Source organism: Aulonocara stuartgranti (assembly GCF_965226115.1).
Source record: "Aulonocara stuartgranti genome assembly, chromosome: 10".
Lineage (NCBI taxonomy): Eukaryota > Metazoa > Chordata > Actinopteri > Cichliformes > Cichlidae > Aulonocara > Aulonocara stuartgranti.
In genome coordinates, this window is record NC_138946.1 from 33,127,217 (window position 1) to 33,703,932 (window position 576,716).

General features: G+C 43.2%; 4 protein-coding genes and 2 long non-coding RNA genes across 8 annotated transcripts; 5 read left to right on the forward strand and 1 right to left on the reverse strand.

Moving 5' to 3' along the window:
• Positions 1 to 17,229: 17,229 nt before the first annotated feature.
• cUnh21orf91 (chromosome Un C21orf91 homolog) lies at positions 17,230 to 36,860 on the forward strand. The gene is made up of 5 exons (XM_082549609.1): positions 17,230 to 17,355; positions 20,345 to 20,478; positions 32,713 to 33,210; positions 33,881 to 33,943; positions 34,738 to 36,860. Exons 2-5 carry the CDS (start codon positions 20,352 to 20,354, stop codon positions 34,905 to 34,907), a joined length of 858 nt encoding a protein of 285 aa, XP_082405735.1. The 5' UTR covers positions 17,230 to 17,355; positions 20,345 to 20,351; the 3' UTR covers positions 34,908 to 36,860.
• A 1,815-nt stretch (positions 36,861 to 38,675) lies between these two features.
• On the forward strand, positions 38,676 to 42,250 carry btg3 (B-cell translocation gene 3). Its single transcript, XM_082548778.1, has 5 exons — positions 38,676 to 38,784; positions 39,512 to 39,718; positions 39,814 to 39,951; positions 40,441 to 40,633; positions 41,164 to 42,250. The coding sequence occupies exons 2-5, from the start codon at positions 39,546 to 39,548 to the stop codon at positions 41,365 to 41,367; spliced, it is 708 nt and encodes a 235-aa protein (XP_082404904.1). The 5' UTR covers positions 38,676 to 38,784; positions 39,512 to 39,545; the 3' UTR covers positions 41,368 to 42,250.
• Positions 42,251 to 45,862: 3,612 nt separating this feature from the next.
• Positions 45,863 to 84,089, forward strand: cxadr (CXADR Ig-like cell adhesion molecule). The gene is made up of 7 exons (XM_082549605.1): positions 45,863 to 46,101; positions 71,774 to 71,946; positions 75,220 to 75,424; positions 78,458 to 78,613; positions 78,704 to 78,826; positions 80,251 to 80,389; positions 81,393 to 84,089. Exons 1-7 carry the CDS (start codon positions 46,050 to 46,052, stop codon positions 81,673 to 81,675), a joined length of 1,131 nt encoding a protein of 376 aa, XP_082405731.1. The 5' UTR covers positions 45,863 to 46,049; the 3' UTR covers positions 81,676 to 84,089.
• An 11,630-nt stretch (positions 84,090 to 95,719) lies between these two features.
• Positions 95,720 to 447,150, reverse strand: auts2a (activator of transcription and developmental regulator AUTS2 a). 2 transcript variants are annotated; one of them, XM_082549595.1, is made up of 19 exons: positions 446,939 to 447,150; positions 444,190 to 444,923; positions 361,405 to 361,608; positions 292,367 to 292,468; positions 217,203 to 217,232; positions 136,205 to 136,253; positions 113,327 to 113,891; positions 111,816 to 112,108; positions 110,476 to 110,708; positions 109,459 to 109,503; positions 108,276 to 108,371; positions 108,113 to 108,184; positions 107,659 to 107,688; positions 107,218 to 107,289; positions 105,464 to 105,605; positions 103,330 to 103,410; positions 103,161 to 103,244; positions 102,688 to 102,928; positions 95,720 to 98,289 (listed from the first exon to the last, which is right to left on the reverse strand). In XM_082549595.1, the coding sequence occupies exons 2-19, from the start codon at positions 444,475 to 444,477 to the stop codon at positions 97,038 to 97,040; spliced, it is 3,879 nt and encodes a 1,292-aa protein (XP_082405721.1). In that variant the 5' UTR covers positions 444,478 to 444,923; positions 446,939 to 447,150; the 3' UTR covers positions 95,720 to 97,037. The 2 variants fall into 2 exon arrangements, with proteins under 2 accessions (XP_082405721.1, XP_082405720.1); XM_082549594.1 differs by having other exon boundaries at positions 361,405 to 361,611.
• LOC309716045 lies at positions 181,375 to 207,716 on the forward strand. Of its 2 annotated transcripts, XR_014279354.1 has the most exons (6): positions 181,375 to 181,755; positions 182,163 to 182,262; positions 205,832 to 205,895; positions 206,263 to 206,415; positions 206,777 to 206,864; positions 207,452 to 207,716. It is a non-coding gene; the product is annotated as an uncharacterized lncRNA (long non-coding RNA). The 2 variants fall into 2 exon arrangements; XR_014279355.1 differs by lacking the exons at positions 181,375 to 181,755; positions 182,163 to 182,262 and adding an exon at positions 205,246 to 205,573 and having other exon boundaries at positions 205,860 to 205,895.
• Positions 447,151 to 467,062: 19,912 nt separating the features above from the next.
• Positions 467,063 to 497,729, forward strand: LOC309716335. Its single transcript, XR_014279409.1, has 3 exons — positions 467,063 to 467,104; positions 467,222 to 467,498; positions 497,669 to 497,729. It is a non-coding gene; the product is annotated as an uncharacterized lncRNA (long non-coding RNA).
• Positions 497,730 to 576,716: the final 78,987 nt, after the last annotated feature.

Genomic DNA, 576,716 nt, shown 5'->3' on the forward strand with positions numbered 1-576,716 from the left:
TACGGGGCAAGGCCGTGCATCATGATGTTTGTGGGAGCATGCCTCTTTGAACTGTCAAAAGTGAAGCAAAGAGATAGATGTAGTCTGTGCCCATCACTCATTCATGCTTATAGTCAAAATATTGGAGATAGGGATCTTTCTGGCATGCTGACATGTACAAGGCCCCAGCAAGGTCAAGGCTGTTTGCATATATCTCTGACCTTTGCGTCTCAGACTGCTGGGTCGTCTGTAAGAGAGCCTGTGCACTACTGAAAAGAGAAAAGGATCTCTTAAAGGATTTTGCCTGCTCTTGCCCGCAGTTTGAAGGAAGTCATCATGCCGGTAAAGCTAAAGCTGACCAACCAGTGCTAATCCCCAGAACTTTGATTAATGTGAGGGATTTGTATTGTTTGTCGTGGTTTAAGATGGACCTAAATTAGTTAACTTTACTGTCTTTGCACAGAGCACGTGTAAAAAGTCTCCTGTGACTCCTTTGAACAGGCACACCACACGCTAGTATTTATTAAACGTCTTATATACTGGTGATGTTAACTAATTCTAGGATTGCGGGAGCTGATTTGTACCTGCTTTGATTTGTATCCACCTTTTCCTTTTTTAAACAAAAGTTCTTCTGCAGCAGTTTTGAATCATGATCAAAACAAATGTTCGCTTCAGTGGCCACTGGAACATAAAACACTGCATGCATATAATCACCAGTTCAATCAGATCTTTTTTTTAACTATGAAAACGTTTGCTTTCTTTCTCCTTTTGCTTCCCTTGGAAATGATAAATCTCCCACCATCTTTGGTGTTGTGGAATTCTCCAGTAGCTTTCAGGACTGTTCCTGATTTACAAAATCACAAAAGTTATTTGTTTTTCTTCCTGTTGGTTTGTCATGTCTTCTGTTAAGCCTTGAGTCTGTTCTGGTACCTCACGCCCTGATGGATAAAGGATTAAGTCATTCTCTGCCATCACATTAGTCATGTAGCCCGGGGCAAAGGAAACCTCCCTAGGGCTCACACTCCATTATGCTAAGGTACAGCCAAACGGTTACAATAAAATGAAGGCATTAGTCGTCCTTTTTAGTGACAGGATGTTGCACAAGCTATTGTCCATAATATCTGCTAGGCCAAATTGTGTCCTTACGCCTGTATACAGCCTGCTTGCCAAAGTTCAGCCACAGCTGCAGAAAGCACACTTTAGCCATTTCCACAGGCAAAACTCAAAAATCAGGGATTCAAGTATACTGAGCAAAGAGGGAAAAGCTCGCTAGTTTCTCTGTGACATGGAGTTACAGCCCCGTAATATCGAGATGCTGAGTAGCAGGTGTAACGTAAATAAAACCAGAATGCAATGAAGTGCAAACCCCATAAAACTTTATTTTATTTACAACAGAACATAGAAGACATATCAAAAGTTTAAAGTGAGAAAATGTATGATTTTATTTTGAATTAAATAGAAGCAAAGTGTCTCAAAAAAGTTGGGACAGGTTTGTGTTAAACAGTGTGGAGCATCCCAAACAAAGGATTGCAGGAAGGCCAGTTCAGCACACAGTCTGCTGTAATAGATGCAGCGAGCTTTTTAGCACTGTCCTCCTAAAATATGTACAAAAAATAAAAAATAAAAAAACATCACCTGGATGGGAGTATATGTTACACCTGTATAGACCTTAAAGTGCTGATGGCGGCTTTCCGGATGTGAAAACCGTTGATTCAATAAGCACAAATGCACCACCATGCAGTCAGAGATGCAGGCATTTGAACAAGGCTTTTTTTTTTAGCACAAAAGACTTCAGTTTGAATGAGCTTTGAGTCAGAGTGGCATTTCTGCATCGTGTTCATATATGGCTTCTTCCTTACATGTCCTTGCAGGCTGGCTGTAGCCTGCATCTGTGAATGGCACTGCTTTGTTGAAATGTTCCTGAGCCCGTGCAGAGATTCCCACAGCAGTGCTACCCGAGGGCCGAACATCACGGGCATCCAGTATTGATTGTTGGCCTTTCCCTTGCACACAGACATTTCTCCAGACTCCCAGGACATTTTGATCATGTTATGTACTGCAGATGATCAGATATACATAATCTTTACAATTTTGCTTTAAGATACATTTTTCTGAAACGGTTCCACAATTTGTAAATGAAGTGGTGTTTTTTTCAGGCTTCTGCACATCTTTACTTTTGAGCAAACATCTGAGAGATTCAGTCATCCTACTGACCTGCTGCCAGTTCACTTAATTAGTTGCAAAATGTTCCTCCTGCTGTGGCTTTTTAGGACCACTTACCTTTACAGCCACCTTTCTGTTTCTGATAATTCAAAATTGATAAACCTGCAGATTGTCATCCGTTCTGTTTTTGTTTGGGTTTTACTCAGCGTCCTTCTTGGAACTGGGGTTGTAAAAATGATGCCATAATGGGTGACAGGGTTATGTGTTAGGCTTTTATTATAAATGTATTAAGATTAAGAACATTAAAGTGATTAAATGACTTTGACAGATTTCCATAAACATACCAGATGCCACTAACGCAGCCCAGAAAGTCTACAGAATCACAGCTGCCCGCACAGACTAGTACGTTTGATCAGCGAGTGCCTGAAAGACTGCAAGACTTCCTTCTTGTCAGGTGTGTGGCTGCTCCTTTGTTTGACGATGACAGGGACTTTTTGGATTGGCTGAGTCACAGCTCATTGCACTGTCTGATCAACAGATCAGCAACAAAGCCCTCATAAAGCACAGAACATTTACTGTGATGCAAGTGATGCAAGCCCTTTATCCACACACTGGCAAATAAAAAGTGGACAAAGACTGTAAACACTACAAAGGGAACAGCATTTTTTTAAGCAGAATTATTCTGCTAGGTCTATTAAACTGTTGGCTGTTAGCAGGCAAACATCTGTTATTTGCTGCACGACTGGCTGCTGAGAGCATGACGCTCACACTGTGTGCTAAAGACTGTTTTCTCCCCCGCACTACTTTTTTTCTTCCATCTGTCCCCTTATTCTAACCTCACAGAACTCGCCGAACAAGCTCAGCCATCACGTCTCTTGAGAAGTGAGGCAAGCTGCAACATGTGGATGTAGCCTCTGGTAAATGTGGGCTCGCTCAGCACTGATGAATAAGATTTATGGTTAACCAGGCGATGAATGTACCACTAAAATGTCACGAAACCACTCAAAGATGCAGAGGAGACCATTTTTATATGTTTATTATATTACTTAGCTGAGTTGTAGTGAAATTATCTGTCTGATAAAAGCATACTGTCAGGGAAAAGCAGTTTCCTGGAAAACATGAGACTGAGGGCGCTGAATGCAGCAAGGTTAAAGTCCACACTGGGGGGGGGGGGGGGCATATGTGAAACAGAAAACATGCCCATGTCGCCACAGAGTAACCCACGTACTGCCACTGTGTCAACACATCTCCCTCCTGTTTGCTAATGGAGCAGCTTGGGGACATGTCAGGATTTGCTCCTTGATGACATCAGTCTTACTTGACTCTGCCTTTGCAATGCACTGACGTGTTTCATTACAAATGGAGTCTGAACTGCAGAAGCACCGCTGATGATGTTAGGTCTGGTGTGACTCGTGACTCCTGACAGAGCATGTGAACGCTGCACTACAGCAAGGTGCTGTAGTGCAGCGTTCACATGCTCCCTCACACACAATTGCATATATAAAAACTGTGAGTGACTTAACTAGACAGTAAAGTGGCTTCACAGATGACTGTGCTGAGGGGTGCCAGGCGCACTCAAACTTCAGCTGGACTGAATGTATACAGCGTTAAGACAGAGCGTGCTTGGTGGCTGTATATGTCTGCGCAGTCTGAGGAACACGTAGGAGCCACATTTGGTGTGCAACATAATATAGTATATGTGCTACTGTGTTTATTCTGTCCTTTAACTTCCTTGTTATTATATTATGTTAGACAGGCAGAGTTATTTCATTTTATACCTGCTTTACTGGCATTAATGCAAAAAAAACAAGGAAGAGCAGTTTTGAGACGGTTGTAATACCGTCTCTTTGGCCAGGAGATGGTGCAAACTCTTTGTCAGAGGTGACTCTTGCAGGATTATTACAACGTTCCAGCAGTCTCCAGCACTATCTGTCAAACTTCACTCAACTGTTTTCTTTTTGTTTGTTTTATAGCAGTATTGTGTAAAAGTCTTCAGCCAACTCTTATTTCTTAATGTTTTGCTTGGAGTGAGACAGACTTTGTTTTTCTCCAGGTTTTCTAACATCTTTCTTTGGAAGTTGGCTGTTTTTTTTAATAACAACAACAACAATAATAATAATGTATACTTTATGTTAACTTAAGCAAGTTAACACAGACCTGTGAATCATTCTAGCAAAAAGATGCACCTGACTGCACCATCTACTGTTTGCTGACACGTCATCAGAAATGCAAGTTTCAGTCTTAAAGAATCAAACAGCGAGAAAAAGCTGAGTTATGCAAGATTACAGAACTGGACTGAAAATCAGTGGCAAGAGGTCTGTTGTGGAAATTTTGGTCAGTATGTCCGGAGGAAGTCAGGAGAGAGTTTCAAGTTTATATAGCACTTTTAAAAACAACAGTTATTGACCAAAGTACTGTACAATAACACAGTCAAGGCAGAAGACGAAGAAGAAGATCAGCAAGATATATAGGGGCTTGGCCATGTAACGTCTTAAAAACAAGTGTTAAAATGTTTAAATCAATTGGAAAGCTGACTGGCAGCCAATGTAATGATGCAAGTATGGGAGATATGTGATCCCACTTGCACGTCCCAGTTAGGAGTCCCGCTGCAGCGTTTTGGAATAGCTGCAGTCGGCCAATTAATGTAGCGGTAATACCAGAATAGAGGCTATTACAGAAGTCGAGACGAGATGAGGGCAAGGATCGCTTTCTCAAAATCTCTGAAGCAGAGAAAAGGCTTAACTTTAAGATGAAACAAGCTAGTCTTGATTACGTTATTTATCTGTTTGTCAAATTGCTGTCAAAGATCACTCCTAAATTTGTTGCAGATGATTTTTTATAGATCTCTAGATGGCCAAGGTCAAGATGGTCACAAGCACCGAAAACAATGACCTCAGTTTTCTGCTCATTTAGGTTGAGAAAATGTAGCGCCATCCATGCCTTAATGTCTTCCAGACAATCAAACAGACCCTTCAGAGGATTCACAGATTTTCGTCACAGGGGAACGTAAATCTGAGTCATCTGCGTAGCAATGGAACGAGATATCATATTTTTTTTAAATTGAGCCCATCGGAAGCATGTAGATTGAAAAACCGGCTGGGCCAAGGCTAGAGCCCACAAGAAAGCACGGTCTTTGGGTATAATGAGTCTCTGAGTTTAACAGAGAAGGTTCGATTAGATAGGTAGGATTTAAACCATTCCAAAACAATCCCTTTTATTCCAATATGTTGTTCCAGTCTAGAGATGAGAAGGCTGCGATCTACTGTATCAAAAGCAGCACTGAGATCTAATAATATTAGGATGGCAGGGTCTCCTGAGTCAGTAAAAGTTAAAAGCTCATTAAAACTCTGTAAAAGAGCAGTTTCAGTGCTGTGGTGAGTTTTAAAACCAGACTGGAACACTTCGCCAATGTTGTGTTGATCTAAAAAGGCCTGGAGCTGGATAAGGACGATTTTCTACAGAACTTTTGACAAAAAGGGCAATTTAGAAATTGGTCTGTAATTTGATAAAATTGTTGCGTCCAGATTCTGCATTTTAAGGATGGGTTCCACCACAGCATGTTTAAAATCAGAGGGGACGGACCCAGACTGCTATTAACAATAGAAAGCAAACATGTGTCAAAAACTTCTTTCAGTAAGCTAGGTGGAATAATATCCAAAATACATTTTGAGGGCTTCAGGTTCAGAATCAGAATCGTGTTTATTGGCCAAGTATATGTGCAGACACATACAAGGAATTTGGTTCCGGTATGGTGGCTCTCAAGCACAGCAATGTAACACACACACACACACACACACACACACACACACACACACACACACACACGTGTCTATATATACATTACACACACACACACACACACTGACACACACACACACACACACGTGTCTATATATACATTACACATGCATACACATACATACACAAGCTGTGTAAACCAACTATAAATAACCAATCTAAACTTGTATACATGAAGTACAGAAATCAATGAGGTGGAATGAATACTACAGCATGTACATAAGGTGCAGCTGCAGTCTGGCAGTGGGAGCAGTGTGACAGGTCAACTGTTAAGAAGGGAGATGGCGAGGGGAAAGAAACTGTTCCTGTGTCGGGTGGTCCTGGTCTGCAGGCTTCTGTACCGTCTGCCAGAGGGCAGCAGATCAAAAAGTCTATGTCCAGGGTGTGAGGGGTCTGTGATGATTTTCCCTGCCCGTTTCCTGGTTCTTGAGAGGTACAGATCCTGGATGGAGGGCAGGGGGGCGCTGATGATCCTTTCTGCTGCCCGTACAGTCCGCTGCAGTCTGCTCCTGTCCTGTTTAGTGGCTGCTCCATACCAGACTGTGATGGAGGAGCACAGGACAGACTCAATGACCAGTGTAGAACTGGATCAGCAGCTCCTGTGGGAGACTGTACTTCCACAGTTGTCTCAGGAAGTACATCCTCTGCTGGGTCTTTTTGAGGATGGAGTTGATGTTGGTCTCCCACTTCAGGTCCTGGGAGATGGTTGTACCCAGGAACTTGAAGATCTTCACAGTCGACACAGGGCTGTCTGATATGGTGAGGGGGAGCAGAGTTGAGGGATGTCTCCTGAAGTCCACTGTCATCTCTACAGTCTTAAGAGTGTTCAGCTCCAGATTGTGCTGACTGCACCAGAGTACCAGCCGCTCAACTTCCTGCCGGTATGCAGACTCATCACCATCCTGAATGAGGCCAATGACGGTGGGGTCATCTGCAAACTTTAGGAGTTTAACAGCTGAGTTCTTGGAGGTGCAGTCGTTAGTGTAGAGGGAGAACAGTAGGGGTGAGAGGACACATCCTTGAGGGACCGGGTTTCAGAGGTGATCTCCCCCAGCCTCACTTGTTGCTTTCTGTCTGTCAGGAAGCTGGTGATCCACAGACAGGTAGCTGGTGACACGCTGAGCTGGGAGAGTTTGGAGGAGAGAAGTTCAGGCACAATGGTGTTAAAAGCCGAACTAAAGTCCACAAACGGGACCCCTGGCATAAGTTCCCGGGCGGTTGAGGGTCCAGCTGGTGGCCTGTAATATCTTTCAGATGGGCTAACACCAGTCGTTCGAAGGATTTCATGACCACAGACGTCAAGGCGACAGGTCTGTAGTCATTCAGTCCTGTGATGGGGATCTGTTGAAGATGCGAGTAAAGATGGGAGCCAGCTGTTCAGCACAGGTTTTGAGGCAGGAGGGTGAGACACCGTCTGGTCCGGGGGCTTTCCTGGGCTTCTGTTTCTGGAATAGTCGGCTCACATCCTCAGTGTGTATTCTGAGTTTCAGTGAGGAGGAAAGGGGGGTGAGAGGTGTGGTGGAGGTCGTTGAGTCTTGATTGGGGAGGGCGGTGGTGGTCGTTGAGTCTGGATTGGGGAGGGTGGGGGTGGTCGTTGAGACTGGATTGGGGAGGGGGAGGGTAAAGGAGGGAGAGGTGGAAGGTGTGTTGGGGGTCAATGTCTGAAGCAATGTCCCTGGGGAGGGGAGGGTGGGGCGTGGGAGTCTGTCTGTCTCAAACCTGCAGTAGAAAGTGTTTAACTCGTTGGCCAGGTCTTTGTTTGCTTCAATAGTGGGTGGGGGCGTCTGTAGCTGGTGATTTCCTGCAGGCCCCTCCACACTGACGCAGGGTCGTTGGCTGAGAGCCGTTCTTCCAGCTTCTGGGAGTAGATGCTTTTAGCTGCTTTGATCTCCTGTGTGTTCCTGGCTTGCTTGTACAGGGCCCTGTCACCACTTCTGTAGGCGTCCTCCTTGGCCTTACGAAGATGTTGGAGTTTAGGAGTGAACCATGGGTCATTGTTGTTGTATGTGCAAAAGGTCTTTGTTGGTACACACACGTCTTCACAGAAACTGATGTATGATGTCACAGTGTCCGTCAGCTCATCCAGCATCTCAGATGCAGCATCAAAAACAGTCCAATCAGTGGCGTCAAAACAGTCCTGCAGTTCCTGCTTTGCTGTGTTAGTCCACTTCTTCACAGTTTTGACTACAGGCTTCGCACGTTTGAGTTTTTGCCTATAAACTGGAATATGATGGACCATGCAGTGATCAGAATGTCCCAAAGCTGCCCAGGGCACAGAGCGATAGGCATCTTTTAGAGTGGTGTAACAGTGATCCAGTATGATGTTGTCCCTGGTGGGGCAGTCTATATGCTGTCTGTATTTAGGGAGTTCGTGGTTTAGGTTTGCTCTGTTAAAATCCCCAAGAATAATTATAAAGGAGTCCGGGAATTTCCTCTCCAGGGTAGTAATCTGGTCAGCCAGCTCGCACAGTGCGTTGTTTGCGTTGGCCTGTGGAGGGATGTAAACTCCAACCAGCATGAAGGAAGAAAACTCCTGCGGTGAATAAAACGGTTTACAATTGATGAAAAAACTTTCAAGTTGCTGACTACTTCATTAAGTAATGCAGGGGACACTGGCTCGAAGTAGACGGCTGAGGTCCAAAATGGGAGGGATGATGTGAGACCTAATGTCTACAATTTTATTAATAAAGAATCTCATTAGATTCTCAGATGTTATGTTCGCTGCTATATGAAAATCACTGGGAGGATTAAGAACAAAATTTATAATACCAAATAAAATACGAGGTTTATGATAGTTGTTGAGAGGTACAACAGTGAGTGTCTACAACAATTTGTAAAATATGGTGGAGGCTCTGTGATAGTCTGGGGCTGCATTTCAGCCAGTGGTGATGGGGGTCTCTTCAAAACTGATAGAACTGTGAACACGTAAAGGTAGCATCCAGTACTAACCAACCACACAAAACTATCCTGATTGGCAATGAAGAAGTACTTTACTGTGTATAGCAGCCAAAGAGAAAAAACAACTTCAGTCAAGAAAATAAATACATCACATAACAAAATAGAAAATGACACTAAAGAATGAGTTCAACGTAAACAGATTTTTTAAATTAATGATCTGCATGGTTGGGTTTTTTTTTTATGGTAAAGGTCTTCCATTAGTTACCCTTCCTGATACAACCATCCAAATTTATCCAGGCTTGGTACTGACACTAGGAGCACACTGGCTTATCACTTCTACCTCTTCTTAAAGTCAATAAAGAGTTCTTTTACTGATGGCATGAAGTTGGCTTTAATGTTAGTTGTAAGATCTTGGGGTTGTTACAGCTTCACCTTGATCACAAACTACGCCACCGTCGAACTAAAACATAACATAAAATCCAATGAGATAGTAAGACGAGTGAATTAAAGACATAAAATGATCTATATAACATACAAACATACCTCGCTGGCTGACCCATGCTTTGAGGCAGAAATGAGCACTTTACAGATACTTTTAAGAAACAACTTTCTCTGAATTAAATTGGCTTCTCTTGCTTCAACTTGCCATGCTCACACATCAACATGGGCGTGCATCTCCCTCAGGTGCACCAGTGGAACCAAAATGCAGTACAATAGTTCCTACATGAGAATTTTCACAATAAATGACCTAATGGCATATAAAATATGCATAGTGCAAAACAAAATACATTAACTGAAAGTAAGGCAGTAAAACTCCCACCAAATCACAAAACTATTGTGATTTCTACATAAACATTATAATAGGAACATGTTTACAATTTAACATTCATTCTGCTTCTAGCAATAACACAGTTTTGTGTACTGGCCTATCAAGGTACACTGGTTTGACAGTCCTTTTCCTCTAGTTAAGTCCTTGATTTCTTTGCTGAATGTGTTTTCTTGTGCAAGTTTTATTATGAACAGTTCTGCCCTTTGTCTGTCTTCAACACTTGTGTTTTCACCTTTTGTTTGGGTGAGTCCTTTAAAATCCTTCACAAATTTCTGTAGACGAGCAATAGCTTTAACCGCTCTTCTCCAGTCTGAGAATTTGGTGAGACGGTCTAGTATTGTTCTCCTTTCTTCTACTTTGGTGTTGAACACATGTACTGTTTTTAGCTCTGGATCATTGGGCTTGACTTCCGTAAACTTGCCATTTTCAACAGGTAGCTCGCTTTGCCACAAAAACTCTGGACCTTTAAACCAGTTAGAGTTGAGTAGCTGTTGGACACTGAGTCCTCTTGATGCATGGTCTGCAGGATTACTTTCAGATGGTACATGATGCCACTGTCGTGGGTCTGTGAGTGACCGTATCCTTTGAATCCTATTTGCCACAAACACGTGAAATCTCTTTGCATCATTATTCACGTATCCCAACACTACCTTGGAATCTGTCCAGAAGTGTTCTTCAAGATCACTTATCTCCAGTTCATTTCTTAACATTGCACTTGTTCTTGCGGCAACTACTGCAGCCGTTAATTCAAGTCTAGGGACAGTAGTGACCTTGGTTGGGGCTACACGTGCCTTTCCCAGGACTAGGGCACAATGAACATCACCCTTTGATGTTACTGTTCTTAAATAACTACACTCTCCGTAGCCTGTCACACTAGCGTCTGAAAAATGGTGTAATTCACACTGTGCAATGTCTGTGTTTGCAGGTAAGACATGTCTTTGAACTTTCACCTTTGACAGGGTTTGAAGATCTAGGAGCCAGGATTCCCACTGTGTGCTGAGATCATTTGAGAGTGGCTCGTCCCATCCAACTTTCTCTTGACATAACTGTTGCAGGATTTGCTTTCCTCTTAGGATGAACGGTGCCACAAATCCCAGTGGGTCATACACTGATGCTATTGTGCGCAGAATTCCTCTTCTTGTCATTGGGTGCTCTTTTACAGTTATTCTGAACTGAAATTCATCAGCAGAAACGCACCACTGAACACCAAGAGCCCTTTCCATTAATGGCTCTCCAAGTGCCAAATCTAAATCCTTAATACTTTCTGCACACTCTTCTCTCGGCAATGACTTTATCACATTTTCACTGTTTGATATGAACTTGTGTAATCTTAGTTTACCTGTGCTACACAGTTCTCTTGCCTCTTGGACTAGTTTTATGGCTTCTGACTCTGACATAACACTAACAAGTCCATCATCTACATAAAAGTTCCTTTGAATGAACCTTACAGTGTTTGGAGTGAACTTTCCCTCACCTTGCGTGGCTAGATGTTTTAACCCAAAGTTGGCACAGCCAGGAGAAGAAGCAGCGCCAAAGAGATGAACCTTCATTCGAAAGACTGAGGGTGGAACGCTTAGGTCACCATGCTCCCACCACAGGAAGCGTAAGTAGTCCTGGTCTTGAGGTGTTACATGAAACTGGTGAAACATGCATTCCACGTCACACATTACAGCAACGGAGCCCTTCCTGAACCTACAGAGCACTCCCACCAAAGTGTTTGTGAGGTCAGGCCCTGTAAGCAGGTGCATGTTCAGCAAAGTGTCTTGATATTGTGCAGAGCAGTCAAAGACTACACGTATCTTGCCGGGCTTCCCCCACCATGGTATACCCCATGGTGGGGGATATACCAAGCAGGTGTATTACAGAGTTCTTTCTCTGGCACTTTCTCTGCGTCACCACATGCTATCATGTTCGCCATAAAATTTGCATAGTCTGTGTAGTACCTTTGGTCCCTTTTGAATCTGCGTTCGAGACTACTTAAACGTTGCATTGCATTTGGCATGTTATTGGGAAGATCTGGCCTGTCGCCCTTGAAAGGCAGTGGCATTTCATAGTGTCCATCTAGCTTTTGCTTTATTCCTTCTTGTAGCTTTGTAATAAAGAGGACATCTTCTTGCGAAATGCTTGTCTCTTCCACTGCTCTCTCTGTAAAGTCTGATTCAAGTGCTTTGATTACATCTGGAAATGTTACTTCCTTTACTTGTGTCTTGCAGATGTAATGAACCTTATTCTTTAGTTTTGTGGGTGACTCAGTCTCTGGTATAACTTGTTTTACAATGATGCAGTGACTTACTCGAATTACATCATTACCCGTATCACATGAATCACAGTAGCTGATGATGCTCCAACCCAAATCTGTTCTCTGAGCGTATGGCTGGTTTTCTTCACCACATACGACCTCTCTGGGCATTAAGGCTTGTGTGCAGTTGTACCCTAAAAGGAGTCCTATTTCACAGTCCAAAGGGGGTGCAATATGTTCAGTGAGATGCTCCAAATGTGACCATGCCCTTGCAGTGTCTGGAGTAGGAATATGACTACGATTAGCGGGTATAAAGTCCCGTGTGTAAACAACTGGTACAGTGAGTTTCTTCTTGGAAAACAGTCCTCTTATTTGCAGAGCTTCAAGTTTTGTGCATGGTACAGTAGTTTTCTTGGATGACATTGTAGATAGATTGAGCTTAACTTGAGTTTTGGTTGTGTCCAAGTTATTTGCTACTTCATTAAGAATAAATGAAGAATCACTCTGTGTGTCCAGCAGAGCGTAGATCAGTACTTCTTTACTTGGCTCATTTTGTGTGGATACGTAGACTGGGACTATTGCGGATGTCTGTGTGTTTTTACTTTCATGAGTCACTCTATTAGATGTGGTCTCATTGACTATGTCTTGTGACTGTGTTACCTGATGCTGGGTTTCCTTCAGTTCACTTACTTGTTGCTCTTTAGGTGGTTCTTTCTTTGCCTCGTCTTTGTCTTTCTTCATGCAGGCATGTAGGATGCCGTTTTGAGCATGTGTTGCATGTCATCTTGTTGCTGCAGTTCTTGGAGAGATGGCCACTATTTAAACAGCCAAAACATAATTTTTCACCTTGAATGAATTTGACTCTCTCAGCGACAGGTTTCTCAGTGAACTTACGACACTTGTGTAAGCCGTGTCCTGCTCTTTTACAAAACACACAAGAGACCATGCTTCTTTCAGTAGAGTTAGTTGTGAAGATTTTCACTGTATCTTGTCTCTTAGGAATGGGTGTAGGTTGAGGTTTTGTCTTTGGTTGGTCAAAGTCACTTTGTCTTATGGCTTGGTATGATGTAATGGGATTACATGCGATACTTGCCTCCATTGACAGGAATGTTACAAAGTAACTGAAATGTGGGAATCTTTTGTGCTCCAGCTGGTACTCTGTAGCCTTTCGGTTCCACCTGTTACTTAACCAATCTGGTAGTTTAGCAGCAAGTCTTTGATTCTCAATGCCATCATTGAGAATGTTCAGATTCTCATTATTAGTCATTGCAGATTGGCAGCTTTGTAAAAAGTCCACAAACTTTCTTAGCTCTGCACTATCCTTTCCTGTGACCTTTGGCCAGGTGTGTAACTTGTCTCTAAAGGCCTTAGCAATGACAAAAGGCTCTCCATAACGTTCATTGAGCATATTCCATGCTGCCTCATATGAGTCTTCAGAGCCAATCAGAAAATAGCCATCTAAGGCTTCCTTAACACAGCCACCAACATACTTCTGTAGAAAAAATATCTTTTCGGCAGTGGGAATGTTCTTTCTCTCTATTAGAGTCTGAAAGGACGCCTTCCAATGCTTAAACTTAAGTGGATCCCCACTAAATACCGAGGGCTCTGGAATAGGCAGTCTATTAGCTGACATAGCTTCTGCCAAAACCTTTACAAGCTCACCTGTGCTCTCATAAGTGACATTTAACTCTCTTCGTGGTTGTAAGGGTTGATTAGCAGTATTCTTGGACTCTGTTACCTGTAAGTTTGCAGGGTTTAGAGTGACTCTTTCTTGCTTTACTGAAACGTAGTCTTCCTCATAAACTTGTAGTTTTGCCTGTGCTGCCTTGAGTCCTTTCAGATTTTCCAATCTTTCAATTTCTCTTCTTAAGTCCTCAACTGACTTCCTCCTTGCAGCACTTTCCTCTTGTTGTCTCTTTATCACGGCCGCTTTCTCCCTTTCTCTTTGTAACTTGCGCTCAGTTTCCTCCTTTTCCTCTAGGAGACGTTGTGACATTGCAGCAGCTGCTTGCTCTGCGGATATGCGTTTGTCTTCTTCTTCAAGCATTTGCATTCTTTCTCTGTACTTCTCTTGTTCTGTCATTATCTGAAGCACAGCCTTTGTGGCTTCATACTCTGCTGCAGCTTCTTGTCTTTTGGAGGAGGAACCATTAGAAAGAACTGTATTGGCTTTAAATGGACTATGAACTGAGACACTAACAGAGCTAGAGGATGTAAATATAGAGCCTGCATCAGGCCATACAATCTCCTCTTGAGTTTCTCCTTTAATGTGACATTTGATCTTTTGCAAAACTACTGTAGTCACTGATGTGCATTTGTCTAGCTTGGAACGCATATCATGAGGTGGTCCATCCATTGCTCTGTATTCATCATAAATATCATTAAGCTCGGCTGCTTCTCTTTGTACAACGTTCATGTGACCTTCAAGAATGTCAGGTGGATCTCCTTTTATAACAGATTTTTTTGCCACCTTGATTAATGCTTTCCATCTGTCATAAATACTGTCAAAGCGACGTTGCAACCCTTGTAACCTTTGATTATGGAATTCTTTTCCTTTTTCTGTGAGCATGCGAGACCTTTCACTTCTACGTTGCTCTATTTGCACTGTTTGCTCTAAAGAGGTTTCATCCACTTGCCTTGCAGCTTGTTCTGCACTGGGAGCTTCAATTTCTGTCTCATTTGTGTCTGACATTTTGTTTTTCTTGTAATGCATTTATTTGTTGATGCAAAATCTCCCTTTAACTTGACTTGAGTAATGAATTGTGAACTTGGGTGCATTAATTCCCTTCTTGCTAACTTGTGATGCTGTTGTTGTCAGGCTTAACACAGTTCCTTATTGTTTCTCCTTCCTTGTGTCATCTTTCCAAACATAAACTTTAATGTCTGGCTTCTGGACATCTTTATGAAGCAACTGTGAACTTGTGTGTCCATTAACATTTGCAGCAGCTTGGTCCTTGGTGCACTGGCACGATGTTGCCACCAGGGGGCCGGGAATCATGAAGGTCCGAGTTCGACTATCACTTCTACCTCTTCTTAAAGTCAATAAAGAGTTCTTTTACTGATGGCATGAAGTTGGCTTTAATGTTAGTTGTAAGATCTTGGGGTTGTTACAGCTTCACCTTGATCACAAACTACGCCACCGTCGAACTAAAACATAACATAAAATCCAATGAGATAGTAAGACGAGTGAATTAAAGACATAAAATGATCTATATAACATACAAACATACCTCGCTGGCTGACCCATGCTTTGAGGCAGAAATGAGCACTTTACAGATACTTTTAAGAAACAACTTTCTCTGAATTAAATTGGCTTCTCTTGCTTCAACTTGCCATGCTCACACATCAACATGGGCGTGCATCTCCCTCAGGTGCACCAGTGGAACCAAAATGCAGTACAATAGTTCCTACATGAGAATTTTCACAATAAATGACCTAATGGCATATAAAATATGCATAGTGCAAAACAAAATACATTAACTGAAAGTAAGGCAGTAAAACTGGCTTGTGGCACCCATGGTTGAGAAAAGTCCCAAACATAAATCCACCGCCAGCAGCAGCCTGAACTGTTGATAGAGGGCAGGATGGATCCTTTCATGCTGTTTACACCAAATTCTAACCCTACCCTCTAAATGTCACATAAAAAATTAAGATTAATCAGAACAGGCGATGTTTTTCTTTTCTTCTATTGTCCAATTTTGGTGCAGTATATAGCCTCAATTTCCCATGCTTAGCTGCCAGGAGTGGCACACAGTGTGACCTTTCAAGATTTGATATGTTGTGCATTCAGAGATGCTCTTCTGCACACTTTAGTTGAAACGGGTGGTTTCTTTAGTTACTGTACTTTACTGACAAGGTATTTCTGCTCAGAGAACTGCTGCTTACTGGTTATTTTTCAGACCATTCCTGGTGAGCCACGAGATTGCTGCGCGGGAAAATCCCAGCAGTAGTTCCTTAAATACTCACACCCACCAGTCTAACACATAAATGCATAAACAACCATGCCACATTCAAAGTCTCATTAATCACCTTTCTTGCCCATTCTAAAGCCTGATTTGAACTTAGACAGCTAGTCTTGACCACACCAACATGCCCAAAAGCACTGCAATGAGACTGGTTGATTAGATATTTCTGTTAAAAGAGCAGCCTTATTTCATGTTATTATCAAAATGTCACGAAACAAAGTGAACAGGATGAGTGAAAACGTAATACCAGTGACATGTGAAGCCTACAGCAGCTTGCCATTATAGCAGTTTTTATAGTGATACAGTCACAGTTCCTTGAGAACATACAGAAGGGCTGAAAAGGGGATCACAGCCTTTCAATTAACAGTAACTGAAAAAACGAACCGAAAGCATCAGTGATGATACATAAATATATTCAGGGTCTAATCACACTGTCCTTTCATTTCTGCTTCAGAGAAAAGAAAAGTTATTTTTGTGGAGCAGGTAAATCAAAGCTCAAAACACTATTAAATGCTTTCATGTAGACCTGGAAGCAGAAACTCATGTTCTCATTGGATAAATGACATTACAAGGTCCTATGCTTTAACTTTGGCTAGGAGTTTATCTCCTACTGAAATGGGTTTGTTTTGGCATAATTATAGATGATCAGTGTTAGACTGACATGAACAGTTTCCATCAAAGGCATTGGGGTGTACAGTAAGGTTTATCGGCTGACATTACTGTGCCTATTAACTGTTTTTAAAACAAAGTACAAATACAGAGGCACAGACCCAGCGTTCTGCATGTCAAAGCCAAGACTGTTTTCTTTAGCGTTTCCATTTTCTGTCATATATTTTGGGGGAAGTGAGACCAGAGTTGCCCTCGCAGTGCTATAAATGGCTGTTCCACTAGGTCTTCACGCTGGAATTTCCCGCGTGTGACTTCACGTGAAGGAGAATAAAAACAGAAACTAGCAAACAACGCGAGAGTCGCCTAAAACAAAAGTATATAGACTCGGACAAACCGTTAAACGAAGACAAAATGCTTTTCTGTTCCCTTTTTATAGTTATCCCTGTGTTTATCTAGAAAAATCACGTCTTCTACCTAACGCTGAACTGTTTTGATGACGCAAGAAAGGCGTAGATATACTTTGATCATAGGGGTGCATGTATGATATTATTGCAATACGCCGTTTGTGTAATAAGACTATTGTACTTATGGGCGTTAGTTATGTTTTTAATATTATAGAGTATCAGTATTTTTTTGTCTGTGTTAATACTAGAGCCAGAACACTTAATCCTTGAACTCTAAGTTATTCATTTCACCCCTCGTATAAACTAGTGGTTCGTTCCGCGGAGGGGGGGTTTAGAGGTTCCTGTAGCTTCTCTGGATTTGCCGTGACGCGCAGCCTCGTCCTGTGTTTGGGTGCTTTACTCGGGTATAGGAGAACCGTGGAGTACACATAAACTAGGACTAGCTGTCCGGAGCGGATCTTGAAGAGCAAGGTGAGTTTCACAAAAGTGGAGTCCTAAAATAGTGGCGGTGTTGTCGTTAAAATGAGTCCATCGGTGTTTAACAACGCCAAATAACGGTCACGAATCAGCCAGACTGAAGTACTCGGAGGATGCCAGTGTGCTGCTAGCTTAACTTCTTGTTAGCAGGAATTTGTTAAACGGTACTTAAAAGGTCGCTCGGGTTACTTTGAGCTGCCAGCATTTGAGGTAGCATTCTGCAGGCCGTTTAAACTACCGACGGAAAGAAAAATGGGCATTGGTGAAGGTTAACTGTGCTTCCAACAGACTGGAAAGTTCAGGTAGAAAACCATTGGCTATTCTGTTGATTCACAGCTGAAGGTCTGCTAATGGTCTTAATCCTGTGTTAGCGTTAGAAATTTAACGTAGTGAACTGGGAGTGCTTGTAGATGTACGTATAATTTTTTGGTTATATGACATGTTAATTATAAAACTCAAAGTTTTAGATGTTTTTGTGTGTGTTGTCTACTGGGATTGGTGTTGTTAACGTTGCTTAGCTTGTTTTCTGTCCTTGATTAATATTTACGTCGTGTTACGACACACGGAGACAAATAGAACAAACAATAGGGTTTCTTTTAGGTTATTTACAAAACATTTTAAATGATTCCAGCTCTACTGGATGATCATATATGTTGTTGCATGTTCTCAGATCAGTTGTTGAGTGAATCCCGCTATCTCGTCCAGTTGTAAAAGGTATTTACTGTGTGGAGACAAACCCCATAATAACTAAAATATTCAGTGCAGAGATCCAAAGGCACAGTAATAATCATTCACTCTTTTTGTCTGATGTTGTGCCAAAAAGTAATTGCCAGTATTTAAACCGAGTATATCACCTACAACAACATAGGTTATTGAATAATGTCCTCGAACAACATTCCTGTCAGAAGGTAGAAGCTGCGATCAGTTTTTGGTGAAAGGACTTTTAACAGCTCTATAAATCAATTTTAAATGGCAAAAAAGGGGACTGGATTCATTGTCAAAGGAGCTTGCAAAGAAAAGCGTCTGGACTTCTTTAAGTTGCTTGAAAACGTTTCACCTCTAATCCGAGAAGCTTCTTCAGTTCTAAGGTCAAATGGTGGAGAGTCCCAGATATAAACCTAGTGGGAGTGACCCCCCACAGAGGGACAAAAGGACCCCCTGATGATCCTCTAATCGCCTGAGCCAAGGTGTGAAATTGGGTGTGGGACCCAATCACATCCTGGGCCATCTGACCTCAGGAATTCGCATGATAAGGTGGGACCAGGTTTCACAATGAACACACCCGAAACTCTGGCTGATTGGGACCCACACCCAGTTTCACACCTTGGCTCAGGCGATTAGAGGATCATTAGGGGGTCCTTTTGTCCCTCTGTGGGGGGAAACTCCCACTAGGTTTATATCTGGGACTCTCCACCATTTGACCTTAGAACTGAAGAAGCTTCTCGGATGAGAGGTGAAACGTCTTCAAGCAACTTAAAGAAGTCCAGACGCTTTTCTTTGCAAGCTCCTTTGACTACGATGACCTGGATGACTGAGAACCTTCACAGACAGACTGGATTCATTGTAATGTAGCGCACAGAGTAGGTACAACAATGCAGATCCAATACAGGTACGAAAGACCCCCCCCCCCCCCCCCCACATGAATACATCATTATTAGCTTTTTTCACAGACTTATTGTAATGTTCGTTGAGCTATGCTTGTTATATCTTCAGACAGAGAATCCACAAATTCTTTGAATTCTGAAGCTGAAATTAGTGGCTACAACTCAGACAATAGAAGAAATATGAAAAAGAGCCTTTGTTTTTGTCTTGAGTTTTGTTGGATTTCTTATGAAATCAAACCTGCCAGTGGGAGAAGTTTTCTTCCACTCTGTCACTGTATTCATGATGTCCTGATTACATGATCCAGAACGTAATCATTGTTGTTATTACTTCTGTCCAGCAGAGGTTTTAAATAGAGCTTATAGTGCAGTCAGAAATCCTCTCCTTTAAAAGGAGCTGAGAAAGCTCAGCATAAGATTGCGCAGTCTTGGCAAAGGCCTTGACTTTCCATGCTCTGGCTAAATGTTACTAGGTGTGGAGGCCTTAGTCTTGGGGCATTGCAGAGCTGAAAGCTGAAAGCTCTCTGCCTGGAGTTTTCCCGTTGAGACCTACAGACAAGAAGGGGTGAAACACGTCTGGTGGCCAGAGCTCTGTCAGCATTGTTTGTTGGGGCTCTTTTTTTTTTTTTCAATCAAACCAAGTGAACTAATCTAAGAGAGCCAGGTCCCTCCTCTGGTAGCAGCTGACAAACGAGCGTACCAACAAGACCAAACAAACTGTGACCAATGAGACTAAAGTTAATTTAGATAATGTTACAAAATAACTGTGCAAAAAATGCCCGGTGGTGTTTCAAGATGGTTACTAATTGGCAAGTTTGTTGTTTTGCTTCTGTTCTTTGTTTTTTTCCCAAGAGGAAGTTTTCAGTCACCTAATGGAGTACTTGTAATTTTGAGTAAAGTTACTGAACATCAGTCTAAACAACTGCAAAGAAAGGATTGGGTAGTTTACATTACTTGCTTGTGTTCATTGTTATATGTGTTTCTAGAGTGTCCTGACATATTTCCCACTGAGACAACAGTTGTTTTAAGACCGGGCCATTAATGTTTGTATTGTTGGTTCAGTGTGGAGGGGTTGGAGCATGTTCACACAGTGTTAAGAGAGTGACTGGCATTTTTAATCTAGCACTTGAGTGATCACATGACCATTTTATCATTTTGGGTCATCATTTTTCTATCATCAACTAAAGATGTATTAAAAAGGACACTGTCCCTTTTACTGTATCTGCACCAAAAATAGTTTAGACCCCCAAAAAAACCGTTCCTCCCGACCAAAAAGTACATTTTTAATAAGTTTATATGAAAGTGTGACCTAATTACTAAGAAATACACTTAGAGGTTGTGCATGCTAACCGTGTTATCTGTCACTGATTGTTTGAACACAGGCACACTATGGATGAAGAGGAACAGTTTGTTAACATTGATCTGAATGATGACAATATCTGCAGCGTCTGTAAGCTAGAGACAGAAACGGGGACCTTGTCTTTCTGCCACGTCTGCTTTGAACTCAGCATTGAAGGTAAGGCTGTGGGCTGCTTGCGTGTTCACCAACAAAGTGCTATGGGGGGAAAAGAAAAGAGCTGCCTGCTTTTTTCAAAAAAACATTTTTAAGTGTGACCTTTTCTTAATTGCCACACACTGTCTGTCTGATGGGATTCTGAATTTGCCTTTGTCTTAATGTCCAGCAATTTCAGAGCTTTTATCAACAGGCATGAATATATCAGTGCTGCTCTTAGTTTCTAAGACGTTTTGGATTATGTAGAATCATCCAGATTCTTCTGCGGTCATCACTTCCCATCATGGCAAATATGCCTGCACCAGTTGTTGCGATAAAGTCTGAGAGCCTTTCAGTTTTTCATCGGTTTGATGTCTTATAGGATTGCCTGTCACAGTCGCTTCTTTTATCCTCTCTAGAAACAATGTATAAGCTACATGTGCAGGGTAATGGGACTGCACGACCGAAGCCCTAAGTATGGCAGGCTGCCGTGATTCTCCCGTTTGATGTGCCACTCCAACTCAAGAGCATGTGTTTGAAGTTTTTTCATGTCTTAATTAATGAGTGGCCTATTTGAGGAAGAATAGGGAATCAAAAGGGATTGGACATGCCTCTCATTTGGCACTCGTCTCACAGATGCACAAAGGCTCTTGTTGAAGTGTGTGTATATTTTTTATCTACATATATTGTGATTGTGTATGATGTGTTAAACAGCTATAGAGGATTCTGGGAACTGCCCGAGTGCTTCTAGGATGGTATATCATTTTGAGATGGGCTGGATTGTTTTGCTCACTTAGGCTGTCTTTGCATATTCTATTTCAGGATGTTGAGTCCAAGTACTAAAAGTCTATCCCCAAATCTGAGGTGTCCTTTGGCACTGGATGTGTCAGAAAAAACCCCTCTCAGATTCAGTTTTTTGGGGTGCAAGTTTTGACATCAGCATGTGTAGCATTGAAATGGCTGTTATGTAACTGTCGGATATGCTGGGAGAAAAGGTAGAGTTTGCAGACAAGCACGTGTTTCTGGTGCAGCTAAGCATATCATTGGTCAGAGAAAAGCCTGCCAAGCTTCATGTGGCCACTTTCGGCATGGCTGATTGGAAACTAAAGCCTAGCCATGTGCTCGCTGACTGCTCATGTAGACTTAATAGCCATAGCTCCCATTCATCCTGCGCCACTGTTTGTTAAAAGAGAAGAAGCAAGGCTACAATTTACTCAACGGCAAATCTGTTAACTCTGATAAACATGAGTCTATATACACCTTCATAGTGGTGTTTATCTCTTTTATACACACACACACACACACACACACACACACACACACACACACACACACACCCAGAGCCCTTGTGTCCCAGGTCACATCAGGTCACATCATGCTATCACTATCATTCATTGGCTCATTCATGTTGGCTCTGAATATTCAATAAACAGCAGAGTCAGAATTATTTGTTTTTGTTTGTTTATTTATTTACTTTTTTGTGTTAGATAGAGGCCACTTTGTATGTATTACTTTCTACATGAACAGAATATTAACAGAATTATCAAGTAAATTTATTGGTGTGGTTCAAGAAAATGCCATCACCCCAAAGAGCTTTTTTTAAAAAAAAATTTTTATTTTATGAACAAAGATAAGTGTTTTCTACAGGCCACACAGCAGGCAGACTTGTAGCTGGCTGAAACTAAATGGTGACAAATGCTGGTTTCAGATGTAGATGGATAGAGATCAAGTCTTTCTGTGTCAAAAATGATATTTTTAGACCAGGTGATTGTGTGAAGATGAGCCACCACATGCACAGTCCAATTGCATCTAAGGAGAAGGGTTTATTTTTTACTTAAACGCACCACATTTGGAGAAGACTGATTTGGTACTGCACTTTTGCAAAGCTGAGTGACCATTAGGGTACACGTGACCCGAAGAATGCTGAAATTTTTCCACAATATTCTATTTTTTTTTTTAACATTTTGACCACAGCTGAACATTTTTGTAAAATCAATCAAGTTGCCCTTTTTTTCTGCAGATGTTTTTATTTAAAAAAAAAATGTTTCACTGCACAGTGTGGTGGTGACACTCACCACAACTTGACACTGCCACATTGTAGCTAAGCAGTAGCAAAAGAATCCACTATGAGTTACACTCAAGTATTCTTTTCAGTCCACATCCTCCCACAGATGTGATTACAGATACGCATGAAGTGGTGTTGTTCAGACATGTCCGGCAGCTGCTGACATGCAGAGTATTCATGACTGTTGTTGGATAGTGTGCACCAACAAGTCAGTAATGTTGAAACTTTGTCATTTCCAGGCGTCAGTATATTGTGTTCCCTATTTAAAGGCACTTTTGTGCGGCGTTGTTTATCACCAAAATCGCCAACGGTAGCAGCGGGTGCAGATATAAATGTAAATCCTGTTTGTGGCTAAGACTTTGTTCACAGTTTAAAGTCAAATGAATGGACAGGAAGTGCAGTCTTTGTATCTCCAAGTAGCTGTTTCCTGAGGAAATCACTTTGGCCTGCATCTGCTTGTTCTATGAGAAAGCATCAAACAAAATTTTGTACGTATTTATATACTGCTCAACCTGTACTTAGGTTAACACGTCTTATTTACAATGTTTCCTTTCCTTTTTCTTACTATACCATCTGAGCGGTATTCTAGCCCTGAGCGTCAACACGTTGCAGCAGAGAACAAGGGGGTGACTGCAGTCCCACACCCAGAGCCAGCCAATTACTACTTATGTTCTGTGGAAGAGCTGTTTCATGTTAAAAGAATGTGCATATTTCAGAGGAAGTTTTATAATTAGGACATCTTTATAACCGCTCAGACTAACCTGTCAATAACCAAACCCAGAAATGCCAGTGATACCAAAGATTATAAGATGACTAAGATAGCCAGAGGGAGGGCTGGGCCATATTATAGTGTTCACGATAATACCGGTACAATGTTAGGCAACGATAAGAAAATGAAATATCGCGATAAAATATGGGTAAAACGCACATGTGCAGTGCCTTTGTTTTCATACGCACATGGCCGATTGTTGAGTGAAACGGATGAACCAGAATTGGTTTGTAAAAATGGTGCAGCTTCAGTGATGTGGAACTGGTTTGGTGTTTGTCCGTCAGATACACAACAAAGCACTTTTCTTTTTTTTTAATTTTAAAATTTTTTTTTTTTTGTACAACATGCAAGCAGGCCATCGTTATTGCCGTATTTGTTGGACTAAGGTGCTCGTAAATCTGGGAGTAATCTGGGTCCTAAACTCCGTTCTCTTAGGGTCCCAAAGTCAAACGAGCATCACTGAGAGTTAAAAACTGTCTAAATTCTTTCATCTTTAATAAAACGATCAGCATTGCTGCTTTACCAGGTGAAACTATGAAGTTTAACATCCAGGCATCCATGAAAACAGAATTTATTACATTTAACGGAGTTAGAAGTTAGCAGGAAGCTAGCGGAAGTTAGCTCGCTAGTTTCGCTAGTTACCTAAACATGATATAGCATGTTCTGAGAGATTTCTGAAAACATTCAAACGTACAGCTCTGCTATCACTTCCAACATAAATGAAGACAGGAAACTAAACAGCAGTGACGTTTGTAGGGTTACTGAAGTTGGGCTAGCTGGTATATAATGATGTGCTACGTGATCGCTAGCGACACAGCTATGTTAGCATAACATAAACAGTGAAGCTGCAGGATGAACGCCAACCTTTTTCCCCTCGAAAAAAGTTAACGTGAGGGTTCCTGGTGGTTAGGGACAAATGCAATCGCATGGCAGGATGCTGTAAACGGACCAAACTTCAGTCAGGAGAACAACTGAGATAATCCATCCACAATGCGAGGTTAGTCATTAATATACTGCAATAACATGGGAATAGAGCAGCTGCCAGAGAACGCAGCATTAATGAATCAATGGTACAGAAGTGGAGGAAGCAAGAAGAATGAGTTGAGGAAAGTTTGATTTATCTGACTGTTTTGCTTAATGTGCCTTATAATCCTGTGCACCTTATGGTCCGAAAAATATATATTATCGTCAGTTATATGTTATCGCAAATTTTCAAATATATATTGTGATAAATATTTTTGGCCATATCGCCCTGCTCGAGCCAGAGGTCCCTTTCAGTTGTGGCATACTGGTATAAATGTTGGTTTGGTCGTCAGATGTCTATTCTAATTTTAATTACACAACTAATTATTATCACATGTGATCTCTAAAGGACCACATTAAAGGAGCAGAGTACCTTTGGCTGTTATGGTATCGCACACTTTCTATTAATATATTGTGCAAGCTGTGATCTGTAAATACCTGAGAGAACTGACAAAAGGTGGATAGGTGAATATTTTCTATCCAGCCCCCATCACAGACGGTTTCTTGTTATTGGACCCCTGTGGCTCCGTGTCAGACGATCAGTCTGCTGAACCGTCACGTTCAGCTGGAACCCAGAACCATTTCTTTATTTTTTCTTATATAATTCTGAGTGTATTCAAGTCGGGTGTTATTATTATACCAGACTTTATTAGGGCTTGGAATGAATAAAGATCAAATTCCTACACCGAAAGGCTGGAATATATTAGACGGTGCTGATTCTGACTGCAGCATGCTTCTATAAACGGCTCATTTATTGTGGGTGAACTCTTCACCCTGGGGTGTATTGAGAGGCCCAATTATGTTGCAGCCTGTGGTAGCTGTTTGATTGAACACAGCTGGGGTCCAGATATTTGCTGAACCCACGGCGTGGTCTACTAGTTTTGTACTAATACATGGGTTTGAATGAACAGGCTCTTTTTAAATCAGAATCAGAAAGGGTTTTATTGCCAAATGTTGAGCGGGTTTACAACATTAGGAAATTGCTGCGGTGCTTCAGTGCAAACATACTGTTATAAATACTGTTATAAATTAAGCTTAAATAGACATGAAAATAAAAATGAGAATAAGAATTAAAAGTGCTAAGTAGATAGATAGATATATACATATCTATCTGAGTGCAGGTGGTGATCAGTGCCAAACATGGAATGATGCAGTGAACACAGCGTAGGGTCATGTGTTAGTGGTGGGAACAGTCATACGTTTATTGTTCATGTGTCCAACAGCAGAGGGGAAGAAACTGTTCTTATGGCGAGAGGTTCTGGTGCGAATGGACCGGAGCCTCCTGCCTGAGGGGAGCAGGTCAAACAGACTGTGTCCAGGGTGAGAAGGGTCAGCTGAGATCCGAGCTGCACGCCGCAGTGTCCTGGAGGTGTACAAGTCCTGCAGAGATGGGAGTCTGCAGCCAATCACCTTCTCAGCAGAGCGCACAACACGCTGCAGTCTCTGTTTGTCCCTGATAGTGGCTCCAGCGTACCACACGGTGATGGAGGAGGTGAGGATGGACTCGATGATTGCGGTGTAGAATTGCATCATCGTCCGTGTTGGCAGGTTGAATTTCTTCAGCTGCCTCAGGAAGTACATCCTCTGCTGGGCTTTCTTAATGACGGAGGTGATGGTGGGCTCCCACTTCAGGTCCTGGGTGATGGTGGTACCCAGGAAGCGGAATGAGTCCACAGAGGTGATGGGGGTGTCAGTCAGGATGATGGGGGGGAGTGGAGCTGTGTGCTTCCTGAAGTCCACAATAATCTCCACTGTCTTCTGGGCATTCAGCACCAGGTTGTTGTGGCTGCACCAAGACACCAGACGTTCAACCTCCCTCCTGTAGGCAGACTCATCCCCGTCCGAGATGAGTCCGATAACGGTGGTGTCATCTTGATTAGCTTGACAGACTGGTGGGTGGAGGTGCAGCAGTTAGTATACAGGGAGAAGAGCAGAGGAGAAAGAACACAGCCCTGAGGGGAGCCGGTGCTGATGGTCCGGGAGTCCGAGACATTCTTTCCCAGCCTCACATGCTGTTTCCTGTCCATCAGGAAGTTAGTGATCCACCGGCAGATGGGATCAGGCACATTCATCTGGGAAAGCTTGCCTCGGAGATGGTCTGGAAGGATGGTGTTGAAGGCAGAGCTGAAGTCCACAAACAGGATCCTGGCGTAGGTTCCTGGGGAGTCCAGATGCTGCAGGATGAAGTGTAGGGCCATGTTGATGGCGTCATCTACAGACCTGTTGGCTCTGTATGCAAACTGCAGGGGGTCCAGGAGGGGGGCCGTGAGGGTCTTGAGGTAGGAGAGAACCAGGCGCTCAAAAGACTTCATGACCACAGATGTCAGAGCCACGGGTCTGTAGTCATTTAGTCCAGTGATCCTAGGTTTCTTGGGGACAGGGATTATGGTAGAGGACTTGAAGCAGGCAGGCACATGACATGCCTGCAGTGAGGAGTTGAAAATGCCAGAAAACACTGGGGCCAGCTCGTTTGCACAGTGTCTGAGGGTGGCAGGAGACACACCGTCTGGGCCGGGAGCTTTCCGAGCATTCAGAATCTTAAACTGCTTCCTCACACCTTCTTCATGAATATGAAGAGTTGTGGTGGGAGGAGGTGGTGTGAAATCCTCTTTTGTGTGGGGTGAGGAGGGGGGTGTTGTAGGTGAAGTGTTTGAAGGTGGTGATGGCTCTATGGAGGGGGGAGAGGTGGGGGAATGAGTGTCCAAAGTGTCTCTATTGTTGGGGCCGTTGGAGGTGTGAAGGCTGCCTGATGGCTCGTCAAAACGGCAGTAAAAGTCGTTAAGGGTGTTGGCCAAGAGCAAGTCGTCAGTGGAGTGGGGGGTTTTAGGCTTGTAGTTTGTGATATTCCTAAAACCTTTCCACACAGAGGCCGAGTCATTCTCTGAGATCTGCTGCTGCATCTTCTCAGAGTGCTGATGTTTAGCAACGTCCACTTCTTTAGTGAACCTGTACTTGGCCTCTCTGTAGCAGTCCCTGTCTCCGCTTCTGAACGCCTTTCTCTTTTCCAGCCACAGCTTTTTGAGTTTAGGAGTAAACCAGGGTTTGTCATTGTTATAACTCACCCTGGTGCGTGATGGCACGATGCTGTCCTCACAGAAGTGGATATAGGAGGTGACAGTGTCCGTAAACTCGTCCAAGCTGTTAGAAGCAGCCTTCATTGTGTCCCAGTCTGTAGACTCCAAACACGTGCGAAGCTCCTCCACAGCCTCGTTGCTCCAGTTTTTTGGTCCTCATGACAGGTTTGGAGAGCTTCAGCCTCTGTCTGTACGCAGGGATTAGGTGGCCTTAAGTCTCCTTTAGCCTGACATAAATTGCCTCATGGTGTTTAAACCAGCACATTTCTGTAGTATGAATAAGTAACTCTGATCTTTCTCCACCTTGTGTGGTGTGCATGTAAGGTATAATCCTCGTTTCAGCCACAGTTAACAGACAGTGCTTTAAAAATGATAGAAAATAGTGTACATGGGCCATTATTAGGGCTGCCACAAACGATTATTTTGATAGTCGACTAGTCACCGATTATTTTTGCGATTAGTCGACTAATCAGATCATCATCCATTGGACATAAAACGTACAGCTTATTGCACCAGCAGCATCTGCTCTTATATAACTATCATTAGCTTACAGCTTTAAGTGTTTATGGTATGTGCTAACTAAAAATAAAGAAAAGATGAGAGTTTATTAAATTTTAATGAAATTTGCAGATTGTTTCAGTGAAGTTTAATAAACTCCTTGCTATCTAAAATATAACGGGACACCGGAGTAAATTCTGGAGCATCTCACACTTCTGATAATCAGCTGTCTGCTTGACTTTATTCAGCTGTGTAAAAACTATAACTTTAATCTCAGCCAAACCGATTTACTCAGGAACAAATAAAATACAAAAAAAGCCAAACAATAACATTTTTAAGTTATCTAAGTGACTCATATATATTTAACCTGAGTAGCGAAAGATGGCGGTGGGTTTGAAAACGATTTGCCGGGAGTCCGGTGTTCTCACGGCTCTAGTGAGCGTTAAACCCCGGCTAGCTATCGAGCTAGTGGGTAACAGACGTCTCCGAAAATGTCGGAGCGCTTTTGAAAATATGTGGTGTCTTGATAAACTGAGCAGATATTTGAGGTTTCCACAGCTACATTCTCGCCTAAAAATATGTTAGCCATTATGCTTATGTTGTTAAACAAATTAATCAGCATTTGTCATGCATCAATATCCTTTTCCATGAACAGTTTGTTCTTTATTTTCTGGAATCCGAGTACTTGTTAAACGTGGAGTTTGTGTTTGAATGTATGATTGTTAGTTCACAACAGTGTCTGCATAAACATAGTTTAGGCATAAGAAATGTTGCTCTCCCTGCCACTCACTGTACTGTGTGCACAGTGTGACTGTAAGCCTCAGGGTAAAAGAGACACGCCTTGAACAGAAGCATTCCTGATCTATATTTAGTTGATTTATATTAATAATAATAATAATAATAATAATAATAACAGTAATGAACAAGGTCACATTGTGCTGTAGTCTGTTTTTCAACGTTGGCAACAAAACACACACAAAATAAATAAGTCTTTTAAACATGTTTGGATCATGTGCAACTTCCTTACTGTTTTGTTTTTCTGAGCAAATTCTAAGTTTGTTTGTTGTTGGTTTTTTTGGTTTTTTTTAATGGCCGCCATACTTGTGGAAATAGAGTTGTGCGCATGAGTGCTTGTAGGTTTCTGTAATCGTATCTGTGTCTTCCAGGCTGAAACAGTTGCTGTTGTTTCGGTTAGATGGGGTTTCCTGCACCTGTGATGGCAGCTAGTCTGTAGGAAGCACTGCAGGACATCTGTAGTGGTTAACATGTAGTCTGAGTTCACGAGTCATTGAGTTCGTTGTTGTTGCCGTGTGCAGCTGCTGACAACACGTTCTCCTAAGCAGTGGCATGCAGCTCTTATTGACACCTCACCATCAGTGACCTGTGTGCCGCTGTCTCCATGCCAACTCCCAACACGTTATTAAAGTGTGTCAAGGATTGAGTGGGCAGGCGGCTCAGAAGTTTGATGAAACAGACATTACTAATATATCACATACTATCCGTATAATGTTCTGCAAACATGTATCATTGAGTTTTCTTTCCCTGATGGAAACCACAAGAACAAATCTGTAAGTGCAGGTCAGAGTTCAGTTTGGCCAAAACGTTTGCCGCTAAAAGAAGCTGGCCTGTCAAACAGAGGAAGTAATATCTCTGTGGTTTTGTCTTGTTCCCCAACTTTTCTGAATGCTTGTTTTCCTTGTGACTAAAACCTTGTGATTTAGTTGTAAAGTGTTTGAGTTCTACTGAAACGTAATCCTTGTCTTAAAGGAAACTCTTTCCCACCTGCCTGAAGTCTGATTATTTGATTTTAATGAAACAAGCTACCTGAGTTCTGATTCGGGTGTGGGTCTGAATTGCCTGATTCTACTTTTGTATAATTATTTGTAGGCAGGGATTACTGATTACAGGCCTGGATTTGTTCATTAAACTTCAGCTTGCGTTTGTGCTTTTGTCTACGACAGTTTAACTTCACCCCTTCCCAGACGAGCAGACCAAAACAAGTCCATTGGTCATCAGTGTGACTAATGTCTCTGGATGTCACAGCCTAACAATGTTGAATCACCTCCAGTGAATAGTCTGTGTGTGCCTGTGGCTGTGTGTGCAGCCATGAAAGACAGTAGCGCTAAGCTGCTTAGCTGGTGTGAGGTCTTTTGCTGGTGGTGCACGGCCCTGGTTGTGTGCCAATGATTTTTCTGCTGGCAAGTGGTAGTGACTGTTTTTGTGGACATCCAAAGGCTAAGACTGATCAGATAAATCCATGGCTGTGTGACTGGCACAAAGTTCTGTGTCTGAAGAGTCATTGACTATTTGTTAGACAATTATTCACGCACTCGCACGACTCAAAACTCTGATAATATTTGGTTCCCTCATAAGACTAATCCATTGCAAACATCTGACTTTTTAGGCACTCGGTGTCAAAACCGAACTACGCTGAAGCTAAGAATAGATTTGTGCCACACAGTTGTGTAATGGTCTAAAACCTTCCTATGTGCTATTAAGGTCTATTAATGCAGTCTGTCCCAAATTAGGGATGAACTATTTGATGTGATTCCACAAGGTTACAAAACAGAAGCTTTCAAAAGATACCAAAAGCACTGCCTACAAACAAATTTGTGCAGAAAAATATTTTTGTCTTCCTTTTCATGTGAGCTGCTTCTATTTTATATAACTCTAGGCAGAAAACTGACTTTTACAATTCATACAACATGCAGCCTCAAACCACTAAAACCAAAATTCTCTTGGTAAATTTTCAGCCAACATGCTTTATGTCTGTCTTTGCACAACTTTGCTTACTGTCTCTGCTTTTATACATAAAGTTTCCTTTTCTCATGTTAGTTTTGCTAGTTGTTGTTGTTGTTGTTGTTGTTCTCAAAGCCAGTTTTTACAATGACAAATAACTCAACTCTCTGTGTTGACTTCATTAATATTTTCTCTCCATTTCAGTCATTAACATCAGTATGGGTTCTCTTCTTACTTAGACTAAGTGGAATTTGTTGAACCAGCATCTCCGTGTGTGTGTGTGTGTGTGTGTGTGTGTGTGTGTGTGTGTTGCCTTACGTTGTTTTGCATGTGTGTAACTTTAGAGCAGCCCTGCACTACAAACGCCAAACATGGGGCTTATGAGTGAGTGTGTCTGCTGTGGTCGTGTCGTGTAGTGAAAACAGTGACCTGGCTGCTGGTAAAGTGCAGAGAGGCGCTTGTGAGGTAAATGTCTCTGTGTGAGCTTCTAAATCGAGATGAACAACAGTGACTAATCTCCTCACCTCAGACTCCAGCACATATGCCTGTCTACTGAGAAATAGAGGCTGTAAGAAGAAGGTCACCTCTCCATCTCTCTAAAACAAACACACACACACACACACACACACACACACACACACACACACACACACACACACACACTGTGTTAACGCTTTCTCTTTCACCGTCAGCCTCCCATTGTTTATAAAGCCACACTCAGAGGTTATTACAGTTGTGTTCTACTTATTTGGAGTAATTTCCTGTTACACGCAAAACTGAGCACAGTGTGACCCTCTTTTAATTTTTGGATCCATGAAACATTACATTTTATGTGTAAAGGTAACCACAAGGAATGCAGAATTAATTATTTTACACCAGGGAATGCATCTTTTTAGTCTCTTTTTCAACAAGTGCTGTATTGTGCAGTTTTTCAAGCTAAAATGGGTTAAAGAAGCTAAAATGTAGTCACTGCTGGGTAGTGAAGTCATAAAAATATTGTTTGACAGAAGCAGGCACAGGTAAGTCTCATGAATTAATGTAAATGAAGTGCTGCTTCATATGGACAGAGAGACCAATTTCCTCTCATGAATCCTCCGGCTTTAAAAAAAATGCTTTATATTTGCATTGAGACTGAGTTAATCTATTATCCCTCCCATCTCGAGCTCTACTGGCTAATCCACTGAGCACTGAGCAGCTTTTACTGAGAGATTGTGGCAGGTCAGTCTGTCAGTTTTAGCTTGCTTTCATACTAGTTTACTTCTTACTTTTATTTGCTGTGGCAAGTTCAGTAGGTTATTAATCCAACAGAATATGGTATACATGCAACATGATTTAAGGCATAAGCTAAAATAGCAGTTACTCTGTCTTCTTGCATTAGCAGGAGGCAGAAAGAGCTTTCTGACAGTATTGTTTCTACTGCATGTGGTAGATTTGGTGTGTGTGTCTGTGTGTCTGTAAGCTTTTGAAGCAGTATGCGGTGGCTGCAATGAAGAAAAGCTGGCATGCTAACATTCTCAGAACTGAGGTTTTCACTGCAGCGTTTCCTGCTGCAGACAACGGACACTCTGCAGATGTTACTTATTAATGTTAATAATTTAGCGTCCAGCCTAGCAGCCCCAGATCAGTGGCGTTTTACTGGCCTTCAGGGGGAAAAAGTCTCTTTATCTTTATAATTATTTTATATCTATAATAGTCTAAATCTGCAAAATAATGTGACTGAAGCCTTGAAATAAACACGATTCAGTACACATGCATGGGGTGGTTGGCTCACAGCAATAGAAAGTGGGACGGCTGCTGCAACACATTATATCAGACTAGTTAACAGTTCATGTTTCTTTTTTTCTTTTTTCTGTAGCTCTACTGTAAGTTTATTTAAGGGCAGCTTTTTCCCACTAAAGGTTTTTATGGTGGTTACAAGAACAAGCACTGCTGTTTCACATGCTAGGAAAACAGGTTTGTCTCCACTTCACCTGAGCTCACTCAATAACGGCTCTTCTTACAATAGAAGCTTTAGCTGACTGTCGTTTTGCACTGTGTCACTGCGTTTGTCGTCGTCTTATTGACTCCCTGCTTTGTCCGTGTGAATGCAGGTGTCTCCTCTGCTACCTTGTTGCACTCCAAGTCCCTGCGAGGCCACAGAGACTGCTTTGAGAAATGTCATCTCATCGCCAACCAGAAGCTGTCACGATCCAAGGTCTCCCGGAGTGCCTACGAGGGCATGAAGCTGGCCCTCAGCCAGAAACTGAACCGCATCATTCAGTACGCCCAGAACAAAGACTCTGTCTCCTCCAGTGGCCCGAACAGACGGGGGGCTAAGCTTCTGTGTTACGGCCAGCAAAATGACCGCAAGCTGCTCCCCCAGTCAGACGCCCAGGTGCCCCGCTACACGCCCTGCTGGGACACGGGCAAATCAACAGGGCCGGCTGACTACACGATGGGTATGCTGGAGCGCCACACAGCCGAGGAGCTAGGACTGCTGCAGGAGTCGCATTCTGACGTTTGGTCCAACGACAGCAGGAGAGGTCTTCACAGCCGGAAGCCATCAGGAGGACAGCAGCGCGCGCACCAGGGTCACAGCAGAGAAGAGTGTAAGCACATTTCTTCTTTTCACAAACAAACTTTAGCAGACTTTGGTTTTATCAAATTGGAGTTGAAGCAGTGGAACGTTTATGCTTTTCTTCTTCTTCTTCTTCTTCTTTTAAAAAAGAAAAATACATCTGTCAGCAGACAAGGAAAGCTGCTCTCGCCTCTCACATTATTCAGTTTTATCTTCAAAAACCTCAGCGTGTACAACAGCAGAACGTTTTTACTGTCCTTCATCTTCCTCTTAGCTGTGATCTCTCCAGAGAGAGGTTAATTTTCCTCTAACCTCGAGATAGGCTGTGTCCTTGGCTGCTTCACGTCTCATCTCCAGTAAAGCTGTTTATAACTACAGATCCTGCAGGATGTGACTGAGCCTATTAGAGGCCAGCAGTTTTCAAATTCTCTGCTTATAAGTGAAAGATGACAGGCAGTTCACAGGTAGACTGTTTAAACTGTGGATATTTCCACAGGAGAACAGCATCACCCTCTGACACTTGAGATGGCACAGACCTTTGCAGTTATTTAAACAGAGCAAATGAAGTTTTAGTGCGTATTATTTACAATTTCTGACATCGACAAGTAGCACAAGTGTTGCAGCATGTTTAAAGTCTATTCTTATTCTAAATGACATCCACTGTGCTCACACACCATTAAAAGTGATCTCTTTTCTTTTAGTGACTGAAATGAGTGTGGATGAGCTCCATCAGCTAAATGCCCAGCTACTCCTGCAGATTCAGAGTAAGTGGTTTTTACTGATATCCTGATTGAACAGCTCCTTTCACAGAAGGCTCAGCAGTCATAGTCATCTATATTTTAAGCATTTTTAAAAACCTTTGCTTCAGTGTGAAATCCTCCTCTCTGATAAATCCCCACATGAGATTTTTGGTGCCCTCAGGAAAAAAGCTGCTCTAGTGAAAGGGTCTTTTTAATTCCCAGTCTGACTTTTAGCTCCCCGATTCAGAACATAATACTCAATAAATTAGTGCCTGAAATAGACTAAAAGGCTTCTGGTCAACACATCATCTCCTTGAATCCACTGCCGGCTCTGTTAGAGCCATTGTTTGCTGCTTATCTCAGCTTTCTTATCTCAAGAGGTCCAGCGCACCATGTGACCTCTGAGTGACCTATCACACAGCTGCTTAAATGAGCAGCTTAATCATTATTAAACTGTCATGTTATTTTTTTTCTTGATTCTTTTGGATGAGTAAAATTATCATTCTTCTTGCTGCCAAGAGGCAAATTACCTGAGCTAATGTGAGATATTGTCCTCCCAACGTCCTAGTGGGAGCGTGTCCTGCACATTTTTGTTCACCCTTTAAGAGCAGTCACTTCCACAAATGTACCCACAGCAGATGGGGATGTTAATTGCTCATGTTTAATAATTTGAAAGACTACATAAGCCCGCCCGCGACTTAATGATCTGCTGTGTGTGTGTGTGTGTGTGTGTGTGTGTGTGTGTGTGTGTGTGTGTGCGCGCCTTGTGAATAAAAATGCTGATCCCCTCTATCCACCCCTCCTCTCTCTCTTCACAGAGGTCTTTGAGGAGTTGACAGTTGCCGTGCAGGAGAAAGACTCGCTGGCATCTGAGCTGCACGTGCGTCACATTGCCATCGAACAGCTCTTTAAAAATTGCGCCAAGCTGCCCTGGCTGCACATTAGCAGGGCCGGGGTCAAGGCCAGCAGCAGCAGCACTGTGGAGTGAGGTGCTGGGAGGTGGCTTTTGATTGGCTGCTGGGAGGAAACAGACGAACACTTCAGACTGCAGAATGCAGAACGTGTAACCTGGAGGACACTAGAGCAACATTAAGGGCTGGACTGACATGGTGTTTGTTTTCATGGTTGGAGTGATGATGCGAGGTTTAAAGGTGATTTTCTGCTCTGAATTCCAGCCGAACCGAGTTCACATGAGATGTTAGCAGCAGGTAAAAAGCAGCACAGAGGTTCCTGGGACTGGATGAGGCTGTTTTTAATGGACAAGATCACGTTTTTAATTTCAAATATGTTATTATTTTCAAAGACTGAAAAACAGTTTTAAAATGTTCCAAACACATTTGTTATCATCGTACTTTTGTTTTAGTTTTCTGACACATTTCAGTTTTACAGTGGATTTTCCTTTCTTTTGTTTTGGATTCTGAGAGTTTGATTCTGTTTTTTGTTTGTTTGTTTTTTTGGATGATTTCAAATGAACAGTGACCGTCCCAATCATACTATAAGCCACTGCCAGCAGTTTGATTATTAATGTCATGGAAAGCCCCAACAAGTTAGCATCTACTGACAGTATTATGGGTTGAAATGTCTATTGTAAAGTTGACTACAGACTACGACCGTAACTGGCAAAGTTTCAAATAGTTATACGTGTCACTACAAGCAGTGGCAAGTACTTATATGTGTCTGCTTGCCACACTTATTCCAAATAAGACATTATGAAAAATGGCTACGGGTCATTTCTCATCTGGAAATGTGCACGATGACACCAAGAGCATCAGTTTGTAAAAGACAAATCAGAGTATCTGAAATCCTAAAAGTGAAAACTTTTGATTTAATTCAGCTTCTGGGTTTATTGGAACTATTCTTGCTGACAGGATTTGCTCACTGTATAATACAAAGCTGTGTTTTTTGTTTTTTAACCATTGTGTATGAGAGGCTATGCACTGAATGGAAGTGAACAGGCTGCCAAACCAAAGTTTCTATTTGTTCTGTTTTGTGTGTGAATTACAAACGTTTGATTTTTGAACAGCTTTTGAAACAATTCGTTCCTGTGTGTATTCAGCGTATGTGTTCTTATTTATCTTCACTGTTACGTTGGCTTGCCCTCTCATGTGTTAAAGAGCTAAGTTGATGTCATAGCAACACATATGGGATAGTCTGCTGTACCCTGTGTCTCTGCAGGTCCCTAAACAAGTCAACGAGAGATGTAGAGACAGTTTTTGATTTAGTATGTTCTTCAGGACCCTATGCAAAGAAGGAGACAAATAAATGAGAAGCCTTATAAATATGAAATATATATTGATTATAGGTGTTTCAGGGCTCACAGAGCTACTCAAAATATAATAAGCTGGGAAAGGACAAGGTTAGAGTGATGTTTAGAAAAACTCAGCATTGTAAGTGTTGTGCGTTCTCTTTGTAAGAGATTAAATGTTTTTAGCCCATTTTGGGGTTTAAAAGACTTTATCTCCATTTTAAATTGTAGTCTTGGTTTTAGTTGGATACCTGTGTTCAGTGCTTGAGAGAGTGAATATTTAGATTCCTGGTCCTAAAGCTCAGTCCTTAAGTCTTTGGTTTTTGGGGTTTTTGTTATGTGTGTTTTGCTTGTGAATGCTGTGTTTTTGCGTGCTACAGAAACATGCCTGGGCTCGTGCCCCTGCTCAGCAGGAAACTCTAGCTGCCTGATTTTGATCTCTTGTTCTTTTTTTTTTGGTGGTTTTATGATCTTCTACTGTTACCATACCTGAAATACTTCCACTCTCTTTATTTAGACTGGACTGTTGATTTGTTCTCTGATTTTGAAAATCTCTGCATTTGTGGTATTTTTGTGATTTTTCTCTTTTATTTATTGTGTGCATTTTATGGATCTTACACAGATTAAGTGGTTTGTGCTTAAGTGACCATTTGTATATTTTGTTTTTGCAAAATAAAATAAAAACTATTTTTATTACATGCTAGAACATGGTATTGTTTTCTTCATTGTAGCCACTGCAGCATGGACAAAGAAAAGTTACGGCTGGGTTAATGATGGCTAGAGACTAATATATACACATAAGCTCTTAATGGCATTGGGTGAGAGATGAAGATGGATTTCCTCCGTTACTTAAAATGTAAATGATTCAGTCAAATAAGGAATGCTAACTTCTTTTTTCATTTATTTCACTAGATCGTTTATTTTGAGCATATGCATACAGATTTATACAGGAAGGAAAATAGTGTCCCGTAGTACAACAGGTGCTCAAAAAGTCGTGGGAAGAAGTAACACTTGTGTAGTCCCTTCGCTCAGTCATATGGTTGTGCAGCTGCTTCCTGAGTATATTTAATACATGGTTTAACAATAACTTGTCACATTGGAAATATCTATATTGAAAATGCATCTTGTATACAGGAATATAGGATATAAATGCATTGAGAGAACTGGAAACCATTGTTCCCACTGAACAGTGACCACAAGACATTCTAGGTCAGGGGTGCCCAATCCCGGTCCTCGAGAGCTACCGTCCTGCAGCTTTTAGATGCATCCTTGTTCCCACACACCTGAATCAAATGAATGGCTTGTTATCAGGCCTTTGCCAAACATGATGGCATGCTGAAGAGATCAAACCATTTGATTCAGCTGTGTTGGAGTAGGGATGCATCTAAAAGCTGCAGGATAGTAGCTCTCAAGGACTGGGATTGGGCAGCCCTGTTCTAGGTGATATTGATCCAGACAGCAGCTTTTTCAATCATCAAGACTAATTTTATTTGTTACCAGGATAAGCAACTAAATGAAATTACAAATACAGATCAGATGTTAATAAGTCATACTAATAGCAGAAATCTTTATGCCATTTTTAAAACACAATGCATCACAAAACCCACAAGAATAACTTCTTACTGTGCAACATTTTATTTTATTTTACATAACCAATTCAGTTGTCTTATTTCAAATTTTAGTGAGCTGAGCAAAAATTATAAATACTCCTGTGTGAAGCAGTCAGGGCAAATGTGGCTGTCCTGTATATATGAACATGCTGGAGGACAGTTAATAACATGGGCGTGCACACGTCTGCATGCGATGTACAGTTTGAGAATATTGAAGTGAAATGTTCATTTATTTTATTTTGTGTTATTTTATAACATTCTGGGAATCTAATTTTCATAAACAGCCATGCCACCAAAAGCACCTTTGGATTTGAAGCTGATGAATGCATAGACAACGTGAGACAAAGTGCTGGTTCCAGTCTGGGGTTCTGTAGAGGTCTAGCGCACTCAAGTGGGCGAATGGGCGTATTACGTCAAGCAATGCCGCTAAAAAGGGTTATTTCCAGGAAATGGATGCGACAATCCCTGACTCAGCGTTGTGTTAAAAAGTAAATTTACAAACAAACAAACCCCAGAACTTTAAACTTTTAAAGTCTTTAAAAATAAAAACGATCAAATTGTTATTGTTACTCATTATCACACGTTGTATCATACATAGTTGGTGTATCATAAACTGCAGCTTTTACTAACTTTAATAGCTTCCCATGGCAACCCGCAGTTAAACTATAAATTAATCTTTTGCTTCTGAGCCACACGAAGAACTACTTTCTCTTTATTCAGTGTTAAGATGAAATTACATCAGAGGATGTAACCACAGTAATAATAAGCAACAAACACATACCTCACCATGAGTCATAACAATCACGTGAATGACTCATTATGTAAGACGGGCATACACTCGACCAATGAACGCGCTATATTGAGTTGGATGGAACCAATAAAAATTATCCGTGGGCGGGGATTGGGTTGTAAAGGGCGGAGTTAATAACAAAAACTGACGGGTTCTTCTGTTGCTTCCTCCTGTTAAGCATCCGTTTTAGTCGGGTAGTCGGTGTAGACCACAAGGAGAGGTTAGTGAAATGTTTTACATATTTAGTCTATATTCGAACCTATTAATATAAGCGTTTTTAGGATACAAATATATTTTTTGTAGGATACAAATATATTTTTTGAGTTTGTAGATTTCATCGCCAAATTTATAATGCTGTTGTTAGCAGCATGACCACGTTAGCAGTGTTGCTAATGCTAACAGGTCCACAACGTCTTGAAGGAATAATATCCTTACGCTTTTATTAACAGGCTGTAATTACCAGTGGGGATATAGTTATCATAACGATAACTTAAACCTCAGCTGAAGTTAACTTAAACGCTACTTGGGCCTTATCGTGTTCCGTTTCCGTAAATAGCGCATTTAGAGCAGTAGCTCGTGTTATGGAACGAGGCAAGTGCGTGGCTAAATGGAACCTGTGCGTCTCAGCCCGCCTTTCTCTGGTTCGAACCGTTAACCGAAGGCAGCAGGGCATAAACAAAAGGATGTCCACATTTTAAACTAAAGATGTTTCCTACAACAGCAGGTGTTGCCACGTGAACACAGGCGTATTGTTGATACCGAGGGAGTTTTGGCATTGGATATACAGAATAGTTAAAACGGTCAAACCACCTAAAATAGTGCAGTGATAGACTGTAAAGTGGAATTAGTTTTTTCCAATTTGGGCATCAGAAAACATTTTGTAGGTAGGATCTACACCTGTATATCTATTTTGTTTTACATGATCTGTCACATGCCTTTCATTACAGAAGCTGTCCATACGTGATGAAACACTTGTAAAATATGAGGAGAGAGATTGCAGCTGTGGTGTTCTTTCTGAAGAGGCTTGTGAAAAAGGGGGAGAAGTTGGAAGCGGAGATGGTCGAGCTGTTTGTTGAGAGGCTGGCTGTGGCACTGCAGGAGAAGTTTAAGGGGCACTGGTATCCTGAAAACCCCAGCAAGGGACAAGCATACAGGTGGGGCTGCTCTGGGATGCAAATGAGTAAAACTCGGATTGTTCTGGTGGCACGTTTAAGCTGAAGGCAGTTTATGTTGTGTGTGTGCTTTGAAGGTGCATCCGAGTGAACAGATTTCACAAGCAGGATCCAGAGCTCCTTCGGGCCTGTCGTGAGAGTGGTATCCAGTACAGTGACCTGGGACTTCCTCGTGAACTCACATTGTGGGCGGACCCTGGGGAGGTTTGTTGCAGGTGAGATTAAGAGTTTGTAAATCTTGTACGCTTAAATGTGCTTCGGTTGATTGCTTTCTCATTAATCTAAACCTGGTATCACTCAATAATTAAGGCAAACTGGTTTTTAACGTGAGATGACCCATTCACGTTAATCTTCCTCACATGCTTCATGCGCAGTGGTGAAAGAGGCTGTAAATACAGTTTCATTAACCCCAAGGCTTTCCTGTGATTTCAAACGAGACTACTGGCAACAAGAAAACACTATCTTTATGAAACAGCAGTTAAACATTTTGTTGAAACTTGGATATAAACTGGTGGCTTTGTTTAATTTAAAAAAAAATCTTTTACCTGCATTTATCGTTATTAGATGCTTATGAACAAAGACGGCGCTTCTTGTTTTGTAATATGCTTTCCCTAAACTCTTCTAAAGAAAACCGTTCTTAAACAAATTTCCTACTAAGTGTTTAATTAAAGGTAATAATTATTGATGTCTCTCCTAATTATTAGGTATGGTGAGCAAAATCCTTGCTTCTCGGTTGCCACTTTCTCAAGTGACGATGAGGATGGCAAAGATGTTTCAAAGAAGGTGACCAGTGCACTGGAGAGGGTGACATCAGACTACCACTCTGGTTCCTCTTCAGATGAGGAGAGTGCCCGCACTTCTCCCCTCACTATCCCCAGCAGATGCTCTGCTTCCCAGGTATTCTGTCATGAAATGAGGGCTGCCTACATTCACATATATTCTGTCTTTTATGAGAGGAAACATTTTGCTGCTGTCAATGAATATTTGAGTGCACACACAAAGCAAGACTCCTGATAACACAGGCTAATGATTCTGAACAGGAGACACTGCAGTAAGCACTCTGGCTAAATGGTTAGCCAAGGCCTGGATGAATTGTTTTAAAGAATATTTCATGCATGAAGTTGGTGAATGATGGTGTATGTTTGCATGCCAAATTTGCACCTATGCTTCTTGGGTTCAGCTTCAGCCCATAAATGATCAAAATTATACTTGATCAACTGAGTGAAGGAGCCAGGTGATAATGATAAATGATAACCATTTCAACAATGAAAACTTGGTCAACTAATAGTCCTCTTACACTAGTACCTACTTGACTTGGTCAAGCTTGATCTAGCTACAGTATTATGACTGTTTTTTGGTTTGTCCACTATAATTGGCAGCTTATATATATGTAACTTATTTATTTTTCCTTTTTTTATTCGTTTAAGAAAATGAATCCATGTGCTCCTATATGGCATCCCAAAAAGATGGTACCAGGAAAAGGTCATATCCCTCCACAGCCCCACTACAGCTACAGGCCTCGGAATAGAGCCCCACACAGTTTGAGGAACAACCTGTGGGTCCCTCCTGTGTACAGGAGAGGGCCTGGATATTGGGAAACACACAAAAATCTGGCACATTGTTACAGTTAGGAATCATGGTGCTTATTGTTCACACTGGACATTAAACCTGAAGGCAACTTTAATATGACTGACCATTTGTTGTTGTTTCTTTTTAAACATGAACTTTTTATAAATGTTTTTTTGACAAAGTCTGTTTTGCACTTTAGACTATTTGTTATAGTTGGAGGAAATCACTTGTATTAAATTAGATATTGATATTGGAATACTACACGTATAGTCTTGAAGTACTGTATTTTTACTAAGGGAAATGTTTATGTTTGCCACTGACTGTCCTTTGTGATAAAGTGTTTTATTTATTCATAGTGAAGAGTTGTGTCAGAAGTAAAGGCTTAAATTTATGGAGTTTTATTAAATACTTCTAGCATCACAACACACACTTTGATTTTCTCCCCTATACTGTGTTACCTTCTGTTTGTCTTTGTGTTGCCACCTATCAACTTGCTACCAATCAGTGCAAATATCACACTTTCTTTTAACTCTATTGATTTTTTAAAAAATTATTATTATTGTTCCCTCTGTATGTTTTGGTGTCAACTAGAAAATACTCAAACCCGCACATGCAGTGTCTCGCCCTGGTGTTGTGTGTATGAGGTCCAATATCAGGACAGAAATTCTGGCTTTTCGGGCAAAGAGCTGTTGCTCAGTTCCTAACTGATCTCAACTAAATGTTGCGTGACTCTTCAGTCACATTCAATAACAGACCTGAGACATACATATTAAAATGGTCACAGATGTGGGGGATGTGACGAAATCTTTTGAGCATCAGCTAACCTGCTGGATGGGGCTCCTACACCAGCGGCAGACTGAAACATTGCACAGCACAGTTTGACAGCTGCTCTCTTATTTGCAAGGGGATTCCACAGTGGGCCCTCTCCTTGCTTGATTTGGTGGATTTTTCACACAGGCTGCCATTCTGCCTGCAAAAAAATCAAGATATTTGTCTCTGCAGGGGATCAAACCTGTGATCTTTTACTTAATAGGCAAATGTGTAAACTAGATAAACATTTTTCAGAGGATGTGATGTAATAGTAATCATATCAGGGTAAATATTTTGGTAAACACACCTTTGTGGTACAGGTTTAATTGTTTTTACTGGCACAGCCAGGGTGACGGTCACACACAGGGATAGTTCCTCTGGCCTGAAAAGAAAAAGATGTTTCCACAAGTCATTGCATGTTAGTTATGTTTATAGTTTCCTAATGATGAAGTTACTTAAAACTGCAGGCACTCTGGCTGATAACCTGCCATTAGCTCTACAGTCAATTTCTATATATAATTAATAATTGTCATATTCTGCTGTGCACTTATTTAATTTTAGAAGATTCAATGTCAGGACAGATGTGAAACTGAAAATAAGCTTTTAATGCTGATAGTTCAGTGCAAAAAAGATAAAGGAACAGAGCGAGGAGACAAAACTACATGGATGACGTGACAATGACAGAACAGAGGCAGAGGGTTTTTATTTTAGTTGATTCTATGCTGTTTTATCTTGTTTTGGGTTGTTTTTGGGGGTTTTTTAATATAGGGCTGTTTTAATTTTTATGTATTTTGTGTTTTATTTATTTATTTTTGCTGTTTTGTGTTATTCTATTGCTTTTAACTTATTTTCTGTACAGCACTTTGGTCCTGTGCTGGGGATTTTAAAGTGCTTTATGAATAAAATTGGATTGGAGAGGGAACAGAAAAACAAAGGACCTAAATAACCTTCAGAGCCATCACTATCAAGAACTGAAGACTCATCATACGGGACTTCTAAATACAATGAACTAAACTAAAGCAACAACACTACAAATAGTAAGAAGAGTAAGTGAATATCAACGGCAGCAAAGACAACTAATGAACCAAACCCAAAAACTCAAAACCACGATCCAGGGACCATGACAATGACCAACACAAAGTAACACATCACTGATCGATGTGCAAAGCTGGGAGAGACTCACTCCAAAAGACTTGCAGCTGTAAGTGCTGATGGTTGGACAGAATATTGGTTCTTCATGTTTGATGTGCAAATATCGATTAACACATTTATTAATTTTTTCTCTAATTTAGTACATTTAAAACACAAGAGTGTGATACATTTTTACAATGAAAATTAATTACAAAGCCAACAGCCTTTCCAGAGAGACCCACTGATGTAACGTCACCTTCCTCTGCTGTAAAACCTCACATCAAAACTGCTTTCTGTAAGAATATGTAGAACATCAGAGCTCAGAAGCCCAACCTGTAGGAGGACTCCAGGGCTGCCACAATACAACAGGGCTCCTTTTAGCCCTCCTCCTGCACCAGTTATCATTATTACAGAGTACCCGAAGACCTTAAGGGGAAGAAGAAGGAGTCTTCTGAAAACTTAGTAAAACTCAATGTAAAGCCCACAGAAACCGATCCCGTGTTTCAGAACAAATACCTAATAACTTCTGACAAAGAAGACCTGAATAATTTAGCAATAATTCTAAATATAAAAACAAAAAACCCTACGTGTATTTCAGCTGTTTATTTCTGCCACCTGGAAACATCTGAAGCTGTGGTGGGGAGGAGGTCAGTAAACAAACAGCAACTCTTAACACACACTGATCTACTTCGGTGTGCACCTCTGTCCTATCTGGCACAGGTTCCCAGTCTGTCACAGGCCTAACACAGAAAGATCACCATTCACAGTCATGGCCAAATTAGAACGACAAGCTAACCTAATGTGCATGATTTGAACTGTGTGAGGAAGCTGGAGCATCCAGACACAACCAGTGCAGGCACAAGGAGAACAGGAAGCAGGAACCCGCTTCCTGTGAGGTGACAGTGCTAACCACTGCCCCACTGTTTCATGTTATACACAACATTATTTTTAATTGAAATTGTACAGTACTGTGTCTCTTTTTAAAGTGATCTTGAGCAATACTGTTCCAGATTCCCTGGAGGTCTTTCAAAGTTTACTTTGGACATTGGCTATTTTTTCGCTTATTTTCAGTCCAGTCGTTGTGCCTGACCATTTTCAGAGGAAGGTTAACAAACAATTTAAAATTGTATCTTTAGGAACTCTATTACTACCAGCCACGTGAGATATGCAAAATCACACAAGACCTGGACTAAAAATCAGTGGCGACGACGATGTTATGGGGAGATTAATCCACACTTGAAATTTTAGTTTAAACTGTGTTTAATATGTTTGAAGCTCAGGAGAGAAGTACAACAGTGAGTCTACAGAAATCTGTAAAACACGGTAGAGATCAAAGCCTGGAGAACTATTTCTGAACACTACTTAAAGAAGTTACAGGAAAGCTTGTCTGGGAGAGTTAAGTCTGTGTTGAAAAATAAAGGTTGTCAAACATTGACTTTCAAGCTTTTCAGAAACTCTCTTGTTAGCTTACATACTGTATTTTCTATTTATTTGTGCACTTGTTTCAAAGCTGCTGCAGTGCCTTCGCAATATAATGTAAAGAAATGACAGTGGTTCATGACATGTGGTATTTCTTTTGATTTCAGATTAGTTTGGATCTTATTAACATATTTGCTTTTTCTTATTCAATCAATTTGCTACACGTTTGCTGTGTTTAACTTATTTTTTAACTGTGGTCACAAATATATTTCCCAGTTTGTGTATTCCTCACACATGTGAGGCTTTTGCTCAAGTTTTGTCTGGTTGTCTCTTATAGTGTGTCTTTTGCCTCCTCTCCTTCTTCTCTTCCCTTTCATCCCAAATTGGTCACGGCGGACGGCTGCCCCTGTTCAAAGGGAGTTTTTCCTCCCCACTTTCACCAAGTGCTTGCTCATCATGATCATCTGATTGTTGGTTTCAACATAAAGCACCTTGAGGCAACAGTTTACCTGATGCTATATAAATATAATCACGGTCATTCCAGCTGGATGGCAGGGAGTCAAGTTGTGGAATGTAGCTGAGAACTGTTACTCAAATGTTTTACAGTACAAAATGTGTCATCGTACTTCTGCTCTACTACATTTCCCGATCATTTATTAACAGCTTTAGTTGCTTACTTATTTTGCAGATTATTAAAGATTATATTCTACATAAAACTGCCCAGCTCAATATAAGTAATTAAAATAATTTTCAGCTGAACAATACAATCAAGAATTCACTGCCATCATCCTTACTTGAGTATGTCTTGAGGCTAAATTTCTTGTACTGTTACTTAAGTAGTCTTGTGATTTATTTATTTCGTTTATTTTTATTTTTAACTAAAGTAATGTTGTACGATTGTCAATTGTTGGACTCTGTATCCAATATTTTATATGTCAGTTCTCTTCCAGCACATCGTCTTGTGGTTTCACAAAATAAACTTCCGTGAAGAAAAGTTCCCTGATTGACTGAAGCGGAATCTTTAGAGAACCATTGAAGGAAAGGTCCGTGAGGGCCTCTGGCTGGGACACACACAGAGTAGTGCCGTTGTACCGTAAATCATTCTTCAAAGATCCAGCGGATAAGAAGACACGGGCAGGTTGAGCGAACCGTAGCATGGGCACCGGCAGGGGGCGTCGCTGGTCGTGGGATGGATAGGCCAAGCGGCGGTCACGTGACGCAGTGCGGCGCGCTTCGCTGTGCACCTGCACAGAGTGGAGGACAAGGAGCAGGCGGTGTGGAGTTTGGATGCTGTGTCGGGGCTGAGCTGCCGAGTCTCACTTCAAATTCAGCACAAGTTCTTCACCAAGTTTCACTGAACAAGCGGCGGAATAGTTGAGCAGGAATGGAGCTTTCAGCGGCCCGGTTGTGTGTCTCACTGTTGAGCCTCTTCGCAGGTAAGTTTGTCGACTGAGCTGAAGCTGAGCTACTTTGACTCTAATGAATATTTCTGTGAACCGGGCTCGGAGCGGTCAGACGTGTACAACAACGCTAGCAGTTGACGTGGACACCGAAACTCGTGTTTTTTCGACGAGTTGAAAGGCGCATGATTTTTAAAAGTCGTGTTTTTCAGTGGTTCGACTTGATGACGAAGCTGTAACTTTAGCGGTTAAACACAAAGCACTTCCCAACAGAGCTAGCTGTGACCCAAGGTCAGTTTAGTTGTGTTACAAGCAGAACAAACGAACTGCGAAAGCAGGTTTAAAGTGAAACAGTTAAGTAATCAAACTGAAGTAACTGTGAAAAACATGTCTGTTTTCTGACGAACAGCATTTCAGTCGTTTGTGGTCATATCTCATCTCAGTGACCAGTAAGAGACAGTGGTTTAGTTCACACTTTTACCCAGTGGCTGTGTTTTGTACCTGAGCTGAATGCTCTTTAAAAAAATGTGCTGAACTGGGATTTTAAATGCTCCCGTTAACGAGCGGGGGGATTATTTTATATGAAAAAAAGGACATTTCCCCGGTGCCAAAAATCAGTGTATTTCCCTCCGTGCGTCCATTTCTTTTGGGTTATCGTCGCGTGGCTAACACAATAGCTTGATCCGCTTTTAAACCTGTGGCTGCAGGACTTCAAAGTGCTGCCCCCCCCCCCCCGGTCTGCCATCTGCCCTTACCCCCCAGCCCCAAATCCGGTATCACGCCAACTTGAGCGCATGTTTGCTGCTGCTGTGACGGCTTCCTTCACGTCGGTATCATTTATTTATGGTTTTTAACGCCTCACTGCCAGGACTCTGCTTTGTTGGCCGGTTAGTCCTAGTGACCCTCAGCTCAAAGGGTTTATGTTGTTCTGTTGACAGTGTGTGTGAAACCTCTGATTAGTGTCAATGGTCAACAGTGGACTCCAGTTTTTCTTCACCTTGTTACATTTTAACCAGCTTGGGCTGTTTCCTCTTAAGGCTTTGTGCATTTGAAATAATGTATCTGGCTGTGCATGATTTCATTTCTAAAACATTTTGTGATGTTATTTGGGTTGCTAGTTGTTACCATCAAAACGAAACCAAATGATACACGAGAATTCATGAGAATTCATCTCATATCTGCATTAGAACGAGTTTCCGTGTTATTTAGGCTCATGGTGTGGGTATAGCTGTTTAGTGTGCTGGAATTTACACTGAAACTAACAAGTGGCTCCACCTACTCTAAACAATAATGTGAAACTTGAGTTCAATATGCTGTGGTACTTAGTGAAAACATTTCTGATCTTTTGATGGGAAGCCACAGAGTCTTGGTCAAGGCATTGCAATCCAGTTGGCTTGTTAGTGAGAGAATTAAATTGTAATAAAGCAATCCTTTATTTAGGATTTCCTAGTCTCTCTCTCCGTATAAAAGCTGTGAGAGTCACAGTGTAATATTAAGGTTTGCATAGTGTGCTGTTTAGCCTTTTGTCTCATCATTCAGTCTTGTGTCTACACCAGTTTGGCTCATTAACATCTTAATGGCACCATAGTCTCGTTATGGGGTCGCTGTTCCACTTCATCAGACAAGAACAGTATCCGGCGGGCTCAAAACATTCTTTGATTGGCTTAGAAATCCACCATAAATGTGCTCACCTCACTTTAATGGCAAAAATAACAAGTGGGGTCTTTCTGCTCCATTTTCTCTGTCCTATTTATATGTGGCTCTTCGTGAGCTATAAAGGGTTGACAAAAGTAATGCATTTGTAATAGGAAGTCTAAGTCATTTAAATTGTACCATTTATCATCAGGGAATAAGAAGAATCCAAACTTTGGTATCAGATTTTATAATGGCATTAAATGTGGACATGTTTTTCTATTTTTCAAGGTGTATATGTGAGCTATATACACAATATGATCATAAATAAATCAGATAAATATTAGGGTTGTGGTAGTGCTCTTGAATGAAAAAGAATACATCTTTTCTAGATAAATTCTAGATAAATCTATGGGGAAAAGAAATCAGAGATCAAATAAATGAAAATGACACTTTGAACTTGGCTCAGATGATTGTAGGATTATACATATATATTATATAATGAGGAAACGGTCAGTATTTGGAACCAATACACATTTCCAGTAAAAATGATGGTGTCAAATTTGAATGTAATACTATTTAAATCATTTTAATGTTGTGTATTAACATAGCAGAGAACCTGTCATTTAAAACCAGGCTGGTGCTTATTACCTAAATGGTTGAATATATATGCTGTCATAAACTGGGATAGTAGCTGTGCTGTAATATTTGTTTATAGTGTTGTCAGCGTTTATACTCCCAAACATGATTATGTCATTGTTTCTTGGTCAACATCTCAGGGTCTGCCAATGAAACTGAATCTGGTACATTTGATAGTTGGATGCAAGAGTTCATATTAATTCATGTTTTCTACCTTCTAAACCAAAATTTAAAAAAACAAACAAAAAGTCAATGGCAATAAAAGTGATGGCGTCATAATGTCAGATTGACCAGTTTGTCTGTTCTGCTGTTGTTACGTCTGTTACCCTCCTTCGTTTTCTTTAATTCGCTGTTCTAGTACTTTCAGTTTTAACTTTAATTTAGCTGCTTGCTAACTGAAGTGTAATTTTATGGTCCTGCAAATTGTCCGTGTGCTTGCATGTTTCCGTTTGGATGGGATGTGCTCACACGGAGTCCTCCAAGGATTCGCTGGAAGCGTGTGATGTATGCATCTGCCAAATGCTGATTGGTTGAGAAGTGGGCCAGAATACGAAAAGGGAGTATTTGCTGGGAGTCGTGGGGGGAAAAATAAAAATCGAAGATCATTAAAATACAACATGGAGAGCACAGACAGTGGCTGCAGTGGACAGTTTTCATTGTTTTTAATACTCGCTTTCACTTTCAGCTTTTTGTTTTAACTTTGCTGTTCTCTGTGGCTGACTGACAGACCGACAACAGTACAAGCAAGAGTAACCACAGACCACTTAGACCACATACTTTCTACACTGCCTCCATCTGACAGCAGCGCTCTCTGCAGGGAAACACTCCATCACCTGGACTGCAAGCGGACAGCGAATGCACAAATCCTGCTGGACTGCTAGCTATGGCTGGGCCATATTATACTGTTCACAGTAATACCGGTACAATGTTAGGCAACGATAAGAAAATAAAACATCGCAATAGAATATGGGTAAATGCGCAGTGCCTTTGTTTTCATACACACATGGCCGAAAAAGCATGGGGGCAACGGAGAATGAGAAGGGAGAAAGTGGATCGTTGAGTGAAACGGATGAAATAGAATTGGTTTGTAAAAATGGTGCAACTTCAGTGATGTGGAACTGGTTTGGTGTTTGTCCATCAGATACACAACAAAGCACTTTTTTTTGTACAATATGCAAGCAGGCCATCGTTATTGCTGTATTTGTCGGACTAAGGTGCTCGTAAATCTGGGAGTAATCTGGGTCCTAAACGCCGTCTCCTTCAGGTCTCAAAGTCAAACGAACACTGCAGCATCACTGAGAGTTAAAAACTGTCTAAATTCTTTCATCTTTAATAAAACGATCAGCATTGCTGCTTTACCAGGTGAAACTATGAAGTTTAACATCCAGGCATCCATGAAAACAGAATTTATTACATTTAACGGAGTTAGAAGTTAGCAGGGAGTTAGCGGAAGTTAGCTCGCTAGTTTCGCTAGTTACCTAAGCATGATATAGCATGTTCTGACTGAGAGATTTCTGAAAAAAATCAAACGTACAGCTCTGCTATCACTTCCAACATAAATGAAGACAGGAAACTAAACAGCAGTGACGTTTGTAGGGATACTGAAGTTGGGCTAGCTGGTATATAATGATGTGCTACGTGATCGCTAGCGACACAGCTATGTTAGCATAACATAAACAGTGAAGCTGGAGGATGAACGCTAACACTTTTCCACTCGATAAAAGTTAACATGAAGGTTCCCGATGGTTAGAGACAAATGCAATCGCATGGCAGGATGCTGTAAACGGACCAAACTTCAGTCAGGAGAACAACTGAGATAATCCATCCACAAACGAGGTTAGTCATTAATATACTGCAACAACATGGGAATAGAGCAGCTGTGATAGAATACAGCATTAATGAATCAATGGTACAGAAGTGGAGGAAGCAAGAAGAATGAGTTGAATAAAGTTTGATTTATCTGACTGCTTTGTTTCACTTAATGTGTCTTATAATCTCGTGCACCTTATGGTCCGAAAAATACGTATTTGACTTTTCTATTTGGCACACTGCAGTTTAATGTTGCAAAGCACCTCTTTTTAACTTCAGTGGATATTATACATGGTTATGCTCAGGATATGTCAGCCCATTTCTACTGGAAATGCCTTTTGGTTAAACTTTCAGCAAGGAATTTGCATTTGCACTGTTAAATTTTTATATGGCTTTAATGCACATAAAAAAACAGCTGCTTGTTTAAGTGAAAATAAATGGATGTTTTTTTTGTGCTTGTAAAGTTGTGGAGTTGTATTTTGTCGTGTCTCGCATCAATTATATACCAGTTATATCGTTATTGCAAATTTTCAAATGTATATCGTGATAAATATTTTTGGCCATATCGCCCTGCTCTACTGCTAGCATAACCAAATACTCTGATTTGTGGTGATGGCTTGTGCTTTTTGTTTACAAGCAGGATGCTTCGACTAGAGAGGCAGTTTATTAGTTACAGCACGATGTTAGATTCACTTTAGATGTTACTGCCGTTACAAGTGGCCTGACAGCAAGCCTGTTAATCATGTTTTAAGGCCTCCGTCATGCTGCATTGGCAGTCTGCAGGTGTTGCCCAGAGTTTTGCGCATCTACCGTTGTTGGTGTCGATATCTACTGCTCACTGTGGGCATTTTTTGTTTTTGTGAAACTTCTGGTAATGCAGGCTACTCTTTTCATGCTGTCAACGTTTCTGTCAGCACCGTCAGTCAGCTGTAACACAAATGTTTTGGACTTGTGTTCTCATTTTGAAACAGAAAAAATAGATTAATGTTTGGTTCCGAGAAAACTGAAGCCTAATTTAAGGTGATTTTGTTGGTTGTAAAGTCCTCAAACTGCTTGACAACGAGTTCAAAACGAAACTGAAGCCAATCGGCAGCGAGGGAAGCGTCTGTGCAGGTTGTCCAGAAATTTCTTGGCAATCACAGAGCACAGAATTATGCTGAGCTCGTGTGCAATGCTGAGAGCATACCACCGAACTGAAGATGCAGTTTTTACATTCTGATCGCAACTTTGTCCACCAAACCTAGGCGATGTCGGTGACGAGCATGGGGAGTGATTCTAATTAAGATGTACAAGGTTGGCTTTTGTAGTTGGTGTTGGTACAAGCAAGTGCTTTAGACGTTTCTGCATAAAGTGACAGATACATGTTACCATGTCTCTGGTATCACCCACTGGTTTGTTTTCAGAATGAACCACATTAAAACAATTTAACTGGAAATGGTTAAAATTCCAGTTATTATGTTGATATATTGCCATATTCAAAAGTGACAAAACAACAACAGTGTGTGTCTCTAATTCCTGACACGCACAAGCTTAAATTGAATGTGTTCCCTGTAGCAAACAAATATTTTTTGCAGTGTGCACTACAAAGTAAGCAGCATTGGTTTGTTTGGCAGACGGCACTCCAGACGTTTTTCTGAAGTGTGTTTGTATTTTGGATTTATGCAGAAATCACCATTAATCTCTTAGTGTTGTCTGTGCCTGTTTCTGTCTGTTGGTGTAATGATAGGACTGAATGAATGTATGTTTGTATGTTCCCCATCTCCTCCAAGACGAATTTGTACATATTTAAAGTACGCATGGGTTTGCTACTGTGTATAATATAAGCACGTGTCCTACTGTGCTTCAGCCATGAGATCTTAAAATGATTTAATGCAAAGTGTTTGTAAAAATTAAGTACAAATGAGAAATACTCATGGGTAAATCACAGGATAAGATAACAATTATATTTGAAACGCTAAGTGTTGTGAGGCTCGGAGGTTTCATACTGAAGACACAGTTTGCATGCCGTTAGCACCCAGTGGAGCTCAAATCACATCTCTAAAATCACCATAAGCCTTTCATGTGTGTGAGGTTTTCCATTTACATCTCTGTGACAGATCAGACGAATAAGTCTGAGGAGGAATGATGTTATCAGTGTCCTGGAGTTTAGTTTGTGGCTGCCAGCTGTTTCTCGGGGTCTTGTGTGTTTATCCTGTTCCTGCAGCACCAGGTAACAGCGTGCTCCATCCATAAGCCGTGTGAGTTGGACACATTTGGACATACAGCAGAACAGCAATACCTTCATTATTTATTTAGAATAAATGAAGTCATGGATTGAACAGGAGCTGATGCTGTGTACTGTACTTTAGACAGGTGCGCTAGCACATACTAAGTCTTGGTGCATAAACTACAGTTTAATACTCTTAATTCTCATGACTGAAGGAAGGAAAAGAAGGAAAACAGTATTTAGAAAATAAATAAAAATAAACGATGGCGCTCAGGGAGATTGGCTCACTGATTGGCTGGTTGCAGTTGGAAATAAGCCATTAGTGTCAATGCTGCAGAGAAGAAAATAGCTTGTTTCTTAGCTCATCAGGGAAACAGTTTTTGTCATAGGTGAAAACAGTGTCCTTAGCTCTCTCTGACAATGGTCATTTATTTGCTTTGGTTACATAACCTGTTGATTTGGATTTGGCAGTCTACACTCTGCATGTCTCGCACAGTCCGAGTAGTCATTCTTCCAGGAAAGGTATTAGAAGCCTTCCCTGGTACTCTCTCAACCCCCTCCACTCCTCGCTTGACCCAGACAAAAGTGGCTTTACTCTTGTTTGGGTCAAGAGTGAGGCCACTGCCATAAAACAGAATAAAGCACAAAGCAACCTTGTAAAAATGTGAGCGGGACGGGCACAGAAGGGAGTTACCTGATAAGCCTATAACCAAAGGCCGAGACAAGAGCCTGGTTGCTTGGTTACCTTTTGAAAACAGACACGGGGAGTGTGTGTGTGTGCGTGTGCGCGTGTGCGTGTGCGTGTGCGCGTGCGTGCGTGCGTGCGCGTGTCTAAATCCAGCCTCCCTCTTCTGTATATGGATCCTCTTTTATAGCAGATCGAAACTCCTATTTCAGATTCATCTAAATGTCTTGAAACGTTCACTGTTATTAGGATAATATCTGTTGTCACTTTTACGTAAAGCTATGACAGTGGCAGCACAACCTGATCCATTATCAGCTCACACAGACAGTAATGACTGGAGGTCAACCTCGTCGTGACCCGTCAGTCTAACGCCACTCCCTGCCTCCCATTGGCTGAAACGTGTTGCAGTCGCCGTTTTTCTATTCAGCCGAGCGCCTTCCCCACCCAAAGCCCCTTGTCCTTGGAAATGAAGCAGGGGCACGTAGAATCGGATTACACTCCAGGGATACTGGTGTGTCCTCCACAATCTCACGATGGGGATGGCCGCGCATGAATATTCACAGCCCACACGTTAATATTTTAGCATGCCAGCCCTGTGCAGGCTCCCGCTCACCTACGTAGAAGTGTGAAATACTGAGCCCACCTTTACCTCGCCACATTACCTCTCTTCTAGCTTCCATTTCGTATCTGAATTATTAAATGAACAAATTATTGCCGGCTAGAGAATAAATGAAAATGATTAATAGTGGTGCCTGTTTGAGAGTCCTGTTAATGGGTGTGAGAGCACTTTGTATTCAGAGCTCATTGCTTTTTCACAGGGTTGAGAGTGAAGCTGCGTTCTGGGGCTGCTGCCAAAGCATTCTTGTAGGAAGATATATTGGCAAGGTTTATCTTGAACCCTTGGTCATAAAGTCAGTATTACACTGACGGATCATCGTCATCTTGTGTAGCCTCTGTCCAGCTTCTATAACACTTTGGCGTGTCAGTGTTGACATGGCATCATCAGCTGCATTACTTCAGTTCTATTATTCATTGTCCAATAATTGATTTGCTGGACTATGTTGTTCAGCTAATTCATTTGAAAAGCTGAGGGTGAATGTTTAATATTTTTGCTCAGTAAATTGTAACGTTGCGTACCCTGTAAGCTCTTAGAAAAAAACTGCAATGAATTGTATACATGTTATAAATAAAGCATAGGGGTTTGAAGGCTAAGGATGATAGGAGAGAGGGCAAGTAATCGAATGATCCAAGCTTGGCTAAACCTGAATACTTCAAATGTCAGCGCTAATTAGCTCCATGAGATGAGATGAGCATGTGGATGCTGACGTTTGTCTCAGACTTATAACATTAGCAAATGTTTTAGTGCAGTTTCTTTGTCTTATGTGGGATGCTCTCATTTTTACAGCAAGTTAGCTGGAACTATGAATCACCATCAATTCATGGCACTAACTATAGCAAAGTAAAATGTCCAAGATAAAGACAATGTTGGACAATACCTCCCACCCACTCCATGACATGCTGGCCAATCACAGGAGCACGCTCAGTGAGAGACTGAGATTACCCATAATGCTGCACTGAACGACACAGGAAGTCATTCCTGCCCGTGGCCACCTCCCTGTACAACTCCTCCATCTAACACACTGTAAACACTGGAATAGTTACAGCCTTTTTGCACACGCTCGTTTCTACTCAGTAATGTTGCTGTCGACATTCTTGATCATTATTTATAATCACTTCTGTCAATCTTTGATATTTATTAGGAATTATTATTAAATCTGTAACATATTGTATTGAATAGTCTAGTCCAGGGGTCCCTGAGGGCCAGTGTCCTGCAGGTTTTAGATCTCACCCTGGGTCAACACACCTGAATCACATGATTAGTTCATTACCAGGCCTCTGGAGAACTTCAAGGCATGTTGAGGAGGTCATTTATCCATTTAAATCAGCTGTGTTGGATCAAGGACACGTCTAAAACCTGCAGGACACCGGCCCTCGTGGGCTGGGATTGGGGACCCCTGGTCTAGTCTGTTACTGTACTGGAGCAACTGTAACCCACATAATGTCCTTAGGGATTAATAAAGTATGCTGATTCTGAAATTGGTCTTCTTTAATCATTTAGTGCGAGTGCATCTCTTAGAAGAAAAATATTTTAAAAAATTGGGCCAAAATTAAATCAGCAGGGCAGTGGTTTCACTTTTACACCGTGTATATATTTCTGTTCATTAAAACTTCTTTGGAGTAAAATGATATCTTTATTCATCTGGCCTAAGTGCATTTCCTGAGTAGTTAAATTTCCACGTCCTGTCATGATCCCTGGAGTCTTTAGAAAGTCTTTTGGCTCGTTGCACCGTTTGAAATATCATTGTCTGCCCTTTGTGTCTACCTGTTGTCAGCACACAGCCTCTTGCTGTCCATGTAACCTGTTAGTTAAAACAAGGTCACAGTAGTGCCGATACTCTCCGCTCCGAGTCCATCGGTCATCATCGCCGTGTCGCACCGTTAGGGGGATAACCCTTAAAGCACATTTATGACTTTGCTGCTCAATGCCCAGCTTTGTGGTGCAAACAAGGCCCGGTGCTCCTAATGAGGAATAATGGGCTCTGTGACAAAAAAGATGTTCGCTGAGACGATAATAAGGGTTTTCATGTGCCTCGTATCTCAAATGAACACGTCCAGAATAAAATTTTTCTGTAGATAAATTGCACCGAAGCAAAGACACTACAGCGCAGCAAGCAGTGAAGGAGACTTGAAGGATTTCTGTATAATCATTTCTAGGGAAGGGGGGGGCAAATCTTATATAAACAAATGCAATTTGTTTATATCATAACTAGTGTAGCATTTAAATACAAATAACTAATAAATCAAGCATGAAGAGTTACCCGCTGTTAAATAAAGAGTTTTTAAGTTGTTTCTAATTTTCTATTGAATTTCATGCATCTTTTGCTTTATTGTTCCAAAAGAATGGAATTGCCTGTAGAGACCATCCACGACCGAAAGCACTAGTCCTATTTTTCTCCCCACATTACAGGTTCATATCCTTTTTGTTTTTGCATAACACTTTGAGCTAGACGTCTCATTGAGGGTACACAGTGTGGCAGACAGACCCCCAGGGTGCTGCAGGTAGTGGTGTGCAGCTTGTTCTAGCTTGCTTGCTAGGTAGATGTCAGCTCGACTCTACGTGTGCTTGAACCTCTGACAGATTCTGTGTGCGGTGGTAAAATAACAGGCCTATTGTGGTGTACTACTATATATTAAAAAAGTCTCCTTATCTTGTAAAGCAGACTTGGAAATTCACTGCGGCGATACATTTTCCTCCTCAGCTGTGGTTTACAGTAGATGTATCATTTCCGAGATTAACATTGTGTATTGTTTTGTGTATGTCACATTATTATCAGCTAATGTGCAGGCATTGTCTTACACAGAGCTGGGTTGTGGGGCGATGATTATATTTTGTCCTCCAGCAGCGTTGCCCTCCCCCTCTTCTCCTCTAAGAACATTAGAGTTAATTGTGTGTCTAATCTTGAAAAATATTATGGCTCAGGAAAAAAGCTCCATAAGCAGAAGGTGGGGTGATTTTTGAGAGGTGGGAGAGGGGGTGAAGCAGCTGTTGAAGGAGCCATTTTTAGCACCTCGTCTCATTGAAAAACATTACGCATTGCCAGCTGCAGGTACGGTGAAAAAGGCAAATAAGTGGTGTCTGGAGAGAGCCTCTTTCTTCATTCGCTCCCACTTTTTTTTGCTCCCTGTGGTGCTGATTTCCAAGTGTGTCTTTGTCTGGCATTTAATCATCTTGTCAAATTATATACTTATGCTATTAACTCCAGTCCATGGAAAAAATTGATTTGTAATAAAAGCAAATGCGTGTTATCCTGATCGAAGCAGTTGTTACAGTGCTGCGATGGCTTGTATTTGACATTTGTGAATAATATTGAAGCAGTCGTGTGGTGAAATTTTATGACAAAGTCCCAATCTTGTTACGAGCGTTAAAGGAGAATTGATACAAAGAGGCACAGAATTAGATCCAGGAAATAAATCCAATTTGTTGTGACATTCGTTGCCTCATTATCGAGCTGGTGCTAAACCGAAGCCAAAGACTGTAATGAAAAATGTCAGAATCTCTAAAGAGGCCAAGTATTGTGTTTTATGGCATCAAATGAACGTCACCCCTTCAGACCCAGCTGAGATTATATCTCTCGGCTGGCCTGGGAACGCCTTGTTGTTCCCCCGGACGAGCTGGAGGAGGAGCTGGAGGAGGAGCTGGGCTTCTCTGCTTAGGCTGCTGCCCCCGTGACCCAGCCCTGGATAAGCGGAAGAAGATGGATGGATGTAATGTTTGGGTCGAAGAGATAATTAATATTAGATCAGACTAATCGAGTTCATCTTTGGATAAGGATCAGATAATGATAATGCAGTTTGATCTTCCCATGTAGGTGTGATTGACCTTTTCTTTATCTCGAGGGGCATTGTGTTATATAAAGGAAAAGAGGGCTGGTTTCAACTGGTGTGTTTCTGTTACGGTAGGGAAGTTGTGAATGTTGTGATTGTTTTATGAATTCAACAGGTCTTCATCGCATTTAAATAGGGATGGGTATCGAAAACCGGTTCTTGTTGAGAACCGGTTCCCACTGTTTCAATTCCTTGGAATCGTTTGCCACTTTTATAAACGATTCCCTTATCGATTCCAGTCGCCCCGAATGACGTCATCACGTTGAGTAGCGTCTTTTACCCAGTAGGAAACACGGCGCCTGAGCGGCACAAACGCTCAAAAGTTTGGTTACACTTTATGAGAAAGGATGACAACAGGGCAACGTGCAATACTTGCAAAGTAGAGATTTCATCAAAGGGAGGAAACACTACGAACATGCAAAAGCATTTGCTCAAAAAACACGCGATTGCTTTCAACGAATGTCGTGTTTTTGATCCGCTCCGGACTAGCGAAGCTCAACCCAGCAGCAGCGGTAGTGTTTCCACGTCCTCTCCCGTTAATACTGCAGGTAACTAATCAATTAGCATTGCACATTATGTTAGCGCGATTTACCTTATTACAAAACCTGCTATTACTGTGCGTTGCATTTAGATAACCATGATGAGAGAGACAGAGCCTGGCTCAGATGCTGGCAGTTCTCACTGCAGTCTACCGGTAGCGTCTCCTTTCAGGCCAGGATAGACGAATGTCACCGAGCAGTGACTCAGTTTGTGGTCAAAGGCTTGCACCCATTTGCCACAGCAGATGCCCCCGATTTCACTTTGGTAAGTGAATGTGTTTAATTGTAGGCAGGGACATTTCTGGATATTCTTGTGTAATTGCTACAGAATAATTTATGTTACACTTTGTTATTGCTACAGGAGAATATTTATTTTATTATTTTACATATACATTTTTTTTCCTGGGGACCCTGTGACACCCCATTGAAGAGCCGTAGGCTGTGGATCTCTTAAGATCTCACTGTTGGGTTTGTAAGGCCATGTTACTCCTAAATTTCTATCTTGTTCAAAGAGAAGATATAAAACACAGTTCTAAGCTAATCGACCTTAGTGTTCTCCTTTTTAAAAAAAAAGAATCGATAAGAGAATCGATAAAGAATCGAATCGTTAAACAGAATCGAAAATGGAATCGGAATCGTTAAAATCTTATCAATACCCATCCCTACATTTAAATGACATTCATTTGCTTGCTATGGTTTTATAACCAGGTGTCCAGAACGAGTGTGGCTGTCTGCCATCTCCTCTCTCTCCCAGTAATATTCATTAAAACTGTCTGCTCAACCTCTTCTTCCTCTCAAGTCATTACTTCTGGCTCTTTGTTGGATGTACAGGTATGATGACCAGGACATCTGTTACAGTTGGAATAGAAAAGGCTAAGTGTCCGAACCACAGCAAGGTCAGCGAGCCACAACAGACATTTAATTCCTGCGTTGCATCTTACCGCCATGCCAGGAAATCGACAGCTTGCCCAGCTGCCCTCTGGAGAGATGAGACTGAACTGACATTGGCTCTGTGACTGGCTGGTTTATGATGGTCAGAACTCACATTACTGCACAACCTTAATTAAATGCTGCTGTTTTAATAAGCAGTCACAAAGGGGCAGCCCGGCTGCAGTTGTTGCTGGTAAGTTCCTGAGAAACCAGCTGTTAAGTGTCTTAATGGAGCCCATGTATAATTCATAGGCACATGCAGAGGTGCGTAGCTGGCTGGCCTGCTATGAGTGGCTGATAATTGCAAGAAGAAAAGACCCAGCACACACGGCACCCAGCTCCTTTAAAAAGTGGCAGGGGAGCATCACCTCCACATTTATTTCATTTGAGACAAGATTTATAAATGACAGCTGAAGCTATAACACACCTCAGCAGCTAGACCTGTAGATTAATGACCTGTGAACACATAAAATAGATCCTCTGTCTGCCTTCAATGTCACCCAACATTTTGTCAACTAATACAGCCTTTAGACAGCAGTCCTATGGTGTTCAGCCCACGTTGGTTCCTTACAGCTCTGAAGCTGTGGGACATCGATCCAGCAAGGAAAACTCATACTTGTGTTAGGTGTGTTTCCTTATACATCGCTGCCCAGCTGGGCCTCCCAGATGGATGTGTCTGAACTGTAGAACTTTGCTTGTACCAAAAAACTTCTACAGTTTGCTAGTTTAAACTTTTCCACACCAAGGTAGGTAAACAGTTGTGTAGGTTGTCCTTCACTGACATAATCTACTGTAGCTGTAAGCCTGTTCGAGATGCCCTTATAAGCAGTGTTTGGCTGCAAGTACAGTCTACTCAGGGTTCAGACCTCTTTAGATGTCATCAGGAGCCATCGGGGAGTTTGCTTCTGAGGCAGGTTTCAGGCGGAAACACTCTGCTGCACTCACTGCACACTGAGCTGACCTTGACAGATCTTCTGCAGGTGGAAGCTTGTTTGTAGCATTTTTTCCCTTTTTCCACACAAGTCAGAGGCATGGAAACAGTTACAACTTGGAAATCAAAACAAAAACTTTGAGATGCTGTACTCCTTAGTTTCTTATCAACAACTGACCTTTTAAAATAAGACAACTAGTAAATCATCCATGCAAGAGAAAAATGAAGATATGGTGGAAAATATACCTGAGTATATGTGTGGGACACACTGCACTTGGTTAGCAATCGCTGCAAATGGAAATCAGGAATGTGCAACAAAATTCCATTCATGTTTTTAAAGCGGGTGATGGAAAGTTAAGAAACAACCACAGTGGCCTGTGGGCTGTCGGCACATGGTTTGGCGTGTTTAATGACTTGTTTATTAAAAATAGCGCTGTAAAGAAACATATCTGAGGGGTGCACTGTGGAGCGCGTTCGACAAAGCCAGGCTTTCTTTGCATCAGCTGGCTTATCAAAAGCTAAACTCCAGCCAGAGATGATGAGTGGTTGTTATCAACTTTCAGTGTTAGCCCAGGCTTTCTGCTTCCAGCTCAGATAAAAGGAACATCTACTTCTGCACAAAATAAACAGATTGAGACAGACAAGACTCGCTCATGAAGAATATAAAACATTCTTGCAAAAATCTCCCCGGGGTAAAAGATGCTAACGCATTCCTCTCATTTTATATTATACCACTGAGTTGCTTTATTTTGGACAAATGACAGTAAATGTTCCTTCCTTGTTTAAAAAAAACAGTTATCAAGGAAAATGCAGCTGTTCCCAAATCAAAATGAAGTGAATTCCTGAGGATTCCAGCTTTGAGTCAGTTGTCTTCTCTTTTTAAAGCCCTCTGGGTGGAGAATATTACAGTAAATTAGAAGCAGAAATACAGCATTTGTTACAAATAACTTATGTTAATTTATTTGTTGCTTTTTCATTGTAATCTTGCAGAGATAAGAGAGGTGTGTGCAGTCTCTGCTTCATGCTGTGAAGTCCAGTTTAATGTGGGCTCAACAAATATCGATAGAAAATGTGCCTGATGTTTTCTAAAGAAGTTTCTATTTATTTTATTTCTAATTAGCTGCCAAATTACATAACTGCAGCTCGTAGCGTTGCTCCTGGAATATTAGATGTGCTCAAATCTGAGCTCTGCTTCTTTGAATGGGTTTATCTCGACTGTCCAGACTCTCTGCTTCTCTTTGAGTTTGACGGGGTTATCTCACGCCTGCGTAAAGAACTCAACATGGAGAGTAAATGTCTTCATGCTATGTCATAACAACATTTGTAGGCTTTCCTCTTTTGTACTGGATCGCTGAACTAGTGCTGTGAGTTATTTTTAACATTCCCAGTTGTGTCCTGTCACTTAACGATGTATGTCAACAGGAGCGGTCGTTTGGAGCTCTCTCCTCATGTCGAGGCTGAGAGTGTGAGCTCTGGGCATGAATAAACCCAGCAGTCGTGGTTAAGCTGTAACAACTGACAGTGTTTGCCTGCAGCTTCCTACAGGGCCCACCACTCAGGTGCCTCGACTACACCTGCCTTCAAAACCTCACACTGAAGAAGACACTACAGCATTGAAGTATCAGGTCTGTGTTTATTTCCTGCGCTGAGCAAAAACTGAGAAAAGAAGGAGGATTATCTGTCTTATCTTTTAACAGCAGCCTTATCTGGATGTCCTGCAGCGCAGTTTCCCCCACACAGAGGACAGGAAGAGACTGTCTGTGTTGTTACACTTTCACAAAGACCTCATTCTGCCTGGTCAGGGCTGCTTTGGACAGGATGAGAGGGTTTAGTCAGAAGGGAAGTTAAAACTGCATTTGAAAAGGAATTGATGTTTTAGCAGTTATTACAAAGTACCTTTTTTCATGTGCTTTTTGCGCCGGAGTCCTCGGGCAACTTTCAACACCAATCAAATATGCTTTGAATAGATTGCACTGCAGTTGGCCCCGTTGCCTGTTAACAGCCCAGTGTGGGCTGGATATGCAACACATTTGAAACTGTGTACTTGTTCAGTGTCCAGAAGACCACCATCGTGTAATGTCCTTCAGGCAGGAGACCTAATTTTAGACCAGAACCTGGAGGAAATGGCATGAGCGTACCCAATGACAGCCTCCAGAAACAGCCATACGTTTCTCTGCGCTGCACTGAAAATAACTCGATACTTTAATCTAACATAGCAGAGGACAAATGTGATGCAATCAAAATGTCAGCTGAAATTCTGGTCTTTTACATCGCTGGTATATCAGCTTTCTGAGGAGACTGTGGTCAGATTTAAAGTTTTAAAACATGCTGCACTCCTCCTTGGATGAACAAGGGAGGAATCCAGGAATTCATTTGAAGTCATTTCTGTTTGAATTCTTGTTGTTTTTTAGCCGTTTCTGCACCGTCTGCAGTCTGGACCGACACCTTAATCCTTTTAATGGTTTAGGAGTGCACCGTAGGAGTCTTTAAGTCTCAGTAGGTCTTTACTTAACATACATGTTGTTTATGTGTGGCTGATTTATCCAAGCAGCTTTAAGTTGAGCAAAAACGGCATCTCTGCATTGAAGCCGGTACGGTGGGAATTGTTCTCAGAAGAATGAGGAAATATTTCAAGTCAGACTGAAGTTCTTCTTACTCTTTGTTATTACTCCCACTGAGCATGTTACAGTCATCCACCTCACCTCAGACTGAGCGATGAAACTGCTGATCTCTGAATTTTCCCACCTGGAGTTTTTTGGTGGAATTCCATCACTAATGATTGTGAAAGCAGGCTGGTTGTAATCCCTAATTTAGCTCAGTGTTTCAGGAGAAATGTTCTAGCGCGATGTTCACGCTCTGTTGCTTTAAGCTGACTTCTTGAGTGTTCACCTCTCTCACATAATGAATCACACCCATGAGAAAACCTTTGTTTCGTTCACGCGCATATTTTTGTCGTTTTCTGCATTGCAAGTGCTCGTGCGTGCGTTTGCGTGTTCTATAAGCCATCGAATCTGAATTGGCTTTTAAAGCTGTCTGCCCATCAACAGTCTGAATGTAGTAGTTGCATCTGCTGCGATTGTGTCTCAGTGTTTGATCAGCAGCGCTGCCTCCTGATCGCAGCTGGCTTTTTGCCCTGGGGCCCAGACAAAGGCGGGGGTGCCGGCAGAGGCCTGGTCTCTATCAGACATTTTATTTGTTTAGGGGGTCGAATAGGCAGCAGCATGGCCGTCCTCCGCTCGCATTCATAGAAACTCCTGTGTCAGGAGAGAGACACCCCATCAGTATATCCCACTGAGACATGTGGTTTTCATTTTGTTGTTCATAGTAAGCTGCTGGAAGCTTAGAAGACAAATACCTCCCTTCTATAAACATTGGCGTTTTTCCCCCAGCAGCCTCACCCAACCCTCATTTGTTATGTATTGCATTAAAAAGGTTTTGCTTCACATTCTTAACTGAATGTGTCAGTAAAGAGTATTGTGAAAATCAATGAAACACTGCGGCCATATTTGTATCCGGGCTGTACAGTAGACAAACGACGCATATTTTAACACGTGCAGCAGATGCAGGTTTGATGTTGTTGTTTAGCAACACGTCCATGCAACACATCCCACTAATGGGAAGTAAATGTCAGCAGAAACGCATGAATGCGCGTGTGCTGTCATGAGGCATATTTCTGTTTTGCACCCTTTCTCAAGTCATGCAAAATGCTTTCATGTGTTAACTAATTGCTTGCAGAGATTGTTTTTTTGCCCCTTGCAAAATTAGTGGTACATGATTTTGTAATTATCCCTCTGGCTTCTGCGACTGGGAAAAAGTGTTCCTGCTGTTTCAGTGCAACAGCTATGTTTGCATCCAGGTGAAGGGTTTTTATTTTGTTGTTTTTATACCAAGACCCACCAAATGCGCTTGAAGCAGCTTTTATTATTTAGCTCCACTGTGTTTTGCCTCTTTAATGTTTTACTTTCCTCCTCACATGGCTACTCTGGCACATTTGTTAATGTTTCCCACGAGGATGTTATCAGTGGGTTATCTGTGTGCTGCTCCTTGGACTGGCGTATTGCCTATCAGCTTTATGGCATAGCCAGGCCCCACACTGTCACCACCTCACTCTGTCACTGGGCTTCGACAAATCCTGAAGGACACAGGCCTTTTATGTGTGTCCCTGTATGTGCCTGAGTCGGTTTCTACAGGTCTCAGAGATGGTGGAGATGATGGGCACTGTTATCTGACTCTTCAGACTGCTTGAGTTAATTTGCTCTCTTCTCACATGGGGTGTAGGGAGGAGGGGATTTGGAATGGGCCAGTATTGCTTTTAAAGCTTCGCATGTAGCTTTGCAGCAGTTCAGGATTGCAGAGAGTTAAGAAAATCCCCCATCCTGAACTTTGGAAAGGGGATTTTGGTGTCCACACATGCTTAGGAATTCTATGAGTGGTTCCAGGCCTGTGATGACAACTTAATTGTCCATTAAGGACAGAGCTAACGGAAATTGTCCTTTGTGGTCCCTTTCTTCTTTTGTTGCTTCCTTCCCATAGTTCCTTTATTCCCTCAGTAATTTAACATCGGTAATGGTGAGAGTCCAAATGAACTTAAATGTACGTGAAAAATAAAATCATTATTAGGGCTGCCACAAACGATTATTTTGATAGTCGACTAGTCACCGATTATTTTTGCGATTAGTCGACTAATCAGATCCATTGGACGTAAAACTACAGCTTATTGCACCAGCAGCATCTGCTCTTATATAACTATCATTAGCTTACAGCTTTAAGTGTTTAAGGTATGTGCTAACTAAAAATAAAGAAAAGATGATAGTTTATTAAATTTTAATGAAATTTGCAGATTGTTTCAGTGAAGTTTAATAAACTCCTTGCTATCTAAAATATAACAGGACACTGGAGTAAATTCTGGAGCATCTCACACTTCTGATAATCAGCTGTCTGCTTGACTTTATTCAGCTGTGTAAAAACTATAACTTTAATCTCAGCCAAACCGATTTACTCAGGAACAAATAAAATACTAAAAAAGCCAAACAATAACATTTTTAATTTATCTAAGTGACTCATATATCATGTTTAACCTGAGTAGCGAAAGACGGCGGTGGGTTTGAAAACGATCTGCCGGGAGTCCGGTGTTCTCACGGCTCTAGTTAGCCTAGCCCCCAGCTAGCTATCGAGCTAGTGGGTAACAGACGTCTCCGAAAACGTCGGAGCGCTTTTGAAAATATGTGGTGTCCTGATAAACTGAGCAGATATTTGAGGTTTACACAGCTACATTCTCGCCTAAAAATATGTTAAACGTTTATTTTGTGACCCAGAAAGAATAATAAGAGTAACATTAAAACTAACTAGCTGCCGCCATTGTTGGAAACTGAGCAGGGCCGCGCTATGAATTCTGGGACACAGCTTCTTCTTCGGGGTTTAACGGCAGCTGGCATCGTTGTACATGCAGTGCTGCCATCTTCTGTTTCAGTCCGTTATTACACTCTTAAATCCTGCTATTATTCCTGCGTCTTTTGTGATCTTACAAAGCTTCAAACGACGCGTCGACTATTAAATCAGTCGTCGACGATTTTGATAGTCGACGTAATCGTGACTAGTCGACTAATCGTGGCAGCCCTAGTCATCATCCTTAATCTGTTTTGAGCGGTTGAGCGATGTCATAAAATACCAGGATTGTTGGTCAGCCTCGCTTTTATAATTGCAGTAATTAAGAATTAGCGCCACATTAAATGCGCATAGACGGGTCACTAAATGGAAGCTTCACAGATACTGTATTAACCGCATCCCCCATAGGCTTGTGTAAAAGCTGTCAGACGACTGAGTAAAGTGCCTGTCATTCGTCACCCCTTCATCATTTAATGTCCAATTATGTCAAAACAGCCTTTAGGTCTTCCGCAATGGGGATTGATGCCTACTCTGTGTGGCAAGTGGAGCTTTCAGGCTGCATTACGGCACAATCAGTATGGTTCAACAGTCCCAGCCCTCTGCAACACTACATAAACTCCTGCCAAGCTCGCTCTCAGGGCACCCACATTGCTTCAAATTGAATAGCTCCAGCGGGAATACTAGGGCGAGCATTCAGAGCCGCCTTTTTTGAGCTGCAACCAAGTTATGAAGTTATCCTCTGCCATTCCCAACATAATTGATGTTCGTCAGCATTGTCACAGGGGATCGGCTTGCCTGTTTATGATGGGTAAAGCGTCTGTGCGGTTTAATGTGCTCATTCCAGAGCCCCACAGACTGCAAATGTACTGTAATGAATTGCTAATGTTCATCCCACCGTCATTGCCTCGCTGGAAAAATGTGCCACGTTTTTCAAAAGCTCTGTCGCCGCTGTTTGTTTGTTCTTGCGCATGAGATTATTTTCCTTTCACTCGGTTGGAAATAATACTTTTTAAGATTGTTTTAATGTTTGTTTTTGTGGTTTCCAATGAGCTCGACATATTCCACCCACAGTGCTGCTTATGAGGAAAAAATGTAAATTCATACATGCATGTCTTATTTGTCAGATTGTTTCCTCTGCCATGCACTCTTATATGTGTGTTTTAGCAGCAGGCTGCAATACATCAGACTTGATTGAAATATCAAAACACTTTAAGCTTACGTCAAACCAAATGATAGTGTAACTGCATTAAGGATATGCAAACCTTAAAGAAAGTAAATCTCACTGCAGCGTCATTCACCTCCTTCGTCTAGCCAGGCTTTATTTGTAGCTGTAGTGACTGAAATAGTTGCTGCCTTTATCTCTCAGACTTCACAAGAAGCTTATGGTGCACTCTGACCTGTGCCAAGACTGAGGGTCTTTAGTTTGGGTCAGGAGATGTTAGCTTAGCAAATGGCGGAGCTGCTCTTTGCACCACATGTTGTCTAGAAGAGGGGAAGAAAGAAAAAACTATAAAAGTGATAGTCATGCTTTGAAATTATGCACATGAGAAGCTAATCTGTTCTGACTTCAGATTAGGTTAGTAGTGGACGTTGCTGAGATTTATTATCTTAGAATTATCTTGAATTATATAGATTAAAATAGAGAAATTAAGTTGAAATGTGTAAATATAAAAAATTAGCCTTTTTCCATTTCTTTAAAAACATGTCTTTCATTTCTTTTGTGCATTTGAGTCTGAAAGTATATCATTCGAGGATACATTCACAGTCCTGAGTCACGGCGTTGGTGAGAGGTTATAGCTGTGGGTCGTCTGCTAATCGGAAGTTTTGCGGTTCAATCCCTGCTCCTCTAATCTGCGTTTAGAAGTATCCCCGGGGAAGATACTGAAGTAAGAAAGCGCTTTGAGTGCTGAAATGAGTGAGTGTTGAGTGTTCTGCTGGAGGTTTCTTCCTGTTAAAAGGGAGTTTTTCCTTCCCACTGTCGCCAAAGTGCTTGCTCATAGGGGTCATATGATTGTTGGGTTTTTCTCTGTATGTATTATGGTAGGGTCTACCTTACAATATAAAGCGCCTTGAGGCGATTGCTGTTGTGATTTGGTGCTGTGTAATTAAAATTGAATTGAATTCAAGTAGAGTAGAAAACCGTTGTATAAATATCAGTCTATTCAAATATATACTGAGCTACTTCAGGTCGAAGGACTTCTGTGATTGTCACACGTTGGTTGGTGAAGTCCATTTAAAAACTGGATGTGAAGTAAGCAGCTGTTCTGCTGAGAATCCAAGAGACACATTTCCATCACACGATGGGCCCATCCTAAAACCTGCTTTATCGTTTTATTTTATTTTCACACTAATGAGAAGCATTAAAGCAAAAAAAAATCTAGAAAGCTTGTCTTGTCTTTTGCCTGTAGACTCAGTGTAATCATAACCAGAGACGTGTTTGTAGAGATGAAGAGTACAGAGTCCGAGACTCCTCCTGTTAAAGGGGACACTGATGGACAGCTGCTAATGTTGAGTTAGCGAGTGGGTGAATGAGGAAGCGCTGTATGGCCTGGCAAACTGACTGAAGTCTGTACTATGAGCCGGTGTCTGCACTGCTACTTTGTAATGAAACCACGTGGATGTCTGAGTCGGTTCGAGCCGCATAAACACTTTCAAATGCTGAAGTAACATCAACTTCTTTTTATGAATCTTCCTGCCGTGTCCTCCTACTTAACCTCTTTCTACCTCTCTTTACCACACTCGCTGGCTCGCTCACTTTCCCCCTCGCTTCCTCCCATGCAGTCTTTTAAGCACCACGGCAACCTTCTCGGAGGGATTGGTTGCCAGGAGACAGGATTCGCTCCCCATTGTATGCTGACAAAGGTGGCGGTGAGGTGGGGGGGTTACAATCAGCAGGACTGTGGCGAGTTGGAGGCCTGTGGGACTGGCGCTTTACAATTACGGGTGTGTTGGAGACAGAGGCTGGGAGGGACAGAGAGGGGGATGAGTGAGTGAGATAGTGGTAGTGGGGGGGTACAGGGTGGAGCACGCTGACACCCTAAATTCCTTCTGCTCATTCATTCCTGGTCTCCCAGTAACCATGCTGGGTGTGCTGCGTCAGACAGTGAGTCGCTCACAGAGACGCAGACAGCCACGAATAGTTATTAGGATAGACTTTAATTAGCCAGCATGCACTCCCTCATTGCTCAGCTCTCCTCCTACATGCACACACAGCACACATCTTACTACAATGGCAGACTCTGAGCTCAAGGAAATAAATCTGTGGCTGGAGTCTTTGCATGACTGCGTTTACAACCAGCCCATTTTTCATAGTTTTCCTTGGAATTTAATGATGGCCTTCCTTATCACTCGATTATATTACCCTCAGGGAAGAAGGCCTGTTTACTTTTGCTCTGCTGCTGTTTCTCTTAATAAACACTGAAGCTCATCCTATATAAGCCGATGATTGTATACAGCACCGCTGCAGACTTTGACCTCAGTGAGATCATATCTGTTCTGATTGTGGTGTTTCACATCCTGAATACAGTATATGTTGCTCAACACTGTGTGAGCTGCAAACAGTGTGGTGTGTCTTGTGACATAAGGCATTTTTTTTCCTGTTGGTAATGTTGAAATCATAACAATGAGCTCAACTGAGATGTCCTAGTGTATTTCTAATACACCCAGTGGGTAAATATTATTGATTTGTGGTCTTAAAGGCCCTGAAAACATCTTTTCACACTCACGGCTCAGTTAAAGTTTTTATGTATGGGGCAGATTCTTGTCAGTGATTGAAAGAAGATGGGGCCCAGCTAACGTGATGCCATATGCTGTGTGCTGTCGCACTCACAAGTCCTGATGTAGCAGATTGTCTGATTTTAAAGATGTTTCAGAGCTTTATTTTCAGCACATGCTTTGATCTAATTTGTTTTGTCATTTTAGCATGCGGCCGTGAGTATGTGCATGAGCTGCACTGTTGTGTGCATGTTGTGTGTACACGGAAACACGGCTTTAATCAGACACAGGTGAAGCCAGTAAACTGCTGCATCCCTACTTGTGACATTCATCATCATCTATCACTTTTAGAAAGGTAGAAATCTCCCGTGCATGCTGCCTCTTACATCAAATCCAGTCTGTTTTTTGCTTTCATTAAGTCTAAAACTGTCATTTACCCGCGAGAGATCTCTGCTGGCGACCTGAGCGGCGCCGCTTCTACATACGCAGACTCTGCTGTTAGCTACAATAGCAGGAGGAAATAAAAGCTCAAATTCACTGCAGCTCATGGCAACTAGACCAACAAGTCTATTGCAATATGGCAAAACTCATGGGCACACCCCGGCTCTCTCCATTGTTTTATGTCTAAATGAAGCTTTGGAAAACAGTGACATGGAAGAGACGCTTGGATGACACTCTGGTGCTTCAACAGATCATTAAAGCTAGTTACGTTACACATTTAATGTCTGAAAAGGGCTTATGAATACTCAGATTACCTTATTTGCATTGCACTTCCTCTACTGGAGTTTATACTTCCTGAAGCAGGATTAAATGGATTTATATCATTGTTGGGGGGGGAAGCTGTGTCTGCATGTTGGGCTTGATGAAGAATTAAGAATACACTACCTGTGTTTTCTTTATCATAACATATTCTGTAGCCTATCACAGAATATGTTGTCATGGAGGTGTACAGGCAATCAAATGTGTCTGCCCGTTGAAGGTAAAATATCCTGAAATGGCATTTTTTCTCATTTGTGTGGTGCGTAATGAAAAAGGCCTCTAGCTGCACTGTAATTGAAACAAATGCTACCCAAGGCTCCAGATAGCTGCCATCGATTCAACAGGTGCATCATTACTCATCAGAGAAAGCAGTCGCTGCGATAAACCATTCCAGCTGATTGTTTTTCTCTCCTCTCTAAGCAACTTTAAAATGTGCTGCAGCTTCTTTAAGTGTTTGATGAATCGACACGGCGTTCCTTAATGCAGATGCCAGGCTGAGTATCCGCTTTGACAGTGACAGACACATATCTAGCTTTTCTCTATTTTGCTTCCCATTTCTCGTGCTTCTGCTGAAGGCGGCGGATCGTTCCCATCAAGGGCATCTGTCAAAATCTGTGGGCCGAAACAACCAGCTGCAGCCCCGGTGGCCATGGGAATAAAACTGAGCTTGTGCTATCATATCAAGTGCTCACATTCTCTGAGCTTCAGCAGTAGTGGGTTGGAGTCAGATTGTGACACTCTGTATGTGTTTAAGTTTCATTCTTTCGTCTGCCACAGGGGCATGAAGCCACTGAGGGACGGGGACTTGACTTGTAGCTAACGCTTTCTTTACCTTGAGAGCCTGGAAAACATATTTCCCCTGCAGTGAGCTGTCTCGATGTTAGAATTGCCACAATAGATATCCTGGTTAACCCTACTGTATGATGACATTGAAACGTCGGGGTTAGGCATCCGCGATCAGCTGGTTTGGATAACAGAATACTTTGAAGGTTAAACGATGAATTGTAGTGGTCGTAGTAACATCTACACCTTGGAAGCTGATTTTTTTTTTCCTTCCTTTGATTTTAATTTTTGCTGTTAATGTGTGTAAACAGTTGCCAGGTTTGGCTGCTGTTCCACCAAATACGTGTGCAGATTAGTCCACTCCATCTGTCAGTTAGTATATGAAAGGAGCTAAAATGAGATGCAGATGTCGCTATGGACCCAGCAGATACATTTAGTTACATGTGTTTGATGCTATTTTGCAGTATTTTTAAGTGTAACACGTTTAAAGCACTTTTTCGCAGCAACATATTGAGATAATTTTTTTTTTTTAAGAAGTTCTCCCCCTGCTCGTTGGTTGGACGGTGGCAAGCTGTCAGAAGGATTTTAATACATTGAGGCGGCATGTGACAACTCCAGTCTCTATGGGCTGTGCTCCTGCTGGAGCTTAAATCTCTTATTGAATAAAAAATCTTAACCCAGATGATGTCGCCCTGGAAATTATGTTTATTCATTCTAAGAATAAATGCTTAAGAGGCTGCTTCAGTTTGTCGTTATTATTATCACCATTCGTTCAGCTAAGCTACGATCTGCTGCGTTAGTCTTGCTTTACATTGTGCAGATGTAAAGAATATATATATATCTGAGACAAAGAAAGATACAAACATGACATGAGTTGTAAAGAACAGAAAAGCAAAAATAATTTCTTTTGCTGTTTTATATTTATTTTTTGTTTTTCTGTCAGTAAATTTAAACCCTTTATGCTGTGATGCAGTGTTTTTAGCACAAGGCTTGCTCTCTTTACTGAAGCTTAGTGCAGTCACCCTTATCACAGACTCTAAGCTCTTTGGTCTCAGAATAAAAACTCCTGTCCTAATTATGAAAAACATGCTTTATTCTCATTTTTTCTTTCAGATGATGTTAAACAGAATATAAAGTCACCTCCAAAACTGTCAGTAAGCTCACAGTTAACAGCTCTTGCAAACGTAGTTGTCCTTGTGTTATTGTATATGTTGCCGTTTGTGACTTTAATTAATGTTCTTTGCTTCCAGGGTTGACCTCAGGTCTAGAGATCACATCATCTTCAGCGTCTACGCCCACAGAGGTGGCCAGCGGACAGAGCGTGAAGCTGGATTGCCAGTTCACTCTGGCTTCTGAAGATTCTGGACCGCTGGATATTGAATGGAGCTTGGTGGCGTCTGACAACCAGAAAGACGACCAAGTGGTAAGTGTTTTAAAATGAAAATATGTGTGTGCTGTCCTTAATTCACGACGGTCTCTGGGCTATGAAAAGAGCTTGGGAAGCTTGAAGCCCTGACAGCACGTGGAGATCCTCCATTTAATGGCAGCCTCGTTCAGTGTTTAAATGTGAAGCCATGAGGAATATTAACTATGTCTGAATGAAAGAATGCCATCACTTTAACAGATGAAGCCAGCGGAGTGCCTGAAACAGCCTTTAGAGATGGTTTCTACTGTGGGACGGTCCTCTCCCGTGGCTCTCTGCTCTGCCACCTGTCACAAAGCTTTTTCATCCCTCTCTCCTTTTTTTCCTCCTTCCCTTGCGTTCTATGGCTTTTTTGTGAGCCAAATGTTATAAATGGGTCACAGCCTCATCATTAGGCATCTCTGTCCTCCACCCACTGTTGTTTCTGTCTGCAGTCCCAACCAGCCCCCCTCTCAGTCAGGTAGAACTGACTGTCTGCACAGTTTTGCCTTTAACTCTGTTTCTTTTTGCTGTGGCTCATTAGCTGGAGTGTGGGAGGAAATACACGTTCCTAGTATATTTGTGATTGTCATGATGAAAGCTCATTGCGAGCACTTTCAGCATGTCTCGTTTTTGTATGAACTGGCCTCTTCCTTGTGTCTGAATACAGCTGCAGAAATATATCAAATATCCCCAAAAAGCCTTTGATTCCACAGTTTATTGTCTTTATTACGTGCCATTTTGCTGGCTCCAGTGTCCACATGTGTTAATGTTTCCAAACCTTTGGAGGGATTTGGACAAGTCGGACGTCTCTCTCTGAACATATTTGTTCTCCTTGACCTATCAGATTTTTCTCGCTACATACGCACGCTCAGATTTGTGTAGCCGTTAACCAACGTGAAGTCGTGCGCACAGTAAATTCTTTGTAATTAGTGGCGTGTTAACTCCAAATTGCCATTTTTAATATATGTGACAGTGTTGAATAGAATTAGGCCAACCTGCTAAGAGCAAAGCTGCCGGGCCAGTCGGAGCAATGAAAGTTTTTAGCCAGAGGCTCAGAACCTTTGCTCACCTGAGCTGTGGAAATCCAAACAAAGGGAAAGGCTGCTGTCAGATAATATTTTTAAATGGAGAACTAGTCTGTAAGATCAGGACACAAGGCCGGGGTTGTATGGCATGTGTGGCATATGCCAGTGACCTCATTTGAAGCTTTTGTTCACATTAATGTGCTTTATGTTTGAGCTTTTCTCAGCATCGATGTAGTGGCAGCGCCTTTTATTTGACACATCCTACATATCGTCAGGATCTTTTTCAGGGTGGTGAAGCATAGCTAATGCATCCTGCTTTGTTAGGCCTCAGTGTGAGATGCCAGACATGCCTACAGTATCAGTCATTTGCATTTGGCTCTCATTGCCTGGCTACAGAGCTGCTGAAGGGAGGGCGTGCCCTGACTGAGTATTCACCACCAACGTGAAAACAACAGCAACAGAAAACGATTACGAAACCTGATGTCAGCAGAGAAAGAGCACGCAGCTCTATCACACAACCTGCTTCCTTTATCTTTGAGTGTAACAGCAGAGCCTTTTGTTTGTTGACGTTATTGAAACGGGAATTTCTGTATATTGAAGGATTTGTGTGTAAAAATGTGACAAGGTTTGGTGAAAGTTGAATCGTTTCTATTCAGAAGCTCATGGACGTGTTTTGTTGGACATCTTCAGGTAGAGGTTGAGCGCTAACCTCGTGAATCGGTTTGAGCTCGTCCCCTGAAAGGTGGCGGCGGCAGCACGTTGAGCCATCCGAGCCAGCAGCCTCAGTGGGAGCGCAGAGACAGAAGGGTGCTCCCCTTCAGCTATGCAGGTTGTTTAGATCATACAGGTATTGCTGCTGTGTGCTTTGCCTCTCAAATGAGCTGCAGCTTTTCCTCTTTCACTCCCCGAGTAACAGCGTCACATGACGATGATGTCATCTCAACGTGTGCTCCGTGAAACTGGCCAGTAGAGCTCTTCTTACCTCTGCAGCGGCCTACCGTTCAGTCACATTGAATGGTAGGCCAGCTGGCGCTTGCATCGTTACACAGCCTACCTGTTGTGAGATGCAGCACTTCTGTCCTTCTCCAGCTGGTCTAGTCATTTGCCCTTTATGGTTTCATGATCTTTTTTTTTTTTATTATTATTCTCAAGGTTATTGTGCAGTTTATTTCTTTATTATTTTAGCTGGAGGTGTGCATGTGCATAAGTACTCCCATCTGTGAAGTAGTTGAGCCCAAGTGAGAGCTCTTGTCTGGCTGAGCTCGGGGCAATTTAATTTCCTCTTCACCGTGGTCTCATCTCGCCCATCTCTGTTATTGCTGCTGATGTTGTGATCCCCAGTGAAGTCAGAAGGATAGGTTTTCCTCCCCTGAGAGCCAAGAGGAATTTTACCACAATTACCTGTTTACATGGCTAATACGTACAAGATGAACACAGCGGGCACTGCGAGTTCGCCTGTCTCGAGAAGCCAGGCGTCCAGTTGGGAATTGAGAGGCAGGGCGAGTCGGCGTAGGCACATTAGAAGCTCGCTGACTCGTTCCCTTTGTTTTGTGCCTTGTGCTTCCTTTCAGTGCTCTGCTTCCTCTGATAGGTTCATTATTCCTCCTCTCCTCCTGCCGCCTTAACTTTCTCTCTGCTCGTCTCCACTCTGGGGTATTGCTGTGTCTGCTGTTGATCATGGCACAGAAAAGCCTGCTGATGACTGTCTCCATGGAAATGTGTAGAAGATGCCAGCGTCTGTGAAAGAGACTGAAAATTCTTTTCATTGTTTGTGTTTCTTGTAGCCTCTGTTCTTTTTCTGTGTGTTTCTGTTCCCCCCTCCACTATCTGCCCACTTCTAGCTACAAAGCCTCTCATTAGCTCCACCTGGCCTTTATTTCTAGGCATTTCCTTGCTGCTTTCAAGACCCAGACAGTTGTGTGCGTGTGTGTGGTGAAGTGGTTGGATAGAATTGGGAGCTTTGTTGACACAGCAGGTGTTGATTTAGCTCCACAGTGCTGGCTTTGTTTGTTCCACCTTCATTCTTCTTATGCACAGAAAGGGCAAAACAGCAGAGGCTGGCAGGCTGAAGGGCAGCGCAGAGATAAGAGACTGTCCTTTATTGCTTCTGTGCATTTCAGCTGGTTCAGTAAACAAAGCCAATGCTTGCAGGAAGTAAACAACTTTCGTCTCAGCGGCTTTGTTCACTTTCTTTTTCTAGCAGAGTCTGTTTTATGTTTTCTTTGGTTTAAATGTGAATCTTTCCTTTGCTTTATTTCCAAAACAGATCATTTTGTACTCTGGCGACAGAGCCTACGAGGACTACGATACACCCGTCAAAGGTCGGGTCCACTTCAATTCGCCCGATCCAAAGAATGGCGACGCCTCAATCAACGTTCTAACGGTGAAGTCAACGGACACCGGCACCTACCAGTGCAAAGTGAAGAAGGCCCCTGGTGTCCGCAACAAGAAAATGCAGCTGCTTGTTATGGGTATGTAGGACGCTCACATTAGCATCAGGCTAGCAGTGTCCTAGCACTGTTTTTCCCTCACAGGGTCAATTCTCTCTGCCTCTGCTGTGGAAACGCAGCAGATCATACGCCCTTTGTCCACTTTGGCTGTTTTGATGTAATCCTTCCTAAGAGAGCATGACCTTCCCTGTGGCTGTAGAGCATTGCCCCTACGCTCGCCGCGATGGTGTCTAAAAGGATTATTCAGACATTCGAAAATATTTTTTTCTGTATTTTACCCATTTTAATACCTGCTTTGTACAATAATAACGTCAGTCAGGAAAAGTTATGCTTTTCCACTTAGAAACCTTAATTAACGGCTGAGCTAGCGACTGCATTGCTAATTAATGAAAAATTCCACTGTTACAAATCAGGCTGAAAGGAAGTGAATGCGCTCAGCTGTTGTTTTTATTGCACAGAGTGAGATGGGTGACACATCATAGTTGTATAAGTCAGACGATTCAGTCCCGAGGCAAACACACTCACAGTGGCCTCACTGGTCAGTCAGGCAGCTAAATGATGTTGAAAGTGAATCGCCTCCCGAAACCAGCTCGCTATTTGCATGTGGGGAAAAACAGCCTACACGTGTAACACTAGTGCGTGTGTGTGTGTGTGTGTGTGTGTTGTGGGATAAGCTGTGTATTTAGCTGCTGTGGAAGCTCTGTTATCAGCACAGTTTCTGTTCTAAAGATAGGACGAGCTCCAGAAATGGCTGCCTCTCCCGCTGACGCGATATCGTGAAGAAAAGCGAGCGCACCGCACCGACTAGCTCAACCAGAAAAACACGAGTTGGTGAGAAGCAAACTTGTGATGCTGCAGCACAAAGCAGTTCTCTAATAAAGGGTGAATGCTGCAGATAATTTGGCCAAAAAATGTGGCAGCATCTGACTCGAGAGGCATCGACGAGGCCTTCGGGGGGGCAAACAGAAAAACTTAGTCACTGCTTGAGTCTTCGCTAATACGTTTGACTGCGCATATGCTGTGATAGCTTCTCCTGCCAGCTATGCTTCTACATTTTTCACCAGTGAGGGAGATTTTTAAATTCTCATTTGTTTGAAATTTTGGTTAGTGTTTGAAAAAAACAGCCTAGTGTCGTATGAAACAGGCTGCATGCAGCACAGGCAGTGGTTGATCTTATGCATGAACCTGCTGTGTTTTATCCACCTGTTTCTACAGATCTGTTACAGTTACACTGCCTCCTGTTAAAGTATTAACGGAACGTACGCTGCTGTTCTAGCTATCCTCCTTATTTTAATCATTTGACTTGTTCATTCTGAGCTGCTGTGGATAAGGGCATCGGCTAATGAATAAACATGTAGTGAGGCTGAAATCCGGATAGCTTTAGCTGCGAGTGTTTGTGTGTGTTTGAGAGACCGCTCGAGGCTACAGGAGCTGACAGGCTGCTAGTTGTTGACCCCAGGGGTAGAGGATGTTAAAAGGAGAGGTGAGGACATCTTGCCTGCTCTGCATTTTACCTTGAGGTTGATGTTGTCACGAGGTGGATGGTCCCCAAGAGCAGGGCAGACGTGCACATGTGTGTCTGTGTGCATGAACATAAGCCGACCTGAGTATATCTACTGGGTTTTTGCCGTGGTTTGTCACGATCGCTGCCATGCGCGCACACATGCTCACACCTGCAGTGTACATGGTGTCCAGGTGCTGTGCACAGGGTAGCATGCCTCGTTGTGTATTCTCCTCCGGTTGCAGCAGGACATTGAAGTTAACAGGAGGAGAGTACCCACCTGCAGTTCAGCGCTGCACGTCAGCATCTCTAACAACTGTTTCTGACTAGGCCCCGCCTATGCTCTCGGCAGCCAATCACTCGGCCCTGCCCGTGTTCAGACAATCCTCATCACATCCAGCTCAAAGCTCAACAGCCGATCTCATTAATTCAGTCTGCCTGGCCCGCGAGTCGCTTATATTTCACTTTACCGTTCCACATTTAGCAAAGTTATTTGTGAAGCGGTGCATCTCCTGTCTGTAATGCATACCAAGATCTGTTTTTCTCTTTTCCACACACCTTGTGCACATAATAAATCTGTTCATTTAACGCAGTAGGGCCGCCTGTATCGCGTTGTCTCTGTGCTCTTCCAGCCTCCTTTTGACCTCATCATTCAGGAGAATGAAATCGGCTCAAAGGACAGAAGCCCTAAAAAAAGAGGAGCTGTGCGTTTCAACGCTCAGATGTGTCGACTTGACTTTCACCTTTAAAAGACGCTTTTAAAAATGTCATAACTCACTGACATTTACTGTGTGTGTGTGTGTGTGTGTGTGTGTGTGTGTGTGTGTGTGTGTGTGTGTGTGTGTGTGTGTGTGTGTGTGAGCGAGCGAATGTGTGTCTGCAGCAAAGTGCAGGCCAGAGACTTGGGAGCCACGCAGCCTTGGCGTCCATCACTCTACCATCTGTCCATTAGCACCTGCTTCATGTGTGCTCTCCTGCTTTCTGTTTTACCCCCTCTAACCTCGCCCTGTCTGTTTATTAGATCGGGAGGGGCACTCAGTGCTGTCAGTGTACTGTTAATCCTTATGGTTATGCCTGCTAAGCTCCTCCCTTCCCGCCTGGCACCTGGTTCAGATCTGTAGAGCCCCGCTCCAGACGCCATTACAGCACCGTGAAGTCGGCGTCCTGACAGTGAACACAGAGCACAGTCTGTGGCCTTAGATTTCCTCTGTCCAAACATTACCCGTCACTTTCTCTCCCTCCTCTCACTCACCGCGTGTCTGGGCTTGTTTTCGAATCAGTCTCATCTCTTACCAACACCCCGACTGAACGACAGCACACGTGTGCTTGCGTGTCCACTGACGCAGCGCCTTTCTTCCACACGATTATCCTGAGTGACAGCTCTTAATAACTACAGATGTATCAATTACTCTGATTACTGCTCTAATTTGTCAGATGGGCGCTGCTTTGAGTGAGGGAGGAAACTCAACTTTAGAGCTACACAATACACAGACGCACACTGTAAGATTGGAAAATCACTGGGTTGGCTTCCTCTGCCTCTTTGCTCTCCACAGAGAAGCCGTCCAAGCCCAGGTGTTACACTGAGGGCTCCACACATGAAGGCAAAGACGTTGTGCTGAGGTGCACATCTGATGCAGGAAGCAAACCCATGAAATACAGCTGGGAGAAGACTACTGGCAGCAAAGTGCTGCCCGCCTCCTCAGTGCTGGGTAATGCAGCTTTTTACAAGGTCAAACCGTTTAAAGGTCCTGCACATAACTGTTTGTGTTTAACTCTGTCATTTTTCACTGTTTGTTTAGATCCTGTGTCAGGCACAGTCAACGTGAAGAATGCATCTGCCAGTGCATCTGGCACGTATCGCTGCACCGCTACCAATCGCGTTGGCGCCGAGCAGTGCGTGCTCGATCTCAGCGTGACAGCTAGTGAGTACCCAACCGTCTTAATTAGTGTCTATTCAGTCCATTTCACATGTAGAGCTCCCTGTATTCTGGTGTTTAATGATCAGGTTTGGAATAGTCGGAGCAGAAGTTTAAAAGGTTTTCCCAAGGTTATACCCCGTGAGCTGCTCTCGCTTTTAGGACAGCGTTTATACCTACATCAGGGGTGGGGAACTCGAGGGCCGGTGTCCTGCAGGTTTTAGACGTGTCCTTGATCCAACACAGCTGATTTAAACGGCTATACAACCTACTCAACATGTCTCGAAGGTCTCCAGAGGCCTGGTAATGAAAACAGTTGATTCAGGTGTGCTGACTCAGGGTGAGATCTAAAACCTGCAGGACGCCGAGTTCCCCACCCTGACCTATGTTAACAGTATAAACTGTTAAAAAAGGAGGAAAAATCAACACCGACCATCTTGTTGGAATCTTTAGGATGGTGAATATGACGACGTGCTATTTGTTCAAGACAAAAACAGGTCACCATGGCATTAAAATGTATTTATAACATAATTATAGATCGATGTCATTCTTCCTCTTATCAAGTTGTAGAATAGTCTGTAAATCTTTAAAACACGGGGGAGGACGTCAGTGATGTAAATCCTATATATAAACACTTTGCACCTTAATTTCTGTGCTTATTTGCTTTGTTGATATTCAGTAAAAGTTGCTGATTTTATTACTGATCAAATAATCTTCTTGCTTACAGGACAACTGTTACTTATTCTACTGACTCTGTCCTGTTTTGCAGTTGAGTCGGGCTTTGTTTGTTGTCTTGTTTTTATTGGTTTGTTCTTTTTAAATGTTAGTGTAAAAAGTGTTTGTGGGAAAACTGCTGTTGCTGTAGCGTGTGTCACTAGATTATGAAAAGTTTTCCTCAACATACAAAGTAAAGGTGAGTGCATGAAAAGCCTCCAAGGTTATTATAACAGGAAACGGATTGCCAGGTCAGCAGGTCAACCATCAGTCAAGTGCAAAGTCTGATGAATTCTGCCTTTGAAAGACGGAATATTAGAGCGACGTGTTGCTGCCGTGCAGGAACGTGGAGCCTTCATTTATGATGTTATTAGATTTCTCCATCGCAGCTTTTGTTAAATCTCACTGAGCCACAGTGTGTGTCTGTGTGTGTGCGTGTGTGTGTGTGTTAATGAGAGTGTGTATGAAGTACTCGTTCTTCTGATCGTCAAACACCACGCTAAGGTTTTGTTTACATTTCACTGGAAACCCAGATGTGCTGTCAGCAAACACAGTTTCCATCACATGGATGCCAACAAAGATATTTTGTTCAGTTCAGCACGTTTCGTGTGTTTCATGTGTTTTATGTGCCTGATTAGGATGACATGCTTGTTATGACTCACGAGTACTCTGCTACACCCAGCACCTTAACCCTCTCCCTTCTTTGTGTCGTCCAGTCCCGAATACTGCCGGCATCGTCGCGGGATCCATAATCGCTGTCCTGTTGATCCTCCTCATCATCGCCATTATCCTGTTCTGCTTCTGCCGTGCCCGTAACAGGAAAAAGTACGAGAAGGAAATCTGCAACGAGATAAGGTACTCGATGAGATTTGGCCCTCAGATGCACACAGCTCCAATCTGATGGATTAATATTTTGTCTAGTGTTTGGTGTGAGAGGTGGAGCGTGTCAAGGTTACGTAATGTTGGATTACAGGGGGCGCCAAAAATGCCATAGGTAACCTGTGATTATTGGTGTCGGCTCAGCGTGTAGCACGATTGGTAGTCATCCACACACACACACACACACACACACACACGCACACACACACACACAACAACCGTGGAAATGGTTTTTATCTCTCAGCGTTTTTATTTTTTTTTACCCCTCCTCAAATAAACAGCTGTGGTAATCAGTTTGAAAGCTTTGTTCGTTCTGTGCGTCCTGCTTCGTGTTGCTGCCGGCTGCCCTCCCCCTCAGCCCCCCCCTCCGCCACAGCCACCTACTCTAACTCCCCTCGACGTCCGACTCTTCGTCCGGCCTGTGGGCTCTGCACCATCGCTCTGCCGTGGACTGAATTGGTCTTACACCACAATGTGACACCGCTCGCGCTGTAGGACACAAAGGATTAGACCAACAGTCCTGTCTCGCGCACGCAGACACACATTTGCTGAAACGCCACAGCATGAAAGTACGGACTAAACAAGCGCCGGCCCCTCAGGCTCAGTTTGATTGAGCATTTAACTGGATTATTGCTGCTTATTAGCTGTTAATGTGGTGGCAGAGGGAGTCGAGGGCATGGCTGTGTTTGGATGCTCGGCTCAGTCTCTCCAGGCTTTCGCAGTCGGCGTGACTGAGCTGCGGAGACGATGCCTGACCAGCTGACTTCAATTATTTGCCCTTATTATCGAGTCAAGTCATGTTTCATTTTTAAATGACTCGCAGTCGATTCGTTATGTTCCTCGCTGTTCCTACCTGTGGACTTTCTCTTGATTTGCAGGGCATCACAAAATCATTCTCAGTGTATTTGACACCAAGTCCACGATGACGAGTTTCCAGGTTTGTTGTCTAAACGTGCTGCTGTCTGTTTCCCCCCCTCAGAGAGGATGTGCCCCCTCCCAAGAGTCGCGCTTCAACTGCTCGAAGCTTCACTGTGGCCAGCCAGCGCTCCTCACTGGGCTCCATGTCGCCTTCCAACCTGCACGAGTATGCCCTGAAGCCTCAGTACGACAAGATTCCCTCATCAGAGGAGTACGACAGGCCTCCGAGCCAGGCTCCGGTGCTGCCGCCCTCGGCCGGCAAGATGGCCGGCTACAACCTGAGTCGCATGGGGGGCATCCCTGTCATGGTTCCTGCCCAGACGAGGGACGGTTCAATCGTCTAGCGGATCGTCTTCACGGGAAAGGACTGTGCAAAGAGAGGATGGAACGGAAGGAAGCGGGACAAAAGCTGGGATGGATGCACTCGCCTGATTTTTAGCTCTTTATTATTTACATATGGGAATATTCTCTGCTTATGGAGACCCGGCTCTGCTGTGGTGCTGAGAAGAGAATTTGAGTTGTGCACAACAGAGTAAATGAAGTTTTTATCAAATGCAAAAACATACAAAAAAACTTTTATGAATTTTGTCTCCTGGACGTAAAGTTAGCGTGGGTATAAAGCAGACCGGCAAAGTAAATATCTATTGTATATATGCATGTTTTTTTGTTTAGTTTCTGTTTCCTGTCTGTTTTTTAAACATACATGGCCCCTGCTGTAGAGTCGTACTGTATGTTTAAAACAGATCCAGGCCCCTGAGTGGCCTGCTGTACAGCTGTATGCATGCATGTATAAAATTACAGCTGTGTGTGCGTGAGCGTGTGTCTGTGAGGCAGTATAAGTTTCTCTTTCATTTGCTTTCTTTAAAATACTAAATAACTGTTTGATCCAGTCTTCACTCCTCAGAGAGGCTCGTTAGGAGGAAAGTCACAGATCTGGTTTAATCCCTGCACCGAGTGCACCGACTGCTTATGTGGGTCAGCCGTTTTCTTTCCAACGCTTCTTCTGTTGTTTGAATTGTCCACTGTGGGGTTGGCCGGGGATTTGAGGGTGGACAGGATTGGCTGGCGGCGAGGGGGAGGTTCAGCCGAGCAGATCTTGTGATTGGGTGTATTATTGCTTCTTGAGTGAGCTTGAAAAGGAGCAGTGTCCATCCCCCAACTCTTCTCCAGAAAACTTTGAAGAGGTGTAGAGAAATAACGGAGGCCGCTGGACAACAAGGTTCACCGAGCACTCGGCGCTGATTATGTTTGACTGTCCGCAGGCCTTTAACCACCCAAAGGACGTGTAGGCGTCCCGAACGGGTTAAACACCAAGTTTGAATTCATTGGTAGTAGCTCACCCCCCTCAGAGCTGCCACGTATGCAGTCCTCTGTATCTGAGGTGCATTACAAGGAGCCTGTATCTTAATTAACCTTCTCTGTGTGGTTAATGTGAAACCTTTTGTGGCTTAATTAAGATGTTTTTTAATGATGTAAAGCAGGATGAAGACAGTTCCCACACAGAGAAACAAATGGTGAATATTCTGTGTGTCTACGTTATAACCAGTCCAAGTTTATCTTGCTCTCAGATCCTGTGAACGTTGGTGCAGTCGGTCGGTTTAAGTTGCCACAGTGACGTCGGTTATTTAATTCCCATTCTTCCAAAAATCTCATCTTCTATTTTCTAAGAAAAATAAAGGCAGTAATTTAGCAGGAAAAGCGTTTCTTTTCACTCTGACGCCTTATTGTACTCCTCGTTTTAGCCTTACAACTTCTCCTCCGTTCACTTCCTCACAGCTCAGTATTGATGACTTCTATCGTGCCTTGTTTTCCCAGTTGAGTTGCGTTGTAGCGCGTCTGCCACTGGTGCAGTAACATCGCCCTGCATGGCCGCCAGTGCCACGACATCAGAAGAACAATAATCTATACGCAGCCTGTTTTGTACCTTCTGTTGTCCCACTCCCACTTACCTCATACGATTTTTCCCACGGCTTGCAAAACCTTTACGACTGTCTTAAACCTATTTTTTTATTCCAAAAACATGATTTTGTTCTTCTTTTTTTTTTAAACTTCATTTTAAACCTCAGTAATTGATGTGCTTTTTAAGAAAAGAGACAAAACAGCTAAATGGCTCTGGCTGTACGTATAAATATTTTGTCAAAGTAACCCTATCTAATCGCAACAAAACGAAAGATGTAAAGACGACACTGTCTATATGGATGTTTGTGATGCTCTGCTGTGCTTGACAAATCTATATCTAGGAGGGGGTTAGTGCAGAGAGCGTGTGCGTCAGGTTTTCGTGTGTGAATCGCAGTATCTAAGAGGAGGTGACAGCTGTAGAAAAGTCTTGGCCCCTGGACTGCAGATTTGATGTAACACCAAGAAAAGTGAGATGTGGGCCTGTCTAGACAAAGAATTACATCTGTCAGATCTACTTAAACACTCTTCTGTGTGCAGGTTTGTGTGTGCAAGAGAGAACTGGCTGATGTGTTGCTGAGGGGAGTTTGTTGTGGGCCCTTGTAGGATTCTCTTTAGACCCTTCACCTGCTGGCAAAGTGTACAGAGCTCACAGAGGGGCTCCTGCTACTGTCCCCCTCTGTGCTCACAACATTAATAACTAATATTACTAACCGTACTAACAGTAGCTTTGAAATCAACCTGCTAATACTATATGAAGATCTACTTTTGAGGTTTGCACATGCGTGGAAACCACTTTTCTTTTGTGTGTGTATCATTTGTGCTTTATTTTTGAATAATAAAAGTCCATGAAATAAGGAAACGCTTGGCTGTTGTCGTTTTTTGTTTCTCTGAGCACTAAAACGTTTATCTCCCGTCCAGCTGATTGTGATTAATTTCAGGCAGTCGCTGAGTTCCACCCCTTACACCAGGTGAGGTGACTTTCTAACCGCTTAATGACCGCCATTAGTCAAAGAAGCAGGCAGGCTGCGATTGCGCCTGCCATTTCCACTCCACGCCGTTCGAGCTCAGAATAAACACGCAGAGGTTTGAGCCCACCTATTCTGTGCGCCGCTTACATCGACTCATCGTCACTCCCTGGTTGCGCCGTTCGGTCTCTGGCATCTTTGCCATTTGTTTCCGTGTTTGCTTAGCTTTTTCAATTACAGCCAATTTCCTCCCTTAGTTAATGTGGTGGGTAATTACGTTTACTGCAAGCCTGCACTAATCAAACTTGTGCAAAATTTGCTTCCTAATTAAGTATGCTGAATGATGTGAAACGCCTGGGTAACAGCTGAGGCACACATGTTGGTGTCGCGTCTTTCTATTGCAATCACTGTCCTCAGCCTCTTTATACACTTAACATGCTGGTGATCTTGACATGCGGATGGATCAATAGATGATTATTAGCCAAAGGCTACACCGCGTGCAGGCTGTGGGCAAGTAGTCAATAACCAGACTAAAGCACTTAGCAGCACTGCTAAGTGGACGTCCATCGCTGTAATTGGATGTCAGTAACAGATAGGGCCACGGAGCATTGATCTGTGGCGAGTCCGAGTCTCCCGTGGAACCTAATAGCTCCCCAGCAGTTGTGCACATCGGGGTGTGTGCAGCTGCACTGATACCAGCGCAATCTCAGCCACCTTTACAAATGGACGTGACTGGATGTAATGGCACTTTTATGGCTGCGCATTCCAAACATTCATTAAAAGGACATTAGTGATGTGTGCTAGTGCACGTGTAGAGATGAGATTTATGGAATAAGCGCTGTTCTCTCATTGAATTAATGTACAAAGAGTCATACATCATCAGTCTCCTCCAGCCCAATATCCATTTGTAGCATTTTTTACCTCTTGTCCTCATTCACATAGCTGAGGGGAGAGAGTGGTGGTGCACTGAGCACCTGGGGATTTGTGCCTGCCTCCCACTTCCCCGGCCCTCCCCCCACCTTCTGCCTGGCTAAGGTATTAATTGTTTGTACAGATAAAGGAGGCTGAATGAAATGAAATGAAAGTAAAACCGAAGTCCTCTTATGTGCCCCAGATAGACATATACCCAGTATAATAAATGCTCTTGGTCCTCTTTCAACGTTTGTAAAACCATCTGTCAGGAACTTAGGGATTATCCTTGATCCTGCTCTTACGTTAGATAGTCATGTTAAATCTCTTGTTCGGTCTTGCTTTTATCATTTAAGAAATATTTCTAAATTGAGCTCTATTATATCCTATACCGAACTGGAGATTGTTATTCATGCTTTTATCTCTTCACGACTGGACTATTGCAATTCCCTGTTTACTTGTTTAAATAAAGGTTCTTTGGAGCGTCTGCAGATCGTTCAGAATGCTGCAGCAAGACTTTTGACGAAAGCTTCTAAATTTTCACATATAACACCGTTGCTCATGCAGTTACATTGGCTTCCTGTTGAATTTAGAGTCCAGTTTAAGATTTTGGTTTTAACTTTCAAGGCTCTTCAACAACAAGCACCACTATATATCATTGAACTTTTACAGCCCTATGCCCCTAGTAGGTCTCTGAGGTCGAGTAGTCAGGGCCTACTTGTCATTCAGTATACGAGACTGAAAACTAGGGGTGATAGAGCTTTTGCTACTGTGGCCGCCAGACTGTGGAATTCCCTTCCTCAGGACTTACGATCCGCTGATTCATTGATTACTTTTAAAAAACAGCTAAAAACACATCTTTTTAAAACTGCCTTTTGCTAACTTTGTTTGTATTTTGTCTTTTTAATCTGTTATATCTTGTAAAGCACTTTGTGATCTCTATCTAGAAATGTGCTATATAAATAAAATTTTACTTACTTACTTACTTACTTACTGGTACAGCAGAAAAAAAACACCAAAAAAACCCTCATTGGTTCTCCAGGAGGGTTTCCTTGGCAACCTTATCTGGTTGTATACAGTCTAAGCTGGCTGCTAGAGGGATGATTTATCTGCCTGCTAACAAAAGAGGCCTCTAAAAGCACAGGTCTCATCAAAGTCGCTATCCTCCCGCGTGATGTCTCCTGTCACAGACGCTAAGCTTTCTGCCATTTTTAGAAACCTCCCTCAGGTTGGGAGAGGGTTGCAGGGGGAATTCTGGGCAGGATGGTGGAATATGCATAATGTGAAGAGACGGCTCCATCGGCACAGCAGTACATTAAGTTTTTGGCTCGGCGCTCTTAGCACTTTGGATCCAAAAATGGCACACAGATTATGATGTGAAAGTAAGCTTTTACAGCCACGTCGGATGAATGACTGAGGAGTTCAGCCCTTTTTGGACGTGCCCCCCCTCGCGTTTTGGTCTCTATAGTATTCTGATGGATACAGAATCTGGATTCTCCCTGATGTCAAAACGGGAAGCTTTAAGTCGTACGTGCAATGCTGCAGCACTCTTCAGAAGCTTTTAGCTTCACGCTCTAAATCCAGCACCTTCTCATACTTTAATGGTCATAATATTAATGTCACACATGTGGGATACTGGATGTGAAAATACACCTAAAGCTGACAGCCTGAACTTTAAATGCATGTCACCGTGCCATGTCAGAGGAACGGGAATGGGAAAAGGAGGCGCAACATCAATTTGTCACCATGCAAACAGCCACAGCTCTCAGCCATATGTCGCCTTGAACAACCCGCACGCCGAGGCTGGAGACCGCGGAGGATGCTCTGTGAAGAGGGAGTTGAGTCGCAACCTGAGCCAGTCATCCCGCCCTGTCTGCTGTGCCCACCGACAGCCTGGATCTCTCGCGGGGCCCACCCAGCTGGCATGTACTCATTTGTCAGACTTGGAGGAAGAGACCGCTGGTACACCAACCATTGCCCCCTCCCACATCCTCCACGCATCCGTGCCTCGCCATTTGGTCGATACGGAGTCATCCGTTTAAAGGTTGACGTCTGCACACGCTGCATCTCAGCGTCATCTTGGGTCACTATTTTCGACCGCATGCCGCTCACATTTGGATGACTAATATGTGACTTTTGATGAATGACCTTCCCCTCTGTGCTCAAGGGAGGAAAGGGGAGCAGAGGCGGATTCACGCTGAGATTGCACTCAGTCCAACAACATGTTTTTTCCCTCAAGATCCTGTTCTCTCTGCTCTCTCTGGACTGATTTTGGTGAGCTTCATGGATCGGTAAAGTGATGCTCATCTGCACATGTGACATTTTTACTGGCAGGGAGATCACTGTGTGTGGCAAGAACAAAAACGAAGTTCCTTAACCGCACAATGCATTGGAAAATAACCATGTTCAGAGTTGGTCCTCATCACTGAAGCATATGGCAGTGGAGGACAAAGGAACAGTGAGAGCGCCAGATCAAACGGCGTGCTCAGAGAAACGACTCCTGGTTTAATATCCTCCCTGAATACTGTACTAGATCTTCAGTCACCCAGTACCTCTGATCTTTTGTCCCAGCCCTGTGCCGTTATCTCCTATCTCCCTTGGCTGAAGCTGAGAGATTGGAATCGGGAGCACTGCAGTTAAAACCTCACACGGCAAGATGGAGGTTACAGCTCGCCGCAGTCGTTTACAATGTGATTTGTACTTTTAATCTGAACCTCGGCCGGACTCTATTATAGGTGATCAAGCTCCAATGCCGTGTCATCGGGAGGGCACAATCGAGGCCAACAATAAAATGTAGCCTCGGGCCACAGTTTCCCTTCTTTTCTCCTTCTGATGATTGGGGTCATCTTTGTTATTACCACAGTGATGTCAGTGATATATTACGTGTGTGAGTCTCTCAGTGCCTGTCCATGTGTGAGTTCATATATATCAATGCTGGCGTGTGCTTCCATGTTTCCTGTGTGGCCACAGTCAGGGCAAAGGTCAGGTTACTGATTTAAGGAGATGGGGCGATCCCAGTTCCCTCTGCACCAGCACAGCTAACACTTACACCACCTCAGGCTGTTCCAGCTGAGAAATTAAGACGCATGAAGTCGCAGTATATACATGCTTTCTCTCAGCCGCATCACTCAGCTATGCAGATGACACACAGCTTTATGTCCCTATGACAGCAGTTAAACATAATGCTTTAATACAGTAATTAGAGCACGCTGTAGGCATTAAAGGTACTGCGCTCAGTGGTTTGAATTATATCTGTCTAATAGACTGCAGCTTGTTCACAAACTAAGGTTAATAATGGAGATCCACAGGGTTCAGTGTTAGGACCAATATAAGGCAGTGTTCTTCAGGTGCAGAGCATAAATTTTCACTGCATCATAAGCCAAACGATGCACCAGTTAGTTGCATAAACAACCTCTAATTTTCTGCTTCTGAGTTCAGATCAAAGGTCGTTGTACTCAGCCCTAAGAATCGTAGAAACATGGAGTCTAACCAGATACCTCCCCTGGGTGGAACGACCTTTGACTCCAGTAACACTGATGAATCTGGGAGTCGGTTTTGACCAGGATATGTCCTTCACTGTGCACGTTAGACAAATATGTTGGACTGCTTTCTTGCATTTGCAATATCTCTAAAATTAGAAACACCCTGTCTCAGCGTGATGCTGAGAAACTACTTATTACTTGTAGGTTTAACTATTATAATTCATTATCATCATGAAGTCCTAAAACTCACTGATAAGCCTTTAGTTGGTCCAAAATGCTGCAGTGAGAGTGATGACAAACGTCTTCCATCTCAGCTTCTCTTCATAGTTGAACTGAATTTAAAATTCTTCAGCTGACACAGCTGAAATCAGGCCTCATCTCATTTTGAAAACAACATTTTTATGAATCACTCTGCATTGACTCATCAGTTATTATTCATCTCTGGCTCTCCTTCACAGGGCCTCTTCTGTCCCGCCCCTCGCTGAGCCCAGTTCTGCTGAAGGTTTCTTCCTGTTAAAAGCGGGTTTTTCGTTCCCACCGTCACCAAACGCCTGCTCATAGAGGGTCGTCTGATTGTTGTGGTTTTCTGTGTTATTGTACGGTGTTTACCATAAACAGTGCGCTGGGGCAGCTGTTGTGATTTAACTTAAAACAAATGTAGTATAGTCATCAAACTGGCACTGGGACGCCAGTGGTGCATCTTGTGGGTTATTCTGCAGGTGTTTTACCAGTTCATAAACTTGTGAGTTTGGATGTTGGGTGATTGCCTCAGGTGTTACTCACTGACCCAGTTATTGATAGAGTGTAATTTAGTCAGGATACATTAAGTGATAATTATTTTCACTTCTGTCGCTGTAAAGGTAACAGATGTTTTTGGACCACTGCTAAATTAACTGAACTTCAGGAGGTCTTATTTCCAAAGTGTCCACCTGTTTCTGATTCTAAAATTCCTGCATCTTAGATACTCTTTCTCATTTCGAGGTTGCTAACATCTGCTGTCTTACTGGTGTTAGTTAAGCTTGCAGGGCCGTGTAGATGCTACCTGTTGGCACAGTGTAGCAGGCTGAACTGTCTGTGTATGGGCTGACAGGAGCTTTGAGATGTGTTGGTGCTGCAGAACAGAAACATAACGTGGATCTTTGCCAAACTTTTGCTGTTGTTTGAGGAAATTTCTGTTGACTCTGTGCTTGCACATTGACTCTAAGGCTAACGTCTGTTTGCTCACTGGGTTTTTACCGCAGTCTTGTTGACATGTCATAGCAGGAAACTCACAAAGGTTCATAGTAAAATTTGTAATGGCTGCCCATTAGTCTCTTTTAGGATAGTTTACATGCTGCCTCAATGGGATTACATATGAAGTTAATGAATGGAAAAAGTAATTAAGTTATTATTATGAACTTATTTCAGTCTGAGTTTCTGTCTCTTCTGTATCGGCACCACTGTGAATGCACAATGAGACACAATTTACACATTGAAAACAAAGTGTTGCACATGCCACACGTGTATATTCACTGTTTTTCTGCTCAGTATGAGAGAAACTAAAAATTCACATGTAGCTGTTTTCCCTTTTGAAACCTGAGCTTTTGCCTTACAGTGGATTAAAACGTTTCCATGATTAATTTGAGCTTTCACTATAACAGTAACAACAGAATAGAATAGAATGCCTTTGTACATCTGTATAGTGACAATAATGAGATACAGAGCAGAACAAATATATAAAATGCCCAAATATACAATCTGATAAAAAATATATATCTATACACAGAAAATAAGGAAGCGTGTGACAGTTGCCCTTTAAACCAGTTTGTGATAATTAGCATGGAAGATAATCACTATTTTAGCAACAGCTGCTGAGGCTAACTCCTCCTCTGTGGTTTATCCGATGCTCCTGGAATTATTCAAGGTTAAGAATAATACACTCTCCATACTGAACTAAACTTGGAAAAAATTAGTTACGTGAGAAAAAGACCCACTTTTGTGGCTGACTTTGTGAAACTTGCTTCCATCTTTTCTTATGTGAATATTTTGTGTCTGTAATGTGTTGCATAATATTTTGGATGTAATGGTTCTGATCAGAAATGGGAAAATGTAATTAGGAGCTCTTTCATAATGTGGTCTGTAAATATCAGACTGTTATAAAATCATTTACGTTTCTTTTCCCACACTGATGTTCAGTTTACCAGTAATAGAAGACAAAAAGTCTGGGAGGGAAAATGAACCATTAATCTTAGCTGATTATTTTTCTGTTTGCTAGTTAAAGTCATTATTTCTGCTAGTTACACGCCTGTTTTTTAACATGTACACACTGTGAGTTTGGTTATGTACTATATGTACAGGAGTAGGTGTGACCCTTCTTTCCTCCACTTCCTCTCCAGGTCACTGTTAAAATGAGATGTCAGTGGATGGTGCATGCCCCCAGCAGGCCACTTGTTGTCTTCTTCTTATCCTATAGTAGGTTTCACACTGCAGATGGTGTTCAGCTCTCTCTATTATGACCAGAACTGTTCAGTGTCTGCTCTGCTCGAAGAAGGTCAGAGTCCAGACACCAAATATCAGCTCTGTACATCCTCTGCATTCAGTCGGGATGTTCCACACGAGCTGGCCGAACCGTTGGTGTGCAGCTGAAGCAGCTCCTGCAGTAATTAAAGTTCATCAGTCTGCACTGGCAGATCTGAATCTCACTGCTAATGAGGCCCCGCCGCATCAAACCCATGAAGGTCATCCGAACCTGTCTTTGTTGAAATCAGACGAAAAGAGCGGCAGGATTAGGGCGGGTCATATGATATCTAGGTCAGCGTGAAGAAAGAATACAGAGCAGGTAGGAGTAATAAAACACAGTGTGTCTGAGAGTGCTGCTAAAGCGGCTATCTGGTTGCGTCAGTTGTGACAAAGACTTTTTCCTCTGTTTTCTTCTGCCACACTGCAGCTGTGTGTGTTTCCTTTTGAAGGTCACTGCTGTGTAAAAACACTCCTGTTTTCATTGCCGCCCACAGAAAGCCTGAAATACCCTCCATAAGCCCAAAAACACATTGAAAGACAACTTGAGTATTTCTGCTGGTCTTACTATAGCAGGAACTCTGACAATATTATATAGCATTTTTCCACCATTGCAGCAAACTGTCATTCAGCTATTCAAACCTCTTATGTCCAACATGATGATGCTGGGAATCTATTAATCTATCTGCTATGACCAGGCTGTGCATCCTCCTCTGACTCCTCCTCTTCTCCTCACTATAAACAGAAGCTCTAACCGGCTCCACTGATTGTGTGTAAGATCACATATGTCTGAAGAATTATGGTCATTTCCTCGGGTTCAGTGGAGGGCTGTGTGCACTCTGCTCCAGTTCAGCATGTATATATATGAGAGCAGCTCTTCCTCTTTTCATCTCAGGCTTTCCAGATTTGTAATATTACCCCACCAAGCAGCTGTGTTACCATGAAACGACTCACAGTGACAAACGAATGAACTCCTTTTTGAACAGGCTGAGCATTAAGTTAATCCTGAACAGACAGCTTCACTGGTAGGCTCGTGTTTATAGGCTTTCTCTTCTTTTTTCTAAGCAGAGGAGTGGAAAATCTAGGGGAACATTACCACTGAGAGTGGGATGCCTTTCCTTTTTTACAAACAGGAAAATATTTTTAGGAGCGACCGAGCCAAGTTTGTTTGGAGGTGATTAGAAGTGTTGTCAGCGGGGAGAAAATACTGAACCTTCCTCTTTTTTGTAGGGGAATAGGGTGGCGTGTTAGCCAGAGCCAGTGTGTGGTGCTACATGAGATTAAGACGATGTGGAGCTTGTATGATCAGGTGATGGGCAATGTGTGGTTCTCGGATCGCTTTATTATTCTTATGAAATATGATCTTATTTCCCAGAGACTGGCTTTGTTTGCAGTAACACTGAGATATAGCACCGAGGCGTCAGATTCCTGTTTGCTGTGGGTTCAGGTACAAATACAGGTGTGCCTCCAGTTACGACACAGACAACTCTTAAGTGCAGGCTGACGATCGAGGACCGTCAGCCTGCTTAGTTTCTGTCATGTGTTTAAGCTCACAAAGGATATAAATGTCAATCAAGGAGCGTCTGGCACGCAATGCTGTTCTTCAGGTTTGACAGCATGCGTGATTGTCAGTGTTGAAGCAAATCGCATTTGTGCATTGGTCAGAGGAAGTTGACCTCGGCAAACTGGTTCTCTGCTCGTGAGATGACAGGCACAGTGTGTGCTATCTGCTGTGGATGAGCCCTTTGTTGCTCCCTTTGTTTCACCTTGCAGTCCATCAGTGTGCACTGATGCCACCTTGTGTCGAAAAGGTGAATTACATAAGCAGAGTTTTGTGGCCATCAGTGCAGAGGCGGGGACATACAGGTCATACCTGAGGCTTGTTTCAGTGCAGGTTCCAGCATTTACTCAGTGTTAAAGGAAGCGTCCTTTCTAAACTCTATTTGAATATTTGCAGATTGTTACGTGTTAGACGTCACTTGCTACTTGTTGTAATGCGTTACTTTACTCAACCCCAAAGGTTGATGCTGTTCATCTGGATGTTTCAGTGGGAAAAACATTTCACCATCATCCAGGTGACGTCTTCAGTCTCAGCTGACTGCAGGTTTCAACCTTATAAACAGGACTGAAACCAGCACCACTGAAAACGCTGCGTCCAGATGAACAGAATCAACTTTTGGGGGATTTACTTACCTGGATGACTGAGCGTGCATCAAGACGTCACTTTACCTAATTACTCCCTACTCGTTACTTTTCTTCTGCGTTACTCCATGGACCCGAAACACCTTCCTGTAACAACACCAGCCTTACATTTACAGTACCACTGCTCTACTGGATGCCAAATATTATAATATTTTCACTATGTTGAAGTCACGTTTCTATCTTGTGAGCCAAAGTCTTCAATTTTTATGCAGTTTTCATTTCCATATGAATTTGATTGTGTAACCTAATTACTAAGACATTTTACACTCTACTAAATAAAATAGGCCCACTTTTTGAGTTTTGATGGTCGAGCTGCATGCTGGTAGAAAACATTACCAGCAACTCTGCTGATGCCAGCTTCATATTTGGAATTTGTTTTTCGGGAGTCTTAGTGAGGCAGCACGTCAGCATTTTAAATTGAGCAGTTTTAGTAAACAAAGCGAAAGAGCAGCGCTTGAAGGAGGAAGGTGGGAGCAGAGCAGTGTTGGGGTTTGTTCTCTAGCATTGTTAGTCTGTACCTGCAGCTGTGATTTGGTGCTATGTAAATAAAACTGAGTTGAAGTGTAACTCCTTATTTTGGAACTACACTAACACCGGTCGTATGTAGAGACAACATTGGTTCACAGTTTTGTGTTCAGAGGCTAAAAACGAGGCCTTTAGAGACCTTCAAGACCAGACTCTGTCTCCTTGGAAGCAAAATATAAAGAAATGAGGTGTCCAAGACTTTTGGATGGCACTATATTTGACACAGCAACGTGTAGTTTATATATAAATGTTAAACTTCATTGGCTCCACATTTCCAAATACCAGAATTGCCTGTTTGAACTTTAGTGATTGAAAACTGAAGACTGGGTCCTGAAAGAGTCCAGATCAAACATTTTCTTCTTTTTAACTTTTGAAATCTACCGTTTTGTGCGTACTGGTCTAGACGGGCAGGATTAATGAGCACCTTCTGTTGGAAACCATAAAAATCACAGTGAGCTTATTAGCAGCCAGGTTTGCACAAAAACACTGTCGTGAATTGATGTAAATGTAGTTCAGACTGCAGGAGGTCGTTGGAGAGAAGTGTTCTCAGCTGTTTTTCACTTTAACGAGCAAAGTAAGAGATTAATGTTGAGTCACTGTCAGGATTTCATCACATAAAACCTCTACGTACTCTGTACACCGCCGGAGCAGGTTTATTATGTCTTTGTTATCAGTCTGATAAAGAAATCACACCACAGGATCCCATTTATCAGACCCCCTGCTGTCACACATCATTAATCACGAGCTTGGGCCTAACAGCGTCTCATTAAAAGCTTTTCTGACTCTTGATAACAAAATCTGGCCATGGAAGATGTGACGTATACTACTATTCTATCTATGATATAGATGATATTCAAAGTCTTCACAATTTCATGTTGGGAAACATAATTCTGAAATTGTTCTAAAATGTGTAGACTTTTTAGCAGATTGGTGAAAATCTGCCCATTTTTGCTGATGCGACGCCAGGTAACCTAATTAGTTGCTAAATGTTCCTCCAGCTGTTTCTTTTGTGCTGCTTAATTTTCTCCATCCAAACGTTTTTGAGACACGACGCTGTCATCAAATTCAAAATTTAAGTGGTCTCTAAAAACGGTCTCTTTTTAAATATTCGACGTGGTTTCTTATGTTCTGTTGTGAATATGAGGTTTGCAAGCCGCTGCCTTCTGCTTTTGTTTCTGAAGCTTCTTAAATGTGAAGTTTTGCTTCTTTGATTTCTCTAAACTCCCCTGCTGCATGTCTCCTTTTCACCTCACGATTTTTAATCAAATGACTTGAAAGATTCATTCTTGTTCTTGTTCTCTATGGGGGCTCTGGCTTCCTTCAACAGTCCAAAGACATCCATGTTAATTGGCTTCAGTAGATGTACGTGTGAGTGTGAATGTGTTGGTCCTGAGATATGGTTCAGGCTGGTTTATAGGCCAACCTTGCGTTTCTTTGACAGTAGTTGTCAAACGGTAGCTCTTACGCAGAGTAATGGTTTGTCTAAAGAGTTTCATCCACGCCATAAGACTTCTTATAGTTTGGCGCCCTCTGCTGGTCCAAAGGCTGAATTACCCCCATGCTGTAGCCCTATATCATTTCATACGTGCAGGTCTGAGAGGAAAAGCAGCGGTGACTGACGCACCCACGCGCCTCAGTCAGAGGCGGCGGCACGAACCTGTAGTTACTCAGTGTAATGCCAATAACTCTTGCATCTGCTCATGATTCACAATTCTGGGGTAACCATCAAGTTTTCTCCTACATCAGCAGGGATGTGACACGCTGTACGTGACAGAGGATTAAAAAAAGAAGTATTAATGGCACACACAACCTGTAGCGCTATAAAAACACTGGTGGGTGAGAAGTGGGGCCAGGACACGTCACATATGGCGTCTGTGCAAAGGCGGAGAAATAAACACCCAAACACAGGGTTAGTACACATTTTTTAATAACATGGCACAATTTACATAACACAAGTTTAAATGAGGAGCATGCTGAAGATTCAGTCGCTTCATTTTTTCTCATTGTACACGATCTAGAAAGACTTCGTTTTTTCCCCTGTACACGGTAAACAGCAAAAGGTTTCTCGTTGAACAATCTTTTTGCGATACGTATCGACTAACCACTATGGCTCGGGTGGACAATTTCATGTTGGATTAAAAAACACTGCACGACATGATATCACAGAGTTTGAAGCGCACAACTAAACCTTCAGTGGACTACTAAAATAGATCTCTGCTTGTTAGAAACAAACCGTCCATGGTTGAGACTTGCTTTTTTTGTATTTTGATTTTGTAGGTACAACAACTTAGGAAAGCACTTTAATACACTGTTTGACCAACAGAAACATGTACTTTACACTCCTCCGCTAGGGCTAATGTGCCGTCATGGTGTTTAATGCGCTGCATTCTCCCCAGAACAAGACTGGTGTTAACCAAGAGGACAACAAAAAAATCCATCCACACATTTGTGCTGCTGGCTTTTTACATCACAATTTAATATTCAGTTCAATGGGATTGTCACCACAGATTATTATAAGACAAAAATCATTTTGTTTTTGTTAAATCTGAAACCCTGTGCGGATCAGTTAAAGCTGCATCTGTCAGCACGGACGCAAAGTTAATGTCAAGTCTGCGTTGTGGAGAGAATACAGTCCTTGAATGGTACACAGTGGCACGCAGTCAGTAGTGTTGAAGGCCAGCTTTCAGAAAGGGAACCGAGACATTTGTTGCATAGTTGAATCTGGGGATCTGGTACAATGCGAATCACCTGCGTCAACCAAACGATAAAGAAATTGCAAAAAGCACGTTCTGAATCATACTCCTGTATTTACATCTGTCAAAGTAAAGCTTTCGAAACACTCTTTTGCATATTTGTACCATGAATTTGAATCCGTACAGGGCGAGCACAGCGACTGTACACATTATCTACACACTCAGTGCTAAAGTACCTGTACAATCCAAAGTTGCTCATTCTGACTCCACATCACTTTTCTATACAAGAGAAAGAATGCACACGGAAAGCTGGAGCAAAACGGGAAAACAAAATCTCTGAAAAAAAGCTTTTTTTGTTCCATGATTATTGTCTCTTTGTAGTTTTATACAAAAACGATTCATTGCATGGGCATCTGTGTGCCCACATAAATTATTCACAGCTATGTTACAGTCTTGCTTTGCCAAAGCTAAGTGCTTGGTTGTGAGTTCAGTGTTGGTGAGGCACAGGGCTGCAGGGCCACCGCGTCTGCTCGCCTCACCGCGCCTCGATGTCTTTGTGAGCCGGTCTGTCTCTGATATCTGTGCCCAGGGGAGTAGTCCGTCTGGGCGAGCCGGGCCGGGCGCCCAGTGTGGGAATGAGTGGGGGCGGTGCACTCAGAGACGCGGTGGGTGGCGTTTTGTTCAGAATACCATTCTGATGGGCGGTGGCTGCGGCGGCGGCGGCGGCGGCTGCTGCCGCTGCGGCTGAGGGACTCACCCTGGAGTAGTGCATGCCAGCGAGTCCGGGGGCCATGAGGCCCGGGGCAGGGTGGGGGAGGTGTCCGTCGAGGGCGGGATGGTGCACCGCGGGGTGGAGGCGCCCGTGCTCGTAGTCCTCTCGGAGCATGTTGAGGCGATCGCGCTCCTCCAGTTGGGCGCGCTCCTGTTCCCTCCTCTGCTCCAGGGCCAGGGGGTGGGCGTGGTCGCGATTAAAGTCGTGAGGCTCGCGGTCCCTGTAGGAGCGCTCTGCCTCGTACAGGCGCGGCCCTGCCAACCGGTGCAGAGGATCGTTCCTCAGCAGCAGGTCCCTGGCCAAAGGGTCTCGCCTGTGAATGTCCAGGCCCCTGTAGGGGTCTCTCATTGGGTCCCAGTGGAAGGGAGGGTAGGGGAATCTGTCAGCTCCTGGGATGGGACTGATACCCATAAAGGGCGCCACGACTCGAGTTCTCTCTAGGCTGCTGATGCTGTTGATGGGGTGGACAACGGGCATGCCCATGGACACAGGCACTGAGGAGGGAGGGTGGAGATTAGGGGTGGAGGACGCCTGTTGCAGGTGCTCACTGGCCCTCTCTGCGCCTCCATCCTGCTCCTCCTTCCTCTCCTCCTTTACTTTCACCTCACTGCTCTTCTTCTGGTGCTCGTATGGCAGCTCCGCCTTCTTCTCCAGGACATCCCTCGTCAGGCCACCGTTGGGACGTTCCAAGCTGGTCTGCCGGACATAGGGTGACGCCGATCCTCTGTTTGACATTTTGTCCTCCGACGCTCGGCCGTCATGGATGACAGGCGTGTCCTTGTCACTGTGCTGGCTGTCTTTGAGCTTGTGGTCGTCTGTGCCGTTGTCTTTCCATGAATCCGAGTGCTCCCTTTCCCTCTCTTTGGCCTTGTTCTCCTTCTCCCTCTGAGGCTCTCCAGAAGCAGGTGGCAGGTGGTTCCTGTGGTGCTCAGGAGGTCGGCTGTGGCTAAGAAGGCTGATTGGATTGACGGGGACCGGGGACGGATGGCTGGGATGACGCTTTTCAACAGAGTCCCTACAGGCACAAACAAGGTTATGAGAGTTTTACGTTTGGAGTTAAATAACTGTACAGAGAAAAAAACATTTTATGGAAAATTATGATTATGTAAAACATACAGGAAACATCTTTAATTTAACCCTTTGCCAATCTGCTTATCACCACCTGACTGATGCTGCTGCTGTCTCGTCTACATGACTCTGACTCAACTAAATTCAATGCTGCTGCTAATTAAGGAGCTGTTATCAAATATGGGCGATGCTAACCTTTTCCTCTCTCCTCCCCCCAGCAGGAGCACGAGCTCGCTGATCATAATTCACGTCGGCAGTAATGACACCCGGTTACGCCAATCGGAGGTCACTAAAATCAATATTGAATCGGTGTGCAACTTTGCCAAAACAATGTCGGACTCTGTAGTTTTCTCTGGTCCCCTCCCCAATCAGACCAGGAGCGACATGTTTAGCCGCATGTTCTCCTTAAATTGCTGGCTGTCTGAGTGGTGTCCCAGAAACGATGTGGGCTTCATAGATAATTGGCAAACCTTCTGGAGGAAACCTGGTCTTGTTAGGAGAGACGGCATCCATCCCACTTTGGATGGAGCAGCTCTCATTTCTAGAAATATGGACAAATTTATTAAACCCCCCAAAATATGACTATCCAGAGTTGGGACCAGGAAGCAGAGTTGCAGTCTTACACGCCTCTCTGCAGCTTCTCTCCTCCTGCTACCCCCCCAAAAACCCATCTCCATAGAGACTGTGTCAGCTTCCAAACAGACAAAAAACGAACTAAAAACCAGCAACAAACAACTTAAACATAAACAATTACAAAGAAAGAACAATACAGTATCCACATCTGAACCAAAGAGTAAAACAGTGAAATGTGGATTATTAAATATTAGGTCTCTCTCCTCCAAGTCTCTGTTAGTACATGACTTAATAATTGATCAACAAATCGATTTACTCTGCCTTACAGAAACCTGGTTGCAGCAGGATGATTGTGTTAGTTTAAATGAATCAACACCCCCGAGTCATTCTAACTACCAGAAACCTCGAAGCACAGGCCGAGGGGGAGGTGTGGCAGCAATTTTTCACACAAGCCTATTAATTAATGAAAGACCAAGACAGACTTTTAATTCATTTGAAAGCCTGATGCTTAGCCTCATCCACCCCAGCTGTAAAACTCAGAAACCAGTCTTATTGGTTATCATCTATCGTCCACCTGGGCCTTACACAGAGTTTCTGTCTGATTTCTCAGACTTTATATCTAATTTAGTTCTGAGCTCAGATAAAATAATTATTGTGGGTGATTTTAACATCCATGTAGATGCTAAAAATGACAGCCTCAACATGGCATTTAGTCTGTTATTAGACTCAATCGGCTTCTGTCAAAATGTAAAAGAACCCACCCACCACTTTAATCACACTCTAGATCTTGTGTTAACATATGGCATAGAAACTGAACATTTAACAGTGTTTCCTGAAAACCCTCTCCTGTCTGATCATTTCCTGATAACATTTACATTTACAATAATTGATTACACAGCAGTGGAGAGTAGACTTTATCAAAGTAGATGTCTTTCTGAAAGCGCTGTAACTAAGTTTAAGAATATAATCCACCCACTGTTATCATCTTCAATGCCCTGTACCAACACAGAGCAGAGCAGCTATCTGAACGCTACCCCAACAGAGGTCGATTATCTTGTTAATAATTTCACCTCCTCACTACGTACGACTCTGGATACTGTAGCTCCTGTGAAAACTAAGGCCTCAAATCAGAAGTACCTGACTCCGTGGTATAATTCTGAAACACGTACCCTAAAGCAGATGACTCGTAATCTGGAGAGGAAATGGCGTGTCACAAATCTAGAGGATCATCATTTAGCCTGGAGAAATAGTTTGCTGCTTTATAAGAAAGCCCTCCACAAAGCCAGAACATCTTACTATTCATCACTGATTGAAGAATAAGGACAACCCCAGGTTTCTCTTCAGCACTGTAGCCAGGCTGACAAAAAGTCAGAGCTCTGTTGAGCCAACCATCCCTTTAACGTTAACTAGTAATGACTTCATGAACTTCTTCACAAATAAAATTTTTATCATTAGAGGAAAAATTACCAATAATCATCCCACAGATGTAATATTATCTACAGCTACTCTTAGTACCATTGATGTTAAGTTAGACTATTTTTCTCTAATTGATCTTTCTGAGTTAACTTCAATAATTACTTCCTCCAAACCATCAACGTGTCTTTTAGACCCCATTCCTACAAAACTGCTCAAAGAAGTCCTGCCATTAATTAATTCTTCCATCTTAAATATGATCAACCTATCTCTAATGATCGGCTATGTACCACAGGCCTTCAAGCTGGCTGTAGTTAAACCTTTACTCAAAAAGCATCTCTAGACCCAGCAGTCTTAGCTAATTATAGGCCAATCTCCAACCTTCCTTTCATATCAAACATCCTTGAAAGAGTAGTTGTCAAACAGCTAACAGATCATCTGCAGAGGAATGGTTTATTTGAAGAGTTTCAGTCAGGTTTCAGAGCTCATCACAGCACAGAAACAGCTTTAGTGAAGGTTACAAATGATCTTCTTATGGCCTCTGACAGTGGACTCATCTCTGTGCTTGTCCTGCTAGACCTCAGTGCAGCGTTGGATACTGTCGACCATAATATCCTATTAGAGCGATTAGAACATGCTGTAGGTATTACAGGTACTGTGCTGCAGTGGTTTGTATCATATCTATCTAATAGACTCCAGTTTGTGCATGTAAATGGAGAGTCCTCTTCACACACTGAGGTTAATTATGGAGTTCCACAGGGTTCAGTGCTAGGACCAATTCTGTTTACATTATACATGCTTCCCTTAGGCAGCATCATTAGAAGACATAGCATACATTTACACTGCTATGCAGATGACACCCAGCTCTATCTGTCCATGAAGCCAGATAACACACACCAATTAATTAAACTGCAGGAATGTCTTAAAGACATAAAGACCTGGATGGCCGCTAACTTTCTGCTTCTTAATTCAGATCAAACTGAGGTTATTGTACCCGGCCCTGAAAAGCTTAGAAATATGGTATCTAACCAGATTCTTACTCTGGATGGCATTACCTTGGCCTCCAGTAACGCTGTGAGGAACCTTGGAGTCATTTTTGACCAGGACATGTCCTTCAATGCACATATTAAACAAATATGTAAGACTGCGTTCTTCCATTTGCGCAACATCTCTAAAGTTAGAAATATCCTGTCTCAGAGTGATGCTGAGAAACTAGTTCATGCATTTATTACTTCCAGGCTGGACGACTGTAATTCATTATTATCAGGAAGTCCTAAAAACTCACTCAAAAGCCTTCAGCTAATCCAAAATGCTGCAGCAAGAGTCCTGACAGGGACTAGAAAGAGAGAGCAGATTTCTCCTGTTTTGGCTTCCTGTTAAATCCAGAATTGAATTCAAAATCCTGCTCCTCACATACAAGGTCTTAAATAATCAGGCCCCATCTTATCTTAATGACCTTGTAGTACCATATCACCCTATTAGAGCACTTCGCTCTCGCTCTGCAGGCCTACTTTCCGGCAGCCTCGCCTCTGTCAGTGCGCCCCAGGGCAGCTGTGGCTACAATGTAGCTTGCTATCGCCAGTGTGTGAATGTGTGTGTGAATGGGTGAATGACTGAATGTAGTGTAAAGCGCTTTGGGGTCCTATGGACTAGAAAAGCGCTATACAAATGCAGGCCATTTACCATTTACCATTTACTTGTTGTTCCTAGAGTATTTAAAAGTAGAATGGGAGGCAGAGCCTTCAGTTTTCAGGCCCCTCTTCTGTGGAACCAGCTTCCAGTTTGGATTCAGGAGACAGACACTATCTCTACTTTCAAGATTAGGCTTAAAACTTTCCTTTTTGCTAAAGCATATAGTTAGGGCTGGACCAGGTGACCCTGAATCCTCCCTTAGTTATGCTGCAATAGACGTAGGCTGCCGGGGGATTCCCATGATGCATTGAGTTTTTCCTTTCCAGTCACCTTTCTCACTCACTATGTATTAACAGACCTCTCTGCATTGACTCATATCTGTTATTAACCTCTGTGTCTCTTCCACAGCATGTCTTTATCCTGTCTTCCTTCTCTCACCCCAACCAATCACAGCAGATGGCCCCGCCCCTCCCTGAGCCTGGTTCTGTCGGAGGTTTCTTCCTGTTAAAAGGAAGTTTTTCCTTCCCACTGTCGCCAAAGTGCTGCTGATAGGGGGTCATATGATGTATTATTGTGCAATCTACTGTACTGTACTGTGCTGTTGTGATTTGGCGCTGTGTAAATAAAATTGAATTGAATGGAATCTTTTGTTCATTAAACTGTCACTTTGTTGCACTCACACACTGACCACATTACTCATATAGTTGTTACATTGTTCACCACCCACCTGTCCTTGTCCTCTTTACTGACCAACGAGTCCCGTTTGTCAGAGTCTCGGTCCCTCTCGTGTGAGCTCACCGACGCGCTCCTCTCAGACTCTCCGGGTTTCAGCCAGGGTGGCGGCGTGGGGAACGAAGGTGGCGTGCGATGCAGGCGGTTCCACGGCTCCTGGTGGCTGTTGTTACTGCTGCTGTTGAAGTGCTGTGGCGCGTTTGGGCCATCTTTGTGGCCAAACACCGAGTTGGCCCCTGTTAGGGATTCAACACGTGGAAAAACATGGAACGCAAGTTAAATGCGTAGCTCTGCTGATCCTCATATGCAGGCAGCATTACAAACAGTGAGAGGATTACTCCACCTAAACTACAGGTAGGCGACTGATTTTCCCGAGGGACCGCACGAGAAACTGTGACCCTCCACAACAGTCACGGTTTCTCATGTGGCCACTCCCAAGCAAGTGTCTTTCTTGAGGCAGAAACTCACTTAGTGCTGGATTGCCCAATCCCCCGAAGGCCGACGAGCTGAGAGATCCCAGTCCTCCAAACGATGGAGGCCTACTGAAAGGCTCTGGGAGAAGACACAGCATGTTAGCGCTGATGCAATCAACACCCTCGTTTTGGATCGGTCAGACTGAGATGAAGCGTGCTGTTACCTAAATGAGATGCTGGAGGAAGAAAGTTTCCAGGATGGTGCGGTGGATGGCCAAAGGGAGCTGCAGATGGGTGCGTAGGACCTGAGGAGGAGGATAACCACAGACTGTAACATCAGCAAAAGTAAGTGTTAACTGGTCAACTGGTGAAGTCTTTCTGGAGCTGTCAGTAAGAGCTAATCGATAAGTAATTCGTATTTTAAAAACTTTAACTGTAAAGTTAAAGTTCAGTAAAAGACTTCAGAAAAATGTCCTTCAGTATTTTTGTGCAGACAAAAGCATCTGTAAATAAACAGCCACGAACTTATTAGTCGACTGTAGATTACAGGCACAGCCATTAAAGCAGCAATTCGTTTACACGCGTGTTCCTCTTCAAAGTCAACTCTCACATAAGTCCCATCATCACGTCAAAAGAGAAACAACGATGCTCCTGTTAATACGAGATTAATTGCATTTAATGATACTGCGCATAGCAAACAAGGAGAATCAGCTGCAAGCTCCAGAAAGATTTAAGACTTTCCTTGTACGACTTTGGCCCTGAGAGCTTCACACAAAGACAAACAGCACAGGCTCAGGACAGATGTTGTGGGGACAATGGCTACGATCTAAGTTGTTATATATCGCTGCAGAAATCTGCTGCCCAGATGATTTACTGTGCAGCCTGATCATGCTCTCCCAGATGATCAGCTTTAGCTCAGCTGTTGGTGTAACTAATGAGGATAAAGCCAGCTAGTTATCCCAAGATTATCTGCACTAGAAAGCTAATAGTAAGCAAGCAGAAAGCTGCACTGCTTACAGCTTTACAACTTTTGGGATTAATAAAAGATTGAAGTGTAAAAAAAGTTTTCTCAGGGCTCTATGCAGTGAGTACACCGAGTACCTCCCGTACTTCTAAAGGAATTAACAGCAGCCAGGTGCCGATAATCAAATTCACTTTAATAACTGATCATCGGTTTGTGTTAGCACTCAGGTGTGTGGTAATAAAACGCCACAATCTTCCCAGGAGATGACACAAAGCTGCAGGCCTCTGTTAGCGTGCTAAATGTTCCACAGTATTACAGTGTAGTTAGAAAGGCAGGGAACAAGTGTATTTGGAAAGAGTGCAAGGAGACGGCTTGTCCTCTTTAAAGTGAACATGGCAGAACGGCAAATGTTTGAAATGACGTCCGAGTCCTTGAGACAGACGAGACTAAAACAGCCGTTTGGCCATAAAGCGCAGCACCAAACACTGCAGAGAGTCCCGTGAAAACGGTGCTTTTTTTCCTGCTGTTTTGTCGTATCTCATCTTTAGTAAAGATATTTTCTTCATTTGTTGGCGTTTTGTCCAGTTGCTGCATCGGACATTATGACAACCTGACATTTTGGGACACTGACGCAGAGCCAAATAAGTAATAGTAGCAGAGGGGGGCGTTGTGGTAGTTTGATGACCTAATCTTGGGATAGTTAAGCTAAACTCAGGAATTCCACACACTGCCTGGAAAACTGTCGTTGTTATGTCTTGATGATACCTGGCTAGTTACAGGCTGAACGAAGCAAACCCAGCACTGCTGCGGCTTGAAGTTTAATAACCAGATCCAACATAGAGGGAAAAAGGCTGACTCACATCTGCAGTCTGTGGATACTTAAACTACACCAGGAGCACCAGAGACGACTGTACTAACCCAAAGTGCGACTTCAAGGTCTGCCTGTATTTAACAGCAAGCGGGGACCTTGTTGACATCACTAAAACCCATTTCATGGACTAATCGAATATCCTCTGCTTTATCCAGTATTCCTTTAAGAGGCACGTTGGATGATCTGTTCTTTCACTCTGATTTGTGCGTGTTGTTGTCACATGCTCATGGCTGTTTTAAACATGAACGTTTCATATACAGGAGCCAAGCGTGGCGCAGTATGAGTGAACTGTAGAGCTGCGACAGTGTCCAAGAACAGAAACAGGAAGTCAGAGATTGACCCAACAGCTCCAACCTAAAGAAAGGTGAGATATATCTCTGATGGTCACTCTGGTGGAGATCATTCTGTCGGGTTTGCTGATTTCACTCATTCACCACACACGATGCTAGCTCTGCACAGCAGGACCGACTGCTGCTGAATATGAGAGGCGGCCACTGATCAATCGGACAGCTGATGCACTCACCTGCAGCGGAGAAAAGCGTGGCGGGCCGCGCCAAGTCGCCGGGGTGGTGGATAGCACCAAAGAGGCTGGGGCCCGGGGGTCGACTCAGAAACTCGGGCTTGAGGCCGAAGTCTAGCTTGTGAGGGTCGACCTGCATCTGCTGCTGAAAGACGCCAAAGGTACAGAGAGAAACACATGTAAAACCTGAGCTATCAGAGGCTCCTTTTGACCCAGCATTTGGTGTTTCTTGTGTTTTTATGACCTTTTGTGTGATGGTTTATTATTCTTAGTGGTAATCCTGAGTTTCTTCTACGCTAACCTTTGCCCTCTGCGTCCCCTTTTGTGCGTCTGTGTTTGTAAAGTTGTGTGAGTTCTTGTGCCGTGTTTTCCCTCCTTGTGTTTTATTCCATCACGTTTATCTGTGTTTGCCCAAGTCCGTCTCGTCTGCCTCTCCTCCTCCCGCATCATCTTCCTGTTTTATTGTGAAGGTCTCGTGTTTCCGTGTTCGTCCTGTTCAGTTTTGTGTCCCCCGTCCTGCTCTCCGTGTGTCCTCACTTCCCTCGTTATCCTTCTGTATATTTACGTCAGCGTCTCCCTCATGGCTGTCTGTCTCTCCCTGTGTTTCCCCCCGTGTATTTGGATTCTTTGGTTTTTCCAGGTTAGTTTTGTATTGTAAAGCTGTGGTTTGTGAGTTCACGTCCTGCCTCTGAGTCTGCATTTGGGTCCTACTCCTGCTGCACACAGAGACGCTGGTTTTAGGCGTGTTGGGAAGGAAAAATAGTTAAAGCCATCAAGGGAGGTGACTGACTGCTAAGTTCCAGTGAGGTGTCACAATCAAAGCATTACACTAACCTCCAGAAGCAAAAGGAGGATGCAAACCATACAATTTAAATGTCAATTTATTATCAACGGTGTGTGAAGCGACTTCTACTGAGTACAACGGTGAAATCAGCTGATCACAGAAGACACGGAACAATTCTGTGGTTTAACTGATGAAGTGATTTTTCCAGAAGAGAAACTAGAGCCAGATCCACAGAGCGAACCATCAGGAGTTTGGGTTTATTTTGCAGTTCAATTAATACAAATGAGTTAACAGTGTCTATAGAGAGTGGAAGTGTTTGTTATTAACCTCTGTCTCTCTTCCACAGCATGTCTTTATCCTGTCTTCCTTCTCTCACTCCAACCAATCACAGCAGATGGCCCCGCCCCTCCCTGAGCCTGGTTCTGCTGGAGGTTTCTTCCTGTTAAAAGGGAGTTTTTCCTTCCCACTGTCGCCAAAGTGCTGCTCATAGTGGGTCATATGATTGTTGGGTTTTTCTCTGTATGTATTATTGTAGCGTCTACCTTACAATATAAAGCGCCTTGAGGTGACTGTTGTTGTGATTTGGTGCTTTATAAATAAAACTGAATTGAAAATTGGACTTTGCTAAACTGACCCAGTATTAGCCTCCTAAGACCTGAACTCTTTCATGCATTTTTATTTTCTCTTTGCTATTTGGGCTGATTGGGACCTGATGAATGTAAAAACAAAGAATTACTGTATTTTTTTTTACCTGATTTTTGTTTCTGAGAAAAATGAGATCCACATACAAGGACATTCGTTTTAAATTTCGATAGGACAGTGGCAGTATAGTGTCCTCGTTAGTGGATATCAGGCCCTTGTAGAGCAAAATTTAGTATTGTGGTCTAGACAACCCAAAATGTGACGCCAGGTCCTAGGAGGTTAAATCCAGCCTTGGCCACACTGTGTTAGGAGGGGTTAGACGAGTCCTCACCTTTACTTTCTGTTGGTGGTGGTATATCTGCCAGGCAATATGGACATGCATGGCACACCACTTCCCCGGTTTCTGTAAGAACAAGAAAATTTATTTAATTAAGAACAAGAAAGAAAATGGTGTGACCAAAAAACACAGTGTCATCTAATCAATACGGTACTATGACTACTAATCACATATTAAAAGGCTAAGAAATGTAGGTGTGCTGAATGAACCATGCACACGCTGGCGTGTGACAGCGAGGCGTCACTGTCGGCCATCTGACAAGGTTTCATAACACACGCGCTGCAGCGTTCTTCAAAATGAGCCCCGTAAACGAGTACACTCAGCCCCCATTTAATTAAAGACACTATCAACTCCATTAGCAAAGACCTTCAAGGCATCGCAGTGATTATTGCGAGGGAGCAGGAGACGGAGACACTGCAGGGAGCGAGCACTCACCCTGAGAATCGGCCGAAACGGATCCGTTAGCTTCAGGAAGGACGGAGAGAGAGAACATGAATTATTCTGCTGTCAGTCAAATCATTTCTAATTAGTCCTTGTGTGTAGCATTCATTAGGAACCAAATTAAAATGTCAAACTGTTCACTTTAAAATTAAGCGTTTCAGGGGTAATTAACACGCGGGTGTTTAAACGGGTTCCTCCTGCGTGGCCTTCTGCAAACAAACACGCTGACACGTCTGTCAATCTACGACTCACCGCTGATCAATAGATCAGAAATAGACTCTATGTGGTAAATTATTCATATGTATTTTAATGCATTTTTAACACTTCCTGTATGAGAACAGCTTGCTTGCTGAGGCTGCTGCTAATGTGGATCCTAATAAAGCAAACCTATGGAGCCTGTACAGTCCGGTCTCCTGGTGCACGGTGGGTGGCGTGTACGTGCTCTTACCCTGGGGTCCTTCTGTAAGAACGTGTGTGGGACGGCTCCGGGTCTTGCGGAAACATCCAGTGGATTAGAGGTCTGGAGAGCAGCAGACGATCGAAAATTATTCTCTGAATATAACTCGCCCCCTCCCGGCTAGTCTGTCTGTGGGTGTGTGGTGGTGTCTCACCTTGGGCTGAAAGGCCCCCTGCAGCGAGCTGAAGGGCCCGGTTGGGGGGATGACAGGGGGAAGGCCAGACATGGCTGGAGGGTAGGAGTGGAAGAGCTGGAAGAAGAAAAGAGCGAGAGGAGGCGTGAGGACGATTCGGTCTATCGGTGAAATGCGGCTTTATGAGTCAGTCTAAACAGAGCAGGCAGTTTGTGGTGGTGTTTAAACCTCGCAGTTTAATCGCAGTGACTGCTTAGTTACAAATGATTGCCTATGTGTTACACAAACGGCTTGTTTATCAAATATTCACTGCTTGTTCCCGCTGGATTTAAATCAGGAGAAAAAACCTCCTTTGATATGAAAAGCAGAATGTTGTAATACACGCAAAACACAAGTAAGTCAAACAAGCGCTCAAGGCTTTCATAAACGTATCTGTATGTAGAGAAACAGATATGCAATCATCTGCTTTGCATAATTGTCCCTAACAGTCATATTAGCCAAAGTAACGAGTGCGTGTTTGGCAAACGTGCTTGCATTGCTGCAGTCGCGCATTGGAATTCTTTAAAGCTGGACTCGAGGGTGTGCTGCAAGCTTTTTAAATGCAACTCCACTCCTCTTGTGCACCAAGTATTAAGATGCCACTATGTTTTATAGAGAAGGAATGCTTTCAGCGTGTTTGCCGGGACCATTATACCAGCGGGGGAAAAAACAAAAAAAGATGAAGCACTTAAAAACAAACTAGGAAGCGGGTCGATCTGAATACAAATAGGTTTTTATGATAGTAAAATCTGCCTCCTAGCTATCGAGGACAAATCAGTTTAATAGTCTGTAGAAAAAGCACACTAGGCAGAAGCACGCTCTGAAAATTTCAGCAAAACGGTAGGACAGCGAGTCCAGTGTTTGAAATCATTTGCTTTTATTGAATAATAATTTTGAGGACGCCACTGCTGGTGACTGGAAAAAAGGAAATAAGCGAGACAGAGAGGTAACGTAGCAACTGTGTTTATCATCACATGCACACAGTAACTGTTAAACTCCAGGATTTAAGAATCCCGATCTGTTGCATCACATCATTAGCTACGGCCGAAGGGTGACATGGAGCAGTAACCGTTAGGAAGCAGATGTACGGTGCATGGGCTGAAATGGCAAAATGGGCAAGCAACAAATCTGAAGCTGGAAGCTAGTACGCAGTAGAGAAACTCACACTGTGTCTGTAGAAGGGGTCGACTTTTGTTGGATATTTGTCAAACTGTAGGAGAAATGAAACAGAGCTAAGTACAAAGATTGGCCTCTTTTGTTTCAGGCCAACACACAAAAAAACATCACAAACTGCATTTAAAACCGAAAATACGATTATAGATGAAGATCTAAGACGTCTACCGAGCGGGATCCAAGTTCAACCACTCCCCGCGCCGCAATGTTTTCATCCTCCCCCGTTTCCTGATCATCTGAAGACCTTGTAAACTAGCATGAGCTGGCTCTCATTTGATTGGCTTTTAGTGGTGCGGCGCAGGCTCAGGGCGAACATTTCCACAGTCAAGACTAAACACTGCAGCCATAAAGAGCCTTTTTATGGCCTCATTAGCTGTCAGAGGCCTCGCTATGCTGCCTTTGAGGTATCATCAGAGCCAAGCAAACCTCTGTGGGTCAGGCAGTTACAAATGTGTATGTGTTTGTGAGAGTTTAGGTTCAGGCACCCATTGCCTGTGGTTCTCTCCCAAACTGCGCGGCTCTTAATGCAATACATTTGCCAGTAATGAAAACCCCCAAATGGGACCAAATGATGTCATTAAAATCAGAATGAATTAAGTGTATTATGTTCTGAAAGCTGGCTCTGAAGTTAACATGCTCCAGGGCAAGTTATTGCCAATTTAGAAAATAACAGCGTTCAAGTCTGGAGTCTCAGCGTATGCCAGAGAAAACACTAGAAAGGCTTTGTGGGAGAATAAAGGCATCGCTGTGGCGTGGACGGACGCGCACGGTCATCGTTGAACGGCCGCCACAGAAACCCGCAGGTCCCCACGGCGTGCCGCTCTCACACATGTCAGAGTATTTAAAAAATAAAATACGAAGTCTTCGCGCTCCCAAACCGCAACGCGAAAACACTTTTTGGTGCCATAGCCGCCCACCGCTCCGCACATGTAGAAGTCATTACGAGAACGTAGACCCCTGCCCCGCCCACCGCCCCAACCCAACACAGGTGTGTTCTACTTATCCTCACATTTCTGGCAGGGGTACGCACCATGGGCGGTGCTGGGGTGGGCATGATGGCGTGTGGGAAGGGCGTGAAGGTGTGCTGGTGGGTGTGCTGGTGGGTGTGTTGGTGCTGATGCTGGTGCTGATGCTGGTGGAACTCAGTGCGCAGGTAGGGCGGGGGGCCAAGCGAGGCACCGCGGTCGGCGCTCTGGGACGCCAGGAAACGGGTGTTGAGCTCTTGGCGCAGAAGGTCTTGCTCTGTAGAGAAGAGGGCGGAGCATTAGGACAGCAGAGCGCTATTAGCAATTAGAGCTGCAGACTCAAATAACCCTCATCTGAGAACTTTAAATACATTTCTCTTTAATTAAGACCCCCTACAGTCCGCCCAGCTGTAGGTCACACGCAGACCCCTGGAGGACCTCGCGCTCCCGTGTGACAGCTCTGTATGTCATCAAAATAAGAAGCCAAGCTGTCAAAAAAGGAAACAAGCAGGAAATGGTTGTGATTATCAGCGTGTCATTTTCCCTCGAAGCGAAGCTCGACATGATTAGAACAGTCTGACTGCTGGAACTGTCAAAATGTGGCGATTTGATACACTCGAGCCCCTCTGAGAGCGCGGATCGGCTTTTTCTAATAACCTTTGTGAAGAATGGATTTCAAGTAATCATTGGCTTTTCTTCTAAATTCAACAAACCCAGCCTTGAGAGATTATATCTCCTCCAGAGTAACCTTATCCTTCCTATTCCACAGTGGCTCGCTACAATATCTTCTGCATTCGTTTCAGGCTTTATTGGGCTGGGAGCGCGGCTGGAATTTTCTCTTCATAAAAATTTCATTAGTATCTTTGGAAAACATCCAGCTCGCTCCGTCCCGTATTGACCAAATTGATTTGTTGCACATGATCGCCGTTCCAGGTGAAATGGACGTTCTGGGAATGTTGCTAGAGCCCCTCCCCGCACTGACCCTGACATTTAGCTTGACAGCACCGCGCAGAAATGTGCACAGGCTCTGTGATCGCTTTTGTAATGCGTGCAGACCGAGAGTGTGAACTTGAACTGTCCACACAACTATAAACACACAAAGCGATGGCATGACGTGCACGTGGATCATCTTGGACGTGGCTGCTTATTTCTTTAAATAATTACCAGGGCAGCATGTGCATCGTCTCTGCGTATCGAATGCTTCAAAATGAAATGCCGCTCTGCGTCCATCATTCATTATGTACTTGTCATGTGTCTCGAGCTTCCCGGCAACAACTGGTTTAAATAAGAACCTGCTGATTGCTTTTGCAGTCAAATGTGCAGTCCTCTGTCAAACCACTTGGGGGCGATGTGGAGACATCTGCGAGCTGCTTGTGCTGTTTACCTGAGTAGGCACTCCCAGCAGCAGGATGTCCGGGTACTGGCAGGGTGCTAGACGTCAATGGTGGCGGTGGAGGCAAGGCTGCTGGAGGAGCAAACATATTGGGGTGGTGTGGGTGTGGAGACGACTGCAAGGCAGACGGGAAGCTGTGGGGGTTATTCTGGTTAGTGGGCAAGGCCAAGGGAAAAGTGGAGGCTGCCGCGGCTGCCGGAGGAGGCGGTGGGTGGTGGGGGAGGTGCAGGGAGGGCGTAGGGGGTCCGTGGGGCTTGGTGCCTGGGGTGCTGCTCCTGCTACTGCTGTAAAGATTAAGACAGAGAGAGAGAAAAAGGCAGATAAGTGGTTAAGCCAGGCGTGATCAGTCAAAATTAACACTTGTTCCTCCACATCCCCTCGTCTCCATCTGCTCTGACGTTCAGTTCCTAGCACGCCGTTTTCACGCCTCAGCTGCCTCCCATTTACAAATGCCTCCCCGTCTCTGTCTCGTGCTTCACAGAATCCAGGGCAAACACGATCTGCGGAAACCCCGTTCGCAGCAGCCTCGGATGCAAATAAACCGCCGCTGGCAAACATAACAGAACGAGCATCTGTCTTTGAACAGCTTCTGCTAAGGCACTTCCTCCACAGCCAGGTACAGAACATGTGCATCGGAAATGGGATGAGAGGGCGAGAGGGCGTGTGTGAGCAAACAGTCTTTTGTAGTGTGTGTGGGTTTCCCCCGGGGCAGTCACGGAGCTAGCGTCTCCACAGCTCCACGCACTAAGCCTAAAAGCTCATTTGCAGCGCTCGCTCGTCGCTGTGGGCCCCAGCCGTGATTATTCACATGCGGGTGCCAGGCCCTGTTGGCACGCTGGCAGACTGGCAGAGCTGGCGCAGAGTCAGGCAGAGAAAGCCAAGTCCTGAGAGCCTGCTAGGCAGAGCTGTTGTTGGGACCGAGTGGCTTCTGAAGGAGCTATCTCAAGGTCTAACATTAATGGAGAGGCTCACAGGGTTCGGTGCTTCTCAACTGATACGATAGAATAAGCTTAGCTGCTATTGTTTTCAATGAAATAAACTACATATTTGAATACACAGAAGATCCTTTTAAATTAGGAAAATGTCTCCTGAGCCACTTTTCCTTCTGTTTTCATCCAAAACAGCCTTAAATCCACGAAGCATGAACAATATGGTGATTCAAGGTTACACCAAACTACTGGGAGTCCGAGCTCAGATGTGTGGGTGGATTAAAAAAAAGCCCAGCACTCAGGGTGCAGTGTGGCCCTTTTATTCCGCTGTTAATAATCAGCGCTACAGTTTGGCTGGGGGACTTCCTGATGGCAATTTACATACTGATCGGGCCGTATATGCACTTCCAGCTCAAGAGATATTCTTGAATTTTCAAGTGTGTGTGAATATGGAGGTGTTGCCTGAACAGCTCTGCATGAATTTTCTGCATTAGAGCATGTGAGAACATGAGAGCTGTGGGTGTGTGGAGCTTTTTTCCCCATGCACTTCGAGGCTGTCTGACAGTAGCTTACCTGTGGCCGTTGAGGCTGAGGCTGTTGTAGGCAGAAAGGGGTCGGGGGTGGCAGCGCGATGGGGGCCGGTGAGACCCTGACTGGATGGGGTGCTGCTGGTGAGAGTGGTGGTTCGGAAGGGCGGGAGATGGTGGGTGTGGGTGAAGGCTAGGTGTAGGTGGAGGCCTCGGGTGGGATAGCACTTCAGGCTGGTGCTGGTGCCGGGGAGGGGGGGTTGGTGAGGGCTCTTGGCCCTGGGCAAGAGGCAGGGCTGCGGGTGACTGAGGCCTGGGAAGAGCCTCTGAGCGTGGGGGCAGGTGGTTTAAAGGCTGAGTGGGCCCGTTTGGCTGGGTTCGAAGAGGGGACGGGGTCTGGGGGATGGATGGCTGGGGCTGGGGCAGTGACACGGGGAGGGTTGGGGGGGACAAAGGTGGATTGGGGGTGCTGGGTACAGGCAGCTGGCTGTCTCTGCAACTCTCCTGGCTCCTCTCCTGACTGCGTTCTAGGCCTGACACCTTGAGGAGGCCTGGGCCGTGAGGCTCCTGGCTGCCATTGGTGGAGAGCACATCGATGCCAAAATCTGGAACTGCACAAAAACAAATGTTAAAAACAGATAAAAGGTGCAGATTAACCGTGACGTGCCACAATGAATGTATCGATGATGTCATTTTAACATGCAACGATATCCTGAGGTGGACCCGAGGAACCAAAGACCGAAGCTTCCAAACAACACACGACCTGCTGTACCTGCAGAGCCACAGCCCCCTACTGCAGACACTACAGTGAGTGAGCTGTGAGTGTGAGCAGCTCCTGTCCTTGTTAGTGACATCTCCTCTGTCATGTTTGGTGTGTGAGCTTATCAGCTGACAGCTCCACAAACAGACACAGTTTTTCCTTCTTCCTCCTCATACTGACACACCTTCCTTAGGCTCTGCCAGCACAAACACCACTGCAGCCTTTAACACCGTCCCCGGGGGGAACGACACGAACCAAAAAGTGTTCTGCTTGTTCAGAGTGAACCAGTAGTGCATTGTACTCAAGACCTTCATTTTAAGAGCATTCTCGTTTTCTGTGCTTTCACTTGTAGGCCACATTACATTTTTAATGAGGCACTTTTCCATGCACCTTGCACAAACTGAGATCTGTTCCATACCAGAGGCAAACTGGAGCTGAATAATAGTGACAGCGTGCAGATGTGTGTGCATAGTTTTTGCCGTTTATCAGGTTTCTGCTGCCTTTCACCTTTTCATCGCTTCTACAATGCTTTACAGAAACCTGGTTGCAGCAGGATGATTATGTTAGTTTAAATGAATCAACACCCCCGAGCCATTCTAACTACCAGAAATCTCGAAGCACAGGCCGAGGGGGCGGTGTGGCAGCAATTTTTCACACCAGCCTATTAATTAATGAAAGACCAAGACAGACTTTTAATTCATTTGAAAGCCTGATGCTTAACATTGTCCACCCCAGCTGTGAAACTCAGAAACCAGTCTTACTTGTTATCATCTATCGTCCACCTGGGCCTTACACAGAGTTTCTGTCTGATTTCTCAGACTTTATATCTAATTTAGTTCTGAGCTCAGATAAAATAATTATTGTGGGTGATTTTAACATCCATGTAGATGCTAAAAATGACAGCCTCAACATGGCATTTAATCTGTTATTAGACTCAATTGGTTTCTCTCAAAATGTAAAAGAACCCACCCACCACTTTAATCACACCCTAGATCTTGTTTTAACATATGGCATCGAACCTGAACATTTAACAGTGTTTCCTGAAAACCCTCTCCTGTCTGATCATTTCCTGATAACATTTACTTTTACAATAATTGATTACACAGCGGTGAAGAGTAGACTTTATCAAAGTAGATGTCTTTCTGAAAGCACTGTAACTAAGTTTAAGAATATAATCCACCCACTGTTATCATCTCCAATGCCCTGTACCAACACAGAGCAAAGCAGCTATCTGAACGCTACCCCAACAGAGGTCGATTATCTTGTTAATAATTTCACCTCCTCACTACGTACGACTCTGGATACTGTAGCTCCTGTGAAAACTAAGGCCTCAAATCAGAAGTACCTGACTCCGTGGTATAATTCTGAAACACGTACCCTAAAGCAGATGACTCGTAATCTGGAGAGGAAATGGCGTGTCACAAATCTAGAGGATCATCATTTAGCCTGGAGAAATAGTTTGCTGCTTTATAAGAAAGCCCTCCGCAAAGCCAGAACATCTTACTATTCATCACTGATTGAAGAAAATAAGAACAACCCTAGGTTTCTCTTCAGCACTGTAGCCAGGCTGACAAAAAGTCAGAGCTCTTTTGAGCCAACCATCCCTTTAACGTTAACTAGTAATGACTTCATGAACTTCTTCACAAATAAAATTTTTATCATTAGAGAAAAAATTACCAATAATCATCCCACAGATGTAATATTATCTACAGCTACTCTTAGTACCATTGATATTAAGTTAGACTCTTTTTCTCCAATTGATCTTTCTGAGTTAACTTCAATAATTACTTCCTCCAAACCATCAACGTGTCTTTTAGACCCCATTCCTACAAAACTGCTCAAAGAAGTCCTGCCATTAATTAATTCTTCGATCTTAAATATGATCAACCTATCTCTAATAATCGGCTATGTACCACAGGCCTTCAAGCTGGCTGTAGTTAAACCTTTACTCAAAAAGCCATCTCTAGACCCAGCAGTCTTAGCTAATTATAGGCCAATCTCCAACCTTCCTTTCATATCAAAAATCCTTGAAAGAGTAGTTGTCAAACAGCTAACAGATCATCTGCAGAGGAATGGTTTATTTGAAGAGTTTCAGTCAGGTTTCAGAGCTCAGCACAGCACAGAAACAGCTTTAGTGAAGGTTACAAATGATCTTCTTATGGCCTCTGACAGTGGACTCATCTCTGTGCTTGTCCTGCTAGACCTCAGTGCAGCGTTCGATACTGTTGATCATAATATCCTATTAGAGCGATTAGAACATGCTGTAGGTATTACAAGTACTGCGCTGCAGTGGTTTGTATCATATCTATCTAATAGACTCCAATTCGTGCATGTAAATGGAGAGTCCTCTTCACACACTGAGGTTAATTATGGAGTTCCACAGGGTTCAGTGCTAGGACCAATTCTGTTTACATTATACATGCTTCCCTTAGGCAGTATCATTAGAAGACATAGCATACATTTTCACTGCTATGCAGATGACACCCAGCTCTATCTGTCCATGAAGCCAGATAACACACACCAATTAGTTAAACTGCAGGAATGTCTTAAAGACATAAAGACCTGGATGGCCGCTAACTTTCTGCTTCTTAATTCAGATAAAACTGAGGTTATTGTACTCGGCCCTGAAAATCTTAGAAATATGGTATCTAATCAGATTCTTACTCTGGATGGCATTACCTTGGCCTCCAGTAACGCGGTGAGGAACCTTGGAGTCATTTTTGACCAGGACATGTCCTTCAACGCACATATTAAACAAATATGTAAGACTGCTTTCTTCCATTTGCGCAACATCTCTAAAATTAGAAATATCCTGTCTCAGAGTGACGCTGAAAAACTAGTTCATGCATTTATTACTTCCAGGCTGGACTACTGTAATTCATTATTATCAGGATGTCCAAAAAACTCACTGAAAAGCCTTCAGCTAATCCAAAATGCTGCAGCAAGAGTCCTGACAGGGACTAGAAAGAGAGAGCATATTTCTCCTGTTTTGGCTTCCCTTCATTGGCTTCCTGTTAAATCCAGAATTGAATTCAAAATCCTGCTCCTCACATACAAGGTCTTAAATAATCAGGCCCCATCTTATCTTAATGACCTTGTAGTACCATATCACCCTATTAGAGCGCTCCGCTCTCGCTCTGCAGGCCTACTTGTTGTTCCTAGAGTATTTAAAAGTAGAATGGGAGGGAGAGCCTTCAGTTTTCAGGCCCCTCTTCTGTGGAACCAGCTTCCAGTTTGGATTCGGGAGACAGACACTATCTCTACTTTTAAGATTAGGCTTAAAACTTTCCTTTTTTCTAAAGCATATAGTTAGGGCTGGACCAGGTGACCCTGAATCCTCCCTTTGTTATGCTGCAATAGATGTAGGCTGCCGGGGGATTCCCATGATGCATTGAGTTTTTCCTTTCCAGTCACCTTTCTCACTCACTATGTATTAATAGACCTCTCTGCATTGAATCATATCTGTTATTAACCTCTGTCTCTCTTCCACAGCATGTCTTTATCCTGTCTTCCTTCTCTCACCCCAACCGGTCGCAGCAGATGGCCGCCCCTCCCTGAGCCTGGTTCTGCCGGAGGTTTCTTCCTGTTAAAAGGGAGTTTTTCCTTCCCACTGTCGCCAAAGTGCTTGCTCATAGGGGGTCATATGATTGTTGGGTTTTTCTCTGTATCTATGAAGCGCCTTGAGGCGACTTTTGTTGTGATTTGGCGCTATATAAATAAAATTGAATTGAATTGAATACAGTTGAAAAATTAGCTTATTCAAATAGTACGTGCAGTTGTGCTAATCTTCTCTGGAAACACCGATGCATGTTCTTTACCACATGCAAACTAGCTCAACTGATGATATGCATAAAAAGAGCACTGTGTGGGGTAAAAACATTTCAGGGAATGAATTCAGCTTTGCATGTAGTGTGATAGCCATCTGACATGTAATTGCTAAGCAACAGCAATTACGTGTCATTTAAACGGCCTGTTTGGACTCCATTAGTCCAAAATGACTGCATCTAAAGAATGACTAAGCGCTGTGCAATGCTGAACTAAAAAAAAAAGGATAATAAGCTCTGTCCGGGGTATTTCTCTGCAGGGACCTCCTCCTACAGAACAAAGTGCTCAGACATCAGCCACCAGCTTGACTCCTCCAGAGGCAGAGAGGCTCATGGGAGATGACAGTGCATACATAAACTGTAATTAGCTCTCTCTGGGCCTCAGGGGGGTTTAGAGCTGGGGCAAGGGCTCCTCCTCCCCCTTGGTGAAGCAGCTAAATCCTTTACCTGCCAAAGAGGTGTAGATGGGAACCAGTTCCCCTGGGCTGAGGCAGCAACCCGCACTGCAGAGCAGCCGCCTGTCACTGGTGGCTTCCATCTCCCTGACACTACCCCCCTGAGACACTCCAATGGGAGCAGGCTGAGCTAACAGAGCTCTAACATTCAGCATTGAAATGCTAAGCGAGGTATTAGCAGCCCCAGGTGCACGCAATATTACAGATAAGGTCAGGGGAGGTCAATTCTGATGCGAGATCAAAATAACGGCTATTGACTCCTGCTCTACACGGAAGAGCTTCCCGGGACATCTGCCAGCCTGTCAGGAGACAAAAGGACACTTTGCAAGCCTGCCATGTGTTTGTGTTGAATGGTCTCTGTCTCTTTAACGCAGTCCAGAAAGAGAAAAATGTTGCAAAATAGACGAGGGTCTCGTTAAAGCTAGCCAACCACTCCTGTGTGCCGCTTCCACATCTCCGATCTACCCTCATGTGCATCAATGAAGAAAACCCAGCAGCGCTTATATCCATCACCCTAATCTATGTCAATCTTCTCCACTTACTGATGCTATTACCAGTCAAGAGAGGCTGCTGCTGGCAAACAGCTTCACCACAGCAGACAGGGAGAGAAGAAATTCCCAATTCTCAAGGCTCCTGTTGCACCTCTGGGTCCCTGCGGTCCAAGGCTTGTTTTGAGAATGTGCTAACACGCTAAAAAGAAGGTGTCTATTCTGGTCATAATGAATACTCTAGGGCCGTGTGAGGCAGGAAGAAGAGAATATGCCAGCTTCCCTCCCGCGAGGGTTCATTTGTCAGTCTTCTTCATCCCTGGAAACAAATAAGTGCAATTCCCACTTGGGGCTCTGAAAATGTAGAGCCCTGCTGTTTTCTCACTATTGCAGTTTTTTAAGCAGCATGTTGCACTTGTAGGTGCAAGTAAAAAACTGAAGCCTGCGAGTGCGTTGCTTAGCAGGTGAGCCAAAGGCTGGAGGGGCATCGAAGGGCTGTGTGTGTCTGTGTGTGTGTGGAGGAAAGCCATTCATTAGGTGCAGCTGTCAGGAGTCGCAATGAGAGACTTAGAGGGATAAGTCACTATCCAGGGAAGAGCCAGCTTCTATTGTTCACAGAGCATTAGCTGCACAGCACCACGTCTGATTTCTATCCATCTACCTGGTTAAAATGACATGCTGCCTCGCAACGATTAGATTACAGCTGTGATTTGGGTGAAATGAATAAACTGTATTAACATTAAGATACAACATGATGAGCATGGATCAGGAGCCTGTGGCCCTTTTAGGTGTTATTAGAAGCAGAAGTTCAGTTGTACTGCTCTGCTTTTCATCTACCTCGGCTGTAAATGTTCTGCTGTACAGTTTTAATGCAACCCTAATATCACGTTGCTTAATAGAGCGCTGTATTGTTTGGGTCACAGTCCTGCAGGAAGGTGTTTGGTTTGGTGCAGAGAGAGAAACCGATCTACTGCAGCGCAATGCTCCACAGAGGGAGCGACAGCAGGCCTGACAAAGTGAGCTGCACAACATTAGGTAGTTTAATATAGTGTCAGGTCATTACTGCAGCACACAAGGGGATTAATTTAGCATATTATATTTCAATGTCGTTGCTGAATACAGCCTGGCACATGGAAGTGATTAACAACAAGTGGCAACAACATCGCGGTCTAAAAGTGCAACTGGCAGGTCAGCACCTGTCCTTCTGAAAAATACATTACTGCCCAACTCCAGCCAAAGCAGATCCGTCTCTTTCATGTGCGAGTGACAGCTACACCCAGGTCGGGAGGCATCCTGACAAAGCGATGTCTGTAGAGACCTGCGTGACATCCCAGGCTTCTGTTCGTTGCCGTCACCTCTTCCGTCTCACCCTCCTCAAAATAGCCGCTAGATACATACTCGTTTATGGGATTTCAACCTGCCAGGGATCTCAGGGCTCCAATCACACAAAACCAACAACCTGACACATAGCAGGAGCCACGGGACTGGCAGCTGAGCCGTGACCGCTGTGTGTACAGTTATGTAGAGAGCAGAGGTGAAATTCAGAGAGACCTGAACCTGCTGTGCTATGCTAGCAGAGGACGACAGCTTTGATGGTCTCATGTGCCAATGAGTACGATAAGAATGCAATAAGAAGTATAATCTACACAATTACTTATTAACAAAATTCTTAAAACTCACTTTGAAAAATTGTCATCTACAAATAAAATAGTGCAGTTTATAGATAATGTAAAAAAAGTTTAAGAAATGTCACAGAAACTGTAATTAAATTTTTCTAGAAATCCCTGCTTTGGTTGATTTTGACTAAGGACAGCACAAGTTGCAATAAACAACATCTCAATCATCACGGCACATGTTGAGAACATCTAGGAAACAGGTGCTAACAGCAGAGGGGGGGTCTGCAGGGACACGCTGCTGCACATTAGATACTAACACGACAGCAGATGATGCAACAGCAGGTAACCTCTGGCAGTGACTGCGAGTTTGTCCTGTACAGAGGTCTTCTGTCGGAAAGGAAGACAGGCACATACTGTTGATGTTTCAGATCATTAAAAAATTTAACACTAGACAAAGATAACCCAGGTAAATATATAATAATGTTTTTAAATGATGGCTGAATTTATTAGGGGGGGGGAAGCTATCCAAACCCATCTAGTCCCACTTGAAAAAGTAACTGCTCCCACATCAATTATCAGCGATTAACCACGTTTTTTGGACAGCTGAGCTCAATTTCACCAGCCAAAGCCCGGCCTGTTCACCCAAGAAAGCACTTAAATAGAACCTGACAATATGAAGCAGGCTAAAAGAGCTCTGAAAGCAACACATCGGGCTATGATTTAAATAAGCTCAGCAACAAATAAGAAACAGTCAGTCTCGAAAATGTTACAAAGCTAAAACTTTAGGAGTCCAGTGAACCGCTGAGAGAGCCACTTTCCACAAACGGAGGAACCGTGGTGAAGTGGCAGCGTTAGAGTGGCAGCTGAAGGCTAATGTCACCACACCTACATGCTGACATTGAGCTGGTATGATGAATATTTTTAAGTAGCACTAAAATAAAGAAAAACTGAGTGATGGGACTGAAATGTTTTTGACAGCTTTCATAAACAATCATCCGAAATCACTGTAATCCACCCGACACCATAAATATTCTTTATGTTAATCTATCTAATGTTGAAGTGCCAAAAGCCTAAAATATCAAATCAGAGAGAAGATTATTAGAAAAATTATTAGATCGTTAATATCTGTGGCAAATTTAAGGGAAACAGTGTGGATCAACCAACCAACACTGTAATGTTTAATGAAATCATTCTGACTGCCAGTCCAGAAGATGTAGGCTGGACCTCGCTGGATATGGTGAGACAAATGTAGCGCGTGGGCTTTAGCACTGCGGTGCATCGATAGGCTGCAAAAGCAAAGCATTAAAAAAAACTATGAACCCCCAGAGAGACCTCTGATGCTCCACTGTCACCGCTTCAACACTCTTGTTGTGCAAAAATCAGCAGAGTTAGTGCACTGCAGCGGAGACACTCGTGCTCTGCATCAGGCAATCAGAAGAAACTGGTTCATTTGCTATAGAGCTGCTGATGCTAGATTCAAAGCACTGCTGAGAGGCTGTGCTCGTCCTTCACGCAGCGTCGTCTGAAAGCATCATCCTGCCTCACATAAACAAACGCAGAGAGGCCGTTTGCTCAACTTCAATCAATTAAAGTGCGCACACAGCCACGAACAAGAATTTGTGGCCCTCGCTGAAAACTCTGCCGCTCATTGGCATGCCTCAGTAAACATTAATTATAATCTGGATCTCTCCCTGTGCAGAGCTGGGCTTCCAGACAACTGAAAACATTCCCATTCCCGTGTTTTTCATCCTCAGGTCTTAGCATGGGACCATTTACTCCCTGACACTTGCTCCTCTCCTTTCTCCATATTTTGTTTAACAACAAAATTAGATTGTAATTGAGCAGCAAGTGTTGACAGCGCTCTGACCTCGGGAGTGCTTTAGACAGCATATGTTCCCCAAAGAGCTCCTCGGTGAGGGACCGGTTTCTGTTTATTTGTTCTTAATGAAGCCTGCAGTCGCATTAATGGCAGACATCTTTAACAGATCTCCCTCCCACACAGAAGAGAACAATAAACAGCAGGCCACCAGTTTCTGCCAGAGCTCGCACACTCAGTCCACAGCAAAGGGCTCCTTTCTTTTCATGCCTCTGCAGCTTTATGACGTCTGGGCTCACTGCAATCCAGCCCTTCAATTAATACAAAACTTGCTTCGCATTAGCAGCAAAGTCCATCTTTTCCCAACGTAACAGCATGGAGGATATATTAGCAAAAGACATGTGAGGGATCGCTCACGTTTCGGTCCTGCTCTGTAGTGCTCTTGAGCGCTGGAGAACGCACACACCACGCACAGATCGTGGACGGAGCTATTCCAAGGAAGACAAACGTTGCAAATTATGCAAATTATCTTCCAGATTTGCAAATTATACAAATGTAGAACAAATAAAGATGATCCAGACAGCTGACAACCAGTTCAGCGACTTGAGCTGTGCACAGGATTATCCCCATCAATCAACCGTCACCCCTGCAGAGGCTTTATGTGAGTGTCTGGTGGAGTTTTACTGGGTGGAAGTGGGTATTTCCATTATTCTAACCAAGTATTTCTAAATACGATGTTGGTCAGAAGACTCGAGACTTTGGCCTCACGATATTAGTTCCAGAGAAGCTGAAACCCAGCTGCAGTAACCTTAGCTGGGCAAGCGTTGCCCCTGATCTCACAGCTAAAGCCTCCAGAGAATCTCCCGTCTATTAGCTCCTTATCCCTCCCTGCTTCAGCTCTAAAGACTTTAACAGCATTAGCTGCTTTAAGAGCGGTAACATCACACTCAGTGAAGCCTCTTTGCGTCTTCAGAGTTTCGAGGCACCTCTCAGCAAGGGGGGGTTCACCGTGCACATGTATGCGTATTGGACATTCCCCAGATGGGTGTTTAGGGCTCTGTGGGCCGACAGTGATGAATGCTCCCCTGCTGGCTCTCCAGGATTCTCTGTCATGTCAGCAGCTCTCTAAAGCCAGAGCTGCGAGGGGTGTCGGGTTGCAACGCTTGGACATCTCGCCCTGTGGAGGGTCTTGGACTGGAGCTGTTTTATTAGTCCTAGACTCCCAGGGGTGGCAGGCGAAGGGGAAACCAAACAGAAATAAAGCTGGTGGCTGGGGGGAGGTTTGGGGTGAGCGGGGCAACTATTCTGGCTGTGAGAGCGTGACATGTGTAATCTTTCAGTGAGAATACCACAGCCTGCTGATATCACCTCACAGTAACACAAGCTGCTGCTTTAGCAAGCTGTGATTGAGCAAAAGGCCACAAGCAGTGGGAGGTGGGGGAGAGTTGTTAAGCCGCCTCTCTGAACATCTATATTTCATGGCTGTCTCATTTAGTTTATGAATTTTGTATTACAAGACGGGAAGCCAAAGCATGAGATGAGAAGCCAAGTGCGTATATAAATATAAATAGTGTGGCTGCGTGTGGCGTATGCGCGGGGAGGTCGTGGTGCGCGGCGCGTGTGGTTAACCGAGACATAAAACCTCGACTCCTCTTCTGAGAAAGACCGTCTGTGACTGTGATCCTCTGTGAAATGGTAGCAATCTCGGGTAATTGGGCTTCATAAGCCAATGAATGTTCGGAGCTCTTCTGACAGATGCAAAGCCATAGAAGATCAGCTGCCAGACCACAGCCAATAAGCACTTACACATGTTTACAGCATGACAAGCGTACAAGCGGCAAATGGGAGGAGGAAAACACACGAGCGACAGAAAGGAGCAGAGAGGCTCTCTGTCCCGTCTCCTACCTTTGCTAGCATCCGTCGGCACTGCACTGAAACTCTCTTTGTTGACACAATGTGCTCCGTCTCCTCTCTCCTGAGTCATAACGAAGACATTTACTAACAGAGAGCTGCAGCGAAAATATTCTTCCACCCACAGCAGGTCTGATTACAGCTGTTTCTGTAACGCTCTCAACTGCGTCTCGATCTCAGCGCTCAGAACGACAACATGGAAAATCTTTCCGTCTTAGACAAGCTCTCTGGGTCTAAAGTGTTAGGTCACCTTCCCCCTGAAACTGGCCCTCACCCTCTCCACCATCACCATCTTTATGTGCATATGAGGATGCAGCAGTGGGATCAGTGGCGGGACAGTGTCTCATTTCTAGCTCTCCTTTAGAGAGCAAATCTTTATATATCGCCGAGGGTGTGAGGTCAGGCTGAAGGGAACGTAATGGGAGAAGAGCCGGGTCAGGGACTCGATGACGGGCATGCTGGCACAGGTGACCAGCAGAAGGGATGGGTGGAAAGCTGGCCAAAGGGATAGACATCTCCTGCCAGGGGTCTGTGCGGGGCAGCTCTCAGGGGGACACTTGTTGCCGGCGGTTGACAGATCCTCTGCAGGCCTGGCTGTCATGTACTCCGGCTCACTGAGGCTTTGAAATAACAGTAGCGTGTAATGTGTCAGATCCATCCAGTCCGCAGCAATTGGTCAGTGCACACACTGTCACACTGGTGTAAATCTACACTGAGAGACGAGGCAGCTGTGGAGCCAACCAGACCGTTTGACCTCAGACATGTCCAGTGTATGCAAGCGAGCTGCTGGGATTTCTCACAGGGCTTCGTATCGCTGTAAGAAAATGTGACGTGGCCATTTTTTGTATGCGTGTCATTCCCCGAGGCGTATCGCGTGTCAGTGCTTCGCTTTCTCAGCCAGCCATGAAACGCCTCTGATTCCTTTACCGGTTAAACTTAAGCTGGGTGCATTTTGATTTACACAATACGTTCAAGGCTGGATAAACATCACATTGCTTGCCATTAGCTTTATCACTTTGCTGTTGCGACAGGACTTTTGCAGGAGTGCAGAATATTTGCTAACTTGATATTCGAGCATTTTTTGTTTTTGTCATGTAGCAGGTTGTTAAATGTAAGCCGTCTTTCCCCTTGAGGCTTTCCCATGGAGAAAAAAACGGGATGACTCTTTACATTATGGTGTGTGTGTGGTGCATAACCACAAACCACACACACGTTGTTTTCAGTCTTGGAGCCGATGGCTTGTTTTTCCGTCAACAGCATGAAATTAGCAGGGAGGACATTTCCTGCAGGTGAGTATACAGATGCTGTGAAACTATAGCAGGCCAAGCCATACAGGCTTTGCTATGTGGGACTAAAGCCCGGTTTAGATTCCTCTGTGGGGGAATCTTTTCCATTTCATGCACACTTCCCCACAGCTTCAGCATTCTCCCTCCAGGAATTTCCTGCACAGGAGGAATGACGGTAGAGAACAAGCCAATCACAGTAGTCGTGTGCTGTGCTGACGCCATGTGCAGTTACACCCCACGCTGTACGCCGTGGGCTTTCAAGGAGGGGTTTGATTTCCAGCACAAACATGAATCCTCAGCAAAGGCCTGCTGTGAAACACAAACAGATTTATTTGTATCTTTTAAGTTAAATGTGGATGAAACTGTTTTCTATCCAGGAGCTGACATTATTTCAGTCTACAAAACTGGACGGGAACACTGACGTGTGTCAGCACAACTCGAGCATCTCGCAGCACGCCAGCTGGCACCGCGACACGTGTTTCTTGTCAGTCACCGTGGCAGCTTAGAGGAACAATAGACAATCAGAGCGGATAAACTTCAAACACAGACGCGCTTAAATCTCAATTACAGTCACATGCTGATAAAAACCCGGCTCATAAACAGCTTCCTCCCTCTCACACTCACACACATGACATGTCCACTGCCAGCCTGGTTGAGATGCACGGCTAGAGCGCTGGAGCTGCTCAGCGCTGGCCTGTCCTCCATGAAGACCTGTCAGTTTGTCAGCCAAGCATAGTGGACTATACTAAAGCAGCCCCTGGGGAAGGGGTGACTCCTAATTGTGCAGCTGCCTCTCTGAGGTGATGGACAGCTTTGGCTCCCGCTTTCTTATTTTCAAGACTCTGGAGTTGCACTAAGGGGTGCTGACACTCAGCTCATCTGCTGTGTCAAGTGCAGAAAAAGCCCTTTTCCTTCTCTTTTCTTCTCCCTCCCCCCTCCTCTCTGTAGCCAGGAGGTAGAATATGAGCTGGCTTGCAGCAGTACGCAGAGTGACAGCTCGAGCTGACACGCTGACACCGCCATGATTTCACTGGGGAGAGAAGCATGGAAGGCTGGAAAGAGAAATCTGTCCCCAGAGAGTCATCAGTCTGGGCCTCTTTCACTCTCTTTCAGACGGGGCCAACTGGTTTTACACATGTCCACACTGCGCAGTCGGGCTGTTTGCAAGGACCCGACTCAGTAGAGCCGAGCTGTGCGTTAAAGCTATAGAAGGAAAACTCAGATAGGCAACAGCTTGAACACTTGGATCAAATGTCTAATGTTCTGGTGAAGCATCGATTGCACGCAGCCTCTTTTCTTACATTTTCACTGGCATTACACAAGCAGCTAATGTGTCTGTGCGAGCGCATGTGCGGGTGTGTCAAGTGCCGTCTCATTACCGCCTCGCTCAGGTTTCACTGCAGTCAGTTTAGCGGGGCACCCGGGGCAGAAACGAAGCTGTTAATGGCTGCCCCTTCTCTCCTGTCCTCACGTAGCTGGGGAGTGCAGTGCGGCCTGCTGACGTGGTGGCAAACGTACAAGTTGCTCAGAAAATAAAAAGGAAGCAGCGCGTTTACGCCGGGCCTGAATTCTCACTTTCTCCTGAATCCTTTTTCTTCAGAAAATCAGTGCAGCAACATCAACAAACTATTCAAAATAATACCGCAAATTAGCCGAGAGCCGCTGGCGAGCTTCGGAGTGATGAGCTATGGCTGTTGGACTGCAGCGCTTGGCGAGGGAGGGTTAGTACAGGGGAGGCTGGTTGGGATTTGAACTGTTTATTTGAACTGTGCCGTCGTCCAAACAGTCAGCTGCCTCTCTACTTTCTCGTCAAGCCCCGGAGCTTAAGCTGGGATTTGCTGTTGGTGGGGAGAGAACAACTTGATATCCCCCTCTGGGCAGCGGCTGCCCTCAGCTTGGGTTACTTTAGGGGAACAATGCAGCCTCTGTCCACGGCCTCCTACTCAGCGAAGACATGGGCTCAGACAGGCTCGCTTGTGTCAGGCGAGGCCAGGGGATTCATACATCACAACACCACACGGCACACTGCCTGAATGCGGGGTTTAGAGCAAAAGCTTCCAAACATGGCGTCCCAGCTTTGCCTCTAAATGGCCCAGCAGAGCCCCCGTCTCAGCACGCTAAGAGCTAAACCAGACACGAAGCCCAACCCGGCGCAGCGGCCCGTTTGCTCTTGGCTTAAAAGGCCCCCCTTCTGGGATTTTGGTTTTTGTACAACAGTGTTTACAGTAAAACCTGACACGTGGAATAAGGAGAGGATGCTCGAGCCCTGAAATCAAATAGCTCCCTCCAGAAGCAGCTTAATCTGTAACAGATGGTGACGGTCCAACCGACGTTGATGGGTTTGGGCAGGCTTCTAAGAACAGTGGCCAAAAGCCAGCGAGGACGAACCAAAGAGAGGGTTTCAAAATGGAACAATGTGCAGTTTGTTATGCTTGTTTTATATCAAATGCACATGCCTTAAAATTTCATTTCCAGGATAGCAGCATGATTTTACACACACACACACACACACACACACACACACACACACACACACACACACACCATCCACCCAGCTTAGAGTGCACCCAACACAAGGGGGAGATGTTGACCTGCCATCACTGTGCAGCACATGAATCTCTGCGGAGACGTAACCAACGCCGATGGCCGACGCCGTTTCTGGCCTGCATCACGTGTCACGATGTGGTTGTGTCCCGGTGCTTTAGATATGGAGCCGGCCACGATAGAAACAATAAAATCCTGGGACTTTGTTCCCTCCTGGTTCCCTGCTTTTTGTTGGTCTGTTTTTGGATGCAATCACACGTTACATCCAAAACCATCCAGACGTTTGTTGAGATGTGTGGCTCATTATTTTGTTATTTCTTATAGTAAAGGTTATTATTCTCTCACTCATCCACTGAAAAACACAAAAGAGCCAGAAATAAATAGGACGACTCAGCTGTGTGGAACAGGACAGCTGCAACACTGACGTGAAACATCTTTGCATTTCTAGGCAGGCGAAAGGTTACAGTGTCAGTTCCCATGTAGGTTTTCAGAGGGGTCTGCGGTTACGATGGCGTACGTTTAACACAGAAGCCTGCTGTAAAGTCTCAAGTATATTTTTGTGTCTGCGAGTCCACATAATGTTATTATTAGATGTTAAGTGCGAGGGTTTGTGCAAATGTCGACATGCACCAACTACGCCTGCACCACAGGCGGCCGACAAGAAAAGCAAATTCTAAAGCTTTGTTTATACTCACGGATGGTTGGAGACCCAACAGCCACAGAGTCATCCTGTTAAACTTCTTTTGCATCAGCTGTAAGTCCACAGTGCGGCGCGCATGTGTAGTTAGTGCACTGTAATGTAAACTTTCCTTGGTCGAGTCTGCACGGTCACAAAACAATAGGCAGGCATGCAGAGGTGCGCCTGCACCCTCACGGATCCTCGCGCAGCCGCGGATGCGTAAAGTATAACTGAGGCTTAGCAGAAATGTTTGCTCGGCCGTCCGCATCCCCGTCTGCAACGGATTATTATCAAGGCTTTACAGCATGCCGTCTTTCGTAGTCAGTAGCCTGCATAAGGAATGAAATGTGGGCTGAAACAAATGAAAGGCGTGCAGTGTGTGCAGAGCACAAACACATGCAAAGGGATCTACAGAATGTCACTAACAAACCAGGATCCTGCTCTGTAGTCCTCTCTAATCTGCCCCGGGGCTCATCAGGGCTTTATTTCTGTACTGCATATTTATGTGAATCAGAGCGAGTGTGTGTGTGTGTGTGCGTGTGTGTGCGTGTGTGTGCGTGTGTGCGCGTGCGTGTGTGTGTGTGCGTGTGTGCGCGTGCGTGTGTGTGTGTGTGTGTGTGTGTGTGTGCGCGTGTGTGAGAAGGGTAAAACCCCTTCTCTTGTGGGAGCAATTAAAGCCTTGCTTCCATCAAACCTGATCAGAGTCTTTGTGCTCGTGCTCTCTCTTAGCCTTTCTGTCTTCACAAGCTGTTTACACTTTCACTTCTCCCTCTGTATGTTTTACAAGACTGGATCGGAGAGGAAAGAACTTAAAAACACAAAAACACACCACAGCAGTAAGATGGCACCATAATCTCACTCTAAGCTTCTATATCCTGACTTCCTGCAGTGAGAGCACACAGATTACAGCCGTGGTCACTTATGTGATACAGGAGACACGATTACAGACACTTTTAGTACAGCCGGCCTTTCAAAATGTTCTACGACCCTTTGAGTCGTTATTCACCTCCTACTTTATCAGACTTTCTGTTGTTTTTGCTCTTTTTAAACAGACTAAATCCTCCACGCTGCTCAGAGCAACACCAACACTGCAGGAGTTAATCATTTCACAGTGGACAGTAAAATCTTGTGTTAATCCCATCTCCTTTTTAGAAACGTGGCTGCGTATTTCTGGGGGGGAAAAAATGCCTCAAGTAATTGAAAAGAACCTAAATCGGTTTGCTCCTGTCATCTCGGGGCCGCAGTTACTTCCAAAACACAAAGCAGAGGGCCTGATGGCTGCAGGGTGAAAACCTTGAGAAGGGAGACGGCTGTCAGACACACATGGTAGATCATGATAAAAGGTAGATCATCCCATGCAGAAATCCTTCTTTTATGCATGCACGCATGCGCTTACACACTCATATGCACATTCACCTCTAAGGCACCATGAGGCCTCATTAAGGCAGCCTGCTCTCTCTCTCCCTCTTTCGCAATGTCACCTCTGCCACAGGGACCAAAGACTGACACAGGCATAATTGGCCTGAACACACCAACAGCACGCTGGGAATGGCTGCGTCTTGATAAGTGGGATGTGTGTGCACACGTGGGGGGGTTTGACCCTGCTAATGCAGCACAGTTGGCAGGAGAGTGGCTCGTGTCACAACGGATCAGTGGATGCTGGTGACGGTGATGGGGGAGGACCTCTCCTGGGAACGGGACACTGGTGCCCTCCTATTCGCTTCTGCTACTTCCAGTGTCTCAGTGACACAGAAAAAAACGACTTCAACTACACAACAAATTTTAAAAAATTGCAGCTACATGTTAAAATGACATATATAGACGATTCACATAAAGAATCTGCAACCTCATAGGAGGCAGACACAGAGCTTCTGTATGGTCTTCAAACCCACAGTCATGAATAAACTGAGCATGCTCACAAAATTCCTTCTACCTTATGGCAACAAATGCCAAAATGTTACCTTAGACACCTGAGACAAACACACATGTACAGTAGGAGCCACTCACCATTCAGCTTCTAACCCGCCACATATCTCAGTGTGGCGGACGTGGCGGGGGAGGGCGGCAGGAAAACTAAAGCCTTTCACTTTGATCTCTGGAGTTCAGCCCATTTAAATGTTTGTGTTTGAGATGTAGACCTTTAATTTTGGCCTGATGGGTTCCAGGCTCTCTGGGTTTAGCGTGGCATGTCGGATATGGGAGTGTTTACACAGTCTCCCTCCAGCTCTCCCGGTGCTGAAATAAGTGCATTAAGATGGATGGATTTACTTAGTCTCTAACCTCAGGGACTCGGGGAACAAACTCTGAATGACCTCTTTGTGTTGCAGGAGGGCACCGAAGGAGACTGGCCCACACTGCTGACTGTGTTTCTTCAGTGTCAACAGACCCACTTACAGCACGTCCTTAAAACCAATCCTCAGTCAACAAACTTGTACCGATGGTGCTACAGCCGTGGTCCCCGCCAGCTACAGCCAAAAAATCCACAATAAGACAAGATTGCATAGGGTGACTGCGACAGGCAGACTTGTCATCCTTCAAGCAGTTAATGCCAAACAAATACTTCCAATAAAAACTGTGCGTACACTTATATTAGAAGAGGAAGCAAGGCAGAACCAAGACTCGTTTCAACCAAACTATAACGTCTGGAAAAGCTTTTCTTCATAGCTGCAATCAGGACTAATGAGCTGTGATCAATACAAACATTTACATGGGATTTGAAAATATGTCCAGCTGGAAATGACTACATTTTTCATTTTTCCATGGGGACTTGGGCAGTTGTTTGCATCTGCAAGGCACTAAATCAACCAGTGCTTCCTTTGATTTGTTAACCTTTGTTTGGCCGTGTCAGTAGATGAGGCATGGCTGAAGTGGCTGCTTTCATGGCCACATTGTAAGATGCAGCCTGGGTGATTGTAGCTGTACTCGCTGGGGGGAGGGAGCTTCCCTCTGTGCAGCACAGGATATTGAGCTTCCTTTTTAGCCCTTCCAGCTGTGCATTAAACGCTCCTGGCTGGGTGATGGGTTACCAACAGGAGCAGAGATCACAGGTGAAACGCCTTCAGTCCGTTTCACTTGTGCATCCCTCAGAGTTAAATCTTTCAGAGCGCCATATTATTTCTCCAAACAGGCATGCTTATTAAATATCAAAAGAGAGCTCTGATTTGAATTACAGTTGTGTCTGAGCCAAAGCAGGAACAATGCTTTAGTCTAGAGGGATCGGGCAGCAACCTCTCGGTGACCTCGCGCCCCCCGGCAGAGAAAGAGCTCATCCTCGACTGCGGCCGTTTCTCAGAATGCACAAAAGGCCAACGGTGGTCAGGTCATCTTTCCACCGCGCATCAGGTCAAGTTCCAGAGGCAGCCCTGCTTTCTGGACACCAAAATCCACACAGACGGCAGAGGTCAGCGTGAGGGCGGCGCAGGCAGCCCGGGGCAGTAAACCAACACTGGCGCTGCAAAAGGCCAACCTTCTCTTTCCAGTCGAGTGAATGAGTTAGGGAGCTGCCTGGGTGATTTGTGGCGTGATTGTTGCTCTCTATATCACTTGAGATTACAGCAGGTGGTGGCCCACAGCCTAGAAGTACACACAGCTATATCACCAGTCCTCCTCTCAGGAAACGCCGAGAGAATGAGGCAGGGAGAAAAACAAGCCCTCGGCTGCCTCCCACACAGCAGTAATATGCTCACAGGCAATTCTGCTGCCAGCAGAGCTCTCTATGACAATCCAGGGAGCTCTTCAGCTCTGATATCTGCCACAAAAGTTCACCTCCGCTTCTCTCTTTCCACTATTTTTTTAAACAATGCCATCAGCGCTGCAAATTACACCTTCCACATCGCACATTATTCTCTCCCCCGGTGACAGACGTACTCAAGCCTGACACACTTCACTAGCGCCGCTCTTCACAGTGGCGTCAGCCCCGGGTCTCGCTGTAGCACCGCTTCATTTTCACATTAACTCCAGTAAAGCGTGGTGAAATCAGTGTTGTGCTGAGGGGGGGAAACTGAGAATCACTCCACTGTGCACTTCAATTCACCCCCGCACTGAACTTGGTCTCACATCGCAGACGCAGCTGCAGGAGATATCTCACGAGGGACGAGCTTCTCCAATATATCTACCAGATGAAATTTTTGGGAAAAAAAGGAAAAGAAAAAGGGGAGAGCTGCTCTGCTGCACCCTTAAGTGAAAGGCCGCGATGAAGTCATTGCTGACACTAACGGTATTTTAAAGGAGACACAGGTGAGAGCCAAATACATTTCTTTATTACTGCGCGTTTAATATCAGATTTTTTACACTTCCAACAGGAAACGCAGATTCTGTTCTCAGTAGATTTGAACAATTCACCCACGAGAACATTCTCAGGCCACCTGATTAAAATGGGACTGCGGACCTTTTTAAATGTCATCCAGCACTGCTTTAATCTGGCTGCCGGCTGCACTCGGCAAACAAGGCAGTGCGAGCTCAGGCTGGGCTCTCCGATGACAAACTTAGCCGCGTTTCTCTGACAGGCTGTCGATTGACGGTATCATAAAAGATGGGAATGTAACCAAGTGACAAGATATCATTGCCCTGGGAGACAGCTTTAATCATGTGATAGATCTGTCTGCAGACCTTTGTGGTGACACGCTGTGCTGCTTTGTCATCATCAGTATGTGTTCAAGCCAGTACTTCAATCCACTCCCTGGACAGCAGTCAGAGGTTTAATAAAACTCTGCTTTCCACCCACGGCACCTTGGAAGCAGCTTAGACTTTACAAAAGTTGTTTATTTCACTGGCGGCTGCTGCTTTCTCGCTGCGGCCAATCCTCCTGCAGAGCACACCAATCAGGTTAGCCGACACCTGCAGGTGCACTGACGACCGTGGTAATTAGAGACAACGGTTAATGAAATCCATTCATGAGCAGAAGTGCGCCCAGGACGAGGAGAACCGCAGAGAGCGACGTACAGCTGACGCCGACAGCCTCGAGGTGAAGCCGCACGAAGAGGGAAGAAAATAAATCAACGTTTGAAAACACAAAAGACGCATTTTCATCAGTTGGATTTTCTTTTCAAAATGCAGCGTATGCCTCAGGCTTTAGAGGGAACACAGAAAATACACTGTAATTATCGAGTAGGTGAGAAGGCTGTTAGATTAAAAGATGAGGGACCAGCACTGAGCCTTCAAAGAGACCCGAGCTCGCCCTGGGCTGATTTCCAGTCTTGCAGCAGTAGAAGGAAAACACACACACACACACACACACAAACACCAGCCAAAAGTCAGTCATTACCAAAGCTGCACATCAGCAGCAGAATTACAATGGCCTTTTTTTCCACTTTGTTATTTGAAGGATTATTAGCTTTATTCCAATGAGTCACAAGATTATTAACAACCTCAAAACGAACATTCGGTGCATAAACTGCACAGAAACGCTGTAACAACACTGTAACAACACTGTGTCACTGAAACGCTGTAACAACACTGTAACAACACTGTGTCACTGAAACGCTGTAACAACACTGTGTCACAGAAACGCTGTAACAACACTGTGTCACTGAAACGCTGTAACAACACTGTAACAACACTGTGTCACTGAAACGCTGTAACAACACTGTGTCACTGAAACGCTGTAACAACACTGTGCCACAGAAACGCTGTAACAACACTGTAACAACACTGTGTCACAGAAACACTGTAACAACACTGTAACAACACTGTGCCACAGAAACACTGTAACAACACTGTAACAACACTGTGTCACAGAAGCACCGTAACAACACTGTAACAACACTGTGTCACAGAAGCACCGTAACAACACTGTAACAACACTGTGTCACAGAAACACCGTAACAACACTGTAACAACACTGTGTCACAGAAACGCTGTAACAACACTGTGTCACAGAAACACTGTAACAACACTGTGTCACAGAAACACTGTAACAACACTGTGTCACAGAAACGCTGTAACAACACTGTGTCACAGAAACACTGTAACAACACTGTGTCACAGAAACGCTGTAACAACACTGTGTCACAGAAACAGCAAGCTAGTAGAAAATCAGCATAAAGGGATTTTTTTCACTTCGTGATCTGCTGTGGAGTTTAAAATCTACAATATGTTTGATATGTTCACGTATTGAATATTCGAGTAGAATAAACATGTTATGAACCATTTCTTCACTGAGGAGCTTCGTGACAAATAAGGCCTTGCTTTGCTTTATGATGAACTGGTCGGCCTTTAGGGGTTACGCCCGACTTTGTCCAAAAGTGCAAAAAGAAAGATGTATGAAGAAAGCGCACCAACTGTCAAACAAATGGAGACTTTTTGCACCTGCCTTTGAGCAAATATTGACACTCATCATCCCACAAACGAGTACTCTCTCGCTCTCTCACACACAGACACACACACGCACACTATTTTTGATGGAGCTGTTGCCTGTCCAGAGGTTTGCTGCATTAGCGTGCTGGTAATCCCCTCCAACAAAAACCCACCCGACTCTTTTAATCTCAACACTACCCTCAATAAAAATACCAGTGGTCTCTGCTCTCTCTGCACCTGGATTCTTTTACTCGTCTTTTGCAATTGTCTCAGGCATTAGCATATGGCAGGACTGGATGACAGGGGACTGAGGTGGTAAAAGAGAAGAAAAGAGGGCATATTTAAATGGAAATAGGGGCCAAGAGAGTGGGCTATCATGGAGCAGAGAGAAAGCAGATTTTGTGTACTGTTTCCCCAGTCAGATCCTTTCATGGTAGGGGAGAGAGGGTGGCCCTCTGTTGATTTAGGCTGCACAAAGGAGGCCTTAATCCTTTCAAGGGAACCAAATCAGTCCGCAGAGAAGCTTCTTGTCAAGCACGGCCATTGAACACTCCAATGGATGCCACAAATCAAGACCGGGAGGGAATCAAAGGCCAGAATATGGGAAGTGTGTATGGAGGTCTGGAACAAGAATTAAGGGTGGGGGGTTGGGGCTACAAGGACCTATCCCAACTATCTCACCCATTTCTACCAAAGCCCCGAAGGGGTCATAACCTTGGTCTCTTAGCCTCCCTCTCGCCCCGCGTGGTAACTCCCCTCCATTACAGAGGAATGTCCTTTCATGGGGGCACCTCCATTATCCCTGAGCCAGAGAAAATGGGGCTGCTTTTAACAGCAAATTAGTGACTTGATAATGAGGTCACATGTGGTGTTGGCACACTGAGGCCATAAACAGATGCCTTTCCAGCATTAGTACATCCTCCTCCTGCTCTGGCTTCAGCAAGGGTCCCGGTGCATTTCAGCACATTTGAAACAAAGGCTCACCAAAACGCTCACACAGCCTCACAGCGTCACACACCGACACAGAGAAATATTTTCACATTAGACGATAACTGTTTGACTCATCGTGTACGGCGACGTTACATACAGATGCACCCTGGGTAAACTGCTATTGTTTGAAATGCTCACAAATAGGAAATATGTGAAATATGAAGAGAACACCGCACGGAGACAAAGTACACAAATGTCAACGTGGCGATATCTGCAGAAACTGCAATGGTGACAACACATCATAGGAACAGAAATGCATACCTTTAACTGCAGCTGTGCTGAAAAATTTCTCGGAGCTGGCATCGGAGACCTGGAAAAAAAGAGATGAAAACATCACATTCAGCATAGAGTTAAAATTCCCCAGGATGACACTGGAACAAAGCGACTTTGGTTCTTTTCTCCTCCACCAAACTTTGCAGACTAACTCCTTTATGACATTTTTAGAGATGATGTACAGCAATGCCTGTGCTCACCGAGAGAACAAAACACACATGACACTCACAGCAGTCACTAAAACATAAAGCAAACTCTGGTCTTAAATTAGCAGAAGTTTTTTTTTTTTAATATACAATTCTGGAAATGTGTTGCTGGGCTGTGTGCTCCAGTTTTACTGGCACGCATGCAGTCATTGTCAGGGCACGTGTGTGCATGCCGCTTTCCCCAAATCCCGTCCATAATTATCAGGACAGCCTGAGTATCGTGATCAAAACCAACACTGGGCATCAGACTGAAACAAAACAAGTGGGACTTCTTATTCTGGCCACTTGATGGCACTGTTGCTCCGTGCCAATTTGTTTTTAAAGCCTCACGATTCCTCCAAACGTCTCGGGCAGCAGCGCTCCGACACCATCAGCGTGCTAGAATAACATGTGCGGTGATGGGATTTAATCCTGAATTAGACAACAAAAGCCACGCGTAGTTTTTAAAACAGGTCACGCTTAAACTATATTTCAAACACTGATTTTGACACATTTCACATCACCACAAAATGCCACAAAACGCACGCAGTGAAGACAGGAAAGAAACGGAACAACACCCGTTGAGCCCCATGTGAAGACGGACTGACAGCTTTCTCTGAATAAAACCAATTTCTAATAACTGGCTTTGTGGACTCACTCGCTTTGGTTTAATGCTAAAAATGTGAATTCCGGAAGATTACATTTTAAGAGCAGTGCTTTGTTTTCTTCTTGACATATTCGAAATCTGCTGCCAGTCACAGCTTAGTTATGCGCACTTGTGTCTTTTATTTTCACCTTAAGCACGGCAATAAATTCAAAATAATAGGAAATGCTGCTCGTGAGAAAGACATTTTTTATTATTAAAATCATACACTTGTGTTTTTCACTAATGCAGGATGTAAACAATGAAAGCTGCAGGATAAATGGCAACACACAGACCGTTTTCTTTGCACGCTTTAAAAAAAGTCTCCCTCACGTTATTTTGCACATTACCACACACAATGACAAACACGTCGTGGATTAAGAAGCGGCTCCGAGCCAGCGCGCATACCTTCGATGTGGCAAGGGTAGCAAGGAGTCAGGATATTACTTTTCTCGGTCTGGTAAATATGGCCTCGTCTCACATTCTGCTTTTCAAATAGTATAATCCATACAAGAGGCAGCGAAGTCTACTCCGTTTAAACTGAAGACAGCCATGCGAAAAGAGAAGAAGCCTTTCCAAGAAAAAAAATCCAAAGCCGTTCACAAAGCTACTGCGCCTTTTGGACAAAGAGAACCATGTGTCTCGCCACGGAGAGCTTTTGCATCATCAATGAGACGAGAAGGGAGAAAAAATCCTTTGATCCACCTTCCTTTCCTGCTCGGGACTCAGTGTGTGTGCGTGTGTGATTTTTTCACGTATATTCTCCTGTCGGAAATATCCGTGAGAGGTAACAAACACGATCCTGGAGGGTTTGTGAGTCGGTGCGCAGAAAGGGGCTGCGTCCGATGGAGCAAACCAATCCAACAAAGCGCACGGCCACTTTTCTCCGTGGAGACAGAAACGCAGGGAAATCACACGAGCAGTGAGCAAAAATTCACTAGGTATAGACCCACTGTCGCGCTGGGTGCTCTGACAGATTCCGATCGTGGGCACGCTACAGCCTCTCCCCGTCCGCTCCTAAGCACCAGACAAACTCCCATTCATCCAGCAACTGCCTGCTTGTGTGCTGCTGCCTTAACGGTCGGGTCCTCCCACTTCCTGATTTCTAGGCGGTCTTGGATTCAACCACAGTAGTCCTCCTTCACAAGATAAACACACTTGTGTTTTTTGGGGGCTTCCGAAAAAGCTTGAACCTTGATTGCAGAAGTGCACATCGGCGCATTTACCTTTTGCGTAAATGGCGCGCAAAAGCTTAGACGGCAGCGCACCACAGAAAGATAAGGAGGTAGGGAGAGAGAGAGAGAGAGAGAGAGAGAGAGAGAGAGGGAACAAGAGGGAAGAAGAGAAAGGCGAGAGGGAGGGGAGAGCCAGGGCAGAAAGATAGTCTGTCACTCTGTACAGAGCAAGATGATGTCAGCCGCTAATGAATTCCCCAGTAGGGTGCTGCTACCGGGAGGGGAGGAAAAACAAAACGCTCCTTTATGAGCAGCAAGCACCTCCTCGAAGCCCACAGGCGCTGTCTTCCTGTTGAATCAACTCCCACTCCACTGGCCTGAAGGGAGGTCAACTGGTAATATAAAAAGCACTTTGGGTCATTCAGCCTCCAATTTGAGTGCTGAGCTCTCCGTGGTCCACCCCGACCAGAAAGCTAACTAGCTTCCAGCCCTGAAACTACAGGAAGAAGCCGTGCCCACTGACTGTATGAGGCTCCAAGGCTATGTGAGGTTATTTGTTTGGCTGTCCAGGATAACAGAACATTGCACCTTCTAGTTGTTTCCATGTCTTGGTATGACAGCATGTGTATTCTGAAAGCATCATATTGATTTAGAGGAAGGGTTCCCACTGCTGATCTGAGAAGCAATGGCGCTCATCCTTTTTTGCCAAAATCACACCAAATGAATCCGGACGGAAAGAAAATCCTCTTAATAGTGCGAGCGTTGCATCCTATGGCTTGTCTAATGAGCACTAACCCACTGGCTGGGAGGTCAGTGGATGTACAATAGAGCCACATTGCACAAGCTTTTGCTGCCAGCTCAGCCCGAGCAACCACAGAGCAGAAAACAGACTTAGCTCATAGCTGAGATGCTAATCCGTCCCTCGGTAACGGAGAGACGGAGGATCTGTTGGCTGGCTGGGATAGGCCATACAAACATCAAGTCATGGGAAATGGGATATACAGTGGCCTGAGATTTACAACGGCAAAACAAATCCTCACGTTGAGCTAACACAACAGCATTCCTCCAAACTGGAGTCAGATTCCCAGTCTGATTAAGCAGAACATTTCACATTTAGCAGAAGAGAAAGAAGTAAACACACACTTTGTGGGGATGTTTCTGGACACGGAACAAAGAATGTGAAGTACCATCAGGCAATGGGAGGGAGGTGACTGGGAAAAGTCCAGCCACTTGGTTCAGCTACAGAGGACAAATGCTCGGTCACAGAGGGCCTGGGAGAAAGACCAGACCATGTGTTCATCAAGTTAGAGGCTGCTGTTAAGCATCCTTGTGTATGCATTGTGCGCTGAACAGCTTTAACTAATGAAATAATAAACGTCTTGATTGCTGCTGCTCATAGGCTGGGAAAACATCTTTGATCGCTACGGTGAAATGATGTCGCTGTACGCCGCACACCCACGAGCTCTGTGTGGTTACATGTAATCAGATCACATGGATTCTTATGTTTAAAGCGGTGATTGTGAGGAAACATCAAGAGCGTTTTGTGGTTTGGCTTCGTGATATGTATTTATGTGACTGCCACTGACAGAAAATGGCTACCAGTCCTTTTCACAGGCCTGTGCGATGCAGCAGCAGCAGCTACGAACAAGCTGTTGTTCTCCATTCGAAATGGTCATTATCAGATGTGAGAGCGACCGCAAGTCTGTGATTACAGCCCCGCTGCCAAACAATCGCCCGGATCTCACATTATTTTTAATTCAAATGAAATGGACAGAGACAAACACACATTCAAATGAGAACTCTGCACAATTTCACATGAAAAAAAAATCTTCTGTGCAAGAGAATGAAGCACCGAGATCAAACGCAATGTCTGGATGAATGCTATGTATCTCAGTAATTGCTGTCTGGGCATGCAAGTTCTATCTATAGAGCATCAGCTTCAGCACTGACATTTTGTCATCTTTTATTCTGTTTTTTGGACGCTGATTCTCCACTTCAAAGAAGCCATGAACATGTTTGTCTCCCCCGCAAGCGTGGTTTAATTTTACAGGAACTCTCCTAGATTACAATCACAAGGGACTGGTTTGCCTTTATGAGCCTTCCTGCCATTACGCCAAACTACCCTCATTTAAAATATTACCGATAAGTGTAAGATGAGTGCTGCCAATGTAATATGTTAAAAGCTCTTACTACATTTGCCTGTTGGCTCCAAACTCTGTTGTTGCTTTGCAGTGCTCGTGCATTCAACCTGACACTGAACAGAGTCATCATCGTCATCATCAGAGGTGAACAGCATTCAGGTAGGTGGGTATTTCAGAAGCAGTTTCACCACACACTGAAACCTCTGTCAGAACGCTGGAACCCTTTGGTGTAACTGTGTGTGTGCAGTCACGTGAAACTGAACCTTTTATGCATTGCTGTGTAAAACTAAATACACACACGCTGCCTCCAAACGGATTTCAGAGGGTAAACTGAAGCCAGGTGCTGACACTGTATAAGCACAAGTTTTGGAAGCTTGCTAGTCTGGAGCACGGAGGAACGACATTAGCAATGATCTTAAGGAAGCACCTGGTATAGCCCGACTCGAGCCCATCAGTCAACACTGACAGAGATTACTCACCAGCAGAAAACATTCAAGACTCCTCTGTGCACCAAAGTGTGGTTGCACCTTAAGAAATAAATGTAGAAACGAATGCCTGCAACCAGTTGTCCTAACATTCCTCCACAAACATGTGAGAAACTGATAAAGTCATCCAGGTGGTCCTAAAAGCCACTGGATCAGGTGGAAGCTCACACTCTCTGAACAGAATACCAGAATGGGAGTGACCACCAGGTACAACCGAGTGTCTGTGGTGAGCCTGCACTGAAGTTCCTCGTTAAATAAGAACAAAGTCTAACTTTTGGACCAAATTAGAAACAAATAAAATCCCAGACGCTTTGCAAATACTGTGTAATCTGAATTTTAATGTAAGAATTACTGATGACATTTTCTGTTCTTCCTACAGGGAAGCTGATTTTGGCATTCTGGTGTATGCTGATTGGTTAGTCAAACATTTATTATATACTTGTTGCCGTATAGTCCGGCTGTCTGAGATCATCAGTGTGGGCGTTTCTAGAAATGTTCTGCTGAACAGCCGACGGCGCACGATGATATTATTATTTACATAAAAGGATGTACTGAAAAAAGTAACTCCTCACGACGGCTCCGTGAATACGTTTCACTGCAAAGAAGAAAGGTTAATAACAAGCAGGGTGAAACCCGCTGTCACACAGGATGTTTAGATCTCGCCTCACTCAAGTGATGAACAACAACATTTAAGACGTGATTTATTCTGCAGCTGTGTACTGCACGACATAATATTTACATTCTAAATATACTTGCTTTATTCCAACAGCTTATAAAATAAAAGGAGTAAATAGTAGGCCGACCCTGAGCCAAGCAGGGAGCGGTGGGGCGGTGTTGCCCCCGCTTTTTTAAAATTTCGCCTCATAGATATGAGTAACGCATTATCAACAACACTACTCATTTCTCAAAGAAAAATTTGTGAAGGTTAAACAACTGAAACTTTACACAAAGAAACACAACCACTGCTCACACCCCAGCGGCTCAAACACCGGGCCTCAGGAGGGAGCTCTGCAACAACAAAGCCAGCCCAGCCCACTTCCTGCCTTTTACACGCACCGCTGAGGTGGAAGAACAGCGTAATATTCCCGTCTGGAACATGGTGCGTTAAGGGGCTCGTGTTAGCGCTGATGCTGTACTCAGCAAGTTTAATATTGATACTTTTTATATTAGCATGCTAATATTTGCTAATTAGGAAAGGGGAAAAAATACAGGTAATTGGAAACTCATTAGCCCGCAGGTATTTGTTCATGAACCAAAGTATCGGGAAATTAAAATGTTAGTTTGTTGCTACTGGTGGATGAAAAGATATTATATTCCATCCTGAGGGGAACATCATTGCAAGCCGTCCAACAATATTTCAGGGGACTGACTGGTGAACAATGTGGAGCTAAAAATAAGTAATAATTCCACCTTAAAGAAAAGGTTGGAACCATAGTCGTTACACAACCACCACTTGATTGGCAGGTGGCTGAGTTTCTGGAGCTATTGGACTTATCGAAATAATACCTGATTAAAACCTGTTCGGTGTTACAAGGATTACTTTTAAATAAATCCCTGCCTTCAGAGGAAAGGGTGGGATTAGATCACACCCTCCTTGTTGCTTAAGTTCAGAAACATGGAAATGTAGCGCACCTCTAAGAGCTGTGAAATATTTCTAATTGCACAAACCCACACACTTACACATGCCAGCACTGCTTCTCACAGACTTTGGAGGGTGGAGAGAGGGCGGTTCATTTTTTTAATATACAAAATGTTATTGTTTTATATATTTATTTATTTTTATTTTTTTACAGTCATTACATCCGACCTTATCTCCCCGAGCCTGCACTGGTTTGTCATTGACAACCGGCTCTAATCTCTCCCCCCTCCTGACAAGCAGCACTGACAGGCCCTTTCTTTCCAATTCCTCAGACACACAGCCAGACATAAATTAATCTGTCACTCATTGCTAATATTAATGTGGGGATGGCACAGAGCTGCAAGCACACAAAAGACAAACGCGTCCAACATTAAAAACCACTACACAGAATGGGACACCACAGCACTGCCGGAGTGGCAAAAGCCTTTGGAAAAGCTGACAGTCTTATCTGCTGAAATGCATCAATAAAAAAAAACAGAGAGATTTGAGAACTTTTGAGCTCACATCTTCATTTCCATGGAATTGCTTTTCAGTGTTAAACTTGTAACTAAAAATGCTAAAAACGAATCTCCACTTTGCATCTCTGTCCCGCCCTGTTCAAACAGCATGGCATGCTGGGAACATTAAGGCAGACTGGTCGACACAGGAATGAAAGCAGCTATCTGATTCGATGACGAAACCCCTAAAAGCAGACGCTCTGTGTTATAATAAAGATTCCAGAGCCGAGAGATACGACTCTCACATCATGCCGGCCAGTTAAGCAGCAGAAAAGTATTTCTTCCGGTTGTTAAAAGCCTGCAGAGACCATGTTATCTGCTTATCTGTATCTGCTTATCTCCCCATGGTCTGTGAAAGCAGGCTGGGGCCGCAGGAGTTCAAAATAAATGGCCTGATCAATGGCAGACATTATCTGGATCTGGTAGGCAATAATCAGATCCAGTTGACATCGCAGCCGCAGAAAGAACCGGCCTGTCAGCGGGAACAAGCCTACTGTGCTCGCTATCGGTCTAATGTCGCCGCCGTGGGACTCGCTTTGGAAAACAATGCAGACAAGAAAATTGGTTTAACCTTTCCTGCCTCCAATGCTTTGGTTACATCCAGATTGCAGCCCCCCCCCCCGTACTCTGCCCAGTCAGAAGAAAAATGGGAGACCTTTTTGGCTAAATTACAGACGTCGCTGTGGAATGTGGTCTGTGGGCAGCAAAGCCGGTGATAATTTCAGAGCGATCACTCCCGTCCCTTCTAGCAGACATTTTCATGTAATGTCAGGATAATTACTAAATCTGCACGTGTGTTTTTTGGCGCTGACGCTTAATGTTCATATGGAGATTTAATGGACTAAGAAAATGATGGCTGGGGAAATCGGAATTTTAATGCACCGAATTCTGAGAAATTATTGGTTTGTGCTGTTTGCTTTCATCTCGACATCATGTTAGGCCTTCAGTGCATCTATGAAGTATTACTTTTCGCCTGAAGCGACGGCATAAACAAGATTTAGTGCTGCTTGACATACAAATTCATTAATTATTGTACTCGTAACTTCACCGAGCTGTGATGTCACGTCAGCTCAATGACAAAAACCTCAAAACAATAAATAAATAAATAAAATAGAGCTTGTGTTGCATTCTTTAATTTGACCCCAATTCTTTCTGTGAAGCTTTGCCGTGGAGCCGTATCCCAGACAGAAACATTCATAACAGATAACCCTCTGCATGACAAAGCCCTAGCTTTCATTTTCTCCCTAATCTGCATGTCTTTATATTTGCAGGGACCCAGCAGACATCTACAACTTAAGAAGTCTGATGTATGAACCCCCCACAAGGCCTCAACTTAATGCTAACTGAGAGCAGCCGCGCTCGCAGGAATAATATTTCCCCTTTTTGTTTCTTTCTTCTCAGCGGCGATATGAGAGCGAGGAGACGAGGGGAGGCAGGGAGATAAAGGACAGGGAACTAGAGAGGAAAACAAAACAGGAGCAGATGAGGGGAGACAGACAAGACGGGGGGGGAGAAAAAGCCAACCGGGGAGGTAGTGGAGCTGGGGGGGTAACAGCCTGCTGTGTCTTTTAAGAAGGAATAGCTACAGGAAGCACTGAGGAAGTCACCACTAAGGCGCTGTATTAAAACCTGTCTGACCCTCTGCAGACCCCCTCGGCTCACATAGCACGGTCAGAGGGATTAGGTCTTCTGAAACGCTCCGTCAAGACCATTCTGTCAGGCGCCGATGGAGACAAGCCCCACCCACTCCCCCTGCTTGCAACCGCATGCTCCACTCAAGCAGCCTCTCCAGGGGCCTCTCTATGCTCAACGGCACCAGAGTGGGGGCCTGATGATAGGCTCTCTAGAGGGATACGAGATGGACCGTGGACATCAAAAGCCAGCAGTGTGATAGACAGCAGGGAGGTCTCTGCCCATCCTCAACCTTTCTTCTTTTTCTTTTTGTTGTTGTCCCCCTCTCTCTCCATCGACGCCCCCTGGCCATTGAAGGGATTCTAATTGCATTTTGCAGGGCCCGGAATAAATGAGGTCGTTGTTCTGCCCATAGTAGATCCCCTGCTGGGAGGATGAATGATGGGATGGAGAGAAATTGGAAGTTAGGCCTTTTTGAGACAAAAAAATGAAAAGTAAACAAGGTGCTTCGCAGGTCACCGAGGAGGGACAATTCTGGGTGCCGCCACATCTAGAAGGCAGCTAGAAAGCCTTGCTTTTAGGCTCCCTGTCAGTCGGCGGCAGACGGGTTATCAAATCGCACATCTTTAACTCTCACTGTGATCAGGGCCTCATGCTTGTAGACTGTGTGAGTGAGCATGTGACCTGCAGAGGACCGTCCGCCTCCTTTCCCCTGGTGGTGTCCCAAAAGTGTAAAAAGGAGATGATGGTTTGTGACCTACATGTGAAACTGGTGGTGGGCCAGAGACTGGGGCCACAACCGGGCCGCAGGGGGTCTGTCTGTTGACAAAAAGGCGAGGCCTCTTCCGCTTTGAAGCCCTGTATATTTAAATATTTCATGACCCCCTCATCTCCAGACCCTTTTATCAGATTTGTGCTCTGGCTCGTGGCTGCCTTTCATTAGCGGCACAGAGAGGGAAGTTAGTGTGGATCTAATGCACCCGTCAGCGAGGCAGATCTGAGAGAGCCTCTCCCGTACCCGGGCCCTTTTGGCACTCTCCATATCTGGAAGACGATCTTGTTAAATGCTAGTAACAATTACACCAATTACAGATAAGCCTAACTGTGTCAAAGCCACAACATGATGTTTACAATGATTAGCATGCAGTGTTATCATCAGGGATGGTAATCAAGGCTAGTGCCTGGTACTTCACATGATCACAGGGCTCTTTATCCGTCACTGTTGATAAAAGGCCACCGGCTGGAGACGGAGCCGAGCGGAGCTGTCGTGTTCGGCACTAACTCGTGCGCCGACTATCTAGCTTCAGTTAACGCACGGCGGGTTTGACGGGAGACTTCACAAGAAGTCTTATTAACTGCACAATGACATCAAATAAGAGAAGATCGTTATTGTCAAAGACACTTTTAGGATCTCAGCAAAGCGGTCGCGGCTCTGCTCCCGCAGTGAAAAGTTCCAATAATCGAAATTACACAAACGTGAATGATGCGACTTTATTGCAGCGAGGCGGAGCGTGGCATGTGCCAGTAGATTTCCACGAGGGCGCGTGCTGGCTCGGTGCAGAGCACCAGTCTAGAAATGCATCTCTGAGACTGGTGACCATGACATAAGGCCCTGCTTGTGCGCTTGTAATAGAGATGCCTTTGAGAGCGGCCCGCGTCTGCCTGCGGGACACATTCCACGCTTTCCTCCACAAACTCAGCGCCGCCGTCAGGCTCTGGGTCCTAAATGTGCACATTGTGAGGCTGCCTCGCTGGCTGCCTGACAGCAGAACATTCACCATGGGGTTATTTGAGTGGACCCAGCCTCTCAGGGCACAGACAGAGCGTGCTCTCTCTAACGTGTGTGATACTTTGTAAATGGCTGTCTTATTTAAGCGTGTCAAAAGATCCACCTTACAATTTGCTTTTGACACTGCAGTCGCATCAGCGGAGATCATAAAGCGTGTGCGATCACGTGACACAGATGGCCACAGTCATGTGTTGGTGGGGGCCAATCGTCAGTGGCCATCTCAGACGGGCTTACCATGCAGCGTGTTTACCAACACCAAGCTTCAACAAGATGATCTGGGACAGCTTGCTGTCTGTCTCACTCGCTCTTGCTGACACTCGCACACAAACACGCCTGTAAGAGGATTTCCAGCAGCAACAGGCTTATCCAGAGAGAAAGCTAAAGCGCCACACACATCGTGACCCAACCTCACATGGTCGGATGCACAGGTAAACAAACACAAGACTCCCCGATGGAAACTGTGGTTTGTGGGTCTTTGCTGCACTGACGCAGGGCTAAACAGTTTGTTACACAATAAAGTTTGAATGCAGATGACGGCTGAATGAACAACATGACAGCCCACAGTTTGGGGTCGATACATGTTGGGCTTCGTGCTAATAGATACATTTTCTGCTAGAGCATGTTATTTTTGCAACAGTGAGTTCTTGACTGTCTCGATGGCGTATGAAAAGCTGTCATCGCGTGCTTTAATCGCGTCTTCCTTTTAAAGTCTGTTTGCAAGCCGAGACAAAAAGAGTTTGAATGCAACTGTCGGCAGAAGCACCTCCGGCTGTGTATTTCTTTCCTGTCACCTGATTAGCCTGCTCTGATGGCCACATTGTTACGTGGCAACAGAGGGCACTTAGTTGGCTGGCCCAGTGGAAGTCAATCAGAGCGAGTTCACTGACTGTCTGCCCGGGGATATTAGAGGAGTGTCTTTTAGTCATGCTTGAGGGAGTCCAGGCTCCGACTGCACTAAAGCCTCTGGCGTGCAGGGGAATCTAGCCGGGCCAGGAAAGCACCTGTCATTCAGTAGCGCTTCAGGCACAACAACACCCGACACTGCTCATGAATTCACACAGAGAGAGGCATGCAGACGCTACATATGTGACATACTCGCCGCCTAGTACGCTTCTCCACAAGCTATATGCTGGTGATATGCATTCCCACACCATTTAAAATATCCACAACAGATGTGTGCGAAAATACACGCACAATTCATCACACGAACACAATCGCACACGTCGCCTGCAGGAGGTGCCCTCTTGAGACACCTGAGGTGACAGATGTGTCAAAACAACATATTGGTTTCACTCCTTTTTGTCATGGTGTTGCTTTGTTCCTTTACCCTAACAGCAGAAGCAGGAAAAAAACACTGGATCTGATTTGCACTGCACACTGCTGATGCATTTTTCACGAGTTACTCCGAAAACACCATGTTCCTAGACATTAAAAAGCAATTTAGCACTCCCAGGATTAAAAGCGCATGTTAAATTGAAGGCTACACTTGGTGTGGGTATGAAAAATTGAGTGGTTCCTTATATTAACCAGGTTGAGCGCAGCACACAGCATTTAGATAGACGAAATGGAATCTTTTAGCATTACTAATTCATCCGCAGGAAAGCTGTGGTTGAGATGTTGTGCGCAACTCCACAGCAGAATACAAACACAGTGCCGAGGCTGTGCTACATCTCGTCAAACGATATCCATCAGCAGGGATTGTTAAATGTAACCTACTTTTCTCGGTTCTTTTATTTCTTTTAAGCTCTGCCTCTTCTGTTAGACATGCTGAGAGCCGTGAACCCTTATTCTATAAATCCGTATACTGGCCACACTTTATACTGAGATAACAGAAAAAGGAGACCAGTCAAATTCCAACATGGCATCAGTGATCTCTGTGATGTGAACCATAGCAGGGTGAAGGGCGCTGTGGGTCTGTAGACATCCATGTATATGTTGGCTATGACGCCACAAAGTGTCCTCTACTGTTTCTTTGCACTCCAGTGAGAAAACAAAGGAGAGGACACAAAAAAAAAGGAGGATGAATACTCATTTAGTGGACCGCAGACCCACTTAAACCCCATGATGGATGCTAATGATCCCGTAATTACCGTTCCTAAAATGGTGATAATTAGAATTCTTTTATGGCTCTTTATCTGCAGACAATCTTGATAATGATTGGTAGAGTGATAAACAGAGATTGTCAGTGTTTGACCTTTGAAAGCACCAACATAAAGAAAAAAGACCTCCAGGATGCAATAAGCGTTTTACTTTAGACACTTATTGCTGATAATCTGCAGTTTAACGTTATTTACTGTTGTTTCTACCTAATCTCATTATGTCGAGGAATGGACAGCTGCATTAGATCCTCCCACACGCTCCCCAAAACCCCCGTGCTACAAAAACCTTTGGAATCTTCCATTTCCTGTTTGACTGTCTGGACCCTCATGGTCGCTCCTCCCCGAGTCTGGTTCTGCTGGGGGTTACTTCCTGTTAAAAGGGAGTTTTTCCTTCCTACTGTCACCAACTGCTTGGCGACAGTGGGATGGGGTCGCCTGAATGGTGGGATTTTCTCTGTAATACTGTAATATGTCTTACGTGGCTGGAGGTGATTGAATCAAGTTCAATCTGAAACTCTGCGCTTCCATCACACTTCGACTGTTTGATTTAAAATCCACAAAGCTGATGTGCTAAAACCACCGTACACAGTGCCTTATGTAGTAAACACGTTTTTGGATATGGCTTTAGCTTTTGATTTATGTTAATATGAAAATACTGATTAAATGATCAGATCAATAGCATTGATCTATAACAGAAAAATGTAAACGTCATAGTTAGTACATTTTTTTGTCAAAAAGACTCGGCAGCCTTATACTGAGGTCCACTCTCTCGCATTCTGCCCAACAGCCTGATGTTGGCCCTGCTCCCTGGTCACATGGCATAGATTACGCCTGTGCTACACCAAATGCCTGATAATGCAATCAAGCAGCTTCAAAGTGCCGTGATTCTCCAGTGCCTGCTGTAATGAGGGGAAAATGAAACCGTTCCCTCAGTGTCTGACTAACCCTCTGATGAGACCTTCATTAGAAAGAGGGAGGGAGACAGACACACTGAGAAAGAGCATTTAAAACGAACTCCTGGAATTTCAGCCAGAGTCCAAACAGGGTTACGGAACAACATCTGTGGAATCGCGGCACCACCTGTACACATACTGTATAGTATATAGTAATCCAGGTAGGAGGTTATGTAAATCTGTGAACTTCTTTATCATTAATGAGATAAAGTCAGCACAGGCTGCAGTAACCTGCTGATGGTCATTCAGGTGTAAGCTGTTACCTTTTGTTTTTAAAGCAGATTTTCCAGTACGTGTGGTGAATATATAGATATATATACTCTGAGCAGTTACTTACTCCAGTAAGCAAAAGAAGTCATGCAAACTAATAATTTCAAGCAACATGTGCAGGGTGTAGCCATTTCAGTTCTGCTGCTGGGCTGCATAAAGCTTTGATTGTGTCTGCACGTGCTGATGGAGGTGCTGATGGAGGTGACTGCCTTTAACTACCAGCTATATTCATGTTGATCACGACACATATCAGAGTTCCACTGTCTGTCTTCTACTCCCCTCTATACCTCCAGGTCTCCTCCCCAAACACAGGTAAACCTTACAAAGCTCCCGGGTGAAAAGTGAAAACCAGGGTGTAAACTCCTGCAGACATTACGCTTACAGTTGTGCTAATCCTGAAAGTACACACTGCAGAAATTACACTTCCACCTTTTTGAAAGAGATGAACTACACCAGGACTTAATGGATATAGTGAAGTTCATTATGCATGAGCACGGTCTGCCAGAGTGAGAGACAACATTAGAGAGTGCAACACCAAGGATTCAAAGTTCAGGTAAATTTAAGAGAGCCAGGTTGTGTGCGGCCTTGGTCCTACACACTCTATGCTAATATTTCTTTAAAAAGCTGAGTTTCAGTGTGAAGCAAAGAACACTTTGTGTTTTATCACACAATTGTTGTCGGTTTGGCCAATCTAGTTTTGTTATTCTGGGTTCGGCAAAAATGATGACAGAGTATATTATAAAGTGAAACATATTGGATTTAAATATTTAACTGGATTACTTTGCACCACATGAGTTAAATTAGTTTTCAAGGACATTCATACTTGAAAGTCTGATTCTGCTGGGTGAACGTAAACAATGTGGAACATTTGTTCTTATGCATATTTATCTGTAACATCCTTTGTACTGTTATGTGCTTTATCTTTGTTCTGTTTCACAGAGCACTCAAAATGACTGATTAAAGAGATTATATATAGCTATCATTGTATGCTTCATCCTAATAATATGCTATTATGAGTGCCTGTTAGTGTGCACACTGAGACACGGTGCAGATGCATGGTCTCATACTGTACCGAGCAAGTTTTTTTGTTTTTATTTTTCTTTGCCTGAATGCCGAAGCCCCTTGTGTGTATGCATGTGTGTCAGAGTCTGACCTCTCAGTCCACATCACTGCAGGATAATAACGCCCCCCAGGAGCCGCGAGACCCGATATCACCCTTCTCAGCAGTGATAGCTATCATTGTTGCTAATACAGCCACACTGCAAGATACCTACGCACATGTCGACAGACATACAGTACATGAACACACACTTCCACACACCCTAAAGACACATTCTGCCTGCACTTCCCTGATCTCATCTTCTGCTTTAATGAAAACCGGGGAGATACGACTGGCCGGTCCGGTCACATCAACAGCCTGTCTGCACTGAGCTACGACCCTCTGCTCTTCTTTCCTCACTGCCTGTCTCGTTCTGTTCGGCTGATGATTCATGACTGCTGATCGATGGCAGCTCTTGTGTCATTTCGAACAACTGCTAAGTCGTGATTATTTTGCTGACACCTGACAGCAGCCGACCCCTGGGAGGAAGAATCTGGACGCCGAAGAGCAAGAAACACGCTAACTGCCTCCCACACCGAAAGCCAACAACAAAGCTGGCAGCGTGCCCCGAATAAGAGCAAATATTTGTTCTCGAGATTTTCAGGGAACACAAATAGCTGCATTTTACCGCCCTTATGTAGGGAATTAAAGCAGGCTTTAAAGAGTAAAAACAAAGGATGACCTGAGACCAGAGCAGCTCTTTCTCGTGTATTTGTACAGTTTGCTGTGTATCTGGATGAGAATGAAGCCTTTTAGATTGTATACTAAAAGTAGTGAATTCATCAGACTAACCTGCTCTATAATTACATTTCCAGCATCAGGGAGTTTGGTGATTATATTTCTTCGCTCTTCCTATTGCCATTTTACAGACTCATATCTGTAAAATATTTCTGTTGTCTTTAAATTCAGTTATGTAAATTGTTTTTTCCGTAGCTTGCCATCTTGATTTTAGTTTTTCTGGTTTTTGGTTTTTTTTTTACATTTCCTTTTGGATTCAGACACATAAATTAACGAGTTACAGGCTTCGGTGGGTCCACTCTTTCATTGCATTTTTCATCACTTTTATTCAGTGTTGTATCACCTTTTCTTTTTCGTTTCAACTGTAATCACACTCTAAAGACTGCTACAAAAATAGGGTTTAAATGACCCTTCAGTACAATCATCTGCAGCCTGTGTGGTGATGGCCAACCCTGAATTATAAAGTTGCTGAGTAAAGGCCGGGTGAAAAGTGATAGCCGCCACTTTCTAGCGACATAAGATCAGGACTCAAACCAAAAACGCATTTCACACTAGTTTAGCATTAGTTATAAGTAAAAGGATAACAGTAAGGATATCACTAGCTGCTGTAGTTTTCATGCTTTTCTCTCAATAACAGAAACCATGACAGAGGATGACCATATTTTTGCACACTTAAAAGCACGCAGAAATCTGTCAAAAATGTTTTAGTACGACTTTGCTAAGCTACGAAGCCGCACTGCTTGATGGATTGTTGGAACATTACGGCTACCTTAGTCAGGAGCCTCGCAGATCTGGGTCCTAAACTCCGTCTGTTTCAGGTCCCAAAGTCAAACGAACACTGCAGCATCACTGAGAGTTAAAAACTGTCTAAATTCTTTCATCTTTAATAAAATGATCAGTGTTGCTGCTTTACCAGGTGTAACAATGAAGTTTAACATCCAGGCATCCATGAAAACAGAATGTATTACATCTAACAGAGTTAGAAGTTAGCAGGAAGTTAGCTCGCTAGTTAGCTAAGCATGATATAGCATGTTCTGACTGAGAGATTTCTGAAAGAATTCTAACGTACAGCTCTGCTATCACTTCCAACATAAATGAAGACAGAAAACTAAACAGCAGTGACGTTTGTAGGGTTACTGAAGTTGGGCTAGCTGCTATATAATGATGTGCTATGTGATCGCTAGTGACACAGCTATGTTAGCATAAACACAGTGAAGCTGGAGGATGAACGCTAACTTTATTCCACTCGATAAAAGTTAACGTGAGGGTTTCCGATGGTTAGTACGGTGTACATTTTAGGACATCATCAGGTCTCAGGAAAAAGTCGTCAGGTATCAGGAAAAAAAATGTCAGGTCTCAGTTCTCAGGAAAAAAGTCGATAGGTATCAGAACACGAGCTATCAGACAGAGAGAAACTCTTCCTGCAGGTGGCGCTGTTGTTATGTGCCAGCCGAATTGATTTCCAAATACGTCATCAACGTGTGACAGTGGCAGAACGTAAGGTAATTGACCTCACCGGAATTCTACCACAGTTCATGCTCCTAACGACACAATGTAAGTTTAACTTGCTCTCCCTTTTGTCCATACTTTTGCCACAGTTGTGTTAGATTAAGTTGCAGTTAGGTTGTGAAAGTTACATAACACATATCAGAAAAGGAAAGCTAATTTTGTACGATAAACTAAGATCATTAGGAGCATGAACTGTGGTAGAATTCCGGTGAGGTCAATGACGTTACGCTTTTCCACTGTCACACATTGATGACGTATTTGGAAATCAATTCGGCTGGCACATAACAACAGCGCCACCTGCAGGAAGATTTTCTCTCTGTCTGATAGCTCGTGTTCTGAGACCTGACGACTTTTTTCCTGAGAACTGAGACCTGACATTTTTTTGTCTGAGACCCGATGACTTTTTTCCTGATACCTGACGATGTCCTAAAATGTACACTGTAGGTTAGGGACAAATGCAATCGCATGGCAGGATGCTGTAAACGCACCAAACTTCAGTCAGGAGAACAACTGAGATAATCCATCCACAATACGAGGTTAGTCATTAATATACTGCAACAACATGGGAATAGAGCCGCTGAAGAGAATTCATCATGGTGCGCCTTATGGTCCGAAAAATACGGTAAGTCAAAATTTCAAGACTAAATTCAAATGACTATTTTGAGAAAAAAAGTGCAGATTAAAGTAAAACTACCTGATGAACTATCTTGTGATACAACATACCTGCCTCATCAGTATCCTTGCATCTGTTCGTTGCCAGCTATTTCATGTCGCACAAATCTGGCAAACTCTTCCAAGTTTGTGTGGTTTCTCTTTCTGACCAGACCAGCTTGGCCCTAATACTCTGTCGTCATGTTGCTATTTTTAGGCCAAACTGAGCTTTTCTAGACTTAAGCATTTTACATTTGATGAACTGCCATGGCCTAGTTAGCCCGTACACGCACTGCACTGACCTTGGACATTCTGCGTTGATACTAATACTTGCAAGTTATCTAGTGACTGCTGCTCATTTAACAGAGCTAACCTTTGGCACCATTGAGTAGCACTCTGCTGCGTAACACTTCTGGGCCTAGGACGGTAAGAGGCCAGACTCTATATCAAGCACAAAAGAAAGGAAATAAATAAAAGCTAGGGCAAGGACTGGCTGCTGAAAACAACAAGAAGCACGATTCAAGGTCTCTACTTCAGACGGATGCAATTAAGTTTCCATTTAGAGGGATGACAAATTGATCGCAGCAGAGAAGTCACAGCCAGCATTAAAATGAGCAAATAAACACTCTTAATCTGATGCCCCATCTCTTAATAACCTTTTAAAAACACATCATTACATCATGCACAGGCATTTGACTGAGCAACACTTTCTAACTGTACCTACATCTTTCCTCATCTCTGGGTTTACAAATGCCAGCAGGACATAAGTGCAATCAAAAGTTGGGAGTCTCACATGGTTAGGGCTTGAAATAATGACAGAATCTCTGAGCAGAAATGATTTGATTAGTTCTTTCAGGTCTAAAAAGGAATCTGGATGCGTACCAAATGATTGTGGAGAGGGAAGGTGCGACAGAGCTCTTAATTGCTGGAACTGCACCTAGAGACTTGATGATTTGTGACATCTTATCCGGTGCTCTGCGCTAACACTAATAACTGTTAATTAACTGTAGCAAGGATGCCTGAGAGGAGAAGGAAGGGAGGAAAAACACACTCTTTCACACACACATACACGGCCTTGTGTGTTCGCTAGATTAAAGGAAGAAAAACGTCTCCGGGGATGTGCATGAGATGGAGGGAAGATGTTGGAGGTCAGGGCGCTTGCTGTTCTGTAATGCTAATGGGCACAATGGAGCCACACAGCTATCAAATCAGAGAAATAACAGCAATGCCATTATTGTTTTCAGATTGATCTGGCTGTGTAAATCTGTTAGCCCTAATTGGTCCACAAAGACAGAAAACAAAGTCAATGTTCCGTTCCAAGGCCAGCTTCAATTTCCAAAGCAGATGTTCACAGATGTCGTTTTTGTCATCGGAAGCGTCGGCATCTGCAATCAAGCTCTTTAGAGCAATGACGGGGGAACGCGTGTGTTCAGCGCTATACTCATTAAAAGCAAAATGCCTGGTGCAGCCTCTCCCCCCGTGCGGATGTGCAGAGTGCTATGATGACAAGTGCCACGAGAACCAGCACCGACACGAACGGCCCGGTGCAATGTCACTTTGAAAGGCCGTATTCATACTGATTAATGGGCTTTATGAGCCAGAGTGCTTCATTCTTAGGTTTATGCAGTAACGGCCAATGACGATGAACCAAAACAACGCGTAGCCAGGTGCATGTGAGCAACATGGATTCACTGGTAACCTAATCCTCACCTTCTATTTTTTAGCCCTTGATGTGCAGTTCACTCGACCCTTGTCAGCTGCAGCTTGTGCATGGGCCTTAAACCTAACCTTCACCCAAACGTATATTTCTGCTTTATTCCATCGAGCTACTGGATCACAAAAAATTGCAAAAGGTTTATGAGCAGACTGCGGTGCGACTCGAGCCAAGCTTGACCTTTACACATTTAGATTACAATGACGTCCCGTTTTACAAACAGTAATCAGATATTGATTTCCATTCTTTGTCAGCTTTGCTCACAAGTGATTCAAATCTGACAAAGAATGGCAGCTTTGAATTTTTCCTACATACACAGAAAAGAAAAAACAGAAGACAAATCCAGCAATGCCCTCGCCTGGAGAGCCCGAGCAGTCTTAATAAACAAACGCATCTTCTCCGTTATAACCGCGTTGCCATCTCTCCTCCAGTGCTTACTGCGCTTGTCACAGCAACAGAAAGAGACGTGAGGAGCACGGCCCCGGAGTAGATAAACAAAGAAATCCACTGTCATCTCCTGCTTGGACTGATGCACTGGCTGGAAATTGAGGGACTTGGAGGGTTTGCTGGGAGGCACACACACACACACACACACACACACACACACACACACACACACACACACACACACACACACACACACACACACACACACACACACACACACACACGTCTTCTCTAATAGCTTTTCATTTGTCCGTGACATGCCTTGGTCAAGCCACCGCCTTTAGATGTCCTGTGCTAAATACCTGGGGCAAACAAGGCTACACATTCTGATGGGCACGTTCACATTTTCAATTGAGACCTCTACAGTCCATTAAGCTCCAGGATGCAGTGCAGAGATGGAGAATGCTCCGAGACAGAAGACGGAGCAAACTGACTGACAAGCTGGCAAGTTGCTCGCTGCTATTTTGCTGGGTCGTCACTGCGCATTTGTGGTAGCGCAGAGCCTCGGTGAAGGACACGGAAGATCACGCTGATGTCTGCTAATCAGAAGAGGACACAGCGTGTTTTGTTTGGTGCCTCACTTCTATCACACATCAAGGCAAGACCTGGAGCGCTTTATGAGCTACGCAGGTGGGAAGCAATTCTGCTTCCCACATTTCAATTTGACAACACCAACGCTCCGGGGCCTTCAAAATTTGTGGATACTGTCAGCGCTTCGGCAACAATAGAAGATATGCCGTGTGATAAATGGAAATGTGCTTATACTCTGAGCTCGGGGTCCTTTTAAGATTACGAGCTAAGAAAAGGGAAAAAACTTTTCTAAGGAACACTGCACATGACAGTTGTGTTTACCTAAACTCTAATTTCCTTGAAAGAGGATTATGACAGGCCTTTCTACTGACGTGTGATCTGGAGTATTTGTACACAGTGTTGAACAACTTGCTGGCATGTGTCGCTTTCATTTTTGAGATGCTGCTGACGTTTTGACAGACGAGCGGTGCCGTTATACAGCCTGCCTGCCAACCGTGGAGCTCAGAGAGATGGAGAGATTATTCCTTACAAAGCCAATTAAAGAACATTTAATGAAGATGGGCTAGATCCATCCGCCCCTCTGTACTTTTGACAAGGTGCTCTAATTTGAAAGAAGACTTGTCAGTTCTGCTGAAAGGAGTCCATCACAGAACTGCAGGCTAAAAATAACAGCCTTTATGGAAAAGAAAAGAAGCTCCTGCCCTCATATTGTCTTGTCATTTGTCTTTATGACCAGCTATAAAACAAACAAACAAACAAACAAACAAACAAACAAACAAACAAACAAACAAACAAACAAACAAACAAACAGATCCATTAAATGAAACTTTACACAGCCCGTGCTTGCGCCCATGTCGTTTTATATTGATCCATACTATGTATGTATGTATTGTGGGTGCAGGACGCACCCACAATCCAAAGGACTTTCCTTTTATTTCAAACCAGGTAGAGAGTAAAGAACAAAACTGGCTCTCTTTCTCCTGTTTTTCTCTCAGGCGCTTCCTTTCAAGGATGAGGGACAACTGTGACAAACTAGTGAGGAGCAGCCAGATGTGCTCTCATTGTTCAAGAACCACAAAAGTCCAAGGTAAAAAATCTGAAGAGGGGCCTCTCTTGTCTACGTTCTTCTCTCTTATCTTTAGTTCCCTCTCTTCCTTTCACAGTGGGAGTGAAGGGTGACCTCTCAGTTAGACGGGTGAGCTGAATCTTACTTATAGGCCTGACACCCACTGATAGACGACCAGCACTTGAAAGGTCAGGGCAGGAAAGGCTGGGAACACCTGCTACCCCACAGAACTAACACTTCCTTAAATGCTCAGAAGCGCTGTGAGAGTGAGGAATGAGTTATTGAGGATGGGAAGGAATGCCAAAGAGTAAAGTTGTTGTCAGTCAAAAGAAAAGTTGAAAGCAGCAGTTTGAAAGGAAAACATGGTTGAGGAAACTCCTTTTCTATGTAAGCAGGAGGTAAGACTGGGTGAGGTCGTGAGGAACAGTCGAGCAAGCAAAGGTCTGATGAACTTCCAGTTCTAATTTTGTGTTATTGCTCCATACAACCAAGTGGAAAACTATGAATACATGGAAAAGCTCGTAGAACAAGTTTAGCAGCAATAACTTAAGGTATATGTTTTCTGTTCCAGTTCATAGAGGCTTATGGTCATTCTTTTATGCGCAGGTCTCCAAAGGTCACGCATTTTAATGAGGTTTAGGTCTGGACTTGAGCAGCAAGAAGTATCTTGATCTTCTTTTGAACTCACTTCATTGTAGATTTATTGGTGTCTTTGCGATCATTGTCCTTTTGCATAACACAATTTAAGCCAAGCTTTAGCTGTTGGTCAGATGGCCTCACACCTGACTCTAGAGTACTTTGGTACATCCATGGTCCAGAAACTGTGGCTGCAAAAAAAGCCCAGATCATCAACCCTCCACTACCTATCATGCTTTACAGAAGCTAAGCCTAAACTGTGCTGCCATATTCTTTTTTAAAGACCTTCTTCTTTCAAGCCTTTCAGTCTTTTCTAACTGTACTATTATCAGTGTTGGGGAGTAACAGAATACATGTGCCAGTGTTACGTATTTAAAAAACAAAATATGAGTGACTGTATTCCGCTACAGTTACTTCTTAAACAGAGTACAGTTACTTTGTTGAAATAAATGGATTACACCTCTGTCTTTTCCTGTTTCATATGTTAGCGGTCCCCAACCCCCGGGCCTCGGTCCGGTACCGGTCCGTGAGTCGTTTGGTACCGGGCCGCGAGAGTTGAAGCTCAGGTGTGAAATGTATAGTTTTCAGGGTTTTTAATCGGTGTTCAGCGTTATTTTGTTATCGTTTTTATCGTTAACTCGGTTTTCCTGGGTCTTTTCACGTGTGTTATGAATAAATCTTCTTTTTTTGGTACCGGTACTAGTTTTATTTTGTTGTATTTATCCGCGACACCTTAAAGGCCGGTCCGTGAAAATATTGTCGGGCATAAACCGGTCCGTGGCGCAAAAAAGTTTGGGGACCGCTGTGTTAGGCTATCCCCTCTCTATTGTTGGTAATTCCACGCAAACACGCAATAAGAGGCTCTGACTGGAAATCTGACCGTGCAATGCAAACTCTGTTTGCCACCAACCAAGCTGCTCTCAGCGTCCAAAGACTCCAACCTAAAAAAACATCTGGAACTAAGTTCATTTTTAAAAGCTAACGTTAGCCTACTGCAGCTAGCTTGTTTTAGTTGTGGTAGCTACCTGGGTTATGTGCCACTTCAGTATCTTCGATGTACTATTGCTGTGTGATTTATTAGAATTAATGAAGGCTGCATTACAACCTGCTAGCTGCAAATAAGCATGTGCAGTTCTGAAAGCAGACAGAAAGAAAACATTACTGACACAGAAATAGTTTTCTATACGAGATCAGTGCAAAATGTGCAGCCTTACCTAAAGTCCACCCTACTGTTACTCACTTATATTTTATACTTAAGATTTAACAGTCTAGTTGGTAATACTTTCAGAGCTGCACGTGATTGTTTAACAGAATACGTTACAAACTACATTTAGTGCCATGTATTCTGTAATCTGTAGTGGAATACATTTTAAGTAACCTTCCCAACACTGATTATTATGAACTTTCACATGATAAGTGAGGCCTGTAGAGTCGGAGATGTAGCTCTTGGGTTTTTGCATTGCTGACCTTGGGGTGAATTTGCTGGGACGTCCACCTGTGCTTTTATAGAGAGACTTGGGATCATTGTCCCAGTGTGATCAATAAACCAAATGCACCTGATGCTGCTGCTTACCCTCTTAATTTCAGTGGAAGAAACAAGGGTGTAGTTCAGTTTTCACATGACCGTATTAATGCAGAATATAAATTAGCTGCTAATTCTAAATATTTAGCATTTAGAACACTTTTAAACTGATATCTTGGTGACCTATTGTAAATCTAACAGCTTATAAAGACAAGTACGTTTCTCCATCATTTATTGCCATAACAGTCTCTCATGGTTTTACATTTTCACATTTAACAAGTGGAGCAAAAGATGCATGCTAAGGTTGCACATTACATTTCTTGGTTTGAATCAGTGTTCTGAGGTTAGGCTAAACGGGCAAAGCTAAAACTATATATAATGCACTACTCCAGCACTGATCTGTGTTACTGTTAAAATAAAACTGAACTCAGGGAAATGTGAGCTTAAGAGGAAAAGCCACACATTCCATGCTAACATGCCAGCTTATATCTGGCTCAACACAGGCATACGTTTCTAATCTTCAAAAGCTGGTTTTATAAGTGCATAATGAGTGAGACCACAATAGAAAAACAAACCATTTATTTTCCTTCCCTGTAGAGTAAGTGGAACCATATGGGCCAACATCTGGGAGGCATAAAGGAATCAAAGCCAAGTGGTGCTGTGGACCCCGGTGAACCACGGCAACCTTCGGCTGCCCCGACAGAATTTTACTCAATGGAAAAACAGGTTGAAGCCGTGTTCTCATGAGCGTCTGAGTTTCCCCTAGCCTTTTTTCTGGATAATTGCTAATCAAAAGGGGACTGTCGGCAAAGCTCCGGGCACGGTCCACAGCAGTAATCACTGACAGCTGGGAGTCTGACTTACAGAAAAACAGCTGGCAGATTCCGGTGAAACGTTTCTGTGATATTGGCTGGAGGTCACAGACAGTTTCATCCTGGGAGGGGATTTGCACCGGTGGGGCAGGCTGTGACGTACCTTTAGCTAGTTAAAAATAAACACGAGCAACCAAAAATATGCATTTATTGCTTTGTCTGATTGCTGAACACAGTTCAGAGAGGCTTTGTTTCTGTTCTTAATACACGATGGAGTGATGAAATCTCCTGATAAACCACTTCCAGGCAAAGCTTGTTTTAATAGCCTTTAGCTAGTCCGCATTACTTTCCAGCCAACAACAAAGAAACAGTCTTATCAGACCAAGCAGGTTGAGGTTAAGAAGCTGCACCTCCTGAGGGCTATGTATTTTAGCTTAGGATTTAACGTCTTACACTAAGCCACTCTCCTCCTTGGTCCCGTGCTCCACTCCTCCCTTTCTCCCCTGGTTCACATTTAGCCACCAAACAAACGACAGGAAACGGCTCTGGAGACAATTTAAAACTTTTACAAGATCAGCAAGTATGTTTATTAACTCACAAACAATATCTTTTTTTTTTTAATACCACGCTGGTTCAGCAACAGAGTTTATGATCTATGATTACGGGGTGGATGGCAGGATGAATGCACACAAAGGACAGATTCTGTGCATGCCCCGGAGGCACGATCATGTATTTTAATGCTCAACAAAGATTAGGTTGAGCACTGAGTATACTTGTCCTCTGGGAGGGGTGAGGGGTGGGGCTGCCTCCCTCATGTCCAATCACATTATGCCAGAAGGGTTGTGGCCATGCTAATTTATTCCCGAGTGGTCCCCAGAGAGAGTGTCTAGTCATAAAGACCCTGTCAGCCCCTCCCTCAGTGGGCACCACAGTCTGCAGGCAGAGCCTCCCCAGAGAGGTGGGCCCTGCAGACATATTCGAGAGAGTAATAATCCCACTGTCAGCTGTCTGGGCACCTCCAGGGCTTAAGGCAATTGCAGATACAGCTGGAACAGCAGTGGGGTATGATGTGACATATGACATAATCCGAGTTAAGGTGGTGTTGAGGCTGCAGATGGAGACTGGGTGGCTTGCTCCATCTGTCTGTTTCCTCCTTTACCAGTGCAAACTCTGAAATGGTCCCACCTGGTCCTAGCCCTGGGAGGAAGCTGGTTCCTCATTATAGCAGCCCTGGGAGGGTGCTGCTGGCATGTCAACACGTAGCCAAGGAGGCGGCGGGCTGCCACCTCCATTCAGCTGCACTAGAATAATGTCAAATGAAGTGACTGCAGGGAGCCTGTGAGACACTCGAGAAACCACTTTATCTACTTCATTAAAACCAGTTTAGAGAGCAAGCGGGGAGGGGGAATCTATCCATTTTTCTTGAAAGTCTCCAGAACAAAATTAATGGCACCATTAGGCCCTGCTATGGCTTTCCTTCACACATGCATGTGTGCCTACACGTTGCTCTTAAACAGGTGATTATTGCATCTTTTCCCACTGAAAAATGTTGGATTTCATGGGCAATAAAACCAGATAGAAAACTGTGTTATTCCAAAGAACTGGAATATTTACATGAGGGCTTTTGGATTGATTTCACAGGTACAGTACATCTCCAGAACCTTAACACTGAACATGATTACTTATTAAATAAGAAAAGCAAGCAAAATGCTGCATTCTGTGCTGTGCAAATGCAAGGTGTCAGCTAAGGCGTGACGGGGGAGTCTAAGTCAGCATACTGGCTTGTAATTTCCACTTAAATAATTGCTGTTGTTTGCCTTTGGCAAATAATTATTGGACTTTCATCTGGTGACTAATTGCTTCTAATGTATCTCAAAAGAAATCTGCACTATTATCTTGGAAGCCATCCTGCACAGCACCGACTCGTTCACCCACTCAGGTAAAAAGTAAATAATTCAATCTCACACTTTGACAGTCTCACCTCTTCCCAAATGCTGTCCCTTTTAAAGAGGATGAGGCACCAATCAGCTCTTTTTCATCTTCACATGTGGACAGGATAATGCTGTGAGAACACAGTGTATGTGCTGGCCACAGCTAGGTACTAGACGAACGGGCTAAACCTCATTAGTATTCCCCAGCAGCATGCATTGTGGGGTCTGCACAGGGGTATTGCATCTTAGGCCAGGAAACCTTCGCTCCAAAATGATGTCGATTGATGGACCTCTCTGCTTGAAGCTTAGTGCCCTGGTGCTGCGCCACTAAGAAAACATATCTTCTCCCATTCATCGTCTTCTCCAATCCCCCAAACCCCTCGGTCCCATTGCTATAAGCCAGGCGCACCCAGACCAGAAGCTCAGTATGCTATCTGAGGCAGACTGGATTGTACTGAGAGATAAAAGAGATGTAGGGGGTACAGATGGAGACAGCTTGGGGTTGTGTATGTTCATGGAGTGGTGGGCCTGCTGGGCACAATAGCAGTAAGGGCACCCCAGGCCATTAGCACAGGTCCCCAGGACATGGTGATATTGTAGGCTCCCGCAGAGGAAAGCTCAGCTGGAGCTTCGGATCTCACAGCCTCACAGCCAAGAACCGCCCCCATTAGAGTAGATAAGGTTCCTATCGGCAAGCAGCACACACAAGCACGCACTCATTCATGTTCAAGAGTAAGTGCGAGCCACACAGAATAATGTCTTTGCCAGGAGTCATGGGGCGGCTGCAGACACACTTCAGCATTTGAGGCTGTTTGTCAACAGTTTCACTTTCTCTGACAGTGTTGTTGGTGATTTATAACCACGAGCAAAACAGAAATAAAAAACAAAGTTGTATTGATTTTTTTTCATAGTTATGTGCGTCACAAGTTTTTCCTGGTTCCACACAAAATGTGAAAATTAGACTGTAAAGTGACTTCGATTTGAACCCTACTGTCGCTTGTTATTGCTATTTTTCGCCCCGCTTTTTTTATAAGCAACCCGACTGGCAGGCTAAACTAAAAAGCATTTGGGGACTCATAAAAGATGCTATTGTAATGAATTTGGACCGCTGCATACGGCAGACTGGGTGGAATACAACAATTATGAAAACATTGCCTCTTTTTTCCCCAGAAAGCCAGTTCCACTACACGGCACTTCTTCAGGAATAAAATGGTTCCATCTCTCCTCCTGCAGCCTGCCGTCCTCCCTCTCTTCCTTCCTCCTTCTCTTCCTCCCCAACCCTCTCTCAATCCCTCCCACAGCCTGGCGCTCTCCTTTAATGAGTAGCTGGAAATGACAGCTTTAATCACCGCCTGTGGCCACAGCGAAGGACCCGTTAATGATAGAAAAGAACAGAGGGCCATTTGCATCAATCAGTCCTAAATCACTTTTTATGATAATGCAGTAGAGAGGGAGGAGAGGCTACCCAGATGACTCCTGCATGATGATGATGAGGCTCTTCTCTCCCCACCCTTGTACCCATTCTTAAAGGGATACACTAACAGGTACTGACTCTCCCTTTAGTGTTCCCAGCCCATATCAGGAAACCATAGTTCAAACCAGTTCTAACGCAGCTTTCAGACAAAACAGCTTTCAGGTTAGCTAGTAATATCTTTTTAAATATTAGTTTAGTTACTTGCAAATATTATTGTAGCTTTAATGGAAATTACACCTAAGCTGGTTTAAGTACAATAAAAATGTAACGAGTGGGAAACTATGGCAACTGGTTATATTGACAGATGACTGGCTTTATAAGGTAATGCATGCATACTGGTACCAAGTGAACCAGTAACTGTGTCTGAGATCACGCTTACATTGCTGGTGCACAGACAGCTGCAGACTGGCACAGAATCAGATATGCATACAGCTGATTGGTTAGTGTGTCTGCAGAGAACAGCAGCTCCAAGGAAAAGCATTAGGTGATGTTAAAGCAACATGTGTTGCTGCTGACTATCAGTAAGTCTTTATTACGCATTTATATGGAAACTGCAAAAGAGTAATTTTATTTGGTGTGTGTTTATTGCAAGTTAAATGCAATAAAAAACATTTCATTCTTTAATAACCTTTATGCGTGCAATCCAGGCCAGAAGCACAAAATTCGCAGCATGTGCACTTACAAAGAAACAACAACAACAAAAAACAAGCCCAAAGCTTTAAGCAGTCAAAATATATTTGGTGACAGATATGTTAAAAGTAGTGCTGTCAAAATTCACGTGTAGATTAAGCCGTCATCACGATTAACGCGGTTAAAAAAATTGACGCATCTGGGGAGCAGAGTGACTCAAAATCCCTGAAATGTTTCTGTCAGCGCATTTCGGGCAGTTCGTCCAAGCAGAGTTACCTTCGCACATGTGCAAATGGGCAGTTGATCTGGTAGTGACTGAACCAGCATAATATAATGACAGTGACAGTATGGTGAACCTATTCCATACCGTCACTGTCATTATATTAATGCTGCTATCCTGTATATATTGTACATACTATTGTTTGAGTACTTACGATTGTTTTTTTTGTACCTTTTATATTTTACATTTATATTTATTATTGAAACTTGCACCAAGGGAGCGGCACTCCAATTTCGTTGTAATCTGTACAGTGACAATAAAGGCTATTCTATTCTAACCAATCAACTCAATATGGAAGATGATAAACGCACATCGGCCTCTCGATGGGAAATTTGAGTATTAAAAAACAAGAAGCCGGAACAGTCGACCGACATAAAGTCTCATGGACGTTGTGCAAGAAGGAATTTTCACCGAAGCGCTTCCAGCTTAAAATATCACATTGACGCGAAGCATACGTTAGCCAGGATGCTGCTAGCACTTTGGCTAACGCGCCACACAGCTTGGACAAACCCATCACGGAGCATCGGGGACTCAGTAAGTCGCCCTCGGACACATCGACTGACGCCGAGTGGATTGCAACAAACTGCAGACCTGTTAACATCACTGAGAACCTTTACACAGCTTTGGGTCCTCGTTTCAAGGACTTGAAGCCTCCCCAGGAGTGACAGAGAGAGGATGAACGTTTACAGAGGTTTCTGTTAACATGAATGTTCCAAATGTTCAATAAACATGTTAAGTTCGTATATTTTCCCTTTTTTATTGAGTCTGTTTGCTCATGCAAAATGAAATGTGATTAATATAGAATAAACATGATATTTAATCAAAATGAATCCACAGTAACCCTGTGATGAATCTGATTAAACATTTTAATTGTTTGACAGCACTAATATATATTATATATTAGTTTAGTTGCATTTCACAGAAGAGAGCCTGTAAAAGACTGAACTATTCAAATTCTCTTTGAATTTAAGCATTTAACATTCTTTGTGTTTGTTCTACATTTATTTCATTATATTGCATAAATGTCTGTTACAAGCTCAAATATAAAGTTATATAAAGGCTGTTGATCAAGTAATCGCGATTAATCGCGATTAATTACAGAAGATTGTGCGATTAATTAAAAGCGTTTTTTTCCCAGCAAATCATCTGGGTCTCGTCCGCCACAGACAACATGTCAGCCGGTTTATGAATGATAAAACTGAGTAAAAATAATAAACAACAACAACAAACACTTCCACATTATGTGTGTTGCTAAAGGAGAATCACAGGTACAGTCGATCCAAGAAAAAAATAATCAGACTGCCAACAGTTGTACAACAGCTGGCAACTGCTGGATTCAATAAAGAGTTTTATAATCAGCCTCACGACCTCTCGACTATTTCACATAGTACTGCGAGCAAAAACAGCATTGTTGTGTTTTTCACTCAGTCAACAAGCTATCCAGTGTCTAATTACGAGAGACGTGACATTCTGTTTCCATAATTAATTCAAAAGTGTTCTGATTAAATGCAATCAATTCAATTGTTAACACGGCAGGGGTTCGTGAACAAAGATCATCTGTGGAAGTATAATGAATGTAATCAGATGACATAACGTCGTATCTGCATATTGTTATATTAACGCGCACACAAAGAAACACGAGCGTTAAATGGTACTAAATAGTGACACTGCATTAGGAATAGTTTGGTAATAAATGCCGGATTCATGAACTCACCGTGGAAAAGTTTTGCACCTGATGCGCGTCTCATGAAAGTATTTTACATGAGGTCCAGTAAGAAATGATGAAACACAGTAAAACCTTACCTTAGACACCTCTAAGCCATTTCTGTAAGTAATGATAATCGTAGCTTCTACGCCAAACACAAGGTGAAGCGAATATCAAGGCGATAGTCCAAGAAAAAAAAGGAGGAAAGGCACTCCCATAAAAAATACATAAAAATAAATAAATAACCAAAAAAAAGAGTCAAAAATCCACGAACGCTTGAATAATAGGTTCATACTGTTGCCAGCGCCTGACGGTTTAAAATGGCAGAACAAAACATACCAATTTGTCACAAAAGGAGACTCTGACAAGCGCAGAATCCTCACCAACACACAGACAGGCGTGACAATGCCCCTTCGGGGTATTGCCTACTTCTGCTCGCTCGCTCTCTCACCTAATCTCTCCTCACCACAGATGGCTTCTTGCGAGTGCAGGGGAGGGCACGGCAGTTCCACAGTAATCCCCAGCCACACAGACGGAAAAGCTTGTTAGAGCACTTGCTGATCACCACAAAAAGTCAAACCAGAGCCAAGGAAAGGTCACCAGAAATTAGGCTACGCTCAAACTCCAAAGGCTTGCCTAATTCCCCTGATAAGCCCCTTTGAAACTCAACCTGTTCTGGCTGTGCCACGGGCTCAGCCTCGCCTACAACTAAAAGCCTCCACTAAATCTAGCTGGAACTCATTTACACAGAGGAACACACACACACTCGCAGCTGCTCTCACTACTGACTACTGGCTTTTCCTGATGACTAGACTAGAACAATCGACTGAAGAATCAATGATTCCCAATGTGTGTGAAAGGAATTGAAGATGCTTAGACACAGTGCTGGGGCTCTAAGTCTGAGCTCCTTTGGACGTGAGAAAGCTTTGAAGCTGGAAAGGGCCTCGGTTTGGACTTCACGCTGCTGCTGTTGTCAATTATCCACTTTGGACAGGACACCAGAGGAAAAAACAAACTACTGGAAGGCAAAGGCAGTGTGGGCATGCTGCTGAGTTATTCAGGATGTCAGATTTTGCAGTTCTCAAACCAAATGCATGAAACAATTTGTGCGGAGCGTTTGAAAAATACGAGCCCTCGGGCAAACAAATGTAAACTGGCGAAGCGCAATGTTTTCACTTTCACAGATACTGTTTACATTATTCTAATGTCCAGCCTCAGACTAATTATTACAAGTACACACTCCTTCTTCTCTTCCACACGCACCACCCAAAGCCCAGAGGTAAAAAAAAAAACTCCAAAACATTAGGAAAAACAGAAAAAATCAAACAGGAACGAATTATGTACCATTTATTCCAACAGAAAAAGCACCAAGACTGACACAAAGGAATACAGAAAGCCTTGCAGCCCTGCTGCCCGTAAACTATGAAATATTTCCTTTGATATTGGCCCCAATTTTCTCTTCAGCCAAAGCAGAGTGCAAATACATGCTCAGTGCAAACATGCTAAATCCTGCCTGTAGATGAAAGAGCTGGTGGCAGTCGCTGCCATGCCAGTCCACCTCTTCTTTTGTGTGGTTTCGTAGGAAAAACAAACCATCTTTTTAATGATCCTCTCATTTTCATCCGTCTATGAGTAAATTTTTGCATCTCTGGTCAGTATGTGTCTAAAATAAGTCTTCCAGCAGACGCTTATTTTATCAAGATCTTAATTATATGATACAAGCCCAACACTTTAAGTGCTGAATTCCCTGAGCGAACTATGGCGCCCGCTGCCAATAATCTGGCTGTCGTGATCACGTGACGAGCATGTGACACGGGACGATGACAGCACTTGTTTTACTGTCACTGCAGAGGAGTATGTTTCTCTCCGTCACGTCAGATTTGATGCTCATCACCACCACGGAAACATTAGCTGTGCCACCACCTGACATAACAGTTGTGACAAGAACGCTGGCTGTCGCCTGACATAAACAAACACACACAAGCTTAAATTACATTTTTTGCCTCTTCCAAAGTACAGATGTAATGTTTCCATGTTTGCTTGCCAATAAGTTAAAAATACGCCTACGCTTTAGTGCACACCCGGGTATTTTTCTTCTTGACTGGAAATCAGATACCTGTACTTTAGTTTGTCAATGATGAAAACAACATTTTTAAAAGTTGGTGTGAGTGTGAACCAGGTTAGTGCAAGGTGGGGGCAGTTAAAACTGGCACAGGAGTAGATGCAGCAGCATGATAAGCAATTAATGCACATAAATAGACTAGCATGTTACCTCTAATAGGGCATATAGTAACATAGTATTTTGCACAGCACCAAACTGCACTGAGAATACACCTGTGAGTCAAGGTGCAGCATCACATTTTAACAGAGCAGCTTCATCATAACAATGTTGGTCAACCCTCAACACATCGTCTGAGCATTCAGTTAGTTTATAACAGTATTACCTATCACAAGCAAAACATGTGTGATGTAAATTTGTAGTAAACTGTAAACATGATAACATATTTGTTGCATAAATAAAAGAGTACCTGGAATGCTTACAGCTTTTTCCAGGAGAGACGTCTCTATAAACAAATTCTTTTTTCTTCTTTTTCCTCCACATTCCAAAGCCGTGACATCACAACAACATCATTGGGATTAGAGATGGGTACCGGTTCTGACATAAACGGTAGTAACCAGACCGAAAAGCAGCGCACATTTCGGTGCTTTTTTTTTCCCCGAGATGTCACACACTTTGGATTCCAGCCAATCATTTTACGTTTCTGAGGATAGTAGGCGGGTCCAGGTACGTACGTTCTTTTAGAGCAGAGCTACAGATTAAAAATGCCCAAGGCGAAGCGGTCAAAAGTCTGGCTGTACTTCACAGCAAAATATGCAAACTCAGCAGCCTGCAACAAGTGCTTTAAGCTGATACTGTGATACTGTCTTTTTTTTTCTTCTTCTTTTTTTCTCAAAAGGTTCCTGGATACAAAAGTCCTCCCAATATTATCTGTGCAGGTGGATACAACACAAATAAAGGATCATGTCAGGTATGTTTTCTGTCCTTTCCTTGAAAATTCTTGCTAACTGCTCTGTGGTTGAGAAATATATGAGCACTCTGCATTAAGTATCACATGAAAAAAGTAAATACTTCCTCCTTACAGGGTGATTCTGGTGGCCCTCTGGTCTGTAAGGGAATGGCTGTCGGTATTGTTTCTTTCAACAAGGCGATTGGTGAAAACTTGGGACAGTGTGACTATCCGGATGTCCCCAATGTCTATACAGATATCTCAAAATACCTTAACTGGTTCAGGAGGATTCTCCAGGGGGAAAAAAGTTAAATCTTACACAAAGCTTTGCATCAGCACACTGTAAGTGTGCAAGCTATGCCTCTGTCAGTGTTTGCTCTCAATGCAGAATAAAGAAAATGTTTCAAATATTGTTTCTGTGCACGAACAATATCTTATTATGACTTTAAAACCTATCTATCCATCTATCCATCTATATATTGAAATTCAGGTTTACCATGGAAAATTAATTCCATGCAATACTAATATCTGTAAACTAATTTTTAATTTCTACAGTACATTCATCCTGATTTTTTGAGTACTATAATAAAGACTAACAGAGGATGTTTCATTTACCACAGAGAATTACCTGATGTGGTTTTCAGTTAAATCTCTAATAAGTCAAAAAACTGAAGCCATGACAATTTAATACTAGAAACGGCTCTAACTACAGTAACACTACTTTTCTAATTTAATAGTAAGATCATGAACATTGAACATCCTGACGTCTTCTCTTGGTTAGCGTGTTGGATGCCCGCCCTTGCTTCCTTTTTCCTCCCACATTCTTCTGTTGTCTGTCTTTGGTGACCCTGCCGGTAATACTGTGATACTGTCAAAGGAGGTAACACCTGGAATCCGATGAAACACCTGGCGACGCATAGCGTTTTTTTTAAAAGCCGAGAAATGCGCCGTTTTTGATAGCTTGCTGCGAGACCTCACACCGTGCACATCTACTGCGGGTGTGGTGCCTGTTATCGGACCCGGAGTTAGCAACATCCCCCAAGAACCCGAGGAGGAGAGTCCTGGCCCCTAGCCCTGCCAGTGTAGCAGAAATGATGAGGATGATGATGCAGCAGCAGCCGTTCTTCTCTGCGTGAGTAGCTTAATGTTGCTCGTGTGTAATTTACTTTGAGTAGGCTAACCACGTTATTACATTAATGCATGTAAGGTGAACTAGCAAACACCATCATAGCTACATGCGGCTGTCTTCTTGTTTGATGGCAGATACTCCCTTCACCCTGGCTAAAAAGGCTAAAATGACCAAAGAAAAAGTGGAAAACAGTTAAACATGAGAGGTTTAGGACAAAGTTTGTGTTTTTTCCATTGTTTAAGCACTGCTTCCAGCCAAGAGTGATACCATATATGCCCCATAGCTGCAGAAAAGGCTAACATTGTTATCTTTTTACAAAACAACAGCTGAACATGAGAGGTTTTTGGACCAATTTTGTGTTCTCCATTCTTTAAGCACCGTTTAAGCACCGGCACCGTTTCAAAAGTACCGGTTTGGCACCGGTATCGGATAAAACCTAAACGATACCCATCCCTAATTGGGATGTTACAATATTGATCCCGGACCAACGCTATGATGGAACAACACCAACACGGGGATATCAGGTACAACATCTAAGCACTGTCATCACAAAGTGGACAGCTACGCTGAGTCTGCTGTGTAGCAGCTACTGAGCTCAAAGAGCCGCGACAAACTGAAGAACGTTTCTAACCCTCACTGTACCGCCAACGGATCGATAGATGTTTTTCATTTTTTCATAATTACTCGGCTACCAGGATGTTGTGACATCACCATTTTAAATCTTTTGGCGCTTCCATTAATGTAATCGGATACAACCTTTATTTCAGCTACAGATCCAAATGTGCGATGTAATAATGTGCACGGTAGTACAAGAAATGATCGAACTGAACTCGACATTCATTTTACATTAAATGATGACAAGTTGAAACATGTTAGCTAATGTCACCCAGTAAGATGCCAGCGGGGATGCTGTGGTTCGCGGTTGGTGCATTAACACCACACAACAAGAAAATCTCACCTTTAATCAATCATCAAGTCCAACCTATCACCATCTAACATCAAAAGAAGACTTTTGTCATACTGTACATAATCATACTGTACATAATCAGTGTTAATCAGTGAAGCAAAAGAACTTCAACAGAGGGCACTACATCGGAGGTGATAGACTTGGTCTTATTAACACAACATAATGTAACAGCGTTTGCTTTTGCAGCCACAGTAAAAAAGTGTGGTCTCAGCTTGGGAGGTGTCATGTGATTGTTCTTGACCCGAGGTACTGCTAAAAGTCTAGCCCTTCTCTTATAATTGCAAATGGCAAGCTGTTAAAGCATTTACAGAGCTTCAAGTGCCACCACAATGCAAATGAAGTGATAGGAACTCCAGTGCTGAGCAAGCCTCAGTCGCTCAACAGCGCAAAAGCCGTTTGGCACAGGCTGGTGAGACAAAGGGAAAAGACAGATGATTGCATTTCAGAGGCGGAGAGGATGAGAAGTACATGCTTAAAAAAAGGCAAAATAATCCTGAATATAGAACGCCTGCATTTAGCTGGGACGTGCACTTACAAGTTGTTGAAGTGGGCAATCGGACATTATCAAAAACAAAAGTGGTGCGAAGGAGTGCAAGCATCATCAGGATACAATTTGCATTTATAGCTCCCGAAATTCACATGGAAGGCAAAGTGAGCTAATCAAAAGGTAATCAAATACAGTGAAATCTCTCTTGGATTTCGATCAGCAGAGGCCACTGGCCCCGTTTCACATTACAGTTAGCCAACATGGCAAACAAAGAGTTCAGGTGACCGTGCCAACCTGAACAGAGAGCGCGTCCTCACAACCTGCTCCATCACACGGTCAACAGGTTCAGCTGGATTCGCTTTCCCAGCCAAGAACAGGTGAAGCGCACAGCGATTGGCTGACAGGGGGTTGGCCCGTGGACGAGACGTGAAGGCCATTATGGTAATAGGGGACTAGCCTGCCAGGAGCGTGTCAATAGCAAAGAACAGAGGATTCCTACATGAGGCTGGGGGAGGTCATCCAACCGAACACGAGCACATCACCTGGGAAATAGCTTATTAAAATATGCTGCTTTGTGCTAAATAGTGTGGCGTGAATGCTCTGTTTCTAGAGGTGTTAACAGAGCCCGATTTAATATGTATGAATGTCCAACAAAGTGTGTGCGCTTGTGTACAGTATGTATCTCTGCGTGCAGGAGATAAAGGCAGCAGTCACTCATGGCAGGAGGCCTAGGCCGGGCCTTTCTCGAATGCTCCTCATTAACAGCTCATAATAGCTGGCAACTTCCTCGTGCCACCCTGGCTCATTCTCATTAGCAGCTGGCAGCAAGGTGGGGAGATGAGTGGACGCTGGCATCAGCCCACCGTCACTTCAGCACAGCGCGGGAGCAAGCGGGAGAGTGGAATAGCAAGGGAAAGAGCTCGAGATAGGTAGCATGAGAGGGAAAAATCCTCATCTCTGTAGATTTAATTAAAACTGGGGTGAACAGATGGGGAAGATGGAGTGAAGTCCAACAGGAGACAGCTCATCTGTTTGGGTTTTCACATTTCTCTTTCCATCTCTCCCCATCCGCCTCCCTCTCTCATCTCTGCTAGTTTTTTCTTTTTTAGATAAATTCTTGGCATTCAGAGCGTCCCAATTCAAAGCTTGCACACTGGCAGTGTGACAGGCGACAAAAACAAGGGAAAAAATAAATAACCGAGCTCACATGGGCTCTTGAAGGAACGCGGGCCTTCAGTTTGCTGCGGATAATTATGGGCTGGGCTCGAGCCGGCCGGCCCAGCGCTGGGGCAGGGATGTTTTGCTGGAGAGCGGCTAAGCCCTTATTAAAAGGTAATCCCGGCAATCCCTGTGTAAAATAAAAGAGCTATTTGTTTAAAATAGAGAACCGCTGAGCACAGACAGAGGCAGACAGAGGGGAAGGTCACTCAGTGTAGGGTTTTAGATCAGAAAAAAGATCAAGCCTGCCCGTGGCTCTTTTTTTCTCCTCTCTCCCAGAAGAAGTCACTTTTCATTCAAATGTAATCATCACCGCGCAGTAATACGACCTTCATGGCTGCATGTTAAAAGGAGAAAAAGCAAAGCATTCAGCTCCTTCAGTCCCTGTGGCCATTTCAGAGTATACAAAGGGATCATAGACGCAAGCAGAAACCACTAAACGCATTCAAAGCATCACAGAATAATAGCCCCTTGACTATGCGCAGGAATGTAAATTTGCGTGCAGCGCATGTGTGTTAAACGCTGCTACAGTTTCTGTGTTTGACACACTGCATCTTTTGATTGACATTTGCTGCCAAAGCATTATCATAATCTCCTAGCAACCACAGTAGGAATCAGAAAAACATAAATCATAGAAGGGGAAGGAAAAACTCCCCACATCCACCTTGTGCAACAATGCCACTAGTCTTGCATTTTCTTCTGAAAATTTTCTGCCTTAGCTCAGTTCCCTGCTACATTAATCTCATTATCCTTTGAACCTTTTCACTGTTAATGCCAAATGCAATTTGTATTCTAAGGCCAAGCAAAAAGCTCTAAACTGATTATCCCAATTTGAACCGTGGCAGTCCTAGATATTGTTGAGTCTGAAAGGGCCATCTAGCTGCTGAATGGGCTTCTCATATGCCTTCTGAGTTTCATGACACAATGTTGCGTCTGCTTTGCAGGGGATAAATTAAGCGTGTGAAAGTCTAAGCAAAGCCCTCATTTTCCAGTTAATCAAATCTTCCCCTAATCAAATTAGCGCACATAATTCCTCTGGATGCGTGGTACAAAAACAGCATTATCCCCCCTCTCTGGAGCTGAAAGGCAGGGAATCAGCGTGGTGCCTCTCTCTCCTCTGCATGAGCAGCCCTCAATGGAAGAGGAGGGCCAGGGTGAGGTGGGGGGTGGAAGTGACCAGGGCGAAGGGGGAGGGCACGGCTCTTCCCAATGGCCTAACGGAGAAAGGCAAGGCCGGGGTAAACTTTGGCAGCATTTAAGTTCCCAGCTCATTAAAAAGCCTGGCTCAGTGGCCACCTCCAGGGAGCACTGAAGCGTCGGCTAATGAGGTACTTGTTTAATTTTCTTTCAAAGGGCTGGACATCTGTGACAACCCACCCCCACCCCCGTCAAACCCCACACTCCCTCCCGTTTCTCCCCTCAGCCTTAAAGCCCCATGCCTCATCGTTCTTCTTCAAACCCCACACAAAGCCCATCTATCAATAGGCCGCGGGGTTCTCTCTGGTTTGATGAAGTGTCCCTCATTGAATGAGGCAGATAATACATTTGGAGGAGAGCAGAACAATCGCCATTAACTCTGATCTCTCCCTCTGAACAGTCAAAGCCCATCATGGAAATTCAATAGTGGTCAAGCTAAACGGATAAATGTTCACAGTCCACCGTAACGTTCTAATTGATTTCCCTTCATGAGATAATCCACCCTCTTCAATAGTGGTGCTCGCTCCACCCTTTCACCCCTGCCACCCCTCTGTGGAGGTGCTGAACATATCTTGGGGCTACGGGGAAAAAGGGAGCAGGTCTGTATTTATCTGATATTCATATCTCCCTTTTGATGCATTGAGAAGAAGCTCAAGTCTATTTCCTGTGACCTGCCGACCCCTGCCACGCTGACCTTTACGTGAGTCTCAGTCTTCATATCCAAGCCCCACGGTGACTCACAACACATTAAAGGCCCCTCACTCTCTAGCAGTTAGCCTAATTGGAATTCAAAGCAGCTAGCGCAGCGTCTCTCTTCATTGGTCACTTCCACTTATTTCATAATGCGTCTCGATTCTTTCATTATGAGAGCTGTCTGACTCGTATTTGCACCTTGATGCCCCCCTAATGTCTAAGGACATGGCAAGAATATAAATGTGCTCTTTCCACTCTTCCTTATTCTCATCTGGGGTCCTTTCAGGTGATCTTTTGTGTAACGAGGTAGGAAGGATGAACCGGCTACAGAGGAAGTGAGAAAGCCAGAGAGGGAGAGAAAAAGACTCTGGGAGCCGGACAAAAGGCCTCATGAAAACATTTGTCAATTTGTACAATGTAAACAGGCTGTAACAATGTGTCCTGGGGTCAGCGGGTCAAACCCATGGATCACGCATCAGCTGGCGCGTGGTTATTGTTCCGCTCGTCCCGTCGACGCGGGGGCCGAGGGCGTGAGCCTGAGTGTGTGTGACAGAAGGAAGATGTGGGGAAGAGGCGCAGAGGCCTTCAGGGCCATCAGAACTAAAACACTGCGCTATTATTAGGATGACACTAGAAAGCACCATCTGGGTTGTTTAATGAGCCTTTACCACGGTGTTAAAAGAGCCTCAAGTTAATTTCCAGAAACAATATGCTTAGAAAAGACTCGAGCAGGTTGTAAACTAAAAGCACCGAGCATCACCAAAGCACGAAAAACTGCTTCTAAATGCTGCAACTCGTAGTTTTTATGTACATTAACCAGTTTATCTGACGATGCTCCAACTGGGACATTCTGGGCTGAAACTATTTCTTGTTTTTTTGGGAGGTGGGGGCTCTTTCAAGTCTTTCAGCATCTTCACTTTCAGGAAAATGAATCCCAGACAGAAAGGTCACCAAACTGGATTTGAGGTATAATCAGTTAAGACAGCTTTGTTTAATGACAGGCTCTATACATGTTCACCAACAGCACCATTTGTTTCTCACCCATGCATAAACACAATAAACTGTGCTGGTCACACAGATGTAGGCTCCCTCAAACGTGGGCCCTTCTTGGCCAGTGAAATTTGTTTTTTTATTTTTTACTTTTTCTACACAGTTTTTCTAGAATGAGAGTTCAGGAGTAAATACAGAACCAAGAATAATGTGTCCTGATTTGGCTTTTTGCAAGAACGATTGTTTTTGGATTCTTCCAGATTTACTCAGCAGGGATCGTACAATATTGTAGAGCAGCGTGGCCCCCAAACAGTTCTGCTCCACGGACCAGTTTAATGTCAGACGGTGTTTTCACAGACCGGCCTTTAAGGTGTGGCGGATAAATACAACAAAATAAAACGATACGACCAAAACAAAAACGGTGGTATTTTGTAAATATAATAATAAACGCGAATTCACTGTGTAACTTCATCAGCAGCGTCCTCCTGAAATGCGGCAACAACACTGAGAGTAACGTCCTCCTCTCTTAACGCTCTCTGGTCGCTATGGCAACGCGGAGATATTTCTTTCAAAATAAGACGCACAACTACAACACGGGAAAGACCCAGGGAAACCGAGTTAACGATAAAACCCTGAAAACCATAAATTTCACACCCGAGCCTCAACTCTCGCGGCCCGGTACCAGTGTTGGTCAAGTTACTTGAAAAAAGTAATCAGTAACTAATTACTGATTACTTCCCGAAAAAAGTAATCCCATTACTTTACTGATTACTTATTTTCAAAAGTAATTAATTACTTAGTTACTTAGTTACTTTTTAAAAACACGATTTACAACCTGAAGAGGTGATAAAGCGATAGATCTTTCAGCCCAATTCTACTTTTTCTGCATAATCATCATACAAAATGTAATCAAATGGAAAAGTCTCTTTTTAAAACTTGTTTTATTAGTTTTAATCTTTTAACTTTATGCATCAAGCAAAAATTTAATTATATGCAACATTCTCTGACTGGAAGACATTAGTTTAACATTTAAACCTATTTTCTGCACATTCCAGCTCATAAAATAAAATATTTTTTGTGTTTACACTCAGTCTTTCAAACAGATGCAAGTAAAACACAGCAGAAAATAAATAAAGTCAAAGACTCAGCGGTCCTGTTGCTCTATTTTCACCTGTAAAGCAGGAGTGCGGTAGGCGGAGGTTTACCCTGGTGCAGGTGTGCCGCGGTCAGTGGAAGAATCCGCGAGTTTCTCTGTGAGTTTCTCATTACGTCGTAGCTACTCGGTGCTTGCTCAGAAGTTTAGGGGTTTTTTCGCTGTAAAAAGAAGTTTTCTTCCCACGCACAGCGGACACTAATGTTTTTGTCACTTTTTATGGAATCAAACTCAAAGTAAGGTCAGTACTTCCACGCTTTAAACGCTGCACGCTCATACTCTCTCCCGCACTCGATATGTGATCCATTGTTGATCTGCACACAGCTGTTGTCACGAACGGCGCACTCGCTTACGTCACTGTCGTGAGACACTCTCGCAAAAAAAATCACGGTTTTAGTAACGCAGTAATGCAGCGTTCCTACGGGAAAGTAACGGTAATCTAATTACCGTTTTTGCAATAGTAATCCCTTACTTTACTCGTTACCTGAAAAAAGTAATCGGATTACAGTAGCTCGTTACAAGTAACGCGTTACTGCCCATCTCTGCCCGGTACCAAACGACCGGGCCACGGACGGTACCGCGCCGTGGCCCGGGGGGAGGGGACTGCTGCTGTACTCCATAGTGGTACATGTACATGGTGAGAACTGCTATGCTATCATTTCACAATATTACAAGACGGACAGCTCATTACGAAAAAAACGTTCTTTCGTATACTGTATTTATTGTGATTAGAACAAAAAATGCTTGCAATGGAGCTCAGGTACCTCCTGATAGCAGCTCCACAAAACTGGAACCCAAGGTGGGACACGAAACAAGGTTATCTGACTGGGTGTTGACCCAACATGTTTACGCAACCCTGATTTGGGCAGAACTTTGTAAAGTCAGACCGATCTTTAGGGCATCAGCTCAAATCATTTAAAGTGAGACAGTGTTCATAATTCAATCAGAGTCTGGGCGAGAATGGGAGAATTCAAAGGCAAAAATCCCTGATAATCAAAGCAAACAAAGACTCAGCTTCCAAAGAACATCTCGATGATCCCCAAGACTTGTGGAAAATATTGTGGAAGATTTGCATCCTGTTACATCTGGAGTGAAACTAACATAATTTTAAAAAACGAACATCACACCAGCAGTCAAACATGGTGGAGGTAGTGTGATGGTCTGGGGCTGCTTTAGTGCTTCAGGACCAGAAAATCCCCAAAGAGAACGTCGAGCCACCAGTTTGTGCTCCGAAGCTCAAACGCAGTTTGGTTAAGGAGCAAAACAATGATCGGAAACACAAGTGCACCTCTGAATGGCTCGTAAAACAAAGAAAACAGAGGTCTTGAAACGGCCTAAACTTAAAGCCGGCTTAAATCGGGCAGAAATGCTTTGGCATGACCCTAAACAGACCACATGCTCAAAAATTCTTCACTGTGACTGAATTAAAACAATTCAGCAAAAAACAGTGCGCCTGAATTCCTGCAGTTCTTGCATAACGGTGGCCGTTATTGGGTTTAAGGAGGCAATTAGCTCTCTCCACACTGAGCCAGGTAGGTTGGATAGCTTTTCTTTCCCTCTTAATAAACAAACTCATCATTTAAAAACTGCATTTTAGATTCATGTCTTTATCTAATATTAAAATGTAGTTTTGTTTGAGAGAAAAACTGTATATAACCCAATATGACATTCATCACACTAAGTGCCTTTTTTTTCTTGTGGCACAACCCTTTAATCAGCAGCTGGTAATGTGGTGGTGTGAATATCTACTGGACTGGCTCATGGTGACCTTTGGCCTTTCACCATGCTGGCTGATTTACCATGCGGCCTCGGCCTGCGGCAGTGCTGAACAGCAGCAGGCAAAGAGGCTGAGATGCTGACCACGGAGGTGGAGGTCAGCACGGGACTGATAGCACGAGGTCAAGGGTGTATGGCTGATGCTATCCATCTCCCTCTGACAGCCTCGGGGCTTTCTATAAAGTGGGCTGGCTCGTATCGGTCTGACTGCAAAGGAATGTACACACTGTGAAACTATGAATCAGCTTGTCCTTAAGATTAGAAGCAGTATTCGGCTTTTCCAGTACATTTCTGAGAGACAGAAACTAGTGTAGCACAACTGATCAGGCTGCCTACGACCAAAGTTGGACTTTTAATGAAATCCCCAGTTTACCCTGCAGAGAACTGGTTACCTGCACACCTACAGCTGTCAAACAGTAAGTAAGTGGAAGTAACTCGAAGCCAGGAAAATCATTCAATGGAGTTGTTAGCGAGCAAATCGTGTTGACTAAGTATAAACCCATCAGTCAAGTTAAGAAAAGGTCAGTATCTCCCAGACTGCAGCCCACAGTACATCTTTTTCTGAGCGGAGGATGTTAGCCCACTACTGTGCTTGATCAGGGCATTGCCTTCAGCTAGGCTGCTGCCCAGAGCCAACCTAAGCGGTAGGAGGAGATCAGTTTCTTGGTTTTGGACGGCTTGAGGGGGGTAAAATTGGCTCCTGGAAACCTGCCAAGCCTTCGACTGACTCATCAACAAGAACCCAGGAGGAGACAGACAGAGTGTTCATCCTTTCAAGCCTCGGATCTACCTCAGTGTGGGGTTAAGTCTTGATAGGTTGGCGTACGGTGTTTTGATGCCCCCTCTTTTCTATAACTCCTGTAGGCATCATGTAGGCAATCACGCATGACACAGCCGGAGGCACAGACACATGGGTCCAGCGCTGGCCCATAAGTCCTTGGAATCTATGTTTGTATTTGAGCAGACTTTATTGGACCAGACAGGACAGGAAAGCCTTGTCGGATCAGAGGAGGGAAAAAAGAAGCAGATGCAGCATGAAAACAAAAACAAAGCAAACCACTTGCACAGAGCTATATGAAAGATGGATTACAGTCACGCTGTTGCTGAAAAGCCGGCAAAGTTCAGGCTGTAAGCCGCAAAAACTGAGCTTAACAAAATATGTCCACAATTATGTCCATCCAAAGCCAATAATCAAGCAACCTCAAACATGTCATTTCATATTTGTCTTTTTTCATACTGAGTGACAGGCAGAACAATCAAATTAAGTTCCTCTCAGCAAACCCGCAAGTGTAATTATGCACTAAGTGGGTGCAAATCAACACATGCAGAGCAGTCGTATAGTAATATTGACACACAGTATTTTCTGAAGTGAGAGAGAATAGAAGTTACTAGCTTGAAAGTAGCAGTTATCTTTTCCGCTGTCGCTTTCAATTAGCAATTTAAGGAACAAGCTTCCTTTCATGAAAACCAACGGTAATAATTTTTGTAATATGAAAAGAGCAGCTTCGGTATCCATTGTGATTGGAGAGTGGCGTTTCCTCTCTTTTGTTTTTAATTCTGCCCAGTCTCATATGAATTCTTATGTGGCAGGTCGGCGTGCGAGCAATTTGTGGCACAAATGAAAAATGTGCAAATGGGGAAAAACTGTTAAAGAGATTGAGGAGATTAGCTGTGTGATCAGAACAGAAACCATGTTGTGGTCAAAACACGGGAACATAGCAGGAACTAATATTCTCATAAGGGATTTGAATGATGCTTCAAATGCTGTAGGTCTATGTAGGGCTGGGCGATATGGCCTAAAATTCATATCCCGATATAATTTGAAGCACGTGCGGTAACGATATACATCACGATATATTCTTTTCTTCTGTATAACGTATTTTCCACACTATAAGGCACACTTAAAATCCTTTAATTTTCTCAAAAATCGAGAGTGCGCCTTATGTATGAATTCTGGTTGTGCTCACTGACCTCGAACCGATTTGGGCATACAGAAATCTGTTAAAAAATGTTTTAGTACAACTTTGGTAAGCCGCACTGCTTGCCGCACTACTGCCGCACTACGGCTGCCGTAGTGCGGAGCTTCACGGAGTAATCTGGGTCCAAAACTCCGTCTCCTTCAGGTCCCAAAGTCAAACGAACACAGAGTTAAAAACGGTCTAAATTTTTTCATCTTTAATTAAATCATCAGCGTTGCGGCTTTATCAGGTGTAACAATTAAGTTTAACGTCCAGGCATCCATGAAAACAGGATTTATTAAATTTAACGGAGTTAGAAGTTAACAGGAAGTTAGCTCGCTAGTTTCCACCTAAACATTTCATATCATGTTCTGACAGAGATTTTTGAAACTAATTAAAGCATACAGCTCTGCTGTCACTTCCAACATAAATGAAGACAGAAAACTAAACAGCAGTGGCGTTTGCAGGGTTACTGAAGTTGGACTACCTGGTATATAATGTTGTGCTACGTGATTGCTAGCGACACAGCTATGTTAGCATAACATTAGCACAGTGAAGCTGGAGGATGAAGCTAACTTTTTTTCCACTCGATAAAAGTTAACGTGACGGATTCTGGTGGTCAGGGACAAATGCAATCGCATAGCAGGATGCTGTACACGGGCCAAACTTCAGTCAGGAGAACAACTGAGATTATTCATCCACAATACCAGGTTAGTAATTAATATACTGCAACAACATGGGAATAGAGCAGCTGCGAGAGAATTCAACATTAATGAATCAATGTTACGGAAGTGGAGGAAGCGCAGTTTTTGGCTTTTTGCCATGACTGTCGCCCAACGTAATTTGCAGATGATAATGGTTTTAGCCGCTGAGATGCTTTCGACCAAAACCGGCGCAGCTTGATGACATCATCAACATGCGCTATCGCGATAGAGCGATATAGTCAAAATCTCTATCGTTGGCCAAATTTATATCGTTTCTATCGTATATCGTTTATATCGCCCACCCCTAGGTCTATGTAGAAAAAAAGGATTTAATCACCTGCTGATTTATGAACGCCTCTTATGAATCCTTGATTTTAGTTTCTGCTGCCTTTTGTTGTATTTTTGTTTTTTAGGGCCCGTGCTGTGGCGAGCGGGTGGACTGCTGAGGTTACTGACCAACATTAGCAAGCTTCGTTAGCAGGTTGCACGTACAGGTGGATCTCACAGGATCAGGTAACTTCGTGCTAAGTAACATAAATGAAATGGTAGGAATTCAAGTCTCACAATTATCTGCAACAAAGTCACGTTATCTGCCAGACAACTGGATTAAATGCTCAGCAAAACACATCAACAGTAGAAACAGAGCCAGATAAAGTTGTCTGTGTTGACATCGGTATACTCTGAAATTTCATTAGATCTAAAAGCATTTTAACACTGTGAAGGACACCACAGGCCATAGGAGAGATCTGTACAACACCCACATTGCCGAGCCCCAACACAAAGAAGCAGAATATGATTATAATGTGACAATGTGTTGAGCACAGATAATGGTGATACAAGATACGCAGCTGAAGGAACTGCCCATGTGAAAATCCAGCCAGTGTTCATCACTGTAAGGTAAATTTGGAGCTTTGGATGTGATGCACAGCCAGACTTCTGAATATTTCTTTTAATTCAGAGGAAAAAAGTTAGCTGTTAATAAACGAAAAGACACAAAAGTCTGTCTGGGATCACAGTTACATCTCTAAGACCACAGTGACTATGATGAGCGAAGGAAACAACTAAGAAACGCTGTCACCTTTCACGCCTACAGTGCATCTGTGTTTGTTCAGATTGGTTTGAAGAGATTTGTGTTTAACACAATCTTAGAGACTAAGAGAAGAATGGAGAAGAAGTGTACTGGTACCAATCTTCAAGTACAAGCGTGCAGAGCTGTAGTATATACAGAGCCATGCCCTGAAGACGTGAACGAGTGGTTGAAGCTCGGTTAAAGAGAGGCGACGATCAGTCAGCAGCAGTGTGGCTTCATGCTGAGAACGAGCGCTGCAGATGTGATGTTTGCTTCATGAGTGTTGATGGAGGAGTATAGAGACGGCCAGGAAGAGGAAGTCAGAAGTGGGGCTGGTTCTGGACATGTATGAGGACGGTGACACAGTGGTGACGAGATTCCTTCAGGGATCTTCTTGTTTGCAGCGGTCAGACTGACAGATGAGGTCAGGCAGGAGTCTGTGGACTATGTGTGGAGATGACACTGTGATCTGGAGTGAGTGTAGGTAGCAGGTGAATGAGAGCTCAGAGAGGTGGAGTTATGTGCTGGAGATAAGAGGAATGAAAACAAAAGGAAATGAGACAGAACAGGAGAAGGTGAACAGATAGTGAACGCAGATGATTTTGAAGACTAAATGCTTCAGAAGAAGAAGAATCCATCGTTCCATGTTTTATCCCCTTATCCACGTCTGGATCATCGGGGCACTGGAGCTTATTTCCAGCTGTCATAAGGTGAGAGTTGTAGACGTGGCCTGGAGAACTTACCAACCAATCACAGGGCTAACACAGAGACAACGATTCACTCCCACATAAAAAGAAAAAGAGCAAAGTTCAGATCTTTCACACAGCAAATCAGTGCGAATGAACCAATCCCAGCTTTCATTGGGCAACAATAGACAGACCCTGGCCAGTCTATATGGGGACAGACAATGATTTGTAAACTGGTCATACACGTGAACACAGTAACTGTTAGGGGTGCAACGATACTCGTATCGATATTGAACCGTTCGATACAGTGCTTTCGGTTCGGTACGCATATGTATCGAGCAATACAAAATTTTTAATTTATTTTATCAACTTTCCTTCTGACGATGCTGTCTGTGTTGAGCGCTCAGTGGATCTGCGCTCGACAGTGCAGCCTAGGCGGAGTAGTCGAACGCAGATTCACTGAGCGCAGCGCAAGCTAGCGAGACAGAAGCTAAGCTCGTTGCAACATGGCAAATTGAACCTCCCCCACCCTCATTCAGATCTGGCGTTTGGAACTATTTTGGTTTTCATGTGACGTATGACCCTGAAGGTAAGCGAGTCATGGACTAAAGTAAAACAGTATGTTGGATGTGCCACGCAATGCTCAATTACATTGGAGGGAACTAGTGTGTTAGCGCAGTTAGCTCGTTAACGTGTTGGCCGTCCAGCCCCACGCACGGGGCGATCCGCGGTAGCTCGTTAACGGAGATTTGCCGTGTTGTGGCGTTAATGTCATTTCAGATTAACGCTGACAGCACTAGTGGGAACAAAATGAATATGACTGCACATTTACTCCGACAGCATCCTAGTGCAAAGACAAGTGGAAGCAGACAAAAACAACAAGCAGCATGCTACAAACTTTACCCGAGTCATTTAGACAGCTGTTAGCACAGGATTCTCCTTATGGGGACCTGATATGTTTAATATGCTGCTGAGAATATAGCCCAGAAGAAGCGTATAGTATAGCTTTTATTTTGAAAGAGACATTTCTCTGTAATAAACTCTCTTTTCCAAAGATGAGGGATTTCTCCATCAGATAGATTTATTTATTTATTACTTTGTTGTTTCAGCAACATTAAATTTAAAAACTGTACTTTTGAGTTAAAATATATATTTATAATTTTAATAAATGACAAATTAAAAAGGCATGAACATTTTTTTTTTGTATCGAAAAAATATCGAACCGTGACACCAAAGTATCGAACCGAACCCTGAATTTTGTGTATCGTTGCACCCCTAGTGACCAGTTAATTTAACTGTGGGAGGGAGAGTTTGCTCCCCAACGCAGGCACAGGGGGAACAAAGTCCACAAACACAGGCCTCACAACACATCTGAACTTGCACTACTGTGATGCTACATCTCATTAGCATTATCTAATTTAACAAGCAGTATGGCAAGCACCATTAAAACTCTGCAGTTATTGGTTGCATACCTGCCACGTAATACCATCACTGCACGTGAAGTGTAGGTCAGTGCTCTTAAAACATCAGCCCGCCATGTGCACCTGACAGGCTCAGAGGGTTTCAACTAGTCAGCAGGATAATTTGCCATCTGTACAGGGATGCACTGTTTACAGTGTGCTTCCCACTGTTTAATGTAGCTACTAATTGGGATGACCCTGGAATCTTAGTTTCTCTTCAGGGGAAACATTTTTCACATGTTATTCTTGGGATGTGTGAAGGTAAAATGTATCAGAACGTGAGGCAAATACATCATTCATTACATCCTGAGCCACACTATTTCGACACATTCAGGGGCAGAATTCCTAGATCTGTTAAAGCTGTGAGGATTTTATCAAAACAACAGTTACTCCTGCGTCACTCTAAACCTTTTATGCAGATGATGTAGTTGCCATTTGCCACACTGAAAGGTGGCCACGGTGGCAGGCGAGGGTAGTGACGTGATGAATCAACTGGCGGGTGCAATCATTTGAAAATTCCCCTGGCAGATGTGGCTGCGTGCGCGTCTTTGATTAACTTCATTAATATACATGCCTCGCTCTGATACACAGGCAGTGGCATATGGTAAAAAGCAGGAACAGGAAAGAAGTGATTTGCTGTTTGCTCTGGAAAACAAACAAGCCAACAGGTCCTAGCAGATGGCGCTGTATGCGATGCTGGTGGGAGGCAGTGTGCTGCATTGGTGCAGCCGCCAAGCAGGAGCTCTCCTGTGGATGAAGAGAAGCCCGACTATCGCCCTCGGCCTGCCGCATGGTAAACAAATAAAGCGTCCTTCTGCTTTCCTGTGTGCTGAGCTTTTTATCCTGCGCTGATCTTACCTCCTGATTTCAAAGCACAAATAGAGCTAGTTTTTGGCACGTTAAAGTGCTCGAGGCTTGATGCTCTTCAGAAAGCAGCTGAAAGAAGAAATGTGTTTAATAATGGCTTGTTTGTGTGCAGCTCTCATTTCCCTCTTTGCTCCTTACGTCTTCCCCCAGCATGCCTGCGAGCACACTTTCCACTTTGTTCCCATTTCAACAGCAAAGTTGGAGGTTCATTTATACTGATAATAGATGTTGGTTATGCGTCAGCGAGAAATAGTTTCAATGTTTTTGCACCGTTTCCTGCTATGCCACACAAAAAAGTGCATAGAAAACTACAGCTGAATAAACAGGAAATCATCAAGTAAAAGTTAAAATAGTTAAAACAGTCGATTCAATGGCCAGCAGTTCTCGATGGACTCGTGTCTAAAGTATAAAAACACTGAGCGTCGGCTGTAGCTGTGTTTGTTGTGGTTCACAAAAACATTGCCTGCTCAGCATCAGTTTACATGAGCTATTCTTTCTGAAGCAAACCAGAAAAACTTCTAATACTACACAGTTGTTGCAGTACATGAAATATTTACAACACAGAACAGCACTGTTCCAATGGTTAGTCACTAGTTTTTGCATTTGCAAGCACAAGCAGGGGACACCTGAGGCACGTGGAGCAGAAGTAAAGAGTGTTGGGTCGCTTCTTCTGGAGTTAACATCTTCGATTCACTCTGCATGAAAAAGGTGTTCATTTGGTTGGCTGTAATCTTTTTAACCCTCGAAGGTGCCACCATCCGTCTCTAATGATGTCACACAAATGGGAAAACTCTCCAAATAGAGCGAGTAGTGTAACTATTTTACACAACACCAATCTACTGTGTTTATATCTTATGTTTACACAGTACTGGCAAAAGTACCAAAGCACCTGGTAAAAAAGGATTTTAACGTCAAATTACACACACACACTGATCGTGGTGTATCTGTTTCCTAACTCCTCCTCCTGTTATTCCTGAGCTGTAGTTCAGGTGGTAGAGCAGGTCACCTACTAACTGGAAGGTTGGTGGTTCGATCCCAGTCTGCATGCCAGTACCCAAGATTCTAACCCCATGTTGCTCTCCTATGCACCCATCAGAGTGTGGATGTGAGATAGGAAGCACTTAGAAACAGCTAAGGAAAAAAGTGCAGTGAAGAGCTTTGAGTTCTCCAATAGAGTAGAAAAGCACTATATAAGAACCATTTAACATTCAATCTGCATGAAACCAGGGTTATTAATATAGCTTTTGGGATTTATTCAATCACCCTCAAATCGTTAAAAATTTATATATTTGTATGTGTGTAGTAGCCAATCTCAAGACAAATGGCAGCATTCTGGTTTTTGCTAGTACATAGTTCTAACTGTGGATGCTCATATTAAATAATACAGGCAAATGCCAGCACACAGAAATGCCTGTGAGCAACAAATTAAGGCCTTAAACTGAAGGATAGTAGGAGGGCAAAAAGGAGAAATAATACAAATGTATAAATAACATTATAATGTGATATACATTTATATTCATGTTCTGGTCTGAACCCGTGCTGGATTCACTTACAGATACATATACAATATAATTGGCTATACTCAAAGTTCAGAGCTGTAAAGCAGACTTTCTCTCATATATTCAAGGTTCTGATTAGGGCTGGGCTATATCATACGGTTCACGGTAATACTGGTGTAATGTTGGGCAACGATAAGAAAATGGAATATGGCGATAGAATATGGGTAAAACACGCATGCGCAGTGCCTTTGTTTACATACGCACATGGCGGCAACGCAGAATGAGAAGAGTGAAAGTGGATCGTTGAATGAAACGGATGAACCTGAACTGGTTTGTAAACATGCTGCAACTTCAGTGGTGGAACTGAGCATCTACAGAACATCTTTTGACTCTTTGCAACTTCAATCTCAGACTCCAGCACAAACGTAACGAGGTTCCTTTCCAAGTCAACGTTTTGGGTGACAAAAAGCTGTGGATGCATACAGTCATAAAGTGTGTGTATGGAATCAACCATCACTCTCTTTTACTATACTGACCACATATTAAATAAGTGATGGGACTGGTGAAAAAACAGTTTAAAGTACAAATACAGCAATCTAATAACCTGTGATCCAGCTGCTTAGTCTGTGTCTGCCATCCCAGCTAACCGGACAATTAATTTCCTCATCACCAAACTGTTTGTTGTTTATGTAATTTAATGCTTTGGTAGCCTCCTCCACGTACAGTACATTACAAATGACACATTGTCAACAACGCAGAGATATTACCTGTTATTTTTTTAATGATGAGGCTGCTTTCTTTCTGCGAACCTCCCTCCAAGCACAACTACATGAAAGGACAATCTCATCCTGAGCCTCAGTCAGCAGGGTGAATGTGGTTTTCTGCAATCTCTCGTATCTGCTGCTTTAAACTGTATGGCGGGGCGGAATTCATGCATAAGAAAAAGCTTTCAGAGGCTTTTATGTCTCCTGCATGTTCGTTTTCCAAGGCTGCCATTAAGATGCTGTTGTTCTAGTCTGCAACCTTGATAGCAGTAATTTTATCACTCACACTGAACGCTGACTATCATTACCTTGCACTATACATCAATTAACATACACTGTTTGGTAGTGCTAATGATTAAGAAAGTTGCACGCACTGATTAAAAAAGGAGATCTTGATTAGAGAAGGGTAACAACCCCAGTGTGGCCACTGCTGATGAACGTGTCACTGCAGCCAGTGGCTGGGGGGGGGGCAGAAGGAGTGATAAAAAGAAAGAGCAGGAGCCGCATAACTGAAGGTTTGGAGTCCATAATTAGGCAGCAGTTTTCCCTTTCTAACCATTTTCCCAAAAGAAAAGAAGCCTGACTACTTAATTGGAGGAATCAAATTTAGTCAAGCGCCCCGTCGGCTCAAACCTACATCATTAAAGTTGCCAGCTAACAAACATCAAACACGAGGCAGCATTAATGAAGCAGATGTATTAATTTCCCATTTATGAGCAGCTAAGCAACTCGCTGCTGCTCCCCGCTCTCCCTCCTCTTTGCTCCCTTTCTCCCTCTCTTTCTCTGACAGCACTATTAATGATCTTTAATGCCCCACAGGCAGTAATAGGCCCCACTGGGAGAGCTGAAACACTGCGATTTGTATTGAGGATTTAGACATAACAGGGGGGGAAAAGGGAAGAGAGTGAGATCTTGGGGCCAGCTCCGAGGCGCTTGATCAGGCCCAGGCCTCGCAGGGGCGGCTGCCGCTCCAGAATAATAAATGACAGCCTCGCGATTAAATCAAACCTTCTGTTCAAAAGGGCCAGAGCGGCTGATTGTCACTAACAATCGAGCTGCTTTTTTAAACACCTCTGGGAAAAGAAATCAAAAGCAGACAGCGTAGGGGGGGAAAGAGGAAAGAAAAAAGAGAAGCTTCAACGGCAGTCTGGCTCTCGGCACCTGACAGTTAACACACATTGGGAGAGACAGAGCAGAGCCAAGTCCAGGGAACGAGGACCTGTCACTGGTAAATCTCAGACCAAACTCATTATGCCGCTACCCACAATGCACCGCTCAGCAACAATGCTTACGATTCAACATCATGCATCATTAGTGCTAGCCATATGCACGCGATAAGCAAACACATTTTACTGTCTAAGTGGCTATTTGATTAGGATTTGCAGCACAATATCACATTCTTTATTCGATTCTCATCTTTTCAAGTACTGCATTGAAGGCGATGTAAGCAAATGAAATAATAATGGAACCCAACCAAGGCAATCTCCATCCAATTCAGGCCTAATTTTAAAAATTGACAGCAACTCCACAATATGCTCCCGTGACAGCCAAGGACAGAAACAATAAAAGCTACAGATGCCAGACACCAGTCATGCCTCTGTTGACACTGTCCCCGGTGCTGCATGGGCACATCTAATTATCTGGTGCAGAGGATAACCTAGATAAATAAGCCGGCGCAGACATTAACCTACAAATTAGATATGCTATGCTTTGCAAAAGTGCAGCTTTCTGAGGCTCGCCCTTAAAGCTGTTTGTTTGTTTCTTCATTAAGCTTATTCACAGCTCTCTGGAGACTGATCTGAATGCTGTCTGCTTGCAAGTGTTTACGACAAAGTCATGATGCTACATATAGCCAGCCCCACAGATTTAAGTCTGCACTCTGTAGATTTACATACAAGTGTGAAAAGGAATATACGTTAGGCGTGGGCGGAATAAACAGTATACAGTAGAAACGATATGAATTTGGTCAATGGTAGAGATTTTGAATATACCGCGATAGCGCATGCTGATGGTGTCATCAAGCTGCACCTGTTTGCAGCATCACAGCGGCTGCAAACAACATCACCTGCAAATTATGCCGGGCGACAGTAATCCGGTTGTTCAGTGATGACGCGACGAATCCTACTTCCGGGTCTAAAGTAGTCTGCGTTTAATATGGCTTTTGTGTTGTTAACATGTTTAATGTTTTGTATTTTCTTCTATTTGATCTCAAAAAGCTCCTAAAACAGTCAGTGATCCCTGTTGACCTCCCTCGTCTTTTATTACCACTAATCATTTATTTAAGCTCAGTTTTTAAAACCTTAGGATGTAGCTACAGCCCAGCCCATGCAGCAGTATATGAATGACTAACCTCGTATTGTGGATGGATTATCTCAGTTGTTCTCCTGGCTGAAGTTTGGTCCTTTTACAGCATCCTGCCATGCGATTACATTTGTCCCTGACCACCGAGAACACTCACGTTAACTTTTATCGAGTGGAAAAAAAGTTAGCTTGTTTATATTATGCTAACATAGCTGTGTCGCTAGCGGTCACGTAGCACATCATTATATACCAGCTAGCCCAACTTCAGTAACCCTACAAACGTCACTGCTGTTTAGTTTTCTGTCTTCATTTATGCTGGAAGTGATAACAGAGCTGTACGTTTTAATTTGTTTCCAAAACCCCGCAGTCAGGACATGCTATATTGTATTTCGATAGAAGCTAGCGAGCTAACTCCCTGCTAACTTCTAACTCCGTTAAATGTCATAAATTCCGTTTTCATGGATGCCTGGATGTTAAACTCAATTGTTACACCTGGTAGAGGAGAACGCTGATCATTTTATTAAAGATGAAAGACTTTAGACAGTTTTTCAACTCTCAGTAATGCCATAGTGATCGTTTGATATATGGACCTGCAGCGGAGTTTAGGCCCAGACACGGCTAGTGACGTCAGACTGAACAATCGGATAGCGAAGAGACGAAGCACTTTTGGAATATGGGGAAAGCCCATATTGTTTCCCCATATCCCATGTTGTTGCAGTATATTAATGACTAACCTCGTATTGTGGATGGATTATCTTAGTTGTTCAGAGCTGTACGTTTAAATTTTTCAGAAATCTCTCAGTCAGAACATGCTATATCATGTTTAGGTGGAAGCTAGCGAGCTAACTTCCTGCTAACTTCTAACTCTGTTAGATGTAATAAATTCTGTTTTCATGGATGCCTGGATGTTAAACTTAATTGTTACACCTGGTAAAGCAGCAACACTGATCATTTTATTAAAGATGAAAGAATTTAGACAGTTTGTAACTCTCAGGCGGTGCGGCTTCGTAGCTTAGCAAAGTCGTGCTAAAACATTTTTGACAGATTTCTGCGCGCTGTGTAGCACATAAAATCGGTTCGAGGTCAGTGAGCACAACCAGAATTCATACATAAGGCGCACTGATGATTTTTGAGAAAAATAAAGGATTTTAAGTGCGCCTTATAGTGCAGAAAATACAGTATACAGAAGAAAAGAATATATGGCAATATATATTGTTACATGCTTCAAATTATACCGCAATATGGATTTTAGGCCATATCGCCCAGCCCTAAAATCAGTTTTATACAGTATGGCTAAAGGATGCATGTCTAACAGTTTTCATATCCATGTCAGAATCAGGATTTTACATTTTGCTGATTCTGCTTCTCTTCCTAGAAATCAATTACAGCGCTCAAGTTGCTGTTTTTAGGGTCTTGTCAATACAAGTTGCATGCACAAATAATCTGAAGTGGAGGGCAAAACTGTTTTAAATGAAATCGGACCCTTTTACATGCAATAATATGGATCTAAGACACCTTTGCTAAAAGCATGACATAATTGTGATAGCAAAGTAGCAGCATCCACATAGGTGCTCTGTATTTCCTTCCTCCCAGTCTCTATTTAGACAGCAGTATCATCATTTCCTCTGTGCTTTACTGTGGCAGGCAGCAGTGGGGTTAAGCTGCCAGCGATGCAATGATAGTGAGAGGGTGACTGCAGCTGGGGGCTGCAGATAGCACATTCTGTCAAATAGCGTCAGACTGCCTGCATAATGAAGTGAGGAGAACAACGGTGGGAGACAAAAAAAAAAAAGAAAGAGAAATGTGGGATAGCATCATTTGTTATTGCTGAAACTTATGCAGCTCCAGCACAGAATGAAAAGCTGCAGGAACTATAGCTCATAAGCAAGATTCATTTATAGGCTGATTAATGTTGAGTCTAAGGGGCGCTATTTTTTTCCCTAAATAATGCATATACATGGGTTGTGTCCTTTATTTAACAACCAGTGTTTCTGAAACACTACAGGGTCATGGAAGCACATCAGTAACACATTTGTTGTGTTCACAGTCACAAAGGTTTTGAAGGACTGAATCACCAAACCTTCAGCACAAACATTTTTTAATTAAAAAAATCCACATTAGCTTTTACTGTGTCTCCAAGCAAGAAGGTGATAGTTTAAATGTCGAATACATGGACAGTTTATCAATTATGGCCTATGTGGTAATCTGCTGATATGTTCCCAAATGTGTGAAGGTCTTTCTTTCAGGTGAGACCGCCCAGTTATCTGGAAATAACACCGTTGTTAGGAGAGCAATCTTAAGCCTTTTCCATCCGGTTTTGATGTTTTTTCATGATATGATACTTACTGGAAGGACAGATGAACAATGAGCATAAAAACCAACGTCAGATGGAGCACATAATATGAGCTATACATAAACATTTATATATAAGACTAACATTTCATTTATTTAATTGCACAAAAAACTGTGTTCCAGAAACTACTGCAAAACCTTTCCAGAAATCACTCTGTCTACCATGTGTACAGTACCACAGTAACCATCTGAGAGTCTTACTGGTGATATTTCTTGCCCAACTTCCTCTCGGTGATCCGTTTTCTAGATTAAGGCAAACGACTCAGTGATGTCGAGCAGCAGGATAATTCATCCGAACACGACGATGACGCTGTAGCTGGAATTTACAGAAAATAGTTTGCAAAGGTGCAAAATCAGACATGTGCACCAACTGAACTTGCATCTATCATCCACACGACATCTTCAAGACAGCCTCGAGGAGCTGCAGGCTGAAGGTACTGAACCACGCTTCTGTTATCTCAGAGCTGCTGCATGTGTCATCTTTGGATTCCCCTTTATCGCTGCCTTCTTTATCGTGATGTTTCACCATAAACTGAACCCCCCCAATCGCCTCCACTACCACTGACAAAACACATGTTCTCATACACATGCACACGCTTCTCCCCTCAACACCCAACAATTTCATTACTTTCATATTAGGATTGATGGGGGTCTTCTGTGCGATATAAATCAATTTGAGAAGATTTTTCTAAATCTCAACCTGCAATGAAGCCATCAAGTGTTGGGGTGGCCGAGGGGCAAGAGGCTGGAACAGCCGCATCATTGGTTTTGCTTTTCTGGGAAGGAGGGGCAGGGCTGGGGAGTAATTTTGCTTTCGGGTTTATGATGGAAAGAGCTCTCCCTTCTCGCTCCACCCACCCACCCGAAGAAGGTTCCCCCCTCTACCCTTCTCCTCTTCCACGGCCTTCTTTTGCTCTCATTGCCGGTGCCTTCCATAGCGCTATGATTTACAACTAGTACTCATGTGCCTTCTGGGAATTGATTTCCAGGGAACCATGCCTTGTGCCCATCCTTTCTGTGGGGGCCATAATGATCACGCTGTGGATCATTAGTCTGGACCACTGTTTTCCACTGCTCTGCTGGCTGGGCGCCATACATCTCTCCCCTCTCCTCCCGAGTCACAGCCACTGCTAAATTGCCTGTTCCTTTCTCTCCTTTTCCTTTCCCCCACCCTCCCCTGTCCCAATCACACCTCACGATCCTCATCTGTCCTTTTTTGTACCGCGGCATTTATTGAAAACCAAGCTGCACTGGAGTCAAAGCAGGTGGTGAGTGTTTATAGGCCATTTAGGATGGAGGAAATCCCACTCGTGTTTCTGCCATCCCGGCACACTGACCTTTACTCCAGCAGACAGACTGATGACATGTTATTTTGTGAAGGAAGTGACCGGATGACAAACACGGAGGCCGTATCAGCGCAGATGGCGGAGACTGACTGACTTGGGTAATATGAATAACAAACTGATGGAGTCAGTTTGTCACTAAGAGGGCAAAAGCAGAGCGGGGAAGCTCACGGTTCAAAGGCTCTTATTATGCCCCCCGAGGAACAATATGTTCTGATTTGTTGCATTTGCTTCTTGACAATGTGCCAAAATGGAAGGCATGATTGAGCTTCCGGCGGTAGTTTCAAAGTCCAAAGCCGGTATTTTTCCTTGAGTGCTCAGCAAGCTGCCATTTTTCCCTCTTTTCCTCTCACTCTGCAATCTTGAAATTGACAGAACAATAGAAGAACACTCAGGTTTAACTCTAGTACTAATCACACTGGCTCAGTCTCAGGGCCATAATCAAGCGTGGCAACGATCTGCGACACTCGCACCGAACCGAACTGATAAAATGGCATCGTGGTATTAATAAAGGTTCCTGCACCTTAAAGCTGAGATGCTCATTCCTCATCTCAGACGCAGAAACCGCTTCCAGCTGCTCAGCTTCTTCAAACTCAACCTGTCTTGCAGCTGCTGGATTAATTGCATTTTCATCTGGGAAACGCATCCAAAAGTGGTCAAACAACCGTTTTGCAGCATTAATAGGCCGAGCTAAAACAAACAGCAGCACAGACCAGCAGCCTCAGCTGCCTCTAGTGGCTCTGCACTGCGCACATGCGTTGGCAGTGGAAGCTTCTCGAAGTAAAGCCCGGGCCTGGCAGCGTGCACTGGCAGCGATGATTTACAACAGCATTTAAGTGAATCTAATAAGCAGAGTGAATGCTTCCCGTCGCTTTGGCATAGCTCGTGCCTGGGCCCTAATCATTCAAATATTTTGGCAAAAGGCAGTGCCCCGTTCCTCTCCAAAACAGAATAATGAGACACGGAGCTCTTAATCACAGCAGATCAGTTCAAATAAATGAAAAGAGAATCAAAAGCATTCTTTGCTGAGGCAGTCCTCTCTCTGTCCAAATGAGCTGACGGAGGGCCAGATCTGCGAGATGGAGATTTACCCCGGAGACGGAGCAGATTTTCCATGACTCGTGAAGCACCGACTCACTCTGGCAAAGCACAAAGTAGTTCTGGAAGAAACGAGGGACAGCTTTTGTACCATTTTCTTTTGGATGTTCAAAGTAATTATATACAGTATGCACACATATACAGACATACAAACACAAATAGTCGGACCAGCCCAAGAAAACGATGCCCCGCGTTCTTCACAGCTTTTTAATCAAGCACTCCCCCACGCTTGTTCTCCTATCACACCTCAGATGCTTTCTGGAAAACCCACGCAAAGCAATGCGGTAGCTCTGACACCTCATCCAAACTCAATAATTCACCATGCTTCCACTTGCCAATTCTTCCCTCTGCCAATCTGAAAGCCTTCTACACACTGCGCTTGCTGAGACAGCGCTCTAACAAACGATGCTGTCAGTTAACAAGATGGAAAAACATTCTGTTAATTTTTTCTCTCCCTTCTTCCCTCCCCTCCTCGGCGAGGAGTCTTGATGTGCCGAGACGAGGGCTGGATCACAGCTTGCCTGGGGGAAGCCTGACACAAGACAGGCTGCCGCTGACATGATGAGCCTCGAGACTGCTGGCGAATTCTTGTGATGTCACTTCCCGCTCTCGACAGCTCTGACACCCTGGCGTTGGGTACTGGGAAAAAAGAGGAATAGAAGGAGCCGCTCGTGGAGGTGGTGGTTGGGATGGTGGGGCGGGGGGGGCTTGATGAGAAGAAACACTGGTGCGTCGACTGTGCGGCTCTTCTGTTTTCTTTAATGTTCCCGCTTTTATCAGCAGTCGGAGCTGTCAGCGGTAATCACGCTTGTAGTGAAGAGCTGCGGAGACGATAAGCTCGGCCTGTCAGCGCCGCATCCTCTGCCACAGACATATGCTGCTGCCGCTCTCTTTCTTTATGCATGATGGTATTCTCTCCAGAGAGGGGGGAGAGGGGGGAGAAAGAACAGAAAGGGGTGGATCATCCACACCGGGAAGGTGGGAGGAAATTTATTACATCTCGTCCTCACTTAAACTGAGGTGGCTTTTGTCACAGTTAAGAGATCACGATACGTTTGGAGTCTTAGTAATGAACTTGTGTATGAGGGAAAAGCACATTTGTTTTGATTTGAATCAGAACTGCTTTGATGAAAAAGCCATTCATGAAAAATTGTGAGTTTTATTTAAAGGAGTGTAGGTATATACAGCAGAGGCCTGATTTCAACTGCATCTGTGATACTGTGTGCAGTTGATCCTTTTTATAACGCCAGTGCGAGTCTTTGGAAACCTGTGGAGTAGCTAAAACAAAATCAACAGACTTTTCCTTTATCATGTTACAAACTCCAAAATATGACTTGAACTTCTGACTAAACTTTGTTGTAAGTAAAACCAGTGACCCAGAAAGTCAAATTCAAATGAAATCGATCCTCTGATGTTGAAGTTTCATTTGTTTTTGTTGGGTTTTTTGTTTTTTACCTCTGCCATGTTTGCGAGTTTCATCGTTCTATGATTCTTTCTCATTCTATCTCTGTGCGCAGCGCTTTGTGACTACCTGTCTATGAAAAGCGCTTAATAAATAAACTTTACTTACTTACTTAAACACAACAGCTCCAAAAGCTTTGGCTGTAATCATGGTCATGGTAACAATCCAAGTTTCCTAACATCCACGAGGTCTTTGACTTAAAAGCCTTGTAGGAACCTACGATTCTGTTGTAAACATACAGAAAGTCCTGTGTAAAGATACAAAATATCATGTCACATTTGACCTTTGACCTCTCACTTAAGGTCAGTAGACTGGTTTAAATGTTAAAGTGATAATAATATTATACAGTTTCCAAATGCAAATGTTTGTCCGGGCAGCATATATCCATTTAAGATTCAAGACCTTTATTGTCAATACACAGCGTACCGAAATGCTGTTTCACCCCAAGCCCCCCGTAGTGCATTTGTAAGTATATAAAATATATATGTCCATTAGATATAAAACTAGGATTTACAGATAAATAATGTGCTATATTTCGGTAAAATTATTGTAGACGAGACAGGACGAAGATGAAAAATGTGCAAATCTAGTAGAATTTAGACGTTCAGTAATTATTAGTGTGCAAATAAGCAGATTGCTCCCAGGTCCCGTTTGCAGTGGATTTGTGTCTTTGAGCCTGTTGGTGAGTACTGTCAAAGATGAGGATGATATATGGGGACTGATTTTGTTATGTACATTACAGTAACAGGTTATTTTAATATTAGGGGTAACAGCAATATATTCAGTGAATACTGCCCAGAGACTGAGCTGCCCTGCTGAGGTTTGTGCTTCATGTTTTTCCTGGATCGGATCCATGTGAGGAGACGTGCCATTAATAAGTGACACATCAATCTGCAGAGATGATGACAAATGTGGCTTTGTGTCACAGCTGGTGCAATATATTTCATGGCTACATGGCATAATTATTATAGAGATGAAAGTAATTACATGTGCAGAAAACGCTGTGACTTGACATGCATGAGAGGTGGCGTGCAGTGGATAAAAACAAAATGCGCAGCAGTAAAAAGTCACTCGGCATTCGGTTACCAATTATCCTTCTCTTGTGAGCATTAAAGCGCTGTGCATTGTTTACCGTTAACAGATGTAATTGAATAATAATGCCACGGTCCCACCTGTTCCCGTGGTTGGAATAAATGAGCTGTGCTTTGCTCTTCCTCCCTGGTCCTCCTTCCTCTTCCCCCTCGCTCGCTCTGAGAGCGGGGTTGAGAGGCCTGCCCCCGCAATGGCTATTAAAATAATGTGGCCTAACCTAAGCAGAGGTTAACCAGCTAATGTCCTCAGTACTGCTCCTCTCTCGACATGAATAATGCAGATCAGGTTTCTAAACAAGCACACAAATGAATCTATAAATCACACAGGTCGGGGCAATCTTATTAGCTACCCTCCCCCCACATAACCTCCTCCCATCTCTCCCTGATTTGCAGCCGTCAGGCTCCTGCTGGGGGGGCTCCCTCGTATAAACACGCAGTGAAATGTCCTGTTGGTTTAAGATGTAGGACATGGACTAACAACCCGCCATGCAGAACTTAATGCATTCTGCAGAAGCACACTTGTTCACCTGAATACAACATCATTAAACAACAAGATGATGTCACTGCTAAGTAAATCATGGCTTCTATGAAAACGTGCTGAATCAGCAATCTGGCTCCCGCCATCATAAAACCAGTTTGATATGTTGGCTCACCAGCAAAGAGCTGTGGGTTCAAATGCCACCAACACCATAACAGCATCTTATCATAACAGAGGTGTTCCAGTCCATCTCACAGGCCTACAGGTCATATTATACTTATCAAAAACTTCTTGGGTTGTAACATTAATACATTTACTACATTATTTGACATGTTTCATGTTATTTTAGTCATTCCTTGTATTTGGAATGAAATAAAGAATAAAATGTGGCTTTTTCTGAACATATTTGGCTTAAATCGTCATTACTCCATGCTACTTGCCCAAAACTTTTTTCATTTCCTAAAAGAGTCATTTCCTCAGTTTTTAAAACGTTTATTGTTCTAAACACATGCAGAGCTTATGTTTTGCCACAATGGCACTTATGGCTATCCTAATCCCCTGGGATTTGGGGGGATAACAAGCAAATCACAACTAATCTGCAGAGCAACGTCGTGTGGACAATGCAAGGGGAGAAAATAAAAAACAAAACAAGGAATTTCAAGTAATTAAAAAAATAAAGAGAATAGGAAATAATCAGCAACAACTTTCCCGATGCTGCTGGAATCAAATGTGAAAAAGTTGCGAGTTATGGGTTGAAGAACATAATGTAGTGTAACCGTCACGTTTGCTCGCAGAATAATTACCAAAACAGGCAAATACCAGAAAAACACCATGACAAGCACATTAATCTTATAGGTGAACCCAGTCCTGTGCTCCTCCTGTCCTTTAGTCATACATGAACAACGTGCTGAGGGTAGAGCAGGGCGATATGACCAAAAATATTTATCACGATATCATTTGAAAATTTGCGATAACGATATAACTGACGATATAATTGACACGAGACAAAATACTTTACAACTCCTCAACTTTATTAGTGCAAAAAAAAACAACAATGTATTTTCACTTAAACAAGCAGCTGTTTTTTATCTGCATTAAAGTTATATAAAAATGTAACAGAGAAAATGCAAATTCCTCGCTGACAGCCTACGATAGCCGTAATACTCCAACAATCCATCAAGCGGTGCGGCTTCGTAGCTCAGCAAAGTCGTACTGAAACGTGACAGATTTTCGAGCGCCGTGCACATAAAATCGTTTCGAGGTCAGTAAACACAACCAGAGTTCATACAGAAGGCACACGGGGTTATAAGGAGCTCTGTCGACTTTCAGAAAAATCAAAGGATTGATTTTAAGTGCGCCGTATTTTCCAAAAATCACGGTAATAACGACGGCCCGCTAGCATGCGCTACCAAAAATAGTGCTTTGTTGTGTATCTGACGGACAAAAGCTAAACCAGTTCCACACCAGTGAAGCTGCAGCATTTTTACAAACCAGTTCAGGTTCATCGTTTCATTCAATGATCCGCTTTCGCCCTTCTTATTCTGCGTCGCCGCCATGTGCGTATGTAAACAAAGGCACTGCGCATGCGTGTTTTACCCATATTCTATCGCCATATTTCATTTTCTTATCGTTGACCAACATTATACTGTGTTGGTCAACGATACTGTGAATGGTATGATATGGCCCAGCCCTACTGAGGGGTAAGTGTTTTACCATTAAATCTCAAGATCTACAAAGACCCAGCGATCCCCAACCAGCCAGTTTCAACACCACCATCATCTGTAAGAAACGGATTCTTCAATAACTGCTCCTGCACATCATCATCCTTAAACTCTCAGCTCTGCTCCACCTTCATCAAAGGATAATATGACCAGACTCCTGGAAGTCGAGGCAGGAAACGGAGGACGGCGATGTTTAGAAGCGTGCACACGTATGCAGTGATCCAGGAAACGAGAGTTTAGTTCACATACAACTAACCCATTTCATTTGTCACATCTAGAATGCGCTCCCCCATACTCCATCAAACAAAGCCACTGCTAGCTCACAGTCATTTCCCTCTCTCCCAATTACAAATGAGTCCATTAGTGTGTCTGCAGTGAGCCCTGCGCTGTCTCCCAGTAATGGCTTGTGAGATTTCCATCATAATCATAATGGCTCCCAGAGCAGCCATGAGTGCAGATGGAAGGTCGCTCATAGGTAATGAGCTATCTCACCACCCAAAGGGCACGTCTTTTAGTTATTTAGAACTGCATGCCTACGACTTCATGGCTGACATGCGAGCTCGCTTGCGAGCATGTGCTTTGTGGACTCTGGTGACATGTTTCTATGTATGAGGACGCGGGGGCGGATTTAGGAAAGCGAGGGTAGACACGGCCCGGCGCTGATTAACATCATGAAATTGGTGTCTGGGCTGCAACTGTAGATGCTAAAGCACATAACTCAAGCCGACACATGACAGCTAACAGCAAATGCCATCCAGACATTAGTTTGCACGCTGACATCCCGTCTCCCTCCCCTGGCTGTGGAGCATTGCCAAGCAGAAATATCATTAGGGCCAGCAGTGTCAGGATGACTCACCTCCACTTGCCATTCGGAACACATCACATTCTTTTCTCTGGCCTCGGATTGCAGCGCATCTGCATCTTCTGCCAATTATTCTATGAATGCTGGTCTCGGTAACATTTCGAGTGCGCACGCGCTCGTTGTACTAGCCAGCTAGCTGCCTGCGTAGCCACAGGGATGTGGGACTGGGAGGAATGGGCTAATACAGGGCTGACCCGTGCTTGATTGACCTGAGAGCTGTTGCGATGTGGGTCGTATCAATGAGGTGACCTGACATTTTCCTGTAAGACCTGGTTTTTTCCGAAGCTTTGGTGTCTGCTCTTACAGACCTTCATAAGAGCAATCGATGGCGGGTGGTCACAGTGGGAATTTCACAGGAAGATCTGACCTATATATATGCTGCTGGCTGAGGCCACGTATAGAACCCTGTAATGACAGACTGGACATGTAGGGACAGATCAGGCACAACACTATGTCCACTGATGGGTGAAGTGAAAAACACTGATTATGTCTTCGTCATGGCACCTGTGACTGTGTTAGGAAGCAAGCGAACATTTTGTCCTGAAATTTGATGTGTTAGAAGCAGGAAAAAGTGTAAGGATTGGAGCAAATGTGACAAATTTCTATGGGTCAGAGCATCTTCAAATCTGCAGTTCTCCCAGTTATCGATCAAAAGTGCGACAGCTTCATGGGCGGCAGATGCACCAAATATTTACACATGAGCATCAGAACCAGACCGTGGAGCAATGAAAGAAGGTGGCCCGCTCTGATGAGTGACATTTTCTTTTATATATATTTTATATCACATGGATGGCCAGGTATGTGTGCATCGCTTACCTGGGGAACATCTAACACCAGGATTTGCTATGGGAAGAAGGTAAGCCAGCAGAGGCAGTGCTGGGATGTTACTCTGACACATACCACCTACCCAATCATTACTGCAGACCATGTACACCAGGGGTCTCCATCTCCAGGCCTCGAGGGCCGGTGTCCTGCAGGTTTTAGATATAACTGTTGGTCAACTCACCTGAGTCACACGATTAGTTCGTTACCAGGCCTCTGGAGAACCTCAGGACATGTTGAGGAGCTAATTTAGCCATTTAAATCAGCTGTGTTGGATCAAGGACACATCTAAAACCTGCAGGACACCGGCCCTCGAGGCCTGGAGTTGGAGACCCCTCATGTGCGCCCTTTCACGAGCTCAACAATGAGTTTCAGGTGTTGACTTGGGCTCCAAATTTCCTGGATATCAATCCGGTCAAGCGTCTGTGGGATCTGTGGAGGCCCCCCCTCAAAACTTGAAGGATCTGTTGCTAACATCTTTGTCATGGTCCTGGGTCATGTGACCCAGTGTGTTATGCTTAGCCTATTTTGATGTTTATTATTTGTTTAGGTTCTCTAAGGTAGTCCAGCCATTTGTATATATCACCCTTGCATTACGTCTCCCTTGCCCTTCGTGTGTTTATGTCTGTGTGTCTTGTACTGTCAAGTTCATGCTGTCAGTTATGTCACCTCCCCCTGTACTATGTCTCCCCGGTTCATGTCTCATGTTTCCTGTTTTACTTTGAAGGCCTGCATTCACTGTCAGTGTATTCAGTTTTACTCCTCCTGTCCTGTCGTTAAGTTCATGTGTGTCAGCTGCGTTCCCATGTGTGGTCACTTCCCCTGATCATCCCTCATGTGTATTTAGTCTCTGTGTTTCATACAGTCTGCGTCGCGTCGTCTGTGTTACCACCCCCTGTGTTCCGTATCTCCAGCCATAGCTTTGCCTTAGTTTATGTCCAGTTTAGGTTTCTGTTTAACTATTACTCTTATGCTGCCCTCACTCTGTTTTGTTCCTTTCATCAGCCAGAATAAAAGGCTCGCTTTTGTTTAACTCCACTCCTGCATCCTCGCTTGTGTTCGCTCCTGGGTCCACCACACACATTTCCGCACGGTCTGCCTCCGCAGACCGTGACAATCTTTGTGTCAGACACCACAGCACAGCTTCAGGGGTCTCGTGGATCGGGGCTGTTTTGGTAGCAAACATGGGGCCAACACAATATTAGGCAGGAGGTCACAGTGTTACGTCTGAACGGTGTCAAATCTTTGGTCTGTTACTGTTATTGACTGTGCTAGTGACTCAGGTGGAAGAGTGGGTTGGCGGTTTGATCCCTGCTCCCGAGTAAGACGCTTGTGATGTCATCAGCCACACATTATTCACTTGGTTTGGTTTGCAGTTGCTTCACTGATAGAATTCATTAATCATTTACTGATATTATGAGGCGTGTGCATCGTAGCATTGTGTGGTTTTTCTAAAAATGTTTTGTGTCATATTAACCAAGTTTCTCTCTGAGTTACCTGGTGCGGCTGTTTCCTGTCTGGGCGAAAGACAACAACATGCCTGCTCAGCAGCACTAACATGTGCTTATCAGGAACAGGGGTGTTTTCGGTTTACACATGTTATCTGTGCTTAGTACTGGTGTTTGTTTTTGTTCCCCCCTATTGTGTGTCAATGGTTTGGCCAAACCACTATAAAAGTGACCCATAGCTCAGTTTGCGAGTTGTGTCCACTTGTTGTTTAAGTTTTTGGAAGTTACTTTTTGATTAGAGTTATATTTAGTTGGACCTGCTAATTTTATTTTGAAATCCTGCACTGCCACACGGGTGCAATTCTTAAAAAATATGTGGACTACACGTGTTTACACGACTCTCAAAGCATTATATACAAGTGCAGTCAATTTATCACTTTCTAACCATAAGAGATAACAAGATCCAAATGATGCTTCATCTTATAACATCATACAGTGAACTATGAATGCTGGTGAGAATGATCGGACCTCTGGGATCAGGCCTGCCCCACAGTCAAAGACCACTAACGTCCTGCTGCGCTGACTCAAGAGGGATTGTTTATTTACAGCGTATGCAAACTCTTTTCTTTACATCAGTCATTAGGGTGTTTTAATGATAGAGAAAAACAGAGGGGGGTCAGCCACAGTTCTATAGCCAAGCTCAAACACCCCTGGGAGGTCTGCCATCTCCCTTTAATTTGAAATCATTCAGAGGCAAAATGGTAGCTGTTTGATTTATCCCTTATTACATAGCTTCTTAAGAATCTGTCAGGCAGCCTCATGAATTCATTCATCTCCATAAGCTTTCTCTGTGCCACTTAGGCCTTGTGTAATCTGGGTGAGACCCCCTTATCACTTCATTTGCACAAGCAGGAGACTATCAATTCCTGTCCAGTATCTGGAGCACAGGAATTAGAGGTGTTTGGATGTGTCCACACAAAGCTGCAGCGAAAAGAATCTGATTACACAATGAAACACCACGCAGGTGCTCCAATTCACACCCTACATTTACGATATTAGCGAGCATTAGTTAAATATATTTGCCGGTTTATTGCTCATGCTCTTCGGCGTAGATCAAAATCGACAGGCAATTTTCCACCGTGAGTCATTGATGTATTGCCACTGTGAAGAGAGAGACACTTAAAAGCATTTAGCTGGTGCCGAGCTCCACATAGCTGCCTCATAAAAGCAGACAATGGCTGAGCTTAATAAGAAACAGAATGGATCCCATGAGTGTGGAGGACCCATCAAGCTAGGGAATTTCATTTAATTTCCCTGGGGCCATCTATGTCTTGTACACATAATTAGAGCCCAACATGCAATGTTCCTTGTGTTTTGTCAATAATTCCCCGAGGAGCAATCAGGACAAGGGTTGGACATGCCTCTGTGACCTGGGCTACTCGCAACAAGCTCAGCCACCTAATTACACTGCCTCTAACAAGCAATGCGGTGGTGGCGGTTTAAAGCAAAGGATGTGGGAGGGGTTAGGGAGCCGGGCCGAGCCCAGGAGCCGACAGCATACAGCCTCTCTTCAGAGCCCCTCGTGTCATTAAGATTGTTTGTGGCTGCCGCCATGCATGCTGGGACGTCGCTGTCATTATGACAGGCTTGCTTTCTATTTCCCTCATTAAGGATCTACTTCTGTAGTGACTCACTCCCTGTGGTGAAATACACAGCAGGATATTAGAGTTATGGCCCTCTACAGCAGCTGTTTGCTTGGGAGATTTGCAATACAGGCATTTCTGTGGTGTATAATAATCTCAAGTCTATGACTACAAATGCGGCTACTCGAAAGATGCTAGCCAGACTAAATATCGCTGTACAGTTGTCACGGGCTGGGTGTGCGACCCAGCATTTTGAGGTTATTGTATTTGTAGGCATATTGTACGGAGGCTTATCAGGTTGCTTTGAGTTACAGGTTTAGTTTAGGTTACTCTGTTTCTCTGTTTGTGTTCACTACATGTTCTCGTCCTCAGTGGACTCTCAGCTATGCCCGTGGTAGGTTCCCCTTGTTGTTCAGTGTGTCCACCTGTCATGTTTCATGTCTGCGTCTTATTATGCTTCCTGTTTTATTTTGAAAGAGTCTGGTATTCTTTGCTCGTTGTATTTAGCGTTACTCTCGCCTGTGTTGTCATTATGTTTCACTCCAGTCAGCTGTGTCCCCATGATTACACTGAAAAAAAGGGACTGGCCATCTCTTGGATATATGTAAGCATCTTGCATGTATTTAACGCAATTGCCTCATGTTTTAAAGATAAATGTAACTATATAGTGTAAAAACTACATGATATGCAGAAAGGGTGTATTAAATTGTTCATATCATGTTCAGGTGAAGTAAGTCAATAAGATAGCAACGTTAAATCTCGTGAAACCACGCGTGATTTCATCTCGCGGGCTTTGGATCGTGGTTTAAAAAATGCATCCATCTCAGTCAAGTCGAGCAGCCAACTCTACGTTTTTTGGTATGTCTTGAGCCGTAATATCACATTAAACCTAATTACGAGGCACTCATAACATAATTTGGTTTTCTGTGTGAATAGATTTGCCAACTGACTCTTCAGTTACATTGTGTATTTACTGCACCGTGGTGTTAGTGAGATTTTGGACATTGAACAGCTTTAGCTAATATCATCGGCGGCATTATGCTAGCTTACATCCCTACCCCTCCTGCCCTCACCTGCTGTCCTTTTGTTTTTGTTTTTTTTTTGCTACACATTGAGAGACGACCTCTATTCTGCATTTCACCAGGAGTCAGCTGATGGATTGTGGGTTCAAGGTGTTATGGTAAGAAAGTATATTCTATTTTCGCTTAAGGTTTCTGTAACTTAATTATAATAGGTTTTTTATAATTATTAGGTGCATGCATACTCAAATAGACCACCCTATTAATACAACTGAGAAATCCAAAATCTGCCATAGGTTTAACCTGTATGTATTGTCAGAAAGGTGATTACTGGACTCACATTAATGCACACTTGAACTAAAATGAGGTTGTAACTTGTGGGTTCTTGGGTTGCAAATCAGAAACAAACATCTTTGGATTTTTTTAATCCCATAAGATCTGGAAACACAGTTTTTATTCAACAAAACATTACTGATTAACCAAGCACAGTGCCTGCTGTTATTTCAAAATAATTTTATGTCATTTTAGATGAAATGCAGCATTCCAGTGCATCCCAACCATGCCTTTACAGTCAAGGTTTCTGACGGAGCTGAGTTTCTCTCTGACAGTCTGCTGAAAGTGTTTGCAAAGTGATCGGGGGAACAGGGCACAAAGCTAAAGGATGTAGCTGCCATTATGACAGTAAGAACTTTAAAATTCTTTAACTACAAAGTGTATATGTATTGCATTAGGTCAGTAAAAGATTTTTATGCTGCATCCATTGAAACAGTCAACTATTACCTGTGAGTACTGATTCCACCGAAAGGATGCCATAATTTTCGTTATGCATTTACTGGCCCACTGAGAAAAATTTATCTTTTTAAAAAAATAAATGTTCTGGAAACTATATATCCATAAAGTTGATGTCAAACAGAAACTTTTGATATTTCTTTGTAGATGCTGGTGTTGCATGTTGACTGGTTTAAGTTTTTGTCTGGGATCATTTTCTTCTGTGCTACTGAAAAGTTCACAAATCTCTGTTTTCTTTGTTATAATACTTTAGGATGACGTTAATGCTCGAAGGGAGTCTCATCAAAGTGCTCCGCATCCGTGTGAAAGACAATTGCAACATCTTGGTGCAGGAGTTCATGGTGAGTGTTTTATGAGTAGATTGTGGCTTTGCAACATTTTAAAATGCATTTAGTTATCCACTTGATCCTCATTGGACCAGTTAGGACCAGTAGTCCTCTTTAATAATTTGAAGTTCACATGAGGCCTGGTAGTGAACTCGGCCACCCCCCCTTGAGGCCCCACCCCCCTATATTAGGGGTCACATCAGTGTGAAAAAACTTTAAATTTGTCATTCTAGTGAACAAAGGAAAATCCCACCAGTATTTACATTAGCTTTTGTTTGAAAAAAAAAAAAGACCAACAGCTAACCAAATTGTGGGGCTGAAAGTCTAAATTCTAACATCTTCTGAGTGACAAAACCTGGATTTCTGATGGGCCGGTGTCTTTCTAACAAAAACTAATGTAAAGCATTTGAAATTATTATGTTTTTCACCCTCTCTTAGAAACTCTGTTAGACCATGAATGGCAGCATGGCAGGCAACTCTTTGGCTATAGCTATTTACTATGTTGCTTGCATTGGTTTAAATTACTCTAACATTAGAACTGGTAGATTCAAAAGAGATGAGTTTAAAAAGGAATCTTAAAGAAATGTTTTGTGTTTAACCAGGACTTGACTGAGGCCACTGCACAGATTGAGAAAACCACAATGAACATCTGTCTCCAGAGGATGCACCAGGCAATGACTTTTCTGATGTTGGCATCATCATCGAGGGTATAGTAGTTCTTCAAGATCTGGATAACGTGACCTTTGCAGTAGCCATGCTGTTTGGACCTTTTTTATTCCTTCAATATGAGTTACCCATCACAACTCTGCTACACTTTTGAGGTGATTCAAAGGGTGGTAATGGAGTTGGATGCAACTCAGCTCTCAAGAAAAGTTCACAACTAAGACAAAACTGCTCCTGTAACGAAGCTCACTGTTATGCATGCAAGCTGATCAGCTCTAGGTGAGAGGACATTTAAATCTCACACTTGTTCTGCTGCATTTTGAAGCTCAATTCCAGAAACGGATCGCAGGGTTCATTTTTATATACTCTGCAACTGCCATGAGGACGAGCCGTTTTTGTTGTTGTTGTTTGTTTTTCCTTTTGCTCTGTACAAGTTCTCTGTCTGTTTGGCAGCATTTTTAAATTTCTGTTTGTATTTTTTCTTTCTTTTACTAGTGAAGAGATGTATCGTGAACAGTTATACAGTCTAAATATCCCATATGGGTCGTGTGAAATGGTATTTTCAGTTTCATTCATTTGAAGTAAAGAACGTTGAATATTTCTAAGTGTGCTGTTTTGAACCAAGATGTCACAGTATGATCAGTGCTGTAATTTTTGACAGTCACTGTATCAATGTTATTTTTGCATCTCTTGAATAAAGGTTTTGACCTGCAGGTGCTAATTTCTTTAGTTATTGGGGTAAAATGGGTAATGTTAATAGGAAGGTGTTTGCCAATTCAGTAACCTAATTTAATGTTAATGGAAACTAACATTACCTCAAATTGTTTAGTTATAATTGTTGTTTAACTGAATCTTGACGTCAGAGGCCTTAAATAGAATGTTTTGATTTGTTCTTTCCCAACATTTTTCAAAAGAAACAGTCTAATTTCTTTGCTGTGATTGATTCCAGAGAACACGGAAGAACTGACATTATTTAACTGTTGATTTATGTAGATTCAGTGGAGGAGTAATGTCAGTTTAATTCTTTACCTACTGCAGTGAAATTAGACATTTTGTTTTGAAAGGTTACTGGTGGATGCCAGCAACCATCTTGGAAGAGAACAATACAATCTGTTATAAGGCCTCCATTTGAAAATTGTGTATTTGATGCTAGAATATAATAGCAAAATGTAATTTGAAGATAACATGTAGCATTTAAGTGACCAAGTAGTATTGGGTAAAAGTTATTGAATGGTGTTGGGATAAAGTGAGAAAATTGTGAAGGATTAAAATATTTCAAGAGCTCAAATTACTTCATCAAAACATGTTTAAGTCACATTTTATCAACACAAATTGCACAGGTTTATTGAACATGAATAAATTGTGTTAATTTAACTCAATTGTTTAAGTTGCTGCCAAAGCAAAACATCTGTGTGCAACAAATGTCCACCATTGAATTAAGTAAATCCAACAACATATTTTTTTCAGTGTACCTCACGTGTGTATTTAAGTCCCCAGCGTCACGGCGTCTGCCTACGTACCGCCTTGTTTCCCTTGTTAGGGTCGTAGTTTAAAAAGTCATAGTTTAGTTCATAGTTGAGCCTTGTTTTATTTATTTGTGTTATTAGTCTTATTTTTGAAACTTAGGCTACGTTCACACTGCAGGTGAAAGCGCATCAAATCAGATTTTTTTGACCCTTTGCGACCCATCTATCCGATCATGGTGTGACAGTGTGAACGGCACAAATCCGATATTTTCAAATCCGATCTGGGTCACTTTCGTATGTGGTGCTGAAACCGATACATATCCGATGTTTTAGAAAGCGACTGCTGCTTGATGGTCATGTCGCATTAAATCCGTCTTTTACGTCACTGACACAAGACAGACGCTGATTATCAGCGCCCGAGAAGACATCGTGAACGCTTCCTGGCCATCCAGTGTAGATGTTGGGAAGGCAACGTTGGAGAAACGTGAACATTTTCTTTGTACTGTATAATCTGCAGGTTCTGACAGAAATCTGCAGCTATCCTTTGAAGCACCGCTCCTCTGAAACAGCAATAAGGATCATTATTAGGTTATTTACATTATTATGTAAATAACAAAATAACTTAAAGCAAAAATTGGGAAACGTAAAGTCCGAAGTCTTTATATTAAGGCCATCAGTCAAACTTACTGTTTGCTCTGGGTCTAAACAGAGCGCGTTGTGTGTGACGCCTTGTTTTGCGCATGCGGCCGCTTTGAGCGTTCACACTAGAGCGCGTTTGCTGTCGCATTTTATTTGTAGTGTGAACGAGCAGACAAAAAAATTGGAATTGAGCATTAAGACCTGCAGAGTGAATGTAGCCTTAGTTTTGTCTCCACCGTGTCTGCTTCTGGGTCCACCTCATCATCGCACCCCGCCGTGACAGCAGCACTGAAGGTGATTCTAGAAAACATCTCCTGCACAGTTAAAAGCACTGCTGGACACCGAGCTAACAACTGTTACTGATGTATTAAGCAGATAACAGTAAAACGGTGGTTTTAATCTGCAGCCTTGTTCATTTGGTACAAATATCACAGGACTTGACATATGACAACCCGCCTGCCTTACATAGCCGGGAAGATTCCACTTCCTGTGAGCTGATCCTGATGTGCACAGCGCACAGAGCCAGTCAATTCTGCAGAAATCACCGGCTTGACAAAAGGGCAATAACGGGGCAGAGGGGGGGAGTCACCGGCCCAGTTGTTGGGGGGGCTTACGTGCAGGTGAGCCAGACTTTGACTGACATTCACCCAGTGCGCTGAGAAAGTTTAACCTTGGTGTGCTGGAGAAGCCGCTCTCACAGGGAGACAGTGAGGGATGAAGAGCGAATGTGAGAAAAACTGATTTCCTGCATAACAACCGATGTTTTTTTTCATAAGCAGCCTGTTTCCAGAGACGCTGGTTTGAACCCAAGGTCTTGCTCCATGTTTTATTAAACACGGTAACTGGCAACACTGCCTCATAAATAGAGATGAGCACAGACACCTGAGGAGTCGGGGCACTGCTTGCTCTTGATCGTCCAGCCCAACACGACCCAGAAGGTTCTGCATGCGCAGCACCGCGCACGCTTCTGCCTAGCTGCCCACTGTTTTGTTAGCATCGCGGCAGCTGATAAATGGCACCATATGGAGCAGGTTCGTAATTGGGAAGGTCAATGATGTTAAAAATGTATGTAATTGAGTTTGACTCGACGTGTTTGGCTATTTTTAACTCGGAGCTCAGGCCAGTTTTAATAACGCTGCTTAAACAACATTAGTGCAACTATTAGAAATATGGGGAGAGCTAATGAGGGGTTTAACAGATGGTTATAAAAGCAGTTCAATCATTTACCAAGAATAATACGCCTTCTCTACTCTGCTGATAAAGAATCTCTCTGTTATATCATGTGTGCAAAAGCGAAACAGTGGGAAATAAGCGCCTCATTATGCTTATCCTTAAATATAGACTGGACTTGATATTTCTTTAACTGGGGTTGTGTTTCCACTCTAAAGCCTCTTTGTATGAGGACAATCTCATAAAGTCTTTGATATATGGACACAATTTGCCTGAGAGATTTTTCTTTTCCAGGTCAGGAAAGATGGAAATGGCTTTTTCTTTCCACAGGAGTAAACATCTCAGTCAAACAGCATATTTATGGTTTTTGTTGCTGATAGAATTATTTTCCATCCCCTGTGTTCTCAGCTTGCACTGGGAATTGAATCATTGCCTTAGAAACATGATTCTGTGACTGTTTTTCCCCCATTCAATTTCAAGGACTTGGCAACCTTGTCCTATTCAAACGTGTGCATTATTACATTTTATTGTTGGCCATAAATGAATGGGGAGGTTGAGCACTCTAGAGGCAAGTGTAACACACATTAGGGCTTGTATAATATCGCATCTCAAGGTAAGAGTCAAACCATCTACAGTTCTGTGTTTCGACACCAAAACCGACACACTATTAGCAATCACAAAGCATCGGGAGGCAATCGAAAAGGCAACGGCGATGCAGCCACGTAGGTTTAGATCATTTTTCTCCTGAATAAGCTGGAAGCTTTCAGGGGAACTACTTTGAATTGTGGACTTTAAAAGCTTCTGACAAACGAAAAACATTTCCAGCTCGTACTCTGTGCTCTGACTCTAAAGGTTGCAAAGCTACACACTTACAATGATGTAAAAATTGGCTTTCACAGATCCCAACATTAATGACGTGCTGATCCTGTCCACCTCAGAGGCTGTGAATGCTAGCAGGAGATGACGCTGTGACAGAATGAGGATTTACCTGCTGGGACAATGAGGAGGATGTGGAGCTACTGTAAATGGGTCACAGTGACTGTAAAGGAGAATGAAGGGGGGGCGAACCCCAGAGGCTAGCCATACTGCTGACTCTCAGTTCACTATCACAGCTCTGTAAGTCTCACTGGCTGTGCTCCATTAATAACATTAGCGCCGGCTCGTTTCTCTACGTTCTAGATTTGTCTCATTTACAAAAATGTGTTACAGAAAATAAGGTAAGAGGGACATTACACAGCAGGAAAAACATGTCGACAAAAGAAATGTTTAGCACGTTTAGCACGTGCATAGCGACGCTAAATCGTGGAGTGTAAAGTCCATCAGAACTAGCTGTGGGCGGGGTGGGTGAGGTGACAGGCGCTAAGAGGAGGGGAGGTAGCGGGTGGGACGGCGTGTGCGTATGTGTGTCTAGGGAGTGATGCTGCCTGCTGACCTGGTCATCCATTAGACAGGGTCCATCCATCCAGCCCCCAGCACACACCGCCACCTCCTCCACCCCCCCCACCCGAGGCCCATCATTGCGGCTTTCTGCCAGGCCTGGAATCTCCACATTAATTTCTCATCTGTGGCGCCCTAATGAGCTCCGCCTGCTCGTCCACCTCTGAGACCTCAGTGATTATCAGACAGGGGGGTGACCATTTGTCAATGGCAAGAGGTGGCATTTACACTGCTGACCTTGCTGCCAAGGAGAGCGGAATCAAAATTAGCGGAGCAAAGAACAGAAAAGCCATCAGAAGCTCTGGAGAGCAGCCGCCGCGCGCAAACACAATCCGCTCAAGGATGCTGTCCAAACCTCCGTCTGTCTTTTGTTGCTGCTCCTTTTGGTGAAAACTGCTAAACTTGTATTTGCACATTCACACAAACTTGATAACTGAAGTGTAAAAGCAGAATAATCCTATTGTGCTTTTGCGGCGGTGAGCGGAGGCCCTCGGTTTGCTGCAACACAGAGCGGTGGGCGGTGCGCACCCCTCGGTGGGAGCAGGGATTTGCCGGTTATTGGATGGAGGGGAGCGGTGTAGGTCTGTGACACCCGCTAACCTTGGCCAGTGCTGCTGGGACTTGGAGGGTATCCATCACCGTGGCAGCCCCGAGACCCAGAGCGGGGGGAAAAGCCACAGAAGTTGCCGGGGGAGGGAAAAAAGCTAGTAAAAATTTAATGCACTCCGCAGAGCAGTCATGTCATACTTGGTTATGGAAAATAATCCCAGATGCCTGCAGTGCTAAAATGGAGCTGTAATGTGCTCGCCTCCTAACCCGGCCTGACAGCCATGATGTACGACTACCATTACCGGAAAATATCACTTCAACTAACCCGTGATCCGGCTCCGCTAAGGGTCATATTATCCATGAGGAACAAATTACACTCCCCCAAAGTAAATACAAATTTCCTACACTGACTGGGTACAAAGCACAGAGCGGGGAGGGGGCAGGCGGGAATGTTACCTATGACAACGCTCTGCAGAGTGACAAGGATGATAAAGTACATGACAAATCACTGGCTGACAGGGTACTCTAGTGCAATCAGCCTCAGCCTCGGCCTAGCGAGCACCCACTCAAGCCTGTAAACACTACTCTCTTCCTTTGGAGGGGGCAAAACACATAATCTTTTAACGCTGACAAGTTGCTCTCTCCTTTTTATTACTCATCCTTCCCACTGCGGCGGAAGAGGAAGGGTTTGGGGTGAGGCTGCGTGGGGGGATGGAAGATATAAAACGGTTTTATGTACAGTGCTGCTGAGTGATTGAGAAACACGACTCTTCTGCTATAATTGCCCGAGGGCAAACACAGCAAAACAATAAAGGAGGAGAAACAGCAAATATATTACTGGTTCAGATCTTTATTTTATGTCAAGGACAAACAGGTTCCTGCTTGGATCCCTTGCCTCCAATAAGAGCAAAGCACAGCGAATTACAGCACTCTGCTGCGCGGCCGTTAATAAGACGCAGAACATTTTCAGAATGGCATTTACAGCTTGTGGCTACTGATAGAGCGAGTAAATAACACTTAGGAAGGTGTGGTCTATAAAAAAGGCCGGAGGCAAGAGGAATAAAAGCTGCGTGGTGATAAAGTTGTGCAGATTACAGTATAGACTCATTGTCTTCGCTGAGGGCCTAAGTGCATGATTGGGGAACAGGAGCACTTGAGCATTAGCGCACATCGGTGCGAAAATGTTTGACGGGCAGTTTCAAGGTGCCACTTAGGAAGAAGGAAAAAAATCACTTAAGCATTCGTGAGTCCAGACAGAGCCGGAGCCTCTCGACTATATTACAAAGATCCAAGACGAGGTGGAGAAATCTACCACTGCTAGATTAAACGTTGAGGGAATGTTTCCGTTTGAAAATAAATGAGGCAGGCTGCACTTACACTGATAAAAAATCCACATTATTATTAATATATTTAAAGTGTGTGGACCTGTCAGAGGCTCCTAAAAGACTTCACTGCTTATGGACCTTTGGAGGATGAGCGATACCTGATGCTACAGAGCTCAGCGAAGTGGAAATGAGCTGTTCTGCACGAGTCCAGGCCCGTGTGACCGCCTGATCCTGTTTGGACACCTCGATTCTGCACCTTGGAGCAAAGGAGGAGCCGAGCCATGACAGACTGTAAACAAGATCATTATTCAGGAAGAACGGCTCACTTCCCCCCACGCATAGTTTCAGCCCTCCAAAAACTGTCCCCCATGAAGGGACAGTTTCATGCACACTGGCTGCTGGGAAAGAGATGCTAACAGTACGAATACAGGGCTAATAATACCAGTGTTGTGCGGCGAGTGACTGCTGATAGGCGTCCTCCTACCTGTCTCCCAGCATGCCATTAACATGTCACGCTGCAGAAGGCCCCGTCCTACGGGTCACTTTGTAATGAGCAAATGCTCTGACAGTTTCCAGCACACGCAGAAACACACTCGCACAGCGACACGGGATCGCGTGCACACGGAGAGCTGTCTCTTATCAGAGCCCGGCAGCTCCACGGCAGAGGCCTTCTACGCCAGGCAGAACATGATTTCTCCTGGGAACACTTTTTCCATTTCCTGCTTTTGAAGGGAAACGAAATAAGCCACGTTTGTCCTCATCTGAATACATTTGACCCATTAAAATGACTCTGCTCTGCCGCGGCGTTGCAAAGGAGACCGCCACGCTCACAGAATGCAAATGACAGCAGCGGCACTGGGCGTAGCGTGCGAGGCTCCTGGCAGGAGCAGATAGTGGCAGGTGACGTGGACTAAGGAGGGCCGTTGAGTGGGAGCTCCAATTACTCCTTACGTTGAGGAAGAACGCGTGAGTCAGCCCTGTCATAGGGGTCCCCGTTTACTAATTCACTCCTCTGTTACTTTAACACACAATTAATCAATGACAGGAAGGTGTAGTCGGTGCTGTTCATCAGGAGCGTAACGTGAGCCAGGGTGAATTAATACAGTCACTGGGGGGATTACCGTGCTCTCGCTCTCTTCCTGAAACAAGAAGGAATTGCCACCGAGACAAGAGCAATTTAAATCGACAACACTGAGTAATGACTCAATTTGCTGCAGAGTCTAAACACTACAAGCAAATGGCATTACTAAATCATTAGAGCACATCTAGCTCTCTGGTTAGAATTCAGTGGCTAATATGGCTGCTTTTACAATCTAAAGTACGCTCAAACTGAGACCTGGATTTTAAAGTGCTTTACAACCAGAATAGCAACAAACGTTTAAACGCTTACAGGTGCTTTTATTTTACCCAACCGTGACCATCCTCATCATTGCATCATCACATGAAAGAAAAACAAGAACCCAGAAGACGAAACGCTGCACGGGCGATGCACGTTTACGCAACGATGTCCAGCGTCTCGTTTGAGGATTCGATCGTGGCTCCTCAGAGCGCTCCAAAAGTAATCGCCGTGACTCGAGCTCACCTCGGGGACATTTTAAAGACAGAGCGCGAGCCTCTCGTACCCGCCCCTTACACAGCTGAGAGGATGATGCATTTCCTCGGAGGTCCTTTACCTTCTAACCAACAAAAATGTCCTCCCGCTCAGTCACCTTTAGCTTTCGGACCTCACACAGAGAGCAGAAGCTCTACCACTGAATCAGATCTGAATCTCTTTCCAACCACATACTCATAAACTCATATCATGTCTATGGTGTCTGGGTACAAAGTCACTTCAAGCATACAAGCCTCTGGATGCCGTTCATTTGATTCCTCAGGTTCTGACACTGATGATGACTCCTTTTAGGCTTCTTCTTCTTCTTCTCTCTGGATGTTGAAAAGCTGCTTTTCAGCGTTTGTTTGCAAAATAGGTTAAGAAGCTCGCAGCACCTCTTTGAACGGGGCCAAGAACTCCACGTGTAACTGATCTGATGGACATCATTGACCTCAAAACAACGCCACTATATTCTTACTTACAGCCATAAACGGGCACATTAGCTTCTTTACTTGTGTAACCTTTAAACGTTTGCCAACATCTGTTATGATTTCTTTTCTTCTCTGAAATTACAGGATGCCCAGTACTTGCTCTAGGACACGAGAACACCAAAGCTTAATCACTTTTTCTCCCAGGAGAAAAAATGTATATGAAAAGTTGCTATTCCTGCATCTGGAGTCATTTAGCACTACAGTTTATAGTTTTTGCAACCTTGTAATTGTGTATTTTCCCAGTACAGTCAGTTTAATTTAACCCAAAAACCACTAAAGTAAAAAATAATTAAAGCAAATGAATACATTTAAGAAAAACTGAGGTTGTACACAACTCAGCATCATCAGCTTTTCCACCATGGCCCATGACTTATGTTCTATAACCTGTTGAAGTCCATGATATTCACATAACTCACATTATTTTGGCTTTTTCCCTGAAACACTTCCGGACTTTGTTAAATCTGTAGAGCCTGTTTGCTGCTAATCACTGCTGTGTGTTTCGTTGCTGCTGTAACAATGTAACTGCAACAAAAGTGCCAAAACTGACGCAATGAAGCTCCAACACAGGAAGACGCTATAGATCCTGGCAGGAGGTGGTTTTGCTGGGATTACAGAAACAGAACTACAGTGAAGACAAATGCAGGAGCAAAAAGAGCGCGTCACAGAAACAGACGGGCAGACACCAGCATATAGGTGGATGGATAGATACAGAAATAGACGCCGTGCTGCAGACACGCTCGTCTGTGCTTTAAGTAACAGAAAGCCTGGCTGCCGGAGCAGTCTCATTTAAATGTCATTGAAATCCTAAAAAGCCAGAACAGTTCAATTTAGATTTTGCACATCATTAAGTCATTCATAATTAATGCGCAACTAATTAAGGTTTTGTCATACTTATTAACAGGATGTTTAATTCTAATTACATTCAATTCTCAGTCTTAAAGTAACATTTGGATCTTTTTAAAACACTGATAAAAGACGCTCGAAGGGATTCAAGCACATTCAGCCCAATGTGAAAGTCTTACCTTGTCGTCCTGGTCACTCTCAGTGTCGCACTGCGAGAGAAGGAAAGAGAAAGCTCAAATTAGGAATAAGATGTCCAGTTTGTGGGGTTTTAAACAGTTTGCATTCAATCCCAGTGCGTGTGGTCACCATAATCTCATTCATCTTATCAACTTTTTAATGACAAATTTATCACATAACTTGTATTCTGGACCTGGATATCATCAGATCAGTTCATTAGCTGATCCAAGCAGCAGAATGTGAAATAAAGTGAATTTCTCATGAGCGCCCGTGCCCTTGTTAACACTGGGCACCATGTAAAATTCAGACAGAGCTGGAATCTCCGAACTCTAATCGCCACTGGAATTCTAATAGCATGATGTTGTTGCTGCTTCAGGCTGGGGATGGCAGATTGACACGAGGAGGAAGGGAACTTGGTAATGGTGGGAGGAAAAAGGGGGCTAGATTTCAATTTTTTGTTCCAATTTCAATTTCAAGGTCCACTTAATTCTTTATCAACTAATTAGCGTGATGCTGGGTGAATGGCGGCCCTCGTAGTTGTGCATATGGCTGAGGTGCAGGGAAGCACTGGAGTCAGTAATGAAAAAGGCACTGGGGGGGAATACGGGCAGGGGCTGGTACAGCGTGTGGGCAGGAGCGCGAGGAGGGGTTGGTGGGTGACGATTAAAGTATGGCAGGAGTGAAGGGGGGGGATGATTGACGGCCCACGGAGTGAGCGACAGAAGGCCGTGTCATTTCTTCCTTCCATCTCGTGCTCTTTTTTTTTTTTTTGCTGATCTGGGCCCTGCAGAGCTCAAAGGTAGCTGGCTGGGTTTGTGGCTGATCTGCTTCTCGGGCTGGATGGTAAAAAGGGGGCTTGCGAGCTCAGCAGGAGCATAGCATCCAATTTACAGGCCTGTCCCGCACAGCCCAAGGGGCTGCCTGCGGCACACTGCCATGATGGTCAGCTCCAGCAGCTCATAAATTATGCAGAGGCAATAAACGCACTGGGCAAACACTCCTCAGACGTTCCCTGCTCCATTTCGCTCTCACTCCTTCTCCGCCATACATTCCAACCCCGTTTTAAGACAGCGCGCAGGAGCCCTGATAACAAATAAAGATAACGACAGACGACGGTAGATCACGATCACGCGCGGGTGTCTGTGTAATATTAAAAGCTCCAAACTGCGTGCATTTATGCATCTCTTCCAGCTCCTGAGTAAATAGGCGTGTCTGCCTGCATCGCTCTCTCGTGGCCTCCCACACAGACTAACGCCGCAGACCAGATCAACGGCGTTCAGGCTTTTGAGAATGTAGCAACAGCGACGCGACCGAGCACTCATTAGCCGCTTCTCTGTGCACGACGCAAGCAAGCGAGGGGTTCAAATAATTGACATAATTTCAGTTTTCTGCATTGTGTTGTGATCCACGAAAAAAAGGAGTCTAGCCTTTCTTCCCCGTGTTCCCTTTTTGTTCTTATTTTGCTCTCCCTGCTTCCCCCGCTCCTCGGCTGTGCAGCCAATTGCTTTGATTGCCAAGATAGAAGCCGGCTGGAATGACTTGCCCTTGCTTGTGAAGCAAATGGAACATGCTAATGGAACTCATCGTATTACCCGATGCAAAAGTGCCATAGCTCATTACTTTAAGATAAAGGGATATCATTGTAGACGGCAAGCAGAATTGACTTTCTGTGCTGCGACTTGATGATGATTTAATCAACTGCTCTCTTTCACTTCTCATCCCCGAGCCTGTCGCTTTCGCAGGTGCCGCTAAACGAAGCACTCACACGGCTAGTGGGGGAGAGAAAAGAAAAGAAATTGCTGTCATTACTTTCCCCCCCTAGGAATAGAGGTATGCAAATTTCCCAAAGCGACAAAGGGTGGGGGGTGGAAAAGGTGGAAAACTTAATAAAATGGAAATGCCTTTATAATGAGCAAAGTAAAAAAGCCTAAGATCAGGCCTGACAGCCGAGAGCAGGCGATCTGAACGTCCACGACGCCAAAGCTCCCGTGAACTCTGTGTTCGAGCTCGGGCAGGAAGTAGTAAATAATAATATCTCGAGAAGGATAAAAAACAGGTTTGAGGCAGAGCTGTCACTCACTGAGAAGTGATCATAGTGAACGAATGTTTCGCTTCATGCACAACCCGAGGTGGGGAAAAGTCTGAGTACCTGATCTGGAGCCGAGGTCTGCACTTCACAGCTGGAAGTGTCAGGAAACATCGGTACACCTCATCATTAAGACTGAGCATTGTTTTTACAGGTCAGCACGAGCTACAGCTCTGTGTGATACAACAGCTGCTGACATGCGAGCATGAAAAAAACAAAAACCCGCAGCTATGATTAACCACGTCAAAAACACTTTAGAGCAATCCTGGGACGCCGCGGCGACTGAAAAGACATGTGTCAGGCGTTTAAAACGAATCTATTGTACCGAACAGAGAAAAAACAACAAAAGTGGTGCCACTGAGATCACTGACAGGCCGAGGTAGAAAGTCTTATTTAAAGCAACAGTAATGTACAGTAAGGAAACCATTAGTCCTGGGAGAGGGCTGGCAAAGGAAAGTGATAGTCTACCAGGCCCGGTGCCATTTACACAGGACCTGCATTATACAGCTAGACCCCAGTGTTTAGTTTAAGTAACACAGGAATGTCAAACATTAGCTTCAGCTCTAAGAGCTGTTGATGTTGGCCTGTATCCGGACCACTTCTGATTGCCGCTCTGCTCTCACCCGGGCCTCTCTCTTGGCTGAGTGCTCTTACAAATTTCCCTACACTCTGTCCAAGCATTGAGCCCTTTGTTTATATTGGTCTGAAAGTAGAAGTAAATTATTCTTGTCCTAAATCCTCTCCAGCTGAGAGCAATACTGGCCCAGTAGAAGGGGAACAGAAGGAGCCACGGGCCGAATGCTAAACGACGCAGCCGTGCTATCGTCTGTAACAGCAGGGCACGGCAACGTCTCCTGCCAGAGCTACCCACAGCGAAAAAGTCTGCACTGAAGAGGTAACCACATCACACATGTTTGCGTGCAAAGCAAGTATGCCATGATCTCTTTTCCAGCATAACCTTCTGGATATCCACTGGTCCACAAATACTAACAGATGTTGGAGCAATCAAGAAAAAAATAACATGACAACAATAAAGGTCCAGCAGAGTGTGTTTAGCATGTTCTTGTAATTCCTGATTGGCTGTCTATGTTGCTGCAAGTTGAACAGCGCTCTCTGCGTGAAGTTAGCCTCGGGTTATGCTTGAAAAACTGCCATCAGTATTAACCTCTGCCCGTGCCCTTGGAATTAATTATCATTGATATGGTCTTCATTAAAGCACACTAGTGCACAGAGGAAGGTGCCTGTTTATCAAACCGACACTGGATGTCCTGCAGCAGCGCTGAAGGGGTTAAAGCCCAGGGAGGACGCCAACCTGCCTGCAAGCCTGGGAGCTGGAAAGACAGCGTGAAGGATGGCAGCCATTGCCAGGGTCAGCTCTGACACTGCCAATGTGATGTGCTGTCGTCGAGGGCTCCTCAATCCCTCCTCCTAGCGGCTCCTTCCTGATATAGCTGCATGTCCTGATGGTTTTGTGATGCAAACAGTCACATGGCAAAATGGTTTTCTCCCTTCCCGGTGCATCCTCCTCCATCTGCTGCTGGGGCCTGGATGCCTCAGACCGCCTGCCTGTCACAGCGTGCGTGGAAATTAGCTGGGGAGGAGGTGCTCGCTTGTGCTAATTACATTTTAATCATTGGAAATGTGTTTGCAAATCAAGCCTTGATTGCCATCTTGGAGCCCAGTGCTCTTCTCTGCAGGTCGGGGATGGGGGTGGGATGACTTCTGGGGCTAGAATGCGTCTGAGCCCAGACTCGGCAAGCTGGACACCTCATCCTCCACCGCAGCTTGATATGGCGGCGTGCCTGGCCTACTGCTGGGTAGGGGCTGTGCCACATTATTCACTGGGAATAGAGAAAGACCGGGATGGTAAAATGCGGATCTGTGCCATGCATATTCTCCAATCCCCCACTCACACCTCCCATATTTATCTCTCTTTCTCTTACTCCCTTTCGCTTTTGCACCCACACATTACTAAGTCTGCCAGTCCCGCCGCTGTGAATTGAGGAACAACAAACAGAGATGAGCTAGAGGCGACTGATGAGCTCAGGTTTTGCTACACAGCAGCTACTTTGGCAAACAAAACTAGAAAATGAGACTTAAAAAAAAGGCAAAAAACAAACTGACGTAGTTACATTTTCAGCTTTTAAATAAACACAAAATGATCAAGGTTGACAAGAACACTTTGCTCACAGAAAGCTGATTCAGTTTTGATGAACATCTGTGAAAAGCCACGTTTCCTCCGTGATATCCAATGTTACACAACAGACTGACTCACAGTAATGAGCCCCGAAAGGACGCAACATATACGCATCCGGACCCGCATCGTGCTCAAGGGACTTCACACCCACGTGAACCTCAGATAAACTCTGGGATTACTTTACTTTAGCCGCCCGACACACATTAGTTATTACAGGTTGCCTATAAAGGACACCTATAAGTTCAGGGAGTGGAAGAAAGATTAACAAAACTCGCCTCGCTGGGACGGCTCATTTAAAGAAGCCGCGTTCTGTGGCGACGAAATTGTTTCTGCAGCATCTGCTTGATGCCGAACTGCAACATGAACGTACGACGGGAAAGGAAAGTCCCAAAAGAAATCACAGGCACAGCCTGAGTGTTTCAGACTGTCTATACAGTCACATAAGGAAAGTTCTTCTTCTAGGAGCCAAGAATACTTCGTCAGGGAGGACCAGATTTCTGTCTGGACTAATATAAGCAGGTCTGATCCACATGTGCAACGCTGGCCAAATGCAGCAGGCCAACATCTGAACGCAATTTCCCTTCAAATGTAAAACTTCATCCAGAAGATATTCAGTGCGACCGCAAACTCCAGTTTCTAGTCAGGAGGACAGACGAGATAAAGGAAGGAGGGAGGCCAGAAAAATGAAGCTTTCCACAAAGTAACAACAACATTACAGCCTCTGATCTTTGCTTTCAATATTCAGCACCACAGTCTTTTTATTTTTTATTTATCTGGGCCGTTCCCAAATGTATGGAAAGAATATCTGAGAGAATTTTCAACATCTGACGACTCTCTCTCGTTTTAAAATATCAAATTCTTATCATTTCCTCGTCGTTAGATCTCTTTTCCTTTACATCCTGATCACCAATAATGTCAAATCGGACTGAGACGGCAGCCTGGATGATAAGATTTCCTCTGAAGGCGTACAAGCTCTACATGTGTATATTACTTCCCTTTTTAGTGTGGACGAAGGTAGGACATTTAACTCTACTGGAGAGGAGGCACCGCGGGGCTGAAGTGATGCTTAGCAGGGTGAAGCTCTCTGTTGATCAGTCCCATCCACCCACCAAACACGCTCACAACACCACCTGACAAAAGGACCGGGGTAGGAAGAAGGAACAGAGGTGCCACGTTCTCAGCGTCTCAACGTTTTTTAAGTCATATCAGCGCGTTTCTCCAGGCTCTGCACAGCATTTGGGGTTATGTGATAAAAGCCTAAAACGCAGCCCTACACGGACCTTCGTTCAGCCCGGCTCTGTTTATATAAGCCAACAGAGGCCCGAGGCTCAAAGCAGATGCTGAATTAATCAAAGATTAATAGAAGGGTTCTGAGATAATTACATACATCAAATTGCATTGTTTGCGTGGTTATGGCGACTCCCACGAGATGAGTCCGCTCGGTGTGCATTTTAATTACCCCCCTCATGCTCGACATTAATAGTGATATGATTTGGCATCCTCGTTACAGCAATCTGGTCACGCACACAAGAAGAAGAATTTCCCAGATGAAGAAGTGGACCCGCAGCTGAGCACATGAGGCTGAGCAGGCAGATGTTCTTAGAATCAGTGAAGCCCTGAGCATCACCGAACCACCCTGGTGTCAGAGCACATGTAGTGACTGCACTGAAGAAGGCTACGCCGTAAAGAATGGCACAGATTCTATGACCAGCTTTTAGAAAGAACTGCACTGCAATGAGCACATCTCATGCTGCCGGCATCACTAATTTTCACACGATCCCTTATGAAATAACACAACTGCTAATATTAATCGTGCAAAATGGAGCCATAATACAGAATTACCTGCAACATTTGCAGTTTAACGCACTCGCAAGCGCGCTGTGTACGAGCTGCAACCTTCTGCAGGCGAGAGATATAAACCTCATCTGCTCCCCTAACCTCCCACTTTCAGCCCCTCCCCTCCCTCCTCTCACACTGACTCATCGCTAAGGGGGGAGAAAAACATCAGGATTAGGTTCTGTGCCTCTAATCACTTAACTCCTCACACCTGATGGCACACTATTAACTTTGACTGTCTCCAGTGACCCCGTGGGTCGTTGCCCATCACATCAAGTTTTTATTAGGGAATTTTCCTCATCATTAGCCATGGCCTGGAAACGAGCCATTAATATTCATACTGGCAAACCAAAATGAGGTCCCACTGATTTTCCATCATCCAGGCTGTCTGTGCAGCTGCCGCTGTTAACAATCACCCCAGTGCTGCACATTTGCCACGTATCATTATAGGGCTTCATAAAGCTCTTTTTCTGCTTCTGCCATGATGGGAAGGAGAGCAAGGTGGTGGCGGAGGAGGAGGTGGAGGAAGAGAAGGCTGTGAGAGCTGCAGCCAGCTGACACCCGTCTGAGAAAAACTGGCTAACTCTGCCAACAATCTGCCTGGAAGTCTCATTCATATACCGGCGCTGTCAGTGCTAACAACCCCTGCAGGCTCTGCCAGGTACACAGCTGAGATACGCCGACTTCCCTGTGCTCTCACATTAGAGCACACATTGTTTATCAGTGTGTAATGGCAGCCAGGAAAGCAGCGCTTTGGAATGGACTGAAATCGTGTACAAGATGCTGACATGTCTGAGGATCACGGAGGGTTTTTATTTAGACAACGATCCTTTTCTGCTTCCCAGTAATATAGAACAAGAACGCAGCATTGTTATTGGTTATTATTACAGGTTTACAAGCAGGACTTTCTTAAACATTAGACTTGTTTAGCATGCACTCACAAACTGGTTGTTCCTCCTCCTGTTAGCAAAGGAGGAGCATCTCACATTACAGCTGCTGGTGCTCAGGCTACACGCAGCGTGAACAGATAAGTTGCGTCTCCCGCTGATAAGACTCCGCCCTCTTCTCCATACACCTCAGCTAAGAGTAGCTGGCCCTGTCACGAATGGCAGCAGCATCCATGCCTGATATTTACATATTTGCTATTTGCACCAGCAGGTTCTCCTCCATCAGTGAATAAAACATCCATCCATCTTCTTCCATTTTTCCAAGTCAGGGTACGCCCTGGAATGACTGGACGACTAATTTAAAATCTCCAGTTAACCGAACCCCTCTGACTCCACCCCTTTGTGTCTGCGTGGCTCCTCCCACAGCCCAAACTCCACACAGGAAGGCCCAGATGGTGGATTCAAACACAGGACCTCCTTTGCGCGAGGCAACAGTGCTAACCACTGCTCCACTGTGCCACCCTACATAAAACAGGGAAAAATAAATCCACGAACTCGCGTGACGTAATGAGACACAACACCTACTAAAGGTTATTTAGCTCAACTGTGATAATTTTGTGAATTTTGGAAGTAATTCTTTGGGTGAAATCTAGTTACTCGAGTATGAAACTGGTTGTCTTACTATGACAAACAGACTGCACAGTTGACAATATTCAGTAAAACAAGGACAGAAGGTGAGACGTTCTAACAGATGCAGCTGCTTCAGCACCGTCTTCCAAATAATTAGAGCCGCAGTGACAAAAACACTTTGTTTTTCCTCTACTATGATTTGCTAGCTGTCACAGTGTACATCTGAGTCACCTCATTATACAGAAAGTACTCAAATAAAAGCAGACACTGCACGCTCCTGTCAGGAATCTGTCTACCACACATGCAAACAAGCAAAGATGAATAAACATTAGTTGTTGTTGAGGGCTGGTCTTTGAGCCGCGAGGCTCACAAAGATGCGCTTTGTACAAAATAAAAATATTTAATTTGAAAGACTGATGCAAGGCAAAATGAAATTAAAAGGAACCCATGCTAACTGCTAAAACAAATTACTCGCAGCACGCTAAATTACATTTGCTCCTCCATCAGCGAGATCAAACGAGCCTAGTTTGACTCTCCTGCGCTAATGATTTCCTGCACTCACCTCCTTTTTCATCCCAGGGGTGTTAATAAACACTCTGTCTGTTTTTGTGTTTGTTTGTTTGTGTGCTTTATTTATACATTTCCCAGCCCCGCGTCTCGCTCCCTTCCTCTCTCTCGCTCACGTCGCCCATGCTGGTGGCAGGCTGGGTGAATTAGAGGGATCTAATGTAATCCCACAGACAGCGGGCTCCTGAAAAACGTGCTCAATTAAAGCAGGATGAGCCCAGTGGGAGCATCCCTGGCGGGGTGCGGGGTGACTGACATGGTCCTTTGGTTGGGATTAATTAGCATGCTAAATGGTAGAGCACGATAGCAGCCCCCAAGCCTAAGGACAGCCACCTGACATCCAGCAGCTCCCACAGCACCAGTACAACATCATTATGGCTGCGGTTCGAGCCGGTCACGGCCTCATTTCATTTCCTGACAAATGCAGGTTCAGACTAAAACAACAGCACCCGCCACAGCATCTCGTTGACATAATTACAACTAAAATTTCAAATTAGCTGATGTTTCCCAGGCTGTAATTCTACCTTTTAAAAATAATCCCAGTTTCTGTCACCAGGCTGGATTACACAACATTATTACAACATGACAGCTGGGATTGTGCGTCACACTTACAGAAGAACTTAATGAAAGACGGCCCAGGTTTGCTCAGCAATCTGGAACCACCACGACAATTTTAATCTTTTTTTTCCAACACAGTATTCTTGGTCTGCAGATTTCTTTCAGGGTCAGCCCCCAACCATCCATCTGGGGGAAATAATGAGAACTTATGAGGCTAATCATCACAACGCGACTGCGTCAGAGCGAAATAGACTCCATCCATCTCGAGTCAAAAGAGTGGAGCGCAGAGCTTTTTGGGTACCTGGTGTCGTGTCAGTGAGTAAGGGTCAGCTGTCACGAGGACCACCGGTGTTTTTCTAAGCCACCGGTTTGAGCTCTGTAATTAGCGTCTCTGAATAAGCAACCAGGTTCCAATACAAACTGACCTACCCTCACCCACACTCCCCAAGCTTCAAGCTTGCTCAGCACAATATCCAACATATAGTTTATGACAGGCCTCAGTGGGGCTTTCTTACAATCCACAGACACTGCAGAGGGGAGAAAAACAAAAAAACGGAGTATTTTGTCAGCTGTAATTACTCTCCAATTATATGGTCAAAATATGTCATTACAGGGCACTTTGTTGTCCAGGATGTCTGGCTTTGATCAAGTTGTGGCACAATGTGTCTCACATTAGTGGCCCTACTGTGATGTATGTTTCCTGTCACAACAAGGATAACAGTGAGGTCAGCAACGCCATCCATCCCTGAAGTATACCCCCTCCCCTTTGTTCTGGCCACGGGGAGTAAGAAAGTAACGAGGAATAGAAACAAGTCAGTAACAGAGAGGAAAATCAAGGAGTTTAAAAATGGATCTTCATCCTATAACTAGTGTAAAATATAATCCACCTGTTGTGTAACACGAAACCGTGAGAGTAAAACTTCAACGCTTCCCACCAGAATAAGGACATAAAATATTTAGACAAGCTATCTCTATTATCTCTATTAAAGACTTTTTTCCTTTGCCTTTCAACACATCCCAGCACCATTATTGGTCAAATTCCCTCCGGGTGCCTTTAAACAAATGCCACAGTTGAAGTGACCCCTGAGGTTTGTTTCAGCGGTGTGAAGCTGATGGACCATTCATCACTTACACACAAAGCCAAGGTCAGAGACTGTTGCCCCGCAGCTCTGCACTCAGCATCATATATTAAGAGTGAACGTTCAAGGAAAATTACCACATACAATGACTACACTCCCTGTGGAATTAGCAGCACTGGCTTATCGAAGATGAACGAGTCAATAAAGAAAAACTTTCCACTGGAACCGCTCAGAGCCGAGCAGAGCTGCTGGGCTTCTGCTGGTCATCTGCTGAGAGCCAGTGTGAGCTCTTCCTGGGGGATATCAGTAGCATCCCAGGCCATGTATGGTTTGTGCTCCTTCCAAGAGCTCCCCATCCCACCCTAGGCCCTGCTGCACACTGGCCTACGCTGCAGACACCACCATCTGTGCTGCCTCCTGTTGGTAAATTGGCAAACGAGGCTGCAGCCCTCCCCTGATTTGGGCGTTTGGCCCAGGGGTTGAAGGAGGAGGAGGGTGGCTGGGGTGCAGTGAGGGAAGCTCCCTGGTGTTTCAGAGAGCCACTCCATAACACTTTCCTCATGAGCGCTCCTCCGGAGGGCTGCTGGAATGTCTTGGAGCCATCTGGGGAGAAGTGGAGCGTGGCAGGGAGCAGCTGGACGCGTACAGCTGCTATTTAAGCCCTGGCAACTGAGCTTCATATCAGTCAGTCAGCAGGAAATGCAGGGAGCACAGCAGAGCAGAACCTAGCAGATGAGAGCTCGCTACACAGAGCTCCTGCTCGACACTCCTGGCATAAAGCTGCTCCGTCTTTCATTCACTAAACCCTACAGAGTTTTAAAAAGTAGGAAAAAGACACAAAAATGACATCGAAAACTGCAGAAGACTGAAAAGTCAGCGTAAGAAACAGCAACAGAAAAAATTACAGTGCAATGCATGCATATGCACTGTAATCATTTGCATCATATGCAATCCTTTTTTGCATGTTTCAATTTTATTTATACAGCACCAAATCACAACAACAGTCACCTCAAGGTGCTTTATACTGTAGGGTAGATCCTACAATGATACATACAGAGAAAAACCCAACAATCATATGACCCCCTATGAGCAAGCACTTTGGCGACAGTGGGAAGGAAAAACTCTCTTTTAACAGGAAGAAACCTCCAGCAGAACCAGGCTCAGGGAGGGGCGGGGCCATCTGCTGCGACCGGTTTCAGATCAAACTAACTTTAATATTAGACAAAGCTATGACGGGAAAATATGACCAACTTTTCCGAAACTATGTGGGAAAGATGTATTATGTATAAAGATGTAATTTCACTGGCCACACCCTTGATTGTTCACTTTAATAGAATCTGTCTGACAAAGTGAAGCAGCATCAACATCCATCAGTCTGGTTACACGGTCATTTCTAAAGCTTTCGGACTCCAGCGAACCACAGTGAGAGCCATTATCCACGATGGAGGAAACAGAATAGTGATGAACCCTCCCGGAAATTGCCGGCCAACCAAAGTTACTCCAAGAGCACATCAACGAGTCATCCAGAAGGTCACTAAAGAACTGCAGAACTTACTTGTCTCAGTTAAGGTCAGAGTTCATGATTCAAGAACAACACGAAAGAGACTGGCATCATGGCAGAGTTCCAAGGGGAAAACCACTGCTGACCAAAATTGTTGCGTCCCATTACATGTGGTGTAAAACTAACAGCATTTCATAAAAAAGAACATCACACCAACGTGGAGGTGGTAGTGTGATGGTCCGGGGCTGATCTGCTGCTTCAGGACCTGTTTCAGGACCACTCTAAAACACACCAGCAGCTGGACTTGAATTGCATCGAGATGTTTTGGCGTGACCTTAAACAGGCTGTTCATCTCGACAGCATAGACGAATTAAAAGTTTTGCAAAGCATAACATAGTAACATGAAAGTCTCACTGCCTGTTATCACAAACACCTGATTGCAGTTTCTGCTGTCAAGTGTGGCACAACTACTTATCAGGTTTAGGGGCAGTTACATTTTTATATAGGGCCAGGTAGGTGAGGACACCTTTTTTCCTTTAATTAAACAAATCAACATTTAAAATTGTTTCTACTTGGTTTGGGAAAGGGGGCAAATACTTGTTCTCAACACTGCATTTCCGATCCTGTGGATGCAGAAAAACAAACAAAATAGATGAACTAGCCTGGAGTACAGACTACTTGTTAAATGTTACAGTTGTTACCATTTTAATCATGACTAGGAGCTATAAATAATCCATATATAAAAAACAAACAAAAAAAAACAAAACACCCAGCTCGCCCCTGCGGGCGGTTTATCCTTCAAGCTCGGGTCCTCTACCAGAGGCCTGGGAGCTTGAGGGTCCTGCGCAGTATCTTAGCTGTTCCCAGGACTGCGCTCTTCTGGACAGAGATCTCCGATGTTGTTCCTGGGATCTGCTGGAGCCACTCGCCTAGCTTGGGAGTCACCGCACCTAGTGCTCCGATTACCACGGGGACCACCGTTACCTTCACCCTCCACATCCTCTCGAGCTCTTCTCTGAGCCCTTGGTATTTCTCCAGCTTCTCGTGTTCCTTCTTCCTGATATTGCTGTCATTCGGAACCGCTACATCGATCACTACGGCCGTCTTCTTCTGTTTGTCTACCACCACTATGTCCGGTTGGTTAGCCACCACAATTTTGTCCGTCTGTATCTGGAAGTCCCACAGGATCTTAGCTCGGTCATTCTCCACCACCCTTGGGGGCGTCTCCCATTTTGACCTCGGGACTTCCAGGTTATACTCGGCACAGATGTTCCTGTACACTATGCCGGCCACTTGGTTATGGCGTTCCATGTATGCCTTGCCTGCTAGCATCTTGCACCCTGCTCTCTTTGTTACCATCCGACTACACTTCTCCAGTCTGAACGACATCCCGATGTCATTGCTGTATAGCCTGGTAGTGTGGATCAGTGAATCGATGTCTCGTTCACTCTTGGCATACAGCTTGATGTCATCCATGTACAGGAGGTGGCTGACAACTGCTCCGTTCCGTAGTCGGTATCCGTAGCCAGTCTTGTTAATGATCTCACTGAGGGGGTTCAGGCCTATGCAGAACAGCAGTGGGGACAGAGCATCTCCTTGGTAGATCCCGCACTTGATGGTGACTTGTGCTATGGGCTTGGAGTTGGCCTCTAGTGTTGTACGCCACATCCCCATTGAGTTCCTGATGAAGGCTCTTAGGGTCCCGTTGATCTTGTACAATTCTAGGCATTCCAGTATCCAGCTGTGGGGCATTGAGTCATAGGCCTTCTTGTAATCAATCCAGGCAGTGCACAGGTTGGTCAGTCTGGTCTTGCAGTCTCGGCTGATTGTTCTGTCTACCAGTAGCTGGTGTTTTGCGCCTCTGGTATTCTTGCCAATTCCTTTCTGTGTCCCGCTCATGTATTGACCCATGTGCCTGTTCATCTTAGCTGATATGATGCCTGACAGGAACTTCCATGTAGTACTGAGGCAGGTTATTGGTCGGTAGTTGGAGGGGACCGGTCCCTTCTTGGGGTCCTTGGGGATCAGGACCGTCCGGCCTTCAGTTAGCCATTCCGGGTGTCTCTCGTTAACTAGCAGCTGGTTCATTTGTGCTGCCAGACGCTCGTGGAGTGCAGTCAGCTTCTTCAGCCAGTAGGCGTGAACCATGTCTGGGCCTGGTGCTGTCCAACTCTTCATACTGGAGACCCTTTCTTGGATATCTGCCACTGTGATGGTTACTGGACCCTGTTCAGGGAGGTCGCTGTGGTCTGCCCTCAGATCCACTAGCCACTGAGCATTGCCGTTATGGGTTGCGTCCTTCTCCCATATGCTCTTCCAATATTGCTCCGTCTCCAGCCTTGGTGGTGCTGTTCTCTTATTATTATTGTTCCCTTGCCACTGAGAGTACACCTTTGCTGGTTCTGTGGAAAACAGCTGGTTTATTCTCCTGCCTTCTATCTCTCTGGTGTACCTCCTCAAGCGGCTGGCCAAGGCTGTGAGTCTTTGCTTGGCAGTTTCCAAGGCCTCAGGTATGGACAGCTTGCTGTATTTCTTATGCACCTTCTTTGTCGCACCTTTCTGCAACTCCGTTAGTTGGCTAACCTCCCTCCGTGCTACTTTGATCTTGCCCTCTAGCCTCCTTCTCCATGGAGGGTACTGCCCCTTGTGGCTGTTCAACTTGTAGCCAAGCATCTCACTGATCACTGCTGCCGTATTGTAGATCAGCTTGTTAGTGTCGGTAATCGTGGTTGTAGGTATTGCCCGTAGTGCTGCATTAACATCATCTAGCAGACCTTCTGAGGGTACTTCACGTAATCTTGGTAACCGGCTACGGGGGATACAGGTTTCAAGCTTGGCCATATATATATATTAGGGGTGCAACGATATTCGTATCAATATTGAACCGTTCGATACAGTGCTTTCGGTTCGGTACGCATATGTATCGAACAATACAATTTTTTTCAATTTTTTTTTTTTTTTTTTTTTGTGTCCCGTTTGGATCTATAGCCATCAGAATTGTTGTCTTGAGGCCAAGAAAGATGCCAAGAGGATTTATTTTAAGTGGATCATCATATTGGTCCATTTGATTGACCTTTATTATAATTATGAATTTATTTTATTTTCAGTTGCAAACGGGACAGACATGACTGTGGGATAGGACAGGGGGAAAGAATGAAAGAAAGAGGGGGAGAGAAAGAAAGAAAACCAAAGGGGAGAAAAAAAAAGAACAATACAAAATTTGTAATTTATTTTATCAAATTTCCTTCTGACGATGCTGTCTGTGTTGAGCGCTCAGTGAATCTGCATTTGACTACTCCGCCTAGGCTCGAGAGTGCAGCCTAGGCGGAGTAGTCGAACGCAGATTCACTGAGCGCTCAACACAGACAGCATGGTCAGAAGGAAGAGCGCAGGGCAAGCTAGCGAGACAGAAGTGGACCTCCCCACCCTCATTCAGATCTGGCGTTTGGAATTATTTGGTTTTCATGTGACGTATGACCCTGAAGGTAAGCGAGTCATGGACTAAAGTAAAACAGTATGTTGGATGTGCCATGCAATGCTTAATTACATGGGTGGGAGCTAGTGTGTTAGCGCAGTTAGCTCGTTAACGTGTTGGCCGTCTAGCCCCTCTGTATAGGGTAGCTCGTTAACGGAGATTTGCCGTGTTGTGGCGTTAAGGTTATTTCAACGAGATTAACCTGAAAGCACTAGTGGGAACACAACGAATATGACTGCACATTTACTCCGACATCATCCTAGTGCAAAGACAAAAACAACAAGCATGCATGCTACAAACTTTAGCCGAGTCATTTAGACAGCTGTTAGCACAGGATTCTCCTTATGGAGACCTGATATGTTTAATATGCTGCTGAGAATATAGCCCAGAAGAAGCGGATAGTATAGCTTTTATTTTGGAAAGAGACATTTCTCTGTAATAAACTCTCTTTTCCAAAGATGAGTGATTCCTCAATCAGATACAGGGCTCGCAATATCGCTAGCCCGACGTCCTGGAGCTATCTCTGCCCTGCCTGTCGGGCTATTGTAGGAAGGAAAAATATATGTCAATGCTTTTGCATTCTTTCAGAAATGTAGCTGGGCAATTATGTCATTGGCATCGGTGAGCCACTGTCAATATGTGACATATTGAAATCGTGTTTGAATTTGCGCTTGTTTTTTTGCTTTCACTTTGCAATCGCGCGAACTGTGTATAGAGAGCGACAGCACTGATCTGTGAGTGATGATAATTTGTGCACCAATTCCTCTGACATCGTCTTATTAATTGTTAGCTTACTACGCAAACATGACAAGTGAAATCTCCCGCAGCTTAAACATGTGAGAGGTTGATCGCGCAGAGAATCGCTGAGCTTATGTGAGTGCGGCAGGATATATATTTCACTACGATGACCTGGATGACTGAGAACCTTCACAGACAGATATATATTTTAGTTCTGCTGAGCCAAATAAGACAGGTCAGGGTGAAGAAGTGACAGCCAAAGAAAAAGCTTACCACAAAACGGAGAAGTTATGACAAATCAGACTATAAGGCAAAAAGAAAGTGCAGCTTTATGGTTTCATGGACAAAATAATTTCTGTGGCTGCGATATGACGAGCTAAAAAACAACACGCACAAGGGTTAGGGTTAAATTTAAAAACTGTACTTTTGTGTTAAAATATATATTTATAATTTTAATAAATGACAAATTAAAAAGGCATGAACATTTTTTTTTGTATCAAAAAAATATCGAACCGTGACACCAAAGTATCGAACCGAACCGAACCGTGAATTTTGTGTATCGTTGCACCCCTAATATATATATATATATATATATATATATGCACATACATAGATAGATAATCTATATGATGTATGCAGTCACCAGTTTCAAACTGGGGGCCAGAAAATAATGTCACAATGTCTTCTGACAAAATGTGAAACAGTCACAACTTCTAACTCTGTGACTTTGTTATGGGATGCATTTATGTTCAGAAATGTTAACTGTTATGAGAGGTGAAGCAGCAGTACTTCAACTAATGGTCAGAAGTGTTTTTGCATAACATTACAATGTGAGCAAAATTTACCTTTGAAGTTTTGTTTGTATAAAGTTAAAGCGTTGTGACTTTGTAATGTTATTTTTAATATGATAGATATTCAGGTGAAATCGTGTCAGAGTCAGTGCATTCGTTTTTGTGTATTTTGACAAACAGATGCTAAGAAGTTCATTATTAAGTAAATTCCTTCACTTGATAAACTTTTCTCAAATTTAGTGAAATAGAAAAAACATGGACATGTCCTCCAGCCATGGTGGAAAAGTAATCAACGTTTAAAACTTGATTTCTAATAAAGACACTCGTAGTTCTGAATGTGTTACACATCAGAAAGATGTAGGCTGCTGTGCATTAGGCTGTGTGAAGAGAAATTCACAAAGCCAAGAAATAAAGACTGTCTGTGTGAACAGGGTGTAATGTCACACTCTCAAGTTCACATGAGCAGCAGTGCATGCAAAGTTAACTCTGAGTAAACATTTCCAGTAGTTTGAGAAGAACAAACAGAGAGAAGTTTGACGACTATTTCCTCCAAATGACGCATCTGTCGCCATGCACTCATATTTGTAACTGTATCATTTTTTCCATGTATCCGTATTTATTTTACAAGTTGAAACATTTCGGAGCATCAGCAATGCCTTTTCAGAAGAGCTACCATATTTTCAATGATGAGGAATCCAACCATATCCTATCACGGTCCTGACCTCAGGATCGACACTCGTTACGTTTTCGTGAGAAACGCAAACTGCAAGGCTACGACATAACCTGCATCTGGACAGAAGGCAGTGCTCATAAGAGGCAGTGCAAAGCTCAGAAGAAAATGAAACATTTCATAACTGGTGGCGAGAGTCTGCAAATACTAAAAAACAACCAGAGCCAAAGTGAACGAGCGTCACACAGACAGGCAGAGAAATGTGCACAACAATCAGCAAAAGAAGAACTGGATTCTCTGCAAATGTCGATTGGCCACCAGAGACTACATGGGAGGTTTTCTCACTAAGCTGTACACGTCTCGATTCTCGTGTGGAGTGCCCCTCCCTCCCTCTCCACCTGCGCACACACACATGCACCCACCCCCCCACCCATGTGAAGCTATGGGACAAAGTGCTTGTCAGGAGAACATTAATTAAAGTGTTAAAGGTAAAAGAAGTATCGACTTCCTCTCTCCTGTAACCTCCTCAACCACTAGCAGCCAGCAAAACCCACTGCCCCCCGAGGTAACATCTTCTACTAGCTCAGGCCCAGGAGCTAACTGAAAGAAAAGCCCCACTAAGACCAATTAAGGCCTTCACTAGGAGACTGAAAGGAAGACAAATGGAGGCAGAAGGCCCGATTACAAGAAACCTTTGTACAGATGTAAAGCAATTAGAGCGGTCTCAGGGGCCAGACAGTGTGGTACCTGTGAGTCATGGATCCTACAGCCAGTCGAAAGTCGGAACAATCCCTCTTTTCTGTTTAGGGCCGCAGTCAGCCTGTGTATTAGTGTCATATATCAGCCGATAGGCCTGGTATTGGTTTCTCTAGTGCAGGGAAGAGGCAGCAGTCTGCCAAAGAGGACCACTCCACCCTCCATTATCCGTCTGTTGGGAGAACAGGGGCTCTATTATCCATTCAGGCGGGGCCTTTTCGATAAAACAAGGGCAGATAGGAAGTGTGGAAGCTCTCAGGTGTCTCCTTCCACTAGGGAAGTTTGTCAGAGAGGTCACTCTGATAAAAGCTGGGGTAATTATACTGCACAGCATCCCCGTTTACCAGTCAGAGCACATTTAACCAGGACAGCACTGTGACCTCTAGATCGGCAGTAAATCCACACCGACTGAAGCTCATCAATGGAAAAAAATCAATAGGGAGCAATTTATAGGATTATCGAAGCGTGCGGAATTTTTAATTGTAAAGGGGATTTCTGTGCGTAATGAGCGTTGTCACCTTTTTAAATGGCTGTTTATCAACTAACGCACACGCCGGCTGCTTAAACGTGACTAATTCTATGTATCTTTGCTGGCCCTGCTGTCACTGACAGTCACAATAAAGAGCAGACAGGGTCACAATCTGCGTAGTAACAAATCGATCGCTAATGGAAATTTATGCTCGCTGCTCCAATCTACAATTAACTAAAGCAAAAACCCTCCTCCAGACACGAGATTATGAAATAATTTTGACAAATGGAGGCTCGCTTCATAATGACCTTTTTTCCTTCCTCCACCACGAGCCGAGCCGCAGCCCTCATTATTTATGGGAGGTTTTAAAAAGCAGGTATAGGAGAATGAATGTGCGGCTGTCAGTGTGTGTAATGGGGCTAATAATGGTGTCCGGTGCGCCGCATAATGAACCCCACCCTCACAGAAGAGCTATCTCCCCCGCTCTCGCCGTTTGACGAGCACTGCATTCTTCAGCAGTCTCCTGCTTTAAACGCCTCCGTCTGCAAGTGGCAGTGTGGCCCACAGAAGCCAAGACACACGAGCCACGGCTAGCAAAGACATCTCTGGGAAATGACTGCTGCAGCTGCTTCAGCCATTTGTCTGCACCCTTATTTGCAGATACTTAACACTTACCACCAAAACTAACACAAATAGATGTCTTGACTGCTAAAAGTTAAGTGATTTAACAGGATTCGAGAGTGACTACTTCGTCCGATTTAACTATATTTTAATTTTAACGGCATGAAACAGCTCTGGGAAAACCTTTGCTGTCATTAAGTGCAGAACCCATAAATGTGGCTATGTACTGAATAATAAAATTTATGTTTGATTGCCTGGAATTGCCAAAGCAGTAAATCTGCACAGCAGTGCCTAGCTTGATTTGGGAGCTGAAGAAAACCATTTGACTTCACAGTTCAAGCTTGATGAAGTCCCTGGATGCTGCTGGTTAAGGACTTAAGCAGATGGCCAAATGCTTGGCGCGAGAAAAGAGCTGCTCTGAATATTTTTTGGCAAATCTACAGGCATATGGCAAAAGTTCATGCCAAATACTCTATTTCACACACACACAAAAAGATACAGCCTGTGGGAAAGAAAAAGCATATTAGGAAAGAATAAGAGCGAGAGAGATGAGCGAATGACAGAACAAAGTCAAAAGTATTAGAAATATGACACAGTTTGCTGCATAGGCATCACCGGCCCCTCCAGCTCTCCTCAGACTTTAATAATCAGTGTCATGACAGCATTAAGGGGAGGAGATAAACAGGCATAGCTGCACAGTCTGAATGAGGGCTGGGCCACAGCTCGGATCCTTCAGTCTGAGACCAAAGGATTAGGCTTTGATGACATTTTGCAGTGCATGCACATTTAAGATCGCTTGGTATCAATTTGGTGCTAATAAAGACACAGAAGCGAAAATACAAAAACACCACAAAAGAGAAAATCAAATACAAAGCTGATAAACCCCGCCCAATATCACGCTTAGACAACTGAATCATACATTCAAGACTCTGGATAAGCCGCATGTATTTTTAAAACACAGACATGACAGCGAAGGAAAAAAATAGTTGGAGCTCTGTAACCACTGAAAGACAAAGGGTGAGTGGCAGCAGATGCAACATCAGTGGGAGGAAATCTCTCTCAAGGGTCTGACAGGAGGAGAGAGAGTATCAATCATCTACAGAAGCCACTTCCAACAATACAAACCTCCATCACTTTTATCCTGCGAGTGGTCCTGCTCCACCGTGCTACACGACGTGCATTTGTTTTGATCTGGGACACCAGCCTCAAACATCACAGCGCCGTCGACACAATATAGCCTTTTTGTAAGGTCTCGAAAATGTCACTGCCATAATAGATGACGTTGTTTTAATAAACATAGACTAAAACCCAATGATTGCTTGTCTAACAGAAAACAGGAAACTGTCATTCCTGTGCGTTTTCACCTGGCTCTTGTTTTCATATGCTACTGTCATATTTAACCCTCTCAAGGCAGGCGTTGCAGATTTGCAACAAGCTAACAACCTGATTACCCCACATACATATCTTATGAGTTTTTTTTACTCAGAAGTACCACTGCAGGTATTCTTTTGTGCATTAGCAACAAAAACATAATTTGAGCCTGAGAGGGTTAAAAGAAGAAGCGAAATAAAAACAGTAATGTGTCTTATTTTGAAAAACTGCAGGAAAAGCACCTGAATGAAGAATGTTTGCATCCCTGACATGAAAGTGAGACCAAGGACGTCGTATCCCAAGCGTTAGATTGCTTTCACATCAGATGATTAGCTTCATCCATGCTAATTACAGTGAATGGAAACTAATTAAGAGGAACTACATGTCAGCTAATGAGGATTTGGGGCTGTGTCCATCTTATAGCACAATTTCCACTCCACTGCCCACCAGCTATTTCCAGTCTTCTTGAAAATATCTTCTCCAAATTGGCCCTTTTTATATCCGTACCAATCAGATAAACTGTAATTTGAACGTCAGTTGCAGCACTAATAGGACAAGTGATTAACACCTCAGTCAGAGGAACAACGCATGTGTCTGTTACAATGAATATCTAGAGAAAAGTTTTCATTAAAACTAGGAGAGCATCGATTCCAGGCAGCCTGTTCTGCAAAATCTCCCTTCAGTTCTCCCACTTTCCTCTGTGGCAGATCCTAATGATGTGCATACTGCTGGCGTGACGCTAATAAGCAGCTCTGGCTGGACAGAAAAACTCTCGGGGAAACAGCAATTACTTAGTTGGTGGTGATGGTGGCAGTTCCCACCAGATCCGCTGCCACCTGCCTCCACCTGACAGTACCTGCAGGTTGGAGGGGAGGTCATCCGGGGCAGGACCCCCCGACTCTAAACTGCTGAGCTGTTACATCTGGTTCCATCTGGCCTGATTGGGGCTTTTCTCACCCGAGCACACAGAAATGCAATTAGGGCAGGAGGACATGGGTAATGCTGGTTGCTGAGCAACAGTCAGGGAAAGCCAGGGACCCTTTCCGGAAACGACCGTCCCGCTGACCTCACTGACGAGACCAGAACATTAACCGAGACGTAACAGCGGCTACGGCGAGGACAAACACCGGCTCGTCCTAGAGGCAGCTGGTGAACTTGGTGCAGGGGAAGCCTTTGAAACACGGTGTCATCATGTGGCACATTAAAGCTAGCTTATTAGCGATGCTAATATGCAACTACAGCTCGACAAATTCCCTCTTCTAGATTAATCCCCATCTAATGCCATTAATCTGAAAGTAAGCATGCCGTTCCCCTTCAGCCAGAGCCGGTCCTTAACGCTTTCATTACAGGAGCAGTTGCTTAGCCAGCTGCAGGTTTAATTCCCAGGTATTTACCTCCTCATCTCGGTTCTCTTCGTCGGGATACCAAACACAACTCTGCAAATTCACTTTGCATTTTTAATAGATGAAAGGGGATAAGTGATGTCAATCACACGGAGCCACAAATGAAGTAGGCCACAGTGGCTTGTTTGAATACACACAATGTGCACGGAAACTCACACAAACAGGCGCATACCTAAGCTCTGCCTGGCTTCACCGGGGAGCTCAGGCTTGTAATTAGCCACACGAGCTGCAATCAGAGTCCAATGACAATACTTGTGCAATGGCTTGTTTTCCTAACCTCCGCAAGACCTCAGGCAGAGGTCCACTTACCCTGTCAGAACCAGCCCACCGCTGAAATCACAACACTGAAATCACTCCATTCCACTGCAGCGCCGCTGATTAAATCTGCAGAGTGTAGAGTGCAATTTGCTAAATTACAAGTATTTTGCACATGTAAATATACTTTAATTACAGCAATTAAAGAAGATTATGGGAGATTGGCAGATGGGGAATGTAATGTTGTTTTAATTAGAGTTTGAATGCACTGTAACACAAACAGAATGTTAACCCCTCAGAACAGAATGGGCTGTTAGGCCCTGACAAATTGTATCCTGATGCAGCTTTTTCAAAGCTTATAATCACCTGCAGCTACAATGTGTGCGTAGCAGAAAAAGAGGCTGGCGAAAACAAAGAGAGAAAATCATGGCTGAGAGATGGAAAAAGTGAGCGGCACAGAGGAGGACGATGAACAACAGATGGAACATTCCTTGACCGTGCGTCGCAGCGAGCTGAATCAGGGTGACATTTAAAAATATTTTGACAAGAGTTAATACGGAATTAGAGGCAATTAGACAAGATTTAGACCCGGAGATCAATCACAGAAAATTAGAAACAGCTCACACGCTTGGATACGAAGGACCCTGGAAATTAAGGCTAACAGAGGATCTTGGAGCAACATGAAAGCTTAGTGCAAAAGAGGAGAATCAACTAAGCTGATGGGGAGGAAAAAATCCAGACCACAAGTAAAAGGATACAAGGATCAAAAGGCTTTAATGGAATTACCATAGATTAAAAGGTAGGCCAGTATAATGCAGTTATAATGCAAAAAAGACAAAAAGTTACAGATGATTTCAAAAACAAACCTTCAGGTGACGGCGCTGAGGTGTTTGTGCATCTCACGCTGAGGGATTTTGGGGTCGTGCACTGTGGATCCAGGAAAAATCCCCTCGCTGGATCTATATAGCTGTGCAGCAACATTTAATACATTCCAGTCAATAGCCTATTAGAAATTCTAATTGAAAGTTCAATGGCCTTACGTTAGGGCTTGCAATAAAGATTGCCTTTGGAAAGCCATTTAAAGGCTTAATCTCTTTATCATGCAGTATTTGGAAACCTAACTTTGTTCTTGTTAGACAGATCAATTGCATTAATTTACAAAATGGGAGAAAATGTCACCCTTTATCCTTTAAATCCCAGCTGGGTGAAGAAGGCAAATTAAAGAGGGGCAGCACTGCTTTTCCCCTATAGCGGGAGAAATAGGTGTCATAGGAGACTTGACCTACAAATTTTAATTAACACATGAAATATTCAGCCTCCGAGATGAAGCGTGTCACACAGAGCAAGCGAGGTCTTTGCCAAGTTAACTCTTTCATGACCAGCTTGAGTTTTCAACACACACACACACACACACACACACACACACACACACACACACACACACACACACAGTAGTGGCATTGCCAGCTAACACTTAATTGTACCTACTATTGTTGGCAACTTCAGTGGATTAATAAAGTTAATTATTCCTCTTGTATTAAACCATCTGTTATTCTGTTGTGTTTAAGCTTAATGCAGAAGAATAAATGAATATTTATACATTTAAAACTATAGTGCACTATTAGTAATATTTTTCTTTAATCGGCCCACTAATCAGATTTTTGTCCGATTTTCTGTCACTTGTTCAGGATTCTTTCTTCACATCACCACAACACGTTTTCATAATAATTATAAAATTACATAATATTGGGCTGGCCCCTCTTTTGCTGACCCATCGAGGCATGGACTGCACCAGACCCCTGAAGCTGTGCTGTGGTGACTGCACCAACATGTTAGCAACGAGGCCTCCATGGATCAGACGTCCTGATGTTGGACACCTCAAACTATTCCTGAACCATTTCTGCCATTTGGTGCAATACCCCGGGTCTGCAACAATGCTTAGGTAGGTGGTACGTGTCAAAATAACATCCACAGCACTGGCTTGCCTTCTTCCCATCGTGCATCCTGGTGCCAGGTGATCCCCAATTTGATCTACAGTAGCTTCTCTGCTGTCTCGAACTATGCAGGCCACCCTTCAATGACCCTGTTGCTGGTTCACTGTTCCTTCCTTGGACCAGTTTTGATAGACACTGACCACTGCAGACTGGGAACAGCCCACAAGAGCTGCATTTTTGGAGATGCTCTGACCCAGACATCTCTCCATCACAGTCTGGCCCCATGTCAAACTTACGCTTGCCCATTGTTCCCACTTCTAGCACCTCAACAAAATGTTGACTTGCTCCCTAATATCACCCACCCACTAACAGGTGCCATAATGATTGTCTAAAAATGTCTTAGGGGAAGAAAACGTTGGGATATGTCACGTCTCTGTGCCTTTCTAGATTTTCTTCCATCTTCACACTCAAGTCCAGTCCATTTTGTCTGAACCCTACCCCAATGCATAATTAGTATTTGCAATATTAAATGTCATTGCAGATTTTTGGAGAGCTGTTCTCTGAAAGGCTGTTTCAGTTTTATTATCCTGTCCTGACACTGGCCATTTTTTTGTTTAGCTGCCCTTTAAAGAGTGCCAGAAATCACCCCGGAGTGCTCGGCACCATTTAAACCTTGAACTCCTGCATTGTTTTTCAGGACAGTGCGTTACCTTGACTTTCATTTCAAAGACATAATAGCTTTTAACAGTTCGCTGCACCTCCATTGTGAGGTTCTTGTTCTGCATGTGCATCAGGGACAGCTCCATGGTTAGCCGGTAATGATTAATCAAACGCCGGTGAGGGACGCGGCTCTGTGGAAGTGGTCTAACCTGTTTGTGTGTCTGTGTGTGTGTGTCTGCTGTATCTATGTCAAAATGCTTGCGTGCACAGGGACCTTTCCATTGTTGACTTGTAAAAGACTAATATCAATTCTACATCCTGGCTCAGAATTATGGAACGATATTTCTGGCACTGCTGACAGTTATTACTTTGGAAATAAAGAAAGAAACAAACCGGTGTTAACAATAAACTGCATGGTAAACATCTTCCATTGTAGAGTTTTACTGTGCCCACTAGGGCATGTATGCAATCTAGTGAGACATGTGAAAGCCTTGTCTGGGATTTTACCATGTATCCCTGTGAACTATAAAAAGAGAGAAGCCAAGTGTCACATTTGGCTTGCTTTAAGAGTCACTCTAGTGATCAGAGCCACTGAATGAAGCATAATTCATGTAGAAATGGATACATTTGCCAGCACCAACCGGGAAGCAAATCAAACCTTCGCTCCTGTTCCAGTTCTCACGCTTTCTCCAAAATTAAAGTCACGTGGGCCTCTTCAGAGCGCCCTGGTCATCTGTGAGGAGCTCCCACCAGGGTGCCCTCTCTGAAGCCTTCAGCTCGCTTTCTTCATCCTTTTCTTTCTGGTATGACCGTGTGAGGAATGACGGGCCGATCGCAGGGCACGACAAAATAGCCATTCAGCAGTCGGTGGGTTAAAGAAACGTTAACATCCCGAGTCTTTAAATTGTCACATAAGTCAGCAGCTTTCAGACAAATTGAACGAAATCGACGCTTTCAGGGGCCCCAGTGAGGCAGCATTTCTGTTCTGGGCACAAAGGGAGCCCCTGCTAGAAAGAGTCTGAATGGCTGCATTATCCCTTTGGTGCCTGCCCAGTCCAAAGGCTCATTTCACACCGACCACCACCTACTATTAGCTTTCTTATAGTTCTTATGGGAGGATGATAATCGATTCCACACTTCTAACAAAAACCTAAAAAGGCGTGGCAGTTCTTATTAATCACAAAAAGCCATCAAACTCGTCATCCTCGGCTCCAATTTCTTATGATCGACAACCGTTACACAAGTTTTCTTTGCGAGCAGGAGACAGAAATGTGAGCAACCACAGGGTTGATTCGTAGGTAGTCTATTCACAACAGATGAGGAATTGTATGTTTGATATGTAAGCATGTACCGAGATCCAAAGGGCAGTAGAAAGCTGAATAAGTCACCAAATACACCAATCAGCTGTGATCACCTGCCTAACATTGTGTTGGCCACCTTTTGCCTCCAAAGCAGCCCTGCCCATCGCGGCGTGGACACCACCAGACTCTAAGACTGCTACAAACCATTATTCTGATAGTCGACTAATCAGATCATCATCCATTGGACGTAAAACTACAGCTTATTGCACCAGCAGCATCTGCTCTTATATAACTATCATTAGCTTACAGCTTTAAGTGTTTCAGGTCTGTGCTAACTAAAAATAAAGACAAGATGATAGTTTATTAAATTTTAATGAAATTTGCAGATTGTTTCGGTGAAGTTTAATAAACTCCTTGCTATCTAAAATATAACAGCACACCGGAGTAAACTCTCGAGCATCTCACACTTCTGATAATCAGCTGTCTGCTTGACGTTTATTCAGCTGTGTAAAAACTATAACTTTAATCTCAGCCAAACAGATTTACTCAGGATAAAATAAAACACTGAAAAAAGCCAAACTATAACATGTTTAAATTATCTGAGTGACTTATATATCAAGTTTAACCTGAGTAGCCAAAGATCGCGGGCTTGTTTGAAACTGGAATTGGCTGAGCCACAATTCTGCAGTGCTGCCACCTTCTGTGTCAGTCCGTTATTACACTCTTAAATCCTACTGCTTATTCCTGCGTTTTTCGGGATCTTACAAAGCTTTAAACGATGCGTCGACTATTAAATTAGTCACACAATGCACAATGACATAGACACAGGCTGTTTCAAAATAAAACAGGAAACACTGAGAACATACAATAGTCAAAGAATAAAACTAAAATACACAAAACACTGTGAGTACCGTGTCACACTGAGACAAGCAGCGATATTTTATGGCGACCAGCCAAACTAAGAAAGGTATTAATTCAACTAACTAGCGCATCAGGTAAATGAGGGTTTCAGGTGTGACATACTGTGGCTACGAGCTGATAATCTTCCTGGTTCAGCAACACCATGACTGCTTAATGTTTCACAAAGATGCAGATAAACTGTTAAAACTGTATAAATCAGCACAGTTTAACATTTTGGACAATAAAGGCAAAAAAGGGTTTGAAAACCCCCCAACATTGTGAAAGCATTGATATTTCTCAGGTGTGTATAAAGCACAAATACAAACAAATGCACTCTGTTTAAATTAAGCCGCCCCCTCCATTCTCACAACCGAGTACTCTCCGTGTCCATGATATAATTGCAGAAATTTATCTACAGTAAGCTTCAAGTCTAAACCTGCTCGTGGCTGAATTTACCCATGAGGCTTATGACGTCTGAAATTATTCTTTTCCTAACTCAAGTTGATTTCCTGGTCTTAACAAGGGCCCCTTCATGGCTTTTTAATGTGATTATGCTGCTGTATGTAGCATGCTGGACCTCTCTTCCACCCACAGTCCTCCCATCAGACACCAGCTAATTGAATCCCTGGCTAAATTAAAAAAAATTAGTCATGTGTGTAATGGAAATGATTTATCATGTCCACTTAACCAAAACGGATTTTAAAAGCATTAAGCATCTCTAGTTAACTGAAGCTTGTTTTTAGGCACTTACTACTGCTCTCCTTGGAAAAGATACGCATATTGAAAATGATGACACTGAGCGAAGGCCGTGATAAATACGGCATGGAAACATCTCGCAGGCACAGAACAGAAATAAAGGGTTCACTAAGACGAATAAACATACATCATGTGCTTCGTGGCTGTGGCAAAACATTTAAGGGCTGTCATGGTCAATATTGAGATCTCAATTCTTTTGAAATTTTACGGGCTAGCTCAAAATCAGCAGCGTGGCAAAATAAATCCACAGCATCTCCAAGCTTGTTCTGCCCAGGAGGCAGGCTGTTCATGCAAATCAGCCTCACCGTGACAGCAACGCTCAGACGTGAACATGGGATGAAAGGTAGTCCTTATCTAGCAGAAATCGCTCTCTGGCCGCCGGGCCGTGGGACCCACTTTCAACTTCAAACCGTAAAGATCAAGGTCCAGCCATAGGCCATGCACACACAGGCTGTTCTTTAGCTGTGGGGGACGGAGTGGAGAGTTTTCACCTGGCTGCTCCTCCTGACATTTTCAAGCTCAATACTGAGCCTGCATTCTCCTTCTCCAGGCTGACAGATAACCTCACGTCATAAGTCCGGTGAAGCTATTTTTAGCTATTTTAAAATGAACCTCTCACCTGGCCTGCTATGCTGCAAGTGCTACAGTGTTGACTCATTTCCCTTTAATATGTCTTTATCCCTTCAACTATTTCCGAGGCTGTAGCTCAGCAGAGAAGCATTATTCAGTGTAGGGCTGCCACGATTACGTCGACTATCAAAATCGTCGACGACTGATTTAATAGTCGACGCGTCGTTTGAAGCTTTGTAAGATCCCAAAAGACGCAGGAATAAGTGGCAGGATTTAAGAGTGTAATAACGGACTGAAACAGAAGATGGCAGCACTGCATGTACAAGGATGCCAGCTGCCGTTAAACCCCGAAGAAGAAGCAGCTCTGTCCCAGAATTCATAGCGCAGCCCAGCTCCGTTTCCAACAATGGCGGCAGCTAGTTAGTTTTAACTTTACTCTTATTATTCTTTCTGGGTCACAAAATAAATGTTTAACATATTTTCAGGCGAGAATGTAGCTGTGTAAACCTCAAATATCGGCTCAGTTTATCAGGACACCACATATTTTCAAAAGCGCTCCGACGTTTTCGGAGACGTCTGTTACCCACCAGCTCGATAGCTAGCCGGGGGCTAGGCTAACTAGAGCCGTGAGAACACCGGACTCCCGGCAAATCGCGTCTTTCGCTACTCAGGTTAAACATGTAATATAAGTCACTTAGATAACTTAAAAATGTTATTGTTTGGCCTTTTTTTCGTATTTTATTTGTTCCTGAGTAAATCGGTTTGGCTGACATTAAAGTTTTTACACAGCTGAATAAACGTCAAGCAGACAGCTGATTATCAGAAGTGTGAGATGCTCGAGAATTTACTCCGGTGTCCTGTTATATTTTAGATAGCAAGGAGTTTATTAAACTTTACCAAAACAATCTGCAAATTTCATTAAAATTTAATAAACTATCATCTTGTCTTTATTTTTAGTTAGCACAGACCTTAAACACTTAGAGCTGTAAGCTAACGATAGTTATATAAGAGCAGATGCTGCTGGTGCCCTAATTCAGTGACCCTCAAGAATCAGAGAGCTAAAGAAGTCGACCTCACATCCAGCTCAATTCACCCAAATAAAAGATTTTTTTTAAATCCATGCAGTGGGCCACACTGTGGGAAAAGGTACTAGCAAACGACTAAAAGGGCGAGTGTCTGTCAATATAACAAGACCCTGCACCAGCAAAACAATTTGATGTCTCTATCCAAAACCCTACATCTTACACTCACACACTGTGAATGAGCTGAACTGTGTTGGTCTATATGTGTGCGAGCACATGCTGGGTTGATTCTCCAGCCGTGCTGCATTAGAGCAGCGATCACACAAACAGACATCTGTACTCCCGAGGGAGTCTGCAATCAGCCTGTGCAGGACTGCCTCTGTCCTTCAACAGGCAATTAACACTGAGTCCATTATAGCTCCCAGGGGAGCTACTGGCCAGGGAGGCCAGGAGAGGCATCATCTGAAAGGTCAGTGCCTGGAGAGGAAACAGGAGGGGCAGGGTATGATGGAAGCTCAAGGATGGAAGTGGGGGAAGACAGGGAGGAGGGCGTGAGCTGCCTCAGACCAAATGGAGTGTAAAGCAGGAGCTATTTGTCACCCGCAGGCTATTCACTTGGGAAGGCTGCAGTATTTTCCACTGGACAGGAGTATGCGTCAGCAACAAGAGATATAAATTAGGAAAACCACTGAGCCTCACGGTCTAATAGTAGCCTTTCATGCATCTCGGGGCACAGTAGGTCCACTCCAAGTTCGACAATCAGATCAGGGATGTTTTCCCACAGGTCGGATCCGTCACATCTCATAAATGTTTCAAGGCCTCTTCCTCCTGTTTCCTTTTGATTCAAGTGTAAGCTGAGGACAATTTCCTCACGTTATGCAATGGAATACCTGGTTCCTCTGCAGGGAGTTGACACACAGTGTGGGATCACCAATAACCGGCATGTTTCTGGTGTGTCACTAGCTCTGACTTTTGTGCAATTAACAGCATTCCAGTTCTTTTCCAATAAGCACAAAGCAGCAGACAGGATGGGATAAGACAAACTCTGTGATTTTGTTTGGTGTTTTCATTAGAAAGACTGAATGAAAAAAGAGGAATGCAGACCGCAGCATAAAGACTTGGATATGCTACAACGAGGAGCTTAACTACTTCACCGTCAGGGCACCAGGGAAAATCCATTCTTGGCAGCGGAGACTGCCGCTGCTAAGCCTGCGTTTCAAAATGCGAATCTGTACTTAGTCTTTGAAACTCCCAAGAGCTGATCATTAAGCAGGTCATTGAATCACAAGTTGTGAAGCTCGGAAAGGAAAAGAGTGCATGCGAAAAAGGAAGCGAGTTAAATTTGATAGGAGTCGATGTTATCGCACGTTCACTTGGTGAAGAGATGCAATTATTCATCGTCCCCATACGCCCTCAGAAGGCTTTTGAAATGTTCGACATGTTTCCTTGGGGAATCTCGAGGAGTTGACAACATCATCCTCTGAATGCTGCCATTGGCTGTGACATTGATTTTGAGTTCAGTGTTATTTAATAAAGACACTCTTACACAGCGATGAGATTTTAATCTGGTCAAGTCTTTCGCTGCTACATAAAACAGACATGCTGTCAGTAAAGAGCAGGCTCCATCAATACATAGAATCATTTACATGCTATATTAATACAGTGATTCAGAAAACAGTGAAATCTAAAAGGAAAGGTCAACTGTGCACCTGCTGAGAGACAAAAATGGTATTATTTACACGTTTTTTTCCAGGATAGCTCTGGTCATATTTCAGTTGTTAAAGCGGGTTCAATACTGCTCACACGGCTTTGAAAACAGCCTTGGGTAGAGCCTAGGGCTGTGCAGATGTAAGAGAGGAAGAGTCAAAGGTGATGTTTTGGGGAAACAAGGTGAAAGTCATAAGCTGAAGGCTTGTGGAAAGGAAACGTTTCAGTACGAACGCACGCTGAACATCAACAGAAAGTTCTCAAATCGTTTAAAAAGATGGAAGGTGCCAGCGAAGGAGACATCAAAGGAAAACTATTTTGTCTGCCTTTTAAACTTTCCAAGCCTTCAGCTGGAATCCTCCAGAACACATGACGAGTAACACTTCCAGGAAACGTGAAAACAACAGCTTTGACGACTTAATACTGAGCAGAGCCGAGCCTGCTGAATGAACTGGTTTCTGTGCAGCCTCGAGCTTTAACTCTGAGACTCTTTGAGTTTTCAGAAAAGCATGATTCAAACTCCAAAGCTCTGTCAGTCAAATAAGTAGCACCTGCTCTTACTCCTGACTGTATGCTAAGGAATATATTTCTTATCTAAAACATAACCCTGGTCTAAGTGAAGTTTAGGGATTTAACGTACATTTGAGAAAATTAAATAAAAAAATAGCAGTACTCAGTATTAGCAACATACAGTGAGGAGATTCGATTGATTCCCTGTTGAACTTACAAAGAAATCAACAGTCTCTAATTTTCATATTACTTTAATTTTAATGAAGAAAAACAGAAAACAAACCAAAAATCCAGAAAAGTTGTTACATTAAAATTAGAAATTGATTTGCATGTCATTGAGTGAAATCAGCATTTGAATTCTGGCTACCACAGACTGACTGTGTGTGCCCATAGATTACAGTAAAGCAATCACAGATATTCTGGATCCAACTCATAATGTGTATAAAGCACATTTGTCCACAGACTCCATGATATTCAGGGCGACACCAAAGAGCTTACAAAGGTCATACGTCTGTAGACCTGCACACGGCTGGAACGGGCTACACGAGCATCAAGAAGAAGCTTGGTGACAACGTCGGAGCAGCTGTTCAGAAATGAAAGAAATACAAAATGACCATCAGTCGCCTTCAGTCTGGAGCTGCAAGATTTGCCTCACAGGGTGAAGATGATTTCATAAAACTACCCAGGAGGAGCTCGTCAATGACTTGAGGGAGGTTAGGACCACAGTCACCACCAGCACTGGTAGCACACCAATCGATTTAAATCTTGCAGCAGTAGGCAAGGCAAGGCAAGGCAAATTTATTTGTATAGCACAATTCAACAACAAGGTGATTCAAAGTGCTTTACAGAGACATTAGAAACAAAAACAAATAAAAAGCATGATTTAAAATTGATTAAAACAAACAAACTAACTAAACACACACATTCACACCTGTTCGCGCGATCTGAACCCTTATTGTAAGGGGAGCTACCAGTCCTTCTGTGGACGAGCTACTTTCTATTTTAAATTCCCTGAATTTAAAAAGTAGCTTAAAACTGTCGGTGAAAATACAAATGATTCAGAGGGTTTGAGCAAAAGTGCTGATGGAACCAAAATCAAGCTCTCTGCCGTCAACTCGACCCACCGTGTTTGGAGGAAGAGAAAGTATGAACTAAAGAACACCACCCACACATACAAGAACCATTATGGTTTGGGGTCACAGGACAACTTAAAATAATAGATGAGAACCTCCTTTATTCAGCCAGAACACTAGATGTGTTGTGGATAACTCTTCCAGCATGACAATGACTAAAAACGTACCACCAAGGCAACAAAGGAGTGGCTAAAGAAGCAAATTTAGGTCATGGAGCGGCCTAGCCAGTCTCCAGAAAATCTGTGGAGGGAACTGAAGCTTTGAGTTGCCAAGCAGCAGCCAAGAAACCATAATCCCCCCTGAGATGTGTGCAAACCTGGTGACCAACTACAAGAAACTTCTTACCGCTGTGCTTGCTAACAAGGGTTTCACCACCAAGTACTAAGTCACGTTGTGCTTGGGGCTCATTTTACTCAACGGCATGAAAATCAATTTAGAATTTTTATGTAATGTGTTGTTTTTCTGGATTTTTGGTTGACATCCTGCCTGATGCTCCATCAAAAAGACTGTAGATTTCTTGTAAGTGAGCAAACGTACAAATTCAAATAATTAATTCCCTCATTTCTTTATTTTAGCATAAACAAAAAAACAAACTTAAAGCTAAAACCTGTGCAGGACTACAGTGTGATCCCAGCAGGGAGGCTGCTTTACTGTTGCACAATAAAATCAGTGTAAGACAAACCCTCGATTTTTTACCGTCACGGACGCAGTAAGCCTGAACTCAATTCAATGTGCTCTATTAGGATAGAGGACTTTAATATATGATGGTCTGACCATTCAATGCTGTTTGTGCGAGGAGGAGGATTTTTGGATTTAACAAGAAGCCAATGAAGAGAAGCTACTGCGCTAAAACTGCAATTTCTGTCTGGTCCTTGGCAGGATTGTGGCTGCACCAACAGAAGGATTCTCAGGAGCTTTTAGAACAGTCTGATACGAGTTACAATAGTCCATCCTACTGTAGAAGCAAAAACATTAATAAAAATGCACCAACAGTTCAACACAGGATGTTTCGAATTCTGGAAATGCTGCACAAATAAGCAGTCCTAGATATGTGTTCAATGTGCCAGTTAAAGTCTCCAAGGCTCCTCACAGGAGGCCAAGGTAATGCCATCCTGGGTGTCCGGTTGGACGCACTGTTTCTGAGATTTGCAGGGCAGTAACGCTATTTTTGTCTGAAAATACATGTGGCCACAAATCTACTGTGAGGAGATCACGAGTAATGTTCAGTGCTGCAAGAAACAGCTCAACAAAACTAAGATGCTGTAACACTCATGTATAACTGGCTAAAACATCTGGATCACGCTAACATCACCTCTGATACGCAGCTTTATATCTAATAAGGAAACATTAATTAGTAGCGAAACTTGCTGGAATAATAGGTTAAGGCTAACTCAGCAGTTACTGCTGATCTTTGACCTGTGACATCAGAACATGTGGCTGTTTTTTCTTTACATGACAGATTTCTACACCATCATTTATGTTTTTGATTTCTGCCCTTGACGATTGTTTACAAAGAATTCTTTGGATGTTGTTAAGTGTTAAATTTTGTATTCCTGATAATAAAAATCAAATTCTTTGCAATTTTACATTAAGAAACATGGTTACAACTCGTGGTTGTTAAGCTGTTAAACTTGAGTGGTGCTTCAACAGCGGTCGGCTCTGTCTTTACCTCTGACACACTTTTATTATGCTTGCTTATAATACATGTTAATGCAGTTGTGAGACGACGCTGGCGTCAAATTCAAGAGAACCACTTTTTTTTTGAAAAACAACTTTTCAGTTGTTGTTTTGCACCACTGTCAATTAGATATGAATTTTACACAATTTACAAATCCCTGCTTCTATTCTATAAACATTTTACACAGAATATCAACATTTGTGCATCTACAAAACTAAAACTCCTTGTGTGCAGTTTGTGCAGTCAAAATATAGCACACTGGCTGCATCAATTCAATTCAATTCAATTCAATTTTATTTATATAGCGCCAAATCACAACAAAAGTCGCCTCAAGGCGCTTCATAGATACAGAGAAAAACCCAACAATCATATGACCCCCTATGAGCAAGCACTTTGGCGACAGTGGGAAGGAAAAACTCCCTTTTAACAGGAAGAAACCTCCGGCAGAACCAGGCTCAGGGAGGGGCGGCCATCTGCTGCGACCGGTTGGGGTGAGAGAAGGAAGACAGGATAAAGACATGCTGTGGAAGAGAGACAGAGGTTAATAACAGATATGATTCAATGCAGAGAGGTCTATTAATACATAGTGAGTGAGAAAGGTGACTGGAAAGGAAAAACTCAATGCATCATGGGAATCCCCGGCAGCCTACATCTATTGCAGCATAACTAAGGGAGGATTCAGGTCACCTGGTCCAGCCCTAACTATATGCTTTAGAAAAAAGGAAAGTTTTAAGCCTAATCTTAAAAGTAGAGATAGTGTCTGTCTCCCGAATCCAAACTGGAAGCTGGTTCCACAGAAGAGGGGCCTGAAAACTGAAGGCTCTGCCTCCCATTCTACTTTTAAATACTCTAGGAACAACAAGTAGGCCTGCAGAGCGAGAGCGAAGTGCTCTAATAGGGTGATATGGTACTACAAGGTCATTAAGATAAGATGGGGCCTGATTATTTAAGACCTTGTATGTGAGGAGCAGGATTTTGAATTCAATTCTGGATTTAACAGGAAGCCAATGAAGGGAAGCCAATACAGGAGAAATCTGCTCTCTCTTTCTAGTCCCTGTCAGGACTCTTGCTGCAGCATTTTGGATTAGCTGAAGGCTTTTCAGTGAGTTTTTTGGACATCCTGATAATAATGAATTACAGTCGTCCAGCCTGGAAGTAATAAATGCATGAACTAGTTTTTCAGCGTTACTCTGAGACAGGATATTTCTAACTTTAGAGATGTTGCGCAAATGGAAGAAAGCAGTCTTACATATTTGTTTAATATGTGCGTTGAAGGACATGTCCTGGTCAAAAATGACTCCAAGGTTCCTCACCGCGTTACTGGAGGCCAAGGTAATGCCATCCAGAGTAAGAATCTGATTAGATACCATATTTCTAAGATTTTCAGGGCCGAGTACAATAACCTCAGTTTTATCTGAATTAAGAAGCAGAAAGTTAGCGGCCATCCAGGTCTTTATGTCTTTAAGACATTCCTGCAGTTTAATTAATTGGTGTGTGTTATCTGGCTTCATGGACAGATAGAGCTGGGTGTCATCTGCATAGCAGTGAAAATGTATGCTATGTCTTCTAATGATACTGCCTAAGGGAAGCATGTATAATGTAAACAGAATTGGTCCTAGCACTGAACCCTGTGGAACTCCATAATTAACCTCAGTGTGTGAAGAGGACTCTCCATTTACATGCACGAATTGGAGTCTATTAGATAGATATGATACAAACCACTGCAGCGCAGTACCTGTAATACCTACAGCATGTTCTACCTACAGCATCAGTAGACCCTGTATCAAATGTCTCCTCATCCAAATATGTAACTTCCTAAGACACATATACTGTATAGTACACATCAATTTGCAACCATAACACATCATCTACGTACTGAATGGTTTAAGCAGTCAGGATGCAGACCAGATGTTCTTGAGCCTGATGTTTTTAACTGTAACGGTTATAACAAACATCTGGCACAGCAACAAAAACAGCCGATCCACTATAGCTGTTTATGTTTATTGCAAAGCTGTGTTTACAGCAGTGTGATAAAACTTTACTCTTCAAATAAATACAAAGGCCCTGAAAAAGTTTTATTGCACAGCAATGGCCTGTTTATTCAGCTATTACAGTGAGGAGCTAAGTTTCTGTATCTGATGTTGCTGCAGAGATTTAACTCCTGAAAGCTGACAGCAGCTGCAGCTTCTACATTAAAGTAAGTAAAGTAAAGTAAAATTGTACTTATATAGCACCTTTCAAGATAAAATCACAAAGTGCTTTACAGAGGCAGAAAACAGACATTAAAATCTAAAACAAAACAAAATCAACCAAAAGCGAGTTTAAACTGCTTTTTAAAAGACGTGACTGAGTCCACAGATCTCAAACTCAAAGGGAGCGAGTTCCAGAGTCTGGGAGCCGCTGATACAAACGCTCTGTCACCTTCTGTTTTTAACCTTGTATGCTGGACAACCAGCAACCCCTGGTCACAAGACCTCAGGGACCTGCTGGGGTGATGAGAAAGAAGAAGATCACTTAAGTAAGTTGGAGCTACACCGTGCAGGGCCCTATAAGTCATGGTTATGATCTTAAATTGGACCCTGAACTTGACAGGGAGCCAATGCAGCTGAATCAGCAGGGGAGTGGCATGGGAGCATTTGTGATGCTTTGTCAGAAGCCTGGCAGCAGCATTCTAAACACCCTGCAGTCGTTCCAGGGAGGCAGTACTCAAGCAAGTAAACAAGGAATTACAATAATCTAAGCGAGATGAAACAAAAGCACGAATAATCATTTCCAATTCAGAACGTGACACAATGGGACTCAGCGATATTTCTTAAATGGTAAAAACAAGAGCGAACCAAAGATTTAACGTGTGTGTCCAGCGTCAGAGCTGGGTCAAGTGTAACACCAAGTTTCCCAATGGAGGGTTTAATATAAGAAGCAAGAGGGCCTCGATTTTTAACCACGAGGGGAACAAACTTCTCAGGAGCAAAGACAATGACTTCCGTTTTATCAGCATTTAGTTGAAGGTAATTACCAGCCAGCCGATCTCTAACAGAATCTAAGCAGGACTGCAGGATTTGGAGCTTAGAAACATCAGAGATATATAGCTGAATATCATCTGCATAACAATGATATGAAATAGAGTAAGAGCTAAGAAGTTGCAGAAGAGGGAGTAAATACAACAAAAACAATAATGGTCCCAAGACAGAGCCCTGAGGCACCCCATAGGCGAGAGAGCTGACGGAGGATCTGAACTTAGAGGAAGCCACAGAGAAAGATCGAGTTGACAAATAGGATTTAAACCGACACCCGATACGCCCACCCAGTGGTTTAATCTAACAAAATAAGATGATCAACACATTACAGTCCAAGACGTTTTCTACAAATCAAGCAGTTCATGTTTTCCCAGACTGACGAGCATTTTAACAAACCGAATGTAGCAGGAAGCTCTGCATGGACAGTTTACAAGGTTGTGCTCCTCATGCTGATAAACTATAAATGCTGAGGCAAAAACCACCAACATGCTTCATTATTTTGTAACTGAAATCATTCTGACTGTATAACAGTAATGCATGCTGATACACACCTGCTTTAAAATCAACTTAAAGTATTTGCCTCCTTGATTTCTTACTTTTCTGCACATTTGTCACACACATTTCACATCATCCAAAAATTCTAATACAATCAAAAAGTAAATACAAAACAACAACAACACAGACTTTAAATGATGACTTCATTTATTAAGGGGAACAAAGCTTTACAAACCTGATTAACAACATGTTTTGGAAAGCTTGGTTTCATTTGCCACCCCAGGACCGATCACAGCCAGACTTAACTCGCTTAATAAATGGGGGAAATAATTAGTTGATCTCTTGCTCAATTTGTTAGTCTCTAATTTTTTATGGTAGTTTCAGTTTAAAGGAGAGAGACAAGAAAAAAATCACGTTACATAAAAGTTATAAAGAACCTTAATGTTCCTCCATCCAACTTAAGACGGTGCCTTCCTGAGCAGGGGGATCTTGCAAGCAGATTAGTATCCAATTACAGATCAGTGAGCTCTGTAATTGATTGATTGATTGATTGATTGATTGACTGATTGCAAACTGTGTGCTGGGTTCTCAGGGATTATTTTGCCTACATTCACTTAAAGTTGAATGTCCCTGAGTTTGTATGGTCTGTGATTGTCATGTCCCAGTGTGAATGCAGCTTTGCTTTAGTGAGCACACGGTTTATAAGCCTTTAGATAAATGCACTTAACTCCATTAACAGAGCTGACCTCAATGAAACCTCAATTGTAAGATTAATTTTAAGGTTGCAATTCTCTTTTAATGCCTGTCTAATGCCCGACTGCTAAGAAGTCTATCCGTGCCAAACACATCTGCTGGCAATTTCAATACACCACCTACACACTGAGCTCACATGTTAATAACCCCCATTTGACCCTGTAAAGGGCAATGTTTGCTGTGAGCAAGTCCAGCTGCTTTAATCCATGTACTGCTTTGTTAGGAACCTGAAAGCACTGAGATAATTGCTGGAAAAGCTTTGATCGGACGGATTTAAGTAATTAAACAAATGTTCCCGGCTGGAACTTTATAACCCGCCGCCCACTCAACACATTTTGACCTAGAAGGAAGTCATAAAAGCAGTTGGGGAGGGGCTGTGATTATCAGTATAAACTGTGCAGATCAATTTTTTACAGACAAATGCAAAATCTTTCACCTCGTTTTAACGCTGGCTCAACAGCAACTTGTTTGCTGATCTATACTGAGCCACTGACTCCTAAAGGGAGAGACGGCAGCAGCACATTGGTCAAACGGCGCTAGCAAGTCACTGAGCGAAGTAGTGCCTCAGAGACATGAAAGATCACCAAGACATGCTAAGAGATGGATGGCACATCGTGTGTTTGATTAGCTGCTGAGAACTGTGGAAACATGTCATTTCCTCTTAGGGAGGAGGGGCCTGAGAGCATCAGCTTTGGATAATGTGCAGCATTTTAAGGATTTGGACATGTTGCTCAGCTTCTACACAACACTAGCAAGACCAAGGTACACTGATTATACGCTAGCATAAGGAATCAACAGAGCGGATCAATAGGATCAATGAACAAATGAACAAACAAACGAGACTGTAGGTGTGTAAATTAGTATCTGCAAGCCAGGAAAATGAAAAAGAACAGCCAAAGGGAGGAAAAGTGCTAATAGAGAAGCTACGTGGTGCTGGGCATGGTTTGGTTCTCTTCATGTATTTATTGAGTTTTAAACTTTTTCAATAACACCAACATTAAACACAACAAAACCAACAGAACAAAACAGAAACCCGGCTCAGAAATACAAGTAAACAAATAGAGAATCAGACACTTTGATTATGAGATCAAGCTAGCACACAAGTAAGGTAGCAGTGGCATGCTTATATTAAACCAGGGAGAAAATAGTGCCAATATCCAAACCAGCGTTCACCATAAATGGCTCCCATGTTTTATGAAACCCATTGTCCCGACTATGTAAGTTGCATGTTAGGAAGTCTAATGACGCATATTCCAGTACCGTCCGGTGCCGTGTCCGTGTTCAAAAGGACACATTTCCTTGCACAGAACGTTAACAGCTGCTTTCCTTTTTCCTTGATTTTGCCATTCGCTGCGTGCACGATGACTGGGCATGGCTTAATAGAAGTATCTGTATACATCTGTAAACAGTATTTTAATCCAGAGCCAATTCCTCTTACCTCTAATCAGTGTATCCATACTCATGGATGCTGCGAGCAGGTAGCATCAAACTACACTGATCACTAATGAAACTGACACATTCACACAGAAGCATAATTTATCTCGACGTTCTTTGCATTTAAGTTTGTTTTTGTTTATATTATCACTTAAAAAATACAAATGTATACAGTTTGCTACATAATTTCCAATATTTTAGAGATGAGGAAACATTCCCTGAAAATCTTTTTTTTAAGTATTGCATGATGTCTCCGTCATGCATGTCCATGGGCTTTACTGTGGGACAATCTTGTGATGGCACTGCAGGACAGTTAAACCACAGAGCTGGAAAGCTACACCTTCATCCAAAACCAACCGTATGAGCTCTAAGTGCTGGCTCTGTCTGCTGCAGGGCAGTGCAGCGCACAGGCAGCAGAAATAAGAATTAAAGAACTTCACACGCTTCTGATTTTGCTCAGACGAACAGAATTTACCATCAAATTGACTTTTTTAAATATCACGAGTGAAGGTGAGGAAGGTGAGCCTGCTGTATAAGAAGCATGTGATAGAGGAAAGCTATCCCCTGTGGTTTCTTCCACAATAATATGGCCTGGCTTGTGCAGGGGAATCTTTCCTCATTGTATGAATTATGGAGAGACACACAGTCCCGCTGAGTACTGCATCCTTAACTGTGAAATATGTCCTCTGTCTTTGTCACGGCCAGGTGAGGATTGTGAAATAATGATATAGAAGTCATTTCATCTGAACGTGCCCCGGCTCTCATACATACATCAGCCGCGTCCTCCGGCACGACTTAGAGCTGAACAAAACAAGACAAGTGGTGGAAGCTACGAGCTGCTATCAGGTGCCTGCTCTATACATCTCCCGCTCTCCTTTTCCCCGCACCGGCGTACTTCAAGGCATCCGTCCTCGTTTCCTCCGTCGATCCAACCTCCCTCCCAACAAACCCCGCCTGCCTCCCTCCCTGTCTCTCTTTCTCCCGGGAGGTGAGCACAATCTCATTAGCCACTGCTGGATGAGGCGTCCTCTCCTCTCAGGTTCAAGGTGATGGAAGATTAGGCCGTTTGGCCGCAACTCATTCTGTATTCACACCGCGTTACGCGCTGCCTGTGAACACCAAATTACATTGAACCCAGGGAGTCTAACTCCATTAATTTTAAATGGAAGATTAATTTAACAATATGCAGCAGATATTTGTTACAAACCCATCATGTAAAAGTGACATTTGGCTATAAATTTGCAGGAAGCTCAGTCTGGCTGCTTGGGCTGCAGCACAAATAAATTAGAACCATTTATGGCTAAGCTCTATTTTCACATTTGCGCATGAATGGTGACACACAAGTAGAAGAGTGTGTACAAAGTGTACGTGCACACACACAAATACATTACAAGCAGAAAGTCACAAAGACACGGTTCCACCTTTACCTGTGGATCCTACGGGACGGCTCAAATGAATAATTAGGAACGTTCAGACGGCGATGATCGTCACAAAAATCCTTTCTTAGTTTTTCTGAAATAAATAACACACAGATGCTAAGAAAGGCTAAGCACAGAAACGTGACATAAACAGAAGGCAGACGTGTGACCTAAAAGGCCGAAGCTGCCCCGTAACGCCACATAAAGCTTACCCAAATGGCCTCGCCGCGGCCTCAACGTGTCAGCCTGAGATATGCACATCAATGCTCTGCGACAGTAACTCCTGATCGTATTACACACCTCAGCAGTGCTCATGTCCCATTACCACCACCCAGCCCACCCCGCCAAACCCACCCTACCCCCCGCACGGACACATCCGCTGTTAGCTGTAATGTCTAAGCGAAACAGTCATTTTCAAGAGAAGAGGGAAGAAGTGCGGCGGATGGGAGATGCGTGGTAGTAGGGGGCACAATAACTTAATGCTAATCCTCCCAGACGGGGTAACGGGCTTTGAAATTTGGCTCCAAACACCACCACCACCTCCCACTGCACTGTGTAACCCTCTGCACCCCCCCACCCTCGCTTGACTCATCTTTTGGCTCTTTAATGTGAAATTTCTTCGGGGAGCACGCAGCCTAATTAGAGGAATTGATAACCTCGCTGCTTATTAACGAGGCCAATACATTTCAAAGTCATTAAAGATAACCACAGCAATAAGTCTGGCTGTAAGCATCACTAGGTTTCACAGCCACCGTGTCGATGTTGTAAAAAGTGGAGGAGAAGAGAGGGTAGAGGTTGGGGGGTGGAGCAATTCCTGCTCAGTCAGCTGTAAACGGCTGGTTATTGGAGTCTTGAACCGTCCGTGAGGGAAAAATTACATGACCAAATCCTCCTTTTTCCCCGTGAATTAATGAAGAATTAAGGTTGTGATTTGTCACATTAGGTGATTCGCAGGAGGGTTGGCCATCGTGAAAAGTGTGTGTGACAGCGGTAATTTAGCTGCAGTGTAGCTCGCAGGCCCGTGGCAGATCATCATTCACAATTGTCAAAAGCACTTATCGTTCTCATTGTCACCAAACCAACAAAATTCAGGTTGAGATTTCTTTCCCCCGACTTGCCTCTCTTCATTATGATTTTCCACACTATGTTGGAGCCAAATGGCTGTGGAGACAATCTGTTCCTTAAGAGCATAAATCTTGACAGATTTTCGACTATTTTCTGCTACACTGATGTTAAGCGCATGCATGAGTCACTGTAAAACCTTTCAACTAGCGGCGCTCATGGGAAATACGATACGGACTGATAACCTGCTTTACGATTTGCAATAACGTTGTCCTCGGTTATTTCTGTCAGCGGCCGTCACGTTCCACAGAAGTTGATTTCCAATGAGGACTTTATGCACGTTTATTAGAAAACATCACGTAATCGTTATCACGATAAATGAGATTTGTGCCATTTTCAATAGGTATCCAAGAAAATGCCATAAACAACCATACGAGGTACTGAAGATGGTAAAAACAAAGCCGAGCAAAAGTAACCAAAGCTAACGATGGATGCATTTACCATCAACCTCTCGGTGAGGAAACACAAAGACGCATACCTCATCACGATATTTAAACATACTGCACTGACGAAACACAAGCAGGCAGCTCGTCCAATCAGGTGGCATTAATGTCACAGTCAGCTGAGTGCAGAATGAAAACAGTTTCTACAGCTCAGTTAAATACCATGAAAACTGCCTGATAAAGAGCTTTTGCTGCCAGTGGAAAGCTCTGCCTTCTTCTTTACGGTAAATATGTGAAGAAATATAAAAATGAGAGGATTTTGATCAGACGCTAAAACGTTAACTCGTAAAATGAAGCAATTGGGTAAGTTTACTAAATTGCACTTGACCCGGATCAAAAAAGCTGACGTTCGGGATTCTCCCGTAGTCCTTCGATATTCTCCTGAACGCAAGTCCTTTGCTGCTTTAGCAGTTAGCTGCAGTGCTTTTCATTTTCTGCCATTCTAATAGGCTGTAAGAGTAGCACTCGGTGTGTTGTAATTAATCAAAGCAATCAAAATAAAGCCCAACTGGATTGGACATCCACAATGGATAATTAGCCTCATTAAGCAGAGCCACCAGAGTTTCACTACCTTACCTTTGCAGAGAGCACTTCCAGTTTTCTTCCTTCATTAATTAACTGCATCAGAAGCTGCAGGGAGCGAGGGGTTTAGTAGATGAGGAGTGGAACGTGGAGGTACGCTGGCTGAGATCAGTCAATTTACACATTATGGCAACTATTTGATTTGGAGGCTGTTGTTCTTGCTCATCTTGAAAGGGAAAGGATGAGTAGAGTACGAAAAGGCAACAAAGGACGCGATGCTATTCAAGAGGAATTATTCATCAAAGGAATCCGTGTAATATTTAGGTACCCACATTAAAAAAGATTTTTAAAGAAAATCAAAGCCAGCTCTCTGAGGATGCAGCTCAGCTGGTCTAAAGGCACACATGCAAACCTGAAACATGCAGCGTTTCATCACCCGACTGTCCAAGGATGAGCACTAACTTTACATTTACTCTACTCCATTTACATCGCAAAACTCTCAACTTTTTCTTAATCTACTAATCAACACCAGCAGATACAACACACTCAGCAGCCACTTCATTAGGTAGAGATTAGAAAACGTTTTGCATCCAGGGCTGCCTGAATTCTTCATGGCATAAATTTAACAAGGTGCTGGAAACATTCCCCAGGATTTGGTCCATGAGAGCATCACACAGCACATCCCAAAGGTGCCTTATTTCACATATGCACAGTCAAAAAAGTCAACTAAGGCACTTGTTTGATTATGCGATTTAAAAATGCTTGATTACTCTAAATATATTATGTTTACGGTTATTAAATGTTGTTTGTATATGGTTCAAAGATGATTTAGATCAACTGGATCTCTAAATGTTGCACATGCTCCAATCAAAGCAGAGGGAAGGTTGTCGAGCTGACACATCTTCAGAGCTGCCAGTTGTTTAATATCAAGGGTAAGTAATGCATGTGTATAAATGTAGACCTGAATCTATTCATTTCTGTAGGAGTGATGAGTAAATGTAGTTAATAAACCTTTACTTAAACTCAACCCTATGCTACGTTGTTTGACATCATGTTGACATCATGCTGTCTCAAAGTGATCATAGGCAGATAGTGCACGGTTAAGCCCACGCTCCCAACCTTTCAATACAGTAAGTATCGGAACAAACCCACTTCTCTCACTGGTTAATATTACAGCAACAACACATGCCTCAAGTTTGAAATTAGAGCTCTTTGTGTGTGTTTTACAGTTAAAATGTAAGTGTTGCAGTATGCTTGTCTTTATAGATGCACATCACAAAATAAAGGCGCGTCCTTCATCTGCTCGTCACAGTAAGTTTTTACACATGTCAAAGCAGATGCACATTTATGTACTTGGGCTTAGAGTGAGCTTCTCATTATTGTTCTTGGACTCCACTAGAGCCTACTGTGCACAGTGCATGGTGACACTGAGATATGCAATAACTGATACATACTTACGCATTTACATGATATATCATTGTAAAGTTATGGCTTTAGTAAATCAATCAGAAATATGGCAAAAGTATCTCCTTTGGTTCAAACTGGTGGGAGTGTTAGTCTGGTTATGTTAACATTAGCAACCACACTGTTGTGCACATGCATGCAGTGTCTGTGTGTTCATCAGGGAATGGTGAAATGTTTAATTCATTATATCGCCAAAGATTAAAACTGTTTTCTATATTACAGGACAAATCAGGATCATCCATCTGTGGGATTCTTGAAAACTGATATTAAGGTAAACTCTGAAATGTTTCTACTTTTATAATTTCTTCTTTTAAAAGTAGATTTGTGTTTTTATCACACAGAATTCAGACATGGGGGCTAACGGCATGATGAAGACAACAGTGACGCGGCCGTACGTGGCACAGATGTGCAGCCAGAAGACGCCCAGTCGCTGTTCTCAGTGGTTCGGCTAGCACCGCACAGACGTGTGGTCTGCTGTTTGGACTTAAACACACGTTTAAAGATATTTATTGTCATCCCAGGCACAAACTCTCAAAACAACAAGACTGATGGGAGTCAGCACCTTTGGTATTTGGTTTAACACACTTATTAAAAAACCAGGTAACCAATTCAGAATCTTTATAAACATGTTTAGTCTTGACAATTATTGTGCAAAAGTCTTGAACCACCCTTTTTTTTTTTTTTGGCTAAGAAAATGGGAAACATGTGCAACGACCTGTTAAACTGCACAAGCATACGTGGACGTGCAGGACATACGACAAAAACAGATGTGTACCATTCTTATGAGTCTGAAAGTCAATGTTTGGTTTGAGCAACTGTCTTCAGCTCAGCCTGAACTTTCTCAGGTGACCTCCACATATTTAGTTAAAAATTGGTTCTTTGCTAAGTTGTGTGTAACGTGTTGTATCTACACATGGACTGAATTGAGTGGAAAAAGCAGCCGATATAAAAAAAACAAAACATAAAAACTTTGAAAGACTTTCAGAAACCCTGGAAAGCCACTGGTGTAAAATGAAGCCTCTACACGTGTTTGCAAAAAATATTCTGGTCCTACAGAAGAACGTTTATGGTCTCAGTCACTCATTTCAAGTCACACTGAATGAAAATTGAAGCCAGTTTTGCAACTCTCGGTCACGTTATGTTTCAGAAAGTAGATTATCTGGCATATTATTGCTAATGAGTGTGCATGTTTAGAGCCAGAGCAACAAAATAGAAACACTCAAGTTTTCAACATGGAAGAAAGAAAAGTGAAACTAGTGTCTGTTACAACACAGTGCAGGTATTTCATTCTGATTCACCAGTTTTAGCACTTAAATTCATCCCTCCACAGAACCCAGAGCAATAATGGAAACAGCTTTACAAACATGTATCATCCATACACGTCCACGACAGTGCTGAACATCCTCAGCACAAACTAAACCTTTGAGTAATTCTGTGGTTTGTGGGGTGTAAACAGCAACTGAAGAAAATATAGCATAAACAGAGTCATAGGTTGAAAGAGGTGTTAAAGGGGGAAGAACTGGTTGTGACAATAATGCTGTGAACTGGTGCCAGTTACAGAGAAATGTTCCATTTCTTTGGACGTGTGTTAATTATGTCATTTACCTGAATCTAATATTCATAATACTTTCTAACCCTGTATTACTTCATTCAACAAGAGTGACACTTGTTACACAAAGTACATAATAGTTGATATAATAATGCAAATGTTGTTGCTTTGAAGTATTTGACAGATGCTGAGTAAATGAACACAGATTTTGTTGGATTTACTAAATCCAATTATTTGGACTCAGTGAGAGGTTAATAAATTAAAGCTACATAATTAAATGAAATGTAAGCAACAAATTTATGTCATGTTCACGTAACTTTATCAAGATAGATTATGCGTACTTACGTTTTAAATGGAAATATGGTGGCACGATAAAATTCCATTTATTCAACAGATTATTTAGTTACACTATGAATTATAATTGAGTTATAATAGGAAGAATAACATCACATCAAGTTCATGGTTAAGCAAAAGTAAGACAAGCCTTATCTATGAAAAAGCTGACTTACAGATTATAAAGTCAAGGATTCACATTGTTGTGCGACAGACGTAAAAATGAAACTTTGTGTATTACAAATACATATTTTATATGCAAACTTGATACACAGTTACATTTTCTATCAAAAACTGATTTTCTACAGTTGAACTCACATCTGCAGGTCCACGTTTCCTCCACTGCCCAAATTACTCCTTTGTATAATTGAATCCAATATTGCTATGACGGACGTCACACTGCGTAACATTATGCATCTATCATTAACGTTATTTAATGCTTTGTTGGAACAGAGAGATTTATAACAACAATCTGGAACGAGCAGCAACAAAGCGACTGAGACACTGACAGTGCTAAAAGAACATCATCAGATGATGTGGAGGAAATATTCAAATTGCTTTCAGTCTCACTGTTCATGTTGCTGTCAGAAGAAATGTGTGAACTAATGATGGTGCTCATTATCTTTACATATTACTGAGCTAGTGTAACAATTTAGCCTCTCTCCTCGAGCTAAACCCAGGGACCCAGGAGTGTTTTAGCAAACAAGTGTGACTCGTGTTTTGAATGAGATGCTGCTCTCTAGGAGAAAAACATGGTAGCTGTGGCTGTACTGCTAATGGTAACGCTCGGTGGACGGGACAAACACTTCTAATCAAAAAGCTTCAGTTTGGAAATAATAAAGTTAATTGCACCTAATGAGCAGAGTGTTGTTTCTCTGCAAAGCAGAGTCACTAACAATGTATGAACAGAAAAGCTGTGCGTTTGCTACCAGCCTGGCTACAGATGAAGCTAACATGTATGTAGCCATGGTAATCGCCGTGGTAATGTAACATGGTGCATGCAGTGATTGCTCAGAAAACAGGAAAGTTACAAATTAAAAAATACGAGATTAGAGTGTGACTGAATCTAAAGTTATTACATCAAAAGCAACAAAAATCAAATGAGTAAAATGTGAGCAAACACATTTTTCTCCGTTTCTATATTAGTCCGAGTTGCAATAAGTCACAAGTGATTTCTTCCAGTAACAAATGTTATGCTATTACCACATTTAAAAGACCTTTTGCTGGCACTAATGTATGAGTAAAATGTTTCCCCTCATGTCTTCCTCCACCAAGTGCCAATTAGATGCTACTCAAAGGGGCACAGCTTCCCTTTCAAATTGGGAAATAATGTGCCTTCTGCCAAAGGTCTGGTCCTAACTGGGTCTCTGGAGGCTCCAGTGGAAACCCCTCCAACACCCCACCCCCCATCCATAACTCAACAACACCTTCTGAGACTGGCACTCTACTTTTTTGAAACCCCCAAGCTCATTATCTGAAGTCTCTAGGGTGTACCAGTAACCACAGACAGGAATTAGGATTCGCTTGGAACTCTCAGCCAGGCTGATACCAGGCAGAGAGATCAGTAGCACAAGGAGCCCACGGGAATACAGAAACTTGCAGAGTAAGGCACTTTTTAACGTATATTTAGCAATGCACCTGCTACATTTTAGCCTGCTAAGGTACTGAATACTGAGGGTGGAGCTCTCCTTTATTTGAAATAATGAAAAGCTGCTGCTTCAGTGGATTGATGCACTCGGAATCCAAAAGGGAGGGTTAGAGCAAGGTTGTGTACTGATCATCATTTAATACAAAAGAGAAGAAATACGCATTCTAGCGGAGATACCATCAAACGATTACTGCTAACGTATCGCTGGGGACAAGCAGCCTTTGAAAGAGCTGCATGTGGTTCACAGATTTAACATCAACCGGATTAAACCAGGGGCATGTCTGGTGATTTTTTTAATTTTCTATTTTCTATTTCTGTATTTCAGAAACATGGTCGTACCAGATACTTTGCCTTAGCTTCTAGTAACGCTCCAAACATTTGGTACGCCCATCCTTTATCTGTGCAATTCTGCCAAAATTAGAAACATCCTGTCTGAGAGTGATGCTGAAAAACTATTCTGTGCATCGTTAGACCAAGGCTGGATTACTGTAGTGCTTCTTTGTAACTGTAATCTTTATTATCAGACTGTCCTAAAATGCAGCATCTAGAGACCTGACAGGTACTAAATAAGAAGATAGTTTTTCTACCATATTAGCGTCGCGCCACTGGCTTCCCGTTAAATCCAGAAATGCACTGAAAAAAATCCTCCACCTTTAATGCATAACCTCAAATGGTGAGACCCCCACCACAACTTAAATGCCTGACAGCATCATATGATCCTAACAGTCTGAAGGTTTGTGTTTAAGAATGGGAGGCAGCTACTTCCAGTCTGGGTTCAGGAGATAGACACGTCCAACTGTCATTTTTTTTGCTAAAGCTAAGATTGGATCGGATGACCCTCAGCTACCCTGCTATAGGTTCAGGCTGGTGGGTGACTTCCCATGACGCACTGAGCATTTCTACTTCATGCCACTCTTTTTACTCGTGATGTGTTACATGACACTGCTGATGTCAGTAACTTTTGTCTACTCTCTTCAACAGTTTGTTTTTCGCTTCAGTGTTCTTGTCCTTTCTCCTCATTCCCAAACTGGTTGTGGTCAATGGCTGGATTGATGAAAATGAGCGAAAAGCAACCAATGTTGGGAAAAAAAACTCTGGAAAACTAGTGCGCAAGATCATTTTAAACAATTACCATATTTTTCGGACCATAAGGCGCACCGGATTATAAGGCACATTAAGTGAAACCAAACAGCCAGATAAGTCAAACTTTCCTCAACTCATTCTTCTTGCTTCCTCCACTTCTGTACCATTGATTCATTAATGCTGCGTTCTCTGGCAGCTGCTCTATTCCCATGTTGTTGCAGTATATTAATGACTAACCTCGTATTGTGGATGGATTATCTCAGTTGTTCTCCTGACTGAAGTTTGGTGCGTTTACAGCATCCTGCCATGCGATTGCATTTGTCCCTAACCATCGGGAACCTTCACGTTAACTTTTATCGAGTGGAAAAAATGTTAGCTTCATCCTCCAGCTTCACTGTGTTTATGCTAACATAGCTGTGTCGCAATCACATAGCACATCATTATATACCAGCTAGTCCAACTTCAGTAACCCTACAAACGTCACTGCTGTTTAGTTTTCTGTCTTCATTTATGTTGGAAGTGATAGCAGAGCTGTACGTTTGAATTCTTTCAGAAACCTCTCAGTCAGAACATGCAATATCATGCTTAGGTGGAAGCTAGCGAGCTAACTTCCTGCTAACTTTTAACTCCGTTTAATGTAATAAATCCTGTTTTCATGGATGCCTGGATGTTAAACTTAATTGTTACACCATTCATATATCACTTTATTAAAGATGAAAGAATTTAGACAGTTTTTAACTCTCAGTGATGCTGCAGTGTTCGTTTGACTTTGGGACCTGAAACAGACGACGTTTAGGACCCAGATTCCTCTGCGAGGCTCCTGACTACGGCAGCCGTAACGCTCCAACAATCCATCAAGCGGTGCGGCTTCGTAGCTCAGCAAAGTCGTGCTAAAACATTAAGACACATTGCTGTGCGCCGTGTACCACATAAAATCGGTTCGAGGTCAGTAAGCACAACCAGAATTCATACATAAGCGCACTGACGATTTTTGAGAAGATTAAAGGATTTTAAGTGCGCCTTATAGTGCGGAAAATATGGTTTACAAAGTTTGACTCCTAGGTGTCGTTTGTATAAAATTAAATGACATGAATGTACCATACTTGGGTTTGCTAGCATTTTGTTTAAAGCACTGTTTTTCCAGCCTCAGAGAGCCACTAACACGCTGTTGTTGTTCTTTAAGAACGTCTCACACAGATGTAGGCAGACAGTTTCTATGATGCGCTGTGTGATAGAGGATGTGTGCACGCAACAAAATATAAAAGGATAACTGCCACCCTGCCTGTCAGTGCACTCCCCTCTCACTTTATTGCACGTTGAACTGAGTGCAGGATGATATATATACATGTATATACACAACAGAACAAATGCTTTACAAAGGGCTGCACTAAAGTACATTGTTGTGTAGCCTGGGCGCATCCAATGCCTCCTCTCTAGAGCAACTTTAGTGGCAGCTAAATAAATAATTAAAAAGACAAATAAAGCGAGAGGCAAATGAGTATGAGGGTGAGAGTCTCGGAGGAGAGATCTGCTCAGATTCCCATCTTTGAATGTTGCAAATTAAATTCCCTCGTCAAGACTCTAATCATTCACAGCAGATGGGGGCTTACGCTCTGTTTTAGATCTGCGGGAATTCTAATGGTTATTGTTTCTGTTTAAATAGGGAGATTATTGCATTTTAATAAGTCCTCCTTGGGACTTGCTGCAACAATGGAGTGCTGTGAATTACTGTAGATTGCTGTTACTGCATGCAGGGGGAGAAATCAAGTTACTAAGTGTGACAAGTTGCTCTTCCTCGCTCTCAGCCCGCTCCCGCCCACCCTTCCGGAGACGGCTGTGAGTGTATTTACCACCAAATTAAGAATGTGCCATGGGAATAATATTTTTATCCAACAGAGGGGAAGGGGAAAGGAGCTTGGCTGTGGATTTTCATTAAAATGACACATCTGTTCAGCAATTTCGGCAAAGTAATTCTGCTGAAAGTTTTATCAGCTAATTTTAATTATTCACTCCACTGACTTGAATACAGGATTCATCATGTTGAATTAATACATTCAGCGAGATTATTTTTCTTTCCTTTTCACTCCCAAATAGAGGAGAGATGGAGGTTTAGGGGGAGGGGGGCAATCAACAAATTGAATTGTCATGCACTGTGGATTAAATTGTGATTTGTTAATTACAAAAAAAACTATATGAGCTTCTATAATTTGAAGAATTACGAGGCTCAGGAATTTAGCGGGAGGGATTAAAAATTGGAAGTGCCTGGCGGTGTGGTCAATCACGTCATTATTACCTAAAATCACAGGGTGATCGAGAATGCCGTTCAATGATGACCTCAAACGTGAACAGAAACAAGCGCCATCAGAGACACTTGCAACAGGAGCTGCAGCTCCTCGGAGCATGGAGCCAGCAGCGCCGATAACGGCAAAGCAGCACAGAAGCATCACAAAGCCCTCTCTTGTCAAAGACCTCTTATTCAAGGAGAGGATATTCAAAGGAGCCGAGCCATTCAACGCCAACCCATTCAAGGACCTCTGGCTCTGCAGCCAAGTTTCTGCAGCTAAACTGCTGCTAGTGTCTTTTGCAGAAACACAAAGATCCACAGTGCAGAAAAAGGATTCCCCCCCCTCTCCCTTACTGTCTTATCTCCTCAGGTAACTTTCCTTTGCAGCTTGTCCCCCGAGACTATCACCTTGCCCCGAAGCCCTGACGCACATCATCACACAGAACAAATGAGACGCCAGAGCTGGGAGACGGGCAGATTGCAAAGCGATACCTCTCAAGTATGGCTTTGTGGCTATGTTCGTCTCCCCCCCCCCTCTCCTCTGAGTTGTGTGAGGTGTCCCTGAGGAGCTTTCTGAGGACTGAGAGGGCAGTGAGTTTTCCTGGACAAAGGGAGGAAGCTGATGTTACACCCCGGCCTAGGCAACCGGGGTGCAACGTAGAAAAATAAAAATAAGGAAAATAAAAATAAGGTAAAAACACACGAGACAAAACTAATACGGGTTTCCGCCAAAATCATCCCAAAACGAAAGTATCAACAACTAATTTCTTTAAAGCAAAACACAATATTTATTTACATCACACACAAGGCGCCAAACTATTTACAACGGGGGGGAAGAAGATCGCGACCATGACATACAGAAACACAGGGCTTAAATACATGGAGGGAGCAATCAGGGAATGGACAACAGGAGGGAAACACAGCTGGGGCAAATTAGACCTGACGAGACAGGGAAACGTAAACTGAACACACTAAGATAACATAGACTTTCAAAATAAAGTAGGAAACACATAACAGTCACGCAAAAACAATACAATACCAACGCCAAATCGTAACATACCCCGGAGGAGCACCTAGACACTCAAATCCACACACAATTACGGTCACAGTCGTAACACCCCCTTACCCAAAAATCAAACATTTAACCCCAAGTGAAATGTTTTGATCAAAAGCGGATGAAGGCTGGTGGAGGCTGGAGCGGTCCCACGGACCCCCCAGCAGACGACGAAGGCTGGAGCGGTGCCTCGGACCCTCCAGCGAAGACAAACGAAGACTGAAGCGGTGCCTCGGACCCTCCAGCGAAGGCAGACGAAGGCTGGAGCGGTGCCCCGGACCCTCCAGCGAAGGCGGACGAAGACTGAAGCGGTGCCTCGGACCCTCCAGCGAAGGCGGACGAAGACTGAAGCGGTGCCTCGGACCCTCCAGCGAAGGCGGACGAAGACTGAAGCGGTGCCTCGGACCCTCCAGCGAAGGCGGACGAAGACTGAAGCGGTGCCTCGGACCCTCCAGCGAAGGCGGACGAAGACTGAAGCGGTGCCTCGGACCCTCCAGCGAAGGCAGACGAAGACTGAAGCGGTGCCTCGGACCCTCCAGCGAAGGCAGACGAAGGCTGGAGCGGTGCCTCGGACCCTCCAGCGAAGGCGGACGAAGACTGAAGCGGTGCCTCGGACCCTCCAGCGAAGGCAGACGAAGGCTGGAGCGGTGCCTCGGACCCTCCAGCGAAGGCGGACGAAGGCTGGAGCGGTGCCTCGGATCCTCCAGCGAAGACAAACGAGCAGCCCACTAGCCGCCGAAGGCTGGAGCAGTTCCCCGGACCCTCCAGCGAAGGCGGATGGAGGCTGGAGCAGTCCCTCGGACCCTCCAGCAGACGACGAAGGCTGGAGCGGTTCCCGGATCCTCCAGCGAAGACAAACGAAGCTGATGAAGGCTGGAGCGGTCCCACGGACCCCCCAGCGGAGGCAGATGAAACTGATGGAGGCTGGAGCGGTCCCCCCGACCCTCCAGCAGACGACGAAGGCTGAGGCGGTCCCTCGGACCCCCCAGCGAAGGCAAATGAAGACTGAAGCGGTCCCACGGACCCTCCAGTGGAGGCAGATGAAACTGATGGAGGCTGGAGCGGTCCCCCTGACCCTCCAGCAGACGACGAAGGCTGGAGTGGTCCCACGGACCCTCCAGCGAAGGCGGATGAAGGCTGGAGCGGTCCCCGGGCCCTCCAGCGAAGACAGACGGAGGCTGAAGCGGTCCCTCCCCCGGACCCTCCAGCAACGGCGAACGGCTGAAGCGGCCCTCGGACCCCACAGTGATTGGACGAGCCCCCACATGTTACACCCCGGCCTAGGCAACCGGGGTGCAACGTAGAAAAATAAAAATAAGGAAAATAAAAATAAGGTAAAAACACACGAGACAAAACTAATACGGGTTTCCGCCAAAATCATCCCAAAACGAAAGTATCAACAACTAATTTCTTTAAAGCAAAACACAATATTTATTTACATCACACACAAGGCGCCAAACTATTTACAACGGGGGGGAAGAAGATCGCGACCATGACATACAGAAACACAGGGCTTAAATACATGGAGGGAGCAATCAGGGAATGGACAACAGGAGGGAAACACAGCTGGGGCAAATTAGACCTGACGAGACAGGGAAACGTAAACTGAACACACTAAGATAACATAGACTTTCAAAATAAAGTAGGAAACACATAACAGTCACGCAAAAACAATACAATACCAACGCCAAATCGTAACATACCCCGGAGGAGCACCTAGACACTCAAATCCACACACAATTACGGTCACAGTCGTAACACTGAGAACAACACAGTTGTATTAAATAATAGCCTGGGGAAGCAAAGACTTGAGCTAGTCTCTTTGCTTGCCTGACACCAAACATTGCTTGTCAGCTAATCAATTAGCTTCCTCTTTACCAAAATGCCAGCTCACGGCACGTTCACGCACTCTTATAAAAAACAAGTAAGGCAACACTTTTGGTCTATTAAAGCGAATAAATCCGACTGTGAAGTCAGTCTTCTTGCATTGGATGGACTTAAACCTTGCAATGAAAGATTTAGCTCCACAAACAGAGAAGCCAAAACAAGACCTCTACATATACAAAGGCCTTTGAATAGGATATTTTCACTTTGACAGACAAGAGCTGCATCACACCAATGAATGAGGCTGTGGACTCAGTGATGCCTAATGCGATCCGAGCTGAATGATTGGGAGGTCTTAGACGGATCTCCACCATATTCTCTTCCTCCTTCTAAATGACATGGAGCAGAATGTTTCTGCCTCTCTGGAGGCCTGTACCGGTTATCAAATTTAATAAATAAAGCAAGTGAAATCTGTCTACTCTTCATCTTCCCTGCTCTCACAGGATTTGCTAGAGCTGGCAAATTACCATTTTCAGGCACAGTATTCCCAAGGGCCAGTGCTGCTTTTCCTCTTCCTGATGGAATCAGATGAGCACTGCCAGAGGACTGCTGTTATCCACTTGCAGTTTCCAGGAAAAAGTGAGAGGGTGACAGCAGGTTGTGCAAGCTCTTTTGCCAGTAAAAATGTTTTTTAGAATTAAAATTGTACTAGCAACATGACGTAGTATGTTATACAGTCCACAAATAATGTTTCTACTGAAGGAAAGTATGTAAATGTTGTTATTTATTATGCGTGGATGTTGCTTTTATGACCAAAAGAAAATGAGACAAGCCCTTTTAATCACACCAAACATGTAAACGACTGATTTGTCTAATTAATCAGCCATTTCACCCAGAAGTTTCAGTGCAGTCAAGAATGGACACAAGTGATTATTTTATCGTATAATAACGCAAACATGCACCACAGCGCATACTCGACGGCTCAAATGACTAATTATGAACAACCAGGCATCCATTATCAGGGCAGAGATGTGTGGGGAGGATGCTTTTAAAGAAAACAACATTTGAGAGTCTCGTGTGCATGCCATGTCACACAAACAGACTCATACTGTAACTGTTATGTTAATGAGAGTGTGGGGAGTGAGTTGGAGGGTGGGGTGGGCTTTGTGCTACATTTTTTGTATGAAAAGTGCTTTATAAATAAAGATTGATTGATTGATTGTTATTGACGTTATTAGTACAGTAAAAGAAGCTAAGTTGAATATTACTGTCAGACTTAAAGTTGCGGTAAAAGATAACCCGACGGACCAGTTGCAGGAACCAAAATATGCTAAGAATTGCGCCGGGAGACACTTAAAAGAAATGTCGGTTTTGTGAGGAAAGATGAGAGGTAAGTGTGTTAGCCTGACTATTAGTCTAAAAATCCGTCATCAGTATTATATGAATCAAGAGATTAAAACGCACTTATCTAGCATATTTTGGTTCCTGCAACTGGTCCGTCGGGTTATTGTCTCCCCAGAAACACTTCCTGTGTGCTTTTGGAAATCAGTTTTTTCCCATTTCCGTTGTGTTGTGTCTGCTTTTGCAGCATTTTTCTTATTGCTGGTGCTTTCTTAAGTTGCAGTCTGTTTGGCCTCTCAGGGCCACCGTAAAAAGTCCCTTATTGTTGAAAAGTCTTCCAACAAAAAGTCGCACAATAACGATCTGTTGGTGCAGCCAGATTAACCTAATGATAGGTTTCTTCACAGACCTTATAAACCTGTAATACTACCTTCAAGCAGGTTTCTCTTTCAAACAGTTAAATATGTTCTGGATTCTGTGAAATTTAGTGTCAAAGTGTTCGATGGGCAAAATACAGCGAATGGTAGCAAAAGTAGTTTTCCACTCCATAAATCTATGTTGAGCTTTGCAGTTTGGAGACGAGGTATAGTGGGGACAAGACTTTTTGCTATCACACCCTGCTGTGAACATGACTACTTTATGTTTGGGCTCACTGGCTTAATGGTTTCTGAGAATGTGCAGCAGCAGGATCCTATAGGCTTCACCTGGTGCACTGGAAATTGGGATAGGAGGTTACTCACTTGCAATCCAATCCAAGAGGATAATTGGGCACAGCCCCAATCCAATACAGTCCCTAAACTGCATGTAATCCACTCAGCCAAACTGTCACACCAACAATGAACCCTCCCCCTCTACCCCAAGGGCCCGCCAAGGCTATCTCAGGAACACTTCAATAGCTTGTACCTGGCCTGCTGCTGGGCCCATTATCCACTAATCCACATCCAAGCGGAACATTTAAGTAGTTCTAAAAGGATTGGTGAGAGCTGCACAGCTTACGCTGGAGCCATGCAATTAAGGCCAAAGAAATTATCTCACAATTTAGATCCTATTCTCCTCTTTGAGCACGAAAGGATCAGAAAACTAACAGTTCAAGATTAAACGTGGGAATATGTGAGACATAAACTCATCACAGACACAAGCAGAAGAATGCAACGCTGAGGCTTTAAATCCGCTCAGGTCATCTGGCAGCAGAATACCAGAAAAGGTGGAAAGGTTGTGACAATTTTATTCCTGAGTAAGTTCATCAAAAGAAAAGATTCTGCAATATGGTAAAAATCAGGCTGTGGGGGAATCAAGGAGACGGGCAGTGAATACACAAACGTCCTTACTGATGAAACAAAACGTTCCACATGGCTTTGCATTCAAGAGGAAGAAAATCAGAGCAATGTGCAGTATTACAGGTAGACTATATTTAAACACCATCAGTGTGGAAGACTAACGGGCTTTGTTCACCCTGCTGAGATATATGAAAAACAAGCAATACAAACATGGCCGCTCGATAGGAGAAGTGGTGAAAGTGCACATATTAATGGACACGCACCAGCAAAAGTTAAATGTTAAGATCATCTGTTCTCACACAGCAGCACCTGCAGAGCTGTGTGTCACTGCGACTTTACTAAATGCAATTCATGAACTTAAAGCACAAACAGTGAATCTTGGAATTTTGTTTTGGTAACAATTCCCAACATAAAACGTGACTTTTCGCACTTCTTAAATTACTGATCCTTGTTTTGTTTGATGAATTCATTACAAAATGAGACTCTTTCCTAATTTGTTGGGTGGGTGTACACTAGGGCTGTGCGATACGACCAAAATCTCATATCCTGATATAAAACATCTATCGTCCGATAACGATATAAATCACAAAAATGTAACATTTTCTGTAAATTCTGTGAATCTCGGGCAGCTCGACTTGTGTGAAGTGTTTCCAGCTGCGCGTCGTGTAGCTGGAGTCGAGTGTTGTAACCGATGCATGAAACGATACATTTTTAGACATAAGTTGTAACGGCCGCCGTTTTCTTCGTGAGTATTTATTACACGGCGTGCTGCGGGGAGAAGCCTGTTCTAACGTTTGAGTCTAAGGTTCATTTTTTAGTCTCAACAGGATCTTGAGCTTTATTGTGAAAGGTTTATGTGGAACATAAACAAGCAGACACGCGATGCTGTTACCGTCGTCGTTGCTAACGACAACGCATAAAAACAGGCGCTTGTCCGTCCGTAGTGTGGGTATATTAAATATAAGAGAAAGAGAGAACTTTAAGAAATTAATATAGCCACTACAATGAAAAAATATTGCTGTAAACAGTTTATTTTGCGACATGATGAAACGATATATATCGTTATATCGAACAGCCTTTCTGAGGAAAGTCATTCCCATTTCAGGAATAATTGTTATTGTGTCATCCCTGCAACTGAACAATAAGAGAACCAGAGAAACACGGATACATGACTGCCTGAACTCTTCAGGAATAGTTCTCGTAAAGCAGATCTCAAAGCTCTTTTCAGATGTTGACCAGCTTTTGTTCTTAACTCGGCCAAGACGATTCCATACGGATCCAATAATGTGGAGGTCTGTGACTAATAGTGCTCCTCTGTGGGGGGGGGGGTTTACCCAGGTATGCTTTTAGTGCAGTGCGTTTGGGATCTTTAAGCTGTTGCCAATCAGATGCTTCCCAGATGGTGGATCCAAATCTGATCGTACTTTTCCATGTTCATCTCGTTTGACAAGAGATTCCTTTTCTGATGAGGCTTTGGAGAAAAGTAGTTGGATCAGCTGGAGGACTAGATGCATATCTCAGGTAGTCTTTAGGTGCTTTGATTATGCTTTAATGATTCACGGGTCACTGTTAAGTGACTTAAACAAACATTTCTCTTTTAATGGTCAGGTACAAACGGACTGAAAGGAACGCTGAGCTGAAAATGAATCGGAAAACCTCCAGAGAGCACGGAGAGCTACGGCTCAAGACCACTTTAAAGGGTTAGCGTTACAAAGAAATATGCAGTGCACAGCAATCCAAATCCAGAGGTGCAGTTTATCTTATTTCTGCGACACAAACATAAAGCTGAAATTTATCATTTTAGTTAGAAACCTGGAACTGCTCAGCATGTTGACAAACATCATCCACAGGCAGAAAAATAAATAAACAAAAAAATCCAAATGAGATGCAGGAATGCTGGGTGTAACGAACCCTCTGTGGATGATGGGAATTCAGATTTCAGCCTCTTATTATTAAAAGTTTTACCGCTGACTGTTAGCTTAGGCTTCGCGTTGTGTTATTTTAGGAGTCACACATATATTAAAACAACAGAAAGTAGCTTACATCTTGGCAGCTATTTTTCATATATAAAATGTTCGATTGTTGGCGCCTCCGAGCAGCACGACACCCACACAGACCCTCACGATTCCTCGCTCATGAAATAAGACTGCTGTCTGTGCGTCACATGTCTGCAGTTAAACTGATTGTGAATGTCATTTCACACACTTTTCACACTAGTCGCGTTAGAGAGAGAGTTCTGGTTTTTATTATGAAATCAAGTTTGTGTAGTTGGAGGGGAAGTGAGTCACAGGAACAGAATCTTTGTTTTTAATAACAACAGCGACTGAAACAAACGTCAGCATAACATCTTTGGAACATGTGTCTGTGAATACAGCAGGTTTGTGTTACACTTTAGATACATTTATGAACTTATTGTTTCCATTTCAAATTAGAGCCGCTGCCAGATAAGTAAAAATGAGCATCTCTGTTTTATTTTTGGTTCATTAAATAAAGCACTACACAACAGCCACTGTGCTGATGAGACCGACGTCTCCACGTTTATTCATCGAGCTAATAAAAGCGATGCTCTGACCCTGGTCAAAACGAGTCACAGTGTGACGGATGTTGTTTCCTCGTAAAACAGAGCTGCAGTTGGACACAGTCGCTAATCAGATGCATCCCTCTCTCTCTCTCTTTAACAATAACAACTAATGTGGTTAAAACATGGTTGTGAACAGATGGTCATGCAACTTCTTCTTCTCACAGTATTTTGCTCTTGAGCATTTGTTATCACGTTACTCGTGGTGATATATGTGGTGTGCAGCATCGCTGTATCCTGCACATAAGAAGGGCTCTGTCTGGGAACTGAAAAGCAAATTCAGTAAAGACCGCCACCTACAGAGGTAGACGGCAAAACATACAGGAAAGATCCCTCCCCCACTCTCTCTGCGGTCCCCAGAAGCTATAATATCCATCTCTGGCGGTTCACTTGACATTTACTTGCCCTGCTTCTCCCGCAGCATTCCCCTTTCCTAACTGCCAGTGCCGCGTCTCTCCGGGGCTTGCCGACCGGGTGAACAGATAACAAACCTGTCAAGGCAGCTTTGTGGGGGGGAATAAATCCAGAGCTCGGACTGAGGTGGATGATGTGTTCCAGAGGGCTGCTCATTCAGGGAGAAGGGGGCTGACATAAGAAGCCCTGTGAGGTCTGGACTCCAGAGAGGCTGCCAGCAGTAATGTCGTGTTGCTACTTTAAAAGGGGCACAGCCGCTGTAACCTGATTAGATCTCAGTGGAGACATTTCAAATGGCAGGCACCCTTTTTACCCTCCATTTCACCCATTCTTTACAACCCTCCTTAACCATCAAAGAAGCCGTTAGGTGCTCTTTCTTTACCCTGCCAGACAGGTCAGGGGTGGAAGGTTGAGGCCGGGTGTGCCCTTTGAGGTACCGGCTGAAAGCACCTACTAGGGATGTATGAGGGCTGAGGGCTGTCTTTAAGGTGCTGATAACATTCACAGTGATGTGTTCCCAAGAGGTGCGCAAATGTCAACACTCTCCTGCTACAGGCATATCGTCTGCGAAGAGAAAAGGACAAAGAGCTGAGGCAAAAAGATGCAGCACAGTCCATCTGTCAAGGACCATCACAGTGAATCATATATTATCATGCTTCAGCTTCTCAGTGCTGAGAGCCATGATTCCACGTTAAACCACCAAAAAAGAAAAAACAAGCTTGTTTTAATGAACGTCTCCCTGCGACCTTTAATTGTGCTCATCAATCACAAAACCAGTTACACTAAATGGACAGATCGTGTCTACCGATCCCTTCAAAGTCTTCACAGCACCTGATTAAAGGCTTAACAGTGTGAATGGCGAAGTTCAGTCTGTCGTTGTAAATGGACAGTAACTGTTAGGGGTGCAACGATACTCGTATCGATATTGAACCGTTCAATACAGTGCTTTTGGTTCAGTACGCATATGTATCGAACAATACAACATTTTTAATTTATTTTATCAACTTTCCTTCTGACGATGCTGTCTGTGTTGAGCGCTCAGTGGATCTGCGCTCGACAGTGCAGCCTAGGCGGAGTAGTCGAACACAGATTCACTGAGCGCAGCGCAAGCTAGCAAGACAGAAGTTAAGCTCTCCTTGCAACATGGCAAATTGAACCTCCCCCACCCTCATTCAGATCTGGCCTTTGGAACTATTTTGGTTTTCATGTGACGTATGACCCTGAAGGTAAGCGCGTCATGGACTAAAGTAAAACAGTATGTTGGATGTGCCACGCAATGCTCAATTACATGGGTGGGAGCTAGTGCGTTAGCGCAGTTTGCTCGTTAACATGTTGACGCCGTCCAGCCCCAGGCACGGGGCGATCCACGGTAGCTCGTTAACGGAGATTTGCCGCGTTATGGCGTTAACGTCATTTCAGATTAACGCTGACAGCACTAGTGGGAACACAACGAATATGACTGCACATTTACTCCGACAGCATCCTAGTGCAAAGACAAGTGGAAGCAGACAAAAACAACAAGCATGCATGCTACAAACTTTACCCGAGTCATTTAGACAGCCGTTAGCACAGGATTCTCCTTATGGGCACCTGATATGTTTAATATGCTGCTGAGAATATAGCCCAGAAGAAGCGTATAGTAGAGCTTTTATTTTGAAAGAGACATTTCTCTGTAATAAACTCTCTTTTCCAAAGATGAGGGATTCCTCCATCAGATAGATTTATTATTTTATTAGTTTGTTGTTTCAGCAACATTAAATTTAAAAACTGTACTTTTGAGTTAAAATATATATTTATAATTTTAATAAATGACAAATTAAAAAAGCATGAACATTTTTTTGTATCGAAAAAATATCGAACCGTGACACCAAAGTATAGAATGTTTTCCTCGTCCACACCTAAACGCAAAAACATCCTGGCAGGAGTTTTTAAAAATCGCAGTTTTCAGTGACCCAAACGGCGTTTACGTGTGGACGAAAGGCCCAAACATTTCAAAAATCCCAGTGTACGTGTTATTATTCGACACCGGGGTCCTCACAGCATTAACGCACTGGCCACCGTGTTACTGTTACACTGTTACGAGGCAGCAAACAGTCACCACCATCAGAATCTCATTATTCACCCGCCACTAAACCGAAAGCACGAGAAGAACATGATGGACTGCGACTGTGAAGTATATTAACTCGGAGAATTGGCAAAATGTCCTTTATTTAGGACAGAGTTTATCAAGCGTTCTGGGCAAACCAAGTGATGCATGCCCACTAGAAATTGGAGGGATGAAAATCTCCCAGGATGGTGCTAAAAACTGCACATCAATTACCTGAAGCACTGAGGCCTGTCTGCTCCATCTACATCTGAGTTCTGCCTAAAGAACCAAAATGTGAGCTCGCTATCCAGAAGGAGGTCACATCAGGGAAGAAAGAAAATATGCTTGGGCAGTGCTATTGTATACTCCAAACTAATGGAGTTAGCTGGCGCTGATCTCCAGTAAACAGCCTTGTGAGGCTTAGCAAGCAGCCTGTGTTAGACTAAGCCGTGTTTATTATCAAGCACAATCCTCAGCCTCATCAATGCTTAGAGAAAAGCACGGATGAATAAATGCATATTGTTTAGCTTAGGGTTAGCCGGAGCTGGAGCCTGGAATAAAGAAAAAATGAATTTAAAGCAGATGGTAAAATCCAATAAGCAAAGCAGAAGGAGGGTGCAGGCATAGAGGAACGAGAACACTGGCTGCCTTTTCACTCGTGTTTCTCAAAACCCTGCAAAGCTAACAGGGAGAGAAAATACAAAGGCCTGTGTTCTCATTTTCTGTCTGAGAGCCCCACCAGGACTACTGAAACTTGCTTGATTTCCCCAGTCCAATTATATCTCTGTGCTCAATCCTTCCAGAATAGCAACATCACACCGAGGGACGCTGTCTGCCTAAGCGCAGCGTGCCTAATGGAGTCCCAGAAGTTGACTCCATTTCATTGCTCCTAACTAATGGGCTGTGATATTTTCCAAAACTGACTGCAGCTCTGCCCCCTGGAAGCTAATCTAGTCAGGGCTGTGCCGGACCCATCCCAGCAACGCGCCAGCCCGCCGCCTCCCTCCCTAACACCCCCCGCCACTGCTGCTGCTGCCTTTATGCAGGCCGCCAACACTGTCTGTCTCCTCCCAGCGCTCATTAGTGCTTTCTAGCCGGGTGCTGATTGTCAGAGGGCCCCTGTGATGCCAGCTTTCCCTCTGCGGCTGGTCTGCTGCGGTGAATTTAAGAGGACTTTAATTCAACTGGGCTGAAGAGAGTAGACGCAGTCGGGGACAGGTGGGAGGAGGAGGTCTGCATGGCAGATACAGATGTACGATCGCAGGGCCGCAGCTGAGGACAGGAACTCTTTCAGAGCTACCTATTGCTCTCCAATGGATACGCGTGCCCAGAACACAAGCATGAGAAGAAACAGTCAAACATAAATTCACCAGAATGGCTCCCTCACCGGCCATACTGTGAGCACAGAATGGTCCTCCAGATGGCTGTGGGACACACCAGTGGTGCAATACAATCACTAGCATGGCAAAAGTACCAGAAATAAATATAAAGAGCTTTAGATCATATAAAGACTCGGCCAAAACTTTCATTTCGATGATATATTTGTGAAAGAAAACCTGCCCTCCACGCGGATCTGCTTGTGCAGCTTTAAAGGAAAACGTGATTTCGTCATTTTTGATGAAAGGTTTGGTGTCTACAAACAGTATTTTACCATTATTGAATGAGAACACAAGAAAACAATTAATGAAATTAAACTACTGGAGAATCTCATTCAGCTTCAACTCCATCTCAAGAAGCGCTGGCGCGGAGCACAACTGCCTGCTTTTATCGCACAACAGGTTAATTCTTTTTATAATTACACCAGCAAACGTCAAACATTTGTTTTCCAAACTAATTGACAGAAGAAATAACAGTGGACTCTATTAGGCCAGAGTAAAGCGCTTAAAAGTGCCTTTTATATGGTGCACATGTAAAAAGCAATTATGCATCTTTCCTCCTCTCTACTAGCACCTTTTAGCCAGCGTAATCTGCAGAGTAGATTCACCGAGGATAGGAGGCAAAACTGTAATTATGCACATCGTTCACCTCGCTAAGTGCAGCACTCGAATGCAAAAAGCCAAGAAGCCTAAATGCACCACACCAGGTTGTCCTTATGCAAAGTGTAGGTCAGGCACCAGCAGGCACCAGGAGCTAACGGCAGTGAATGGTGCTGCGAACACACGCTCTGGCTCTTTCAGGGACACGAGGGAGTTAAGTGCCATGCTCCCTACTACTGATTATCGCACCTTCACCAGGCTGCCAGGTCTCCTGGCCCTCCATGCATTGATCTCATTTGGCCGAGAGATAAGGCAGTAATTGGATGAGGGCTTGGAATCAGATGGCCCTGCCTGGCTTGGCTAATTCCACTCTTCCTGGGCCGCCTGGGCCCGGGGCCAAAGGGGCAGGCCAAGGTTAATCCCATCCAATCCCCTGTACTACGCGCCCATTCACTGCCCTATGACCTTACTGCTACCCAAACACAGCTGATGTGACTCCTTTTGAACAAGTCTGAGCCAGATTGTCTAATTGGTTTACCAGAGATTTTACAAATGCACAGCGTGCACACACATCATTTCATATGCAAGCGCTCTGCTTAAAGCTTTTTGCTGAACATGTAACGTTGCGACATGACGATATCGTCTCCTACGATCGGAAACTTTAAGCAGAGTAAGCTTTCTAACACTAATGCAAAGTGAAGACAGACCCTGGTCCTTATATTATTTCACAAATTCTTCCATGAGGGCTAATCGCAGCAGTTAATGTGGAAAGAAGATGGAGACACATCTCTCATACTGCTGTGGAGGACATTTGTAATTGACAGATATTGCATATGCAAAGCAACGTGGAGCAAAATTCTGATAATGCAAAACAAATAGCTCCAGTGCAGTTTCACCCTTCTTCACAGTTAGATCACTGTTGTTCCATTTAAGATGGCCAACCATGTTCGTTTCTGGGGTTTGTTTCGATGTAGGTACTGCGCTGTTTGAAATGGAAATTTGCTTGAATGAAAAACAAGCCTCTGAAAACGATCGCCAAGCCTCTTCAGGAACAAATGCAGCAGGGGACACGTGCCTCTTGGGAAACCCTAATCTTATTACCGCACACATTTATTCAATTCCACTTTCAATATCAATAATAATCAGAATGTGCCATGTGACGAGTCCTTTATGTACTGCTGACAGTGCACGACAGGAAGGAGACGTAATCACCTGGGAGAACATCGCTGCTGACAGCTGTGGATCAAAGCTTTTCTTCTGCAAATTAATCTCAGATTGTAATGCACCGTATAAATAACTACAACGTCGTAGAATATAGAAACATATTCACTGATCAGACAGGTAACAAAAGTTGACAGCTGCAGTTTATCAAAGTGAAAGTAATCCCATAATAATCCGCTGAAAATCTCTTAGAAACAAGATAACACTGAACCTCGATAACACAGCGTGGACATTTTTCCAAGTGCATCTACACTGTTGGGCAAAAGTCACTTTACTGCAATTATGAAAAGAAATGTATCAAGTTATTGTCAAAGTGTAAATGCATGTGACAACAACAACAGGAGAGCAGAGGGTGACACATCACAACCTCAGGCAAACTGGACTACACAACACACACAACACACAAAGAGGAACGACTGCTTAAAGCACAGAGAGATGACTGTCTGAGAAGCCAAACTGGATTTTTCATTTCAATTCCCAGCAAAACTCCAGAATTCCAAAGAGAAGCATCAGCTGGTCGCTCTTAACAAAGCGGGCGTTAAAAAAAGACCACGTACGAGACCAAAGCTACAGTGGAAACGGGACACTAAGGGAGACAATCAGAGGCGAGACGAGGCCAGCACTTGCGTGTCATAAAGACAACAGTAGAATGGCCATTCTGCAGATTCCTGGGGCCTGACATCTAGATTGCAGATGGATACATGCACGTTAAAACAATATCCCACCGACCAAAAAAATCATTTCTCATAGCTGTCTCTATTTACTGAAAGGCTGCTCGTCTCCCACTGGGGCAGAAACAAATGAAAATGTTATTTCTCTGCTCATGAACTCCTACCTAGTCTGGTTTTTCACTGCTGGCAATTTCATTTCTCTTCCAAATTTGACTTAAGCCCACGACTTGAGGGAAATAATGTCTCTGGAATAATCTTGTCGAACTGTAATTCCAGGAGCACTGTCTTGGTGCCTTCCTTGGTCCATATATGTGTCTGTCCATCTATCTACAGCATCTATTTGCTTATTTGTTGATGGCACTGTTGTTTTGTGGGTTAAGGGAAATTGCACTAGCTTTAGAAATAGATGTGGAGTGACATCCGATGTCTGACAGTCGCGCTGTCAGTCACAGAGGTCTTCAATAAGAGAATAAACCTTCTCCGGCACACGGGATGAAGCGTGGCTCTGATGCCTTCCAAGAAAAACACGATATTGCTTTGAGACGCCGTCATTCTGTGCTCTGAAACACTTCTCTAGTATTTTGAAGTATTTTTGATCGTGTAAGTAGTGTCGTTTTTTCAAATGACACGTTTCCCACTGTACATAACAGGCATAACCACCGAAATAACTGCGGCACTGTTGACAACATCCCTGTACAGAAAATGGCTTTCCAAAGCTGTGTTTGCACCGTTCATTGGGATCAAGTTCTGAAACTGAAAACCAGAGAATTCATTCACATCATTTGATTGAGTCTTTTGATGAGAAGCATTTCCTGTAAGTGTTTTTGCTTCCAACAGTCGTAGAATGATTATTATTCTCAGAGTGGTTTAACCCTTTTCTTTGTTTGTCTCTGCGTATCCACGTTAGCCACGGTTACTGAAGCCTTCACCAATTTAAAGCAAAACCCAACTGATGAACCAACAAGCACAGAAGCAATGCTGCAACCTGTACGTCGTTTATTATCGTTTTCAAAGTCACTTCTTTAAGAATGATAACACGTGAAAGGATCAAAGCATCAGTGAAGCTTTTTTGCCCCCCCCCCAGTTTGTCAATCATTTCTGAAAGGCGTGTAGCTTTCCAATCATCAATCATTTCCGATCAGCCACACTTCAATGATACACAGGTTAAGTTTGCTGGGGACTCCCCGGGTACTTTTACATTCAGTTTAGCTCACAGATAGGCAGACCTCAGAACTTTGAATGGTTTAACTCAGCGGTCCCCAACCCCCGGTCCGTGAGTCGTTTGGTACCGGGCCGCGAGAGTTGAGGCTCAGGTGTGAAATGTCTGGTTTTCAGGGTTTTTATCGGTTTTGAGCGTTATTTTGTTATCGTTTTATCGTTTACTCGGTTTTCCTGGGTCTTTTCACGTGTGTTATGAATAAATTTCTTTTTTTCGGTACCGGTACTGGTTTTATTTTGTTGTATTTATCCGCGACACCTTAAAGGCCGGTCCGTGAAAATATTGTCGGGCATAAACCGGTCTGTGGCGCAACAAAGGTTGGAGACCGCTGGTTTAACTGAATTCATCTAAAGCAGCGGTCTCCAACCCCCGGGGCATGGACCAGTACCGGGCCGCGAGTTTTGAGGCTCGGGTGTGAAATTGAATGTTTTCAGGGTTTGTATCATTATTTTGTTATCGCTTTTATCGCTAACTCGGTTTCCCTGGGTCTGCTATGAATGAATCTTGGTACCAGAACTGGTTTTATTTTACTGTCGGACATAAACCAGTCTGCGGCGCAACAAAGGTTGGGGACCGCTGATCTAAAGCTGAAAGCTGCACACGAAGCGGTACAGAAAAATAAAGAGGCGTTTTCATCACGTCTTTGTTTAAAGCTGTTATGATGAGCCTCGCTGGCACAGAGGAGTAAGTGATGAGCAATGAATGGCCAGTCATGAGGGAGAGATGGTCTTGGACTCCCAGTGCGTTTGATTGTGTTTTCTCTGGTTCCCAGCTTGGGTGCGAGCACACCCCTACCAGGCCACTGTGATTCAAGTACACCCTCTTGCTCGGCTTCTCCTTGGGTGGGGGGTAAAAAAGGTGCATGTAGTGCTGTTTGTGAGCCTTTGCATATTTGTGTTTACATGTGCGTTGGCCAGTGTGTGCTTATAAAAAGAAATGCCAGTCGATGAAGACCTCCCATCACAAAAGAAAGCACCGCTTCCCTTTTTCTCCTTCATGCAGCCAGTTCCTACATTGCTCTCATTGCTATGGCAACCGGCGCTCTCTCCTTGGGCTCTGCATGCATCCAATCAGAGTGAGACCTTTGTAGAGATTCCTCCGGGCTTCACTTATTCAACTTACCCCACCGGAACAGCCTCCGCACTGAAAAGGCTGGAACAAAGAGAGGAGAGACTCCCTCACCAGAGCTGGGGATGACATAAAAAATTGGGGCTACAGGGTTGGGTTGCAGGGAATGCGGAAGTAATATGTAGCCAAGAGCAGCGGGATGCACTGCAAAAGCAAAAACAGGGTGGCAGCGCATTGCCATAGCCAATTTCAGTTCAAATTATGTGGAATAGGATTTGTTATTGGACGCCTCAGAGCCTGAATACTTGGCAAGTATCGCATGGCTCTGGCACTGGTTTAAGCTTGATAAGTCAAAATGGATTCCGGCTGAGCCTATTTATGTCATTCCTGAAAACATATGGATAGGATTCAGGCGCTCGATACTTTCAACCTTCAACAATGACATTCAACACCACTTCTCCAGTCCATTAATCTTCCATGAGAATAGATTTATCATCCACAGCAGTGAAAGACTGCATTCAGTCAGGATAAGCCAACAGTTTGCTACCACACCGACATCTCTCCGTGTCACTTTCAGCAATTAAAGCGCCTTACTTTGGATTTACAGGAATATATTTACAGCAAAGGTCACAATGCTTCTCTGATTTTTCTGTCGATGCCTCTGGGAGTAGTAAAGCATTATCAAAGCGCCGTGTATTCTCCACCCGAGGGCTGCTCAGACAATGAGCGACGCACCATTGTGCATCTCTCATTTTAATTATATTTCTTAAGAGGAGATGTGGCAGAGCTAAACTCTTGTAAATGTAGGCAGAGAGGCTGCTGTGCCCTCAGCGCTCGCAGAGACGCACCTCTCACTGGTCCCTGACGGACATTCCGCTGCCAGGAATTGGCAGGGCGATGGAGGCGCATGATAATTTTGCCAGACTGCAACGTCACAAAGTGTCATAATCTGCCCGCGTGAATGAGAAGAAAGAACAACAAAGGGAAGAGCACTTCCTGGGAGAGAGCCTATCAGGGCGATGTAGAAGCAGACAAATCAAGTGATGTCTAAATCCTCTGCCAAGCTGCGTTTGAGCCAACAAACCCGACAGAAAAAGAAAAATAAGGCAGGAGGCTCTGATTGTGGACAGGGAGACACTTTTGTATTAAAGCCCAGATGGCCTGAACAGTCCTGTTAAAAGCTTCTATTTCATATTATCGTTATGATCATTGAAGCAGATGATATTTAGGTCTAACGGTAAAACATCTCTCGTGCATCTCGGCTCGTCATTGTTCAGATTACTCAACCGAAAGCTGCTGAATCTGTGCATTTAAAAAGTCCTGAAATATTTTCTCCATATAAATGGGATGAGCGTGTTTTCCTATCGGCGCCCAAAGCACCGCTACATCTATTCTGCTGCTGTTCTTCACAATCTGGATTACAGGAAATCCAGTGTCTGTAAGAGACGCCTTTAAAGAGTCGAAAAGGTCCCTGCACTGCACTTCACAGCATCACTACGCACACGCCGAAGCCTCCGAGTACGATCCCAGGATAATGAGCTAATTATAGGTACAACATTCCAACTTCCATATCTAAATGCTTGTCTCTAATAAGAAACATTTCAAATTATCGAGCGGCAGACAGAGAGACAGATAATTGATGCAAGCAATTACAAGTTCTGTGTTGGAGCAAATTGGCCAGCATATCTGGACACGTAGGGGGACTGTGACCTCATTTACATCAGAGTGTCAGGAAATAATTGGAGAATGTACTGAGGAGGTGGGACGGACAGACGGGTCCGGTCGCATTACATAAGCAGTTAACTTGGTCAGCGAGCTCAAAGGGAAAAGGCCTCACTGCAGGGTCAAGGACGAAACACGGTGCAGCAAATCTAATCATAATAGTGATCTTTACAACAACAAGCACACTTTATGACATTGATCGGTTTCCAAAAGCTGTAATTTGAGCGTTTGAAATGGTTTCACCACATGCATGCGGGATTCCAAACAGGCCGCCGCACTTTGGTCGGAGAGCCAGTAATAACGGAGTTCAGCTTTACTAGCTGTAAGAGAAACTTCAGCTAAGTTTGGACTGAAACCGCTTCAAAAGCTCGGGGAGGCTGTGTGCTCGACTTTTAACAATATCACTTCCAGATGTTTCATTAAAAACAACTTTCAAAGAGCTCACTTAAAGAAAACCTTCAAGGCGGAGACGGGCCGGGGTTTGAGAACCCGCAATTTTTCACATTTTCATTTCAGTCAGAAAAACTGTATTTCACTGCAATGGAGCCAGTAACACTACTGCTGGTCTCTCAGCAGCAGTGTTACAACATACATAAATCGCTGCCCTATAGAACAACAACACAGGGCAAAGGTATCCAAAGGGCTGGAGTGCACTGCTCTGTTACAATGCGACAGAATTCACTGAGAAATGCAGCTGATACGGGACGCAACAGGAAGCTTGGCTGACTGAAATATAGGGGTGCATTCATTACAGTCTCCCTCTTGTGTCTCTCATCAAGCTGGCTAATGCTGACTGGCGGGCTCTGACCCAGTACTGCGCAACTCCTCTCCACTGCACCCGCCTCTCATCAAGAGCCTTGGGTGGGGAAAAAATGGAGTAACATGCTGTTTACTCGCAATCCCAGGCCCGTAATTGCCAATTTATTTGATAGGCAGCAGGGTAATGATGGCATTTCACCCCTTGCCGCAGAGACTAAACGGGAGTGATTCATCCAGAGCTCCCTGCCCTCCCCGATCCAGCAAACTCCCTCTGCTCAGGACTGCTGCCTGCCTGAATGCCTGCCACCCAGACTGAAGGGGTGGGGTGCGGTGGGGGATGTGGGGGTTAGTTGCCATGTCGGCTTCAAACAAACCCAAAAGGGAACCCGGAGCTTCAGAGCAAACGCAGCTAAGCCTGCCAATTTAGCTGGGGTTTGGGGCTGAGGCAAACACGGCCGAGCTGATGTGCCATTTGTAGGCCTTAATGAGCTGGCAGGATGGAGTGAGGAGGGAAGGCGAGCGGGAGAGTAAAGGCTGCCAGGCCTGACCTCCTCTGGCCTCCATCTCCCTGCCAGCCAGCGCCAGGTCGGCAAACTCAGTTCATCTGCTTCATCGGAGCGAAGTCCCTCCGTGAGGGGAAGGGAGTGCTACAGCAAATATCATTAGCGAACTGTTGGTCTAATGAACAGTTGGGGTCAAAGCGAGCTCATGTCTCACACTGCTCCCTGATACTAATGAGTGACTTAGATGCTTTGTCTTTGTTTTCACATTGCAATGGAGCCTCTGTGCAGCAGGACCGCGCGAGCGGTCCAGATTCAGTGCGCGGTGCCACGTTTCATACACAGACTTCTGTAGCAACAGACGCACGGAGCGAGCTGCAGGCATGCAGCTTTGCTAGTAACTTTTAATAACATTAACAAGTAAATTTACCATTTTAAATCATTCTGTCAGTCTGTCATACTGTCAGTATGGCAAAAAGTCTGAAGAAGCACGTGGGGACAGGAGGTGAAGACCCTGTTGTGTGACCGACTGAGGCAGTGGTTCCCAAACTTTTTTTGCTGGGCCCCCCTTTGTTTTACAAGAAAAATGTCCCCCCCCCCATGCACGAACACATCCTCCAACCACACACGCCCATCTTTTGCTCCATTGCGGTTTATTTCACACCTCAAACATTTAGTAAACAATTAAGCAAATACAAGTAATCTGCAGTAAATTACAGGTAGTAAGAAAATAAACTACTAACTCTTTTACGCTGCGTCCGCACCTACACGGGTGTTTTTGAACACGCAGCTGTTTCGTCCACGTAAACAGCGTTTCGAATCACCGAAAAAGGAGATTTTTTAAAACTCTTTTTTTTGCGTTTACGTGTGGACGAGGAATACAGAGTTGGTCTGAGACTTTATTCACATCACGCTGTGCGCCACGTTTACATGAGATGAAATGCAGAATGAAAGGGACACAATACTGTTAATCTGACTGTCTGCAGGTTTTACACGCAGTTACTGTTCCTCCATTTACAAAGGCAGCGGCGTCACAGTGGGATTATTTTACATGTAGTTGTTTTTTCCTGTGTAATAATGTTCAACATTGTGATCAATGCATTTTTCAAAAAACACCTCTCTGTGCAAAATGGGTTTAAAAACATAAACAGCTGTGGGATCCTGTTTGTCTGTGACTTGGAGAGCCCAGCGCTGCTCCCGACGCAGGGAAAACCAATCCTGCAGGGAGACCTACCTCAGCACCTGTGCAGGTGAAGCCAAAGGGAAGATTTGCTTCACCATATTTTCTAGTCTTTGGAAACATATTCAGCGATGCTTCATCTCCTGCTTTGCGTTTCTGTGGGCGCCCCGTGCTAACTGTGTCCAAGCATTTTGTCCCCCCCCCTTTTCATACCGTGCCCCCCCTGCAATGGCTCTGTGGGCGGGCCCCCCACTTTGGGAAGGTCTGGACTAAGGTGACGTGGGGGTCTTTATGCAGCCCGGCTTTCAGCACATCGTCTGGGACACGCTCAGTCTGCTGTGATGAAGCAGTGGGAAGCAGCGCTGCAGCAAAGCACACGGTTCCTACATGAGAAGATGCAACGACAAACAAACTGGGAACATCATTTTTAATTTAGTTCCAACAAAATGCACACATATGCTAACACCTCTCATGATATTGACTTCGAGGGCTTATTTCATATATCTAAATGCAATTGAATTAAATTCAATGGCTCTTAGAAGTCGCTGAAAAACAAAGGTGGACCCTAACACAGCGTGCAGTGACGGAGCAAAGTGTTTACCCACTGAAGTCGAGACAGATCGTACTGGGAACAGTGGTTTATGACTCATTGAATGGAATCTCCATCATTTATTTGAAATTACAACATGATTATGTTTCCATGCAAATACTTAAAAATGGAGGCAACGAATCAGGACTTTTACAGGGAAAAAATGACTGTACTGCACGATAAAGTTTATTGCAGACTGAAATTAAGGATTGCATAAGTACATAATCTTTTAGTAAAGATTGCAGATCTTTGTGGGGGGGCAGGCCATATTATGGAACAGCGTAATCTGTCCTAACGTCTGGGTTTTGTGCGCTTCTTTGAAAGTGATGTTTAAACAGCGATAATGAAAGAAAAGAAGTTCGCCTCAGTCACTGTAAGATCACACAGGCCGGCACATTTTGATTTACTTTATTGTAAGTTGGTAAGGAGCAGTCGTTATCACAGTTACACTGTAAAATAAAAGAACAGCCGAATATTAGGATTTCCATCATGGACGTCAGCATACTGCACTTTGAACTACTACGTAAAAAGGACAGATTATTCCACTCTGAGCCACGTATGTTTACATATTGATGGTGCAATATTGCTTTTCTGAAAAATTACCGTAAAATTAGACACAACATCACGTTAATTACATTTAGTTACAGTTTAATTATTTCTCTGTTTCCTGTAAAAACCTGACCTGTTAAAGCCTCGCTCTGGTTCGCCTGCCTTTACATATTTGTAGGTAAATATAATTACGTTGTCATTTCAAACAAATTGTGTTGAAATTGCATCTAATTACAGGCTGAGTTGCAGGCTGCATTATAAAGAGTTACCGAGATTCCTGCCCTTTTATTCAAATCTGCAGTGACATCAACTTTTTTCTTCACGATACTAAGCAATAACACGATACCATGAGAAACCGACTCATAGCATTCTGTGTGACAACAGGAAACATGATTAAATCAGAACTTACACATGAACTAAACTGGCTTTTATTCTACGTTCTTGTTTCAAACCTGTGGTGCAGCACGAGGTTGTTAGAGGTCACGGCAAAGCTGCCATAGTTTTCACGTGTCGGCCGTACGGATCTCAGGTGAGCAGATTTAAAACCTCCATCGTTTAAGCAAAATGTGTCCCATCACTCTGCAGCACTGTCACTAAAGTGCAGACAGAAATCAGCAGATATCATTTCAATTTCTGTTGTCAACATCAAATTACTTATTTCATTTCATGCCCAGTCGAGCACTGTAAAGCTACACGCAGAATCAGTTTTGCTTCAGTCGTTCGGCCGTGTCTTTCTCAAAGACGAGCTCGCCTCCCTACTGACAGCTTTAATTATGGCCACATATCTGATCGCTTTGCTGTAGATTCGGCACACAAATCAAAGCGCAGGGGTGGGTGTGCGGTAGCGAGGTCCCACGAGTCTGCTCGCTTTACATCTCGGAATATGTCGCAGGGCGAAGGGACACGCGGCCGCTCGTCCTTTTGTCAGGTTATACTTGCCTTCAGCTCGCACACGATGAATATGGAGCGTTTTTGGGTGCATTAATCATCAAGAACATGTCAGAGTAAGTGTGTTTGTTTCAAATGCAAACAGAGACTGGACTTGGGTGCTTTCTGAGGTCCAGCCTGGATCAGTCACACCCAATAATAACTTACCTTTAGTTTGGGTGAAAAATGCTGGTTCATTGCAATATAAATTTCAACTGTAACACTGCTGCTACTGCAACATGAACTGGCTTTGCAGTAATACAGTGCAGTTCTTTGAAAGTGCAAGTGTAATGAAATAAACTGGAAGTGCAGGCACAGCTTTCATTTTACAGCGTTTTAAGGCAATAAACAGTTCCTGCTGGGTTTAATCTGTTTAAACAGAAATATTATCAGTAACCACAAGCATTTTGTAAGGCTGCTAGGAAGTCAGATCTTAGCTTTACAGCTCAAGGTAAATGCCTTTTTAATATGTGCTTGTAATTAAATGACCAGGCCATCTGCATATATGCAGGAAATATGTTACACTCTATAAAAAGAGCTGTGACAGCCGGCGAGCAGCAGGTGTGCTCGTTGTGGTGCTCTTACGTCTGTCAGTCTGTCTCTGGAGCTGCTCCTGAAGGAAGGCTTGGACTCTTCGCTTACACTCTCACTGTCGCTGTCCTTACAGTTGTTCTGCCCTGGCTTCAGCTACAAAAACACAAAGAGAACAAGGGTTAAAACACAGAGTGTTAATGTGCACTTTAGAGCTGCGCACGGATCGGCATCCCACAGAAACCGGTGCAGAAATATGTGAGAACTGGCAGGAGCTGCAGTGCTGTCTCTGTAAATCTGTCATGTTTCTGAGCCTACTCGGTAGCCATCACTCCACTTGCCAAAGATAGACGCCATCTGATCTCACAGTATGAAACTCCTCGCAGCCCACGAAATAGAGAACAGGGACAAAGACCCCTCCAGAACCTTCAAATGGAGCCACCGTCCTTCCCGAGCAGACACCACATGCTGAGGCAGCAGGAGCTCAGCAAGTGTCATCCTCTAGACACTCTGTTCAAGATGCAGCAAAACGACAAGAATAAAGAGGACAGCGTGGCTATCTGTGAGCGTGCGAATCCTTCAAAATCTGGAGAACAATAAAAGACTCTTGGGAGACAAAGCTCAGTGGGAGAAGGTGGGGTCTACATTCCCAGCTCGAGCCTGCGACTGTTGTCCGGGCTACTTCTGCGAGACGAGACAGATGCCGCAGGTTTCCTTTCAAAGCCAATAAAAAGCTGGCTTGTAAATAGTTGTTCTGCCACCTAATGGGAAAAGCAGAGAGCCGTGCCCCACATACTGTACAGGAATTGGACTACGAGATTGGGACACAAGAGGGAGCTGACATAGAAACAGCATGTGCTCTTTTTTAAAGCTCTCCTTTCAGGATCGGCCATCGTTTAGCATGATGAAAGGGCACAAGGTGTGGGAATACCGAAAGAACCCTCGAGCTGAACGCGTAATTAAAATGAAAACGTTCCCTTTTCTGGTAGCCATTAGCTGTGTGAAAAGAATCCTGTTCCTTAGGAGAATTGCATGATGGGTAGAAGGCAAGTGGATTCACCAGAGTGCTGAACGTGATAAGAGTCTCAGCGCTGGGAATGCCTGATGGGCCGTAAGGATGAGTCTATATGTCGGCCCGAGCTCACACGCATGCAAAGCAGTGCCCTGCACCGTGATAGCGCTAATTACATTCTATTCTCACAAAGCACAGGGCGCATTTTCTCTCGTTTTTCTGGAAATGCCACTTACTCTGAGGGGACTCGACATGTTTTTGCAGAGAAAAGGAGAATAATATCTCATCGAGCCCGGTCTGTGAACTGATCCTTGAAAAAAGGGCGGTGGATGTTGTTTATGCCCCAGTCCACAGCTCCTTCATCCAAACACACTGACCTGTAACATCCCTGCTGACAACACACACACACACACACACACACACACACACACACACGCACACACACACACACGCGCGCAAACACGCACACACACACGCGCACACACACGCACACACGCGCACACACACACACACACACACACACACACGCACACAGTAGAACTGCTGATTTGTCTTTTGTCAATCAACTATCTTTACTGCAGAGTCCATATAAGGCTCCACATAATCGCACCATCTGTATTCTGGCTCGTCAGAGACAAAGTACTCCATGAAATCAGAAATCTTACACAAATCTAACTGTGCGTAATGTCTGCAGAACATATCTAATAAAGACATTAAAAAAAGCGGCTCATCTTTCAGGGCTATTACTAGCTCAGGTCCTGATTACACAGCTATTTGAAAACGTATCCCTCAGCTTGTTCCCTTTAATTTCCCCCTGAGCTCCCTTAAATTACTTCAGAGAATTGTGTTTTTTCCATCTGCGCTCCCCTCTTTGAGCTTCTGATGATGGATTCATTTCTTTTTATGGTGTGATTAATGGATGTCTTAAGCAAATGGAGGGAATAGTGGTGGTCAGTGCCATCAAACAGTGAGGCTGAAATTTAATGACCTGCTGTCTGATGATAAATCTAAATGGGAAGCCCGTGTGTGTGTGTGTGTGTGTGTGTGTGTGTGTGTGTGTGTGTGTGTGTGAGGCTGTCTCTGTGACCCAGTCTGTGTTGATCTGACCACTCCCACTTGTTACAGCTTTCAAGTCATTTTCTATTCGGTTTATAGGCTTTTAAAGTTAGCGTCACTTTTAAGCCTTCTGCAGTGAAGACCGGTGTGCTACGCTGCATTTAATGCGACGTACACGCAGACACCCAGACAGGTGTGCCGTACCAACATGCATTAAAGGCATTAATTAAGACGCAGGTTGAGGCATATGGACGCATGTATTTAATGACCTTACTGTATCTGCTCAGTCTGGGTTTTAGAAGTGGCCCTGCAGGAAGATCGCAAACAGATGGTATTAATATTCCAGAGGCTAATTTCACAACAATTAAAGACACAGCAAGACATTAGCATCTAATGAAACATTTAAACTACTAGTAAGTGCATCTGCCATTAATTTCCACCCAGTGAGGTCTTGTTTTCCTCCAATCTGTTCTGTGTTAGGGGGATAAAGTTTTTTCATCCTCGTCTCTTTTACCAGACTGAATTTACTGGAGGAGAGAATCAACAACTGTTTCCAATCAGCAATAACTCAGCGTGGTTCAGCCTGCAGGTTTTGATATATTATTTCATGTTTGCTGCATAAACAGAAAGAAATTCAAATGCACTGGTGTTTCTACTTAAGGAGCTGTTTAAATTGTTATAGCCACACCTTGTCTGTTCACTGGTGACGGAATAATTACAGAGTCGTTCATGTCTGAGTTTCGCACACGGACGAGTGAAAGTTTAAAACAGGGTTACAGAGACAAACAGGCACGATTTGTCATCAGGTTTTAATTTGATGTATCCGTGTGTGATGATGCTACAGTAGCACCGATTCTAATATATCTAAACCGTGAAGCATTCATTTATAAAGACAAACAAAATATCACTACACAAACCTTTGTACCACAATTGAATCAATTACTTAATAAAATGTTAAACTAACAGCTTCAGTTCTTGCTCCAAATATAACAAACCAGTGAAGAGCAGTTTACAACTGTTCAGAATGATCTTAGATATAAGTGTGACTTTACTGGTATTCATCAACATTAGTTTGAATTACCGTATTTCCCAGACTACAAAGCGCACCTGAATATTAGCCGCACAAGCTAAAATCAGGGGAAAATCCTGTTTTGTACATACATTAGCCGCACCTGACTAAAAGCCGCAGGTGTTTCAATGTTGACTTATCATATGTAAGAGAATATGCACAAAGCGAATTGTCAGGAAACAGATGGCTGTTTGGAGACACACCCCTTTTATTAATATTTTGAAAAACAAGTTATGGGTACATATTTGCACAACTTTTTAGGTATATGTACAAGTAGCGGTAATTACAAGTAGGACACATGTACTGTGCTTCATAAATGAGTAACAAATGTAGTACATAACAATAACCTGCAGCACACCAGAAAAATAGATTCAGACTACCTTTCAGGCTCAGGTGCAGTGACACGGCTTTAACAAGAAGAAAAGTCAGTCATTCACCATCTTTCTTTTCTTCCTGCGCTCTAAAACCACCAAAGTCCTCTTCTCCAGTGTCGGATACAAACAGGCTCAGGATGGCTTCGTCATCCACTCTCAGCTCCTTTCCTTCGTTGTCACTTTCAAAACCAAAGAAATCCTCGTTGTCAGTGTCAGAGTCGAACACCCTCAGAAGGGCCGTGGCGGTGTCCTCCTCTCCATCATGCAACAGTCCAGCCCTTCGAAATCCGTGGATGTTTTCACACTTTTCCACGCTGTCAGAATCCACCGGTGGAGTTGAGCATAACTTGCTTTTCGCAAGTTTATCACCGCTCGTCATCCACGCCTCCCGCTGAACGCGTAGCATTAATTTGAAGTTTGTTTTTCGCGCTACTCGTACGGCACTATGTTCCCATGCGGATGGACACGTGACCAACATACCACTCTTGAACCCTGATACTGTGTGTCTGATCACATGCCCTTCCGCCAGGCAACGTAGTGCCGTACAACAGCGGCACAAACAAAACAAATCATCTTACGATATGACAAAAATCACGGACAATCCAGAGAAAAGCCGCACCTGACTAAAAGCCGCAGGGTTCAAAGCTCGTGCAAAAAGTAGCGGCTTATAGCCCGACAATTACGGTATTACGACCGTGGCTCAGGGGGTTGGGAATCGCATCTGTAACCGGAAGGTCGCCGGTTCGATCCCCGGGCTCTCTGTCCTGGTCGTTGTGTCCTTGGGCAAGACACTTTACCCTACTTGCCTACTGGTGGTGGTCAGAGGGGCCGATGGTGCGATATGGCAGCCTCGCTTCTGTCAGTCTGCCCCAGGGCAGCTGTGGCTACACCAGTGCATGATTGTGAGAGTGAATGAATAGTGGTATTGTAAAGCGCTTTGGGTGCCTTGAAAAGCGCTATATAAATCCAATCCATTATTATTATTATTATTATTGGAGGCTGAGTTTTGTTATTGTCGATTATTCTCATATTTTTCCAAATCAGACATTATGCTATATTTGTTATTCTGTTTCCAGTTTCACTTGTTCTTGTATTAGTCTGGTCTCTGTCAGGTTACTGTCTGGGTGTTTAGTTGTTTCCTGTTGGCAGTCCTCCGTCTCTGTGAGCTCTATTTAGTTTTACTAACACGCTGTCTTATCTTGATTCTTTTCACCTTCATGTTCACTCTCCCCGATTAGTGTGTATTAAATGAACAAACCTGGTTAAGGTTCCTCAAGGCACTCATGACTCACTAGTTAGCTTGACAGTTCTTCACTTTGAGCTCACCACCTAGCTAACTGTGACAGAATTAGTGCAATTTACATTTCCGAGTGTTGAATTAATAAAACCGACAGTTGTGAAAAGTTTGAACCGCACCTCAAAAGCCCTGACAATCCTAAGTCCTGATCTCTGTGACTAAGACCTCCCTCTTCATAATTTGTGTCAAATAGATAAATAATAAAATGAGCTCTGCTTATGTTGAGCTGCCCACTGAAAACAAAGATTTTTGTCTCGATGATGCAAATCTCAAACATAACAGACCAAATCAATACTGAAGGTCCCAAAGCTGACAGTGAGGTTACAGCGCTGAACGAAAGTGATGCAGATTCTCTGCGTACGGCTGAAACACCTCATTTAACACGGTTACCCTGAAACGAACACTAAAGCAGCTATTACAACATTGTCTCGAACATGTGGAGTCAATTATTTTCTCACTCACTGAAAAGTGCTCACCATCGCCATAGTGGAATTTTACAAGTGTATTGACCTATTCTCGAGGGCTGCACTACAGACTCAATGCAATCAAGCACAAAAGTAGGCCTGCTAACATTTCTAACCACAAAGGCCTTTTTAAACAGACCCATACACAGCTGACCTGCCCCGGCAACTCCGCCCCCCACCCCCATCTCTTATCCCACAAAAAGAAAAATAGCCGGAGCGCTGTGCTCGGTTTTCTACTGGCCTCAGTGGAATTCTGTAGCCATCAGCTCCTGGTTTCCCTTAGTTACGCACAACAGCAGCTGGAGAGCTCGGCGGTAATAAAACCTGGAACAATTTAACAGCTTTTATTGTTCTTCTGCGGCTTTCACAACAGCTAACCTGTCCTCGCAGGATCTGCAGGGAGAATCCCACTAGGGCAGCAATGAAAGAGGATCTCATTTACCTAAAAGCGCTTATAAATTTTTAATTTGCTTTAACAAGTAAATTAACAAGTCCCTCATTTGGGAAGTTTTATGGCTCCTTGCCACTGAGGGAGAACCATGAATGTTTTATAGATAATCCACTACCTAGGCTCTGTTGCTGATAATAAATTGTCTATTTCCTGCAGCACTGTCAAATCCCCTCGGTTCGCACAGACTACACTTTGAATATCTCCTTTATGCTACCTTCAGAGGTCTATATACCGAGGCTATTAAAGGGCTGGGAGCTTCACGACTCAGCAGTTAACATGAACAACGTGAAGAAATTCCTCTCGACGTGACTGCAGCCTTAGGATGCACCATTTCTAAACGTTAAACCACATTAAGCATGGCTAATTATGCCCCGACCGGCCTGTGCGTCACATCAGCCTCACAGTGAGCCCATCTAGTAAAACCACCTTGGGTTGGTCGACAGCAGCAGTTGGAAACTGCTGGGTCTCTTTAACTCACAGCTGGGTTTATCTGACAAGACTTATGTGAAAATAACAGCTGGGCGTTCATTGGGGCTCCTACGTCAGCTGTGGAGGCCAGCCCACCAGCGTGGCCTGGCTCCGACCCTGCGCTTGGCTCTGAGGCTCAGCTGCTTTAACTGCCACAGACAGCAGCCCCGCCTGGCGCCCACATCAGCCATAACCCTTTCTGCCACCCTTGCTTTATATCTGTCACTGGGCATCAGTGCTCTGCTTCCATTGCCCCAGATTTGTTTACCGCTAGCTCCATGTGTGGCAAAAGGTTGACACGTACAGCTGGATGAAAAACCTTTAATTTCAGGTTTTATCTTTAAGCACGGCGTCACATCATCAAAGCCCCCGAAGCCTGCCGCTCGCCCATGGCTGTCACTCCCAGTCAGCGAATGCAGTAATTTGTTAGCATCAAGGTACGCAACCACGAAAGAAGCCTTATTTCCTTTCAATCTTCCAGCATCATTGTGTGGCAGTGATCTCTGACGACCTTGTCAGACATCATTTTACTTGCTGAGGAAAGATCAGTGACACCCACTCGAACCGATCTCAGGCCACAGAGGAGGCTTTTCTAGCCTCTGTGCAGGAATGTGAAGCCGAAGCAACGATATGGAGCCACTGAGGACGAGTCACATCAGCCGGGGGTAAGAACATCCTGAGAGGAGGAGGAGGAGGAAGAGGAGGAGTGGGGAAATGGAAGCTCATGTGTGTTAGAGGGGTGAAGTGGAGGGGGGTAAACGCAGCTGAGAGCACTGTGTTGATCTCATCAGTCATACTAAGGAGTCCATTTCCTCCACCGCAGGTCGGAGGATACGAGAGCTCGCGGCTGCATTTATATATTGCCATAAATCTCCGATCTAGGACGACATTACAGACAAATCAATATGCTTTTAACATCCATCCTCTGCCCTGCGTCGCAATCACCCTTCTCACAAATGGTCATATAATGCTGTAGTCTGGTGGATTGAGTTATAGGGACAATTCCCAGATTTAATAATGAACTGAACAGGTGGAGAAAAACTGTGTGTGGGCGGTTGTGGTGGAGGGGTGGTGGAGACTATAAGAGCAGCGAGAGACCTCTGCTCTCTCGGATCATATCTGAACATCTTGTTATAGTAGCCCAACGTGGCAGTAAAATAACCTGCCTGCCCACTTTACGCACCTCAATTCCCCGAGCCCCGACACTTCCCACGTACAGCAGACAGCGAGCACGCTAAGCTAACAATATAATACGTATATGCTAAATAATAAGAGGATATTCCATCCAAGGATGCACCGGAGAGCTGGGAAGTATCTGACTTCTAGTTGCAGAGTTGAGTGCCTATCAACATATGACCGCTCAAAGAAATTTGCATGCAATTATTAACATGATTCCCCCAGCTCTTCAATATGTGCTGCTTCAATATTGGCTTTTCAACTCCCATCCAACTAAAGCCACAGCCAGCGTGCCAAATCGCAGCTCCCCGAGCTGGCCAGCCTCAATAAAGAGTGGTATGGAAAAAAGACGGCAGAGAAAAAGCCCTCTCCTATCAGCTTGCAGGGGCTATCATTTCTCTTTTTTATTGCCATTTATTTTCCTCAAGGAATTCACTGCCAGTATATTGGCAGGCCTTCCAGTAGATGGAGGCAATGAAATTTAGCGCAGACACTTAACACTGGGTCAAGCCTTGTGTGAGGCTCATGTGTGGTGGTAATATGATAGACAAATGCTTCTAGTTTAGGGTAAGAGGGCTTTTTTATGTTACAGGAATAGTCGGAGAGTGCTCTTCGTGACACACACTGTTACGAAAAAGCAGAACCTTTTAGAAGGAAGCATCCAACAGAAACATTTGCAAAATGGCCTCGCACTATACAGCGCCCTGCCTGCAACTGAGAATCAAGACCAGAGCCGTTTCACTGCGCTCTGCTAAAGGTGGCAACAATGACTGGATGGAAAGTAATACAACGAATATAGCTACCTATTAGGGGTGCAACGATACTGGTATCGATATTGAACCGTTCATACAGTGCTTTCGGTTCGGTACGCATATGTATCGAACAATACAACATTTTTAATTTATTTTATCAACTTTCCTTCTGACGATGCTGTCTGTGTTGAGCGCTCAGTGAATCTGCGTTCGACTACTCCGCCTAGGCTGCACTGTCGAGCGCAGATCCACTGAGCGCAGTGCAAGCTAGCAAGACAGAAGTTAAGCTCTCCTTGCAACATGGCAAACTGAACCTCCCCCACCCTCATTCAGATCTGGCCTTTGGAACTATTTTGGTTTTCATGTGACGTATGACCCTGAAGGTAAGCGAGTCATGGACTAAAGTAAAACAGTATGTTGGATGTGCCACGCAATGCTCAATTACATGGGTGGGAACTAGTGTGTTAGCGCAGTTAGCTCGTTAACGTGTTGGCCGTCCAGCCCCATGCACGGGGCGATCCGCGGCAGCTCGTTAATGGAGATTTGACGTGTTGTGGCGTTAACGTCATTTCAGATTAACGCTGACAGCACTAGTGGGAACACAACGAATATGACTGCACATTTACTCCGACAGCATCCTCGTGCAAAGACAAGTGGAAGCAGACAAAAACAACAAGCACGCATGCTACAAACTTTACCCGAGTCATTTAGACAGCCGTTAGCACAGGATTCTCCTTATGGGGACCTGATATGTTTAATATGCTGCTGAGAATATAGCCCAGAAGAAGCGTATAGTAGAGCTTTTATTTTGAAAGAGACATTTCTCTGTAATAAACTCTCTTTTCCAAAGCTGAGCGATTTCTCAATCAGATAGATTTATTATTTTATTACTTTGTTGTTTCAGCAACATTAAATTTAAAAACTGTACTTTTGAGTTAAAATATATATTTATAATTTTAATAAATGACAAATTAAAAAAGCATGAACATTTTTTTTGTATTGAAAAAATATCGAACCGTGACACCAAAGTATCGAACCGTGAATTTTGTGTATCGTTGCACCCCTACTACCTATATATGAGCTAATAATAATGATCAATTAAAAAACATTTGACTCTAAAAACATTTATTTGAATTTAGTAAGTCCAAGTGACCTGGTGTAAAACAAAGTTTTCCGATAGCTCCGTTGTGACAACCTTTCAGGAATCAGGAAAGATCCCAGTTCGGTCACGATGCCTTCATGACTGTAGATACACTGAGGTCAGAGTACAACATCGAGTCAATGAAACCTGTGGGATATTGATCTGGTCAGTTAATGAAACTAACAACAGGCAACAATGAGAAAACCTCCAAAACAGGAATCGTTATTCAGTCTCGGGTTGGACGACTGGACGAATATATCGAGTATCAACGACAGGCTGAGGCCATTTATTTATTTATTTATGTCCCCGTGAGCAGGTTTGCTAATAATGATGGAGCTAATAGAAGCAGCCAACAGAAACAAAATAATAGCACTGTTTTAACAGTAATATATCGCTCATTGTCGATTATTGGACTGACAAATGTCGGTTGGAAATTTTCCCCAACCCTAATTCAGTCCTACTTTTGTGGTAAGATGCATCAATATGTGCCATAGCCAGTCTTACGAGGCTGGAGGAAGTTACTCGAGGAAAGCTGGACGGCACCATAGAAGGTCCTTAACCCATCTGCACGACCAGCATCTGCTTTTCTGTGGTAGGAAAAAGAGGATGAGCACTGCCAGAGCCCTGAATAGAGTTCATGAGTACGGTCTGAGTGTCATTTTCCATAAAATCCCAGATTTGGCAGGACCAGGTTCGCCTTGAACACGTGTGACCAACGTGAAAGGGTCTGGAGAAGCCGTGGAGAACATCATGCTGCCTGTAACACTGTTTAGCATTGTGGTTCAGCGATGATCTGGGGAGGCGTATCCACAGACTCCTACAGCCTAGGCAACGGCACCCTGACATAACTATGAGGACTGAGCGCTTGGACCCACCGTCACACCCTACGCTGGTGTGGTACAGCCTGGGTTCCTCCTGGTTCCTAATGCCTTGGCTACTGTGGTGAGTGTACGTAGGCCGTTCCTGGAGGATGAAGGAATCGATACCATTGACTAGCCCTCAGCTGACCAACAGAACACCTCTGATAGGATGTTTCAGTCCATCCGATGCCACCAGGTTGCACCTTAGACTCTCCAGGAGCTCAGTGATGTTCTGGTCCTGGGAGGAGATGCCAGGACACCATCTGTTGTCACATTATGAGCATGCCCCCTGCGCTGTTAGGCATGCAAACAGCCTCTCAGTACCATTTTAAACTGCTGCAATGAAATTTCAGCAAAGTGACGCAGCCTGCCAGGTGCTTTTTCACTTTAACCTTCAGGGTGTCTGTAGGTTGATCGTTTCCATCCTTTCATTCCTCACACATTTCCCAATCAGTGTCACCATCTAGCATCAGGGTTTTTTTCCCATTTAGAGCTGATGCGTTCCTTTATCTGTTTGTTTTTTTAAACAAAGATTAAATTCATTAATTTCTTTTCTGTCTAATATCACATATATGATTACCATTTGTCAAATCTACACAGCCTTTGAAATCAGCTGCACATATCTGCAGAACTCTCGAACCACATCTAAGGAACGAGTAGTTTGGATTCAAGGTCACGGAGTCACACGCTCCTCTCTGCAGAGCAGCCGGATGTTGCCATTTAGTGGGCAGGTAGTGATGCCAAACTCACCACTGTGGTGTGAACCAACAGGAGTGATAGCGTCTCACCTTACGTGCATTCAGCTCCATCTGTGCTGCTATTTGGGGATTAAAGGAGGTAAAATCTGATGACACTGGCTGACCCAGTGCGCTTGCCTGAGGCCAGCACTGTTATCACTAATCCATGCTGTAAACGTCCTCATTTAGCTACCTTCCTGAAATGCACACCTGTCGTCATCGAGTCATAAAACAAGACAGTGCTATAGTATCGCCATATTAATAGCAGCCTGCGTTTTCCAGGCTCGTGAGACGTCTGCTAGTAAACATCTGCTCTGGCTGCTTTAACGGGCCGGTAATGGGAAAGCGCAAAAAGCCAAGGGCAACGACAGCGAAGTCTAACAACATGATTGTGATTGAAATAATCAGGATTTCAGAGACAAGGAATAACTCACGCGTCACGCAAAAACATACGGTGCTGTTCTGATGCTACAAAAAGCCATAATGACAGCAAATATTGTCCATTAACTTTATATTGGAAACACGCTGGCCGCATACCTGATTTCCTATCATCTAAGTGGTCGTAAAATGCAGCTGGAACGTGCCCAGTAGACAGGAGAGCGATCTCGTAAAGCAATGACTGCTAGAAATGTCATTTTTATGTGTATGTGAAACATCCAAATGTGGAGAAAGAGAAAATACTGCAGCCTATAACACATTATCACACGGACGCTGTAAAATGTATGTAGTACAGCACATCTCAGAACTGCTTTAGCTTGGTTTCTTCATCAACGCTGTTCCCACGCTGCTGTGATGTAGTTTGACCTTCAGGACGATTAAAATGCAGTTTGTTTGAAATTAACCTTAAACAAGCCTAACCTTCATTTAACTGAATGACAAGCTGAATACTCGACGATGTTGTGACATCTTTGTTGGTAGTAATGATCATTTGACATTTCAAATATTTCTCTGTACCTTCAACTTTAACGTTAGAGAGCAAAGGCTGTAAAATGAATGTTTATTCTTCCATTGTGCAGAACCACAGAGCCTGGAAGGAACATAATCTTTATACTGATGCTCGCTGGTGGAGGATTTCCTCTTCATCTTCCAATCAAAACAAAAACGCTGGCGAGACCTAACATGAGAGCGGTCACGTGTACCCAGAGTGCACCTGTCCACGTTTCTAACCGGTGAGGCAACTTATTCATCAGGATACGAATGAATACTGTTCAGAAAAACATTACAGGAACCCTTTAATCATGTATCATGAGTGCAGCATCGGGTCAGTTAAACGTCTGGGATATTGATCTGGTCAGCTGAAGGGGTGGGTGCTAATCAGTTTCAGCTGATCTGCTGTTAATGAGATTAACAGCAGGTGCAGCACAGGAGCAACAGGAACGATGCTACAGGTGGAGGCCACTGACGTTTTTTTCTCTCCTCGTGTTTGGCTGGGGTCAGTGTCACAGGTAATCCAACTCCTCCAGGATAGCATGTGCCATTGGCAGAAGGTTTGCTGCATCTCCCAGCACACTCTCAAGTGCACAGAGGAAATTCCAGCAGTTTCTATGAGAGAGCTGGTAGAAGTTAAGCCATCAGCAGGACACATTATCAGTCCAATGTCCAGCATGATGTTCCTCCATTGTTCCTATAATATTTTGAGTGATGCATTTCTAGTTGTAGAAGTAGCTTTTCCCAAAACTACATGTGTAATATTTGTATAAGATGACTTGAAAAGAAGCTTTAAATACGAGGACACGGAGCTCAGTGAAGAGGGAACAATTTCATCTTATTTTTTTTATGTCTTTTAACTTGTCATTTGCAAACATTAGAAAATCACCGACTGTCTGCAGCCAGCGCTCCCTGCCTGTGTCCAGTCTGCCCAGCGTCATGATTTAGGCCTACACAGCACTCAGAGTAGCAGCTTGCCACATAAGACCTGCCAGCATCCAGCAATGACTACACTGCTCGTAGAAATAGCTTCCCCTCATGTGTGTAAGGCAAATTACAACACACAAGGGACCTGTTACATTTCAGCCTAGTTCCACATCACTTGGCTTAAAGAGAGACTATTTAGGTGGTTTAGTGCTTTTATTTATGTTAAGAATTACAGTGAAATCGAAATGTTCCCCCCTCCTCTGGCGAGCAGCGTTTTCAGCTATCAGCGATCTTGGCAGGCCAAAAGAATTACTTCATGACCCTCTTTGCAAACCGTGCCCTTACTCTGTTTGTGTTTTGGTCTGGGCTTCCTCTAGCAAGTAATGGACTTCCTTCAACTCATAAATCACACTCGTACAAGCCTTTAGATTTTTCTTTTCCCCGCCACGCTTTGTTTGGTGTGCCGTGTCTTTGTTCACGTAAAGCTGTTTTCTGTCATAAAAGCAGCCACACAAAGCTAGCCTTCTTCTTCTGCACTTGGGAACACGCGTTTTTTTCTTAACAGGGACTAAAGCCACAAATGTCAACCACAGGAAAGCTATTATGAGAGTAAAATGACTTCCTTACTGTTATCAAGCCCCTCTTTGGGCCCAGCCAATGGTTAAAAGCCACCATGAAATAGGGCACAGTTAGAGTTCCCTAGCAGGTCTTAGCCAAGCTGCTAACCTTGCTATTAAAGGCCCCGACAAGCTTTGTCAATGCAATCTGCTGAATGCCTTGAGTGACATGCGATCGATATTCTCCACTCTCCCGGGTCATCACCAGTGACAGAGGCCCAAGTAATAATACAGCTCGAGCTGCCTCTCCAACTTAAATGCTTCCACTGCCACAATATTTCTTTCTTCCCCCACTTCTTTTTCTTTTTCGTCTCGGGAGCTAAATTTTCTGCGCTGATCGAAGTGGAAGATATGGAAGGTGGGAGGCAAGAGGGGAGTGTGGAGGTTCGTACGGCAGCGGTGTGATGAGGGATTGCTGTGTTGTCTGGACTGACGCTGGTGAGGGTAGTGAGTATAGAGGCTGAGGTGGGGTAGAGAAAAGGGAGGAGGCAAGGAGTGTGTGTGTGGGGGGGGGAGGCGGGGGCTCTGATAAATCGAAAATGACTGGCTGCCGAGTTGTAATCTGCCAGCGTCGAGCCCCCTGTAGCAACAAGCCAAATGAAAAAGCACGCTGACAGGCCGGAGAGATGGAGGGCCTGCGGTAGATTGCGGTGGCGCAAGGGGAGGGGAAGAGGGAGGAAGAGGGGAGGGAAAGCGGGCAGAGCAATGAGGAATTGTGGAAAAGACATTTATGTTTGTTCCAGTGTCAGAGACAAAGGTGTGAAGGGTTGTAGGCAGTAAATAAAGCACCTGGATCTTATATCCACACACAAACTGTTACCAGATGAAAACATAAGCTTCTATTACAATTTCTAATAAGGTCTGAAACGCAAACAGTTGGCGCTGTCGCACCACCAATCACGAGCCGTCAATTAGCTTCACACTCCTAACATGTTTACATTGCCGGGCTCGTGCGAGTGCGCAGGAGGCTTGTAAATCTCCTGCTATACGCCATCTATGCATTTTGCATAAGTGCCATCTGAAAGGACGCGTTCGCACGCAGCACAGGCAGCTGGAGTGTCCTTCACGAGCAGGTGAATCAAGCTCCAACATCAAAATCCAACACAAGAGCTCCACCTACTGCAAGCGCCTCCTCTGTGCCCCTTCCTCTGTTGTTCAGGTGATCTTAGAGAAAACAGCAGCAGGAGATCTCCGTGTGTAGTGTGCATGTTATTTCTACCCATTCCATTAAATTCCAAAGCATTGAACATTACTGCCAGACACAGGGAAGCCAGTTCAGACAGGGCTAATAAGGCTGCAGCGGCCTGGCCCCGTCTCACTGCCTGCTACGATGTCAGCTGCAATGAGAGCTAAGAGCTAAGCCTGCTGCCCCATCCCAAGTATTAAGTGTGTAAGCCTGATGCCTGTTAAGCAGGGTCTTGCCAGAGCAGGGCCTGAGAGAAACAGTCAGTCTGCTTCGCTGTCTGCCTGCCTAACAGGCCTGCTGGCCTGAATACACAAAAGCACTCGCTTGCAAAAATGCAAGGTCAATTCAGCAGCAGCAGCAGCAGCAGCACTGAGCCCAAGACAGGAGGACCAGCATTGTAATTGGGAACTCAATAAAGCTCATGTGGAAAACAATGTAAGACGGTGCTGACAGATCCCTCCCACCAGGACCACAGAGAACCGAGAGCAAACAATCTGTCTGCACAGCCATCCATAACCCTGCACAGAGTTTACACATCTACATCAGATGAGCTGCATATATTTAGAAATCACTAGTGGCACACAGCATGAGGCCTGATGAATTCACAAACAGCAGGAAACAGCGTCACTGTACTTCCAGCAGAATTATCTGCAGCTCTTTGTCTGTTTATCCACTGCTGTTTTTTCCCCTCTGCCTCACCGCAGCAGCAGACATGCCCGGCAAGGCAACGGAGGCCTTGAATCTGTAAAGGCTGCATCCCTCCTCCCCGCCGTTTCATTTGCAGACCCGTGGCTCACAGTCGGACTGTCTCAGAGAAAAGCCATCTCCTTCACAGCACGGCTGCTGTTTCAGGGCAACGCCGATCCGCTGCATGCACCCCGACTTCCCGCGCTCCCACTGGGCTATTCAGGAAATCGCAGCTGATACCGAGCCATTTGTCTCCCTTTTGTGCACACCCCTGGTTGTGCCACGCCAAAAAGGAAGTGGGGAAAAAAAGGGGAATACTGCTTCCCCACCCCCCTGGGGAAACACTGAAAATGATTTCTGCAACCCTCGGTGTGGAAATTTTGGTGAATAGCACAGAAAATTAAATAAAACACAATTTAAAAGGCAGGCTCTGCAGGAGTGGGAGTGTGCCTGTGGCTTTCTGAGTTTGCTGGGGAAAATTAGGTTCTCAGCCTGAGGTTCATCACTCGAAACTTCAGGCATTTACTGGAACAAAACTGGTGTAATCGTTTCAAATAGACCAGTGTGAGATGACTTTATATAAGCAGCGCGAGAATCCACAGAGGTCTAATCAAAGAAATACTGGAAGGAAGTAATGCGGGGGTATACTTTGCATTTCTGCGGCTTTCCACTGTGACAGCTTTCGTGTCAAAATGCTTTGAACTGCATAGGCTGTCGATGGCAGGAGTGCTGCACAAACAACCCAGGAAAAGGATCACAGAATCATCACTGCAGCTTTGCTAGTGCTGGCTGTGTACACATATTCCAGAGCCACAATCAATTATCCTGCCAAAAAACCCCAACAGGCCAAATAGGCAGATCTCACGTAATTGTAGCTAATGAGCACTAAAAGGAGGGATAACCTGCACCACACCTTGTCCATCACGGCAGCTGATAAGATTAAATATGACTTCAGAGCAAAGTTTCAAGCAGTTTGGAGGTGTTTCAGTCTCAGTGGTAGGTGTGAAATTCAGTCTGGGTCAACGAATCTTTTTTCAGGTCAACTCATAATCAACACGCTGACCTGCCTCGATGATCGCAGTGGTGCAACCTCCGGCCCGAAACAAAACCTTCACGCAATCATAGCAGCGTCTATGTTCCGCCGAGCGCAGCACAAAACAGTGTTTGCTGCAATTACACATTTTTCATGCCGTCATGCAAAACTGAACTTTTAGTGAGGAAGTCTACTTTTAAAAGAATCCAGTAAGTTTACTAGTTTGTGCAAACAGCTGCACCTTAAAGCGTCAGACTGTCAGACTGCATCGCGATTTCAAAGACTGTAAAGGTACTGGAAGTATAAATTATACAGAAGCTCGGTGAATGCAGATGCGAACAATGCAAGGCTTATTTTCAATCCCCCAAAAAAAGAAAAGGAGAAGAAAGAAAAACATGCAAAGCTGGGCGCGATCTTAAAAGTAAGAGGGGGCTTTGGGGGTTTGGGTGAGAAATGCTTTTACTTTGCTGCAGTCTCACAGGAAGGTACAACGTGAGCCAAGAACAAGGTTAAAACAAACACCCAATGCATTTAAAAGCACACCTTCAACCATGCCTTTTTTATCAAAACTTTTTTGCTCATTTTTCCTGATAACTCTTCAATTACTGCTGTCTGTATGAACTCCATTTCATTGAAGGATGCCAAGTTTTTGTAGGCCAGAACGACTTGAGCGCCGGCTCCGAAGAGCTAATGTCGAAATTCCCCCGAGCAGTCTTTTAAACACACGGGTAAATAATTCAGCACAGCCTGAACAAAGCCTGAATCTGAGAGTGTGCAGGGCTCTCCTGTGTACGCTGTACTTTCTCTCCCCGTCCCACAAGAAGGAACAACGAGTCGGGCTCTCTCTGTTCATCACTGACAATCTCTCTGCTTTACGATTGGATTTTCAGCCCACGACCAGAGTTTCTGCTGCTCAGAGTGTTCAGCGATACGCCAGCCTGTCACCCTCCTGCTGACCTGTGGGTGGTGCTACATGACAACACATCAGGAGGAGGTGTTGAAGGAGGAGGACGGAAGAAAATGGCTTTTACAAAAAGAAAAAGAAAATGAGAGCAATATTAAAAGAAAAGCACAAAAACACAAAATGCATGACACTTTCTCTCACACATACATAAGCATAGACACACTACCTGCCAAAATCCACTAACAGAGACATCAGAACAAACAGAGCACTCGAGGCAAACATCATCCCCCCTCTGCTCTGGTTGCTTTCTCCCCCCTTCAGCTCCACTTTGGTCTTACTGATAGTTTAAAGCGCAGCTTCACCACTGGACACCACTCACAGTGACCTGCAGCTGCAGGTCAAGCATGTCTGAAACTGAAACCAAGCTCTCTTGGGGATAGCTCAGGGCAGGGATAGCTCAGTAGGTAGAGTGGTGGCCCCATGATCGGAAGGTCGGGGGTTCGATTCCCCTGAACAGCTACCCTGAGGTACCCCTGAGCAAGGTACCGTCCCTACACACTGCTCCCCGGGCGCCCAATGGCTGCCCACTGCTTCACTGAGTGAATGGGTTAAATGCAGAGAGGGATTTTCCCCACGGGGACCAATAAAGTACACTACTTTCTTCTTCATCTTAAACGTAACAGTTCTGATTCTTCAGAGAGCGAATAGTTAGCCAATTTTTAATGCATCAAATAATTCCAGCTGAATGTGACAGGCTGTTAGCAAAAGGAAAACTATGCACAGAATATCTTTTCTCAGTTTAGTCATCATATTCTGCTTGTAGGGTTTTGGGGAAGCACTACTGAAATATGTGGAAAAATACGGTGCGTTTCCAGAGGAAGCTGCAGTGAGACTGATGAATGCGAGCGATGCCCAAAAATTACACCCAAACTGTGCAGCTGAGGAAATCATATCAAATTGCATTCATAAAAGAACTGGCAGAATAAAAAGATCACCTCTGTTGCAATCTGCATTAGTGAAGTACTCTTTTAAAGCCCTGATAACCGCACCAAGGACGCACTCTCCACTCTTATTTTCACAGCATTAAGTATTAGTCGAGGCACTCGTAGCTTGATAAAGGCCTGATCTGTAAATGATTTAAGCACGCAGTAACAGTAAAAACTGAAAGGAGACGATGAGTGAGTCGACTCTGCAAAATGGTACGACGAGTTTCGCTTCTGGCAAAGACACTTCATCAAGGGCATCAGAGGCCACGCCCCCTCCAAATGGTAAATACTGCACAACCCGTTTGTGGAGGAAAACTTTCAGTTACGCTCCGAACATCAAACCCCTCGACTGCCTCTTCAATGTTCTCCTGCCTGCTTTTGTTCTGTATTTTTCCAGCAGAGTCAGCTCTCTCTCAGCTTCTTAAAACAGACTTGTGTATACACTGAACCAGCAGCCTCTGTGTTTCACACCACTGTGCTGTTTTTGCCTGAGCAGCAGCGTGAGTAGCTTGCCTGGGCGTAGCAGGAATAACACAGTGCCGAGCTGCACACAGGGTGCTGAGGACTGGTTGGAGGGGATGTTTGGGGTGGCTGAGGCTACCTCTGCTCGTAGCCTCAGGCCAGACTGGGAATCAGTTCAAAGATTTCCTCTGTAACTCTGATTAAAAATACACAATGGATCTTTTTAACTTTCATGGCTACTAATTAATGAACACAAAGGCCCTCTTGAATTTTCCACGTGAAAGAGGAGCTGACATTCGAAAGGTTCACTGAAGCTCGTAGCCCTTCCTAGCGCGCCCCCCCCAGCCCCTCTGCATCTTGTGCTCTCCATCTCCTTGTAGCTTCAGGCTAATTGCAGCAATTTTAGATGATTGTTATTAAAAACAGGCAAGCGGCGGAGCTTTCCAAGCTGAATCCCCTCGAGGAAAGGCCTCATCACACCAGGAGCGCCTGTGCATCCTAATAACTGCAATCAGGGCCGTCAAGAGCGAGGACCCTTTGTTTTCTGTGACGCTGTGAAGAAAGCAAAGAGTATGCGTGCACACAACAACACTCCAGCACCTCTTTAGGATGAATAAATCTAAAGAGAACAGCAGCAGCGGTTCTCTTGTCATCTCTTGCTAGTGCAGCAGACACACAGCTGAGCAAACACAGAGTCACCGTGGCTCATAGAGGCATAAACACTATGTTTTTTTGTTTTACCTGAACTGAATATCAAGAAGCTTCACTAAACACAAATTAAATTCAAGTTACATACTTCAAGCAACAAGATGAACTACTGAGGAAAACGCACAGAGACCACAAACATGCTTTTCTAACCTTTTCTGTATGAAAGGTTGTAACAAAACTCTTCACTGCTACGAGCTATTCATTTGGTAAAAAGTAAAAAAAAACCTGTGTTCATGCTGTTCAAACTAAACGAAGCTCCGCCTTCTTGAGGCTACTTCCTGTCAAAAGTGAGTTTTTCCTTCCCACTGTTGCCAAAGTGCTTGTTCATTGATCCGACTGTTGGGGTTTCCTCTGTGTTATCGTAGCGCAGGTTTACTTGTGATTTGTTGCTATAGAAATAAATTAAAATTTAGGCTGGAAAACGAGCCAACGCAAAAGCATTGGAAACTCGGGGCTTGTTCCAAAGTGTATCCCGATGTTAAAATCCCAGATTCCTCTGCAGAAATAAACATGTTTACAATCTTGGACAATAATGATTTAGGTCTATATGTTTCCCCATAAATTCCACCAGTATAATATATGATGTTTAGTATCAGGCGCAACATTATACATAGCTGTGAGTGACATGTGGCTTTTGTTCAACTATATTAAAAAGACACAAACAGAAAGACTGAACAGCCAAATCTTTAAAGCACATTTAGTTTCAAGGTTTTCGTTTTGTGTTTTCAGCTAAAATGAACATCCCGCAAGACTGAAGCAAATTGGCCCGATTTAATGCAGCTCTGTTCATTTCTCTAAATTGTTTCTTTTCTGCCCACTAATAACCCTGAAGAGTTGCACAGACCTGCACACACACAACCTGGTGTGTACTGCGAGCTTTCAGTCAGTACCAGCGATTTAACAGTGTGATTAATTAAATTGTTACCAAATCAATTCTAATTATCCTGCGGTGTTGGTTCTGATGTAAGGCGGCAGGCAGCATAATGACCAACCACATCAGCAGTTATCTGATACAATTACAACACACAAATTACAACGCACAGCAATCAGCACAAAAAATAATGAGAGGCACAGGGCTCACTTACAGATTAAACAAGAGCTGCCGGGGCCAGCCGCTGATCAATATCAGTGGGATCTGCTGACTCTGGACTTAGAATAATGGAGGCAGAAATAAGAGAACAAGAAATGCATCAAATAAATAAAAGCGAGCTCAGGTGCAGAGATCGCTGACTTGGTGAGCTGCAGTTTATGGAAATATGAGAACTGTGGTTTGACTTTGACGTGATCAATTGTGCAGGTGAACAGGCCGATCGGGAGCTCTGCTTTGATATGATCAATCGGCATCCCTGCTGGCGAAAGAAGAACAAAATGTGTTGTTTCTCTGTGTTTAAAGCAAGCAGGAGAGAAACTCTGCCTTTCTAAACCTCCTTCTCTATCCCAGCACCACGGATCTCTGCTTGCCTTTTTCTGTTTGCACACTATATAGAAGTTGTTTAAAGCTACCTTTGGGCATTTTCCACCTTTACTGGACAGTGAAGAGTAGACAGGAAAGGGGCAAGGCATGGAGCTCAAGCCTGGGCCACCGCGCTTCAGCCGTGAGGCGTATGGTTGCCCGTTCAACATGTGGGCAAAAGTGGCGCTCAACCACCGCACAGGATTTTGACCTTCCACTGATGTTCCACCATTACAGAAGCGAACAGAAAGCAGACAGCAACTCCAGAGCTGTCACTATGGTGGTTTTATGAGTGAGAGGAAAAATAAGAGAGCAGCTAAATGTTTCACTGCACTTACAACCCATACAGCTTCTCTGCAACCGTCAGACCTGTCAGCCCCCCCAGACAGTCGAAGCCCTCAGCAGCCCGTCTGTAAACGCAGGCGGTGTTGTTTGTTGTCCGATGCTCCATCGAGTGGGTTTTACAGCGTGGCTGAATGCAAATCGGCACAGACACACACAGAAAACACCAGACCTGTGGGCAGAGGGTCCTCCACAACACTGCAGCCTCCCTCCCTGCCCATGCATAATGCATGAGAACATGTAAATACGTTAATTCTCACATGCATTAATGATCACGGAGAAGCTCACAGTCTAAGCACCAGGGCAATTAATAAAAGATGGTGCACAGTAAAGGCCCATACCTCCCAGTCTTGAGAACCTCCAGCCCACCTACCAACCACTTGATCCGCTGAGACACATTTCATGCCAATTCTTAACCTTGTTTTATTTCTGTGCTGCTTGGGGGTGTGGTACAGCCGGAGTAGAGCTGAATAATGAATGGAGGCTATCAGAACGCCCGGCTGCTGAAGACAGAGTCTGCTCCACAGAAGATACAGCAAGGGTTCACCGCACAGATGCAAACAACTGCTGCGGTCTTGCTCCGTAGTCTGGGGAGGAAATGAAGGGTTAAATGGTCTCTGGGGAGCAGGGGAAATGAGGGCTTCATAGCCTGGGGACGGCATAAAACATCACTTGCAAACACACACAAATTCATCTCAAGGCACAAACAGTGCAAACAAACTTTTTAGCCAAGGCTGCCCACTGAGCCTACCAGAAAGAAAAGCACAACTTGCATCCTTTCATATGTGAGGGGTATTTGAACACGTACGCGTGTATATTACACCTACTTTCCACCTTTGCCTGGTGTGTGTCAAAGGGCACGCTGCATGAAAGCTTCTGATGACACTGCGCATTTTGTTATTGCAGTCTTGAGTATACTGACCAGTGAAATTTAGCACATGAATGAGATTCTAACTAACACTTGTCCAGATTTCCTCATAGAATCTTCCTCATACCTGTGCCTACAAACAGACATATAAATGAGCCTAGCTGCATGCCTACGACAGTCATTAAAGAAGATTACTAGAAGAAGTAGATCAGAGCTCTGAGCATGTTTGGAAGCAGCAAAGCTAACTAAGAACACAAACCAGTAAATATATGTGCAGTGTTGGGGAGTAACAGAGTACATGTACCAGCGTTACGTATTTAAAATACAAAATGGTAACTGTATTCCGTTACAGTTACCATTTAAAAAGGTGGTATTCAGAATACAGTTACTTTGCTGAAGTAAAGGGATTACACGGCGGTCTTTTCCTGTTTCATATGTTAGGCTACGCCCTCTCTATGTTTGGTTTCCACGCAGGTGGAAACCCAAACAAAACACGCAATAAGAGGCTCTGATGCTTGCGTCTCAATCTCACGGCCCATTTTTAAAAATTATTATTCAAAAATTTATTTAACCTGAAGGCAACAGGCAGAGTGTTACTGGCACCGCCCTAAAGCATGCAGCCTGATGGGCAGTGTAGTCCGTGCTGCAGGGAGAATGGACTGCCATACTCGTGATGTGTCTGTGAGCGAGGAGGGAGAAAAAGGAAAAGTAGGAGCTGGAAGCATGTAAATATAATAATAACCACTGCAGCCAAACAGAGAGCCTGACGAGCCCAGCTGTAAGTAAGCTGTTAAGACTCGACTGTACACTGTGTTCATGTTTTCCTCTGAAACAATAAGTTCTGTTGCAGCAGCCTTTCAAATCCTCTCTCTGTCTCTCGCTAGCAAAGTCGACCCAGACAACAAAGTAAAGCTAGTTTTCAGCTACGAGCCCGACATGAACCCGACGTATCAGCCAGAGGTCCCTTTACTACGGTTCGGAGCCGCGGACCTGTTTTATATACGCAAGGAATAGTTTTCTATACGAGATCGCTGCAAAAAGTGCAACTTTACCTAATGTCCACCTACTGTTACTCATTTATATTAAGATTTAAACATCTAGTTGGTGTTGGTGTGGAGAGTAACCGTCAGTAACAGTAATAAATCACACAGCAATAGGACATTCATGTAGCTGTAAAAAGCTTAATAATATATTAAGTGATCCAAAGTGTTCAGAATACGTTACAAAATACATTTTGGGGCATGTAATCTGTAATCTGTAATCTGTAGTGGGATACATTTTAAAAGTAACCTTCCCAACACTGAGTATGTATGAGTAAATTATGACCCATGAAAAAAACCTCCCACAATATAAGACTTTTCTAACCTTTAGCAATAGACGTGATTCCGACTGACTCGCACCCTGCACTTCATATTTCCTCCTGAAAGAAGTCGACTGCATGTGGTTTCAATTTTGTCCGTCACCTCATCTTTGCTCTGGCTCTTAACAGCGACCTTCAAGGCACGGACGGCTGTACCTCACGTCACGGTGAGCGAGTACAGAGCTGGCATTTGCACCTACTGTAACACAGCCTTCACCAACTGCCACTTTTATGTCAAATTTGATTTCAAACTCTGTATACTGAAGAGAAGCAGAAAGAGGCAGATGGCTGGGGAAATTGAAAGCTCTGCCTCGTCTATTCTTTGTTCCACAGAGTATGAGCTGGCCAGGCTGGCAGCTTGTCAATCTAACCCACCGAAGGGACAAGATGTGGAGATGACAGCTCTTTCTCTCTCCATTAGTGTCCCATTTACAGCCCTCTCTTTCCCGCTGTCATTGCATCACTTACGGGAAACCCACAAGCTGACCTTTCGCCGACACCTTGTTTCCCTGTCTGTCGAGCTCAGAAAGCAAAAGGAGAAAGAAACGGTCATCCTCTAGCCGCTAACATCTCCCTGCCTTCTGTGCTGAGTTCAAGTGACAGTAATCAGTGTTTATTAGCTCACTTTGCCCTTGCCACATCCAAGTGCAACAGCCACATATTAAAGTGATTAGACAATTAGGCCCATTACTGTATTACACTGGCTTATGTCACACATCACACTGGACACGGGAGAAGACAAAAACACTCTGGCTTTCCTTCCATTACAGACATTTCTGCAGCTCTAAGCTGGCAGAAAATTCACTTAATGATTGCAGCTTGTGTGCAGCACTGCTCTATTTAGAAACCAGACTGCATTTGCTGTTCAAATTAACAGTGCAAGGGGATAAAGGCACAAAGGGGAATAGACTGCACTAAGCAGGAAGAGAAGAAGACCTGATGTAACGAGGCTTACGCTAATTAACACGAGGTCTCGCGCTCGTTTCCTAAAAAATTTACTTAACGCGACTCGCATTGCTTCATTTATCTAAGCAAATGAGCGGAGAGATGTGTATCTACTTAAGCTACAGCAGGTCAATTACTAAAGCTAAATAATTCACAGAATGTAATATTTAGGTCTAACAAAAAAAATCCTATTCTGAATAGGAAAAACTTCTACACTGAGTAAATGCTATCATAATTAGTATAATTAAAGCACATCATGTATTAATTACCGCAGGATAATTTCAGCAGAAATAGTTAAGAGTTTGCCTACATGTGAGAGATGAGACAGAAATGCAAATTAACAAATTAAGCAGCAAAGCAGCAGACTGAATATGTTCAGTGATGCAAGAGAGAAGAGAAGAGAAGAGAAGAGAAGAGAAGAGAAGAGAAGAGAAGAGAAGAGAAGAGGAGGAGAGGAAGAGGAGGAGGAGAGGAGGCATCTGGAGGCTGCTAGACATCACAGCACTCTGATGGTCAACCTCTTCTCTTGCAGGAGGGGTAAAAAGGGAGGGAAATCTGTTTCCTGTCATCTTCCATCTTGTCAGTCTTTGTTCAGACATCTTGCATCTCCTCCACCAGCTGTTTGCTGCCTGTGCTGACAGATGGCTGCTTCTCTTTGAAATGCACTCTCCTCTGGCCTGCTCTCCCTTACATCCCCCCACCTCACTTGGTTAAAGTTTTAGGGAAAAACTAGAATGACTCCCTTGCGGTTGCATGCTTCAGTCCGTTGCAGCTTGTGAAACCCATTTTTGGAAGGTTTCTTCTACTGTATTTGTGTGCATGTGTTCACATACTTGGTCTACAAAAAGTAGCCACAAAAGTAAATAATGCTTCAAATAGGATTCTTAAGCGTGGATGCTTCGCATGCATAGCACAGACTTAAGGCAGGCGGTGACGTCACAAAGTGTCCAACAAAATTTGAAACTTTCTGTTTTTCAGTTTCTGCGTAGAAAAATGGTTAAAAGTATTTTTGTATCCTATTAGACATTTGTGTGAATTATTCCCATCACTGGTTCTTAAGGTTTCTGAAGTAATGCACAAAGGTTGCTTTGTGTGACTGCACAGGCATTGATATGGATGGATGGACGGACAGACGGTGTGAATACATGATTCAAACCACAGCCAGCTCTGGGTTGGAGCGATAAAAATAAGTGAGGTGAATGCACAACAGGAGCGTCCATCTCACAGAAAAACTGTCAGCCACTCGCAGAACACTATGATGTATACAGCAATAAACACACTTTTTCCCACTGTCCAGACAAAAATAAACATCTAGACAACATGCATTGTGGAAACCCATCCGTGCGTGTCTGTGTTCCACAGCGACGGCCAAATTAGTCAGATCTTAAAGAAAGCCTCACTCAAAACGAGGCTGAGGTCAATAAAAAAGCACAACACTGCTCTGTGGCTTATGCCAACATATTGTGGCACTGCCAGACAGTCACACAGGTTTACATTCATACCTGTGTAATGAACTGCTGGAGTTTTACTTTCCAGCAGGCTGTAGCATGTGATCTATCCTAATCTGTGACATTCCTGTAGGTCGCATCGTCTATGTGAACCAACTCGACCCGGCATGGGAGCGCACAAAAGAGACAACAGAGGGGTCTTTGAGCCAGAGTACCAGGGGCTACCCATGGAGCTCAGGCAGCGCAACTATGGGAACCATCTCTGTACCCAGTCATCCAGCAGGCTGAAACCTGAGCTGCTCAGGAACGAGCAGCAGACGGCAGGCAGGACCAGCATTCCTGTGGGAATGTGACTGGGGCTAATGAGCTCAGGTAGAACTGAGAGGGAGAAAACAGGAAAAACAAACTATATGGGCGTATAACTTAAAGAATCATTTTCAGATCGATTCAGAGCTACAAAGGTTTGCTTAGCAAACATCGCTCTCAGTAAAGGAAAACATGGTAACTGATAAACAGCTGTTTGCAGATGAATGTGCCAATCCATTTTTGCCACATAACTCCCAGTAAAGTGGCAAATTGGGATGCTTGTGATCAGTAACAATTGTCCCATTATACCATCTGCATAAAACATATACCATATTTTCTGCACTATAAGTCGCACTTAAAATCCTTTAATTCTCTCATAAATCGACAGTGCGCCTTATGTGTGAATTCTGGTCGTGCTTACTGACCTCGAACCGATTTTAGGTGCTACACGGCGCTCAAAGATCTGACAAAAATGTTTTAGCACGACTTTGCTAAGCTACGAAGCCGCACCGCTTGATGGATTGTTGGAGCATTACGGCTGCCGTAGTCAGGAGCCTCGCAGATCTGGGTCCTAATCTCCGTCCGCTAAACAATTAAGTTTAACATCCAGGCATCCATGAAAACAGAATTTATTACATTTAACAGAGTTAAAAGTTAGCAGGAAGTTAGCTCGCTAGCTTCCACCTAAACATGATATAGCATGTTCTGACTGAGAGATTTCTGAAAGAATTCAAACGTACAGCTCTGCTATCACTTCCAACATAAATGAAGACAGGAAACTAAACAGCAGTGACGTTTGTAGGGTTACTGAAGTTGGGCTAGCTGGTATATAATGATGTGCTACGTGATCGCTAGCGACACAGCTATGTTAGCATAAACACAGTGAAGCTGGAGGATGAATGCTAACCTTTTTCCACTTGATAAAAGTTAACGTGAAGGTTCCAGATGGTTAGAGACAAATGCAATCGCATGGCAGGATGCTGTAAACGGACCAAACTTCAGTCAGGAGAACAACTGAGATAATCCATCCACAATACCAGGTTAGTCATTAATATACTGCAACAACATGGGAATTTCGCTTAATGCGCCTTATAATCTGGTGCACCTTATGGTCTGAAAAATGCGGTACACAAAGGTTCTTCACAAAGTTTTAGTCTTACCTGTCACATTGACAGCACACATTTCATCACATAAAGAAAAGCAGTTATTCCACCTGCGTAACTACTGTGAATCCCTGGTGGCCCTCTTCAAAGAGGCTACACTTGTTCCATTGGCAGATTTTTTCACTTATTTCAAGCAAAAATATCTTGTATTAACTGAAAAAATCTGCCAATGAAACAAGCGAAAGTTCTCCAGTTTCAAGATGCACTGTCTAAAAACAAGTTCCTATATGTTACTGAAGCGTTACAGCTGCAGCTGAATCTGCCTCATTTTAAGTGCAATTAGATATTTTGACTAGAAATAAGACAAATATACTTGGTACGACTTTGAGTTTTTGCAGTGTACCCCCCCACCCCGTTATTTGTCATGTGTTGCTATGGTGTGTGAACATTCATATGTTTGAAGTAGGGCTGCCACGATTAGTCGACTAGTCACGATTACGTCGACTATCAAAATCGTCGACGACTGATTTAATAGTCGATGCGTCGTTTGAAGCTTTGTAAGATCCCAAAAGACGCAGGAATAAGTGGCAGGATTTAAGAGTGTAATAACGGACTGAAACAGAAGATGGCAGCACTGCATGTACAAGGATGTCAGCTGCCGTTAAACCCCGAAGAAGAAGTAGCTCTGTCCCAGAATTCATAGCGCAGCCCAGCTCAGTTTCCAACAATGGCGGCAGCTAGTTAGTTTTAATATTACTCTTATTATTCTTTCTGGGTCACAAAATAAACATTTAACATATTTTCAGGCGAGAATGTAGCTGTGTAAACCTCAAATATCTGCTCAGTTTATCAAGACACCGCATATTTTCAAAAGCGCTCCGACGTTTTCGGAGACGTCTGTTAACCACTAGCTCGATAGCTAGCCGGGGGCAAGGTCACTAGTGCCGTGAGAACACCGGACTCCCGGCAAATTGTTTTCAAACCCACCGCCGTCTTTCGCTACTCAGGTTAAACATGATATATAAGTCACTTAGATAACTTAAAAATGTTATTGTTTGGCTTTTTTTGTATTTTATTTGTTCCTGAGTAAATCGGTTTGGCTGAGATTAAAGATATAGTTTTTACACAGCTGAATAAACGTCAAGCAGACAGCTGATTATCAGAAGTGTGAGATGCTCCAGAATATACTCCGGTGTCCTGTTATATTTTAGATAGCAAGGAGTTTATTAAACTTCACTGAAACAATCTGCAAATTTCATTCAAATTTAATAAACTATCATCTTGTCTTTCTTTATTGTTAGTTAGCACAGACCTTAAACACTTAAAGCTGTAAGCTAATGATAGTTATATAAGAGCAGATGCTGCTGGTGCAATAAGCTGTACGTTTTATGTCCAATGGATGATGATCTGATTAGTCGACTAATCGCAAAAATAATCGGTGACTAGTCGACTATCAAAATAATCGTTTGTGGCAGCCCTAGTTTGAAGACCCTTCTAATAAGTACAGTACACAAATGCATACCAAAGTCTGCACCAGCCACAGCATGCAGATATGCGTAATGTAGAAGAACCTGCTTTTTTTGTTTTTCACCCTTCAGGTTATGTGTAAGAGATGGAGATAAAAGGCGACAAGCAAAAGCATACAGCCCGTGTGGGTAAAAGTTGTCTTTCCACTTGGCTAGGCATCCAGTCATTCGCTCCATCCATCTGTCAGCTATGTCCCTAGTGGCTACACTGAGGGCTCACGCTCTCTCTCCGGCCTGCAATTGTTCAGTGATCCAGACACTGGTCAGCCGCTCCCCGTCTCCATTCTGTTTTCCGCTGAGGAGGCTAGAGACCAGAGACACAGAGGCAGGCCCTGCCTTGTTACAGCCCACTCACCATGTTTACATCCAGCAAATTAACACAAACATGGCAGGGAGATATGAGATCCTGCCCGAGGCCTGAACCCAGCAGCGACTGCCATCGACACACAAAGGCAAACTGCTCCCGTGGCTTCACCATTCACTGGCAGCTCCGCGGCCCGGTCTTTCAGACACGTGGCCGAGACTTTGACTATGTGTCACTGAATGCCTCCAAACATTAAAACCATCGTTTTTCAAACAGTCACAGTTTTTTCAGCTCTGGCTTTTCATGACAGAAGGTAGGCAGAACAGTCATCTTCATGACCCCATCTTCTTCTGCCACACATTTCAGTCGTAGTTTAGGGTTTTTCGCTCATAGCAATGCAGGCCCTGCAAAAATCACTTAGCTCTTTGCGAACAAACAGATCTAATAGAGTGAAAATCTGACTAGTCGAGCTACTTTACTCCCTCTAAGCTTCTGTTGTCTCCTCTGTGGCGGAGGCTTTTTGTTTGACAGATGTTTACAGGGGCTGGGCGTTGTTTCCTTGCTGTGTGCTGCCTGGGAAAACATCTGGAGTTTGCAGGGATTTACCAGTAATCCCTTTGGCAAGCTCTGGAGTGCTTTCTTAGAATTTCAATATGTCTGTAAACGTAAGAAAGGATTTCACGGCGAAAAAAGAAAAAAGAAGGTCCCGCTTTGCAGCAAGTGCTGCCGAGGTCGAAAGTTCTGTAAGCTTCTTAGTGCTCCAGCTTTTAAGCATAAATAAATTAAACCGGCTTGACTAAAACGCCTCCAATAAACTCTCATTAAAGTCCTATAAGCGTGGATGGATAGACAGAGGGATACAACTTTGATGGTGTTCAGCTCATTCATTATTTGATGAAAAGGAAACAGCTTTGGCTACGCTGGAGAAATCCTCAAAAACGGTAAATAAGATGTAAACTAAAAACCTGGGAGCAAAGGAGCAAACGTCTCCCAGAAGTCTTCAGGACAAGGATTATGTGCCCCAATCACCAGGGTTCACGCGGACGTATAGCATTTGTCTTCATCCTTCTCTCCGAGTTTGTTTGAAATGCACGAAACCACCCAAGAGGGACTTCCACACCATTTATCTCTCATATCTCATAACACACTGTGGCATCACCAGAGCCTGCAATTAGCCGTCCTTAATGTTAACCCACACCCACTCTGTCGTTTTCACATTCATTATAGTCATTATAGTCACCCCCAGCATTCACAACCCAAGCCTAGCATACAGGCTCAGTAAATACAGAGTCAACAGTCCCACAGCCCCTCACTCTACAGGGGGAACAGAGCAGTCTGCTCGGGGCTCACACTCTAATGTTGAAGTAAATCTCCGTCACCATTTATCCTATACAAGAGTCTTCATCATATTTGAAGTCTTCCCATGTGACTTGTATAAAGTTAAAATCTTCAGCGTATTATTTCTGTTGTCTTTAAATACTTTAAATAAGTCTGACAGGCTGCAGATACACAGAAACTGACTGAGGTTTAGCAGCTCCGCACCACGTTACGGAGCAACAAAGGCTCAGCTTGTATTTACCAAAAGAGCCTGCGTATAAATAAGCAAATGCGACGAAAGCCACAATTTGTTTCAAGGTTTGAATGTAATAACAGGATCCCTGAGTGTGTCATTTTGCAGAAAACATTGTGTGAACGGCAAAATTGGATACGAGATATACTTCATAGATAAATATTGTGATGTGTGCCGGACATTATTTGTATAAAAACCCAAGAAACTATTGGGCACGTCACCATACTGTACTTCTGCAGTATGAATAAAAGCCTCTTACAGTAAATGGTTAACAGGTGCCAGCCGCAGAAGCAGCCAACCATCTGCCAAATGTATACTCAGGAGCAGATACTTTCCAAAGCACTGAGAAATTGATGTTAGTAACTTATCTCTTTGTGATCAGTGTTGAAAAGTAAATATATTTGTTCAAGTATTCATTTCTCAGCTGGCAGTCTTTACATTCAAGCTTGTTCCAAAGAACATCACACAATGCTAATTCTGCTTTTCGGTGCCAGTTATATTGTCAAACACAAACGGATGTATCGCAAATTTAAATGTGGAGTTGGGGGTGCTGGTTGAAGATGAGTAAAAAATTTATTTGTCAAAAGTGTGTGGGGAAGGAGGTCGGGAAAACGAAGACGGTAACGCAGCCATCCGTGAGAAAAACGTACTGCATTTTTCAGACTATAAGGTGCACTTAAACTCCTTTAATTTTCTCAAAAATCATCAGTGCGCCTTATGTATGAATTCTGATTGTGCTTATTGACCTCGAACTGATTTCATGTCGTACACAGCGCTCAGCAATCTGTCAAAAATGTTTTAGTACGACTTTGCTAAGCTACGAAGCCGCACCGCTTGATGGATTGTTGGAGCGTTACGGCTACCGTAGTCAGGAGCCTCACAGAGGAATCTGGGTCCTAAACTCCGTCCCTTCAGGTCCCAAAGTCAAACGAACACTGAGAGTTAAAAACTGTCTAAATTCTTTCATCTTTAATAAAATGATATATGAATGATGTAACAATTAAGTTTAACATCCAGGCATCCATGAAAACAGAATTTATTACATTTAACAGAGTTAGAAGTTAGCAGGAAGTTAGCTCGCTAGCTTCCACCTAAACATGATATAGCATGTTCTGACTGAGAGGTTTCTGAAAGAATTCAAACGTACAGCTCTGCTATCACTTCCAACATAAATGAAGACAGGAAACTAAACAGCAGTGACGTTTGTAGGGTTACTGAAGTTGGGCTAGCTGGTATATAATGATGTGCTACGTGATCGCTAGCGACACAGCTATGTTAGCATAAACACAGTGAAGCTGGAGGATGAACGCTAACTTTTTTTTCCACTCGAAGTTAACGTGAAGGTTCCCGATGGTTAGAGACAAATGCAATCGCATGGCAGGATGCTGTAAACGCACCAAACTTCAGTCAGGAGAACAACTGAGATAATCCATCCACAATACGAGGTTAGTCATTAATATACTGCAACAACATGGGAATAGAGCCGCTGCAGAGGATTCAGCATTAATGAATCAATGGTACAGAAGTGGAGGAAGCAAGAAGAATGAGTTGAGGAAAGTTCGACTTATCTGACTATTTTGTTTCGCTTAATGCGCCTTTTAATCCGGTGCGCCTTATGTATGAAAAATATGGCACATTTTGATAGTTCTGTACTATAATTTAAGTGTCTCTGGGTGCAGCCATCCAGCTATGGGAGAGGCTGTAGTTAACACACTAATCACAGGGTGTGTGTGTAATTGAATTAGTCCAGTGGGAGTAAGGTCACTGTTTGCCCTCTGTAGGTCTGCAGCCCCACAGTCGGCCCACTGGGGGTCCTGGCAAAGACAGACAGAGCACAATTTCAGTGTTGTGCTCTCTTTCCACTCTGAGGAATGCAACTGACCTCCCACCTCTCACCAGTCGTTACCTACACCTATCTCACTTAAGGCATGAGCCCACACACGGGGGCAGCAATTACCCTTCCCCCAGACTTTGAGGACCCGCACGTTCTTGATCTAGAAGCTACAGCACTCTGTGCCCTTCTCACTCTTTTTCTTCAGAGAACAAAAGAGGTGGGTGGTGGGGGACAGACACTCAGTCAAACATGGCAGCGCTTGTTTAAGGTCAGCTCCCATTCACATGCTGCTGAAAGCACGCCTGTCAATCACACATAACCACACAGAGGCTGCTGCTTCTGAAGCAAGACAGCTGGGAGCAGGAAAAGCAGGCGACTGCATAAGCCTTGCCTCCGCCAACGCACATTCAGCTTACCCTCGTAAGCACTGACACACACATCCTGTTGTGCACACTTTCTTTTAGCTACAGACAAGAAGGAAAATAGTGGAATCCAGGAAGGATGATACTGAAAACACACTACAGGAGGAGGACACTACACTTTTACACTCTGCCACTGGCTGTTTGCATGGTTGCCTTAACCAGCATCCACTGTTACACTGACACTGTTAACCTGACACTCCCCAGCTGTTCCACTTATCTCTAATGTCACTTTGCAGGTTTTATATAACACAATAAAACACATTGGAGGCGCATTAGAGCGTTTTCCAAACTTGTGCATCTCGTTTTTAGAAGCAGACGCTTTGAAATATTAGATCTCTGCATCATAGTGAAGCAGTCTCCTCTTTTTCATTAAGTTTGTTTAAACACACACCATGAAATATTAGACAGGCTGCAAAAACAGATTTCGGTTAGAAAAGATCAAACCAGAGCAGCCATCTTCCTACTTCCACACCCCGAGACTGCTCAAGTACAAAATGGCAGACCAGATGGAAACGGAGCACCTCGGGCACCAACAGATGCTCCCATGAGGCCACTTGGCACACACTCACTTATCCGCTATAATAGCCCTGATTATAGCAAAGACAGTGTAACACATGCACTGTTATTTCATATATTTAATGTGCCGAATGCTTTAGCCTACCAAGAGTAAACCAAAGTAAACTGAGCCATGCGTGACCGTTTTTCTGTAACCGGATAGCTCGGATGATCCTACAGGGCAGACACCTGATGCTAGGTGGAGAACACGATCGGCATAAGGGGTCAATACAAAAAACCGTTGGTCACGAGACAAAAAGAGACGAGGGCAGGAGGACAGCTGACTGGCTAGATGGTCGCTGGTGGCTGTCGTCTGGCTGATAGATGGCCTCGCTGCCTAAATGACTGGTTAACTGACTGAAGGCAGTTGTAACTGTAGCTATTCATTAGTAGAGCAGCGAGCAGTTAGCGAAAGTGCTAATGGCTGGCCCAAAGCTTGGCTTTCACAGCCTAATGTCAGGCTCACACAGAACAGTCTATCAGACTCATCACATTACACAGGCTACAGGACCAGACGATGACATCACTAAAGGTGCGCTACCTCACAAGAAAAGGTCTGCCCTCATGGAAACATAACAGCCATCGAGCAGGCGTTACATTAAATCACAAGTATGGATCTGCTTCACGTTACATTTACACAAATTATTCAGAGCAAGGACTTTGAACATAATGTGAAAGCAGAGAGCGAAGAATGAGGCAGATATATGAAATACCTAAATAAATCTGTTTGCTCGGCTTGTTTTTAGAGCTCGGAGCACAAATGGAGACTTTTAGAAAACTGAACTCATCCTTTTATTGTGGCAAACACTCGAACAACAAGTAGAAAGTGTTCTCACTTAAGTGCAGTGCTCCCATAAAAACGCAATATTATCATGCAGATGGCATTAGAAACTGTGTGTTTGCACAGTTACACTGAGAACTCACGTATTTAACCTCCACTTTAACACAGGCCTGCAGCCCCGAGGTAAAACCTGCATGTGGACGTACCTTCTCATTGTACTTGAACTTGACATAGAACCAGCTGGACTTGATCATCGTTGTCTCTTCTGCTCCTGACTGATTCAGTGCGTGAGGAATGACTGATGATCAGCGTGCAGCCTAATGACACGGACGTTTCTGCTCCTTTATCCCGTTGGTCTTTGTGCTGCTCCTTTCTCTCACTTCAAGCCCCGGAGCCAGCTCCCGTTTGCTTCACTCCTTCGTCTTCGTGCCGCGGCGTGCCGTGTGTCTCATGTCGGGTTTGGAAGGCTGACAGAGGAGCTCCTCAGATGGGCTTCAGCTGTGTTCAGTGGTGGCAGATGCCAGCAGAGGCGCAGCAGAGAGATGTTTTACTTCTAAGTGGGCTAACTCTACACGCTGCAGCACCAACCTCCCGCACTTCCCTCTCCCTCTTTCCTTTCTTTCTTCCTGCCTATCATATGTGCTCACTTTCTCTGCCTCACTTACTCTTTTTATGTTTCCCCTTTCTCGAGCCCTGTGCTCACTCAAATCACCTTCTCCGTGCTTCCCATTGCTCTTTTTTATGCACCGGTAAACTCTTTCATTCCGACCTCATTTAACCCCCTTCTGTATCTATTTCAATCTTACGTTTCTCTGCCCTCTGTAAACCAACACTGTCTGCTTTATTATTTCTACAGAAATCAGCCCGATGCTAGTCTGACTCCAAAGGTTCAGAGCTCCCCTGGGCCAAATGCACTCTGACAGCTGAACAAATGCACCCCCTAAATGCTACGTCAAATGTATTTATGCTGAGATCAGATTGGGCAAAACTCCCTCTGCATGAGCGCTTCAAATATTTACAAGGATTGTAGCAAAGATTGCCGTTAGCGGCTTATCTAGTATTCCTGTTTCACCAAATTCCAACTACTGGGACATTCCATGTATTCCGGTACTGATTTGATTTCCATGAATTCTTCTTCTGTGCTTCCTGATTCAACTTTACATGATATAAAATATCTCTCTAAGGTGGTTAGCATTGCTGTCTTGCAGCAAACAGGGTTGCGAGTTTGAATCCACCATCTGGCTGTGTGTCGTTTGCATGTTCTCCCTGTGTTTGTGTGGGTTCTCTCCGGGTACTCGTGCAGTTAGCGGGGTTAGGGGTTTAACTGGTGATCCTAAAGTGCCCGAGAGTGTGAATGGTTGTCTGTCTCTTTCTGTGCCCTGCCTGCATCGTACAGCCTGGACAGGTCGCCAGTCTGTCACAGAGAGACAACCTGTCCTGGTTGTGGTTGGATCTCTCGTCCATCCATTCATATATTTAATTTTGAAATTAAACCAGCAGTTAATACTGCATCATGCAGACACAAAGCAAACTCAGCTTTCACTTGAAGTTATGTAGTTCAGTTTTAGCCTCAACTTGAGACTGGGAACGGGCCACCCAGTCAATGTTTACATTCTGCCACTCCCGCTGGCGCACAGGGCCCATATCCCATCCACACAGTGCTGCTGCTGTGTATATAATCATGTCACTTTTGACGATGGTTTGAAACTACAATGGGCTCCTGTATCCCACAGCGTTTATCCAAATTTGGCAGCTCCCGAGGTAAACTGAGGCAACCCCTGTCATGGGACAGCAGTGGGTTATAAACAAAAGTAATCAGACGCAGGAGTGCCACTGCGTCAGCATCCATGGAAACATAATCTCCCTTTGTTCAAGGTTTGTGCCAGCATGGGGGGGGCAGCATCTAATGCCATCGTGGGACATCACGGAGGACGGACCGACTCTTTCACACGTCATGCTTACAACAGTGAAGCAGGAACAGATTGGTAAAAGATCGATATAGTCAATACAGCGGTTCTACTCTGTGCTTACTACACAAAGGGGCGTAAAGAAGGGTCCATGCTGATCGTAGATACAGAACACAGAGCCGTATTTCCCTGCATCTGTCTGTGGATAGGTTATTGAGCACTAAGACGAGGACTGCTCGCTGAAAATGAGACATTTGCATATCTTTAAACAGCTGACATTTAGGAGACAGCATCTCTGCATGTGTGCAGGCACAGTTGGCCTGCAAACAAACAAAGCAGGTAATGTCACTGATTTTTCCTGCATGACAAATTTGATACACGACTACAGAAGAGAAACCATCATTTAACATGAACCTATCAAATTACCTAACAGCTAATTTGTCCTTTTTTTATTAGCCACTGAGGATGTCTGCACTATTAAGCAATGAAAGTGGGACACTACGACTACAGTTTGTCCTGCAGTGATAGTCGTACAGTAACATTTATGTCTATTTTATATAAACTTGTATTTCAACACAGTGCTGTCACAGTTTTGCCATCATTTACTGATTTTTTAACCCCTTCCTCTGCATTTTTAGGTCAGCAGTGACGTACGGAGGGCTTGTCTTCAGCAGTCGGTCTAATCAGAAGAAAAACAAACAGCAGGTTTCCTTGACTCAGGGCTGCTGGGGCTGAGCGCGTGTGGGCTGCTGTATATCATTTGCTTCAGTCCTGTTCTTCCTCCTTACTCTTCTTTCTCTCTTGTCTTATCACTTTCCACTCTCCTCATGCCACCCATGGGGAGCCTGTAGTGCTGTAATGCTAAGTGACAGCCTGCCTGCCTGCTCACTTCCCACACACATGCCTACGCTTGGCCATGTCCCCCACGGCCATCGCTGCGCCCAGATAACAGAGTTTCAAAAGCTCGGAGGGATGAAATCCAAAAAAACAAAAAAGAGTTTAGGGTATCGTTTCAGCGACTGGTGTGCGTTTAGGCACAACACGGAGCTGAACAGAGCTGGAAAGGTGCAGTCAGTGGCTTGCTGATAATATTTTGAGGACTGTGCACAATTGCATTACAAGGTTATCTTGAGATCTCTTTGGATCTCAAATTACACAGTTATATAGCGTGCAAAGACATATCAAAACAATTAAGTTCAGGGGCAACAGAACAGGCCAACATGAGGTCAATGAGCATTGTTTCTGCATGGCTTTACCAGCATCAGGAGGGAGGAGGAGGCTGAAATGCGCCAGTTTTTCTACAAATATCTCAAATATCAATATGTCTAAAAAGGAGTCTCTTCTTTTTCAACACAAACTGGGAAGAAGCTTTAGCAGGCTGTAGAGGCTCTGGAGCTGCCCATCTGCACAGACTCGAGCGTGACGCTGTGTTTTTAGCGTGGACATCTTTGTCATAATCGCTTGTCAACGTCCGTCCTAGTGTACGACACACGAGAGCACGTACAGTGGACCTGACACTTTTTGTTTATGTGCTAGCTTGCTCTCTCCTCCGGCTGCAGCAGCCCAGATGTTCAACCCCGTGAGCTACAACGCTTCAGCTCTGCTCCGATTTTCCATTAAACCTGCTAGCATGAAAAAGAGTGAGCACGCCATCCTGCAAAACACTTCCTCCTTAGAGTTTGCTTTAATCTTTTAAACTCAGAAGCAGCTCTGTGCTACAACATAGTTCTCTTACATAATCAAATATAAGGTTAAAAAAATAAATGGAGACAAATGAGAGACACTTTTTTAATGAAACTCACCTGTGGGAACTGTTAGTGAAGGAGGGAAGGCTTTACAACAAACGACACCCCCACTCCTCTACAACACTGCTGCAATGGGCCGGCACGGCACAGTGCATGTTTCCTCGCTTCCTCTCCGCAGGCCATATTGGCCAGCAACACAAAGGCCATTTCCTGCTCTCCACACAGATATTACAGTTGAAGCTAAGTCTCTCTGATGGCCAGATAATACAGGTCTGAGTCCCGTCTAGGCCACAGCCAGGAAATCACGTTAGCCTGCCCCCCTCTGCCTTCTACTGCTGGGGATTATAGCACCAGGCTGCCTTGGCACAAATTACTTTTGCTGTAATGCAGTGAGGAAGCTTGTATTAAGGTCCATGAGGTGCAGCAATAACTTGTTTGTTCCTTTGGGAGAGCTGACCACTGACCACTAGTTTAGCTTTATTACTGTAAAAAAGTATGCAGTGAGACTTACAAGGAAATAATTCATGTAGGGGAAAAAGCTCTAAACCGGTCAATCAAACGAGCATTAATGTGATGAAGGAGGAATCTGTATTTAATGCTAATCTAGCTAACCAATTTTTGGGGCAGGAAATAACTTCAAACTGGTCAAAGCTAGCAACTGTTACATAATGCTCTGAGCTGAATGCTAAAACTAGCATGCTAACATGAGCTGAATGTTAAAACTAGCATGCTAACATGTTAATGGGCAACTACAGCATTTACTAATTATAAACAAAGCACAACTACGGCTTTTGGACACAGAAGTCCTTCTACTGATTTAGTTATACAAAAAATGCATCAAATACACAGACATGAAGATGCCTTTAAATACCTCGATGAATCCTCATAAACTGAGATTTTACTAAAAACTTTGTGTCAAAATGAATAGAATTGATTTTCTGGGATGGCATTAGATGGAAGGTGGAGTGATACACTCATGTAACAGTGAAGTATTTCTCTCAGAAGTCAATCCGGTCTTTAAGTCTGATGTTATTAGCAGTGTCTGGGTCCAAACTCCGCTTCAGGTCCCAAAGTCAAGCGATCACTGCAGCATCACTGAGAGTTAACCCTTTAAGACCTACCATAGAACCAAGTTCGCCAGAGCTTATATTATATTTTTACATGCTGTGGAGCCATTTTTGGGAGCATTTCAAGTTGCTATACATCAATACAACCATTATAGCCCAAACTTTAATAATATGTCTGCATTAGGTGCATAGTAATTACATAAATTGCAAAAAAGTGCAATAAACCACAAAAAAATTGAAAATCGTTTTTGTTTTTTTTAACATATATTTCTAGTTAGAGAAATTTAAGAGGCTTATCCCTCAAAACTGTAAATACAAAAAAGTTACACAAACTAGTTTCCCACCACAGGAAATTTATTTTGAGTGTCTTCATAGTTTTATTTTTGAAATACACCAATTTTTATATACTGCAGGAAAAACGAAAATAAATATTATAGTGCAAATTTGCAAAATAACAGCATATGCATCAAAATAAACTATTTCCAGCAGTGCAATATGAGTCTTAAGCATCCCAGAAACGACACAGAAAGTCATAAAGTCAAACATAACTTTTTAAAACACATAACAAGTAAAACACAAGCTCATAAGGCCCCGATCGTAAAAAACTACATTTCCGCAAAATGACGTCACTTCCGGTTTCGGGCAGGTCATGCGGTCATGTGATAGTTCGCGCTGATGGACGTAGGAAGTGTTACAAACAGCTGATGGATCGGCGAAGCGTGTTTCTGGAATATCATGTTTTTGTTGCTGCAAGTGATTTCTATGCAGTTTTTGCAAAGCTATATGTGGAAGGAAACTGTGACCTAGGACAAGCTGATGGCATAAGATGTAAGTACAACTCCTCCAGTTTCATATGCAAAAAAAATTATTGCGCTAGCTTACTTGGTTGCAGAGCTACCGGGATTTAAAAATAGTTACGCAAAACAGAGCGTGCCCGCTCCGATCGGCTGTAAAGGGTTAAAAACTGTCTAAATTCTTTCATCTTTAATAAAATCATCAGTGTTGCTGCTTTACCAGGTGTAACAATTAAGTTTAACATCCAGGCATCCATGAAAACAGAATTTATTAAATTTAACAGAGTTAGAAGTTAGCAGGAAGTTAGCTCGCTAGCTTCCACCTAAACATGATATAGCATGTTCTGACTGAGAGGTTTCTGAAAGAATTCAAACGTACAGCTCTGCTATCACTTCCAACATAAATGAAGACAGAAAACTAAACAGCAGTGACGTTTGTAGGGTTACTGCAGTTGCACTAGCTGGTATATAATGATGTGCTATGTGATCGCTAGCTACACAGCTATGTTAGCATAAACACAGTGAAGCTGGAGGATGAACGCTAACAATTTTCCACTGGATAAAAGTTAACGTGAAGGTTCCTGATGGTTAGGGACAAATGCAATCGCATGGCAGGATGCTGTAAACGGACCAAACTTCAGTCAGGAGAACAACTGAGATAATCCATCCACAATACGAGGTTAGTCATTAATATACTGCTGCATGGGCTGCAGTTACACCGTAAGGTTTAAAAAACTGAGCTTTAAAATGAACAGCAGTAATAAAAACCGAGAGAGGCCGACAGTGATCACTGACTGTTTTTAGGGGCTTGTTGAGATTAAATAGAACAAGATACAAAGCATTAAAACATGTTAAACACACAACAGCCTTAGTTTGGGCCCAGAAGCAGGATTCATCACGTCATCACTTGAAGACCGGATTGACGGAAAATGACCTGACCTTGCCTTCAGACTGCAAAGATAAATTAAATCCCACACATGTAAATAAAGTTAATGCCAAATAAACCTCCACAAAAGTGTTTCTATTACACCGTGCTGAAAGAAGAAGATGGTTTGTCAAATTCATGTAAGAGTACCAACATGTCGTGTGCTGACTTTGCCAAAGGCCTGCAGAAATGATCGCAGGTTCAAACTGGCGTGCAAAAACACAGACATGCACACACACACACACACACACACACACACACACGCACGCACGCACGCACGCACGCAGAGTCTGAATACAGAGCCAAGGCTTCATTTGGAGTCATTTCCAAACAATTCAGCACGCGATTTGGTTGGGGGTCTGGTTGAAGTGGGGGGAAACAGACTCCAGAGAGCAACAAGGAACATAAAAAGGAGGGGAAATACTCCATGTTCCAATAACTTTCAGATGCATGAGCCAATGCCAGCTCCATGATGTTTCAGTTCACCTCCTCCCTTCCTCAGCTCCTTTGCACGCATTCACCCTCTCCTAGGGAAGCAGCCTACAGACCCAGCTGTCCCAGCACTGGTCAGCGAACAGATCAGATGAAAGCAGGAAACAGATAAACACAGACTAATTGCTCACAGACAGAGACTAGAAACAGGGTGAGTGGTGTGTGGGGGCACTGTAAGTTATATGTTCAGAAACAGGATGGCTGGAGGCTAGGTCAGAACTCGTGATGCTAAACAGGGTCTCAAAGTCTCTTACATAGAGTCTGCACCCACAACAGACTGAAAATCACACAGTGAGAAAAGAAGCAAAGAAACCTACTTAAATCCAGTGCAAGACCACAAGGTCTTTCATATTCTTCCCATGGTTTTGACATTAAAATACTAAATGTCAAAACCAAGACATCTACCAATAGGACCAGTACTTTTCCAGCTTCATGTCATGGGGGCAACAGTCCAGAGATGCCCAGTCTTTCTCACCACCCCTTCTAGCTGCTTGCAATCCGATGTCATTAGCAGTTTCCTGGTCGCAACTCCTCTTCAGTTCCCAAACTCAAGTAAGCTTGTTTCCATATAATGATATAGGATGTTCAGACTGAGGGATTTCTGGAAAATGCAAACGTACATCTCTGCTGTCATTTCGGACATAAATGAAGATGGAAAACTAAACAGCAGTGGCGTTTGCAGGGTTGCTGAAGTTGGACTAGCTGGTGTATAATGGTGCTACGTGGTGGCTACACAGCTATGGTTTGGATCGTATGAGGCCCTGATGGGCAGAGAGAAATGCAACTGCAGCAGGAAAAACGTGCTGAAAATGGGCCAAACGTCAGTCACAAGAACACCTGAGATGATCCATCCAGAGCATGAGCTTAGGCATTAATACACTGCTGCATGGTTTGGATAAGTTCCTGATCCTCAGCTTCCATGTGCCCATTCAAATCTTTGTTAGCCTCAGAGTGATTCTTTTCTGAGCCGTTCAAATATTTGATGTCTGGCAAACTGAGCCGATGCAGTTACATCGTCAGGTTCAAAAGCTGAGCTTTAAAATGAACAGTGCTAATAAAAACCCTGAGAGGGCGACAATGATCGCTGACTATTTTAGGGGCTTGTTCAGATTAAACAGAAGACGCAAAGCATTAAAACTTTAAAAAGACAACAGGTTTAATGAACGCAGTGCAGTTTGGACGAGCTAGCTGAGAGGGATCTAAGTGGTGTAAAACAGGTCAGACGCCCAGACCTCATCAGCTGGTTCCTTTCGATGTGAAGGAGTAGCAGCTATACTCTGAGTCCGTCCCAAATGACCGAGTTCCTCACCCTATCTCCAAAGGAGAGCCCCACCACCCTTCAGAGGAAACTCATTTCTGCTGCTTACATGCTCATTCTTTCAGCCACTGCCCACAGCTCATGGCCATCGGTGAGGGCAGGTGCATAGATCGACCAGTGAATAGGCAGCTTTGTTTTCGCATTCAGCTCGCTTTTAACCACAACAGATTAGTACAGCATCAGCATAGACACCATGCCGATGTATAAATCCACCATTTGCCCATTAATCATAAAAAGGACTCCAAGGTGGTGGAAAAAGGGTGGCGTGCTGACCCAGCATGAGCACATTACTGGGCCTCTATGCACCATATCGCGCCCATACTGTGGTCTTTTGCTGTTTCTTGCCTGCTTTGGATCAGAACATTAGTAATGCTCGCAAGTCCAATATGTCCAGTTTTAGCTGCATCCATGACTTTCTGAAGTTGGAGGTTTGCGATGGTGTGGCTGACCTCGATTTGCCCCTTTCACTTTCGGCCTGTGCAGACGCTAACGTTTGTGCTCCATCAGCAGAGTCCTTCATTTCCACAGGGAGGCGTACCTTCTCCTGCTTGTACTCTCCAGCGAGTTACCCACGCTGTCCATCTTGCCAACCTTTAAGCTCAGGATTTCACAGACCTTCAATGGCCACACCCTCCACTGGTGCAGAGTACAAACGTGAACTTCCCAGATACAGGACTCATTGATTTTTGCCATGCCGTGCACAAACTGTTGCTTGGTTACCTCCCCGGTCTGTCTGCCAGACAGCTGTGCAGTGTAACACTTCCTCACACAGAAAATTACATTATTCGAGTATATGTAGTCTTTATTATGAATTCTAAAACTAGTAATAGCCCTAAAACCTAAACTGTTACTAGAAAATAACAACTACATGTCTTCAATGGCTGTTGTCTTTGCAGGACAAGGTTAAAATGACCCTGTTGGTGCTTCTAGTATTAAAACAGAAGAAAAAGGCTGTTTGTAAGAAAAGAATTATGATGAAAGATAATAGAAGAGATCAAAACCTGACCTCAGAAACGTGAAATTTGCACCAGATGCCAAACTAATCTACTTAAAGCAAAGAAGAGAAAATAAAAATGGGAAGTGTTGGATAAATGATGAAGGAGTCCTCTCTGTGCTCACTCTGACGTCTTCCAACTGGTCACAGTTGAGAAATCTGCAGCGTAACCATCTATTTTGCGTTTATGCTCCCACATAGTTACAGTCGTCCTTTTATCTCACCAATCCACTCAAGTTCATGTATATTTTTAAAAAAGCCCCGCTGAATAAATGAGCAACTATAAAAACAAGAAATGTAATTTATATTCATCTCGTTTCTCATAAATGATCCAAATGGGTGATGACGGCTCCACAATATCCTACTAACCAGTAACATGGCTAAAGCTAGAACAAGCTAAGACCTACAGAAAATGTGCGCAGTGATGGAGGGCAGAGGAGGGAAAGGCTGGAATAATAATATTAATTCAAAAAATAACTGTAACAATCACTCCCATTACAGTGTCTGTATCTGAGCATGAAACCATCCATTTCACCAAATTACAGCATGTAAAGCTAAATTTAGATATAATTACATTTACAAATGGTCTTCAAAGGTCACAGTAAGAAATTACAAAATAATATCTTGTTTTGGATTTCACACATTTTGTTTCTATGTAGCTACAGGCAGTAAGTATTCTGCAGATGCCTCCTTTACTTCCCCCCCAGGGCCAAAGACACATGGGACTGGGAGCAGAGGATAATGACCTCTGAGCCAAAACACGTGATTCTAGAAGAAGAAGGAGGCGATCCACCCAGGGGTCCTTACGGGGAGCGACCATTACAAACTCTGAAGAACAGGCCGCATCTCATTACTCGCGCTCCTTCACAACAGTCTAGTTAAATGATTGATTGTAACCTATGAACTACATGTGTACACTGACAGGGGAAATGCATCAGGGAGGAGGGGGATGCACTAGTGCTGCATGTGGCCTCTGACTCGGATCGTCCAACATCTCAGCATCACAAGATGCGCAAACACATCCGTGTGTTCTCAGCTTCTCCATTTCTTCTGACAGTCTTGTGCGTAAGTGTATTGTATAGCTCGAGGCAAGTCAGGGAAGCAGCAGAGGCAGCATAAAGGCATCAAAGCAGTCACCTCCACCGCAGCTCTTAACAGGTCAACTCCAAGAGATAGCACTGAGCCAAAGACCTTTGAATCAAGGTTAACGGCAGCTTGGGAGAGAGCTATCAAAGTGATCTAAAGCACAGTTAAAAGGAAATAAAGGTAGACTCTATTACAATAGCCGTATTGATCGCGTGAACCTTTTGCCCAGAGACAAATCTGTATTTCAAAGGCAATGATGGTTGCTCTGTATGTGAGGGTGATGTTTAATGTTCTCCCACTTCACTGCAGGTTCCAACAAGAAGTTGACCTCAGAGTTTAATTTGGTGAACTCTGATGCAGTAACACGTAAAGCAGCTTTTAAGTTTGTGCAGCTCCTGCTGTCACGTACTGGTGTGATGTAAGGAGCCCAGCAGGCAGTGACCAATTAGCACATTTCAACTGCAAACTGCATGCAGACTTGTTTACGCGGTTTCTTAAACACAAACCTTTTAAGCGCATAATTCTGTACAAATCAGGAACATCTTTACACATCTGGATACATTCACAGTGTTGAAGAGCATGTTTGTAGAGAGCTGTTGATGCCGTGCGATAATCAAAAGAATCTAGTTTTTGCAAAGCAGCATTATTTTTTGCTCATTACACCCACTTAGCTCTGAAAACACGAGAAATCTGCTTCATGCAGAGGAGACGGCTCTGTCAGCACACACCCATGCACATGGCACTGGAGTCTTCCACACTAACAAGGATGTGTCACCGAGAGTCAAACCCTGCAGAGTGGCATATTTTTACTGGAGAAGTGACTGCGACGCGGACAGACCCTCGTATGCACCGCTGTATAATAAGCTCTACTTATTTTAGCTTCATTATTGCCAGCTGGTTGCTGCACCACAGAAAATCACATCAACTTGGATTTGAGGCAGGCTGTGATAATAAACTAGCAGACTGTGTGAGGGTGCATCAGTGTGTCTGGATTACACAAAGCACATTAAAGCTCACATTGCTTTATTAGGCAAAATGTGCAGATGTATATTTTTTAATTAGACTCATCAGAGCGTGGCCCTAAAGCTGACCATCGGTGGGTGAAACATGGTGCAATTAGAGTTTTTACATTAAAGCTGCTGACCAAACCCTTTACGGCACTGCTTTTGTTCTAAATGAGTAAATAATAACAACAACAACAATAATAATAAAGGTAGCATTTAAAATATCACAATCTGAGCACCGAAATTGGAAAAAGGATGCATGTTAAATGAAAAAAGGTCCAAGCATTCTCCTCAGCTAGCAGCAGAGGGTGCCAGCACATCACAAAAACAGCCCAGGATGCAACACATTTCAGGACTCCAGCTCCAGTTTACTCATCTGAACTGGAGAGAGAGAGGGGGGGAGGGAGGGAGGGGGGAGAGAGAGAGAAAGTGAGAGAGGGAGGGAGAGAGAGCGACAGGGAGAGAGAGAGAGGGAGAGAGAGGGGGAGAGAGAGAGGGAGAGAGAGAAAGGGAGAGAGAGAGAGGGAGAGGGGGAGAGAGAGAAAGAGAGAGAGGGGGAGAGAGAGAAAGAGAGAGAGGGGGGAGGGAGGGGGGGAGAGAGAGAGAGAGAGGGAGAGAGAGAGAGGGGGGAGGGAGGGGGGGAGAGAGAGAGAGAGAGAGAGAGGGAGAGAGAGAGAGGGGGGAGGGAGGGGGGGAGAGAGAGAGAAAGTGAGGGAGAGAGGGAGAGAGAGAGGGAGAAAGGGAGAGGGAGCCATTGTTGGTGTAGCTGTGTTTTCTGTTTTTTTGCTCAGGATTCAATTACTCCATCTTTCCAGTCCCTGCAGCTTCTGGCTGAGAGGGGACATGGTCTAGACATGCTGTGTTTATTCCAGGAAACCATATAATGATGTTTCACATGGCGACTTTATATAAATTCAAGCTTACTGTCAAAGGATTCCCAGGCAGGAGAGATTCTGTGTGATGCAGAGAAGGCGACTTCAACAGAACAAAATAAGCCGTAATGTTTTTTTGCTTTTACCTCCAAGTCTGTTAAGCTATTCGTTTGTATTTTCACACCGACCCGTCCTCGTTTCACTTTGCTTCACAGAGGCTGATAGAAGCATTTGTCACAACAGAGATGTGGCGTGCGCTCGAATGCACAAAGGTTTTAAGCAAGATTGAATATTTTTCCTCCTCTGTCGGTGGCAGATGAGCCCAGGGTCTGGGTAAATCACAGATGGCTATTTCTCTCTCCCTGCTCTAGGGTGACAGGAAAACTGAGACTGCCACCTCCTCAGCCTGCGGTGGCAAAGGACTGGCACAGTCAAGAGGATAGGGAGGGAAAAGAAGAGGATGGAGTCTGGTCTCCCCTGCGGGTTCCTTGGAGAAACAGTCTCCATCTGCTCATCTGGGCCTTTTCTGACAGTCAACACATTTTACCATTTCCTTTTATACTCTACTGTACATGACTCTGAAGAAGGCAAAACTCGAGGGCGCACCCAGAGGTACGACTGCCTTCATACTACGCTCACTGTGTTTAAAATAATTTGATACTTTTTCATCAGAATAAGCATTAAGTCAGTTAACCGTCTGGGATTTGATCTGGTCAGTTACGTTTTTTCACTAGTTTTGCATTTGGCTAGGGGTCAGTGTCGCTGCTGGCAGCATGAGGTGATACAAGTAGTCCAACTCCCCCCCGGCCCGGTACCGCCCCGCGAGCCGTTTGGTAGCGGGCCACGAGAGTCGATGCTTGGGTGTGAAATTTATGGTTTTCAGGGTTTTTATCATTGTTATCGTTAACTCGGTGTCCCTGGTTTTTCTCCATGTGTTATGAAGAAATTCATTTTTGGTACCGGTAATGGTTTTATTTTGTTGTATTTTTCCTCGACACCTTAAAGGCCGGTCCATGGCACAAAAAAGGTTGGGGAGCGCTGCCTTAACCCGTCGCCAGGGCTGGAAGACACTGACTGCTGGCAGAGCTCTACAAAACAACCTCCTTTAGCTCACTGGTGTGGACATCTGGCAGCCTGATGGCCATTAGGTATCAGGAGGATACCTCTGGATCCGCTGTCAGACTCTATGCTGGTGCAATGGGCCTCGAGTTTCCTCCTAGTGCACGATAATGCATGTAGGGAGTCCCTAGAAGAGGAAGGCAACCCTCGCCAATAGCGCACCTCTGGGTCCAATCTAACCGCCAGGTTGCATTTCAGACTGTCCAGAGCTCAGCGATGCTCTGGTCCACATTAGGGAGGAAAGCTCCAGGACACCATCCCTCGTCTCAGTAGCCAATCGGAACAGCTTCTCCCATAATTTTCCACTTCAATTTCCAGGCAGTTCTGAAATGAGCCTTCTGTAGGTTGAACGTTTTCATTTCTATTAAACGATGATATTCTATTAAATATCATCACAGGTATTTATTTTTTAAATCATTTTTCTCCATTGGGATCTGATGTTTTAAAAGTGTTCCTTTTGTGTAGCTGCACACTCTCTTAAAGCAGTGAATGCACACTGACTTGAGTATTTTTTCTCCTGTCAAGTACGAACAGTTTTTCTCTGACAGTGGATTATAACTTGTTCTGGAGCTCTCATCCTTCATATCTGGTGTTGTGTAAGGTTAAAGGATCAATACCACTCCTTTCGCTCTGAATTTGTGCCTGCGTGGCAAGTTAAGAGGGGTTTCCAACAACATTTTGTTTTGAGTGATGAAAGCAGTGGGGAGAATAAAGGCTGAGCCAAGGTCAAAGTCTTATCCTCTTCCCATTTCAGGTCAGTCTGCATTCCTGTGGGAATGTAGCCCAAAAGCAGTCGGAAATGAGCTGGCATCAAACAGGACTCTGACTTCTGCCTGTATGAAGGCACAGAGACGAAGAAAGTGTTTTCATGTTGTCTGCCATATCTGGCTTGAAGAGTTTGTTCAGGCTGCCACGATTCTGTAACAGTGGATGTCAAACAACATCAGGATGTCCTACTGTACTATGTCTTATTACCATGTTGCTGTTGCCATGGTGTTATGGTCATCACTGAGGGGGGAAATAAAGGGCGGCTCAGTCAGGTCTCCAGGACAAAGAAATATAAACATCAACTCTCAAACTCTGTTTATGCTTAAACTGAGCTGCACAAAGAGCCGAGTCCGAAAAAACAAGCAGTACCAGAAGAACTAAAAGTGTCAATTAATTATATTATAACCGTATTATTTCAATAATGCAATTATTTTGAAGTGTGATGACACTTGAAGCCTCTAACTCTTTTAATTTCTGACACTTAATAAACTACTTCCATGTAAACGAGCCATCATCACCGAGTATATGTGAGCTATAAGACTGTTACAGTACATCGAGTGACAACAGTTCACTAACATCTCATCTTCACTGTGCCAAATGAAGTATTAAATAAAATAAATGAAATACTAAATGAAGAGGTTGGTCACTCAGTAAATGAGCCTCCACTGAAGCTTTTGTCCATCTCTAGAGTAGAATATCCGTCTTTATTGTGACGAAACTGTTTGTCTACTATTATTTATCTTTGGTGTGATGTGCAAGGTAATGAAACTTATAGCAGTTTGGCCAAACGCAAATAATGAAGAAACCAGTAAAACTGGAGTTTAAAACACTGAATTTTGACAACAAGTAAAACTTCTTACTTGCTCATCTTATGTCATAGAGTAAAGATCCCATCGCTGCAGCCAGTGGGAATCAAACCATCAACCTTCCAGTTGCGTAGACGACCTGCTCGATCTCTAAAATGAACTGTTTGATCACGGGTGTTCAAGTAAAACACTTCACTCTGAAGACTCAGTACTAATCCAGTCCTTCACACAGTATTCAAGCAATACTAAAACCAATGATGAGGATGTTTCAACTCTAGTCCAAGCTCTGCGTTTTTTCAAGCAAACAGTATGCAAAAGAGTGCTAAAGTAAGGTTAATGTAACGTCAGCCATGGGTGCAGGCTCATGCATGCAAACCCTGTGTGTTCCTGAGTTTGAGTCAACTGTTCTCAGGCTAAATGATGGAACCAAAGTTCAGCCTTAAGCCTGAAAACATGTTCCATGTGTTGGTATGATGACACTATCCTGACATGGGCAAAATATGGAGAGATGCTGGTAAATCACAGTAACTCTATGAGCCAAATATCTTTAGTTTATGTAAGAAATGTATTCCTGTGGATTCATATAGTGTCCATTTAAGTTCTTTCATTGTTATGTAATCTGATGGTTCATTATGGGATAAATAAAGATGACATTACAGACAATTAACTGGTAGACTGCATGTAATAATTACACAATAGTCATGACGGTGCCCCAGTTATTATCAACTATTATCCTCTGTTAATTCATACAATTTCATGGTGCTGTGTTAACTTCCTTTGCCAGTGGATTTTGAGTAATCCAAAAATCAGAGACAATTCACTGGGAATGACTAACTCCAATAAGGACAAATTACTAAGAGGATGTGGTCTGCCGTGTTATCAAAAGGAGGGAAATGAGGTAGAAGGAAATGGAGGCAAATTGATTTTCTTTTTACCCCCATCAGGGAGCGTGGAACTGATGAAAAGCAAAGTGAGATAAGGACTTTCCAGAAATGACTCAACACGTGCAAATATGAGCTTTCGGATGTTCCTCCTACTCCCTGCAGCCACGCTCTCCACAGTCATTAAAACCTCTCTCTCATTTACTGTGATGAAGGGCTACTTACACCGACTTCAAGTGCTCGTCATTAACTCCCATTCCAAGTTTCGGACTCACATTTAAAAGGTTTTGGTTGGAAGTAATAAACTGACAAAAAAATTCTCCTTTGTTGAGCAGCAGGAGAATAAGGACGACAACATGTCAGTCACATTTGTCAAATGATGTCAAGATTATTCTATAAAGTCTGAAATTCATCATTTCTTGAACAGATGGGATCATATTATGCATGAATTACTAAAATTCACAGTATCACTGTTGAGGTTATTTTACAGCTTATGATTAAGAAGATGAAACATGTGGAATAACAGCAGTGCCATTATCTGGTTATCTTGTCCTACAATCAGACAATCAGCTGTCTCTATGGTGCTGAGTGCTACAAAAGATGACTGGAAGATTAGCATTGGACCAAACTGTTAGCTGAAACTTAAGCTTGTATCCAACATTTCATATCGGATGTTGACAACCCCTACTGTCCCTTTTGGATATAATGAGTGTTTGTTACAACTATTCTTGGCTCACATTTAGCCAAAAAATCAGGCTAGAACAACCTGCCTCTAGGGAGTGTATAAAACCAAAATACCTGTCATGTTACGGGGACTGTATGTAATTAACTCTGTGTAATTACCTCTTCTTATTAGCTTACAATAATCTATTAAAAATTCACCAGATCCGGTTTGCGCTTTGTGACATTTGCAGTGTTGACCCATCATATTCAAATACAGTCACCGGGAAGGACATCTTCCTTTCACCTAATGGGGTCTTTGAGACCAGCAATGCCAGAGGCAGAAGAGAAGTAATTGGCTTCTGTGTGCCTCAGCTCCTCAAGTGAACTGCAGTCAGAGCTCTAACAGATGAAGACTTGCATGAACATATAACTTATAGTCAGCAGATTAGACATGCTGACTATAAGTAAGCTTATAGTGAGCATGAAAATTAGCTGTCTAAATAACAACACCAGAAGATGGTTATAAGCTGACAATATGCCAGCTAGTGTTAGGCTCAAATGTTCTTAAAATTACACTTTTCCTCAAAAACATTTTGACTGCGTTCTCACATCGTATAAGTTTATCCAAGCATCAGAGTCCAACAAAGTAACATCCACTTCAAAGACAATTTTTGGTATACAGGAGTTAACAGCGGCTAGCAGCAGTTAACAAAGACTAACAGCAGCTAACAGCAGTTAATAAAGGCTAACTGCAGCTAACAGGAGTTAACAAAGGCTAACAGCCGCTAACAGGAGTTAACAAAGGCTAACAGCCGCTAACAGGAGTTAACAAAGACTAACAGCAGCTAACAGCAGTTAACAAAAGCTAACAGCAGCTAACAGCAGTTAACAAAGGCTAACTGCAGCTAACAGCAGTTAACAAAGGCTAACTGCAGCTAACAGCAGTTAACAAAGGCTAACAGTCGCTAACAGGAGTTAACAAAGGCTAACAGCGGCTAACAGCAGTTAACAAAGACTAACAGCAGCTAACAGGAGTTAACAAAAGCTAACAGCAGCTAACAGGAGTTAACAAAGGCTAACAGCCGCTAACAGCAGTTAACAAAGACTAACAGTAGCTAACAGGAGTTAACAAAGGCTAACAGTAGCTAACAGGAGTTAACAAAGGCTAACAGCAGTGCGTACTGAAAGATCAGGATATCCTGAATAAATTAATCTATGGCCGTCATTCATCAAAAATGAGCTTCTCTGACTCACTGATCTGTATCGGACTCTCAAAGTTTTTACAGTCCCCTCCACCGTAAACAAAGACGAGTACTTCTCACTAACATTGTGAGCTGAGGTAAACAGTCCCTATCTGTATAAGGCTGTCAACAGACAGAGCTAAGCTTAAGGGATCATGATCAAATTAAAAACACATTTTATGGACTGGCCGGCAGCAAACCTACAAACTGTCCAATTACACAAACCCCTTCTAAGAATGTGTGAAAATAGCACAAATAGTGGAAATTTTGTTTGTTTTCTTAATGTAGCACAGTCCATTATACTCAAACTTCATGTGCTTAACATTGAAGCTGAAAAGACAAAAAACCTGTGGAGATTTATGATGAAAACATTAAAATAAAACGTATGCACATACTGAGCTACTTAGTGTAAGGCTCTGATATGTAAAAACAACATTAATGAAGTGGATGGTCTCAGGGACACTGCTCTGAATTTAACTCCAACCCTTTTTCAACAATAACAAAGCAGCTCAAAAACATGTTCTGTGCTTTGGTCCAAGTCACATCGTCAGTCACCGCTCAGGCGTAGTTAGTGGGCCAAAGGTCAGTGACAGTCATGGATGAAGCTGGACTGGAACTGAGCGGTTTAGTGAGCCACATGCTGGGTAAATATGTCCTTTTCTTAACCTGTAAATGCATTCTAGGCCACATACCAGTATTTCACTCCATTGTGAACCTTTAACCCACTGATGCTTTTCTTACTCAGCCACTATCTACTCTCTGACCCTCTCTTTTATAGGTATCAACACAACATAGCAACGGCAATAGACCATTGATAACAGAAATTCTCTGCGGAGCACTTTCCAGGCAGTCACTCTCCAAACAGGAAGCTTTTCATAGGTTAATTCTCTGTGCAGAGCTGAAATCTAGGACTTGCCTAATTGAAATTTATTAAGTAATTGCCTTTGTAGTGTGGAGACTGCATCAAAGAGGAGCAAGAGAAGAGGCTTTAAGCAATTACACACCTTATTAAAGGATATTAGTGTGATGAAACCTTGAAGGTTCATGTACGTGTGCATTTACAGTAATGTGCAGTCTTGGGTGCATTTTACTGGGAAAATTGGAAACTGCAGCAGTTTATTGAAGTACATGCAAACATACACAGAAATACAGCATACAAGGCAAACACAGACTCAGCTAAATTTAATGAGCTTGAAAGTCAATATTTGGTATTTAAAATATATTTATTCTTTAAAACAGCCTGAAATCTATTAGGAAATGTTATTTCTTTCTGTTCTCTACCAGGATGGTCCCACACTGTTTCACTAATGTTGAGGGCTGGGCTGTGAAGAAGCCAATCCACCACTATCCAAGTACGCTTCTTACAGCACTGGCAGAGTGTTTGGGATCAATGTCATGATGAAAAATTCCCAATCAGACACTTTTAAGATGGCAGTGGGTGGTGCATCAAAATCTGACCACCACCAGCTCCGATGGAGCCTTAACCATGGCAGAGGCTTCTCTATGTTTTACAGATGGCTATAGAACAAGACCTGCTGCCTTTGCTTTTCCTGTTTCTTAAGAACATGACTTTCACATACTTCATCTGCTAAACATTGTTTTTTTAGGCCTGTCACTTCTTTTGTCCTCTGATTGTCCAGTTTTTTTGAGGACACACTGCACACGAACCAGCCTACCCTGGTACATTTTATGCCTTTGGACACTGACGGCTTCTTCGCTTGTTTTCAGTCTTTGTAGTCGACCATGTTTCAGAGGAACGTTTGGTGAGCCTGACATGAATCCTTCAAGCATGAAAAAGGCAACTCATTTAAAAACGATGAACCATGTCTCCTAAAACTGTAGCAAAGAACTAATTTTAAATTGTATCTTCAGGCGACTGATTACTAGCAGCTTATTGCAAACACAGATCATTTGTTCCAATTTCTTCAGCTGCATCTCAGCGTGTCACAGACAACACTGACTCCTTAGAAGCAAAATAGAAAGAAACGATGGGTGACTCAAGACTTTTGCACAGTACTGTATGTGTGAGTCTGTTTTGTTTTTTTCCATTTCCATTCTGAACAGCAGCGCATTTAACATTTGCCACAGTTACCTCGATACAGCATTAAAAGTTTTATAAGATGAATTCTGAACAGATACAAACACAAAAATAGAAGAAAAAGAAAAAAGCAAACTAATTATTTCCATTCCTGCACCTTCCTGATACACTGAGTCTGTTTCCGTCTCTGTGACATATTTGTCATTTCTCTCATGAAAAACTTAAATGTGGGTCCTCTATCTTGCTGTGATACTAACAGTTTTTCAGTTAGTTTCCAAAGAAATTGCAGAAATCAAAAAGCTGCTCACACCAACGATAGCTCTAAATGCATGTAGTTCTCATCTCTTCCAAATGCTTCAGAGTGAAAAACGCTCTCTTTGTTTTTTACATGAAACAATGATCCAAATTACCAGCAGCATCTCTGCATCTATGACAGACAGAGAGCGAGCGTGAAGCCTTTGTCTGGAGTAATATGATCTATGTACGGTCTTAAAATGTACACGCCTATATCGGAGTTATACACACTCTTCCTGCACCTCATCAGTTGCTTCTACATTCAGTTTATCCTCCCAGACACGTCTAATTCTACAGGCATTCACTGGACGTAGTTTCTGTAGAGTCTAATAGAAAAAGGAGACTTCTTACTATCACTATTGAATTTGTTCATCATATGTCGTGTAAAAAGTCGTTTTCCATTATCCAACAGAGGCTTAAGAACCTAAGAAGCAATGCAAAATGCTGGAAATGCATCAGGAGAAACTTAAGGTTTTTGGATCTGCTGTTTGATTTCACATGAGTCGAGACAGATGCACAGTTAACGTTCTGTCTCAAGCACCAGACTACAGAAATATGCATAATGATATATTTGACGACTGGAATAAAAGGAGTCTTTTTTCCTTCTGCTCTTTCGAGCCAACCCTTGTCTTTTGTACAAATGAGTAAAAGAATCAACAAAATAATCGCCTCCCATTTGTACAAAAATAGAAAAATCATCATTTTAAATGTGACTCAAATATTATTTGCAAAAACTGAATGCAATTAGGCTTGCTAGTTGCACTGGATGGGTGAATAGATTCAATAAAAGCCATTGATTCCATTTAGGAAATGATGCACTTAGAAGTTTTATGTGCTGTTTGAGGCTGTAATTAGTTTTTAAGCACTGTAACACGCCCCAGGGTGTATAAACAATAATGATCTCCAAGGAAGCATCAGCAGAAAATCTTTTGCCACGAGAAACCACTCCACTAACATTCCTGCACTACGACCATGACTATGGCAAATACTGTCATCTCTTTAGACCTGCTGTTGCTGGTGAAAATGTTGTCTGTGCCAGTGAACGAGGCAGGAGCGGGTAGAAAAGCTGCTTTGACAAAGATGGTGAGCATCTGCATGATGTCACACAGGCACAAACAAACAAACCAGTTTTCAGCAGTAAGAGCTGGAGGAAGGGATGAAAGAGTCCACACTTTTTCACAAGGTCTTACATCACTTTTCTTAAGAGGAGTAAAGTGGAAAAAAAAGACTCATCCAGGTGGACTTGAACTATCTTGACTGCTCATCAGAAGCCTGTGCAGTGTAAACGGTGGCAGATCGGATTAGACACAAGTCTTACAGCCGTGCTGGAGTGGTCTGCTTGTGACAGGGGCTGGACAGCTGATAAAAGCTTCTTCAAAAACCTACAGCCCACTGGCCAGCATTGACTGACAGCTCAGATGGCTCTGTGCTTTAAGTGGCCAGCACTCAAAGTACAGCCACTTAATTTTTCACAAACTGATTGTGAGGGCTGTCAGGCGTGAGAGCCTGCATCAGGTTGGATAGTGACTAGTAAGAGCAGATTTCTGTCCTTCAACAGCGTTTTCACTGCACGAGTGCAATGAAATGACTCCGTTTAATAGTCATCCGAGCGGGTAGTCCAACCCTCCATCCTCTTGCTGCCTGTCCTCCCTTCAAGAAAAGTGACACTTCAAAAGAAAAGGTTCTCAAAGCTGAGCGAGCTGGAAGTGTGCGGGAAAACAACAACAACATGAAAACATTTTCACAGACATGCCGGCACAGGCTTGTCACACGGCATCGGGGGTTTCTGCCGAAGACAGGCTGGAGGAGGCGACAACATAAACGCACACAAGTCGTCAGCACGAGACAGGGTGGGTGGATGCGTGCGGTTACTGCGCGAGTGTTTTGTCAAAGTGACTTAAGGAGGACGGGGGCTGCAAGTTCACGAGAAAAACGAATGATGGTGTAATAAGAGGAGCATTGCTGGCTTCATGAAATCTGTTAGTCTGTCATTTACACATAGGTGAGTTTTTTGCTGATGTTTGTCACAGTCATTCAGGTGTAGCCACAGCAGTAACAGAGACATCACGAGTTAAATGGAACAACATTTAGGAACCTCAGCCGTGTCAAGCAAGGTCACTCTTTGGGTTTTTCTTTCTCTGTCTTGACTTTACTGAACAGGATAATGACCTGCAGGCCTCAAACCCAGGTGAGCCACAGCTCCTCCCACCAATGTCTTCCTAATAACTAGGCAGACAGTGTTCTGTCTACAACTAGAGATCAAAGTGTTTTCATTGATGCTGTGGCACTATGGGGTGCATGACACAGACGCACAGCTGATCAGTTGGACTAGGTTGCACAGCAGCTAGCAGCACATGTTTTTCAGTCCAGCAAAAAGTGCACTTTTCCCCCACAAACATGCGTGTACCTGAGAGCAGTCACAATGGTCTACAACGTTGCCTCTGGAAGAAATAGTTGGAATGTAGATAAGGCACTAAGAGCAATTACTGGAGGATGGGAAAAATCAAAACAAATATAGCGTGATATTGCAATGATTTGTGTGATGATATCGCATCGATATGAATTCAAATATGAACAGCGAGGGCTCGTCTCATGCATCATCACCCACAGACGACATTAGCTGACTGAACCTGCATCAAATCGGCTCAACCAAGTAATCCCAAAACTAAACTAAACAGTGGCTGCATGCACATTCTGCAACACGTTCTTACTAAACTTGTTACAATTAGTTACTAAATTGTTGCCCAAAGCTTGAGGAGCACGCTCACAACCACTTTTAATCGCACAGCAGACCCAAGTTGCCAGATTTCTGCAAAAAGTTGCAAAGACATTGTTGAAGGTTTGCAAATAATTGCTGTCCAATTCATGAATGCAGACAGATTCCCAACATGCTGCCTTATTGCACAATTCGTGGGGACTCGACTCTGCTCAGTTCAAATGTAATAGTTAAATGTGTATGTATGTAGTCTATGTAGACAGCAACAGATATGTGATATTTGATGATCATTTTTAAGACATAATTTGTTTTTAAACCATGTGGAAACTTATAATATATGTTATTGTAATATTTAGCATATCATAAAATATCCCAATAATTGTGATAAGATTGTCTGTAGCGATTCCCTCCTAGAGCTGTTCCTGCTACTTTGTTCAGACACTGCAGTTAAAAGTAAAAATGGAACCGTTTTATTTCACTAACTTGTTTTTGAAATGGCAACGAACTCAGTCTTATCCCACTCTGAACATGTGTGTGAGACGGGGGCAGCTGGAGCACCACACACACACACACACACGCACACTCACACACACACACACACACACACGCACGCACGTACACACACACGCACACACACGCACACACACGCACGCACACACACGCACGCACGCACGTACACGCACGCACACGCGCACGCACACGCGCACACGCACGCACACTCACACGCACACACACTCACACACTCACACACGCACACACACGCACGCACACACACACACGCACGCACGCACACACACACACGCACACACACACACACTCACACACACAAACACACACACACACTCACACACACACACGCACGCACACACACACACACACACGCACGCACACACACACACGCACACACACACACACACTCACACACACACACACTCACACACACACACGCACGCACACACACACACACACACACGCACGCACACACACACACGCACACACACACACACGCACACACACACACACACACACACATACACACACAAACACACGCACACACACACACACACACTCACACACGCACACACACACACACTCACACACGCACACACACACACACACACACACACACACACACACACACACGCCTTACAAGAATTTGCATTTATAATGAAAGAGGCTGAAAAGAGGCAACTAAAACCTTTTCTGTTAAGCACAGATGTGAAAGTACAAAGTTCCCAGTGAAGCTGTGCAGAGGTGTAAGGGCCTGCAGGGACGTCAACAGACATGTTGCTGTGCTAACATTGTGTCACACAATGCTGTAAAAACACATATACACAATAACACACAGCTTTGTGAAGGCCCCATTACATCTAAATGTTTACACATTGTTGTCATGTGTGTTAAAAAGACACAAAGAGCGCAAAACAAGCCATTGAAAGTGGATTTGAGTTGATCCCCTTCTATAAACTGCCACTGTGACAGTGATAATTACCACCCCCACAACTGAGGCTCCCATCAGAATGGATTTAGCATCTTATCTGACAATCAGGACATTGCTTTTCTTCGAATCTCTTATTGGCTTAGCGGATAAGCTTATTAAGGGTGACCCGCAAAGCTGAGAGAGCTGAACGTGATATTTCATTTTCACTGCAGATTGAAAAGCATGCACGCTTGCCCCCATCTTGACACAATCAGGGCTTCTGTACAAATATTTACACAGATGCAAATACAACCAGGCCCATACAGCTTTTACCTTGATGTCATTACACTTGGTTACTAGCTGAGTAAAATAAGAGTTCAGTACAGGTAGGAGGACTGCTGCTGATAGTACGCGCCCTCTGGCAGGCCTAAGGCACTGCTTTTCAGAGGATCTAGCCAGTGAGATGATTCGTGGAGCCAGAGGCCAGTACCCTGTGGTTGACTGGCTGCTCTGGTTTAAACTTCTCAAGGAGGCGTCTTTAAGCCCTAGGACTGGGCGCTCCTCTGCAGCCTACACAGCAACTACTCCTAACAGCTGGGACAAACCCTAAGAGCACATCTCCTTTTTCACACGTTTCAGGTGTGACTAACAGAAGGCGATAATGTGAAGCAGTGACAGGCGCCTACTTTTTAAATAAAATGTCAAACTGTCACAAAAACCTTACGGTACACATATTCAACTGCAAACATCCTGGATGGATTATTTTTTACCTTTTTAGAGGAAAGCATCGTGAGACTATTTGCGTGTTTAAAAGATAATAACATGTTGAATCCACAGATTTCTTTTTAATTGTTCTGAAAGACCTGCTTATTTCCAAAAAACACAACCAGCAGTGTGATTTGCTCAAACACAGAAGGGGCTCATTATCCCCATTACACTACACTGTTATATGAGCCAATATAACACCATGAGCAGCTGACAGCCTGCGATGCCAAAGATCGCACTTAATCCAGAGTTCAGTTATTGTGCTGGAGGGATTTGCAAAAAGGATATCAAGGTGCAAACTATTAATGCTGAGATGAAAGTAATTACACGTGTTGTATTTTTGTGAGAACATCCTAAAAGCAATTTAAAAAAAAGACACAAGTGTGAGAATTTGCTTGTTAAACAGAATTATTCTACACATGCACTGTGGTGAGATATGGTGGCTACGTGCACACGCTCAACTGCTATGGTGCAAGATTGCAGTAGCATGAGTACGTACAGTGGTCCCTCGCTGTAACGCGGTTCGCCTGTTTTGCGCATTTCCATCCATCCATCCATTCGCTTCCGCTTATCCTTTTCAGGGTCGCGGGGGGTGCTGGAGCCTATTCCAGCTGTCATAGGGCGAGAGGCGGGTACACCCTGGACAGGTCGCCAGTCTGTCGCAGGGCTACTGTTGCTGATTTATTTTGTGCAATTTTTTTAACTGCGCATTGTGTTCTCCGTCCTGACTGGCTGTAGACCACTGTCAATCAATCTTGTGCCGTGTCTGCTGTACAGGACAGAATGTGTTCAGCTTGTCAAATTTACATAAATCTTCGATCGCTAGCAGTGTGACTCTGAAGTGCTGCACTGTATGTTTGTATGTTTTCTCCCCAACAAACACAACAATGTCAATGAAACTTTTTGCACCATCAAAGGCTCCTGCAGTAGCACCCAAAGGCAGAGGAAGACGCTAACCATCGCACAAAAAGTCAGACTTCTGGACATGCTAAAGGAATGGTAAATGGTAAATGGCCTGTATTTGTATAGCGCTTTACTAGTCCCTAAGGACCCCAAAGAGCTTTACACTACATCCAGTCATCCAGACATTCACACACTGGTGATGGCAGCTACATTGTAGCCACAGCCACCCTGGGGCGCACTGACAGAGGCGAGGCTGCCGGACACTGGCGCCACCGGGCCCTCTGACCACCACCAGTAGGCAACAGGTGAAGTGTTTCGCCCAAGGACACAACGACCGAGACTGTCCGAGCCGGGGCTCGAACCAGCAACCTTCCTATTACAAGGCGAACTCCCAACTCTTGAGCCACGATCGCCAGGAAGGAAGGTAGAAGTTGCCGTATTTTTCGGATTATAAGGCGCATTAAGCGAAATAAAACAGAAAAGTCAAACTTTACTCATTCTTCTTGCTTCCTCCACTTCCGTACCATTGATGATTCATTAATGTTGAATTCTCTGGCAGCTGCTCTATCCTATGTTCTGGACCTGAAAACATGGTTTGATCTTTGGTTTCATCCTATAATAATGAACTTATTTTTCTATGAAGGTTTGAACTTTGAGAGTTTAAACAAGAGACAAAAGTGTGAAAATGTTCGTGCCTGTCTGAGAAAAGTGTATAAAGTGTGTAGTGAGAGGTTTTACAGCCTTAAACATCTATAACAATTGTAAAAAATAAAGTTGGCTACTTCTGATTTCACCTATTGTGTTATTTTTAGAACGTAACTCCTGCGATAAACGAAGGACCGCTGTAATCATTTTCTCACACTACTGAGGGGTTTCCATGAATCAAACACTTTATAGTTACATCTAAACTCCTGACTAATAAAAGCAAATCTTTGTCCCGTGAAAGTCAGTGTGCATAATGATAATATTCCAAATTTAAGTCCCTTCTTTTTTAATGGAAGGATTACTGGGACAAACTTCAAACATGTTTCTAATTGCACTGTTTATGTAAAGATACTCGTGGTGAATAGCTAACTTAGCTAATCTGTATGTAGCAATAATAGCTGATGGATTCTCAGCAAACTCTAACTCAGACAAACTTCTGCATCATTCAGGCGTAAAAATCGTTGTTCCTGACGTCTGAGAACAAACACAGACAGACAGACTGAGATGTGGGGCATTGGGGGGAGATGTCCAACCTAAGCCTTGCCCTCCCCCAAATCCCACCCCCACTTCTTGTCTTCCTATTCCCCAGCACCACAGACCAGATGGGCCTCACAGCGTGGCCCTCTGTTCACCACAGGCCACCACTCCAACATCAATTCAATTCAATTTTATTTATATAGCGCCAAATCACAACAAAAGTCGCCTCAAGGCGCTTCATAGATACAGAGAAAAACCCAACAATCATATGACCCCCTATGAGCAAGCACTTTGGCGACAGTGGGAAGGAAAAACTCCCTTTTAACAGGAAGAAACCTCCAGCAGAACCAGGCTCAGGGAGGGGCGGGGCCATCTGCTGTGATTGGTTGGGGTGAGAGAAGGAAGACAGGATAAAGACATGCTGTGGAAGAGAGACAGAGGTTAATAACAGATATGATTCAATGCAGAGAGGTCTGTTAACACATAGTGAGTGAGAAAGGTGACTGGAAAGGAAAAACTCAATGCATCATGGGAGTCCCCCGGCAGCCTACGTCTATTGCAGCATAACTAAGGGAGGATTCAGGGTCACCTGGTCCAGCCCTAACTATATGCTTTAGCAAAAAGGAAAGTTTGAAGCCTAATCTTAAAAGTAGAGATAGTGTCTGTCTCCTGAATCCAAACTGGAAGCTGGTTCCACAGAAGAGGGGCCTGAAAACTGAAGGCTCTGCCTCCCATTCTACTTTTAAATACTCGAGGAACAACAAGTAGGCCTGCAGAGCGAGAGCGAAGTGCTCTAATAGGCTGATATGGTACTACAAGGTCATTAAGATAAGATGGGGCCTGATTATTTAGGACCTTGTATGTGAGGAGCAGGATTTTGAATTCTGGATTTAACAGGAAGCCAAAACAGGAGAAATCTGCTCTCTCTTTCTAGTCCCTGTCAGGACTCTTGCTGCAGCATTTTGGATTAGCTGAAGGCTTTTCAGCGAGTTTTTTGGACATCCTGATAATAATGAATTACAGTCGTCCAGCCTGGAAGTAATAAATGCATGAACTAGTTTTTCAGCGTCACTCTGAGACAGGATATTTCTAACTTTAGAGATGTTGCACAAATGGAAGAAAGCAGTCTTACATATTTGTTTAATATGTGCGTTGAAGGACATGTCCTGGTCAAAAATGACTCCAAGGTTCCTCACAGCGTTACTGGAGGCCAAGGTAATGCCATCCAGAGTAAGAATCTGCTTAGATACCATATTTCTAAGCTTTTCAGGGCTGAGTACAAATACCTCAGTTTGATCTGAATTAAGAAGCAGAAAGTCATCAGTGAGCAGACGAGTGTCGTCAGAACAAACCCCTGGTCCTCCCCCCCCCCCACCACACACACACACACACACACACACACACACACACACACACACAGAGAAAACTTTTACATTGTTGCTCGAGCACAGAAAAGATATCCGAGCCTGAATCCTGGTCCACAGTCACAAATTTGCCCCTTTAATATTTACTAACAGGCAAAAATCAAAGATTTTCCTCAATTTAGCCAAAATCCATGCAGAGATCTCAGCTGGAGCACTTTTCCTTCCAGCTTTGTGTGTTTTCTTTACTGGTGAAGTGGGTATAAATATCTTTACATTTGAGCTTAAAACCAGTCTTTACAATAAGTAGTAACAATGCTTTAACATAAACTCTAACATTCAACGGTATCTCCTGACTAGGGATGGGTATCGTTTAGGTTTTATCCGATACCGGTGCCAAACCGGTACTTTTGAAACGGTGCCGGTGCTTAAACGGTGCTTAAAGAATGGAGAACACAAAATTGGTCCAAAAACCTCTCATGTTCAGCTGTTGTTTTGTAAAAAGATAACAATGTTAGCCTTTTCTGCAGCTATGGGGCATATATGGTATCACTCTTGGCTGGAAGCAGTGCTTAAACAATGGAAAAAACACAAACTTTGTCCAAAAACCTCTCATGTTTAACTGTTTTCCACTTTTTCTTTGGTCATTTTAGCCTTTTTAGCCAGGGTGAAGGGAGTATCTGCCATCAAACAAGAAGACAGCCGCATGTAGCTATGATGATGTTTGCTAGTTCACCTTACCTGCATTAATGTAATAACGTGGTTAGCCTACTCAACGTAAATTACACACGAACAACATGAAGCTACTCACGCAGAGAAGAACGGCTGCTGCTGCATCATCATCCTCATCATTTCTGCTACACTGGCAGGGCTAGGGGCCAGGACTCTGCTCTTCGGGTTCTTGGGGGATGTTGCTAACTCCGGGTCCGATAACAGGCACCACACCCGCAGTAGATGTGCACGGTGTGAGGTCTCGCAGCAAGCTATCAAATACGGCGCATTTCTCGGCTTTAACAAAACGCTATGCGTCGCCAGGTGTTTAATCGGATTCGAGGTGTTACCTCCTTTCACAGTATCACAGTATCAGCTTAAAGCACTTGTTGCTGCTGAGTTTGCATCTTTTGCTGTGAAGTACAGCCAGACTTTGACCGCTTCGCCTTGGACATTTTAATCTGTAGCTCTGCTCTAAAAGAACGTACGTACCTGGACCCGCCTACTATCCTCGAAACGTAAAATGATTGGCTAGAAGTGTATCACAGCTCAGGGAAATAAAGCACCGAAATGTGCGCTGCTTTTCGGTCTGGTTACTACCGTTTATGTCAGAACCGGTGCCGTCATGGTACTGTGGAGCGTGTACGAGTGCAGGTCTCGCATTATAAAACAGCAATCAAAGCTCATTCACACAAAATATCCAGTAATAAATGTGAGCTCTTCTTCTGCACGGTTTACTTGCTGTAATAAACCTTTATGATACACAAATATTACACACATAAAGAAGTTTTATACTTTATTTATACTGCACATTAGAGACAGATGGGGAATGTGGGGAGAGCAAGATTAAAATAATATGTTTGCTTGGATGTCTGTACGAGATTTAGCCTCTATTAACACACACACACACACACACACACACACACACACACACACACACACACACACACACACACACTGCCTTGAGCTAACTGACCACAGAAACACTCCTCGACCTTAAAGGGCTGTGATTACATTTTAACTAAAGCCTGGAAGTCTTTCTTTAGAAAGACAGGATCAGTAACTCAATATGGCACAAGTGACAATTAAGCAAAAACAATCCCCCGGAGCAAAAGACAAAAACCAAACTGTGATATGATAAAGGCAGAGGAGCGAGTCATCATTGTGGTTTGTTACTGCGCTCTCATCCATCTCCACTGAAGCTTCCTCTATCTGGGCTCTTCACTGTGAGGCGATATGTCAGAGGCGCTTATAAACATTTCTCTATTTCCCCCCTTGAGCTTACAGTATCTCAGCTCAGTGCATTGGGTCAGTGCCAGAGATCGAAAGCATTCGCTGCAATCTGAAAACTTGGCTGGAAGGGGAACAAAGAAGAAGAAAAAAAGGGGAAAAAAAACACCTTTTGCTTTATTTAACATCAAATTTTTCATCTTTCTTTCTCTCTCACTCTACTTAAAGTCAGAGGTAACAGAAGCACTTATAACAGCCACTCTATTCAGACCGCAGGGACAATTAAACCTCTGACATTTAAAATTTTAACCTTGTGTTAGGACAAAGACTTAACATTTATTTATACTGAAGGCCAAAAACGACAGATCGCAGTTCCACTGCAGCTCGTTTTCCTCAAAGAGGACAAAAAGGGGTGGAGTAAGGCACAGATGATGATCTTTTCAATTATGCAGATGTCAGATTAGGTTGTTATTGAGCATCAAGGTGAACGGGTCGATCTGCAAACAAACAAACTTTTTCAACACAGACGACTGTAGCTGTGCGTCACAGCTGCACGCCAGCCAGCGGATTGCATTATCCAAACCATCTGCAGTGTAATCGTTACAATCATTTAGGATATTTACTGAGATCAGAGTGTGCCATTGTAATTTGGAGAGCTCTCACCAGTGAAAACCTTGAATGCCTTGCAATTAACTCATTAGTGTTGCCACTATCAAGACAGAGCCATCGCTGTGGTGACGCACGCCGAGTAAACGTTCGCCTGCATGTTCGCCTGCATGTCAGCTCACATGTGGGAGAAAATGTGGCACGCGTGTCTGAATGTGTCCGCAGACGCTGGCTGCTAAGAAGATCAGGACTGGACCTGATCGTCATTCTCCACTAAAATACACAATCACAGTCATAGCAACACAAAACCAATCAAAGATGATTGTTTGCATATCTGTTATAGCTGCAGACTAGAAATTTGAACTTGATACCAAAGAAAATGCTCAGTACAATTACCACAGAAGATTAAGCTCAGGGGTAGAGCAGGGCGATATGCCAAAAATATTTATCACGATATATATTTGAAAATTTGCGATAACGATATAACTGACGATATAATTGATGCGAGACAAAATACAACTCCACAACATTACTAGCGCAAAAAGACAACCTTCCATTTATTTTCACTTAAACAAGAAGCTGGTTTTTATGTACATTAAAGCTTTATAAAAATGTAACAGTGCAAATGCAAATTCCTTGCTGAAAGTTTAACCAAAAGGCATTTCCAGTAGAAATGGGCTGACATATCCTGAGCATAACCATGTATAATATCCACTGAAGTTAAAAAGAGGTGCTTTGCAATATTAAACTGCAGTGTGCAGTACGTATTTTTCGGACCATAAGGTGCACGGGATTATAAGGCACATTAAGCGAAACAAAGCAGTCAGATAAATCAAACTTTATTAAACTCATTCTTCTTGCTTCCTCCACTTCTGTACCATTGATTCATTAATGTTGAATTCTCTGGCAGCTGCTCTATTCCCATGTTGTTGCAGTATATTAATGACTAACCTCGTATTGTGGATGGATTATCTCAGTTGTTCTCCTGACTGAAGTTTGGTCTGTTTACAGCATCCTGCCATGCGATTGCATTTGTCCCTGACCATCGGGAACCTTCACGTTAACTTTTATAAGTGGAAAAGTGTTAGTGTTCGTCCTCCAGCTTCACTGTTTATGTTATGCTAACATAGCTGTGTCGCTAGCGATCACGTAGCACATCATTCTATACCAGCTAGCCCAACTTCAGTAACCCTACAAACGTCACTGCTGTTTAGTTTCCTGTCTTCATTTATGTTGGAAGTGATAGCAGAGCTGTACGTTTGATTTTTTTCAGAAATCTCTCAGTCAGAACATGCTACATCATGCTTAGGTAACTAGCGAAACTAGCGAGCTAACTTCTGCTAGCTTCCTGCTAACTTCTAACTCCGTTAAATGTAATAACTTTTGTTTTCATGGATGCCTGGAAGTTAAACTTCATAGTTACACCTGGTAAAGCAGCAATGCTGATCGTTTTATTAAAGATGAAAGAATTTAGACAGTTTTTAACTCGGCACAGTCATGCTAAAATAAAGAAGCTCAGTATGAAACACTGAACCAATCTGACCTCACAGCCGGCTGCAACAAAAGAAGAAACACTTGATTGCACAAACAGGAAAGTTAAAGTTAAACATCTGCAGCTCTTTACACCCTCAGCCCTGAACTCTGATTCTGCTGCTCTGAATTTCACTCTTTGTTCCCTCAGATTACTTCTCCACACTGGTAATCTGGAGTAATCTGCTCTGCATGGCTGTTCAGCCTGCAAATATTATTCACCTTTTATTTAACTAAAGTGCACAAGCTGCTATGTCAACTATAAGAGATTACAACTGTGGCTGTAAATAATTACTAATAGCTAACTGCTAACATTTACATTGCACATGTTAACTTCAGTGTTATTGAAACAGGAGCTTTACTGATTTCTGGCATCCCTCCTAAAGCACTGATCAGCGTTATGAATGTTAACTACTTCAGCTGTGAGTGAGGGAGGAGCTGTGTGAACATACAGCACTGTCGGCATCCATACTGCTGTAAATGAGTATCTTCCTTTGATATTAATATCTGAGTATTTTTTATAGACAACCATAATAGCAACAACAGGAAAGGACACGAAACAGTTACAACACCCTCCCAAAACAGGCTGTGAGAGCTGCACACATGATCTCAAAGTAACAGACTGAAGAGCTCGCCAGCTGAGCATTACATTTCTCGCATATAAAATAAAAGCATAACATATATAACATATTTTTGACATTGCCAAAGGAAGCTATGCACATGTATTACTGAAGAGACCCTATTACTGAATATTTGCTGCCATTTACGTTGGCACCAGCTCTGCTCAAGAGTGTGTGTGTGTGTGTGTGTGCGCGCGCGCGAGTGCGTGTGCGTGCGCGCTCGTCTCCAAACAGCAGCGAAGGAGAAAACCGTGAAATGACATTACTCAAATGGAAGGCAACTCGTTATGTTCATTTAAGTGCAATAAAAGCTTCTCATCAGGTGTTAATCCATTTATTACAAGATGCAAGATGGACAAATGACTCCTTTACTCTGAAAAAACACTAGCAGAGAAAAAAGTTACAGCATTTAGACTTCAGCAAATCCCCCTAAAACTAGGCAGGTATGAGGCAATAAGAAGAAAAACAATGTGATGTAAGTGATGTAATGCAGTTTGCTTATGTGATATCCACATGTGTGCAATGCACAGATTTTTGACCAACAGGTCAAAGTTGAAACACTGTTACTGCACAGTGTACATTTAAACAAACTGTGTGCATATGAAACAAACTGTGTGCATATGAAACAAACTGTGTGCATATGAAACAAACTGTGTGCATATGAAACAAACTGTGTGCATATGAAACAAACTGTGTGTATATGAAACAAAGTGTGTGCATATGAAACAAACTGTGTGTATATGAAACAAACTGTGTGCATATGAAACAAACTGTGTGCATATGAAACAAACTGTGTGTATATGAAACAAAGTGTGTGCATATGAAACAAACTGTGTGTATATGAAACAAACTGTGTGTAGGTTCTCCCTCGTGAAGCTCAGAAACACACTCTTGCATATTCAGCTCGACGCTGCTCTGTGTGTGTGACAGTGCTGTAAACTACGCTCCTGCATCAGGGTGCCACAAATATTCACTGATGACCTCGTCACCTTGCTACACACAAAAACATGTTCTGAGTCATACATTAAACTACACCCACACCTCACAGGAGCTAGACTTCACTCTTGTAGAGCGTTTGGACTCTTTGATTTAACCATTAGAGGTGCAATGTTTTATCGAGCAACTTCCAAAAATCCTCGATACAAATGATTTACTTTTAAAAATGGGCCGTCCCACTTTTCTCACCAAAAAGGGGCACATCGGTCAGACTCAGTCATATTTATTTCATGGCTTTAGTAACATTATGTTACAGATTTAGATCAATAAATTACATTGTATCAATTAAACTGTATTAATATTTTAAAATATAAAAGCTTTTTCCCCACCGCACAGATCAGTAAAATGTACACGTGCCAGTAAAACTCTGAGCATCTGACAGCTGGACGCTGAATTAGCATTAATTATCAAAATCGACACCATCAGAGGATCCATTTTCTGCTCAACAAGCATCAGTTTAAAGCACAGGACGAACCTCAGTCCTTAAAATGTCGATATGCTTTTTGCGTCCCAACTCTGCATGTATGCCATGTGATTTTTTCCTTTATAAAGTGCTTTCCACCAAAGTGTTCTAATATAGCAGCTATGCCATTTTTACAGACGTGTGAATTCCCATTAGACCTTTGGGCACTGCGCTTGGCCTTTTACTTTCAGATTGACTCGTTGGTCAGGTTTATGTAATAAGAATAACTTGGTTAGTGTTAGGAACAGACTGTGGTTTTGGTTCAAATGCCACAGTGTAACAAAAGCTGCTCCATTAAGCCCACAGCCAGTCATCTCCAGAGCCTGTAAACAACCAGTTGTTAAGTGAAGTACTCATTTAATTTAAACTAAAGGAAACTAAAACTAAACAAGCATTTATAAGAAAACTGTTTTTAATGATGGTCCTTCTACTCTTACTGGTTTCTTTGGTTTTTCATAACTCACCATCGTGTGTTTCTTGTTCAGGTGCTTCTTCTTTTTCCCTTGCGAGTGAGCCAAGCGGGGGTTGTTCTCCTGGTCTGAGGACTGGTGGTGGAAATTGTTCCTGCAGGGCTCCAGGCTCAGGCCATTGGGAACCCTAGAAGGGGTTTTCTTATGCAGGGATCCTGCCTGGTTGTCTCTGCCTTCCTGAGGCTTTAGCGTCATGTTCTTCTAGGAAGAAAACAGAACAAGACAAAGCTTTTATTAGAGTCAAAACAAGTATTTCATCTTCGTGCAAGCAATGTACTACAGACTGTATCAGCCAGACAACTGGCCTGTAAGAAGCCTGCAGTCACACCAACAATCAGCAGTTAAATGTGTGTTTGACTGAATTTTTATATCTATGAAAAGCTGCTCATTACACACTGCAGAGCTCAAAAACAGCTGAATACCTTTTCACAAAAGCCCATTTTGACAGATAGCAAATCTCCTCTACAATAAGCAGAGAGTATTTGCTCTAAATTGAAGGGCTATCATGCAGAAAGGCTTCGATGTTCCATCACTAAATTTTCTCCAACAAAGAATAAAAGAACAAGGTCACTGACAGTTTTTTTCCTTTTCTCAAAGAACACAGTGGAGGTTCCAGCAAATGCCAGGTGGATTTAAACCATGGATGTGACACTTTAGTGCTACATCTCACGCAACACTACACAACCTTTTGTTTCAGTCACTGTAGCGGCCACAACCACAAAGTCCATGTTGACATATTTTAAATGGATTAATTTTTTTAAATTTATTATATTTTCAGCTCATTCTCTTCGATCCTTTTTCCCTCCCACCTGTCAGCTCAGACATTACCATGTATGTGCACATGGACTGTAATAACACAAGTCACACGAATGGAAACCAACAAATACACTGAAAAAGAGCCTCTAGTATATTTATAGAGCTCATGTTGGAAAGGAAAGGTGTCTGGAGCAACATCGCATTCAGATCACAGATTACAGAAGACAAGACGAGCTTTTCAAGGGATTTTTAAGTGTTTCTTCCTGTGTAGTCACTGAGTGGACAGACTGTAATTGCTTTGATTAACAGGCTTCTTATCGTGAAGGTGAAAGGTCACGGGAGTGAACCCTCTCTGTGGAACATGACTTGAACAGATATTCATAGCTACTGGATGACCTGCTAATGAAAGGTGACTCATTATTCCTCCGTGAGGCTGATAAATAAATGAAACACATATATTCATGGTCCAAGGATGAACTGCGATGACTTTACTGTTCTTCTTAATTCTCATGTGAAAACCTGATCATCCACTTCAAAATTAGCTGACATGCTCATAGAGCAACTGTAAAAACATGACCTCACTATGTTAGCATGCTGACATTAGCATGAACCTACACACTGCTCACGCTCTCTCTCTCACTCATGCATCAGTTGTGTTTGGAGGACTTTGATGTCACAGTGAGGTAAAGTAAGCAGGACTGATTGCAAAATGGTTTTAAATCAAATCTGATGGACAGAAAACAGGAGCGTGTAGCTGAGGGGCACACAGCGGCGCTAACAACAGAAACCCTGAACATTTAAGTCCATTTTGTCTTCTGTCAACATGAAACTATACAGGAGAACATTTGTCTTCATGGACAAACTGGATACTGAAAACAAAGCAATAAGATGAGTTACACAACTTGCAACTGCAATATGGGAGTTACAGAGTCTGAAAGCGCTCATCAGCACTAATAGGCTGCAGCTGAAGGGGCTGTGCAATGTATTACAGCCTCTACTGTAAAAGTTATCGAGCAAATCAGCTTTGTTATCTGAAGTGGTGACCTATTTTACTCTTTTTGTTAGAGCCATTGCTGTTAACAGCCCCAGGGAGACGTTTAAGCAGATGAAGTGGCTATCAGCATGGAAGTGCAAAGCTGCCGCAGCTGCACTGATAACATGTCAATAGTCTACAACACTGAGGCTGGAGAGACCAGCTCTAATGCAGTGTGCATTTGTAGCACCGAGACATGATGCAAGTGTACACGTTATGTTTTGGTTTTTTATGGAATTACAGGAATTTTATATTTACGGGCTTGAAACTACTGGACTGATTAAATGCATCAATATTGTAAAGGCCTTTGCACACTGAGCGTGCTCTGATTGGTCGAATCTGGAAAATGGAAAAAAGAAAATAAATATAGTTGTTGCAAATTCTGTGTTAACCTAATAATTTTAATCATTCTGTGACATGTAAGCATTTAGATTTTATAAAAGAGTAACTATACAAGTAGTATAGCTGATTCAAACCTGTGTGGGTCGTAGTTATTACTGCTGCCCTCTGTCTTTCTAGTTTGAATAAAACCTCTTAATCCATCAACATCTTTTAGGATGAGTTGTATTTGTTCAGCACCGCTCAGTGTAGACTCTCAGTCCAACAAACCCCAACTCGGTCTAGGATTTAACCCACAGCCCACAGAAACCAAAGTGAGCTTCACAGCTGGTGTACAGTGCATATAAGGAATGAAATGGAGGCAGATTTTCCAGCACACACTGGTTAGGGGGGGGAATCCAGCCCGTCTCAAGCAGCAGCTCTTCAGATGGACCACCTCGAAGCAACCTTAGCGTGCCGGCAGAGAATTACTCCAGCAGTTTCAGAGATATCCACTGCTGTCAGAAATGAGCTTGATGGGTGTGCTACTGGCACTGACTCACTAAACCATTTCTAAAGGCCTCACAGAAAAACAAGTGCATGCATCAACTAATCTTGTTTGCCTTTCCCGCCCACACTCATCCAAGGCAAATAATGTAACATGACATGTATTGTCAGCGCACAGAATAAGTGACAAAGTTATGATGAGGCTGAGAGACCTTCCATTGTGCCAGTCTTCTGCGTGCTTCTGAGCATTTAAACCAACTGATTGCCTGGAATAAATTATGCACAATATGTCTTGCCTGCTTACTGAACAATAGCAAGACAAATTCCTTATTTCACTGCCTTACGATGACACTGAAAGCAAAGTAATTGCTCAGCATGGCTCAGTCTGCACTAGCTTTCATTACTACGATTGTCTGTCTGTGTACAAACTAATTACAATGTGGCATTTAGTCACAATGCATATCTGCAGGTGTCCACGTGAGGGTTTGCCACAGGTTAATTCACTTTCAAGCCACATATTTCTGTGTGAATAACATTCAAGGCAAAGTATGTGTTTGTATCTACAACCCAAAACCCAAAGGTAAAAAAGAAAAGTGGTGCAGGGCTCAAGAGGGACACATCTGACACATGTTTCAACTATTATAGACCAACAAGTTATTTATAGCAGTTTAAATACGAGCACTCAGTCAAACACCAGTTTGACCCATAATTACCTGGTTCTGCCTCATCCTCACTGGCACCATTTATAGTTACCTTTTTTTATTTGAGGTCATTTGTTTGATGCATATTCTGAAATGTGATGTTTGAGAATAATGTATTTTGTCATCATTTCAGTTTATTTCAAAAAGTCTCAACAGGATCTTCTGTCAGGGTCCTGGGACTGGGCGACCCAGGATCCCTGAGCAGTCATGTATCATATTATTATTATGATTATTATATGTATTTTGGTATTGCTGCTGCTCTCCTCCATGATTGTAGATGTGAGTGTGTGTGTTTATGTCTGCGGGGATGCTTGGAGGATGGAGCTCAGCCACCTGCAGGCCTGAGGGGTGTGGCCCTGCGGAAGGACTGGCCACACCCGAAGCCACACACCTGCCGCTGATCAGGGCTCGTCGGGGGAGCTACTTAGGAGAGTCTTGGAGCTCCCACCGACGCGGGATCATTCCATGAGACTCCACGTTAGTCTTCTGCTTAGCTAAAGTCTGAGTGTATGCCTACTGGAATTAAGTGTCTTGACGGCTGCCTCTGTCATTTTCCCCTCAGGAGGAGCGTGGAACCTCGGAGGGCAGCAGGCACGGGGTGTGTGTGGACACACGGCAGTGGAGAACACGGAGCACGGACTTTTGGGAAGACACGACACGGGAGTCACGGGAGAGCACGGGAATTTACTGTTATTGTTTCCATCACTGTAAATAAACGCACTGTTTATACACAGTACCGCGCCTGGGTCCTCCTTCCCCACACATCCCCACGGTCTGCCAGCCAGATCGTGACATCTTCAGCTTTATTGTGAAAGGTTTATTTGGAAAATAAACAAGCGGACGAACACGCTGGGTTTACCGTCGTTGTTGCTAATGACAACGTGTAAAAACAGTCACTTGTCCGTCCGTAGTGTGGTCATAGCCGCTACAGTGACCATCAAAACGATATAAAATATTCCTGTAAAGAGTTCATTTTGCGACACCACAAAACAAAAGACAGCGCGATATGAAACGACAGAAGTTTTCATATCGTCATCAGATATCGTCATATCACACAGGTAGCATACACACAGCATCAGAACAGAACACTGAACACTACCTAGTCTGACGGTCTCCTTTCTTGGTGTAACATCCGGACGGTTGGTTCAGAACTCGGTATTAACAAGAAAGCAATGATTAAGAAATCAACAGGTATAAAACCATCAAACTCTCAAACCTCTGTGCGCTGATGTTAGGGGGTTTTTGTTTTTGACATTTGGATCAAGTCTTTGTCTTTCCATACGAATCCTACAAATCTATATTAAAAATTATAGATGTATATAGATTAGAGTTAAAAATATAGATTCATAGACAATTTTATCCACAATTTAGGCTACGTCCACACGTACACGGGTATTTTTGAAAACGAAGATTTTCCGTTTTCGTTTATAAAAAAAATCCCGTCCACACATAAAAGCCAAAAATGAAGGAAAACGCTGCTAGTAACATGCCAAAGCAGCAGGTGGCGCTATATTCCTATCCGTGTAGAAATGTTGGCCAATCAGAAGTCAGCCTGGGTGGGAAAGAGTAAACAAAGATGGGGCATAGAAGCAGAACTGAATCGTATGTGTGGAGGGACAGTAACTGTGTGTGTATATGTAAGCATTTAAACACTGCAGAGAGTAAAATTAACAGTATTTTGTCAAAGTCCGCCATTGTAGAAATTAATTTCACCGAAACAATAACGTGGCGCACAGTGTGACGTCAAAAATGTTCTCCGTTTACCTCGTCCACACGTAAACGCAAAAACAGAGTTTTTGAAAATCTCCGTTTTCAGTGACCGAAAACGCCGTTTACGTGTGGACGAAAGGCGCAAACGCATAGAAAAATCTGCGTTTTCAAAAATACCCGGGTACGTGTGGACGTAGCCTTAAATTTGATTGTTATATGTGCCTAAATAGACGACGCTAAACTGGGCACCTCTCTCATTAAACATCACGCAGGCTGCAACAGAAAGAATAAAAATCTAAATATTCTGTTGCTCTGCGTCTTAATGATCGAGCATTGATACCTTCGACGTACACGATCAACGTTTCCTTCTCCTTCCTGGTATCAAAGAGGCTTAATATAAACGGTGGACAGAGATCACTGGTGGAAAAGCAGTGCTTGAAGCAACTGGTTAAAAAGCTCGACCCAACATACAACATTATGTTTTATTATGCGCAGCTCCTGCAGTTTCATGGTTCAGTTACTTCAGTTATTGTGAAATGAATTTCCAGGGAAAACATTACCCGTGCTTTGTTCTTACCTCTGACATGTGTCACTGCTGTTGCTCTACAATGCTGCTGCTGACACCTTGTTTCAATAGATTCACACTTTAAATTAGGAAGTGTGTCATCAGCGGTGGTAGCTCAGTGGAAAAGAAAGACGCCGCCTCATCTACTTACATTCAGAATTGCTGCTGTCTGCAGGCCGTATACATCATAGTTTTAAAAATATATATACTGTCAGAAATATTATCACAGATTTAGCCCATCTCTAACAGCTGGAGGTTTGTTTTAATAACTACCTCAGCCTGATTACAAATGCTGGGTTAAGTGAAACCAGATAACTGGCTCAGATATCAATCCTTGCATCATGAATGTGGAGATGCTCTCACATCAGTATGAACCGAAGCTCTGACAGAAGTGTCCAGCCAGTGAGTAGTTGAATACAGTGCATTACATAACATTTCCTGAATATTCCTCTGGGCCTTACACAGTAGAAGTGTCACAGAATAAATGAGGTTTTATTTAAAAATAGAAATTACAGAGCTCCTCCTTTCTTTTCATCCTCGTTTGTCTTGCATTTTAAAGCCACCTTTGAGAAAACTTCATGCTTACAGTGACCCTAATGTCCAACAACCTTTGATTAACCTCCTGAGAACCAAGGAAAAATGAACCTTCCCAGTTTACTTTGTGATTTTCTTCCTCTTTGGAGCTAAAAGCCTAAACGCACGAGAAACCAATGGAAAGCGCAGGATGTCCATCGGGACTTAGTAGGGTGGCTTGAATAAGTCAAAAGATGCAGACCCAAAACAAATGACCATTACAGAGGACATAAATGAACAGGCTGGTTCTCAGGTTCAATGAAGTGAACCCAACAAAATCAACCCGTCCATATTTGTCTTATGGACAAAAGTTAGTTTAGAAGAAACAGATTCAAGAAATTATAAAAGAGAAGAAAGACGTCAGGAAATAACAACAAGTATAAATAGACCGACTTCATGACTGATGACACCGCTGCATTCAACACCAAGCTCTGCAAACACACAAACACATACCTTTGGCCTCTACACGACAACAGAGTAAAGAATAATTGGAGATCTAATGGATGCTAATAAAGCCTGATCAGCACAATCCCTCCTTGCTGTACTCTAGGACTGAAGTGCAGATTAACTTCAGGTAGCTGGTTAGACTGAGAAGTCTGTCCTTGACCTGATTATCACACGTTCAGCATTAAGACGAGCTGAGAAGTGTTGGCCGTAACTAACTGCTGCATAATTCATTGCTGCTGTTTGCAGTCATGTAACCAATTATAAGTGTGAATAGACTCTTTGATCCTCTAACCGAAAATGTTCGAACTCCGGTACACGTGCATGAAGTAGTCACTGGTTGAGAGTTGACACGGGAAACCTTGGTTCTAACGGTGAGCTAAACATCAGCTGCTCGAGTTGGTGTAAAAATGTCTTTCATGCCTCACGGAGATCAAAAAGAATCTTTAGCTACTTCTAATCACCAAGAATGAAATACGTTTCACAGAAATCGCTCAGAATTTGGAAAACAAACTGAAAAAATGAGAAGCACAATGTTTCCACCACAAACGTTGTTAAGCCTCGCAGCTTAAACTGGCACAGGCAGACTTACTATTGCACTCAACAATTAATGTACAGTTGTCGGTTTGCTTTATGTGAAGATGGAACAGCAGAGCGGAGTTTGCCAAGTACATCTCTGTACACACAGCAAGTGACGAGAGTGAGACACCAGGGAGTTTATCTCCCACTTAACAGCCAAGGAAACAGTGATTCATGGTTTATGTAGTTCACACACACAGAACGATTGGTCTACATTAATCTTTAAAGCACCACTGGATGGATGGATACTCACTGAGACAGCTGATAGGAGGTTAAATAAGATATATCAGCTACAGCGTAGTTGTGTAGAACACCTTTGGTTGATGAGTCAAAATGTTAGACTGTTTAATACAAAATCATTTCAAGTAACTTCTAGATTTTCTCCTGATCTTGACGCTGAAACCTTGAGCTCCTATTTGACTGAGAAACTGGGCAGGCCGGTGCAAATGTAGTGTTTATAAGACTGGGGAAACCTGCAGTGAGCTGGGACTGAAGACGTCGCCTGGATGATGACGAAACGTTTCTCCCCCTGAAAACATCCAGATGACCAGAATCAGCCTTTGTGCCAGTGACATGTCGCAAAATCGACTCCCTCCATCAAAGACTTGGATCGCTTCACGTTACTGCTGAATGCGATGAATTAAACTTTTTTTACTTTTAGAAGTAACATCAGTTAGAAAAACAGAGAGCTGAGGTCAGACACAGGAAAAACTCTTTGAAGAGGTTTTAAGTCGTTTTGTGAAATGATTCATTTGAAGGCGGATCCCTCTGACATTTTCAGTTTGCTAAATCCCAAATTTACAGTTTTTTCTGATTGCTTAAGCACATTTTTTGTAACTATTGGCTAATTTTGCAAAACTCTTCACACAAATAAGAAAACCTGTCACCCAATCATCAAAACATTGTAGTTCTCTTGCAAAAGCAAACACAGCTAGATTAACTCCTCACACCTTCGTAAAAATGGTGTTTCCGTATCAAACAGTACACACGCCATCATCTACTAAGCACACAATGCGCCAACTGCACACTGATGGTATGAATACAAAACACATCTGGCTTTTGCTTTCTCTGTGCACAAGGTAGGCTATGTCAGTTTGAGCTCATACTTCTGTCATAGATCCATAAGCATAGAGGGATCCAAACTTCAAGTACTGGTGTTTATTCAAACACATCAAAACAAACACAAGTGTTTATTTCCAAGTATAGGATTATTTGCAATCGCCATAATGACTATATGGGTTACTTGGTCTGCAGTGAACATGCTTCCTCTGCCCCCAGCATCTGGTCATCTAGCAATTCTGTAAAGTACAATTTCAGTATTTTTACATCAATGGTATTGGTGTGTTTCTCATTGGCATACGGCAGTGCTACAAATCTTTGTGCGAAGTGACTGTACTAACCGATTCTCAGGGTCATTCCACGGTTGATGACATGGTCCACTATTGTAGCTCTGATGTTATCAGCAATTCTATTTCTTACTCTTCCTACCCTTCCTCTCCACTCCTCCTTGTCCTTGTCGTCCTCTTCATCCTACTTCTTCACCTCCACATCCTCTTCCTCGGCCTCCTCTACTTCTCACTCTTCCTGCTCCCTCCATTGTACTCCGCACACACAGCTTACCTGTATTATAGTGCTTAGGCAGATTGCAAAGTGAACTAATTATCTAAAAAAGTTTTCACATGTGAAAGTGTGCCAGACAGTTGGCAAATTAGTGTTAATGATAGCCATACATGTGTATACTTTTGCTAGGAGTGTGTTGGAAATTTGGTAATTGAGTGTTGTGCAGTGAATTGTGCCTACAGTTTTGCAAAGTGTGTGTTACAAAATTGCAAACTGAGTGCAAAGCAGTTTTTGTGCTTTTAGTTTTGCAAACTCAGTGAGTGGTTTTGCTATAAGTCTGAATAGTTTTAGAGATTGTGCTACAGGAATCACAGTTAGGGTTTAAGCAATCAGAAAAAACTGTAATCTCCAAATGTTCCTGTAGCAGCACAAAGTCACACTGGCCAGAACACAGAAATATTTCACATGGTGTTCTGCTACATGCCCTTATAAACTGCTGTGCTACAGTTCTGTTTATGGGCCTTTATAAGCTTTAGAATATGAAGAAAAAACATTTTTGCTGTATTCTACAGCAACAGTAACCATTACCTGCCCACAAGGTGCCGAGTGCTACTGGACAAACACAAGTGCACATCATCTTTGAAATACAGGAACCACTCAGACTATCCCTGAGTGCTCATCTTGTCACTGAGCATTCAGGTCGTGCACCGTGGATGACCGTTTCTTCTGAAAGCAAAGAAACGCCGCGCAGCTCGAGAGGCACAAGACAGGAAACGTGGAAGAGAAGGGCTCGAGTACAAGAGGAGCAAAACTACTGGATACAAGTGCAAATCCATGTGGGCATAAAATGAAGAAAAAATACATTTGATCCAAAGAAGTAATATTTTTTAAAAATTATGAATAGGGATGGGTATCGTTTAGGTTTTATCCGATACCGCTGCCAAATCGGTACTTTTGAAACGGTGCCGGTGCTCAAACGGTGCTTAAAGAATGGAGAACACAAAATTGGTCCAAAAACCTCTCATATTCAGCTGTTTTTTTGTAAAAAGATAACAATGTTAGCCTTTTCTGCAGCTATGGGGCATATATGGTATCACTCTTGGCTGGAAGCAGTGCTTAAACAATGGAAAAAACACAAACTTTGTCCTAAACCTCTCATGTTTAACTGTTTTCCACTTTTTCTTTGGTCATTTTAGCCTTTTTGGCCAGGGTGAAGGGAGTATCTGCCATCAAACAAGAAGACAGCCGCATGTAGCTATGATGGTGTTTGCTAGTTCACCTTACCTGCATTAATGTAATAACGTGGTTAGCCTACTCAAAGTAAATTACACACGAACAACATTAAGCTACTCACGCAGAGAAGAACGGCTGCTGCTGCATCATCATCCTCATCATTTCTGATACACTGGCAGGGCTAGGGGCCAGGACTCTCCTCTTCGGGGTTTTTGGGGGATGTTGCTAACTCCGGGTCAGATAACAGGCAACCCACGCACAGTAGATGCACTCGGTGTGAGGTCTCGCAGCAAGCTATCATACGGCGCATTTCTGGGCTTTTAAAAAAACGCTATACGTCGCCAGGTGTTTCATCGGATTCGAGGTGTTGCCTCCTTTGACAGTATCACAGTATCAGCTTAAAGCACTTGTTGCTGCTGAGTTTGCATATTTTGCTGTGAAGTACAGCCAGACTTTGACCGCTTCGCCTTGGACATTTTTAATCCGTAGCTCTGCATAAAAGAACGCACGTACCTGGACCCGCCTACTATCCTCGGAAACGTAAAATGATTGGCTAGAAGTGTATCACAGCTCAGGAAAAAAAAGCACCGAAATAAAGCACCGAAATGTGCGCTGCTTTTCGGTCTGGTTACTACCGTTTATGTCAGATGGCACCGGACACCGGTACCCATCCCTAATTATGAATCAGTGTTGATTCATGTGGTGTTGAATGACAACAATACACTTTATGAATAAAAGTGTAAACACACTAAATTAAGCCCTTAAGTGCCGACTGTGAAGTAGCTGAAATAAATACAGTTATATTGCAGAACGCATGAGAGCAGGCAGGTCCAAAGCATTTGTTCCACGTGCCTCAGCTGCTGCTGTCTGAGCATGCTCAAACAATTATCTCAACACAGTGGCTCGTTTCACCCGTTATAATTTGTATTTTATAAGCAAAAAATATATATTTTGATGTACAAATATCATTTTTCCCTTCTGAAAACCATCTTTGGTGTCTCAGAGTAGATCCAGCTGCTAACAGCCCGAGTGTTTCCAGAGGCGGAGGGGATGAGCTCGTCTAAGCCAGACAGCTTTCAGGAAACGATTTCCCTGAAAGACTGAAGCATCTGCAGGATGTTTGCTCCTGCTTGTGTCGTCGCCTCGTTTCTCATAATGCCACAACAGCGAGACCTGACACAACAGCGTCCGCTTTAAAAATGCACACAGCTCACATTTACAACGACACCTAGACTGGCACTCGTCTAATCACAGACACTTTCCCCCCATCAGAGAGATGGGTGTGTGGGGAAAAACCAAAAAGGGGATATCCTGTGGGTGATTGTATGATGAGCCAAAACCAGGTCCGAGCTCCTGCCATTAAACAAAAACTGATTCTTTTTCTCTCAAAGCTCAGAGAGCTAAAGAAGAACTGGAGTTACGGGAAACCAGTTTCCATCTCTATCATTTCATCTCATTTGTTTGGGAATCAGAAGAACAACTGATTCCCAAACAAAAAGAAAGCAGCATATAAATCCTTAAAAACCTGCTCTGTCACTTTTTAATTACAAAGTATGGTATAACACGTGTATCAGCAAAAGGAGATTTGTACTCGAGCCAAAGTCGGCAGATCTGTTTGTATTTATGACGCAGCACATGTCAGAGTGCACGCGTTTCCAGTTCCCAGTGATTCCACTCTAACAGTGCCAGTACAGCTCTTATATAACTGATATAAACATATTGAGCTTGAGCCATAAGAGCCACCAACATTTACCCTTATTAATAAACATGAGGAGGAGATGGAGCCTGTCAGACGGCTGCTTTTATGGTAATCACTAAATAAACAAAGTGGGCAGTGTTGCCCTTTTCATATGTAAGGAATGCAGCAGGCCTTTTATTCATACGTACATGTAAAAACACACACACACACACACACACACACACACACACACACACACACACGCACACACACTTTCTGTGATATCCTAGAGAGGAACATTTACTAAAAGTAGCAGGTCATCGATTCTGTTTACACGAATGCGCATGACATGCGGTGACGACCTGAATAAGCAAAGCATATTGCGAAAACAAGACTAAGTGCAGGCTGCACAGATCAAATGAGAACAAACAGCAAGGTAGAAAACAATGTGCTGCAACAATCCCAGGCTGATCGGCACGGCAGGATGATCTCAGCCTTTGAAGCTGCCCTTGTTGGCTTAAATAATTACAGCTAATTGCTGACAGATGTAAAGGCAAATGAAGCATTTCCTTACACGGGAGAGGGAGTGCTGACGATGACCGCATGTGGTCAAAGCTTCAATCCGATTCTCCCATTTGATGTTGCTAAAGAGGATTCCCTCTCAGCAAATCAGGCCTGTTTGTTAAGCTGTCTGCCACGTACACGTAGGAAAAACACAAACAGGCAAGAAAACATGAAATGTAGCAAATATAATGGTAATCATGTGACCACTGAAGGTCTTTTAACTGCTCAATATTACGCTCCACATGTTTGTTCAGTAACAGTATCAACTTTTACTTCATGGTGGTATGTGTAGCTAAAGTAAGCAGCGTTGGTACAGAAGTGTCTTTGTGTAACCTGATGGCACGATGACAATATGCTCTCAAAATATAACCAACTAACCAACTAATAGCTCGAGAAGTCACAAACCCTTACCAACAACAACAACAACAACAACAACAACAACAACAACAGCAGCAGCAGCAGCGTAGCTGAGCGAATGATGTTTGGTTATAAAACCCTGGTTAAAAGTCCAGAGTGACTAATTATAAATAAATGAAAACATAAAATACAAGCACGTCACATTTACTGTCATTCCACTGTCAAAGCAATTAATCAAAGGCATTAACAAATGAACAAGTACCATTTTCTGTTAACTGCACGGTGGTTAGCACTGCTGCCGCACAGCAAGAAGGTCCTGAGTTCAATTCCACCATCGGGCCGTTTGCATGTTCTCCCCGTGTTTGCGTGGGTTCTCTCCGGTACTCCGGCTTCCTCCCACCGTCCAAAGACATGCAGCTTGTGGGGATAGGTTAACTGGAAAATCCAAATTGTCACTAGGTATGAATGTGCGAGTGAATGTGAGTGTGAATGGTTGTCTGTCCCTGTGTGTTGGCCCTGCGACAGACTGGCGACCTGTCCAGGGTGTACCCCGCCTCTCGCCCTGTGACAGCTGGGATAGGCTCCAGCACCGCGACCCTGAAAAGGAGAAGCGAATGGATGGTTGGATGGATGTAATAATTTATTTTTTGCTCAGATCTCCTCTAAGCCTCGGCTGAGAATTCATGCGGTCGTGTAAACAATGACCACGAACAAGAAGAGAAACAAGCAGCATTTTGCTAACAAGCACGGTTTCATTCTCCTTGATGTGCAAATGAACCTGTGAGAAAACACAAGAAACGTGAAACTTCTGGATCCTCTTCTCACAGTTAAACACGAGACATCGTCTCTGAGTTGATCAAACTCTAATTCTAAGCTCTACTAATGAGCTTTTATCTTCAAACAATACATTTAATGGAGGGAAAGAGCTGGGGGGTGGGGGGGTGGGCACCACCAAACATCTACAGCGATTCCTCTTTTTTGTGCATTTTTTAACTGCTAACGCACAGATCAGCTGGCAACGTTACAAAAGCATGTCTGTGGGCAGCAGAGCACCACGTCTGACGCGTAACCAACACAAACATATGTAAGCGCATTAAAAAAATCCCCACATGGCAAATCAGAGCTAGAAGGCAAACAAAAACATATGGTGCCAAGTGTGGAAGCAGACACAGCAGACAATTACAACACGACTCTGCCGGCGACTGAAAATCAGGTTGAACCCGGGAAAAGTGAAGCCGTGGAATCATTTTCAAGCTTTTAAAAGACAAACCAGGGTTTCAGGAGAGCTGAGGAGAAGATGATGATGATGAAGAGGTACTAGAAGCAAAGAAGTGGCATTCACGACCAAGAGAGGGCATCATACAGTATCAGAACACCGGTTGTGGTGTAGTCTGTGGCAGGACTAAGACTTTATCATTGCCAGGACTGAATAAAGATCCAAAGAGTCAAACTGCATTCAGGTTCCTGCCAGTAAGTTACAAGTAAATGTGGAATGACAGATATTTTGATGAATCAGTGGAAAAAGACGGATCCCCACCAGCACCACCTCCTGAACTCAGGATGTGTGTTTCCTGAAAGTGTCCAACGTTACTGCGAGTCCAACGTTTTCTCCCAGATGCATCATTAAACCCGTCGCTGTGGCAAAGAGGCCGGGGGACAGTGTTACACTACAATCACACGGCACCAACCACTCGTTATGATGCAGCAGGAGGAGAACGAGCCAGAGAGGATGAGTCACAGCTGGGTGTGCTCACCTGGATGCGGAGGATTAACTCTACTGTAATTAGTAATTATTACCCAGGGACGGATGGCAAAAACAGGTGAAGAGGCTTTTCACTGCCATTATGGTTGTTATTGTTTTAGACTCATTATGTGTACATGTTGCCGCAAATGTTAGTGACCTTATGTTTGCTCACGAGCAGCTTGATGTTAAGCATTATTATCATGTTGTGCCTGTTTAATAAACACTCTCTCGGTAGGCTCAGACTGAGTCAGCTTCAAATTAAAATCTAAAAGCTGATCAGTTTGGTATTTTCAGCTGGTACCTAGAAGTTCTCAGATCTACAAAATCTAATTTCTTGACCCAGAGAGCCCAAAGAAAATGTTTTCACTGTCACGTTCATACACATGACCAATTTAGAAACACCAGTAAACGTAACGAACTTATCCGTGGAAGGAAATCACACGAAAACAACCCCGGACCTTCTTGCACCAAGACATCACTGCTACCATAGGGCGAGAGGCAGGGTACACCCAGGTCGCCAGAGACACACAACCACCCACACCTAACCCCACTAACTGCATGTCTTTGGACTGTGGGAGGAAGCCGGAGCTGCCGTTGCCATGTTTGAATCGAATGTTTCAAAAACTAACCCCAAATAATCACATTTGAAACATGCAAAATGTGACATTTTTAGCTAATACTAAGGTTTAAAAGTAGGCCTACATCTGCTACTCGTGCTTTGTTTTGCTGTAATTTGTCGCCCTCCTTTATGCTGGTGAAACACAGAAATATTCATTAAGATGTTTAGTCCTTCAGCCATGCATCAAATTCCTGGATGCGGTGCCACAAAAATGACGGAGCGTAACAAATTTGGTCTCATTTGCCGTCACTGGCAGCAAACAAGGAAAATATCGGGCAATAAATAAGTGCATCCATCACTCGTATGAATATTTAATAGAAGGCAAGGGCTGACTTTCCAGTGGGGCTAAAAGGGGCAAGTGTTACCTCCCTTTTTAAAATGAGTCCATGTTTGCAGCATTAAAAGGAAAAACCTTCTTGGCTTTGTTCTCGCCTACAGACAGACTGCACTTTCTGCCTCCTGGATCTTCCCTGAGAGAAACTCCACTCAGGGCCAAGAAGAAGCGTCTCCATCAATGCTGCAGAACAACACACACATTTTCTTCACAGCATTTCTAACTGTGTTTACATGTTTCCACAGCTTAACTACGGTGAACGTCTACTGTGAAGGTGAAGCACTGAGAAACACAATGATATCACACAACGAATTAAGACAGAAGTCTCAGATCTTTACTCAGACTGAGCGACAAAGTTCTTGCAGTGCTTCTGTCCTCTCAGACCTTTTCAGCCCATTTGTTGTCTGTCGTTTTAAAAATAAAGTTTTCTGTGCACACCGGAGCCAGAGCAAGCACCACTGAAGGAAAAACAACCTCTCCTGGGATTTGGAGAGAAGGGAAACCGAAACGCTTGATTTCACTCAAGCTGCGTCTTTGCAGCAGCATCTCCCTCTTATTTCTTTTCTCCTCCACCTCCATGATTCACAGCAGGAAATCGTCTCAGGCAGGGAGCGTAGAGCCGGTGACGCTGAAGCCTTCCTGTCCTTCTCCCCCGCCCACAGCCAACAACGGACTGCCGTCAGACGCTGAGGATCGAGTTTTAGGAAACTTATCAGCTTAATTGGGATCTCTTTGTAAAGAGGCTGGGGAGCCCCAGAGGGGAAACACATTTGTCCAACATGAGGCTTCACGCTTGTCCGGTGTAACAGGACGTGATTAATTCTGTTAATGTTGTCACACCTTTGGTTACAGTAAAGCGTTGGAGGTAATATCAAAAACATGTGGGACCATTTAGAGGAGCAAATCATCAGGAAGCGGGTTAACGGCCGGACTCTTTGGGTTAACCTCTCTGCGTTCCCCGTCTCATTCCTCAGCTCTCCAGACCAATGATGTGATGTTTCTTTTGGGACGCCGCGGCTTCAGGCAGAATAGTGCAGGTTGCTTAGCAACTGGGTACAGAAAGAAGATCATTAAATTGCACTGATGCTCACTCAGTTTTTGTGTCATGAAAACCTGTTGCCCCGACCCACAGTGAACAGGAATCTGTCCTCACATGAACTCTGATGGATGTGCTGTGCAGCCTCAACGTGATGGTGGCGTAAGAAAGATTCATAACAAGGAAGCAAAAACAATTAAATATAAATAATTCACCAAATATTGCATCGTTTAGTCAGTTAGTTAAATCGTGTCATATTAACACAGCTTACCTCATCTCAGTGAATATTAAGTTAAATCAATGCAGCGCACTGAGCAGAGTCTATTTCCTGTCTGTATGAAGACCGAGCACCAGAGAGCCGACACCTGCACTATTTATAGCCCGCGGACATTAAAGCTAACGGTGTAATACGAGGCCGCGCACTCGGCCCTGCACCGGTAATTAGAAACCCAGTGAAAGCTCATGATGTCCACAATAGATGAGAAGACGGCGCCAGAAGAGACAAAACACATTTCCAGGTTCCTCAACTAGTTTTAGTTTTACTGTAACAGGATTTTGGGCTCAGAGCTTTCCCAACGCTCTGCTGCTCCTATAACGATTTCTACGCCACAGCTACTCAACTACACAACTGTTCACTCAGTCCAAGCCTCATGTGAAGAACCCCCGCCATGCTTTTACAACAATAAGCCTTACAGCTTCAAATGCAGCAAAAACACAGATTATTGCAGTGAAAATTAAGACATTTTACTATGGTGGCTCTGAGAGGTCAAACACACTGAAACTTGTAAGAGCACACAAAAAACACGATGAAGTAAAAAACATAAATCTCCCAAACACAACAAGTGTTTTTGGGGATGGACCAGCTGCAAGTGACAGAAAGCAAACAAAAGACTGAGACGTGCTTAAAATGAGCTGAGGATTAGGTAACGTGTGTTTTAATGGCATGATGGACAGCTGTTCATGTCAGCGTCTAGCCCGTTGTGTTTTATTTATTTTCTGTGCTTTTTCAGCCTGATGGTATTTCATTAAGCTTCAGTGTGTTTGACCTCTCAAAGCCACCGTACATTTAGACCAGGGGTCCCCAATCCCAGTCCACGAGGGCCGGTTTTAGACGTGTCCGTGATCCATCACAGCTGATTTAAATGGATAAATGACCTCAACATGTCTTAAAGTTCTCCAGAGGCCTGGTAATGAACTAATCATGTGATTCAGGTGTGTTGACCCAGGGTGAGATCTAAAACCTGCAGGACCCCTGATTTAGACAATTACTTTAATGTCTGCACTGAATTAACTCTGGCCTACAGGATCGTGAGCTTCCTGTACTGAATGAGGGAACAGGCGAGAATCAAACGTGTCTTCTTTGGCTGCTGCGAGCGCACATTCAGCTTGGAGAGCTCAGGACAGAGCTGCTAATAAATCAGCTCGTTTAAACACAGCCCATCACGTGTGCTCGAGTCTCACGCAGAGCATCCGTTTTATTTGATTCAACAAACAAACCTGCTGCATTTTGACCCTGCGAAACCTTTCATGTCTCATCTTCACTAAAACAATTCCATTAAATGTAGAGAACATATGGAAACATCCATTACACAGTGAAGAATCAGACTTCCAACATCCCAACTAATTATATTGAAATCTATCAAACTTTGATAATAAACTGACACTGTGACAAAGATCTAATGAAAATATTTATTGCAGCACCTGCCTGAGCAGGAGCCAGATGCAGCAGTTTAAAGCTGTGAAGACGCAGAGGGATTAACGAACAAGCAATTAAAACATTTATTGCCAACATCTGGTGATCCAAGACTGATAATTCGTGCTGAGGCTGCACTGAAGTCATTAAGAGTGCGCACGAGTATATGTGCAGCTCAACTACAACGACTTTCCACTTTAACTGAGGAGTCCCTAAACCTACGAACTTCAGTGTTGAAAGAGCCACCGACGGTATTCCCTACACGTCACCCAGCGACACAGGGAACTGAAGGAAAAGCCAGCACGGAAAATATGCAAGCAAGGATTACGAGCTCTTTCCTTGCACTTAACGTTAGAAGCAGGATGTTACGCTGTTGATTCACATCATCAGCCAACAGTCTGACCGACTGAGCTCCTTTTATTAGCAAATGCTCTGAGCTGCATTCCAGCCTCACAGAAACAAAGAGCTTAGTATCCTCATGGGAACGACATTATTTTAAGACCCCTCCGAGCTCTTGATGGAATTTTTATCAGTATTCCCACATACATGTTATATGAAGACGATTTCGGCTACTCCGCTTTGTTACATTGGACACTTAACACTACTGGATACGACACCAGAACACCAGCGTCTCAGACCTGCACTAAGGGCCACTCGTCCTCTTTTTGTTTCATTTACAACTTTAGTCTGTTTTATTTCAGTTGGTCTAAACATCTGTGACGTGTTACGGTGCCCTCCTTATCAGCTTTCATTTTGTGTTCATCGTTCATGTTAGTACATGTACTGTGTGAGGTGATATATTAAACACCTCATACAGTACATTTGCAGAACGTAACTGACTTGATACATGATACATGCCCTGCGACAGACTGGCGACCTCTCCAGGGTGTACCCGCCTCTCGCCCTATGACAGCTGGGATAGGCTCCAGCGCCCCCCGCGACCCTGAAAAGGATAAGCGGAAGCGAATGGATGGATGGATGGATGAACTGACTTGATACCTGTTAGGACAAATCTGTAATTTGTGCTGTAGAATCAAAACGTTCAGAATTCATTATATTTTTCCCCTTTTTCCATAATTATACTGTGTATTTTATGAATGTTAAATACAGCAGAAACAAGCAATCTCAACACTTATGTATGTTGTGCACGATGTCTCAGAAAGCGGAGCTCAAAGGGTCCTTACATCTATTACAGAACGCAGATTAAACCACTTGTGGAATATCGTACAAACACAGCCGCTCTGATCTTGTGTTTGGGGTCGAGGACAGTTCAGCCCTGCTTTAAAGAAAAGACAAACTCTAGGCTTGTATGTGATCAGCAAGTTGTTTTAAAAAGGGGCAACGCTTTCATCAGTTTGCTGCACAGTTTATATTGCATGAACTTTTTCAACCTGCAACAGTCTCCATGTTTATATGATCTGACTTCACACCTTTATTATGAAGCAAACTGACAGAGTCTGTCTTGCTTGTGTGTTTTCATCGTGGTATCAATTGGTTCAGTAGCCAAAGCTCCGCAACAGCAACACTAGAAATTCCATTAGTTTTCCTGACTCACAGAAATGAGTTCACTTGAATTAGAAATCAAAAATATATGTTTTGTACGGGTCCATCGTGGTGACGAGAGAGCTGAGTGTTAAAGTGAAGCTCTCGATTTACCGGTCGATCTACTCTCACCTGTGGTCATGAGCTGTACGAGATCGAGGATACAAGCGGCAGAAATGAGCTTCCTCCGAAGGGGGGGCTGGCCTCTCCCTTAGGGAGTCCAGGGTGAGGAGTTCGGCCATCCAGGAGGGGCTCAGAGTAGAGCCGCTGCTCCGCCACATCGAAAGGAGCCAGTTGAGGTGGTTCGGGCATCTGGCAAGGACGCCTCGTGGATGCCTCCTGGGTGAGGTGTGCCGGCATGTCCCGCCGGGAGGAGGCCTGGGGCAGACCCAGGACACGCTGGAGAGATTATATCTCTCAGCTGGCGTGGGAACGCCTCAGTGTTCCCCCGGACAAGCTGGAGGAGGTGGCTGGAGAGAGGGAGGTCTGGGCTTCTCTGCTGCCCCCGTGACCCGGATAAGCAGCAGATGATGGATGGATGTTTTTTACTAGCTTTTATTAAGTTACTGTTAACTGCAGGTGAAAATATCCGTTTACTCGTTGTTTTTTAAACAAATGACTTAAAGCAATCAGATAACAACAAAGGACACAAAACCATTATCTTACCAGTAGGAAGAAGCTGATGACTCTTGTCATCACCTCCTTTTGTCATCAGAATACAAGCACTCTGATTTTTTACTTGTTCCCCTCAGTGCAGCAGTTCGTGAGTAGATTTTAACGACTGTGTTGGGATTATTCCTCACCGTGGTTCTTTGGGTGCATGATGACATATTAGATTTGTTCCAATAAAAGTTGTGTGTTTGCAGTTTGGTCCTCCAGGTCCACACAGATAATAACTGCAGTGTGCCAGATGCAGAGTTAACTCTAAATTAAGCCTAATTTAGCCACACTGGCTGGTTACTTAACAATCATAATGCACGGCATGCATTTTTAATTTCTCTTTGATATTTGGGCTTATTGGGGCCCGATGAATGTAAAAACAAAGAATTACCAGTTTGTGTTTTTCAGTATTTTTGTTTTTAAGAAAAATCAGAGCCATTTATGAGGATATTCGTTTAAAATTTCAATAGAACAGTAGCAGTATAAGTGGATATCAGGCCCTTGTAGAGCAAAATTGAGTATTTTGGTCTAAATAACCCAAAAGGTGACGTCCACATATGTGGACGCAGGTCCTAGGAGGTTAAGGTTTGAACTGTGATCTGAATGTTATTTGTACAGAAACATGGCTGAATCTAAAGGTGTCGGACTTTCTCACCGTAGGTTATTCGTGCATCATTATGTTCCTTCTGCACAGCTGAAACAGTGACACACACACACACACACACACACACACACAAATGCTACCCAGTGGAAGCATAAACTACAACTCCTGCACAACATGTTCTTTAAGTGTTGGAACGGTACGGCGTGCTGACGATAATAACCTTGCAGATTGTCCTTTGTCCACTCACTTGCTGTTAGCTGTTCTGGCAAACATGGTGCTGTTTGTATTGTCTCTGTGAATACTTGTTTGTGTCGTGACTTCATAATGTTGTTCTCCATTTATTATTATTTTTATTGTTCATGTCAACAAGCAGATGTTACTGGAATGTGTCACCTCGTACTGCAAAGCCTCCTTTTTTTCATACTGACAACATTCATGGGTTTTTACAGCTGCATCTTAGAGGAGCAAACATAGTTGTGGGGAAAATTTCATTTTGATTTCCACATTTTATCGAGAGATTAAACTTGACTTGGGATGAAAGACAAAGAAGGGAGATCTAACAAATCTGCAAGCTAGTAGAGTTTAAATGTAACTAAACACAAGTGTGCACAACCTCTTTAAATGGTTTAAAATTGTCACATGAAACTAAATGATGCTTTGTGACTTTTAGTGCAGCATGCATTTCCTATTCCACTTTACTTATTTAGTTTTTGTGTTATGGCTGTCCATATGCATGTCTTTCTATATAAGGTTAGCTAATTAGAGTGTACCCCTGTAAGCCTGTCTGTGCTTCATCGTTGGCACTTATGTTCTCAAGCAGCACTAAAAACACAAATAATAACAATCGTCTGAAATTCTAATCTAACAGTGCTGAGCTTTGACTGTATTTGGGAGAACTACAACAGTTTTTCCCTGTTCCAAATAATTCCCTCGGCTCTTAACTGTGTAACAGAAAGAGAAGCGAACAGCTGAATTCATCTGTCACATAAAAGCTGTTTAACCAAGTGACTCTCTGTAAAATCTAAGCTGCTATAAAAAACAGATGGCTTATGATAAGTGTTTTGTGGGTACTTTCCGTGGGTTTGTCATCACAGCAAACAAGCTGAAAGATGAAAATGCTGTAATTTTGCTTTCTGTTTTGCCCACTTTCTACTTGAGTGATTTCTCAGAATGTCTTTCAGCGAGAGAAAAAGGTCTTAAAATATCCAGGCATTTACAGACGTAGGTGGAGGCAGCATGAGAAGATGTCAGTGGATTCGCCTCCATCACCGCTGGGTGCTGCAAGCAAGGTGCTGCTGCTCTGACTGAGAGCTGCTCATCACTGATACCACAGCAAATTCAATTTGCGTATTTGTCAGACTATAATATCAATGAACGGCTTTATTTTCATACATAAAGTGAAACAAAACAGTCAGACAGGTCAAACTTGACTCATCTCATTCACAATAACTCTCAACATAAAATCCAGAAGGACACACTTTTTCAGTACGTTTCTCTTTCACAAATCCATCAAAGTCTTCTGAGTTTAACAGTTGGACGAGATCAAGCATGCCCGGATCCCTCTCGTCATTATCCGAGTCAGTCTCGCTGCTGTCATTTAGCTGTTCAGTACATATCACCCCGCGAGGCTCCTGATTACGGCAGCCGCAATGCTCCGACAATCAATCCAGCGGTGCGGCTTCGTAACTTAAGTCGTACTACAACATTTATGACTGATCTCTGAGCGCCGTGTAGCACATAAAATCGGATTGAGGTCAGTAAGCACAACCAGAATTCATACGTAAGGCGCACCGGATTATAAGGGGCACTGTTGGTTTTTGAGAAAATTAAAGGATTTTAAGTGCGCCTTATAGTTGGAAAATACGGTAACTTTAAATCAGTGTCAGATTTTTCCCCAGAAGCCCAACGACATGACCCGGCTGTTCAATATAACGATAAATATCAGATGAAGATAAGAAAACGTTTCATTTTACGCTCTCGTTTGTTTCGTGCTGTCGCAAAATAATCTGTTTACAGCAACATTTTTCATCGTTTTGATGGTCACTGTAGAACTTCCTAAAGTTCTCTCTTTCTCTAATATTTAAAATAATCACAGTGAATGTTTTTACGCGTCGCCGTTAGCAACAACGATGGTAAAACGGGAGCCGTTCACTTGTTTATTTTCCACATGAACTCTTCTCAATGACGCTGAAGATCCTGTTGAGATTTCTCAAAATAAACTGAATAACATGAAATAGTTTGCAGAAGCTAAAAAGAGCCGTAAGGTGCTAAAAAATAAAGCTAGGAACAGGCTTCTCCCTGCAGCAGCACGCCGTGTAAAGAAAACTCGACGCCCAGCTGGAAACACTTCATGCAAGTCGAGCTGCCCGATAAATGTCTCATATGAGATTTTGGCCATATCGCACAGCCCTACAGGATAAACATACATTTTTATGTGTTTTATATTTTTAAACTTGTCTTTTTTTGTTTGCTTTTTTAAAATAAGCTGAAAGTGTTAACTTAGCCAGTGCATCTCATCAGTTTCTCTTTCCTAGAGCAACTTCAAACATACAACAACAGAAACAAAACCCACACAAACGTCGTGGCATCGTTTAGTTTTACCAGCTGATAATGTTTATTTTAGGCTGAGTTTAGCAGGTGAGCCTGATTAATGTTCGGCATCACTATGGGTCCTCTTTACAAGAATCCTGACATTTAAAGAAAGAAGTGTTGAAGAACATGTTGCAACCCTCTACATTTTAACACACACACACTCCCCAGATACACACACTGCCTAATTTAACCATCCCCTGAAAGGACTGCTGCCATCTGCCCGAACGAATGCGAGTTTGTTTTAGAACTTAGATTTTCTGCTATTTATCCATAACTATTGTTGCAATTCATTACTGCTCTTTTTAATTTGATTCTTTTTAAACTGTAGTGCTTATTGCACTGTAGAGGCTGGACGACATACGAAATGACAATAAACTTCGTGAGTCTTGAACCAGTTACATGTGACAATGTAACCAATACGCAACCAAGAAAAGAAAAGAATCTAAAACCTGAACATAACAGTCAAATATACGTCACCCAACATAACTCCACACAACAGTGTAGGAACCGCCTACCGTATGCTTTTCTGTCCACTCTCACAATATCAGATCGAATTTAGCTGAAGTAACCTTCAAAAATGGAAATGCGAAAACAAATTTGAGGTCATTCGTGTTAGACGCCATCATTTCTCATCATGAGCTCTAAATGTGACAGTTAAGTTTGACTTTCAGATCTTGGTGATTTCTCTGAGCTGATGATGTCAAAGTGAGACCAGGTCAAAAGAAGTTTTCAGTGCAAAGAGGAGCACGTTGACATCGATGCTAACCTGACCAATCAGGATAATCAGGTGTACCAGAGGTTGTCTCAAAGAAAACTCAACTCCCATTTTATATACAGCGGTCCCTCGTTTATCGCGGGAGTTACGTTCTAAGAATAACCTGTGATAGGTAAAAGTAATTTTTTACAATTATTATAGATGCTTTAAGGCTGTAAACCCCTCACTGCACACTTTATTTCTCATTCAGACGTGAAAAACATATATTCAAGAAGACGTTTGTGTGTTTGTGTGTTCAGGCATCAGGATATACAAAGACTGATTTGCTGAACATATATATTCATATATATATAAAAATTCAACAAAATCATCTTTTTGAATGTTCAGCAAATCCTTTCTTCTTTGTATATCCTGATGCCTGAACACACAAACGTCTTCCTGAGACTAAAGCTACAGAACTAGACAGTCGACGTGTTCACCGTCATCTTTCTGGCTCGTTTAGGAAAGCCTACATGTGACGATATCTTAAAAGCAAGATAAGAAGCTTATCACCAAATGATACCCACCAAGTGGAAGCAGCTATAGCAGCTTTTGTCATTAGAGGTGGTTTAAGGGCTTCAGGCACATATGATTGAGTCAACCGTGCACACAAATTCTGGTGCACTTTCACAACATCAGCTGGAACAGAAATGTTTGGTGAGGTTGAATAAAGCTCACGTGAAAGCTGCTGACTGGTCTGTTCTAATGCTCGCTCAGCCCACCCAGGATGGCTCAACAACAGACGTTCTGTCAACAGAAATAAATCAGCGAGCCGCTGCTAAGGTTAGCACCTGTGAACATTAGTTAACAGTCTGTATAATTATGTTATCTCAGGCAGCAACGGTGCTGCAGTCCCAGGGGGTGGGGGTGTTCAGGCTCAGCCATTTTTCCTTCATCATCACAATCCAACAGAATGCAATTACCAGAGCACGAGATGCAGAGATTGATACGTCTGTCTTAGGAAAAGAAAGTATACGCCACAATTAAGTGCTTAATCCATTTCACACTGTTAAGCATTCATTAAAACAAAATCAAACTCAGCGCTGCTTGAAGAAGAAGCCAGACTGAAGCGACAGATGAAAACCTCGACAAACTGCAGCACTCGTGTTAAGCGTGCGGATTTTAAACGATCAGACAACAGGCAGGAAAAAACAGTCATTTCAAATAGTTTGTTAATGGAATATTACACAGTGAGAAATACATCCATATGCCACTCCTGTGGTGCTTTATTATAAGCAGCACTGTGCCTGCCATTAATCAGCCAGAGTACTTTTCACGGGTTGTGCAGAGTCAGGAAAGCGTTTTATATTTTTATCTACACAGACGGCACACGGTCTGAGGCCAGAAACACCCAGAGAGGAGCGTATGAAGGGCAAGGATCAGGCACCCAGTGATGCTGCGCTAACATGAAGCTGTTTAATAAAGTCCAGTATGGCAACCCTAACAACATTTTCACAAACGTGGAGATTTCTCTTAGCAAAGGATTCATTGCAGCATCATTTACAGACCAAGTGATGGAACTTAGTGATTGTTGACTCTTTGTTGTCCTACATTCATCATCTGTCTGTGCAGCATCATCTATCACATTCTTAGAAAAATCTATTTAATGCACAGCAGAGCAAGCATGCACTGATATACACTCGTATGCTTGCCTTATGTAACTAAACACAAAAACACGCAGTCATCTCCTAGCTTGAGCTGCACTGAGTATTTAGAGCTAACGTCTAGCTCCACCTGCATGATTGCTTGATTTAGCTCAAAGCACTAATGTTCATGGGCTGAATGGATCCAGAAGCTGAGCAGCACCAAGCAAATGACAGCTTTTACAACTTCGAAGAAACTCCTGAAAAACACACTACAGGCCTGACATGTGGTACACTGGCAGGAAATATGTGTTGCATCCAGTTTTATGACCAATTTCCTGAGGGTTATGCCTCTGCTTCTGCAAATTCATAACCTCACGGAGGAATCTGACACATTTTAAGGACCTGCCACTCTGTTGCGGTCGCACACCCAAGGTTGCCCTGCAGCACTCCTGTCTCTTTGTGGCATGGGGGTCCCCAGGGGAGATGGACTGCGCAACCAAAATATGCCAGGGCTCTGTGACCTCAATGACAGTCCATTCTGCCCCCTTTCACCCGCCTGTCAAGCTCCCCTCGGGTCTCCGCTAACTACGGATGACAGCTTTCAGCACACTGACATGAGAAAGAGCTATAATGTGTCAGCCAGAGATAAACTTGCCTCCACAACAGTTAGAGGTTATCAAATTATCAAAGCAATTGCATGCTGCTGATGATGTCAACGCTTTGTGGGAGCATAAATAATGGCTTGTCGGGCCGCCGATTTCACCTATACGTCAAACCGAGAGAGGCAGCACTTTGCAGAAGTGACACCCTGTCTCGGTGAAATCTGTGCCACCTGTCACCTGTCAGACACCCGCTGCACAAAGTCACTGCCTGCGTGTGCGCTGAGAAAGTCAGAGCGGGTAAGGGGAGGCGGTACAGTGAGAGAAGGTAGCGAACGACAGACACACGGCCATTAAAGACGGGTCAAGGACGCCGTGTGTGTGCGATGATGGTGAGGCCAACAACAACCTTGTGTTTCAGGAAGCAGAGTTAAAAAAGAATAAGAAAATCTTCAAACAGGAAACATGAAAAATAAAAAAACAGTCAAATAGGTGAGCGTGTGAAGGAAAGCAGGATTCAGCAGAACTGCACAAAGTCCGACGATGGCTCGAAGAAGACTTCAGGGCTTCGGCACAACAGATCAAATCTTTTTTGTTTTTACCATGTGGTGGTTTCGTTTTCTGTGTCTGTCAGTCAACACTGTCAACAAAGCAACGCTGTGGGCAGCAGGAGACGCTCAGCAAACCGTGGAACAGCTCAATGACATGTTATAATAGTAATATTAATACATTTTATTTATAGGTGCCTTTAAAGACCCTCAGAGTCACCTTACATTAGTACGACAACATAAAAACATCAGGTAAACAAAATCAAGTATGAAAGCTCAACAGACCAAGACGGAGTCGTAACGACGGCATGAAACCAGATGGTTTTAAGACACAATTGAATAGTAGAGAGTTTGTAGTCCGGCGACCTGGTGGAACAACTAAAGGCTCTGAGTCCCACGTAAAAACTATAATCTGTTTATCTGTCTGACACACTCGACCAACAAATACGTAAAAATCTAAATGTCTCTTTCAGCAAACATTAAAAAAAATCTCTGAGGTAAAGTTGAGTCTTTTGTGCGATTCGGCGAATCTCAAATAAGTAAATAAATAAATAATCCAAAAAGTAGCTGCATTAGTACTGAAACAAACGAGAGAGGAAGGTCAAATATTCCCTCCAAATAAACTCTTGACTGCCATGTGTGACATCAGTGGGAAACATTTTCCACCGAGCCAGCGGATCGTCTACGACCTCCTCGCTGAGCTAACAGTCATTTCTATCTGCGCCTTCTCCCCCAGTGACAATCAGTTCGTCCATGTTTGGCAAATCGGTCAGTGCACGATAACATTGCTCCGCCCATCAAAGGCGTGATTATATCACCTGCTGTCAGTTATCGGACTGACGGATGTCAGTTGGAAAATTTTGACACATCGTCCAACCTCACTACACATTCCTCAGCTCTATAAATTCAGTGACAGAAAACAAAGTCATTTGTTACTCGGCACTGAGAATGTGCGAAATCCACTAACTGTTTTGTATGCAGCCAGACATTTGTAGACAGATGAATGATGGAGCCTTTCAAGCACACACACACACACACACACACACACACACACACACACACACACAGTACAAGCCTGTCGTGTGAAGATCAAAGCCAGTGAAAGGTCTATGAAGGCAGAAACACTGGAAAGGAGACAAATGCTTTGTAGGAGGTTCTTGGAACACAAACACTTGAAAGCCAAGTCGCTCAGATTGTTTCATGGAGTAAAAAGGAAGACAAACTTCGTCCCTGTGTGTCAGACATAACAGGATGCACGCACACTCTTGCTCACTGTCAGCTCTGTCCCAAGCTAACCTCTGCAGTTTCACAGAGGCTGGCGCATCGAGTTCCCCGTCCGTTTGTACATGTTTTAGAGCATACAGCTGTACAGCACAGCAAGGGTGAGAGAACAATGGGTTCGACAAAGAACACACACACGTCTCGTCTGCCTACACCCACACCCACTGAAACAGATCTGTGAATTCCATCAAAGCACCGCAGAGACCAGGGAACAATCCAAGGATGCAGAGGGGGGAGAGAAATGTCCAGTCCTTCACATCACACTCAGAGGCTGTGGACACGTGACCACAGTGCGCCACAGTCTGCGTCCATAAATAACCGAGTCAACTGGGCTTCAGGAAATGTGTGAAAAACTCTTACCAACCTCAGTTTAAATCATTTATATTTTCAGATTTTAGGAAAAACAGCATCTGCTCCTCAGGTTATTAAACTGCTCGTCTGCTTTAATAGAAGCCAGAAAATGTGTGTTTACATGCACTTATGTACCAACCACACTTTCAGATGATTCTTCCTCTCTTTAATGCTCAAGTTAGAATCTTGGTTCCTTTATGTGAGGTGGTCATCACACAGACCTGGCCCCCATCTGCACATTTCTCCTGGAAAACACCATTTTCTCCTCAGGAAACAGGTTTGAAATGGCTGCTTACACCTACACAAATCAACAGACTACAGGCGCAGGAGAGGAAAGTAGGAGCTGAGCAGCAAGATAGAAGGACACATCACCAAACATCTGCACACAAACATCTGCACACAAACATCCAACATTCAGTCCAGACGTCTGAATAAGTCACTCCCACACACCTTACAGGATGTGGCTGCTGTACGGTAACCAGGTCACTGTAGTGCAAATGGTTTGTTCTTGTTACCCCTGAGGTCTGGTTTCCCATGGAGTGTTGGGTCAGTACTCAACAAAGTAATCTATTACACATTTTGTTAAAAGTAATGCTTTCTGTTATTGAAATACTACCCAGTAATTTGTAACACTACTCGTTCCAAACCTACCTGCCCCCTCATCCCAATGATTGGTTGTTCCACCCTTCGCTGCAAACGTTGCTTTAACCTAGAGCTGGGCGATATGAGATTTTTTCATATCACGATATGTTTTTTTCATTTCAGGCGATAACGATATCTATCACGATATAAGCCAAATAACTATATTTGTAAGATTTAAATGTGCCGTTGCTCACAAGTAAAATGTGAAATAATCAGCAGCTTGTTTTTATTTAAATATTTATTTCCCATAATAAGTTCAACAGGGTAGATGTACTTAAGGAACATGAGACTTTTTCAGATAAATAAAGGCAAATATTGCAAACTACACAAAAGGCAGCCGCTAAAGCGTTTAAGTTTCAAAATAGAACAAACGAAACAGACTAAATTGTCAATTCCACTTAGAAACAAAATATTAATTCTAAAAATAAATCTTAGTTTGTTTTACAGAAGAACAGACAAAACTGACTAACTTTTGTTAATATCAAATAAACTGAGAACTAAAAGGAAATTCTCAATCTCTCCTTGTTGTATAGCTGAGCTTTTCAAACAGTTTTAACAGTTACTTTAGTCTGACAAAAGCCGAATGATGAATTAGCGCTTCCAGTCAGAGACTGAGGCTACGTCCACACGTACACGGGTATTTTTGAAAACGGAGAGTTTCCGTTTCCGTTTTAAAAAATAATCCCGTCCACACATAAAGGCAGAAATGAAGGAAAACGCTGCTATGAACATGCCAAAGCAGCAGGTGGCGCTAGATTCCTAACCGTGCAGAAATGTTGGCCAATCAGAAGTCTAGAAGCCTCGGTGGGAAAAAGTAAACAAAGCTGGGGCATAGAAGCAGAACCGAGTCGTATGTGTGGACGGACAGTAACTGTGTGTATATGTAAGCATTTAAACACTGCAGAGAGTAGAATTAACAGTATTGTAGAAATTCATTTCACCGAAACAATAACGTGGCGCACAGTGTGACGCATGCACCAGTTTATTGTATTTCCAGACTTGCTTTCGGCACAATTTACAGTGCACGCTACTCTGTTTTTTGTCAGACTTGAAATAGCCGAAATACCTTCACACTACGGAGCTTCTATGGCTCTTCCGTTCGACAATCTCTCCGGCATTGGAACCATCATCTGTTTTCTCTTCGGTCACGCTCGGTTGATTTTTCTAGTCGGCACACTCATTTCCTCCATTACCCGCTGGCTGCTTCCTAAACAAACACACGTGCGGCTTGGCACTTGTGCTGTACGTAACAAGTCACGCGACGTGACGCTGCGGCTGTGATTGGTTCGGCTCTGCGCTACTTAGTTTAGATTGGCTGATCTTTTTTTTTTTTTTTTTTTTGAGGACAAGAGCGGCGAGGTCTATCGCGATAGCTTAATTTCTCTATCGAGTAAAAGTTATATCGCGATACATATCGTTATCGTTCTATCGCCCAGCTCTACTTTAACCATATCCAACTGCAATAACTCGCTCACTTCTTTCACACCCCTGCTGAGGAATTTTGGCCCACTTTTCTTTGCAAAACTGTTTGAACTACGCTGCACTGGAAGGTTTAAGAGCAGGAAAGCATTTCAGTTGGATTTCAGTCCGGACTTTGACTGAGCCACTTCAAAACCACTTCATGTTGGTTTTTTTTGTTAAGGCCACAAACTGACATTAGAGAGGATTCGTGGTTCTATCAATTACAACAAATCATCCAGTTCCTGAAGCAGACAAACAGACTTTGTATGAAAGGCTTTGTTCGTTCAGCGTTCCAGAAAGTTCCGCTTTCGTCTTGTCAGTCCAGTTTACTCATCCAGATGCTTTTGTGCTGTTTTTGGTTAGCAGCGGTTTTCACCTTGAAAGCGTCATGGATGCCATTTTCGCCTGGTCTCTCTCTTACTGTTGAACTCTGACCTTAACTGAGACAAGTAAGGCCGTCAGTTCTTTAGATGTTCTAGGTTCTGCTCTGGGTTCTTTAGTGACCTCCTGAATGTGTTGGCGATGCGAGAGCTTGCTTGGACCTGCTGTGCAGATGTTTGTGAAGAGCTGCCACAGTTAGCAGTGTAACACACCTGTGCTCTTTTTGTGCAATAAAAATTAGGGATGGACCGATTGGATGTACAGTTTCGGTCCGATCCCGACCTAAAGCACTGGATCGGATATCGGGGAGAAATGCATCGGTGCAGTATGCGTCACGTGATAGAGCGGCTGTTGTGTGCGAAGCCTGTCGACGGTCTGAAGTTCACACTGAAAGCATCTGGAGCCGCCCGCGTGCTGCCAAACCAGCATTTCATGTCCCAGCAAGCGATCCCAGAGAAGTAAAGCAAGAGTGTGAGTTCATCTCCGAATGTTTGTAAAGCGTTCCCACGTTAGGCTTAACAACCGATCCGTGGAGCGTCTGTGCGTTGAGTCTGACCGTACGATGGACAGACTCAAGTTTTACTTTGTAAAAACAAAAACTGTGTTGCAGGTTAAACAGATTCGTGTTCCTTTTTTCATTCTTGTGTTACGTTTTGTATAGAAATGACACAAAATTCATTCTCAGGTTAAATGTGACTGAAACAGCTCACACTGACATCCGTCTGGATCAAAGATGAGTGTCATGAAGCCGTGTTTGCATTTATGGACGTGTATTTATGTTCAGCTTCTGCATCTTTACTTTCCCAGTTGGCACTTCCTGGTTTGCACATCTAACTGGTTGTTCAGCCAAACGGATGGAAACAACAGTCAGTGTCATCTTTAAATGTGGAAATTGCCACAAAGCGGTTACCCCAGACACCCCGAGAGCATTGCTGCTACTGCTGAGATCACTTCCAGGGAACAACTAGAAACCTACCAAAAGCAGTCTGGTTTCAGAGAAAGCAATTTCAGCAATTCCCCGACATTTCCGAGAGCAAATCTCGACACAGACGCAGTAGGTTGTGTTGCTGTAGTTATGACTCTACATAAAATGTTGCAACATAACGGCCATTCAATCAGTAGAAACTCCATCGCAGGATCTTTTCCTCTCACCACATTTTTTCTGTGAAATCCACGTCTCAGTGCAACATCCAGGGAGATGGAAATTATCTTTAAGCTAACGGCTTTCTGCACAGCAGGGGGCAGAGTACAAGAAGAGAAGCTAAAGGTGTGCTATATTTTATAATTCCCTGTGGCTCATTAATCTACTGGTCAGAAAGGATGCCGCGTGTCTTGTTGTGTAGATGCATTTTTGTTCGTTCACAGAGCGTGGTACTTTATTTGAACACTTTATTGCAGAGCAGCTTCAGTTTCATTAGCAGTACCTATCATATGACTGCTGAAAGTTAACAATTAAAACTGGTGCTGATAATTACTGAAATTCTACATCCTTCGATGTGGCAAGTAACGTGATCCTAGTGTGGGAATGGCAATTTCAGCCACATGTTTAAAAAACCTACATGAAACATCACTAAGCGTTGTGGATTTTAGGGACTTACTGCCGTAATAAAGCCGATCACATCAAACATCGTGAAACTGAACAATTTCACACCAAGAATTTAAGGCCATTAACTAATACGTTTTATTATTAACTTTACATATAAGATAGTACCCAGAACAAAACCTTGTGCAATCAGCTCTCTGTTACAACATTAATATACAGGCGCTCACTTGCCTCTGCAGGGTCGTCACCATTTCAGCAGCTTTGGTTCAAGAACCTGAGATGCAACTAATGCTGAGAGTTGTGCAGAGACAACATGCCGAGAGTGATTCAGTACTGCAATATTTATGTTCCAGCAGTGCAGGACTGGAAATCCTACACACACTGAAGCAACGCCAGCACTTCCTGTGTGTAACCACCTCAATTTAAATAAAGCACACGTTTAAATACAAAGAACTAGAGACAACCACGCAGGACAGAACAAATCCAAACGCTCACCTTTTCACAGGTATTTACAGTAAACAGGGCTCATCTGTGGTGCAGACAGCCAAACTTACTTTAGTACTTAAAGTGAATAATGTGGTACTTTTGTTGTTTTGCCTAATAACAAGTCCTTTTTGTATCACGAGGGGTTTTTCAGTTATTGCATGGATGATATTCTTTTCATTTTTCTACATGCATTGTGGATTTTTATGCATCATCACAGCAAAAGTTGGTCATGGAGACACATACTGTGGCAGGAAATGCACATTAGCATGCGCTTATACACTGGTTTGTAGACATAGCAGCATCCTAACCCCACGAGATACAGTCACAACACAACGTGAATAGTTTTCAGTTGTTTTTTACTCGACTCTTTAACATGAAAAAAAACACCAAACTATTCTTTGGTTTTTCTGGGGGGCGAGCTCGTGTCTGCGCTGAAGTCAAACAAAGGCTCTGGTTCTTTGAAGAGCTAATGCTTCAGTCCATTTAAATAATATTGCTTTGCCGAAAGCAAATTTCCTGCAGAAAGAACCAGTGGGTTTATAAGCCGGCAGAGAGTGGGAACGTAACGACTGTATGGACTGGGAGGCAGGAACGCTAAGCTTGGTTGACAGACAGATTGAAAACAGAGGAGAAATCAATCAGCGATCGTGCAGGCTCGACAGCACAGAGCTGATTTTCCTACAAGCAAGAACGAAAACAAAGAGCGAGAAGAAAGAAAGACGATAGAGAGGGACGCTTTAATATCCTCTCTTCCGTGAGATGGACCGATAGATGCCTTAAGAGTGGATTAACCAGAGAATCCCAGCCCTCCACACCCCCCACTCAATCAGCTGAACACAAACACCACAGCAGCCACTAAAAGCACTCACAAAAGCGAGTGGGTGGGAACGATGACACAGACCATGTCTTTGCTTTCAGCTGGATCTAGCTCATTACCTGCGTTTGTCTTGGAACCAAGTGAATTTACATCGAGCCAGGCCCGTGAAATCACTTGAACCTGAACAGTGCAGGGTTCACCCACTCGAGCCCACAGAAACCAACACGGAGAGGACATTTTAATGGGAATGATTCACATCGGCACAGCTCTCCGAGGGACACGCCAGCAGAACAAACACTTTCAGCAGCCTGGTATTTCTTTATAGTCTCCATGCAGTCTGTGGGGTCGTGACCTCAGCAGAGCGATGATGATACTTGGTATGCTAATTTCCTCGAGCATGTGCGTGAACACAACGCAGCGCAACAAGATGTTCACACCTGCACGGATAGAGAGGTCCAGGTGAGTGCTTTGTGAAAGCCAACTGTTGCACAACGTTAGGTACATTTTAGTCGATGTGCATTTTTAGACCGTAGCAGCAGCGACTTTGACATCAGCGTGAAAACGAGCTCATCATCGAATGACTGAGTGCTTGATTCAAAATAACAAATGAGAAAATGGTCGATGCTTCCAGCAAATATGGAGATTAAAATTAAGAAATTCCCTCTGTGATGTGGCCCACGATGGATGTTTTTATAAATTTGGTTTGGAGGGAATATTTGACCTTCTTTTCTCGTTTGTTTCTTATGTAGCTACTTTTTGGATTATTTATTTATTTAGTTGAGATTCGCCGAATCGCACAAAAGACCTAACATTAGCTCAGAGATTTTTTTAATGTTTGCTGGAAGAGACATTTTGATTTTTAACATATTTGTTGTTTGGTCGAGTGTCAGACAGATGAACACGGTTATAGTGGAAAAAAGAAGCCAGTTTCCCTCCGCACCACCGTGGGTTTTCATTTCAATAAAATGTTTTTTCCTGAACACAGGCTGCTGTCGTTCTTTCTGTTCTGAGTTTGAGTAAATGAATCGCTGCTGCACTCTGAGGATCTTAAAACATTTCTGGTGACTGCTTCTGTTAGCTTCAACCAACATTGTTAGCAAACGTACTCATGGACAGATAACTCGCCCTTGTAAAATCGATCGACGATAGCCTCAACTAGAGCTGGGCGATATGAGATTTTTTCATATCACGATATGTTTTTTTCCATTTCAGGCGATAACGATATCTATCACGATATAAGCCAAATAACTATATTTGTAAGATTTAAATGTGCCGTTGCTCACAAGTAAAATGTGAAATAATCAGCAGCTTGTTTTTATTTAAATATTTATTTCCCATAATAAGTTCAACAGGGTAGATGTACTTAAGGAACATGAGACTTTTTCAGATAAATAAAGGCAAATATTGCAAACTACACAAAAGGCAGCCGCTAAAGCGTTTAAGTTTCAAAATAGAACAAACGAAACAGACTAAACTGTCAATTCCACTTAGAAACAAAATATTAATTCTAAAAATAAATCTTAGTTTGTTTTACAGAAGAACAGACAAAACTGACTAACTTTTGTCAATATCAAATAAACTGAGAACTAAAAGGAAATTCTCGATCTCTCCTTGTTGTATAGCTGAGCTTTTCAAACAGTTTTAACAGTTACTTTAGTCTGACAAAAGCCGAATGACGAATTAGCGCTTCCAGTCAGAGACTGAGGCTACGTCCACACGTACACGGGTATTTTTGAAAACGGAGAGTTTCCGTTTCTGTTTTAAAAAATAATCCCGTCCACACATAAAGGCAGAAATGAAGGAAAACGCTGCTATGAACATGCCAAAGCAGCAGGTGGCGCTAGATTCCTAACCGTGCAGAAATGTTGGCCAATCAGAAGTCTAGAAGCCTCGGTGGGAAAAAGTAAACAAAGCTGGGGCATAGAAGCAGAACCGAGTCGTTTGTGTGGAGGGACAGTAACTGTGTGTATATGTAAGCATTTAAACACTGCAGAGAGTAGAATTAACAGTCTTGTAGAAATTCATTTCACCGAAACAATAACGTGGCGCAGTGTGACGCATGCACCAGTTTATTGTATTTCCAGACTTGTTTTCGGCACAATTTACAGTGCACGCTACTCTGTTTTTTGTCAGACTTGAAATAGCCGAAATACCTTCACCCTACGGAGCTTCTATGGCTCTTCCGTTCGACAATCTCTCCGGCGTTGGAACCATCATCTGTTTTCTCTTCGGTCACGCTCGGTTGATTTTTCTAGTCGGCACACTCATTTCCTCCATTACCCGCTGGCTGCTTCCCAAACAAACACACGTGCGGCTTGGCACTTGTGCTGTACGTAACAAGTCACGCGACGTGACGCTGCGGCTGTGATTGGTTCGGCTCTGCGCTACTTAGTTTGGATTGGCTGATCTTTTTTTTTTTTTTTTTTTTAGAGGACAAGAGCGGCGAGGTCTATCGCGATAGCTTAATTTCTCTATCGAGTAAAAGTTATATCGCGATACATATCGTTATCGTTCTATCGCCCAGCTCTAGCCTCAACCTATCGTTGATCGTCGATAGGCAACCTTACAATACTCACAGATGAGGCTTTTCTAATGTGTATAGATAATGAAAATTTAAATAGTTGCTCAGGTGCTTTTTTTTTGGTGTTATACATCATTTAAAAATAAAAAGGTTCAAATTAATATGAGGCTTTTTCAGCTGAACTCCACACTAGGATGACATTTGTGTCATGTACCTAAGTCTCAATAACTCAAGTAACACAGTAACATTTTTAGTAAGAATAGCAGGCGGCTTGTTACATCGAGCTTCTTATATAAAGAACGCCGTTTTTCCCCGTTTACATACAACGACCTTTAAATGCACAGTGCATTTCAAACTGATGAAGTGAATCCACACTTCTAACACCCCCCCGTCATGACCGATGAGCAACATGACTGACACTACCAGCTTATTTATTAGCTGTAATTTTCACACATAACTGCCTCATGTGACACAACAAACATACTTTGTTCTTTACAATCTGGAACCAGGACCAGCCAATCACCCGTTCTTAATAATCAAAACCTCTGTTAAGAACCCAGCACACTTTGGCAGATAAAGCCCAGCAGAGACCTCAGTGGTTTATTCCCTTTAAGGCTAACCCATTTAAACTGGAGATTAAATATTTGGCAGTTGTATGCAGAAACAAGATACTGGACTGTCACAGACCATAATATTACCAGATGTGGATCCTCTAATTAAGTAATATTGTCCTTTTAATTCAACTAATCACTTCTGCCGCAGCAATCCCTTCTCATTATCTGGGCTCAGTCCCTGATGAAGACAAATGGAAGGCCCTCCTGCAAATCCAGACAGTCAGGTCCCATCAGCCTGCAGCAGAGCGCCGTCTGCCAAGGTAAACACAAACACTCGCCACCACAGAACAGTGTCAGGGAGCCAGCAGGGCTGGGCCAGCTCTCTAAATGTGAGGACAAGCAAATGAGCAATGAATCAGATATGACGCGTGTGCAAGTTTGTGGATTTACACACTGTGGGAAGAAGCATCCACACTGAAACATGACAGATGCATCACTGTGAGCGTACAGCTTTAAAACATGAGATTCGTCCTCGTATTTAATGCTCAAGCTACAGTTTTCAACAAGTTACAAGCATGGATTCCTGTTTCACAGCATGAAAACATGTTCACGTTTACAGGGAAACATGACTGTCTCGAGCTGATATCAGAAATCACTCACACAATGACATCATTTCCTGTGCTGGATGACCACAGATGTGGCGGAGACTCATACAGCAAATATAATTCCTGTCAACCCATGAAATAATTAAGAGAAAATTCTCTTATTTAAACTAGACTGATTATTGAACCTTGTGACAAATTAAAAGAAAATAAATTAAATATTAATTTGCATATATGCATTTTAATTTTTTGTACATGCTTTTTTGCAGTTTCTCACCTACAGCAGCACTACACGTGTCTGATTGCAGACGTGAGGATTTTTAAGGGTCAGATTTTCGGATTTTTATAAACATGTTAAACTCTTATTCTGTGACGTGTAATTGGAAAAACTTAATCAGCTGCAAAGTGCTGCTTTGTACTAAAACTTATAAACCACATTTTCCGCACTATAAGGCGCACTTAAAATCCTTTAATTCTCTCATAAATCGACAGTGCGCCTTATGTATGAATTCTGGTCGTGCTTACTGAACCGGTTTTATGTGCTACACGGTGCTCAAAGATCTGACAAAAATGTTTTAGCATGACTTTGCTAAGCTACGAAGCCGCACCGCTTGATGGGTTGTTGGAGCATTACGGCTGTAGTCAGGAGCCTCGTGGAGGAATCTGGGTCCGTCAGCTAGTGATGTGGGATACCACAGATTTCCTTTCCGATCTGATACCAAGTAAAATTCAGGGTGGTATCAACGATACTGAGCCGATACTTTGTACAAAAACCTATTTATTGTATCTTTTATTGTATCTCAAATTATAGCTTCATAATGATTACAGGATATTAGATTAGTGCTTAACAATGGAGAATTATCATATAGAAATAAAAAACCTGAAGTTGTGCGCTATTGAGCATGTTGCCTGCCTGCAGCACTAAAGGACTCCGTGAGAGACGTCTGTCTCGCCCAGCAGCACCTGTCCTTGTCCTCTCCTCCTCTTCAGTTCGTCATATTCTGTGATATGATTTACTTTGAGGTGTTTGACGAGGTTAGTGGTGTTGCCACAACACCTCACTGTCTTGCCACATGTATCGCAAACCGCGTCTCGGCTGTTTGTGAAGGTAAAATATGTCCACACACAACTCCATTTACGCTCAGCCACTGTTTTGAGTGTGCACGCCACGCTGGACACATTTATACAGCCGTATTTCACACATGACTAAAAGGCGGAAGAGGAAGTAGTTCCTTCCAGGGCAGACAATCCGAATGATGTAGTTTCTTTCCACTGTGTTCCTGTTAATGATAAACTACAAATCTACCCTAAATTACTAAAATATCGATATTTTAAGATGAGAATCAATTCTAAAACATAAATGACTGGTATCGGAGAAATTGATATTTCAGTATCGATCCGCACATCACTACCTTCAGCTTCAGGTCCCAAAGTCAAGCGAACACTGCAGCATCACTGAGAGTTACAAACTGTCTAAATCCTTTCATCCTTAATAAAATGATCAGCATTGCTGCTTTACCAGGTGTAACAATGAAGTTTAACATCCAGGCATCCATGAAAACAGGATTTATTACATCTAACAGAGTTAGAAGTTAGCAGGGAGTTAGCTCGCTAGCTTCCACCTAAACATGATATAGCATGTTCTGACTGAGAGGTTTCTGAAAGAATTCAAACGTACAGCTCTGCTATCACTTCCAACATAAATGAAGACAGAAAACTAAACAGCAGTGACGTTTGTAGGGTTACTGAAGTTGGGCTAGCTGGTATATAATGATGTGCTACGTGATTGCTAGCGACACAGCTATGTTAGCATAGCATAAACAGTGAAGCTGGAGGATGAACGCTAACTTTTTTCCACTCGATAAAAGTTAACGTGAGGGTTCCTGATGGTTAGAGACAAATGCAATCGCATGGCAGGATGCTGTAAACGGACCAAACTTCAGTCACAACATGGGAATAGAGCAGCTGCCAGAGAATTCAGCTTTAATGAATCAATGGTACAGAAGTGGAGGAAGAATGAGTTGAGGAAAGTTTGACTTCTCTGATTGTCTTGTTTTGCTTAATGTGCCTTATGGTCCAAAAAAATACGGTAATATGTTTGGTAGATCCAGACTTCATTTATCTCACTCAAGCACAGTATTAAAGCTCAAAAGCACGATGCTATACAGCACCATAAATAAAAGTTGGCCAGAAACATTAAAGATAAAAGAAAAGGGAAAATAAAAAGTAGCGCCTTTGCCTTTTCCACGTTCACTGTCATCCCATATTTTTATGAACTGTTCACATCATTGTTATCTGAGAAGATCTCAAACACTGTAGTCCCAATAAAGCTGCCAGCTGAGCAGCTGACAACGTGATTGATTCTCTGAGAAAGTCATCTGGCAATCCCTCCCACACTGCTGAATTCCTTCGAGTGTCTCTGCGCCCAAAATGTCAAACGAAAAACAGATATTTTTATTTGATGGCAACATAAGGGACAAACTCTGAATGATATGAACCGAGTTAGTGCTCCTACAAGGCTGTAAGCACAGGCCCGTGTTCACACAAAGCACACATTACTGCTTTTCCACATGCTATTAAAAACACAGCTATCGCCGGATCCTGTGATAGAGCAATGCATGCCGGTCAGCCATAAACAGCACCAATGCATCATCAACTGCATGAATTGTATAGCTCACGTGAACTGTTAGAGCGTCTGGGGGCCTCGTGGTATAAAGTGCATTATTTATGCTTCCCTGCTCTTTGTGGCTCCATGTATCCAAGATGAATGAACAGGAAGATGAAACGCTCTGTTGTGACTGCCAGGGGTGAAGGGCCTGCGAATGAAAAATCTACCCGGGCAGCTCCTGTTTTTGCTCACACGCACAGACACGTGCACACACAAAAGCAAGCGAGCTCCCCTCTTCATGCATCTGCTGTCCCTCGCCATCTCCGAGCCTATTTGAAGGTGACATGTAGGAGGAGATGGATGTGTGGTTTGCAGCCATTAAAATGTCCCCATGAGGCGAAAGAGCTGTTTGTGTCTTTAGAAGAGTTACAGAGCCTGGGGTGAGACAGAAACGGGAGACTCATGCTGCTGAGCTGTTTTCATCATAGCGGGATGACCCTTTGTCACCGCTGAGGGAGAACACAGCTGCTGTATGAAACACATTCCACACATGAAAGAAAGTGAAAGGAACGGCGGCTCGGCGGCTACTTTAGCGGACAGGCCCTCGTCCAATGATCTCATTAAAACGGAGCACATGAGTGTGTGAGCTCGGGCTGTAAAAACTGTTACAGTCAACTACAAAAATAATCTTTTAATGTAGTATTTACATAACATTTAATCAAAAATGACTTCTAACTTAGGCTACGTCTACACGAATCGTCTAAAAACGCTCCGCGTCCACGCTATTTGACAACTATACATTTCGCCGCTTTGGAGAGCGTTTTCAAAACGCCATCTCAGTGCGGGCGGAAGGCCAAAACGGAGAGAAAAAGATGCGTTTTCAAACAAAAACATATTAGTGTGGACATGGCCTTATTGACAGCACTGAGCATCACGGTTACTGGCAAAACTGATGACAGAGGTGGCAGATAACACACCATACCACCACAGAAGAACTGGAAGGAGTGTTAAAGACGTTAATAAACAGTTAATGCACCCTGAAGCTGAAAGTCTGCACTCAGTCCCCAAATATCCATGAACCTGACTGAACCGCTGTTGATGAAACATGCAGAGGCCACGTGTACTTCTACAGCACCACTGCAGCAGAACACATGGAAGAAGCATGGGGGGGCTGTGGCCCTTTAAATGTTTGCAGTAGGGGTGGGCGGTATAAACGGTATACGGTAGAAACGAATGAATTTGGTCAACCGTAGAGATTTTGACTATGCCGCTCTACTGCATGTTGATGACGTCACCAAGCTGCGCCTGTTTTGGTCGAAGTATCACAGCAGCTGCAAGCGCGCAGCTTACACGTGGGGAGGAGGAGGTGCTCATGAAGAAGACCGGTGCGACGTCGCTCACGTGCACCTGGTTTGGGTTTAAGCAGTCGGACGTTGAGCAGAAAAACATCATCTGCAAATGATGCCGGGCGACAGTAACAGCGAAGAGACGAATATGAGGAAAGCCAAAAACTGCGCCCCCCACAAACGCCCAGTCAGTCAGGTGGAAAGAAGAAAGGAGGCCCTAACACCAGCAGGTCTGTTCCAAAGGCACGTTTTGCACTTTATTTTAAACAACTTAGAATTTAGTGTTTTACTGATATTTGACTTGTATTTTTTTTTTCAAAAATGTTTGCATATTTATCTTCATTTTTATTTGTTATTTAAAAATGTTGTGTTACACTGTTTGGAAAAGCTGTTACATCTTAAAATTTATTTGAAAAGCTTTGTAATTTAAATTAAAAAAATGTTTTATACAATAAATGTTCGTAAAATGGAATTTTATACTGTTCAGTCATTTTGACATATAGATATATATCAAGCGGCGCTAACGCGTTAATGAGCTAACCGTGCCAATGCGTTGACGCCGTGCAGCCCCACGCACGGGGCGATCCGCGATAACTCACTACCGGATATTTACCGCCTTAATGCGGTAATGGCGTTAACGTCATTTTAAGGAGATTGACGCTGACAGCGCTAATATATCACGATATATATCGTTATCATTATAACGCGACTGGATGAAAGAGGAATGGTAGAGTCGCCGTCTTCGGGATGGCCCCATGACGTTCTCCACTCCTTGCAGGCATAATTAAACTACCCACAGAGAATTTCCACTTGAGAAACACACACACACACACACACACACACACACACACACACACACACACACACACACACACACACACGCAATGTAAGCAGCATTGTAATGAGGCAAACCAAATGCTTATCATAAAAAGCAATAGTTGCTCAGGGATTATGAGCTCTTAATGATCACAGTGCTGCCAATTAGCGCAATATAATCTTAGTGGCTTGTTTGCACTGACACCACTCGACCTGATGGAAAGAAGAAATGAAAAAGAAGCTGAAAGGAGGACAGCTCAGTGATGGTGGCAACTCGGTGCTGTCGTTGAAAGCATGTAAACTGAATCATGAGGAAACAGAGTGGGAGGCTAACACTGCCCCTCTGCTTAGTGCAGCTGTCCAAAACAGCGGTCAGGGTCACGGTCTGCAACCTCCAAATCTGAGTGTCTAAACGTGCGTATAAATCTTTGCACTGCAAATTCAAAACACTCGCAAAAACTTTACTGTGACATTAATTATTCAATTTCAAACACTACAGAGTGATGAGATTCAGCGTGCTGCTCAACAACTGCATGACTGTAGCATAATTAGCAGTGTCAGATTATAGAAAATGACCTGTTAATCCAGACGTAAAGCATTTCCAGTCACACTGCAATTACAGGTGTGTTAGCGCTGCAGGTTATCGCCATAATGCAAGACAGCACCGCCGACACCACTCGTGTTCCACTCTGGCAGGACCACAGCTGCGGTTTGAGGAAGATAATTAACGCTGATAAGAAGTGTAACACTAGATCTGCCATTGTTGCTTTGCATCAGCTGTGTTAGGTTCGATCGTCTTGACCCAACGTTAATTAAGGGGAGAAATATCAAGGGCATAGACGAAAGCTGAGATATAAAAAAGCCTATTTAAACCACCGGTCTATAGATGTTTGAACTAGCGGTCGCAGCATCTTCTGAAGTCGCAAACGTAACAACAGAAATTTGTTGGCACCAAATGCTTTATAGGAGGCGTGACACGTGACCACTGCACCAGCCACTCACCTGTGTTACTCTTATGTATTCGATTAGTTTGCACAGTAATGGTCTTCACTGAGACAGACATTTGCACACATGCAGATCACATGTGCACAAATGTTGGAACAGCGCTCATGTGGAAATGGCTCCTCTAATGCAAGCCTGACAACAAGTTGGTGCACAACTTGTTTAACATCTCCTGTTTGAAAAGGAGCTGCCAAATCAGCAGATGTAATCTTGAACAATGTGTTGCATCAGCAGATCAAACGAGTCGTGTTAATTACCCCGAAATGCCGACAGCCTACTTAGGCAGCGACTAAACCTGTGAAAATGTGTCACGTAGGTCAATCAAAGAATAAAGCCCCTTTCAGTGAAAGAATTACAGACCAATCCCATTAGATCAATCAGCAAACACAAATGTGTTGCTGCCTGCACATGCTCTATCTCGAGCGGTGTTATGGTATTGTTTTTAGGTGCACATTTATGTTCATTTTATCACTTTAAAGACATCTTATTGTCTGTGAACAAAGGTTTCAGCACGATCACATGTCCAGGCTTCATTTCTGCATCATCTCCCTGACAGAAACACACACACAGGACAGGAGGTGTTTTTGTCTCCCGCCACGCAGAGTTAAAATCAATCAGTCGATGACCAGTTCGAACAGAGAGAACACCCGTCACAGTGATAGCCAAAGTAATATTAATGAGCAACAGCATGAAGTCGTGGAGGACCCCGCCGTCGACAATCACACTCAGTGTTATCAGCAAGTACAATAATCATTCCACCCTCCATAAACTTTATCAACTCAGCACTAACATCAGTTCTTCTGGTTGAGGCTTCGTTCCCTCTCGTACTCCAAGTTACTAATCAAACTAACAGTTTAACAGTCGAATAATTCAAAAACACACAGCGGCGACTCGCTGAGTCGTCATAAGATGTTCACATGATCAGAACAGAGACGCCTTTGACCTGAGCTTGGCAGTAGAGCAGGGCGATATGCCAAAAATATTTATCACGATATATATTTGAAAATTTGCGATAACGATATAACTGACGATATAATTGATGCGAGACAAAATACAACTCCACAACATTACTAGCGCAAAAAGACAACCTTCCATTTATATTCACTTAAACAAGAAGCTGGTTTTTATGTACATTAAAGCTTTATAAAAATGTAACAGTGCAAATGCAAATTCCTTGCTGAAAGTTTAACCAAAAGGCATTTCCAGTAGAAATGGGCTGACATATCCTGAGCATAACCATGTATAATATCCACTGAAGTTAAAAAGAGGTGCTTTGCAACATTAAACTGCAGTGTGCAGTACGCATTTTTCGGACCATAAGGTGCACGGGATTATAAGGCACATTAAGCGAAACAAAGCAGTCAGATAAATCAAACTTTATTAAACTCATTCTTCTTGCTTCCTCCACTTCTGTACCATTGATTCATTAATGTTGAATTCTCTGGCAGCTGCTCTATTCCCATGTTGTTGCAGTATATTAATGACTAACCTCGTATTGTGGATGGATTATCTCAGTTGTTCTCCTGACTGAAGTTTGGTCCGTTTACAGCATCCTGCCATGCGATTGCATTTGTCTCTAACCATGAAGAACCTTCACGTTAACTTTTATAAGTGGAAAAGTGTTAGTGTTCGTCCTCCAGCTTCACTGTTTATGTTATGCTAACATAGCTGTGTCGCTAGCGATCACGTAGCACATCATTATATACCAGCTAGCCCAACTTCAGTAACCCTACAAACGTCACTGCTGTTTAGTTTCCTGTCTTCATTCATGTTGGAAGTGATAGCAGAGCTGTACGTTTGATTTTTTTCAGAAATCTCTCAGTCAGAACATGCTATATCATGCTTAGGTAACTAGCGAAACTAGCGAGCTAACTTCCGCTAGCTTCCTGCTAACTTCTAACTCCGTTAAATGTAATAACTTTTGTTTTCATGGATGCCTGGAAGTTAAACTTTATAGTTACACCTGGTAAAGCAGCAATGCTGATCGTTTTATTAAAGATGAAAGAATTTAGACAGTTTTTAACTCTAAGTGATGCTGCAGTGTTCGTTTGACCTGAAGGATACGGAGTTTAGGACCCAGATTACTCCCAGATTTAAGGGCATCTTAGTCCGACAAATACGACAATAACAACGGCCGCTTGCATGTTCTGCAAAAAAATGTGCTTTGTTGTGTATCTGACGGACAAACACCAAACCAGTTCCACATCACGGAAGTTGCACCATTTTTACAAACCAATTCTGGTTCATCTGTTTCACTCAACAATCGGCCATGTGCGTATGAAAACAAAGGCACTGCGCATGCGCGTTTTACTCCCATTCTATCGCGATATTTCATTTTCCTATCGTTGCCTAACATTATACCGGTATTACCGTGAACGGTATAATATGGCCCAACCCTACTTGGCAGGTTTGAAAAAACAAACTCAGATTAAACACATCTTCTTCTTCGGCCTTGGATAACACAATATTAATAACTGAGTGCTTAACTGTAATGCTGTTGGCTTCTGAAGTGTGGAAAAGATGTCGGGAAGCTTTAGGAAATCATGTTGCTGTTCTGGATCTGGCTTCTTTTCCAAAACAACAAAACAGTCTTGCAGGCGTGTTTGAGAGAAGTGTCAGTTTGACAGGTGTCTAACTTTAAATTGACATAAAGCTTTAGAAGTTAGTTCACCCTTTACAGAAACTAGGAGAACAAAAGCACAGAGTAACAAGGAGGCACCTGGCCTGGGATGCAACAAGATGTCATTTGTCTGAATGCGTTGGTTTGTAACATGACGGTCAGGAAAAGACATGCGATGGCGTCTGCAGCCTCTGGTAGTGTGCTTTCCTCACGGGGCGATGGAAACCTGAAGTTTAGAAAAAGCACGCAGAATGAAACACGCTGCAAAGCGCTGCGTATCCCGGGAATAACGGAGCCTCGTGGAAAAGAAATCATAACAAAGGTAGACACAGATCACCCCGAAACTGCTTCTGGTATTTTTCCTCCGTTCCTCGTGAGGAAGGTGAAACGTGCCAGACCAACTTGAGCCGGTCTCGTTTCGAGCCACTTCCTGCTCCGCTGTTTTCATTTCATTGAAATAACAAGAATCTAATAAGATGCCCAAACGACTTTAGTGACAGCGTTTTCCAAAGTGACATTATCGTTACATGAATCAAATCTGCCCATTTTTCCATAAAAGGAATAAGAAGGTGTTGGGCTAATTCGTGCTCCGCTCCCTTTGCAGCTCTGAGTACAAAGAAAAAAGACGTCCAGTTAAAATGGGAGGGTCTAAAATGACTCCACACATATGCTGGCATTAAGCATGTTACAAACCATCTGCTACTGTGTGAGACATCATTACACAAAAACCATATGTGGCCTAATTCCTGTGTAATCACAACAAAATACACAGCCTATTATACGTGTTTATCACCAACAACTTGTTGGTCAGCGCTTTCCCTCAGCTGTCCCTCTCCTCCCAGCGACGACAGCCGTACGACGAGAGCCATCTCTGGGGGGCAGGAGGTGGGAGAGAAGGGACCGCGCTCTGATGGATGCCGGGACACTGGGTGAGGAAAGCGACAGATCACACATCTGAAATTTTAATCAGAAGGCTCAGCAGGAGAGAGGTACACCCAGCATGCTGTTCCCGTCAGCATTACGAGCTAAACTGCAGGAAAAAAACAAAAACGATTCACACCATCAGAAATCACCACCCTCAGTTGAAACAGATACTGCAATTACCTGGGAGGCATCGCTGCAGAGCGCTCATCTCGCTCTCACTGTAAAAGCTGTGGATGTGCTGTGTGTGTCCATGCGTGCAATCATGCATGTGTGCCTGCACACTGGGGACTGTGCTACTGCTTCATGAATTAGGCCATAAATGCAATAAGGCTGCAGCAACAATCAGCCAAGTGCACACAAAATTTTAACTAAAAGGTCAAAAGGAAAATGAATCACGTCCAGAGATAAATGACTAACATTTCGCATGTGTAATAATAGGCACACATTTAAATTAGCAACTGGTTAAAACAGGGTGTAGAAACGGTCAGAGGGCAAATAAAATGAGCAAATAGCAAAGTGAAAATGGAAATTCAATTTTCCACTCAGTTTGCATGTTCTCCCTGCCTCACATCTTCCTGTTCGGTTGCTGCAGAAATGCTTTGTACACTGAAATTCTCTGATTTTCCTGCAGATATGATTTCTCTCCAGCCCACTGTTTTTGTGTTCTGTCAGTGTGAAAAGCAGCGAGAAAGAGCCGTCCATCTTCACTAACAGTTCTCGAGTTTGCTTGGATGAGCCCACAAACCCCACTGACAGCGAGGAGTGTCGGCTGGCTGTCCGCTTCATCCCTCTGCATGTTTGCTTGTCAGTCAGCCTTTGCTTTCTTCCATATCTCCACTTGTCCGTTCACCTTTCTTTCCTCGCGTGTCTGTCTGCCCACAGGCTGGATCTTCTCTGCCACACACAGAGCTCAGCCTCTTAGGAAAACAAACACCAGTCTTTCCCTCCTCTCCTCTCTTCTCCAAGTGTCCCCAGGAGTCTCCTTCCACAAAGCAAATAATGTCAGGTTGCACAGCAAACTCCCGTTTCTTCCTCCTCTCCATTCTCGCCTCCCTCTGGTCCCATTGTGTTGCGTCAAAGAACCCACCATAACACAGCACAAGCCAACTGTAACCATAGTAGGAGCAACACTATCAAGTCTGACCACGGTTTTCTTTCATCTCCATATACCGATGCCCACCAGACAATAGAGAGTTAAATTACTTTGCTAAACCCAGTCACAATTAGGAAGGATTGTGTAATTCAGTGCTCAGGGGGCACGTTTCCCCCGATTTACCACAATCCGTTCAATTAAGGGAAGATTAGCACCTGAGGGTTGACAAAGAGGTGATTTAATTAACCTCAGCCTATTAGTGTGAGAACATTTGCTTTGTTTCAGAGTAACCCAACACGCCACAGTAAACCCAGTGACAATGCAGCTGCTGTAAACTGCACACATGGGTGGGGCTGATCCAAATATCATCGTCCTAAATTATTGTAATCGCATCACAAAGGATGGATTTTATAGTTTATGTGTTTCCTGATAACAAATCACGCAGTGAGCCTCTGCATTAATTGCCAAGTGAGATTTTTTTAGAGTAGTCTAATAAAAATCTCACGGGCTTGAAAACTATCCACGTTTGTTTATTGCAAATATTGTGTTGCATCATAGGCGTATGTGTTATGTACACAAGTTTATTGCTAAACGCACGGTCCAAATCCCCAGAAGCCCTTAAAAACCAATACTATAACCTGATGGTTACGGTGACCAGAGGTGTGTGACAGGTCGATCGCCTCGCCAAATCAGATCAATCCAATTGGTCCTTACATTTTCCCATGCTTGAATGATCAGCTGCTGACGACAAGCCAAACTGGACCAAAGTCAATTCTGCGAGCACACGAATGAATGTGCCGTTCGATTGTTTCGAGGGGCAGACAGGGACAAGGGAGCACGATGTTAATGTTTGCACTGTGACTAATACAGAGCACCCGCTGCTAAGAGCTACTTAAAGTGGATGTGAAAGCTAAAGCGAGCGCTAAATTCACTGGACACTGAGGACGTTACTGTCTTGTGTGCACAAAAAATGAAATACAACTGAAACTAACTATAAACTATAAACTACATGGAGAAAACACACATGAGTGATTATTTATTCCCCATCAAAACAAAAAATAAATGTATAAAAGAAACATTTCTTCACTGCAGTGATCAGAAGTTCTAATGGACTATCGACTGAAACCACACGGAGGTGATTGCAGGAGGGCGCGTCAGGACCACTTCATCCATCAGGCCTGTCAGAGATCCCCGGCAGGAGCAGGAGGCAGCAACACATCATTAGAGGCGGCGGTTACTTATTCACACGTAACTCACACTATTTTGGGACTGTTAAACCCACACCACTGGTCTGGCTGTGATTTAGGGCCACTTCCTGCAGCACATATCAATATCAATTACTGTTGCTAAATGATACATTTAGAAAGGGAAGAAAAGATCTGCCAGACATTCATTTAGTTTACAGCCTTGGTCTATAAGCAGTCACACACAGCTGAGTTTGATTTGCTGTTTGCATGAAGCTAATACTAAAGTAAAACAGAGTCATGCTCCCAGCCTGTCTTACAACTAGGGCTGTGCGATATGACCAAAATCTCATATCCCCATATAAGACATCTATCGTCCGATAACGATATAAATCACAAATTTAATATTTTCTGTAAATTCTGTGAATCTCGGGCAGCTCGACTTGAAGTGTTTCCAGCTGGGCGTCATGTAGCTGGAGTCGAGTGTTTTAACCGATGCATGAAACGATACATTTTTAGACATAAGTTGTAACGGCGCCGTTTTCTTTGTATTTATTACACGGCGTGCTGCGGGGAAAAGCCTGTTCTAACGTTTGAGTCTAAGCTTTATTTTTTAGCACCTGGCGGCTCTTTTTTAAATTCTCATCCTTAAATAATCTGCTCTTTCACGTGATTCAGTTTATTTTGAAAAGTCTCAAGAGGATCTTGAGCTTTATTGTGAAAGGTTTATGTGGAACAAGCAGACACGCGATGGTGTTACCGTCGCTGTTGCTAACGACAACGCACAAAAACAGGCGCTTGTCCGTCCGTAGTGTGGTTATATTAAATATAAGAGAAATAGAGAACTTTAAGAAATGAATATAACCACTACAGTGACCATCAAAACCATGAAAAAAATATTGCCGTAAACAGTTTATTTTGCGACACCACGAAACAAACGATAGCGTAAAATGAAACGATTTTTATATCGTCATCCGATATATATGGTTATATCGAACAGCCCTACTTACAAGGACAGTATTTAACCAAAAACATGTAGTTCAGCTTATAGAAGGAAGGTGGAAAAGACTGAAATTTTAACCGCACGTGTGTAAATTACCTTCTTTGTCTCATAAAAAATATTCTTTCCAACCATTCTCATTTTGGTCCAAAATGACCTTTTTCCTCCCCAAGTGCACTACCCCACGAGGTTGGGCGATGTGTAAAAATTTTCCAACCGACAGTCCAACAATTTTATTTTTTATTTTTACACCCTGATACTCCCACATGTGGAACATTTTGTAGTCTTCAGCTTTTAACCCATTCACTCAGTGAAGCAGCGAGCAGCTACCCACACAGCACCTGGGGAGCAGTGTGTGGAGACTGCACCTTTTTTCCCCTCTTTGGCTCTCGGAGGAGGCGGACGCATCTTTCCCCTCTCCCTCCCTTATCTTCCCTGCTGCTGCTTCTATGTGTTTGTCTAGTCTCGTCTAACTCTAACCCTCAAAGAGTTTCCCGGTCTTGTTCTCTAAAACCTAAAGAATTATGGATTTGTTCAACTGGTCCCGTAATGGAATTGACACCCTGCTGGGCTCGGGAGAGCCCGATTGTCCTGCGGAGACGTTTGCTGCCGGATACTCGATGGTCGGTTGCGTCGTGTGTCTGGCGACACTCTCGATGGAGGACATCGAACAACATCTACCAATTTGGAACCATGATAACAGAGTTCGGGCTGGTTGGAGCTGGCTTATCGAAGAACAAGAAGCGGCTACAGCTGTTCAAAATCCCACAAGGCTGGCCGACATGATAGACGATTGGCAGGGCTGTGAGTACTCAGACTGTGTTTTGAACGCAATATGGATAAGATCTTGGAGAAGAACAACGAGAATGGAGATGATTGGTCACCAGTGATGGACATTAGACCAACCAAAAATTGGATGCAGTTGTTCGCACTAAACCCAAACATTCACCATCTTCACTCATGCCTGGCGCCAGCTGAAGGCTGCCAAGGTTGAAGCTGACTGGAACAACAAATTCCTCCATGATAACAGGATTGTTGTCAGAACTCTTTGTCCCTGCTTCAAGGCCGCATGGGTCCACTGGAGACTGTTGACTGATGCTTAACCGGGCGTGGTGACACTGTCTCTCAGCTGAACACAGGACACACACACACACAAACACATGCACACGCACAAAACACGTACACTACCTACCCCGGATCCAACGCCTCCTCCCACGCTTACCTCCCATCCGATGTGGACACCGGATCAGCTGGAGGCGCAATCGAAGATCAGCTGTACACACTGGAATACTCTCCCGTGTTGCTGTCTGTGTTTATTGTGCTGTGGTGTGTTGATATCTGTGCATTCCTGTATTATCCTTCTGTGTTACACATTTCGATGTTTTTTCCCCTTGCTACCTAGCCTGACCTGTTACCCCAATGTGATGTTTGTGTATTGTATGTACGGTTGGCAAGGTCTGTCATCTCGGTTGTGGGCAATCTCATCATCATCATCATCACCTTGCTCAAAGGCACCTCAGGGTAGCCGTTCGGTGGATTCGAACCCTTTCCGATCATGGGGTGAACACTCTACCTACTGAGCTATCCCAGAATGACAGGCGATATATTTGCGCATCCACAGTGTTTTTGATGGGTGGAGCAAAGTAATCTGATTTGCACATTTAGAATTTATACGTTTTGTTTGGAAGGAATATTTTACTTTCTTTTGTTTGTTTCAGTATTAATGTAGCTACTTTTTAGATTATTCATTCATTTATTTATTTCCGATGCGCCAAATCACACAAGAGACGTAACTTTAGCTCAGAGATTTTTTTCAATGTTCGCTGGAAGAGACATTGAGATTTTTAACTTCTCTGTTGTTTGGTCGAGTGTCAGACAGATAAACATGGTTATAGGAGGAAACAGAAGCCAGTGTCTCTTTGTTTCCCTCCCCACCATCGTGGGTTTTTTTTTATTTAAATAAAATGTTTGTTGTTTTCCTGAACACAGGCCGCTGCCGTTCTTTCTGTTTGAATAAATGAATCGCTGCATTTGCTCGCAGCTGGAAGATGGCGCCGTTAAAACAGCGCTTCTCTTCAGCCATCGTTATTAGCAAACTTAATCATGGACTAATTAATTAATTAATTAATTAATCGTTCCTGTAAAAGCGATCGGCGAAAGGCTCAGCCTATCGACAGTTGATATATTCGTCCAATCGCTCAACATCACTACCCCGTCTTCACTAGTTATTCATCAAAACACCAACATCAGTCAGGTGCATCCTCACGAGCCAATGACTTTGTCTCTTCTGGGAGAAAGAAGAACGCGCAAAAACCAAAAAACAACCAGTTCCACATCACGGAAGTTGCACCATTTTTACAAACCAATTCTGGTTCATCTGTTTCACTCAACAATCGGCCATGTGCGTATGAAAACAAAGGCACTGCGCATGCGCGTTTTACTCCCATTCTATCGCGATATTTCATTTTCCTATCGTTGCCTAACATTATACCGGTATTACTGTGAACGGTATAATATGGCCCAGCCCTACCTAATATTATGGCAAATAGATCATTGAAACAGGAGTTTAATGATGGTGCAGGTCCACACCCTCTGGTGTGGGAGTCCCAATCAATCTCAGGCAGGGCCAGGGACATCACGTCTGACACAGTGGTCAGCAGCACAGGAGCACCACAGGGAACTGTGCTGTCCCCTCTTCTCTTCACCCTGTACACCTCTGACTTCTGCTACAACTCTGAATTATGCCACATTCAGAAGTTTGCAGATGACACAGCCATCATGGGGTGTATCTGGGATGATCAGGAAGAGGAGTACAGAAGTCTGGTGAGGAACTTTGTCGCATGGAGTCACACAAACCACCTGCAACTCAACACCTCAAAGACTAAGGAACTGGTTGTGGACTTCGGGAGGTCCAGAGAAGGTCCACTGCCGGTTCAGATAGAGGGGGAGGAGGTGGAGGTGGTCAACAAGTACAAGTACCTCGGGCTGTGGGTGGACAATAAACTGGACTGGTCATGCAACACAGAGCACCTGTATAAAAAAGCCCAAAGCCGACTGTACTTCCTCAGGAGGCTGAGGTCTTTTAACATCTGCAGGAAGCTCCTGAGGATGTTTTACCAGTCGGTGGTTGCTGGAGTACTTTTCTATGCTGTGGTGTGCTGGGGGAGCAGCACAGCAAAGAAGGACTCATCCAGGCTGGAGAAACTGATCAGGAAGGCTAGCTCTGTGGTCGGCATGAAGCTGGACACTCTGGTGACAGTGGCAGAGAAAAGGACATTAAAGAAACTGATGGACATTATGGACAATGCTGGGCATCCTCTGCACACGGCCATTAACAACCAGAAGAGTCTGTTCAGTGACAGGTTGCTTCTCCCAAAGACAAGAACTAACAGACTTAAAAACTCCTTTGTCCCACACGCCATCAGACTGTTTAACTCCTCCCTGGAGGGGAAACAGGAGGACAAAGGAGGGGGGAACAACTAAGCTGTAGTGCCTCTGCACCTCACTGTGCAATACCTTTGTAAATAGTCAACGGTGCAATAGACTCAATACTTGAAATGTGCAATTCACTTGTATTTTTATTTTTATTCCTATTTATTCTATTTATCCCCTTCGTATATTTTATTTATATTGTCTCTGTATTTATATATGTGTGTGTGTGTATAACTCTGTAACTTCTGTCGGTGCTGTGCTTTTTTGGAAATCGAATTTCCCAGAGGAACCCACCCGAGGGATTAATAAAGTTCTATCTAATCTTATCTTATCTTATCTTGTCTTCTCACATTACAACAGATCAAAGATGATACAGAGCCTCCACGGTGTCCTAGTACATCATCACAGTCGTGGCGGTCTGAGAGGTTTGGTGTTTGAAAGCATTAAACTGTATGAACCAGGGTTTATCCTTCCTAAGGCTGAATCATGATCCAAGCTCTCTGCTGCAAACGGTTTAAAGATGGAGAGAACCGATGCTGGCGCTGCTGAAAACTGTGACAGATGTAATTACCTGATTTTTGGTGTTCACTTCCACACTTAATCTTTCATACCAATTCAATTATTGTAAGGGGCAACAGCAAATGCTGGTTTTCTACTGCTTTGTACAATATTGTGAGAGTCGTGCAAAATATTTATGACAGTGACAGCATACAGAATGTGGGCTGGCAGACTGCGGGTAAGCTAACTACTTCCAACTCTGTTGTCTCTGATTAGATTTTCCAGATCTGCCTGCCAAAACCCAATTTCCCTTGCAAAGCAGCTCTTTCTTGACACCTAGAGATAAAAGACCGCGCTGTGACAAGAAGCACATTCAACAGCCTCGGCTTTCAAGCTTTGCTGAATTCGAAATTCAAACATCAAGTGTGTACGTATGTACACGAGGAGATGTGCAATCTGCACGCAAAATTTCAAGTAGCCGCAGTGAGACAAGCAAAAATAACCTTTTTGAAGGAAACAGTACGAGACGATACCAACGTGTCTTCTAAATGAACTAAAGTCTGACAAAGGCTTTACTGGAAATGTACATAAACACGTCTGTTTAGCTCAGGTTCTTATGCAAAGTTCGATTCTTTAAATATCAGATTCTGTCTCCCTCACCACTCATCGTGCACCTCGAAACCCCATATCCACAAACACCAGCTCAACAATGCTTCAGATTTTCAAGTGGAGATAAACTGTACCTTCATAATTAACCAACTATCACTTTCATTTTGTTTGTTATTTTACTCATTCTCTGAATTTCTTCTAGCAGCATCGCTCAGTGCTGATTTAACTGCGTAGTGGACCTTTTAATCTAGCCATCTCAGATTCATTACAACCCCCACCCTCAAAAACACCACACACACACACACACACACACACACACACACACACCATTCCAGGCCTCATGAGCATGCAAACCTACAAATGTTAAACCAACACCAAAGTGAAAGTTACCGCACGTGCTTTTTGGGTTCCTGAGATAAATGAGGAAAAAAAGATTAGATGTGTCAAAAGGTTATTCTGTAAAATGTTATTTTGCAGGAAGTTGCTTTACCGGATAGTAAGGAGAAAGATCCACAGACAGGGTCACCTGATCCCACCAGGGATGCACAAAAACAACAAAGACTGTTGTCGCTTTGTGGCAACATAATTAACTTTAAACATGTAAGAATTTACACTGAAATAACATTTTGTTATGACTTTTGTGGAACGTTTTAAGCCTTTTAGAGGCAAAAATGAAAAATACCTGCACCTTTCTGAACTGGGCTTTCCTGTGAAAAAAGAACCCCGCTGAGTGCTTTCCCTGATCTCACTCATATAATCATCTCCACAAAGATTACACATCACTTTCAGACAACAAGGACAGAGAACAATGCGAGGCAGTAATTACGGGTCTACCCATTCGTGGCTTTGGCAGCTTGTTTTCCCAACACCGTTCCACCAGCACTTTAATCTACTCACTAAGCGTTACATTGTTGCAGCTTAAGAGAAAATCTTGCTCAACCACTACTCGAATCAAGTGCCGACTTGTATGGGTCAGAATAAAAAAAACTTCACAGCAGCGCTTCAGTCATTACCCTCGATCTGCACGGCTCACCTTGCTGCTACAACGCCGCTCTGAAAGTGCTCTAACACTAATTATTCAGGCAGAGACACAAAGTTTCAGTAGGAGGCAACGTGTAATTTACCAACCCCACCTACAAGATATAGACTGAGATAGAAGCAAGTGTTAAAATTCTTAAATGAGGCTATAAAGTCAAACTGGGGGACAAAAGCTAAATTCTGTCAAGATCAAAATTCTTAATATTCATTTTATGAACATTTTCATTTCTGTGGTTACTGTGAGTCACAGCCACCCACCTCTGAGAAGTGTGAAGATGCTGCCAGTCTAATTTGCTTTACCAACAAGTCACAGCACAAATGCATTAGCTGACCAAAGCGTAGTTTGATGAAGTTCATTAGCAGCCTGGTAGATGTAATAGCAGAGGTGACACATCCAGTGAAACCAGGACGGAAAATTAGGGTGTTTTAGGGGTTTTTTCCAGACAAAAGCAGAAAATAACAATGCATTTAACATATTTATATTTAAATGTGCAATGGTGCAGAGCGTAAAGATGCTGGAATAAACTATGGACTAAATATGGGATGGATAAAGTAGAGCTGGGCGATATGAAATTTTTTCATATCACGATATGTTTTTTTCATTTCAGGCGATAACGATATCTATCACGATATAAATAACTATATTTGTAAGATTTAAATGTGCCGTTGCTCACAAGTAAAATGTGAAATAATCAGCAGCTTGTTTTTATTTAAATATTTATTTCCCATAATAAGTTCAACAGGGTAGATGTACTTAAGGAACATGAGACTTTTTCAGATAAATAAAGGCAAATATTGCAAACTACACAAAAGGCAGCCGCTAAAGCGTTTAAGTTTCAAAATAGAACAAACGAAACAGACTAAATTGTCAATTCCACTTAGAAACAAAATATTAATTCTAAAAATAAATCTTAGTTTGTTTTACAGAAGAACAGACAAAACTGACTAACTTTTGTCAGTATCAAATAAACTGAGAACTAAAAGGAAATTCTCAATCTCTCCTTGTTGTATAGCTGAGCTTTTCAAACAGTTTTAACAGTTACTTTAGTCTGACAAAAGCCGAATGACGAATCAGCGCTTCCAGTCAGAGATTGAGCTGCACCGCTTTATTGTATTTCCAGACTTGCTTTCGGCACAATTTACAGTGCGCGCTACTCTGGTTTTGTCAGACTTGAAATAGCAGAAATACCTTCACACTACGGAGCTTCTGTGGCTCTTCCGTTCGACAATCTCTCCGGCGTTGGAACCATCATCTGTTTTCTCTTCGGTCACGCTCGGTTGATTTCTCTAGTCGGCACACTCATTTCCTCCATTACCCGGGCAGCACGGCGACTGGCTGCTTCCCAAACAAATACACATGTGCAGCTTGGCACTTGTGCTGTACGTAACAAGTGACGTGACGTGACGCTGCGGCTGTGATTGGTTCGGCTCTGCGCTACTTAACTTGGATTGGCTGACCTTTTTTTTTCTTTTTCTTTTTTTTTTAAGAGGACAAGAGCGGCGAGGTCTATCGCGATAGTTTAATTTTTCTATCGAGAAAAAGTTATTTCGCGATACATATCGTTATCGTTCCATCGCCCAGCTCTAGGATAAAGGTAAACATATTATTAATATAAGCCGTTTGGAGGTGGCTGTTGTGATTTGGTGCTCGCATTAAGTCGGTGCTACTTTAGTAAATCTTGTTTGAGATGTGTGACCTCTCTGTTTCATACCCTGGTTTTGGAACGCTACAGACACTTAACAGCTAACTGTACTATCCGTGTTCCCGCCGCCTTGATAATTGTGGAAAAATGCAAGTTTTGATCTGTGCAAATAAACTGTGTGGCAGAGACACTGTGTGATATTTATTCACAGAAGGTTTCATGCTAACAACAATAGTTTGACACAAGAAAAAAACCATGATATGTGCTGGAATAACATGTAATGAGCAGGAAAGGCTCCATGTCTGGCTGTGCTATGGGTGGTAAACATAATAAATGCATGTCTTCTGTTTCACGTCTAAACTGTTTACTGGGCATACAGACAATATATGTGAGCATTTTCAGTTTGTCCCAGTGTGTGTAGGTGTGTTTCTTTTCACTGCGTATATCATTAACAAGCTTCAAGACACGTCCCGGGGAGCTCCGCACGCTCTCACTGGACGGCTCTAAACTGTTGGCTGGTGTTCAGCAAACTGTTTATCATTTCTAATGAAGGGAAAAGCAAATGCAACTGTCAAAAGAAGTGGATGACAATACAATAATTAGCATCATTATCTCGCTGGATAACACTATCCACCAGTCGCATCCTGATCCACGGCATCACAAACGACAGATTCACAGTTCATTACATGCTTAACAAAAATAGCTGTTTTTATAAAACACAACTGTCACTGCACTACAGGTGATGATGCAATAATGACGGTGCTCAAAGCTTCAGCAGGTTTAATATCAATGCTTTCTTGGGGTTAATAAAGAAATGTTCAATTATTATTAGCAGCAGGAGTTTCTAATCAGCAGAGCTAACAGAGGCAGCTGCATCAAGACCAGACGGAACCTACAGATGACCACGTTCATCCAGGTCTTGTCTAAAATTAATATTTTGGTCTGTCTGCTAAGAAGTGGCACACTATTACAGCGCTCCACAACCTTTTTTATGCCACGGACCAGTTTAATGTCAGACGGTATTTTCACAGGTGTCGGTGGATAAATGCAACAAAACAAAATGATACGCCCAAGACAAAAACTGTGGTATTATGTAAATATGATAATAAACGCGAAACAGGAAAAGAGCCAGGGAAACAGAGTTAATGATAAAAACCCTGAAAACCAGAAATTTCACACCCGAGCCTGAACTCTCGCGGCCCGGTACCGGTCCGTGGCCCGGGGGTTGGGCACCGCTGCACTAACACACTATTTAGCATTCTTCAGTTTTACTCAGCTAACAGGCCAAAGAGACCACGCGTGGAGCCACGGCCGGGCACTCTGCAGTGCAGTTAAAGATTTACAAAGGACGGTGATGTGCCAGCAAATCAAGTCACTGTTTTACTTTGAGTGGGGTTTGATTGGACAGTACAGAAAAGGTTCAAGAAGCTTGTATATAAATATTATTAATATTATTAATGCAGAAGCCTAATAACCAGACGCCCAGTTCAGTTCCAAGCTTTGAAATCGTACAGAGGGGGGCGTATGCACACAGGCAATCGATGCCTCGTTTCATAACCTTCCTTCTGGGAGAAGGGCTGCTCAGAGCCTCAGCATCCACGGTCTCAGCATCCGCAGAGATCGGCAGCGTCGGCCCTGAAGCCCGAGCCCTGTGAGAGAACGACCCGCAGACACTGCAGGACAGCTGACAAACAGAAGTCACCACTAACCATCAATCTCCACCCACAGCAGTCTTTCCCAGGGCTGCACTTACAAACCCAGCAAGGACTGAGACTCCATCTTAGCACTCTTACACTCTTACATACGAACCAAAGGAGACGCGATGAGCGACAGGGCGTTTATGCCGACGTTGGCTGCAGAGCCAGCAGTGAATCACTTTCGCTGCACGTGGAGCTGTGCCAGCTGACTTATCTAATGTCGAGGGCACAGAACCAAACTTTCCTCCCAGCGGGGAACGTCGGGTGACATGGACACATACGCTCAAATATTTACCACAAACTGTGTCAACCATAAGTTTGCAGTTTGGAAGGAAGCCTACAGTGAAACAGAAACAGCACTGACAGGATGGAAAATATGTGAAGACATTAATTAAAGTTGGTTTCCACTGATGACAGGATTTGACAACAAGTAAAATAATGCAACACTTGGAGCTCGGCGTCTGGCAAACCCAATGAGACTGAAGGATCGAGACAGGCGTGATTTAATAGTTTAATAGTTGAAAAACTAAACCCAACAACAGCTGGGAGCAGAGAGTGGATTGATCCATTTGAATGATCCTTTGACTCTGTTGAAAGTGGGAAAGATTGGCAGATAAATCCCCAGCACGTCCGTGTGTTGTCTGCTGGTGAGGGAACATCAAATCAACCTTCTGTTTACTGACAGAAAGATTTAATAGAAGCTTCGACACAACAGAAACAAACATCCAGTACAGCCACTGTCACAAACTGCTCAACCCTCTTATTCCCAACACGACACGCACCCGTTGGCTGTATTTTGCATTTCTTTTTAGCTACTCGCCCCCCAAAAATGACACCACCACACCTCCGGATCAGAATATCTCTCCGTTTTTAACAAATTGTTATTATGCTCCCGTTTTCTTTTTGAATAATCCATGCTGGAAAAATATCAAAGTTAGGCGTGCATTTGCATTAGCTAAATGAGGAAAAGGATGCATTATGTGGAGGACAGGACTATTTCCATGTCAACAGAGATGAAGCCAATCAACAGCAGCAGCAGCCTGCACTCAAAAAAACAAAATTGGGTGGTTGTTAAATTTACAAAATTCAAACTCGTAATGTGAACAAAATAATTTCATGTTTCTGTGGTGAACGTAATGAAATCCTGTAGGATCTGCATGAAATCCAGCAACTTATTTTATTCTTGTTGAGATGACAGGATACAATCTAGTAAGAGTGGTTAGTTGCCTGGATTCACAAAATTCACAACATCACACAAGAGTTCAAACCACAGGAAAATCACTGGGTTAGAAGAGACAGACAACCACACACACACACTACGTATATGCCTCAGCTGTTTGTTGTGGTTTAACCTGTAAAGGACAAAAACATACAGAAAATTCTATATAAAGCCTTGTAATCATAGTTTCCCTATTTTTTTGAAGTCTAGACTGACAGCTCGGTGGCACAGTGGTTAGCACTGTTGGCTCGCAGCAAGAAGGTCTTGGGTTCAAATCTGCAATCTGGCCAAGTGTGCGGTGGGTTCTCTCTGGGTACTCTGGTTTCCTGCCACAGTTAAAGTCAGGCAGTAATTGGGGTTAAGTTAATTGGTGTTTCTAAAATATCTGTGAACATGAGGGCAAATGGTTGTCTGTCTCTCTGTGATAGACTGGTGACCTGTCCAGTATTCTGACTCCCACCCTGTCACACCTGGGATAGGCCCCAGCCTCACTGCAACCCTGGTAAAGATAAGAGGATGGATGGAGTGCAAGTTATTATAAATCCATTAACATTTTATGTTAACCAGACTCTAGACTTTGTTGAACACTCCAAAAAAAATAACTCTTTAAATGAACTTAAATGGATTTTTTTATTACAAATAAGCATGTTTTGTTGCACTAACGTAATTTGCATGGGTTGGATCAAATCAATTAAAATAAGTTGGACACAACTGTAGTAAAACAGTCGATTCATCATTAATTAATCACGTTAGTCCAACTCAAGTACATTAAGTTGGAATAACAGAATTGCATAATGCTAAAATAAAGCAATTTAATTACGTGGAAATTCTTTCCATGATTTTTTTATGTTCATTCAAAGAGTTATTTTTTTGAGTGTGTCATACAAAAAGCTGACTGCTTTTTTCAGTCCAATTCAAATTTATTGTCCCACAAAGGAAATGATTTCAGCAGCAAGGCAACATTAAGAGTAAACAAAACAATAATATTAATAATACCAATAAAAAGCCACAAGACAGTTATTTGCCATTAAGCAGATGGGCTGCAGCAGGAATAAAAGAAACCTGGAGTCTCTTGTTCTTCCTCACAGCAACACGTCAGACTCACTGTGAAGTGGACGGTTCAAACATTTAACAACACAATGAACCTTCTAAGCTCGTTTTTGTTATAAAACGTCTTCAGCAGGTGTTTAGCCTTAGATGCAGATTTACCTTCATCACAGATCGGCTAAATGAAGCTAAGCACAGCAACAGCATGTTGCCATGAGACGACAGCATGAATAACAACAACATTCAGCACCGTGGTTTTGTGAGATTGGGTAAAGTGCACATTAATGCAGAACCACTGGATTATGTTCACTCTGGAACATTTTTGCTGCCCTCACAGAACTAAGCACAGAGTGCCAGCACTTGCACAAGCCGGTGGAGAAAAGAAAGGAGAATTACAGCATTCACTATTTTTTTTTCCAATCATCAGATTTCTTTCAGATCCTGGCGAAACCTTCTTACACCTCTGAATAAAAGAAATCGATACGACTGCCAAGTCATCGAGCTTCTGATACCAGGAGTAATCCTGCAGAGCAGATAAATGAGGAGGGTTCGGTATAACCGCGCTCTTAAACACACACAGAGTCAAAATCTTGTAAATCAAATAGCACGGGCCGAGACTTCAGGCTTCTGGAAATTCCTCGCTGCTGAATCAAAACGCTGCTTTCAGACCTGATGGATGTGACGACAGAGGCTTACACACCACTAACACACTCGCTCTGTGTAATTGGCAGCCTTGGGTTATTACAGCACGCACAACGGGGAAACTGCACAAACAGGAGAAAACAGAGCACACTATTGTGAAAAACATAATACCTTATCATGGGGTCTGCTTTCTGAGTGATAAGGCCTGTGCGGATAGCCTACGGGCTGCTTCCACTCGCTGTTTGTACTATACAGCTGATACCCTGCTATTAGCTGGCAAAACTAAATCCATCCTGAAGCCCTGCCCAGCCAGAGAGGGAGTGTGTTAATGCGAGCCAGCGTGTGTGTGTGTGCTTCACACACACCCTGGGAAGTGCTAAATCAACAAAGACCCTGCTGGCATTTACATAAGAGGACCTTTTGTTTCAATGCAAACCTCCCATTTACAAAAGTCTTGCACTGCCACAGGACAGAAGCTCAGGTGGGTTCAGGTGAGCGATACAGCAGCAGCCTCAGGGGTCACACGCGGTCCTCCAAAGCCCTTTGACCCTGACCTGAGCAGACGATAAACAGCTACCCGCCAAACAGTTTCACCTAAAAATGATGTTTTCCTCACAGGAAGCAGAGATCGCCTCGGTGACGGCCTACTTTTCACGTTGAGCGTGAACACGTGAAGATTCGCCAGCAACGCGCTTCTCGTGTCAGTAAAACGCGATTTATTTTAGCGCACTGATAATCTTCACAAAAACATTTCAGTTTCTCAACGTCACGTAAAAGTGCAAATGAACTGTTTTCATAAACAAGTGCACATTAAACATCTCACTATCGTCAGGTAGCCCTTGAGCGCAGGACTTATTTTGCTAAAGTTCATTAAAAATAAAAATCATAACGTGTAATGCCAGCAAAATTAAAAATTACATTTAAAAAATGAAGCATACTTCACCAGGAATAATCCACGGCAGGAATGATGCTTTCTATAGTCCTCACTACAGAAACATCAGGACACTGAGACTTTGTCACAGCAACAAAGACCTCGACAGCATAAATATAAAAAGTGAACAGAACTGAATCATCTAAAAAGGAATCAAAAAGCTGCCGTGTGTAACTTCTTAAGGAAATAATGCTCAGGAGCAAATGTATCAATGACTCCTGTGGAAAATGATGTTGCTGAGTTTGTGGATACTGTAAAGAAACGAGTCATCCCACAGGAGATGACACACTGTGGGATCTGTTCCCTACAGCTGAAGACTCAGAGTGTACAGCACTCACCAAAAACAATACAGGCCAATGTTTTCGTTTGGGGCAGAGAGCTCCAAATCTGGAGCATAACTGTCCCCATCGCACACATTTACGAACACACACACACACACACACATCACAACTGTCTACACCCCACCTCCCACACATACCGTGAAAAACACATTCCATCTGTCAACCACTGTCTCTTTCTCATATTCTTCCTCTCTCACAGTCACAGGCCCCTATACATGAACACCAAGTGAACACACACTTGGTGTTCATGCAACGATACACAAAATTCACGGTTCGATACTTTGGTGTCACGGTTCGATATTTTTTCGATACAAAAAAATGTTCATGCTTTTTTAATTTGTCATTTATTAAAATTATAAATATATATTTTAACTCAAACGTACAGTTTTTAAATTTAATGTTGCTGAAACAACAAAGTAATAAAATAATAAATCTGATTGAGGAATCCCTCATCTTTGGAAAAGAGAGTTTATTACAGAGAAATGGCTCTTTCAAAATAAAAGCTCTACTATACGCTTCTTCTGGGCTATATTCTCAGCAGCATATTAAACATATCAGGTCCCCATAAGGAGAATCCTGTGCTAACGGCTGTCTAAATGACTCGGGTAAAGTTTGTAGCATGCTGCTTGTTGTTTTTGTCTGCTTCCACTTGTCTTTGCACTAGGATGATGTCGGAGTAAATGTGCAGTCATATTCGTTGTGTTCCCACTAGTGCTGTCAGCGTTAATCTGAAATGACGTTAACGCCACAACACGGCAAATCTCCGTTAACGAGCTACCGCCGATCGCCCCGTGCGTGGGGCTGGACGGCCAACACGTTAACGAGCTAACTGCGCTAACGCACTAGCTCCCACCCATGTAATTAAGCATTGCGTGACACATCCGACATACTGTTTTACTTTAGTCCATGACGCGCTTACCTTCAGGGTCATACGTCACATGAAAACCAAAATAGTTCCAAAGGACAGATCTGAATGAGGGTGGGGGAGGTTCAATTTCGGGTAGCGTTGAGGCAGTTGCCATGTTACAACGAGCTTAGCTTCTGTCTTGCTAGCTTGCGCTGCGCTCAGTGGATCTGCGCTCGACAGTGCAGCCTAGGCTCAGTAGTCGAACGCAGATCCACTGAGCTCTCAACACAGACAGCATCGTCAGAAGGAAAGTTGATCAAATAAATGAAAAATGTTGTATTGTTCGATACATATGCGTACCGAACCGAAAGCACTGTATGAACGGTTCAATATCGATACGAGTATCGTTGCACCCCTAGTAAACTTCCAAATTTTGGTCCCCACAAAAATGTTAATACCCATCCATCCACACACACACACACACACGCACACACACAGACAGATGATTACAAGGTTTGGCCCCAAATTGACCAAAAGTTTATATTTACTGAATAGAGACAACTTTACATATTAAACAAACATTATCGTCTTTTAAAAATGAATGAAAAGCACACCCTGCCATCTACTTTTGTACATCTTTTGCCATCTAAGTATTCTTCAGTGCACAGAAACACACAATCTTGGCTTCAGCTCCAAGCATCATAGCAACAAAGGAAAAATGTCCCTGCATTTTTCGCCCGGCAGCATTACAGATTCATCCTTAGCGATTACATAAAGTGCAACAATCCTGCACACAGAACAACAGTATGATCAATGACAGGTGTAAATCAACAGCTACAACCATTTTTACACACACACACACACACACACACACACACACACACACACACACACACACACACACACAGCCTAACACACCTCGCTCTCCTGTCACTATTCCTCCAAACCTTGTGAGGAATTCCCCAGCAGAGCATTTGTCACAGGATCCGTGCCTTCATATTACCACCATCTTTACTCCTCACACCTAAGCCTTCACTTTCATGCTTAATATTCCAACCATGCAAACGCTGGAACCAGATATACCTGATGCACCTTCATGCTCCGTGATAGGAAACATATTTTACCGGCAGCCGGTGGAGCTTTCGTAACACTTTTGCATGGCTGTCTTCATCGTGCATTGACTATCACCACAGATCAAATATGCTTCATAATTATTTTAAATAGTCTGTGTTGCCTGCGATCTTCGGCCTTGCCCTTCACTTTGTAATGTAAATCTTAACATCCTGATTTCATCCACATCTGTTTAGACACGTAAAACTCATCCATCTCTACCAGGAGGCCTGAAGGTGTTAAAGTGAAAGAGCTGCTTGGACCATGAGGACAGCAGCTCCGTTTTTGATTAAGGGTATGTTAGAAAACTGCACAGTATCCACACAGACGTGTAGTATTTATCTAAATATTGCACTTGTTGTAATTACAGTGAGGGGTAGATGCAGAAGACACAAATCAACAGCTATTGAACAAAAAGTCATTCGAGTGTAATTCTCTAATGTCGTGTCTCATCTGTTTAATGTTAAACGTTGTAGGGTCAGTGTTTTAGTTTAATCAAGCGCTCTGATATTTGTTGTTAGTCGTGTTTTTATTCATTTTTAATTCACATGGTTTTCTTTGGATAGTGCTGTGACTGTGGACACACTGTGCTTTGCCACTTGTGTGTCTGTGAAAAGCGCTGCATGAGTAAAGTTAGGGCTGCTCGATTATGGCAAAAATGATAATCACGATTATTTTCACTGATATTGAGATCTCGATTATTTGACGATATTTATTTAACAATAACAATGTGTTGAATAATGACTTTAAAGATTGTCAAAAATATAAAATAGTGTGCAAATGCTGATAACAGTGCAAATGTTTGCAATATAAGAAATAAATGAAAAATGTAAACATCTGTGTTTAGTGAACTTTGCAGTGTTGCTCTGTGGTGCAGCTACACTGTAGCAAAGTTTACACACTGTGTCTACTTGATCCACGTCTGACTGAACCCATAATGTTTCCACACCACTGAAGTTTTTTTACCTCTCTGTTCAACCAACAGCAGTCACTCTCCTCTCCAAATAACTTCTGCTGAGCTTTCCGAGCTTCCCTCGGGTCCTCTTAATCAGCGGTCCCCAACCCCCGGGCCTCGGTCCGGTACCGGTCCGTGAGTCGTTTGGTACCGGGCCGCGAGAGTTGAGGCTCAGGTGTGAAATGTCTGGTTTTCAGGGTTTTTATCGGTTTTCAGCATTATTTTGTTATCGTTTTTATCGTTAACTCGGTTTTCCTGGGCCTTTTCACATGTGTTATGAATAAATCTTCTTTTTTTCAGTACCGGTACTAGTTTTATTTTGTTGTATTTATCCGCGACACCTTAAAGGCCGTGAAAATATTGTCGAGCATAAACCGGTCCGTGGCGCAACAAAGGTTGGAGACCGCTGCTCTTAATCGTTGTGACACGTGTTCGAAATGCAGAGAGGTGCGCTCGATTTGCCACATGGAGCAGCGCGAGAGTACAGCACGAGGGAGGGGCTAATAATCGGCTCAGTCATTTTTAATGATCGTTGAAAGCCCAGATCGTAATCGAGATTAAAATTCGATTACTTGAGCAGCCCTAAGTAAAGTAGAACTTTAGTTACTTTTTCAGTGGGTTGAAATCTATTCATTGGGAAGATGTGCCAAAAGCTTTTCCCAGGCTACATTCAGTAGGCTGGACTTGGGTGAAATATCCACAGCTGCTTGCAAAAGCCTGCTTCAAATATGTCCAACCAAAGTAGATGGCCCAAAACAACTTCACAGTGGATGTTGAACTGAAGTACAGAGCATGACTAACTGAAAATCTGTATCGCATGAACCTCCGTGATTTTCATCTGAAGCAGTTTCAGTTCAAACCCTCCTACTGAGCAGAAGCAGGGAGGGGTGACATCGCACTGAGACACAGCCATGAAGCCTTTAATTAGTGTCTCAATATCATCTGACCTGGAAAATATGTAACTGCAAATTGGGCTGCATAGTAAAGCCTAATGATAACCAAGGTGCTTAAAGCAAAGCAAAACGTTGAGGACACGCTTCCATGATATGTGCTCGTTTTCTAAATATTGCAAAAGAGCATGTAACTCTGGATTATAGTTTGGCACTTAAGAACCAAAACAAGTAAAGCAGTGCAGTTAGTGAGCAAAGCTTATCAGAGTGTGCAGCAATGGAAGCAGATGGAAATGGAAGCAGTGGCGGGTTGGCTGCGTTTTAAAGACGGATCAGAGAAGAGAGCGGGGATCAAAAGCTCCAGGTAGAGATCTCAACAGGGCTCTGGCCATAAGTCCACAGGCGGTGTGGTGCAAAGACACACAAATGCCCACACAGTCCTCACCACACCATCATGAGTATGCACTGTGCAGCTAAGAATGAAAAGGTTTTTCAGAATGAAGGAAAAATATCTGTCCAAATGCACCCTGATGGGGACCATTACGCACAAAGAGGACCGCGTGACACTGGAAGCTCTGCTTCGAGATGGCATTTTACAATCAGCCTGTGCAAACCCTCACACCTGTGGAGCCTGCCTGAATTAAGCAGAGGAGAAGTGAAAAGCAGAGAACTTAATGACCTGGTGGCACACGGGGAATGTATTCTTCTTAAAAGAGAAGTCGATTCCATTACGACAGGGATGTGATTTGCTTCTGTGCTAATACATGGACGAGGACACGTTGGAACTTCATTTCAGAGCTGCGCACTACATTAACAAGTATCGGGGAGACCGGGTCTTAGAGAGGTGGAAGCATTAATCCCACGCTTTCCAGCCACTCCAGATGTGCCGTTAACCGAACATTAGCTGGTGAAGTAGCCTTAAGCTGAGGACGCGTGGAAACTGGCACTGGTTGTTATTCATGAATCAGTCCCAACAATGCATTTTACAAACACTGCAAATAAAGTCCCCCTTGTCTCACCCCAGGCAGACTGAATGAAACATGTTTCAACTGTTTAATCATATTGCCCATCAAGTAAAAGCAAAACAATACAGTCGAATTTCAATTTCATTTCTGCACCCCATGAAAAAAAGCATCTTTCTTAAACATCGGTGGGTCCTGAAATTCAATCAATTCTCAATCAATTCCAGCCCTCCCCATCAGAGTAGTCGACGCAGCTCTTTGTAGCGACTAAATTACAATTAAAATAATGGAGAGGACGGTTTCAGACTGCAAACTGCACCTTGCTTCAACATCCCACAGTCCCATTCCTTCTGTCTGTATGTCAACTCCAAACACTGATGCTGGTTGTTGCGCATTTCCCCTGCTGCTGAGCTATTTGTTTTGTCTGAGTTCATATAAATGCACCAGTGTCTCCCTCAGCGAGAGAGAAGAGTGTGTCAGTGTTAGGCACGTGACTCAAGTGCTCATGAGCTGAGCTGCACATCATGACATTAACCAAAGCTGCTGCACGGTCCATCCCAGACACAACTTGTTGTTTCTGGGTAGGATGTAACATGGTTAGAAGAACATGCCAAAGGTCAGTTCACAACGTCAGCCCGCTTGTTTTTATTTCATCACTCCCCTTTAGTGTTCATTTCTGATTATCCTGTTGCTAGGCAGACAGTGGACAAATCCGAGGGGACAGAAATCAGACAATGAGTCTGAAACATGCCGTCACAGCAGCTGTGGCGTCTCGGCATTGACTCTTCACATCTCTGGCACTCTGGAGTGGCAGAAGAGAATTGTTCCACAACATATTCCTCATATGGCATTTAACCTCCAAGGACCTGGTGTCCACATATGTGGACATCACATTTTGGGTTGCCTAGACCAAAATACTCAATTTTGTTCTACAAGGGCCTGATCAGGGCTGCCACAAACCATTATTTTGATAGTCGACTAATCAGATCATCATCCATTGGACGTAAAACGTACAGCTTATTGCACCAGCAGCATCTGCTCTTATATAACTATCATTAGCTTACAGCTTTAAGTGTTTAAGGTCTGTGCTAACTAAAAATAAAGACAAGATGATAGTTTACTAAATTTTTAATGAAATTTGCAGATTGTTTCAGTGAAGTTTAATAAACTCCTTGCTATCTAAAATATAACAGGACACCGGAGTAAATTCTCGAGCATCTCACACTTCTGATAATCAGCTGTCTGCTTGAGTTTATTCAGCTGTGTAAAAACTAGAGCTGGGCGATAGAACGATAACGATATGTATCGCGATATAACTTTTACTCGATAGAGAAATTAAGCTATCGCGATAGACCTCGCCGCTCTTGTCCTCTTAAAAAAAATAAAAAAAAATAAAAAAAAAAGGTCAGCCAATCCAAATTAAGTAGCGCAGAGCCGAACCAATCACAGCCGCAGCGTCACGTCGCGTGACTTGTTACGTACAGCACAAGTGCCAAGCCGCACGTGTGTTTGTTTGGGAAGCAGCCAGCGCATAATGGAGGAAATGAGTGTGCCGACTAGAAAAATCAACCGAGCGTGACCGAAGAGAAAACAGATGATGGTTCCAACGCCGGAGAGATTGTCGAACGGAAGAGCCATAGAAGTTCCGTAGTGTGAAGGTATTTCTGCTATTTCAAGTCTGACAAAAAACAGAGTAGCGTGCACTGTAAATTGTGCCGAAAGCAAGTCTGGAAATACAATAAACTGGTGCATGCGTCACACTGTGCGCCACGTTATTGTTTCGGTGAAATGAATTTCTACAATACTGTTAATTCTACTCTCTGCAGTGTTTAAATGCTTACATATACACACAGTTACTGTCCGTCCACACATACGACTCGGTTCTGCTTCGATGTCCCAGCTTTGTTTACTTTTTCCCACCGAGGCTTCTAGACTTCTGATTGGCCAACATTTCGGTACGGTTAGGAATCTAGCGCCACCTGCTGCTTTGGCATGTTCATAGCAGCGTTTTCCTTCATTTCTGCCTTTATGTGTGGACGGGATTATTTTTAAAACGAAAACGGAAAATCTCCGTTTTCAAAAACACCCGTGTACGTGTGGACGTAGCCTCAGTCTCTGACTGGAAGCGCTAATTCGTCATTCGGCTTTTGTCAGACTAAAGTAACTGTTAAAACTGTTTGAAAAGCTCAGCTATACAACAAGGAGAGATTGAGAATTTCCTTTTAGTTCTCAGTTTATTTGATATTGACAAAAGTTAGTCAGTTTTGTCTGGTCTTCTGTAAAACAAACTAAGATTTATTTTTAGAATTAATATTTTGTTTCTAAGTGGAATTGACAGTTTAGTCTGTTTCGTTTGTTCTATTTTGAAACTTAAACGCTTTAGCGGCTGCCTTTTGTGTAGTTTGCAATATTTGCCTTTATTTATCTGAAAAAGTCTCATGTTCCTTAAGTACATCTACCCTGTTGAACTTATTATGGGAAATAAATATTTAAAAACAAGCTGCTGATTATTTCACATTTTACTTGTGAGCAACGGCACATTTAAATCTTACAAATATAGTTATTTGGCTGATATCGTGATAGATATCGTTATCGCCTGAAATGAAAAAACATATCGTGATATGAAAAAATCTCATATCGCCCAGCTCTAGTAAAAACTATAACTTTAATCTCAGCCAAACCGATTTACTCAGGAACAAATAAAATACTGAAAAAAGCCAAACAATAACATGTTTAAGTTATCTAAGTGACTTATACATGTTTAACCTGAGGAGCGAAAGACCGCGGGGGTTTGAAAATGATGTGCCGGGGGTTCGCTGTTCTCTATCGAGCTGATGGGTAACAGAAGTCTCCGAAAACGTCGGAGGACTTTTGCAAATATGCGATGTCTTGATAAACCGAGCAGATATTTGAAGTTTACACAGCTACATTCTCGCCTGAAAATATGTTAAAAGTTAAAAGTAGCTGCCGCTATTGTTGGAAACTGGAATTGGCTGAGCCGCGCTATGAATTCTGGGATAGGTTGGGCCATAAAGGACACACCCGACCCATCCTTCAAATCTGGGGAAAGGAAGGACGCATTTGTCGGCCGCATTCGGAGGAGTGATTGAATTTGGACAGGCTTTGTCGCGCCGCTGTGATGTAATCGGCCGACAAATGCGGGCCCTGAATTTGGACACAGCTACGATACCCGACACTGCTGCTTCTTCTTCTTCGGCGTTTTAGCAGCTGGCATCCTTGTAGATGCAGTGCTGCCATCTTCTGTTTCAGCCCATTATTACACTCTTAAATTTTACTGCTTATTCCTGTGTCTTTCAGACGACGCGTCGACTATTAAATTAGTTGTCGACGATTTTGATAGTCGACTCGTCCTGATATCCACTTAAATGGCCTGTATTTATATAGCGCTTTTCTAGTCCCTAAGGACCCCAAAGCGCTTTACACAACCTGTCATCCACCCATTCACACACTGGTGATGGCAGCTACATCTTAGCCACAGCCACCCTGGGGCACTGACAGAGGCGAGGCTGCCGGACACTGGCGCCACCGGGCCCTCTGACCACCACCAGTAGGCAACGGGTGAAGTGTCTTGCCCAAGGACACAACGACCGAGACTGTCCAAGCCGGGGCTCGAACCAGCAACCTTCCGATTACAAGACGACCTGCCAACTCTTGAGCCACGATCGCCCAAGGACATTATACTGTCACTGCTCTATCAAAATTTAAAGCGAATTTCCTCATATTTTTCTCAGAAACAAAAATCAGGTAAAAAAAAAACTAAATAAAATAAAAAAGAAAATTGCATAATTCTTTGTTTTTACATTCATCGGGTCCCAATCAGCCCAAATAGCAAAGAGAAATTTAAAATGCATGAAATGAAAGAGTTCGGGTCTCGGGAGGTTAAATTATGGTTACGTGGTGGGAGCGGGATCCCTCCAGAGGCTGGACCACGCAGTTTCAATTTCTAACTCATCAAACTGTTCAGTGACGCCCTCATCCTCTATGGATAGGTGCCACTCTGACACAGATGGAAACATTTGATTATAGAATCAGGGCTATTACTCAGAACAACTCTCTATTGATTTGCGGTGACCTTCCCCTCAATGGGGACAAATGGATCCTTACCATGCCAACAAAACGCCCGATACAGCACAACCGAGTCCCCACAGTGGAGAGACTGGAAAACAAACGCTTAGCGAGGCACCATGAAAAACCTGATTTGAAGGGAAAGATGTCTTTCATCAGCGCCGGCCAACATTTAGTAGACTGGTTGCTTGAGAGGTCCTTTACACAGCCAGGATGCTGAGTGTACACTAGTTTAAACATGGCCCTGGTTCAGATTAGGTTCAAATGAGAGACATCCTCAGCCTCTAAACCAACGAACATCCACAAAGGAATGAGAAGTTAATTTAATGAGTACATTCAATGTTACACACATTAAGATCCATCAGAGCGACCATCTAATCCCAATATTTCTTTCAATGTTCAGAGATGACAGCTTATTTCATTAATGCGTCACTCACTGGGCTGTCACAGCATATTAATGCATGCCATACATCACTCTGGCTCCAAAATGTAGCTAAATGAACATCTGCCATTACTGCCAGCAGACTGAAATAAATACATGTGTGAAAGGTGGAAAATTAATTAAGGGGCTGGTAAAGAGGTATTATTCAGCAGACAGGAATATCTGTCAAGGCAGCTTGGCCAAAGGAGAGCAGTCATGACAAAAAGCTCTTCTGAAGGTGTTCTTGTTCATCATTCTGCAATTCTCTCACAGGATCAGAGCTTTAAGAAGACCTGGCTTCATACTCGTCTGTATTAATCGGTTCAAACTGTCGTCTTTTATTAGGTTTTTTTTAATATTCTTTCAGAAACAAGCTGTCAATAGATTTGATTTTACATTAGCCTCTTTCTTACAATGAAGTACCAATCGATGCCTTCTTCTCTCCCTTACAAGTCCTCTTCTAGGCAGACTTCTGGGGGCTGTGCCAGAGAAAATCAATTGTTTTTGAAATGCTGGCGAGCTGACGGCATCATCCCACAAACAGCACACACAAAGAAAAATGCCAGACCGTTAAACTGTAATTCATCATCTTCATTTGGCCGTGAGAGGAATATCGTTTATCGACTTCATTACCTGATCTCTTAGCTAAGGCTACCAACCTGCCCTGCTCTGCTTTTAAATGTCAAGAGCCATTAATGAGCTTAGCATTATTTGGTATTTGAAGGTCTGACAACCCATCGATGAACTTATCATTTCGCTGAACTCCTCACTTCATACCACCTCCAGCCTTCGCCCACACACACTGATAACTCAACTTAATCCATGCTGCTCGACGGCACCTCGGCTCGAATGTCTCCTGAGGCCAGTGTGGGTGTGACAGATGGGTGGGAAACTGGTGCCCAAAATGAAATAGCTGATGGGTGCAGCAGACATTAAAAAAAGAAAAGGAAATACCGAGGTCCTGGTGGTGTAGAGTGTAAGCAAAACAAATGTAAACAGTCAGAAAGGACAGGTGGAAGATTTCCACAGGCTTTACAGAAGCATTTCCACTGCAGCACACACTTATGCTACACTATCCCTTTTATAGACCTTTTTGTTAGAGTGATGTGAAGCCTGCAGTGAAATGCATTAAAGGCTTTTGTAATGGGCTGAGCTTTCTGGTCAGCAGCAAAGGAGTCTGCAGCTTGGTGCAGTTAGGCACTGTGGTGTGGTAGGTTCCAGCATCCAACCTCATCTGTTACTGCACGATCTAGTTTAGCACACATCTAGCTAGGCTTCCAGACATTTTTACTGGTAACTGTGCTGCAGGAAACAGTTCATCAATATAGAAATCAACGAGCACTTGCTGACAAAAATGCCAATGAATGATAATGAAAGACAAATTCAAGTATTATCCTTCTAATAAAAGCACAACTTCCTCGTCTTTAAGCTCCTAAAGCATGTTAGAAGCTGCATTTGCAGTGCAGGCTAATGCTAACATGATATTTGGGAGCTGCAGTCTAGTAAACATAAGCCAGCCTTTTCTGAACAGACAGCATACCCTGGTTAAACCAATATTATAAATACTGACTGGTTATTGGTGGACAAATGTATAACAGACGCACTCCTCAAAACTGGTTTTTAGTTCTGTGCAGGGATCCCACCAAAACCAATACTCACTGTATCAGTCTTTCACTAACACTTGAAAAATGCAATATTACTTGTTGTCCTTTGGTACCGCAGCCAGCAAACGTAGCAGGGTGACCATTTTTTCCAGAATTTAAGGGAACAGTAAGGGCTGCAAGTGATCTAGTGCTTACATGATGAAGAGAAAGTTGGAAGTCAGAGATTCCCAGTCCAAATCTTTTCTCTTTACTTTTTTAAACCTCGTGAGCCCCCGAGGGTCTTTCTGAGGTCCCTGCTCAAAGATGACAAGCCCAACATGAATACAGGACTTCTCTGAAATTACAAACTCATTTTGACACCATCTGCAGAAAACTGCTTGTTTTTTGAATATTTTGTGAAGAGTTACCCACACACTCACATACACTGGGCCGAGTTGTGGGATGGTCCTTTTTGCCCCAAATCGTTTGAGCCAATAGAATCACGGTAACATCAGTTCCACCAATCAGAAGCTGCAAGGCAAGAAACACACCTGATGCTAAATGTCTGTAACTGGCGATTTTTGATGGGAGACGGCTCTGAGGCATTGTGGGAGTTAGTCAGGAAACGTAGTCGGCAAAGGTGAGTCTGATTCACATTACTGGTTATCAAGCGTCAAACACATTTGTGGCGTTCTTCTGGTTGGAGCGTGATGAAAGTTGGCTTTTAGAAAATGTATTGTTCACTTTTTTGTTGTTTTTGCTGTTTAGTGTTCGCAGAAATGGGGCAGCTAAAAAAGTCGCCAGATTTGTTTAAAGAATTCAAGTGGAGTCATTTCCACTTCAGAGTAACAACATGCCCACAACAGCTTCATCTAAAGCTTTTGGTAAATCGTACCCACCAGATCCTTTAGAGATCCAGATGTTCCACATCCACATTTGCTGGGTTAAATTATTCATTCTCAGATTTTTCTTATTAATAATTCTTACAAAGATGTTAGATTTGCTCTCACAGCAGCACAGGATCAAACCATTTGTAAGCAGTTTTATTCAGCACAAAAAAAGCAGGATAGTCTAATTAAATGGCGCTCGCTCCAAAGGGAATAGGGACAAAATTTCAAATGAAGAAAAATATCAAGACCCTTCGGTGCTCCCAGACTTTTAGAGAGCTACCACTTCAGTCTCATAATTCACATTCATTACAACAGTATTTAGTACAAATGTGACAAAAAGTGTCATAAATATACAAAGACCCCCTGCTTTACCCTCCCACACCCACACAGTTTTTTCAAACTTCCTCCAAGTCACAGAAAGAGGCCGTCTATGCTGACGCAAAATGCTTGTGTCAGCTCTGCACGTCCTTACCAACGCTAGGCTCCTCTCCCCATCTCACCTATGTGCTTTGTAATCCATTTATACGCTCGGTCCGTTCGATGCAGTGTGTGTGCATTAGGCCAATGTGTTTTCTTCTGCTTTTTAAAGTGTGTAACAAATGAAGTTAGAGAGGAAAATGATTTAGAGGAACAAGAAACCTGCAGGGTGCTGTGAATGAAGACGTCTTTCCAGAGTGAGAATCAAAGTCGAACAGACAAATGTACTCGTTTACACAGAGCTGCTTTTATGCTGTTCACTGTATTATCATGGGCAGTCAGTCATGTAATAGACTGCTGTTAACCTCCTTTGTAAGGAGATCAGGTGTTATTGGGCAGAACGAGCCTTCAGGCATAACCTTGGACAATAGTGAAAGAGGTTACAATGGTGATGGCACTGATACAGTCTTTACTACAGACAGAGACAAATGGTAAGGGGAACTTTTCTGTGCACGTGTGCATGCACTTTTAAGAAAGTTAATGTTCAATTTTAGAGAACGACTGGATGGTTCGAGTAACGGCATAATTTTAGCACTTACAGATCCGACAGTGAGTGGTTCCCGTTACTCATCCAGTCTGAGAAAGCACTGGTTGAAGTGTTTGTGTATTTATTGATTTCTTTTAAGTAATTGTGTTTTATGTATATTATGGTTTTATATTTTTACTAATGCTTTATATGCTTATATGTGTGCATGCTCGCACATATGCATGTGTATGTATGTATGTGTATATATTAGGGGTGCAACGATACACAAAATTCACGGTTCTGTTCGATACTTTGGTGTCACGGTTCGATATTTTTTCGATACAAAAAAATGTTCATGCCTTTTTAATTTGTCATTTATTAAAATTATAAATATATATTTTAACTCAAAAGTACAGTTTTTGAATTTAACCCTAACCCTTGTGCGTGTTTTTTATTTTGACAGCGAATGCGCACCTGCGGACCACTTATGTGCAGCCCTGGTTATTTAGCTCGTCATATTGCAGCCACAGAAATTCTTTTGTCCATGAAACCATAAAGCTGCACTTTCTTTTTGCCTTATAGTCTGATTTGTCATAACTTCTCCGTTTTGTGGTAAGCTTTTCTTTGGCTGTCACTTCTTCACCCTGACCTGTCTTATTTGGCTCAGCAGAACTGAAATGCTTTTACACACTCACTCACATAAGCTCAGCGATTCTCTGCACGATCAACCTCTCACATGTTTAAGCTGCGGGAGATTTCACTTGTCATGTTTGCATAGTAAGCTAACGATTAATAAGACGATGTCAGAGGAATTGGTGCGCAAATTATCATCACTCACAGATCAGTGCTGTCGCTCTCTACACACAGTTCGCACGATTGCAAAGTGAAAGCAAAAAAAACAAGCGCAAATTCAAACGCGACTTCAATATGTCACATATTGACAGTGGCTCACCGATGCCAATGACATAATTACCCAGCTACATTTCCAAAAGAATGCAAAAGCATTGACATATATTTTTCCTACAATAGCCCGACGGGCAGGGAAGAGATAGATTTTGGTAGCCCGACTGAAAAAAATCGCTAGCCCCGGGACGTCGGGCTAGCTAGAGAAATGTCTCTTTCCAAAATAAAAGCTATACTATCCGCTTCTTCTGGGCTATATTCTCAGCAGCATAAGGAGAATCAAGTGCTAACAGCTGTCTAAATGACTCGGCTAAAGTTAGTAGCATGCTTGTTGTTTTTGTCTTTGCACTAGGATGATGTCGGTGTAAATGTGCAGTCATATTCGTTGTGTTCCCACTAGTGCTTTCAGGTTAATCTCGTTGAAATGACCTTAACGCCACAACACGGCAAATCTCCGTTAACGAGCTACCGCCGATCGCTCCGTGCATGGGGCTAGACGGCCAACACGTTAACGAGCTAACTGCGCTAACACACTAGTTCCCACCCATGTAATTGAGCATTGCGTGGCACATCCAACATACTCTTTTACCTTAGTCCATGACGCGCTTACCTTCAGGGTCATACGTCACATGAAAACCAAAATAATTCCAAACGCCAGATCTGAATGAGGGTGGGGGAGGTGCCCTGCACTCTTCCTTCTGTCTATGCTGTCTGTGTTGAGCGCTCAGTGGATCTGCGCTCGACAGTGCAGCCTAGGCGGAGTAGTCGAACACAGATTCACTGAGCGCTCAACACAGACAGCATCGTCAGAAGGAAAGTTGATAAAATAAATTACAAATGTTGTATTGTTCGATACATATGCGTACCGAACCGAAAGCACTGTATCGAACGGTTCAATATCGATACGAATATCGTTGCACCCCTAGTGTGTGTGTGTGTGTGTGTGTGTGTGTATATATATATATATATATATTTAAGATTTATACCTTGTGTTGGGGGGGGGGGGGGGGGGGGGGTTGTGTGTGTGTTTCTGTCTTGTTTTTTATGGACATGAAGTCTGCCAATAAAGATTGAATTGAAATTGAAATGTAATGCAAACATAAAGACATCACAGAGCAGCAATTATGGGGAAAGAACGGAGCAACGGGTTAACTAAGGCAACGTTTTTAAATCGGTTCTGGTCAGCGGGGGCACGCCGAGGTTACGGACCCCTTTCAACTGAAATGGGTGCAAGACAGCAAAGGTTTGTGGAGGACAAGGCACTCAATAATTTAGTCATTTCTTCAAATGCTATAATAAGTTGCTGCTCAGGCTTCTCTCAACAGAAATCGGCCTCTAAACCAAATCCTTCAGACAGCTTCTGCTACGTACTTTGATCTCAGTGCAACGAGGAAGCGCTTCTCTGTCCTTGTAGCAGGTTGTGTTTGTGCTGTATGAGACCGAAAAAACACACATTACAAGGAAATAACCGTTGCAAATGGTCAGTGTCACACTGGATACTGTAGCATGCTTTGGAAGTGCCTTAGCTCTACATTATTACACTAACAGTCATAATAACTGAATAGCTGCTTCGTATCACTGCATTAGATCTGCTATCCATGAACTACGATTGCACGCAGAGGGCAGAAAGCACATAGTGTTTCTACACTCAATAAAGCAATATCACCATGCCTTCGGGCTAACGCTTGACTACAAACAGCCTTCTGCTCATAAAGAACTGCTAATAGTAAACGTGTAGCCTTGTTTTGTGTTCACATTTTCAATTCAATTTTTTTTTTGCACAAACCATTTACGAGATTGTGACCACGATGTTTTCTACATCCCTTAAACCAGCAGAGGTTTGCACAGTAATGAACATGTACGAGTACTGCACAAGTATTCCTTACATCCTACATGTGCACAAACTACTGTTGCCGCAGTGCATCTGCAATAATATCAGTGTAAATGATGTAAAAGTGTCATTCCCATGAATTTACACTGCTTGATGCACACAACAATAAGGAACGCACACCCACGTGTAACAGCCTGTGCGTTCCTTGCTTTCCTTGCATATTTTGCAAGACTGCAAAATATGCAGGAAAACTTTCCATGAAAGGTGGAAACAACAAACTTTCACTGTCCATCCAGACTACGAAGGAAGAGATATTTGCAGCTGGTGACGCCTGACCCAAATGTTCACAAATGGCTCCACCGAGAACGGCGAGCTGTACTCCATAAGACAGGAAGAGCTGACGGTGGATGGAAATTACTGATGTGGTTCAATGGTAAAACTACAGGGCTTTGAGCAGCTGGTTAAAAAGCTTAATGCAAGATACACCCCATGCAAAAATACATTTCATTTTAATGTTTTTATGTAACAACTCCTGAACAGTTACAAGGTTCAGGAACTTTACTTGCTGTTAAACTACAGTGTTGAGCAGTCTCGTTATACTTTTACTGACAATTTTCAGGAAAAATACCAAAGTTACATTTGGGCTTAGACTTGACGCATGCTGTGTCTCTGCTATTGCATTATAGTGCTGCTAGCACCTCATGCTAATAGATTCACACATTGAATTATGTCGTCTGTCATCAGTGACAGTAACTCACTGGATCGTTTCCTTATATCATCAGAAATATGATCACAAGTTTTATAGAAATACGATGATATTATTTTGAGGTCATATCGCCCATCCTCCATTCCTGTTACATTACGAGCTGATGCAGGTGAAGGCTGGGAGGTTTCTTCAAGCAGCAGCTACTTCCTTTAACAACAGTACCAACGAACACGAACTGAAGAGCACCGACAAACAACAAAGGAACTGTGACAACCACATACTGTACAACAGCTACCAAAAGCTACTTGGTAGCTGAAGGTCTCAGGAGCCTCATCAATGAAGCCTTAGCTCCTAAAGCTAGGCTATCAGCATGCACACTGAAAGCAGGCCTGGGAGCAGTGTGTGTCTCCAGCACCGCGGTGACAGATGGAGCGCACTGGCATCTACCTCCAGGGCTCTGACCTCATCAGAATTTAACTTTACCCAGACTGTGATATACGTGTGCTCGAAATATTATGTGGTCCAAACAAAGCAAACTGGGGTCACTAGTGTGAAATTAATAAAAAACAATAATAAACAATAAAGGGGGATAAAGTAACACAGAGACGGAGAAATCAGAGATTCTCACTAAGATTGAAATGTTGCCTAATTATTCATATGAAAATGAAAACCATGTCTACTGCCATGAAAATCCTTCCTAAGTAGTCTTATCCATATGCGAGAAGCTGTAAGGAGTCTCACCAGCAGCATTTATCACATCAAAGCATTCCTCAGGAAATGGCAATCATTCGAAACGAAACACGCTGCAGTTTCTCCTGGAAGACTTACAAACCCGAGTCCATCAAAACCTCCTTCATTCCTCTCAGTCATAATTTAAAGTCAGCAGCTGTGTGTGTGTGTGTGTGTGTGTGTGTGTGTGTGTGTGTGTGTGTGTGTGATGGGGAATCAAGACGTAGAAAATAGAGTGAAATCTTGTTTCAGAACTTCTCAACATCTGAATCACTAAACTTCAGCTCCAGTCAGCCTGAGGTGTTCAATTAATCAATCAGTTCAATAATATATTCGCTACATTCATTCTTTAACCTGAGATTAGCATTTTTTTAATTAAAAAAAAAACAAAAAAACATTTTAGAGATCTAAAAATTAACTGATGAGTTGGGGACAAATTAGCAGACCGATGAAACACACGTGCAAACATTTTGAACTGAACACACTCGGACAAAGAGTGAAAGAAATGTTATTACATCCAGTCAGTGCCGAGGAGAAAGATAAACCTCTCCCACTTCACAGCATCTGAACTATTACATCTGAGGCTCATTTCAACAAAGCTCTGCACTTAATGCTCTCCAAGAAGTGGAAGTATTATAGTATTATAGCATACTTCAATAGTGCCATCTATTCTGTCTGCTAGATGATGCTGAATCAAGCAAGTGTGTGTGTGTGTGTGTGTGTGTGTCAGAATTGGCACACAAACCAAGTATAATTAGTTTTTCCTGCTACTCTTACTTGAAGAGCATATTTATTACTGAGTAAACCACTCTGACAAGATTTTTCTAGATCGCTGTGACTCAATATTAATTTAATGACACTTAAATATTTTCATTCATTATTCTGTTTAAAATTCAGTAACAGACTGATAAATGAACAAACTACGCAAACGGCTCTCGTAAGGCACCAGGACGAGGCTGCGGATAATAAATCTGTTATAATCAAACGTTAAAGTACAACGAAACCTTCAGTAAACTGCAGGTTGGCAGAAAACACTGAAGGAAAAGGGGAATTTTTATTATTAGCTATTTAGTTTGACTAATTAAGAACCAAATTTAAATTTGAAAATGTGACAACTTGAAGACTTGAAGATAAAAATCCTCAATTATACAAGTTTGTTTTGAAAATCTGAGATATCTATGAGCATCAAAAATTAACTCTATTTTTTTTTTTTATTGTATAACTTAACAGCATTAAAGCAGCACTGATAATATCCAGTAAGTAATTACATGATGTGATGATTTTAAAGCGTTCTGGTCTACTCTGGTAGTTATTTCAGGCTTTTATTTTAAAAATCAGCCACAGATTATATCAACAGATTAACTTCCTGCTAATGAAATTATGCTTTTATTTTATTTTTTTATTTTTTGCTGAAAAAAATAAAAAGATTTTTAAGATCTTGTTCAAATTATTAAAGATGTTTAAGGAGCAGTTACAGATCAAACGTGTGTAACAGATGTGTAACAGATGTGTAACAGATGTGTAACAGATGTGTAACAGATGTGTAACAGATGTGTAACATGCGTGTGATTTTTCTGTGCATTAAAAATCATTTGCAGACGAATCTATTTTAAATGCAGCAACTCACACAGACAAATTTACAACATTTATTTTTTCAAACCAAGCTCAGTTTTTTGGTTTTTTTTCTTGTTTAATCAGATTTCTTAGTTCTGAACAAACACATCTGACCAATCAGATTACTGCGTTTGGCAACAAGTGTGCTGCAGTTCAAAATGCACTCTGAATAAAGAGGAATAAAAACATGACCGTAAGCAACTCTTGAACTGCGAAAAGTGTGGCTCTGTCTAACAAAAGGATACAATGAGGACAAGTACGACTCTTTATATCCTTGATATGGACCAAACTAGTGAACGAGAGATTAGCACCGCACTGCATACCTTAGTGTCAAACTTATACCCTCGAACCTTGGGAGGACAGATAATGAAGTTAATAATGTAGATCAGTAATGCTGGATGTAGAATAACCACCCGTTAATGTAGCAACCCTATCTGCTCAAATGTCTTTGGGTCGAATATGTAGACACGTCTGTACTTCCTGTTGCCGTTTGTTTCCTCATGACGCTTCTTCGTGTCAATCGCTGTCCTTATTCTACAGTCACGACAGTCACGACAAAATAGACTCCGCGATAGCTAAAAACTGACATGGACAAATGGCAACACCTAGGGCAGAATATTTCCACAACTGCAGAGGTTTGTCACACAATTGTGTAACTTGCCACTACAGAAAAATGTAGCAGTTAGGCTCTATATAAAATGCTTGCTCATGCAAGTCATAATGTAGAACTATATCACTGGAGGTCAGCCAAGGAAAATGGATAGCCAGCACATAATAAATTACCACCAGTGAATAAACTGTTGTAACATGGATCAAATTGCTCTCTCGTGCCAAAGCGCACAAAGGCACAACAGCTTCTACAACCATAGCTCAACATACTTCATCTGGTGTGAGGCTTTGCAAGAAAACTCATCCAGACAACATCAGCCTGCATCTGCTGAACACCAGCTCACACCACAGCCAAACACACAGGTAGGAGCTAAAAACAAAAGTACCTGACCGATCCATTCAGCAGAACACACCGTCTGACAGCTCGAGTTTAATGTGTAAGTGCAAACAAGTCCCCTCCCACTCCGTGGTACAGAACTCACCTCCAGGGCCTCGAGGGTCACGAACCCTGTGATGGAAAAGCCGTCAATGATGTCCTCTTCGGCAGAAGTAGACTCCTTCCGCTTTCTTCGTGGAGGTCGAGGTCGGGACGACGAGGGCTCCCTGTCACCCTCCCGCTCTGAGTCAGAGGAGAAGCGAAACACGGAGCCCTTCACGTGGTTGTTCTGTATCCCATTTGATCTCCTCTCCCGATCCCTCTCGGACCTCGACTTCCTCTTCTTCCGGAGACCACTAGATCGAGGGCCATCCATGTCCTTCATTGGAAGCATCCAAATAAACCCTCCTGTTAACCGGGAATCAAAGCCTTCGAGGGCCCAACGCGGCACTGCTAAACCTCCACTTGGGCAAAGACCCCCTTGAGGAGAATCTCCACAATATCCAAGAGAATGTTATCAGTGGGATAGATCCAAGGTAATCATAATATCCAACAGATGAAGCCTTTTATGGGAAACTCAAAAGCGCACTGACTCCGTGAACCCAGCTAGGCTTCACGAAAAGATCCCCAAAGGCAGTCCATCAAATCCTACAGCGGAGGTGTAAAATGATCTATTAAACACGTTATCGCCAAGCTGTCGATTTTGCCAGGGGAAGGACTTTTCAAGTTAAAGCAAATGTCTGCTCAGTGAACGTGCCCCGCCGTGATGAGATGAGCAGGTGCCGCCACATCTTTCTTCTCCAGGAACTGCTCTTACCCAAGGTCAGCAAACTCACGCTCCTGCAAAATAAAGATGGACAGAGAGAGAGAGTGCATGCATTTGCAACATGTTCACTCAGCAAGTTCAACAGTGCATTGGAGCTAATGAGCCATTTTCCGATAGGTGCTGCATGCTACAACAGAAGGTTCTTGGCTTGGTGCATAATGCAAGATGAATGTTTTATTAGTTGCATCTGCTGAGTATACAGTGCTTTTTACACTGCCAGGTCATTAAGCCCCGAGATGAGATGATTATGTGTTGTAAGTGCTCTTTTACTGGTGTCGCAAAAGCTTTTGCCAAGTTTTCTAACATAAACTGTGTTTTTAAATGATTGAGCTCCTTGTGTAAATTATATAACACCAGTGTTATTTTGCTACACGATGGCTTAAGTTTCCTGGGATTATTTTTGGCCTGGTGACAGCTACAAATGTAAACTCTGTGACAGCGCTTCAGCACTATTCCTGCTACAATAATTAAACTGACAAGGTGAACAATATACTCTATTTGTCTGCTCACTACATTAGTTTTAATGCAAATGATCAACATTTTGGCACACACTCACATGCATCAGAAATGACATTTCATTCACTTTCACTGTGCAACATCACTAATAATAAAGTTGCAGCATAAACAGACATAAAAGACAAATTAGACGAGTCAATATTTGGGAGCTGCGCTTGAATAATATAGCTTTGACTTGTAGACATCCATAAATGAATTGCTGAAATTAACAGATTCCCCCTGACAACCTGTTTCAGTTCACCATTCATTTCTTTCAAAACATCCCCTTGGCACACAGACATGACTACACTTCTCCTTTCACAAATTAAAAGTAGGTCTAATTGAACAGAGACACGCGTTTGAGGTTTTACACACTCTAAACAAATGCCACGACCCTTTATTAAGGTTATCCTGTGTTTGGCTGCAGAGCTTAGCAGAACCTGCCTTCACTGACACTGAAGGCATCTGGCTGCTTTATAATATGAGGATGCAACATTCAACAGCTTGCAGTGCTATTCTACATCATTCTCAGGAGCAGCCCAGCAGACTAGGCCTAAAGCCACAGAAAGTCACTCTGGCATCGTAGTCCAAAACACATATGGCTTCTCAGTGTGTCCAGAATAATAATTCCCATCCATTACATCACAGAAATGGTATTCGTATGTTGAAGAAAACTGCTTCAGACCGAACTAACTGCAGGCTTTTACTAAGCCTCCAGAATCCAGGTGGACGTTTCAAGCACAGAGGAATGAACCCTTTTCTGCATCACCACCCAAACCAAAAACCAATCTGTCACAGTCAACCACCATCTTCAACTTTACAGTGTCTCCTTGGACACGGGCTGTCATGTAGTGAGCTCATCTGGATTCTGCAGCATGTATGCTCTGCTCGACCCTGCAAAGTGACAAATGTTTTAAGCATGCACAGTCACAACCATTTTGGGGGGCTTGATCAAAGGCATACACAACAAAGGCACTAACAAGCCTGCATGCCAACAATTAAGTGTGCATCAACCATTTACAGCTATTCATTTCACAGTACATGTCCAGTCTTCTAACAACACCCCCAAGAAGGCAAATGCACCTTTACCGTGATAATGCTTCTAAGCCTTTTTTAAGTACCTGTGCCTTTAACCTGATGCCCCATGCCAATACTCATCTAATGGCACACAGACACTGTGCAAATAGCTCCCAAAATATCGCTTATTTAAACACACACACACACACACACACACACACAAACTGTGTCCTAGCACTCGCCCTGGCTTTTCCAGTTCAGCAAAGACTCTTTCTCTTGTCTCAGCTCACAGTCCCTTTTTGTCTGCCTGTGCTGTCAGTAAAGATCTCAGGCTCTGTAATCCAGTCCAGCCCACAGCAGCAGCAGCGGACTGGCACTGCCTCCTGCTCCGGCTCTCCAAGCTTCATTTTCTACTATAAGACACACAACAAAAGCAAGCCTCTCTCTCTCTCTCTCTCTCTCTTCTTTTTTTTCCTTTTGCTCCAAGACACGTCATGCAAAACCAAGAATTGCAAACCCTTGCGAGTGGGGAGGGACCGTCCGGACAAGTTGAAGGCCTTCAGTCACTAAAGAAAAAATAAAGATAAAGCACAAGAAGGTTTGGAGCTGGCAAAATAAATCCCGCGAAGGAAAACCATAGGGTATCTCCTCCTCCTCTCCCCAGATCCGAGCTTCAGGATCCCGGAGAAGGGAGACCGGGGCGCAGTGATACGGCGATGCCGCAGTGCCGCTTTACAGGCTGCACGCTTCCTCCTCGGCGCAAATAGTGCTGTCCGTGGACGTTTGTTCTGCGAGTAACGGTAAAGATACAGTACGGCTACTAACTTAGCTGCAAGTCAAATGTGCTGGAGCCACTTTGTACAGTCTTGTTATTTCCGAACTTAATTATGATTTGCAACCGGCGCGTTTTTAATGTTTTTATTGTACATGCGTGACAAAATAATTGCAAATGCGCGTCAGGTGAACGGTTCAAGTAGGAAGTGGTGATGAATACTAGAAGAAAGTGTCCGGTCATTACTTCATGAACCTCGGCTTTATCATTAAATGGTAAAATATGCATTCATTAGCATAATTGCTTAAATACTAAATTGAACAGCAGCCTGTGGTCGTTAACGCCCACCAAGCTAAAGACAAAGCCACACAATTGATTTTATGGAGAAGAGAAGCAGCAACTCAATTTTTTATTATTCGTTTAGCGACTGTATCTTTATTTCATCCAAATTATTTAGTAATTTTAAATAATTCATTATTTATCCCCCTCCTTCAGGACAGATACGTTAGCTACAATGTTCTCATAAAGTATGAACTCTTGCTTCAAGGACACCTGTGGCCAACTAACTCCACCCAACCAGCACTGCAGGTGGTGTCTGACCTTACAGCAGCGGCAATGAATAATAAAAGACTAAATAAGCACAGCATATTTTCGACATTTAAAGTCAATATTTACCCTGGAAAGCTGCTTCTCAGCACTGAGTTGTTAGTCACCCCAGCCTTTGCAATCACACAATTACTTGCATGTGTGGGGCCACGAGATTATGCGTGTCCCGAGTCTCCAGCGCTCACGGTGTTGCCCCAATAAGCTGTCAAAGCAATACGTGCGCTTTAGTAAAGGTTCTGAAGCTTATTCATTATGTTGGTGTCGTGTTTTGCATTTATATTGTAATAAAGAAAGAAAACATGGAGTTATTCAACATCCAGGTTGTGCACCATTTGGCAGGAATAAATCTATTCAGTTCAGGTCACTTCACTCAGGTTGTTCAGTGTCATTCATGAAAAGCAGTCAAGCATCAGGCTGAGATTTACAATGGCTGCTGGAACATGCTTTGCTCTTTTAAAGTCTTCTGCTTGCATGGAGACATACCAGGTGAATAATACCCTCACCAACATAACCTAGGAGCACAGTTATATTTATATTTAGATGCAGAAAGGTGGCTGAAGATGTTTTCACTGTCTGCCAACTGAAAATCAGTATTTAAGTAGTAATGCATGTTTTATTGCAGATAATTAATCAGATAATATATTTTTAAAAAACTTTAATATTTGCAGCTTTATGTTCCATAAATGTGGATCGAGTGAATGCCTCGCAGCACATGTCACTGCAGCATTACCACAACATGCATTGATTTTTAGGTCCATTAATACCGTGGGGTGAGCATTAATAACAGTGCAACAACAGTGTGAAGTTGTACTATATTCAACAATAATTCAATTTAATAGCAGCTTTATTGGGTGTAGTGTCAAAACCTCATGGAACTCATGTCTAACAAAAACAAAGAAAAGAGGAATCGGGGAAAGTCAGTGAACTGGTCCTCTGCACCCAACCATGGGTGGGATATGTATTTTTAGCTCAGTCTAATGATGCAGAGGCTGAGTGGCTTGGCTCAGAGCTTGCTTAAAGTGCTTCAATTCCCAGCGCCCAGTGGCCAAGGGACCCCATCTGCCTGTAAGAATAATGCTGGGGGATACACATGCACTTGACCCCACCTCGTCTTCCAGGAGGAGTGTCCTTGTGAGGAGTGGTGTGGCAGGGGAGAGGCAGCAGCGAGGCAGCTAATTCAGCTCTCCCAGCCTCTGCTCACTTGTGGGGAAGATAAATGTGCTCCTCTCCCCTCTCCTCTGCCGTGCCATAATTAGCTTTAATTACACCTTTGCCCAAACTTTCTGTGCCTCCACAGCTTCATTCACTGCCACGCAACAAACTGGATCCAGGGATCTGAAGGCTGATAAAGTGGAAATATTTTCGGTAAATGTATGAAGTAGTCATCTGGATAATTGGTTCGGACCGCTGACCGCTGCCTTCACCACTCTCCGCACAACGAAAGAGTCAGGGATCATTCTTTCCAGCTGTAGTGTCTCCAGCTTGCTATAATAATGTCTTCCTGAGCCAGGGATAGCTCAGAAGGTGGAGTGGTTGCCCCGTGATCGGAAGGTCGGGGGTTCGAATCCACTGAACGGCTACCCTGAGGTTCCCTGAGCAAGGTACCATCCCTACACACTGCTCCCCGGTGCGCCTGCTTAGCGGCTGCCCACTGCTTCACTGACTGAATGGGTCAAATGTAGAGAGAGTAATTTCCCCACGGGGATGAATGAAGTATGCATTATTATTGTTTTGTGATTGGATTCAATCATCAGGCTTCTTTACACAGGAAACTGGAAACGCTAGAAGAAAATAAACTCAAGAACTAAATGACAAAAGTTATAAAATAGACTCAAAATCCAGTAAGCCAACACAATCAGGCTTTTATAACGACTGTTTTATAGCACAGGTATTTTCCACACACCACACAAGCCTGAGAAGTCTGTAACAGGATGAAGCTGAGGGGATAGGTCGATCGCAGATCAACTATTATGCCACCTGAAAATGCATTTCTGCGTATTTATCTTTAATTACCAAGTCAGAATGCAAAACTTCCTGTTTTCCTCTTCAGACAGCAGATGGTAGTAATTAAGGAATCGGATTAACAAAATAGAATCGTGCATATTATCACACACTCCTCATTTCCAGCTTTTACCTTTATCCCATTTGTGCATCTTCATCCTTTTTATCTTGTCTTGTCAGGGAAAAGGCTCAGCTGGGATGTAGTGACAGTATGGGTGCAATACAGCTTGATTTCCTGAGCACTCATAGCAACAAAGAGATTCCTTTTCCTCCTCCAGCTGTGCTAGCAAACCCTATAATAGCCTTTATTACTTTAAATAGTTCTCACCCCACTGTATCTGTGTAGCTGCACTATTGCCTCTTTGTTCTGTGTTGTTGTGTTCACTTGGCAAATAGGATTTGTTGATGCTATTCATCAAAGGTATAGTGGGGACTACAATGTCTCTAACACACTGTGTGTGGGAGGTATAATATTCATCACTAATGACTTGTCCCCGAAGGCCTTACAAGTGCTTAATGACCTTAAAGTGCAAGCAATACATGACAGGCATCTGACATGCTCGCTGCTAAATTGTGGCACATGACCTGCTGTTTAAAAGCTGACCTAAATTATGAATAGCTTCAATGCGTCTCTACTGTCACATTAAAAAAAGAAGAAGAAGCATTTAAAGCGTCCACAGGCTAATGTGTGAATATGTTTCAATGGAAAAATTACTTTTTAAAGCAGGAAAGTGAATTAGTATGATTGATTATACAGATCAGTATGAGTGAGGCTTGTACCTGTAATGATGACAGCGTGGACTGAAAAGCCTCTCTGGATTTAATATATGGGGCCTGTCAAAATCCTCTTAGCTCGTGGCTCCTCAGTCGGCTCACACAATCAATCATTGTTGACTGTTTGGGCTTTGGATAAGACTCGCATTCGCCGTCACAGAAATGTGGAAAGGACGTCAATTTTAAATAATTTACTGATTATTTCAAAAAAAGTTGTTTTACAAAATGTGAATGGAAACAATTTAAACCCTCTGAAACGAGCAAAGAAAAAACAATCAAATGTTTGAAATGGGAAATTGAATTTATTTGTATATTTTGAAGATGAAATGATCATTTTGTCTTCAGGTCCAGCAGAGTTTCTTTTGTGAAAGCTAAGTCAGAGCTAACATTAACCTCCTAAGACCCGAACTCTTCCACAGCAGCATTTTTAATTTCTCTTTGAGTTTTGGGCTGATTGGGGCCCGATGAATGTAAAAACAAAGAATTACCAGATTTTTTTTTTTACCTTACTTTTGTTTTTAGGAAAAATCAGAGCCACATATGAGGATATTCATTTAAAATTTCGATAGAACAGTTGCAGTATAATGTTCTCGTAAGTGGACATCAGGCCCTTGTAGAGCAAAATTGAATATTTTGGTCCAAATAACCCAAAATGTGATCCTAGGTCCTATAGGAGGTTAAAGGTGGAGGACGTAAACAAAAGTCAAGAGGAAAACTGCAGAGAGCTTTAGCATCCTGTCAAAGACGTCATTTCAACAATTCAACAATTTATGAGCAAAACTGCTCCACCTAAAGTTTCATTATCTGCAGTACACAGTACGGTAATACTGTTAAAAGCATCAGCGTTCAGACAAAGGCCACACGCTCACACTGAACTATATTTGGACCTTCAGACAGCAGTGCATTCAAAACAGATGGACGGTTGTGTTGGCAAATTTAAGACCCAGTCACCCTCAGTGGGTCCAAACCCAATTCAAGGGAAAGAGGGAAAATGTGACCAATCAAAATTTGAAATTAATTTTGGAGACGCTGCATTTTAAACAGGACGGGGACCAAGTGGTTTTTAGCTTTCAGTTCAAATTCCAGCTTCTGTTATGGTCCGGGGGTGTATTAATGCACATGGCAGTCCCATCAATGCTGAATGATATCTAGAGATTTTTGAGTAGTATATGATGCCATCAAAGAGTCTCAGTGCTTATTTAGCTACCCTGATGGCCTGTCTGTAGTCCAGAGCTGCTGCTAACCAGAGAGGTCCTGAACTGGTGAGCAGCTGAAACTCAATATCAAGCTGGAAAAACGTTTTGCTTTCTAAAACCACAGAAATCAGTTTCCAAATGCTAAGAGTGATGAAGAAGACGAGACGGTGGTAAACATGCCCCTCATGCACTCTGTATTGCTGAGTTCTAAGTCAGCACGTAGTTTCCAAAAACTGTTTTGTCCTGTATGATGAAATCATTTTAAATTGAGGGTTTAAATCATCAGCAAATCATTGCCAGTTGTTTTTATTGAGATTTTATTCAAAAATCAGTTTTGGGGGGATTTAAATGCACTAAAATCAAACACTGGTTGCTATCAGAGCAACAGAGCAGAGTACAGCATGTGCCTTGGTCAAGATCAAAGCTGCTAAAAGTAAAAAGCTATTTGATAATCCGTCTATCAGTAGAACATTCTCTGTGAGTATATTTTCAATAACTACGACCTTTCTGAAGAACGAAGGTGTGCAGAAGGAGTCTGTTTAGCTTCTTGCACTTCTGTGTCCTGGAACAGCGCGAGCGTGCTCACAGTCGGGTTGGTGGTGTAATTAGTAACACCATTAACTGCTGTGAAAAGGTGCTGTTGAAGAAGTGAACAAATAATAGCTGGCTGTCACGGGTTCTTTTAAGTCTTAGAAGGTAAGTGCAGCATTTATTTAACGCGTGCCGAGTTTAAAATACATCTCTGTGAACTCGCACTCATTTGAAATGCCAACGATGACCTTTCGCTGCATGTTCGGCTCGAAGAGGAAATCATTTACACGTGTATTCATTATTTCACCAGATGAGTCGATGCACTTGAGCTGTTATTCTTTCTTTTTCTCTCTGATGCTGGGCTTTTCTATATCTGTGCATACACACCAGAAGAAGCGTCCAAACACGAGGGCAAGGAATGATATGAAAACAGATGGAAACAGAAAATAACACAAAGCAAACACGCTGCTATGTTTATCTCCAGCAACATGGACCACAAATAAGTTCTTTGAATGACAAGTACAAATATTGAAAATGATAGCTGACCTAGTAAAACAACAGCATACAGCTTTTTAAACTAAAGATGCTGTCAGATGTGAGCACGGCAAACAAAGCACAGAAATGGTGTTATTTGAAAAGCACATCTACGGCTCAATTACAGAAACATTCAGCACTAGCTAATTCATGAGACGACAAGTTCAACATCAAGTTGAGCCACTTGAGATAAAACAGACTGATTTCAGTCTGCTTTACTCTTGTCGAGTACAACTGAGGCCTGAGAGAAGCATGTGTTTTCAATTCCAGTATAATGAAGTCATGGAGTCTTCAGAGGGACTGTGAGGTTGGGAATGTGTTGCAGTATTTCTGCTATTACGATGTCAAATTCATAAATAATGAAGGTTCAAATTAAAGCCGGAGCCTGGCTCTGGTGCGGAGCCGTGTGTAAATTATTCCTCGGACGTGGATCACTCGTTCAGCAGTCTGTTCTTGTTTCTCGAGCTTACGCTGTAACGATGACCTACGCGTTCATTTTTTCCACAAGCTTCTCCAGAGCAATTCGACACCTTTTCTTGATTTGTCAAAGTTTCTCTCGCTAGCAAATCCAACCCATTACTCACAGCTACAACTGACATCCACTGAACAGGCTCCCTTTGAAGGTTGCACGATGCAGGCCCCCACCTGTCACCTAATACTTCCTGTCCTTTTGTTAACCTTGGGGCTACCGCCCCCACCCAAACCCTAGAATACATAGAGTGTGGAAACAGTACAATCCAGTTTTATTTACAAAGTGCTTTAAATAAGTATGTAAGGTAAACACCCCACCAATCAGATGACTCTGATTTGGCACACTTTGCAATTTGGCGACAGTGGGAAGGAAAAACTGATTTTTAACAGGAAGAAACCTCCGTCAGAACTGGGCTCAGGGAGGGGCGGGCTGATAAGAAGGTGGGGACTTAATTTAAATTTTTTTTAAAAATCTAATTAGATTTTTTTACCAGTTTAATTTCCAGTGAATAGCTAATAACGGTTAAGAATTAGGTTACAGCCTTTCATAAAGAAAGGTTTTATTTATAAAAGTTTTTATTTTCCCGCAGGCTGGGGGGGTTGTTTTCCAATTACAGTGGCCCATCTCCCCTCAGGGCAGAGGACGCATTAGTATTACCATTAGAGATCCCTCCCTCTACCCCTGCAGTAACTATGCGATGCGCACAACATCACCTTAAAAGGATTTGTAAGCTTCTAAATGAAGTGGATTGTAAAAGACAAAATAACATGGGTAATGTTTTTCCTTGCATGGTGGGCGCGGGAGGTTCCCAGGAGTGAGGGGAGGTGGGAAAAAGATGGGAAAAGGGGCGAGACGTCTACAGTACGACTCTGTCCTTTGGCTTGCATCACTGGAGAGGAGTCATTAATTTACTGACCCACCAAACACAGCAGAGCGTTACGGAGGAAGCCGGCGTCATCAGAATCAAGCCTCCAGGGTGACTATGTTTTTACAGCATGTCTTTCATTATGTGCCCATAAACACACAGTGTAGCAGAAACATGGAAACTGTTAGCTCTGCTAACAAAACAAAACATCTACACAACAAGAGTGAAATCACATGTAGCACAGAGTAGCAGGCAGCCCTGGGGATAACACTCGTAATGCTTGTTTTCTGTTTTCATAATGGAGAGGCGTTGTTCCCAGACAGATTATGGGGATCAGAAGGATGATCTCTTTCCAGTAAACTTCTCTTCTGAGGATTTGATCTGGTGCCCAAATGATATGGTTTGCCTTTAAAAACACAATCCATGTAAAACAAAAAAGAAAACGTAAATTAAAACGTAAAGATGTCGATCAGAAGAGCGTAACACGAGATCACTGTGCATTAGTATGACTCTGATGTTAAATCTTGGAGTTACATACACTTCAGTCCCGCAGGAGCTGCAGACGCGTCCTCAGAGATATTGGTCCATGCTGACATGACAGATTTGTTGACGCTGTATGTTCAAGAAACTAGCCTGAGATGATTTGAGCTTTGTGACGTGTGACATATTATCTTGCTGTATACAGGTTGTGTTACCGAGGAAAACAGGGTCACATACATCATGACAAAGAAGGATGGCAGCAGCTGGCAAAGGCAACAACTGTAGTCATATATAGTATTACATTATGTTTAAATTCAAAGTTTCAGAGGGATTCTGATCATTGCTTTTCCATTTTGTGGAATCAAAAACACCGGCAATTTAAAATGCCCCAAGTCTTTGCAATCACACTAATGCGCATTCACAACATGGAAACTGAAATCCACGCAATTAAAAGCGGATTATTAAGGGTGACACTTGTTTGGTTCCAGTGAAAGTTTTATTAAACGCCGAGCAAATCTCTTCACTGAGATTCCCACGAGACTGCGCAGACGGTACGTGCTGATGGGGAGCAACAAGAAGCTCCATCTGTACTGGCTCAGCCTCGATCTCGTCCATATGCCAGCTGCAGAAAATATCTCTGTCTTGACAGGGCTGCTTTGCTGCACGCTGCAGCTCAGATGAGCTGCTCTCAAAGCACACTTTCATTTTTATTGAGATAAACGACAACTCGGGCGCTGGATGCTGTCAGGTTGTTGTGTGGTGGGAGGAGTGCAATTTATATTTATCTGAAAAACACATTTTTAAACTGACGTTTGACTGATATAATTGGACCAAGTTGTTTTCAAGTTACATTTGGATTTGCATGGGATACAGGTCAAAGCAAATGGAACAATTATAATTCAAATATCGAGTCTCTCTCCCAACATATCAGTTTAATCATTTAAACAACACGTAAACATGAGTTCCAATCATTAAAAAATCAAACACATGCACACACAGCTCTACTCTTCTACTCTTAAGTTGCTGTTCAGGACTGATGCACTGCCAAGTGATAAGTGAATCTCTGAAAAAGGCATGGAAACAGAAATCCTCCTCCTTAATGACTGAAAATGTCACATTGCAAAATAAATCAATTAAATTAATCAGTCAGTAGAGGAAGTCTTACTGATCTGATGATTTCACTTTTAAACTGTCAAATTTTGGTCAATGCAAACTCAAAACACTGCTGGTAGTTTTACAAGTTTTATTAAAAAACAGCCAGCTCTCAATAAGGAACAAATCTGAAAACTGAGACTTTGTTTTGACAGCAGCGACACAACCGGGAGCTCCGTGGGAGACGAGAGGAGACGTTAGCTGAGGCCAGGGTGGATATGCGTTTTGTGGAAAGAGGTGGAGAACTGCATTAGCTGCCGTACTCTTTGGAGGGCAGGCTGGCTTTCAGAAGGGTGAATGGTGTGAAGCTGGAGAGTGGGCAGGCAGGTAAGTCTTGGGTAACGTCCTTTCTCTAGAAGCGGACACAGAGGTAGCAGACAAAAGAGGCCTGATTATCACCATGGCAGTAAATCGACGCAGCACTTAAATACTCGTGAGATGATGAGGAAATCCTGAGCAGAACTGCACAGAACCCACCGTTCTCCCTAGAACTCAAAGGGACGTTTAGCGTGATAGAGGAGCAGAAAAAACACAAACCTCCGGGGCGTGGCCACACCGTGACAGCCATGTTTCCGATAATGTTCACGTCAAAGCAACACATGAGGAAAGATGGGAAAACACCTGCTCTCATCTACTTTGGCACAAAAGGATTTGTTTGTTTCGAAGGCCTTGCAGAGTGAGCTACTGTGAGCGAGTCGAGTGCCTCTGACCTTGCTGCTGTCTGAGTAAACTGGTACACGGTTCACAGGTTTTGTTTCTGCTGGCTAGGTGGACACTGTAACGCCCGTGCGCACTGATCTGAGTGTGGAATTCTCAAATCAGATGAAAAATGACTCTCATACTCCTGGCGTCGTCTGTTCAAATGCATCGGCGCGAGGTAAAACGGCTGACGGTGCAGCTGCCATCTCCCGCTGCAGACTCTTTATGCAAACCCCAGTGTCCCCGACAGTAAGTGGTTTGCTCATAGAAAACAAGCCAGTGACACCCACTCAAGCCAAGCAACTGTAGACAGCCCAGATTTAGTCTGATGATGGGCTTTTACGTGATTAGCCACAACATTACGACCACACAGCACAAAACGTCTGAATGAGTGTTTGTAAATCAGACATCCTGAGGCTATGCACTCTTATCTCTTTACAGGTCAGCTGCTGGAAAAAATACAGTAAAATGCATTTCATTATTTAGAATCCACTCTCCTGCAGTCTTTAAATCCAGGCTTCTGACCAATCCCATTACCGAAGTCACTAATTATTTATTCTTTAACTTTATTCATGTAGGTATCGTAACACATTACATACTATGAACGAGGCAGCTCGTTAAGAAAACAGTGAAGTGTCAGGTTCCAGTGCTTTGAGGATTTTAATCATCTTTCAAATGATTAAAAAAATGACGCAAACAAATCTAAAAAATGAAAACATTGTGTTGAGATGGTGAAACGGTTTCCTGACAATGTGCTAATGAGCAATAAGCAGCACACACAAAACAAAGGCTTCGCTTTGCTCCGTTTTGTTTTAAAGTAGCAGATCATTTTACTCGCGTTCGCTAATGTCAAACTCTTTCATTAGCTTTCTTCTTTAAAAGCCGTAAAACATCAGGAGTCGATGTAACACAAAGTTCATTAAAAACCTGCTATGGAAACAAGTGCTTCTGATGAGCTCTATTAACACGGCTACACTGAATATCATGTTCCTGAGGCAAAGTAACCGAGTTGGACTCTTTAAAAGTGTACCTAGGTTGCCATGGTAATCTGCCTCAGATCTTATACAAAGTTTATGGTGCATCCTTTTGCTCTTTATCTCTGAGCTTGTAGGTTATGATCACAGCTTGTAATTACACGGAGGCATCTTAGCGGCCCAGAGGTAACAGGATACTTCTGAAGGATTTCAAAGGCCCACGTGGCATCATAAATTCATTGAGGAAGGCAAGGGCATCGATTATGGGCCTGCTGTATCTTGACACTTACATTCAGCAGGAGTGCGCTCTGAATGGCAAGCTACAAAACAAACTGATAGACTGCTTGTGACAGATGGATAACAAAGTGGTCCAATCTGGCAACAAGGCTAGAAATACTGCAGGTTGTCGGGTCTTGACAGAGCTGGTCTGGGTGCAATTCGGGTCATGAAAAATGTTCTTTATGATCAATAAGCCATTCATCATTAACCACGGCTGTTTCGTGCTTTGAGGAATGATATGGGGGATTATTAGATTTCATCTAATCTCTGACCCACACTTCCAAAACCACTTCTACAACCTTTGTGACAGGGAAACTCACCGGCACGCCTGCAGCCCCAAAGACTTCTCCATCTCCACTGATATCTGTAAAAGTTATCTGAACAATGTGAAATCTCAACGCGTATGTCCGGCAAGATGGGCAGGGTGTAAGATTTGAGCCCAGCATTGAACAATGATCTGAGGAGCAGTGTTAAAGACAAAGCTAGTGCTGGCTGCTTAGCATATTAATGAGAAGCAAGCTTAAATACTGCGAGCGTACCATTAGTCACACACATTATAATTCTCCTAACCACATTTATCGAACCAACGGAAATCTATATCCCGCTGTTCTTTTAATTGCACTAGTTGAAAGGATCCCTCCGACTCTCTTGTAAGGTCAGCGGCACAGCTGTTGGAGAGAATTTAAGTGACTTGAGGAAATTGCATTTCAGAGCCAAGCAGCCAGGATAATGGATGATTTTATCATTTACATCAAGAAGTGTTTAATTTAAAAGCACCAAATGAACTGTTATAGCAACAAAAAGAATGAAATATTTACCAAACCCCCCCCACCCACATTTAATCCATGGCTCCACAGAGCATGAACGTACGAGTGGAAGAATTTCCGAGTCAGCAGCCACGGCAGACACGCTGGCTCTAATAACAGCCTCCCGTGATGATCCCTTCATTACACACTGATGGAAGTTCTTACCAAAACGGTAATGTATTTGCCCCTGGGCTCACAATAAACGTATGTGAAACAATGTTTCAGGTTTAATGAGCGTGAGCAGAGTCTGTAACTGTTTGATTACGTGTGTCAAAGAAAGATCGTTTTGTACTAATGGGCAGATCTGGATTTCTCTTACAGCTTAACATTTATGAGTCTGTGGACCAAAGTTCAAATGTTTATTTAAGGAAATTAAAGTTTGGTAAGAGGATGGAAATAAGTACACTTCCAGTAACACTTTATAATTCGGCAAGCAGCTAAGGGCCTAATTGCTCTCTAATTAAATTGATTTTTTTTTAATGACAGTGTAATTATATTTACCTATACAAACTTAAAGCATATCAAGCACACTAGAATGAGGTGGTAACACGTCAGGTTTTTACTGGAAACAAAGAAATAATTACAGTACAAGTTGAGTATTGCATAACTTCAGGTATTTTAGACACAAATTGTCATTTTTAAGAAGCGAAAAGCAAAAACTATTTCCCAAATGGCTGTATTAATGCTAACTTTTTACATGTTTATTTAATATTCATTATTTTCACATCCACAATAGACGAATGGATGAATTACACCCTTCGTCAGTGGCTGTGTTCCCAAAAATGTTACACTTTTCCTTAGATCTATATCTAGATAATGAGGTCAGTGTATGTACAGTATCCCTTTTCCTCACATGCGCACAGACACAGCTGTATCCTCACTGAGAAGTTTAACTAAACTGATAAGATGAGGCCGTTCATCTATAAACGGTAATGCTGAGGAGCCAGAACTGCAAGATCTAAGCAACATATCACTGAAATGTTTCTCTTGTATTGATAAGTGAAGCAAAAAGCTTGCGACTACAGTTTCAGGGAGGAAAATGGGCAAATTTATCATGTAACGAAACTGCTTTTTACAATTCTACTAAATCTCAGACTAAAAGTGGTCATAGCAACAGAGCCCAGAGATACTATACAGCCACTTACCTTTGCTATTTCTGACAGAAGACGTGCCAGCAAACAACTTGTAGGTATTTTCTGCACTGTGGTATTTCTGCTTCTGTAAAATATCTACTTGCTCTGCCTCGTTACAATGTTTCAAGCAACTTCAAGTCCAGGCGCTTTTCTTTCCAAGCTCCTTAGACTATGATGACCTGGATGACTGAGAACCGTCACAGACATCTTGTTCCAATGAAGTTTAAAAGAATGAATAACTCCATAAATACACGCACACTCACTCAGAGCTAATCATATTTGACACATTTTAAAACCAAGTGCTTGTTAAGCCCTAAAATATCACAAGCATGTTATAACCAATCAAAATTAGTTGCTCGCAGGACTGTGATGAAACACGTCACTATTCATTTTTATGGACAGATTCATAGTATATAATCGCAGCGTGTATTGATGTACCTCACAGCACATGTGCAGTGTTGGGGAGTAACGGAATACATGTACCGCCGTTACGTATTTAAAATGCAAACTATGAGTAACTGTATTCTGTTACAGTTACCATTTAAATCGGTGATAGTTAGAGTACAGTTACTTTGTTGAAATAAATAGTTTACACTGAGGTCTTTTCCTGTTTCATATGTTAGGCTATCCCCTCTCTAATTTTGGTAATTCCATGCATTGCCGGAAACCCAAACAAAACACGAAATAAGAGGCTCTAATGTCAGCACACAATGGACCCAGAGCCAGCACCACAGAGCCAGCAGTGCACGGTCAGGAATGCATTTCTGGGTGAAATCTGACCGTGCAATGCAAACTGTTTGTCAGCTAGATAGATTTATTACTATTACTGACATTGTTAGCTGGCGTTAGCTGAGGTTAGTTCATAGACTGCAGATTGTTAGCCTTGATGGATAGCATTAACAACCTGCTAGCTGCAAATAATAATGCGCAGTTCTGAATACCACATTCAGAATACAGTTACTTTGTTGAAATAAATGGATTACACGGCGGTCTTTTCCTGTTTCATATGTTAGGCTATGTCCTCTCTGTTTTTGGTAATTCCACGCCGGTGGAAACCCAAAGAAAACATGCATTAAGAGGTTTAAATGTCCGTGTCTCAATCTAATAATCTCATCTCACAATGACGTGAAGAAATATTTTTTAAAATGATTTAACATGAAGGCAACAGGCAGAGTGTTACAGGCATCTGCCGGAGGTTTCTTCCTGTTAAAAGGGAGTTTTTCCTTCCCACTGTCGCCAAAGTGCTTGCTCATAGGGGGTCATATGATTGTTGGGTTTTTCTCTGTATCTATGAAGCGCCTTGAGGCGACTTTTGTTGTGATTTGGCGCTATATAAATAAAATTGAATTGAATTGAATTGACTCGACTGTACGCTGTGTTCCTGTTTTCCTCTGAAACAATAAGTTCTGTTGCAGCAGCCTTTCATATCCTCTCTCTGTCTAAAACTTGACCCAGACAACAAAGTAAAGCTAGTTTTCAGCTACGAGCCCGACACGAACCCGACGTATCAGCCAGAGGTCCCTTTACTACGGTTCGGAGCCGCGGACCTGTTTTATATACGCGAGGAATAGTTTCTATGCGAGATCGCTGCAAAAAGTGCAGCCTTACCTAATGTCCACCTACTGTTACTCATTTATATTAAGATTTAAACATCTGGTTGGTGTTGGTGTGGAGAGTAACCTTCAGTAATAGTGATAAATCACACAGCAATAGGACATTCATGTAGCTGTAAAAAGCATGATAATATATTAAGTAATCCAAAGTGTTCAGAATACGTTACAAAATACATTTTGGGGCATGTAATCTGTAAATTGTAATCTGTAATCTGTAGTGGAATACATTTTTAAAGTAACCTTCCCAACACTGCACATGTGTATGAGTATTTTTTCCTCCTAGGTTATGACTTTAGCTCCATGTGATTGCAGCGATGGCAACGGGGCCAGAAGGCCTGGTGTAAAGTCGTACATCATGCCACTTCAGCTCAGAGGGGCGGGTGGGGGGTGGAGTGTGTGAAAGGCTTTCTGTCTGATGTATCTGGGAGGAGAAATAAACCGGCGAGAGAGCTGGAGGAAATGTGATGTAGGTTTGAGGTTGGAAGGAGGAGAATCCTCAGCAAGGGATGAGATCAGTGTTGGATTATGAGCAGAAGAACGTTACGATTATATTAAGTATTGGTGTTAACAGAGCCCAGGGCAGTTGCCTGAGTAACCAGCAGATGTACAGTTTTAATGTATAAGATGAAGAAATTCCGCTTTGATAAAAGACGACTGGTAGCTGGTGAAGCTACAAATTGTTTCAGATCCTGAAATGAGGGTTTACACCACCTCAAGATGCACCAATAACTGACACGTCTGAGTCACACCAACAAATACTGTAAGCAGAGGTGAGCTTTTCTATTTCCCTTCCCGATCTCAGCCTGGCTTCTCTGTTGACAGGATGTCCGTCATGTTTTATTCAGTTCCATGTCCTTGAGCAAAGCAGGAGTCTGAGCAGAAGGAAACACAAGTGAGACGGCTTCATTTTGCCCGAGAAAGAGAGCACACACACACACACACAAAAAAAAGGAAAAGATGAAAGATGAAATGTTTGGCTGGTATGCAATGCTCCTTCTCTTTAGTCCTTGAGCAATGATGCACTGGCATTGTTTAAATAAGGTATTCTCATAGACCTGCGAGTGATGAATTGCACTGTCAGTTGCAGCAAAATAAGAACAGAAACCTTTCTCTGAGAAATAATATGCCACAGACGCATTACCTCCTCCTGCACTGAAATGTCTTGACACTGATTATATACACTACCTCTAAACACAGATGACTTTAATAGAAGAAGAAATGTGATAACAGGCGTAGGAATATGACAGGGGTTTACCTGGAGGTAAGTCTGTAAGAACAAGGGTGATGCTGTAATGCTTGTGTAGCTTGTTTGGATGCAGCGTGAGTGTCAGAGTAAGGATTCTGGGAGAGTAAGAGCAATGTAACCAAGCGCCTGTCAAATTATCCCTTCACTGCAATTACACCAGCATGCATTTCACCACTTGTCTGTTAAGCAACAGTTGCTGTCTCCCGTCAAACCTTTGCCCACCCCCCACTCGTGCCTCACGGCGCTTCGGCTACAGTCCAGATGTGTGTTCGCGCATAATAGGTGTAAGTTAGAAACACGGCCGGTTAATATAAGGAGCTATGTCACAGAAAGACAGCAGCAGAAAGGTGGCATGAGGGACAGAAGAGGGAACAAAGAAGCAGCAGGAAGGAGGCCAAGCGCCTCAGCACAGCTGCACTTCTGCATATTGTTGGTAGCTGTTGCATCAGCGTGGAGCAGAACAGAATATCTGGAGATTTGAAAGCCGGAGCATTGTTTGGCTTTTCTGCCAAGCACAATAGAGACACTGCACACCGACTGTTTGAACGTCACCTAAACACACTTCACTGACGACCGTTTATTAGACAGTTAGTATCAGCACTGATATTTTTGGAAATCGAACACTGATGATCTTCTTCTGAGAGCACATGTGAGAAAAAGCAAAAGGAAATGGAGCACCACGGTGCCGAGCGTGTCAGACAGCGACTGTCCTGTTTTTGCTGATTCCTGTCATCAACCTGCTGAATGAAAAGGTGGCCGTTGCCCTTGTTTGTTCCATGTAGTTACCTTTGCTGTGACAGGGTGAAGCTGACAGCACTATGCCTGAGGGAGAAAAAAAAGCATCATGTTGACCCTGAACACCACCAGCTCTGAGAGACTGAATGTCGACCATCACAGGAGACGTACGCTAGATAAAGACACGGTTGGCATACAGCTGCACAAACACACATACCAGCGACGGCTCATTATATTGTTTTATCTCCATGTGTTCGAACCTCCTGCAGAGCAGCACAGGGAAATGTCCCTCTGTAACACACCTCTTCACACAGTAGCTAAAAAGGAGGTCGTCCCTTCATCACGGGAGTTTTAAAATCAGATACCTATATGTACCATGCAAGGCCATTTTAGACTATTTATTTCATGAGCATGCATTGCTTTAGATTTCGCTTTAAGTCCACAATCCTAATAAAAAGAATCACTAGTTTGCACAACATAAAACATATCACTGACTTAAAGCTGCCACAGTTCTCTGACTGTGCTGTTTTTCCTGTCTTGGATTGTTAGTTTATGTATTTGAGTCTTAATTTATTTTATTGTTTGGTGAATTTTCAGATGTTTTGTTCCAATTTCTCATTATTCTAGTTTTATGTGACTGTTAAGTGAGGCATTATCAAGTCTTTAAACCAGTTCTACTCATTTTAGTTTTTAGTTCATGGCTGTTTGGCAGTGATGTGTGGCTCCGTCACGTTTGCACATTCACATAACAAATGTTGGAGGTTCCAGCTGGAGATGTGAAATGGCTTTCACCATAAAACTGCCAAATCAAACGTGTGGAGCTACCTGCAGTGGAGACGAGTGAGGAGTAGACTGTCTCATACTCATCACATCCATTCTGTTTAGTGTTGTTTGTTTCCTGTTTTAATTTGAAGGGTTGATAGTGTCCTGTTTGGCTTCCTGTCTGCCCTTCAATGGCTCCCTGGTTAGTTTTGCCTGTTGTTAATCGCGTTAGCCGGTGTTTTCCTCTCCCTCCTGTTTCTCATTAGTATTCAGTCTTCTGTGTATATAGAGCTCTGTCCACAGTCAAAGTATATGTTGTTATTTCCTGTGTATACAGCTGTGCTTTGGATTATCTTCATATCTTTGGACTTTTTATCCCTAAAACTTGAATAAAGGGCTCCCTTTCGTCACTTTCGTCTCATCTTCTGTGTCCTGTACTTGGTCCTCGATCTATGTGGAAATGAAGAACAAAGAATAAATGCTACTAACCCAATCAAAATAAGACATGCATGTAAATCATGTGTGCTGGATACAATGTCATGCTTTCATGTCAGTCCTTCCAATACAGGGCTACCTTTGCAGTGGCTATGACTCTAAAATAACAATCACAGAGAACAGAGCTGCAGCTTCTTGCTGTAACAGTGCAGCCTCAGTTATGCTCCACATAGAGCCAAACCACAGGAGCACATATGGCTTTGTATAAAATAAGCTGGAGTTGGAATCCACCAGACACGCTATTTTTTATATATCTAAATCACATTTATTATGTTCTTATTATATTATGTTATATCCTCAAAGCAGAATGCATCAGTGTGATGTTGTGTCTGACAGAATTAACACTCTTCGTACCTCTGAGTGCAATCGATACACATCATGCGAGTGTGTCGATCTGGTATTTGCAGACTAATGTGTCTGCGAGCGCTGTTGCATCTGTGTGAATCAATGAAGCTTCAGCACATGAAAAGCTTTGGACACATTCACTGAGAGAAGCTGTTGTGCCACTTCCTCATATCTCACGTTTTCCTTCTTTTTAAGCCTCCAAAATGAAAACCAATGTACTTTGGGATAATTTTCCTCCATAGGAGCCTCCGTCAGGATGCGGTCTTCATGGATCATATCAAGGTTTGAGCTGAAAGTGCTGAAATGCTGTTTTTGAACTAGGAGCCAGTCATTCTTTGTCAGCCTGTCAGACACTTCTTTGCTCGTCAGAGGGAAGCACAGATCAACACTACAGACGAGTGTATCCAAAAGAAACAACCGCGTCACATATTGAACATATGATGCAAATAAGCAAAACATCTTGGTGCAACCGTGTGCATGAATACGGCTGCAGAGGTGCAAAGAATCATCTCTCCCAACATGAACTGTCTCAGTACATCTTATGTAACAGTTTCACAGCATGTTTGAGTCTCTATGCTGATGTAAGAAAGGCCGTATGAATTTATAGTAACCAGACGAGTCAAGCTTTATTTACTCTTTCTAGATCTGAGAAACTACGAACACTAGTATGAATGTTGTAATGTTAAACACAAGAACATGACAGAAAAAGACAAATATATTTATGTCTATTCTGAAATACCCAAGACTCTTGAACCTCATAACATTAACACCACTCTGCAAGCAATTTCATTTTCAATTTTAGAGCCTGAGTCACAGTCCTGACAGCTGCCTTATGAACCAAAGTGAAGAATGAGAAATTGCCTTCATTGACTTGAAAGCTCCAAACCACTGATGTCACAGATGTCTAACACTTACAGCCATTTGTTGGTGACATTCTCAGAACGTACTAGGTCAGGCGACAGCGAGAAGAAAATGAGCATTTTAACAATCTTACAGGCACATTTGGTTTGAAGAAGAAAAGGCAAACATGACTCTTAGACCTGTCTGTGGACCTAACTCTGTAATAATATGGCAATAGTAGGAAATGAAGGTGGAAGTTTTTACTACTTAATTACATTATTCAAATAATTATCTTGTATTAACAGCTCAGTAATATTACATTGAACTTTATGTAATTGTGTAAAAACACGTGAGCACGAAGAGAACGATGAGAAACAAGGACACGCCTATAAAATAAAACCAATTAGTAACAGTACAGAAATGTTTTGGTAACAATATGATAACCTGGTAGCAATAAAATGGCAACATCTGTGCTTTCAAATGTTTATAACCATCTATCTATTTATTAGTAACCAGTGTTGGGGAGGAATGGAACACATGTACTGGTGTTACGTTTTTAAAATACAAAATACGAGTAACTGTATTTCGTTACAGTTACCATTTAAATCGGTGATAGTTAGAGTACAGTTACTTTGTTGAAATAAATAGTTTACACTGAGGTCTTTTCCTGTTTCATATGTTAGGCTATCCCCTCTCTAATTTTGGTAATTCCATGCATTGCCGGAAACCCAAACAAAACACGAAATAAGAGGCTCTAATGTCAGCACACAATGGACCCAGAGCCAGCACCACAGAGCCAGCAGTGCACGGTCAGGAATGCATTTCTGGGTGAAATCTGACCGTGCAATGCAAACTGTTTGTCAGCTAGATAGATTTATTACTATTACTGACATTGTTAGCTGGCGTTAGCTGAGGTTAGTTCATAGACTGCAGACTGTTAGCCTTGATGGATAGCATTAACAACCTGCTAGCTGCAAATAATAATGCGCAGTTCTGAAAGCAGTCTATGAACTAACCTCAGCTAACGCCAGCTAACAATGTTAGCTCGGTGTTAGCCTGCAGTAATAGTAAAACACAGCAATAGTGCATTCATGTAGCTGTAAAAAGCATGACGATATATTAAGTAATCCAAAATATTCACTAACACTGAGTAACTTAACGGAATACGTTACAAATTACACTTTGGGGCATGTATTGTGTAATCTGTAGTGGAAAACATTTTAAAAGTAACCTTCCCAACACTGTTAGTAACTAATTGAAATTCTATTACCAGAGCTCAGTCCTGCAGTGTAGTGTGTGCTCACCAGGGCAGCCTGGCCCACGCAAGCCTGCAGAGTAAAATGTTCCAATAAGGCCTTTCCACTCACACAGAGGTAATGAACCTAAAAACTGACGCAATTCTACTAATGGCTTTCACTGACCCTGGGCGTAATGTGTTGTTGCTTGTTTAATGGCATATTCCAAACCTTCCATTGGGATTTGATTTTCAGATCAGGTCCTGACTGAATCATTAGGGATGATAAGAGAAGGAAGAAGCTGTAAAGCCAGAAAGCCCGAGGCCGACGTCTATCAGTCTTTCGTTGCAAGCTCATGCATAATAAGCACCGGCACGACTGTAGGTGATGCATCTAAAGCATATGGCTCTGACAGCATCAGGCTCTTAATATTGGGCTGCCGTATTGCTGCTGATCCGACTTTGAGGAGAGGACACTGGCAGTGATGATGACTCTGAAGACTACAGTACAGTGACACAGCATGGGAAGAACGGTATGTACGCTAACAGAAATTTCCAACTGAAACCTCTTCCTCTGAGCAGCATGGGATTATGTAGACACTTATTTGGAGATGCTTTTGAGAAAATAAGGTTTCCTTGTTTGATTTTGGTTTTATACTTTGTGTTTTATATATATGTTTTATATTTATGATGTTTGTTGAGTCACCATATTATAGAAAATCACACCAAGATCAGATTCAGATGGGGAATAATATTAATTTCTTATTGCTTCTTGAAATAATGTCTGATGAGGTCTGCAGCCTCATGGCTACTTATATTTAAACTGGTTGATGACATCTGAGCATTTTTGTTTCATGCTGTTAACACCACACCTTCTGCACTGGTGGAGAACATTTAAGGTGTAGTTTACCTGGCAGAAAGGAGCAGAAAAGGGCGCCATAGCCCAAAGCAAAGAAGATGAAAATAAATCATCACTGCATCGCCTTGGGCTCAGACCACAAGCGTGCCTTGCTTAAAAGCGCAAAGATGAATAGTTTGCTATCGCTCACATGGGAACTATTTGCAGAAGAATCTTTCACTAGTTTCCCCGGTTATCTCCTGAAGCATCAACACAATGCCTCCCTCCTAATTTATTCACATTTCAGGCACCATCCACAGCATCTCCAGGGGGAGACGATGGGAACTCACCTGCCTGCCTCCCCAGACACACATTAAAGAGCTCAGAGTTTAAATCCTCTTCCAGGAGATCACTCAGAGCTCCCCGTGAAGCTTTGCACAGATCCTGCCGCCGCCAGGCTTTTCCCACAATGCAGCAGCGAGCTGACGGTGCACCGAGCCCGATGAACAGCTGAGAGAAAACGAGAGACATGCCGCTGTCACTGTAAATAAAACCTCTTCGCTGGCTGAAAGAGAAGCTCGAGAGCCGATTTGCCTCCTCCAACTTGTGTCTTAAAGTTTAAAGTCATGCGCGGGGGTGATGTTGGTGTAGAAGCAGAAAATCCTTCATGCACGGAGCTTTCTGCTTTATTTCACTCACTGTGGTGTTCTTTACAGTGTGTCAAAGTCTTAGCTGTCACACGTCCAAGTAAGAATTACTATGTGCCTGTGACGCTAACAGACAGTTGGGCTAAAGGTAAGTGGGTGAGGTGTGTTTATGACATCTGTCCCACTATACGTGCTGCTGTTCACATTTAAACATGCAAGAGCTGAGCAGCCATCGTCAGACTGCACTCACCAATTTGAAAAAAGCTTTTTGCAGCAGCGATGTGGTGCCAAGAAATGTTCTGACACTTGGCTTTAACAGTGTGTAATAATCATTAGTGTATGAAAGCACAACGCTGATTATAGACCATAAATGGCAGACTTACAACGCAGCCCGACAGCTACAGTAAGCAAATGATTTGCAATAAAGGTTTTAAAGCACTGGATTAAATTACAACCGAAGGGGGATCTGCATTGAGGGGAGAAACAAGAGCTGGCTGCATTGCTCTCCTGTTATACTCCAAGCACTTAAATGTATTGTTAGCTTGGAAAAGCGTGGAAATGAGTTTAAACCATCACATTTGGTCTCTGTTAGCTGTTAGCATTTAACGCACTAACAAGAACAGATGTCAGGGGAATTTACGAGTCCCTTCGAGTGCTTCTTTAAAAAGGCTTATCAGTGTCATCTAATTCTTTGGCTAATAAGAGTTCTTTGCCTGAGGAGCTTTAGCTGTCCTTCAGAAAGGAGGGATGGGAAACATTATCTCGCACAGAAAAAGAAACACTTCGTGTCATCCGTCTGCCCTGACATCAGCTTCACAGCTTCTGGGTGGAGTGGTGGTGCTCCTGAGCCGGGTCTTTGGGCTTTCACTTTCATTTTTCATTCGTTTTTTTTCTTTTGTTCCTTTCTCCGTCTTGTAGAAGGCTTCTCTTTCTCTTAGTCTGTTGAAGGATGCCGAGTGAAAAACAAATAGTCTGTAAATTTACAGGCAGTAGCTTGGTGCTATGTTGGTAGTCCTTGGGTGCTGAGCCAAACTTTCTACATGTTGTAGCTTCAAAACTGTGTGTGCATGTATAGCATCCAGCAAACTGGGCTACTCTTGTTTGTGTTTGTACTGTTGTTGGTACTTTATATCTTTGTCCTGCCAAGGAGCAGGACAACAAGGAAGTCAAGGAACGTCTTTATATTGCAGTGAGACGAAGCACTAAAAGCATTTAGAAGCCATTGCAGCTATGGGTATGTTTACTCCACTGCAGTTCCAACACATACATCAGTACTGAGGACTGCATGCAGATGCGTCTCTGTACTCTCTCCCTGCGTAACCGCAGGGCAAATACACGCAAAAGAGTAAATCCAGCTCAAGGTCAAACAACTGCATGTGTCAGGAGATGCTGAATTCATTCCCACGCCTTATTCAGACTGAAATATATCAACAGTGATGAGATAAACTGAAGTGAAATATTTGAAAGATATGAAGTCATCCCTCATCAGCAGCAGGTTAAAGTCCGGTGATGAGTTTTCTTTCAGATACTGGCAGAATCACCTGTTTTTCTTCTCTCGTTTGTCCCCACGCACTTGCTAGTCCTGAAATGTCAAAATCCCACCTGGATTCAGGTTTGTTGCTTACTATAAAACGTTTGGAAAACACAAAAGGCGACCACATAAAGGTGGTCATACCAAGTGCTGCCTTTCAAGCTCTTCTGATCCCTCCAGTAGGGATACAGCTGATTGGTGTGTCATTTCAGGACCTACTGGTGATCAGTCATTGGGGTATGAGGAGTGTGAGTTCCCCATGTCACAGCAGAAAATTCAGCTCATGTGGTATCCAAACGGAAAACATTGTCAAACAGGAAGCCTTCACTATCCCGTGTTTAATCTAAGAGAAGTTAATAGGCACTCACTCCAAATGAACCAAAAATATGTAAGCACCTCAGAGGTGAAAAGAGTTGCTATGCACAGCACGTAGCCTTGCTCTGTACTATGTAGGGAGAACAATGTGCTTTTCCTGTCATCGCTGTCAAATTAATTAAAATTAATTGCGAGGTGTACAAATGCTCGAAAAATGATCATTTCAAGCAGCACCGCTGTTACGTTTTATATCAATATTGGGCCAGTGTGGCATTTATGCCAGACACTAAAACTGAAATGTAGCTGCGCACTGACAGTGAACGGTAACGACCGTTCTCCTGATAATGTGCGTCTTAAAGAAAATTACATTTAGACCTTTCTAATGACTGCCTAGTGTTAAAAATTGAGCAGTTACAGTATGACTCTCTTTATCCACTTTAAAAATTATACACCAGCAGGCGTTCATCAGTGGATCTTAACATTTAACATCAATACCCCTCCAGCCGACTGACACACTGTAGATCTGAATTAAGCCACCCATTACTTTGCTGAGCTTTTACTGTCAATTTTCAGCTCCGGTCATTATCGACGTAGCGGCGAGCTGAGGTAAAAGATAAAAGGCTGTGCCCCCTCCCCTGCTCCTTCCTCCTCCCCTTACATCTCTTAAGGGTTTCTCTTTGAAACATGGCCGGGAGAAAGGAAAGCACAATAGGTGTGCTATCAAGTGACAGGTGCCCTTGTTGTGCCTTTAGCTCCTGCTGTGAACAAGCCCTCGGCCGGCACCCTCATAAAACATGAAAGGACTTGACATGTGTCCAGAATTCTTTGGCTGAGTTACGGGCGCACAGTGGCAGCCTTGAGCAGACGTGGACACGTGTAGGTACAACCTCATGCAGACACGCGGCACACGGAAGAACGCTTTTCCTTCCCAGAAAACGAACAGTAGAGGCACACGTCAGGAGATGGGCATGCATGTTGTGCTGCATTATGTAAAAGAGGAGTGAAACCTCTTGGCTGGCTACTGTTAGGGAATCAAAGAGCTGCTATAGACCTAACTGACAGCGCTCAGTGCTGTGGTGTGCGCGATCAGTACGTGGACATCAATTTAGAATTTGGTGTTACAGCTGAAGTTGTGCTTGTCTGGTAACTGTTTCAAGTTTCCATTTGCTGCTGTTGCTTTGATGGTTTTGTGGCTCGCTAAGAAGCTATTAATGCAAATCAGCAGCTGTGCTTTTGATATATGTGGAACGACACTGAATTTAACAAAGTTAACAGAAGGTTAAATCACGTTAAGTTTGGCTCTGGGGTCCACAAGAGACACGTGAGCTACGCTGGCAGACGAGGTTGGTAAACGACATTAATTCTGAATCGTCCTTCTGTCACCACGCTGTCAATTTCCCTTTTAAATTATTCACTCTTGGTTTTGCCCTCCATCTGCCACATATTGCTGCGTAAACTTTCCCTGACCTTTCGCAATCCCCTGCGCATTCATTCATGAAATGCATTATTTATGCTACCGTCGCCACATCACAGTTATTGTTTACATTGGCTGTAAAATCATACGACTTGCTGTCAGGTTGGAGCTAAAGGTTCATACTGTTCTACGACCACGCTACAATAACATATGAAGGTGAGGACAACGCATGTTGCCTCAGTGCTACAGCGGTACATCTCTGCGCTCTGAAGGCACGCCGCTTTGATACGCAGCAGCACGACAACTTCGGCTAATGAGCGGGATTTATACGCATCTCTGTGACAACAGCAGCTGTTTCTCTCACACGTTAAGGGCTTGCTTCTGTGTGGTAAACAATCTGTAAATACTAAAAGGTGTGTACGCAGCAATCTGTGGCAGAGTGATCTTTAATGTGTAGAAACTGTGGTGCTAACAGTAACTATGAAAGACGCAGTCCTGCTGTGTGATTGTGCCAGCAATCAAATCCATCTCAGGTTGTAAAGCTGTGATACAGATAATTGCAGAAGTCCATTGCTTTTATTTAAAAACAAATATTTCGAGACGTGATAACGTCCGTTGTGTTTGGAAGAGTTCACAGATATCTGTGCTGTGGTGCAGCATTTAGCAGCAGGGCTGCAACGATCCAGAGAGGGAAGGTAGTGGCACAGTCTAAAGCTTGGATATGGACATTACTTTTATTTTTATAGCACAGAAGGATGAGAATGCAGTGGTACAGTGTATGCAGGACACACACAGCTGCATTATGTTGCTAGCACAACTTTGGCTATTTGCAGGAAGCATGCTAACGCTAAGATAGCCAAGAATTCTGAACCAGACGCTGAGCTTCAGCAGGTAACAAACCGATGAGCAGCTTCAGCCCTCATGTTTCTACAGTAGAATCAGCGAGTTGACCTAAATACTGAGAGAAAGATCATATGTGTCCTCGGTTTGGTGTGGTAGCCTTCGGTTTATATTGTCAAACGGTATTTATGAGACAGTGTGTTTCAGCTGTTTTACAGAGTAACAGCAAAGTAATGTAACGAGCCGTTTAATTAATTACTTTCTCCTGGGAGTAATTAAGTACTGTGTAAGTAAGTAAAAGTGTTCTGTGCAACATGTGCAATAATTGCTTTTTGAGGAACGACTCCAACACTCAGCACCCACAAACACCCACAGCATGCAGCTAATTCACGAGACTCTAATGTCTTTATTGCAGCAATGGCAGTGACTCTCAAAGCGCAGCCAGTGAGAACACAATGATAATCGACAAAGAATTGAATTGATGAGTGATATTGATAATGTAATAAGAATCGCTAAATTCTTATCAATTGCTATCCATAGTTAGAGAGGTGAGGCTGAGATGGTTTGGACATGTGCAGAGGAGGGTTAGTGGACATATTGGATGAAGGATGTCAAAGATGGAGCTGCCAGGCAGGGGGCAACGAGGACGACCACAGAGAAAGTTCACGGATGAAGTGAAGGAGGACAAACCAAATTAGCCAACGTAACAGCATCACACAACGATTCAGCACCTCAGAGAAAGCACAAAGTTTACAGAGGAGTAGAAAAAACTAAAAGAACACAGCAAAAACAAACCATCCGGTCACGTACAATCTGAAATTAGGTCCCTAAATATTTGGACAATAATAAATCTAATTTCTATAATTTTGCCTCTGTGCACCAATACAGATGCAGTTCAATAATAGGTTTTTAGCAAAAGTACTGCATTAGTTCTTTTTGTGTATAGTCCCCTTTTTTCAGAGTAATCCTGCTTCTGTTTAGAAACTGTCACGAGCCCATGAAGATGACCAAATGCTGTATTTCCTCCCTTAAGACGCTCTGACAGGCCTCGTATCGACGTCTCTCCTTCCTTGAGCTCTTGGACACAAAACTACAAAAAGTGCGTCACTGTTCAAATACCCGTGTTACCTGTAATTTTCCTTTACCGTATAAAGAAAAGCCCCAAACTCAAGCAATGCTCACCCTGTGACCTGGTTTTTCATGACAGTTATATCTCATGCATTTTAACTCATTCACTGCCAGCCATTGGCTGTTCATATATACGGTATATTCATGAAAAGCACCTAAAAGCAGCTTCTTGTCCTGTATGTCTGTGAAGGTTCTCAGTCATCCAGGTCATCGTAGTCAAAGGAGCTTGCAAAGAAAAGCGTCTGGACTTCTTTAAGTTATTGAAGACGTTTCACCTCTCATCCGAGAAGCTTCTTCAGTTCTAAGGTCAAATGGTGGAGAGTCCCAGATATAAACCTAGTGGGAGTGACCCCCCACAGAGGGACAAAAGGACCCCCTGATTAGAGGATCATCAGGGGGTCCTTTTGTCCCTCTGTGGGGGGATTCCCCCACTAGGTTTATATTTCCACATAGTTCCAAAAGTTGATGACACTTTTCTTAATTTTTTGTACTTAATGACTCAGAAAAGCAGAGTTTAAGTCGCAGTTGGCACCAAACAGGCAGAGCTCGTTGTTCAATGCCTAAAGGTATAGTACACCATTAAAGAGTCATTTCAACACGCAACCCAAAGACATTTCACGAGCTATTGAACGGATCAAAGGAGTGCAATTATTTCTTTTATGTAAAAGCTTTTTTTGGACCAAAGCTGCAAGGAAGACACACAATTAGGTCGATAATTAATATATGATGAGTCTCCTAATGACGAACATACCCCACGCCTATTAAACCGACAAGACTTAATTAGGTTTCATAAATTCTTCACGCTCCATAGATGCTGGATATTTATATTTTAGCCTTGTTCAGTGTTTATGTGACAAGCGTCACGTAAAAGGAGGTGTGTTATGTTTATGTGACAATGCGTGTTCATTATAAGCTGTGCAGCATGACACTGTGGACACAGATGCTCTGTTAGCTCTCCTGTTTTCATCCTCCTTCCGAATGTCTCGGTCATGACAGGAACCTGGCATCTGCTGTAAATCTGAGCGAGTTTGACATGAGAATCGGCAGAAACCCAAAACAGTTGACCTCAGCACACAGACAAGTGCTGAAGGCTTGCATGGCTCTGACAACTGCACATTTCCATCCATACTCTCCTGAATTACTGCTGGCATGGGCCGCTTTAGACACACACACACACACACACACACACACACACACACACACACACACACACACACACACACACACACACACACACACACACACACACAGCTGACTGCATATATTGGATTCTTCTAACGTGTGACGTTTCTCATTTGGACTGCATTCCTGCTAAAGCAGTAATGCTTCTGCAGACATAAACACCATAAAACAATGAGCGCGCGGAGAGAATTTTGATGAAACCTCAAAGTAAGCTGTCACATTATCGCCCAGCACTCTTTTATTTTGACTTACACATCTTCCTACGTCGGTGCCACCTGATTCGCAGAGAGCAGCCTCACTCCCATCTCATTTCCTGCACGGCGGCTATAATGAATCTTTTATGATTTCATAATACATCCAATTATTCCACCCCTGTTAAAATCACAGTGCACCACCTGGAACCACTTTGGCTTCCCTTTCTTCCGATTTCTCTGCCTCATTTGCTTGCATATTCTCACCAAATATGCAAATGAAAATAACCAATCTCAGAGCCAAAAGAGTAGGGAAGAATATTTAAGGCTTCTGCCTCAGATAGCATAGCTGATCCTGCCCAAACACTTGTAACACTGGCAAATGTTCTTGGTTAGAATAGTGTCTCCTAATTCACAGCAGCAGTCAATATTCACAATTTGCTTTTTGCACTTTCTGTGTTGAGTGTGAGAAGGATGGAGCCATGCACTCCATGCTGAGAGGCCTTTACAGAGTAAAGCAGGAGAAATTGAGGGAGGAGAGAGGGCCAAGCTGCTGTAGTCATTCCAATATTCGGTAATCGCGTCTCCACAAATTGACTGATGAATCAAAGCTATCTGTCTGCTTCACCATAAAAGACAGCCAAAAGCAAATGAAGGAAGACTTACAATAAAACTCTAGATTGCCAGTGTGCTTGCTGCACAAATAGTCTGATTTATTTTGCAGCAGAGAGATGACATTTTATTTCCATGTCTCAGCGCTGTCCCTGCTTCTATATTGTCAGTGGCAGTAACACATGAACTAACTGCGTCAGGTACAGACAGTTTATTATTGTGCAATGAAATAATGTAATACACTAAACCAGCGAAGGTTCAGATTCTGCAGTTTCTGCCGTTTCCAGCTCGACTTTTTTCATTTGTTCTATTTCCAATTTCATCTTTTATCATCCAGCTGCTGTTGTCAGCTGCAGCAAACACAAGAGTCCCGATCGGTTCACGTGGCCTGTTCCAGCTTTCAGAGCCTGCAACACGTACACGCTACAGCTAGCTCGTTTTACCAGAACTCACAGCTCAAGAGCACTCAGACTTAACTTGTTAATGTATTGATGCAAATTATAAACAAAAATATTTCTTTGCACATAATTTCTTTGTAAAGGAGATGATGTTTGATGTATTGGTATGAAATCAGCATAAAAAACCCTCATCAAACAAATCAAAGAAAGGCTTATGGCCTGAGAGGGAGGCAGTGAATGTGCTGATAGTTAGAGGATACAAAGGTTAGTGTTAATATCTAATTACTCTAAGCAACCATTTTTATGCAATGATGAAATATTTTCATTCTGAGGTCTGAGGATGACAATACTCCACCAACAGGACAGATCTTAGTCCACCAGCAGACCTGTGCACCACAAAGCTCGATGCACCTTCACAGCGGACGTTCTGCTGAATTTGAATCAGCACCAAAGCTCCATAGCCCAATTTCACGCCCTTCATATCTTCATTATACAAGGCCAGCGGCCCGTAATAGAAAATACTCTAAGCAGGCTGAGATATTTGTCATTAATTAGAGTCTCGGCTTGACCCTCAAGCACTGCAGGAAAACCACAATATTTAGCAGTTTCTTTAAAGTAACTCAGCCACTTTATAAATGAAGGAATGAACTTGCGGTGCGCCCCGTGGGCAATTTACCTTTGCAGTGCAAATTAAGAAATGCTAGCTCCCTTGTTTAATTTGCTTTACACGAGAGAGCTTCCCACTCACCACTATGAGACGAAGCTCTCTCATAGTGGTGAGCTCAATTACAACCACAAGGAAACACTGTTTGTTTGTAATAGTCCAGATCATCGGTCACACAGATAAAATACAGCTAGATGAACTGGTTGGACTACAAGAGAACATACTAATAAACTCTGATATGGATCATGTTGAGCTTTATTTGTTATATCACAACTGCAGCGTCTATAAATATTTCATCGGAGATTAAATGGACCAATAAATATTTTTAGCCCCGAGCTAAACATGGGACGTTAGGAAGGCGTCTGACTGTGAAAACTGTGAAACCACAAGCTCATTTGTTGACAGCCAATGAGAATATTCTGGATAATATCCTCCATTGCCTCTTTTTTGATTCCTTACCAGCAATCCACCTTAACTGGTTAAGGTGGATTGAATGGCGGCAGCTACTTAGTTGTAATATTACTCTTATTTCTCTTTATTGGGTCACAAAATAAACTTTTAACATATTTTCAGGCGAGAATGTAGCTGTGTAAACTTCAAACATCTGCTCGGTTTATCAAGACATCGCATATTTGCAAAAGTGCTCCGACGTTTCCAGAGACGTCTGTTACCCACCAGCTAGCCGAGGGTTCAAGGGTCACTGGAGCCGGCGAGAACAGCAAACTCCCGGCACACCGTTTTCAAACCCTGAACCAGTCTTTCGCTGTTCAGGTTAAACATGATATATACTGTACGTCACTCAGATAACCTAAAAATGTTCTTGTTTGGCTTTTTTCTGTGTTTTATCAGTGTCCAATTTCACAGCCGCTCACTTCTCCCCGGCCTTCGGAGGACCCGGCCCACGTAGACCGCGGAGGCCCGATCCTCAGGAGGATGCAGCCTATGAATTTGGACACCCCCAGAGACAAGGGTGCCCAGACATGAAATATGGGACACGGGAACAGAGACTAAACACAGGCTAAGCTAAATGCTAATGAACTAAGATCACTAAACCATGAATAACAATAATCAACATTAAACCAAAAACACAAACACTGAGTAACCAGACGTGACACAGACCGTTCCACCTCGGACTTGTGTAGTTTCTTTGCAGCCTCAGATATCGTCCTCTGGCGGCCATTAAAAAGAATGGCCAGTATTAAAAACATTTAATGGACTTCCACATTGGCGTCACTTTCCACACCTGGCAGCTCTGTCTGTCTCTGAACAGGACGCTGATTTGGTCACGAGACCGTCTCAGTCTTGGCAGAAATGGGGAGGGGGCTGTCACCGCTGCGAGTCGTTTGTCACCGTGTCCTCGGCGTAGATTATCTGTCAGATTAGAAAATGCCCCTGTCAGCCGCTCAGACAGGTGGCCAACCCAGATACATCATGCTGGCTGTGGCACACTGCATTTACACACAGCTTGAAACAGGCGTGCAGGATAAATCACCCTTTAAACTGCGCACGCACACTTTGCTGAAACACACGTGATCATATCATTTACAGTTAGCACACAGAATCACTGCAGTTACACTCTGATGCTTCTAATTTACAAGAAGGTTATCACAGATGACCTGTAAAGACCTGTTTGTCTTTAGTTTGGCTTCTTTTCTCACTTATTCCTTTTCAAACAGGAGAAAAACAAGCAGTCACCTTTTCTCCATTCACTCATCAGAGCCTTTCATCCAAAACATGTCAGTTATTGCTCTGCTATGAAATAAAGGCCGGCTTAAACAATATATTAACTTTCTAATTCAATTCAATTCAATTCAATTTTATTTATATAGCGCCAAATCACAACATAAGTCGCCTCAAGGCGCTTCATAGATACAGAGAAAAAACCCAACAATCATATGACCCCCTATGAGCAAGCACTTTGGCAACAGTGGGAAGGAAAAACTCCCTTTTAACAGGAAGAAACCTCCGGCAGAACCAGGATCAGGGAGGGGCGGGGCCATCTGCTGCGACCGGTTGGGGTGAGAGAAGGAAGACAGGATAAAAGACAGGAGTTAATAGCTATTAAGTCTATAGTTTATTGACAGTCTGTAGACTGAAAATCATTAGCATGGTAGATTTCAATTCATTTCACTGGGTGGCAAAGAAACAAAGAAACAAACAAAACAACACTTTTCCGTTTCTTCCTTGTCGTACAGTGTGTTTAATAATTTTAGACGTCTGGTTTTCTCAAAGCCAGAAAGAGACTACAGTATCCTCGTAATGTTTGATTGTCCCCAGATTTCACAGACCAGCTTGAACTTATAGAGTCAAACGAGTCAAAAGTTAGTAAATGACCTTCAAAGTAGGGCTGCCACGATTAGTCCACTAGTTACGATTACGTCGACTATCAAAATCGTCGACGACTGATTTAATAGTCGACGCGTCGTTTGAAGCTTTGTAAGATCACAAAAGACGCAGGAATAAGTAGCAGGATTTAAGAGTGTAATAACGGACTGAAACAGGAGATGGCAGCACAGCATGTACAAGGATGCCAGCTGCCGTTAAACCCCGAAGAAGAAGAAGCTGTGTCCCAGAATTCATAGCGCAGCCCATCTCAGTTTCCAACAATGGCGGCAGCTAGCTAGTTTTAATATTACTCTTATTATTCTTTCTGGGTCACAAAATAAACGTTTAACATATTTCAGGCGAGAATGTAGCTGTGTAAACCTCAAATATCTGCTCAGTTTATCAAGACACCGCATATTTTCAAAAGCGCTCCGACGTTTTCGGAGACGCCTGTTACCCACTAGCTCGATAGCTAGCTGGGGGCTAGGCTAACTAGAGCCGTGAGAACACCGGACTCCCGGCTAATCGTTTTCAAACCCACCGCCGTCTTTCGCTACTCAGGTTAAACATGATATATGAGTCACTTAGATAACTTAAAAATGTTATTGTTTGGCTTTTTTCAGTATTTTATTTATTAGTATTAGTATTTAGATAGCAAGGAGTTTATTAAACTTCACCGAAACAATCTGCAAATTTCAATAAAATTTTATAAACTATCATCTTGTCTTTATTTTTAGTTAGCACAGACCTGAAACACTTAAAGCTGTAAGCTAATGATAGTTATATAAGAGCAGATGCTGCTGGTGCAATAACCTGTAGTTTTACATCCAATGGATGATGATCTGATTAGTCGACTAATCGCAAAAATAATCGGTGACTAGTCGACTATCAAAATAATGGTTTGTGGCAGCCCTAATTCAAAGGTGTTGCTACATGAAGTCAGCAGTCTGTGCTACAGTCCTGCAGCAGGAGTCTTAACAAATATACAGTAGATTTAATGTATATATTCTTTCACTTTGTGTGAGCATCTCTTACTCTAAATAGCAGCAGGTTAGATCAGCCCTCTGCGCCAGAAACAGTCTGCATTTCACCTCCTCCTGTTGAACACCAGGGAGGATTGATGAAACCCTTCATGCTCCAAATAAACCACATGATAAGTTATCAGATCCTGTGAGTGAAAAAGAAGCGTCCAACAAGTCAGTGGCAAAGCTACTTGTGATGACATGAGACTCACTGTTTTTATTGAAACTTTGGGATTTTCACATGTGGTGATGAAAAGCACAACAATATCCTGATGGTTCATCTGCTTTCTGTGTTTGATTTGAAGTAAAAACAACCAACCGTATAATTTTCAGAGCTACTTCATCATTTTGACACATTTTTCATTAAATAAATCAGGTTCCAAGTCCTCTGGGGAACGTGTCAGTGAATCTGTCAGGTAGCTGACAGCTTAAGTCCAAATAAAATATCTTAACAAAGTTGTCTTGAATGTCTCATTATTACTTTGCTATAAGCTGTATTGGCAGCTTTGGATATCCAGTAATACATTTATTACTTTGGATGTCTCATGTTGGGAACCATGATGGTTGGTACTGTTGTCTTGCAGCAAGGAAACCCTCCTGGGGCCTTTATGTGTCTGCACTGGTCTCTCTGGGTACTCTGACACCATCCCAGTCCAAAAACATCCACGGGATTAGCTTAATTGCTCTAAATTCACTGCAGATGTAAATGCGAGCATCATGCAACAGATTAGCATCTGTCCAGGGTAGTTTTCCTTGTTGGGTTTTTAAACGGCAGCACTGAGTGGAGGAAACTTGGTGGAGTGGAGTGAATTTGAGCTTACAAGCAGTCTAATTGGCATTGAACTACAGTCAGTAATTAATTGGTCTCTTCCTCCCTCTGGGGGCAGTGGGATGTGATGGGTGGTCTGAAGTGTTGTTGTGGCTACCTTTGCCTCTGTCATCAATATTAGCACCATATCGAGTCAGCACATCATCTCCCCTGATAAATGGTTCATTAGCTTCTATTACAGTGTCACTGCGCCACACTTGTCTGCATGCCAAGAACCACAGCAGGAACAAAGTGTTTTTCCCTGCCTGCAGCCTGCCACTTACTTGGAGAGACATTTGTTACTCCTTCAATGACTTCCAGCATTATTTAGTTATAATTTTGTTTTTGCACCGAGCGACTGAGTAATTCGTCTGGCACTGTTGGGGCAATCGTTCACCAGAATTTTGAGAAACGAGCTTTTAAAGAAGGAGGCCTGCAAATACCAGGGAGATGAGACTGAACCTGTGGTAGTGCCACAGCACGAATAAGCTAATGGCTTTCAGAAGCTCATCTGAATACAAATGAAATTGAGATCTTCGAGCTTCTTAGGAGAGGAAAAATATTCCCCGCTTTCTTATAGAGATGGCACGATACCACTTTTTTATGTCCGATACCGATATCATAAATTTGGATATCTGCCGATACCGATATGAATCCGATATAGTGTTTTTTAATCAACAAAACTGTTTTTTAAATATCTTGCTGCATTTTGTATAAGTTCATACTCAAGTTTAAAACAACAACTACACTAAAGCTATTCTGTTATACCTGCATGCAAAAGAGAATATTTCATAGTTCAGCAACACTGATCAATCTAATAAACTTAAACCTACACCATCCTCCCTATTCTGGTATTTTAAAGAGTACTTAGCATAAATATTAAGCAACCTAACTAATAGGGTTCCAACTCCCAGCAACAACAAAAATAAATAAATAAAAAATAGGGAACCACCCCTCACGCTCCACCTCATGATGCTTAATCGACGTAATCAACCTTAATTTGATGCAGTGTGAAAAAAAATGCACAGAAATCAATTATTTTTCAAGAAATATTAAATAGATTCAACATCTTTCTTCAACAAAATTGCAGACTGCACAGATGGTACCTTCCCAAAGGAAAAAGTACTATAGCTTACTAGGGTATATATATTAGACTTAATAGTTACTATATACAGTAATTGACTTCTATTCATTTTACATCAAATTAAAACTTTGGGTGTCAGATAATTATTTATTAAAAGCTCGACATTTTAAATGAGAATAAGAAAGAAAAGTATGTCTTTGTGCCCCCTTTTCCCTGTTCATGCCCTATCGGCCCCCCTGGCTAAACTTTGCTAGATCCGCCCCTGCACAGTTACCAGCGTCAGCTACGTAGAAAAAGATCCTGGTGTAGAAAGTAATATTAAATAAATTCTAACAACAGCTGATCAAGCTTAAACGTGCTGCTGTTGTTCAGCCGCTGGTTTCCTCTTTCTGGTGCAAAGTGGGCCAAAAACAAACTAGAGACACGGACTCGCGACAGAAAAGCCGATCAGCTGATCATTGATCAGTTTCATGATTGAAGTAGCAGCAAGAAGAGGCAGTCGCTCCATATATCGCTTGTTAAGCTTAACGTGGGAATGCTTTACAAACATTCAGAGATGGACTTACACACTTGCTTTACTTCTCTCGGGATAACTTTGTCGGAGATGAAATGCCGGGTAGCTAGCGAAGCTCCAAATGCTATCCAGACCACCGACAGGTCCCGCATGCCACAGCCGCTCTATCACGTGATGCATACTGCTCCACGTGCTAACGTTCTGAGGTGAGTTACGGTGTGTTGCAAGTTTTGTGAGGTGCTTTCGTGATATTTAATGGATCGGATTACATTTTTTATTTTTCTCCGATATCCGATCCAGTAATTTAGGTCAGTATCGGACCGATACCAATACGTAATATCGGATCGGTCCATCTCTACTTTCTTATTTTCACTCCTAACTCAGTTATCCTGTGGACCACACAATAAATTAACCGTTTTTGTTCAAGTTTGTAGAGGAGGAGGAGCTAATATTTTTTATAGCCAGATATATGACACAGGCTCTCATCAGCCAAGGAGGCAGATACAGAGACACAAAGTGAAAGCCACTTATCTCAGTAATTCATTGGGGCGGTTGCGGGGGCGTGAGATGGTCCACTGGCTGTGGCAGACAGGAATTCATTGCAGGCTCTGCCATTCATAGCTGACTGCTCTCTCTCTCTGGCAGTCTGAGCTACATCGCCGTGACATGTGTATGACACGCTAAGTACATGATGTCAGCTACAGCTCAAGAGATCTGTCTTCTCAGTGAGGATGGGCCGAGCCTGTGAATGCGAGCATGCCTGTGTGTGTGTGTGTGTGTGTACTGTATGTTTCAATGGCTGCTTGAAGCATGCTGTCAAAATGCTGCAACGTGTGCAAGTATGTCTGCAGGCGTGCAGACTCTGTTCTTGCTCCTAAAGGATGTCGCGCTGAAAAGAAATAAATGGAGTTTGACGCACTTTTCTCCGTCCTGACTGCAGACAGGAGCTCTGTTAATGAGTTGTTATTGGAAAGTTGGAGTGCCGTCCTAATGTGGAGGCTAACGCAGCGGCCTTCATTAATATTGGCTCGCTGATTAAAGAACTTTACGCACATGCCCATCACAGCTGTTTCATCCGTTATGCCCATTACATTTGCATAGAAAAATGCTGCTTTTTGTTCTCTTTATCACAATCTTGACACATTCTGCTGTTGCCAGCTGTAAAGATTTGATCTTCTCCTCTAAACACTGTGTCAACAACTGCTGTTAGAGAGCAAGTGAAGTGCGTTGTATTGGTGTTACAGCAGCGGCTCCTTTGTAAGAATAAAGGTGTGTTGAGCAGGTAAGCAAAGATACTTTTTCTCTTTATTGAAGTGAATTTGATCACGTATGTATAGCGGCACTTTAAGCTAACATACTCAGAGTGGCAAATGTAGCATACTGATGTGCAAAGTTCTTTTTTTTAGCACGCTACTTTGAGCATTAACACCAAACATGTTTTTGCAAATTTCCACCTGATGACGGTGAAACATGGTGAAAACAGGAGGCACAGTGGCCTTTGATCCATCATGCATGCTTGTACTAAATCTTTATACCAATATTTCTTGAAATATTTGAAATTAACCATGAATATCAACCTCACTTTATCACACGTATTAATTGACCTGTGAATAATAAACACAAAGCAAATTAAGAAAACACCATCGAATAGAAAACATAATGGGAGTTGAATAAATCACAGCAGAAATAGGTGGAGACAATAAGGTGACAGAGCAGAAGTGACAAGCTAACAATAGCTAATAGCAAACCTATATCTATAGTAGAGATGGCACGACACCACTTTTTTATGTCCGATACCGATATCATAAATTTGGATATCTGCCGATACCGATATGACTCTGATATGTTGTGTTTTATAATCAATAAAACTGTTTTTTTAATATCTTGTTCATACTCAAGTTTTAAAAAACAAACCACTAAAGCTATTCTGTTAAACCTGTATGCAAAAAATACACTGAGCAAATAAACTTAAACCTGCTCCATCCTCCCTATTCTGGTATTTTAAAGAGTATTTAGCAGAAATATTAAGCAACCAAACTAATAGGGTTGCAAACTCCCAGCAAAAATAATAGGAAACCACCCCCCACCCTCCGCCTCGTGATACTTAATCGACGTAATCAACCATAATTTAATGCACTTGTTTAAAAATAAAAAGCACAGAAATCAATTATTTTTCTACAATAATTAAATAGATTCAACATCTTTCTTCTACAGAGCTGCAGACTGCACAGATGGTTCCCAAAGGAAAAAGTACTATAGCTTACTAGGGTATATTAGACTTAACAGTTACTATATACAGTAATGGACTTCTATACATTTTACACCAGATTAAAACTTTGGGTGTAAGATTCAGATAATTATTTATTAAAAGCTCAACATTTTAAATGAGAATAAGAAAGAAAAGTATGTCTTTGTGCCCCCTTTTCCCTGTTCATGCCCTGCTGCCCCCCCTGGCTAAACTTTGCTAGATCCGCCCCTGCACAGTTAGGTCAGCTGTAGAAAAAGATCCTGGTGTAGAAAGTAATATTAAATACAGTCTAACAACAGCTTATCAAGCTTCAATGTGCTGCTGTTGTTCAGCTGCTGGTTTCCTCTTTCTGGTGCAAAGTGGGCCAAAAAGAAAGAAGAGAGACGATCAGCTGATCACTGATCATGATTGAAGGAGAGAGAGAGGCAGTCGCTCCATATATCGGTTGTTAAGCTTAACGCTGGAACACTTTACAAACATTCAGAGATGAACTTACACACTTGCTTTACTTCTCTCTGGGATCACTTCCTCTGAGATGCTGGTTTGGTAGCGAGGCTCCAAATGCTCAACCAGACCGCTGAGAGGTCTCGCACGCCACAGCCGCTCTATCACGTGACCACACTGCTACGGTTATGAGCCGAGTTACGTCGTGTCGCAAGTTTTGTGAGGTGCTTTTGTGATATTTAATGGATCGGGCTACATTTTTTATTTCTCTCCGATATCCGATCCAGTAATTTAGGTCAGTATCGGACTGATACTAATATCGATCGGTCCATCCCTAATCTATAGTACTGTATTGATCACATGATGAAAACATTCATTATCTATTTCTCCATCGCATCATTGAAGAGTCCTCTGCAGTCCTTCACATGTATTGGTGTCTTTTGCAGCTGTTCTGTTTTCTGCTGTGTTTTGTGTGCTGCTGCACGTGTTTCTTTAGTCACAAAAGACTTCCAAGAGGCAGTCTGCCATTAAAGTCTCCAAATACGACATCACAGATCTGTTTGTGGTGCACAGAGTACAGCTTTGGTGAGACTGTGCGATGCGTGGCTTTGTCAGACTGCAGGGCAGATTGGCAGATGGAACAGGATCGTAAGTGGGTTGCTTTAAATTAAGGAGCAGAGTCATTTGAGCTAATTAACAGAGCTCATCATCACTGTGTGCAAACATGCCACTCCACCAGAAGCGCATCCTGTAAATGCACTTTAGAGACATGATTTTTACACTTTAGCCCCTCTTCAGTCAGCTGGCCTAATGCCCAGTAGGCACAATCCTAGGAATGCTCCAAATATTAAACCTTGTCTTTAGACCGGACCCCCTCCCAGGATTCATTTTATAGAGATTGTGTTGGTAGAAAGAGCTTCATGGTGATGAGATATTTGGACAAGACTAACAACGGTAAACTAGTGATCTGACAAATAAAATTTAAATAAAACTGTCAGAAAATCAAAAGTTTAAAACAAAGATATAGCAAAAAGGTCATTATTGATGGCTAGAATAGTCATGGTGGGAAAACAAGACTTTTATTAATTTAAAATCATACCTATCACTATTTATAGTGAGATCCTAATACCTTCTTCTTCTGCTTCCTTTGTAAAATGGGACTAATGAAGTCATGACTTCTGGGAAGAAACAGGGTGAAGGATTCATGTGAGGTAAAAAGGAAGGCTGAGGCCACAAAGAGATGAGGTCAGAGGTACGGATGCCAAAATGAAACAGATGAGCTCCGAACTGATATTAATGACAGTGAACTGTGGAAATGCCATCACACCGAGAGTTTGGAATAAGATCAGCGCATGCACAGCCAATAATTGCTCAAGTGTATGTGACATACAGACAGTGTGTCAGCATGAAGGAATAATGAAAACATAGAAAGCAACCAAAAATTAGCCTCACGTCCATATTTAGAGCCTGCATGCATCCCGACATTCACACTAAATGCTGCCAGTTAGCTCTTTCCCATTACAACATCGGAGCTGTCTGAAATGATTTACTGCGCTGCAAATACTTTCATTCCTTCCCTGTCAGAGTATCTATACCATCGCATCTTTTTCTTCTGATTGTAGATCTTCATTTGCACACGGAAGACCTCCTCAAATCATCTTCCAGCTATTTAAAATATCAACGTGTTGAAATGCTGCGTTGTGTCACTCACAGAAACCCACTTGGCAGATTAGTGGCAAATAGAGGAAGCCGTGTTTAAACAGTGTCTAATCCGTTAATTGAATGCAGATTTATTCAAGCCCTGTGGTTGGACTGCACTCTGCTAAGAGCAGCAGAGGGGAGGAGGGGCACTGCCGGTCTGCGTGGGTCACACCAGGCTGCGGCAGATTGAAAATTGATTCTCGAGCCTTTTTAGGAAGCCACTGTCATTTATGTGTCATATTAAATCCTGCCCTGCTGTCCTAGTTAGCAACGCCAGGTTTAACCTCATATGCTTGAGCTGTCAGCGCGCCAACACATTCACCTGACTGTGCTGTGAAAATCACCTTCTACATCACTTTGGCTGTGTAAATGTATGTCACATTCAGGCAATCAAAAAATCCTTCAGACAGTTATATGAGGTTTCCATCACTGCTGCAGTCACAGATCATACTGGTCAGTCTTTCAGCCCGAAGCAGATATGTGTCTATGATTACAGCACAGGCTTCATTATGATTCTGCTGCTGCTCAGATACTGTATATTATGATGATGGCAGACATGCCTGAGGTGACACCACCTCAGCGCTGAGCGTATTTTATATCCTGGAGAATGACGAGAGAGTCGTATTCTGCCAGTGAGAGCAGAGCCGCTGAGCAGCTACTACATGTTGAAGTGTGTAAAATATAACACAGTGTGAAAACATAATGTAAGTAACACGAGTGCATGCTTCATGAAATAAATGCATGAGCTGTTTGGACTTTGACCTCGCAGGGCGAAGTTACAGGAAACAAATGTATTCAGAGCATTTATATCACGGTGTGCTGTAGATCGACGACCTGTCAAATGTATTACATAAACACTGTATAATAAGCTCTGCGCTGTAATGTTTTTAAAGGCTGACACAGTGAAAGGATGGCATTTAATTCCCACTGAGCCCAAATCCAATAGTGATGTTCATGCTGGAAATGAGTGAGCTAATTGGAGACATACTGTACTGTCTAAAGTGTTCGCTCACCTGCCTTTACATGCATTTTAACTTCAGTGACGTCCCTTTGCAGCTATAACAGCTCCAGCTCTTTCCACAAGGTTTAGGTGTGTGTTCATGGGAACTTTGGACCATTGTTCCACATGTTTGAGGCCTGGCTTGCAGTCTCTGCTGTAATTTATTCCAGAAGTATTCTGTCAGGTTGAGGTCAGGACTCTGTGCAGGACAGTCAAGTTCTTCCATGCCAAGTTTCTACAGAGCCAATCACTACAGACCTCCAGACTTCATGTGGCCTTCAGATTAGCTCAACAACAGTGTGTAGAGAGCTTCAGGGATTAGATTTTTATGGCGGCTGCATCCATAGACTGCTTTAAGAACTGCACATGATTATTTGCAGCTAGCAGGTTGTTGATGCTGCCCATCACATCTAACAGTCTGCAGTCTATGAACTAACCTCAGCTAACGCCAGCTAACAATGCTAGCTCGGTGGTGAGTAGCCTTCAGTAATAGTAATTATCACCTATTTAAACGGTAACTGTAACCGAATACAGTTACTCATACTTTGTATTTTAAATACGTAACTCTGGTTGTTGCTGGTTGTTTTTCAGAAGCTGACCTCTTAGTTCAAGTAAAAGGAAATCTTAATGCTTTAGCACACAAAGACACTTTCATGCTCCCAACTTCAGAGGAACAGTTTTGGACACCCAACCTGTTTTACTCCCTGGCATCATGAACTACGACTCTAGTGGCAAGTCTTCTGGCTCTACTCATCTGGCTTCTGAATGGATTTTCACAGCCAGCAGCAAATAAAAGGGCTCAGAATTACGGAGCCCCACAGGGGACATGGGAGAAAAAAAAAATTAAGACGGACTTTTGCGAGATGTGTCAAAAGCTTTTGCGACATCTCGGAAAACAAACTCCCGTTAGCTTCGAGCTAGTGGATGTCAGATCTCCGAAAACGTCGGAGCACTTTTGCAAATATGTGGTGTCTTGTAAACCGAGCAGGTATCTGACGTTTACACAACTACATTCACGCCTCAAAATATCTTAAAAGTGTATTTTGTGACCCAGAAAGAGTAATATTACAACTAAGTAGCTGCCGCCATTGTTGGAATTCAACTTTTGCGAAATCCCGAGTTAGTTTTGCGAGATCTCGCAAAAGTCCGTCTTAATTTTTTTTCTCCCATGTCCCCTGCGGGGCTCCGTACAGAATAGCTTTAATATAAGTAATAACTGGTATTAGAGTTTTGGTTATTTGAGGGTCCATCTGCACTAAATAGATAATTCACTCAGGTGGTTTGGCACTCACCATGCCATGGTTCTTGAATGGTTCATAGTTCATGATTATTCTTTGTAACCGACGTTCATTTTTACCTCAAGAATTATGAAGATGTTCAATAAAAGGAGTGCACAGAATGTGAGCCTGTAACATAAACTTGGACAGCTGGTTAGTGGACTCGTTGTTATATAGTATAAACAACAATATATATGTTATACAGTGCATGAATGCTCAAAGCACTACAACACGTGTCCTCCATCCAAGCACTTTATTTCGTATGTAAGTGCTCTCTGTCTAACATTTATACACCGATGAACACGTTGGGAGCAACTCGGGATTGTGGGTATTGCCAAAAATGTCCAGTCAGTCACCAATCCTCCACCACTGTGGGAGCTACTGTGCAGTGTGAGCAAAATGAATAACCTGTTTTTAATCTGCTCCCACGCAAAGACGAGCGGTTCAGGCTCGTTTCCTAGACCGCTGTTTTTCACACTCTCACGTATAATATAAATTGTCAGGCCTGGGAATTAGAAATGATCTATGCATCCACTGTCAGCATTTGTTGGCTTATTTACCTTTGCAGGCAGCATAATTTTCCCCACCGACACTATCACAGGTCCAATAGAACAAATTCCCAGCTCCTCTAAAGCATCAGTGTATTAATCATGTATTTTAATTTGCCAGAGTCCCCATGTTGCTCTTTTTCTGCTTATTAGGCCCGTTAACCTGTTTGTGTATAGTTGCAACACATTGCATTAATATGCAGCTGTGATTCTGGACCAAGTTAGCGCAGCACAATGATTAAAACCATTCTCATCAGCAAGTAATTCACGAGGGGATGCCAAAGTCATTAAAAGCTCAAATACTCTATCATTTCCTCCAGATAATCAAACTGAATAATGGACTGGTGGTAAATGCCTACGGCTGTGCTCTTATTAATCAGCTACTGAGGGCTTGCACATGTGTTTTTAGTATGCATGTGTGTGCATATTAGGTATATTTCTGCTTGCATGCTATAACCGTCTATTGCAGGGCTAACACACAGAAACAGACAACCATTCACACCAGTTAACCTTACGTGGATGTTATTGAACTGTGAGAGGAAGATGTAGTACCTGATGGTGAAAGGTAAGTAAGTAAGTAAGTAAAATTTATTTATAAAGCGCTTTTCACGGATAAAAATCACAAAGTGCTTTACAACACAGGAAATGGGAATATAAAAACAATATAACAGTAAATAAAACAATGTAAAACAATAAAACTATAAAAACAGCATAAGAAGAAATTAATCAAATGCTTTTCTAAATAAAAATGTCTTCAGCTGTTTCTTAAAAGAATCAATGGAGTCCGTGCAGTGAAGAGACAGTGGGAGAGAATCCCACAGCCGTGGTGCCACAGTCTGAAAGGCCCGATCACCACGAGTTTTAAAACGAGTGCGCGGTACCACCAGCAGTCTCTGATCTAATGACCTTAAAGCCCGAGAAGATGTATGTGGTTTCAGCAGGTCAGATAAATATTGAGGAGCCTGACCATGCAGGGCCCTAAAGGTTAGAACTAAAATTTTAAAATGAAACCTAAAATTTACAGGCAACCAGTGAAGGGAGGCCAAGACTGGAGTGATATGCGATCTTCTCTTGGTGCCTGTTAAGAGACGTGCTGCAGCCTTCTGCACAGTCTGAAGACGATTTAAGGCTGATTTGTTAAAACAATTAAAAAGGCCGTTACAGTAGTCTAAACGAGAAGAAATAAAAGCATGAATAATCATCTCAAGTTCAAACTTTGATACCATTAGTTTAGAAATATTCCATAAATGATAAAAACAGTTTCGGACCAGCTGCTTAGAGTGCTGCTCGAGCGACATCGAGCTGTCAAATATGACACCGAGATTTCTAAGGCTTCCTGTGTAGATTCTGTCTTTGCTGTTTTCATCTGTTGCAGGAACCAGCTCCCAGTTTGGAGAAAGACAGCCTCTCTACTTTTAAGTAGACTTAAAGTGTGCAGGCTGGATCAGATGTGCCTGAACCCTCTCTTAGTTACACTGCCATCCCATCATGCATTAGCTTTTTTTTTTGTGGCTCTGTATATTTTTACACACCACTTTTCTACTGTAATAAGAGATTTTGATACAATGTTTCCACATGCCTCACCCATTCGCACAACACGTTTGTCTACACCCCGGTGCTTTCTATCCAGCATTCATACACGATGTGATGCGTATGAATTGTAAAGGTGGGAACAAATCATCCTGGGGTCACAAGAATACTTCTGCATACAGCATGGATCAGCCAGGGACTGAACCACCGAACCTTAGCTTTAACCTCCTGAGCCCCTCCATGTACTCCATGTTCTTCCTGTTAAAAGGGAGTTCGTCCTTCCCATTGTCGCCAAGTGTCTGCTCATAGCGGATTTGTGAACTTATACCTGTACCTTATAATATAAAGTGACTTGGAATAGTGGAATGGGGTACTAGTTTATCAATGAAGTGGTTTCCTTTATTGCAGTCATATCTAGGCCATCACTAACACTGCTTTTGTGTTGCAGCCCATTCTCACTCCCGAGGTGTAATATAATGACGATTTGTAGAATAGAATAGAATAGAATAGAATAGAATAGAATTCAACTTTATTGTCATTGCACATGCACAGGTACAGGGCAACGAAATGCAGTGTGCATCCATCCAGAAGTGCTTTAGTGATATAGATATATTACAATATATATTAGCAATAATATAGATATGTGAGTATATTACAGAAATGGGTCTATTATGGTATGTTATAATGTACACGGTATGAAGTATGTTGTGAATATTCTATAACTATAAGTATGTACAGGCTGTAGTGAGTACAAGCTATGTACAGGCTATGAACAGGATATAAATATGAAAAACTATACAGAATATGAAATAAATAACTTTACAGAATCTGAGATATACAGCTATACAGAAATGGGAACTATGCAAGTTGTAAACAGTTGTAGGATTAAAAATTATTGTATGTACAGAATGATTATTTACACAGAGCTATACAGCAGTGCAGTTAAGATAAGTGAGATATAATTCCTACAGAGGCTATATAAAGTGCTGGTGGTTGTGAGTGGTGGTTCAGTCCATGTTATTATTGTGTTTGAGGGTACAGTTGTCCATTGTGGGTGTGTGTATGTTCAGTCCATGAGTTTAACGTGGGTCAGATGTCAGGAGGCAGAGTTCAGGAGTCTGACAGCTGTGGGGAAGAAGCTGTTCCGGTACCTGGTGGTCTTAGTCCGGAGGCTCCTGTAGCGCCTCCCAGAGGGCAGGAGGGTGAAGAGTCCATGTGATGGGTGACTGGGGTCTTTGATGATTTTCCCAGCCCTTTTCAGACACCGCTTCCTGTAGATGTCTTTTATGGCAGGAAGTGGTGCTCCGGCGATGCGCTGGGCAGTTTTCACGACCCTCTGCAACGCCTTCCGGTCCGAGGCAGAGCAGTTCCCGTACCAGACTGTTATACAGTTGGTCAGGATGCTCTCGATGGTGCAACGATAGAAGTTCACCAGGATGTCTCAGGACAGGTGGTTCTTCCTCAGAGTCCTCAAGAAGAAGAGGCGCTGGTGAGCCTTCTTGACCAGCTTGGAGCAGTTGGTCGTCCAGGTGAGATCCTCGGAGATGTGGACTCCCAGGAACTTGAAGCTGCTCACACGCTCCACAGCCTTAATGTGGATGGGTGGATGTGGGTCAGCATTCCTCCTGTAGTCCACGATGAGCTCCTTGGTCTTCTCGGTGTTAAGCAGCAGGTTGTTTGTGTCGCACCACTCAGCCAGACGATCCACCTCCTCCCTGTAGGCGGCCTCATCGTTGTCACTGATGAGGCCAATCACCGTGGTGTCATCTGCAAACTTAATGATGGTGTTGGAACCACCAGCAGGTCTGCAGTCGTGGGTGAAGAGGGAGTAGAGGAAAGGGCTCATCACACAGCCTTGTGGTACACCGGTGTTCATTGTGATGGTAGATGAGCAGCGGTTATCCAGCCGGACATGTTGGGGGCGGTTGGTCAGGAAGTCCAGTAACCATTTGCAGATGAGGGAACTGATACCCAGGTCTGTCAGTTTCCTGATGAGTTGTGAGGGGTGGATTGTATTGAATGCTGAACTGAAGTCTATAAACAGCATTCTGGCGTAGGTGTTGTTGTTGTCCAGGTGTGAGAGGACAGAGTGCATTGCGATGGAGACTGCATCCTCTGTGCTCCTGTTCCGGCGGTATGCGAATTGGTGGGGGTCCAGGGTGGGGGGGAGACAGGATTTGAAGTGTGCTAGGACCAGTCGCTCTAAGCACTCAAGGTGTCAAGGTGTTCCTGAGGAACGTCCGTGTTCTTATGCCACGCGCCAGGTTATGGATGAAATCCAGTAGAATGACACTCCGGTAATACACGTTGCAGCCATGTATTCCAGCCCTAACCTTATCCCGGACCCTAACCAGCACTTTAATGACGTAAGATAGTGTTTTCCAACCCGATTTAAGTTAAACGAACTTACAGGTGCAGATTCATTCCAAACGGTTCTCATGTTTCCTCATTTTTCCGTGTAACATACTGATGTTGCGCTTTGGGAGTGAGAACGTGTTGCATGTTCACTCGCTTCAGTAACAAATAGTGATTGCATTATTAACAGCCCCCATCTTCACTTTGATTATCAACATCATTCTTGTGTATTTCAATCAACTTTTGCTAAACTGATCATTGAATGGTATTTACAGTTTCCCGGTGCTGGAAAACTGCGTTGTAGTAAAAGCACGGTGGTGTAAACCAACCCAATGATGTCACTCATGCTGTCTAATCCAAGCAAAGCCTCCTATGTATGTCAGCCAGTTTCTCGCTGATAGGATTTTACCCTTTTGTACAGCACAAGTGTAGACCTTTGGTGAAGTGCAGTGACAGCAGCAGTAACTCGTGTCAGGGGGATCGTGCTATGAAGTGTAAAGTGCCAGTTCTGCTTTAAAAAGGATTCATCTATCAAAGTCGAAATGTGGCTATACACTGTAATCAGAGCTATGCATTTCACCTTTCTAGTCTTTACAGCGTGTCTTTGAATCTCACAGACGCCCCTGTATCTTTCCATCGAGGGTCTGCGCAGGCAATATCTCTGCAGCTTCATCCTCTCTCCGCTCAGACAGACTTTGGCAGTGATCCATGGGTACATGAGAAAAGATTGCATCGAGACCTTTAAGAATCAAGATTCTCTCTGGTCCTCTTGGGTCACGACACATCAAAAATGAAATTTCACCCGCACTTGCTCAAACCTGAGAAAAGTGTTTATATGATATTGTTTCATACTGAGTAGGGCTCAACCATTCCCATGAAAGAGATACCAGTCTAGCAGGTAAAAGCAGTTAGTGTAAGCCGGTAGTCCAAGTTCCCGTTACCTATACATCCAATGATAAACCCGGGACAGGCCTTTCTCTAGCCTGTTGTAATAGCTGCAAGATTTGCTGCTCGATCCTGACATCACCTACATGCAACGAGAAACCTGGTGGAATTTGTACTTTATCTGATAAGAAGCTAATCTATTTTCAGCTATAAATATAACAGGACTACATGCCAGAGTCTGTAGAGGAGAAAAGCGCTTGATAGAGAAATGAGGATAAAAGCCATTAGGAGATCCAGTCCTATTTCTTCATCCTTTTACACTGTGTGGGTGTAGAGAAAGGGATACGCTTTGTGTATTTGGGATGCCTCGTCAATGCATAAGAGGAGGATTATGGCCCATAAGTCATGGTGGTGCAGGAATTTTCCTAGTAGTTCTTTATCCTTGCTAATAGCCTCAGAAAAGACGAGGAAATGGGCCTTGGGGAGAGTGAACAGCTTTTATGTAAAAAGGTTTAGCTTAGATTGAAGTGGAAATTATTTATCTACCCATGCAGTTAAATAAAGAAAATAGGAGGATAAATGAAAAACTCTGCTCAGTTATAGCATATAATTCGTGCAAATCAGGGGAAGATGAGTATAGTTATGCCGTGAAATTAGATTTATTGTCAAACCGCCGATGGCAAAAAAGAAACAATGCTGCACTGCAGCCTCTCCACAGAGTTTGACATGAGCCATCCCTCCTCCAGATATGAAGACAAAGTCTTGTGATAGCAAATCTGCCATCTGTTAGAGAGGGAAAAGTACCTAGTGTGACAAGCTGCTTTTATTCTATATCAGCTGTGTTGCAAAAGCAGCCATCATTCTTTCACATCTCAGTCTGAGGAGAAAACGGTGTTGCCCAGAGCAAAAGAACAAAGATGCAAGGAGAGAAGCAGCTGGCTTAAAACGAGGACAGCAAGAAGGATGAGACACGAAGGAAAAGTGGCTCCACTGAAAGAAGTGTAGCGCGACGCTGTGCTGTCAAGACTGAGCAGGTCAACAAAGAAACATGACGAGGCTGAATGAAGAAAAGCTGCTTCCTAAAACAGCCAACGTCATCACACGTGTCATCACATGACATCATCAACAACATGAACCAGCAACAAAGTGTTTTTTTCATGCTCGGAATCTTTGCTAATTTCCAAACTAACAAAGTTGGTGTGAATGTAGAAGCTGTAACACGAACTGGGAGTAAACACAGCAAACTTACTTTCACTTTTGACTCAACTGTTACAAGTAGCATGTTACTGTAATCCAATTACTTTTTTCAAGAACGAGTAATGTAAGGGATAACTTTTGCAAAACAAAGTAATTAGATTACTGTTACTTTCCCATAAGCAGCGTGCTTACGGGAAAGTTTAGTACTGCGTTACTAAACCGTGATTTTGTTTGTGAGCGTGTCTCATGACAATGACGTACGAGCGTGCGATTTGGCAGCAACAGACGCGTGCAGATCAACAATGGATAATATGGAGCGATGGAGAGAGTACGATCGTGCAGCGTTTAAAGCGTGGAAGTAATCACATTACTTTGAGTTTGATTCTGTAAAAACTGACAAAAACATCAGCGTCCCGCCCCACTCCTGCTAAATAGGTGACAATAGATTTAAGAGTGACAGGATTTTATTTATTTTCTGCTGTGTTTTACTTGCATCTATTTGAAAGGGAGTAAACATTATTTTATTTTATATGCTGGAATATGCAGAAAATAGGTTTAAATTTTAAACACATTTCTTCCAGTCAGAGACTGTTGCATTAACACTAATAAAACAAGCTTTAAAAAGAGGCTTTTTCATTTGGTTACATTTTATATGATAGATTATGGATAAAAAATAGAATTGGGCTGAAAGGTCTGTTGCTTTATTACCTATTTAGGTTCTATATGCTGTTTTAAAAAAGTAACTAAGTAACTAATTACATTTGAAAATAAGTAATCAGTAAAGTAACAGGATTACTTTTCTGTAGAATTAATCAGTAATGAGTAACTAATTACTATTTTCAAGTAACTTGACCAACACTGATTATGAACACTTTAACATGCACATCCTTTGAAAATTAGTGTTTTTATTATTATTATTTATATTTTGTAAACCTGAAACTTTTGATAAACACATTCAACTGGTTCTGTGATTGTTTGCATATGTTGGGTATCAAACCCACAACCAGTCTAAAGACAGCAGCGTTGATGCCCTGTGTTACTGTCTGGATTGTTCAGCATGTCAACATTATTACACTGATGTAAAGGACCTCACCATGCCATGCGTCCTTTATGCTAGCAGTCGCTAAATGTAACCACCGGTGCATGTATGACTAGAGTAAACATGCCTCGGTCTCAGGTGTCCAGCGTGGACCCAAGCGGCACACGTGAGTGAACTCACAGGCACATTTTAAGCCACTGAACCAAAGCTCCAGCTTGGTGTTTCCGGTGCTTTTATGTCCTCAGAAACCAGATGAAGCTCAGCTGAATGCTCGGCTCGCAGCTGAGTGTTCAGCAGAAAGGTAGCGGAGAACGAATAAGCCCAGGGCTCCCTGCAGGCTGTTGCTTATTAAACGGAAAATGTTATGGCTCAGCCTGATGGGCTACAAATACAGACATTTTCCCAAAATGTGTGTCATCTAGAACTCATTGGGCTGTCGCTTACTCTTAAACACAACCCGGGTTGATAATGACCCAGTTCTTGAAGGCACAAGGATGAAAAGAGAGTCCACGTCACAGCAGCGGGTAGTGTGAGTCTACTTACTGTACAGTATGTGTAAAAGGAGAACACAAGTTTGGATTGAAGCAAGCACAAAACACGGTAAATTCATTTGTTGTTGTGACTTACTTAGAAATATATTTGGCTTAGTAAGATTAAATCACTGAGGGTTGAATCCAGTATTATGCAAAAACGGCCCTCCGTACATTTCTCACTTTGGCTCTCCAAACACGCATGAAACCGTGAAATGTACACGCGTGCAGAAGTTGCAGTGAGCTGCAGTAACAGCAGAGGGAGAGGTCTTATTTCAAGCCAAGACAAACAGACATTAATAACACATTTAGAGGTAATTACATAGTAGCTGCCTAGCTTAATTGTTTATGGCGATTAAGGATGCTGGAATGTACTTCATACATTTTTTGCTTACTGTCTACTTCTTAGCTTTAAATATATTATCTCCCCCTGCAGGTAATGCAACTTCTGCATGCAGTAAAGTGGAAAATGGACACGATGGACCGGCGTGTGATCTCGGGTTGACATAATAGAACGATTATGTTTCAAGCAAAATTGTCAAACACTTGATAATTTCATCTCCTAAAATAATTGTATCTTTTTTATTTCTTTAATTTTCTTTGTTTTTACTTCAATGCCATCAATACTTTGAATTCATGCTTGGGAAAATAAGTAAAGAAAATGAAAATGTTTACATTTAATTTTCGCATGATTAATTGGTTATTCAAAACAAATAAAACCCCAAACAAAGGCTGTACAGGCTACACAGTATATTTTGAATTGTAGCACTAATGCAATCAGTTTGTAAAACTACAGATCTTGTAGTTTAGCGCTAAGTAAGCAAGGATTGTAACATTTTGCAAAGAGCAGCTAACTGATGGAAAATATGATGCCCCTGTCTTCTGTCATCCATCGTAGTTGCGCAACAGCTTCATTAAAGCAGTCAGCATGCATCGTGCCATCATCACCCTTTGCACATGTGCAGGATGTAGTCCCACTGGAGCTTGTAATCTTTTAAATCAATAAAGTCTAAACTATGTTTCTCTCTGTTCAGCTATATTAATCTAATCCAGACTGGATAGAACACGAGCGCTAATCGTATTAGTGTAATCACGCTGACCACATGAGGGCTAGCTGCTTAGCTTTGAGTGGATTTCAGGGCACAGGTGCTCTGCAATGTGGCATTACAGTCTTTAAGCCTTGTGGGGTGATCCTATACAGAGATCTGTTTCCATTATACGGCCTGTTTGACCCCTGACCTTCAACCACAGGGTGAAGGGCAGAAAACAGCTGGACGTTACCTGTATTCTCTTGTAATGTTGAGAAATGCTGCACTTGGCATTGGGTGTAAATCCATTCACCAAAATATTGGTAAATATACTGCTTCTTATATCGTGCTTTTCTACTCTACCCGACCAATCACAGCACTTTATGCAACTTGCCTCATTCACTCATCTGTACAAACACTTTTTACTGTGGTTTTTCAAAGTAAGTGCTGTCTGTCTATTGCAATGCAGTGCAGTGATGTTACCTGTTACTCAGTAATTTCATTACAGTTACAATCATGCTGCTACCTGCATTGTAATGGTTCTTTAGTTACACTGGGGAGACAGGAAAAACCCATCAAAGAATAATGTTTTATTAATGCAATCAGCTGATTGTGTCATGATGGAGCAGTCTGCAGCTTTAGAAATATGGACCTTTTGTTTTTATTGCTCTAAAGTGAGAGTTTGTGCTGCTAACATAACTTTGATTGAACATGAGCCACACACAATGCAGATGTCACTCTGTCTATAACATCCTCCTCATATTCCTACAGTAGCATCACTGTGGCGCTTTGCGTGTCTTCGGCCCTATTACCCGCTTGCCTGTCTGTTAGTTTATTTTTCCTCAGTATAGCTAGTTTTCTGTTCAGACTGCAACCCACATTAAACCAGTTTTGACTTCGTGTTTTGCCTCTGAGTCCAGCGTGTGGGTCCTCTTCTCCTGCACACAGCACACCATGACATAAACCTGGTCTATTTCAAGTTTCGCTACCGCTCAGCGGTTGGTTCACGAGTGTTCGCAGATTATTCTGTGTCTTCCACACAAACTATGAGTCACCGCAGTAATCTGCTAGCAACCAAAGCCATCACAGTCGATTTCCTCCTGCAACAGCCCGCTATCGTTTCGTCAAATAACACACACCTTTCCTCAGCGACTACTAAGAGAAGACCCATACCATCCTATCAGCGTTTCAGGTTATTTTTATTTGTCACCTGCACTAATTCAGACGTCAGTGTCTTTGAGCACCTAGCAGGCGAGATCCAGCTGTGCAAAGTGCAATAACGTACATTCACACACAATCACACAGCCAGCTGTAAAAATGAACAATTATTATTTCCATTTTGGCATCTCAGCAAACAGCCTGATGTTATCTACAAACACACAGACAAACTGTGGGAACCATTTTTTCTCAATAAAAAATAATAAAACTCTTACAGATGTGCAGATTTGATGTTGCTGTAATCACGGTGTAGTTTTGGGTGCTGTATGCCACGGGGAAGGTGGGAATAAGAATATTCAGCTCTGGAGTGGTTATGAATGTGTCAGCATGGAGCACATTTTTCACATTAACAATTTCCTTCTGTATGAGGTGACAGACTGGGATTGACTGCTGTAAAATTGAGTTATGCCACATGCCATTGTGTGTAAAATCTCTATGTAAGCACCCACACAGCAGAAATGTACATTTGTGAATAGTGAGCTGGCTGACAGATGGCATGAGCCCCTCCAGCAGGGTGGAAGGGTGGTGGAAAACAGCCTGGTCTGACAAATGCAAGGCTGCTACAACAGCAGTCAAACAACACGACTGAAAAGTGTCTAACAGTCAGTGCGCGCCATATTAGTTCACATATTGTTTACGTGCAGCTTTTATGTCAAGCACCCCAAATAGCTAATGTTTTATTCAGCTGTACACGTCCCAGAAGCCCCTGTGTTTAAACTAAGAGGGAAAAACAGCAGCCAAATCCTTCATGTTCAGATTTCTCTGTCTACATCTTAGGTGTGCATTTACACCCTGCGTGCGTATAGTAACAACAAATAAGACACTAAAGAACAAGAAAACCCAGAGTATTTAACGATGGTGATGTTTTTTTCTCCTTCACGTCTCATTTCCACAGGAATTCATTACAGTTTGATTACAGGAGAAAAAGGTGTTTTATTTTCTTCGCACTCCCTTTAATTAGTGTCAGCCTCAAGGTCGTTTTATCTCTAGAAACAATATTAACATTGGTAAGCAAACAGAAAGAAGAAAAAAGCTGTGATAAATGGGCCAGCTTTGTAATGAGACAGGCAGCAGATAAAATATGGCAGATTTTAAAAGGCAAACATGTATAGCTTGGCCTGTGAGACGAGCAGAAGAGGCCCTTGTCATGTTCTTACACTGAGTGAACCCGCTCCCCCCTCCACCGCACATTTATCTCACAGAAAGAAAATCCCTGGCACTGTCAAACTAATTACTATTCAGACTGCAGCTAATTAATTTAGAAGTGGTTTATGTTTTGTGCTGTGCAGCCCTGTAACACATCATCTACAGTGGGTGCAGGAAGTGTTGCCTCATGTCTCACACCAGCTGCGTCTGTTTTCTGTACTCTGCTGGCTCGCCAGTCTGTGTGCACGGGGGGGCAGAGCCCAGCACTGCATCGAGGCAACGTGGAGATCTGTCGGAGATGACGGCGGCAGGAGGGGCGGGGGCGAAGGAGCGTGTCTTAAATGGGTTGTTTCGTTCAGACTCACTGCAGAGCCCGCTGTGTGCAGGGAGGAGCGGGAACAGAGCAGCCCAGATAACGATAACACACTCTACATATGCAGGCCTGGACAGTGTCAGAGGCGTAACTGTGGGGGCTCAGATGGCAACAGGACTAGCATATATCGTGACTCTTTTGACTTTAATAAAACAGTAGAGCTTACTGCATGAGCGCCTGTGTCTCTTCAGTCAAACTGACCAATTTATCCGATAAGACATTTATAATTAGCACATGAGTTGAGTGCAGTTGGGTTTTTGAAATTCCCTTGACTACATTCGGTAATAGATGCTGTGTTCATCATACGGAAAGACGAGCCAAAACCACGATGCCTCCAGGCGTGGCTGCTAGCAGAGGAGGTTTAACAGCATATAAATCATGACTCATCAGTAATGGAAATTTCTGGATCCAGATGTTTGGTGTTTGTGTCGAGCTTCTCGGCATTGAAACAAACACATTATTGTTCTAATCCAAACTTGCTGTCATGTGCTGTAGGCTGTCATGTCAGAACCGCGTGGAAACGTGTGCAGGAACACAGCACAGAGTAAACCTCCTACCCCCTCACTTGTTTTGTAAAGCTAGTGGTGTGTCACGCTGTGCAGACGCACCAGTACTTTGCTTTTGCACAGTTGTCCAGAGATCGGTGTCTGCTTGCTGTTATTCCAGAAAGGGGTGGGAAAGTGCTCTTTTTGGGGGTCAAACTACACCCGAAATTTATGACTGAAACAAAAACAGAAATAAACAAAAGCATTCTTTGTTAGTTTCATAAACCCCTGCGGTCGAAAAACAGAGAACACTCGCAAAATGTGTTTTTATTAGAGATGGACCGATCCGATATTACGTATCGGTATCGGTCCGATACTGACCTAAATTACTGGATCGGATATCGGAGAAAAATAAAAAATGTAATCCGATCCATTAAATATCACGAAAGCACCTCACAAAACTTGCAACACGCCGTAACTCGCCTCAGAACGTTAGCACGTCGGAGCAGTATGCATCACGTGATAGAGAGGCTGTGGCATGCGGGACCTGTCGGTGGTCTGGATAGCATTTGGAGCTTCGCTAGCAACCCGGCATTTCATCTCCGACAAAGTTATCCCGAGAGAAGTAAAGCAAGTGTGTAAGTCCATCTCTGAATGTTTGTAAAGCATTCCTGCGTTAAGCTTAACAAGCGACTGCCTCTCCTGCTGCTACTTCAATCATGAAACTGCTTAACGATCAGCTGATCGGCTTTTCTGTCGCGAGTCCGTGTCTCTAGTTTGCTTTTGGCCCACTTTGCACCAGAAAGAGGAAACCAGCGGCTGAACAACAGCAGCACGTTTAAGCTTGATCAGCTGTTGTTAGAATGTATTTAATATTACTTTCTACTCCAGGATCTTTTTCTACGTAGCTGACGCTGGTAACTGTGCAGGGGCGGATCTAGCAAAGTTTAGCCAGGGGGGCCGATAGGGCATTAACAGGGAAAAGGGGGCACAAAGACATACTTTTCTTTCTTATTCTCATTTAAAATGTCGAGCTTTTAATAAATAATTATCTGACACCCAAAGTTTCAATTTGATGTAAAATGAATAGAAGTCAATTACTGTATATAGTAACTATTAAGTCTAATATATATACCCTAGTAAGCTATAGTACATTTTCCTTTGGGAAGGTACCATCTGTGCAGTCTGCAATTTTGTTGAAGAAAGATGTTGAATCTATTTAATATTTCTTGAAAAATAATTGATTTCTGTGCATTTTTTTTTCACACTGCATCAAATTAAGGTTGATTACGTCGATTAAGCATCATGAGGTGGAGCGTGAGGGGTGGTTCCCTATTTTTTATTTATTTATTTTTGTTGTTGCTGGGAGTTGGAACCCTATTAGTTAGGTTGCTTAATATTTATGCTAAGTACTCTTTAAAATACCAGAATAGGGAGGATGGTGTAGGTCTAAGTTTATTAGATTGATCAGTATTGCTGAACTATGAAATATTTCTTTTGCATACAGGTATAACAGAATAGCTTTAGTGTAGTTGTTGTTTTAAACTTGAGTATGAACTTATACAAAATGCAGCAAGATATTTAAAAAACAGTTTTGTTGATTAAAAAACACTATATCGGATTCATATCGGTATCGGCAGATATCCAAATTTATGATATCGGTATCGGTATCGGACATAAAAAAGTGGTATCGTGCCATCTCTAGTTTTTATATTTATAAAAGGCCCCTTAGACAGATACGTTTAGGTAGAAATCCTTCCTGTCCACCACATGTGTAGATGGACGGACTTGTTTGTTTGAATATTTGCATATAAAACAGCTGAATGCATCACAAGTTATTAGACATGGCAGTTAAGAGAAAATGAAGTTTTCCGGCTCTAAAAGTGAAAGGTAAAGCAGTATTCACAGAAGGGGAGCAGCTGACACTGCAGTTCCTTATAACTGAATTTCCATCACTAACTTTTCATCTTATTGTTGTTCTGCTACATTTAGGAGTCATCAGTTGGCTCCATTTAACCCTGTTTATAACATCCTCTTCTGTCAAAACCAAGCCTTAGTGTGTCCTCCTCCATATTCAACATTGTTTGGCTGCGAATGGATGGATGGAAACAGAGTTAGAAGTTAGCAGGAAGTTAGCTCGGGTAACACCACCTGGGTCTGGGTGCAGTTCCCCCTCCAGGGGCAAGGGTACCTAGACCCGGTTTGTAGAGTACGCTTGGGGAGTGTGATCGTGTGTACAGCGTCTCTTTGTCTGTCTCCACGTTGGTTGAGTGTGGAGTAAGTGCATATGAGAGCATGAGGGTGGGAATGGATGTTTGTATCTGTGTGTGCCTGTATGTCTGTGTCTATATGTCAGGTTGGGTGTCAGGCGCCACCTCTCTGGGGACATCTCAGGCCCTCCAAGGTTTGGAGGCCTATCTCCCCCTACCACCACTTCCCCTGCCAGTGGTGGACTCCCTCAGACATCGGTGCGTTGGTGGTTCTTTGTGTCCGGGGGTGGGCGTCCGGGTACACACCGGCTCACTCCGTGGCGGCCGCTTATCGGGGGCTGGAGCCTGGGGCTCGCTCGGGCCACTTCGGAGGTGGGGTGCCCCCGGCCTCTCGGCCTGGGGCTCGGTCACTCAGGCACGGCTGGCTGCCGGCAGAGCTCACGGGCGCGTCACTGCAACCCCCCCTGGCTTCTGCTCCGCGGCTGCTGAGTGAGCCCTCATCTGGGACTCTCCTCAGCTCTTTCTGGGACAGTGGCGCAGCTGCCCCTCTGTTGGTCTTCCTTGGTCTCTTGTGTTCTGGGGGCCTCTGGATGTCTGGAGTTTTGATCTCCTCCACACCTGCTTCACGCCCTGGAGGACGGGGCTGTGGCCCCCCCACACCCTCTAGCAGATCATTACACGAAGGAACCTTTTAAAAACAAGCGCGTCCATGCTCACAGGTGTACACACGGGTGATCACACCCACAAACTACACCCTTTTTGGCTCCTACCTCAAAGCACACTGTGTTCTGTTGATCTTATGTGCTGCACAATAATGTTTAATATTTAGTATTTACTGTCATATTCCCATATATCATTGTGATGTTGTTTATTCTATTACTCTTGTTCTCTTCTGCTTGTTTTCTTTTTTCTTTCTCAGCAGGTGATCCAGGTGATTGATATATGCATTTTTTTTTCTGCTCATTCTGTTGGTTTTTGTCTTTTGCCCTTCTCCCCCGTCCCTCTTCTCAGCTGTTTCTCTTTCCCTCTTTCTTTCTCCCCTTCTTTCCCCCAGTCAAGTCTGTCCCGTATTCAGTAAGTGAAAATAAAATAAACAATAAAAGGTGAATCAAATGGACCATTACGGCAAGGCTGGGATGGTCAGTTTGGTAAAGTAAATCCGTTGGGCATCTTTCTTTGCCTTTAGACAACAATTCTGATGCAAAAGAGCCAAACGGGACAGGCCAAAAAAAAAAAACCAAAAAAACCAAAAAACCAAAAAAAAGGAGGTTAGCTCGCTAGCTTCCACCTAAACATGATATAGCATGTTCTGACTGAGGGATTTCTGAAACAAATTCAAACGTACAGCTCTGCTATCACTTCCAACATAAATGAAGACAGAAAACTAAACAGCAGTGACGTTTGTAGGGTTACTGAAGTTGGGCTAGCTGGTATATAATGATGTGCTACGTGATCGCTAGCGACACAGCTATGTTAGCATAAACACAGTGAAGCTGGAGGATGAACGTTAACTTTTTTCCACTGGATAAAAGTTAACGTGAAGGTTCCAGATGGTTAGAGACAAATGCAATCGCATGGCAGGATGCTGTAAACGCACAAAACTTCAGTCAGGAGAACAACTGAGATAATCCATCCACAATACGAGGTTAGTCATTAATATACTGCTGCATGGGCTGGAGTTACACCGTAAGGCTTAAAAAACTGAGCTTTAAAATGAACAGCAGTAATAAAAACCGAGAGAGGCCGACAGTGATCACTGACTGTTTTTAGGGGCTTGTTGAGATTAAATAGAACAAGATACAAAGCATTAAAACATGTTAAACACACAACAGCCTTAGTTTGGGCCCAGAAGCAGGATTCTTCATGTCATCACTAAAAGACCAGATAACCACTATCACACACTTTGTCTTCCCTCAAACTTGAGCTGTCCCTCTGATAGGCTCAGTCCTGATCCTAGCCAACCCGATCACGCTGAAAGAAAATCTTGCCACCTTCACTTCATACTCCTGTCTTTTTAAGCACTACAATTAGCAACAACAGCAACAAAGAAAAACATTTTGAACTGGATTTTGTAACTGGTTAATTGTGCATTGTTAATAAAAGTCAGTGTTTTAGGAAATACAAAATAAATAATGATAATAAGAAATGCTAGCTCGCTTGACTCACAACTTTGCCTGAAGTGTGTGTGAGCTATGCACACACACTTTATTAACACCACCTTTAGTGTGGAAAAGGCACACACGGTTTGTGCTCACTGTCTACAGGTTAACGTGACAGTTTCGTTCCTCTCGTTGTACGTTTGGGATTCCACATCCTTGGAGTTTGTAACATTGTAAACACCTGAACAAAATCCACCATACCTTAGTCACGCTGCATCAGTTTTCACTGAATTTGCACTTCGGATGTAGCGCCCTGCTGCGAGCAGTCTTGTCACAAACATAATCCTGATGGATGTGTGTGCTTGTGAAGCAAGTTCAAAATAGCTGGAATTCCTTTGCGATAGCTGGCTCGAGACAACCTCAAACCCCTTTCACAGGTAATGGGCATCACTTACTTTTTTTAACCCAGGCTTTCTGCTTCAGGCTCTGGGTGCACTCATAAAAGATGGAATTTGACGCATCATTTGATATGCCAAATTCACCTCTTCTGCACAAAATAGACCAAGTGCCGCCTACTCAGCCAGGAGGAACAGGTTATGGAAAGATATCAAGGACATTAAAAGAAAAATATCACAGCAAAACAGAAAACAGATGCTTCAAAAAAACATGCAAGAGAGCAGTGCTACAGAATACTATTAATCTTGTGGATTCATGAGTTAATATTTTTGTTTTACCACTCGATGCACTCTCAATGCTGGCATTTATTTCTAACATGACAGTCAGAACCTGAATGCATAACCTTCTGTGGAGCAGGAGCAATGTAAGTGTCCCATTAATCTCATAGTGCGGCTCTCAGATCTGCTTGACTTTAATGTGAGAGGCATTCAGTAAATCACTGAAATAAAAGAAGCAAACATAACTAGCTAATGCAAAAACATGCTTCTATGCCTCAGCAAGCCACTCAAAGAATCGGTTACAGCGCAGTCACAGTGCTTAACGTTCACTCAGATTGATTCATTCAATGTCTTTAGAGACTCAGTAGGCTTTGTTAGAAAAGTCATGTGAAAAATAGAGTTTCACATGACTTTCCTGTGAAAACCTAAGTACACTCTTACTTCTTCCATAGGAATCAAGAGTACAAAGCAGTCAGTTACCTTGATTACAACTCAATCAACTGATAATCAGCAGGCACACCTCCACAAGAGCAAATTCATTCAAGTGTGTGTTAACACAATGTCACAGTCGTCCCAGGAGTGGATGTCCTAGCAAAGTCACCCCAAGGTCAGAGCACACAATGTTCAGAGAAACTGCAACAAACTGAAGAGCTACCTCTCAAACTCCGCAGGCCTCAGGCAAAAGCCTGTTCTCGCTCAAAGGTCACTGGAACCATTAAGAACTGGGATCTGAATAAGAAACAACACTTCTGGAACAATGTCCTGTGGACAGTTGAGACCAAAGTGGAAATGTTTGGTCATCGTGCACACCGCCGTGTTTGGAGGAAGCTGCAGCGAATCAGCACAAGCGGCCGGTGCCAACTGTCGAGCACGGTGATGCTGGGCTGGTGATTGGGCTTGTTTTGAAACCACAGGTCTTGGGCTCCTTGCAGTCACTGAGTCACCCATGAACTCCTCTGTATACTAAAGTATTCTATTTTATCTGTCCAATAGCTAAAGCTTGGCTCAGATAGGGAAATACAACAGGACACAGATCCCTAACGTAAATGCTGTGGGAGCTGTGGGTAACTGAATAGCTGCAAACCTCAGTGAAATGTAAAGAAGAGTGGGCCAGAATTCTTCCACAGTGATGTGACGGACTGATAAAGTCATATGGATGCAACACTTCCACCTCATTGCTGCTCAAGCTGGGGTTTACCTAGTTTTTCACAGGTTTGCGTTTTTGGTGTGACCGTATGTCCCTCATATTGTCCTAGTTTTTGTTTGTTAAATAATATTAAATTCTGTTCTTCTGAATTCTTTTGGCGACAGAGAAAGACTGGACTCAGAGTGGTCAAGCTCAAAAAATAATCTTTATTTTTACATTTCCGGAAATGGAGACCCGCCACACGAACACACAAGCTCAGGTCTGAATTCTTTGCCAGCTAAATCCGTATACAGTATATATTTCTGCACTACGTCACACTGACACACAGTTTACTTAGTTCCACTTTTTGTGTCTGGTTTATTAATATGCCTGTGCAGCTCTGCACTAAAACTTCCTGTTCTCTGCAAAAGCATGCAGCTTCCTGTCAGTACTTTTGGCTCAGATTCTACTCAGAGTTGGCCCTTTTCAGACTGGAAGCAAACTATATTAAAAACAAGTAACAATAAGCACTAACAATATATTAATTTCGTGACAGCTCCCCCCCTTTCCTTATTCCTTATTTATCCCTTTAAGTTTACCTGCCTGTGAGAATAATAGCTAAGGTATTGTCATGAACCGAAGTTCCGAGCGCAGGCAGGACCCAGTAGCAGAACACACACACACTAGGGTATGAGCGAATAAAGAAAGTAATTTTTATAGAAACTAAAGGTGTCCCGTGAGGGTAGCCAGAAAAACAACGGATGAAACCAGACGAAACCGAGGGACCGCACAGGGAACGCCGAGAGCGGGGCTGTGAGAGGGGTGATAGCCGGGCCGAGTGAACCAGAGGGGGGTGGAGCTCCAAAAGGGGTCGAGACGGCGAAGCTGAATGTGAACCAAATCTCAGGCGGACAGGTGGACAGGCAGGTGGCTCGAAAAAAACACGCCGAGTTGTGATCGCTGAGAGGCGACTACGGACTGGCGTGGAGCAGCAGGTAGGGCAGGATTAAATAGTCCACCTGGTGATCGCCTGGGATGGGATGCAGGTGTGGGGTTAGCAGCCACGCTCGTGGGCGTGGACATCCCAGCAGCACCCCGGACGCCGGGCCGCGGACCATGACAGTACCCCCCCCTCAAGGGTCGCCCCCAGGCGACCGGCCGGGACCCCGCCTGCGGAGAGAAGCACGGAAAGCAGAGATGAGACGAGGGTCCAGAATGAAGGAGCGCGGGACCCAGAGGCGGTCCTCGGGGCCGTACCCCTCCCAATCCACAAGATACTGCCAGCCGCGCCCGCGCCCGCGCGCATCCAGGATCCGCCGGACCGCATAGGCCGGATGGCCGCCGACGAGCCGGGCGGGAGGAGGGGGCTCGGAAGGAGGGCACAGGGGGCTGAGGCGGACCGGCTTAAGTTGAGATACATGGAACGTGGGATGCACACGCCGAGAGGCCGGAAGCCGGAGCCTGACTGCCACCGGGTTGATGACTCGGTCCACTTCGTACGGCCCGATGAAACGGGGAGCCAGTTTGCGGGACGTGCCCCGGAGCGGGACTTTCCCAGCAGCCAACCAAACCTCCTGTCCCGGCTGGTAGTCAGGGGCTGGGGTGCGGCGACGATCGGCGTAGTGCGCCTGTCGTTCCTTTGCGCGCAGGAGGGCGCGGCGAGCGCAGCGCCACACACGTTGGCAGCGCCGGAGGTGATGAGGGGCCGACGGGACGGAGAGGGACAGGTCCTCTTCTGGGAAGAGCGGAGGCTGATACCCGAGGGACGCTTCGAAAGGAGAGAAGCCGGTGGAGGACGAGGTGTGAGTATTGTGGGCGTACTCCACCCAGGGCAGGTAAGTAACCCAGGAGGAGGGGTTTTGACTGGCTACGCACCTCAGCATAGTCTCCAGCTCCTGATTAAGGCGTTCAGTTTGCCCATTGGATTGCGGGTGGAAACCGGAACTCAAACTGACCTTGGCGCCGAGAATGGAGCAGAAGGTCCTCCACACTTGTGAGGTGAACTGGGGACCGCGATCGGAGACAATGTCCAGGGGAATTCCGTGGAGCCTGAAGACTTCCGTGACTAACGCTTGGGCAGTCTCAGCAGCCGAGGGCAGCTTGGCTAGCGGGACGAAGTGGGCGGCCTTAGAAAACCGATCCACAACGGTGAGGATGACACATTTTCCAGAAGAGGTGGGGAGACCGGTAACAAAGTCGAGCGAGATGTGAGACCAGGGCCGGTGGGGAGTAGTGAGTGGGTGGAGCTGGCCCATGGGATGTTTCGTGGATGGTTTATTACGAGCGCAGACGGCACAGGCAGACACGTAGTCCCTCACGTCCCGTAGTAGCGATTTCCACCAGAAGTGTCTGCTGAGGAGGCGCGCCGTTCTGCTCACGCCCGGGTGGCACGCGAATCGTGCTGTGTGGATCCAGTGGATGACTGCTCCCCGGGCGGCGGCGGGAACGAAGCGCCGTCCCGGCAGTCCAGTCCCTGGGTCAGGGTCCCCCGGGAGCGCTTGGCGAATGGTCTCCTCAATCTCCCAGGTGAGAGCACCCACCACGCAGGAGGCAGGCAGGATGGTGGCGGGGGGGGGGGGGCCTCGCTGTCGGGGGAATACAGACGGGAGAGCGCATCGGGTTTGATGTTTCGTGACCCGGGACGATAGGAGAGTGTGAAGTTGAAGCGGGCGAAGAATAGGGACCAGCGAGCTTGACGGGGATTTAACCTCTTGGCGGTTCTAAGGTACAGTAGATTTTTATGATCCGTCCATATAACGAAGGGCTGTTCGGTCCCCTCCAGCCAGTGACGCCATTCTTCCAATGCGAGTTTTACCGCTAGGAGTTCCCTGTCGCCGATGTCGTAATTCCTCTCTGCGGGGGTGAGTCGGCGTGAGAAAAAGGCGCACGGCCGGAGTTTGTTCAGGGGCCCAGACCGCTGGGAAAGAACCGCCCCGACTCCCGCATCAGATGCGTCGACCTCAACAACAAACTGTTTAGAAGAGTCAGGATGGGTCAGAATGGGTGTGGACGTGAATAATCGCTTCAATTTAGCAAAGGCTGCGTGGGCCTCAGGGGATCATGTGAAAGACACCTTGGGTGAGGTGAGTTGGGTGAGAGGCGCGGCCACCTGGCTGTAGTTTCGAATGAAACGGCGATAAAAATTCGCAAACCCCAAGAAGCTCTGAAGCTTCTTTCGTGTCTCCGGAACCGGCCATTCCAATATTGCTTTGATCTTCACCGGGTCGGTCTTCACCTGCCCACCAGCGAGGATGTAGCCCAAGAAGGAAATGGATGAGGCGTGGAACTCACACTTTTCCGCTTTTACGTACAGTCTATTTTCGAGCAGCCGTTGTAGCACGCTCCTCACATGGATGCGATGGTCCTCGAGCGTCTTGGAGAAAATCAAAATATCATCCAGGTAAACAAAAACAAACACGTTCAGGAAATCCCGTAACACGTTGACTAGGGCTTGAAAAACCGCCGGGGCGTTCGTTAACCCGAACGGCATCACTAGATATTCAAAATGCCCTAGTGGGGTATTGAAGGCGGTCTTCCACTCGTCGCCTTCACGTATCCGTACCAGGTGGTAGGCGTTCCGCAGATCTAGTTTGGTGAAGACCGTAGCTCCCTGGAGTGAGTTAAAAATAGAACTAATGAGTGGGAGGGGATATTTGTTTTTGACGGTGACGTCATTCAGCCCCCTGTAATCGATGCACGGGCGGAGCGTCCCGTCTTTCTTTCCCACGAAGAAAAAACCCGCAGCCACGGGAGAGGATGACGGCCTAATACGTCCTGCAGTTAGCGACTCCTGGATGTAATTCTCCATGGTCTCTCTTTCGGGGCGAGACAGGTTGTATAATCTGCTAGAGGGCAGCGAAGCTCCCGGGAGCAGATCGATAGCACAGTCATATGGACGGTGAGGCGGGAGTGAGAGCGCCTCGTCTTTACTGAACACCTGCTGGAGATCGTGATAGTCGGGGGGCAAGGAAGAGAGGTCCGGCGCGGGTGGCGGGGCGGGCCTCCGTTCCGTTGAGGCGGAGGGAACGGCTGACCTCAGGCAGTTCGCCAGACAAAACACACTCCAGCTCGCGATACTTTTTCCGGCCCAATCTATGTGTGGGTTATGTCTCTGTAACCAGGGGTAGCCTAGGATAAGCGGGGTGTCAGGAGCAGGAAAAGTGAAAAAGGACAGCTGCTCTTGGTGGTTACCTGATGTGATTAACCGTACAGGCGCGGTTTGGTGAGTTATGTATGCAAACACTTGGTTGTTTAATGTAGACGCAGGGATGGGCGGTTCGAGTGGAGTAAGAGACACAGCTAGCCTCTTAGCCAGCTTCTCATCCATAAGGTTCTGTTCCGCCCCGGAGTCCACTAACGCGGGGCATGTAAAAGTCTGATTAGAAGTCACGATAGTAACGGACAGTAACAATCGGGGTCTAGTAGTGCTTAAAGTGCTGCCCACCCGTATCCCCGGACTCACCGGTGGGCCGGGTCGTTTGGGCGGACCGGGCAAACAGCGATGCGGTGACCGGGCCTCCCACAGTACAGACATTCTCCAGCCCGAAATCGGCGTTCCCTCTCCTCCGGAGAAAGCCGAGAGCGTCCGATCTGCATGGGTTCAGGCGGGGGCGGCGACGGAGAGCGCGCACACGCAGCTGGGGGCGGGGGCGGAGAAACGCGAAACCCGGGGCGCAATACGGAGCCCATAGGCTTAGACCGCCGCTCGGCATCCCTCTCCCGCAAGCGTCTGTCAATCCTACGGGAGAGGGAGGCCAATTCATCAAAGGATCTGGTCTCCTCGTGAAAAGCCAGTTGGTCCTTCATCTGGTCATTTAACGACCGTAAAAAAACCCCACGAAGAGCCGAATCGGGCCAACCCACGGCGACCGCTCGAGTACGGAATTCAACTAGGTACTCCGCAATACTGCGCCGCCCCTGACGGAGCCCCAGCAACTTCTGCGCGGCATCGTCCTCCGATACCGGAGGGGAAAACGTAGCCTGGAACTCCTCCAGGAAGTCATCGTAATCGCAATCACGAATGGGGTGAGAACTTAAGTAGGCTTCAGCCCATGCTAGAGCACGCCCCCGTAACAATCCCACGAAGTGGGAGATCTTAGCAGTATCCGTGGGGAACGCGTGAGGCGTGCGACTGAAAAACAAGGAGCACTGGAAAAGGAACCCCCCACACAGGTCCAGCTCCCCGTGGAAGGGTTCCAGCGGCGGAGGCGACACGCCGCGGTGCACGGGGTCGGACGGCCTAGTTTGTAATTTATTCTGAGTGTCACTGAGCTCTTGACAACGGTCTTGGAGAGACTGGAGCTGCTGATCGTGGCGACCGAGGATAGCGCCCTGTTTATTAATAGCGGAGCGGAGTGGATCTGCTGGGTCCATACTGGCCAGTCCGTACTGTCATGAACCGAAGTTCCGAGCGCAGGCAGGACCCAGTAGCAGAACACACACACACTAGGGTATGAGCGAATAAAGAAAGTAATTTTTATAGAAACTAAAGGTGTCCCGTGAGGGTAGCCAGAAAAACAACGGATGAAACCAGACGAAACCGAGGGACCGCACAGGGAACGCCGAGAGCGGGGCTGTGAGAGGGGTGATAGCCGGGCCGAGTGAACCAGAGGGGGGTGGAGCTCCAAAAGGGGTCGAGACGGCGAAGCTGAATGTGAACCAAATCTCAGGCGGACAGGTGGACAGGCAGGTGGCTCGAAAAAAACACGCCGAGTTGTGATCGCTGAGAGGCGACTACGGACTGGCGTGGAGCAGCAGGTAGGGCAGGATTAAATAGTCCACCTGGTGATCGCCTGGGATGGGATGCAGGTGTGGGGTTAGCAGCCACGCTCGTGGGCGTGGACATCCCAGCAGCACCCCGGACGCCGGGCCGCGGACCATGACAGGTATAACAAAAGACTTCAACCTAAAACTGCTCATATTATGTGAAGCCGTACAGACGGTCTGCTTAAACACAACCAATCTGCACACGTCACTTTTTGCCCCAGAAAAGAGTGATAGCATTATAATTATGACAATTATGATGAAGATAATGATAATAATAAAACAATGCTGAGTCACGGCTTGTCAAAATAATGATGCGTGGCTGAGGTGGAAGGCACAAACCGAGCTATCTGGAATCTGCTTAAATCCTTCCTCGCATGAAAAATGTAATTTGTCCACAGACTGATAGACAAGGACAGGCAGCGAGAGGGAGGGGTATATATTTGCATTTATTTTAAAACACCTTTTATTCAAGCAGCCATTCCAGAGGTTAAAACTTTCCCACTGATACTGGGCTTTAATAAACATGCCTTAAAGACTGTTAAAATTCAGCAGCTGTGGCAGCGGTTGCAAATCTCTGCTGGCCAAAATTACTTTTCCTTGTATAAAGAGACGGACATTCACAGATAAATGTAATTGCAAAAATCCCCACTGTCCCTTCAAATGTTCCGACTCTGAGTAAAAATAAATGGATCCAATCTGCATTTAAACAATAGAACTTATTTGGCACAATTGGCATGCAAACGTTCTCTGTGGAAAATAGGCAAGGTTAAGTAAGGGAATGGCAGCAGTGGAAATCTGGTTTGCAGAGCGGCTGCAGATGTGTTATTCTGCATGATGATTTAATTCCACTGTAGGCAAAGTCAAATATTTCTCACTATGACTTTGTATTAAAACAGAGCCCTGAGTCTATGATCTAATCCGAGAAAGCCTGCAGCAGCCAAAACAAAGAGATGACACGATCAAAACAGATAATCTTGGAGGTGCATCAGTCTAAACATTGATCAGAGAAGAACAGGCTCAGGCTTCCTGTAGGGGGGGGGGACCTCGGTGATGGATGACGAGGTCTGTGCAAGAGATTCATCACTTGCTTTCAGATGGCCTATGCATACTCACATTTCATTAGCATCATAAATTACGTCCCCGAGGGAAGCCAGGTGGCCTCAGACAGAGACCTCACCGCTGTGACAGCAAGAATGACCACTGTGGGGCCATGACCGTGTCCCTGCTGATCACGTCGCAGAGGTGAGTTTACAGCCTTGATGGAAACTACTGTGTTAATATAGATAAGACAGAGCACAGCCTTTTTTATTGTTCATCGGCAAGAAAATAACAAATACAAACAATGATGACTTGGGTGTTATACTCTTAAATGGCAGGTTCTCTTCACCAGAGACAGTCTGGATGATGTAAAAAGGGAGCTGGTAAAACCGCTACTAACGTATGCAGGGATGAGATGAAACTTTAATGATGCCTGCAGGACAATTGCATTGTTGCAGCAGCAGAAGTGCAGAAAAAAGGATGCGATAGCAACGTTCAGCGTGGGCTGCAGATGCAGACGGCATGTTATGTAAATTTTACTGGTAGTTTTGTGCCATCATGGTTTGGAGTCATCTACATTCCAAAGTAAGCAGAATATGACAACGTGCAAAGCGACTGTCACTGAGGGCAAAGCAGAGTGCAAAAACTGCATAAACAGAAATTAGATGCAATTAGGGTAAGGGCAATGATGCAGCAGATGCTGGCAGTAAAGCATATGTGCAGAAACATGCAGAGCGGCCTTCCTATGAGTATTACACAAACAGTCCTAAAAATATGTCATACACTGCCTCATTGAGGAATCAATCGCATGAACAGATTGATTCTTGAGGAGAGCGGCGATACGAGACAATATGTGGCACTGCAACAGCAAACAGATATAATCTACACCCCCCTGCTAATGTTCTCGATTCAGCGGCGGCTGTAAGTATTCCAAAGACGTTTGTCAGAAAATTATCCAGATTTCATTTGCTGCTGTTGTCTTGCAGGAGAAGTGATCTAAAATCCACCACATACATCTCCTCTGACACTCAGTGACACTTAATGAACAATGAAAGTATAAAGAGGGAGAAGTGGAACCGATGGAAATAAATGGCACATTATCATCCAGAGGAACAGGATCAATATGTAATGAGGTTTAATGGGCCAGAAAAGTGTCTAATAGAAATGATGGCTGCACCAGCCTCACCATGCAAACGTAATGAAGCCAAATAAATCTCTTTCCTTGAGAGCACTTTGCCCTGAGCACAAATGACTCAGGAGGGCTGGTTTCACGATCCCTGTTGGTGTAAATATGTAGCCCGCAGTCTGTTTGCCTTATTATGCAATTCTGGCTCGGTATAAGATTTTTCTTGCAGAGGGAAATCGCTGTGTTTATAATGCAATCCTTTTAAGGAAGCTTTCCAGTCATGCATTTTTTTCCTCTCGGTGAGAACAAAGTCTCACTTCCAGTATTTCATATCTTTGTGTAGGCGAGGGATGACTGACGTCCTGCACCGTGAACATCGTTCAGACAGAAGACGCACACCAGTCATTAGATTGTTTCAGAGACGTTGTCACACATTTGTGAACATTTGAGCTCTTCTGTTTTATGAGAAGCTTTATCGTTCTGAAAATGAAAACAAAGGACAAAAAAATGCTATTTGTGTTTACTGTTCCTAATTACAAATTGAGCAAATAATGAAATGAAGGTGCTAACTCAGCGTTCCCCAACCCCCGGGTCGTGGCCTGGTACCGGCCATGAGTTAATAATAATAATAATACATTTTATTTATAGGCGCCTTTCAGACCCTCAAGGTCACCTCACAGTAACACGTAAACATACCATAAAAAACATAAGAAAAATGTATATATAGCAAACATGGTAGATAAAATTTAGACATAAACAGCCATAAAAGTATAAAAGCAAATATAAAAACTGAGCAAGTTAAAAATGGCCTAAGAGAGATCAGGTGTATGCAGTTCTAAACAGATGGGTTTTGAGTAGTGATTTAAAAGTGGTGAGACAGTGTGTGGTCCGGAGAGCAAGTGGAAGTGCATCCAAAGTCTCAGGCAGAACAACTAAAGGCTCTGAGTCCCGTGGTAGTCAGGCGAGCAGGTGGAACTGACAGAAGGGAAGCTGAAGAAGAGCGGAGTGTACGGAAGGGTGAGTATGGAGAAGATCGGATAGTTATGGAGGAGCGAGGTTATGAAGCGCTTTGAAAGTGAGAAGCAGGATCTTGACACAGAGGTGAACTGGGAGCCAATGGAGCTGTTTAAGAACTGGTGTTCTATGTTCAGTGGATCTAGTTCTGGAAATAATACGAGCAGCTGTGTTTTGAACCAACTGCAGTTTATGGAGGGATTTCTGAGGTAAACCATAGAGAAGAGACAGGTACCGGGCCACGAGAGTTGAGACTCGGGTGTGAAATTTATTTTTAATAGTTTTTATCGTTAACTCAGTTTCCTGGGTCATGTGTTATGAATAAATCTTTCTGGTTTTACTTTGTTGTATTTATCTGCGACACCTTAAAGGCCGGTCCATGAAAAAGGTTGGGGAGCGCTGTGCTAACCGATTGTTTAAATTAGGTTTTGTCCCGTTTGTGTGTCTTGACATCAGATCCAGTCTAGTGTTACAGTGCTGCACAGATGTAACACAGTTAGGGGGCTCCCACGATCATCGTGGGAAGACTTCCTCACTCACACGACCTGCGTTTAATCATTAGTTATTATTACTCTCTGGGTCTCTTCCACAGTGTGTCTTTGGTTCTGTGGCAGATGGCTGTCCCTCCATGAACCTGGTTTTGCTGGAGGTTACTTCCTGTTAAAATTTTCCATTTTCCTTCCCACCATCAACCAATGCTCAGGTGTCAGCTCACTGTGGGCTGTTCTCTCTATTATTGTTGGTTCTTCACCTCGTTGTGATTCGGCACTATTGATAAAACTGAACTGAACAATAAGCAGCTGTGTTCCACTATTAAGCAGTTTAACTAAATGACATTGTTTTGCATTGGAATCATACAGAGGATGAAAACAAACAAAGACGTTCAGCCTGTGATTTTATTTCCACAGGAGAGATCACAGCTGAGGTAGTCATGGACTTTGAGATGGGACTGATGAAGAAGGAAATTTCTGCCAGTCCCACCACCCAATAACTAACACACACACACACACACACACACACACACACACACACACACACACACAGCCTATATTCTCTGAGTACTCTGGGATGTAATATGGTGGCGTTCCAGCCGTTGCTTCCATTAATCACTCATCCCTCTTGGTAGCTGCTCTGCTGGGCAGTTTAAAGGAAACATTCAACCCAAATACACAACATCAAAAACAACTCTTAGTCTCTAAGTTTGTGCTGTTAGTATATCTGGAATGAATGTACAACGCTGAGAGCTCTGTTGGAGTTTCTGTTGCATTTAAACGAGTTTTGCTTGGAATCTCAGCTTACAGTGCTGAATTAAAGAAGCTGCACCAGCAGCTACAGCATCTGCACATTCTCATCACTACAGCCTGCTCGCTGATCAGCTCGGGCAGATTCTGTTTCCTAAACCTATACGATATCATAAAAATAACAATTCATTTGCATACAGGTCTATTGATTCTCCAGCAGGGGGCAGGACCAGGGAGCCAAAAGGGGCCCTGGCAGCACCCCGACTCAGAGACTTTGTGAGGACTGCGATGTTGAACCAAAGAGCCTACACAGACAGGGTACAGTACATAACAAAGAGGTCAGGGTGTGCACAAAGATTTCCTACAAGGGTCAAATACAAAATAGGTTGTTGACTTTTTAAATAATCAAATGAAACTAAAAAAAGTATCACATATCAAAAAGTAAGCAAACCCAACATCTATCATGCATCCAAAGCAATACAATTAGAGGACTTCTAATGTGAAATGTTTTACTTCATGTAAAACTCTAACATCTGGGTTCTGGTGTGGGCTCTGCTTTTGAAGTGTGTATCACCACGATCTAAAGAGAGCTCTCAGGGTCTCAGAACAAAGCTCGCGGATGCCTTTGAGTCTGCTAAGAGATTAAAGTCTGCATTAAATCACACCGTGCAGCAAAGAAAAATAATTTACGTGTGTTTCCCATTCTGCGCCTTTGTAAAAACTATATTTAGTAAGACGTGCAGGATTCACAAATGTAGTCATTTGTTTGATTACTCTAACAGACTGAGCAACATCTATTTTGTGCAGACCAGAAAACACAGGAGAAGAACCTCGTAGCAGCTGTAAAGCACAGTAATGGAAAGGTTAGTGTTTGGAGCTGCTTCACTGAGCAGCCTGCAGTCACTGATTCAATAACACACACACACGCACACGCACACACACACACGCACGCACACGCACGCACGCACACGCACACGCACACGCACGCACACACACACACGCACACGCACACGCACGCACACGCACACACGCACACACACACACGCACACGCACGCACACGCGCGCACACGCACGCACACACACGCACACACACGCACACACACACTATGTAAGCGATGAAACCTGTGTCTTGACTGTATGTACAGTAATAAAATGAGCAGCACCGGCTTTCTTACTCTGCAGCTGCCTTCCTAAATAAGAGGCCTGGGAGTGCACACACCGTGAACACCGAGGGGAATCGTATTGATTTCCGTTCCTCTTTCTCACTAAGGTCATTACACTGATCAACTCAGGCCTGAAGACTATGCCAAGTGGGTCAGACAGAGGAATTCATAAAGGGCTGTTTCCTCTAAGGTTCTAAAAAACACATGAAATCACCAAAACTGCAACTTAAACTGTACACGTCCAAACGATGCATGTGCAATAATAAATTGCTTGAGTACACCTTAAAGAGTGCGACTCTGGCGCTTACATTCAGACCCTTTTCAGCAGGTGGAGACTGTTTGTACAGCTGATATTACATTTTTTGCAACCTGGTGTGGTTACTATTAAATCTGTTCACTGTGGGAGGAGAGAAGAGACAGAGGTCTGGATTTTTGCCTCTCTTCCATTTTTCCTTGTGATGTTGTTACATCGTAGCACTGGTAATAATTAACCTCTCATCAAAGACAGTGGTTAAATATGATGAATAATGTGTGGCATTACATGCTAGCACACTTTGCTTCCATCCTGTAAAAGCCCAGACACGTCTTTGCGAACAACATGGTAATTTTCAATGCATTCATTAAAACTGACACTTCCTATTTATAGAGCCATTTCGACTGCTCCTCGGCTTTTCTCTCTGGGATGTTTTGGTACCAGAAGAAGAAAGAAAATGCTTCTGTGCTTATTACAAATTCTCCAATCCTCCTGTGACTCTTTCATTTACACTTAGTCCATGATTTTGTCTCTTTTGCACACACACAAATGTGCTTGGCCTCGCTTCACTTAATACCGAGTCAATTTCTCCTGCCCTATGGCCATGTGCTGCCAATATGTTTGAAAGGCAGACATGATGAGAATGCTTCACTGCTTGTTCGCTGCACCGCTGCCCAATCGAGAGCACTTCACATGACAGGGAGTACCGCTTCATCCCGTTACTGCTCATTTCTAGCTCAAACAGAAGATCAAACACGGCGTGCCACATCAATAACTCACTCAAGGTAAAGTTTTCCTACTTGAAATGTGTGTGTGTGGGCGAGACGAAAAAAGCAGAATATCAAGAGCAGGTCGAGGCAGAAACAGAAGTGAGTGATATTAACAGGAAGCTGGATGTGTTAATAGATTTTCTATTTCATGACTCAAAAGATTAGCAAATTGGAGTTTACTGAAACAAGATAAAAATATGTTCTGGAAGTCAAACTGTATTTGTGCCCTGAAAACCTTTAGACAGTAAATGTGCTGATGCGCAGTGTAGCACACACTCTGTGTGAATCATCATCGAGCCTTCCTGTAGAGATTTCATATCACTTTCAGTGGGACTCGTTTCTCTAATTGGTACGATCTGCAAGATATTGGAGGCTGTTTGTTGTTTGCACCACGAGGAACAGGCACATTTTATATGCTGGCCCACGCCACAGATGGAGTAGAGATCTGCTTAGTGGGATTCTCGTCCACTGAATTTTATTTATGGAGCTCACAACAACAGTTGCCCAAGGTGGTTTACATCGTAAGGTAAAGAATCAGAGAGAACACCTCAATAACAAAGATGATCCTATAGGAGAAGGCACTTGGCGACAGCAAGGAGGAAGAAGACAACACTCCCTCCTGGCCAGAGAGTGAGCTGCCATGGTGCAGGTTTGTGCTCTCAGAGTGTAATGCACTGCTAGGGGTGCAACGATACTGGTATCGATATTGAACCGTTCGATACAGTGCTTTTGGTTCAGTACGCATATGTATCGAACAATACAACATTTTTAATTTATTTTATCAACTTTCCTTCTGACGATGCTGTCTGTGTTGAGCGCTCAGTGGATCTGCGCTCGACAGTGCAGCCTAGGCGGAGTAGTCGAGCGCAGATCCACTGAGCGCAGCGCAAGCTAGCAAGACAGAAGCTAAGCTCGTTGCAACATGGCAAACTGAACCTCCCCCACCCTCATTCAGATCTGGCCTTTGGAACTATTTTGGTTTTCATGTGACGTATGACCCTGAAGGTAAGCGCGTCATGGACTAAAGTAAAACAGTATGTCGGATGTGTCACACAATGCTTAATTACATGGGTGGGAGCTAGTGCGTTAGCGCAGTTAGCTCGTTAACGTGTTGGTCGTCCAGCCCCACGCACGGGGCGATCCGCGGTAGCTCGTTAACGGAGATTTGCCGTGTTGTGGCGTTAAGGTCATTTCAGATTAACGCTGACAGCACTAGTGGGAACACAACGAATATGACTGCACATTTACTCCGACATCATCCTAGTGCAAAGACAAGTGGAAGCAGACAAAAACAACAAGCAGCATGCTACAAACTTTAGCCGAGTCATTTAGACAGCCGTTAGCACAGGATTCTCCTTATGGGGACCTGATATGTTTAATATGCTGCTGAGAATATAGCCCAGAAGAAGCGGATAGTATAGCTTTTATTTTGAAAGAGACATTTCTCTGTAATAAACTCTCTTTTCCAAAGATGAGGGATTCCTCCATCAGATAGATTTATTATTTTATTACTTTGTTGTTTCAGCAACATTAAATTTAAAAACTGTACTTTTGAGTTAAAATATATATTTATAATTTTAATAAATGACAAATTAAAAAAGCATGAACATTTTTTTGTATTGAAAAAATATCGAACCGTGACACCAAAGTATCGAACCGAACCCTGAATTTTGTGTATCGTTGCACCCATATGCACTGTATAATGTCACTTAAAGGGTTGGGTAGCTTAGGTGTCTGCCCCAAACTCATCTCTGTCCTATTAGGTTCAGCTCTTTATAAAACTCTAGCGTATTAATAGAAAAACCATATTCGATGCAATTTGCTTGGGTGCCGTCGGCAGCAGGTAGATTTCCTGTGTTACTAAACTTCAGACATTTACAGAAAAAAGCAACGAGTGAGTTCCACTTGATAAAAACAAAAGAAATATAAAAGCGAGAAGCTCTCGTTTAAATTCCCATTTTGTAAATGGATTTGTCAGCTTGTAGATTCTGAAAATTGAGATGGTCAATGAAAATCTTTTTACTAGATTAATCCACTTTTTGATTTCTGTGGAAACGTTTTCTTCATTAATATCACATAACTGCTTCAGATAAAAGAAAAAGTCATAAATATTCATGCATCAGCTTTTTTAAGCAGGATAAAAGAGGCGCAGCTTCTTCTCTAAACGGCTCGGTGTGTTCTGCTGTGTAGGCTGAGAAATGCACCACTCCAAACTTGAATAATTAGTGTTTGCTTCTCATCTTACTACCTTTATAACTTATGAATGTAGCAGCGTACTTCTGTCGAGTATTGGCTTCATTAAAAAACAAGTACTCAGATACATGGAGGACACGTGTGATCTGTCACTTTGATGTTTGGAACGAGATCAAATCACACGAGTCTTGTTACCATAAAGCTTTGTGTGCAAAGTGATTTCTTTTCAAGGCAACATGCTTACATTGTAACATTTATTAGTTTCATGTTGTTTAGTTACTTCATCACTCTGTATATACACTCGTGTCTGTAAATATTTTTGTTGTTTGGCTTCTGCACACTACGACTGAAGTGCAGGCTTTTAGCTTCAATGCCAGGAGGAGGCCACCATTAAGCCAAACTACGTCCACACGTACACGGGGATTTTTGAACATGGAGATTTTCCATTTTCGTTTTTTTAAAAATCCCATTCACATGCATCTTGTGTTTATATGTGGACGAAGGTTGATCTTCGTCCACATATAAACGCCAAAAACGCAGCTGTGTAGAAATGTTGGCCAATCAGAAGAAGTCTAGAAGCCTGGGAGGGAAAGAGTAAACAGGGTTTTATGCAAACCTGAAGTCTGAAAAGTTTTTTTGTTTTTCTGAAAAAGCAGCAAATTTTGTGTTACTTTTCAAGTGCCTTCATCATTTCAAATGTTGATAACCAGAACAGTATTTTGGCTGGTGCAGACTCACAACTTAACAGTGAACTAAATGCATACAGCATGAATACATTTAAATTTTAAAAAAATTACATTTATTCAAAACCAACGATGACGTCGGTGTCGGGATTTAGGTTGTGAGACCGTCTGTGTTGAACAGTTCACTCTGATGTCTGGAAGGACAGTCACTGTGTGTAAGTGTGTAAAAACTGCAGATAGTCAGAGCAACAGTATTTTGTTTCTATCGGCCATTGTAGAAATTAATCTCATGTAAGCAATAACGTGGCGCACAGCGTCACGTCAAAAAAGGCGCACACCTTTGACGCTGCGTGAGTAAATCTTCTCGTCCACACTTAAACGCAAAAACAGAGTTTTTGAAAATCTCAGTTTTCAGTGATCGCAAACGCCGTTTACGTGTGGACGAAAGGTGCAAATGCATAGAAAAATCTGTGTACGTGTGTCGTAGCCTAAAGAAACCCAACAGAGAGCCACCAAAAACTGTCAAATCACCAACTGGTACATTTTTAAATAGAAGACACACACTGACCAACTCAGCAGCATCAAAAGGTCCACAGAGGAAAGCTAAACTACATCCTCTGTTAAGAAAACCCTTCACAATATCTAACCAAGTATAAAAAACTCTTGTGTACCTTTGTCAAGGACCACTGGATACACTCGACACCAACATGGCCTTATTAGACTTTGTGAGAAAACTCTGAAAGAGCTGCACAGGCCTGAAAAACATCTTTGGACAGATGAATCCAAGATTCCCGTCATTCCCATGAAAGTATGGAGAAAGAGAGAAAACATGGTGGAGGCAGTGTTATGGTGTGGGCCTGTGTAGCTACCTGTGGGACCGTACGTACACTAGTGACACCAGGTTACTGGTGTTACTGGGACACGTGGCTGCCGATAGAAGAACCAGGATGATTTTTGAAGTGTACAGGACAACACCCTCTGCTCAGTTTGAACAAAATGCTGCAAAACTCATTGGACACCGCTTCAGTCCAAGTGCATGATGACACAAAAGCATCCTGCAAAAAACAAAAGGTTTGCAAGTCAAAGGTACTGACATTCATCAGTGGCCAAGTCAGTCACATGATCTCAACACAACAGAGCGGCTTTTGAATGCAAAACTGAGTGCAGAGAGACCCACAAGCAAGCAGCAGTTGAGGGTAACTGCAGTAAGAGCTGAGCAGAGCATCTGAAGGGAGGAAACAGCATTTTGTGAGGACGTTGGAATCTAGGAGTCGATTTTCACCCAGGCATTGAAAAACAATCCTTATAATAAAAATTACTTTGAATTATTGTTGAGCCTCTGATGGCTCGACTCAAAACTAAAATACTTCTGTTAAACTCTTCGAAGCTGAAAGTCTGCACTTCAGTCACATGTTGAGCCGCTGTGTGATGCAAAAACTGTGTCATATGGAAAAGAAATAGAAAAAACTTATAACAGACTTGCATAAGATGTGGCCTACTTCATATAGTGAATCATATCAGGCTTAATATGATTTACTCATGAAAGTGGCCACTTTCATATATTGTTTTAGGAAGTATCCAAAACACACAAGCTTCATTTATATAATTTTTCAAGGGATCTTATATCTGTTTTCACTCTTGTATGCTTTTCATACAAGTTTCACACAAGACAGATACAAACTTTATAAGATTTATATCTTTTCCATGTGGGAATGCCCAAACACTCTAACTGTGTGAATAAGCAGGGCTTAGATAATGTTTAGATTTACAGACGATTATAGTTACTTTGCAAATGTGCAATCACAGCATAGGATCAAACGCATTTGGATGACTTGATTTTGTACAGCTGGTATGGTGGAACATGCTCATCATGCCTGAAGAAGTTCTGTAAAACAGAAGCACTGAAGCAGTTTTTAAGGAAAAACCAAATGTCACAAATCATTCTGTTGCCGTTTTCGACAAAAATGCGCCGAGCAGTGATGGAATTGACCGTCTGCGCTGGGATATGTCAACTCTTTCAGCGGGAAACCTCATCCATATCTCTCCTCTAACTGTGTCAGCACAGCGGCCGGGACGCTGCCAGCAGGGTTAATGATGAGCAGGAGGACAGATGGTTTTTGCTGTCATCTGGAGTGATGGCTTCCAGCCTCGTCTCTGTCATTGAACCAAAGCAGGCACGCACACACAAGCAGGATGGCAGACCTTTACATAGTTGTAGGCTGATGATGACCTTTGCAAAAATGACACGTTCTTTTTTGGAACATCCCAATTTGTTTCCCACGCGTTGCCTCCTGAAGTAGCTGCTGTGTTTTTCCCTGCTATCACTGATAAAATCAGCCTATCTCGGCTTAAACACAAGGTCATGGCTCTGTGATGCTATATTTAGCATTTCTTTCTTTTCTTTTACAGGACAGATTAAAGGTCAAAGACTTCCCTCTCTCTTCTCGTGTATCACTTCACGAGTGAATGTTAGACATGGTGTCCTCTTGTGCTTTGACAAATGAATACAGCAAAATGAACAAAGTGTGTGCTTGTGCGAGAGAAGAGAGAACACTAAGGCTTGATAATTTAATGTGACAGAAGCTTTTCCACACAGAGAAACTTGGCTGGCTTTTAATTGACTTAATCATTTTATTACTCTACAAAGACAAAGGATGAATGCCCTCTTATCTGTGAAGAACAAAATGAACAAGGCTGCCACAGATGAGGGAGAAGACAGAAAGCATTTTGAATCAGAATGGAAGGACGTTTTTGTTCCTGCAGTTGGTCCGCAGGGAAACTTTATCTTCAAACAAATTCGATATCAGCGCGGCTGGTGCTTTTCTCCTCCTTGATGTCAGATAAGGCTTTCATTATTTCAAAGCATCCTTAGCAGAGGGGATGTCAGGAGACCGAGGCAAAGTTTGCTGTCATGTTGAACCACAGACTCCCATTAGAGGACCCGCTATTTGACTGCATTAACTGCATCGACGCTGCCGGAGCTGCACAATGTTGCTTTCACTCAACACAACAGCAACGAGCGCAATTTGACCCTTTTTAGACACACTCGAAGCACAATATTATTTTAGAGTAGAGCTGGAGAAGAAGTGCTGTGGAAGACAGACTTTGTTATCACATGCTAACACTCCTGTGAATATCACTGTCAGCAGTCAGGCCTTTTACTTAGAGACAATTTAAAAAACTGAATAATTCACTGGCAACGCTGAATGAACAGTCGTGCCTGCAGCTCTGTGAAGCTGCTGCTAGGTGCAGTAGTACGAAGCTAAAAGCTAACACCACGGTGAACTGCTGATACTGCAGGTACATCTTTACAGATGGGAATTGATAAGAATTCAGCGAATCCGATTCCATTGTTGATCTCACTTATTGGCTCAGTTCCTTATCGATTCTCTTATCAGCACCGTCACTAAGCAGCACAGACATCTGCAAATGAATTGTATGCTGTGGGTCAAATGTTTGTGCGTGTTGGGCGTCTCCCCGCCTCTTTGTTGTGATCAGCTAAAGTTGTGTTTCTGTTCCGTCATCACGCTCCTGCCTCTTAGCAGTGATGTCTGTAACAACGCTGTAGACTGCTCTGCTATTTTCCTCCTCCAGCACACAAAATGAAACCAGCTGACTGCAGTGCAAGTACAAGTGGGACCAATAAGCAGAAGTGAAAGACAAGCAGACCAACAATCCAAGGAACTGAACAGCTGGGAACGTTCTCGATTCCCATCCCTCCTATTGGCCTTGAAATGACGTTATTCTTGGAACAGCCACAGTGCAAGGAGACAGATTCATTTCTAGCTCTTGCATAAGAACAGAATGATAAAGATATAAAGATGAGTATATGTGTATTTGACTGTTTTTAATGTTATTCCCTTTAATCAGTGTTGGGAAGGTTACTTTTAAAATGTATTCCATTACAGATTACAAATTACATGCCCCAAAATGTATTCTGTAACGTATTCCGTTACGTTACTCAATGACAGTAACGTATTCTGAATACTTTGGATTACTTAATATATTATCATGCTGTTTACAACTACGTGAATGTCCTATTGCTGTGTGATTTATTACTATTACTGAAGGTCCGCGACTCCGAACTGTAGTAAAGGGACCTCTGACTAATACAGCGGGTTCGTGTCGGGCTCGTAGCTGAAAACTAGCTTTACTTTGTTGTCTGGGTCAAGCTTCCTATCAGAGACAGAGAGAGGCGTTGAAAGGCTCCAACGGAGCTTATTGTTTTTGGAGGAAAACACGAACACGGTGTACAGTCGAGTCTTAACAGCTTACTTACAACTGGGCTGGTCAGGCTCTCTGTTTGGCTGCAGTGGTTATTATTATATTTACATGCTTCCAGCTCCCGTTTCTGCTCGGTGACAGCTTCTACTTTTCCTTTTTCTCCCTCCTCGCGCTCACAGACACATAACGTGTATGGCAGTCCATTCTCCCTGCAGCACGGACTACACTGCCCATGATGCTACATTCTTTAGAGCTATGCTTGTAGCATTCTGCCTATTAGCTTAGCACAACAACAACAACAAAAAGGCGCTCTCTCACCCAGGAAACACGCAGAGAGAGAGCATCACCCTGTAACCATGGCAACCGTAACACTGCCGCCTGGAACAACAGAACGTAGCTGTCAAACAAAACCCAAACAGGCCTGACCCGCCACAATATGAAACAGGAAAGTACCGCAGTGTAATCCATTTATTTCAACAAAGTAACTGTATTCTGAATGCCACCTTTTTAAACGGTAACTGTAACGGAATACAGTTACTCATATTTTGTATTTTAAATACGTAACGGCGGTACATGTATTCCGTTACTCCCCAACACTGCCTTTAATATAGAAAGTGAGATCATGTGCAGCGGAGTAGGACAAAGAACGTTGTAATGTTTGTCATACTCAGTGATGTGCTTTACTGACCTCGTGATGTTAATGTAGAGTAAAGGGAAGCTGAGGTGAGAACAAAGCCATTTGGATTCATCCAGTGGGTCCAATAATTGTCTGATTGTCACTTTAATCTGGAAATCATGAAACAACCTACTGACTACATTCAAGCATCCATCATTTTCAGTAGTAAGTCTTTAAAATAAAGACTTACTACTGAAAAATCTTGGAAAAAAAACTTGTGCTAATTCTTTGTTTAATCCTTTGACCACGACCCCCCAAACACACACACACACACACACACACACACACACACACACACACACACACACACACACTCTGTACCACTCTTCGTTGTGAGTGAGTGATGTTTCTAGGCAATCACTTTCAGTTAAACTGACTCATTTGTTTAGTGGGTGGATGAAATAGGGGCACTTTTATAACTCCTCACATGTCAGCGGAGGGCCTGATCCCCATCCATCAGAGTCAGTGAGACTGACGGGCGTCTGCCATTACAGCTGCAACTCAATCAGCTCATCACTCAGCAATGATGCCACATGAGGTAAACAGGAAATGTCTGAGGCTAACATTATACCTGTTTGGATGGGAAAAAAAGTCAAGTCCACGGTAATGAGCAATTTCCTCACAGCTTTAACGGCCCTTTGCTCTGCGGCCTGCCGTCGCAGCCGTTTGCCCGGACGTATTATGCGATATCGAGGTTGAACTGGCTCTGGGGAAGAGCAGGACGACGTGAGGGGAATGCCGGGATTCAAGGACGTTGCTGCTTCAGATTTCCTCGCAGAGCGACCTGCACTGCGCCCTTATTCGATGTCTGCCCGTTTTCCTCCGACAGGCTGACAGTTTTTCCTACCTTCAAGCCAACAGACAGATGCTAAGATATAGAAGCTGAGAAACAGCATCACACACACACGTACAGAAACACATAAATTCTAGTTCACACGCATAAGCGCTCACAGGTAGTGCATAAACAAGTACAACGAAGCATGGCCTGCGGGCAGATTGTGCGAATGAATGATCTGAATGAGGACTTTTGATGTGCAGCTTGCTCACACTCAATGAATACAAAACCTCTTTTGTATGGCATGCAATTGAGTTCAGAGCTCTCCTCTATGATTCAGTGTGTTCTGTGTTGCTGGCTGCTATGCATCATCATAACAAGAGAAATTGATAGAGATAGAAAGATACAGAGAGAAAGGATGAAAGTCATTCCTCCAGAGGGCTTTCTCTCTCTGTTTTACCCCACTGATCATCAAAGACCCTTAGCCCCTCTGTGCCTACTTTGCTGCCAGTAAGTGTGCAAACATGGCAGCTCACCAAGTCCTCTGGAGCCAGGCAAGGCCACCCACAATCAGCAAGCAGTTGACGCTTGTCTGAGTGGAACTGTAATAACATCTTATTTATTCAAAGGCTGGATGACGGTTCTTCCTTTGTGGTGCAACAACACCACGGATTCCTGAGGGGGTAAAACAGCCGCAGCTCTGGGAAACCCAGCCTTGTATTTTGGCTCCTCCACTCTGCAGTCCATCAATATTTGTGGGCATTAAAACCAAATCAATGCCTCATGGATGGCAACTAATCCCCGTGGTCTGTGCTTTGTCTGGGCACCAGCACCTTTCATTATTCAACATCAATCTTCCGTGAAGAGAATGAAAGCGCCACAATCAGATTAGTGACAGGTACACTCCCTGAGATAACAGCATTAACTCCTTAAAGACGGAGCCTAATGCCGGCCCTGGATGTGCTCTCCGTACTCATCCACCCTCCATCTTTCTTGGCTGTGACCCAACCCGTCATGTGACAAGCCTTTAATAAAATGCGGCAAATGTTCAAATCAAAGCCATCCAAATACAGAAGGTGTATCTGGTGTGATTTCTTTGTTTTAATGGCTCAAACTTTGCCTAAACACCTCTCACGAGCCTCCAGCTCTAATAATCCACTCATACTTTCAGTGTTGGAGAACCCTGAACAGGACTGACCTGTAGATTGGAGCTATCCCTCTCCCAATCCCATCTATTAGATCTGCACCTCGAGGCATTTCCTCATCAAAGCAGTGGTGGATTTCATCTGGCATATGTTGACACCCCAAAGATTAGACCCTCTATCTCTCTCGCTTTTCTTCCTCCGCCGTCTTTCTCGCTGCTTCTCTCTGGTTTCTCTTCAGAAGTCCAATTATTCGTCTCTGGCTAAGTGTCAATAAACCCACTCGACACACACACACACACACACTCGACACACACACACACACACACACACACACACACACACACACACACACACACACACACACACACACACAGGATCTGATAGCAGTCTGGGCTCCTTCAGCACAACAGAGAAAATTACACAGCATAACCCATTCTATTTCAATTTAATGATACATTAACTTAAACAAGAATTTTATTAGAGACTATTAAAATGCTGTATGCCTTGACTGATATTTGGAAACTACCAGGGAGGATGTTGAGTTTATGAAATAAAAGCTCATATAATTCAAATAGCTTTTCTGTGCCCTCCAAACCCATTAAAAAAAGATATTTCCCTTAAGAGCTATTCTGTCAGCTTCAAGTCTAATAAAATAGTACCACTTTATCAATAAGAAGGTAAGGGAGGTGCAGAGCTGAAATGGATTAGTGTGGACAGGCCATCAGGGCGATAGATAAGTCTCCAAGAAGTGTTTAAAAGCCCTGAGAAATGCTCTCTGTCGTTATCTGGGAGGAGGGGCGAGCTGGAGCCTATTGAATGTGATGGGCTCTGGCAGAAAATCAGTGGTCACTGAGCAACTAAAGCAAGCCCAAAACAAAAGCTGCTCTATAAAATCTGAACCTGAACAATTTTGTTCCCCCGTCTTGCATCTCGCCCTGCCTGTCTGAGTTCTGTACCCCTGCACAAGCAAGGGAATCAACCACTCAGCAGCGATATTGAAATTCGGTTCCCCTTATGTTTGGCCTACGAAAGAATAAATTGACTAAAGTGTCCCTGAGACCCGTTCTTAGAACACCAGCACAACATAAACTGCAGAACGTTATGTGTGCATGTTATAAACCATCGTTTTCATACGTGACATTAACCCTGTCATGCATGAATTACGACTTAAGTATTTTTATTCATCTTTAGGGATGAAGAGATGAATAATGTTGTGCTGTCATGCATAACAGGGTTAAATAACAATAATTACAATGAAACATGTCATAGACCTATTGTCACCGTGTGCGATGGCAGACCGTGGGGATGTGGGGAACCCAAACGCTGGACTTCGTGCAATGAAAGTAGTGCGTTCATTTACAGTGAAGTAAATCATACACAACAACAAAAGTGTTGCTCCCTAGTGTCCGTGCACCCCGTGCTAGCTGCCCTCTCGTTTCCACTCTCACTGAACTTGCTAGCTGGGAAAAGATCCAGCGTCGAGGAGAGCTCAACCACACTGCTCCCCCGACGAGGCTGATCAGCTGCAGGTGTGTATCATCATCCTTGGGTGTGTCCAGCCACCTGGCAGGACACACTCACCAGGCCTGATGGTGCCTGTAAACCAGCCTACCGGATATACCAGCACACACACACACACACACACACACCTGCAAGCAGGGAAACCAGGGACGGCAGCACAATGCACACACACCATCAAAGATAAACAAGTCCATAGAGTGCTCATGAACCCTGGGTGCTTGACATCTATAGTAACATGAAATGACCAGTGGGTGGCAGGTATGCAGTGACACATCAGTGTCCAGTGGGTTTATGTGCAAGTATACCATCAACACTGACACAAATACAAGAACACAGCCTTTGAATAGCTGTCCACTGTAGAGACCACTATGAGTGAAAGGGTTATTAACAAAGCTGATCTTTGGAAACCACCACAGCTCCCTCTGGTAAATGGACTGATTCTTGTATAGCACTTTTCTACTCTCCCGCAGTACTCAAAGCACTCCAAACAACATGCCTCATTCACACCCACTCATACAAGCACTTCTACACACAAGTGCAAACTAGCCAACATTCACACACCGATGAACACATCGGAGGGCAGCTTGGGGTTAGTATCTTACCCAAGGATATTTGGCCTGCAGACTGGGGAAGCCAAGGATCGAACCAGCAACCTTCCAATCAACAGTGTTGGGCAAGTTACTTTGAAAAAGTAATTAATTATAGTTACTAGTTACTTCTTCAAAAAATTAACTGAGTTAGTAACTGAGTTACAAGATTCTAAAAGTAATTAACTATAGCGTTACTTAAAAAAAAAAAAAGTTTAACCCTCGGGTAGGGCTGTGCGATACGACCAGAATCTCATGTCCCGATAAAAAAACATCTATCGTCCGATAACGATATAAATCACAAAAAATTTAATATTTTCTGTGAATCTCGGGCAGCTCGACGTGAAGTGTTTCCAGCTGCGCGTCGTGTACCTGGAGTCGAGTGTTTTAACCGATGCATGAAACGATACATTTTTAGACATAAGTTGTAACGGCGCCGTTTTCTTTGTATTTATTACACGGCGTGCTGCGGGGAAAAGCCTGTTCTAACGTTTGAGTCTAAGCTTTATTTTTTAGCACCTGGCGGCTCTTTTTTACTTCTCATCCGTCAATAGTACTTTTTCACGTGATTCAGTTTATTTTGAAAAGTCTCAACAGGATCTTGAGCTTTATTGTGAAAGGTTTATGTGGAAAATAAACAAGCAGACACGCGATGCTGTTACCGTCGTCGTTGCTAACGACAACGCATAAAAACAGGCGCTTGTCCGTCAGCAGTGTGGGTATATTACATATAAGAGAAAGAGAACTTTAAGAAATGAATATAACCACTACAGTGACCATCAGAACCATGAACAAATATTGCCGTAAACAGTTTATTTTGCGACACCACGAAACAAACGATAGCGTAAAATGAAACGACAGACGTTTTTATATCGTCATCCATATATATGGTTATATCGAACAGCCCTACCCTCTGGGGTCCAGGGTGTAATCGGCCATTTTTAACCACTTTTGATGTTTCCTCCACATTTCACCTTTAAAAACTATTTACTTTGACTTGTTTGGTATCATTCTTTTCAGCACAACCTCACGTGTCTGAATTTTACCTGGAGACAGCAGTCACCTGTTCTGACACACAACACAAAACTATCCACAACACTACACATTAACTACACACTCCAAACACGCTAAACGTCACAAATCTCTCTCATCTCAAAACTCGCTCTCCCTCTTTTTCTGCTGTCTCTCTCTCTCTCTCTTCCTAAACAACCAAATGTCATGTTGCCATATCATTTTTTTATTGGTCGACATGGTGCATTTTTCCATCAACACGCTCATAAGCAGAGAGGTCTCGCTGCGCTGTCCTTAGACAGCAAACGTGACGAAACTATTGAAGAAAAACAGGCGTGTATATTGTTTATCATGACTCTGGTTTTACTGGCCTATCAACACAATTTATAAGCTGGTACATATCACCTTGTTGCTTTGTCATCTCGACTACTTTATTCTTCCTCAGTCAAACAGCAGCACTCGTGCGATTGTTTTGCCCCCTGAGCTCCAGGTGTTGTGCCAAAAAGTGATCGTCAGGCAGAAAGTGATCACCGTCCGCGGGAGCGCGCAGCTGCTTAAAGCTGTAGCGTCCAGATTACTTACAGCTACTTCTGTGCAACTGATATAAGATGCGGTAACCTGAACACAGCTTCAACCGTCTGTTTGTTGAAAAATAGTGATGCGACCGCATTTTCTTCTTAGTAACGGTAACGGCGTTGTAACGATAGCAACAGTAATTAGTTAGATTAGTCGTTACTGAAAAAAGTAACGCCGTTAGTAACGCAGTTACTTGTAACGCCGTTATTCCCATCACTGCCAATCAGTAGCTGATCTGCTCTACCACCTGAGCCACAGCCGCTCTCTGCACAGCATCACTTGTCATGGGTCACTTAAACAGCCCTTTATGTATATTAGTAGACCCACTGCCTGAAAAAAAGCCCTTATCGCCCTTTAACTTGACTTACTTGATTGACTTTACCTTTAAATATCGTCTGGGTGTGAGTTCAGTGCTCACAGCCACAGATATGTGCCTGAGATGACCGAATAAAGGACATTCACTCTCTTTGAGATCAAACAAAAAACATAAAATATAAAATAAAGCTCTGATAGAAAAACAGGAAAAGCATAATGCTGCATTCCTAAATGGACCACAGCATGATGCAGCGTGCCTGTGCTGTGGTGCAAGTGATGGATAAATCGATCGACCTAGCAAAGAAGCAAATTCTGCTTTTCTTTACTGTACTACTGGAATGCAGTACTATATGTCCGCTTTAGATTTTACCCCAAAATGAAACAAACTCTTGAGCAAATGACGATTCTCTTAACTTATGAACATGGTATAGTGTCTGGTCTATCTGATATGTATTATTTTGCACTAAGCTTATTTAATATGAGGAGACAGCCTGGGGTCTATACAGCAACAGCAGGAGAAACCCCGATGAAATTACAGGTGGAGCAACAGTACCCATCGGGTTACACCAGCTGCCTCTGCTGTGAGCGTTTTGTTTGTACTTCCACTCATCACTTGTTGAAACACTGCAGGTCAGAGTTTGTGTTATAATAAAACAGTCTGCCTGAAACCTCTTCCATCATAACAGCTACTACCATATTCAACAGTTTAATAAAGCACTGGATTGAATGGTGAAAGTACCTTAATGCTAAACATCAAACCCACATAACAAAGACCCTTAAGTGTGAGCACAGTCTTTGCATATCGATTTAATGTGCGCTCCATAACTATTCACTCAACTATAAAATGAAAAATCTTTGTTCTTTAGTGAGACATCTGTTAACATTGCTCTTTAAAAGTACTTTTTAATTAACCTTCTCTCCACTCTCACAGTCATAGTGCAAAAACATTTGCTACAATGATGCTGTTTTATGCTCTAGACCAGCGGTCTCCAACCTTTTTTGCGCCACGGACCGGTTTATGCCCGACAATATTTTCATGGACCGGCCTTTAAGGTGTCGCGGATAAATACAACAAAATAAAACTAGTACCGGTACCGAAAAAACAGAAGATTTATTCATAACACACGTGAAAAGGCCCAGGAAAACCGAGTTATTGATAAAAACGATAACAAAATAATGCTGAAAACCGATAAAACCCCTGAAAACCAGACATTTCACACCTGAGCCTCAACTCTCGCGGCCCGGTACCAAACGACTCACGGACCGGTACCGGTCCGAGGCCCGGGGGTTGGGTCCGCTGCTCTAAAGTCTTGATCAGTCTTACACAAACATAACCTTCTTCTATGAATGATAAAAAGGCATCTTGGGTGGAGAACCTTCATAATAAGTGTTGGCATTTCTCTCAGTATTGTATTTGCAGGCATATTACATCAGTGAAAATGAGATGGTTCCTGGCAGATCTCCATAATCCAAACTAATGAGCTGTGACTTTGGAACCAGTGATGCACAGTCAAAAGGCCTCACTAGACACTTCCTGATATGGACCAAACATGTCAGCCTGACTGCTGAACTGTGGCTGTCTCTGTCTGTTGGACTCCACAGATTTCTTATTCTATCGCTCTTAAAGATTTGTTGTTGTGTTGATGAAGGGATAAAAAAAGGGAGTCTGAAAAACTGCTCTTGACAAAAAGACTAATAATCCAAACACACGAAATCCCTGCTGGTTTGTTTCTTCAGCTGCTTTCTCCTCCCAGACAATCAGGTGTTGAGCAATCAAACTTGGCACACAGGTCTGTTTCGTACCCATATTAGATATTATGATGCCCTTATGTTGCCCGGCAACCACCTTGCAACAGGATAAAATGGCCTGTTTTTGGTTTTTTTTTTTTTTAGCAGTTTTGCACCTATAAAAGCAATGCATCTGTCCTGGCAGGCCCTCTCTCTCTCCCTCCTTCTTTGTCCCTCTCTCTCTCTCGGAGAAGGACGCCTCGGCCACGAACATGAGTGGAGATATTCCTGTGGTTCCTAAATTCATCTGTCACACCTCTTTCTCATCTGCTCGTCACCTCTGTGGATTTAAGGACTAGCTTCTCTGCCGTCGTCGCCCTTGTGGTGGTAACCACGCCCAGTTTTGCTCTGATTTCTTTTTTATTCTTTCAGTTTTTCGACGTCGCTTTCTCTTTCTTTCGTTCATCCTCCTTGGCAGGAGTGTGGGTGGATCGTCATGGAATCTGCTACCCACAATATTCAGAGCCACTTTAACTTCAACAGGTAGATTTATAGCACTTGCTCCACAGCCAGTCTCCTCCTGGAAGTAAATAGAGCCACTTCGCCGAGTCTATACCGCCCTCTCTGTCTGGATTTTCTGTTTCCTTTCCCTGATGGCCAAACTAAAAGAAAGACAGAAACAAGTTTGAAAAGAAAATCTCAACATTTCGTGAAAGAAAAATAGAAGCAAAAAGCTTTACCTGCATGAAACTTACCATCTCACAAGATCCTGCTCCAGAATGTTCGAAATTTTACTGTAAAATCTGTAAAAATGTCATCGTTAGTTCACAAAGTCCATTTCTGACTTGCTGTTTATAATCCAATAGGACCTCTCAGATCATTGAGTGCAGGTCTGTTAAGTGTTCCTGTAACCAGATGCAGAGTTGTTCACACAGGCCTATAGCTGTGTTTCTGTGTGTGTGTGTGTGTGTGTTATTTTAAGGCATTGTAAAACCCACCCAGTTTTTATCTTCAGGATTAGGCTCATAGAGTTGACATTGTCTGCATTTGAGTCCTCTGGCATTGGTGGTATGATACTATCATTTTTATTTCTCATATATATATATTCAAAACTTCAGTTATGCAAAAAGAGATCATGACACCATCAGGATGCATGGCAACAACCTAGCAACTAGAGATGGACCGATCGATATTACGTATCGCTCCGATACTGACCTAAATTACTGGATCGGATATCGGAGAGAAATAAAAAATGTAATCCGATCCATTAAATATCAAAAAAGCACCTCACAAAACTTGCGACACAGCGTAACTCGGCTCATAACCGTAGCACGTTGGAGCAGTGTGCTCATGTGATAGAGCGGCTGTGTGTATTTGTAGCCTCGCTACCAAACCAGCATTTCATCTCTGAGGAAGGTATCCCAGAGAGAAGTAAAGCAAGTGTGTAAGTTCATCTCTGAATGTTTGTAAAGCATTCCCGATATATGGAGCGACTGCCTCTCTCTCTCCTGCTGCTACTTCAATCATGAAACTGATCAATGATCAGCTGATCGGCTTTTCTGTCGCGAGGCCGTCTCTCGTTTGTTTTTGGTCCACTTTGCACCAGACAGAGGAAACCAGCAGATAAACAGCAGCAGCACATTGAAGCTTGATCAGCTGTTGTTAGACTGTATTTAATATTACTTTCTACACCAGGATCTTTTTCTACGCAGCTGACGTAACTGTGCAGGGGCGGATCTAGCAAAGTTTAGGCAGGGGGGCCAGCAGGGCATGAACAGGGAAAAGGGGGCACAAAGACATACTTTTCTTTCTTATTCTCATTTAAAATGTCGAGCTTTTAATAAATAATTATCTGAATCTGACACCCAAAGTTTTAATCTGATGTAAAATATATAGAAGTCCATTACTGTATATAGTAACTGTTAAGTCTAATATACCCTAGTAAACTATAGTACTTTTTCCTTTGGGAACCATCTGTGCAGTCTGCAGCTCTGTAGAAGGAAGATGTTGAATCTATTTAATTATTGTAGAAAAAAAACTGATTTCTGTGCTTCTTTTTTTTTCACGCTGCATCAAATGAAAGTTGATTACGATTAAGCATCATGAGGTGGGGGGTGGTTCCCTATTTTTTTTTTGCTGGGAGTTTGTAACCCTATTAGTTAGGCTGCTTAATATTTCTGCTAAGTGCACTTTAAAATACCAGAACAGGGAGGATGGAGCAGGTTTAAGTTTATTAGATTGATCAGTGTTGCTGAACTATGAAATATTTTGGGTGCAGTGTGTTTTTTTACATACAGGTATAACAGAATAGCTTTAGTGTTGTTGTTTATTTAAACTTGAGTATGAACTTATACAAAAAGCAGCAAGATATTAAAAAAAAACAGTTTTATTGATTAAAAAACACTATATCACTATATATATCGGATTCATATCGGTATCGGCAGATATCCAAATTTGTGGTATCGGTCATAAAAAAGTGGTATCGTGCCATCTCTACTAGCAACACTACAATGACTTGTTTTTAGCTGTTATGCATTTACAACACCATTAAAAGAACTGCATCATTTTTTTCACCACCACAGTAAGATCTCGTTTATATCCACAAAACTTCACTTGTATGTATGAGATATTATGATGCCATCAGGATGCCTGGCAGCCACCCAGCAATGTGCTAAAATGACCTGATCTTTGCTTTTATGCAACAGCATAGTTTCAGTGTCACAGCAATAACGTCTCACTCATATGAACAAAAGCTGAAATATATGATATATATGATATATATTATAAAGTCATCGTGTTACCTAGCAACCACCTAGCAATTCTTTCCCACCTACAAAGAATCATTTTCATGTCACAGCCAACAACACAAACAGGTCAAACAGCTCTGAGCCACGAGTATGTATTAGCATGTAACAAATCACAGGAAACAGATATTGTGCAGATGAATAACAACAGGATAAAGAACCATTAGAGGAAGTCAGTGTGCCACAGTAAAAATCACAGCGGCAGAGAAACCTGAGAGCAGAACGGTTAAATTCCACGAGAGCGTAAATCTATGTTTCTCCCTGACTGGAACATTTTCTGCATCTCACTCGTGTCTTTCTCCCATTTGCTCTCTCTTCTTTTCCAGCACTTAAAAACATTGTGGGAGGAAATATAATAAATGCATAAAAAAGAGTAATTTCTTATTAAAATTACTGGTTTGATGATTGTCGATTCCTGCATGAGGAATGAAGGAGGATAAGTTGTGTTGTGCAGCTCTTCCCAATTCTCAGTAAATGCTGTTGCTTTAAAGCCTTTCCTCATGTATTCTTCAAATCAGATCATAGAATTTAAACAAATAAAGTTGATTTTTTTCTTGGATGAATCGGCAATAGATAAATAAATAAAATAAAATAAAACCCAGAGTATCAACACTCGCTAAGAGAAAAAAGAATGAAAGTTAGTGCAGCATTCCTGCATGTAGCAGACAAAACAATGACCTAAAAATGCTTTGCAGTGGAGGTTGTTAGCCAAATGCTGTCCTTTTGTATTTCTTTTAATATAAAGCCGGGCCATATGGAATTTCTCTCTGACAGAAAGTATACAAAAGGCGTCTTCATTTGGCCTTTACTGCATTTTAATGAGAAGATTCAGGGGGACATTAAGGTGAAGTGAGAGGATGAGGACCAAACAAAAGCAACCAAATATGGTTCATATACAGCGGCCATTCAAAATCCCAACTCTTTGCCACACAAAGAGGACGCTTGACGACCTCCCCGTACCCTTAATAACAGAGTTTAACAGTCAGTCTCAGTCACTACTGTCTGATCCACACACAGTCATTTTGTTCTGTAAGCAGGACTTAAATATGACAGGAACCCCTCGGGGTTTTCTCCAGGAGCTGAAGGGGGAAAGACATGTCAAATATAGACAACAAGGTCAAATATCTGCAAGCTTCTGGAGACCGACGACAATTAAGAAGCACAAATCATACACACTGAAGATCTGAGGGCATGCTGATAGGGTACAGAAAAGAGCCAAGGTATGGATTTTAAAATAAAATCAACTAAAACTTCTAAATATATTTGACAGCTTCTACCTTTTTGGACCCCCACTGATAAATAACCATACAGACCTCTTAAAACAACAGAGCAAAAACACAGTGAATCAGTTTGCTGGTTGAAGACTAGAAACCTTTTGGAAGTCCGAGTGTGCATGGAGTTTTCAGTCAAACTCCAACTTACTTAACTTGATTTTAACTCTTTAACTACAAAAAGACATTGCTAGTGTGACTAGAGGTTTTGCTAATATTTTGCTGCAGCTACAAACTATTAAATATTTTGGGGGGGAAATCATCTCGACTCCTCTATTTCACTGTGTGTATATCTGTGTGTGTCAAGATGTTGCAATGATGCTGGGCTGCCAGGGCAACAATGCTAATCTTAATGAGCTTCTTGTAAGTGTGCGGCGGACGAGGCTGAAATTACAGAATCGTTGCTTCAGGCTCGGATCATATCACAGCACGCTCTGCAATCTGTGAAATGTTTATGAATGGCTCAGAGAGTTTGTGCTTTCAAAGTTTAAAAAGCTGCAAACTCAAATAAGAAAACATACTAAAACTCGACACATGTGACAAACATACGTCGGATATCATAAATATTCGGTATAAAAGGACAGCAGAAGTTTCAGGGTTTTAACGGGATGGCTCAAGGTCATTACCAACCATTTGAGATATGAATGTCTTATTAGGAGCAACTGAGAGACATTTTGTGCAATTAAGATAACTGTTCAAATAATGTGTTAACATCTGAATAGCCCTGTGCCAATTTGCTGCAAACCTCAAATAACCTCGAGTCAAAATAATATTTGCCATCTGGGAGAGCTTGGCTGTTGTTCTCGACCTTGTCGGTGTGTGAGTGCGTCATTATGGCGAGAAGAGTGAAAAAACCTTACAAGTGTGTCGCTAAGGTTAAAATAGTAGCCGTGAGCACTTGTGGGCAATCCCGCTAGATGAAGCTCTTTCTTTTTGCACAATGTTTCAAACCAGCGCAGCTCTGAAAGCGTCACCTGTAACAGTGTTCAATATCAAGTCTAACAATAACTAATAATACTTGGATGAGTCAGACATCAGCGCTGTTGTGCATGCTCAGAGACAGAAGCAGTGAGTCAAAGAAGGGCAGCTGAGGAACAAATACGTGTCGCAGAAAAGCTTCTCCTTGAGTGAAATATCACTTAAAGATTATTGACCTGGAGACTAAAAGATGTAAAGCGCTTGCTACATGCAGCCAAAACTAATGTGACAGCAAAGACCTTAAGCACCATCCCCATTAATACTTAACAGCATCTGCGGGTTAAGCACATGTCCTCTAACTCTCCCAGCTGAGCTCAATAATGTATACAGAGCTGCAGAGGCATTTACATAAAACCCATGTAGGATCAGGTAAAATAGCTGGTAGGCAGTCGAGGCTCTTTCCCTCCTCGCTCATGAATATTAATCACTGCGTGATTGCCAGAGCTCTGCTTTTGTAATAGGGAAAGACATTTTTGTTGTTTTTTGTTAGAGGACTGAGAGATCAAAATAGCCCATGCTGCAGACTTTCTGGTGACCTTGCTGAGTTGAGATGTGGAGAGCAGGGGGCACTGCGCCATGCACATGAAAAACCTTCTTGTGTTTTCAGCCGATGCAAGACTGAGCAGCCCGGCTGGAAGGAGAGGGTGAGAGACTATATTATATTCATAAAATATTCCTGAGAGATGAAGGCAAACTCTATCTGATGAATATTCAGTGTGCAGTTATGGAAAGATCTTTGGTCAGAAATACTTGGGAGAATCTGCCAGACAAGCCGTGCATTCTGTATATCCGAGTGATGAATTGTTATGAAACAGGAGTCAATTAAGTTGACTCTGAAAGGCGAGAAGCCAAAGTCAGGAGGGAATTTCATGCCTCGCACTTTAATAAAAATGGCAGAAAACTCTCCGACCAGTTCTTCACTCGAGTCACCTCTGCCAACATGCTCCACGTCACTGAACACGAAAGCTTTTCTGCAGGATTTGTGAATTAAATTGACAACATATACATGCATATATTTTTGAATATTTAGTGTCATTGTTTTGTATATTATTATAAACAATGTGCAGTGGAGCTGGGGACGCACCAAGCTAAGAATCAGATATCTGTGCAGGATACGTGTGAAAACACGGAGATCCATCAGCTGATCTTCACTTCGCCGCTGTGTTGTTCTGTTTACTTTCTTACATGACAGCAGCAGACAGATAATGTAGCACGGAGGAGTCTGAAGATGTTTCACACTTGGTACATCAACAGCTTTGTTTTACATGCTTGCAAATCTTCTACTTAACTGCTAACTGGTGTCGAGTTGAGAGGAGTGAAGAGCTCAGAGGAGACACTGCTGTGGTTTCTCCCTCTCTCCCTGTTTTGCAATCAAGTTGATTAATATTTCACTTCAGCTGCGTCTCGTTAGCTGCAGAATCATCTGTCTGAGGAAGAGGAGGAAAGAGTAAAAGACAGTAGTGACCTAATGCCCGCCACTTTGAGCTGACCATTGCAAATAAATTCATTTTCTGTTCTTTCCAAAGTAAGGAGAGCAGCCTCTAAGTCGAGCCTGACGTCTCCTTAGACACGAAACAATGTCTTATTGCCAAAATGCCAGTAAAATATTTTATTGATTAAAAGCAATTTTACAATAAATAAATGAGTTAAAGAGCGTTTGTTTGTAAATGCTAATGTATGTATTTAGAGTCATTTTAAACAGAGAAACTGGATTCATGAGCTGAATCAAAATAATGGATTTTAAATGTTATATATGTCATTTGACCTCCTTTTCATTTAGCCTTTCTTGTCAGCCTCATCCATCTGGTCTTTTACTGGTGACAAAAAGGTCAAATAAAAATCCGCCATGGGCTGGAGAAAGCTTTGTGACTGGTGCTGAAACTGCCTCGTATACAAACCTGCTTTAAGGAAATACTGAAGTTTATGTGTTTGTGTCTTTCACTCTTTTATTTTTCATATTATTATATCATATACATTCTTATAACCATGCTTACAGTTTACATGAGTTATGAATTATTCACTGTGTCGCTCTCTTGTTCATTTCACATTTCTTAGGAAGCTTTTATTACAGTCATGGTGGCGTCACGAGCCGTCACCGACTCCACTGGTGTGTTTCATTTACAATATTTTGTTAGCGTCTTTTCCTGTTGCTTCCAAAAAGCTTAAGCTCATCCATATATATGACAGTGTCATAGTGTCAAAAATGCTAAGCTAGTGTTTGAGAGCAACATGTGATGTTGGTCACTGTTTGGATGACACACTGATGTTTCAGGCCAGATGTTCTTCAGCATGTATGGCGCTATTTTTGTGCCACTATTCTGAGCGCACGTAAAAAAATGTGCAGGTGCAGGTGTTGCGTTTTGAGGAGAAATTTATTTTGAGCGAAGAAAAGCCAAATTTGAGTGAACAAAATTCATTGCTGCGTGCAAAAACTGTATGTCAGTGTTTGTTATTATCCACACACACAACAGCAGCAGGAGTTTGAAATATTTCTCTTTCTGGGTCACAAAATAAACTTTTCAGATATTTTCATGCGAGACTGTTGCTGTGTAAACTTCAAATATCTGCTGATTTATCAAGACATCACATATTTGCATAAATGCTCTAATGTTTTGTGAGAGGCCTGTTACCCACCATCTGACCGGGTGGTTACTCGGGTTAAACATAAAAGAGATTGACAGACCACGTGACTTTCGCGCATTGCATTGTGGGTACGAGTGGCAGCAAAATCAAAACACTGCATCAAGCGCCAGCATTTCCAGGTGATTTCCAGTCCTGATTTGGACTATTCCATTTCACAGCTGTTGTTACATTTCTTCCTTTATCTCCTGTACAGGCAAACGCATCTATTTGTCTTCTCAGGTTGCAGTGTTACACAATATTTTCAGATCTAATAGAAATAAAATAAGTGTTTCGTAAGTCATTCAATTTATTGTCTTTATTTATATTTATTATGGCATTATTGTTTCATTCTATTATAGAATCTTACAAGAAAGAGGCAAAGAGCTGCGTTGGTGAAAAACAAATCAACAATGCAAAAAAAACAACAACAACACACAGCAAAACAACATACTGGAAAACAGTTATTCATCACTTGACTGCTTCAATACAACACTTGGGCACATATATGCGGGACTTTTCGTGGCGGCTTTGATCTCGCTCTCCCTCTTCACCGATCAGATCTGGCTGCGGTAGCAGCTTTAAACTCGGTATGACCCAGGTTGATAGAGGGGCCCAGTCTGGATCACATTCCAGCATTTTGTAGGCTGGTTTTCCTACAAAACACAGCAAACATTAGCCTGCAAAGCCACAGTGAACAAAGCAGCATAGCAACGAATTCAATTCAAATCTGTTATGTGACGGCTGCGTGCAGGCAGGAGAAGGACCCAAAGTGCAGACCCCGGAGACAGAAAGTAACTCAAAACAGCTTTAATGCTGAACTCAAAAGGGTAACAAAACTAAGAACAAACCAAACACACGGAGCCAGAAACCAAAATACAGGGAACAAAAGCCCAAAACAACAGCACAGAGGCCAAAAGAAAACAGACAAAAAGCCCATGAAAAGCGCAGAGGCCCAGGTAACAGTCTTGAAAAGGTTCAGGAGGCCGGCCTGAAGGATGGCGGCCCAAGAGTCCAGAACCAGGCAGTTCAGGGGGCCAGCCCGGAGGTCGACAACACAAAAGTCCAAAAAACAGGTCCGGAGGCCGACCGCGAAGCCAGTGACCGTGGCGGAGCAGGTCCAGAGGCAGGCCGCGCGGAAGGCAGCAGCGGCGACGAAGCAGGTCCGGAGGCCGGCCACAACAGCAATGATGTCCAGCCAACGACCTGGAAGGTGGCCGGACAGGGCGAGGACGTGCAGGCCGGACAGGGCGAGGACGTCCAATCAGACGCCTGGAAGGAGGCAGGCGATGTTGAGGCGCAGGTTGTGCTCCGGACGGCGGTGAGGCAGGACCCGGCGAGGAAGGCGCTGCAGGCGACGGCGTGGAAGCCGCAGGTGGTGGCGCTGCAGCGGAAGCAGGTTGCTGGACGGGCCCCTCGGACTTCCCGTGGCTGTCATGCGACCGGCTATTGCAGTTAATAATACAACAGCTTCTTGCCATTTTTTGTGTTTCTTTTTATCGCTGTGTGACTGATTTCATGTGAAAGCCTGCGTGCGCTAGTACCGCTTGCCACTCGTACCTACAATCCTTTGTGGTTTTACCCCGGAAATAACGTCACATTTTCAATCTCTTTTGCTTTGGAGTTGACGTCACGCTGCAATGCATTGTGGGAGCGCGGCACCATTTTCGGGGTCTACAAATCAAAACAAACACACTGGGCCTTTTTCAATATGCGTACTTGAGAATTGAGAAAGGGCCACTGCGTTGGAACGACGACTACAAGAAAGATGCTTAAAAGCAGCTCAAACGAGAATGGACGGTATAGAGACCAATTGCGTCCAGAGGCAAAGCGGCGGTACCTGCAGAAAATAGCGTGCATTGGAAATGTGGACCTGTATGAAATACGGCCGTGGAGTAGAAACCCTGAAGACCAACCGCTATTGACTTAGCCTGACATATTTTCGTACCTTGTCTGTGGAGTCAGCGCGTACAAGTCGTCATTCAAACAAAGGTAAGTCAGCTCGAGTACTGCGAGTGAAATGCGTTTGATTTCCCTGCAAACATTCAGATTAGTGCAGCATAAATTCATTCATGAGGGGAGATTACAGTGAGAACATGTGGAGACTGTTAGGTGGATAACAGTGAGTTCAGTGCATTGATGTGACACTGTCCTGAAGGATTTAGTTATTCTCTGTGGTTAAAGAAATTGCACTAATTAATTCATATTTATTATAAATAATCCTAATTATACATCTTGCTCTGTGTTTGTGTGCTGTGTAACTAAAATATATTCTATTTTAGTTTTATACATTGATTAATGACCTGCAGAATCTCCTTATCATATTAAGTGATTCATAATTGTGACTTAAAGTCAAACTTTATGTTTTCTCCCTCTTGAAGTGATGACATCCTTGCATTACATTCTTTAGGTTCATTTTTTGCTGGCAGATTTAAAAAAACAAAACAAAACAGGCAGATTTAGAATACAACCTGCAGCGTTCTATAGATGGATACATAAAAAGATAAAAAATGACATGTATGTGCTAACTTTCTAAACACTTTGTTACATTTATGATAAATGTAAATGAAACACATTTATGTCGGCCTTGGCTCATTAGTTCTTGTCTTTAACTGGAGAACTGGACAGGTCTTTCAGGAACTGTACTAAACTGGTTCAAAACATACTTAGAAAACAGGAAATACTTTGTATCAATAGGTAACTTCACATCTGAGCAGACAAGTATCACATGTGGAGTTCCCCAAGGTTCCATCTTGGGACCCCTTCTGTTTAACATCTACATGCTCCCACTGGCACAGATTATAAAGAACAACAAAATGAACTACCACAGCTATGCAGATGACACACAAATATATATCACAATGTCACCAGGAGCCCGAGGCCCTGTACAGGCTCTTGGTAAATGCATTGAGGAAATTAATGACTGGTTGTGCCACAATTTTCTCCAGCTAAACAAAAACAAAACTGAGGTAATAGTCTTTGGCGCCAAAGAAAAACGATTACAGGTCACCAGAGAACTTCAATCTATACACCTAAAAACCACAAACCAGGCGAGAAATTTGGGTGTAGTGATGGATGCAGACCTAAACTTAGAAAAACACATTAAGACAATAACAAAGTCAGCTTACTATCACCTCAAGAATATTTCAAGGATAAAAGATCTGATGTCTCAACAGGACCTGGAAAAACTAGTCCATGCATTCATCTTTAGTAGGCTTGATTACTGTAACAGCATCTTTACAGGTCTACCTAAAAAATCAGTCAGACAACTACAGCTCATTCAGAACTCTGCTGCTCGAGTCCTCACTAAGACCAAAACAGTGGACCACATCAGTCCAGCTCTGAGGTCCTTACACTGGCTGCCTGTCCGTCAGAGGATAGACTTTAAAGTTCTGATGCTGGTCTATAAAGCTCTGAATGGTTTAGGACCAAAATACATCAATGACCTCCTGACCCAGTATGAACCATCCAGATCCCTCAGGTCATCTGGATCCGGTCTTTTATCAGTTCCCAGAGTCAGAACCAGACACGGAGAAGCTGCATTCAGCTTTTATGCTCCTTATATCTGGAACAAACTCCCAGAAAGCCTCAGATCAGCTGAAACACTCAGTTTATTTAAATCCAGGTTGAAGACTCACCTGTTCTCAGCTGCATTTGAATAAAGCACCAAATCCACACTTTTAAGCTTAAATTTCAAAACTTACATTTAACTACTGATTAACTGCTGTTTGTAGATTACAGCTCAGCATTCAATACCATCGTTCCCTCGAAGCTGGACAGGAAACTGTAGGATCTAGGACTGAGCAGCTCCCTCTGCAGCTGGATCCTTAGCTTCCTGTCTGACAGACGCCAAGTGGTCAGACTGGGCAGCATCACCTCATCCCCCGTCACACTGAACACTGGTGCTCCACAGGGGTGTGTACTGAGCCCTCTCCTGTACTCACTCTACACCTACGACTGCACAGCCACTAACAACTCCAACATCATTGTGAAGTTTGCGGACGACACTACAGTGGTGGGTCTTATCACCAACAGTGATGAGACGGCTTACAGGGAGGAGGTCAGCGCCCTGACCCACTGGTGTCAAGACAACCATCTCACCCTCAACGTCGCAAAGACAAAGGAGTTGATAGTGGACTTCCGGAGGTGCAGAGAAGTACACACCCCCATCACCATCAACGGCGCTGCTGTGGAGAGAGTGAGCAGCTTCCGGTTCCTTGGAGTACATCTGGCTGAGGATCTTACGTGGTCAGTACACACAAACAAAACAGTGAAGAAGGCGCAGCAGCGCCTCTTCTTTCTCAGGAGACTGAAAAGATTCGGCATGAGCCCCCGCATCCTCAGGACCTTCTATCACTGTGCCATTGAGAGCATCCTCACTGGATGCATCACCACCTGGTACGGCAACAGCACCGCCTACAACTGCAAAGCTCTCCAGCGAGTAGTGCGGTGCTCTGAACGGATAATTGGAGGTGAGCTTCCCTCCCTCCAAGACATCTACAGGAAGCGCTGCCTGAGGAAAGCGGGGAGGATCATCAAGGACTCCAGTCACCCCAGCCATAAACTGTTCAGACTGCTTCCATCAGGAAGGAGGTTCTGCAGCATCCGGTCCCGTACCAGCAGACTGAGAGACAGCTTTTTCCATCAGGCCATCAGACTGCTGAACACGTCATAGACACCTCAGCTTCACTACTGGAACTTCAACATTATGCACTCCATACTGTACAGTAATGCCACTGTTTTGCACATGTCTCACTCTGTATATTTTATTTGATATATTTTATTTATTGTTTACTCTATTTAATTTGTAAAATATGTGTACACACACACACACACACACACACACTTGTTTACATTATTGTATTTTGCACAACTCTGTTGCTTGTGAAGCTCGCACACAAGAATTTCACTCACATGTGCTGTACCAATGTACCTGCACATGTGATGTGACAATAAAAGTGATTTGATTTGATTTGATTTGATTTGATCTATTGTTCTGATTTTATCTGTTTTGATTTTATATACTGTTTTGTTTGTTTGTTAATTAGTTTGTTTGTTTGCTTGTTTTAATCAATTTTTAATCATGCTTTTTATTTGTTTTTGTTTCTAATGTCTCTGTAAAGCACTTTGAATCACCTTGTTGTTGAATTGTGTTATACAAATAAACTTGCCTTGCCTTGTCTTTAAATGAACTTTGTGTGTGTTTCAGGTCCTACACTCTCAAAGACTGAATGAACCAGCATTGCAGCCATGGGTCACTGTGAGCATCACAGGGGAGGTTGAAGCCGCCCACTGCAGCAGTAAGGCTGGAGTCGCGGAGACCTGCAGCCATGTCTCTGCTCTTCTGTTTAAAGTAGAAGCAACAGTGTTGTGTTGTGGCACAAGGACTGTTACAGATGAACCTGCATACTGGGTTTTGCTGGGTAATGTGACCAAGATACAGTCAGTGGTTGGCCATAAGATAGACTTCTCCTCTTCAGCTGCCCAAAAAAAGGCTCTCGATCAAAACATAAACAGACCATCTGTAGTGACGGGGAAAAGAAGCCGTCCTCAAAAAAGAAAAATTCCACCTGCTACTGTGGAGCAGTTGGATCAACTGATGGGAAAATATTTCTCCAAGCATAGTTCTGTTCTGAATAATGTTTTATTTAGGGGGTCTAGATTTATGCCTGTAGTGCACTGACATGTAAATAATTTGCATTTACTGAATATGTACTGACTGAGTACCACTGTTCAAACGTTGAATAAAGAAACAAATTAAAACCACTTTCTAGAACATCACATCAGTAACACTGTAGAATCAATGTCATGTATAGTTCACAAATGACAAAATGTTCACATAAAATCATGACAGCATTTAAATAATATCACCCACTACTAGCATTCTGTAATTTACTGTCTCTTTTGAAACTCTTTTATTTCATTAATTTCATTGGCTGGTTTGTCTGCATTAATGAAAAACAATTAGCAACTCTATAAATAGAACATATATCTACAAAATCAGTCATTAGGATGTTTGTTCGAATTTGCTGTGACTTCAGAGCGCATTGAAAATAAAACTAATAGGCTATAAAGAGTGATATGAACTTATTTAGATCTTACCTGAATGAAAATGTCATCCAAGTCTGTGATTGGCTGGTTTTGTGGCACAAATATAACGGTGTAGAGAAAGAGCTGAGCGCGCACGGGCAGAAATGTTGAGAGTGCGAGCGACACACTGCGAGCGAGCGCAAATGCAAAAACTGAGCGATAGGGGCTGCTGTTGTGTGTGTGGATAATAGCAAACACTGAAATACAGGTTTGCACGCAGCAATGAATTTTGTTCACTCAAATTCAGCTTTTCTTCGCTCAAAATAAATTTCTCCTCAAAACGCAACACCTGCACTTTTTTTATTTTTCTTTAACAGGTATTTTTCAGTTCACATTCAAAATAAAAAGATACTTTTGTATGTACTTTGTGAACAAACTTGTATTATAGTGAAACAGCGTTTAATAGATGTGAATCAGAGCCGAGTTCCTTTATTTTCCTCAGTTTCGAGGTCCCTGTGATGCCTCATCTTTGATTACTAGACAATTTCGTAGCGTGATAATGTTATTTGGAGCACCATTATTTACTAGCTCACATTCCTGTCCAGCATTTCATTGGATTTAAGTCTAAGAGGACCAAATGTTGGGTCCTTAAATGTAAATGGTTAATTCTATTATATGTTAGCATATAATGTAATTATTAGCTACACATACATAATAACTTACAGACATACAGATCTGTGATACAGTGAATGAAGTATTATAGGCAGTAATTAAAAACAGCTAAAGAAGACGAACAAACAAACAGCTGTGATGGGATCATAAATATTTTTAGCATACTAATTTCCATCGGGATCATCTTTCAATTTCATCGCTCCATTTCATTTCCTACCTTCGCCCCCCCCGGCAGGATGTAGCGTAATTTGTATTGGAGTGTTTCTTTACCTGTGGCAATCTGTTTCACGGTGCCGAGATTACAGGCAAGCCTAATTAAAGCTGTTGTTGTATTTTTAGAATTAGCAGAGTATTAATTGGTGCAGAACAAGCCAAAGAATACGAGGCAGGCAGGCACGTACGTGAGAGAGTAAACATCTTTTATCACACTACACTTTTATCTGTGGACTCAGGAGTGCCAGCTACATTCACAGGGCATGTTAATCCATCACACTTCAAAGTCCCTCACGGGATGGATAAACAAACACAGTGAAATGGGAACTGCTAGGAGCGCCTCATTTCAGGCAATGCCTACTTGTACAAGTGCATTTCAGTGTTGAATAATTCATAATGGGTTAAAAGCTGGCTTAAACCAAACGCTTCTCCAAATGTGGCCAAAAACAAAAACAGGTTTGTCCTTTTTAAAAATGTATTGTTGCTATTCAGTCACAGCCAGGCCAACAAGGACGAGGGCTAAGCTGGACGCTGTCACTCTACACTGTGAGCACAGTTATTAGGCAAGTTGTATTTTTCAGGATTACTTTCATTATTATAACCACAGCGCTCTCCGTTAATCCAAAATGTTTATAAACCTGAATGTTTAAGAAAGTAAACAAATAAACATTTCTGACATGTCAAATAAATAAATCAGTGAGCAACATAGCCACCCTTCTTTTCAATAACTGTCACCGTTCATGGAGTCTGTCAGTTTCTTCTGTTGATGATCAACTTTCGTGCAGCAGCAGCCTCCCAGACACTGTTCAGACAAGTTTCCCTACACTGTGAATCTGTCGTTTAAGCCTGGCCCAAAGGTTCTCAGCAGGGTTGAGGTCAGGAAGGCAGTGTCGTTATTTTTTCATCCTTAAGGCCTTTACTGGTTAGCCATGCAGTGGAGTACTTTGCTGGATGCCATGGAGCATTGCCCTGCATAAAAATCATGATCTTCTTGAGAGATGCAGACTTTTGCCTGAACCACTGCTTGAAGAAAGTGTCCTTTTAAAAACTGGCAGTAGGTTTCAGAGTTGATTTTTTTAGGCCATCTTCAACCCGAAAAGGTCCAACCAGCTCATCTTTAGTAATACCAACCCATACCAGTACCCACGTCCACGTTGCTGGCGTCTGAGTCAAAGTGGGGCCCTGTGTCCATTACTGATCCAGCCACAGGCCCCCCCGTATGGAAAAGAAATAGAAAAAACTTATAAAAGACTTGCATCAGATGTGGCCTACTTCATATAGTGAATCATAAGGCTGATATGATTTACTCATGAAAGTGGCCACTTTCATATATTGTTTTATGAAGTATCCAAAACACAAGTTTCATTTATATCATTTTTCAAGGGATCTTATATCTGTTTTCACTCTTGTATGCTTTTTTCACACAAGGCGATACAAACTTTATAAGATTTATATACACATCTTTTCCATATGGGTATCTGGTCCATCAGGAGTCACTCTCATCTCATCAGTCCAAAAAATCTGTCTTCAGATATTTCTTGGCCCAGTCTTGACATTTCACGTGCAACAAAACCTTTGATGGTTGTGTGGTCACACCCCGATATCTTAGCGGTTTCAATAGTGCTGCATCTCTCTGAAAGACCTTTTTTTACTTTTCAGAGTCCTTTAAATCTCTTTTTTGGCCCATTCTGCCCAAGGAAGAGAAACTGCACACCTTTATATAGAGTGTTGATCTCCTCAGGCCACACCCTCACTCATTATGCAAATACACATCACCCGATATGCTTAAATCCAATAAGCACTCAAGTTTATACAGCTTGACAATATGCATAAAAATTATGATATGGCCAAAATACTCACTTGCCTAATAATTGTGCACACAGTGTAGATGGCAGCCTTTAAATAAATACATTAAATTAATAATTTAACACATTTAGCATTACAGGTTGCACTCTGTTAACAGTTGATTTTAGTTGATGAACAGCAAAGCGCTGAGGTCACTGTGCCTTGCTATCGGCCGAAACATGCCACAGGATCTAAGGACAATGGACCAATAGTGAGCCTGAGTTTTACTGACAGTGGGCTCGATTGAATCTCTTATCAATATCTGTATCAGGCTAAATCATTGCTCTGACTCAGTCAACCCATTCTGTATTAATATGTGCTTTGGCTCCCTATCAATAGAAAGGATGTGCGCACTTATTACATGCGTTATCTGCTCTGTTTCCTCTGAATGAGATACCACTGGGGAAGAGAAATAGAGTTTAATGGCTTTAGCAAGGTCAGAGTGGGAGAGCAGGGCGAGAAAGTGCTGGCCCAGCACAATGGGCTTTTATTTTGTTGTGTCAGTCAGTACAGGCGTTTAAGCTGTCAGCCAACCGGGGCGCTATTGATTTGGTTACGTACTGGGGGGAGGTAACACCCCCTGTTGTTTTAATTTATTAGCTACCAGCAATTTGATTTGATAGTGAAGAGGTGTAGCAATTTAAGGACTACGCAGAGCAGTGATCACTATAGTCTATACAAATAAGATTATTGTGGGATCATTAGGGTCCTCCAAAGTCTATTGTCCTCCTACCAGCTTCCTTCTGACTCACTGCCGTGCAGCCTTTGGGCACACTCTGTGTTTTATTGGGACTGTTCCTTGCAGGTAATTTGATATGACACTAGTTGAAGATAATATATCATTTTGACTGCCACGATGGGGCCATGTGCACAAGATCTCAATTCATATTGACAGATGGGGGAAATTGAGAACAATTGAAGCAAGCAACAGGAGTCTGGAGCAGTCTGTAAAAGTGTAATTGGGTGGGCCTCTCCATGAGCGAGAGGGGGAATTACAGGGTCATGGACTTTAACAACCCTCGACGCAGACACTTGGAGGAAATGACTGTGAATTTTACACAGCGGTTTCATGCAGCATCAGTGAGCAGAGCTGTCCCTGTGCATTCAAGGGAACTGAAGCTTTCAGATAGAGAGCCATGCAAGCTACAGCTGAAATTCACTTAGGACACCAAAAAAGCATGACAGGACAAAAGTGCTTACAATACATTTGTGCACACTTTTAACACAATTTTACAGCTGTCATAAGTCAGGCAGTAGTGTTGTGCAGTATGCACCTGCTGCTTTTGTCTCCAAACCCTTGTCTACGTCAGTACATCTACATGTCTGAGACAGGCATTGCCCCTTAAAATGTAAAGTTTTCAAGATTCAAGAGCTTTATTGTCAATGCAACAGTATACAGTATACCATAATGCTGTTTCACCCCAAGCCCCCATGGTGCATTTATAAGTGTGTAAAAGATCCAAGAGATCTAAAAATAGGTTTTACAAATAAATAATGTGCTAAATTTCACTTAAATTAAGTGATAAAAAGGTACTAATTACTAACTATACAATACTAACTGTACAGAGACAGAGACAATGCAAAGTGGATTGTGCAGCAGTTATTAAATACCAGGTTCAAGTTATTGTCAGGATATTGTAGACGATTGTAGAGGAGACATGACAAAGACATGTGCGATATGCAAAATGTGCAAATATAGTATAATTTAGATGTGAGTTCAGTAACTATGTGACTGAGTGTGCAAATAGATTGTTCCCAGGTCAGTTAGTAGTGGATTTGTGTAAGTTTGTGTTGTTTTTGAGTCTTTTGTACTGTACTGTAAGGTGTTTGCGTATTTCAGTCCTTTGGTGGTAGTGAGCTGAAGTTTTATTAAGTCTTCACCACATCATCAGAAGTCATTTGGCCATAAAATGAAAGCACCTCCATAATACTAATCAACAAACTAGTTTTCAGGTTACCTGGACAGCATTCTGGTATGCTTGTTGAATTTTAACTGACTTACACTCCAAGATTCTCCAAAAGTCATCAGCATCACAAAGCACAACAAACAGAAGTTCTCATTAGCATCAAAAGAAGTTAGATGATCACTGAAATCTCCCATGATGGTGTAAAACTCCTGCTTTCATCATCACCGGCCTTGACTTGCTTACTTGGCTTTGGTGGAGCTTTTAAGAGATGACATGCGAGCCCTGACAGTCTATAGACAGCGTTATGCCACTGTGGTTATTAAGGCAGTAAATCATCTCGTGCTCCTTGTCCTTTCATTTCGGAGAGGGCCAATTGATCGACATAATTTTACGAGGAGGATCACATATGAATATGCCATTAAATGTCCATTTATTGCCTTTTTATGATGCCATTGGAATTACATTTTTCGAGCTTTGAGGGTGAAATATTAAAAAGGACAGAGCCAAGTCAAGTCCTCAGACAGGAGGCTTTAGCAGGTTAACCATCTGGAATGAAGTGTCGCTCTTTGTCTGCCCTGGCTATAACTCTTTAACTCTTTAAACATATTCTCTGCCACCATAACAGAGATGTTTCAATTGCATGCCTTACTTAAAATAGAACTGTCAGTGTAAATTGTTCTCCACCGCTGAGCGGCTCCTCTGCTTATCCATTCATTAAAAGAGACGGTGGATGTGACCAATTTGCTCAAAGTTGGCTCTCAGTTGTCCGTTTAGTGCGCTCAGTATTTTTCACCAAAAGATGCCCTGTTGGTTTTGTCCTGACGGAGTGGGAGGAGAGGAGCCACCAAAAGGCCACAGTTCCAATTACACACTGCTTAAATGTCAAGCTACTTTGCATTACCCAAAGTGCAATGGCATTCAGTGGGTATCAGCCCCACTCCATCCACATCTGTCGCATTATTTCGCTCCACGAGTGAAAAGAAAATGATCACGGAGTCCTTTCCTTCGATCTATAACCTATCATCTCTGAGTGCTCTACTTCACATCTCAATGAGGTTTGGGCACCAACCAAAGCAGCCTACCACAGAGCCAAATTAAATAACAATTAGGTGGCTTGTGTTGCTTTTACGAGGATGAATGGTTTGCGAGTGTCCTTTCAGCAGCTTTCGTAATTGTTTCAGAGTCAAGATTCACGATCCCTTGTTCAATGCTGTCGGTTCACTGGCTGCATTGCTACCCGGGGCCCCTCGGCTTTTCCCATTAGAGGCGCCGCAGGCTTGACAATTTAGCTGCTTTGTCGATCATTAAGAGGGGAGACACAGAGCTTCCCCCCTCTAATTAAACCTTGATTAGAAAAGTGCTCTACTGCAGAGATGACAGAGTAGGCTCGAAACAGGGGACAGAAAGGTTGATGTAGTTGTGTAGTATGCAGGTGGTGTTTCCATTATGGGCGCAGACAATAAAAACACAGCGGCTCAGTTTAAATGAAGTACCCCACAGTAATAGCAAGAGTCATAAAATAAGAAGAAAGGGACAATGCATCTTGCCAGGCCCCAAGCTATGCTGGACCACACACACTTTAGATTACTTAGCATGTTGTAAAGATCTACTAGCCAATGCAGTCATTGCTAAAGGCATTGTTTAGGTGAGTTAATAGCATGATGGCAGCATATGCAATAGCAAACTACACAGCTAGCTCCAAAGTGAGTTAGCTGCAAGATTCCAAAGCTACTTCTTCTTCTTCCTCACTCTCCTGCTTAGATTTCATTTACCTGATTGGTTGAAGTTAGCTTGTTGTAGGCAGATGGTTCATCCAATTTAATCACCTGCCATTTTTAAAAGGCTGCCCTTTTTTCTAAACACTTTCAAAGGACAACTCCCCAGATGGCTCTGTGTACCAAACCATCTGGTGCATCAGGTAGTATGAGTATTACTAGTACAGGTACTGGTGTCCGTCTCATTAAGGAAAAAAAAGTCTGCCTTGTTAATTAAGGCAATAACATTTGCATGTACTGTGAATTAATGTCCTCACAGCGTTGTTCTCCTGCTGAAAACACCAAATGCACATTCACATGCTTCTCTGTAACAGAAGGAATCATCTGCTGCAGATTGCTAAGATTGTTGGCAAAAACATCTTGTGGGGTTAAAGGTCACCAGGGCTGAGCTCAAACTCTTCATTGTAGAAATAAATAAATACATACATACACAATTCAGATAAAGAAAAATAACATGTGTTAAGCATGTCATTGACTCTTTGGTTTTATTGACTTTGAAGTTTGACACAATGTTTTCCATTCACGTTATCTGGCTCAAAACAACAAATGAAGAAGGACGGTACCTGGACACAGAGTTAACATTTGACAGTAAACTGTGTACTTACCTCCCTGCCATAGATCTTGATTCACTTCAGGTGATAACTGTGCAGTAAAAGTGTTTCCAGAGTAGCAAGAAAACTCTGGATTAGTGGGGTCAAGGGGAGAAATGATCTATTGTATCTATTATAGCTGTAAGCTACAGCTCTGCTTACAAGAGTTACATCCACAGGAGAGCCTTTACATTCAGGACTGAAAAAGAAAAATACTTTCAAAAATCCAAAGACAGACGTTTTCTTGTGGTGGATATCTGCAGTAATGTGGAAAGCATAACATATGCATGTATTTCAGGTAGCACAGCATAGTGGTGCAGTGGTTAGCACTGTTGCCTCAAAGCAAGACAGTCTTTGGTTTATACTGTACACTCTCCAGCTTTGTCACTGACTAAAGACATGCCGTTAGTGAGGTTAGGTTAACTGGTGATTCTAAATTGGCTGTAAGGGCTGTTGTTCCTTTCCCTGCTTATCCCTAAAATCAGCTAATGACCTGTCCAGGGTGTACCCAACTTTTTGCCCAGTGACAACTGAGGTAGCGCCCACCTCTAACCCCAACCCACTGGAACCATGAATTAAACTAAGAAAGTAGATGGATGGTCTGATTGGTCCCCTCCCCAATCAGACCAGGAGTGACATGTTTAGCCGCATGTTCTCCTTAAATTGCTGGCTGTCTGAGTGGTGTCCCAGAAACGATGTGGGCTTCATAGATAATTGGCAAACCTTCTGGAGGAAACCTGGTCTTGTTAGGAGAGACGGCATCCATCCCACTTTGGATGGAGCAGCTCTCATTTCTAGAAATATGGACAAATTTATTAAACCCCCCAAAATATGACTATCCAGAGTTGGGACCAGGAAGCAGAAGCAGAGTTGCAGTCTTACACGCTTCTCTGCAGCTTCTCTCCTCCTGCTACCCCCCCAAAAACCCATCTCCATAGAGACTGTGTCAGCTTCCAAAAAGACAAAAAACAAACTAAAAACCAGCAACAAACAACTTAAACATAAACAATCACAAAGAAAGAACAATACAGTATCCACATCTGAACCAAAGAGTAAAACAGTGAAATGTGGATTATTAAATATTAGGTCTCTCTCCTCCAAGTCTCTGTTAGTACATGACTTAATAATTGATCAACAAATTGATTTACTCTGCCTTACAGAAACCTGGTTGCAGCAGGATGATTATGTTAGTTTAAATGAATCAACACCCCCGAGTCATTCTAACTACCAGAAACCTCGAAGCACAGGCCGAGGGGGAGGTGTGGCAGCAATTTTTCACACCAGCCTATTAATTAATGAAAGACCAAGACAGACTTTTAATTCATTTGAAAGCCTGATGCTTAACATTGTCCACCCCAGCTGTGAAACTCAGAAACCAGTCTTACTTGTTATCATCTATCGTCCACCTGGGCCTTACACAGAGTTTCTGTCTGATTTCTCAGACTTTATATCTAATTTAGTTCTGAGCTCAGATAAAATAATTATTGTGGGTGATTTTAACATCCATGTAGATGCTAAAAATGACAGCCTCAACATGGCATTTAATCTGTTATTAGACTCAATTGGTTTCTCTCAAAATGTAAAAGAACCCACCCACCACTTTAATCACACTCTAGATCTTGTTCTAACATATGGCATAGAAACTGAACATTTAACAGTGTTTCCTGAAAACCCTCTGCTGTCTGATCATTTCCTGATAACATTTACTTTTACAATAACTGATTACACAGCGGTGAAGAGTAGACTTTATCAAAGTAGATGTCTTTCTGAAAGCACTGTAACTAAGTTTAAGAATATAATCCACCCACTGTTATCATCTCCAATGCCCTGTACCAACACAGAGCAAAGCAGCTATCTGAACGCTACCCCAACAGAGGTCGATTATCTTGTTAATAATTTCACCTCCTCACTACGTACGACTCTGGATACTGTAGCTCCTGTGAAAACTAAGGCCTCAAATCAGAAGTACCTGACTCCGTGGTATAATTCTGAAACACGTACCCTAAAGCAGATGACTCGTAATCTGGAGAGGAAATGGCGTGTCACAAATCTAGAGGATCATCATTTAGCCTGGAGAAATAGTTTGCTGCTTTATAAGAAAGCCCTCCGCAAAGCCAGAACATCTTACTATTCATCACTGATTGAAGAAAATAAGAACAACCCCAGGTTTCTCTTCAGCTCTGTAGCCAGGCTGACAAAAAGTCAGAGCTCTTTTGAGCCAACCATCCCTTTAACGTTAACTAGTAATGACTTCATGAACTTCTTCACAAATAAAATTTTTATCATTAGAGAAAAAATTACCAATAATCATCCCACAGATGTAATATTATCTACAGCTACTCTTAGTACCATTGATATTAAGTTAGACTCTTTTTCTCCAATTGATCCTTCTGAGTTAACTTCAATAATTACTTCCTCCAAACCATCAACGTGTCTTTTAGACCCCATTCCTACAAAACTGCTCAAAGAAGTCCTGCCATTAATTAATTCTTCGATCTTAAATATGATCAACCTATCTCTAATAATCGGCTATGTACCACAGGCCTTCAAGCTGGCTGTAGTTAAACCTTTACTCAAAAAGCCATCTCTAGACCCAGCAGTCTTAGCTAATTATAGGCCAATCTCCAACCTTCCTTTCATATCAAAAATCCTTGAAAGAGTAGTTGTCAAACAGCTAACAGATCATCTGCAGAGGAATGGTTTATTTGAAGAGTTTCAGTCAGGTTTCAGAGCTCAGCACAGCACAGAAACAGCTTTAGTGAAGGTTACAAATGATCTTCTTATGGCCTCTGACAGTGGACTCATCTCTGTGCTTGTCCTGCTAGACCTCAGTGCAGCGTTCGATACTGTTGATCATAATATCCTATTAGAGCGATTAGAACATGCTGTAGGTATTACAGGTACTGCACTGCAGTGGTTTGTATCATATCTATCTAATAGACTCCAGTTTGTGCATGTAAATGGAGAGTCCTCTTCACACACTGAGGTTAATTATGGAGTTCCACAGGGTTCAGTGCTAGGACCAATTCTGTTTACATTATACATGCTTCCCTTAGGCAGCATCATTAGAAGACATAGCATACATTTTCACTGCTATGCAGATGACACCCAGCTCTATCTGTCCATGAAGCCAGATAACACACACCAATTAGTTAAACTGCAGGAATGTCTTAAAGACATAAAGACCTGGATGGCCGCTAACTTTCTGCTTCTTAATTCAGATAAAACTGAGGTTATTGTACTCGGCCCTGAAAATCTTAGAAATATGGTATCTAATCAGATTCTTACTCTGGATGGCATTACCTTGGCCTCCAGTAACGCGGTGAGGAACCTTGGAGTCATTTTTGACCAGGACATGTCCTTCAACGCACATATTAAACAAATATGTAAGACTGCTTTCTTCCATTTGCGCAACATCTCTAAAATTAGAAATATCCTGTCTCAGAGTGACGCTGAAAAACTAGTTCATGCATTTATTACTTCCAGGCTGGACTACTGTAATTCATTATTATCAGGATGTCCAAAAAACTCACTGAAAAGCCTTCAGCTAATCCAAAATGCTGCAGCAAGAGTCCTGACAGGGACTAGAAAGAGAGAGCATATTTCTCCTGTTTTGGCTTCCCTTCATTGGCTTCCTGTTAAATCCAGAATTGAATTCAAAATCCTGCTCCTCACATACAAGGTCTTAAATAATCAGGCCCCATCTTATCTTAATGACCTTGTAGTACCATATCACCCTATTAGAGCGCTCCGCTCTCGCTCTGCAGGCCTACTTGTTGTTCCTAGAGTATTTAAAAGTAGAATGGGAGGGAGAGCCTTCAGTTTTCAGGCCCCTCTTCTGTGGAACCAGCTTCCAGTTTGGATTCGGGAGACAGACACTATCTCTACTTTTAAGATTAGGCTTAAAACTTTCCTTTTTTCTAAAGCATATAGTTAGGGCTGGACCAGGTGACCCTGAATCCTCCCTTTGTTATGCTGCAATAGATGTAGGCTGCCGGGGGATTCCCATGATGCATTGAGTTTTTCCTTTCCAGTCACCTTTCTCACTCACTATGTATTAATAGACCTCTCTGCATTGAATCATATCTGTTATTAACCTCTGTCTCTCTTCCACAGCATGTCTTTATCCTGTCTTCCTTCTCTCACCCCAACCGGCCGCAGCAGATGGCCGCCCCTCCCTGAGCCTGGTTCTGCCGGAGGTTTCTTCCTGTTAAAAGGGAGTTTTTCCTTCCCACTGTCGCCAAAGTGCTTGCTCATAGGGGGTCATATGATTGTTGGGTTTTCTCTGTATCTATGAAGCGCCTTGAGGCGACTTTTGTTGTGATTTGGCGCTATATAAATAAAATTGAATTGAATTGAATTAAAAAAAAGAAAAAGAAAAAAAGAAAAGTACCGTATTTTTCAGACCATAAGGTGCACCGGATTAAGAGCTGCATTAAGCAAAACAAAACAGTCAGACAAGTCAAACTTTCCTCAACTCATTCTTCTTGCTTCCTCCACTTCCGTACCATTGATTCATTAACGCTGAATTCTCTCCAGCCAGTGTTGCCAACTTAGCGACTTTGTCGCTATATTTAGCGGGTTTTCAGACCCCCTTAGCGCCTTTTTTCTAAAAAGCGACTAGCGACAAATCTGGTGACTTTTTCTGGTGTTATTGGAGACTTATTTATGACGACTTTTTGACGTGAAAGCGCGTATCGCTCTTACTCTCAACAAGCAGCGGGTGCTGCCGTGAGCACCTCACCCATGCTAAAGCGCTCACAGGCGCTCACTACTAATAAACACACACACACAGAAAGTAACTCCACCAGAGCGCCTATTTCGGGTCACTTTTGCTGGTCCAAGCCCGGATAAAGGAGCAGGGTTGGAATTGTTACATAATTTATTTATTTTTTAAATTGCTAAAAGAAATTTAATTTGTAGTTCTAAACAAACTCTAAATTTAGGACATTTTTACTCACTTTATGTCTCTTCCATGATGTTATTTCTTTCTCCAGCTACGTAGGTAGGTTACAATTACATTAGAATGACCAATTATGAAAATTAGGCAATGACATCATTTGGCGACTTCTAGCGACTTTTAGGACAGCCAATAGCGATTTTACTTACTGAGGAATTGGCAACACTGTCTCCAGCGGCTCTATTCCCATGTTGTTGCAGTATGTTAATGACTAACCTCGTATTGTGGATGGATTATCTCAGTTGTTCTCCTGACTGAAGATTGGTCCTTTTACAGCATCCTGCCATGCGATTGCATTTGTCCCTAACCATCAGGAACCTTCATGTTAACTTTTATCGAGTGGAAAAAAGTTAGCATTCATCCTCCAGCTTCACTGTGTTTATGTTATGCTAACATAGCTGTGTAGCTAGCGATCATGTTGCACATCATTATATACCAGCTAGCCCAACTTCAGTAACCCTACAAACGTCACTGCTGTTTAGTTTCCTGTCTTCATTTATGTTGGAAGTGATAGCAGAGCTGTACGTTTGAATTCTTTCAGAAATCTCTCAGTCAGAACATGCTATATCATGTTTAGGTGGAAGCTAGCGAACTAACTTCCTGCTAACTTCTACCTTTGTTAAATGTAACAAAATCCTGTTTTCTTGGATGCCTGGATGTTAAACTTAATTGTTACACCTGGTAAAGCAGCAACGCTGATCATTTTATTAAAAATTAAAGAATTTAGACAGTTTTTAACTCTCAGTGATGCTGCAGTGATCGCTTGACTTTGGGACCTGAAACAGACGGAGTTTAGGACCCAGATTCCTCTGCGAGGCTCCTGACTCGGTAGCCGTAATGCTCCAACAACCCATCAAGCGGTGCGGCTTCGTAGCTTAGCAAAGTCGTACTAAAACATTTTTGACAGGTTTTGAGCGCCGTGTAGCACAGAAAATCGGTTCGAGGTCAGTGAGCACAACCAGAATTCATACATAAGGTGCACTGACGATTTTTGAGAAGATTAAAGGATTTTAAGTGCGCCTTATAGTGTGAAAAATATGGTATGCATTGTGCAACAGTCGACCCTTCACTCTCAGCACCCAGCAAGACACTGAATGAAAAAGACACTTGAGCTCAGAATAGATCCTCTAGCTCTGTACTCTGCTGTGAAGAAAGGGAACGTTTCTCATTGTCATTCCTACAACACTTTACACTCAGTTTCAATCATCTCCAAACACAAAGCCTTTCCAAAATGTGCAGCAGGGCAGAGACATCATGCTTAGAGAGGGGGTTCCCCCCTCTGTGACAGCAAGCTCCCCCCTGCTGGAAGATCCTTGAGAGGGCATTTGAAAGAACAAAAAACAGCCATGCATTTGTTCTTCTACCTGTACTACAGCTGATCTGAATTCACCATGGATTCCTGCAGGAGTCTCATCATCTACATTACTGGCAGCAGCTGACCTCCTCAAAACCTCTTTTCATCATAGACAGACAACCTGATGTGATGTCTGATTTTGTCTTTAAACTAAACATCTGTTAGTACAGATGTACTGCCTTCCTTCTTTGTGAAGTGCTCCATGTGAAACAATATAAATATGATAAATACAAAGCTACTGCATTTATTCATTAGTTCTTTTATCTCATAGCGTGTCTTTTGTCCTCTCTCTGCTCTCTTCTCCTTCCCCTGACCCTCCACTGATGGTGCCCCTTGCCAACCCGTTCTCACTCCCAAAGCGTAACATTTTACGCTAGGTGACAAATCGTCACCATATTACGTTTTCGGCTACCCACCACGTTCCTAAATGACGACCTCGGAAAAAAGAGGACATATGAGAACCGTCTGGACTGAATCTACACATGTTCGCTCCTTTTCTTCAAATCGCTTAGAAACACGCTATTTAACATCATTAAAGACCTGGTTAAGGTCAGGAATAAGGTTATGGTTAGGGCTAGGGACAAGGTTAGGTTTAGGGCTGGAATACAGGGCTGGAACGTCTATTACCGCGGGAGTGTCATTCACTGGATTCCAGCCATAACCCGCCGCGTACCATAAGAACGCCGAAGGTCTCCTTTCGCGTTCCCCAGGAACGCCGCGGGACGTGACAAAACGTCGACATGTTACGCCTCGGGAGTGAGAACGCTCTGCCCTTGCTGATCCTGGTTCTGAGGTCTTGAGGTTTCTTCCTGTTTAAAGAGCGTTTTTCCTTCACATTATTTTAAATGTTTATTCATATGAGGTCATGTCATTGTTGGAGTTGGAGGGTTATTACTGCACAATATAACACATCTTGAGGTCGCTGTTGTTGTGAATTGCAATAAAAAAAACATTTAGAATATAAATTAAATTAAATTAAAAAATATAAATGAAAAATATAATTATATAAAAATATAATGACAAAAATTTGAAAATTGAACACATTCCTGCCAGCAATTATTAAAACACTTAATTGGCAAAACAATTAAGTTTTATAAGTTATTAAGTAGTATGTGACATCACATACGTCCCCTCTGGGGAAATAAAAGATGCAAAAAAAAGCAAAGCACTATCAAGTCACCCTGAAATCCACACGTCAGCGTTTGCTTTCACATAGGCCAGGGTTTACTGACAGTCAGTGGACCATGTGGCTGCACCATTACCATAGTTTTGCATTCTCTAATGTCATTTTCTACAAGGTTAGCTTCATGTAATCATTGCCCCGGGATGGCAGCAAGCTATGAGAGATAGAGAGAGAGCTGAGTAGAGGAGCACTGGGCCGCTTGTTCGACTTAATGAGACTAATCTAAACAGATGGAGGAGAGACTCCCTGGTTGCTCTGACACCATGTCCCCGAGACTGCTTTAGCTGGCCACTCGTCATTTTGACTCTCTCCAACTTGGAGCCCCCCCTCCCACACACAAAAATGTATTTACTTTTTAAAAAATTTGAAACCCATACAGGTGTTCTCAGTTTGTTTGTAGTTTCTTCCTTGCTTATAAAGACTCTTTGGTCATCAATTTGTATTTTTCTTTGACAACTAATACTTTGTTTATTTAGATTGGTATGTTGTGCAATTACAAGAAAATGGACCCAAATATAGAGCACAAAGAAAGAGTTAATTTAAATAAAAACAAGAGGCTTTAACTGAGGCAAACGCAAAAGTCCAAACATACAAAAAGTCCACGAGGATGACATCATTAGGATCTGAAATGCAGGCTGGGAGCACACAGGGTACAGGCAGCTGACACAGTACGACTCAACAATAACCAAAGGCAACTAAAGGCTTAAGTAGACACAGAAGATAATCAGAGAAAGTGGAAACATATAGGTAGCAAGGCCCAGCTGAAACTAATCCAGACAATACCTGAGAAAGTTAAACCAACACCAAGAAACACTTGACTAACAAAATGAAACAGAAACTAACTGACTAAACACAGAAGACATTAATGTTTATTCTAATAAGGAAACGGACAATCAATTAAAACACAAAGAATCAAATAAAAAACTCCAAAACTCCTAAATCTATCATTCTAAAACTGATCTTGGATTGCTAGTGTAACGTGTGTATTACAAAATAATTTATATTTCACCAAAGATCCATCCTGCAGTGTTATTTTGCTTTGTCAGTATTTGTTATGTATATGTGTTTATTTATATATGTTTATTTTCTGTATTTATATTTTGGGGGCTTTTATTTTGTTTGTGTGACCTTTGACTTCCCACGAAGTCACTTCCTGTAGCTGCGTGGCGCTATTTTCCTCAGTCGCCTAGAGGCCCCGCTGAGGAGAGGCGAGCGTACGCTAGTGTTCTCAGTTACAGAGCAAATAAACACAGTCAAAGTAACTAAAAGCAATTCAAACACTGCTCGTTCCCTTTGTGCATTTTGTCTCACAGTTCTGTTCGATGTTTTAGTGTGAGTTAGTTTCTCTGTCGAGTATAGGGTTGCCAACACCCTGAAAAATAAATAAGGGACACCTCGTGGCAACCCAGTTCACCCTTCCCAGTGTGGTGAATTTTGTAGCTCTTTTTTTTTGTGTGTGAAATTATTTTTTAACCATTTGACTTGAATTTGATTTAAGCAGATGCATATTCTTTGTGATATGACCATGTGGGAAACAAATGATCATTTAGCCATTTATTTTTAGCTCAAAATGACAACATTAACACAGTAAAACAGGTCTCCTTCTTAAACAGAAGCCTGTCATGCTTAACTTAAAATTATATAAATTAATAGAAAACAATAGAACAAAAATATTCTTGTAACTGTGCACATTTAGTGCATTTAGTACAATTGGCTTCAGTTGAGGTATTATTTCAGCTTTTCTAAAGCTAATCAGCTGCTCCTGTTTGTAAACCCGCTTGTTCCCATGATTACGCATCTTAAGTCATCATCATTATTAAAATATGTATTACTTTTATGTATTAGTCATCTATTTGTTGTAATCATCTATCCTTGCAGTTGTTTATTACACAAAATAAATTATATTATCACACTTCTGGCCACATAGCGCTGATATTCACTGCACATGCCCATATTAACCTTAACCAGAGGGTTTAAACAACAAACCAGTGTTTACATACCATATCTGCTTCTGCCGTGGCCTGGTGGACAAAAAATTGGTTAAGGGTTCCCCGAGCTTTCAGGCCCCTCATGTTCTTCATGTGCCACCACTAGAAGCATGCCTATGGAAAAAGTGCGCCGGCACACAGTGCAGTGCGCTTTATAGGTGTTATCGTGCACTTTTCCAGCCAGGTGTTTTTCCCATTCCTCCCTGTACTTTTGCAGCCTTTTTTTCTTTCTCTGAGGGGAACAAACATTGCTGCTCTAATGAGAATAACTCAGACCTGGGCAGCAGAATCTCTGATACGTGTGGAGGTGGTGACGAGGCAGCATGGCTGGAAGATTTTACTCAGTGTTCTGAGACGAGTGCAGTATTTCTTGGAGCATGTGGAGTGAAGACAACAACATGAAAAGAAGCTGTTGCTGTTTGTATCATGTCTTCCTCTGTACTTGTACTGATTATTTGGAGTTTGAGTGTACAATCACACTTCTCACTTTTCCTCAATAACCACCTAGCATTATCTAGCACAGTGTCGCGGTGGTTAGCACTGTTGCCACTGTTGCCTCACAGCAAGGTCTTGGCTTTAAATCCACCATCTGGCCCAGGCCCCATGTTTGCATGGATTCTCTCTGGATACTCCAGCTTTCTCCAGAGTCTAATGACCCACAATTAGTGGGGTTAGGTTAACTGTTGATTCTAAATTGCCCATAAGTGCAAATGGTTTTCTGTCTCTGTGTTAGCCCAGAGTGTCTGTACCCTGCTTCCCTGCTGGAATAGCCTCCAGCTGCCCTGTATTTGATATGCAAAGGAAAATGATTGGATGCAACCATCTAGCTTTATAAATTGTTCATTTGTATCTTTCTTAGTAAAATACAAATTCCTGTTTAACCGTAACCTTTTATACATATGCATTAGCTGAACAACAATGATGAAGCATCTCTTTATCAGGTTCAGGATGGGAGCTTTCTCCCATGAAGAGGACCAGAAGCTTCTTTCGTTCACTATCTGCAAGCTCTCCAGTCTATATTCATCCCACACTGAACCGTGCTGTTGTCTGGTTCAGTGTGTTCTTGCTGTGAGTCATCTTTCACCACTGCTGTTGCAAACTCGGGGGCTATTCTTTCTCCGTGTGTATTTGTATCAGTGAGGGTGCAGCAAATCTGCTTCATATTCAGTGCCACGAGTTGTCAGCCTGTTACATCCCAGTGGGGTCAATTTCCCCCGTTTGCTGTTTTTCCGAGCTATCAGATGGTCTCTCTGCCTTAGTTGTCAGCTGAACTTTAAAATACATCACCAGACAAATAAGGATGAGACATTCACCAGTAGAGCTGATAATCTGATGCAACTCTCTGCTGAGCAGTTGCATAAGGTACCGAGAACATAAAACAAATGGAAAAAGTGGAACATGACATTCTAGCACGGTGCTGCTGAGTGATCAGCGGGGCTGTCGGTGTACCGAATGGTGGAAGCAGTGCAGCGTAGAAGCTCGCACAGGAGCGTAGATCTGTAATGTCTACTGTAAAACACACCAGTGCTCCAACACATGCTCAACAAATCCCACAGGCATTCAGCGCTAATGGAAACTACTCCAGCAGGGAAGTTATTTTTCATTACGTTACCATCAATGAACCTTGATCGCTGGACACTGAGTGTTGTGATTATTTCAAAAGTATATAGCAAAGGAGTATAGACTCAGTCCCCACAGTCTCGAATGTTAACAACTGCTGTTTATACTTTGAACTACTGCGATTTCCTTCCATCATGGCCCCCCGGGAGGATCGAATTCTCCCTCAGCCAAGCGGAGAGAGACATAGAGAGGGAAGGAGAGAGCAAATATGAAAGTGAAAGAAGGAGACAAAGCAGAAAGTGCACAAAGAAATGGAAATCCCTTCCCTCTGGGCCAGGCTCTCTGGTGCCTTTACCCAGTTTTTATCTGATGAGTCTTTGGAGAATAACTCTCTTTGCACGAAACTCGGAAGAAGGAGACATCCTCTCGGCTCGGTGGTCACAATCGACCCTGTATGACAGACGCGCTGGCTGCTGACAGCCATTACTGTCAAAATGAGGTAAGAACAAGGTGGGATGGCTGTCTTCACGGGCGCTGATGGCAGGGCTTAAACCGTGCTCCCAAACCCTTGTGGGATGTAGTTGCACACTGCCCATAATTGAGTTGAAAGCTTTATTGAATATTTCATTTGTGCTGTGGGAATTGGATTCTTCAGAGCACAGCAAAAGCTAAGTGGGAATGGGATATTTTTATTATAGCTAATGATACTTGCTTCATGCTTACCCTTCATCTGGTCCTATTTCACAAATATACTTGTACTGAAAACAAGAAAACCCTCATTAGGCTTAATTTGCGCAATTCTGTAAACAAACTTCAAGTAAAGTCAATTTTAAAAAGGCTAATTTATGAATCAAATCCTATTTTGCATGTAAGCACTCTGGAGTGAGCCAATTACCATCGACTTTATTCCTGGGTCAGAGCATTACTAGGGGCAACAGGACCGCTCATTAACTACCACAGTTAAAGGGAGTTCCTGGACCTGGCAGTGAGCTCAGGGCCAGCCATCTGTAAGCATGAGCTCAGTGGGCTGACAGCATTGCCTGCAACTCAGAGAGACTGAGACTTCGGTGCTAATCAGAAACATTTCTCCAAACCCCAAGATGAGAGGAGGTCTGCTCTACAGTGACTCTCAAAGCTCCACTCTTTATTCTTCATTCCCTTGCTCACATTGGCTTTCCCTCCCATTTTATATCCCACTGGAGCAAACCCGGTGGGACTGGAGGATCCAGCCGGGGACGGCGGCTAACTGGCTTTGCTATTACAGCTCCTGTCACAGGGGAGCTAGTGCGCTGCTTAGCCCAGCTGGAGCTCTCTGATCCCCTGCCTTTCAGTGGATGGATTCCTACCAATGGTCCCTGGGGGTTTCACTCAAAGGAGGAATAAAACTCAGTGATACCATCTCCTAGTCTCCTAGTCTAGGGCTTTATTTGCCAGTAATCAATTAAAAGAAAAAGCATCAGCACAGCAGTATTTTCTAATTGATACTCATTAGGAAGAGTGAATGAATCTGGAGAAATATGCAAATGGCCTGTATTTATATAGCGCTTTACTAGTCCCTAAGAACCCCAAAGCGCTTTACACATCCAGTCATCCACACATTCACCCACTGGTGATGGCAGCTACATTGTAGCCACAGCCACCCTGGGGCGCACTGACAGAGGCGAGGCTGCCGGACACTGGCGCCACCGGGCCCTCTGACCACCACCAGTAGGCAACGGGTGAAGACTGTCCAAGCCGGGGCTCGAACCGGCAACCGTCCGATTACAAGGCGAACTCCCAACTCTTGAGCCACGATCGCCCTGTGGTGATGTGGATTAATTACTTCATTTTGAAATGATGACCGAGACGATGTGTCCCCAGCAACAGGAGAGAAGCTACAGGGATGAATGCAGCCTGGTTTATGTGAGTTCTGAATGTTTGATTGCATACTGGCACAGAAACAGCTGCACACTTTTCAAATGAGACAGTCTATTAATTCTGCCTGGTCCAACCAATTTATGACTTCTGGTGTATAATAATGAATATATTAATGAAATCTCTGTGTGTATGTGGACCCCTATTGCATCAGTCCACTGTGTTGTGTTGTGATACTTGTAATGTCACTTTAAAATACTTTGCATCGTGTTTATTGCTTTTGGTGGCTGCTGCTCACCAGGTAGAGCAGGTCAAGTACTAATCAGTCTCTGGCTGCTCCAGTCTCCATGCCAGTGTATCCTTGGGCTTGATACTGGGCCCCAGGTGGTCTCTGATGCATCTGTTGGAGTGTGATCATTAGAAAGTACATAGGTGTGGAAAAGAAGACCTTGGATGAACGAAGCTACATAGAAACCAGTCTAATCTTTCCTATTTCACATCTGCTACATGTTGAAATGAAAGTCAAAATGCAGCTATTAATATGACTGAATCATAGCTTAAGTCCATCCATCCAGTTTCTTATGTGCTGATCCAGCTCAGGGCCACAGAGCAGCGATGCCTGCCTTTTGACAGCTGGGACTTCAGAAGATCTGAAGTATGTAAGGATATATTATAATGGTGTTCGAGTGTTAGAATGTGCTGTGCATGGGTTTTGTAGAAAATGTCTGTTGCCCACAGGTTGCTACGAGTCAGAACTTTTTCCTTTTAACATTAAAATACATTATGTCACAATGACATCATTACAGTGTTACAAAGACTAGCAGGAGACGTGGTGTGCTTACGATACATTCTAACATTAAACAGCAACGTGGGTTTTTAGCAGGTTGCATATTACCAATATGGCATAAAAAATGTTTTCATTTTATTTGACTTGTCTGATTAATAGAAAAAGTTGCAGTGCAGGGGGCTAACAAGAGTGACAAACCTGTCACCACCCATCCATAATGTGGACTTTGCAGTCAACGAAAGGAAACATTACCTCCCAGCAGCTGACAGAACAGACCTTGCACGATGATTTTGACTTTTTTATTTAATTTCTGCTGAAGTGATTCAGGACAAAGCTGCTCCACCTGATGAAATGATCATTTATGTTTATCCAAGTGCTTTTTAAAGATTTCTGATTTGACTTTGATAAAACAGATGAAACATCCAGGGCACCAATGCTGGTTTAAGTTCCTTTATAACTCAGACATTAAACTGATGGAGTTTTGCTATTGAAACTATGGCATATCCCATGACATTTGGAATCAAGCTGGTAAAAAGATTCACAGATTTGCATCAGATTGTGACACTGAGGCAGCTTTTGTTGCCGTTCCTAACAGAGCTTGTTGCTGAATAAGTCATGTGACTATCCCCTGCACCCGCGCAGTCCAAAGCAACCCCTGACAGAGAGCTGCATTTGGTAACAAGTGGCCTTGTAGAAATCACCTGGCATGAAATTAACTTTGAAAAACGCCAAAATATTTTTTCTTTTTCTTGTAATTTTTCAACATGTTCTTGGAAACTCTGTTTATTTGGCTCCTCTACTGAGCTGATATACAACACACAGAGCCTTAATTAGTCACTCTAATTTGGTGATTAATATAATAATATCTTTTCATGGAGAGCTTTCATTATTTTGGATTCATGTTGTTCTTTCATCAGTCTCTTTATGTAGGATCATAGCACTCCTGTGCTCAGCAGCGATAGGTTACGACTAATTACCCAGCGAGGTCTTAATCTGTAGCGTATCTGAAGCAATTATTCAATGTTGTCAGTGGATTGCAAATATTGCACGACTGCTGATGATAATGAATGATGTACAACTGACAAGCAAAATCTATTAAACCGTACCTAATTTTTAGTCTCCATGTAGGGTGGCTGCTGGCAGCTTATGGCTGGGTGTGAATATCCTACCTTGGTGGAAGCTGTAATTGCTGGAACTATAGAAAGGAAAACTTGCAGATTAAGGGATTTGTTGTACTCGCCTAACAACAGTCGTCTGTCGACTGTCTTGCTTTTAACCTTCGATATAAATCCAGTTTTTGAAAACATTTCTTAGAAGATGGCTTGGACTCAAGGAATTAATCCTAATTTCAGAGCCTAAAATTCATAAGAAGTCAAGTTTGAAAGCTTTCATTCAGATTAAAGTGTGTTTAAAACTCCACAGCATAGTTAGTGACTGATGCTTAACAGTGGGAGCAGACAAACTAATGCATGAACTCACAGGTAAGAATTAAAAGCTTTCCTCCCAGATTGCAGTGCACTACGTGACAAGTACTTCACAGAAGAATACAATCTGGCTTTTCGATGATCTCTGTCTCTTCTGGCGATCTTCTGCAAGCTCAGGTTAGAATATATTCTCTCCTCCAAGATGGTAGAGCTGTAATCCCTGACACCAAACACGGGGATCCAATAGACTGATCTGATCACCTGATAGCACGGAAGAAGTATGATAAAGGAAGGCCAGAGGCTTCTAGTTAGCAGGGTCTGAACTTTAGTTTTTGTCTACCAGGGGATGTGACAATCCAACACCTTCAGATATCTGCTGATACTTGGAGATAAATGATCTGAATTGCAGAAGAAGGACCACAGCTCCAAACTCTCTCCTTCACTTCTTATCTATTTATGATCCCCCAGTTCTCATTTTCGTGCCCCACCCTCACCCCATTTTTTAATTCTTTCACTTCTCATTACTACATGGGGATCTGCCAGACCCAGCAGCCGATGCCAGTCCCCTCCGATGCCTTCCCCAAACTGCAGCTCAATTCATGTTTATCTACTTAACTCAAACTTAAAATGAGCACGTGGGCCCAGCTAGTGGATGAGTACTTTACCAATACCAGTGATAACAAGCTGTTACTGTCAGAAAGAGAATCATTCTTTCATGCAAAGAACCACCAAACACAAAAGGTATTTAGTGGTGAACAGTGTTGGCTAAGTTACTTTAAATTAGTAACTTAGTTACATTACTAGTTACTTCTATCAAAAGTAACTCAGTTACTTAAAGTTACTCGTTACTTTCAAAGTAACTAGTTACTAGGGAAAGTAACTTTGGTTTTACTCAGAATTCTCTTGTTAATGTGTTGCTTCCATAACTTTGCAGTCTTCTAGCTTGCTTACTTGCCACAGTGCACTGTGCCACCTACCAATAGAAAGGAAAAGATAATGTGCATATTTCCACGAGAGAAATCCCACGCCTGGACCGTCATTGACTGCTGCCATGATTATAGCCTACGTCACAGCGTCATGTGCGCTTTTTACATCCATTTACAACACAAAAACTGCAGTCGTGGTGCTTTCGATTGTACTCAGAACTCGGAAATTCTGCCTTCCAAACAGGAAGATGTAGGTAACACCAGACTGCAGATGAGCTGCTTACAGGGCTGGACTGGGACAGAAAATAGTCCCGGGCATTTTGACTAGAGACCGGCCCACCATTATAGGAAAAACCATAAAGCCTTTGAATGAAAACAAATGCTGTTGTGACAGTGATGTGCACTGTTCTGATGGTATATATGCATCAATCTATCAATCGTTTGTTGTAAGATTCAGATAATTATTTTTTAAAGGTGAGATATTTTAAATGAGAATAAGAAAGAAAAGTATTTCTTTGTGCCCACCTCTCCCTGTTAATGCCCTACCTGGCCCCCTGGCAAAAGCTGTGCTAGATCTGCCCCTGCACAGTTACCAGCTGTCAGCTACTTAGAAAAGGATCCTGGTGTTATTTGTCTCTCAGAAACAGTTCATAACTTCAACTCATTCATGTTAACTAAAAGGTAAACCTGTTTCTCCATCACAGCTCTGATGATCCAGTAAGGACATCTCCTGGTTTCATCTTCATGTTTCCCTCTCACCACATATCCAAACCGATATCATGACCAGCAGCTTTTACAGCTGTGGCTCCAGCAAACATCAGCTGATACTAGAAAGTAATATTAAATAAATTCTAACAACAGCTGATCAAGCTTAAACGTGCTGCTGTTGTTTAGCGCGACATCCGCTGGTTTCCTCTTTCTGGCGCAAAGTGAGCGATAAACAAATAAGAGAGCTGATCAGCTGATCATTGATCGGTTTCATGATTGAAGTCGAAACAGGAGAGGGAGGGGGGAGAATGAGAGGAGAAGAGGCAGCTGTGCAGCAAAGACACAGAATAAATCCAGCTTTGTCTCTTTTTTTCATTGTAGCTGAAGTCCGGGACAAACTGCGTTCCTTTTTACCTCAATATGAAACGCGTAATAATTTCTCTGAATACGAGACGATTCCGTTTTTTAGGCGACGGTTGGAAACTCTACTAACTAACCTTATGAATAAAATAAAAGTTCAACATCAGTAACATCACAGCACCCACCCAGCTGTATAGAAACTCTGTCATGCTAGTACGCAGTACGACTTATTGTAACTGACTGTAAAAAGTCAGCATAATGTGGAATTATATAGCTTTTTAGCATTATACTGTTTAAACATTATACTTTTAAGCAGGCCCCTGTGTGATCTTAGGAGCAAGAATAGTTGCTATGATCACAGGAAAAAGATGCATAGGCGAGATACTAAGAAATAGTACAGAAGTTGCTGTAGATAATGGGGGCAAAAGGGCAGCGTTAAGAAGAGTCTAACACATTGGATAAGTATAGACTAGAAAAGCAGAACTAAGGAGGAGAGCGTAAACCCCCGGCGCAACACACTTGACACATACAGAGTGCACACTCACGACACCTGACATGACCCGCACCCACCTACAGTGGTACACACACACATAAACAATTAAGATATGCATTTAAGAAAGGGGTTAAAGATAGGGCAAGACCTTAAAAGGAAAGGTAGAAGACGATGGATGAGGAAGAAGTTGTTTTGATCAAAACTGTGTAGGCGAACGTGATATCAGAATAACAGGAAAGGTGGGAGGTAAATAAGGAACTTTGGAATAATATAAACAGTTCGAAGGACTGCCCTTCGAATCTGCAAGAGGCTTCATGCTGAGCTGATTCCCTCCTGCGCAGGGGTTGAAATAAAGAAGTTGATTGAATTGAAGTCTGTCTCGAGTCGTTCGTTTTGGTTTTTCACCAGGTCAGAAAAAAAGGACTGGGAGTGGCATCAGCACGCCGACAATAACGAAAATAAACTCCACCTAAACTTGGTTTATATCTGACTGAGACAGACTGCAGGTCATAACTTCTTACCTGAAGTTCAGTTCACCTGACAGTCGGACTGGCGGCCGCCTCGGGTCTCTCCTCCTCCTGCCTCCCCTTTCCCTCATCCACCTGCTGGCCTCCACCACTTGCTGATGTTACTGAATCTGTGGAAGCTCCGCCACACGGAGTAACGAATAACGAGCCTATCTAAATCCCAGCAACGATTAACGCGTTCCTGATTTTGGCATAATAACTAGTTACCGTGCTCGTTACCACAATAATAACGTAGTTACTGTAACGCGTTAGTCCCAACACTGGTGGTGAAATAATAAACTACAGCAGGGCTTTTATTCAATCTTTTTATTTGAACTAGTTCATTTCAGCTCAGTGTGTGTCACAGTCACATGCTGACAGACACAGCTGAAATGAAATATTCAACAACACTTTCTGTGACCTTAGGTGCAATAAAAGCTTCCCAGAATTGCCAAATCAAACCAGCGTCCTTCTGCTGTCTGCTCCAGATAATGTCTCTCTGACATAACAAGTCAAAGCAATCAGGTGTGCAAAGGAAAGAGAGAGAAGCCAACGCATCATCTGAGCGTTTCAGTCCTGTCAGCGTGGGCACAGTTTACACTCAGGTGCAGGCAGGAGTTTTGACCAAGAAGCTGCTGTTGCTTCGTTGATGGTTCCCTCCATATAATTATAACTATATATAAGTGTAACGTATAACTAGGCTTATGTCTGATCCCTGTTGAGGTTGTGTTGTTCTCTCAGACCTGTGGGGGAAAATCAAATGCTAAACGAGTCACCACACTGTTACATCTGGAAGCCTGAGTAAACAGTCATTGAGGGAAAGACTGATTATACAATATAAACTGATTACATTACAATATTACTATCACACTATTTATGGTTAGCTGCTTAAAACAAAGCCATTTAATAGTCTTGAGCGCTGTTTGCAGAGGAGGCTTCAGCACAAGACAAACGTGTACATTTTTGTATTTGATCTTAGAGCAACAGCTCAGTCCTGATAGGACGAGATGGTCACATCTTACAAATATCTAAGGATCATTGTAGATCAGAATTTTGTCATTTAAAACTCACATTTAAAGACTTGTGTCTAAGTTAAAACTAAGTTACTTTTTTAGAAATTGATCCTGTTTCTCCCTCCAAGTGACAAAACACTTGATTCATGCAACTTTTTGACCTTTATTGGATTAGTCACCTGCTTTTTATGAATGCACCTGCCCACTACCTAAAGAGGTTGGATACTGTCCACCATTGTGTTTTAACTCTTATTACTGGCTATGGAAATCGTGTACATCATTGTTCTTTGTCTGCTGCTGCTAAATGTCCATCTCTGCATATTTGCAGACTTTCCCTTTGGTTGGTCTTCATCTATAAATCTCTGCTTGGGCTGGTTCCCTCTTATTAATGTGTTTATAGGTGTAAAAACCACAACCAATACAGCCTCGTTTACACAATATCATACAATTGATTGTCCCAAAAATCAGAACAGTATTGGGGAAAAAGGCTTTTAAATACGCTGCCCCTGCTTCCTGAATAATCTGCAGAAGGAACTGAAACGATCAGAACTGGTTACCTCAGGAGAGTTTAAGTCCATCTTAAAGGAACGAGAGAATAACTCTTTTACTCAGTGTGATTGTTTTTAATGTTGCTCTTAATTGAACTGTGACCTAGAGCAGGGCGATATGACCAAAAATATTTATCACGATATACATTTGAAAATTTGCGATAACGATATATAACTGACATTAGACAAAATACATTTACAACTCCACAACTTTATTAGTGCAAAAAAAACAAAACAATGTATTTTCACTTAAACAAGCAGCTGTTTTTTCTGTGCATTAAAGTTATAGAAAAATGTAACAGTGCAAATGCAAATTCCTCGCTGACAGTTTAACCAAAAGGCATTTCCAGTGGAAACTGGCCGACATATCCTCAGCATAACCATGTATAACATCCACAACACTTAAAAAGAGGTTATACACACACAATACGGTAACATTATGTTGAAGCACAGTACGTATCACTCCGCGAGGCTCCGCCTACGATAGCCGTAATGCTCCGACAATCCATCAAGCGGTGCGGCTTCGTAGCTTAGCAAAGTTGTACTCTGTCGACTTTCGGAAAAATCAAAGGATTGATTTTAAGTGTGACGTATTTTCCAAAAAACACGGTAATAGCGACGGCCCGCTAGCATGCGCTACCAAAAATAGTGCTTTGTTGTGTATCTGACGGACCAAAGCTAAACCAGTTCCACCAGTGAAGCTGCAGCATTTTTACAAACCAGTTCGGGTTCATCCGTTTTATTCAATGATCCACTTTCGCTCTTCTCATTCTGCGTCGCCGCCATGTGCGTATGTAAACAAAGGCACTGCGCATAGGGATGGGTATTGATAAGATTTTAACGATTCCGATTCCATTTTCGATTCTGTTTAACGATTTGATTCTTTATCGATTCTTTTTAAAAAAAAAAGGAGAACACTAAGGTCGATTAGCTTAGAACTGTGTTTTATAT

Excerpts from the sequence above, each read along its gene's own strand:
- cUnh21orf91 (XM_082549609.1), top strand. The coding sequence starts at position 20,352 with ATGGATGAAGAGGAACAGTTTGTTAACATTGATCTGAATGATGACAAT. Across the intron at positions 20,479-32,712 it reads CTTTGAACTCAGCATTGAAG|GTGTCTCCTCTGCTACCTTG; the intron begins GTAAGGCTGTGG and ends GTGTGAATGCAG. Across the intron at positions 33,944-34,737 it reads GCTACTCCTGCAGATTCAGA|AGGTCTTTGAGGAGTTGACA; the intron begins GTAAGTGGTTTT and ends CTCTCTTCACAG.
- btg3 (XM_082548778.1), top strand. The coding sequence starts at position 39,546 with ATGAGGAGAGAGATTGCAGCTGTGGTGTTCTTTCTGAAGAGGCTTGTG. Across the intron at positions 39,719-39,813 it reads AGCAAGGGACAAGCATACAG|GTGCATCCGAGTGAACAGAT; the intron begins GTGGGGCTGCTC and ends TGTGCTTTGAAG. Across the intron at positions 40,634-41,163 it reads GCAGATGCTCTGCTTCCCAG|AAAATGAATCCATGTGCTCC; the intron begins GTATTCTGTCAT and ends TATTCGTTTAAG.
- cxadr (XM_082549605.1), top strand. The coding sequence starts at position 46,050 with ATGGAGCTTTCAGCGGCCCGGTTGTGTGTCTCACTGTTGAGCCTCTTC. Across the intron at positions 46,102-71,773 it reads ACTGTTGAGCCTCTTCGCAG|GGTTGACCTCAGGTCTAGAG; the intron begins GTAAGTTTGTCG and ends CTTTGCTTCCAG. Across the intron at positions 78,614-78,703 it reads GCCCGCCTCCTCAGTGCTGG|ATCCTGTGTCAGGCACAGTC; the intron begins GTAATGCAGCTT and ends CTGTTTGTTTAG.
- auts2a (XM_082549594.1), bottom strand. The coding sequence starts at position 444,477 with ATGCTTCCAATGAAGGACATGGATGGCCCTCGATCTAGTGGTCTCCGG. Across the intron at positions 113,892-136,204 it reads CAGCACAGCTGCAGTTAAAG|TTCCAGATTTTGGCATCGAT; the intron begins GTATGCATTTCT and ends GTTTTTGTGCAG. Across the intron at positions 108,185-108,275 it reads AGGGGGCCTTTCAGCCCAAG|ACCTCTAATCCACTGGATGT; the intron begins GTGAGACACCAC and ends GCTGCTCTCCAG.